At 44.8% G+C, this 576,716-nt stretch overlaps 1 protein-coding gene across 1 annotated transcript; it reads left to right on the top strand.

Annotated features, from left to right (window-relative positions):
- The first annotated feature begins 172,800 nt into the window (after nt 1–172,800).
- PLEKHG2 (pleckstrin homology and RhoGEF domain containing G2) lies at nt 172,801–534,557 on the top strand. The gene is made up of 19 exons (XM_069207509.1): nt 172,801–173,874; nt 257,323–257,396; nt 320,868–321,337; nt 364,263–364,363; nt 401,722–401,788; nt 413,179–413,225; nt 414,303–414,453; nt 416,230–416,361; nt 447,835–448,017; nt 450,157–450,249; nt 451,633–451,719; nt 452,048–452,081; nt 453,422–453,523; nt 454,344–454,445; nt 458,339–458,377; nt 486,074–486,090; nt 487,611–487,913; nt 501,900–503,439; nt 520,919–534,557. The coding sequence occupies exons 2-19, from the start codon at nt 257,348–257,350 to the stop codon at nt 525,523–525,525; spliced, it is 8,124 nt and encodes a 2,707-aa protein (XP_069063610.1). The 5' UTR covers nt 172,801–173,874; nt 257,323–257,347; the 3' UTR covers nt 525,526–534,557.
- The last annotated feature ends 42,159 nt before the right edge of the window (nt 534,558–576,716 follow it).

Here is a 576,716-nt window from a genome sequence, read left to right as displayed (position 1 = left end):
CAGCTAAAATGAAATACAGCACAGGATCAGAAGCAAAAAGTACAGTGAAACCACGCCAAGAGCTGCCAGGTCTGACACTTTCCCTTGTAATACAGCATTACATATTTATCAACCTATCATTTACCACAAGTGGCTGTCATTTTAGGGCCTAGGGAATGAGGCAGCCTAATTCCAGGGTGCCGTGGGGCTATTCCGTGGGCCCTGCAACATCATAGTGAATTCGGAGGCAGAGAAGAACGGGTCATAATGGTGTTGGTGGCCTTCTAAGGAGTCACAAAATGGGGAGGGAGTTTGAGTGCTGAAAACACAGTCACAAGACAATGGAGTGGGAAAGAGCGACGAGGGATGGGCAGCCAGTCGGGAATGAGTAAGGCCCATGTGGTAGGCCACAGAAGGGAACTTCCGCAAGGTGGTTCTTCTTAACTCATGTAGGGTGCCTTAGACATATGGGAGACCAGAATGGTATGGGGTGGGTGGCAAAGAGTGGATAATGCAACTTTAAACAAAGAACCAGGTGGCTTACTTACAAGCCCCGTGCGCCGCCGGTGCATTACTTTTTGTGTGATGCACTGGCTGTGCATGGTGCTGACTCATCTACAAGGCCAGGCAAAGTCACTTTGCTTGGCTTTTCAAGGCTTTGTAGATATGGTGTAAGGCAACGCAGCACAAGTCACTGCATTGCCTTACACTATGTCAGGGAGGTGAACCACGGGTTTTGAGGTGGGTGTTTCCACCCAATACCCATGGGTTTTGACGCATTCCCTGATTTACAAGAATCTGTAAACATGAGAATGTATCAAAACTGCACGCTTTCCCAAGGGAGGCGGAACGAGGAGAAATATCTTCATTTCTTCTTCATTTTTACCTCTTTCCATGTGTACTGCATTCTGCAGCACACATAGGAAGAGGAAAGTGCCTTTCTGGATCGTTTTTGTGCAGGAAGCCAATCCTTCCTGCACAAAAAACAACCCTGCATACAGTGCAGACAACCTTGCACCATGGTGTAAGGACGCCCGCGGTGGCACTAGGCAGCAATTTATGGCTAGCAGGTCACTTCCTTCTCTTTTGCTCTTCTGTTCTGCTTTCTGTTCAGATTTTGCCCTTGCGTGGAGCATGGTCAAAGTGACCAAAGTACACCTTCTGATGATTGGTTACTTGTTAGTGTTTGTACGCAAAAAGATGAACTGAATACAAGTCATTTCGCATTGAAATGTGTGACCATGTCGGCCATCTGACAATGAAGTATCGAGTGCAGATCTAAAGCAAGCAGCGAGTGGGCTCATTATGATGTGTTTTTCATTACTAAACAATTACATTTCTGATCAATAACAGCTGTAAATATTATAATTTATTTGTATGTTTGTTTCTTAAATTACTACTCACTAATTGTTAAAGAAAAGTAATTTGTATAATTGGACAATATATATTTTTTAATTGTTATTCACTCAGTGACTTATTGAGGGACAGCCACTAGTGCAGTTACCTTGCAGGCACCAGGATCATGATTTGAATGGTGCAGCAGGTGCAGCGGCACTCAGGCTAAAACGTGTCAGGACTTCTCTGAGTACCAAATATTGCTATATTGTATTACTAAACAGGCAGTCACATGTGCATGCAGTTACCTTGCAGGCATTAGGGTCATGATTTGAAGGGTGCAGGAGGTGCAGTGGCACCAAGCCCAAAAGTTGTCAGAACTCCTCTAAACATCAAATATTGTATATTTTACTATTAAACATGCAGTCATGAGTGCAGTTATCTTGCAGGCACTAAGGCCATGGTTTTAATGATGCAGCAGGTGCAGTGGCACCAGTGCCACAAGGCATCGGGACCCCTTTAAACACAAATTTTTGCTGAATTTTACTACTAAATGGGCAGTCACAAGTGCAATTACGTTGCAGGCTCTAAAGTCATGATTTTAGTAGTGCAGCAGGTGCAGTGACACCAGGGTTAAAAGCTCCAGGAACCCCTATAAACACCAAATATTTCTAAAGTTTACTACTAAACAGGCAGTCACCTTTCAGCAGGAGGGTCATGATTTGAATGGTGCAGCAGGTGCAACGGCACTGGAACCAAAAGTTGTCATAACTCCTCTAAGCATCCGCTATTGCAATACTGTATTACTAAACATGCAGTCACAAGTGCAGTTATCTTGCAGGCACTAGGATCATGATTTGAATGGTGCAGCAGGTGCAGTGGCACCAGACCCAAAAGTGTCATAACTCCTCTAAACACCAAATATACCTATAGTTTACCACAAAACAGTCAGTCACAAGTGCAGTTATCTTTCAGGCACTATGGTCATGGTTTTAATGGTGCAGCAGGTGAAGTGGCAGTGGTGCCACAAGGTGTCAGAACTCCTCTAAACACAGATTATTGCTAAATATTACTACTAAACAGGCAGCCCAAGGGCAGTTACCTTCCAGGCAATAGGGTCATGATTTTAGTGGTGCAGCAGGTTCAGTGACACCGGGCCAAAACTCTGAGAACCCCTCTACACACCAAATATTGCTATATTTTACTACTAAGCAGGCAGTCACAAGTGCAGATACCTTGCAGGCAATAGAATCATGATTTGAATGGTGCAGCAGGTGCAGTGGCACTGGAGCCAAAAGTTGTCATAACTCCTCTAAGCACCAAATATTGCAATAGTTTACAACTAAACAGGCAATGACATGTGCCGTTGCAGGCACCAAGGTCATGATTTGAATGGTGCATCATGTGCAGTGGCACTGGGCTCAAAAGTAGTCAGAGCTCCTCTAAACACCAAATATTGCTATGTATTACTACTAAACAGGTACTCACAAGTGCAGTTATCTTGCAGGCATTAGGGTCATGATTTGAATGGTACAGCAGGTGGTGTGGCACTGTGCTAAAAAATTCTAAGAACACCACTAACCAAAAATATTACTAGATTTCACTTCTAAACAGGCAGTCACAAGTGCAGTTATCGTGCAGGCTCTAGGTTCAAGGTTTTAATGGTGCAGCAGCTGCACCCCTGCCACAAGGTGTCAGAACCCCTCTAAACACAGAATATTGCCAAATATTACTACTAAACACCACCTAATGCCTGCAGTTACCTTGCAGGCATTAGGGTCATTATTCAAATGGTGCAGCAGGTGCAGTGGCACTGTGCTCAAAAGCTCTAGGAACCCCACTAAACACAAATTATTACTAAATTTTTCTTCAAAACAGGCAGCCACAAGTGCAATTATTTTGCAGGCATTATGTTCATGATTTGAATGGTACAGCAGGTGAAGTGACACCAGGGTCAAAATATGTAATTGCTCCTCTAAATACCAAATATTGCTATATCTTACTACTAAACAGGTAGTCACTATTGTGGTTACCTTACAGTTAAAAGGGGCATGATTTGAATTGTGCAGCAGGTGGAGTGGCACTCCACTAACTACACATTACTCTATTCTAATACAGTGCCATATTAAATAAGGTAAAATGACAAGTTTGGAACCCTGGAATATTAATTCAACATGCATCACAAAATAAACAACTATTAATGGTTTATCAAATTTAAAACAAACATTACTATAACCTTTTTCTAATATTTATAATCCAGTTAGTAAGATAGAATGCAAAAGAAAAAACAAAGGGGGAACCTTTTGGCTTTGCCAATGCCTGTTTATTAATGCAGTTTGTGGGTAACTTGGGGGGTCCCATTGGTGCCTGGGTGAATGAAATGGCTTGGAATCACTGTACTGCTCTGGTTGTATGTTCATTATGACCCTCACCGTGCTCTCTCCCTTGTGAACTCAACAATTTGTAGGTGCACTGAAGATGCTCCATATGGTTCCATATGGTATATTGTGCTGCTGATTAGCAACGCCTAGCTCTGCTGACAGAAGACCACCCAAACTGAACCCCCAGCATGACAGAGCAAAGGGACTCATCAAAGACTACAAAGAGCCTGGAGATGGTGGAACATAGAGTTCAGGGATGCCGGAGTTTTCACTAAAAACCACGTGGGGGGACTGCCTATTAGTTCTCGGTGGTAAAGCTCCACTCAGTGCACCACACATCAGAGCCTTGCTTAGCCTCATGAGCAAGACGTGTGGGAAATGAGTTTTGACATATAGGTGAAAGTGTTTCCTTGTAGGACATCTTGGGAGTGGGTGCACAAGATTGTGGTCTCCCAGCATTCTCTCTATACTCATGACACTATCCCAAAACTAAATCAGACTGGTCTAACTGAGAAATTACTGGCCCAGAAGTCATTAAAAACTGGCACAAAAACGACACTGCACTTTTTCCAGATGAAGCAGATATTTTAAGAACACAGGACTTTATTTGGCTCAGACTTCCTGCGCTTGTCACCAACAACTGCTAAATACTGGTCCAATCGTGGCATTAACTTGTATATGGTCTATATAGCAAGGTGACTATCTCTAGTTGTCATACAGAAGGAGGGCAACCCAATATTCTCTTGTGGGTTTGAGTAATTACAGTGGATAATAAAAGTGCCAACAAGGGATTTGTTTAATTACTCAGTTATACTGATTATTCATATATCAAATAAATGATGTTCATCTGTAACATCGCAAATCAATTGGGCAAGAACCTTATACAAAAAATACTTTTTCAAATAAACAAATAAATTAAATAGACGGGTGAATATGCTTAATATAGATTTGTATTAGAAAAACACAATATTCACATTAATGGGGATTCGACAAACCTATAAACACATAGTATATTGACAATGTAATGCCTACAATGCTTTGAAACTCCTAATTATTGAGAACGTCTGTCAATATACTTAAAAGTTCACTTGTTAACTCCAAGAAGAAAATGTCTTTTTTCGTAATCTCTATTAATCACTAGAAAATATATTTTCCTGGGTAAAGTGAAACGTTACAATCTCAAAGACAGGCAAAAATCAGGAAGTTCGCACAACTTAGGCCCAGATTTAAGAGGGCCTAGCGCCTTCTTGCGCCACATTAGCATCATTTTTTATGACGCTAATGTGGCCCAACAAGGCCATATTCACCACACCATATTTACAAAGTGAAGCAATGCCTGCATTGCACCACTTTGTAACCTCTTGAGCCACATTATGCCTTTGCCAATCATAATGTATGCAAGGGGGGACGTTCCCCCATTAGGGAGACCGCAAAAATGGCACAGTGGAATCTAAGAGATTCCACTGCACCATTTTTAGGGGCTATTTTTAACACCTGCACAGAGCAGATTTTATCATTTTTTTCAATGGGCCCCTATGTACTCTGCAGGATTAGCACCAAAATGTTGGCCCAAGCACTAATCCTGCACAGTACATATATAGCTTCAAAATATTTGACACTATTGTACCCTACCCTGCGCGATGGTGCACCTTATATTAAATACGACGCACACGCAGTGTCAGTAGGGGGACACTAAGGGACGCAAGAAAAGTGGCGCTGCATTGGATTCTTAGGTTGCTATTTGGATATCAATATGGAACGGCTTTTATGATTCATAACTACTGGAAGTTATGAGGTAGTACATATTGGGCCTTTGGAGAGGAGAATAAGGATAGAACACACTCATTTAGGATGGGAGCGGTAACTGAGGCACAGCAGCTAGTAATGTGGGTGGTGAAGAAATTAAAGTCATTGTTCAGAGAGATGTAGGGGTTATACGCCATGTATGGCTAGCATAATAAAATTCTGAATTACATTTTTCTCTTAAGCCTTTATGCCTCACTCGTTTGGAAACTGATGTAGAACAATAACGGAACGACATAAAACTGTCTATATGGATACACATGCTCAAATAGGTAAGGAAATAGATGATGAGAAGCCTTTACGGACAGCAATTATTTTCCATGTGGGAGAAACAAACATACTTTGGAGGTGCACAGGGGCATGAGAAGAGGGCAAATGTACTTTCTTCAGAAAGGGTGGGGCATGCGTCCTTCGTGAGGACTGTGAACAAAGGGAATAGGCAAATATTGACACTTGGAGTTTCGAGTGGGTAGAGGGTTTGAAACGAGGCCAAGAAAATTCCATCAGTGGTGGGATTTTCCTGGGTGTATTTTTTTAAAAAAAAAATTATTGAGCTTAGTGTTCTTTTTACTACTTAGGTAAGGTAAAAGTGGACAGGCTAATCTCATGCGTTGAAGGAGTGTGAGCCAGAAGGGTCCGGAGCCTGTTGAGTCCAGAGTGGGGACGAGTAGTAAAAGGGGAGATACCAGGGCTGGTAGTGCTCGGTTGGTGGAAGACCGGAAGGTCCAGAAAGTTGGGAATGATTAGTAGATCCAGGACATATTAGGGATGGTCGGTCAGAGTCTATTTGCTGAGCTAACTTGAATGGAGGAACAACTTGTCCAAAGAGGGAAGGTAACCAATATGTCCAAGCAGGTAGTGAATTTACGGGGTATGGGGTGTGCAGGATTTTCTATGTGAGTGATTAGCTTTGAATTACTTTGTAAGATGATGGAACCCGAAGCACTGTTTAAGCGCAGACCTGTCACGTTAAAACAGCCTGTAACACACTGTAAAGGGCTTGTGGTTAATCGTGCCGCTAAGCCCAAAGTACAGGATGTCTTTCCTTTGTAGAAGAGGTTTCTTTTGTGAAAGCTTTAACAGCGGATTAGTTTCCCTCAGCAAAGATTACAGATAGGTTGAGTGTTTCATGTAAATTGTATAATTACCCAAGTGCATTGTAGATGTCAGAGCTTTCCCTGCTGGTCCTGGTTTGCTGCTTGAAGCACGTTGCCTGTTTTTCTGCAGCTATTATGATATCCGAGGGATAACTTGTATCATATGTTGCTATTTAATGTCTACAAAGTGCATTAGCCCATTTAGATTTTTGTGTGTTTTCTTTAGGTAATTGTTGTTATTTAACAAAATGTTATATTTGTTATGTACGGCTTTCTGTGAGCAGCACTAGCAAGAATACCAGGATATAAATCTGGCTACTAAATGCTCTGAACTTCCTGCTCTCCTACGTTGTCCTTTTTTGGCCGTGGAGAGAAGCACACCTCCTTCTCTATCTGCTGATGACTATGGCCAGCTACCAGCAACACACGATTGCTCTATCCTGTGAGGTACCATCGTTTTGGGGAAAAAATAGATGTCATCAACAAAGTTCCTTCATTTTTCTTTCTATCGTGTCCATTTATTGTCTCTTATTGTGACCTCTGCTTTTATTGCAGTTTTACCTCGTGTGAACTCAGCCTGAAGGCATTTGAGCGCTTTACATGAGCACCGTTACAATACACATTCATTTATCAGGCATGAGGGGATTAAGTGATTTGCTCAGAATCAGAGTAGAGCTGACGCCGAGACTCGAATGTGGTTCAGAAGTTCCAAAGTGGATAGCTGTGGCCCTAACACCACATCTGCTCCCCTTCCTCTAGCTCTCCTGATCCTATCGTGTTTTGAAGATGCCAGAAAAGAAAAGAAAATGCTACACAAATAAGTAACATAACCAGACCTGTCAACTCACATGGTGCCACACAATATCAGCTCTGTTCGCACAGTCTCCCAGTACTGACTGAAATCACACGATCAAAGGCAACGTGAGCTGAGACCGCTGCAAAAAGTGATTTTTACAGCTCCTTTGTGGAGGCAGTGAACAGTTGCATCTCTTAGGGGTTTGCAACACCCACAGGATATCACTAGCAACCTCATAAGCTTTTATTTGTATTTTGAGGGAGAAAAGGGAAGGTAGAGTGACTCTCAGGCAGTGCTCGACACAAAGCCTCGCCTTGTTCGATCCCCAGGCTCCGCCAAGCCCTGTTCTCTCACCCCTATGGCAGGCCCCCCATGCCCAGAGTACACGGCGCAAGTACCTGTGTGTGAGGGCACCCCTGCACCAGCACGTACTCCAGGTCCATTTTCCTGGACTTTGTGAGTGCGGGGACGCTGTTTTATACATGTACTGGATATAGGTGAATACCTATGTCCAGCTACATAACAGTAACTCCAAACCTAGGCATGTTTGGTATCAAACATGTCGGAATCATAAACAATACTGTTGCCAGTATTGGAAGTATGATTCTATGCACTCTGGGGGCTCCTTAGAGGACCCCCGCTTGCTCCACCCAGCCTTCTGGGGTTTTCAGGGCAGCCCAAGCTGCTGCCACCCCTCAGGCAGGTTTCTGCCCTCCTCCTACTTGAACAGCTCAAGCCCAGGAAGGCAGAACAAAGGATTTTCCTTGAGAGAGGGGGGGTAACACCATCTCTCTTTTGAAATAGGTGTTACATGGCTTGGGAGGTGTAGCTTCCCCAAGCCACATGTATGCTTTGAAGAGCACATTTGGTGCCCTCCATGCATAAACCACTCAACACCGGTTCAGGGACCCCCAGTCCCTGCTCTGGCGTGCAACTGGACCACTCCCCTGTCTATCACAACCCCGGGGGTGGTGCCCAGAGCTCCTCCAGAGGGTCCCTGGGTTCTGCCATCTTGAATCCAAGATGGGCAGAGACCTCTAGGAGCATCTGAGTGGCCAGGTCAGGCAGGTGATGTCAGAGCCATCTCCTGATAGGTGGTCAACTGACTAGGTGACCAATCCCTCTTTCAGGGCTATTTAGGGTCTCTCTCTTGGGTGGGTCCTCAGATTTGGCTTGCACCACTCCAGCAGGACTCCTTTGCAACCTCTACTTCAACTTCTAGCCGCTGGAACCGTGACTGGACCCTCCAGGAGCCACCAATCTGCATCCACGATGAAAACTCTGCTTGCAATATTGTTTCCACTGCTCCTTCCCGCTTCTGCAACATTTCCCTGGCTGTGCATCCTCTGAGGGTGGCACGTCTTCAGTATGCATGAGAAGCAAGAAGGAATCTCCCATGGAGTGAAGGAGTCACTCCACTGCATCCGCAGACACCAACTGCAATGATGACCGGCTGCATGGATCTCCTCTCATCCTGAGCTACATGGGTCCTGCATCCCGGGTGGTAGTCCAGAGTAGTCCTCTTGGTCCTCTTGGTCCTCTTGATCCTCTCTGCTAGCTGTCCAACGTTGGTAGCGTTAAGCCCTTGCCTTCCCACATAGGACAGAACCCCCATGTACCACGTCTCTTGCAGCTACCAAGGCTTGTTGACATCTCTTCCAAGGGACCTTCAGGCTTTCTGTAGCCCCAGCACTCTTTCCTGTGATGCACAGCCTTATGCGTGCTTCTCCGGCAGCATGGGACCCTTCTCCAGTTGTGCTGTGTGGGTTCCTCTGCGACTCCTGTTTCCTCTTCCAGTGGGTCTTCTGTGGGGGATGCCTTTTCTTCTATGGACTCTCTGCCTTGCTGAGGGTCTCCCTAGGACTCCCCCCATGGGTTGAGTCATCCTGGACCTTGCTGGTCCCTTGCAGCTCCACTTTTGCTTCTTCGTGACTTCTGCCTTTGCCAAGGCTCGTTGGTGGCCTGTCCACGCCACTGACCAACTGGAATCTTCCATCCTGCGTGGGACATCGACTGCATTCTCCAGGAACACTTCACCTGCTCCATGGCTGCATTCCTGACCGTCCTCGTCCTACCGTCAACCAACTCCTGCAACCACAGTTGGGTGGGGAGTGGCTCCTGACCCCACTGGACTCTTCTGTGAACTCTGTAATTGGTCCCCTTCTTCCACAGGTCCTCCTCTTCAGGAATCCACCACTGGTTTCTTGCAGTCTTGTCTGGATGTTGCATTTTCTTCTTTTTCTTCCTTTTGGGTGGTTTGGAGAAAATCCAGTAACTTATTCCTTTCTTCCTTTTCGCTGAGGGGCACTGTGGTACTTAACTTTGGGGTCCCCTTAGCTCCCCTCTGCACATTCCACTTACCTAGGTGGGGGTCCTGCATTCACATTCTATTTTTTAAATTTATGGTTTGGACTCCCCCTGGGGTCACCATTGTCTATTGCATTTCCACTGTTTTATACTGCTTTCTATGCCTGTTTCTGATTGCTAGTATACATATGTAGTGTGTTACTCACCTCCTATTGGCCGGTTGCCCCGCTAAAAACGTTTTGGTAATTGTGTCACCAAAATAAAGTACTTTTATTTTTGTAACACTGAGTGTTTTCTTTCATGTGTGAACGTGCTGTGTGACTATAGTGGTATTGGTACTACAGTGGTATTGCTTGAGATTTGCATGTCTCCTAGATAAGCCTTGGCTGTTCATCCACAGCTACCCCTAGACAGTCTGGCTTCTAGACACTGCCTACACTATATTAACAGGGGATACCTGGACCTGGTATAAGTTATCAGTACTTTAGGTACCCACCACACACCATCCCAGCTTCCTACAGTTGGGTATTAGGATTTAAAATCTTGCCAAATGCTTCTAATTTTTTCAAAACACATCATGTGCACTACTGTTTTTAGAATCTGTACTACATCCCTCTGTGATGGTTCATCCTTCATCCACAGTTCCTCCCATACTTTCTCACTGTTGTAGTTTAACAGACATTGATCTTTAATATGCTTGCTGCAGTCGAGGCTCGCTGTGCGGTAAAGGGGCAGGGCGGCACAGAGGGGCACAAAAGCATTTAAATTTAGAAAAATCATAAATTAAAATGTACCTGCTCTACTGCTGTCCCTCTTCTCTTTCCTGGTCATTGCAGGCAGGCACAGGCTCCCAGCCTGTCCTGCAGCCAATCCTAATGCTGCATGAAAGCAGCATTAGGATTGGCCGGAGTACCCAGCAAGGGTGCGCCCAGGCAGACTGGGAGCCGGTGCCTGCTCTCTCCAGGCCGGCAACACAGTGCTGGGATGGAGAGAGCACAGTACACGAGACGGCTGGCCAAACACACATGCGCACTGAGGGGAGTGCATAGAGCACTCCCCCTCGTCCCCATCATCTCCCATGGCCACACCCCTTTAACAACGAAACGATAATATAATCAAACTTTATTATTGTTTCATTGTTAAAGGATTGCAGCAGGTGTTGCTCTCGGTTGGGGGGGGTGTGATGCTCCCTCCGCCATAGCGGAGGAGGCACCTCTGAACTACTGTTAAAGCCCTAAACTTTCAAGTTGTTGTCAACTTTCAAAGAGAGGTCACAAACTTTTCTGTCATTTCATCGTCACCTTGCACTCTGTCCAAAATTATACCTTTCATGTATAATGCTACTACATAGTTAATGTGTTCCCCAAGGTCCTGGCAAATTCGGACACTGTGGGAGCAATTCAAGAGAACCAGAGGCCCAAGTAGTGACTTTGGAAGCAAGAAGTAACATCTGGAAGTGTTTGACACATCACTGCCCAAGCCCAAACCACCATAAGACAGTTGTAGATTGTTCGGTCTGAACTGTGCACTACTGCTGAAGGCGTAGTGTTTCGGGGGAGTGTATTTGTGATTCCCACAGCATTGATTCCTTGCACTATACACCTGACTCGCCATGGCTACCTGGGAGTAATGAAAACAAATACGCATTCAAGACAAAAGCATTGGTTTGACGGCCTTGATGTCCCTGTAATGGGATTCGCCATTACGTGTTCCCTTTATCAAGTGGCCATATATCCAGATGTCCTAGACACAATAATAAGGATGCTCTATACCTTGGAAGAAAGTTGACATAACTTTTTGCACCACTCCAATTGGACAGTGCTTTAGGGTAGATACCAAAAGTTGCACAGGTTACCTGAGGCAGATACTGTGGATTCTGCTGCCCCTGAATAAGTCGTCCCAAAGCTGATGAACATTTGGGCTATTATGGCACACTTATTGAACTGAAGAAGAACAATAGCCTGATAGTTCAAGGGAAAAAGTTCTTAGATGGCTTGGACAATCAGACGTTTCCCCTTAAGGAAATAAACTCCAGGTTACCACCAGTCGATGGAGATGTGGAAACATTTGTGTGCATGGTGGGCAAAAAAAAGCAATACTCAGGACTGAGACCCAGTCTAATTACTAGAGGAAGAGATGAATTCAAGCAATCCACATAGCTGTCAAGTTTCTTTAGTTCATACATAACAAGTTTGGCCAGTCCTGGTTTTTTCTTAGAATTTTGGGTCTAGTAGTCCTATTTGACCCAGTATAAAATCAGGTCTATCTCGGGACTGGACTAACTAATCATGCATGGGAACCATGGTAGTTATGAATCCACTAACCACATTTTTTTGTTTGTTTCAATTATTCATTGTTCACAGCAGCCTATTTTATTCTGAACTGCGTAACGGATAGTGTCCAGGAAGTAAGCGCGTGACGTCTCAGCAAAAGGTGTCGTAAGGGAAGGAATAAACATTTAACATGATGTCAAAGTGCAGTGCTTGACACGGTGCATAACGGAACAACACAAGACGCTGCACAGCAACATATTTCAGCGAATGATTCAAAACGATTTCCAGCAGAGGGTGACGCCACATACGACGCCACAGCGCAAGATGACGATGTAATAAATGCATTGGATGCGAAATCTTGCAGGGATGTGGCTCAATTTAACAGATAGAGAAAGCACCAGGTCGACAAGTTCTCAAACTCGCTGTCGGTTTTAGCAGCCCCCCCACTCCTGACAAGACCAGCACGATTTTTATACGTTCTCTGGAATACGAGGCCGTGACAAAGAGCAGGCGCCACACATTCCTGCGACAGTGCCATCATCTAGAATACAGGGGAAGCCTTCTTGGCCCGCAGCCCAGACTCCCACATCAGGGAGCCCCTCGAACTGCTGGAGCAAAAACATCTCGCTTTTGATGCATTTCTAAAACGTTTGAGGCTTAAGCGGGACGAAGCAAAGCGTGCATTATTGAATGGCGTCAGAAATTGTTCTGCTCCCTTTTGTATGGGGGAGGGGCACCTTTGAAAAAAAATCGAAAAATATAAAGGTTTTGTAAGGGCATGAGCGAATGTTTCTGTAGGACTTGAGCGTCCGCGGTTGGGGAGGGGGTGCGCTTGCCCCCACCCTTGGATTAAGGTACAACCTGGTCTGCAGGGTAACTGCCGCAGGAAGGATGGGGTTAACATTATGCCCCCACCCTGAAAAAAATTGCCCCCCCTGAAAACATTTATGTGGACGCCTGTGCCGATCACCAAAGGTTTTGGAATAGGAGGACTCTGCCTCTCACGTTACCGTGTGGATTTCTGGGCCTTTTGGGGTTTAACGGTTCCCCACACCTATTAATGTCCGAAAATGTGCTCCATCGCACCCGCATTAGGATATAAAGCACTCTATACGCGGTGCAATAAAATACACATTCGCGTAGGGTGACCACCTCCTCTAGGCCATCACAGACACGGTTTCCTGTTCTGGGGCTGATGCTTTCTGGGTCTCGTGTCCAGAGAACTAATTAGACTTACACACCTATAATCAATGATCTGTGGGTGAAAAGTTCAGGATTGTAAGCAATGTCCATGATGACAAGGAGCTAGGTCGTCACCCTAACCCAGGTGCCAAATCTGAAATGTACTGCTCCCTACAGGTGGGAACCACTGGAAGCGTCAGATGTTCCCACCTGTAACTCCCTGACACCACCTGTTTTCCACCAATCCACATTCCATCCCTCCCTTCGGGGCCCCAGTAGCACGTTCAAATTGCAACCGTGTCCCTTCCCTGCAGTGATTTTCTGGTCTTACTTTACTATCGAATTGCCTTTTGTTATGCAACGTAAGCCATTCATTTTTTATTTGACATCTTTTGCTAACACAGTAGAGGTGTGTCTTCTTTATACTCTCCTACATCGCCTTGCTGTCCCGGGTAGTACCTTTTCACTACTGCACACACTATGGGGGTTATTCTAATTTTGGAGGAGTGTTAATCCGTCCCAAAAGTGACGGTAAAGTGACGGATATACCACCAGCCGTATTACGAGTTCCATAGGATATAATGGACTCGTAATACGGCTGGTGGTAAATCCGTCACTTTTCCGTCACTTTTGGGACGGATTAACACCTCCTCCAAAGTTAGAATAACCCCCTATATGTTACTGCTTTCATTTACTTCTATTAAATTACAGTTATACTATGGTGACCAATTTTAAAGTATCTAATACGAAGTGTTTTCACTTTTAGGGTTGAGACTGAGATAGCATGAGCTGGTGCATCCATCTAGCTTGAGAGACTCCGTTGTTTAGAGTAAACAGCTTGGAGATCACCCATTGCTCATCATTTGTTGGCTTGCAAGACAGTCTTCTTTACAGGCTTGTAATTCGACACTCCAGGCCTAGCATCATTTCTGTTCCTCTCTGTGGCGCAGGACCAAGCACTGATTGATTTATCATAATCAGTCTCCATCCGCTGCTCCTGACATGATTGAATTTAATTTATTTTGCCAAGGCGTCTTTTCTCACTTTGCACTCATATTTTCTTATGCTTTTGCTCGAAGGGGCTCTTCTCAAATTATGACAATTAACTTGCTCTAAATATTGAAAAGCAACATTGTTTCTTTCTTATGTGTCATTTCTGAAATGATGCTTCAACACATAGGGGGTCATTCTGACCCTGGCGGTCAGTGTTAAAGCGGCGGCCAACCCGCCAACAGGCTGGCGGTCCAAAAAATGGAATTCTGACCCTGGCGGGAACCGCCAACACAGGCCGCCGCTTTAACACTCCGACCGCCACGGCGGCACAAACAAACAGCGCGGCGGTCACCGCCAACAGCCAGGCGGCAGACAATGTACCGCCCACCCTATCACGACTCACCAATCTGCCACCTTTTCCGGGGCGGGAGCCCCGCCGATAAAAACACGGCGGAAACAGACATTTCCAATGGAAAACGCTCACCTCGACACACTCCACGCGGAATCGGAACAGCATGGAACCGGAACTCCACATCCTCCCAGCCATTGCCTTCCTGCTCATCTTCCAGGATCACGAAGGTCGCCGCAGACGACAACGGTGAGTACTGCACCTACGACACAGGGGAGGGGGGAGGAGGAAAGGTTACGGGCACACACATACGCCACACACCCACCCCCACCCTCACCCCCACCGAAATACCTACACACCAATGCAGATTAAAAAGTCAGAGTGACACCCCCAAACCCCCAAAACAAAAATGCAAAGACAAAAGGCAATGATTGTAAAAATAGAACTATATTATAGCAATAATGAAGTATAGCGAACTTAGCAATATATACAGACTTATTACACATCTAGAACTATATATATACAAGTAGCAAAAGTCCGGCACAGTTTTGCAAAGTTCAAATGTCCGTGGGCCAATGTGCAGCAACACATGGGCAAAGCCCACACACAAGATCAAGTCCATTGGAGAGAACACTGCTGGGGCATCACAATAATAAAATACTGGCACCTCAGGGGGAAGGGAAGGGGGGGCACCTCAGCCACATGAGTCCACAACGCCAGATCCATGAAGGGCCTCCATGCCCACTGTGCCATCCTGGGGAGTGCAAAGCCACAGTCTCTCAAGTCTCTACAGTGGGTGGATTGCCCACTGTGCCATCCTGGGGAGTGCAAAGCCACAGTCTCTCAAGTCTCTACAGTGGGTGGATTGCCCACTGTGCCATCCTGGGGAGTGCAAAGCCACAGTCCATCAGGTGGATTACAGAGTCCACTGGTCATGGAGGAGGCATGGTGGGCAGAGTGCCTCGTGAAGCCCTGCCCGACACAGAACCGGGCATGCCAATGGGTCAGCGGTGCTTGAGATGAGGGCCCAGCGGAGCGGTGCTTTACAGGAGGGCCCAGCGGAGCGGTGCTTGACAGGAGGGCCCAGCGGAGCGGTGCTTGACAGGAGGGCCCAGCAGAGCGGTGCTTGACAGGAGGGCCCAGCGGAGCGGTGCTTGACAGGAGGGCCCAGCGGAGCGGTGCTTGACAGGAGGGCCCTGTTCAGCGGTGCCTGTCTTGGCGGGGCCCTGTTCAGCAGTGCTTCTCACGGCGGGCCCTGTTCAGCGGTGCTTCTCACGGCAGGCCCTGTTCAGCGGTGCCTGTCTTGGCGGGGCCCTGTTCAGCGGTGCTTCTCACGACGGGCCCTGTTCAGCGGTGCCTGTCTTGGCGGGGCCCTGTTCAGTGGTGCTTCTCATGGCGGGGCCCTGTTCAGCAGTGCTTCTCACGGCGGGCGCTGTTCAGTGGTGCCTGTCTTGGCGGGGCCCTGTTCAGCGGTGCTTCTCACGGCGGGCCCTGTTCAGCGGTGCTTCTCACGGCGGGGTCTGTTCAGCGGTGCCTGTCTTGTGTTTCGAGTGAACCACACCTGGCCAATACTTCCCGCTCAGTCAGCATCGGACCTTTCCGTTGCGGGGCCCTCCTGTGATGGGGTCCTGGGGCCCTGGGTCTCCTCCGGAATGGGGCTGGTGGGGCCCTCATGGCCAGGTCGGCTGCTCCCTGCCTTCGGCGCTTTGCTGCCCTTGCCCTCCTTGGCAGACTCTCCGTGGCCCTTGGCTCCCTTACCCGATGTGGCAGGTGACGGTGCAAGGCTACCCTCGTTGGGGGCAGGCGTATCAGGCCTCTCGCGCCTGCCCTTCAGTTTTTTGCTCCTCTTCCCGGGGGGGGGCGGCTGGCTGTGCCTTTGCTGCTGGCCGATGTCCCTGCCCAAGGAAAGGGCGGACTCCAAAAACCAGGCACGACGTTCTTGGGAGTTGCTGGGCTGGTGGTGGCTGAGGTGTTTTTGGAACTCTTACGAGATGGAGGGGGTGGGTCAGGTGAGGAAAAGATGTTCACTTTAGAGAGGAATCGTTTTTTAGGAGCAATGGGAAGGGTAGCTGGAGTGGATATGGGAGTGGAGGAAGAGGATGTGGTTGTAGGAGAGTCAAGTCTGGTGTCTTTGGGTGCAGGTGCGTGGGCTGGAGGCTGACGTGAAGTAGATGGCTGTTGGTTGGGTGCCTGCCTGCGTTTGTGTGGGTTGGAAGCGGGGGTGACAGACACACTGGGAGAGGACACAGGGGACGTGTACATGGCAGTGGGGGTGGTGACTGCACGTGTGCGGACTGGTCTGGAGGGTGTGCTGGTGATGGGTGTACTGGCTGATGGTGGTGTGCATGCAGGTGTGAGTGTAGACGTCACAGGGAGGGAGGAGGGAGACGAGGAGGTGGGGGACACAGAGGAGGTAGTGGCTGTTGGCATGTCTGCATCTGTATGTTGCTTGTGTGAATGCTTGTTTGTTCTGTGGTGCTTATGTCTGGATGAGCTTCCCTTGGGTGTTGAGGTGTGTGCAGGCTGGTCTGTAGGTGTGGATGGGATAGGCAGAGGAACAGGGGAGTGGGACTGGGTGGAGGGAGTTAGAAGAGGGAGGCTGGAGACAGGGACAATCGCTGCCGTCAGTGCTGAGGCCAGAGCGTTGAACGATCGCTGCTGGGCAGCCTGACCCGAATGAAGGCCCTCCAGGTATGCATTGCTTTGATGCACCTCCCTCTCCACACCCTGGATGGCATTCAAAAGGGTAGACTGCCCAACAATGATGGTCCTCAGGAGGTCAATGACCTCCTCACTGAGGGCAGCAGGGGTGACTGGGGCAGGGCCTGAGGTGCCTGGGGCGAAGGAGATGGCTGCCTTCCTGGCCGTGCGGGCACAGGCCGAAGGAGGAGGGGCTGCTGGGAGGGTGGAGCTGGTGCGCTGGGTGGCGGCTGTACCTGTAGTTTCGGTGGGCACGGATGTTGCCGCCACCGCAAGGGAGCTCCCATCCGAGGACGTGTCAGTGTCACTGACGTCTGCACGGGTCCCCGTGGTGGAACCCCCTCGCCCTCCGTGTCACTGGTCATGTCGGAGTCTGTTGCATGGCCCTCCAGGGCCATGTGAGATGCAGCTCCCTCTTGCACCGATGCCACTTCTCCTCCGCCTGATGATGCTAATGCACACATTCACAGAAAAACAAAGAAAATTGGGGGGGGGAGAAATAAAGACAAGTTGAGTGCATGCATTGGGGACACTGTTGGCGGAGAGGACAGACACAGAAGCCCCCTGCACTACGCTGCGCACTTGGGGTACACTACTCATTCACTGGGACATGCCCTACAAGCCTATGGGCGACAACTGCCCACACAGAATACACAGGTCCATGAATAGCGTTAGTAGGCACCCTACAGAGATGGGGGGCGGGGGCACAGGACCATACCTCACGGAGGGGCCTAGCCTACAGAAATCGCCCTGGCCTAGGGATACCCACAGCCCTCCTCCCCCACCCAGGCACCTCCACTGCGCGCAAATATAGCTGAATGTGCTGGTACTCACCCCCTTGTGTCTGCTGTGATGTCCTCAAGCGCCCATCTAAATCGGGGTAGGCCACCGCCAGGATCCGGGACATCAGGGGGGTCAAGGTACGACTGGCACCCCTCCTAGGGCGGGAGGCCATCCCCAGCAGAGCCTCGGCGGTCTTCCTGCTCCCGCGACGGATGTCCTCCCACCTCTTGCGGCAGTGGGTGCCCCGTCTGTTGTGGACCCCCAGGACACGGACGTCCTTGGCGATGGCACGCCAAATATCGATCTTCTGATGGGCGCTGACCTATGTGACATGTACAGGGGGGGAAAAGAAACATCATCACTTTTCTGCATGCTCGATGTGAGTGGCCCCCCCTCCCCAAACTTGCCATGTGGCACATGCTCTCATCTGTCGTGCCATGCATTCGTAATTCGCTCCCCTCCCCTCCATCGTACATCCACCCCACTCATCACAGGCATTGCCCACTATGCATTGGCCCCCATGTACTCACCTGTTGGTCTGGAGGACCGTAGAGTAGCGCATACTGGGGGAGGACCCCGTCCACGAGCTTCTCCAACTCTTCGGAACTGAAGGCGGGGGCCCTTTTCCCAGTCGCAGCAGCCATTATCACTTCCAGACCGAGGTCATAGCAGCACTTGCAGTATAGGTCCTCTCCTGTGGATGCTCAGGTCTCGTGTGATTAAGCAGAGAGAAAATGGCGGTCACGCCCGCGGCGGTGCGTACCACGGCGGTGCGTACCGCGACCGCCGGCGCACATCATCATTGGCTCCTGAAACCCATAGGGTTCAATGTTAACCAATGCTGCTTTGAGCCGCGGTCTCCGACCGCCTACCGCCACGGCGTGCCACGCCAGCGCAATGACCTCACTTCACATTGTCACACTTCACAGGTCAGGCAGCCGCCATTTCAAGGGCCCACATGGCTTAATTCCTACTGCGTCACACATGGCTAGGCCTTACATCGACACTCATACAAGCCATTCAATCCAGAGAGATTCGTGTACTGTGCAGGCTGTGGGAACTTACCTGTGGGTTGATTGACTCTGTGCTCCATGTTGTCCTTCCTAGGCACCGTCTGCTGGGACTTGCGAGGAGACGGAGGAATGTTCCCATGTACAGACCGCTGGTGGACCTGTCGACAATGGAAGAACGACATGTCATACTCGCCTACAGACTCAACACTGCCACCATACAGGAACTGTGTACCCAGCTGGAGCCAGACCTGATGTCACCCATCCGCCAACCCACAGGGATCCCGTCTCTAGTGCAGGTGCTGTCAATACTCCATTTTTTGGCTAGTGGATCATTTCAAACTACAGTGGCCATTTCATCTGGGATGTCTCAGCCTATGTTTTCAAAGGTATTGTCCAGAGTGTTGTCTTCCCTGATGAAATACATGGGGAGCTACATCATATTCCCTGAGGTGGGTGACTTGCTTACAGTGAAGGGTGATTTATATGCCCTTGGACACATTCCCAATATCATTGGTGCCATTGATGGTACCCATGTGGCTTTGGTCCCCCCAAAAGACAATGAGCAGGTGTACAGGAACCGAAAAAGTTATCATTCGATGAATGTCCAGGTGGTCTGTTTGGCTGACCAGTACATCTCCCATTTAAACGCCAAGTTCCCAGGGTCAGTGCATGACGCGTACGTCATGCGAAATAGCAGCATCCCTTATGTGATGGAACAGCTACAGAGAAAGCGTGTGTGGCTAATTGGTGACTCTGGTTACCCCAACCTGCCTTGGCTATTGACCCCAGTGAGGAATCCCAGGACAAGGGCAGAGGAACGGTACAATGAGGCCCATGGGCGTACTAGGAGGGTGATCGAGCGGACCTTCGGCCTCCTGAAGGCCAGGTTTAGGTGCCTGCATATGACAGGTGGATCCCTAATGTACTCACCAAAGAAGGTGTGTCATATCATCGTGGCCTGCTGCATGCTTCACAACCTGGCTTTGCGACGCCAGGTGCCTTTCCTGCAGGAGGATGGTCCAGATGGTGGTGTTGTGGCCGCTGTGGAGCCTGCGGAGAGTGAAGAGGAGGAAGACAAAGAGGACGACACAGACAACAGGGACAGAGTGATACTGCAGTATTTCCAGTAACACACGGGTAAGAATCTACTCCTGCATTTTATTATATCTGTAACAGTACTGGCTCTCTACTGTCTGACCTTTCACCCCAATGTATGGTAACTTAGTTGTGAATTTGCCTTCCTATTTCAGTGATCTGGTCCCCACGGAGTGCCCTCTGGTTTATTTCCCCATGGACTACCGCTGTGTGACACTGGTATGTTGTCATCACAATGTAATTGGACAATTTTGGTTGGTTATATCAAATACATTTGGTTTAAAAAAATAAATAGCGGACTCCAGATGGTTTTTGTGCAATAATTGTGTTTATTGAAGTGCAAAAATTGGTGTATAGTTCAAAAAGGGTGATGGGTGATGGTGGAGGCATGTCCATGGCAGAGTCCAGAGTCTCGTTCGCACAGGTGCATTGTCCATATGCCTGTGGAAGGTGGAGCAGGGGCAGTTCAAGGTTGGACAGGGTGAACAAGTGGGACAGTGGGATGACATCCGGGGGGATCCGTGCATGGCGGGGGTCTTGACATCCTACTCTGTCTTCTTCCTAGGTCTCAGGCCTTTCTTGCGGGGTGGTTCATGTTCTGCAGGGGGTAGCCCCCGGGTGGCCCGTTGCTGTTGTGTCGGGGCCTCCTGACCACTAGCGCCGGCGGAGGTGGTGGGCTGTTCTTCCTCCATGCTAGTGGCAGGGGCCCTTTGGGGGGCCACATGGTCCCGCAATGTGGTGACAATCTGGTTGAGTGCCACCACGATTGTACCCATTGCGGAACTGATGCTGCGCAGTTCTTCCCGGAACCCCATGTACTGGCCCTCCTGCATGGCCTGGATCTCCTGGAACCTGGCCAGGACCGTCGCCATCGTCTCTTGGGAGTGGTGGTACGCTCCCATGATGGTGGTGAGGGCCTCTTGGACAGTGGGTTCCCTAGGGCTGTCCTCCCTCTGTCGCACAGCAGCCCTCCCAGTTCCCCTTTGTTCCTGGGCCTCTGTCCCCTGGCCGGTGTGCCCACTACCACTGCCCCCAGGTCCCTGTTGTTGTTGGGGTGGTGGGTTGCCCTGGGTGCCCTGTAGTGGTAGACACACCGCTGCTTGACCTGTCCTGGAGACAGAGGCATGGGCCCGCTGGGTGGGTGCTGTGCTGGGGTTTCCAGAGGGGGGTAGGTCTGCTGTGGCCTGTGGCTGCCTGAGGGGAACCGACTGTCTAGAGGTCCCCGATGGTCCGGGCTGGTCATCAGGTTCTAGGTCGACAGAGCTGCTGTCATCACTGGGGGCCTGTTCTGGGGGTGGGATGGACATTTCTGGACCCTCCGGGCCGGTGTGTTGGCGTTCGGGCCTTGCAGGGGTAAAAGAGTATGGTTATTGCTTCTGTGTGTGCCATGGCGTGCGATTTGTGGGTGCCCTTGTCCCCCAGTGCTGGCATTCCCTTGTGGGAGGAGTTGTGAGGGTGGTTTGGGGGGGGGGATGGGTATGTGCAGTGGTCATGCTTAGGTGATGGGTGTCCATGGTTTGTGTTGGCATTCAGGGGTTGGTGTTGGTTTGGGTGGGTTGTGCTGGTGAGACATTAGCAGGGAGGATATGTGCTGGGGGGTTGGGGGTGAGGGTGGGGGTGTGGGTTGGCATGCTGGTGGTTGGGGGGGGGTGAAGTAGTTGAGATTAGACTTACCAGAGTCCATTCCTCCGCCTACTCCAGCGAAGCCCTCAGGATGTAGGATGTTCAAGACCTCTTGCTCCCATGCTGTGAATTCGGGTGGAGTGGGTGGGGGTCCGCCGCCAGTCTTCTGCACAGCGATGTTGTGTCTTGACACAATCGCCCGCACCTTCCCCCGTAGGTCGTTCCAGCGCTTTCGGATGTCTTCCCGATTTCTGGGATGCTGTCCCACAGCGTTGACCCTGTCGACGATCCTTTGCCATAGCTCCGCCTTCCTGGCTATTGTGGTGTGCTGCACCTGTGTGCCGAAGAGCTGGGGCTCTACCCTGATTATTTCCTCCACCATGACTCTGAGTTCTTGGTCCGAGAACCTGGGGTGTCTTTGGGGTGCCATGGGGTGGTGTGGATGAGGTGTGGGGTGGTGTTTGTGGTGATGAGTGTAGTGGTGTGTGGTGTTTTGTGCGTAGATGTAGTGTGGGGGATGATGTTGGGTTCCTGTGTGTGTTGTGGTTTGCGTTCCCTGTGCTCTCTCTCTGTGTATTGCGCCTTGTCTCTGAATTTCGATTTGTGGGGGTTTGTGGGTGATGTGGGTGTGTGTTTTATATCGTATTGATTGTGTGGGAGTGGTGTTTGTATGTGTATCAGGTGTGTGTATTTGTAATTGTCCAATGTGGCAGTGTTTTGTAGATGTGTGTGTATTTTGACCGCGGCGGTGTGTACCGCCAATGGGATACCGCGGTTGAAAGACCGCCGCGTGGATTCGTGGGTCGTAATGGCATGGGCGTATTTCTGTTGGCGTGACGGTGGAGGTTTGGTCATCTCCAGTTTATCGCTGACCGCTGATGTGGCGGCCTTCAGTGGAGGTCGGGTTTTTGGCGGTTTGCCAGTTGTGGGTCAGAATGACCCTGGCGGGTTACCGCGGCCGCGGCGGTGTTATGGCGGTCTTCTGACCTGCGGTAACTGCCTTTTACCGCCAGGGTCAGAATGACCCCCTCAATCATGCAGTACACCCCAATTTACTCCACTACAATCAATGCCAATCCACCCACACCAATGCACCCCACTCAATCCAATCCACCCCACTCCCATCCAAACCATTTACCCTAATCCAATACACTCCAACCCAACCCACTCCAATCCTCTCATCCCATTCCAACCTAACCTGTCCCACTCCAGTTCTCCCCACTCCAATCCAAAGCAATCTACCCTACTCCATTTCAAAACAATCTGCCCCATTCCATTATTCCACATATCAATCTGCCCCACTTCAATCCAAAACAATCTGCACCACTCCAAAATAACCTGTCCCACTCCAATCCAAACCAATCTGCCCTACTTCTATCCAAACAATATGTCCCACTCCAATCCCAAACAATCTGCCCCACTCCAACCTGCCCCTCTCCAATCCAAAACAATCTGCCCCACTTCAACTTGCCCCACTCCAAACAGCCCCACTTAAAACCAAAACAATCTGCCCCACTCTGATCCAAAACAGCCTGCCCCACTGCAATCTGCTGCACTCCAATCTAAACAATCTGCCAAACTCCAATCTGCCACACTCCATTCCAAAACAATCTGCCCTACTCTAATCCAAAACAATCTGCCCCACACCAACCCACCTCACTCCAATGCACAACAGTCTGCCCCACTCCAATCCACCCCACTCTATTCTGCCCCACTCCAATCCAAAACAATCTGCCCCACTCCAATCCGCCTCACTCCAAACCAAAACAATCAGCCCACTCAAATCCTCCCCACTCCAATACGCTCACCTCTAATACACCCCACTACAACCCAATCAATCCCACCCGAATCCCACCCACCCCATCCCAATCCAATCCACCCCACTCCAATCCAATCCACCTCACTCCATCCACCTCATTTCAATCCACTCCAGTCCACCCCACTCAAATCCACCCCACTCCACCCCACCCCACTCCACTCAAATCCACCTCACTCTACTCCAGTCCACCCACTCTAACCATATCTAATCCACCCCACCCCAGTTCAGTCCACCCCACTCCAATCCATCCTGCCAACCCACTCCAATCCACCCCACTCAATCCAATTCACCCTACAACAATCCAATGCACCCTCCTCAGTACAATCCATCCCAGTCAAATCCAACCTACTTCAATCCACCCCGTCCAATCAACACCAATCCAACCCAACCCAACCCAACCCACCCCACCCCAATCAACCCCACTCCAATCAAATCCTTCCCACTCCAACCCACTACACAGCAATCCAATCCACCCCACCCCAGTTCAGTCCACCCCACTCCAATCCATCAAGCCCACTACACCACACTATAATCCAACCCACTCCAATCCTCTCTACCCAACTCCAGTCCAATCCACCCCCTCCAATCCTATCAATCCCACTCCAGTCAAATCAACCCCCCTCCAGTCCAGTGAATCCGATCCACCTTACTCCATTCCAGTCCACCCCTCTCCCATTTAATATAATATCATCCACCCCACTCCAATCCAGTCCACCCACCCAGATCCAATCCACTCCACCCCAGTCGGATCACTCCAATCCTCCCACCCCAATCCAATCTAATCTGATCCACCGTACTCCAATCCATCCCAATCCAATCCATCTCACCCCATTTCAATCCATCCCACTCAATCCACCCCACTCTGCCGCAGACCACTCCAACCTATTCCTCTCCATGACAGTCTCTGACACTGAACCACTAAACTCTACTCCCTTCTACTCAACTCTATGACACTCTACTCCACTCTATGACACTCTGTCAAATCCACTCTACGACACTCCACTCCCTCACTTCACTCTATGACTCTCCATTCCACTTACTTTTAGCCATGCTGAACAGCAGCCACACTGGTGGCAAAAACACATTGCCAAAGCCAATAGCTGTTGTCTAGGTGAGACCTATTGGCTTTGCCAATGCCTGTTTTTCTTTTTGCTATGTTGAACTCTAGTTGCAGTAAAGAGGCCTTGGATGCCTAGAGTGTATATTCTAGAAGCTGGTGTCCTCTCTCGCTGCCATTCTTCTTGTCTGGTACCTATGCATGGGTTTGTATCATGTGTTTTAACCTCTTCGGAAAAACCTTAATCCTGAGCAGGAAAGACCTATTTGTTAATGAGTAAGTGGCTAAATCCAATATTTACTCATTCTGATGCACTAATAGAGCAGAGTTGATGGGGCCGCGTGGAGAAGTCAGGGGCTCAGGTCTAGAAATGAGGCTTTCAGTGGTCATACATAACTTCACAGAGATGGAAATATGTAGTTCCACATGCAGGCTGGGCAGGGCAAGGTTATTTTTCCTTAGATACAGACTATGTTGCAACATCTCAGCTACTCCAGTGTTTGTTTCAATGTTTGTAAAAATATAAGTGCCAGTGCCTTAGGTATGCCTTAGGAGGCCAGTACAGCTTGTGCCACCCATTGTCTCTTTCAGTGCTGCCAAATGTCTGTACTAATGTCCTGGATGTTCTACAATTATTATTTTTAATATATATTATATTTTTATTATAGTGCTCCAGCGTTAAAGACAAGAGTCGTTCGGCTCAGGCCTTTAACAAGGGAGCAGGATTTCAATGTTGGCGTAGCCCAGCTACGGAGGGCTAAAAGGCTATTAGAACATTCCACCAGTAGAGGGCAGAATGTTTTCATAAATAAAACAAAGGCTTTATGGAGCCGAGGGGATTGACATATTCTCGGTCTCCGTGAGGCCTTTGTTCACAGCAACAGCTCTGAAGACAACATTAGAATGTTGGCACTCCAGGCTTCCACCGACCATTAGAAGCCCAGAGCACTCCATTTGTTTTCAATTAAGCTCCCAACATTCTAGTGTTCAATATATATTACATTTCTGAACTAATGTGTTCTGCTAAAAATAAGCAGACAGTGACATCATGTGGAGGACTGGCATAAAAAAAGTCTGGTGTTAACCATTAAGAGCCAGCACTGAGCACCTGAAAACACTGGCACAAATGAAGCACTGGCTGCTCTGAGCTTTTTGCCCAATGTGAATAACTCCACTCAATCCCATGCACTGGGCATACTACAGGTATTGGAGCCTGTGACCTCCCATGTGAGTCCCAGTGCATCACCTTTATCCAGCAGAAATCAAAGAGGGTTGATTTCTTGAAAAATGTAGCCTAAGACCGAAAATCAATAGAAAGTTTAGGAGGAGAGAAATCAGCCCAGTTTTCCTTGTGGCAAGGCCAACTGTGAGATTTTCAGGGTATCTCAGGGTGTACCTGGTAAACCTTTTGTTGAAGAAACCTGGCATTTTCAACCACCCTTTTCAGAGCGGGCTTTCAGAGGATGCCTAGACTTGTCCTTAATACGACTTCACCAGCACACTGGATGCATCAACATTATTCTACCAGTGAATTTGCCCAAAGGAACTTTTGATCAGTGAATATTGTTAGCACCTATTAAGCTGGTGTCCGTGGCTCATCAGGGGTATTTTTTTTTACCAGTACATAGGCCTCGACTAAGGTTTTCTTTCAGTTAGCATGTACATCCTATTTGTGATGGCAGCAGTCATGCCCAAGGCAGTTCCTGTGTCATTAGCAATGCCTCTGGCCCAGTATTGTGGCAGTAATGCAGTCCACAGCATGGTCCTTATGTAGCACTCCTCAGATACATTTGTATTGTATTAAGAATGCCCCAATCTTGTGGTGCTGGAAATAGGATAATGAGGGGTTATTCTGAAGCAATAATATCATACTCAGTAACCACTAATACTGTGGTGTGTGGTATGTAATGGGTGAAGTGTATTGAATACATCTTGGAATGAGGATAAATCAGTAACTTTACATATTTGAGGTGTGAAAAATCAGAATGTTGCATTTTGCCATGCTCAAAATTTTATATGTTAAAACCTGTGGGTGTGTCTTGGAATCCCAGTCCACCTTGGAATCCCGATGTGGGCCCAAACATCTGCGTATTCCCGAGTTGTGATGTTTATATGCCATCTATTAAGACCGTATGCCCGTTACCATCAGATGCTAACAGATGCAGTTGCCATCAGAGAAACTGGGATGGCAGACATGAGTGGGAATGTGTAAATGTCTTAGATCTCCAAAGTTAGCAACTTAGCCAATAAACTACATCATCTCACAGGTTCATCACTTCTTTCTTGTATAGTACTTCATACTACAGTTGTATAGTACTTCGTATCACATTTCTGAACGCTGTGAATAACACATTTAATTGGTATCCAGTCGACAATAGCCAGTTTACCAACATTCAGGAGGATAGAGAAATGAGTTGCAATGGAGTTTGAACTTGTGACTTATCATGAGAGCTTTGTCCCAGTGGTAAGTGTTCAAATCATTGAGTGGTCCTCCTGGCATTTTAAAAACAAACTATTTGTACTCCAATAAAAATAAACATTAATACTTCAACCAAAGAAGCGGGAATTAAAAAAATCTTGAATAGAACTTTCAGCTACAGAATTTGCTGACCAAGATGAATGAATGCGGAACAGAAACTAAACAAAATGGCTGTCTGCACCTGCCAGGCTTGTTGTGTTTACTCATGATCAGGAGGACCTTGCGATGTTGACACCACTACTGAGTGTCCGGAGATTCCATCTGAACCCTTTTGTACTGTGGCCTTGCTGCATCAGTGATGAATGCAGATGCTGTTGGTTTCAAGAGCAGTGGTGAAGGTTCCTGAGATTGAGACAGGAAAATGTCCCTTTCCATTACTTCCTTCTACAAAATAAAAACAGTCCTGCATGAAGCCCTCCTTATAGCCACAGCTGTCAAGAAAGCTATGCAAAACAGATTAAAGACAAGTATTTTAGCTCAAATAACCCATTCAGAAATTAAAGACAGTGAAATTGTTTATTTGGGCAAAAGACTGACACCTTCCAGGGTTTGTATGGTGTTATGTTAAGTTATTTTATATCAATTTGTCTGCACACTAATCACCCGAGAGGATATCCATGTGTTTGCGGCAGGTTTGTAAGTGTGAGGTTCTCAAGGTGCTTATGTGAAGAGCCAGGCCTTCAGCTTTTTGTGGAACTCCAGAAGTTAGGAGCTGGCACTGATGTGTTGAGGGAGGTTGTTCCATGTCTTGGGTGTGATTTAGGAGAATGAGTGACCTCCAGTTTTGCTTTTGTGGATGCAGAGAATGTGTGCGAGTGAGAGTGAGGCACAGCATAGATGTCTGGTGGGTTGGTGAAAGTGTATGCAGGTCTGCAGTAGATTGGATTGAGGTAGATTGGGGTAGAGTGGACTGGATATATTGGAGTAGAGTAGACTGGGGCATAAGGGGGTACAGTGAAGTGGGGTAAAATGGGGTAGAGTGGAGTGGGATAGATTGGCTTAGATTGTGGTGGTGTAGATTTCTGTAGAGTGGACTAGATTGGAGTGGGATAGACTGAGGTAGAGTGGGGTGGATTGGAGTGAAGTGGAGTGGATTGGATTGTGGTAGATTGTGGTGGAGTGGGGTAGACTGAGGTGTAGTGGAGACAATTGGGGTAGGGTGGAGTGGGGTACACTGGGGTCGATTGTAGCGGGCGGATTTGGGTAGAGTATAGTGGAGTGGCAAAGACTGGGGTAGAATGGGCTGGATTAGAGTTTGGTATGTAGTTGATTGGAGTGGAGTGGGTTAGATTGCAGTGGGTAGTTTGGAGTAGGATAGTTAGGGGTAGATTGGAGTAGAGTGGGGTAGGTTGGAATGGAGTCGGATAGATTGGACTAAAATGGAGTAGACTGGGGTGGCGTGGGGGAGATTGAAGTGGGTTAGACTGGGGTAGATTGGAGTGGATATGGGTAGAGTGGGATACATTAGAGTGGACTGGGGTAGATTGGGGTGTAGTGGAGTGGGATAGATTGGGTGGAGTTGGCTAGATTGGGGTGGGACAAATTGGTTTAGTTTGGAGTGGTGTAGGGTACATTGGAGTGGAGTGGGGTACATTGGAGTAGGATAGATTGGGATGGCTTAGATTAGTTTCGGGTAGCGTGGGAGTAGGGTAGATTGGAGTGGGGTGGGTTAGATTGTGGTAGAGTTGAGTGGAGTTGGGTAGATTGGGGTGGGGTAGACTCGGGTAGAGTTGAGTGGATTGGGAAAGAGTGGAGTGGTGCGGGATAGATTGGGGTAGATTGGGGTAAAGTGGGCTAAATTGGGGTGGAGTGCAGTAGATTCAGGTAGACTGGAGTGGGGCAGATTGGAGTATTGTGTTGGGGTAGTGTCGGGTGGGGTAGAGTGGGGCAAGGTAGATTGGGGTAAATTGGAGTGGAGTGGGGTAGATTGGGGTAGGTTGGAGTAGAAAGGAATGGAGTTGGGTATACTGGAGTGGGGTAGAATGTTCTTGCTAGTCTTTTTGCAAGAACATTTTGAATGTGCAACCACATATCTAACATATAACCATGAAATAAATGAGAATAGGTTTTGTATAACACATGGATCACCCTTGTCTATGTACTGGTCACAAAAATATATTTGTGACTCATAAAATGGATTCACATACAGCAGTTTGAAGCTAGATATCTTTCACTAAGAAGCAGGGAGCCAGAAGATCTGTTGGGATTAATTCCTTGGAAATAAAAAATGTTGTGTTGCTATGGCTAAAGACCACCACTTCATGTTCTAAGATGCCCTGTCACAGGTCAAAACCCTGATGTTTGCATCCACTGAGGTATCCTTGTACTAGTACATCTATATACACTAAACTCTACTTGTGGTCCTAATGTCTAATCTAAACTGTTTTCTCCATACAGGGGATCTAAAGACTGTCTTCTCAGAACTGTCCTGTCAAAGTCAAGGATGGGCCATGCCCATCTTTCATTTCCTCTTATACCCTGTTAGATACCCAAACTTTTACTCAGACATTAGGATAAGAAGACTGTTAGCTGAAATGTCCAGATATCAATCCTGTGGGTGAGTGATATGGGGGGGGGGGGAGGGCTCTCAAAGGGGGGAATAATGGATATCCCATACCTCTACAAGGAATGAGAATATTCTGCAAGGGGAAATCCACCGTTGACAAGTTTATGTGGTAAGGAGGAGGTCTATTTTTTTAGGCTTAAAGCATCAACATTTTTGGGAATTAAGCTACACCTTAAAGAGGCTGGACCGGTCCTTCTAGTGAACATATTGTTTTATGGGAGAAATGTTTTCAGTGAATTTCCTTATGTTTTAATAGATAAACTTGGTTTGCTGACTAATTCCTAGTATCACATGAAATTGAAAGCTCATGTCAAACCAGTAGTACACCAGATTCGCCCTTTCCACTTCTCATGTATACCGCCGCTCAAGGTTGAGCTAAACAAGCTATTACTCCACAGCATTATTGAGCACTTATAAAGCTCAGACTTGCCCCAATCATCATAGCCACTAAAAATAATTGTAAGGACACCAGAGTGTGTGTTGACCTACAACACCTTAACAGTAAAATATATGTGGACAGGCATCCCCTATCCAGCATGCATGATGCACTGAGTCTTGTCAAGGATGCTTGTTGCTTTAATGTTCTTGACTTGTCCTCAGCATATCACTTAAACAAAATACTGATTCCGGTCCTCTCACATAATTTATAACAACATTATTACATTAGGGTGCCTTTTAAGCTTGCTTCGGCTGCTACTCTTTTTCAGTGCATCATGCAGCATGTCTTGGAAAGTGTAACCAATGTCCTGAATTTGTAGGGCCATGCCCAAGTCTATGGGTCATGTGAACAGATGCATGATCAGACTCTCAGAATATTTTTGCAAACCCTGGAGGAAACAAGTCTCAGCAGAAGAAGAGGCAAGGGTTATTTAGGAGTTAGATCAGTGTATTACCTGGGACAGAAGTATCTCACAGTGGTCTCAAAGTTAGATCACAATGAAGCTATTCCAAAAGCACGACACCTTACCAACAAGGAGAAACTCAAGTATTTATTGGGACCGAGTTTTCTTTAAGGTTTGTGGGAAATTTCTACCACAAAATAGAACTCATGAGATCACTATTAAAAAGGTTGGCAATTTTGTTAGTCACAGGAGTGTGAGTCTGATTTTAATCATATAAAGCAGGTCATATTCACATCTCTATCCTCATGTAATTTTGACATGTTAAGAACCACTACTTCAACTACTGATGCTCGCACTAAGAGACTAAGGGGGTGACTTCCCCCTCCAAAATACCGCTCCGCGGTCGGAAGACTGCTGAGGGTATTCTGGGTTTTGCACTGGGCTGGCGGGCGACCGCCAAATGGCCGCCCGCCAGCCCAGTGCAAAAATACCTTCCAACGAGGACGCCGGCTCCGAATGGAGCCGGCGGAGTGGGAAGGTGCGACGGGTGCAGTGGCACCCGTCGCGAATTTCACTGTCTGCAATGCAGACAGTGAAATTCTTTGTGGGGCCCCCAGGGGCCCCACGACGACCCATACCGCCATCCTGTTCCTGACGGGCGAACCGCCAGGAACAGGATGGCGCTATGGGCTGTCAGAATCCCCCATGGCGGCGCAGCGAGCTGCGCCGCCATGGGGGATTCAAATGGGCAGCGGAAAACCGGCGGGAGACCGCCGGTTTTCCACTTCTGACCGCGGTCAAACCGCCGCGGTCAGAATGCCCAGCGGGGCACCGCCAGCCTGTTGGCGGTGCCCCCGTCATTTTAGCCCTGGCGGTCTTGGACCGCCAGGGTTAGAATTACCCCCTAAGGGCCTGATCTAGAGTTTGGGGTTACTCTGTCACAGATGTGATGGATATCCCGTCCCCCATATTTGGATTCCATTATATCTTACGGAAACTATAATATGGTGGATGGGATATCTGTAAGGGTTTCAAGGCGCTAAGAGGGTTTGACCTCTGAGCTTCAGTTGAAGAGTCAGGTTTTAAGGTCTTTCCTGAATTGGGGCAGCGACTGTCTGAGGTGTAGGGGCAGGGTGTTCCAGCTCTTTGCCACAAGGTAGGTGAAGGATCTTTCACCAGTCAAGGTCTTCTGTATGTGGGGTATGGTGGCTAGTGCTTGTTGAGCGGAGCGGAGAGGTCTGATGGGGGAGTAGAAGGTGATGCGGTGGTTGAGGTAGGTGGGTCTTAGGTCGTCCACCTTTCACTTTGAGGTGGCACCCAGCCTGCACTTTCAATGGGAACTGAGATGAGTGACTATACCTTCCTGCATGGGGAGGGGTGCAATCTCACTGCCTCTTTGTCCGCATCAGTAAAACGGCAGAGGCAAAGTTTCCATCCTTTGCATGGGGCAAGCTCCATCCAGATGAAGGAACTCCTCTTCAGAACAGCACCTGCGCTACATGTGAACCAGCGCTATCCCTTCGGTATTACAGAAGGAGACGAACAATTGTCTGTAGCTCCCTTCTGTAAAACCAAAGTGCCTTGGGGCACAGAAATTGGGCACACCAGGTGCACTTTACTTAATACGGCCCTATATGTACTGGTAGTTGGCAGAGGAACTAAAAGATGGATTTTACACATCAAGATTATGGCCATGGGCTGGTCCTAAGGTTATGTGATGGATTAATTCCACCTCCGACCTCTTATAGTTATTACCTCTCTTGCGTTCGTTAGGATGACAATTTCAAATGTGCATTGTATTCTTCTTCCGAATCGACCCTTCCCCTTCTCTTTATTTGAGTCATATGGGCATGCTTATTTTTCCTAAGGGTAGACATGTGTTGTATCTTTTCTATATATTGTATACAATATCCATTGCCTTTGTTGTACCCATCTCCCTCTCCTTTACTGTTTTGCTAATCATTATTGGTACATGCCCCTCTCTCCCCTTCCTTCCCTTAGTCTCTTCCATAGAATGCTCCCCCCGTCAGCTTGTCACAGAAGAGCTTAGACAGTTGATGGGTGTTGAAAGCTGAATAAACTTACCTTCGTGACACATGAGAGGGAGTATTCAATACATCAAACTTCTTTTTTAATTCTTGAATTCTTCAATCCGTATGCTGTTCATCTCTTCAGATCACCTTCCAATGCAGACTTCAGGAGCGCCAGATCAGAGCATAGTAGTTGTCGACACTTGTTTCTCATTCTAGGGTTGAAGTGATTCACATATATAATCAAGCTTTAATATTAGAGAAAGTCAAAATCTGAAGAAAAGTATGTGAAAATCTGCAGAAATATTTTCAAATTTCTGTTGGGGGAAAAAGCTAACATCTGCAGAACCAACGGTGGGAAATCATAATAATGTTTCTTTAGGACAATTCTAAAATGAAAAAGAAAGCTATTGCACCCGCTCTATTTTCAATATTCCCGAATGTCTGGAAAAAAAAACTTAAATATGAAAGGTTTGTTTCCATCTGATGTCATCTGTCTTTAGCTACAGTGTATGAGTACTGACGTCCAGGGTTTGTGGTTTCCTCACTTGCCACACACTTCTCAGTAGCCTTTCTGTGCCCTAATATAAGGGTCTCTGAACCATCACACACCTTTCCGAAGCCAACCTGCCTACATTATGTAGGATGATATTTGTAAATCAAAGATGCTTTCTGCGTTCAGCTACATGCAGGGCTGCTGGGATTACTCGATTTTGTGGCTGCTGTTTTTTCTGCATAGTTATAGATTTGCTGCATTTGCCACATGATCCATTATCTGATGCATATTCTAAAGATTTTAACAAAAACAATTGTTTCCAGCTCAGACAGATCATAATTTACTAAAAACACATCATTTATTACCTTTCTAGCATTCGTTAGGGCGTCCTTTGGCAAAGGCTGAATTGTCACATTTCTCTTGCTAATAGCTGTATTTGGGTATTAAACTGATACTAATGAGGTGAAACCTTTGCTCAGACAGTGTTAACATATGTAAAATGGCAAAATAAAGACGCAATACTATCATAAGATAATTCTTACTACTGATAGACCTAGCATCCTTAGTGTGGTTTCTCCTGACTTTTTGCCTTCAGACCTCCTGTTTTGCTGACCTTGTTTTTGCTGGCTTTAGGATTCTGGACAATTTACCACTGCTAACCAGTGATAAAGTGCACATGCTCTCTGACTAAAACACGGTAACATTGGCATATCCACAATTTTCATACTTAATTAGCTAATAAGTCTCTAGTAAAGTGTACTACCTGTGCTCATGACCTATACATTAAATGCTACTAGTGGGCCTGCAACCCTGATTGTGCCACCCACTTAAGTAGCCCTTCAAACATGTCTCTGACCTGCCATTGCAGAGCCTATGTGTGCAGTCTTAAACTGCAATGTCGATCTGGAAAGTTAACACTCTTGCCGACCCAAACCTCCCTTTTTAATACAAATACATCATCCCTAAGGTAGAGCCTGGACAGCCCAAGGGCATGGTGCAGTGTATTTAAAAACTAAGACAGGTACTTTAAAACTTTTAATGTCTTAGTGGTGAAAAGCTCTTACATTTGTTTTTCACTACTGCAAGGCCTATCTCTCCCATAGGATAATATTGGGATTACCTTATTGCATTTTATACGTGTAATTTTCATTTGGGAAGAGACGGGACCCCCAAGTTTGGTGTCTTGGGAATCACAATTTAAAATCACCACTTATGGTGAAGTCACATTTTAAATTGTAATTCGGAAAATACCACTTTTAGAAAGTTGGTATTTTCTTATTTTAGCCATTTGGTGCTTACTGACTGCCTCTGAATAAATGTCTGGGGTGGGTGACAACTGGGCTTTGTGCATTCTCTCTAAACAGCAACCATGCACAAAGGAAGCTTAGGTGTGACTGATGGGCCATCAACATCCTGATGTGCCATCCTGGGCAGGATAGGAGGGAGGAATGACACACCTGAATACGCTGTGTCCTGTCCCCACTGCATACCCCCTCTAGTGATTCTGGAGCCAGGGCAGGAAGGACAGGGACACTTCATAAGCCTCTCTTTAAAGTCTTTCCCACTTCAAAGGCACAACTGAGTATAGGGTATCAGTACTGGACCTCATACACCACCAACTCAGTACACTTCTGGACCTGTGGATACTCTGCGTGTACTGCTGAAAGGACCGTCACTTTGCTGGCCTGCTACTCTACTGGACTGTGGCTGTGCTGACCTGCTGTCCTCCTTGCCTGGGAGTGAGAAGGACTAGACCCGCAGCACTCCAACCCAGAACCAGGGTGACTCCAACGGCTTGGTGGGTTGCCTTCTGTTTTCTGAAGTCTCAGAAATATAAAAGACTTCCAACTCACCTGCTACAGCACCTGGACTCTGCCAACTGTGAGTCTTGCCCTGTTGAGTGGTGCCCTTGGAAGTGGATATAAAGTGCTGCTCCAGACAATCTCAACACATCAACACTGTTGCGCCACTCAGATCCCACGCATCTCCATGGACGCCAATGCCTTGCCGCTGCTGCGAGGATTGAGGATACTGCATCACTGACAACATGGCACATCATCTCCATTTCCAACGCATCTCAGACTTTGCACAGCTCGGCACAGACACATCGCCTATGTCCTAATGATTGACGAAAATGCATTGCTTTGCCTGCTCCTCACATCTTCCTCGACGTCGACACAAACAAAGTATTGTTGCAGCAGGCCATGGATGGTCCCTGTATCCGAGCGCGCTCCATCGCTGTCTGCCTGAACTTTCAGATTCGACCTGGTCTAGCGTGACCAGATAGCATTGGTTGGCGCTTAATGCTTTTAAGTACTACATTTCAGTTTATTCTTTAAAAAGTTTGCACTTTCGTTGTTTTGGCCTTGCTTTGTTCATTAAATTAAGCTTTATTTTTATAATTAGGTATATTATCTTTTTGTGTGGTGTTTCTACTGTTTTACTGTTTGAAATGAGGTACAAATACTTAACAGATCGCCTCTTAAGTTAAGCCTGACTGCTCCGTGCCAAGCTACCAGGGGGTGAACACAGGTTAATTTAGGGTGTGTTTGTGACTTACCCTGACTAGGACTGTGGTTTCTGCTTGGACAGGGTGTATACCTCTGACAACAAGAAAACGAATTTCTAACAACTGCATAATTTGATTTGTCTTGCTGCACAATTTGGTCTTTCCCTTGACCCACAATTCCAGTGGCCCTTGCCATAGGGCACAAGAGTCACAAGATAACAGAGGGAGATCACTGCACTGCAAGCTGGCACCTTATTTTGGCTATCTGTGGTGGTGCCATTATACAGCCATCTAGAGCCCTAAATGGGGCACCCTTCTAATATCTGTACATTGTAACTGTCTGTCTTCTTTGTTCATTGTAAAGTACTCCACTGCCTTTATGGTTAGGGTCTGTAATGGAGAAAACAGACCACAAAGGCAGGACCACTGGAATTATGCCATATTGTGGCACCTTTGTTTTTCTTGTAATTATGGATTTGCCATAGTTGCCACATTGTTCATCATCTGCAGCATACTCTGCAGGTTTTAACAAAAAAAAATAGTTTGCAGCTCAAATGGATCAAAAGTTACTAAAACTGCAGAGACACATGTTGAAGTGAGGTGGAAGGCACTTCACAAAGCTTGACTGGTCACCTTCCTGTTACTTACTGCTATATTTGGTTGCTAAACTGGTACAAATTAGGAGACACCTATGCCCAGACACTGTTAAGAAGTGTATAAAATTACAAAATAATGAAGAAATACTACCACAAAATGTGCTGCATTACGCCACATAATTTGATTTTTCTTGCTACGTCATTGAGTCAACCCTGCAGTATGACTTGGTCCTTCCATGCTGCATAATTCCAGCCCCATGTTTATTGGTCAGTGCCCCAGCTGGCCACTAGGCACAAGGCATGGGCAGAAAATGGCTGGGGATAGAAGTGAAAACAAGGTGGGACAAAAGATGAGGAGGGGAAGTAAGGGACAGATAATGAAAGGATAGGAACCTTGTAGGTGCTCTGCAGCTTGTTCTCTGAAAATAGAAACACCCAAAATTGGCACTAGAATACAATTTACATTCCAGATTTACAACATTGTGTGGCCAGGATTATTGAATGTGGTTGACAATCATGCCTAGAACACACACATAACGGAGAGCCAAGGGTATATTGCACACATTGAACAACCAATTGCACCCAACAAATTGGCAACCTGAATAGTTTGCACCATTCAATAACAAGAACCCTCACATGTGTTTCTCTTTCACACACACACACACACACACACACACATATATGTATATATATGACCCACTGTGGTCGCCAGTACATAGTTATAGTTAGGACCATATTTTTCCATTGACAGAGCATTTTTGTTTTACCAATAACGTTGGTGCCGCTTGACGAATCTTCACAAAATTCTCAAAATGTATTCATTTGTTGGTTCAGCTGCTGTGTAGACAGTTCTGGGGTGCTCCGTCAAGCGGGGGCCATGAAAAAGGGGGGTTCCCAAAACCCTTGTCTCCATTCTGTGCCAATTGTATTTTTCTCATTTTTTAACACAACTAAGCCCGAACTGCTGGACGGAATTACACCAAATTTAGCATAAAGCTCTTTCTTAGTCCTAAAAGAGTGCTTTTTCTGATTTGGTGTAAATCCCTTCGGTAATTTTGGAGATATTAATGTCTACAAATGTAGATATCTAGGAATGCGGATGCTCCGCAGATCCAACTGTCCCAGTGCTGATGTCTGACGTGCTGCCAACACTTGAACAAGTGTTGGAAGCCATCTTGGGGCTCCGCTTCAGCCATGTTCCGGAAAAAAAGTGACAAAAGAAAAGGGGCCAAGGTAGGGTCACCTTGAGCCCCAAGCCTTGGTCTATGGGTTACTTACAGACACCGCCAGGGCTAAAAAGCATATTTTTTTAAACTCAGAAAAATCCACAGATCCGGATTTGTGGATTTTCCTGAGATTTTTTTTTCTTCAGAAAAGGGCAGTCTCCCACCCTTTTCTTTGACCTCTGGGAGGGCCAGGTCCCGGTGGCAATAAGAAAGGAGGGGAGCGCACAGGCCCCCCCCCCTCCTTGGGCTTATATAAGTCCAGAGTACTACCACCTCCCCGGGGTATTTATACAAAAAATATAAAAGGGGCCGCACAGCTCCCCTGCACCCTGGGGACCACCACCCCCCTGGGGCAAAATGTTTATTTTATATGGAGGAGGCCCGTCTGCACAAGCCCTCTGCAGCCCCAGGGACTGCCACCTCCCTAGGGCTATTTATTTAAATTTAAGGGGACTGCTACCCCCCTCCTCACAGCCCTGGAGACCGCCACCTCCTCGATGGTGAAATAAAAGAATGAAGGCTGTCCATTGAGCCCCCCCAGCCCAGAGGACCACCAACTCCCCAGGGCAAATTCAACATTGGAGGGGGACCGCACAGCCTCCCTTGTGGAACCACAGATGGCCCTGGGGGCTGCCACCTCCTAGGGCCAACTTCTGTTGTGTCCTGGGGTGCCCACAACCAGGACATAGTTTGTTACTCTGACTTGGAAGGAGCTTTGATAGCCCCCCCAAGTCAGAGCAAACACTCCAGTTCCAGCAAGCGAGAGCTCTCAAACAGCTCTCGTTTGCTGGAAGCAGAGGTTTCCTTTGTTTCCATGTGGGCAGAGAAACAGAGGAAACAAATGCTTTTGCAGACAGGAAACTGCATCTTTAGCATTTGTTAATGTTATTAATTTGTAGGTGTCTGGCCAGGGTATACCTTCCAGATGTCGTAGCAAGTCCCCTGTATCTTGCAAATATGAATTCAAATTGCATGCTAAAGGTTCTAGAAAAAAATCGATATAATTTGACATGGGTTCTAGTAATGATGCATTAGCTGATATTATAGGTCTTCCTGGAGGATTTGTTGAGTCTTTGTGAATTTCTGGGCGAAAAAAAATTGTAGGAGTGGTCAGATTCTCTACCATTAGATGTTTTCCCTCATCCTGATCAATTAGACTTTGATCTTCCCATACTTTTCAAGATGGTTTCTCTCACGAATATAAACACTAAGAAGGGCATGACAGGAAGTACCTGTGAGCAAGGTCGGAAAGACTGAAACGCGTTGTAGGAAAGTACCATCTTGCCTGGCATGTTACCCCCATTTTTCACTGTATATATGTTGTTTTAGTTGTATGTTTCACTGGGACCCTGCCAGCCAGGGCCCCAGTGCTCATAAGTGTGCCTGAATGTGTTACCTGTGTTATGACTAACTGTCTCACTGAGGTTCTGCTATCCAGAACCTCAGTGGTTATGCTCTCTCATTTCTTTCAAATTGTCACTAACAGGCTAGTGACCAATTTTACCAATTTACATTGGCATACTGGAACACCCTTATAATTACCTAGTATATGGTACTGAGGTACCCAGGGTATTGGGGTTCCAGGAGATCCCTATGGGCTGCAGCATTTCTTTTGCCACCCATAGGGAGCTCTGACAATTCTTACACAGGCCTGCCACTGCAGCCTGAGTGAAATAACGTCCACGTTATTTCACAGCCATTTTACACTGCACTTAAGTAACTTATAAGTCACCTATATGTCTAACCTTTACCTGGTAAAAGTTAGGTGCAAAGTTACTTAGTGTGTGGGCACCCTGGCACTAGCCAAGGTGCCCCCACATTGTTCAGGGCAAATTCCCCGGACTTTGTGAGTGCGGGGACACCATTACACGCGTGCTTTACACATAGGTCACTACCTATATGTAGCTTCACAATGGTAACTCCGAATAAGGCCATGTAACATGTCTATGATCATGGATTTGCCCCCTCTATACCATCCTGGCATAGTTGGCACAATCCCATGATCCCACGGGTCTCTAGCACAGACCCTGGCACTGCCAAACTGCCTTGCCCGGGGTTTCACTGCAGCTGCTGCTGCTGCCAACCCCTCAGACAGGTTTCTGCCCTCCTGGGGTCCAGCCAGGCCTGGCCCAGGAAGGCAGAACAAAGGACTTCCTCAGAGAGAGGGTGTTACACCCTCTCCCTTTGGAAAATGGTGTTAGGGCTGGGGAGGAGTAGCCTCCCCCAGCCTCTGGGAATGCTTTCATGGGCACAGATGGTGCCCATTTCTGCATAAGCCAGTCTACACCGGTTCAGGGACCCCTCAGCCCTGCTCTGGCGCGAAACTGGACAAAGGAAAGGGGAGTGACCACTCCCCTGACCTGCACCTCCCCTGGGAGGTACCCAGAGCTCCTCCAGTGTGCTCCAGACCTCTGCCATCTTGGAAACAGAGGTGCTGCTGGCACACTGGACTGCTCTGAGTGGCCAGTGTCAGCAGGTGACGTCAGAGACTCCTTCTGATAGGCTCCTTCAGGTGTTGCTAGCCTATCCTCTCTCCTAAGTAGCCAAACCCTCTTTTCTGGCTATTTAGGGTCTCTGTCTTTGGGGATTCCTTAGATAACGAATGCAAGGGCTCATCCGAGTTCCTCTGCATCTCTCTCTTCACCTTCTGCCAAGGAATCGACTGCTGACCGCGCTGGAAGCCTGCAAAACTGCAACAAAGTAGCAAAGACGACTACTGCAACTCTGTAACGCTGATCCTGCCACCTTCTCGACTGCTTTGCTGGTGGTGCATGCTGTGGGGGTAGTCTGCCTCCTCCCTGCACTAGAAGCTCCGAAGAAATCTCCCGTGGGTCGACGGAATCGTCCCCCTGCAACCGCAGGCACCAAAGAACTGCATCACCGGTACCCTGGGTCTCCTCTCAGCACGACGAGCGAGGTCCCTTGAATCCAGCAACTGTGTCCAAGTTACTCCCACAGTCCAGTGACTCTTCAGTCCAAGTTTGGTGGAGGTAAGTCCTTGCCTCCCCACGCCAGGCTGCATTGCTGGGAACCGCAACTTTTGCAGCTACTCCGACATCCGTGCACATCCGGCGGAAATCCTTTGTGCACAGTCCAGCCTGGGTCCACGGCACTCTAACCTGCATTGCACGACCTCCTAAGTTGTCCTCCGGCGGCGTGGGACTCCTTTGTGCAACTTTGGGTGAGCACCGTTTCACTCCACTTCGTAGTGCCTGTTCTGGAACTTCTGCGGGTGCTGCCTGCTTCTGAGAGGGCTCCTTGTCTTGCTCGACGCCCCCTCTGTCCCCAGATGCAATTGGCGACATCCTGGTCCCTCCTGGGCCACAGCAGCATCCAAAAACCCTAACCACACAATTTGCAGCTAGCAAGGCTTGTTGGCGGTCTTTCTTCAGGAAAACACTTCTGCACAACTCTCCACGGCGTGAGGAATCCGTCCTCCAAAGGGGAAGTTCCTAGCCCTTGTCCTTCCTGCAGAATCTTCAGCTTCTACTGTCCAGTAGCAGCTTCTTTGCACCCACAGCTGGCATTTCCTGGGCATCTGCCCATCTCCGACTTGCTTGTGACTTTTGGACTTGGTCTCCTTGTTCAACAGGTACCCTCGTTTGGAAATCCATCATTTTTGCATTGCTGATTTGTGTCTTTCCTGCAGAATTCCCCTATCACGACTTCTAAGTCCTTTGGGGAACTTTAGTGCACTTTGCACTCACTTTTCAGGGTCTTGGGGTGGGCTATTTTTCTAACCCTAACTGTTTTCTTACAGTCCCAGCGACCCTCTACAAGGTCACATAGGTTTGGGGTCCATTCGTGGTTCGCATTCCACTTTTGGAGTATATGGTTTGTGTTGCCCCTATCCCTATGTGTCCCCATTGCATCCTATTGTAACTATACATTGTTTGCACTGTTTTCTAATACTATTACTGCATATTTTGGTATTGTGTACATATATCTTGTGTATATTTGCTATCCTCATACTGAGGGTACTCACTGAGATACTTTTGGCATATTGTCATAAAAATAAAGTACCTTTATTTTTAGTATATCTGTGTATTGTGTTTTCTTATGATATTGTGCATATGACACTAGTGGTACTGTAGGAGCTTCACTCGTCTCCTAGTTCAGCCTAAGCTGCTCTGCTAAGCTACCATTATCTATCAGCCTAAGCTGCTAGACACCCTATACACTAATAAGGGATAACTGAGCCTGGTGCAAGGTGTAAGTACCCCTAGGTACTCACTACAAGCCAGTCCAGCCTCCTACACGCGTCAGGTATGATACTTGTTGTGGACTGAATTGAGCTCTGCATTAAAGCAAGGAAACGGATTAACAACTTTGGAGTTCGTTTTTTTCGTTCGGGAATCGAAAAGAAACAGTGAGATATATATATAAATATATATATAGATATATACATATACACATATGTATTTATACACATATATATTTATATATATATATATATATATATATATATATATAACACCTACTGACCGTCAGCAGTAAGTAGTTATAGTTAGGACCTAATTCCCATAGATGAAGCGTTTTTGTTTTGCTAATAAATTTTCAAAGTAGCGGCCTGGTGACTTTAGCTGCTGTCTGGAAAGTTTTGGGGTGATCCGTGAAGAGGGGACTGAGAAAAAAGGGGGAGTCCCAAAACTTGTTTTCCTCATGCAATTTCCCATAAGGATTTTGAACATGACCATAGGCTGAACCACTGAATGGATTTACACCAAAGTTGACAGAAAGCTAGCTCTTGGTCCAGAAAGAGTCGTTTTGTGATTTGGTGTAAACCTATTTAATAGTTTTGGAGATATTAAAGGGAAAAAAAAATTGTATAACTAGGGATGCATATTGTCTGCGGATCCAACAGACCTCATGCTGAGATCTGAATGGCTACCAGCACTTCAATCAGCCATCTTGGAATTCAGACTGATCAAGCCCCAAGAAAAAAAAAGTTTAAAAAAAAAAGAAACAGAAGGGGCAGGATAGGAATACCTTGACCTCTTAGGCCTGGTGGTCACAGGGACCAAAAACATTTTTAAAAAACGATTTTTGCCACAAAAAAAGGCCCAGCTCTCCCTGTGCCACTGCTTCACTCTTGCTCCTCAACCCCTCTTTTTTTGAGTGCCTTCTCCTTGCTTTTCGTTCGTTCTCACTGCCTTCACCTTGCTTTTTCACCTGTTTTTTGTGTGCTCTTTCCTTACTTTTCCCTTGTTTTCACTGTTTTCGCCTTGCTTCTTCCCCCATTTTTTCTATGCCTGGCCCTTGTTTTTGCCCTGCTTTCCCTGCACTCTCCTTGCTTTTTCCCTCATTTTTTGTGTGCCTTTTCCTTGCTTTTCCCTGGTTTTCACTGCTTTTGCCCACATTTTTTTGAGTTCCTGCTCCTTGTTTTTCCCTTGCGGCATGGGGTTGGATGCAAGTGGGGAGTTGGCTACAGGGTGTGGCCGCAGGCCATGCCTTCCGGCCATCCCACTGCTATGTTAAAAGAAACATAGAAATTCAAAAAAACTAAGATTACAGGGACCGAATACTTCGGAATTAGCTTTTAAAAAACCTTACAAATTCACTGAAAAAAACAAAGGTTACAGGGACGTTATATTTAGGATCAGAATTTACACGCACAAAATCACAGAAATTCAGCTGCTATAGTTATTTTAAGTAACTATAACTCATGACCTATGGTAACTGTAACACACCCTCTCAAATACACTGTTAATTATCCCACATATTACATCAGTAATTGCATCTTCTATGACATAATTGATATTATCATTTCAACATTTGCAGTAAAAATTATTGATCTGAAAACTGTGCATGGTGTGGGTATGAGTTATAGTTACCCTAGGGCAGTGCTTTAAATGGGCCGGTACTGTCCGGTACGGAGTATCGGCACGTTTTATTTTGAGAGGGAAAGTACCTGCACTTCTTGGGGAAAACGTAATACTTTTAATTAGAGAGTACCGGCACGTCTCGGAAACAAGCAGGTACTCTGGCACAGAGTACCTGCACTTCTATTTTTCCATTTCACGCACTGCCTTAGGGTACGAGTTATAGTTACATGAAGTAACCCTAACAGCTGAATTTCTCTGGTTTTATGAATGTAAATTCTGATCCTAACTATAACGTCCGTGTAACCTTTGTGTCTTTTAGTTTAAAAAAAAAAATATATATATATATATATATACACACACACACACACACACAGCCTACAGTAACCATGGCTAGTAACGAAGCACCATCATACACCCCACATGGGTAATTGTTTACATCAATCAAGCCCAATCTGTGCGGGAACACTTAAGGCCTGAGAGCAAAGAAGGCACGAAAACACGCGACCCACAAAGCACAATGCTAGGACGTGCAGTATACAATAACCAATTGCATACTATGCCATTCACCCGTCCACCACCAAGTTTATGCTTGGTGCCGCCTTTGTACAGAACCTCTGTTCGAAACGTTCTGCAAACAAATACATTCAGCGAGTCAAACATTCATTGGAACAACGCTCGACAAAACCTGAAGACGTTACAATGACTGAAAAGACCCATAACCCGCCCATTTGTTGCGTGCAGCAATTTGCTTGTTTCAGCTGGTTGAAGTGCCGTATGTCACCAGTTGAAACATTCCAGGGATTCCCAGAACACGCAATGATAGCACGGCCATGGAATGCCCTTACACCAGGGAAAGGCCTCGTGCGTGGGGGCGTCCATGCCCCCTCCCGTGCCTCGAGTGATGGCTTTCAGATGCTGCTCTCTGTCTAGAGGGGCAACCTGTCCTGACTCAGCTTTGGGGAATGCTCGGGCCTCATTTGCTGTGTCCAGGAGGCTGACCAGTCACAGGCGCCGATTACCGCTTCCTGCCAGGGGCATTCGTCCCTCGTGTGTGTCCTTTGCTTCGACGCCAATTGGGTGGCGGGGTGGCAACAGTGACAGAGTCTGCGCTGTTATACGACAGTTGTAGGCAAAATGGGTCCTCGTTTGTTTACACACTGGCGAACAAAGATGGCAGTTGCCAGAGCTGCTCAACATGGTCGTTGGCATTTACATTTTGTAAATAAGCTAAGCTTACAGAGCTGCAGGCTAAATGTGAACCAAATCTGCAAGTGATTTTTCCCACTCGGACCTGTAGTAAATATAGCGCCTAAATGGTGAGTGCTGAAGGACCCTAATCTGTCCCAGTTAGGGTGACGTCTTCCATGAGGTCATTACGGAGTAGATACTGTCTACAGACCTGAACCTTCCACCTACAAATAATTGATTTCAGGTGTGTAGACAAAGGAATTCAATGTAAGCAAATCCGGAACTACCTTTGCACTCACGTCCTAATAGGAGCATGGACTAATATGGTCACTAATCTTTTTTGTACCTGTCTTACTCATTGGTTTAAATTATCCTTGCTGCTTCCTTGTGCTACCTTACTAATTGCTGCCCTGGCACTCCAGCTGAAGACAGGCAGGGGTTGCTATGCTCTCGGACAGTTTGCAGTTCATACTCTCTTCTTGAACTCGTCAAGTGGTGGTATGCTGAAATCTTACAGTTCACTGTGTTTGCAGTCCTTTATTAAACACCGAGGAATGGTTTGCCCTTCATATAAGCTACTGCCTTCATATCCCCTTATATTAATCTTACCAGTGTTGCTGCTCCATTAGTTGAACAATGAGAGTACCATTTTGGCTGCTGACAGGAGTCGGTCTGGCCTACAGGGTAATCAGGCAATGCCCAGTGGTGTAACATAAGCGCCCACAGCCCCTGTGTTATGGGGGGACTCTTGAGCTCCAGGGGGCGCCATCAGCAAAAGTGGTAGGCGGTCGGCCCGGGAGAAGGGCACCTTCCATGTACTTTGCAAGGGAGCCCCCCCCGAGCTTCATTACTACAATGGCAGTGCCCGATGGGCTGGTCTGACAGGTCAGTGAATGGGCTTGTTTTGTGGCTGTTTGTGGGGCTGTTTTATGCTCTGCTAGGCCGGTTTTTACTCTTAATTTTCCTGATATTGAAACAAACTGCCTACAGCAAGCTCAGATCCTTGCAGCCTTTCCATACCTTGCAAAACAATATAAATGTGGGACTTTTTTTAGCTATTTAATTCACCACTGGGGGACATTTTTAATTTTGTGCCCTGGCTTATTTTCTCTCCCTGTCCCACCCTGGTGCTGCCCCCTGTGAAAGCAGCACAGAAGTCCCGAGGGTTCAAAAGCTCAATCAGAATATTATCGGACAGTAAAACCCAGACAGAGGAGAGTCTGCATTTTCACATGTGGCACTGTCCCATCCTCGACCACAGGTGGGAAACCTTCACGAGATGACTGCCAGTCACAGTTTGACACCATGTTAATACTGCTCAATATTTTTGTGCTACACTGCGACCAAAAGTGCGGTCATAGAACATTATGGTGGTCATTCTGACCCTGGCGGTCTTTGACCGCCAGGGCGGAGGACCGCGGGAGCACCGCCGACAGGCCGGCGGTGCTCCAATGGGGATTCCGACCGCGGCGGTAAAGCCGCGGTCGGACCGGCACCACTGGCGGGGTCCCGCCAGTGTACCGCGGCCCCATTGAATCCTCCGCGGCGGCGCAGCTTGCTGCACCGCCGCGGGGATTCCGACCCCCCCTACCGCCATCCAGATCCCGGCGGTCGGACCGCCGAGATCCGGATGGCGGTAGGGGGGGTCGCGGGGCCCCCGTAAGAGGGCCCCTGCAGTGCCCATGCCACTGGCATGGGCATTGCAGGGGCCCCCGTAAGAGGGCCCCTACATGTATTTCACTGTCTGCTGCGCAGACAGTGAAATACGCGACGGGTGCAACTGCACCCGTCGCACAGCTTCCACTCCGCCGGCTCGATTCCGAGCCGGCTTCCTCGTGGAAGCCTCTTTCCCGCTGGGCTGGCTGGCGGTCTGAAGGCGACCGCCCGCCAGCCCAGCGGGAAAGTCAGAATTACCGCCGCGGTCTTTCGACCGCGGAACGGTAACCTGACGGCGGGACTTTGGCGGGCGGCCTCCGCCGCCCGCCAAGGTCAGAATGAGGGCCTATGTCCCATACTCTACCATAATAGCCCATCGCTGACGGCCTTACCGGTTCTTTAAGTCCTTGAACCTGCGTTGTAGCCACAAAAGAAGCGGTATAAATAGGGAGAGGACCTTTAACAACCAGTAAAGCCCAAGGCATGAGGGCATTGTAAGGCTAGTAGTACATCATACCCACTGTGATTAGAATGTTTTAAATTAAGAAGGCGGAAACAGAAAAACCAACATTGAAATATTGGAGCAGAAGGCCTACTAAAACGATGGTCGGCCCTCACACACTCCGTTTTCTTCAATGGCTCTCTCGACATTACAATGTTCCTAGTACACTTTAAGCAGCCTGGGATGCTTTAATACACTGAAACATGCTGCAGAAATTATTTTTTTGTCAATCAAAGGTACACTGGCATCTGACTCTTCTGTTGCAGGAATTTCAATTATGGGAACCTGGAGAGCTGATGATAATATGCTTGTAAGCGAGGAGAAAAACAATTTTAATGTAAATAGCAGTGCAGTGCAAGGCCTTAATTCAGCTGCTATAACAATCCTGTTCCTCCTGTGTGTACTAGTCACATACAGGGCATTTTTCTATGTGGTGACCATCCTTGTCATCTGTTGGCTTTCCAACACATCTATTTTTCATCCTTGCAACGTGGTAGCCACTTCTGTTGTATTATATGCCTTTCTGGCATCTCTTGTGCCTCACTGGCATAGGGTGGGAACGCAAGGCTCCTATTGGCCAATTCTTGCATTGGGTGGCTGGCTCTAGCCTACGATAGGCCTCTGTGTCTCTCATGGGCATCCCTGTAGTGTAATGGACATCCATGATAAATATTGGCCATCTTCATCATCTGGTAGACATCCCTGGTATTTGGTTAGTAACCCTGGCACCTGGAGGTCATTGCTGGCATCCTGTTGAAGTGCCCTTGCATAGTGCTCTGATACACATGTGAAATGGGAGATCGGTGTGTGAGGGTCTACAAAGTCTTAGGAAGGCGGTGGCAGTACATTGCATGTGAACATGGAAACGCTAAGCAGTATCAGTTCCCTGGGAACAGTAGTGACAAGATTAGGGGATAAAATGACAAGCAGGTACTCGGTGTTAAAAGTGCTTTGTTTATTGAAAACTATAAAGGTTGACATTTGTTGAAAAACAGGTTGTTGTCAGTATGTTACAACCTTTTGTGAGGTATGACATTTTACCAGGTATTTGATAGAAAGATGAGACTAGCATGAGGTAATGGGAGGACGGAGTATGGGGACAAAAATAGGCACGTTTTATAAAAAGAAATAAAAACAAGGGTTTTTGGGGCTAAAAGTATATTTATAATAATAACAAACACACTTTTGTTTGGGGAAATTATGTTTACCTACTCAATAATCAAAGATGTTGTTTGAAGGCTACATGAGAGTATGTTCAGTAAGTGGCAGCATTCCATCAAACAAGCCAGGGAATTGTAATGAGGACTTGGATGCCAATCAAATATTGTTATTTTCATGAGTGACCCTTAATGTAAGAACTTCCTGTAAAACTGAAAGCTTGTTAGTCAATGCCCTTGGAAATCGTGTTGTAAAATGCTCAATGTATCTCCATTTCTTTTAAACTAGAATCCTTATCTCAACCAAGTCCTCTGAGCTTGTAGCGAGTGAGGGATCTCTGTGGAATCCATGTTGATAATTTAATATGTGGGAATAAAGATACTGATATACTACTCTAGTTTAATATACCTTTCTATTAAACTGGCGAGCTCTGCCTCTGGTGGGAGCTTATCTCCTGGTAAGCACTCGTCAAGCCCATTTGATGCACCTTACATCCGCCTGCTTCCTGTTCTCCCTGCCCACTGCAGCAAGTTGTGTCACTCGGCCAGCTGGGTTGCTGACCCCTTGAGGTCACCTGGAGCTTATCCCAGGGACATGACACTCTGTCCACCCACTTGCTCATAGGGCAAGTCAGAGCGGAGATTTCACGATATTAGTATGAAAGCTCACCAACTCGCCACTGGGGTAAAAGTACTTCACACCAAGTGGATGATTAGACCTTTCAAACAACCAACATTGTAGTGGCTGCCATCTTGTGAAAAGAATCCACCCAAGAACAGATCCCCACATTAAATTGGCTAATTGTTACCCTTTTCAAGTCAGACTCAGGTGGCAGTGTTGTTACAGAATGCATCCCCCTTTCAGAGGTGCGCAAACTCGGAATGTGCAGGGTTTATCCAGACAGATTCTAGGATTGGCGTACTTACCGGACTATACATCCGGTATAGTCCTGGTTCCACGGCACACTTCTGTTTGTGATAAAATCGAGATTTGCGGGGCAGGCAAAAAGAAGCTCATAGGGTCTGCGAGCTATTTATTTCTTGAGTGAAAAGGTTAGATGAGAACGTTGAGTACACTCCAGTTGTGGTGTTTGTGACCTCCTTCCCCGCCCTAACGATTCAGTAATTAGCGGCTCGTGCCCTGTCAATACGGCTCAGGTGTTCTGTTAAGAGCGTCTTCTGCCCGAGGCCTCTTGAGAGGTGATTTTCCACTAGAGATGATCTGGTCGGATCAGGAAAGGTTTCATGCTTTTGGCACTGGCGCCACCCTAGAGGCTTCGAGAAAACGAGGGTATGTGAGAAATGCCCACAGCTGGGCTGGAGCAGATGCACTTCCTACGCAGAAGCCGCCACCTGTCAAGGTATGTGACAGTCAGTTAGCATCCCAGGCAGGCCAGAGAGGGCCGCAAGTGCGAGGAATGCCACAGACATTCCGCGGCCTAACTGCGACTCAACTGCATCGTGCAGCAGCACATGGGGTACCCCGTGCCCGTCCTCCAGCCGACTGAGGTACAGGATTAAGGGAAGATCCCCCTATTCCGAGGGGCACGTGTGTGGACAGCCACAGACAGTGCTCTTTGCTAGTAATAGCACTTGGATAAGCCCCTAAAATAGTTGTACAAGAGCTCTCTTCTCCGAGGAGGGATCCTAACCCCTGCACTTGGCCCACTCCAATTATTGTAATTCCCCATATACATTTATGAACATATTCACATCAGCCAAGTGTGTTAACATTCTGTTGTGGGAATACTGGGCCGCAGTTTTATTACATGCATAGACTCTCGCGACACAACCTTTGACCTCATGACTCACTTGTTCAGTCATAAATCAAAATGACAAGGCCATAAATATTACAATGTCATAAATCATTTTGAGTGCCACACATTGCTTTCGTTATGATTGTAAAACCTAATTTGTAGACAGGTCGTAAATCACAGTTGATAGCTCATACATAAATCATTTCTCCAGGATCATAACTTTGCTGCATGACATCATCTCAGCTATAAATCAATCAAGTCCTTGTCATTTGCTTTTGTTGAAGGGACCGGTTTAACCGGTTGGGCATAAAGCGCGTCACAGCGCGCCCCCACCTCAAGCACCAGCTGGGGGGGGGGGAAGGAAGCTACAGCAAATGCAACCAATGGGGGGGTTTGCCACATTCAAACGCCCCAATCGCAAAGCGTTGCCAACCCCAGGGGAGCAAGGTGAGGTGCCCTTAAGAAGGCGCATCCCGGGGTAACCTGCAAACAGGACCGGGACGTAAGCGCAGGCACCACGGGGACAACAAACGCTCGGCGCGCTGTCCCTCGTGGCCCCCCAAAGTGATTTCTGCCTGGGCAGCCAAGTCTTTTAGTCCGCCCTCCAAGCTGAGGGCGGGGCGGTGTCCTTCATTGGAGGGTTTGTGTGTTTACTTGCCATGCCCCCATTGGCCAGATGCCGTAGGGGGCTCCTCCCGTCCTTTGTTGGTTTTGGCGCTATCGCGGCTTTGAAACTGCCATTTCCGGGTCCCCGGCGGTGGTTAATGCGCCGGACCCTGATGCCCCCTGCGGGGGCGGGCCTTTGCCATTTCGGATGGTAAGAGGGGCTGGATGGAGAAAGGGTGTCAGATGTTGCCCCCTTTGTCCTCTTCAAATACAGAAGAGGAAAACGTTCTAGAAAGATTGCGAGAGAAATAATTTGTTGCTGAGACCAGATATCCAGGCCTTCTAATGAAGAAAGTAGGTAAGAGAGGCCACGCACTGTCAGAGTAAAACATACCGGGGGCATGGCCTATTCTCCTCGTATCCACTAGCACTCCTCCGCCTACATGTCTTCCTCAGTTTATGTAACTGCTGGCCCGAGGGCTGCACTGGAACATAAGAACAACATGTTCAGCCGCCGATAGCCCATCAAACGCAATGAGCGAGGTCTTGGAAGTCAGCAGCAGAAATGCCTGAGGACAGTAACAGAAACAGAGTAAAGCTTGAGGGCTCTTCAGACCTGCACCCAGCTATATTTACACTGGTGGGAGCCACAGCCTAAGAAAGAGTAAAACATGTTCTAGCTTTCCCATTAAGAATTTCAGTTCTACTAAGGACATGGAGGCTAGGATTATGCTTCTGTTTCCTTAACTGCAAAAACACAGCCGCCAAAGAAATTAAAGAAAACAAATACTACATTTCCCATGAACCAAAAAGTCCGTCACTCATAATGATCCACCAATCATGACCGTCCTACATATATAACCCCTTGAATCTGTAGTCCTTCCTCTTTCTTTGCAAACCAGAACGTCTTATTACTTACAACTAACTTGTCATCAACAGGATAAGATAACCACTTAAAATAAACCATTGTCCAACTTTGACTGAACCTTCGACTTCCAGCAGGTGGAACAGCAGCATCTGCTCCTAAACTGTTGTGGTTAACAACTCTTTATTGAACAAGGACTTTGAAAGACTTCTGATCTCCGGAACCTTGATGCATCAGTGCGCCTCCACAATGGTGTGTAATTGTTGACATTAGACACCATTTACACTGGTTTGGCATCTCTGCCTGTGAAAGAAAAGATTGTTGTAATAGCCCACCTTTTATTGCCACACAACCAGACTTATATCGAGCTGGAAACGTAAAGCATTGATATGTTCAACTTTAATCACTATACACGTATCATAATATTTTCGGGTGGTATAATGCTCACCACTGTGTCCTTCATATAATTGAAAATTCTTGACGCAAAAGCTAGAACATTGTTTATTCAATGCCAGGACTGGAGGCTTCGAGTTATGCTTGTTCAAAGCTGTGCCAACTCCCTAGATGCTACATCCACAACTAGTTTGTGATAAAGCAACGTAAAGGTGGAACCTGAGGACTAATCAGTGGCCACCATTATGTCCTCTAGTGTAGAACCTGAAAAAAAAAAGCTTTTGAAGCCATGGCTCCGCGCATTGAATGAGCTCCAAAGATAGAAATGTCAACACCTGCTTCTCCCAAAAGCCACATGACACAGCGAGCTAAAGTCGCTGAAGAGGCTGGACCAAATGTTTTTTGAAGGGAAATCAATAATTGACCCGCATGGTCTCTGCACAACTCATGAGTAACATCTACATAGACTTTAATACATTTAACCACACACAATTTTGGATTATCCGGAAATGGCAGGTAACTTATGCATTTAGAATTGGTTTTAGTACGTTTAAAAATACAAAAGGACACCTTATAGATGTAAATACTCTGTCCAGTGCCTTGAAATCAGATACTCATTTACAAAAGACTAAGCAAAAGTATCTGCTTAGCTGACAGTTGTTTCCTACAGAGATCTTCATTTGCGGCCCAAGCCCATAAAAACCTAAGGACCATATCAATGTCCCAGAGAACCGAATACTTAGGAGCAAAGGGTACACCATTTGAACCCCGCGGAGGAGTTTGCAAATCAGGGGATGTTCCCCAATCGGCTTAGTGTCTATATGGGGATGGCCAGCTAAAATGGCTGAGGGAAATTTGTTGACCGTCCTGTAGGCCAAACCCTGTGCGGCCAGATGGGACAAAAAATTAATCATCATCTGCACTGTTGTCCCCAAGGGACCCACACTCCATTCACTGCCCCAAGCAAACCAACGTTTCCATGATGCTACATACCTCTTGTGAGTACTGGGAGTCCAAGATTGGGAGAGAAATAATTTAGCTTGTTCTGAAATGCCAGACATTTGCCATTGTCTACCAAAAGCCTCCATGCCCTGAGGGACAAGCTCTACTCTATTGCTGAAGGATGGGGAAGACCCATCTGATCCAAGAGAAGATCTGGAGAGGAAAGGATCTGCACCAGTGGAGCACAAGATAGTGCCATCGCCACTGGGAACCAAGACTTCACCTTCGTAGCACGGTGTCACTAGAACCACTTCTGCAGATTAATGACAAATGTGGGAGAGGACTTTGTGGATCATCACAAAAAGAGAAAAGGAATACATCAAATCCCCCAACCAAGATTGTAGAAATGTATCTAAATTCACTGCGAGGGGGGTCTAGACTCCAGCTGTAAACAAGTGGAAGATGAGTGTTCATGTGTGATACAAATAAATCTATCGCTAAGGATCCCATAACTGGTTCAGAACTTTGAATATGCGAGGGGGAAGACTCCAATCGCTAGAGTCATGGAGGAACCATGAATTCAAATCCGATACAATGTTCACTCGTCCTGGAATGTATTCCGCTGTCACTGTAATTCTGTGTTCCAGGCAGTAGTGCCAGAAATTCTTTGCGAACTCCACCATAAGACGGGACTGAGTACCTCTGAGTTTGTTGATGTACTTCACAGTTGAAAAATTGTCATTTAGAGGCAGGATGCAACACTTTGCTATGATAGGTGATAAAGTTTTCACTGCAAATGAGTCTACAAGAAGTTCAAACAGTTACTATGAAGTCGGAGTTCCTCCGAGGAACATCTGCCCCCCGTCTCCACTGCACCATCTCCATTACACCACATCTTGCACCCCAGCCCCATCTGCTGGCATCCAACTCTATGATTACTTGCAGAACTGAGACAAATATCGCCTTGCCATTCCAGGCGTCCATATGAGTCAGCCACCAGGAAATCTCCATCTTGGCCTCTTGAGGCATTGTTACTCACTCTGCATATGATAGTCCCTTGTGGAGATGCAGATTTTTGAGACATTGTAGAGCCTGATAATGATACGGGGCCGAGAGATGGCCTGGATGGAAGAGGCCAGATGACCCATCAGCCTGACTAGGATCCTCAAGAATATCAATGAAGCTGCAAAAGCTTTCCTGAGTTCTTTCTTTATTGAGAATCTCTTCATTAGAGGCAGTTTGAGTTGGGCTGCTAACGATTCTACTTGGAACCTCAGAAACTCTAACGTCTGATTAACTGAGACTTCTGGCTGTTTATAATGAAGCCTAGATCTCGAAGAAGTTGCACTATCCAGAAGAGATGGAGTAGCACTGTGTCACGCTGTTGGGCCATCATGAGGATGTTGTCTAAATAGATGATCAGGCGTAGTCCTTTCTCTCTGAGGCATTGAACAATAGGGCAAGCCAGCTTGGTGAAAAACCAAGGGAACAAGGACAGACCAAATGTAAGAGCTGTAAGCTGGTAGCATTGATCGCTCCAGAAAAACTGAAGGAATCTCCGACAGGGTGCAAAAATTGGGACTGTTAAATAGGCATCTTTTAGATCGAGACACACCATCAAATAATGGACGTCATTTAAGAGTTGCCAGGAGTCACAGCTGTGACCCTTAACTTGCCTTTTGGGACCCCTGGCTCTGCCTTTGCGACCCCTGGCCTCAAAGATAGTAAATTCAGTGTCAGGAACACAATGACAGGTCATCCTTAAGAACATCAGTTGGGGCTGCACTCTGTTTTCTGTCAATTATTATTATAATAATAGTGAATAATAATATATTATTCACTATTTTGTAATAAAAACATGGAGTACAATTAGCTGGAATATGCCCTTCCATGGCAGTTGAGGTAAGTAAAATAGCTTTTAAGTGAATATTGTGTTTGTGATTGGGGGTGAGTGTGTGTTTATGTGAGAGACAGTGTATGCAAGTGTGATTTTGTGTGTATGTATAAGTATGTCTTTGTGAGTGAAAGTGGAGGTCAAAGGGCATGTGATATTACTTTTGCTATCCCTGGCATTTTTGTGAATTGACGTTCATGCATTCAATCCCCTTCTGTTATAGATCCTGAAGAAGATGGGTGCCCCCCTTCTTGAAATCTCTGTAGGCATTCCAAGAATTGAATTAACACAGATTGAGAACTAATGGAAACCCCTGCCCTTCTTCTAGACTAGAAAAATGGTGCTTACAAAGCCGTGGGGGTGATGACAGAAATGAGTTATCGCTTCCTTGCGGTGTAACTCTGAACTCTCCTTGTCTATAAAAAGACACTCTTGTTGGGAAAAACAGAGAGAGATGGGGAAAGACTTTTGGACGGGAGTTACATAGAATTCTACGTGGAACCCTTGCACCGTTTCAAAAATCCAAGCATTTTGTGAAATATGCTTCCAAATTAGTAAGAATAAACTCACTGTGCTCCCTAAGGAAACCCCAGAACAAGCAATCACTGTTACCTGAATAAGAGGAGTCTGCTGTTGATTGTCCTCCTTGTGCACTGTTTCTTTGGAAACGGCCTCTGCCTCCTCTGTTGCGGGAGGGGTAGAAATTGTTGGAACCTGAGTAGTTGGCTGTTCCTCTTCCACTGCTTGACTAATAACCTCTGAGTGAGGTCTGGGCAGCGATACAGCCTGATGCACGACTTCTGTAGCACCTGGCCCAGGCAAAAAGGCCACTGTTAAATACTTTCTTCATTGAAGATTGGGTTTTATCCAAAGCAGAAAAGGTGGCCACAAGTTTACCTAAGTCTTTAACAAACTTATTCCCAAAGAGGAGACCGTTCGCTAACAGACTTGCTTCAGAGGGGGTCAGCTCTGCCAATTAAGGACCAATGCTGATGAGAAGGGTTTTGCGTCTCTGTGCAAGTTGCCTAAAAGACAAATGGCTTTCTGGGACCATTCCAAAAGAACTTCAGGTTCAGGTTCACTGTAGAATTGGGAGTCTTTGGCCTGAACCGCCAGGTCAAGTATTTTGGTAAGAGGGCCAGATAAATTTAGAGGCTTCTCCTGGCTCTGTCAATATCCTTTTTGGATCCTTGGCATATTTTTTGAGGAAGGTCGCTATGTTAGGATCGAGATCTGGCATGTCTGCCACTTTACCTGGCAGGGAGGGGAGAAGACACTTGGAGCGCAAGGTATTACTCACTTCTCTTTTGAATCCCTTTGACAAACGTGACTATACATAATCCGCTAACTCTTGGCATGGGACCCATTCTGTGGCTCGAGGATGGAGGATCTTGTCAGGGTTAAACTGTAAATCTCTTTTCTCTGTGGTAGAGAGGGAGTCGTGCTGGAATTATGGCACTTGTGTTTCCATTTAATGAAAGCTTGTGGTTCCATTTGAGATTGGTCAGAGTCAGAATTTTGGGAACACAAGTCACCTGAAGACAGAAGCGCCCCTTGAGAGGACCCAGAAGGTCCTGGTGCATCAAAAGCACCATACTCGTGGTCAAGAAGAGCAGCGTTTACCATTTTATCCAAGGTCTCTCTGCTAGAAGGGCCAGGCTCTGATGATTTCACATCTTGGGGTGGAGGGCGGTGTTCCTGAGCCTACGCCAAATTCCCTCCTGCCAAAATTAAAGATAGGCTGATTAAGGCTTTATTAACTGAATCCTGCATGTGGAAATCTAGAGCCTCTACCAATCTTTCTTCTATGTGCTGGTCATAAGGGACTTCAGGGTAGTCATCACACTGATCCTTCTTGCTGTAATTATGCACCATATTGGTACAGAGCACGAGAAAAAGCCCCAGGAGAACATGTGAAAAGAGTCATTTTAGGAGGAATCAAAAGAGGATGGAAGCTCCAGCAGGTGAAAGGGAGTGATGGAATTGCCCTGGCTGGCCTTCTTTAGTTGGAGGGAGACACCTGATCCCCCCTAGAGCAAAGCCTTGAAACGTTTTGAAGAGCCCCATCGGGCATGGGGAGAAACCAGAGGAGCAAGCAGTCTTTTTTGTCTCACTGTGATCTGAAACAGATCTCCAGTTGCAGCCGAGCTTGCGAGCCCGATGCTTGAAACGCAGCTGTACAGCGCATGCATGGCACCCAAGATAGAGAGAGGATAGGTTCCTCTGAGCCCAGGTGACGCGCTGCTGCCGAAGTCCCCGCTCCCACCCTACACCTGCCTGATTATGAGCGGGAATGCACTCCCGACAATGCCGAAAGCTGGCAATTATAACTGACAATGGGACACCAATGAGCACTAAACGCGTGCCGCAAAGAGAGAACAATAGCGATAAATCTCCAAAAGACCATTACATAGATGAGAGAAAGAAAGGCACTTATCTCATGCTGCGTCAGCAGCAAAGAAAGAGGAATGACTGCAGATTCAGGAGGTTGTATATGTAGGACGGTACCTGACTGGTGTGTCATTATAAGGGATGGACTTTTTTGTTCATGGGAAACGTAGTATTTGTTTTCTTTAATTTCATGGCTGGTATGTTTTTGCAGTAAAGGAAAGAGAAGCACAATCCAAAGCCTCTGGTCCCGACAGAGAATCCTTCCTATCTGACAGTGACATTGCTATATTGTTCACCATGTGCTCACTCCATTCCACTGTCCCATCCCTCATGGATGTCTTGTCTGAGAATAAATACACTTGTGCACTCAAAATATCTGTCCTTCATTAATATGACCACTCAAATGGAAATGTGAATATATTATCCAGTTACCATCATAATACCGTTTTCATTGCATGAGGGAGTCCAACAGACTGCAGTGTTTGAAGTATGTCACACTGTACATTCCATTGCTGTAACACACATCTCCCCTTCATGAAGTTTACACCTCACTGGTAAGTGACAACACATCACTTTGCACATGAGTCACCCTGAAACAATGCAGTAGACCCATTGGCATCATAGAACAGTACCTGAGAGTCACTGGAAGTATAGCCGGATTAGCTGGGTCCTGGAGTTGATGTCTTGCCCCTCCTCTTCCCCTCACTCACATCTATCCTCTGAGGTGGCAGGGGTGGTTGGACAGCACCCTCCTCATCCAGTAGTGGGATAGCTTTCCTCAAAGCCAAGTTGTGCAGCAAGCAGCAGGCCACCACTATCTGAGACATCTTGCCAGGGACATAGCACAGGGATCCTCCAGAGAGATGGAGGCAACTAAATCTTGCCTTCAGGAGTCCTATGGTCCACTCAATGACCCGTCTAGTGCGACCATGTGCCTCATTATAATGGATTTCTACATCTGTCCTAGGATTCCTCACAGGTGTCAGGAGCTATTGCATGTTTGGGTAGCCAGAATCCCCTGGAAAAGAGGGCGAAAGAGGGTTGAAACACGCACTACCTATTTGCATACAGCCTGCCTCTCAGCTATCTAACTGATCCAGTGTCATTCACACTCACCTATGACCCAAGGTCTGTCCCCCTATATTTTTCCCATCAAGTGTGCACACTGCTGCTCTCAGGACAAAAGAGTCATGGACTGATCCTGGGAACCTTGCATTGACATGAATAATGGACTGATCATCAGTACACACCAATTGGACATTCATGGAGTGAAAGCTTTTACGATTTCTGAACACCTGTTCATTTACTCTTGGGAGTATGAGGGCTATGTGGGTATCATCAATGGCACCTATCACATTGGGGGATATTTGCAAAAGCTTAGAATCCAGATTTGATGGAGGTGAGATCAGCCCTTTGGGGCAACTGGACATAACTTTGCAGGTGTTGCACGAACGAATCGAGAAAATTGGACAGGATGTTGCTGAACATTGACTGAGATACCCCGGCTGCCATGCCCACTGTAACTTGGAATGAGCCTGTGGCCAGAAAATGTAGCACAGATAGTACCTACACAGTTGTAGGTATGGCACGAGGATTGCTATTAGTAGGCATCAGAACAGGCTCCATTTGTGCACAGAGTTCTAGGATTGTGGCTCAATTCAGACGGTAAGTGATGATGATGTGACAGTCCTCCATGGTGGCCAGATCAACCAGGGGTCTGTAAACAGATGGTGCCCTCCCTCACCACATGGGTCTATACCTAGGGGGGCAGAAGAGAGACACATTGGGTTGCGACAAACACTTCAATGACATTGTTCCACCATCCGTCTTGTATGTGCAACACTATTGTCCCTCACACAGACGCAGAGAACATAGTAATCCTGTCAGGATAATGTCTGGTGAGGTGTGTATGTGTCATTGCAACACAGTGTCGGCACACTTTCCACTATGATTCTATGAGGAGGATCACTGATCATACCATCCGAATGGGAGAGGGAATGGAGCCATGGATTAGGACCCCGGACAGACTATGAAAGCGTGGTGGAAGCAAATGGCAGCCCCCTACCCTACAGGTAGTGTAGTGCAGGAAGTGACTTAATTCCGCTGGTGTTAGTCGTCATGGTGGTAGGCGGTGATCACCGCTGTGCACCTGTTCATTGAATATCAGTAGCGTCTATGGGGAAGCAGGGCCAATCACAATCACCGCCATCGGTGACGGTGCACACCGCCATGGGAAATACCGCCATTTTGATTTGCCATTGCCACTTGACTCCTGCACCTCGAGAGGGACGGAACTCCACTGCGTGAGCTGCTGTGTCCTGTGACTCTGGTCCTCAAGATGGCACGGTCTACAGGAGAACGGGCCCTGGCTTTCAACGCAGAGGAGCTGGAGAAGCTGGTGGACGGGGTCCTAACCCTATATGCAAAGCTGTATGGGCGATCAGAGGCTCAGGTAAGTTGCTCTTTGACATCCATGAATGTGTGTGAATGTGGCAGATGCATGTAGGTGATTTTGTTGGCTGTGTGGATGCTTACCTGTAATGTGTCTGGCAGTTGTTTGATTGGCTATTGTCAATATGTGTGTCTCCATGGGCCATGTCAGGTCGAACTGGCATGGCATTTGTGTATGGGGCACCCACAGTGATGTCTGTTTCTTTACTCTGTGTGTCCCATGCAGGGTAGCGCCCATCAGAAGAAAGGATTATCGCAAGCCATCGCCAAGGAAGTGCAGAGCCTGGGGGTCTACAACCGGCAGAGCACCCACTGCAGGAAGAAGTGGGAGGACCTGCGGCGCTGGGCCAGGAAGACTGGAGAGGCCCAGCTGGGGACGGCCTCCCAACGTGGGAAAGGTGCCCATCAGACATTGACCCCCCTAATGGCCCGCATACTGGCGGTGACCTATCCCAATTTGGATTGGTGATTGAAGGCAGCACAGCAGCCACAAGGGGGTGAGTACCAACACTATTGTGATGCTACTGTGCTGAGTGTAGTTACGTGCCATGGGGTGCATGCAGTGTAGTGCCAGGCACATAGAGAGGTGTGTCCCTGCAGACCTGCCCCCCTCTACGTCCTCTACATCCGTGGGATTGTGTCCTTAGGTAGATATGGCCGGGAATGTAGGCCTGTGAGGGGTCCCCTGTTTGGGCTATTGGTTTAGATGTAGCCTCATGGATTTGCATATTTGTTGTCTTGCCATCGTCTCTCATTGTATCCCATTGCAAAGTGTATCAGAGTAGAGGGCCAGGATGGTCATGTAGTGTACTGTGGGATCATGCCTACAATTCAGGGGCACATTCATGTCAAATATTGTGTCTGCTTGGGGGTTTTGCCTGAGATGGGTGGGGCTGTATGTGTGCAAACAGGTATGTTTGACATACTTCTTTCTTGTTTTGTCCCTCCCACCCCTCTGTGCTTCAGTGTCCTTGTGTGCTTTAGCATCATCTAGCCAAGGGGACCAGTGGGTTGGAGGGCGAGGGAAGTTCCATGGTGGAGGCAACTACCACTGGAGGTAGTGACTCCAACACCTCCTCCGATGGCAGCTCCCTGGTGGTCACAGACTGTACTGGGCCACCCATTCTTCATCATCTTCCGCCGCCCCCATACCATCACCGCCCTCCCAGTAGCTCCCCAGCAAGTAGCCCGTGCCCGCTCACCCAGGAGGGTGGGCATCTCCTTCTCCCCAGGCACCTCATCTCCTGCCCCAGTTAGCCCTGGTGCCCTTACTGAGGAGGCTATTGAGCTCTTGTGGAGCATCTCTGTAGGTCAGACAACCATTGTGAATGCCATCCAGGGGCTGGCATCAGAGATGCAGCAAAGCAATGCGTACCTGGAAGGCATTCACAGTGCCATGTCTGGCCTACAGAGATCTTTTCAGGCTCTGGCCTCCTCTTTAATGGCAGCCAGTGTCCCCGGTCTTTCCGTCCCCCCTCCCACCACCTCTACCCATTTCAGCACCCCACTCCCTTCTCCCATCCCAAGCACACATGCAGACAGCCATGCACCCAAATCAACACTCAAGAAGCAGGCAGACAAACAAAAGCACCACACATCCCACCACATGCAGGCACACACCCAACATTCCAAGGCAGATGCAGAAACATCCACCTCCCCCACTGTGTCCACTCCCCTCCTCTCAGGACACAGAAACACTCCCAGACATCAACTTCACACGCATCCACCAAACATGGGCATACTGTACAGTCACATGCATCCAAGAACAGCAAACCTACACTTCATACCACCACTCCCTCAACCTTCACTCCCAAACCTGTCTCCAAGACCCCTCCAGCTGCTCCTCAAAAGCTTTTCCTCTCCTATGTTGACCTATTCGAACCCACTGTCCCACCTCGTCTTGTGCCCAAACGTTCCCTTGTCCTCCAGAAACCCACTCCTACCTCATCTAAGTCCTTCTCAGTCTGCCCTACCCATTCCCGTGCCCCTTCCCCAGCGAGGAAGAAGGCCCATGTTGCCCATGGTCCCTCTGCCACCCCCCAGTCCAGGCTCACTCCTCCTCCTCCCAAGGGCAAGCCCAAACCCTCTCTGCCTCCAGAGCCTATGCTCAAGACCCAACCTTCCAAACCGGAATCCCCACTTCCACCTGCCCCTGCCCCTGAACCCTGAGGTGCCTGGCTGCCCCACTGATGCCCCTTCTCAGTGGAGTTTTCATTTCCATTGTTGGAGTCAATTGTGGGCTATATTTCCCCTTCTGGGGCTTTGAAATGGACTGGCCAATGGCCTTGTTTGAACAAATTGTATTTTATTGAGAATAAATTCTGTTGCCAGCAGACGTGTTGGTGCTCGGTTGCCCCCTTGTGCAGAGTTTCACTATGGGGGTGTAGTGTGCACAGGGGTGTGCATTGGTGCAGGTGTTTGTCGGCTTGTGTCTGGTAAGTACATTTTGTTAGGGTATGTATGGCTTGGGGTGGTGGATGGGGTTGGGTGTGCGTTGCAGTGTGGGTGGAGTGGGTGTGTGTGTAATTGTGCCCTTTCTTCCCATATGTGCTAGGCTGCGGTACTTACTGTCGTCGTCTTCGTCAGCGGTCACGGTCCTGGAGAAATATGGCAAGGAGGAGCAAGGGGATTATTTCCAACTCTCGCTTCATGTCAGCGTCGGCGTGTTCTGTGTGCCTCCGGTGAGTGTTTCCCTTTACATGGGTTGTTCCCGTCCCGGAACTGATGGCGGTTTGGTGTTTCATTATATGGTGGTCGGGTTGGGCCTTTCCGCCGGGCTGAAGATGGCCTCCACTGTCGTCAGCGGTGCTACCAAAATGACGGTGGGTGGATGGGCCGCTGGCTGTTTCTCCTATGCTTCTTTATTAGGCAGTCTGCACCGCTGGCCTGTTGGCGGTAGTTACCCCTACCGCCGGCGGTGCGGTCTTTCCCACCTGGTTCATAATGACCGCCCATATCTATTCTGGTAGCACCCAAAGTGCTAGAAAGAATCCTGCCTTTCTGACAGTGACATTGCTACATCTACACTGGTAGGTACCGCTGTTCTAGAAAGAATCCTACCTTTCTGACAGTGACATTGCTACATATATAGTGGTGGAAGCTACAGTGTTAGAGTCCTACCTCTCTGACAATGGCATTGCTACACCTACACTGGTGGAAGCTGCAGTGCTAGAGTCCTAAGTCTCTGACAGTGACATTGCTACATCTACACTGGTAGAAGGCACAGTGCTAGAGCCCTATCTCTCTGACAGTGACATTGCTACAGCTAGACTGGTAGGTACCGCAGTTCTAGAAGGTTCCTACTTTTATGGCAGTGACATTACTATATCTACACTGGTAGGCGCCGCAGTGCTAGAAAGAGTGGTATGACTCTCACATTGATATTACTCTATCTACACTGGTAGGAGCTGCAGAGCAAGAAAACATCCTATGTCCCAGTGTGCAACACTGCTATCTCTGCACTGAGAGCAGTGACAGTGCTACAAAGAGTCTTATGACGACTCTTATAGTGACCTTTCTTTGTCTACTCTGGTATCAGAGTGAGACACTACTACGTCTACACTAGTAGGACCAGCAGTACTAGAAAGTGTGCTATGACTCAGAGGAGCGCTCTACTACATCTATATGGGTAAAAGCTGCAGTGTTAGAAACTGTCTCACGACCCTGACAGTGTTATTTCTATGTCTACCCTTGGTGTGGCTGTAGTGGTAGAAGGAGTCCAACCCCTTAGTCTGGGACACTGCCATGTCTTCAATGGTGATACTGCTATGTCTTTAATGGTAGGATCAGGGGCCTGTCTATCAATGGCATTGTAATTGGAACAACACCAATGTTCGGAGGTGTAAGTTGTATTTTACATGTCAATTTTGAATGTACTATCCAAGGGGGCTAGGTAATCAGTTATTCTTTCCTCCAGAAGTGGCTATGGAATTCTTGCTAAACAAGGGCTAGGAACAGCGCTGTTTAAAAGTGTGCTTCAAACAAGATCGGATCCTGCTATGTCTATTTTCTTGCAGTGGGTGCTCTACCCGCAATGGACTCCCAGGATCCACACTTCCTTGGCGATGGCTCGCCATAACCCTTTCTTCTGGTGGGCGCTGACCTGCATGGGAAACATCGAGAAAAGGGGAGACATGATGTAAATAATACCAATACAACAGTAAGCTTTGGCGACACACAACAAACACAGACTGTGAAAACTGCCAATATCCCACACATATCATGTGCATGCTACACACCTGATCAGTCATGACATGTCAATGTGCACAGACATACATCACATTATACCACCCAACGTGTCCGACAAAGGACGTTGTACTGATCTGTTGTCCTGGAGCACTGTACAACCACCCATACAGGGATAGGACCCCTTCCTCCAGATTCTCTAGTTCCTCTGTTGAGAAGGCTGGGACCCATTCCCTTGCAGTGCATGCCATCATTGCTCCAAGAGACAGGACACAGAAGCACACAAAGTGGAGGTCTGTCTTGCCCAAATGCCAGAAGTCAAGTGTGCTGGCCCACACTAAATGGCGGTTATGAACGCAGCGGTCATGACCGTCACCGCCAGCGGAGATCGTCATTGGTCCCAGTCTTCCATAGACATCAATATTAACCAATGAGGAATTGCATGGCGGTTCAGACCTCCCCCCGCCATGACGATTTCCGCCGGCACAACAAAGTCACTTCCAGCTGTCCAATGCATGCCGGACACACGTATGCCATATTAGTCTGTGACATTACTGTCCTGAGTTCACACAGCTTAACTACCTGCATGTCGTCACATGATATTGACACATGTAGTGCGTGTCTGGTGACATTACCACACTTGTCACAACATTTGTCAGCCTACATGATCAGTATAGTGGAACACATGGAAGGTGTACGTGTACATGTCCTGTAGACGTCCATTCCCGAAGGAATTATGTGCCATCATCTGGGTGGAAATGGAGGGTGGAGTAATGTGTATTCCCACAACATGACAGGCAACTTGCATGACTATAACCTCATGACTGTTGTGTGTCACACTTCATAGCCTACATTGTGGGAGGTTCACAGAGTGTTGTTTGTGTCCCCGCACAGATATCACCACTATGGAGTGATGAGGAATGCACCAATTTACCGGACACTCGCAGATCTTGAAACCATGGAGGAGTTCCACATCATCATGACCTATTGACTAAACCGTTTGTGCATCAAGAAACTGGTCGGCCAGTTGAAGCCAGACCTCCTGTCGGATTTGAGGAATCCCCAAGACATTCCTCCAACAGTCCAGGTGTTGTCAGTCCTGCATTTCCTGGCGAGTGGCTCTTTTCAGGTGATAGTGGGACTGGCTGCAAGGTTTTCACAGCCCCAGTTCTGTAAGGTGTTGCAGGATGTGCTGGATGCCCTACTCAAGCATGTGCACAGGTACATTAGGTTCCCACTACCTCCAGAATTTCCCACTGTAAAAGCAGCGTTCTACAGCATATCAAATGTCCCACATGTAATTGGGGCCATTGATGGGACTCACATTGCCTTGCTACCTCCGAGGATCGATGGCCATGTCTCCAGAAACAAGAAGAGTACATATTTGCTCAATGTACAAGTGGTGTGTCTTGCAGACAAATACATTACACGTGTGAATGCTAAATTCCCTGGATCAGTACATGATTCCTACATCCTGAGGAACAGCAGTGTCCCTGCAATGATGTCACAGCTACAGGGAGAAAGGGACTGGCTCAGAGGTATGTGTACTGCTCTCCATGTCAGACGTTTTTACCCCTCATAATTCAGTCAGCACTGCGCCTAGCATTGTTACCTATGGTCATGTTCCCTTTTCCACACAGGTGACTCCGGATAACTCAACCTGCCTTGGCTCCTGACACCTTTGAGACATCCAACTACATTAGGGGAGAACAGGTACAGTGAGGCACATGGCCGGATGAGGCATGTGATTGAGCGGACGTTCGGTCTCTTCAAAGCTAGATTTCGTTGTCTTCATGTGTCTGGTGGTGCCCTACAGTACAAACTAGGGAAAGTCTGCAAGATCATTGTTACATGCTGCATGCTCCATAATCTGGACCCCAGAAGGCACAGCCCACTGTTGGAAGAGGGGGGCATTAATGCTGAAGCAGTGTTTGTGCCGGTGACTCTGATGCTGACGGGGAGGCTAACGAGGATGAGGCCCATGACAACAGGACTGACATGATTCGTCACTACTTTCATTGATGTACAGGTATGTCTGCATTGCATATCATCTGCACATGGGAGATGTGTTGCTGAAGCCAATCTGTAGCCAGTATTTGCATGCATCAAGGTATGTGTGGGACCTAGAGCCTTATGTGTTGGTTAACAACCTTGAAGGCTAGGTGACTTACCATGAGAGGTAGTGGAAATACACACCTGCTAAGTACTTGTGTGGAAATCTGGTGCCACTGCGGTACAGCCTTATAGTAGTACTAAAGGTTTAGGGTCCTCAGTCTACCTGCGTGGGGATATGTTAGGGGGACTTATCAGTCTTGTCCTGCTGCGTAGGCATGTCATGCTGCATTGTCATCTGCTGTGTAGCAAGTCCCACACGTGTGTGAATGACTGTGCAGGCCCTTACATATGGTGTATCATAGCTGCTGGGACACTCAGCCTGTGTTTGTGTGCAACTGATATTGATGTATGACTGTGGATTACATTTCTTACAACACTGTACCTCATTCCATTTATTTTGCCCTATTCAGGTGACATCTCTGTTTGCAATCTGCTTGCTGAGTTGCCAGTTGGCATAGTTGACAGTGGATGTCACAACAATATGGATGTACTTACACACCTGCTGGAGTATCCCACTATACCTGGATCTTTGACATTATTGCTGTGTAGACATGTGTATTCTTTTGTTGTGTGACAAAATTGCCAATACAAACAATAAAGTGACATGCACCATGACTTGTGATAATTGGTGTTTATTAAGTGTTGACTATCACAGCCCTGAGAAGTTGGGTAATGCTCTAGGTGATGATCAGAGTGGGTGGTACAGCTGTTTGGTTCACAGGTCCTTTATCCATTTGCCTCAGAAAGATGCAACCTTGGTATTGGACAGCCAGCAGTGTTTAACAGTGGCACACAAGGGTGACAGTTCAGAAGGGGATCACTTCCTGGTTGGGGAATGGTCTTAGCCTGGGTTCCTGCAGGATGTCTGGTTGGGTGACCTCTTTTGCGGGGGTTTCCTCAGCTGCAGGGGCAGGGGTGCTGGTGGCCTGTGGGTCCTCCTGCTGGGCCTCCATTCCAGTAGCTGGTGCTAATGTTGAGGGCAGTGGTGTTGAATGACTACTGGATGGGGCCTGCTGTTGGGTGGAGAATGTCCGCAGGATATTATTGAGTTCCTTGAACTCCCCTAATATAGACGCCATGGTGGTATTGTGTGCCTGCCACTGATGCCTGGCCTCCTGGTGGTATTCCACCTGCAGCCTTTGGGTGCCCGGCAAGGTTGTGAGTAACTGGCCCATCTTGTCCTGGGTTTGCTGGTAGGCTCCCAGGACTCTGGAGACGGTCTCTTGGCCAGTCGTGTCCTGTACCTGCCTCGTCCTTGGGCCTGCGATTGGCCTACCACTGGCCCTTGCCCCCTGTACCTGTGCCCGTGGTGCAGTGTGCCCCCTCCGACTGACACTAGGACCATAAATGCCTTGGGTTTGCACCGTTGACTCCTGCCCATGTACTGTGGGGCACACTGATGATTGATGTGACCTTTGGACGCAGGTATGGGAAGGTGAGCTCTGCTTTGCACTGGCTGCCATAGGGGAGGTGGTCTGAGTTGTGGGCAGGGTGAGGCTGTGATGGTGGACTGACAACTCATGTCTGATGGGCCAGGTTCGTCGTCCAAATCCAGACTTCCAGGGGAGTCCTCCCCTATTGGATCTGCTTCCAGGCCTGGGCTTTCTGTCACTGGGCTCCTCTGTTGTGTGCCAGTACTTGGGAGACCTATGTAATGAGAGGTATTGTCAGATGATGGTGTTATAGCAGTGACACACATGGTTGTATGCCGTCATTAACTGTATTTGCAGGGCAGTAATGGCATTGATAGTTACCAGTCCACGGCTTGTGTTACCATCAGTGGAAAGTTGAAATGGGCCTATTTTGGAGTACATTTAATATTGGTCTTGCTACTGTTATTGCCATGTACTGATGTTCATTCCTACTACTTATTGGTGATGGGTAGTGACATGGTTTAACGTGCAATTGCAGAGATGTGATTTGGATATAGCAGTCAGGCAAGGGTAAAGGAGTGTTGCATTGTGCTAGTTGTGGTACTTGCTGCTGTGTGAGGCATACATCCACTAGGTGGGGCTGTGAGGGAATGGTGTCAGTGGGGAGCTGTGGTATGCAAGGGTGGGTATACGGTCCATGGTGGGTTTGTGCATGTTACGGTGGTGTGGAGGGGTCAGAGGGTGGTGGGGGTACATGCTGTAGACGGGGACATGTTGGCTGGTGAGTACAGCAGACTTACCAGTGTCCAGTCCAGTAGCTATTCCCTACAGCCCTTCAGGGTGTAGTATGGCCAGGACCATCTCCTCCCACGGTGACATTTCTGGGGGAAGGGGTGGGGTTCTCCACAAGTCTTCATGACGGCTACTTGATACCTGGAAGCCATGGCCCGTACCTTCCCCCTAAGGTTGTTACACCTCTTCCTTATGTCCTCCCTTGTGCGTGGATGGTTCCCCAGTGCACTCACCCTGTTGACTATCCTCTGCCATAAGTCGTTCTCCCGGGCTATGGACGTCTGCTGGCGGTGTTTCAGTGGCCATCTGCACGGCGGTCTTCGGTAATGACCGCCAAATTTGGAATGACCACCTGAGTGTTTTCTTTCATGTGTGTAACTGCTGTGTGAATATGAGCTTTGCAGGTCTCCTAGATAAGCCTTGGTTGCTCATCCACAGCTATCTCTAGTGAGCCTGGCTTCTAGACACTACATACACTCCATTAATAGGGAATACTTGGACCTGGAATAATGTGTAAGTACCGTAGGTACCCACCACACACTCCAGGCCAGCTTCCTACACTGATTTTTTAATATTGTCACTTATACTTGATTCTCTCCCTTAAAACATGCAATCAACCTGTTCAAACCGTTAAAAGTTTTCTCTATTTGCACATAGATTGACACACTTCATCAAAAGGGAAAAAATACTCACTTATATTGGTCATAATAAACTGGACATTACACTGCTTCAAGAAACTCACCTTACTTCCCAAGAATGTGAAAAGCTCAAACGAGATTGGATTGGTCCTAAATGCCAGTATTACTCTTAAAAAGAACATTAACAACTCCACTCCACGAAGGAAATGTGGAATTGCCATTCTTTTGAGAAAGCACCATATAATATTTTACAAACTTGGGAAGCTATATATGGTCACTATGTCTTTGCTAAAATCCAAATTCATTATACTTTTTTAATTGTAGGCTCAATTTATGCTCCAACAGATTCCAGATTCCAAATGTACATTTCTATCCCAATTTAGCAGATTATTGAAATCCTTCAGCTCCACTTGAGTATTAATAGGGGGAGACTGGAATATCACTATAAACCCATTTATCGATAAATTGGGCAAACCAGATACACATTATAACAAAGACAGACATATGCTCTTAGATTTTTTTAAGGATCACTCACTACAAGAACACTGGAGTTTATTATACCCAAATGAGAGAGAGTATACATTTACTTCCTGCCCACATTCAATACACACCAGAATAGATTACTTTTTGACCTCTCCCTATGTTCTGCAAGTAATAATGCAGGCAAATATAATTCCCTCCAGTGTTTCAAATGAGGATCTTATTGAAATCTGCTTAGACCCTGGGCTCTCTCTCTCCTGAGAACCTCCTAAGAGACTTCACCTCTCCTCATATAAGACCCCTCAAGAAAATCTTCAACAGTGTGCTTATGTGGAAAAATACTTAAAGGATACTGAACATTCTGTTCTTAACACTCGTATATTATGGGGTGCTGGAAAAGCAGTATTGAGAGCTCTGATAATGAAAGATATTACACTTTAAAAGAAGCAAGCAAATATTACTAGAATCAACCTGGAAAAAGACATTGTAACTCTCAAAGCCATTTACTCTCAGACACGACCAACAGTTATATTACAGAAATTATTATCAGTAAAATTTACCCTTAATAATTTATATACTTCCCAAACAGAAAAATGTCTATTTCATATTTGTCAAAGACACTTTGAAAGAGGGAAAAAGTTGGGAGACTTTTAGCTTATCAATAACGACAACAAGAATCTTTCAGAGTAATCCCTTCCATTAGAAATCCTACAGGTGAACTACTTACATACCCATCAAAAGTTTTATCTCAATTTGAACATTATTATGAATCATTATGCACTTCCATAAATTGCTTTGATCAAATCGAAGAAGAGAACTTTTTTCTAAAATCACTATACCTAAATTAACGCAGGAACAGAAAGGGGAACTTGAAGGTGAAATTACAACTGAGGAAATAGTATAAGCCATTGACTGTCTGGCCAGTGGTAAGTCTCCTGGAGAGGGTGGGTTCCCCATTGAATTTTATAAGAATATTAAAAATATCACTGCCCCAATTTTTAAATCAGTTTTTAACAAAGCATTATGACTGGGACTCATACCCTCTAATTTTCTAAGGGCCCGTATTACGGTTCTAACAAATCCTGGAAAGAATTTATTGGAATGTTCCAACTGTAGACAAATTTCCTTAATAAACGCAGATGTTAAAATTGTAACTAAGGTCTTAGCCAACCTCCTTAATTCAGTTATTACCTCATTAATATATCCATCTCAGGTTTGATTTGTCCCGGGTCATTCCTCTACTAATCATCTTGATTCAATCTCACATCTAGAATGGCAAATAGGGAATGACGAAGATGATAAAGTTGACAGCGTGTCTGACCTTACATGCTTTTTATCATTAGATTATAAGGAGACGCGTTGGAGGTCCATGAATCTTTTGACTGCGCTTAGGGTAGTTCCCACCATAAACTCAGTTCCGATACAAATCAATAACAATACCAATCGATAACATCAATAATTTTGGGAGTCAATGGTTTCCACACACCATAACCCCTTGGCCATGAATAACCACACCTTTAGGTAAAAGTTAGAATGTTTATTTCCCTGTATTAACAATGGTAGTGTCATGTAACTTGGGCCCTCATTATGACATTTTCGGGAAATCCCGCTTACCGCCACGCTGACTGCCGCCAACTTACCGCAGCGGTGGTGGATATCCGTTCAACATATTATGAGCCACACACACACCAATCCGACAGAATACAGCCACATACACAAATCCGATAGACCAAAGGTCATTGATAAAGTGGCGGTCCCAAAACTCGTACTGTTACGCCAACATAACAATGCCCACCACATTATGACCCATGAATCACCATGGCAGACATTCAACGGGGTAAACCATTGGTGGTACATACAGCTGCGCTTAGAATGGACACCCATATACAAAACAACACTACGTTGGCCAATACCAAAAACACACACCTGACACCCATACACACACCACACCCACACACCCACACCACTATAAAACACACACCCACATTACACACAACCCTTTACAAACAACACTTGCCGCCAGGAGACTCAGAAGAAGAGCACAGAGACAACTAGACACACACACCACTTACACCCATGCACCCCTCACGCACCCCTCATCACACGCCCCACCACATTACCCAACACACTCTCACCAACACACATCACACAACACCCTTGGCACCACAAAGGCACCCCTGTTTCAATCAGGAGGAGTTAAGGGTCATGGTGGAGGAAATTGTCAGGGTAGAGCCACAGCTGTTTGGAGCACAGGTACAGCAAATATCCATTGCCAGGAAGATTGAGCTATGGCGGAGAATCGTGGACAGGGTCAACGCCATGGGACAGTACCCAAGAACAAGGGACAACATCAGGAAGAGGTGGAACGACCCACAGGGGAAGGTACGCTCCATTGCAGCAAGACACCAGCTTGCCATACAGTGGACTGGCGGGTGACCCCCACCTCCTCCCCCGCAGCTCACAGCATGGGAAGAGCAGGTACTGGCAATACTGCATCCTGAGGGACTCACTGGAGTTGCCAGAGGACTGGACACTGGTGAGTCAATATTTACTACCTATCACCCCCCCAATACCAGCATGCCATCTCACACCCACACCTTCACCCCCATCACTCCACTCCATCCCACACACTGCACCCTCACATCTGACTAACCCCTCCCAGCCCTGCATGGACACCCTTCACTAAAGCATGCACAGCATAGGGAAACTAACATACCCACAATACATCACCATACACTAGTAAAAGCTGGCAGGGCAACACCAACCATAGAGAGGAAGCTAGGGAAGTACAAATGTCAGGCACATGAAGCATAATACATCATCTACATCCCCAGAGGTACCCCAGCCAATGTCAGTGGAGAGGAGGTGCCACCACTATCCAGTCCCCCAATAGAGGACATCCCCAGTGATGACAGTTACTATGGACTTCAGGATCTGGAGGACCTACCTGGCCCATCAAGGACCACTGGACAGTCGGTCACCCAAGCCCACTCACAGACCGCCACCTAGCCTCCCCCATCAGGATCCAACACCACAGCACCCACCTAGCGTACCCACACCTCTGTCCCTAGGACAAGTCAATCAGCAGTGTACCCTCCTGTACAAGAACCCCAGGCCACACCTCGCCCCCCAGACAATCAGGGATCTGGGGACAGTGGCACAGGCCAACAGGAACACTGGGAGGACTGCTGTGCGCCAGTGGGAGGACAGGACCAGGCAACGACTCTCCAGGAGGTACTCTCAAAGATCCTGGGAGCCTATCAACATTCCCAGGACACGATGGGCCAGATCCTTGACAACGTGCAGGAGAACAGGAGGGACAGTATCAGGGGATCAGGGAGGATTTGCAAGACATTAACAACACCCTGATCTCCATAGCAGGGGTGCTGGCAGACATGGCAAACATCATGAGGGAGGCAACAACACACCAGCGGGCCCCTACCACCAGCGAGTCCATCCACGAGCCCTCCACTTCCGCCGCTGATGCTAGTGGGCAGGAGACCCCGCCACAGGACTCACAGGCCCCCAGCACCTCTCCCCCTGTAGAAGGTGAACCATTGTGCAAACGTTCCTTGCGACCCAGACAGAAGCCAGAGACACTTGCCAAGACCACCGCCAGGAAATGAGACTCTCCTGATTGTCCCCCTTGTGTCCCACACTGTTACCTTGTTCACTTTGAACTGCCATAGCTTCCCTTCCTATGTCCCTCTTGGACACTGCACCTGTGCTACAAACAGACTGGAACAATACCCTGGACTTTCCTCTATCATCACCCCATTCCATTGCACTTTACCCTCAATTCTTAGCACTACAATAAACATCCTTGTACAAACTTCGACTACTAGTATTTCATGTTTTGCAAATTTGTATTCATTGAAACAGCTACATCCATTGCAAATAAACTGTACAGAGTGAGAGCATAGAATGAATGACCTGTTTCTGGCTGTTATGATCACATCAGGACATTGCTGTCATATCACCAACATCTGTAAAATGACAATCCATAGGTAACAGTAAGTAGAGGAAACAAGTGGCTAATGACAGCATGCCAATGCCACACAGAATACAACAATAGTCATGGAATTATGAAGTTTCACTCTCTCACCTGTGTGTCATTGGAAGTACTGATGGATCATTAATGTTCTGTTGTCCACATCCTCATCCTCTGGCTCCTCTTCCTCACTGTCTTCAGGGTCCATTGCGGTCAGAGGGGCAATTCCAGTCTCCTCCTTTTGCAGAGAAGGTACATGGCGTCTGAGGGCCAGGTTGTGCAACATGCAGCATGCCACTACTATCTGGCAGACCTTTTCGGGTGAGTAGCACAGGGATCCACCTGTCAGATGGAGGCACCTGAACCTGGCCTTCAGGAGGCCGAAGGTCCTCTCAGTTATCCTTCTGGTTCGCCCATGTGCCTTATTATAATGTTCTTCAGCCCTTGTCCTGGCATTTCTCACAGGGGTCAGCAGCCACAATAGGTTTGGGTAACCAGTCACCTGCAAATATTGAGGGACAAAATTTAGTCACACACTATCCTATTTGGCCAACAGCATAGGCATACACCAACATACACCGGGTGGGGACCAAGGCTGACCTATAAGCCACACCCTGTGCCTCTACAGTTGGGCCATCACATTTGGTATGCTGCTATTCCTCAGGCAAAGGCACCGACCCAGGATACTTAGGCCCATATTTATACTTTTTTAGCGCCGCATTTGCGCCGCTTTTTGACGCAAAAATGGCGCAAACGTGCAAAATACAATTGTATTTTGCAAGTTTGCGCCGTTTTTGCATCAAAAAATGGCGCAAATGTGGCGCTAAAAAAGTATAAATATGGGCCTTAGTATTGACGTGGAAGATGTACTGGTCCGCCAGGCACACCACCTGCACATTCATGGAGTAGAAACTCTTACAATTCATGTACACCCGTTCATTTTGACGGGGTGGGGTGAAACGCAATATGTGTACCATCAATCACCCCAATTATATTAGGATTATGTTCCATTGCATAAAACCAGGCCTTCACAGTGGCCAAATCTTCCAGGGGAAAGCAATATAGCTGCACATGTGTTTCATCAGGGCGGACAAGACTATTGCCAGCACTATTGAGAACATTGGCTGTGACATTCCTGCTGCCAAGCCCACTGTCACTTAGAAAGAACCAGTTGCCAGGAAATGGAGCTCTGATAGAACTTGCACAAGAGGGGGAATCCCAGTCGGGTGACAGATAGCTGAAATCAGGTCAGGCTCCAACTGTGCACACAGCTCTGTGATTGTGGCCCTGTCCAGTCTATAGGTGAGTATTGTGTGCTTGTCCTCCAGTGTAGCTAAGTCTACCAGGAGTCTGTACACAGGGGTATGTCTCCATCTCCTATTCATCCGCAGCGGTAGGTATCTAAGGGACACAAGAGTGCGGAGACTGTCACAATTTGAACAACTATACCATAACAGCAGTCCACATCGTGCAATCATGTTTTGGGACAGTGGAATTTAAAAGTATGTGCTTTTTATCCTGTGACGCAGCAATTATCGATAGGCCTGTTCTCCCCCTGAAATGGCCACCACCTGCCCTGTGTGGAGGGATAGGTGGAAGTGAGGTAAATCCACTGACGTTGTGCGCCGTGGCAGTAGGGGGTCTGACCATCATGCAATTCCTGATTGGAAATTATTGGGCCCTATTGGGAATAGTGGCCAATGGGGATGTACGCGGGTGGTGACGGTATATGCTGCCGCGGACGTGACAGCCATTTTCTATCTCACTCATCACTTGTCTCCTGACATTCCACTGGAGAAGACCTACCCTGCATGTGCTGCTGTGATCTGTGTCTGGAACCTACCATGGCCCGTGCGACTGGGGAAAGGGCCCCAGCCTTCACTTCTGAGGAGTTGGAGCGGCTGGTGGATGGGGTCCTACCCCAGTACGGACTGCTGTATGGGCCTCCAGACCAACAGGTGAGTACACTGTGGGCACGATGCATGTGGCATGAATGCATGGAGATGTGTGTGAAGACATCGTGTAAGGGTGGGTGGGGCGTGGAGGAATTTCTCTTGGCGGTGTACATGTTATGAGCTGCCCTATGTGTTTTGCAATGTTGATGGGATAGGGTATGGTGGGCCATGTGTGTGACAGGCTTGTCTGTTTGTTTAATGGAGTTCTCCTGTAAGTATTACCTCTGCAGGTCAGCGTCCATCAAAATAAGGCATTATGGTGTGCCATCGCCAAGGACGTGAGGACCCTGGTAGTCTATGGCAGGCGGATCACCCACTGTCGGAAACGGTCGGAGGACCTGAGGTGTTGGGCCCGGAAGACCGTGGAGGCCCAGCTGGGGGTGGCCTCCCAAACAGGAAGAGGTGCCCGTCAGACCATAACCCCCCCCTGATGACCCGCATACTGGCTGTGGCCTACCCAGAGCTGGATGGGCGCTTGAGGGCATCACAGCAGCCACAAGGGGGTGAATACAGTGGGTATAGTTACAACTAATGGCTGGTGGGGTGATATTCTGGGTGCTGGTTAGTTGTTAGTGGGTGCCCCTAAGTCCAGGCCAGACATAGCAGCATAGGTCCTCTGAAGGGGAAGGGTTGCATGGCAAATACAGGTAACCTAGTTTGTTAGTATTCACTTGTAGACAGGACTGTGTGGGTCCCAGGTGTGCTGCAGTTGGCGGTGTGTGCTCCTCCTCATGCCTTGGTGGCTAGCCATATCACTGGTAGTGCAATGCATAGTGCATAGGCCTGTTCCCTGTATGTGAGGGTGCTGTGTACGCCAACTGTGGTGTTGGTGCAGTCATTGACCCAGTGTATCCTTTGTCTCTCTCTCCCCCCTTTCTTCTTTTGTCAAGGAGGAGCAGAGGCACCAGCGACAGAGGGAGCTGCATCCCACAGGACCCTGGAGTCAGAGTCCACCAACGCAGAGGGAACCAGTGGGATGGAGGGCGAGGGGAACACCTCCTCCGATGTGAGCTCCCTGGTGGTGGCGGACACCTCTGTGACCACCCTAGCTGCAGGTACAGCCGCCACCCATGTACCAGCACTGCCCTCCCAATAGCCCCTCAGTGAGTTGCCCGTGCTCATCCTGACGAGCATGGTCCCTAGAACACAGGAGCTGGGTCCAAGTGTCTCCCAGAGTCCAGTGGCCCTTCTGTCCAAATTTGGTGGAGGTAAGTCCTTGCATCCCCACGCCAGACACCAAACCTGTGTACTGCGTGATTTGCAGCTGGTCCGGCTTCTGTGCACTTCTCCAAGGATTTCTTTGTGTACAGCCTAGTCTGGGTCCCCAGCACTCCGTCCTGTAGTGCTCAACCCGCTGAGCTGGACCCCGACATCGTGGGACCCTCCTTTTGTGACCTACTTTTGGAGTATATGGTTTGTGTTGCACCTAGACCTATGTTTGCCTATTGCATCCTATTGTGATTCTACATTGTTTGCACTACTTTTCCTACTGTTACTTACCTGTTTTGGGTTTGTGTACAGATAACTTGTGTATATTACTTACCTCCTAAGTGAGGGTATTCTCTGAGTTACTTTTGGCATATCGTCACTAAAATAAAGTACCTTTATTTTTAGTAACTCTGAGTATTGTGTTTTCTTATGATATTGTGCTATATGATATAAGTGGTATAGTAGGAGCTTTGCATGTCTCCTAGTTCAGCCTAAGCTGCTTTGCCATAGCTACCTTCTATCAGCCTAAGCTGCTAGAAACACCTCTATTCTACTAACAAGGGATACCTGTACCTGGCACAGGGTGTAAGTACCACAAGGTACCCACTATAAGCTAGGCCAGCCTCCTACACATGTCGATGATTGGCTCCTCTTCTCCTGTTCTCGTCATTGTGCTCATCAGGTAACAATATTGTACTGGCCCATATTCCAGTGAGTGCATCCATTGTCCGCTCCAGGGAACCTTGCCTTTACACGCACTAAATTATACAAAGTATCTATAGCTAGTACAACATCTTCTAGCAAGCAGTTCTCATGGGAAAGAATTTCAACTACTATCACTTGGTCAACACAGTGGAAAATCACAATTTAAATCTCTAAGCAGCCATTTTATGATTCGTCTAAACCATGCAACTTGACATGAGGCCTTGCAACTAGGCCTAAGACATCGCTAAATGAATGCCTATTATTAATCAAGCAAATATATAATACATAATGATTAATTTTCTATGTTAACTAATTTTTATGCAGATTTTAATATTCAGAATCCATGAATTATTCATTTGTAAAATTCAACTTTAACAAAGTACTTCTATCTTTAGACATGGAGAAGGCTTTTGATAGAGAAGAATGGGGTTATCTATTCCGCACTATGGAGAGAATGGGTTTTTGTAAAGATTATATCACCCAGACTAGTGGCGTGTATCATTCACCTACAGCAGCAGTTACCTGTGAGAGATTAACATCTACAAACTTTAGCATCCATCGTGGCAGTAGACAAGGTTGTCCTTCATCACCATTGACATTTCTCTTACCATTAGAACCACTAGCTATTGCTATGAGGTCTAACTCTGATATTAAGGAAATTTACACATCCACCGGGAAAATCAAAGCATTTTACTACGCAGACTATATCCTTCTGACTCCCATCCTAAATCATATGCAACTGCTTTCACCTCTCAACTAAATACATTCCCAATTTTTTTCTGGTTATAAAATAAAAATGACTACATATCACGCCTTACCAATGACTCCAACTACTACTATAGCCTCTATTAATGGTCTCCCTTTTAAGTGACTACATTTGAGATTAAAATACTTGGGGGTATACCTCAATAGCAGTTCGAAAGAAATGGTCATAGACAATTTGAATCCAATAGTTGAACAGACCAAGAGAGACTTTCAACATTGGTCACTTTAGAACTTATCACTTTGACCAGAACACTCCACATCCAAATTGGGTCTCAATAGGAGTGGCTACTGTCGCCTTCAATCCTTGGTTTACGTACGGAGGCCCAAATGGAGTGAGTAAAAAGGAACAATCTGATAGGTCCTGTTAGATGCTACTTCCGGCCGCAAAGGCGACCAAAACAGTCCCACTCGCAAGCGCAAATTCTCCTGGAGTAGATTTTCCACTCAAAATGCATCTAAATGTAGTGAAAAAAAGGTTTATGACTGGATTTTCTCCTCCCATGGACCCTTCAAGTTGTTTTTTAGTGTGAGAATTGTGTTTTTCTTTTTTTTATTCAAACAGGAAAGAAGTTCTCCTGATACTCCAACTCCCTGTTCCAGTCCAGCAGGCTCCTCCCAGTGCTTTGTCCGTCTCCTGGTCACTTTTCACTTGGATTTCGAAGTGGAAGGATCACTCTCTTTATTTCCTGGGTATAGCTTTGGAGTTGAGGACTTTGTTTTTGTGAAATCACACAAGTAAGTTCAAAAACTATTGTATAATGGTGTTGTTTGTTTGTTTGGGTATACCCCAGTATTTCTCTGTACTTTAATGTGATTTAATAATTTTAAAGTAGTAGGTGGCCTGGAGTTTAAGTATGGGCCTAGTTATTGTTTATTTTGCATTTCATTGATATCTCCTTTTGTAAAGTAAAATTGGTTCACAGCTCAGTTCCTTTTCTACATGTTTGTAACATAGCAATATTATTTTACTACGTGGCCTGGATTTCCAAAGGGCCATCTAGCCAGTAGGAGCCAGTACTAGTAGTCATCAGTGTATGAAATAAAGGTTTTAAGTGGTATTTGTATTTAAAACTTCATTTAGGGTAGGGATGACATTGGATTAAATTAATGATGTTGGCTACTGTTTGCATTTCACATGTTTTTTTTTTTAAGTGTATATGTTGTGGGGTAATATTTGATGGCATTGGAGGATGTATGTTGTAAAGTTTTTACACCTCAGTTAATTTTTGTGTTTTGCATGGCTGAACTAATGTAGTGTTTTCTTCAGTGTTACCACAATGCCGCCTTATGGTCACTGTGTGTGTGTGTGTGTGTGTGTGTGTGCGTGTGTCTGCGCATGTGTGTGTATGTGTTTGTCATCGTCCTCCATTAGTCATTGTTCTCCATGCTGTGTGGTCAGGGGCCATTTTGTGTAGTCTATGCCCATAGGCCTTCATGTGTTTTTTGTTCTCCATGCCTCCTTGGTCACAGTTGTTGTTTGAGCATGTGGCTGGTGGCCATTTTGTATATCCAGCCATGTGCTTTTGCCCTAGGCTTGCATTTGTTCTTTGTTTCCTATGCCTCTTTCTCACTGTTGTTGTTTGACCATGTGGCTGGCAGCCATTTTGTACATCCAGCCACTGTGTCTTTACCATAGGCTTGAGTGAGTTATTTGTTCCCCATGCCTTCTTGCTCCATGCCATTGTTGTTGTTTGACCATGTGGCTGGTGGCCATTTTGTGCATCCAGCCAGTGTCTCTTTGTCCCAGAGGCTTGCATCTGTTCTTTGTTTGCCATGCCTCCTTGCTCCTTGTTATTGTTTGACTATGTTGCTGGCAGCCATTTTGTGTATCCAGCCACTGTGTCGTTGTCATAGGCTTGCATGTGTTCTTTGTTCCCCATGCCTCCTTTCTCCATGCTGCTGTTGTTGTTTGACCATTTGGGTGGCGGCCACCTTGTGCACCCAGCCAAAGTTCCTTTGCCATAGGCATGCATGTGTTCATTGTTTGCCATGCCTCCTTGCTCCTTGTTGTTGTTTGACCATGTGGCTGGCATCCATTTTCTGCATCCAGCCACTGTGTCTTTGCCATAGGATTGCATGTGTTTTTATTTACCATGGCTCCTTGCTCCTTCTTGTTGCTATACCATGTGGCTGTGAGCCATTTTGTGCATCCAGTCAGTGTGTCTTTTCCATAGGCGTGCAAACAAACATTGGCAGTTACTGATCATCTTATTTATTTAATTTAAGTTTATATTTAAATTTTTTATTTTTATTTTCTCCTTTATTTTTTATTTCAATTTTTATTTTATTATTTTATTTTATTTATTATTTTAATTCTGTATTTAAATTTTTGTTAGATTTTTTTAATTTCTTGTTTTTTTACTTACATTTTTATTTTAGTTTTTACAATGTTTTTCATTTTGTTATTTTTTAAACTGATTTCATTTTGTTTAATTCAGCAATGTCCATCCATCCATCCATCCATCCACCAAAGGTGCACAGCCACGCTACAGCATTCTGTTCCTTTAAATGTATAATAATTAATTTTTTCCTTGGACACCCAGGATGTGGGGCACTGCAGACACATTAACAGCATGATTTATTGTTTAATGATTATTCCATTTCACCTGGACCACCTTGCTGCCATAGGTTTTTAAGTATTATTCTATTTACCTATGCACCTCACTCTGACTACTATAGGTGTCTCCTTTAAAACTGTTGGAGAACTAAATCTGCATGTTGTGCTGCTTGATTTGAAATGAAACTGTATGGTGTGGTGGTCTGGTGTGGTTTGACATTACAAAGTTTGATTACATTGGTATTTATTACATAAATAACCAACTGCACTAATATTGCATTTGTCTGTGCTGTTTCAGCCTGCAATAATGCCACGTTTCACTAACTACATGTTTATCTTGATTGGTTGCTTTCAGGTGCACAAGAGAAGAGATGTCACATCACCCCCAGTACTTCCAAGGAGAATGCCTGCACAGTTGCTTCGGCCCTCCAAACTCTTCTGCTTGTGCATCTTAGTGCCACTGCTAACAGAGAGCTTAAGATAGCCCCAAAGAAAGTTGCTCCCATGAAAGTGGTCAGTGAGAAGAAGCAGCTTTCCACCAGTTGTGTACGAACCACAACCTTTTTCGGGCAATGTGTGCCTGCCACACCAGCCTCCAGGAAGGAACCTGAGAGCAGCACTCCCACATCAACAGCACCACCCCAAACCTAAGCCCTAGACCATGTCTGTCAGTGAGGCAGTCACTGCAATAATTGTGATGCTGACGAGCAGCTACATTTAATTGGATTTGTCCTTTTCACAAGAGTAGTACCCAATCATTCCAGGAAACAGAGCAAAGTGGACAGCAGCCACAGCCACCAATAGTAGATCTTCCTGAAGTTGGATCAGAACAGGAGCTCAAGCTTCCTGCCGAGCAACAACCTCCACTTTAAAAAAAATCAATGGCTTCCAGATCTCCAGCAAGAAAAAGGAAGGGTACTACTCCACCTTCTTCTCCAAGCACCGCTTCTGATGATTATGAGATTATGATAGGGACATGGATTGGACTCCGACAGAGTCTGTGAGATGCCAGTAAACGCAAGAGAAAAGCAAAGTTGCAGAAAGCCTTAGAATCATTGAAGGGGATGATGAGAAGGAGGAGGATGATGAGCCAGGCATTGTAGAAGCTGGCACAGAGGAGTCTGACATTACAAGCCAACCTGCTCCGAGGGATGTAGCACAGGCAGCACCCCAACCTCCATATTTGTAAGGCCCCTGCAGAGAACTGCACCAACACGAACCTCAGTAGAAGTATGCACTGCAGAGAGGCAATTGACACACCCACCTACCTCCAGTTCTTCTTAAGGCATCGGCAGAGGCCCAGTAAGAAAGTACTTCTCCCCAGTTTGGAGTTTTTTTTACAATTAGCAACAGGAGGAATACATTGCGATATGCTCCATTTGTCACGTGAGGGTTAATGAAGTAAGCATGATTCACATTATGGTAGTGGAGGCCAGATTGCCCATATGAAAAAACATCAAGCAATCTGGTGAGAGGAGCACCTTAAAAATATTGTTGAACATGGTTGCGGTGATGAAGGTGAGGAGAGCCGGGAAACATCAGGTTCAGAAGGCCAAATCATGTTGGAGGGTGAGGAAGAAGAGGGTGAAATCTTCACACATAGCATCCCTATTCCCAGCAGTACACCAGAATCACCTGCCTCAGCAACCTCACAATGGCACAGGATAACTCAGAGTCAGATGGAGACACCACAATATATCGTGACTGCACCACAACACACATTGAGTCTACCACCACCTACATCTCAAAAGTCATCTGTGTCAGAGGCCCCAAAACAAGAAAATCTAGTCTTCTATTAGGGGCATGTTTAGGCATGAGGAGCCCTACGACCGCAACCACCCAATGGCACGTTTGTACAATGGGAAGCTGGCAAAAATGGTTGTGTTCGTTCTCCCTCTTTCTTTTGTGGAAGGAGTGGTATTCTTTGAGTTTGTGGCAGCCTTATGCCCTGAATGGAAGGTTCCAAGTTGGACCTTATTTGCAAGAATTGCTTTTCCAGCACAGCATCACGATGTGCTGCAATTGGTTGGAAAAGCTTTGCAGGAAAACATTGTCCACATCATCCACCTGACGACCGACATGTGGACCAGTTGCTAGGCTCCTGATTGCATGTGCATCACTGCACGCTGGATCTCTTTTGTGGGAGTAAAGATATCTACAAGTCTTGACCTGTAGAAATTTTTAAGAGCATTCAGCGGCATGCAATAGTAGCCATGTTCATTATGTAGAAATCACATTCAGCTGCAAACATCTTGGATTAATCCAATGGCGGTAACATAGTCAAGGCCATAGCAGATGTTGGCTATTGCAGGGTCCTGTGTTTGGCGCACTGCATCAACTTGGTTGTGCAAGACTTTTCTTCAAAAAAGAATACATAGTCAGCAGCATACTGGCCATCTGCAGACAAATCTGCACTCATTTCAGCCATTCTTTTAAAGCACAGAAACAGTGGAGGATTATTCAGCATGGTAACAGAGCATCAGTTAAAGCCCTGATACAGGAGGTGCCAACTTGTTGGAATACAACCTATGACATGTTGCAGGGTCTATTTGACTACTACAACCAGATCAATGATTATGTCATTCTAAGAGGAGAGGATGCAATTGGGAAAACTATGCCCATGGATGCAGACAAATGGGGCCTAGTCAAATGTCTGACACAGATGCTGCCACGTTTTGAGGTTTCACATGGGAAGTTATCAAGGAGGACAGTACAATGGGCCAAGCTATCCCATTGTTGCATCTACTATAGGACCAGCTAAAGAAAGCGTCTGAAAGGTTCGCACTCAGAGGAGGGAACAAAAACCCAGAAGCGCATACCTTGGTTGAGAGCCTAAGCTATCACTTGACTTGGTAATGCAAGACTACAAAATGACATTATCTCGTCCAAAAAGTAGATCTATGCCACACTACGTGATCCACGCTACAGAGAAATTATTTCCTCTTTAATTCCTTTTTCTGAAGGGAATGCTTCAAACACAAGAGGTGGATTGTTGAGCAAGCCAGAGAACTGGAAGAAGAATAGCTGGAGCCTAGAGTTCCACTCCATATTTCTGGGGTGTCATTTTCAACTTCCAAGAGGGCAGTCTTGTCTCACAGCAGTCAACACCAGCAACAAGAACACTGGCAACACCAGCATCAGAAGAATCGTACCCAACCTCTGCATTGGCTTGGTTTCTAGTGGCAGGTCTTAAGCCCAGGGCAGAAGGCAAAAGAAGTGAAGCAAGCGGCAGCACCAAAGACACTTCAGAGGATGTTCCAGGAGTATCTGGATGACCCTAAAGAGGTATATGTGGATATAAACCCATTGGTGTATTAGTATGGGAAGATGTGCCGATGGCCAGAGCTCAGCAGGCTGGCAATAAAGTATCTGGCTTGTCCTGTAGCCAGGGTGTCTGCTGAACATGTGTTCAGTGTAGATGGTGCAGTTGTTACAGTGAGAAGGACCCGCCCCTCACTTAAAACATGGGGAGATTAACCATGATCAAAATGAACCAGCATTTTATACCACCTGATTATACTGTTCCCGAAGCACCACAGGAGGAGGAAGGGGATGACTGGTCAGAGTCAAGTGTGTTTGCTGATCAACTTCTGGGAGAACCACCTGAGCTTCATGACAAACTCTACTTCCTAGACTGAATATGCCAATGCCAACATAGACCTTTTTAATTATTTCTCATTGAACTTCTTTCTTTCTTTGCAAACAAATAATAGTTGGACCATGTGACAGGCTGTTCACAGCATCCAGTCCCCAGTGCCCCAGAGGCACTGAAGACTCCGCTTGGCTTCACCCTGAAGCCCTTGCGGAACGGACCAATGACGAACGCCTTCCGGAGCACTCTGGGCTCCATAGTACGCAGGGGGACGCATTCTGGCATCCGGGCGCAGCAGAGGAGGACGAGGAAGACCGACGGGACCCCTTTTCGGCAGCGGATGACTCCTGTGTAGACAGCCACCAGCAGTGGCCCAAAGGAGACAATACCGGCGGGATCTCCGCAACAGCAGGATCGGAGGACCAGGAGGCGAGACAGCACCAGCCCGGCCACGCTCTGGGAAGAGCGTGGCCTTCACAGGTACGGTCCCAGAGAGGACAGTGCTACCAAGTAAAAGGGATTAGGCGGGAGGCGGGAGGTGAAGAAGGGAGAAAAAGAAAAGGGCAGAAAGTAACTGACAGGAGAGTGCAGCATGCACAAGACAGAATTAAGTATTTGTTTTTTTTTCTTTTCTTTTTCCCTTCCAAAGACAACAAGCAAAGGCATTGCTAAGGCAATAGAAGGCATTGTTTTTTTTAGTTTTTTTTTTATTTGTTTTTCTTTTCCCCCGTTAGTTCTGGTTTGGCTGAAGATTATTTTTTAAAGTATGTGCCCATTTTGAGAAAATCCTCCAGTATTTCAAGAAAAAATTGGCAATCAAGGAAGGGATAGGGACTGAGAGAAGGGCAAAATTTAGCCGAAAAGAAAAGAGAGCCAGAACAACAACCAGAGAAATAGAGAAGGAAGAACAAGGAGAGAAAAATCGTGGGATAGCAGAAGCTAGCTACAAACAAGAACATAAAGTACAATAAGATCTACAGCAGAGGAACAAGGGCCAGAGGATTAAAAACAGAGAGAGGCAGAGGAAAAGAGAAACCAGTAGAGAGAATAAAACAAAAGAGAAAAAACGCTTACCTGTACTCCACCAACTATGTTTTTTTCCTTCTTATTCCCACATGTGCCTCCTGAGACTCCACCTGGAAAGAAGGAAACGAGAGACAAGAAAAACCCTGTGAATATCAAATACCAAACCAAGGAAACCCATAAAGACTACTTCCTATGCTTCATTGATACCATACAATAAAGAGACATTTGTATAGTACGTTGCTTACGTGTCCTCCTTACGGTACCCCTACCACAGTGGTGTCAGAAGTGGGATTTCTGAAGACAATTTCCCAAACATACCAGGGGCCGGAATGGAAGAGAAACCCTCCCTTGCTGATATGATGGCCCAACTAGCGGAAGGGCAGAGACATTTCCAGTTGGTATGGAAGGAGCAATTAAGAGAAGCAAAAGAAGAACGAGAAGCATTACAGACTGCTTTGAAAAGCCAAGCCACAATTATAGCATTTAACCAACTGGTACATGAAACTGCCCTGGGGAAATTAACTGACACCCTAGGGTGCATCCTAACATTCCGAGTACCTATAATAGATGTCCCATTTTCCCGGGTATGGATGGATTTAGTAGGTCCCTTAACCCCCTCTGTCAGTGGCCGTCAGTATCTATTAGTTATAGTGGATTATGCTACACGGTATCCTGAGGCCATTCCGCTAGCCAGCATGACCACAAAAACTGTTGCCCAGGTTATGATTGAGGTGTTCTCTCAAGTAGGTTTTCCCAAAGAGATACTCACTGATCAAGGCACTCCTTTCATGTCTCGACTAATGTCCGAAATTTGTCAATCTCTTGGGGTAAAACAAATTTGGACGTCAGTATATCACCCACAAACCGATGGAATGATGTGGAATGCTACAATAAATCAATTAAAACCCTGTTGTGAAAAATCATAAATGATTCAGGAAAAGATTGTGAGAAAAAGGTACCCCTCGTACTCAATGTACTCTGAATCCATATACAGTTGTCCACGGGACATAGCCCCTTTGAGTTATTGTTTGGTAGACAACCACGCACTCTGCTAGAAATGTTGGCCGAGCAATGGGAGAAACAGAGGATGATTTGAAAGATATTCTCACTTATACAAAAGACCTCAAAGAAAACCTACACAAAGTATGGGTAGAAGCTCATCAGACACTGAGAGAAGCCCAAGAAAAACAGAAAAGTCATTATGATGTACATAGTAGCCCCTGCAGTCTAACCATAGGACAGAAAGTGTTGGTCTTATTACCAACTACCGAGAATAAACTTTTTGCACGATGGTAGGGATCATACACTATTCTAGACAAAATAACTCCTACTACATATAAGTTGGATATACCCGATGGGTCGGGTAGTGAGCAAATCTATCACATTAATCTACCGAAAACATGGTATGACCCGACAGAGAAGGAGACTGTCCCCAATCTGTATATAACCAGTAGTCCTGACAGTGATATTCCAGCATATCCCACAAAAGAAAGCACCCAAACCGAAATAATAAAGCCCCAAATCAGTGAAACGCTCACCCTAGATCAGCAAATCCAACTAAAACAGCTAATCATGGCTAGTAGTGACGTTTTCTCAAAGAAACCTGGTCGTACCCGTTTGATTCAGCACCACATACGTACCATAGGAGATAGAGTAGCTCAACAACACCCATATAGAATACTGGAGGCCAAGCGACAGGTAGTGGAACAGGAAGTAAGAGACATGCTATATGCAGGAATCATTGAACCTTCCTCCAGTCCCTGGTGTTCCCCCATAGTCCTAGTACCAAAACCGGACGGATCTACTAGATTCTGTATTGACTTTTGACAGGTGAATGCTCTGTCCCTTTTTGACTCCTACCCAATGCCCCACATAGATGAGTTATTAGAAAAAGTAGGAGAGGCGGCCTATATGACAACATTGGATTGAACTAAAGGGTACTGGCAGATTCCCCTGAAGGAGGAGGATAGGGAAAAAACTATCTTTGCCACACCCTCAGGTCTCTACCAATTTACTGTCCTACCCTTTGACCTTCATGGGGCACCAGCCACATTCCAAAGACTTATAGACATGGTCTTACGGCCTTTTCAGGCCTATGCCGCCGCTTATTTGGATGATATAGTGGTGTATAGCAATACCTGTGAAGAGCATCTCTCCCATCTACAAGACATCATACAAGCCCTCCGCACGGCCACCCTCACTGCTAGCCCTGAAAAATGCAAGCTAGGGCATGATTCCATTAGATATCTGGGATATGTAATAGGTCATGTGAAAGTCCGACCGCAAATTGAGAAGGTTCAAGCCATCACACACATTTCCCCTCCCTGCCGAAAAAAGGACATTAGAGCTTTCCTTGGTATGGTAGGCTATTATCGAAGATTTATTCCCCATTTCTCAGATATTGCTGCTCCTCTCACTGACTTGTTAGGAAAGACTAATTCCAATCGGATTCCCTCCCTCTCTGCTGCTGAATTACACAGTTTCGAACTACTCAAGACCCTTTTGGTCTTGGAACCTGTGCTCTGTTGTCCCGATTTCAGTAAACCATTTCAAGTGCAGACTGATGCTTCTGCTCTGGGGTTGGGGGCCGTCTTATCACAACAGGATGAGGATGGCTTCTATCATCCCATTGTGTATTTAATCTGCAAATTGTTGCCCCGCGAACAGCGTTATCACACTTAGGAGAAGGAATGTTTAGCCATCAAATGGGCATTTGAGTTTCTCCGATACTACTTGGCGGGTCGACCGTTCACCTTACTTGCAGATCACGCCCCTTTAACCTAGTTGGCTTGTCATAAGGACACGAACGCACGATTCCTCTGCTGGTTTTTGACATTTCAATCTTTTTCTTTTCAGGTCCAGCATTCCCCTTGTTCCCAGCTCCCCAATGCGGACTTCTTGTCCTGTAATCCTTCGGCTGTGTGGCTCCATCAGCCACAGTCTAGGGGTGGTGAGTGTGATGGGCCATTCACAGCATCCCGTCCTGAGTGCCCCAGGGGCACTGAAGACTCCGCTTGGCTTCACCCAGAAGCCCTTGTGGAACGACCAATGAGGAACGTCTTCCGGAGCACTCTGGGCTCCATAGTACGCACAGGGACGCACAGGGATGCATTCTGGTGTCCAGGCGCAGCTGAGGAGGACGAGGAAGACCGACGGGACCCCTTTTCGGCAGCAGATGACTCCTATGGAGACAGCCACCAGCAGCAGCCGAAAGGAGACGATACCGGCGGGATCTCCGTGACCCCAGGATCGGAAGACCAGGAGGCGGAGACAGCACCAGCCAGGCCACGCTCTAGGAAGAGCGTGGCCTTCACAGGTACGGTCTCGGAGAGGACAGTGCTACCAAGTAAAAAGGATTAGGCGGGAGGCGCGAGGTGAAGAAGGGAGAAAAAGAAAAGGGCAGAAAGTAACCGACAGGAGATTGCAGCGTTCTGGTTATGGTACTGGAGGCCAGATTGCCCATATGAAAAAACATCAAGCAATCTGGTGAGAGGAGCACCTTAAAAATATTGTTGAACATGGTTGCGGTGGTGAAGGTGAGGAGAGCCGGGAAACATCAGGTTCAGATGGCCAAATCATGTTGGAGGGTGAGGAAGAAGAGGGTGAAATCTTCACACATAGCATCCCTATTCCCAGCAGTACACCAGAATCACCTGCCTCAGCAACCTCACAATGGCACAGGATAACGCAGAGTCAGATGGAGACACCACAATATATGGTGACTGCACCACAACACACATTGAGTCTACCACCACCTACATCTCAAAAGTCACCTGTGTCAGAGGCCCCAAAACAAGAAAATCCAGGCTTCTATTAGGGGCATGTTTAGGCATGAGGAGCCCTACGACCGCAACCACCCAATGGCACGTTGGTACAATGGGAAGCTGGCAAAAATGGTTGTGTTCGTTCTCCCTCTTTCTTTTGTGGAAGCAGTGGTATTCTTTGAGTTTGTGGCAGCCTTATGCCCTGAATGGAAGGTTCCAAGTTGGACCTTATTTGCAAGAATTGCTTTTCCAGCACAGCATCACGATGTGCTGCAATTGGTTGGAAAAGCTTTGCAGGAAAACATTGTCCACATCATCCACCTGACGACCGACATGTGGACCAGTTGCTAGGCCCCTGATTGCATGTGCATCACTGCACGCTGAATCTCTTTTGTGGGAGTAAAGATATCTACAAGTCTTGACCTGTAGACATTTTTAAGAGCATTCAGCGGCATGCAATAGTAGCCATGTTCATTATGTAGAAATCACATTCAGCTGCAAACATCTTGGATTAATCAAATGGCGGTAACATAGTCAAGGCCATAGCAGATGTTGGCTATTGCAGGGTCCTGTGTTTGGCGCACTGCATCAACTTGGTTGTGCAAGACTTTTCTTCAAAAAAGAATACATAGTCAGCAGCATACTGGCCATCTGCAGACAAATCTGCACTCATTTCAGCCATTCTTTTAAAGCACAGAAACAGTGGAGGATTATTCAGCATGGTAACAGAGCATCAGTTAAAGCCCTGATACAGGAGGTGCCAACTTGTTGGAATTCAACCTATGACATGTTGCAGGGTCTATTTGACTACTACAACCAGATCAATGATTACGTCATTCTAAGAGGAGAGGATGCAATTGGGAAAACTATGCCCATGGATGCAGACAAATGGGGCCTAGTCAAATGTCTGACACAGATGCTGCCACGTTTTGAGGTTTCACATGGGAAGTTATCAAGGAGGACAGTACAATGGGCCAAGCTATCCCATTGTTGCATCTACTATAGGACCAGCTAAAGAAAGCGTCTGAAAGGTTCGCACTCAGAGGAGGGAACAAAAACCCAGAAGCGCATACCTTGGTTGAGAGCCTAAGCTATCACTTGACTTGGTAATACAAGACTACAAAATGACATTATCTCGTCCAAAAAGTACATCTATGCCACACTACGTGATCCACGCTACAGAGAAATTATTTCCTCTTTAATTCCTTTTTCTGAAGGGAATGCTTCAAACACAAGAGGTGGATTGTTGAGCAAGCCAGAGAACTGGAAGAAGAATAGCTGGAGCCTAGAGTTCCACTCCGTATTTCTGGGGTGTCATTTTCAACTTCCAAGAGGGCAGTCTTGTCTCACAGCAGTCAACACCAGCAACAAGAACACCGGCAACACCAGCATCAGAAGAATCGTACCCAACCTCTGCATTGGCTTGGTTTCTAGTGGCAGGTCTTAAGCCCAGTGCAGAAGGCAAAAGAAGTGAAGCAAGCGGCAGCACCAAAGACACTTCAGAGGATGTTCCAGGAGTATCTGGATGACCCTAAAGAGGTATATGTGGATATAAACCCATTGGTGTATTAGTATGGGAAGATGTGCCGATGGCCAGAGCTCAGCAGGCTGGCAATAAAGTATCTGGCTTGCCCTGTAGCCAGGGTGTCTGCTGAACATGTGTTCAGTGTAGATGGTGCAGTTGTTACAGTGAGAAGGACCAGCCCCTCACTTAAAACATGGGGAGATTAACCATGATCAAAATGAACCAGCATTTTATACCACCTGATTATACTGTTCCCGAAGCACCACAGGAGGAGGAAGGGGATGACTGGTCAGAGTCAAGTGTGTTTGCTGATCAACTTCTGGGAGAACCACCTGAGCTTCATGACAAACTCTACTTCCTAGACTGAATATGCCAATGCCAACATAGACCTTTTTAATTATTTCTCATTGAACTTCTTTCTTTCTTTGCAAACAAATAATAGTTGGACCTTGTGACAGGCTGTTCACAGCATCCAGTCCCCAGTGCCCCAGGGGCACTGAAGACTCCGCTTGGCTTCACCCTGAAGCCCTTGCGGAACGCACCAATGACGAACGCCTTCCGGAGCACTCTGGGCTCCATAGTACGCAGGGGGACGCATTCTGGCATCCGGGCGCAGCAGAGTAGGACGAGGAAGACCGACGGGACCCCTTTTCGGCAGCGGATGACTCCTGTGTAGACAGCCACCAGCAGTGGCCCAAAGGAGACAATACTTGCGGGATCTCCGCAACCGCAGGATCGGAGGACCAGGAGGCGAGACAGCACCAGCCCGGCCACGCTCTGGGAAGAGCGTGGCCTTCACAGGTACGGTCCCAGAGAGGACAGTGCTACCAAGTAAAAGGGATTAGGCGGGAGGCGGGAGGTGAAGAAGGGAGAAAAAGAAAAGGGCAGAAAGTAACTGACAGGAGAGTGCAGCATGCACAAGACAGTATTAAGTATTTGTTTTTTTTTCTTTTCTTTTTCCCTTCCAAAGACAACAAGCAAAGGCATTGCTAAGGCAATAGAAGGCATTGTTTTTTTTAGTTTTTTTTTTATTTGTTTTTCTTTTCCCCCGTTAGTTCTGGTTTGGCTGAAGATTATTTTTTAAAGTATGTGCCCATTTTGAGAAAATCCTCCAGTATTTCAAGAAAAAATCGGCAATCAAGGAAGGGATAGGGACTGAGAGAAGGGGAAAATTTAGCCGAAAAAAAAAGAGAGCCAGAACAACAACCAGAGAAATAGAGAAGGAAGAACAAGGAGAGAAAAATCGTCGGATAGCAGAAGCTAGCTACAAACAAGAACATCAAGTACAATAAGATCTAGAGCAGAGGAACAAGGGCCAGAGGATTAAAAACAGAGAGAGGCAGAGGAAAAGAGAAACCAGTAGAGAGAATAAAACAAAAGAGAAAAAATGCTTACCTGTACTCCACCAACTATGTTTTTTTCCTTCTTATTCCCACATGTGCCTCCTGAGACTCCACCTGGAAAGAAGGAAACGAGAGACAAGAAAAACCCTGTGAATATCAAATACCAAACCAAGGAAACCCATAAAGACTACTTCCTATGCTTCATTGATACCATACAATAAAGAGACATTTGTATAGTACGTTGCTTACGTGTCCTCCTTACGGTACCCCTACCACAGTGGTGTCAGAAGTGGGATTTCTGAAGACAATTTCCCAAACATACCAGGGGCCGGAATGGAAGAGAAACCCTCCCTTGCTGATATGATGGCCCAACTAGCGGAAGGGCAGAGACATTTCCAGTTGGTATGGAAGGAGCAATTAAGAGAAGCAAAAGAAGAACGAGAAGCATTACAGACTGCTTTGAAAAGCCAAGCCACAATTATAGCATTTAACCAACTGGTACATGAAACTGCCCTGGGGAAATTAACTGACACCCTAGAGTGCATCCTAACATTCCGAGTACCTATAATAGATGTCCCATTTTCCCGGGTATGGATGGATTTAGTAGGTCCCTTAACCCCCTCTGTCAGTGGCCGTCAGTATCTATTAGTTATAGTGGATTATGCTACACGGTATCCGGAGGCCATTCCGCTAGCCAGCATGACCACAAAAACTGTTGCCCAGGTTATGATTGAGGTGTTCTCTCAAGTAGGTTTTCCCAAAGAGATACTCACTGATCAAGGCACTCCTTTCATGTCTCGACTAATGTCCGAAATTTGTCAATCTCTTGGGGTAAAACAAATTTGGACGTCAGTATATCACCCACAAACCGATGGAATGATGTGGAATGCTACAATAAATCAATTAAAACCCTGTTGTGAAAAATCATAAATGATTCAGGAAAAGATTGTGAGAAAAAGGTACCCCTCGTACTCAATGTACTCTGAATCCATATACAGTTGTCCACGGGACATAGCCCCTTTGAGTTATTGTTTGGTAGACAACCACGCACTCTGCTAGAAATGTTGGCCGAGCAATGGGAGAAACAGAGGATGATTTGAAAGATATTCTCACTTATACAAAAGACCTCAAAGAAAACCTACACAAAGTATGGGTAGAAGCTCATCAGACACTGAGAGAAGCCCAAGAAAAACAGAAAAGTCATTATGATGTACATAGTAGCCCCTGCAGTCTAACCATAGGACAGAAAGTGTTGGTCTTATTACCAACTACCGAGAATAAACTTTTTGCACGATGGTAGGGATCATACACTATTCTAGACAAAATAACTCCTACTACATATAAGTTGGATATACCCGATGGGTCGGGTAGTGAGCAAATCTATCACATTAATCTACCGAAAACATGGTATGACCCGACAGAGAAGGAGACTGTCCCCAATCTGTATATAACCAGTAGTCCTGACAGTGATATTCCAGCATATCCCACAAAAGAAAGCACCCAAACCGAAATAATAAAGCCCCAAATCAGTGAAACGCTCACCCTAGATCAGCAAATCCAACTAAAACAGCTAATCATGGCTAGTAGTGACGTTTTCTCAAAGAAACCTGGTCGTACCCGTTTGATTCAGCACCACATACGTACCATAGGAGATAGAGTAGCTCAACAACGCCCATATAGAATACCGGAGGCCAAGCGACAGGTAGTGGAACAGGAAGTAAGAGACATGCTATATGCAGGAATCATTGAACCTTCCTCCAGTCCCTGGTGTTCCCCCATAGTCCTAGTACCAAAACCGGACGGATCTACTAGATTCTGTATTGACTTTTGACAGGTGAATGCTCTGTCCCTTTTTGACTCCTACCCAATGCCCCATATAGATGAGTTATTAGAAAAAGTAGGAGAGGCGGCCTATATGACAACATTGGATTGAACTAAAGGGTACTGGCAGATTCCCCTGAAGGAGGAGGATAGGGAAAAAACTATCTTTGCCACACCCTCAGGTCTCTACCAATTTACTGTCCTACCCTTTGACCTTCATGGGGCACCAGCCACATTCCAAAGACTTATAGACATGGTCTTATGGCCTTTTCAGGCCTATACCACCGCTTATTTGGATGATATAGTGGTGTATAGCAATACCTGTGAAGAGCATCTCTCCCATCTACAAGACATCATACAAGCCCTCCGCACGGCCACCCTCACTGCTAGCCCTGAAAAATGCAAGCTAGGGCATGATTCCATTAGATATCTGGGATATGTAATAGGTCATGTGAAAGTCCGACCGCAAATTGAGAAAGTTCAAGCCATCACACACATTTCCCCTCCCTGCCGAAAAAAGGACATTAGAGCTTTCCTTGGTATGGTAGGCTATTATCGAAGATTTATTCCCCATTTCTCAGATATTGCTGCTCCTCTCACTGACTTGTTAGGAAAGACTAATTCCAATCGGATTCCCTCCCTCTCTGCTGCTGAATTACACAGTTTCGAACTACTCAAGACCCTTTTGGTCTTGGAACCTGTGCTCTGTTGTCCCGATTTCAGTAAACCATTTCAAGTGCAGACTGATGCTTCTGCTCTGGGGTTGGGGGCCGTCTTATCACAACAGGATGAGGATGGCTTCTATCATCCCATTGTGTATTTAATCTGCAAATTGTTGCCCCGCGAACAGCGTTATCACACTTAGGAGAAGGAATGTTTAGCCATCAAATGGGCATTTGAGTTCCTCCGATACTACTTGGCGGGTCGACCGTTCACCTTACTTGCAGATCACGCCCCTTTAACCTAGTTGGCTTGTCATAAGGACACAAACGCACGATTCCTCTGCTGGTTTTTGACATTGCAATCTTTTTCTCTTCAGGTCCAGCATTCCCCTGGTTCCCAGCTCCCCAATGCGGACTTCTTGTCCTGTAATCCTTCGGCTGTGTGGCTCCATCAGCCACAGTCTAGGGGTGGTGAGTGTGATGGGCCATTCACAGCATCCCGTCCTGAGTGCCCCAGGGGCACTGAAGACTCCGCTTGGCTTCACCCAGAAGCCCTTGTGGAACGGACCAATGAGGAATGTCTTCCGGAGCACTCTGGGCTCCATGGTACGCAAAGGGACGCATTCTGGTGTCCAGGCGAAGCTGAGGAGGACGAGGAAGACCGACGGGACCCCTTTTCGGCAGCAGATGACTCCTATGGAGACAGCCACCAGCAGCAGCCCAAAGGAGACGATACCGTCGGGATCTCCGTGACCCCAGGATCGGAAGACCAGGAGGCGGAGACAGCACCAGTCAGGCCACGCTCTAGGAAGAGCGTGGCCTTCACAGGTACGGTCTCAGAGAGGACAGTGCTACCAAGTAAAAAGGATTAGGCGGGAGGCGCGAGGTGAAGAAGGGAGAAAAAGAAAAGGGCAGAAAGTAACCGACAGGAGATTGCAGCGTGCGCAACACAGTATTAAGTATTTGTTTTTTTTTCTTTTCTTTTTCCCTTCCAAAGCAAAGGCATTGCTAAGGCGATAGAAGGCCTTGAGCTTTTTTTTTTTTTATTTGTTTTTTCTTTTCCCCGTTAGTTCTGGTTTGGCTGAAGATTATTTTTTTAAGTATGTGCCCATTTTGAGAAAATCCTCCAGTATTTAAAGAAAAGATCGGCAATCAAGGAAGGGATAGGGACAGAGAAAAGGGGAAAACTTAGCCGAAAAGAAAAGAGAGACAGAACAACAACCAGAGAAATAGAGAAGGAAGAACAAGGCGAGAAAAATTGTGGGATTGCAGAAGCTAGCTACAAACAAGAACATCAAGTACAATAAGATCTAGAGCAGAGGAACAAGGGCCAGAGGATTAAAAACAGAGAGAGGCAGAGGAAAAGAGAAACCAGTACAGAGAATAAAACAAAAGAGAAAAAAACGCTTGCCTGTACTCCAACAGCTGTGTTTTTTTTCTTCTTATTCCCACATGTGCCTCCTGAGACTCCACCTGGAAAGAAGAAAACGAGAGACAAGAAAAACCCTGTGAATATCAAATACCAAACCAAGGAAACCCATAAAGACTACTTCCTATGCTTCATTGATACCATACAATAAAGAGATATTTGTATAGTATTGCTGTTTACGTGTCCTCCTTACGGTACCCCTACCACAGACCTGTATGCAGTAAAGTAACTCCCACATTCCCTTCAGGGCATTGGAGGCAATGCTTGCCTCCCTCGCATGCAATTGCCTACCCTTTCTTTTACATCATCTAGCAGGGCTGCCTCAGAAGATCATTGAGTAAAAGACTGCAAGTACCAATGCCAAATTCCTATGTGTTGCTACCATCAAAGAGGAAATAATACTTTGTATCAATCAAGCACCATGCTTGGATTGGAAGAGGTAACTACTAACTATTGCACCAATGAATGGTGATATATTGAGTGATTCTGAGTGATGATTGATGATGTATGTGGTGGCTGACAGTGAGTGAGGCAGTTCAACAAATTTGTAAACTTGATCTCGATGATTTGCAGTGTTCGAGGGCTGATGGGTGATCAATTTTTCCTGAAACTAATTGGCCTTTCAAAATTTACCTGCAAGGTCACTCATTTTTTTTGATTCCTCAGAGACCAGACCAGTCACTTTAGTTACCAAACACAAATCTACACAAATACTCCAATTCTCTTTCTCTATTTGTTCTTCAACAGCAGTGCACTTCACAATTCTACCTCGCTTGGTTTGGAACTAGGATGGAGTTACTCAGAATCAGGAGAATTAGGAGGAGGATGGAAGGATTCAGGGGAGAATACCTCATTAGCTAGAAGGAGAAAGTTACTGATTTCAAAGAAAAACCATGATGGCGAAGACTCTGAGGCCTAGTATTCACCCAGCTTTGTGGACTGGAAAGAGGTCCGTTGAATTGGGAAATGCTGATGAGTGTGTGTTTGCTGCATTGCTGGCTCAAATGTGAAACTCCTCTTTTTGTTCTTTCTCTGCCTCTGAGTCTTCTTGGTATACTCCTGACTCCTCATGAAGCTTCCATTGCTTCCTTTTGTCCTTCCCCTTTACTCTATAACACAGTTACTGTTTTTCTGTATGCAAGCCTTCTCCTAGTCCTCTCCTGCAGAAAAAACCTGGTGAAAGCTCAACACTCCAGCTTACCTACCGAATGGGTTCAGTCAGGCTTCCAAGATTGACAAACATTCCAAGAAGAATGGAGATGCACCGCCCAATTTGGCAATACAGTATCATTTTCCTTTTAACAATCATAATTTTTAGAACTGGGTGGATTAACTTCAATCCTCCATAATTTGTATCTGTCAAACCTAGAAGACATAACATTGAAAGATATACTATCTTGAGTCTCTCTGGGGCAGAAGGACTGTTTGCAATGCATTTAACTGAACTGTGTCATACTTGTGCCTTCATTGTTACTTTCCACAACAGGCTGATGATGGTGTGCTGCTCAGAGCCCCGATTAATATTTTTGTGGTTTCTTTTGTGTAGTGTTTGTCTTTGAAACACCTTTCCCCAAACCCCTTTTTCCATCCATTCATCAAGCTTCTAACCCTCTTCCCCCAGGCTGTGTGATTTATTAAAGTGTGACTTAATTTTACACCATAAACGGAGCACACAGTTGCTGGAGCAGATGTGGTGAAAGCGGCACCAACTCACAGCATGACCTTCTATTACCTGAGCAATATTCCAGACGGGCCCCATCAACATCATCATTAAGGCATTGTGTTGTGTGTTGTGTAAGCGCTTAACCTTGTCCAACCATTCCTGACTCAGAATCCACTTCTCCTGACTCAACGAGTTCATTTCCTAAGTTTAGTTTTTAAGTACTAGCTCCCCATTGCTCAGAAGAAGTTGATATTGCTAGTTTTTATTATCATATCATATCAGGTCTTCTTTGTTGTGTGTCAAATACTGTCATATAACATATTACCCACTAACTCTGTTTTCTTTCAATCTAGTTGCCAGTGATGGATAAACCTTTGAATAATCCTGCAGTTGGAGTTTGCATAGGTGGGAGTGGCAACTTGTGTCTTACCTATTAGCATGCTAGCCTGCTACTACTACTACCAACCCCTTAAGTTAAGATGCTACCTTGGAAAAACCCTGCAGTAAGAAGACTGAGTTAGCAGCCCTCGCTTCATCTATTCAGGTAAGAGAAGAGCAATGGATTTAAGTGAACTTGTCTAGTTAGTAATTAACTTCTACCAAAGAAGATGTTGTTTGTGTGTATCTAGGTTTTTTAGACAAAATAGGCAATGTAATTTCCCCTAGTGGTCAATATAGTTACACAGGGCAGTAGAGGAAGGGTATTAGTAAATGCCATACACATTTTCGTAGTAGATTTAAAAAACAGGCTACAATAAAAGACAGCAGTGCAAACTAAAACACCAAAATAAACATTTGAGGCATAAATGAAGTAAAATACATTTTCCACTTGTATTTTTTTACAAATAAGAAAACTCACCCTTTCTGCCGACAACAGGCCGCCCCTCTTACCAACCAAATAGCCTCATCCCCAAAAAGTCCCACCAAAGTCCAAAGTGAAACCTGGTCCCAACTCCCTCCCCACTCTCTCCACCCACAACATGTCCCTCCAACCAAAACAAAAAACATGTAAAAAGGGATCAGAAAAGGGCACTGTCTATGTGGTTCCAGAGCTGGTCCAGGCTCTGCTCAATCTTGGCGAGCCGGCTCTCCATACTTTCCATCCACTGCAGGATACGGTGGAACAATGCCCTTTCAGAGCGGGAAGGGGAAACAGCAGGTGCAGTCAGGGCCCCTGAAAGCTAGCACCAGCAATGTGATGGCTGGGAGGCTGGAGGCTGGGGTTAACGTGCTGCTGATAAACTGGGTCCTGGGTCAGAGGCAGTGATTTCCACCTCTTCATGTTCTCCAGTCTTTGCCGCTGGAGACGGGCTGCTATCTCCTGCCTGGTGGGTGGTGCCGGTTCGATAAGCAGAAGTAATTATATTGAAAAAAAACAATAATAAAAAAGAGACAAATTGTAAACAACGCTCTGAGCAAACACTTCTTTAAAAATAAGTAGTGGGTGGCACAGTAGCAGTACATTGCTGGTCCCCTAGGGACATTGGAATATGATGTAAGTATGATTAGGAGAGTCACAGGGAAAATTGTATTTCTTTACCCACACATACCTCACATAAAAGTAGTGACTGTCTGGTAGAAAAGAACTGAGGCAGATTAACACCAGATTAATAAAACATTGATTTGATTTTTTTTCTTTTAAAGGCTTTTCTAGTAACAGACACCTTTAGCGAAAAAATAAAAATAAATGAACTCTCATTTATGAGTAAGGCATTATGCACTATGGAGTGCTGGTTGTTGTGCCAAATTAACGGAGGCATGCTAGCCAGCGATTCAGATACTTTGCTACTGTCTGCAGCTGCGGCAGCTGTAGTTGACTATTATCTATATTTAATTTCCATGGCCCTGCTCTTCTTCAAATGCCTTTCACTTTGATTCTACCCTGACTCCAAAAAGGCAGGAAAATAGTAAATATGATACTACATCACACATGTCACGTATAAAATGCAGATATATTATTTTGTCTGCCATAAGTAGATGGTGTGAAAAAATATGCACTGCACGACAGGGAAAAGAACGGGTTATATATATTGTATTTGGCGCATTTGTCACCATTGCGCCAACTTTGAAATCAAATAAGGGACTTACTAGTCCACTTTACTCACTGGCCTCACCCACCACCACAAATTAAGTAAGAAAAGGAAACCTGACATACTCTACTGCAGGGTAAGGCAAAGGGATTAGGCGGGTAGGTAGACCTTTTACTATAGAATAACGGGGTATTGATCATTGATTCATCATGTGTCTACGCTTTGGCTTATTCAGTGACTGTATTAGATGAAAGTCTAAAGGAAAAATCTGAACAGGGGTAAAATAAATCTGTTATGGGAAACCATAAAATATATGTTGGAAACACTTCACGTGGCCATAGCAATGTGGCACACGCCAAAAATCGATTTTTAAATTTTTTTGGTAGGCTGGGACAGAAGAACTTTGGAAAGAATAAAGGAGTGAAATACTAAGAGAGGTGAATGAGTGGGCAAAGGGAAACACACCTTATGGGTTTGATTTGCAATGCATTGAAAACTTTGTAAATGCTGCATTAACTGAAGCCAATACACATTGCCCAGCCAACACTGCAATTGAACCATACTGCACTTCTTCGGTCATGGGTGGCAAAATGCTATGGGCAGGGAGGGGGTTGATGAATGATGATGGGTGAGAGACATATCTGCCTTGCTTAACAAATACTGTGAGTCAGGGGATTAGAAGAACACAAATTAAAATACCCCCCCACTTTGCACCATAGCTTTGATAACCATAAAACAAAATAAGTGAAGTGGGTGATCAGCATGCCCGTCTCCAGAAGAGCTCCCTTGTTTAATCATCCCTGAAATTATTTAATCATCCTTTCATTCTTCCTAAGTATCTTCACCCATAGCCATCATGGTTTAAGCTTTACTTTCTCTCATCCAGTCCTTCACCAATATTTCCAATCCTTTATCCATCCATTCAGTATCCACCCTTTCTTTCAATCATCCTTTCACCCATCCATCCATTTATCCAATGCTCACCCACTCATCCTTTCACCCACCCACACATCCTTTCCTTTCACTCACTTCACCCATCCTTTCTTTTAACCTTCTGTTCTTTCCAGTTTCCATCAAGCCATAAGTTTTAGTGTACATTATGTTAGGTTTTGCTGAATTGCAGAGAGAAGAAACCATAACTCAACCACCGCTGTTGCTGGTAAAGCAGGGGGTTCATGATCATGGGTCACGACAACACCCTTGTAGTTTGTGAGTTTAACAGTAAGTCAATAAGCAAGCAATGTGAGCTACCACTGCCCGTCCCTGTCTCCACATCTCCCCTTGCTCCTTATGCCCTACAGCGGAACTTGAGCCGACTGCACTCTTTCTTGAGCCGGCTGCACTCCTTGTGGCTAGAAAGAAACATTATGCATTTTTTAGATGCCAGATCCACCTCACCTTAATTCTTTTAATAAAAAAATACAACCGCAATACATTACTACAGTTGGTTACAACTGCGGTATGTTCTATCAAAAATATCACTCTGGGCATTTTGTTGGTTCATAATGTTAGAAAAGCCAGGTAGTCAAGCCAAACAAAAAGATTTTGTAATAGAGGGGCAGAGCTATGTAGCCCATGATGATGATGAGTTTGACTCATTGAGGAGCAATGAAGGGGTGGAATAATAATGGTCAATGAAAGACATATGGTGTTAGTTGGTAAATGCAATGGACCTCATACTTTCCAGCCATTCTGCACTGTCATGGGAACTGCTGGTATACTGAATTACTGAATAAATAAATTACACAGCACAACATTGGAGTTTGGGGGGGTGGTCCATAACCAAGGCTGCTCTCTCAAGCACAAACAAGTACGATGAGTAGCACTAAGCACCTGCCTAGCTCTAACTGGATCACATAATAATATTTTTAACGTAAACCAAATGTAACTTACCTCTGAGTGTGAGCAGCATGCTATTAGGAAAAAAAGTTAGCACTGTACAACACAAACATAATAATATAGTTAATACTCACTGAGCCCCGCAATCTCTATGCTTAGCAAGTCCTGCTCACGGTCGATGATATCCGTCCAATGGTGCGTAAGCTGGTGGGTGATGCGCTGGACCTGGGTGATGCATACCCCCCCAATGCAGCTGATGGTCTTGCAGGGGGTAACCACTGCTAGGCCTTCCACCTGCTGCTAGCATGGAGGGAAGGTGGCGCTGCACGTAGTAAACCAGTGCTGCCACCTCTTTCTCACAGAAGATGGGCCAGGGCTGAATCCCTTGGCGGTGCCGCGGCCCACAAGGTGGATGGCTGCTGCTGGCTGTTCAGGGGGGACTGGAGCTGCCGCTCCTCTGTTTGCCCGCACTGCACTGCTCTGCCATGGTGCTGGGTGGTGGGGTGAAGAAAAAAAAAAGGAGAAGGAAGGAAGGAAGAAGTAACTAAGGAAGTAAAGGGAAAAATAAAAATACAGGGGGTCATTCCAACCTTGGCGGTCGGTGATAAAGCGGCGGCCAACCAGCCAACAGACAGGCGGTCGAAAAAATGGAATTCTGACCCTGCCGGGAACCGCCAACACAGCCCGCCACATTAACACTCCGACCGCCACGGCGGAACCGACAAACAGCGCGGCGGTCACCGCCAACAGGCAGGCGGCAGACAATGTACCGCCCACCCTATCACAACTCACCAATCCGCCACCTTTTCCGGGGCGGGAGCCCCTCCGATAAAAACACGGCGGAAACAGACTACGAACGGGAAAACGCTCACCTATACACACTCCACGAGGAAGGAGGACAGCATGGAGCCCGAATTACACATCCTACCGGCTATTGTCTACCTGCTCATCTACCAGGAGTACGAACGCCGGCGCAGACGACAACGGTGAGTACTGCACCTACGACACAGGGGAGGGGGGAGGAGGAAAGCTTACGGGCACAAACATACGCAATACACCCACCCCCCCAACCCACCCCTCCAATACCTACACACCAATGCAGAGCAACAAGTCAGAGTGACACCCCCCCAATCCCCCCGGAAGAATGCAAAGACATAATTCAAATGAAGTTTAAAATTTATGTATAAAATAGGTTCATTTAAGTCATGGTAAATATGCCAAATCAAATATACAAAAGAAATAATGAACATAGTGCAAAGTATAAACATAGTCAATAAGTCCTGCACAGTCCGTTCAAAATCCATAGTCCGTGGGCCAATGTGTACAAACACATGGGCAAAGCCCACACAGGAGACCGGAAACCATTGGAGAGAACACTGCTGGGGCATCAGATGAGAAAACAACAGGCACCTCAGGGGGAAGGCAAAGGGGGGCACCTCAGCCACATGAGTCCACGACGCCAGATCCTCGAGGTGCCTCCATGCCCACTGTACCATCCTGGGGAGTGCAAAGCCACAGTCCATCAGATGGATAACCGACTCCACTGGTATTGGAGGAGGCATGGTGCCCAGAGTGCTTCGTGAACACCTGCTCGACACAGAACCAGCACTGTCAATGGACCAGCGGTGCTTGAGACGGTGGTGCCCAGAGGAGCGGTGCTTGAGATGAATGCCCCAGCGGAGCCGTGCTTGAGATGAAGGGCCCAGCGGAGCCGTGCTTGACAGGAAGGGCCCAGCGGAGCGGTGCTTGAGAGGAAGGCCCCAGCAGAGCGGTGCTTGAGACGGCGGTGCCCAGCGGAGCGGTGCTTGAGATGAAGGGCCCAGCGGAGCGGTGCTTGACAGGAAGGGCCCAGCGGAGCCGTGCTTGAGATGAAGGGCCCAGCGGAGCGGTGCTTGAGATGAAGGGCCCAGCGGAGCCGTGCTTGAGATGAAGGGCCCAGCGGAGCGGTGCTTGACAGGAAGGGCCCAGCGGAGCCGTGCTTGACAGGAAGGGCCCAGCGGAGCGGTGCTTGAGATGAAGGGCCCAGCGGAGCGGTGCTTGAGATGAAGGGCCCAGCGGAGCCGTGCTTGACAGGAAGGGCCCAGCGGAGCGGTGCTTGACAGGAAGGCCCCAGCGGAGCGGTGCTTGACAGGAAGGCCCCAGCGGAGCGGTGCTTGAGATGAAGGGCCCAGCGGAGCGGTGCTTGAGATGAAGGGCCCAGCGGAGCCGTGCTTGACAGGAAGGGCCCAGCGGAGCGGTGCTTGAGATGAAGGGCCCAGCGGAGCAGTGCTTGACAGGAAGGCCCCAGCGGAGCGGTGCTTGACAGGAAGGCCCCAGCGGAGCGGTGCTTGAGATGAAGGGCCCAGCGGAGCGGTGCTTGAGATGAAGGGCCCAGCGGAGCCGTGCTTGACAGGAAGGGCCCAGCGGAGCCGTGCTTGAGATGAAGGGCCCAGCGGAGCCGTGCTTGACAGGAAGGGCCCAGCGGAGCGGTGCTTGACAGGAAGGCCCCAGCGGAGCGGTGCTTGAGACGGCGGTGCCCAGCGGAGCGGTGCTTGAGATGAAGGGCCCAGCGGAGCGGTGCTTGACAGGAAGGGCCCAGCGGAGCGGTGCTTGACAGGAAGGGCCCAGCGGAGCAGTGCTTGAGATGAAGGGCCCAGCGGAGCGGTGCTTGAGATGAAGGGCCCAGCGGAGCCGTGCTTGACAGGAAGTGCCCAGCGGAGCGGTGCTTGACAGGAAGGCCCCAGCGGAGCGGTGCTTGAGATGAAGGGCCCAGCGGAGCGGTGCTTGACAGGAAGGGCCCAGCGGAGCGGTGCTTGAGATGAAGGGCCCAGCGGAGCGGTGCTTGAGATGAAGGGCCCAGCGGAGCCGTGCTTGAGATGAAGGGCCCAGCGGAGCGGTGCTTGACAGGAAGGGCCCAGCGGAGCGGTGCTTGAGACGGCGGGGCCCTGTTCAGCGGTGCTCCTCACGGCGGGGCCCTGTTCAGCGGTGCTCCTCACGGCGGGGCCCTGTTCAGCTGTGCCTGTCTTGGCGGGGCCCTGTTCAGCGGTGCCTGTCTTGGCGGGGCCCTGTTCAGCGGTGCCTGTCTTGGCGGGGCCCTGTTCAGCGGTGCTCCTCACGGCGGGGCCCTGTTCAGCGGTGCTCCTCACGGCGGGGCCCTGTTCAGCGGTGCCTGTCTTGGCGGGGCCCTGTTCAGCGGTGCTCCTCACGGCGGGGCCCTGTTCAGCGGTGCCTGTCTTGGCGGGGCCCTCCTCAGCGGTGCTTGTCCTGTCTTTCAAGGAAGCCAGACCTGGCCAAGACTCCCCGCTTAGTCGCCCTCCGACCTTGCGGTAGCGGGGCCCTCCTGTGATGGAGTCTTGTGCCTGTGGGTGTCATCCGTCACACCCGGTATGGGGCTGGTGGAGCCCTCCTGGTGCGCGCGGCTGCTGCATGTCTTCTCCGCCCTGCTGCCCTTGCCCTCCTTTGCTGCAGCTCTCGGGCCCTTGCCTCCCTTAGATGATGTGGCAGGTGACGTGGCAAGGCCACTCTCCGTGGTGGCAGCCGTCTCAGGCTTTTCGCGCCGGCCCTTAAGTTTTCTTGTCCTCTTCCCAGGGGGTGGGCTGGCTGTCCCCTTGCTGCTGGCCGATGTTCCTTCCCTAGAAGCTGGTGGACTCCAATAGGCCTGCACTATGGTGATACTAGATGCAGGGCTGGTGGTGGCTGAGGTGCTCTTTGGACTCTTACCAGATGGAGGGGGTGGGTCAGGTGATGCAAAGAGGTTAATTTTGGAGAGGAAAAGTTTTTTAGGAGCAATGGGAATGGTAGGTGCAGTGGGTATGGGAGTGGAGGAAGAGGATGTGGTTGTAGGAGAGTCAAGTGTGCTGTCTTTGGGTGCAGGTGCTTGGGCTGGAGGCTGTCGTGAGGTGGATGGCTGTTGGGTGGGTGGCTACCTGCGTTTGTGTGGTTTGGAAGAGGGGGTGACAGACACAGTGGGAGAGGACACAGGGGACGTGTAAATGGCAGTGGGGGTGGTGACTGCACGTGTGCTGACTGTAAAGGAGGGTGTGCTGGTGATGGAAGTACTGGCTGATGGTGGTGTGCATGCAGGTGTGAGTGGAGACGTCACAGGGAGGGAGGAGGGAGACGAGGAGGAGGGGGACACAGAGGTGGTAGTGACTGTTGGCATGTCTGCATCTGGATGTTGTTTGTGTGAATGCTTGTGGGATCTGTGGTGCTTATGTCTGGATGAGATGCCCTTGGGTGTTGAGGTGTGTGCAGGCTGGTCTGATGGTGTGGATGGGATAGGCTGAGGAACAGGAGACTGGGACTGGGTGGAGGGAGTTAGAAGAGGGAGGCTGGAGACAGGGACAATGGCTGCCGTCAGTGCTGAGGCCAGAGCGTTGAACGATCGCTGATGGGCAGCCTGACCCGAATGAATGCCCTCCAGGTATGCATTGCTCAGATGCACCTCCCTTTCCACCCCCTGGATGGCATTCGAAAGGGTAGACTGCCCAACAATGAGCGTCCAGAGGAGGTCAATGACCTCCTCACTGAGGGCAGCAGGGGTAACTGGGGCAGGGCCTGAGGTGCCTGGGGCGAAGGAGATGCCCGCCTTGGTGTGCGAGCGGGCACGGGGCGAACGCTGAGGGGCTGCTTGGAGGGTGGAGCTGGTGCGCTGGGTGGCGGCTGTACCTGTAGTTGCGGTGGGCACGGATGTTGCCGCCACCGCAAGGGAGCTCCCTTCCGAGGACGTGTCGGTGTTGCTGACGTCTCCACGGGGCCCCGTTGTGGAGCTCCCCTCGCCCTCCGTCTCACTGCTGAACTCAGAGTCCGTTGCATGGCCCTCCGGGGCCATGTTAGATGCAGCTCCCTCGTGCGCCGATGCCACTTCTCCTCCGCCTATGATGCTAATGCACACATGCACAGGAAGAAAAAGAAAATGGGTGGGGGGGAGAAATGAAGACAGGTTGAGTGCATGCATTGGCAACACCGTTGGCGGAGAGGACAGACACAGAAGCCCCCTGAACTACGCTGCGCAATCGGGGTACACTACTCAGTTCTTGTGACTAGGCCTACAGGTCTATGGACGACAAATGCACACATGGGTGATGCTGGACCATGGATAGCTGTACTTGGCACCCTACAGAGGTGGGAGGCGGGGGCACAGGGCCATGGCTAACGGAGGGGACTAGCCTACAGTTGAGTTACCCACAGCCCTCCTCCCCCATCCAGACACCTCCACTGCGCGCCAAGATAGCAGAATGTGCTGATACTCACCCCCTTGTGTCTGCTGTGATGTCCTCACTCGCCCATCCAAATCGGGGTATGCCACCGCCAGGATCCGGGACATCAGGGGGGTTAATTGGCGGTTGGCACCCCTCCTACGTTGGGATGCCATCCCCAGCAGAGACTCGGCGGTCTTTCTGGTCCCGCGGCGGATGTCCTCCCACCTCTTTCGGCAGTGGGTGCCCCGTCTGTTGTGGACCCCCAGGGCCCGGACGTCCTTGGCAATGGGACGCCAAATGTCTACCTTCTGATGGGCGCTGACCTATTTGACATGTACAGGGTGGGAAAGGAAATATCATCACTTTTCAGCATGGTAGATGTGAGTGGCCCCCCCTCCCCAACCTTGCCATGTGGCACATGTTCCCATCTGTCATGCGTTGCACTCCTCATTCGCTCCCCTCCCCACCATCTTACATACACCCCACTCAACACAGGCATAGCCCATTCAGCGTGCACTAACCTGTTGGTCTGGAGGACCGTAGAGTAGCGCATACTGGGGGAGGACCCCATCAACAAGTTTCTCCAATTCTTCGGAAGTGAAGGCAGGGGCCCTTTCCCCAGTCGCAGCAGCCATTGTATCTCTCAGACCGAGGTCACAGCAGCACTTGCAGTATAGGTTCTCTCCTGTGGATGATCAGGTCTCGAGTGATTAATCAGATAGAAAATGGCAGTCACGCCCGCGCCGGCGCACATCGTCATTGGCTCCTGAGACCCATAGGGTTCAATGTTAACCAATGCTGCTTTGCGCCGCGGTCTTCTACCGCCTACCGCCACGGTGTGCCACGCCAGCGCAGTGACCTCACATCCCACTGTCACACTTCACAGGTCAGGCAGCCGCCATTTCAAGGGCCCACATGGCATGATTTCTACTGCGTCACACAGGCCTAGGCCTTGCATTGCCACTCATACAAGCCGTTCCATGCATAGCGATTCGTGTACTGTGCAAGCTGTGTGAACGAACCTGTGGGTTGCTTGACTCTGTGCTCCATGTTGTCCTTCCTAGGCACCGTCCGCTGGGACTTGTGAGGAGAAGGATGAATCCTCCCGTGTACCGACCGCTGGTGGACCTGTCGACAATGGAAGAACGACATATCATACTTACATACCGGCTTGACAGAGCAACTATACATGAACTATGTGCCCAGCTGGAGCCAGACCTGATGTCCCCCATCCACCAACCCACAGGGATTCCCCCTCTGGTGCAGGTTCTGTCAGTACTCCATTTTTTGGCAAGTGGGTTGTTTCAGACAACAGTGGCCATATCATCTGGGATGTCTCAGCCTATGTTTTCAAAGGTTTTGTCCAGAGTGTTGTCTGCCCTGATGAAATACATGCGGAGCTACATTATTTTCCCTGAGGTGGGCGAATTGGCTACAGTGAAGGGTGATTTCTATGCCCTTGGACATATCCCTAACATCATTGGGGCCATTGATGGGACCCATGTGGCTTTGGTTCCCCCCAAAGACAGTGAGCAGGTGTACAGAAACAGAAAAAGTTATCATTCGATGAATGTCCAGGTGGTCTGTTTTGGCTGACCAGTACATCTCCCATGTAAATGCCAAGTTCCCTGGGTCAGTGCATGACGCGTATGTCATGCGAAATAGCAGCATTCCTTATGTGATGGAACAGCTACTGAGACACCGTGTGTGGCTAATTGGTGACTCTGGTTACCCCAACCTATCGTGGCTACTGACCCCAGTGAGGAATCCCAGGACAAGGGCAGAGGAACGCTACAATGAGGCCCATGGGCGAACTAGGAGGATCATAGAAAGGACCTTCGGGGTCCTGAAGGCCAGGTTTAGGTGCCTGCATATGACAGGGGGATCCCTAATGTACTCACCAAAGAAGGTGTGCCAGATCATCGTGGCCTGCTGTATGCTTCACAATCTTGCCTTGCGACGCCAGGTGCCTTTTCTGCAGGAGGATGGTCCAGATGGTGGTGTTGTTGCAGCTGTGGAGCCTGTGGAGAGTGAAGAAGAGGAAGACGACGGGGACGACACGGACAACAGGGATACAGTCATACAACAATACTTTCAGTAGCACACAGGTAAGAAACAGCCACCCCAATTTACATTTACTTGAGGCCTCATGCGTATCCACTGTCAGTGTTTCCCCCCAGTTCCTGTTAACTGATTTGTGACTTTCCCTTCCCTTTTCAGAGCTGTATGACCCACTGCCTGACTTCAGCTTTGTTTGCCCATGGACTACAACTTATTGAAATTGGTATGTTGTCATCACAAAGTAACTGGACATTATTGAACCGTTATGCGTAATACATTTGTTAAGAATACAAGCAGACTCCTGTTTATTTAAGTGGAATAAGTGATTTATTTTAAGTGCTAGATATAGGTAAATGATTGGGAAGCGGGGATGGATGGGGGTGGAGTAATGCCCAGGGCAGAGTCCAGTTCTCAGTCGCACAGGTGCATTGTCCATATGCCTGTGGAAGGATGGAGCAGCGGGAGTTCAAGGTTGGACAGGGTGACAATGTGGGACAGTGGGATGACATCAGGGGGTATCTTAGGCTGGCGGGGGTCTCGCAATCCTACTCTGTCTTCTTGTGAGATCTCAGGTTCCGCTTGCGGGGTGGTTCTTCTTCTGCAGGAGGTGTGGTTCTGGGGGCCTGTCGATGTGTGGGGGCCTCCTGTCCACTGGCGCCGGCAGAGGTGGTAGGCTGTTCCTGGCCTGGGCTAGTGACAGGGGCCCTTTGGGGTGCCACATGGTCCCGCAATGTGGTGACGATCTGGGTAAGGGCCAGGACGATGGTCCCCATTGTGGAACCGATGTTCCTCAGTTCCTCCCTGAACCCCATGTACCGTTCCTCCTGCAGTTCCTGGATCTCCTGGAACCGGGCCAGTACCGTCGCCATCGTCTCCTGGGAGCGGTGGTATGCTCCCATGATGGTGGAGAGGGCCTTTTGGAGAGTCGGTTCCCCGGGCCTGTCCCCCCCCCTGTCGCACAGCAGCCCTCCCAGTTCCCCTGCGTTCCTGGGCCTCTGTCCCCTGGCCGGTGTGCCCACTACCACTGCCCCCAGGTCCCTGTTGTTGTTGGGGTGGTGGGTCAACCTGGGTGCCCTGTAGTGGTGGACACACCGCTGATTTACGTGCCCTGGAGACAGAGGCATGGGCCTGCTGGGTGGGAGCTGTGCTGGTGTTCCCAGAGGGGGTTGGGTCTGGTGTAGCCTGTGGCTGTCTGTGGGGAACCGACTGTCCAGAGGTCCCCGATGGGCCGGGCTGGTATTCTGGCTCCAGGGAGACAGAGCTGCTGTCATCGCTGGGGGCCTCTTCTGGGGGTGGGATGGACATCTCTGGACCCTCCGTGGCGGTGTATTGGCGTTCGGGTCCTGCAGGGGTATAAAGGTATGGTTATTGCTTCTGTGTGTGGCATTTCGTGTGATGGGTGGGTGTCCGTGTACCCATGTGCAGGCATTTCCTTGTGGGGGCTTTTGTGAGGGTGGCTTGTGGGGGTGATGTGTGTGTGCAGTGTGCATGCTTTGGTGATGGGTGTCCATGCTTTGGGGTCGCATGCAGGGCTTGGTGTTGGGATGGGTGGGTTGTGATGGTGAGGCTTTTGCTAGGGGTTGGTGTGATGGGGGAGGGGGTGAGGGTGGGGGTATGATTTGCCATTCAGGTGGGGTGGGGGTGGGAAGCAGTAGTGAAGATTTGCCTTACCAGAGTCCATTCCTCCGCCTACTCCAGCGAGGCCCTCAGGATGCAGGATGTGCAAGACTTCCTCCTCCCACGCGGTAAATTCTGGGGGAGTAGGTGGGGGTCCGCCGCCAGTCTTCTGCACCGCTATGTTGTGCCTTGATACCATGGAACGCACCTTCCCCCGTAGGTCGTTCCATCTCTTCCTGATGTCCTCCCGATTGCGTGGATGCTGTCCCACCGCGTTGACCCTGTCCACTATCCTTTGCCATAGCTCCATCTTCCTGGCAATTGTGGTGTGCTGCACCTGTGCCCCGAAGAGCTGGGGCTCTACACGGACTATTTCCTCCACCATGACCCTGAGTTCGGCGTCACTGAACCTGGGGTGTCTTTGGGGTGCCATGGGGTGGTGTGGTTGAGGTGTGGGGTTGCGTTTGTGGTGATGCGTGTGGTGGTGTGTGGTGTTTGGTGCGTGGATTCTGTGTGGGTGATGGTGTTGTGTGCCTCTGTGTTGTGGGATTCTCTATTCTGTGCTCTGTCTCTCGCCTTCATCAATGATTTCGGGTGGTAGGGGCTTGTGGGTGATGTGGGTGTGTGTTTTATATTGTGTTGGGTGTGTGGGAGTGGTGTTAGTGTGTGTATCAGGTGTGTGTATTTCGAAGTGACCAATGTGGCTGAGTTTTCTATGGGTGTGTGTATTTTGACCGCGGCGGTGTGTACCGCCAATGGAATACCGCGTTTGAAAGACCGCCGCGTGGATTTGTGGGTCGGAATGGTATGGGCGTATTTCTGTTGGCGTGACGGTGGAGGCTTGGTCCGCGCCATTTTTTCGCTGACCTTTGGTGTGGCGGATTATTGAGGATGTTGGGTTTTTGGCGGTTTGGCAGTTGCGGGTCAGAATGACCGTGGCGGTTTACTGCGGCCGCGGCGGTGTTATGGCGGTCTTCTGGCCGGCGGTAAGCACCTTTTACCGCCGAGGTCAGAATGACCCCCACAGTCTCAAAAAACACGAACAAAAGTGAAAAAAAACATACAAATACACAGACACAAAAAGACACAACACTAACAGGTAGGACGGGGAAACTCCACCCACCAGCAGAACTCCTCCCAGCGTGCCACCTTTTTTTACCACTTTGCGGAGCTCTGTGGAGCGCGACTTTGGGAACTCCGCCCATCCCTACTTATATCCACTCATGTATTTAAATCTCTTTACAGTCCTCAGTTTAGCTAAGGTTAACATATTATTTTTCTAGAAGACCAATGTAATTATGACGATTCATTCTCGGCTTGATGATATGTTTGAAGTGGCTACATTTGAAAAAAATATTTATAAACCAAGGGCCAGATGTATCATTTTTCACAATAGCGATTACCTAATTACGATTTTTAGCAAATCGCAATTAAGCAATCGCTATTGGAATGTATGGAACTCCAGCAGTTTCATACTGCGATTCGCAGTGGCTCGCAAATCGACCTACTTCATTAATATTCATGAGGTAGGTCACAATTTGCGAGCCATTGCGAATGGCTACAATCACAGGGATGGTGGCCTGCTGGGCTCAGCAGACCACCATGCCTGTGATTGCTTTTCAAGAAAAGGAAAACGGGATGCGTTTGAAAATGAAAAGTGGGACCACTGCCTACTCTTAAAAACGTTTTTGTATGCATTCACAAAAAGGAAGGGAGTCCCCTTTGCAAATGGGTTACCAAAAGGTAGTAACTGCGATTGTTTTTCGACCGCATTCATGGTCACAAAACAATCATACATACCTTTGCGATTCAGTATTAGGAAGGCACGCCCTTGACACGCCCCTTCCTAATACCGAATCGGTATGGAGTCGCAAATCCAATTTGCGATTCAGTAACAAGTTACCGAATCGCAAATTGGACTTGTTACATAACAAAACGCATTTTCGCGATTGCAAACGGCCCAATGTTTGATACATCTGCCCCCAGATTTCAACTTTCATTATTTTTTACTGCATTTGATGCCCCTTCTTGGCTTCTTGATAGATTTTTCTCTTGGTATATTTGTATTCTTGTTGGGTATATAATTGTCTTCAGTCTCAAATTAATTTTCAATCTAACTCCCAGTTTTTCTTTTTCTTATCACTCATGTGGCCTATATTTGCTCATCTTGGAAACAAATGATTATTTATGTATGAAGCTATGGTACTAAGATATAAGATATATTTTATTATTTTTTGTTTTGTTCCTGCTCTTTATAATCCTGTGTATCATTGTTATTTTACATTGATGTAATGTCTGAATATTGTTTGATTTGTGAAATAATCAATAACGTGCAATATTTTTTTTTAAATGTGCTTTCTTACTTTTAACACAGACTTACGGCTTCTTATTTATGATGCTTTCACCCTATCTGCCGTCTCTACTGGTGCTTGAGTTACTTGCACCCTTAACTGTACTACTCTACGCCACTCTACTCCAGCTACTCCACTCTACATCACTCCACTTCACACCACCCTAACCACTACACTCTACGCTACTCTTCTGTATTCCAGTCCACTCTACATCACTTTATTCAACACTAAACTATGCCACTCAGCTGTATGCCACTCCACTCTATTTTATACCACTCCACTTACCCACACCACTCTACTCAACACCACTCTATGCCAATCTGTTCTGTGTCACTCTACTCTATTCTATGCCACTCCACTCTACTCTATGCCATTCCATGCCACACTACTCTACATCTCTCTACTCAACGCCACTCCACTGTACTCTATGCCACTCCATTACACACAATGCTGCTCTACGCCACTCTCTTCTACACCACACTACTCTACACCACTCTATGCACTGTGCCCTATGCCCCTCTACTCTACACCAATCCACTCCACTCTACACCACTCCACATTACACCACTCCCCTCTACTCTATGCCCTACATGCCACTCTATTCCACTCTACTCCATGCCAGTCTCCTCCACTTAAACCCTCTCTGTGCCACTCTGATCTATGCCACTCTACTCTATGACATTGTATTCTGTGCCACTCTGTTCTATGGTTCTCCAGTCTATGCCACTATACTCTATGCCACCCCATTTACACAGCTCCACTCTATGTTACTCTGCACTATGCCACTCCACTCTACTCTATGCTACTCTACTCTGGGCCACTCTACTCTACTCCACTCCATTCAACACAGTACCTCTCTATGGCACTCTATGCCAGTCCTCTCTGTGTCTATGTCCCTCTACTCTACTCCACTGCACTCCACTCCTCTCTGCTTCACTCTACTCCATGCCAATCCACTCTACACCACTCCACTCTATTGTACGCCACCCCATGCCACTCTACATCACTCCACTTACACAGCTCCACTCTACACTAGTCCACTCTACTCTGAACCACTAAACTATACTCTAAATCACTTCACTGTAAACCACTCTACTGTCTGCTACTCCACTCTACTTTGCACCTCTTTACGCCACTCCACTATACTCTACTCAACTCTACACTCCACTCTACTCTACACCACTCTTCTCCACGCTACTTCACTCTATTCCATTCCAGTCTATGCCATTCCACTCTACTCTATGCCGCCCCACTCTATGCCACTCCACTCCAATCTACACCACAGCACTCTAATTCACCCCGCTCTTTGCTATTCTACTCTTTGCCATTCTACTCCTCAACTTTATACCACCATATGCCACTCCAGCCCATGCCGGTCCACTCCACTCTATGCCACTCCACTCTACACCAATCACTCTGTGCTACTCCACTAATACGATGCCACTCTACTGCACTCTATGCCACTTCACTCTACACCTCTCTACTCTATGCTATTCTATGCCGCTCCACTTTACATCAAACCACTCCACTCTACACCATGCCACTCTACTCCAGTTCACCCACTCTCTACCACTGTACCCTATGCCATTGTATGCTATACTACTCCTCTACTCTATACAGGTCACTGCAGTCTACACCACGCTACCCCACTCCACTGTATGCCACTCTATCGCACTCCTCTCAATGCTACTCTACTGTATGACACTCTACTGTATGACACTCTATGGCATTCTGCTTCTCTACTTTATGTTACTCCATTCCAGCCTACACCACTCATTGCCACTTCACTGTACTCCACTTCACTGAACACCTCTCCACTTCTCTCCATTCACACAATGCCACCCTGCTGCACTCTATGCAATTCCTCTGAACACCAATCTACTCTATGCCACCCCATTCCACTCCTATTTATGCCACAGAACTCTAGCCCACTGTAAGGAAATGTCTCTTTTTATAGGGTCACTCCCAAGTTTTTGGACTCATGCGTTGGTTGTTCAACTCTGAGAGTGCACTGAGGCCTACCAACCAGACCTCAGTGCCCTGTCCCTAAAACCTGTATGGCAAATTGTCTCATACCAGATTAGCACAGAATAAATTACTTGTAAGCCCCTAGTATATGGTACCCAGGGTAACCCCAGCATGTAAGTTAGAGCGTCACTTAAGGGACTGGTTGTGCCACCTTAGACGTGACCCAAGTAAAACATTTCTCCCAGTCTACCATTTCATACTGGACAAGCAGTTTCAACTGCAAGCCTAGTCTTTCCACTGCTAGCAGTGGCAAAGCCAAGTCTCCCCAGTAAGATGTGTAAGTCACTCCTATGGCAGGCCTACCAAGCCCTAAGGCAGTGTGTATTATATATCATGGGCATGTATTTCACATGCTCCGACATCAAAAATGCAAAACAACGATTTTTGCTATGGAAAGAGTTAGTTGCCCCATTGGTGTGTACATGGTTGCATGATGACCCACTCAGCTGTGCTAACTTCTGAACAGTGCAACCAAAGTTGATACTCCAAGGTATCAAACAACTCACAACAGTAAGCCAGACTGGATTCTCCAGTTGAAATTAGCGTAACATGTTGTGGTGTGCAACTTTTACAAAGTTACCTCTTTGTTGCCTTCAGCCTCCTTTGCGCTTAATGGTTGCATATGGAGCTTGAACCTGAGACAGCTTTCTGCCATTCTAAGGAGATGGTTTATGACTCCAAGGAAAGGAGGTGATAGGAGTCTGCGATGGAGAAAGGTGTTACCTCCCTCCCGCAGAAAGCCGCACCGGTTTTGGCCCGAAAAGTGACCTTCAAAGATGAAGCTGCCTTTGAAGAGTAAGTGGAAACATTTGAGAGAAGTGCAGAGGCATTGTTTAGGTTTATTAGTTTGCACCCCGGACTTTGTTGTCAAACCAGTTTTTGAGGAGTGTGTAACCACCCTTGGTAACCACTGGGTTGGGATAGGAAGCTCTCCACGCCAAGAGAAGGGTCCTGCCATATTGGAAGTGGGCAGAATGGTGCATCATGGTATACCTAGATGCCACACTTTGCATGAAGTGGTCACCAGGAGGGTGGGAACCAGGTAGCCCATTGACTATTAACCATGTCCACCCTGAGGGCATTTTCTGGGCATAAAAGGGCACCCCTGGCACTCTGAAATCAGATCTCGTCTGGACTGGAAGAATAACCAAAGAAGGGTTTCCCTGCTGCACCTTGGAACCAGCAAAGAGAGGCTGCACCTGCTGAACCTGGTGGCTCGCAAGGAGAGGGACAGTGCCTGCTATGTCCTGCTCATGGAGAAGTCCTCTCTGGAGCCCAGGAGAAGCAGGAGAATCCAGTTGGCTGACCCAGCTTGTGGATTGAGGAGTAACCGCAGAAAGACCCCATCAATCACATCATATCTACAGCATATTTGAGCATCTTCAGCATCCTGTATCCCTTACATCAAGACCACTCCATAGGAACCTACAGCAAAGGGATAAAAGTGCCCGGAACTCACTGAAAACTGCTCTTACCTCTGAGGTACCTGTTTCTGTAGACCTTTCTGGTTCCCCTGACTGGCTTCCTGCCAGAGTTGTTTGCTTAAAGTAACTTGAAGTAAGTGCATTGACACTTGCCAAAACTTTTTTTCTTGAACAAGCTTCTGAGTGTCAGATTTGTGGAATTTGGCAATATTTGTTCATTGTTAAATGAAAAGTGCATATTTACTCTTTCATGTAAATTCTATATTGCTGGACCATCCGGTGGATCTTTTTCTTTGTGCTGTCTAAAACTACATAAAAATACAATCTATTTGTATGAATTGGTGTTGGACTTCTGGGGTGTTTTGTGTATTTCTTTCTTTAATTGTTTTGGTGCTGTTTAAAAACTTTACACTTGTTACTTTGTGTAAGCCTTGCTGTCCAGAGGCACACATACCCAGGGTGGAGCTTAAGGTTTGATAAAAGAAACCTACTGGTCCTAAAGGGGATGGTAAGTGTTTACACAGTGAGGTCACACAACCGCACCATATAGTACACCCCGTTCCCTCACATTCATTCTATGCCAATCTCATCTATGCCACTCTACATCATTCTACTTCTCTACTCTATGCCACTCTTTGCCTCGCCACTTAATGCCAATCCACTCCAGCCTGCTCTACTCTGCACCACTACACTCTATGCTACTTCACTCTACGCCACTCCACACCACTCACACAATCCCACTGTAGGCCACTTTATGCCACTCCACTCTATGCTTCTCAACTTTACACCACTCTACTGTATGCTGCTCCATTCCACTTTATTCAACTCTATGCCACTCTAATCTATGACATTCTACTCCTCACCTTTCCACTCTACTCTATGCCACTCCACTCTACTTTGACACTTTACTCTGCTCTATGCCACTCTACTCTATGCAACGCTTCTCTATGCCATGTTATTCTATGTAACTCCATTCTACACCACTCCACTTTATTCTACGCCATCCTACTCTATACCACCCTAAGCCACTCCACTGTACACCACACCACTATATGCCCCTCTATTCTGTGCCACTGTATTCTACTCTACTCCACTCTACTCTTTGCCACTCTACTCTATGCCACTGCTCTCCAAATAGTGCCACTCTGTCTCTCTACTCTATGCCACTCTTCTACACGCCACTCTACTCTGTGCCACTCTATGCCACTCCACTCTACTCTACGGCATTCCAAGCTATGCCACTCCACTCTACTCTATGCCACTCTACTCTGCGCCACTCTATGCAACTTCAGTGTACACCATGCCACTATACTCCAAACCATCCACTCTACGTCACTCTATTCTACACCATTCCACAATATTTTACACTATGCCTCTGTAATCTATGCCACCCCACTCCATATCACTCAACTTCAGTCTACTCTGGTGTACACTACTCCACTCTATGCCATTCCATGTTATTCCACTCACACAATGCCACTGGCTAAGCTATTCCACGCCATTCTACTCTATACCATTCTACTCTATGCTACTCAACGTCACTCCACTGTACTTCTCTCTAATCTAAGCCACTCTATTCCACTCCACGTCACTCTAAGCCACTCTACACTACTCTACTTTACACCACCCCATTCTGTGCCACTTTGCTCTGTGTAATTCTACTCTATGGCACTCTACTCTATGCCACTGTACTGTATGCCACTCTCCTGATTGCCACTCCACTCCACTCTACGTCACTCTGCTCTACAATACTCCACTTTACTTTACGCCACTCTACCCTACATTAATTCACTCTACACCACTCCATTCTATGACACTCTACTCTACTCCACTCTATGCAACTCTCCACCACCCCACACTACTGTATGTCACTTCAGTCTATGCCACTCTACTCCACTCTCCAAACACCACTCTCCTCTACACTACACCACTAACTTTTATCCATGCTAAACAGCAGTCATGCTGCTTTACAACATGGCTAAAGTATATTGGCTAACCCAACAGCTCTTTCATAAGTGAGACCTACTGGCTATGCCAGTACTTGCTGCACTAGAGCCTACCAGGGGCTGCATTATTCAAAGGGACCTTCAAACAAGTATGCTGGGTGCAAACAGGGACACTGCAGCCTATTACAAAGAATGCAAGGCTCCCAGGTCAGCCACAAACGTGTGTTGCCCTGGGCTATGTGTATTCAGTAAAATATGAAGAGGCAACTTCAAAGGGGCTCCATGTTTTACCAGTGCAGTCACTTTGAAGAGTGAAAAGAAATCTCCTTTCAGCAGGGGGCGGTGAGTAGCTGCACCCACCTCCAGGGAGATGTCTGCAGATCCATGGGACCCCCATCCCCTCTTCAGAGATCTGCCATGGGGAGGCACACTGACAGTGCACCACCTGTTTATGGCACATTTTCAGTGCACCTCTTAAAGGAATATTTTTGTATGTGCCCATGTCTATAATACAGCGTGGGTGAAGAGACAAAGAGATTTCCTCATTTGTATAGGACAATGTCCCCATGCAAATGAGAAAATTTCCTCTTGTAATAGCGCTGGCGCTACAGGCACATCAGAGCTATCAGAATTACAGAAAGGAGCACACACAAGCACCTGCACCCCTTTTGTAATCCAGTAGCGCCCCGGGGCTTCAAAAAGCAGACGCACATGCCTGTTGCACCCCCGGAGTACTATTTGTAAATGGCCATAGGAGCGCAAATTGATTTTTCTCCTAGTCTGCACATGCAAATAGTGGTTACACCGCAGAAACACAGTGCAGTTACAGACTTGAAAACATGCATTGGCAAAGCCAGTAGGCCTCACCCTATAACCTATTGGCTTTGTTAATGCTTTTTGCCAGTGTTATACAGCAATGGCAAAACAATTTGACTGACAGTGCGATGTAGTTCACATACACAGATGCATGTTCACAGCATGATGGTATGTTGGCACAGGTAGATGAAGTATCATGTGTATGATTCATCACACATGGGTGCAATACATCAACTTTCAGCAACATCCAAGTCTAAGAACCCACACCAGTTTCCTGGACAGACCACACCGTCATCAAGTTCAGAATCCCAGTCCAGTACACAGGCACTAGCACCAGACCAGCCCACCGACAAGGACTGTAACACCTTTCTCAACACCCACTGATCCGAACAAAGCAACTGCCTCCCCAAACGCATCAAGAATTTCAACAACTAGATACCCTCCCTCAAACACAGCATTACAACAAGATCTAGATCCCAGGCCAGTTCAGGGAGGAAATTAGACTGATGAAATGCCACTGCAAACAACTAGAGCACAAATGGAGAATGAGCCTGGACAAAGCAGAAAGGAGTACTTTTAAACCTGCCTTAAGACCCTACCACCAAATGATTCAGATTACCAAATGTGCCGCACAGGCGGACCACATCAATGCCAGCACCAACAGAAGCAAAGCAATATTTACAACTACAAAAGATTTCACCTCTCCAGTGGCTGCCTCCAACTCAATCCAACTAAATCAGGACCTCTGCAACATTGTCTTCCAATTCGTCAGACACAAACTTATCACCATTCACAGCAACTCTAAACCGCATCTGGACACAACAGACCTTACCAAATGTCTTCTGATCTTAGTGATAGAACTAGTCCTAACCACATCGCCAGTCATCCCCAGAAGAAATGGCTGCCACCATTAAGTACATCCACTAAGAGGCACCATCGGACCACTGCCGCCACCACACCTACTCTAGAGGACTGCAACCCATCATCACCATGCTCACACCCATTCTAAATTACTCCACCTCTTCCACGACTTTACCAGATGCTTGAAAGCATGCAAGTGTCCTCCCATTGCTGAAAAAGCCCTCCAAGGACTCTTCAGCGCTCGCCAACTACAGTCCAATGACCCTGCTGCCATTCCTAGCCAACGTTTTAAAGAAAATTATCAGCAGACACCTTGCCGAAAACAACCACCAACTCCTTTACACCACTCAGCCTGTATTCAGACCCAACCACAGCACAGAAGCTGCCCTCATTGCTGACATCTGCAAACCTCTGGACAGAGAAAAACGCAGCGGCCCAGATCCTCCTGGGCATCTCACACAGCATTTAACACAGTCTGCCACACATCCTCATCCAGCGCCTACACGACATCGAAATCCAACAGCACTCAATCTGATGGATCTGCTTCGTCCTGACTGGAAAGACCTAGTCAGTAAACCTGGAACTGTACACCTCAAATGGCCGCAACTCATCTGCAGGAGTTCTTCAAGAATCCTCCCTGAGCCTGACCCTCACAATGCATATGTGATCCCTCTGGCCAGCATCACCAGCTCTCACAACATTGACGTTCTCTCCTACGCCAATGACACACAGCTCGTTCTCTCCATCCTGTACAAGACACCCAGTACTCTCATCAAATATAATGCCTGTATGACCAGTGGCCAACAGAGCTAGGACCAGCACCCACACCCACTCTAAGAAGCTTGAGATCATCATCAACAGCAAACTCGAAATGGCCGCCCAAATCAATGCTGTCACTGCCTCATGCTTCCATACCCTGAAGATGCTGAGTAAGATTTTCAAATGGCTCCCAATAAGCACCTGGAATACCATCAGACATGTCCTTGTCAGAAGCAAGCTGGACAACGGGACACCCTCTATGCTAGGATCAGCAAAACCTTTACCCAAAGGCTGCTGACCAATCAGAACTCTCAAGCCAGAATCACACTCAACTTTTTATGCCACACTCAGATCACACACCAACTGAAAGAGCACCACTGTTTTCCCATATTCAAACTAGCACAATTCAAGCACCTCAACCACCCTTTCAAGGCACTATGTTACAGTGGCCCAGCATACCGCAACAATTGCTTCTGCTTCCACAAACATCCCAGACACTTCCGCTCGTCCAGATTCCTACTTGCACACATGTGAAGCACACAGAAAACAAGATCTGGCAGTTGAGCTTTCTCCTAAATTGCTCCTAAAGAATGGAATGATCCGCCGCTACACACAAGAGCCTCCTACTCACTTCTTAATTTGCATGGCTTTTCTAGTAGTCCCACTAGGCCATAGTTTTGTCTGGACTCACACCTGCTCAGCACCAGAATAATCTCCCAGGTTACAGGGCGTGCTAAAACTCTGCGTAACGTAACGTAACACTGCAGCCACCTTTTTAGTTATTTTTTTTATTTACCGCTTCAGAATGACCGCAAAGTCAGTAAAACAATTACATTTAAAGGTGTGCAAAAGTGCTTTGTGAAAGCAGAGTACCCCGGCATCAAATGCCAGCTGACAAGCCCTAAGTAAAATAGTTTTTTTCTTTTAGAGGGCGGTGACAAGAGAGATGACGGGAGCAATGGAGGAGATGAGGGAGACAAATCAGCATGTTGTAGGAAGCAATGGGGAGTGGGTGAAGGAGCATCGGATGAGCTTAAGGCCGAGCAGAGTCATAAATAGTCATTAAAAAAACAAACCAATGTGGTGTGGGAAGCAATGAGGAGTGGGCAAAGGAGCATCAGACAAGCTTAAGGCCGAAGGAAGAGAAATTAACAAAAAAAAGTAAAAAAATAATAAAATCATGAGGAGAGGGAAGCAACGGAATGGACGAACTGGAGATAAGGGAAAGAGATAGAAAGAATGCACCTAGAGGAGGGTATTTGAGGGGAAAGCGTGACAGTAAAGCCAACCAATGATTAGCAATGGGATGCCTCTAACCTCAATATTTTGCTATGATCCACAAGGGATCTTTTGACAACAGAAAGCATCTGCAAGAAAGACCTAAAAAGGTTTGCATCAATGACAACGCTGTGCCAAAGACTAAGGGGAATATTCAGAAAGAGAGTCAATCTGAATATGACAGCTGGTCCTTAATTTACATTGCTAAGACCACTCAAGACAAGCTAAACCTGTGACATAATGCTTGTTAAACCTGAATGCGTGCCACCGGCTTCCTCAACATTGCATACTAACATTCTAAGGACAGTACGTGAGATAAAAAAGTAGTGCTTCGGCAGAAATATATTGAGTCCCATAGTCACTGAAAATTTGCTATGAAAAGCATTCCCTAGAGAACATTTCCTTGAAAAATTCAAAAAACATCTGCAGCTGTGTACTGTTCTAAAGACATACATTTAATCAATTTGCTATACTGGTCTATCATTGCTACAGCATAGCACATGGAAGTGGGTAATTTGCTCATGGGACCAAATAAATCTACACCAACTCTCTGCCATGGTACTTCAGGCAATGTTATGGGTGTTAGACCTTTCTGTAGGGTTTCCCCTGACTTTTTGCCTATGACCTCCTGTTTTTTGATCCTGTGCTGAATTTCGTTTTTGCTAGCTTTACGGCTCTGGGCACTTTACCACTGCTGACCAGTGCTAAAGTGCAAGCGATTTTTGTCTAAATTGTATTGGTAATTATCCATGATTGGTATATTTGATTTATTAGCAAGTCCCTAGTACAGTGCACCATGTGTACCCAGGGTCTGTAAATCAAATGCTACTAGTGGGCCTGCGGCACTGTTTGTGCCACCTACATGAGTAGCCCTGTAAATATGACTCAGACCTGCCATTGCAGTGTCTCTGTGGGCAGTTCAGAAGTGCCAGTTCAACCTGGCAAGTGTACCCACTTCCCAAACCTTCCCTTTTACTACATGTAAGTCACCCCTAAGGTAGGCCCAAGGAAACGGGGACCTGCCACGCCCAATCAGCAGCACTCGTTACCTAATCAGCTGCTCTTTAAAGAGTCCAACGCTCAGGCAATTCACGAGCATCTGCAACGCCGAATCAAGGTGAAACCACCGGTTGCACCCTTTGGAGTAGTATGTGTTTTGCCCATTGGGGGCCCCCTTTGATATCATAGATTGTGAGAAGGGTCCAACAGAACTAAGATAAGTACTAATACTACGATTGTCTACCCTGGCATTGTGTGCCCTAGTGGATGACAATTATTATTATTTTTAGCATTACATACAGTTTCCTTCCTCCTCATAGATAGGCCTTGTCCTTCTGCCTTTTTTACTCCTGAAGTTGGTTCAGATTGTGACCTCCGCATCTGGAATCTTCCTTTCACCCCTCATTTAGAGTGTGACTATAAGGGGTAACCCACCTCCATTTAGTTCCAGACCAAGGGCGAGTCGCCCAATCTTGTAGGGTAAGTCCTCATTGTTAGGCCCACCCTTTCTGATTTTCCCCGCATGCGTATGGGTATAGACACTGTTTTTGTGTGCTGTGCTGTGCTGTGTTTTGAAGTGGCACCTTCCCTTCATGTTTACCCCATTTTAACTTAAGACTTTATCCTTTCCCTCAAAGGCCTCGTTCAAAGTATCCAGGGAGGCCACCCTCTTTATAATAATTGCTGAGCACTTATCTGCCTGCTCTTTTCTCTGTAGGGATCCTGACCCTGACGAATGCCCCAGATCTCCCAGCTCTTAGTGAGGGCAGAAACATGTTGGTCTCCTACCACTTTTAGACCCCTTGAGTCATAATTCTCGACGGAGTCCTACACGTAGCTTTTATCCTTGCCTACAAACACCCTGATTAAAGTAATAGTTAACCAAATAGGTGTTTTGTAAGGGAATTTTACTATTCATCTGGATCCCTTGTATTATCCAGTAAGATTTAATTTCAGAACTCCCTCTGTAATTCTTACAACTACAAGGTTGAGTCCGCCCAGGTAGTATCATCTTACCCTGGTGGGGCTAAGTGGTCATATGATGAAGCATGACACTATAATGTATGTGAGATCACCAAAACCATAAAAGGAACTCCCTCTCACGCACAACCATTTATTACACCCTCATCTAAACTGGAGATTACGTGCCAATATAGCGCAATCTGAACAGGGCCAAAGAGTCACTTTCTCTCTACTAAATCCCCCACACAGTTTGTGGTTGTACAGTTTCTGACTCAAACTGGAGTGTGTGTGGGGCTGAACTACTCCTGATACTCTCTTTCTGTGACATTGGAGGCCCCAGGCAGCCCCATGGCCAGGGTGCAATGTACTTTAACAGTGAGACAAGTACTGGTGTGTTTTACATGCCCTGATAGTGAAATACTGCTAAATTTGTTTTTCACCATTGCAAGGCCTATCTCCCCCATAGGTTAACGTGGGGATTACCTTGAAATATCTTTTAAGTGTAATTTTCTATTGTGAGCAGATAGAGATTTTGAGTTTGGGGTCTCTGGACTCACAGTTTAAAATACACCTTTTGGTTAACTTGTTTTTTAAAGTGCAAAAAGAACACATTGCAGTGTCAGTGTGGGCAGTTCAGAAGTGCCAGTTCAACCTGGCAAGTGTACCCACTTGCCAGGCCCAAACCTTCCCTTTTACTACATGTAAGTCACCCCTAAGGTAGGCCCAAGGTAGCCCCATGGCCGGGGTGCAATGTATTTTAACGGTGGGACAAGAACTGGTGTGTTTTACATGTCCTGATAGTGAAATACTGCTAAATTCGGTTTTCACTATTTCACCAATGCAAGGCCTATCTCTCCCATAGGTTAACATGGGGACTACCTTGAAATATCTTTTAAGTGTAATTTTCTATTGTGGGCAGATAGAGATATTGAGTTTGGGATCTCTGGACTCACAGTTTAAAATACATCCTTTGGTTAAGTTGTTTTTTAAATTATACGTTTAAAAATTGCACTTCTAGAAAGTGCAAAAAGAACAGATGATGGACGGAGTGCTGAACAATGCAAACATTCACCCCCAGTCACAAAAAAATGGGTTTAATCCATCGTTTTTTAGCTCACCACGCCACCCCAGTTTGGGCCTAGCCATATGAAAATCAGTCTTGATCCTGTCCCTCATGGGAACAGTCCAGCCAGAGCTGCCACACCTGGTCCTCCCTGGACCAGAAATAAGCCTCCTACGACTGGTATCAAGGTATCACCCTTCACCAGCTAGGCTAGCTTGAATCCAGTGGTGCAGTGAGCACAGGACCCACGTCTGGGGATACCCTTCCCACTTGGGGAGACAAATGCAAAAAGAACAGATGATGGACAGAATGCTGAACAATGCAAACATTCACCCCCAGTCACAAAGATCTGGGTTTAATCCATTGTTTTTTTGCTCACCACGCCACCCCAGTTTGGACCTAACCATATGCAAATCAGTCTTGACTCTGTTCCTCATGGGAACAGCCCAGCCCGAACTGCCATGCCAGGTCCTCCCTAAGACTGGTTATTAGATAATGCAGCTGCCAAAAGGTTTTTGTCCGATATGGCTGCCCTGGACCTAGTACAATTGGTCAGAGGCCCGACACATAATAAAGGCCATACTATTGACCTAGTTTTTAGCAATACAGTTGGTCTAACCTCCTTGCCCCCCACTCCTCTGGCCTGGTCTGATCATTTCTTAATCTCTCTTAACCAGCCCATCCCTGCAGCAGGTAGAACTTCCCAAATTATAACTCACGCTGTAGGCGCTGGCATATGCTTAATGCTAGAGAGAGGATCAGTCGTTTAGAAAGTTTGAAACCCAGCTTAAGGGGGAATAAGGTTTGTTCCCTAGAGCTATTCAACAATTGGATCACCAAAAGCCTAGATATTGTCCTCTCCTATACACCAAAGTCGGGAGGACATCTGAAAAAGGTGCTCCTTGGTTCTCCACCCACCTATGGCTATTAAAGAGGGGGGTGCAGACGTCTGGAAAGAAGATGGAGAAAAACCTATGATACCTCGCTGAAAGAAGAGTATAGGAAGGCCATTGGACTGTTTCATGCGGAAATTAAATCAGCACAAAGCACCTACTATGCCACCAAAATAGAACAGAGCTCGAACTCTCCTAAAGAGATTTTTCATTTATTAAGAGAAATTGCCCACCTTCATCCTCATACTGCGTTTGTTGAAGCCTCTCATAAACACAGTAACAATTTGGGATCATTGTTTCAGCAAAAAATCTTAGACATCTATTCTGCCCTCCCGATGGGTGCTCACTGTTCCCAAGCTCTCGGAGAGGAGTGTTTAAACGGCACAGCAGTGCTTTCACAGCTTCCACCTCTCTCTCTGGAACTGGCTTTGACATTACTGGACACTCTTAAATCGGGTTCCCCCTGGACCAAGCAGCCCCCACTATTTTAGTGCTAGAGTCATCTGTCATACTTCCAATTCTGACCAACATGTTGAATCTGTCACTGTCCAGCAGTATCATCCCTCATCAGTGGAAACATGCAATAGTGAAACCTCTGCTCAAGAAACCCAATCTAGATTCATCAGTGCTCAATAATTACAGACCCATCTCCTTTTTGCCAGCTCTTTCTAAGATACTGGAAAAACATGTGAACACCCATCTCTCCAATTTTCTTGAGGACAATAATATTCTTAATGCTTCCCAGATGGGCTTCAGACCTTTACACAGCATGGAATCGGCTCTGATTGGAGTCACGGAAGAGGTTAGGAAGCACCTTGATCAGGGATTGGTGTCAGCAATTATTCTTCTGGACCTCTGTGCCGCATTTGACACTGTGGATCACAACAGTCTACTTACAGGCAATGCACTGAGCTGGTTCTCCTCCTTTCTAAAGGCAAAATCATTTCAGGTGCTAGATCGATCTTTTTTCTCCAACTGCACAAGGCTCTTCACTCAGCACTATTTCATTTAACATCTACATGTCACCATTGGCAAAGATAGTGGAGCCATATGGTCTCTCTCTAGTTTCATACGCTGATGATACCCAGCTGGTGGTCTCATTTTTGACTGAGCAGAACTCGTCTGTGTCGGCACTTGCCCCCTGCCTACGGGCAGTGTCCGAATGGATGCCTGAATGTAAACTTAAGATAAATGGAGATAAGACAGAGATCATGATCATAGGCCATCATTCCCGGCCGAGTCTCATTTCCCTTGTGCTTCACTCGTTAGGGGATTTGCCTCCTCCCAAGGGATACATCAAAAGTTTAGGAGTATGGCTTGACCCATGGTTGACCATGGATCATCAGGCTAAGAACATTTCCTCCACCTTCTTTGGTATATTTAGACTCCTAAGAAAGGTGTTTAAAATACTTCCACCTATTGCAAAGATACTCATCATCCAGGCACTCGATATCTGCTACTTAGAATATGGTAATGCCTTGTATCTCGGTGCTCCAAAATATGTGAAAAAGAAACTACAAGTGGTGCAGAACACTGCTGCCCACCTTCTTTTCGATATACCCAGGCATTAATCGACCAAATCGGCTCTCTCTTCTTTGCATTGGCTCCCAGTGGAACAACTAATAAAGGCCCGGATTTATACTTTTTTGTGCTGCATTTACCTCATTTTTTTACTCAAACTATTGTATTTTGTAAGTTTGCGCTGCTTTAGCGTAAAAAAATCATGCAAATGCGGTGCAAAAAAAGTATAAATCAAGGCCAAAGTTGAAAATGCTGAGTTGTATCCACAGAGCACTTTATAACAAAGGCCCCCGTCTTTGTGAACTTTTGCCTCTTACCATAAGCCTGTTAGACATCTCAGGTCCTCTTCGGTGGCTCTAGCCTCAATCCCTTTAATAAAAAAGTCTAAATGGTGCGGAAGCTCAATGGCTTATCTTGGTGCCAAGTTGTGGAATTTTCTGCCCCTGGACGACAAACAAGCCATGAACTTTCCTTTTGTCCTCTACTTAATACTTAGTTGTTTTAATTCCAGTCCCTCAGTCTGTGTCTTGAAGACTTCCGTTTAGTGCTGGGAGGCCTTTGGGTAGCCACACGCTTTATAGGTCCTCATAACATAACAGAACATAACATAACAATATGGCTTGCACTCGACTAATCTCTCAAATAACCAATAACAGCACCCTCATTTTCATCATCCCATACATTATCACATACCACAGGATCATAAGGCTTGCATGACAGATAGTCAGCGTTTACATTTGTTTTCCCTGGAATGTATTCCATAGTGTAGACATATTAGTTTATTTTACATACCAATTTCGCTAAACATGGTGACACTTTGTCTAGTCCCCCTTTTTTCAACATGTTCACCAATATTTTTTAGTTAATTTGAAAGAGGAAACGTCTACCCCAGGGGAAACTATTGAATTTTGCCCTAGACCTCACACATTTTAAGAGCTCACGTCTTACATCTTGACTCTGGACTCCTTCGCTTGCATGGCTTTACTTTAGTCTGTCTTTGCCAACGCCCCCCTCCCCCTCCACACACACACAACTTGGCATAGAACAGTGCCTAGTCCAATTTGGCTTATGTCGTTACTACAGATTTAAATGATTCATACATAGATTTCAAGGACACCTGCTGAAATTCATTTTTTGTGTTCGTATGTACTACTTTCGTGGTCTTTTTCCCGGATGAAGTGTGCATTCTTCTTGATAATATTTCTCATCTGCTCCACAAACTCTGGATTGTTCTTCACGAATCTTGCAATGTACTTACATAACCTGAGCAAGTTCTTCTTTGTTGTTGGTTTTAAAGCTTTCATAATAGCAGACACCAAAGGTGGGTTGGGAGCTTTGCTTTCAGCTCTGTTGATGTGTCCCAAGTTCCACGGTGGGCTACATGAACTTGCATATCTCCCTTCGGAGCATGAGTCAACTTCTCTGAATGCTCCTCAGCATCTCTTGCAGCTTGGCCACATGCTCCCTTTCAGTGGCAGAATAAATTGAGACGTTGTCTTAGAATGCATGGACACCCTTCATTCCTTTGAATAGTCTGTTCATTGCTTTTTGGAATCCTGCTGAGGCAGAGGTCACGTTGAGGGGCATATGACAGAAATTGAATGTTCTTTGTGCTGTGATGAACAGTGAGGTGTTTAGAGTCCTGGTGCAGATGAACCTGACGATCCCAAGCTGTGAAGACAAGAGGAGTAAAGATGCTGCAACACCAAGAGTAGTCACCGTTTTGAGGATGAGCGGCAGTGGTCGACTCTCAGCCATGACTTGGTGCTTCAACTGACGATGACGAATGCATAGCCTTATTTCAGCACTCTTTTACTTCGCGGCTCTAACTGAAGAAAACCTTTTGGGATGCTGACATGGATTCAATTATGCCATCGGCCTGCACCTTGTCCAGAACCTCTTTCACTAACTTGAACACAGATTAAGTTATGTTGCACATCTTAAGTTTGATTGCTTGCCCCCCAGCGTTTAGAATTAAAATGGTCAAAGCCCCTTCAGGAAACCTAGATCACGCTTGAATACTTTTTTAATAGACCCTCAAAATACTCTCCAAAATGTTCTTCATCACACTTAAAACTTGTGGTGGCTTACACAGTTTTATCAACATATGTTGCTCAGAACAGCCTAAACTTTTCATCCCATGGTCGAAAAGATAAACCTTGGTGATCATCTACCTTCTTTCAAAGATCATTCCACTTTGAATACACCCCCCAATCTTATGCCACGTTGCTCTCAGAGGTAACAGGCACTAGGTGACTAAAGCGTTGCTCATCATTGATGAACAAGTTCTTGTAGTACTCCATGAAAATGATGGTAGTCTTTGATCCTGTATCCACAGCACTTCTACATCTGCTTTCTTCATTTCCACTGCACACTTGTTTTGGCTTTTTTGGCGATCCTTTCCTAGTATGGTGTAGGAGGCTGGCCTGGCTTGTAGTGGGTACCAGAGGTACTTACACCTTGTGCCAGGTCCAGTTATCCCTTATTAGTGTAGAAGAAGTGTTTCTAGCAGCTTAGGCTGATAGAAGGTAGCTATAGCAGAGCAGCTTAGGCTGAACTAGGAGACAGGCAAAGCTCCTACTATACCACTGGGTCATATGCACAATATCATAAGAAAACACAATACACAGATATACTAAAAATAAAGGTACTTTATTTTTATGACAATATGCCAAAAGTATCTCAGTGAGTACCCTCAGTATGAGGATGCCAAATATACACAAGATATATGTACACAATACCAAAAATATGCAGTAATAGCAAAAGGAAGTAATGCAAACAGTGTAAAGTTACAATAGATTGCAATAGCAGCACATAGGTACAGGGGCAACAAAAACCATATACTCCAAAAGTGGAATGCGAACCACGAATGGACCCCAAACCTATGTGAGCTTGTAGAGGGTCACTGGGACTGTAAGAAAACAGTGAGGGTTAGAAAAATAGCCCACCCCAAGACCCTGTAAGGTAGGTGTAAAGTGCACCTACAACCCCCAGAGAACACAGAAGTCGTGATAGGGGGATTCTGCAAGGAAAAGCAACACCAGCAATGCAACAACAGTGGATTTCTAGACCTGAGTACCTGTAAGACAAGGGGACCAAGTCCAAGAGTTGCGACAGTGTCGAGAGTGGGCAGGAGCCCAGGAAATGCCAGCTGAGGGTGCAAGGAAGCTGCCACCGGATGGGAGAAGCTTGGTGTTTTGCAAGAACGAAGAGGACTAGGAACTTCCCTTTTGGAGGATGGATGTCCCACGTCGTGAAGAAGCTTGCAGAGGTCTTCCCTCGTAGAAAGACTGCAAACAAGCCTTGCTAGCTGAAAGGGTCCCAGTTAGGGTTTTTGGATGCTGCTGTGGCCCAGGAGGGACCAGGATGTCGCCACTTGGATGAGGAGACAGAGGGGGTGCCCAGTAAGTCAGGGAGCCCTCACTGAAGCAGGCAGCACCCGCAGAAGTACCGGATCAGGCACTTAGAAGTGGAGTGACCCAGAGTCCACCCGAAGTCAGAAAAGGGAGTCCCACGATGCCGGAGGACAACTCAGAAGGTTGTGCACTACAGGTTAGAGTGTCGGGGACCCAGGCTTGGCTGTGCACAAAGGAAATCCTGGAAGAGAGCACAGGATTCGGAGCAGCTGCAAATCATGCGGTACCCAGCAATGCAGTCGAGCGTGGGGAGGCAAGGACTTACCTCCACCAAACTTGGACTGAAGAGTCACTGGACTGTGGGAGTCACTTGGACAGAGTTGCTGTGTTCCAGGGACCACGCTCGTTGTGCTGAGCGGGGACCCAGAGGACTGGTGATGCAGTCTTTTGTTGCCTGCGGTTGCAGGGGGAAGATTCCGTCGACCCACTAGAGATTTCTTCAGAGCTCCTGGTGCAGAAAGGAGGCAGGCTACCCCCAGAGCATGCACCACCAGGAAACAGTCGAAAAAGCCGGCAGGATGAAGCGATACAAGGTTGCAGTAGTTGTCTTTGCTACTTTGTTGCAGTTTTGCAGGCATCCGGAGCAGTCAGCGGTCGATCCTTTGGCAGAAGGTGAAGAGGGAGATGCAGAGGAACTCTGGTGAGCTCTTGCATTCGGTATCTGAAGAATTCCCCAAAGCAGAGACCCTAAATAGCCGGAAAAGGAGGTTTGGCTACCAAGGAAGGAGGATAGGCTAGTAAGAAAGGTAAGATCCTATCAGAAGGAGTCTCTGACGTCACCTGATGGCACTGGCCACTCATAGCAGTCCAGTGTGCCAGCAACACCTCTGTTTCCAAGATGGCAGAGGTCTGGGGAACACTGGAGGAGCTCTGGGCACCTCCCCTGGGAGGTGCAGGTCAGGGGAGTGGTCCCTCCCCTTTCCTTTGTCCAGTTTCGTGCCAGAGCAGGGCTGGGGGATCCGTAAACCGGTGTAGACTGGCTTATGCAGAGATGGGCACCATCTGTGCCCATCAAAGCATTTCCAGAGGCTGGGGGAGGCTACTCCTCCCCAGCCTTCACACCTATTTCCAAAGGGAGAGGGTGTTACACCCTCTCTCAGAGGAAATCCTTTGTTCTGCCTTCCTGGGCCAGGGCTGCCTGGACCCCAGGAGGGCAGAAACCTGTCTGAGGGGTTGGCAGCAGCAGCAGCTGCAGTGGAGACCCCGGAAAGGCAGTTTGGCAGTACCCGGGTTCTGTGCTAGAGACCCGGGGGATCATGGAATTGTCTCCCCAATGCCAGAATGGCATTGGGGTGACAATTCCATGATCTTAGACATGTTACATGGCCATGTTCGGAGTTACCATTGTGACGCTATACATATGTGGTGACATATGTATAGTGCACATGTGTAATGGCGTCCCCGCACTCACAAAGTCCGGGGAATTTGCCCTGAACGATGTGGGGGCACCTTGGCTAGTGCCAGGGTGCCCACACACTAAGTAACTTTGCACCCAACCTTCGCCAGGTGAAGGTTAGACATATAGGTGACTTATAAGTTACTTAAGTGCAGTGGTAAATGGCTGTCAAATAACGTGGACGTTATTTCACTCAGGCTGCACTGGCAGGCCTGTGTAAGAATTGTCAGGTCTCCCTATGGGTGGCAAAAGAAATGCTGCAGCCCATAGGGATCTCCTGGAACCCCAATACCCTGGGTACCTCAGTACCATATACTTGGGAATTATATGGGTGTACCAGTATGCCAATGTGAATTGGTGAAATTGGTCACTAGCCCGTTAGTGACAATTTTGTAAAGCAGAGAGAGCATAACCACTGAGGTTCTGGTTAGCAGAGCCTCAGTGAGACAGTTAGGCATCACACAGGGAACACATACATATTGGCCACAAACTTATGAGCACTGGGGTCCTGGCTAGCAGGGTCCCAGTGACACATAACAAACATACTGACAACATAGGGTTTTCACTATGAGCACTGGGCCCTGGCTAGCAGGATCCCAGTGAGACAGTGAAAAGACCCTGACATATACTCACAAACAGGCCAAAAGTGGGGGTAACAAGGCTAGAAAGGGGCTACTTTCTCACATATGGCCACCAAAAACACAAGGCATTTCACGTGTCCTTCCAGAATAACTTCATCCTCATCATTTTTATCAAAGTATCCCTTTAGGTTGATTCAGCACTTTCCATACCTTCGAAATGTGGTCTCTTGTGCCGCATTTGTGACAGTCCTTTCTAAGTGTGGGACAATTTCCATGCAACTCAAGATATGTATTTGCACCAATAACGCACACTCTTGCCAAGTTCTTCATCCTTGGGTTTATTATTCACCACCTTACTTCTGGCTTTGGCCAATTCATTCTTGTTCTACACTAAATTTACCTCTGTCGGTTTTCAAATCACGCTTCCTGAGTATCCTTATTTCCCTTGCTAAACGTTCCGCACTCTTGATGGTACTAATGGCATTTTTTTCCAAACTAAGGTCATTATGGCAAGGTAATCTCTCCTGTGCCTTGGTACATGTAGCTCTCATGACAATTTGATCACAAATCATTTTGGCAGGGTGTCTCAATGTATATGTCTATGCCACCCTATGTAAGAGTGCTGCAATTGCTTCTCCCGTCTCTCCTGGTGTCTGATACCGGAAATAAAAATGATGCCACTCCATATTGATGACAAGCATGGTGTCCAAATGTGTGCCCATTCACTCTTTTTGTCGATGTAGACATCCCATTCCAGTTCACATTCAATTTTTTTTCATCAGAGCAATGTCGTCAAACAGATGTCTGCACTTGGCCCCTAGGCAATAGTAAAGCACTGCCTCCTTCCTTCTAGTACTATATCCTGTTTTATCTTTAACAAGCAGGTGCATCTAAAACCTTTTAATCCGCTGAACTCATCATTCCCTTGATGCTCCAGGAACTTCAAGGAAGGTGTTTGATAATGACACAGAATTCATGATGCCAATCATAATCACAAATCAGGGCTGGCAGAGGGCAGTGATGGTTGTTCAAAGTGCAAGTGTCCTCTGAGTCATTTTGTTAATACTGCAAGAATAAGTCACTAAAATTCAGTGAAAAGACCACAACATGGATATCAATGTTGACAGTCAGTTAACTAGCAAAATGCATGGCTTTTACTATAGTAAAAGGGCTCCAAGCATTAGGGGTAAAGTGTGAAGGGGTGCAGCAGAAAAGCTCCTGGGCCAAGGTAGATGGCAGTGGCTTTCCGAGTGGTGTCTACTGGAGCTGTTGCTCATAGTGTAACTGACGACTCTCATGCGTTACTCCATCCAGAAGGCTTGGTGTAGGTTGTGCAGAGCAAAATCAAATCCTGGACGACACATGCTCATGGGCTGGGTAGGAGGCTGATTTGAAGCTCAGGAGGTGCTAATTTAGCAGTGTGTCTCTGTCTACTCAAGGCATCAGCCAGTGCCTATACGTTACACTGTGTGCTTCCTGGAGGATGTCAGTTAGTTAGGTACTCTAGCTTGGCATTTTGGTATCAGTGTTGTGCCTGTGTCTATTTGAGTGTCTCAAAATATCAACACTGTATGCATATATCTCTCATGTATCAATGGTCTCACTCTCTTCCTCTTCATGTTGCTCTGGCCCACTTTCTTGGTTCTCTTCCTTCTATGGACCTTTTTAGAAGTCTTGAGGGGTAAAGGGAGTTAAAATCAACACTTAAAATCAATTAACAGTGTAACCTATTTGGTCACACAAGAAATCCTGGAGATGAGAGTAAAGTTTAAAGGTTTGTTACAAACTTAAGGCCAAACCTATGTAGATGAGTCTCAAAAACATGCTATATAAGTACAGAGTCACCAAAGATGAAGTGAAGTGGTGAATCAGATGAAATCATAAAAGCATAAGGCACACAAGGATCTCGGTTGTAGCAATACCAAAGTTAAGAAATAGAATTTGGTGATCAGTATACAAGTCACTGTCCTCTTGCCTAATCATTTGAAAAACTAATTTATTCTAAGTATTCTCGCTAACCTCTAGGGGAATCCTAATTAAGCCTCACAGAACCTTCGAGAAATACATGTAACTAACACCAGTAGATTTCCATCTTTCTTGCACAGTTCAAATTGGCAACTCCCTTCCAGTACTAATTCTATAAAATTGAACATCAGGGCAACCGTGAGAGCCTCTAGTTTGTTAGTACTCCCTTGGTCCTTGCCAAAGTATTCTCCTGTATCATACTAGCTCAAATACCCAATATGTCTCTCATTAACTGTAGACTCAGACAGGTGCACCTGCAAATAAAAGAACACTGCAACGCAAGAAAACTCCACATTTAAAGTTAGACACACAAAAATAAACATTTCAGGCCTTTTGGTTAAGGGAACAATGTAGCATTTCAATGCACATTCGAAATACATGATTAGATGTGCATCTTCAATGATAATTGCAACATAATTATGAATAAGCATGATAATATGAAAGATCACCATAATACCTTATTCAAAGTACATGAATATAAATGTGCACACGGATTACAATCCAAAATGTTAAAATCACCATTAGAACACACTTATATACAAAAATTAATCTTCGACTGTGAATGCACCTTTAATAATACGTTTAGATACTCAATTTTACATTAATAACTTTAAGGAAAGCAATATATGTAATGTTGGTTACATTTTTATGTCACTCCTGCGACGCATAATGGCACAGCCAAAGTTACCCGTTCTCACCCTTCTACCAGTCTTTTCCCTCATATGGTCAGCCAATGCTAACATCTGTTTAACCACTGGGTGTCACTCTTGGTGTTATTCCCTTCAGGACCTGAGCTAATACCCTACTCTGGCTGACCACTAGGTGTCACTGCTCTACAACGAACTATTGCTGCTGAGTCTACCCCTCCCCCACATTAAAACTTCCGCCCCACCAATCAGGCCCCACAGGCACAGCTACAGCACAAATCGATGCTTTAAATGAGCAGGCACTGTCCGGTACTGAGTACCTCTACTTTAATTTGAAAGGGGGTAACAAAACAGCATTTCTCAGAACTGCTGCAATACATTTAATGAGAGGACCAGCACTGCTCAGGAGCAAAGAGGTAATCTAAAGGTTGAGTACCTGTACTTTAATATTTCCATTCAAAGCACTGGCTCAGATCCATCCCTGCATCACATTTCCATCGAGCAGCGGTGCAGTCCCAATAGATTACTGTATTGAGCGCCATGTTGATCGAATACTCACAGATAAAGACTCTTATTAGGGTCGGGGCACTCTTTGCTGCCACGTGGTGTTCGCCATGTGTGGAAAGCTGTGCAGCAACAGCAGGACTATTGCGTGTCAGCACCGCAGGAACGGTATGTTTTCCGTCAAGGGTTGGTACAGATAGGCAACGCACAGACAGCTATACCGGAGGCCTATCCCTCTCGTATCCCGGCATCTGCTCCACACATTGGGATGAGAAGTCCGGGCTAGACGTTCAGTGACTCAGTGGGGTCTCCACATCCAGACAGGATATGGGAAAACCCTGCAGTGTACAGCCTGTACCTGGCCTGTATGTTCACAATAGCGCTTCAAACAAGCATCGCGCTTCGAAGAGATTCTGCGGGCTGCTGCACATTCAAGGCTGCTGCGTATTTATTATCATGAAATGCCACATTTCTTGCAAAATCTTAGAAAGTCAAAGGGCCTCATTGCAAGCGACCCAGGGTTAGAGGCGATAATTTATACAATCAACAATAATGCGATACGCAGGTGTTCGGAATTTATCAAGTGCTATAACTCTCGCCTATTCCGAGTTGGCCCTAAAAACGGGGTGTAACATGCAAATTGTGTTGTTTCGGGCATTAAAATATGCCAGTTCGCGTATTTATTTTCACTCATTAAATTCATGCAGGTTTGATTTGCTCAAAATATAACAGCTGGGGCAAATTTTACATTATCTTTTAAACTACTGGGTCAAAAACACGATCGGACCAGTTATAACCGCAATGCTTATGCAAATGAGGTTGTGCAGGGGTCACAATGTAACAGCGCTCTTGTGATTGGGCCCACACTTTGATAACCTATTAAAAATAATTACACCATCTACAGAAATAGTGTTGGGGATCACAATTTTATGAAGCAGTTATAATCAAACCAGAGGTGTTTAATCATGTTAAGCAAGGTAAATATCTATAGAAATGACCTTATAAAAAATACATTGTACCATAAAAAACGATGGCACCTATTTTTATATTACTAGTGAGAAATTAAGCCAACGAGTTAGCTGAAGAGAAACAATCGAGGGATCTACATTATTTTTCCACCAAAGATTTTCTGCATGAGGAGCATCTCTTGCAAGGGACAGCCCCGCAGGGTCTGATCCATGCCGCATTTCCCAGGCAATCCTCTAAAATACATTTCCATATGCTGAATCTCAAACTCCGCTGCATAGGCAACAGCTATTCTGAAAATGTGGCATTCATTTGCTCCCCAGCTTTACATTTCACATCACAGACTTCATTCATAACGAAAATTAAGCATGGGTGAAATTCATATAATTTCCTTTGTGGGAATTATGCAAAGTTCTTAAACAATTATGGAAAATGCTGTTCAGGTATTTTATGCTATTATTTGCAGGAACAGCATCCTCGCATCCCTTTTAGGCCACAATGCAGTTCCCACTAAAAATATAGCACAACATGCACTCGTCAAGAACAGTCACTAATGCTCAGTTCGTTCCTGTGCCGCTGCATTACGACTTTTACAGAATGAAATCATGATTTCGCGAAGTGGAGTAATGTCGTAATCTCGGGCATTTCGCGTACAAATCGTAATACGAAGTGCCAGAAAGTACGCAAGAGTATGTTATCGTAAGCATAATTTTGCCCGGGTTTAACTAAAACCCATGATTTACCAGAAAAAAATAACAGTATTTTTTCAGATGCTCCGGTGTGCTGATCAAGAAACAGACCATAATATTTTAAAAATGTTCACCATTTCGCAGTTCAAACCACTGAGAACTGCTAAATATTTGCTGCACGGAACAGATGATCGTCATACAAACATCATGCTTAGGATCACCATAGGTAGAGTTACAAAGCTGATTACTTTTCAGCCGAAGCGGCTTAAATCAAGGTGTCTCCATAGAAACAGCATCAAACAATGACTGACCAGCTACATGCATTGATGTGTGAAGTTGCACATGAGTTCCTTTGCAACCTTCACGACGTTTTTTTCGGGAAAACTTCAGACCGTCGCAGAATTTGCAAAGATTTTTGCTTTGCTACAATTCGTTTTGCAAATGTCCTTATTTCAACTGAAAATTGCACCCTAGGAGATATTTTTACAGAGAAAGTTATAATTCATTTTCGACACAGTATGTCAGTGCATAGACAACTTCACTAAAGTTACCCCTGCATAGCATGCTTCTGTACGTTTTTCACAGACTGGCTGGGCTGAAGTAGATTGAAAAAGATAACTCCATGCAGTGAAAATAGAGCCAAACCAGATAAAAACATTGATCCTGTGAAAGTATACCAGGTGTCTTTGAAAAACTAATTAAAAGTGAAAAATCTATAAATCCAGAAAGCTTTGCCGGCGAAAAAAAAAACACTTTGCACACCTTTGCTTCCCTACAAACAGTATCAAGAAGGGGTGGCTTTAGGCTGGAGCTTTTACTGGGCTACTGTGTCCATATCCACTAAGGTCAAAGCCAAGAGTCCCTGCAGGCCGGAGCAGCCACACTTCCAGAATCTGTATTGATACCAATGGCTTCAAGGAAGGATGTCTAAAGACTAATCTGTCTCCTTTTCCTGCATTTAGTTACCTATTGTGGTCTTTAGCTCTTTATAAGACTACACAATGATGATGATGACAATGGCAATGGAAACTGGACTGCTACCTTGAACCTGGCCCCAATTAACAGAAAGAAGAAACCTTGCTTGTTCTAACATTCATTAGTCTACTGTATCCCTGCAGGCAACAGCAATATTTTTGAAGTTTAAGGCTGAGCACAAGCCACAATCAGTAGACAAAGGTCAGATTAACAAGGAGAGGAAGCCAGTTGTAAGCCTTTTTGCTCATAAATATAACGTGCCAAAAAGGTCTTGGCAGGACCTTGGAATGATCCATCCTAACTGGCTTCTGCAAAGATTCATGTATTGGTCCCAGACATGCCTAACACCAGTAATTACTGAGAAACATTATTTCATTTTCTGATTTCTCAGTCCCTGAGGTTTTCTCCAAAATACAGGGGCAAGTCCTCTTTCAACAGCCCTAGCAAAGGCAGCCAGTCAATGCAGTCCTGCTAGAACCCTTGCGCTTATCAGATTCGATTTTATGTTTGCTGATCCAGCTCTTTAAAAAATCCTCTATCTGTTCAATATACCCTCTCTTTGACAAAGCCCTTTCTTCCTCACTAGCAGATACAGATTCACCTCTCATACAGAGATCTCCTCTTTCCCACTGGGAGTTCCTCTCATCTTATAAACACTTGCTTCCATCAGAATACCCTGTCCTTGTACAAGTCCCCACACTTCTCTAACAGTTCGATCCATCCTAACAGCCCTCCCTCTACCAATGGCACACCAAGCCCTCCTAGATATTTCTTTCTCGCCTGCTAGCAGCTCTAACCTTCCTGCAAAGCTCCCACTTTCATTAGGAGACTGCCCCTTCTACAAATGTCTACTTCTTCTTCCAACACAACTAGCCTTTGTCCAAAGACCCCGTCGTTTGCTAGCAAGCCTGGCCTTCTTACAGTCTCCACTCTTCTACCAGAAGACATTGCCCTCCTATACTCTTCCCTCATCCACTCACATACCTGGAGCTCCTACAAACAAATCCTCCTTTTTCCACTAGCTAACAGGATCTCCGACAATACCCCTCTTCCACCAGCTGACAGGATCTACTACAATAGCCTTCTTCCACTAGCAGACAAAGCTTTCCTACAAAGACCGTCCTCTATTGCTAGCAAATACAACCTGCATATCCTACAAAGCCCTTTTTCTTTGAATAGCAGACCTAGCCTTCCTGCAAAGTCCTCATCTTGCTAGCAGATCTAGCCATCTTACAAAGACCCCCTTACACAAGCATATGCAACCCTTCTAAAAAGTCCCTCCTCTTCCACTAACAGAGATGCCCCACCCACTGACAGACTCAGCCCTCCTACAAGCCCCTACTCTTCCCCTAGCAGACTCAGCCTTCCTACAAGTCCCTACCCTTCCTACAAGACTCAGCCCCCCTACAAAGTGACTCGTTCCACCTGTAGTCCATTACTTCCTGAAAAGTTTCCTTTCTACTGTAAATCCAAACTTGCTCAAGAATCCACCCTCTTCCTCTAGCAGGTTCAACAGTCCTCATTATTTTCCCTAATTAATTTCTTGCTTCATTGCACGTGCTTGTGATACATCTGGCCTGGTCCATAGTTGCATGTGTCTTTGTTCCGACTCATTTATGCCACCCATCTACACACCACCGCGCACAAGGCAGCTTTACAGAGACTGCCCCCTCCCATTAAGGCATTGGGTCGAGAAGGCATCTCAAGAGGGTTTTCTTGGACTGCAGTTGTGTTAGACATGCTAGGGCCTTAGCCAGTGGTCTCTCATCACCCTTTTAAGGCTTGGCAATGTGCTTCCTCCTAAGATGGATTGTCCATCCCACATCTTGCTGTTGTTTTCCAGCATTTCAGCCTATTAAACTAGATAATCGTTCACATGGACGGCTGGGCAAATTTAAAAATATCTTTCTTTCTCCAGCAGGTCTGGCAGCCCTTCGTTCCCTGGACAGCTGTCCTTAGGGGAGGGGCCATTTTCTTTAGTGCGTCCAATGGTAGGAATGATGGTGACCCTCCCCCCCCCCCCCCCCCCCCCCCCCCCGAACACCCCGTCATGGAGGCAGGCCATGGCTCCTGAACTGGGCCAAGTTCCAGCATCCAAACAAGGCTGCAAAGTAAACACAAGACCACAAAAAGAGCCAGCTGTTGAGTAAAAAACAAGGACGGGAGAAGGCACTGGGAGGCACGCAGGAGGACAGCGAGAGGGGGGATAGAAGAAATAGAAAAAGAGGGACGCCGAGGGGGTAAAGAGGAGAGGATGAGAGAACCGGAGGGACATAGGAAAACAACAAAAGAGGACTAGGAGAGAAGAAGAAGAAACATGCGTAATCGAGAGGAGAAATAGAGGAAGGAGTGGGTGAGAAACAACCAAGGGGGCACAAAAGAGGGAGAAGAGAGACACAGAAAAGAGGGTCGTTAACAGGACAAACGGGCATGAGAGAAAAAGTCAAGAAGCAACCAGGCGCAAATAATTGTACACCACGGTCCTGATTACTAATGGATCGGAATTTTCCGAAATCTGGGTAAATCCCTATTTAGGTAGAATTGGAATTCCAAGTTGGGTGGTATTTACTGCAATTTTTTTTACTGGATGTGTTAAATATCGCACCCTTTGTTAAATTTCGGCAGGTCAAACCTGCTGGAATGCAACAGGGATTTTTTTTTACAGTATTTACTGTACCATGCAGATATTGAAGCAGTAAGCACCAAAATCAGCAGGTTATTCCCCAAAATCTCAAGATAGGTGTTATTTTTCACACCCAATAATTAATGAATCCCACGGTAAGGTTATTTATATGGTGAAGTAAATAGCACCTTCTTGCCTACAAACTTCGAATCGGGGACTAAGGCTTTGAATATCAGTTAGGGGCAGAGGTAATTAGCGCTTGCCAGAGTAAATAGTGCACACGTGAAATAACCTGCCTGAACACGAGTTTAAAAACGCGTATGGGATTTATCAAATGCGCTAAATACTGCAGCCCTGATTCTGAGTTTATCAGAAAGAAAGTGTTTTTTATCGCACCTGATAAATAACGATACCACAGTGTTCGTTTTTAGGTCGAGCGCGCAAGTGCTTTGACGTGTTGTCTATCTGTGGGCTTTTAACCACGCTCACTGCACACCCATCACTATCACTCGTTTGTGGGCTTGCCTTTCAAAAATCCTTTATCATCATTGGTAAATGCTTTACATTTGTCCGTCCTAGGGGCAATTTTGTTACCGCCTTGGCCATCGACCCTGTTACATGAATTATTGCATGACTGCCGATAAGTTTGACTGCAACAAACTTCTTTTTCCTTTTGTGTCACTCCTTCGGGCTCAAGGCGGCCGTGGCGCTTTGAATTGGCTCACTTATGTCAACTGTGTTATTTTTCATTTTCAATTTATGTGGCAAGAAAAGTCCAGTTGGGAATTTACAACGCTAATAGCTGTAATTCGAGCAAACGTGAGACCCATTGCATTGCAAATGCTTGTTTACCAGATGCGATGAATAACACATATCACAATCTATTGGTGAATAAATTGCAGATTTTGGTGATTTGTGCACTAAAATTTGGATGGCACAGTAAATTTGAATTTTTTTTCCCTGCTACATTTCGGCAAGTTTGAGCTGCTGAAATTTAACAAATGGTGAGAAATGTATCGCACTCAGGACCTGATTATGAGTTTAAGTGTTATTAAAGCTCCTAATAAATAGCGATACCTTGCGGTACTTTATTTATCAAGTATGATAGATAACACATGTTACGAGTTCGTGGGGAATAACATGCAAACTTTTAGTGCACCAAAACCCACATGATACAGTAAATACCGTATGCTTTCCCCTGTTATATTTCAGAAGATTTAACTTGCCAAATCTCATGAAGGTTGAGCATCCGATAATTTTGCATTGGGGTCTGAAAACACTGATTCACTCATATTCAGGACCTACATGTCTGTGCCTTAATCCTAGTCAGCCGTTTTCTTCCGACCCATCCATAAACCTCTTGTTATGCACAGGTCAGAATTATGAGTTGAGTGTTATTTAACACATCCCTTCCTTAAATTTCAGCAGGTCAAACCTGTTGAAATTTAAGAGAGGAAATCAATGAGGTGATTACCTTATCATGCAGATTTTCATGCATTAAACACCAAAATCTGCATATAATTCCCCAGAAACTTATAATAGGAGCTATTTTTCGCCCCTGCTAAATAATGAACCCCATGGTATAATTGTTTACCAGATGCAATAAATAATACTATACTTGTAATTAGGTCCTATATGCCCCATTTATAGAATGTGCTCTTAATCGCATATGATATTTAAAACATGTGAAAAATAATGCATGTAGTAAATTACACCCAATTACAACTATGAGAGGTCACTGAAAACCAGTGGAATATACCACCTTAACCCCTTCGCTGCCAGGCCTTTTCCCCTCATGCGCTGAGCCTTTTTTTGGCTATTTGGGGCAGTCTGTGCTAAGGCCCTCATAACGTTTTGTCCACATAAGGTACCCATGCCAAATTTGTGTTCTTTTTTTCCAACATCATAGGGATTTTAGAGGTACCCAGATTTTGTGGGTTCCCATGGAGGAGACCGAGAAATTAGCCAAAATACAGCAATTATTGTTTTTAAATGGGAAAAAAGGGTTGCAGAAGAAAACTTTTTTTTCCCCCCTGAAAACGGCATCAACAAAGGGGTTGTGGTGCTACAATCACCATCTTCCCAGATTTCAGTAACAGGCAGACTTGAATCAGAAAACTACATTTTTTAACACAATTTTGGCATTTTACATGGAGATACCCCAACTTTTACTATTTTTGTGCTTTTGCCTCCTTCCAGTCAGTGACAAAAATGGATGTGAAACCAATGCTGGAACCCAAAAGAGCTAAAAAAAATTGAAAAGTAGACAAAATTCCGAGTTCAGCAAGGGGTCATTTGTGTAGATCCTTCAAGGTTTTTCTACAGAAAGTAACAGCTAAAATAAAAAAAAATGAAATTGAGGTAAAAAAGAGCCATTTCTGTCCACCTTTTCTTTTATATCTTTTTCCAACTATGGCAGATTTTTTAAAGCAATATACTGTTACATCTGCTGGACTCTCCTGGTTGTGGGGATATGTAGGGATTGTAGGTTCATCAAGAACCCCTGGTGCCCAGAGCCAATAAAGGAGCTGCACTTTACAATGGGTTTTCAGTGTATACAGCAATTCTTTTGGTGAAATATGAAGAGTAAAAAATAGGTATAAAGGAAACCTTTGTATTTCCAAAATGGGCACAAGATAAGGTGTTGAAAAGCAGTGATTATTTGCACATCTCTGACTTCTGGGATCCCCATACTAGCATGTGAATTACAGGGCATTTCTCAAATAGATGTCTTTTTTACACCCTGTCTTACATTTGGAAGGAAAGAATGTAGAGAAAGACAAAGCGCAATAACACTTGTTCTTCTATTCTGTGTTCCCCCAAGTCTCCCGATAAAAAATGAAACCTCACTTGTGTGGGTAGGCCTAGTGCCCATGACAGGAAATGCAACATGTATACATCACATTTTTACATTAAATCAGACATGTGGTTTAAAAAGTGCCTAGCAGTGGATTTTGGCCTGTAGCTCAGCCGGCACCTAGGGAAACCTACCAAAGCTGTGCAAACTAGACACCTAGGGGAATCCAGGATGGGGTGACTTGTGGGGCTCTCACCAGGATCTGTTACCCAGAATCCTTTGCAAACCTCAACATTTGCCAAAAAAACACTTTTTCCTCATATTTCGGTGATAGAAAGTTCTGGAATCTGAGAGGAGCCACAAATTTCCTTCCACCCAGCATTTCCCAAAGTCTCCTGATAAAAATGGTACCTCACTTGTGTGAGTAGGCCAAGTGCCCACGACAGGAAATGCCCCAAAACAAACATGGACACATCACATTTTCCCAATGAAAACTGACCTGTTCTTGGCAAAGTGCCTAGCTGTGGATTTTGGCCTCTAACTCAGCCGGCACCTAGGGAAACCTAGCAAACCTATAAAGTTTTGCAAACTAGACACCTAGGGGAATTTAGAATGGGGTGACTTGTGGGGCTCTCACCAGGTTCTGTTACCAGAATTCTTTGCAAACCTCAATATTTGGCAAAAAAACATTTTTCTCACATTTCGGTGATAGAAAGTTCTGGAATCTGAGAGGAGCTACAAATCTCCTTTCACCCAGCATTCCCCCAAGTTTCCCAATAAAAATGGTACCTCACTTGTGTTGGTAGGCCTTGTGCCCACGACAGAAAACGGCCCAAAATGCAACATGGACATTGACAACTGGCGTGTTTTTTGGAAAGTGCCTAGCTGTGGATTTTGGTCTCTAGCTCAGCCGGCACCTAGGAAAACCTACCAAACCATTGCATTTTTTAAACCTAGACGCCTAGGGGAACCCAGTATGGGGTAACTTTTGGCACTCTCACCAGGTTCTTTCACCCAGAATCCTTTGCAAACCTCACAATTTGGCCAAAAAAAAAACACTTTTTCCTCAAATTTCGGTGATAGAAAGTTCTGGAATCTCAGATGAGCCACAAATTTCCTTCCACCCTGCATTTCCCCAAGTCTCCCGATAAAAATAGTACCTCACTTGTGTGGGTAGGTCTAGTGGCCGGGACAGGAAATGCCCCAAAACACAACATGGACACATCCCATTTTCCCAAAGAAAACTGACCTAGTTTTTGCAAAGTGCCTAGCTGTGGATTTTGGCCTCTAGCTCATCCGGCACCTAGGAAAACCTAGCAAACCTGGACATTTCTGTAAACTAGACACTCAGGGGAACCAAGGATGGGGTAACTAGTGGCGCTCTAACCAGGTTCGGTTATCCAGAATCCTTGGCAAACCTCAAAATTTGGGGAAAAAAACCCTTTTCCTCCCATTTCGGTGCTGCAAAGTTCTGGAATCCGAGGGGAGCCACAAACGTCCTTCTACCCAGCATTCCCCCATATCTCCGGATAAAATGGTACCTCACTTGTGTGGGTAGGCCTAGTGCCCGAAACGGGAAATGCCCCAGAACACTACGTGGCCGCATCACAATTATCAAATACAAAACTATCTATTTTTGTGGGGGGGTACCTGTGTTTTTGGTCCTGGGCTCAGCAGCCATATAGGGAAACCTACCAAACCCAGATATTTCTGAAAACTAGACACACAAGGCAGTCCAGGGAGGTGTGACTTGCGTGGATCCCCGAGTGTTTTCTTACCCAGAATCCTCAGCAAACCTCAAATTTAGCTGAAAAATCAAATTTTCCCCACATTTCTGTGTGGGATCACCACACCGGCACAAATTTCCTACCACCCAACGTTCCCCTCAGTCTCCTGATAAAAATGATACCTCACTTGTGTAGGTGGGCCAAGTGCCTGTGATAGGGAAGAGCCAAAAACATGTTGAAATTGAGGGGGAACCAAAGCGGGTCCAAAAGGGCAGTTTGAAAAAAAATGTTTTTAGGCTGACAAGGGGGGCAGAATTTTTATCGGTATAGATGCGACAGTGCTGGGTGGTAGGAATTTTTTGGATTCCTGCATATTTCAAAAGGTTCCATCACAAAAATGGAAGAAAAATGTGTGATTTCAAGCAAAGTTTGAGGTTTGTAGGGCATTGTGGGTAAGAAAATGGTGCAAGGTGCAAGTGAAGCACACCACCCTGGACTCACCTAGATGTTTAGTTTTCAGATCTTTCTAGGTCTCGTAGATTTTTCTACATGGCAGGATCCCAAAGTCCAAAAAGTGCAGCCCTCACTATTCCAAGTGGGACGATTTTGAGTTAGACAAGCTCTCATGGCCCAAATGTAAAACCAAAGCCCAAAATAATCAAATGTCCTCTTGCTTGCCGTTGGGATAAGATCTTTTAGTGTGCGGGGAAGAGCCGAAAGACTGCTACCCCCTTCAGTTGGGGTGGGGGCATAACCATGCCCATACTGGTTGGTACCCACCACCACTATTTTTTATTGTTTTTTTTATTACCTGGCATCTAGTAGGCTTTCTGCCACCCAAGGGAGTGGATCAGGGGTAATTGCCCCATCTGCCCACTGGTGGACAGAACAACTTTGTCCCCATTTATTTGGGGTGGGTGTATGGCCATACCCCCACCCTCTTTTTTAAAATTAATCTTCCCTGGTGTCTGGTGGGCTTTCTGCCCCCCTGGGGGGCAGATGGGCCTTACAAAAAAGGCTGATCTGCTCCCAGGGGGGCAGAAACGACCAACAGTAATGTGACCCCATGGGGAGCGACCCTTGCCCAAGGGGCTGCCCCCCAAACAAACCACACACACCAATCCCTGGTGCCTAAGTGGTTTCTGCCCCCCTTGGGGGCAGTTCGGCCTAATAGAAATAAGCCGATCTGCCCCCATAGGGGGCAAAAATGGCCTAAAGGAAATATTCCCCCCAGGGGAGCGACCCTTGCCTAAGGGCTCGCTCCCCTTGCGTGAAATTGGCGCAAAACAAAATACCTGGTGTCTAGTGGTTTCTAAGAATAGAAGGCCGATCTGCCCCCAAGGAGGAAAGAAATGGCCTAAAGAAATTTGCCCCCCCAGGAGAGCGACCCTTGCCTAAGGGGTCGTTCCCCATCTGTAAAAAATAAAAATAAAAATACCTGGTTCCTAGTGGATTCTGTCCCCCTTGGGGGCAGATTGGCCTAATAAAAATAGGCCGATCGGCCCCCCCAAGGGGGCAAAAATGGCCTAAAAAAAAAGATCCCTGGTGCCTAGTGGCTTCTTCCCCGCTGGGGGCACATCGGCCTAATTAAAATAGGCCAATCTGGGCAGAAAAGGCCTAATTGAAAAATGCCCCCCCCCAGAGGCGCAACCCTTGCCCAAGGGGTCGCTCCCCGTCATTGTTCCAAAAAAAGATTGCTTTAGGATCGGGATGCAGAAATGCTCAAAAAGACATGAAAGGAAAAGCCTTTACTTTCATGTCTCTTTGCTTGCCCCACCCCTCGATCGGAAGCGGAATGCAAACATTTCTCTTCCGATCGCGATGGGGGCGACCTGTGATGAGGTCAGCACGCGATCACGCGCAGATGTCATTAGACGTCACTTGGGGAGGGGAGGGGTGGAGAGGGTCAGGGGTGGAAGAGGAAGCGATTCCCCTTCCATCCCTGCCAGGGGAGGGGGGGTGGGAGGCCCACGGGAGGAGCACTAGCGCTCCTCACATGGGCCAGGTGCAGGACGAGCTGCTCTTGTTCTCAGCACATGGCGAGACCAGCTCAACCAGGGCACCCAAGGCGTTAAAACACCTCCAAGTCAAAGTAAGGTGGTAAAAATTCCTGCAAGTACAGGGAATGAAATGAAATAAGTAAAATAATACAAAAAAAAACAAACAAAAAAACAATAAAGTAAACAACAAAGCAGATGTGCTGTTTGAGCTAAAAATAAATGCATAAAATATCACACACACCTGCACACAGGGCCAGACATACTGAAAACATCCGTGGAAAGTGGGAACTCTAACAGGTTGACTGCAGCAGTTCACACTTCCAGTCCACAGTACTCCATCATAAATTCAGCCCTTCTAGGCCACTATATTATGCTATGACAGGTCCATATTCTACCACTATAAACCATCCCGTACAAGGAAGTAAACCAGGCCACCAATCAATGACGTCAAATGGTGTATGTTAGACCTGTCATCTATTGGCATTGTTTTCCCTGTCTTCTGAACTCCTGGTTTTGATCCTGTGCTGAATTTCGTTTTTGCTGGCTTTATAACACTGGGCACTCTACCACTGCTGACCAGTGCTATTGTGCAAGAACTCTCTGTCTAAATTGTATTGGTGATTGGCTTAGCCATGATTGGCATGCTTTACTAGTAAGTCCCTACTATAGTGCACCATGCGTGCCCAGGGACTGTAAATCAAATGCTACTAGTGGACTTGCACCACTGATTATGCCACCCTCATGAGTAATCCTGTAAACATGTTTCAGATCTGCCACAGCAGTGTTCGTGTGTGCAGTTTTAAACTGCCATTTCGACCTGGCAAGTGCACCCACTTGCCAGGCCCAAACCATCCATTCTATTACATGTAAGTCACCCCTATAGTAGGCCCAAGGCAGCCCCATGGGCAGGGTGCATTGTGTTAAAAAGGTAGATCATGTATTGGTGTGTTTTACATGTCCAGATAGTGAAATACTGCTAAATTCATTCTTCACTATTGCAAGATCTGTCTCTCCCATGGGGTATCATGGGGATTGCCTAGAAATATCTTTTAAGTGTAATTTCCCATTTGCAGCAGATAGAGAATGGAGTTTGGGGTCTCTGAACTCACAATTTAAAAATACAGCGTTTGGTGAAGTTGTTTTTAGGTATAACCTAGGCAGAGCTCATGTGCTGTCTCTCGACATGTTGTAATCTACTTCTGTGGGCTTTCATCACGCCCATCTCAAGCCTATCACTTTCATTCGTTCTTTGCCTGCCTTTAAAATTCCCTTGATTTCGTGGGTAAATGCTTTACGTTTGTCCCTCCTTGAGGCTGCTTTGTTACTGCTTTGGAGACTGTCACAGTTACATGTAGTATTGCACGATTGGCCATATACCTTAGTGTGGCACACTATTTTTAAATTTTGCCTCTCCACTTCGCACTCTGTGTCCATATGTTGTTTCTTCCTCTTCCTTGTTTTTGGGCATGCTCCTGTTCCTTTGTGGTGCCTGCACACAAAGGCTGCAAGCTTGTGGAGGGGAAGGGGTTCTTTTTTATTTATTTATTTATTTTTGAAGTTTCGTGTAGCGGAAACTCAATCAGAGGAGCGCTTTCTATGAGTACCACTTACGTACAAGTTGAGCAGTTGAAAAATACACAAACTGGTGCATTTTAAACAGGAAAAAACACAGAAATTCTCAACACAGCTCTGCAGGCATAGCGGGAGAGCCAATACTACTATTTTCACCGAACTCCAGAAACTCACCCCATAATGCTTTGCAGGGCATTCCTTTTACAATACATGTTTGCCCATAACTTAGCCTGTGGTGGTCCTATGACAATTGGGCCACCACCAAACTGTTCAGCACAATTCACTCCTTCTCTCACCATTCAGTGTCCTTTAAGCTCTCTCATGGCTGGAACTTTTGTTTTACAGTTGGGAGTAGTTTGTGATATTATTCTAGTAGGCCTGAAAATGTGTAATGCACTATGCCCTTTAGGGTCTACATATATGGTTAGATTGCATTACATTCTGCAATTCTCCTTTCAGGTGGTTATTCTTTCTATGGGCTAAATATATGGTTACATGGCCATGTTTCTTACAAATGTTATTTTTATTCTGGTTCTCTTTAGGGGCTCTTCTGGCATGACAACTCTTTCTGTCTAGGTCATCTCTAGGCCCCCCACACTAGGTTGGGGGGAGCCCAAAATAATGACCCCTCCCACCAGTCACTGTCTTTTTAAGTTCTCTCATGGCTGGAACTTTTGATGCTATTTTTATTATGGTGTCCTATAGGGGCCTGTTGTGAGCATTACAGTCAAGATACTACAATATTCACTGCACTCGGAAACTTGCCCTGTAATGCTTTATGGGCATTCCTTTTACAATTATTTATTGCACATAACTCACTATGTGGTGGTCATAGGACAATGGGACCACCATCAAAACGGTCAGCATGACCTGCTCTTTCCCTCTAGGTCATCTCTGGGTCACCACACTAGGTTGGGGGGACCGCAAAATAATAATATAAATAAATGTAGTAAATAATGGCAATAGCTTCCTTTTTTGATGCAGGTAGAGGAAGGAGGTAAATGGAAGTACTTTAGTTATATGCAGGGCCACTGGAATTATGTGGCTGAGAGGACCAAACTATGCAGCAGGGCTGAGCAATTTATGTGGCAAGAAAATTCCAGTTATGCATTTACAACGCCAATAGCTCTAACTCAAGCAAACAAGATGACCTATTACATTGCAAATGCTTGTTTGAATTGTAAATTTGAAAATGCCACTTTAGAAAGTGGGCATTTTCTTGCTTAACCATTCTGTGCCCTTTCCTGTCTGTGGAATACACATCTGGGTCAGGATGACAGTTGGGCTCTTTGTGCATTCACTCTAGACAGTCACACAGAGGGAGCTGAGGTGTGCCCTGCATATCCTAATGACCCATCACCAGGCTGATGGTTCTTCCTGACCTAGAGTGGTGGGAGGAGCTGACACTTGCACCTTAATAGGGCTGTGCCTGTCCTCACACAAAGCAGTCACTAATCCCCATCAAGACAGCTTGATAGCCCCAATTGGAGCCATTCTGTTTCTAAGTGGTATACAAAGATTTAGGGCCTGATTTAGATCTCAGTGGAGGGGTTACTCCGTCACAATGGGTCCATTGTTTTCTATGGTGTTTAGATTTCGACTGATGGGATATCCGTCACTGTGGTGATGGAGTATCCCCTCTGCCGAGATCTAAGTCAGGACCTTAATTTTTGAATTTTTTTAATCTTTACTTGTGTATGTTGGATTGTTGTCATTTTGGTCTTGTTTTACTCAGATACATATTGGCTACCTTTCTAAACTGGTGTAGAGAAATTTGGTGGTGTTTTCACTGTGTTACTGTGTGTGTGTACACATACTTTACACATTGCTCTGAGATAAGCCTCACTGCCAATGGGTGTGATCAGGGGTTATCTTAGCCGTGTGACTTCCTTACCCTGACTAGATTGAGGGTCCCTACTTTCTAACAGTGCAGCAATGCAGGAGAGCAAGGACTGATACAGTAAGCCTGGAACCCATAAACATGAGACAGCTTGAAGTCCAGAAGTCCTACGGCACAATATGGGCACTATACAAAACATATTATCATCATTTATATTACCCTGGAGGTCAACATAGGGATCCACTTCACTCTCCCCACCACTGCCGAAAAATCCTACCAGTGCTATAATTCTTTGCAACAGGCACCACACAGCAGGGAGTAGGATTGCTACATGGCATTTCTCAGTCAACCTTCAGCAAAATACTCTGGTAAATGATGCATGCTTTGCAGAGAAAGAGTGGGAGCACATACAGTTCCCTTTGGACACCACCACAGCCAATCCTTGTGAGGCAAACATCTATGCTACAGAAAAATGTCTGGACTCCTAGAGCCAATTTACTGCACTCAAGTACACCTGGTGACGACACATAGACAGGAACAAGTGTGCTACACCCTTAAAATGAAACATGCTATTCATGTGCAAATGCTGTGTAATGTGGACCTGTGTATACTGAACTGCTGAGGTGCCATGGATCAAACTACAATGCCATGATCCTGCGGAGAATCAACATTAGTCATGTTGTGGTTATAATAGCCCTCAACAAACTGGGTAGGCAAATAAACCCTTCATTATCAAGATTATAATGTATTATAATAGTCCATTCTGAATTAATGTGCCAGTAAAGAGCACATCATTGGATCAATGGGAACATGAGTAATACATTATTGTGGTCACGCTTCACAATGATTATGATCCTCAGTCAAGTCAACTTTTTAACAACCACATGTACTTCCATTACAACTCCTATGTCACTTACCTTCGATTCATCCACCTCAAAACTTTATTTTGCATCTTCGACTCTAGACATGTTGAGGATAGTCATAGTTTTGCCTTTTCATGACTTTTGGTAGCACTGAGGGAAGAAATACCATCAGTGCCATGCTTTAGTGCTTGTCAAATCACTTAAGTACCTTGCATTTCAAAGTTTGTAACCTGTTTTTAACGTTCTCATCATGTGGCTATCTTGACAAAGTATTGATTTTACCGTAATCAACTTCCACCAGCATGTTCTTGTTTGTTTTTGGTGGCATCTTCAGTATGACTTAGGACATTAGGCGGTCATAGTACCTTACCACCTCCTTGGCCAGGACCTCCAGCTCAGAATCTGTAAAGCTGTACTTCATTTTTTTTTTAATAAAGAGATTTGTATTGATTTTAGGAAGACAAGAAAATAAAAGTACAAATACACATAACAGAACACCAACTGGTGTTTGTGGAGTGTCGGTCCCTGGGCATCGTAGGGCAGATCTATACAAAGAAATGATAGTCAATGGTTTATATTTCAACCTCATGAGGGTAACCCCTCCCTAGTCACACCGCTTCCCCACTAAGAGCCCGCCGCATCATCCCATTTTCCCCACACTTTGATGTAGTTGTTTGGGCATCCCCTGGCTTCATACACCAGCCTCTCACGCTGTGCGCACCAGTCCACTCCACGTCTCCATTTATTCAAAGCCGGCGCCACTCCGGCCTTCCACTCTGCCATTATGTCTCTCTTAGCCACCAAACATGCCACTCCCAAGAAAATCTTGTCTGCTCTCCTTAGACCCAGCTCGCCCATGACCCCCAGCAGAAGTGGTGATGGGGCCTCATTGATATCTTCCCGCAGGGCCTCAGAGATCTCCCGTATAACCACCCTCCAGTAAATAATTATAACTGGGCATGCCCAAACCATGTGGAAAAAGCCAGCATCCGGACCGGAGCATCTGGGACAGTTAGCTGTGGCTCAGAGGCCCACTTTATATAATCTTGTAGGACTGAGGTATGCCATGTGTAGGTATGGGTTCTGAAGTAAACGGAATCACGTGACCATTGTTAATACCCGAGGGGCCATCAATGCCTCCACACAGTCCTCCTCCTCCATTGGTCCCACCCAGTCCTCCCATTTCCAGCAGAGCCCCCCCAGGGGACTGGTAGTGTTGACCAATAAGGAACGGTATATCTGGGAGACTCCACCCTTGCCTAAATTTCCCATCAACGCTTTCGCCTCCATAGGGCTACATTCGGGGACACAATCTCCTTCTCGTATGTGCACGGACAAAGTATGGCGAAGCTGAAGGTATTTATGGAATTGTGTCTTGTGTAACGAGAAGAGTCCCCGGAGCTCCACAAAGGACCTCAGGTGCGTTCCCTCACAGACATCCCCCAATGTAGAGATTCCTATGTTGTCCCACCTCTGGAATCCCTCCAGTCCTGCGACGTCTGCAAGTAGTTTTCCGTGCCAGAGCGGGGTCTGCTGGGTGAGGCGACCCCACCAACCCGACACCTTTTGGGCCTCACGCCACCCCATTATGATCGTTCTTGTCACTTCTGGAACAGTCTTAGGGATCGGGCCACCATACAATGCATCAAAAACTCCATGGTAGCTCAGTGTTTGAAGCTCCAATCGCTGTGCGGGGTCAGTCCAGCCACCCCCACCCAGTCACTGATTACGAGCAGATGCATTGCAATGTAGTAAAGGTGGATGTTGGACATTCCCAACCCCCCATCATAGAAGTCCCGTTGGCAGGTGGAAAGGGCCAGTCTAGGATGGGTGCCGCTCCAGAGAAACTGGCGCGCCGACAAGTCTATTTCTTTGAACCACATCTTAGGGACCGGGTATGGGAAATTTTGTAATAGGTAAAGGAGCCTGGGAAGGATCATCATTTTGTAGAGGGCTATTCTCCCTAGTAGATTGAGGGGTAGGGACCGCTATCGTTGTAAATCGTCCTTGATTCTTCTAGTGAGTGGTGTAACATTAAGTTCCCAGGCTAGCTCCGGAATAAGTGCAATGAACACTCCCAGGTATTTAAAACTGTTCCTACGGATGGGAATGTTGTGTTGCCACTCAATACAGTCTCTGGAATGGTGCAGGGGGACCAATACGGATTTATGGGGGTTTAGCGTAAGGCCTGAGGCCTCTGAGAAGAGGTCAAGGATCTGTAAGATACCCGGGCCGCTTGTGGCCGGGTAGGTGATATAGAGGAGGACGTCATCTGCATAGAGCGCCACTCGGTCCTCCGGGCCCACGGGCCATGACCACCCTTTGATCAAAGGGTCTTCACGCAGCAACTTTGCCAGTGGTTCAATTACAAATGCAAAGAGCAGCGGAGACAGCGGGCATCCCTGGCGAGTACCTCTGCTGATCGGGAAAGGGTCGGAAACCACACCGTTTACCTGTACCCTAGTGGCTGGATTAGAGTAGAGTAGTCTCACGAGGCCACGGAATTTGGGCCCAAGTCCATAGCCCTGCAACACGTGGTTGAGGTAAGACCAGTCCACTTTATCGAAGGCTTTTTCGAAGTCAAGTAGGAGCAGAGCCAGGAGGGACCGAGTCAGTGCACCACAATGTGCCAGGGCCAGGTGCAAGCGTCTAATACAGTGCCTAGTGCTTCAGGAGGGCATGAAGCCGCACTGGTCAGGGTGTACCAACGATGGGAGCACTTTTTTCAGCCTGGCGGCCAGAATCGAGGACATCACCTTGATTTCAGTGTTCAGGAGGGAGATAGGTCTATATGCTGAGCAGCACTGCGACGGGGGTTGAGTCTTAGGGATCACCACAATTGTGACTTGATCAACCCCAGTGGGGAAGCGGCCACTTCTTTCTGCCTCTTCGTACATGTCCAGTAGGTGGGGGCCCAGAATATCTCCACATCTACTGTAGAGCTCTACTGGGAACCCATCTGAGCCCGGAGTCTTACTGGAGGATAAGTTAGCCACTGCCTCAATGATTTCTGCCAGGCTGATAGTCTCGTCTAGGTGTTCTCATACCGCCTGGAAAACTCTAGGAAGGGTAATTTTGTCTAAGAGGGGGGGATTCCCTCTCCGCCTGTGGCCGGGGGCGCTCAGCGTAAAGTCGTGCGTAGTAAGAGGCAAAACTTTGTGTGATTTCAATTGGTGTCTTAGAAAGGAATCCCAAGTCGTCTACTATTTCGGTGATAACCCTGTCGGCCAGGGGTCTTGTGGCCAGCCAATGTAAGAGCTTCCTGTTTTTATCTCCCCAACCATAAACATGGGCAGCCAACGCACTCCAGATGTGTTTTGTGGACTCCAGCACCAAGTGTTTAATCTCCTCTCGCACACCGGATAGCTGCCTCAGACAAGAAGCCGAAGCAGAGTTTGAGTGTGAGCGTTCCAGTCACAGTGCACGGGCTTCCAGCTCTGACACTCTGAAGTTGCGGGCACGCTCACGTATGCGAAGGAGATGTTTGACGTGTCCTCTGAGTGTGGCCTTACATGCGGCCCACACAGTGCCCGGAGACCGGACCGAACCCACGTTCTGTTCAAAGTATTGTGCAAGGTCGTTTCTGATCGCTAGTGTATAGTCACCATCTTGTAAGTACCAAGCGTTCAGGTGCCACATCGGGCGCAGAGAAGGATCTGTACCGCTTATTCGGATTTGAACTGGTGCATGGTCAGAGACCCCATGGGGCACGATGTCAGCCCCTGTAACAATGACAATGTCCAGCGCCGGTATAAACACTAGGTCAATACGGGCGTGTGTCCCGTGAGCCGCTCAGGTGTGAGTATACTGTCGCAACCTAGGATGCCAGGATCTCCAAACCTCGCACAGGCCAAGACTCTCCGCCCAGCCCCACAGGGTCGAGGCCCGACCAGACCTGGTGGTAGTAACATTTCCAGTCTGGGGTGTAGGACGGCATTAAAGTCTCCTCCTATTAGTGTAGCTCCGTTAAGGAGTCCGGCCAGAACCTGGCAGAGCAAGTGTAAAAAGCCGTCAATCCGGTCGGGGGCATATACACATACAAAGCTGATCGTCAGTCCATAGAGCGTCCCGGACACCGTAACATATCTACCGTGTGCGTCAGATTGTGAGGCTGTGATTACCATGGGCAGTGAGCGATGAAGAAGAATGGCCACACCCCTGGAGCCCTTGGAGAAACCTGAGTGGTAAACTTTATCGTACCTCCCCCTTGTGAGCATGTGACATTTAGTCCCAAGGAGATGTGTTTCTTGTAATAGGACCACTGAGGGGGCATATCTGCGAAGAGTACTGTATACTGCAGACCTCTTGATTTTATCTAAGAGGCCATTCACGTTCCATGATAGGACCATTTGTCAGTGTGGGCCACGCTTAAGGGGAGCAGGTGCGTAAAGTTGTTGAGTACCCGTCAATGGGCACCAGGGCGACCGTCCTAAACAATGAAGCAAAAACCCTAAACGGGAAAGGAAACTTACAAATACCATCTTAACTAAGTCACTAAAGAAGTTCTCACCCCCCCAACCACCCCCTGCCCCATACTTCTACCCGGGAAGCATCTGTCGCCCAACTACCTAACAAAAGTGAAAACAAAAACGCCAGCTAAACTGTCGTTGGAGTGGAGTGGTGGACCCCTCCATGCAAATCGGATCTTGTCCCCTCGATGGACAGAAGTCAAAGTATGAAAAAATAGTAAGTTTTAGCCACGGACTGTGGATCTTTTGCTGGGAGGGTGGCAGTTGCCTGTTTGCTCTATCCTTCCCCATGTTTATTTCAGGGTATATCGCCGTCTCACCTCGCCTCATGGACTTCAGGACCAGTCTCCTGTGCCCTTGCTGTCTCCTGCGTGCCCAAGTCTCACCCGTGCACCCTCCAGAAGGGGGGGGTCCCCTGGTCCAGCCTAGACGATCCGGGGGAGGCACACAATTCAGAAGGTCTCACAGCCGGCCGCCGCCGGCGAGCTCCAACAACCAGTTGGCCCCACCAGGAGCAAAGCAGCATCCGCCTGGCCCCATCCGGCCAGCACCCCGGCGCCGCAGGTCAGCCGCAGCAGTGAAGGAGCCCCTCGTGTTTCAAGCTAGGCACCAAGAGACCCATTGGACGCAGCCTATCACAGGGCACAGAGGAGACCAGCGCCACCATCGCAGCCAGTCCCACCGACTCAGACCTCGGCCGCGGTCCCCTGGCCGAGTCCAACCAGGATCCCGGCCAAATCAGCCCTAGGGGCACCGGCCCCCACTCGCTAGGGCCAGGCCTTATTTATCAGCCAGGGCCCGCCGCTCGACACTCAGGCTGCCGCCCCACTCGATTTTCTGCAATTCTTGGGGAGTTTCACGGCCACCTCGGGAGCCGTGTCCCTGCTGCCAGCTGCACGCCGATGTCTGCGCACGGCCGGGACTGCTCCAGGAACGCGGCCGGGCAGGGCGCTGCTGCACTTCAGGCCGCCCCCGTCACAGAAGCAGCCACATCCGCAAGGCCTGGTCTCGGGCCCAAAGCCGGCTATTTGTCGTCCGGGCCGCCAGCCCGGTCAGCCCTCCAGAGGCAGGGGGGAGGCAACCCACGGGAGAGTGGGGCTCACCCGCCGCCTCAGCTGCTTCCTAGCGGCCGCCAGGAGGCTCGCCCGTCCGGGCCCAGCGCCAACCCCCGGCAGGGTCAGCACCCTCTCCCATTGTCTACGCGGCTTCTCCTAGGATCAGCGCTGCGACCCGCCACACAGCCAGGAGACTCGCCCGTCCGGGCCCAGCGCCAACCCCGGCAGGGTCAGCACCCTCTCCCATTGTCTACGCGGCTCCTCCTAGGATCAGCGCTGCGACCCGCCACACAGCCAGGAGCGCCGCTCCTCGCCGCCATCTTGATTGCAGGGACAAATGTTTCCACGAGTCTCCAGTTTCGCCACTCCGCTTTTCTCAACTCGGAGTTTGTCCGGAGGGATCAGGGAGCCTGTCGGATGTGTCGGATTGGTGCCCCAGGGCAGGATGTTACTGGCTTCTTCTGGCAGATGACAGAGGGGTCCAGAGCACTCTCAGAGTGCGACCGCCATCTTGACGCCCGAAGCCACGCCAGCTGTACTTCATTTTAGTGTTGTGGTCTTCTAGAAGAGTTTAGCAAGTTTCTACTTGTGATGACTGAGCACCATCGAAGGTTGGCAATGGATTTTGTTTGTCTTATTTTAAGGTGATTTATCCACACAAAAAGAAGGCCTACACACTCTCACGGGGAAAGGAGTTGTTGGTGTACTCTGGGGTCCTTCTGTGTGCTGTTCTGCTCTTTCTGACCATTAAGGATTAATTTTCACACTCCAGAAACGTCCAATAGAGTAGGAAATTTGAATTTTCTCAACTTATTGGGTATGAAATCACCTAAATCATCTAAAGAGCTTGCATGAAAAAGGAAGGGAAGCTGCCAGGAAAGGAGGCAAATAGATGATAGACACAGGAGCGGGAGAAAGTGTGAGGGAGGTTAGAGACATCACAGCAGAACAACAGCAGAGACAGGCCACAAGAGGTGGGACAAGTGAGAGAATCAGCACAGGGCAAGGATGCAGGTGAAGGGGATGACAATAGGGAGGACATGTGAAAGAGAAGACAGAGGCAGTGCGGGGGGGCGCAGGAGAAAAATAAGACAAAGGAAGCACAGTATAGGGCGTACAGGTGTAAGATGAGACAGAGGCAGCATCGGAGAGAAGGCCAAGTGGAAGGTAGGACCGAGGATGCACGGGGGGCACAGGTGAAAGGGATGGCAGAGGCAGCACAGAAGAGGGAGAGCAGGTGAGTCGGTTGCAGACGTAGCACATGAGGGGGAAGATAGAAAAAGGTAGGACAGAGGCTGCACAAGAGAGAGGGAATAGGTGAAGGAGAAGACAAAGGCAGCAGGTGATAGTGGGGCAGAGGCAGCATAGGAAACAGAGAACACCTGAATGGTAAGACTGAGGAAGGGCAGAGGCAGTACAGGAGAAGTAATGAAGTGTGAAAAGAGGGTAGAGTCAGCCGACAAGTTGAAGGTCATGCCAAGGGGGAAGGCATAGGCAGTGCATGAGTTAGAGTAGGTGGAAGAGAGGACCAGCAGTGTACAGGATGAGCAGGTAAGCAAGAGGGCACATCAAAGTATATGGAGAGATGGTGAAATAGCAGAGTGTGGTATCTTCCTCACAGGTAGACTTCCTTTTTTCATTTAGTGGAATCTTTCTGGCAAAGTATTAGCTATTATTCTGTTCTAAAGTGTATATACTATAATATAAAGGATCTGTATATGTTTGAGCAGGAAGCTGTTAGATAGGCTGTGGCTGGAGTGTCTTATGAACAAATTACAATATAAGATCAATGGTGGGTTTGGCAAATCTGCTCATAAGTAGGATCTCACACAGAAGCAGAACAGGATAAGGAAGGTAGGTGAAGGAGAGGTCAGTGGCAGGACAGGCGAGAGAGGCATGTGTATGGGAGTACAGAGGCATGGCAGGAGAGGGGAGCATCTGAATGGGAGGACAGACGCAGGACAGGGGCAGCACAGAAGAGTTAGAGATGGTGGAACAAAGGGTAGAGGCAGCCAACAAGGGAAAGAGCATGTGAAGGGGACGACAGAGGAGGAATGAGAGCAGGTGAATGCCAGGTTAGGAGTGGAGAGTATAAACAGATGAATAAGAAGACAGAGCACAGGATACGGCCAGAGGGTGAAATGGCACGGGAAGCAAAGGAGAGGGCAGACAGGTGGAAGGGAGAGAAGACAGTGCATGAGGTAACAAGTTGGAACAGTGGGTTGAGATACAAGAGAAAGAACATGTGAAGGGAAGGGTGATGCAGTAAAGAAGTCAGAGTGGAGGAAATAGAGGATCAAGTCAGCAGTAGAAGGGAGAACAGGTGAGACAGAGAGCAGACCAGGGGATAGGGAGAGGAAGTTTTGTGGAAGGTCACAGACAGCACAGGAGAGGAGGAAAAGTAAAAAGAAAAGAGGCAGCAGAGGATAGAGTGAGACGGAGGAAGATTAGAGGAAGCACAAGTGAGGGAGGATGGGTGGAAGTGAGGACAGAGACAACAATAGAAAAGGAGAGCAAATGAAAGTGCGGCGGAAGCACAGGAGATGAGGAGTGTAGGGTTAGAGCTAATATAGGTGAGGGGAACACGTGAGAAAGCACCAGTGTAGCATTTGCAAGAGCCTGCAGGAAACAAAGTCAAAGAAGTAATCAGGCAAAAAAGATGCAAGGGAACACAGGAAAGAGAAGCCATTGAAAAGAGTAAAGCAGAAAGCACAGATAAGAGGGACCAAGTGCAGAGACTGCACAGGAGAGTATAGCCAGGAACAAGCATTAGCAAAGAAAATAGGTTATATTTTGGATCCAATTGCCCTTGCCAATATTTTTGGGTGGAACTGTTGTTTTACTGGTATGCCACAGTGTGGACCACCGCAAGGGTTGTGGGTGTGGTGCTGTCTCACGACACTTGCCCATCCTTCTGATGGTGGATGCAGGATGCTCTGTGGTCAGCAGTGGTTTAGGGGCTTCGGGTAAAGTTCTGCCTGCATGAGGTCTCTCTACTCTCTCTACCCCTTCAGTGCTGGATCACAACCAGGCTGCATGTCGCATCAGAGACTACTTCCTCTCTTCTTTGTTTTCTGTAGAAAAATTGATGGATTTTGCTCTTCTGCACTGCATGACAGTCAGAGCTTTTCTCAAAAAGCTCATCACCTTCTGGAATTCTTTGATTCCGGAACCTAGCTGCTTCTGAGGATTATTTGCTCAGTTAGCCTTGTTGACGAATTCTTCCTTGGTGCTTGGCCTCTCTGCTCAGATGTGACTCTTCTATCGCCACTTCAAGACCTGGAGATTCTTTTATACCATTTGCCTTTGTCTTCCTTTCAGGCAGCTCATCTCTGCAAACACCTATTTCTCACAAGTAAAACAGTATGATGTAGGAGGATTGCCACAAGCGGGAGATGTTGCCCCTATCTCAGGGAAACCAGGACTTAACGGTTCAAGAGCTTGCCATGTTCAGCCATTAACAGGTTTTGACATTAGTGTTTCAGGGATCTGAATGCTAGTATGGCAACAGTCTTGCAGCAGCAAGCTCAGGAGTTGGTCCATTTAAGGTCTGAGAATGACCTATTAAAGCAAGCTCTGACAAACCAAATGCAGAATCTTTCAATGCTAGCACACTCATGTTTTCTGGAGACCCAAATAAGCTGAAAGTATTTCTTGATAAACCTCCAGTACACCTTGCATAATCAATTTTCCAATTAGCATGCTAAAGCTGGATATCTGGTTGGTTCTCTGTTTGGAGCAGCCTTAGCACGAGCAAAGTCATTGATGTTTGCAGATGATTGGAGTCTGAATAACCACAGCTACACAGAGAATTCTCTTCACTTAGTTTTGAGAACTGGCTGCTGAAATTGCTTGAATTAAGTTGAGTTGAAAGGACCCAGATGATTCTTTTCCATAAAGGACTAAAGGAAGAGATTAAGGATCAGTTAATGTGTTCTAATAGGTCTACTAACTGCTCTTGAACAACTCACTGAGATGTCTTTAGTAATCAAACATTGTTTACAAGAAAGACAAGCAGAGAAGTGTAGGAGGCTTGCTCTCTCTATACTGTACAAAAAGGATGTGCACTGTGCAGAGTCCGAGCAACTCCACGTTGGTTCACAGAGGTAAAAACTAGACTACCTAATGCTCTAATTTTTGTGGTAGCTTGGTCAAGCAGTTAGGCCAGTCTTGGAGAATTGCTAAGCACTAGATCTTGATTGTGTTCTATTCTTGTGACAGAATTGGCATCACCATTACTAATGTCAATGGGATCACATAAATATTCATTGTCATCATAATTGATGGGGGAGGGAGGGGTTTGATTTTGCTTTTTTCTAAAATTGTATGAGCTATCATATTGTATGGGAGAATGCATTCTTTGTCAATCACTGAAAGAGACTTCTTGAGGCAGTACCTACAGAGTGGATTTAGTATACGTTCTGCGTCTCCAACCAAAGCCCCTTTATTTTTTGTACCTGAGAACACAGGAGATCTTAGACCATATGTAGATTGTTGTGGATCAAACACTTTTACAGTAAATAATAGGCAGCAACTTTCTCTTATTGAAGACGTCTTGGAGCAGTCAGTGAGGCCACCAGGTTCACAAAACTGGGTATGTGAGAAGCTTACGCCTACTTTGCATAAAGGAAGAGGGTGAGTGGAAGGCCACCTTTCACACCCTGTTTGCCCATTTTGAGCACCGGGTCATGCCCTCTGGCCATTGTAATGCCCCTGCTGCTTTTCAGAGATTTCAGAATTCTGTGTTTTCTGACGTTCTCTACCAAATTGTAGCGGTTTAGAAGGACGATAGCCTAATATTCTCCAAGAACGTTCTAGAACATAGAAATTATGTTTCTGACCAGACTGCACCAAAACCAGTTATCGTGCAAGCCTGAAATGTGTGAGTTTGAAATGGTGAATGTTGAATAATTGGGCTATGGTATATTTGCTGAAGGCTTAGCTATGAATCACAAAAAATGTCTGCTATTCCCAACTAGCCATCACCATCTTCTGTCAACCAGCTCCACTGTTTCCAGGGGCTTGTATTTTTTTATCAGCAATTTATAAAACGGTTTGCTATGAGACCTGCCTCATTTCTCAAACGTCAAAGAAAGGAAGCTTGTGAGAAAGTTCCAGTTGGACTGAAGAAGCAGAAGCAGCATCCAAGACCTTAAAAAAGCTTCTACTAAAGCTCATGTCTCGTTTTATCAAGAGCCCAGTAAAACGTTTATAGTGGAAACACATGCTTCAGGCAAGGCAGTAGGGCGGTGCTGTTATAACTCCAAGCTCATGATAACTTGGAACATCTCATCCATTTTTGTCCCATGAATTAAATCCATGTGAATAAAATTATTCCGTTCTAGATAAAGATTTATTGGCACATACAAATGCACGTAAAGAGTGGATACATCTGCTGTTGGGAGCCTTTGAAACCTTTGTGATCAAAACTGATAATCACAATTTACAATTTATTCAGAAAATGCAACGTAGGAACAGTCTGCAAGCTCAAGTACAATGCTCTCACCAAGTTGGATTCAAACATTTTACAAGAACGACATATAGATCTATATAGCACAATTAAGGTATTCCATGCGCTATCAAATATATATTCCATTCTATTAACTTGTAGGGGATACTTTAGGTGGTGGCCAAATAGTGCATCTCAGAAACCCATTCATAGATTTTAGCTGCTCTCGTAGGTTTAAAATGTCAAAGTATTAGTCTTTTCAATCTCACCATTTTATTTATGTGTTTGATGTCTCCATTGCTTCTAAACAATTAAATATGACTGGCAAAAATTTTCCACTGACCATCTGACATCTGAACAGAATTTTTCACACAGCCCAAATTTCAATAGGGCATACTATAAGTGGTTGATTAAGAGAAACTTTTTCATTTCTGACCTTTATCTGCATTTTGTTAATATCAATTCACAAATTCTAACAAGGCACTAATATAGTTGAAAACAGATTCGTTGCTACATGAATGAATGCTACACATTAAGATTTAATGTAGGGATGTCTCACTTTCAGCCGAAGTATTTTTCAGAGATTAAAGCTTCCAATTCAGTTACACAGCCCAGTCTACATCTCTCAAATAATCGTAGACTATCTGTTCAGACCAGTTTATAAATTAATGCAGATTTCAGTATAATTTCTCTACCTGTTATATTTATTTAAGACATTCTCTTCTTGTTGCATAGTTAAAATATGCTGTCACTTGATTTTTTTTATTGAGCCATACAAATCTATTCAAGTTAAGACTTCAATAGTTGAAACATTATTTCTGGTTCCAGAACGGCTAAACAATATTCTCCTGCTTGGATGGACAGACCTAGCCTCATTATTCATCTTTCCAACATGGCCTTCATTGTCTCATTATCAACCAGGAGAATTACATACTTGTTACTAGGACTTGAAAGGAGTCCACACTACGCGGATTCAAGCCACCACACAAATTTCCACATTCCTCCTACATTAGCCAATAATGTGACAAATATCTGTCAAGACAAATATCGACTCCCTCCCTCTAATCCTACCATGAAGCAATTGCACCCCCATATGTTGGAACTGACAATAGAACAGTAATTTAACCCATTCCCATTTCAGTGAGTTTGAATTTAAGTATTTCTAACATAGATAGCTCAGCAACTCAGGTGAAACTACTAATGGCCAATTAGGCTCTGAATAAGAGTTCCCCGGATTTAGAGACAGGGACACAGGAGGGTAAGAATCTCTGATTCATATTCCTGTGACTCACGACGATATCTCTACACTTAAATCTAGGGATTTCAAGTAATTTCCCCCACACACACCCCAGAAAAGGAAATAACATGCTGACCCAAAAAAGCTGATTCCAATTCCCCCTTTTTACCCCCCTTTGTGGCCCATATCCACACCCGTTTATCACATGCTTGAAGCAGGTAGTAAGTGATCTTTACAACTCCTTATGAGCCTTCTCCTTACTGCTTTGGCTGCGCAATTTTTTCCAGATAGACCCTGTAGTTGTGAAAAACCTGGAACAGAGTGAAATTTTCACTTAACCACTAATGTGCCCTAGGTAAAAAGCAGGCACATGAAAATGTGTGCCCAATTTCACACTTATGTGGAACTCAGAATAGGGTCCTGAGAGTATTTCTGATGGAAATGATGCTTGGTTAATGTCGTTTTTAGGGCAGTGTTTAATGTGTGCTGTGTTATTTTTCAACATTAGAGTTTGACCTAGATAAAGAAACCTAAAGAAACAAAAGGGGGACATGAAGGATGACGGGAGGGATAGGGAATCAGTGAAAAGGGGAGGCGGAATGGATTAAGCAGTCTTAATATTTAGCAACCCTGGTATTATGCAGCACCAAAGGGGTGGGGGCTCCTAAGAACAAATTTAGGCCCCTCAACTATTTTTATATATTTTATTTATTGATTTTATTTTATTTATTTTTCTTTACAAATTAAGCACTGCTTCAGAGCCTGGCTGTGGATAAGTCTCCAGGGCTCTTTGTGCACCCTATATTGGCTGTTGACCCTCTTTAAGGTGAGGAGGTAGCAGTCGTCTGCAGATGTTCCCTAAAGTTCTTGAGCAGGATGTGGGGTGTTGAGAGAAAGGTATGTCAATGAAGGCATCTGGAGGTAAAAAAAAACTCACATCTGTCACCGCCGCCAAGGTTGAGAAACAATGCATGTGGGAACTGCTGTAAACTATGCTGGTAGACCTGCGCGAGAGCACAGACGACCCCTCCTCTCCCGCCCTAAAAGCAAGAAACAAGGATCCCGCCGGGAGAAGATTGTCAATTGAAGTGCAAATAAGATGCACTGGCCCAGGAGGTGAGAGGCAATGTTGTGCTACAAGTTGCGGAATTATCTTTTGATCCTGCAAGATCTGTTTCTAATGAGACACGCGCGCACAGCCAGGGGGCAAGAGTCTGAACTTTGTACAAGCATCATTACAGACTTTGGAGAGGGGTTACAACTGCCTCGCTTTTGAGGTAAGAGAGCGGCGGCCTGTTGTCCCAGTTTATTAGCAGGCCTTGGGCTGCGGTGCACACAGAGGTATCCGTCGGAAACTATTAGACATTAATATAGCCTTATAGGCCGCTGCCAAGGGCTTACCGATTGTTAAAAGCCCTGAGCCCAGGGTACAAATCCTAAAAAATAAGTGGCTAAGTTAGGCAATATGCAAGCGACGTCACTGCGTCTGACATCACGGTGCGTGCTATCACGGTGACTTCGCACATGGCATTACAGGCAGTGGGATCATAATCCATGACCTCACAGGAAGTGATATCACAAGAAGTGACAACAGAGCTTAAGACCTCACACATATGTTTGCAGGCCTATCATTAATACGTTTGAGAGCATTACAATATTTAAGAAATTAGATTTTGCGTCTGAGTTGTGCCAAAAAACGTGACACAACCCAAACCAAAATCTCGTCCTCAACTTACACATTTCTATTTTAAAACTCTGTCATAAAGAAATTGGCAACAAGGAGAAACATGGCAGTACATCTGTTCTGCTTAATTAGTTACAAAGTCTGCATTTTAAAATATGTTATGGGGTTGAGGTGCCTGCTGCAAAGACCTTTGTGTGCCAACTAAATCTCATGGAAAAATAATAAATGGTAAAATAACTCTGGAGGTTAACCTATTTGCTGGAGAGATCTGTGCTTGGAATCAAAGATGCATGGATGGCTAATATGACTCCTACAAAGCACTTTAACACGCACATGACAGATTTCTATTTTATGTAAATGTGTAGGTGGGTTACTGCCTTTAACACAGATCCTTTTGTTACTTGCAGTTCATAAATTATAATCCTTCTGATATAGCACAGTGAGCTGTGAAGGACATTTGGCTCATACTCCTTGTAGCCCACACTGTCTTATGTATCACATCCTACACATTGATTTACACAACTATGATTTACTGTCAATGTATAATGTGTAGATGTGATGTAAGGCACTCTGACACCCTGTACTGGGATGACTATTGCTATGGTGCTAAAAAAGAAATAACACAAAATAGTGGTATTAAAAGTGTTATGTGTGTAAATACTTGGGTAGATCAACCAACACATCTGTCATTCTTATAGTGCATCCATATGTCTTATATAAAGGGATTGAACAAAGTCAACGCATGCCTTTCTTAAGTACCTGTGAAGTGATAGGTTGTGTGCCTTTGTTTCCTCTCCATTGCATGTAGGTGTGAGGCTCCTGATAGCTCTCAGCCAGGATTCTCCAACTAAAGGAGGCCTGATGGCCTCTTAACTTCGGCCTTTGATATGGGCCCAACTGGAATCTGATAAACACCCTCCCCGCCTGCATGTTGCTGCTTGGAACAAAAGCAGACAATGTGCAGGCACTGCTGAATGAATCCCGGTGCCTGAAAATTACACTGGGACAACTTAAGCATATTTCTTTGGGGCTGAACATATTAGAAGGGTTTACAGCGTCCACACTGTGAAAAGAGTGGGTAGACATTGTCTACCCATGTCTATCATTGATTTGTGCCATGCTTGAGCCAAATTAAAAAATCAGGTGAGGGTCTATAACGAGAAAGCGGGCCTTTTTAAACCAGCCCAGCATAAGGTGAGGGCCTATAATGAGAAAGGGGGCCTTTAAGAACCAGTCTAGCTTGAGGCAGCTGGGCTGGAAGGCTATTAGAACATTCAACCCAAGGAGGAAAGAATGTTCTAAAAAAGTAAAAATGAAGAAACAGAAAGACAAACTTTGGAATATTGGACCAGAAGGTGTATACCAGCCATTGTGAGCACTGAACCACTTCATTGTCTATGATGGAACACTCTAACTTCAAATGTTCTATTATTGCATTAGAACCCGCCATAGCGGGCTCCACCGGCTATTAAAGGCCCGCTCCTGCGTTAAAGGCCTGAGCCAAAGGCGAGGGCCTTTAACAAGGGAGAGGGCCTTTAATAGCCGGTAGAGCCCACTACGCCGGTTCTAAAGCTATTAGAACAATCTGCCATTAGAGGGCAGAATGTTCTCATAAGTAAAACAAAGGCTTCAAGGAACCGGAGGGGATTAAAATCCTCTCAGGCTCCGTGAGGCTTTGTTCACAGCTGTTGCTGTGAACAAAGAAGATTGGAATGTTGGCGCTCCGGGCTTTTAACAGCCAGTAAAAGCCCGGAGCACTCCATTGTTTTCAATGGAGCTGCCAACATTCCAATGTTCTAATATAGCCTTAGAACCCGCCGTAGCGGGCTCTACCAGCCATTAAAGCCCCGCTCCTGCGTTAAAGGCCTGGGCCGAAGACGAGGGCCTTTAACAAGGGAGAGGGTCTTTAATGGCCGGTAGAGCCCGCTACGGCGGGTTCTAAGGCTATTAGAACATTCTGCCACTCTGGGACAGAATGTTCTTTTAAATAAAACAAATTCCTCACGAAGCCCGAGGGGATTAAAATCCCCTCGGGCTCCATGAGGCTTTGTTCACAGCTGTTGCTGTGAACAAAGAGAACATTGGAATGCTGGCTCTGGGCTTTTACCGGCTAGTAAAAGCCCGGAGCACTCCATTTTCTGCAATGTAGATCCGAACATTCCAATGTTCTAATAAATGATAGCATTGGAAACCTAGAAAAACATGTACTCTCATTATCTGTAACATTCCAAGCAATTGGAGTCAAGCTAGGCTGGGAGCTACAAGCAACCACAAAAAATATTTTAATACTAGCCACATATTGACTCCAGTGTACATGATCCACTCCAAGGTAACTGCTTGGTGGGAGGAGGAACATTTCCCATAGAAGAACAATTTTAATGAATATGAAAATTGAATAAAAAAATAATTTTCAGCATAATCTTTAAAGTATAATATTAAGTATAAATACTAATGAACGTGAACAAATGTGCAACATAACCAAAAAAGTGGCAAGTATAATAGGCAGTTTTGAAGCAAACAAATTTAAATCTTCCAAAAATTTTGGATCTGCCATTGCAACCTGGAGCACTATTTCTCTACAGGAGCAAGATTATGTATGCGGATATAAGAATCTTACTTAGGCACTTCTTTCTGGCCTGACTTATCTCAGGGCTCCTGGGATTCAGAGCCAGTGACTGGCCACTGTTCAATCCCACTAAAGGATCCGTTACAAGTCGAGTGGCTCTATATCGCATGGGGGTTGCCCCGTCCAATTACAAGTTTTACTGGGCGCAGCAACACACCCAGTAAAACGTCGAGTTTCTGTGCATATCTCCTGCCGGCCCACATTTGGGAATTACATGCAGCTTTTGACTCAATAAGTCTGGTTCTGCATGGTTTCCTCAATTCTGGGTCAATTAACTCATAATGATAGATAAGTGGTTTGGAACAACAGCCAGTATCCATATCTCAGGACATATATCAAGTCTTATTACTAGCTGACATGTACTCTGTACTTTATCAAAATGAATTCCAGTGCATATGATTGGAGCCTGGTGGTGGGGTGGAAGACATCTTTATTTATGCAAGCTAAGCCAGGTGTATTCAGGAAACTTTGGATTGATTTATAAACTTAAGTTTCAAAAGGTCAACCAGTTTACCAAAAGGCAACAGCTAAGAACCAATTATTCTAGAGCAGGATGTCCAATGGGGGTGACGTCATGTTCAGGGAAATGCCAAAAGGGATGATGCGTGGATCGTGGGGCCTCTGGCAACCCTTCTCCATGCAGGTAGCAAGTGGAGGGACAGAGGTTGGTGACTTAATGATGATGGAGCCAAGTAGCCGAGGTCAGGGAGCTGCCAAGGACACTTCTGGTTCCGGGAAGGTGGGTGCTGCCGGCTACTCGGCTACCAGCAACTGTTTGGGTCTGGAGTTGGCATGGTGGTTAACACAGGACAGTATAGTTCAGAGCGAGGAACTTTGTGTGTTCAGCAGTTTGCACAGCTCAGACAGTTTTTTTTTTATTGCGAAGTTGGAAGGTGGCTTACATTACAACTTTGCACACCCCATGCCTAGTTTTGAGAAAGGCCTCGGTTTCAGCTCACGGGGAGAATGCAGGTATTACTGACTTCGGCTTGTGTTGAGTCATGGTCTGGTTTACGTCTAACTGGATTCCAGTGTGTAGTATCATAATTTGAGTTCAGTTGCACCACAGTACATGTTGAGCTAGTTCTTAGTTTGTTTTGAGTCAGATCCCAGTTTGTGTGGTTCATGTGTTCAATTAGACAAACTGCTATCTGCTGTGATTTTATTCAAATAAGGTTAGGCTCCAATTTAAGCTGTGTTTGTGCGTTGGGTGCATGTGAAGTACATGTTTTGTTACATTAAATACAGGTAAAAAAAGATGTGATGTGTTCATGGACCAAGCAGGGGTGTGATAGATCAAACGCTGGTGTTTAAATTAACTGATTAAGGGGTATATTTGTTAGATTAACTGATTAAGGGGTATATTTGTTAGTTGTACATAAGCGTAGTAAATACTCGAAAGTGTTTGAAAACTGTATATCAGTCATATGGTGCTTTTGTGGGTCCAACTCATGTGATGTTGGCCCAGCACTGTATTGGAAGCAGGGAAGATGAGTCACGTGGCGCCTTTGCCGGTTGAGAATGGGTGAGGCAAATACTAGGGTGTGTTGAGAACAGGTATTGTACATTGAATGACGTGAGAGTTCAGCACAGACGAGATCAGCTGTGATCTGTTTTGGATACTTATGACATGGCTCACGAGGCATGGCTGTTCTTCAGATACAGGTGATGAAGGAACTGAGGTGTGTTGGACAAACTTAATGAATATCACATAGTGCATTTGTGTGTCTTGCATGTGTGAGGGGGTCAAGTTTGTAAGAAAGGCATTGTAGCTTGTGTGGTGCATTTGCGGGTTCAGCACAAATGATTCTGTCTGGTCGTGGGATGTTGGACACAGGCTAGGTGTTCCAAAGTGTGCTTTTTTGGTGACATTCCTGCAAAACAGTTCTAGGAGCTGTAAGGTGTTAGTGATTTGAACAAGAGTGGCATGGGTGGGAGTGGCAGGTAATGAATTTCACTTATACTCATAAGAGTCAGACACTGAATTCTGTTGATTACCAATCAGGTTCCTCATGTCATGTGTTTCTAAGTTTAGCACGGGTGAAATGGGTCCTGGGTTCTTTTTGTTAGTTGCATGCAAGGGAAGTACGTCCATGAAATGTCTGCTGGTGGGAGAAAAGTGTAGGAGCATGCAAGGTGTGTTGGATGCTGGTGGTGTACTGTTGTCTGCTTTTGTGTTGAACACAGGTGAAACAGATTGTGTAGGGTTTTAGCAAGAGAAGCACAGGTGAAGTCAGTGACCTGGTGTGGTTATTATTGAACACAGGCAAATTGTGTCCTTGTGTATGTTTGGTGGTTGGCCTATGTGGAGAAGGACCAGGTGTGTTTTGTACACGGTTAAGGTGGATTCTCAGATATGCTTGCTGGTTCAGCACAGGTGACTTGGATCTTGTGTTGTGATTCTTTGTGGACCACAGCTGAGCTGTCTCATGTGGTGTGTTTGCTGCTTGAGCACAGCCAGAGAAGAAGGTGCTGTGGCGGGTTGTGAGATAAGCATGGGTGAGAGGAGTCCTGGGCTGTTTGATTGTCAGACACAGATATAGATCCTGTGCTATGTTTATGGCTTGAGCCATGTTGGTCAAGTGGCTCCTGGGCTATGCTTGTCAGTTGGATACAAGTGAGATAGATACTGGGGTGCTTTGTCCACAAGTGAGACAAATCATGTGATATGTTTGGCACAGATGAGGTGGAGCACCTTACGTGCTTGTGAGGTGAACGCAGATGTGGCTCTTGGGTTGTTTGTGGGTTGAGCCCAGGTGAGATGAGCTGTTGGCTTAACTTTGCTGATACTCATATGTAAATCCTGTAATGTGTTGTACAAAAGTGAGACAAATCACGTGGTATATTTAACGCACATGAGGTGGAGCACCTCATGTGCTTGTGAGTTGAGTGAGATTAATTCTCAGGTGTGTGACACACAGGCGGGGCAGATTATATGGTGTATTTACCCCAGGTGAGGTGGGTCACCTGATGTGTCTATCTGTTGGACAGAGAAGTAGATTGTGAGTTATAGTTGTGGGTGAGGTAGGTCATTGGCTAACCATGTGCGTTGAGCACAAATGAGACAGAACCTGGGTTGTGCTGGAAAAACAAACAGGGAAGATCGTGCAGTGTGCAAGACACAAGGGAGGAAGATCAAGGTGTATACTTGCAGGTTGATAAAGCAGGTGAAGACTCATGGAGACTTTGGGTTGGAGAATGCCTTGCACAGGGTTGGGTTGCTAGGTAGCACCTTTATATTGATAATGTATGTGATGGCTTCCAGTTGCTGGGATTGATGATCCTGCCGCTGCCCAGAGCAGATTGGTTTGTGCTCATCCCTCTGTGCTCAGAAGACCTTTCTATCCCGGATGCCTGCAAAGAACACCTGGGGTGCCTCTCGTCCTACATAATCAGAAGCCTTTATTTAAAATGCATGAAGCCTTTAAATCAAAGTGTCTCTAATTAGCCAGATATAGGTCACCTCCTTTTGATGAACAAGCGAATGCACATCCTGATTTTGATGACTAATTCGAATGCAATTGGGTAAATTCTTAAGTTGAACAGACTTTGGGTTTGGTCTCTTCAACTTCAGATAAAACTTCAGTGCAGTGCTGGCTTTAGTGCTGGTGGCGCCTGGTGCAACAATTTTTTTTTGGGTGCCCCCTCCCCCCATGACGTCCTTCTCCACTAATTTCTACACTACCTCATATTTCTATACCGTCTCTCTGACAAATATTTAGTTTTTTAGGGTCGAGAGCAAAACTCTCCGTCCCTGGTGTAATCTCTCTATGGGCTTTTTACCACAAGCATCGGTTTGGTTGGTTCATGGACTTTCAGGCGCGCGGCAGGGGGCAGGTTCCCGGACGGACTGAGGATCGAAAAAAATTCGTTTTTCTTGGTTGATGCTAGCGCAGACCTATGGAGCTCAATCTCTAATATGGGATGGGCGACTATACTGACCGACTGACTCAGACATACTCTGTCTTCTACACTGTAAGTGACTTGATGTGCACTTGATAAATTACTGACACATAGGAGAAGTAGTTTAATAATCAAAGGCTTTTTTGTGGGTCCTGAAGAAGCGTCACCGGATCACTTAGTGACCAAACATAGACGCGAAACATGTTGACCATATGGGATTAGGCGAACTACCTTCCTAGACTATAGAGTGTAACGGTACATTATTTCCAGTGACACTCTAATATATATATTTTTTGCTTTTAATCTTGGCCTGAACCCAATTTCTATCACATTAAAATAGTGGCTCAGGTTCAGAGCCAATTTTAGAGTTTTGTCTCTTTTTCTACACTCTCCGTTTCTGATTCAGTTTCTTTCCCAGACCCTTGTTGTTAGCAATTTTATAACGGTTGAGTGCCACCCAGAATGTTGGGTGGCCCGCCAGGCATTGCAGCACCAGTCTGGCGAGGAGTGAGCCCGATGATGATACCTGTCACCCAAATGGGTGGTTGAGGGCCCTCCTGAGATTACTCAGTATAGCTTCGCCATTTCCAAACTGGATCATTTTCTTTATGTCTCTCCTTTGTGGAACAGTGCACCTGTTTTGATATTATTGGTTCATGGACTTGCCTTTTAAAATTTGCTTGCTTTCATTAGTGAAAGGCATGCACATGTCATGCCTTTTCCGTGTGTTTAGCCCTCCTCGGGCACACTGGCCAACTACTGAAAACATACGAGGCTCGATGTTTTCCGTATGGCTTCTGAGCTACTTCTTTTTATTTCATAGGCAGCGCAATCTCGCTGGGCTGTAATCGAGCGCTTTGCAAAACATCAACCCTGTTACATGGATAATTGCCCTTTTCCGGATATGTTTCACTGCGAGCAAACTTCTATTTCCTTTTGCGTGTCTGCTTCGTGCATATGGCGGCCGTCGGCTCGTTTATGTGAAACTGTTTTACTTTTCAGTTTATGTGGCAAGAAAAGTCTGATAGGAGTTTAAAACGCGAATAGCTCTAACTTAAGCAAACTCGAGTCATGTTACATTGCAAATGCTTGTTTATAGTGCTATTCATAGTTCACTCACACAGGGTTCTGTGATCTGCATGCTACACATACTTTGCAGCAGGCACATTAACCCTCTGTGCTACTTTATGATGAGACAAAACTGCCACTAGACAAAATTACAATCTCTAACTGTTAAGAACATCAATCACTAGCGTTATCTTTACATTTTTATTGTTGCTTGAAAAGTGCTGGATGCACAAGGAAGTTCAAGCGCTTTTAAACCAAAAGTTATTTTTAAACCCAGCTCCCTCACGCCAGGTGCCGCTGCTCCGGTTGCACCGCCCTAAAGCCGGCCCTGCTTCAACGGGTTCTGCCTCTGGAAGAAACATTTGCCGAGAAGTTTGAGGCTCTGGGACGTCTCGTTCCCTGGCTGCATTTCAGATCTGATAGGGTTAATGATAGCCGGGAATGTTTTGCAGGAAACTGACTTGCAGAGCGAGTGGGTGAGAAAGAAAGTGTGGGGGGAGGAAAGAACAAAGAAATGGGGGGAGAAACACGGGGGAGGAAAGAAGGAGAAAAGAAAGAGAGGAAGAAGGGAACGAACGAACAAAGGAGCGGACGTATGTAATAAGTGATTGAGAAGGGCAGGGTCGAAGAAGAATATGGAAGGCTGAGAGGGTGGGGAGCAGGAGAAAAGACAATGGGGGTAACTAAAGAAATGGAGTGGAGGGTGGATCTAGATTATTGAGAAAAGGAGAGGAGGGATAGGTGGGAGAAGAACGGAGACAGAGAAAGAGGTAGAAAGGAGACGGTGGGGGCAGCGAGAACTGGAAGCGAGTTAGGACGAGAGAAAGAACGTGAGAGGGTAAGAAAAGGCTGTACAAATAAGAGAGAGAGACGGAGAGGGATGACAGCTGGATGAAAAAGAGGGAGTTGGACGGAAAGAGAGAACGTGATAGAGCGAAAAGTAAGGAAAGAGATTTAAAAGGATAGGATAGAGAACGGGAGGGAATGTGAGAGAACTAATAATCAGAGACAAGGAAAGCGTGTTGTAGGAACACGCGAAGAAGGGAGACAACGCAGAGATGCAGTGGGTAGATAGAGAGCGCGCTTCCCCTCTGCTCCGTATCTCCCCCCAGCTCACTCTTTTCCCACCCTCTCTGGGAGTCGCCCCCTCCTCCCCGCCGCCTGTCCCTGCGCTCACTCCTGGCCGCTGCCGAACTCCTCGCCTTAGCTGAGTCTAGAGCGAGGTTTCCTCATCCCGCTGCCCTCCCGCCCTCGCTCCCTCCTTCGGACCTCGTTCGACGCAGAACAAGAAGTGACTGAGGCAGTCCGAGCCCCCTCGCCTCTCCTGGACACCTCTCTCTTCGGGCCTCTCAGAAATGCTTCTTCTCCGCTGAGGAGGGGTCCGCTGGCTGACCCTGCCTTCGGCGTGGAGAAGCGGAGTCCCTGGCCTGGACCCCTCGTCCGCCGGACCCTGGCTGGATGGCTCTCGCGTTTCCAGACCGGTCGAGGGATGTTCTTCCGCGGGCACCGGGCGCCTTCATGACTTCGTGGCTGAGGGTCTTCGCAGGAGGGCGGCGAGGGACACTTTCCAGCAGCCCAGCTCCTGAGGTACAAGGACGTGCATGCTCTGTTCTCAAGTGTTGTAGGGTGTTGCGTGTTTGTTAGTGGCGAGGTAGCTCAGTGGGTTTATGTGTGAGCTGAAAAGAGCGACGGGAAACCTCCAGATCAGAGGTTAGAATCTTAATGGACCTGCCTCAATCTTTCATCCTTCAGCATTTGCTAAAATGAGTAAAACTGAGTTGAGTAATAATATAGACGGCAGCTAGTTATCAGGCTACCGGGTAAACAATGGCATTCCTCTGCTATTCAACCGGTCCTCTGACTGTATAGACCAGGCTAGGTGCTGTTCGGCCAATAGCCAACCAAATGGATACAAAGACATTTTTAACACTAAAAAGGTTGATTACAGTGCTGTGAGTAAAAGTTAGATAAGAAAATGTATTTTCATGTTATGTGGGTTCATAATGTGCCGACATAGCGTTCGGATGCCTTCAGTACAAAGGACAAAAATGGACATGGTTCTTGAGTCAGCGTCTGTGTTCCCTGCCTGCAGATGTGGCTACAGATGTTTTTTATTTATTTATTTGTTCTTTCTGTAGCCCGATTATCACGTGGGTAGTATCATTAACGTGAGTGGAGTTTTAAAGAGTGGGACAGCAGCTAGTTCCAATGCGCCATCATGATCTTAAGTCCCCATTAGATGCTTTAAATAATACCCTTTAAGTTGGATAGTTAGAGGCTGCACATGTCTGGGGCGGCAGAATGGACAGCTGGGGCTTTGGTTCTTCAGAATTTACTTCTCCAAGGGCTCTCTGCCCAGCTCTGGGGGTGTTTGGCACAACCTTCATCTGGCACTTATGGAGAAGATGCTCTGGCAAGGTTCGAAGATGTTGGGAGGGATTGTCTTTCTACTCCCTTTCACCCTCCTTTGGTGATATAAACCCCACTCCCTCTTCGCACCTGATCACTATCTCCAAAGTTAGGCTGTAAATGATGCTAATGGAAGATCATGTCCCTCCTCTGGGGCCCAAGAGATGCTCCAGAAGGTGTGTGGGGGGCTGGCATTTTTACACAGTCTAACACTGTTCGAGCAATGGTATTTCCTCACTAGTACTAGTTTAACATGCAGATGCATAATAAGCATCAGAGAAGGGACCAATCAAATGGTCTTCCACTGTGCAGCAATATGCTTTGGCGTGTTTGTAGTAACTTTTTATATGTTTGAGCTACAAACATTTTTTTTTTGTTAAAATCTGCAGATTATGTGGCAAATTCCGCAAATTCATAATTACGCAGAAAATGAAGTGGTTGCAATACCACATAATTCCAGTGGCCCTATGAGAAAGCATGGCTAAAGCACCTTGTTGCAACAAGGCTATCTTACACCGAAGGCAGAGCGGGTGGTCATTCTAGTGATATGGTGCGTCTACGGCTCCTCATTAGGGGCATACTGTGGTGTCTCTGAATGAAGCTTAAAAGTAAGTACCCGTCGGTGCCTGTTAAAGGCCCACTTTTGAGCGCTGCTTGCAGTCTTCTGATTGTCTTTCATGTTTCATAGATGTGCTCTCTACTCTCCACCTGGCACTCTCCCCACCACAGCTCTGCCAGACCTTCTATGTTATTTTTTTCCCTTTCATCCAGCACTCTCACTTATTCCCTTCCCTGCTTTCCATTTCAATCTTTCTTATTTCTTGCACCATTTTCTTGTGTGTTTCCCCACTTGGTTCATTTTGTTTTGTTTCTTCTGATTTGTCTTCCTCACCCTTTTCCCTCTCTCTACCTTGTTCCTTGTTCTCTTCCTGCCCCTCCACCCCAGTGCTTAATTTGTAAATAAAAAGGTGCTGGTGCCCAAAGCCCTCCTCTTAAACACGCGGCTGCTGCAATTAAGTGTGCAAAACATGGAATACTGAGGCAGCGTAATCCTGAAGCCATCTTGGGCCTCTTTAATCCATTTACAGCCACTCCCTGCCCCTTCACCTCACTCCTGCAGCTTTCTGCTTTCTCTCTTTGTGACGTGTTTTCGTTTTTTCTCTCTCTCCGGCTTTCCCATATGTGCCTTTTGCTCACAGTAAATGCTTGAGGAAGAAAAATAAGTGCCGGCCCTCAAAAATAAATTAAGCCCTACTCCACCCCCTTCTAAATTGGAAGACTCTTTCATACCAATCCAATCCTCCCCTCCTTATGGCTCTCTCTCACTGTGTCGCTCGCGCCTGTTTTATTTCTCGCCATTTCCAGTCGTTCATTTATAAATGAATAAGGGCAAAGGCACAATATTTTGTTCAAAAGCTTGAAGCTGTGCAATGGAATGTTAAGGGTGCAGAATACAAATCCTGTGTAGTTCGTATTCCACTGCGTGCCTCTTTCCTCCACAAGCAACACTCCCTGCCACTATATCTCACTATTGAAGGTTCTTATTCATCCTTGCTTCCTCCCTTTGTCACCGTTTTCCCTTGTTTCTCTTACTCTCACTTTACCTGTCTTGTGTTTTTTTCTCTCTGTTGCTCTGGATCAAAGCCTTTTTAGGATAAATAAGTGCAGGTCCCCAAAAATAAGTGCTGGTGAGCCCCACCTGCAACCCCCGGGCCCAATTAAGCACCAGACATTGTTTCCCCTTCACATTCTCTACATTCTTCTAATTTTTCCATACTTTTAGGAATGTTGCATCCTCCTCATGCATCTCTCTCCTACTCTTCTCTTTACCCCATAAACAATTCCTCCCTTTTTTCTCTGTATATTTCTATTTTACCTTCTCCTTCCCATTGTCAGCATCTCCTCTACTTTCTTCCACTCACTGTTTTCATTGCTCCTCCTTCTCATGGTTTCTGGCCTTTCTAGCATTTCATTACTCCTATTTCCTCTCACTTCCACTCCCCTTCCCTCTCACTACCAGGAACTGAACCCTCTCCTCTTTCTCTATTTCTTTCCTCCTTTTACAATCTTCCTTCTCTTTTTCACTCTCTCCCCCAATCCCTCCTCTCACTGCCTGTTGGATATCTCTGCCTCATGCTCTCTCTTTTATGTTATGACTCCTACAATTCCTTCTGTTTTCACTGTCTCCTCTGGTGTCTCATCTTGTCTGCCTCATGCTGTCTTTAGGGCTGGCATTAGCCGAGACCTTTTGATTTTCCTAAAATTATATGTATAATATACTTACTAATAACGGTTTTCAGTCGGCCCTCTTCATCCATTGTTGTGTCATTCACATTGTTTCCCGCCCACTACATCACACAGCAAGGGGCAGCTGGTGGCACATTTCAGTCATTAGCTACCCTGACATTAATTGATTGTGTTCTGCCCTTTCACAAGAAGCTCAACCACACACAAAGTAGGTTTCCTAGTCTCATGGTCTTCTGTACCAGTGTGTTCTTGAGATCATAGAAGGGTGTTTGCTTTCAGCTCCTTTTTAATATTGTCGATGGCCCAGTTGCTCCCATGACAACAAAGTTAGACAAAAACCCTGAGAACGCCAACACTGACAGAAGCCAAAAAGGCTGGTAGCCAATGCTAGCCCAATTTATTTTGCCAGTGCTTGTTTTGTATCTTTCCTGACATACCTCAGTACTGTCTTTTAGATCTGTCTTTCCCCTGTGATGTTCTTCTGCCTACATGATGTTTCAGCTTGGAATTATCCAAGACCTTTTGGTTTTACTAAAATTAAATGCATAATTTACTTACTTGTAGGAGCTTACAGTCAGCCCTCTATATCCATTGGTCTGTTTCTTCTGTCATTCACATTTTTACCGTCCACTAAAGCATACAACGTGGGGCAGTGGGGCAGCCTACTTCATCAATTGGCTATCATCAGTGTGAGTGACAGCGTTCTGCTCTTTTACAAGGAGTTCACCCACACACAAAGTAATTTACTTCAGTGCCAGGGACTACTTCGCCGATGTGTTCTGAGACCACAAAAGTGTCTTTGCTTTTAGCCAATGTGGATTTTTTATATTGTTGAGGACCCTGCAGCTCACGGAGCAGTAAAGTTTTACAAAAACCATGATAAACAAAAATAACACGGACATAACCATGATGCTGTTTTTGGCTCACCAGGCGGTTGGGCAGCTTAGGTTAATCATCGCTGCCTGCCCTTGGATCACCCGTACGTTAACGCACCATGCTGGCATATTTCAATTCTGAAATAAACCTGCAGCAATCTCTTTTCCACCAAACCTTGTCTGAATTTTTAAATCCTTGTGGACTAAGTAGTCATTACATAATGTTTGCTGGGGGGAGGGTTGCCAATATCAGCACTATGCTGGCAGTCACTGCCAGACCAATTTGCTTTGCCGATGCTTGTTTTGTATTTTCCATGTCACACCTCACGGCTGTCTCCTGGTTTCTCTTTCCCGTGTGGTGTCCTAATGTCTGAAGTTGCCTTTTCCATGTCATACCTCCCTGCCCTGTTTCTTGGCTTTTTTGCTTGCTTCCTCCTCCCTCCAACACCAAGATCCCCCCTCCCACCCACCCCTCTAAGTAATTAGCTCACATGCAAGGAGGGGCTAGAGCTGTGTAAAGGTGGTACTCCCCCGGGCCCCGGCCTGACCAGAGTGCTTTGACTACCCAGTCAGAGCCTGTGAGGCAAAGAAGCTTGTCGCAGAGCTGAGCTATGTGCATCGAACAAGCAACAGGCACTCTTTCAGGCACCGTTCCCTCATCCAGCTGTGCACCCACCGCCCCCTCCTGAAATATGATGCTTTCCCTCAGAACACTGAATGGGCTGAAGAGGCCAGGCCTGCCCCTTCTCCGGAGCGGAAAGCAGGCTGATTTCACCGGGGCCAGAGGCTTGTAATGCTGCTGTAACTTGGTACGGAGGATGCATTCCCACACTGTTGCTCTTCTGGGATCAACTCGTACTGCCTGGGGCACTTTGTGTCAAACAGACGCTACAAGAGGAAAGACAATAGCAGGTTTCTGAGTTGCAGAACATTGTTTTTGTACCGCTCCCCAGGGGTTTTCCGCCCTCAATGCAGGGCTTTGCTGTTATTTGCCTGTAACTGCAGTAACTCTTGGTTTACCCCCTATCAGAGTCCCCTAGATGTAATTCAACCGCTCCTCATGTTTCTAACCCTTCTGGGTTCATCATCTCTGTTGCAAATCCAGCTGTCATTTTCAGAGGCACGCCCACTCTTCAGTTTCTTTTAGAAATAGCGCCACTGAGGGCTGTGGGAACGCTGGCTCCCGCCCCTTACCTCCCGTCACTCAGCAGGCTCCCTTATATTTTAGTGTATATATAGCGCACAGCGAATAACATAGGTATCTAGGCGATGGAGAAGTCAGTTTATGGGAGACGGACTTGTATTTGGGCATTATGGGTGACAGGTGAGGGGGATGTTGCGGCGTTAGAAAAGGTGGGGGTTGAGATCATTTTCCTGAATGTGATGAGGTTGGGGAGTTGGATATGGAATAAGGTACATTGTGTCACAAGTGGGATACCACGACCGCGAAACGCCCGTCTCCTTCAGATGTTGCAGCTGTTTTTTGGGTTGATTGAAAGGTTGTGACCTTTCGGGTGGAGACATCTGTTGCGTTGATTTTATCGGGTTTTTACTCCTGCACCTAGGAGGAGGCAGAACCGTATTGTCATCTAAGTGGAAGTCAAATGATTTGAAAGGAAATCCGGCTTTGATGGGATGTCAATGTAGGTTTTTACGGTGGTGGGCGATGTGTCTGTTTTTGCGCACGTAGAATATGAATGAACCTTTACTGTTTTGGGTCTGCTCTAGCCTCCTGATGTGATAGGAGGGCGTTCTGGTGCTTAGTGTGATGTTGTAGTCAAAGCGAGAATTTACCAAGGCTACCGCCACGCTTCACGATATGGGGGTACTGAAGGGGCCGATCTTTTTCAGGCATTTCATTTGGTAGATTGCGGATTGACCACTGAGATTAAGTTGAAATCTAAAGGGAGGGCAGAGTGCCAGTGGTTCTGAGGTTTCTGGTGCTAATTTTATAGGAGCTGTTACTCTGGCACCCACGCTTAGCCTCAGTGGAACCACTGAACTGCAAACAGACCACATCCATAACTTGTCCTTGATCAGATCCTGAGTCATTCAAATCTGCCTATTAGATTGCCTCACCCAGTGAACACATCCTGCTATTGATCCTGTATTCCTGATTTTAAGATACTATGGAAGTTGGGCACTTACACAGTTCACTTTTCTAACCTATCAAGTTTTTCTCACCATTAAAATGAGGCCCAAGGTTGCCAGTCCCCTATTTGCTTACACTCTTCTATAGATAAATCACATACACCCTCCTCCAGTAAACAAATAGAGTTGACAGTAGAGTAAACATTCCAATGTTTTCTGGTTATCCCTTCTGAATTTGTTGTCTTGTGCACCTTCAGTTTGTTACTTCCGGCCTGGTGGTTTCACTACTAATTGACTTATATCCACCACTTTTTCTTGGTATGACTAACATATAGTATTAAGCTCCATTTTAAATAACTTACGTTAGGTGTAGTGTATGATTTCCCATGTCCCAGTCTTCCACATAGAATTATGTCAATATCTTTTATATGTGCACTAACCTATATCCTGGAAGAGTGTTATCCCTTGTCGATTGTCCCATTTTAGTGATTTATGCTAGCTCCTGGTTCCTAAAAGCACTACAGCGATGTGGTAAAAACTGTGCAAAGTACGTCAAACCCTTTTTTGACTTCTCTATTCATTATCCTATTTTACAAATATGTATCATATAATAAAATAAGAAAAGGTTATATCAGTTGTCGAATTGTGTTAATCTACATAAAAAATTCTGTTGAAAAAATGAATTTTGGATTCTACTTTTAGAACCTTTGTTCTGCAGGTGAGGGTTTTCTTTTCTTAGCATTACAGAAGGGCCTGCATAAGCCCCTGTAGCCTCTGTGCTTACAATAAAAATGTGCCTGCAGATTCACACATGTTTGACATCTGAATGCGTAGGTGCAATTTGTTGATAACCCAGCCCCAAAACCCCTGCCTTTGTCTGATCTGCTTTCATACCTGTTTCTGTAATAAACTACATTTTATGAAGAACATTAGGTCTTACACATCCAACCACTTTCATATCTGCCACACTTTCCCCATCTTCTACATCCAGATCTAAAATTCCTATAGGTTTGTTACCAGCCGTTTTAAGGTCACACATTTAGTGAGGCAGTTTACTTCTCCTTCCTGCTGTGACAGATGAACACGGGTACAATCTCATATGGATCAGAATCTCTCCTTTCCTTATAAACTAATGGACGGAGTCAATAAACTCTCTCTTCATATCTTCCATTGTAAATGTGGTTTGTATAAAACGTCACTGGAATGACCAGAAGTGACCATGCAAAGCACGTTTACTTCATGTGTGTGTCATTTTTTGATTGAATTGAATTGAATTTGGTATTTGTAAAGTGGAACTTTCACTCCCAAGGGAGCATCCTGGCACTGAGGGGGGTACAAAGCTTATGAAAGACTTGAGTAGAGGGAATGGAGTCACTGAATATGTGATTGGAAAAGAGCATCGGGGTCGGTAAAAATCCAGGTCTTTGGCTGTTTTCTGAAGAGGATTTCAGAATCAATAAATATAAAATAGCCTGAGAGTTGGTTCTAAGCTTTGGAACCCATAAGAGCAAAAGATTTCATTCATCGTTCTTATCCATACATAAAATGATCGCCAACTGGATAGAGATAAGCCACCTCAAACTGAACTCGGATAAGACTGAGATCCTCATCCTCGGCTCCAACCGATCAGCAGGGGACGACTCCTGGTGGCCTGCCACACTAGGAGCCACTCCAACTCCCACCACCTATGCACGCAACCTCGGCTTTATACTGGATTCATCGCTCACCATGACCCAGCAAGTCAACGCCATCTCATCCTCATGTTTCAACACCCTCCGCATGCTTCGCAAGACCTTCAGATGGATCCCCATCGAAACCAGAAGAACGGTCACCCACGCCCTCGTCAGCAGCAGACTGGACTACGGCAATGCACTCTTCGCAGGAACAATGGCCCAGGTCCAGAGAAAACTTCAGCGCATTCAGAACGCCTCCGCATGCCTCATCCTTAACCTCCCCGCCACAAACACATCTCAGCCCACCTCAGAGACCTTCACTGGCTACCTGTCATCAAGAGGATCATCTTCAAACTCCTGATCACAAGGCTCTCCACGACGCAGGCCCTGCCTACCTCAACAAGCGTCTCAGGTTCCACGTTCCCACCTGCCAGCTACGCTCCGCCAACTTGCCCTCGCCACAGTCCCCTGCACCCACCGTACCACATACAGCAGCAGATCCTTCTCCCACCTCGCTGCCAAAAGCTGGAACTCTCTCCCCGTCAACCTACGTCTGACCCAGGACCTCCTGACCTTCAGGAAACATCTCAAGACCTGGCTATTCGAGAAGTAGCAACCCACTCCCCTGCTTCCCCCTAGCGCCTGGAGACCCTATCAGGTGAGTAGCACGCTTAACAAGTGATTGATTGATTGATTGATTGATTGCCTCACTGTTGCTGTCCCTTACCTTTGTGAGCAAACTGTACCCAAATCAAAGTATCCCACTCATGCTCACTGTAATAGAAACAATGCCCCAGACACCTGGACCATTACAGCTTCCAGACCTTGAATTGTATTACTCCCACTGCGAACAGTTTGCGCGTACACATTAGTGTTCTAAGTTTATGCTCTTTGAAACTCAACTAGGCAGTGTCAACCTTGCAGCCCAGTGCCTCTCTGTATTATTGGTCCCCAGGACAGTTTTGTGATCAACAAGTGTTACGTCACTGACTTCCTGTTTTGGGCCGTCATTGCACCCCATAGCTTCTCTGTATTGTTGGTCGCTTGGGCTGTTCTGTGATCACCGAGGGTTACGTCACTGCCTTCCTGTTTTCCACACAGCAGGAAGTCTTCTTGTTCCGCGTCACCTCTCCTTTGAGGCCTGGCATAACATTAGGGAACTTGTTTTTTAGAGTTCAAAGACTATGTGAAACGAATGTTACCTTGCCTAAACTTACGTCTGTCCTCCTCCTCCCCGATATGTTTGGTGGACAAGCGAGTGTCAACACCTGGCACAGTAGCAGATCCATTGCCTCCCGTAAAGCTTTTGATGCCATAACGTGTTGTACAGAATTTAGTTATTTCATATCTGGTATAAAAACTAGTGCTAACTTAGTGCAAATAACAGCAGATGGCATCCTCTTTAGTGCAGCAGCAAGTGCCATTGCCTCTAGTATATCAGTGCGTACCTTTGTCGCACACATAGCAATGAATGCCATCACCCGTGAGTGCCATCGTCATCACCTTTAGTACAGTAGTGAGTGTAGCAGTCGGTGCCATTGTTTCTCATATGATAAAAAATGCCATCAGCTTTAGAATAGTAGTGAGTGCCATACCCCCTGGCTAAGCAGGGAGTGCCTCTTATATAATAGTGAATGCCATCACCACTGATATTGCTGAGAATTCTGTCACTTGTTGTATAGTAGTGAGTGCCATAACCTGTGCGGTGGCAGATCAAGTTGTCAACAGTGAGAGGTATCGCTTCTTATGTTATAGTGAATGCCATTGCCTGTGACGTAACACTGAGCGCTGTTGCCCCTGGAGAAATAATCTGTGCTGTTGTCTATAATATAACAGCAGATGCCATCCCCTGTGTTACAGCATTGAATACCATCATCTCTGTCACAGATTTAAGTGCCTTTACCTCTGGTATAGCAGAGAGTTCTGCTTCTGGTATCCCATCTGTAATGTATTAGTGAAGGCCTTCACCTTTAGTGTAACAGTGAGAGTCATTGCGCCTATATAGCAGCAAGTGCCATCAACTCTCATGTAGTAGTGAATGCCATCACCCTTATATAGTAGCAAGTTCCATTGCCCCTGGTTGAGAAGAGAGTGCCACTGCATGTGCTATAGAAGTGAATACCATTACCTCTGGTATAGCAGAGAGTGTTTCTTCAATGCCATCTGTAATATAATAGTGAATGCCATCACCTTTCGTGTTGCAGCGAGTGCAATTGCACTGATGTAGCAGCAAGAGCCATCAACTCTCGCGTAACAGTGAATGCCATCACCCTTAGCATAGCAGCACGTGCCATCGCCCCTGGCTAAGAAGAGAGTGCCATTGCCTGTGGAATAGAAGTGAATGCCATTGCCTCTGATATAATAGTGAATGTCATCACCTCTGGTATAGAAGCTTGTGTTATTGTCTATAGATGAAATACAAAGGAGGTCTGATATTCACACAAAGCGTGTAATTCTCATGGGAAGGTACACTGGTATTGCAAGAACCATCGGAATTATTGGACACATTTTGTTGAGAGCCTTAAGGTTTTCCTGGTAGTTTAACTGTGCCTCGAGGTTTGGGCTTCTGTTGCTCCCAGAGAACTTCACGTTGGTCCTCATTACGAGTTTGTTGGAATAGAGTGATGTGTTTATTGCACATGGTAAAAAGAATTACTCCAGGGTGAGGTATTTACTGTATTTGAAAAATGCCTCCTAATAAGAGTTTTTATTAGGAAAAAGGGGTATAACATGTGGAATCGGTTTTTAACACATCACATTATGCTTGTTTTGCCTTTTTTCTTGGCCTGTCCCCGCCCCAGTAAATTTTGGCAGCTTTGACCTGCTGGAATCTCACAGGATAAAACTGTGAGGTTGTGATAATTATTTCTTCAGTAGGGAGTAGCATCACTTCCGGTATAGCAGTGAGTGTCATTGCATCTGCTTTCCAGTTTGTGGATTATATTGTACAGTGTGAGCCCTATTGTTTTCCATATAGTATGAAATACTATTTTGTTACAAAATAGTAGTGAGTATAATTGCCCCAGTGGCGCCATTTGTGCCATTGCCTCTGGTATAGCCGTGAGTACCATCTCCCCTGATATAACATTGAGGTGCAATACTGCCGATATGGTAGAGCCTGACATCGCTTCCGGTAGAGCAGTGGCCACCATGCTGGGATATAGATTTGAGTGCCGTTGGCAATGGTATAGCAATAGTGCAATTGCCTTTCATAAAACTATGTGTGGGATCACTGCTGATATAGTAATGATTGCCATCACCATAGTAATGGGAGTGAGTCCTATCACCTAGGATATAGCAGCAAATGTCATCACGCTTGGTATATCCCTAAATATCACCCCCCAGGCATCACAGTGCTCACCGTCTCCTCTGTGAAAGGAAAACGCGCCATTGCCTCTGGTACAGCGAAGAGGCCATTGTCTACAGTATGGCTGGGGTGCCTTCACCTCTCTTAGAGCCTTGACGGCCATTACTTTTGGAGTACTAGTGAGTGACATAACATTGCAAATAGCAGTGAGTTCCTTTGTTTCTGATTGAAAGGTGAGTACTGCCTTGGCGCAGAGCACTGAGTGGCAGGTCAATCGGTCAATGGGTGTAGCGTTAAGTTTCATGTCTGGAATGACAGTGATGTTTCAGGGAGTGCTGTTGCCTGTGATAAATCAGTGACTGCTGTCACCTCTGATGCAGCCGGGAGTGCTGTTGCATCTCATAATCAGTCGCTGCTGTCATCTCTGATGCTGCAGGGAGTGCTGTTGCCTGTGATAAATCAGTGACTGCTGTCACTTCTGATGCAGCCGGGAGTGCTGTTGCATCTCATAATCAGTCGCTGCTGTCATCTCTGATGCAGCAGGGAGTGCTGTTGCCTGTGATAAATCAGTGACTGCTGTCACTTCTGATGCAGCCGGGAGTGCTGTGCATCTCATAATCAGTCGCTGCTGTCACCTCTGATGCAGCAGGGAGTGCTGTTGCATCTCATAATCAGTCGCTGCTGTCACCTCTGATGCAGCAGGGAGTGCTGTTGCATCTCATAATCAGTGAATGCTGTCACCTCTGATGCAGCCGGGAGTGCTGTTGCCTGCGATAAATCAGTGACTGCTGTCGATGGAGCCGGGAGTGCTGCTGCTTGCGTAAATCAGTGACTGCTGTCACCTCTGATGCAGCAGAGTGTTGTTGCCTCTGGTAAATCAGTGACTGCTGTCACTTCTGATGCAGCCGGGTGTGCCGTCGCATCTCATAATCAGTCGCTGCTTTCACCTCTGATGCAGTCGAAAGTGCTGTTGCATCTCATAATCAGTGAATGCTGTTACCTCTAATGCAGCCGGGAGGGCTGTCGTATCTCATAATCAGTCGCTGCTGTCACCTATGCTGCAGCCGGGAGTGCTGTTGCATCTCATAATCAGTGACTGCAGTCACCTCTAATGCAGCCGGGAGGGCTGTTGACTCGGCTAAATTATTAAATGCTATCACTTCTGAGTGAGCAGGGAGTTTCGTTGCCCCTGATAAATGAGTGAATGCCATCTCCGCTGGGGTTGCAATCCGTGTCATTGCCTCAGATAAACTAGTGAGTGATAACTCCTCTAATCTGGCAGACCATGCCTTTTACTCTGATAAAGTAGCGAATGCTATCGCCTCTGATGGGAACAGAGCAGGAAGCGCAGTTCCCTCCAAAAAAGGGCGAACTCTATCACCTGTGATGTAGCAGGGAGTGCCGTTGCCTCCGATAGATGCTGTTTCCGTGGTATCGCATCCAGTTCCATTGCCTCTAGTATGACGTCATTTAAGAGCAACGACTAAACCATCTTTGCCAACGTGTGGTTGATTCCACATTGCCTTTGTGTGACGCAGGCTGGTTTGTGCTGAGGGGTCAGCATGTGCTTCAGGGTAACGATTTTATGGTGCTCCTGTGGAAACTCCCTGCCACTTGAACTTGTTGAAATAAAGAGTGTCTGAGGCAGTCTGGAGATAAGAGCAGCGGCGTGGAATCTATGACTTCACCGCGAGGCAGACAGCGCCAAGGGTGGTTAATGAAAGGGCAGGTCTGGTTTAACACCTCAAGCACCGTGAGTCACGTTACTTCACACATTTCCGGTCCTTCCTGGCCTCTCTGTTCCTACGGGTATCTCCTTCAGGCCTTGTTTACCCTCTGTCCCCAGTAAAGAGCGTGTCACCGGAGAAAGATACTGTTTCCATTTCTTCGTCTAAAAATGTTGGATTTTTTGCCCATCTGACAGTGTCTCCGTCGAGCCTGGCTGGCTGTTGGAAAATGCTGAAAAGTCATGTTTCGAGTAAATCTTTTCCAGTTGGTGCGTCTTCCGTAGCTCGAGAATAGAGCCAATCGCCAATAATGTAATCTGGTGCCCTTTGAGCGCCTTTCCGCGGTTGGCCCTCCTTGCACCCTAAACCGAGTGCCCTGGTGTTTGGGTCAGTGTGCAGTGCTCGTGCCCAGCCTGACACCAGTGGGGTGCACCAGTATTCACTTATGGGGATAGGGGTGTATTGGTCATCATCAGATTTCAAGAGAGAGAGAAGCAGAAACTGGAAAAGCAGAAAGAGAAAGATGGAAAACAGTGACAAAGAAAGAAGGGAGGACATGCAAGAGTGTTACGAGAGGAAGCGTAGAGCGACGGAACAAAGTGGTATGAGGAGAGGTCAAAACTGTGCAGACTTGGGATTCGGCAGCCACGGCTGTGTCGCAGGAAAAGTTTGAGCTGCTGCACTTAATTACTTTATTTATTGTTTTATGTATTCATTCATTCATTCGTTTGTTTGTTTATTTATTTCACAAATTAAACAATGAAGAGCCGGCCGACTGCACTAAATCCGGAGGCATCAAGTACTACAGATGGCACGGGGTGACAGTATTCTATCCAGAGGTGGCCTGTTCTGCCCATGCGCGTCCCTGTGCCATAGCTGGAGTGTGCGTGTTATCTAGCTGGAGGCTACATGTTCTGTATTCGTCGCCCTATGTTAGTGTGTCCAAAGTCTGTAAGTGCTGTTTCTACCACATCTGGCACAAGGGGGATGTAGAAGGGGCTACGTGTCCCGCATGCCGGCTCAGAACAACAGTTGAGCTAAAGATTTATGGCCCACAAGAAAACTAGGAAAACAAATCCTGGAAGTCATGCTCTAAGTTTAACCAGCACAAAGGCCTGTTTTGCAAGCCCCGGGGCGCCATTTTTGGCGGGGATAGAGCATTCTGCAGAATGTGATAATTGCCAGCAACACTGCAGTGTGTCTCTGTCACGTTATTTTTCATAAACAAAAATAGGGCCTTGGACACAATTCCCTTTTATTACGCTGTGAGAATCATACTCAAGTATTGAAAAGCAGCTCTGGATTCACCTGCAGAGGTGCTGCTGTGTCATGGATTTGTTAATGGAGATGGATGGGGTGCTTCAAGTCAAGGTTGAGGTGCATTGACAGAGCTGGGTGTGGGTGTCTGACAGCGCCTAATTTGTAAATATCAAGGTGCTGGTTCTCAAAGCTCTCCTCTTAAACATGCGGCTGCTGCAATTATATGTGGGAACACGGAATACTTACGCCATCTCGGGCCTCTTCAATCCAGTTAAAGCCACTCCCTGCCCCTTCAGCTCACTTTTGCAGCTTTCGGCTTTTTCCCATTGTGACGCTTTTTTGTTTTTCTCTTCCTCCGTCTTTCCCAAATGTGTCTTTTGCTCGCAGCAAATGCTTGGGGACGAAGAATAAGCGCCGGCCCTCAAAAATAGGTGCCGCTACTCCGCACCGGAAACAACAAGCACAAATTAAGCACTGGTGTCTGATGTGGAATTACACGTGTGTTAGTTATAAGGACCATGGTACACTGTGGAGGGGGATGTGTGTGTGTAGGTCCGAAAGCAAAAATACCAGTGGGTGACGTCACTTAGGATTGGGCTGCATTGGTACCATATGTGTTGACCCAAGTACTAACATATCTGATTATGTCAGAACTTACTGAATTTGTTTGTGAAAGCACAAAATGATAATTGTTTGAAGTGAGAACAGAGGCGCATCCGCAGGGTTGTGTTACGTTTCAAGGTGTGGTGCTACAGGTTGCCATTGGGGTGCTGTGGCTATGTGGCCCAGTTGTCAGCTATTTGCCGCCATTGTAGAGGGGGCAATGCTGAGGATGCATATAGGTATAGAAACTACCTTATGATGCTTCCACATATGGCAACAAGAGGCCCATCAACTGACCTAAAATGGCCCTTTTGCTAGTTGAAAAGCAAAAGCATAATTTTGAAAGATCTTACACTGGGACTCCTATAACTGACGTTACATTCCAGTCTGGACGGGGAAGAGTCACTTCAGTGTCGGGGGGCAGGTGTGTAGGAGATGTCCATGGCATACGTAAGTGCTGCATTAAAGAGTAAAACGTGTGTATTGAAAAGTGCAGGAAGGAGGTAGAGGTAAGTGTAAGAGAAAGTTAGGTGGTAGGAGACAAAGTGCTCGATGCAAGATGTGTGGGAAGGAGGCAGCTGCTGGAGAAAGGTGCTGCTACTTGGGAATAGGTGTCTGGAAATTCTGGAGGCGGCCAATGCTTTCTCTGAATTTCACCGAAAAGTTGTGACAAGTCCTCTAGGGCTCTGAAGTAAGGACAACTAAACTTGTACCGCTTTATAAAATTCATGAATAAATGAATGATGTTGATGTAGCTGGAGGTTATCTGTGCTATTGACAGATTGTGCAGGTTCTGTCCTGGAACCTGCCTGTGTTTACTGAAAGCTGCCTGTGCTGTGTCTGGAGCTCCAACTGGTTTTTGGGCAACAATTCATAAAGATGATTAACTCTAATTGTGATTACATTTATAAAGCGTTTATTTCTGGTAGTTTGGACCGAAGCACACTTTGCTCAGGGTCGGACTGGGACAAAAAATAGTCCCAGGTACCAAAATAAAAGTGGCTCCTATTAGTGAACAAGGTAGCAGAAAATGTGGCCCACATATGCAAATCAGACCCGCTTTGAACATGTAAAGGCCCTCTGTATGGGTCACTTGCAAAGCATGGTCAATGCTTGTGGCAATATCAGTGAAAACAGAAAAAAACGCTCACCTTGCCTCAAAACAGGCCCACAAATTGCTAAAATAAATCGGCCCACACTCTGATCCTTGAGACCAAGCCCTCGGGCACTGCCTGGTTGCCCTGCAGGCCAGGCCGACCCTGCCTTTGCTCATCTTTAGGAAGCATGCTGGCGATTGTGTGGAAGAGAGGGTGTTTGTTGAAGAGGCCCTTATACCCCATATCACAGCAGCAGCAAGTGTGCAGAGGCTCTGTGGGTTCTGACATAAGAGGGTAGTGAAGCCTGAGTCCAGTGATGACTAGTGGGCCGTCTGCTTGTTAGTGACAGACGTTGGCACCAAAAATGAGCTCTAACCCTTATTGCCCACCTGAGTCAGCGCCGACATCTCTCCTTTCGGCCACTGCAGTTATTCTAAAGGAGAGAGAGAAAGCATGTAAATATATGGACGACTGGAGCAAGGAAGCTTGAAATGGAGAGTGGAAGTAATGGTGTGGTAGGTAAAGTGAGAGAAGGGCAGAATGTGAGAGGAAGAGTACCGATGACGAAAGCAGATGGAGGGGGAAGGGCCGAGGACGGGTGAAGCACAGGTTGAAAGGGAAGAGAAAAGGGAGGAAAAAGTTATAGATGAGGGCAGCAGCAGGTGAGGAGTGGGTAGAAGTGCCTGTGGATTAGTAAAGGGAGGAATGGGAGTACAGATGAGGAGAGAAACAGGAAGGGGGTAGTTGAAAATACAGAAAGGGGTGAAGGAGAGAGATGGAAGTAAAATTGAAAAGGGTGGACTGTGGGGGTCTAAAAATAAATAGGTAGGGTGGACAAGTAGAGTTGTGACCTGGTTGGTTTTTTTACCAGCCTAATTAGTTTTTGTATGTCCCACAGGTACACAAAAGTCACTTAAATCCGGTATTTTCCCCCTTACCAGTACTTAGTTTAAACTCTAGTTATAAAAAGGAAGCACTTAAAATGTGTTCTAGAGCTGCCCTAAAGATCTCTGACTTATAACAGAAGTAAACAAAGGTTAAAAGGCCATGTTAAAAACAATTACAGACGATTTTATATAAAGTTCTATTTAAGTATCATGTTCACACCTTTGTAGAAGTAAAAAGTGAACAAATGGCTGGTATTTTCTCTGTATATTTTGGCAACCCTAAGGTGAAAGGCAAGGGTTGAATTACAGATGGGGCTGTGAGGCAGTAAAAAAAGTACAGAAAGGACAGGTGGGTGAAGGATATGCGTGGATGTACCGTTGAACTGTTGAATAGCAGGAGTGGAAGTGAAAATAAGAATTGTTGGGGTTAAGGGCTGCCTGCCCAAGGGGTGCCCCTTAAGAAATAACTGCATACATCTTCTGAGGAAGTTTCTCCTTCGTCACAATAAAGCGCTCCCTCTGATGCTATGCTGGATCATGCACCTTCCAAACTAGTCCTTTCTCTGCTATGATGGGGTCCAACTTTTGGGGGATACCATAATACTGTGTCTCACTCCCCCCACCCCAGATATTCCTCATCCACCTGTGGCTACAGGGAAGCTAAAGTGACAGGATGGTTGGGATCTAACTGGGTATGTCCATGCCGTGCTGGCAGACTGAACCAGTCATGCTCAGCTATCAGCCATACAACCCTTCAAGGGGCCAGGGGTGGCTGGCATTCCCTGTTAGCAAGTCATTTCCACCTCCTGTTCCAGGCTCTGTAGGTTTGGTATGCTCATCCGTGTCAGAAATGAAGGTTCAGCCATCCTTGAATCCACCCATGGCCCGTGTAACACTAAAGCCATTATAGGCAGCTACTTGAGAGGACCTTTACAAATAAACAAAAGATAGTGCCACCTTTCTTCAAGTATCCATGGCCTTGTTACCAGATCATTGGATCTGCCCAAAGGGTAATTATCATTTTTTTCAGTCTTTAAAAATCCTTTCACTGCTGGATAGCCGTGCCTTCTCATCAACCACAAGACATTGTTGGGCAGCTAACCAGCCCTTCCCAGTGCTTAATTTGAGCTGGTGGTTGGGGTGGGGCCCAGCAATACTCATTTTTGGAGACCAGTCTGTATTTTAACTCCTTGGACATTGTTCGAGAACGAAAAACAGAAAAAAGGGAAAGAAGGAGAAAGAGAAAGACAGAAAAAAACATCACAAAGGGAGAAAGACTGAACTCACAAGAGTGAGATGAAGGGGCAGGGAAGGTCTGGCAGTGCATTAAAGTGGCATGAGGTGACTACGCAGCCTTGGTATTCAGTGCTCTGACATGTAATAGGGCTGGTCGAGGGCTTCTGAGCAGAGATTTGGGCACCAGCACTCATTCATTTGCAAACTAAGCACTGGCCCTTCTCCACTTGTCCTTACCTTGGCAGGCAGCAGCGGCTCCTCCGCAATGGCGAAGAGCGTCGCCCCACTGGCTAAGAGTCAGCAGCTGAAAAATAAAACAATACTTTTTTTATCGTTTTATTTTTCTGCTGCTGGCTGAGTCAGCATGTGCAGGGAGTTGCAGAGCTGGGCCATGGGAGGGAGAGGGAGGAGTGTAGTGCACTTAAAAGTGCGCATGTCAGTTTGGCTGGCTGTCTTAGGCCGGCCAAACTGACATGCGCACTTAGGTTTCCCCAACCTAGCTGGGTTGCAGAGCCAGGTTCGAGGAACAGCACAGACTCCCATGCACTGTCTGAGCGGCAGACCAAGCCGCTTAGACCAATCCTAGTCTATATATAGCATGAGAGGAGCATCAGGATTGCGTGGGGAACCTGTGCTGGTGTCACAGGGACTGCTGGGACACCATCAGAAGTAGGAGAGAAGTCAGAGAGAAGAGGAGTGAGGCAGCCAGCAGCATCCCCCCTGTACCTCCCCCCTTTGAGATTTGCGGCAGCCACCACTATTGGCAGGATGACGAGGTTCCTGGAGTCAGTCCATTCACAATTGTGCTGTTATCAGTTCTGTGTCTCAGAAGTAGCAAGTAATGTTGTTATGAACATTTTAAGAACCTGATTCATCATATCTTACAAAAAGTATTGACAAAGTCGTCAGATTTGGCCTTGGCAAGCTGGTGCAATGGTTACATTTTAGTTCTTTTATTGCATGTGTCGCAAAATAAAAATATGAAAAAAGACAACTTTCTGATGCCTAACTGTGATGACTAGGTGCTTGCAATAAAATACAAATTTGAAGAAATGCAACCATTACAAATACTTTTTAATGGAATTCACACAAGGCTAGATGGTGAAAGAAAAAACATCTGAAAAAAGCACTGACGAAGTAAAATATTGACCGTCAGCCATGGACTGACTTATACAGATTATTACGCAGATATGCTCATGTGATCAAAGTGCCAGAAGTCAATTACAGTTGTGGGCTAACCAGTTGCCCCTCGCATGACATCGCAGTCAGCAGAAGCAAATTGTCAATGGCAGTTGAACAGACCAGTGACTGAAGAAGGCTCAATACTTTTCCTCTACGTATGTGCCTGTGTATGTATTTTTATTTGGTCAGGCATTAGTCAAGACCTTCTGATTGTCCTAAAATTATAATTATTACCTTTAGGGGTTTTTAGCCAGCCCACTCCATCCATTTCTCCATTATTATGCCATTCACATTTTATTTCTCCCCCTGCAGCATAGCACATGGGCAGTGGGTCAACCCACTTCAGCCAGTAGCTAACTTCACTGTGAATGACAGCATTTTGCCCTTTCACAATGGGCATATCCATTCCACACTCTTCAGGGCCAGGGACTACTATGGTAATTTGTGCTTTTTGAGATCAAAAATATTATTGCTTCTAGTGAATAATATTTTTATGGGTTGATGAGGGTTCCGCAGCTTCCCAAAATAAAGTTTTGCAATCCATGATAAAAGAAAACAAGTATTGACAAAGGCAAACAGCTTGCAGCCACGTCCAGACCTATTGTCTTTGCCACACGTGTTCATTTATGATTTTTTGAGTACATCAGCCTGGGGAGATGCTAAAGCCAGGCTCTCTTGGCAGTGATCAGATACCTTTGTGGATGGAGGTAAGCGTCTGCCAACACTATAAGATTTTCCATGGTTCCCTCTCATCCCTTTGTCTACAGGGTTGGGTATGGTGCAAAGAAATCATGAAAGGAGAAAGAACACAGAAACAAAGAGGCAATACACCCCAGAGCAGGATAAGTAATCAAATCCTGTTTCATGCTACAGCACAGAATAAGGCGTGTACACATCAGTGGAGATGAGGGTTATGTCAGTACAACATGGGAGGAGACCGAGCTGAGGGACCTTATGATAACTTAGACTAGGGCAACCACTACGATTAACACTTTCTGCAGGGAACGTCTTCATATTATGTAGAATGCTTACCATCCTGGAGTACTTCACCTTGGCCTGACCACAGCAATCCTCACGGCTAAATAAGGAAAACTGGTGATATTTATTTATTTGGATGCTGCACGCAGTGCTACAATGTAATTTAGATGGAACTTTAGAGAGCTGGCCTGCTTGACCGATGATGTGCCCTGACGTGTCTTTTGATGCACAGTTTATGAGTGCTTAGAATAAGCTAATCTGCAATATTTAGCAGTACAGTAGACAGAAAATGGTCCTTTTCTCATTTTAGATGTAGAGGAATGACTTTGAGGTGTACGACTCTCTGGGGTCTCCACATTTCCAAAAATGTGGTCTGCTACGGTGCTCTGTGCTGAATCAGGGGACTCCATGTTGGAATACACCACATTGCTCCACACAACCTGACAATTTGCTCCTTAGAATGTGCAGCTGTGATCTTTGGTGTATGGCAGTGTGTCCCTCAGTAGATGGTAGTGTGTTCCTAAAGGTATGTCAGTGTGCCCTTCATGTTGTGACTGTTTCTAACTAAGGATATGTCAGTGTGCTCCTGGTGATATGAGTGTGTGTAACTAAGGATATGTCAGTGTGCTCCTGGTGGTATGAGTGTGTGTAACTAAGGATATGTCAGCAGTGTGCTTCTCCGTGTACAGGCAGCAGTGTGATCAGAGGGATGCTGCAGTGTGCACCTCGTGTTGTTCTGATCAGGTTGTAGTAGTGCGCTCTTCAAATATTTAGTGCATCAAGATGTAGTGTAGTTATGTCAGTGCACTTCTATGTATACAGCAGGGTGTGTCTCAGGGTACGAAGTGTTCCACTCAGGAAATGGCTGCGTTTTTCTTAGAGTAGAGGGATTTTGGCTGCAGTGTGTAGCATACCGCTCCCAGGACATGATATGGTTCCCTTTTGCTATAGTTCAGTGATCTTTCTTACATGGGACTGTACTCCTAAGTGTCCTAAATGTCTGTCAGTGTGCTGTCCTCAGGATATAGAAGTGTACTCCGATTCACATCCTTAGGATAGAAAACAGTGGTGCTTCTCGGGGTATAGACGTTGCCCCTTACGGTATGAGAGTGTGCTCCTTAAGATACGTCACAATCATCTGGTTTTCCATGTAAGCTATACTTAGTATGCAGCACACCTCTTGATACAGCAGTGAGCTCATCACGATATAGCAGTGTGCGCGTCTAGATGTGGCAATACGCTGCATGTGGTAGGGCAGTATGCTCCTCAGATCATGGCGATGTGCTCTGATGATGTGGCAGTGGGATCCTCAGGATACTGAATGGTCCTCCAAATGAGGCAATGAGTGAAATATTACACTGTGCTCCTCAGGGCATGGCACGATGTAGTGGTGTGCTCTTCTGAATAAGGCAACGCGTCAATTAAGATACATCTGTTCTGAACGCAAGAGGTACAGACACAGCACACAGTAACATATTCCTCTTTGTTATATATCACAGCATTTGTAAGTATAAACCAAGTATTTCTCAGGATTCAGTGTTGGCTACAGGATATGGCAAGGTGTCCCTCATAAGATGGTAGTATGTTCTTGGCATTTGGTAGTGCGCACTGAGGGAAATGGAAGAGCATTCTGAAAAACATGGCTGCACTCTCCTCAGGATATGGATCTGTGCTCCTGAAAACGTAGCCCCACTGTCATTGAGATAAGGCACAGTGCTCTGCGGGACAGTCTTCTGCTTAGTGCGTGACATGGTTCTCCTCAGGATACGGTTAGTCCCTCAAGAAAAGACACTGTGCTCCTCAGATGATGCAATGTGCTCTTCATGTTATGTCAAGGTGTGGCTGCAGATATGACAGTCATTTTAGGGTTTGGCTCTATTCTCCTCAGGATGTGCCAGCAAGCTCCTCAATACCCAACAGTAGGATACCCAGGATATGGTGTGTGTTAATCAGAAATGGCAGTGTATTACTCTGGGTAAATCAATATTCTCTTTATGATATGGCTTATTGGTGTGGCAGTATGCACCATAGGGCATGTCACTGTGCCTCCTGAGAAATAGTGGTCCTTGCTGAAGGCTATGCACTGTGTTTCGAAGGGCATGTCAGTGTGTTCCTATTGAAATGGCAGCGTGCCTCTCGGAATCTGACATTGTGTTCTTTAGGATGTTTCAGTGTGTTCCATGTGTTCGTTTAGATATAGTAGTGGATTTCTCACTGGATGTCAGTGTGGTGCTCATGGTATAAAAATAGGATGCAATTAGGGGGCAGCAGTGTATCCCTTATGATACTGGCATGTGCTCTGCAGGGCATTGTAGAGCGATCGTCTGGTCAGAGAAGTAACAGTTAGGCAGCGAATGTCTAACCCTATGACAGTGTGTTTCTCAGGATATTGTGCACTACTAGAATAAGAGAGTGCTCTCGAGACCCTGGTGTGGGTGGTCCTCATGATGATGTGATGTGCTCTTTATGCTTTGTCAAAATGCGGCCACTAGAATATGACAGGGTGCTCCTCAGGTCATGGAGTGATCCTCATGGTAGGACAGTGTGCTTCTCATGATGTGGCAGTGTTCATGTGCAAGCCTAGATCCCCCTCAGATGATGGCAGTCTCCTTCTAAGTATTGCAATATGTTCTCTGAACTTCCTTGGAGAAAATGAATTTGCTTTTCATTACATGACGGCTTGCTCCTCAGGTGACGTAGCAATGTGCTCCTCGTGATATGGCAATGTATATTTAGAGACCTGGCAATGTGCTCCTCGGAATATGGCCCAGTCCTTCTCCGGACAAGGTGGCTTCTCGTGATCATGTGGCAATGTGCTTCTCTTGATATGTCAGCAGCCTCTTCTGTTAATTCTATTACCTGTCAGTACCCCATCTTAGTATGGGTGTCACCTTCTCAGGTCATGCCGATGTGCTAATATGGCAATGTGCTACTCACAACATGAGAGGATTTTCTAGACGACATGGTGCGGTGTTCCTCAAAATATAGCTGCGCGCACCTCAGAATATTGTGTGCCCTACCTGCCATTGTTGCCCATTACTCATGGAGGTGTACTTATGATAGAGAGAGATCTCAGTGTGTTTGTGTGCTTCTCAGCCTGTCATACTCCAGAGACTACAGCAGGATATATGATGGTACTCATCAGGATATTCCAGGTCCTGAAAATATTGCATAGATTTGCATGGGTTTTACCAGAGTGTGCCTTGTGTCTTGGCAGTGTGCCTCTAATGAAATCTCACTGTGTTCTCATCAGGCTGTGTCAACATCCTCCTTATGATAAGTCAATGATTGGGCAATAATCGTGTGAGATGTTTCCATGCAGCGTTTAGTGGATTTACTCCTTACTGTTTAGAGTCCATCATATTGCCCCCCTGTGCATCCTTGGCTCAAAACACCTAACTTTCTTACTCAGATCTAAAGGCCTTGGATTTTGGTACAGTGGTTCTTTTGTGTCACTACTAGAAGAATCTATCAGAATGTATCTTTCAAGAAATTGACTTTTTAGGGAGAAGTATCTAGCGTGCCCATAAGAACATTTATTATACACTTGTCACATATGCTGGCCCTGCCAAGAACGTACTTCCATTGCAAAGCATATTTCCACTTTAGGCAAATGGGTGTCACCATCTTGCAATTTAGTCAGACCTGTTCCTATCATTTACATGACACACGGGTACTTGAGTACCAAGCAGGTGCGAATGGTGCTTGTCCCTACCTTCTATGCTTGGGTCTTGTTCCTCCCCCAAGTCCTGTGTAGCGCTAGGCCTCTGCACCACAGATGCAAAAAGAGTAATCAGAAGAGGCCATGGTGCATACTCATGTGAGCATACACGCATTGTGGAGTCGCTTGTGGTGAGGCTGGGAGACATCTATTTTTATTTTATTTTATTTGTTGCTGCCAAAAAAGGTCCCAGGTGTGCTATATGCATCCCTCTGCCTTATCCCCTGTCCTTTAACTGAACCTAACTCACCCCTTCCACCACCTTGTCCCACGACCCATGTGAATAGATGAAGTGCTTGTGGGAGAGGTCGCACCACTGCTGTTGAGCTGTACCTTTTTGGTTGCAATCTGCTGTATACCTATTCTTTAAGTCTTGGAAGCCCTCGCTGCTGCTTTTCAAGCTGCACATTTTCTGTGAGGGAGAGAAGCTTGCAGTGCCTCTGCCCTCTTGTAACTTTTCTGCAAAAAACAGAGCATCCCAACTTTGCTGCCTGAAATGTGGTTTTCTCACCAAGCTAGGTTGCACTGCTCCCAATAACCATGTCCTGCTGTCCAAGGATCCTGTTCTCCTTACCTCAACTGCCCTACAAACGCTTACCTTCTTCCTCCCCCGGAACTTTTGCTGCTTCTCTACCTGGGACCTTCTTTTAGACTCTTTACTGGTGCCCCTAATGGATTGCACTGGAGCAAGCCCCTTATCTATCGAACATGAGTGGTCTTCTCCTAGACACTGCACTGCTCTCCCTGAGCTTGGACTTCACTCACCCCCTTAGACTGAGTGCTGCCAATTCACATGGTGTATGGTGCATATGATATTGACTCCCCTCACACTGTCTCCTGGTGAGGAGCCAATATCACATGGTGGCAGAGAAAATGAGCTGAAAACCACTGAAAGCAGTGGTTTTTAGCTGGTTTTCAGAGGCTTTTAACTGCTGATATCCATTAATGGGTGTGAAAACACTCCAGGAGATGAGCAGCAGCCTCAGCAAGCTTTTTTTTTTTTTTTTTCGTGAGGAAGGGGTTTGGGGCCAGTGTGGGGGCAAAAGTACCTCTTATGTGCTTCTTGGAATGAGGTCACGCCCCCTCCTAGGCCTTACCCCCTCCTCACACTGTGAGGTTTTTGGTGAAGTTGGCAGGTGTAATGCTGCTCTCCAACAGACACTCCTAGATGAGGTGGTGTTGCCCGACTCTTGGCCCTGCACTGCCACCATATTATTTGATTCTTGCACTGCCCACCATACCATTGGGACCGTCCACCATCTCTACCTCTTTGGACTCTGCGCTAGTCCCTTGTTTGGAACCCTCACAGCTACCCACCTCTTGGATCCTGCAGTGCTACCCCTTGAATCGTTCACTGCTTTCTTAGGCCTAGAACTCCTCCCACCTCCCCGGACACTGTGGTGCATTTTACTCCATCAAGACCCACCTCTGCCCGCTTCTCGTCTGAATCGTATTCTGCTCCCTATGCGCAAAGGTACTGGGGCCCATTATTTTACTAAGAAGCCTGTGCACTATTCAAGCTCGAAGTGCCAAATACAAATGTAGCGTAGTCTAGATTGCACCTCATGACTCTTTGATGCCCCACTATCCTCTTTGTGTTGCTCTTGCAGGTTTTTTTTTCATTCCTGGTTTTTCTTCTCATCGCTGTTTTTCCATTCTTCTCACCTCCCCATCCCCCTGTGCTTCTCTGTTCCTTGATCTGGGTGAAACTTTAAAGAGGAAAAATAAATGCAGGTCCCAAAAAAAGGAGTGCTGGTGAGCCAAACCTGCAACCACTGGCTCAAATTAAGCAGTGCTGTCTCCCTACCTCGTTAGACATTTCCCACTCCCCTGCACTCTATCTCCTCCTTGAGCCTGTGCTGCTTCCCTCAGCACTCTGCCACCAACCTGCATGATGGAATGAAAGACGTTGCAGAATGGATGAAACTCAGCCGCCTGAAGCTGAACTCAGACAAGACGGAAGTCCTCATCATCGGAAACTCCCCGTCCGCCTGGGACGATTCCTGGTGGCCCACGGCCCTGGGCACCGCACCGACCCCCTCAGACCACGCCCGCAACCGCGGATTCATCCTGGACCCCCACCTCACCATGACCAAGCAAGTCAATGCCGTCTCGTCCTCCTGCTTCCTCACACTTCGCATGCTCCGAAAGATCTTCCGCTGGATCCCCGCCGACACCAGAAGAACTGTGACCGACGCCCTCGTCACAAGCCGCCTGGACTACGGAAGCACCCTATATGCAGGAACCACTGCAAAACTTCAGAAACGTCTTCAGCGCATACAAAACGCCTCATCTTCGACGTACCCCGTCACAGCCACATCTCCGCCCACCTGAGACACCTGCACTGGCTAAAAAAGGATCACCTTCAGGCTCCTCACCCACGCACACAAAACCCTCCACAACAAGGGACCCGAATACCTCAACCATCGCCTCACCTTCTACACGCCCACCCGCCAGCTTCGCTCTACCAGCCTCGCTGTCGCCGCCATCTCTCGCATCCGCCGATCCAACGCAGGGGGGTAATCCTTCTCCTACCTGGCGGCCAAGATGTGCCGTTCCCTGCCCCTAGACCCTGTACCGCACCCTGCCCCTAGATCCTGCACCGCTCCCTGCCCCTAGACCCTGCACCGCTCCCTGCTCCTAGGCCCTGCAGCGCTTCCTGCCCCTAGACCCTGCACCGCTCCGTGCCCCTAGGCCCTGCACCGCTCCCTGCCCCTAGACCCTGTGCTGTTCCGTGCCACCTGGAACTTGCACAGATCCCTACCCCTTGCACTGTGCAGCGTCCTGTGCCTTTGACCCCCCCCTGCTCTCCTCTACCTCTTTTGACCCTCAATACCTCTTGGTAGTGCCAAAGGTTTTGACTCCTGGATAGAGTGAAAAGCTGTTCTGAGGAGGTCTCTAACATAGCACAAAGGTATGTATCGAGCAGCAGCCGTGCAAGCTATACTATACTTGGGAAATAAGCATCTGCTACAGCTCCCAAGTGCTACCTATTACTCAAGATAACAAACAGATTTTCGATATACAAAACCCAAAGCGACTGTCCTTGCTAGTGCATGTTTCCCTTCCTATCACTCTATCGCTGTCCTGTCCTCTCGTGCCTCTCTCACCCCCTGGTAATTGCTCCCATGAACGGGACCCTCCGTTTTCTCAGCGGAAGGAGGAAGTGGTTGTTTGTGTAGATGTCGGCTGTGGCAGTGACCCCTCCAGCTCCTCCCCCGCCCGCCCACCCGCCTCTGCGCCGCTCTCGGGGGTAAGTCGGCCCAAGGGACCGAGGCAAGGGCGAGTACGCTTTGGAGACCCTGGAGCAGCAGAGCTTATTAAAAAGTCCACGAACGCCATGTGCCTCTTTCTGTCGCTCGCATGCCTGGGGCCAGCGTGCGGAGTACCAGAGCTTGGGCGTTGCTGCATATGGTCTGGGCTAACATGGTGACCTTTGGCGCTGATCCCGGGCAGAGTGAGGGTCAGAGGCTAGCGCATTCTTTGAAACAACAAACTAAACAGAACCATTCCACCAGGAGGCGAGCTTTACAACTCCCTAGACCCACCCTCTGAAATGATCAACATCGTGAAGATGACTGGATGTCTGACAGGACCCTAAGCAGGAGCTGCAAAAGAAATAAGAATTAGTGTGTAGTTCCCCTTAAACTCTGTCCACAACTTTGCAGAAGTTTGTTTCTGTGGTGCCAAGGGAAAACTCGTAATTGACCAGTCTCTTACCGTGACCTGCAACTCATTCTCAAATGGTTCATCCGCCCTTTGCTGGTGAACTAGAGTGCAAGTACATACAACATCGTGCAACTATTGAACTCTCAGCAGATGGATTAATTTGCACGCCCCATACAATACAAATACTAGCCACATCCAAGTCCCTCTTCGAAGGCCTACTTTATATTACCCCTAATATTACCTATACCGTGGTACCCTACCTCTGTCTGTATCCCTTTACCTCTGCTACAGCCAATCCCCCAATACTTCTACCCTTACTTGAACTCTAATATGTCTACCCTATAGTTGTACGCTATCACAATTACCCTTTATCTGAACACTTGTACCCATACTCCTACCTACATGTTTGTGCCCCGGGCTCTACTTGTGCACTAGCACCCTTACCGTAAATCCTAGTACCACTATTGGTGCCAGACCATATGATTCTACCCTAACATTTACCCTACCATTATAGTATTATTGCACCGTTTCTATGCTGTAACATCTCTTACCCTGCCTACACCCTAGTATCCCTACTCCTACCAATACCCTATTATCACTACTCCTGCCTATACCATAGTATCCCTTCTCCCACTCATCTCCATTACTTTTTCGCCATCCTTTTCTTCAGTTTTTGTGGCATTTTCCTGTCCTTCCGCCCTTTATCAGGGGTTATTTTAATTTCCTTTATTTTTTGTGGTTTAGGAAAATCATCAAAATGGAGTTTCAGCAGTGTGATGATCAGGCTGATGTGGTCCGTTTTTTGTTCTAAAATCGTAGCAGTGGCATTTTTATCGCATTGCTAATTATCATGGGAAGTGCTTACCACTGGTGGTAATGCCATACCATTAGCAGTAATATCAAATGCCAGTATTGCTGAGGTGGCACCTGGTGAGCAGTATTCTCAGCACAGTGGTTATTTAGCAGATAATGTCTAAATACATAATGAACAAAACATCTCACCCAAATAAGAGAATCATCAGAAATGGGAAACACAGATGCAAACATAATGGGAAAAGTGAATTATTCATGAAGCCATGGCCCAGAGTCCTGCATTTCTCACGTCTTTAACAAGACCAATAGGTCATGAGCATCAAAGCCAATGAATGATCCAAGCAGGTCCAGAATAACAGCTGGTCAAAATCAGTCCAAAACATGTGAACCACACCCTCACCAGTTCTCTCACTGGCCCATTGATGTATTACTGGAAAGAAGAAAGAGCACTGGATAGACACCTGTCCAATTTGCAGAAGTCCCATCAAGCTCCTGTCAACGAGGTGCATCTGCGCACCACCTGTCCACTGTGTTACTTCATCAGTACAATCGCATATGGTTGACCACACATGCACCCTTTTATATCATTCCCAGGCATATGTGAGCCCAAGCCTAGGACGTTTCCAAAAAGAGTGGAGACTGACAAATAGTACATTATGGGTACCCTACCAAGAATAAAAGGACAAACTGTCCTTTGCTGAAGCACCAGACTTTGGTATGGCACAACTATGACGTGCACCACAAGTCAGTTGTGTTATGTGGTGTGTGAAGGTCTTGAGGGCTTTAGGGCCCAACTCAAGCATCAGCAAGGATGTTTTCTTCAAATCTGTAGGCAGGAGAAACACTTTTGAGAGGAACTTCAAATCATTCTGCTGCTGGTCTAACGTGTATCCTTCGTTTCAAAGTAGGGTAGCAGGATTCGCCTGGGAGGCTCTTCCTAAGATGCTGACCAATCTGATTGTCCTGAATTCATCCATCACTACTTTGTCACCAAAGTGGTAATAGAAGGATCACTCCCCTGCTCCTTACCCTGTGCACTGATTTCGAAACTTCTTTGTAACAGCGATCAAACAGACACTTTGTTTTCAACGTTTTGGACTGTGAACTGTTCATTGCATTTCCAGCAAGTGATGGTAATACTTTACTTTCTGAGATCATCTTTAGCTCTCCTGGTTTCTGTATGCTTAGGAATCAGTTATTATGTGGACTATAACTCTGAAAATGTTTCAATTAGAAGGATTTTTTTTTAAACGGATTCTTTCAAGAGTTGTGCTCAAATTCCTGTGCAATGAGAGAATCATTTCCTTGCAATCTGACACCAAGTTAGACACCCTTTGACTCCGTTTTCAGTGGTACACAACCTTTAAATTCTCATAATGTATTTCCAGCTCAACATAAGAAGCCTTGTGACTCGAGAACTTTGATGACTTTAAAAAAATGTATTTACCAGCTGATCCTAAATGAATTTTGGGTGCTCCATTCAGGATACCGACCTCTTAGTTCCATTACACTTTGAGTTTTCTTGCAAAGAGCAAAATGCCTTTGCAGAGGCAGGGGGGTTTGTAAGCAAGAGACCCATTGGCCTAGAGGGGTACTTGGTAAAAGTTGAATGTGATGTAGAATAGATCGCCATGGGGAACTGAAATGTTATAGAGCAAAGGTGGCCAACACTATCCCATACGTGGTGGACCTATGCAAGACTTTAATGGTGTCTAGGTGAGATAAATTTACGTAACATTTTTCTAAATATGAACTATTTACAAGTTATCCTAAAGATCTCTCATGGATGTGGGCTTCAAGGACCAATGAGATTCATCCTTGCTCTAGAGAAAAAGAGAACCCTGTGTCAGACAACATGTATGCATGCGTGTATTTGGTATTTGTTTACTACAGAGTTTCCTGAAAACCAGCAGAGTGCTGGGCATGGTCAAAGGCAAAGATTCACTCAACAAGTGCTTGGAGGGGTAGCTGGGTTCTTAAAGTTGAAGTGGAAGGTTAATTCTTTCCAATGTATCGTTCTTTAAACAGGGATATCTTCAGCCCATTTCTAGCTTAGAGCAGTTTTGGAGTTTTTCTAATGCACATGTTGATGTTGAGCCACAAAGGCAGGGTGCTCGTAATAGTGTTTTTTTTAGGCAATGCTGCTGGTTTTGAAGATGGCTTAGGTCAGCAATGGGAGGTCACTGACTTCTAGCAGCAGAGCATAACAAAGGCTCTGAAGCCCTGCAGCGCAGGGGCCCACCAACCCTCCAAGGAGCCTCCAACCTTTCAAGGGCCCCCATTCACTTTAAGGTCAAATAATATTTGTGAGATAAGGGAGACTCAGGTCCCCTTCATCGTATTCGGCAGTAGGGCTCCATCATTTTTCACTATGCCACTGTCTAGCAGAATGGGGGTCATGTGGTGCTTTTTTTCAGATCATTGATTGTATTATATTGTATTGCAACATTTATATAGCTCCTATGTGGGGTACTGAAGCACTTACCTATATAGGTAGCGCAGTGTGTAGGTTGTGAGGTTGGAAGGGTTTTTTCTTTGTTTTGATCCTGTGCTGAGGTGTTTCCATGTTCTGCATGATGACCATCAAGGAACGGCTATCATATTATGGTAAGCAGCCCTTAGCAGTGTGATGGATGAAGAGGTGTGTGAGACTGGCAATATATTGTTTTCAGTAAGTTGGCAGCTATGAGCAGCTCTGCAGGTCATTTTAGGGTATTTCTTAAGTTCATAGGCCAATTAGTTGGTTACTGCACTGGACTGTCCAGTCTGAGGTATTTTGTCTAAAGGTTATTGTCCTGACCAGAAATAGGTTACGGGGAGAAATGGTGGAAAGATGGAGTTTGTTAATATCATCCCATATCTCTTTGTTATTGTGTGATGTCTAGAAGCGACCGTAGTATGCAGCTAGTTGGGACCTGACAGGATGGACTAAATTAAAGTCCTCTGTTGGCAAGCAGTATGTAGAGCAAACTCTTTAGTTAACCCATGCTTGTACACCTAATAATGGGTGGTTTACTGTTGTGGACTGATATAGTACTGGGTGATGGACATGACCCTTAACAGTTTTGTCTTATGCGAGAGTAACAGTGTCAAGCAGTAACAAGCATTTGCAATGCAATGGGTCTAGCTATTAGCGTTGTAAATTCCTAACTAGACATTTCTTGCCACACAAACTGAAAATAAAATATACAACAGTTGACATAAGCGAGCCGATCCAAAGCGCCGCCGTGAGCATGAAGAGAGAGACAAAAGGAGAAAGAAGAACACTCTCAGTCAAAGTTATTGTCAAAAGTGCAATTATCCATGCAACAGGGTCGATGGCCAAGGCAATAACAAACCCGCCCTAAGGAGTGACAAATGTAAAGCAGTTACCAACGAAAACAAAAGATTTTTGAAAGGCAAGCCCATGAATGAGTAATAGTGATGGGCTTGCGGCGGGTGTGGTTAAAAGCCCAGATACATACCAACACGTTGGAAAAGCAGCGCTTGTGCGCTTCTATGCTCAACCTAAAAAGGGAATTATTATCTTGCTGTTTATAGTTTACAGTTCTGTTATTTCACCTTCTTCCTGGACATTACAAAAACTAGAGAGAATTATCCTACTTTCTTTTAGCTCGACTGATATAAGGTTACCTCTATCATACAGATAGCACTTAAGACCTTGCAAGTTTTAGATTAATTTCGCTACAATTAGCTCAAAGGATGAGTGTAAGCACGCATCTGAGTGGCACATAATTAAGAGCAAAATATGTTTTTAGTGCAAGACATTGAAAACTCAAAAAAGAAAGTAATTGGGTTCATTCCCTGTTACAATGGTGGAAAATAGAAGATGTGCAAAGAGGCCAGAAAGAGAATACAAAAAGACCACAGAAAGAGACCATGCCCCTGGCCTGCCATTCTCAACAGGAGGCAAGGAAGGATGCAGGGCTCCAGAACAGTGCTTAATTTGTAAATAAAAATGTGCCGGTGCCCAAAGCCCTCCTTTTAAACATGTGTCTGCTATAATTAAATGTGGGAACACGGCGTACTGAGGCAGTGTAATCCTGAAGCCAACTCGGGCCTCTTTAATCCATTTGTAGCCACTTCCTGCCCCTTCAGCTCACTCTAGTAGCTTTTTACTTTCTCACTTTGTGACGCTTTTTCGTTTTTCCCTTCCACCGTATTTCCATTATGTGTCTTTTGCTTGCAGCAAATGCTTGAGGCAGAAGGATAAGCCCTGGCCCTCAAAAATAAGTGCTGGTGCTCAGCACCGGAATCAACAAGCACAAATTAAGCACTGCTCCAGAGACCAGAGAGACTTCTTTGTTGTGAGATGCTATTGGCTATCCCAACAGATACGGCTTCCGGAAAAAAATGTTCATTTCAGAAGCTACAAAGAAATCAGCGTCTTCTGCAGTGGGAACAGCTGCAGGAAATGTCCTGATTAAACAAAATTGGCAAGAACTTCAAAGAAACTTCCAGGACGGAGCCTTTTGAGGAATGAGCAACTGATACTAGATAGCAGATCAGAATGTCCCATCCTATTTCTCTATTTCCTTCTTTATTAAATGTTATTCGAAAATAGGTAAGCAATATGGGAATATGTACACAATTTACAATTTAAGGGGTTCACCTGCAAGATCAGTCGAAGCAATCTCCTTAATGTCCAAACTTACCCTTGAACTCACGAAGCCAACGCTAAGTACATATGTAGGAAGTAATCTTGATTTTGAGACATATGCATTTGTCTCCCACTCCAGATGCTTGTCACCACTTTGCAGATGAAATAAAACGTGGCAGTCTTGGCAAGCGATAGTATGAATCCCTTCAGATACTTGTGTCAGCCAAAAAACGTACTAGCAAGAAAAACTACAAGGGAAAAGTCCATTCACATATCTCACGCAGTAGAAGAGGTTTCTCTGGTTTATTGTTCACGTTGAAAGAAAACAGGAAATTGAAAATGGCTCCGTCGGTGTTACAGGTGTATAACTTCAAAAAGCCTTAACTAGACCTTCAGCTTATATTTACTGCAGAATATTACAACTACATCAGATCTGGAGGTCATATTTGAAGACAACCATTCCTTTTGTTTCCAAGTACTAAATACAAATTCCAATCAGAAAATGAACTTTGATATTTCCTCTTAAATCTTGCTAACCTCATCTTAAGAAACATGTCTTTCATTTCTAATTCTATTGTGTAGCAAACAATATTTGCCCTTATATTTTAAGGATAACAGATTGTGCCATTAAATTGCAATAGATGTGGTTCCATCGCATGCCAGTGTGTTACTTAATATTAGAAAACTGTGCTGTGATCATGTATCGGGCATATTCTACTATCGAATGTGTTGAGGGAAATGACCAGTGATCATTTTTGAGACAGGGCTAGGAGTGAGTGCACATCCCTTTGAGGCACTCCTCACAACCAGAGATGTAAGGTGGACACCCATGATGACTTGGCTATGCTGGACCTTAAATTCGAGCCATTTACCGGCTACTTCCAACAATGGCGGGACAAGAATCTTATTTACAAACTGTTGAATCAAATAATGTATATCCAGCAGTGCCCTATGTGCACCTCTACACGATTCCCTACCTTTCGTTCATTGGGTTCTTGTATACTCGCCCAGGTTTCTGCAAATTCATTACATTTGTTCCATGCTGCCAGGGGATGGAGGGTAGATGTTTGCAAAGTGGGAATGCAAATGTATTAAAAGTACTAAAGAAACTGGGAAGTTAAAATAACGTTAATATTACTTCAAATGCTCATCTATTCCCAGTATGTGGGAATAGATGATGAAATGAAGAACCTTGGGAGATGAGACCGCATTAATACAATCCAGGCTTGAAGTGCTCATTTGGCGAAGGGCACCTCACCAAAGTGTGCTTCATTCCTGCGTGAAGCATCCAAGTAATCGTGGTTACAGAATGCTTGTGGGTGTCTGGTGTCAAATAGTTTCTAAGAAGTTTTCCCCAACTTTTGAGAAATCCACAGATTCAACCTTAACTCCTGTTTAATGTGCGTTAAGCATCCGCTTTGTACCAATCAAAGCACCTTCCAGTCTAGCTGCAAATCAGTTAATGCTGGTAAAAACCTTTTATCTAGCCACACTGCACAGGCTTCGACTGCAGTTTTCCAGTAAGTATTTTTAATTTAGTTTAAATCTTTTCATATAAACATTATATTCCATTTGATATCAAATTCAGATAAACCAACAAGTTGTTATCTTTGCGTTATTCAAAAGGATGCCTGTATTTGCTGCTACTACCAACATTCTCAATATGTTTTTACACTGACCTCTCTCTGAGTGTCAAATAGGAATGTGGAAAGGGTCTTTCGGGAGATCTTTTCACAATAGAGTGTTGATGTCTGTCCTCAGTCAGTGCCTGAATTGTTCCATTTTGGTCCAGGTCCAGAATATTTGCTGTGAGCTTCATCCTATCAACAGTTTCCACAACTGCCTCCTTTGCCAACCTCATAGTGCAGTGATTCCCAGCCTGTGGTCCGGGGACTCCCAGGGGTCTGCAAAACCTCCTCAGGGGGTCTGTGACTGCTTAGAAAATGTAATAATATTAACAGATTAGGTCCCCAGCTTTCAGTAATGACTCATTGAGGAGGGGGGTACCCGGATTCCAATAATGATTTAGTGGGGGTCCCCAGTACTCATAAAGTGTGGGTCCATAGACGTCAAAAGGTTGGTAAGCACTGCCCTAGTGCATCCTGTAACTAGGACACTTAGGTAACTTTGAATCACCTTCGTGGTAAGCACATGGTCTGATGTATTAATCTGAATTCTTGAACCAATTTTCATCTCAGTATACTTTATGTCTCTCGTCCTCCAACCCATTTTAAATGCCTGTGAGTTCTTTGCTTTTGTAACCTCTTGAGTTATATCATAGTATGTGAGACAAAGCACCCCATGCCGTACATTATGAAAATATTGAAAGTGCCCTAGGAGCCCCATGACCATATATACATATATATGAATAGGGCTGAAGGCCAAGTTCCATTATAAGATCATGGAACTCCGAGGTGACTTGCAATATCCTTTTAATGTTTGGCTTTGGGTATTTTATTCCCTGTAATACATGATCACAGCATCACCCTGCCCCAAACTGTTTAAATCCTAGGTGGCTTATTGTTTCATACAATAGAAATAGTGTGGCTGCATCCATAAAGAATAAAAGCTGAATCCGTTGTCTGCAATTACCCGCATAAAAAACATTTTAATAATTTATTGAAAAAATATATTGGAATAATTTTAATGTAAGTCAGAGTAAAATGCTGGTAGGGCAAAATGTGTAAATACATAGAGATTCTACCTTTCGTATCATTTTTGATAGAGTGCAAAAAAATGAATTATAAATATCTAATTTCTGTAGTTCACTGCTCATTTTAGAACAACAGATAAGAAGAAAGAAAAGGTAGTTCTTATTTTCATTGGGTAGCCTGCACCTATAATTATGCTTCGTGAATTTGCCTTTCACCTTGGCTGCTGGCTGTGGCCAGAGGCTTTATGACGTCACAACTCAACTGGAATGACTTATTAATGTTGAGCAGCTATGTCAATTTCTTATTACAGCTGACTATAGATGTCACAACTCTACTGTAAAAGGGGAGATTTGAGACAGATTTTATGCTGCGATTGCTGGCTCCTGAGTATTATATCTATGTACCAGATGTCAGGTAACACTACCTTTTTGTGCCTGGTCAAAGAGGAATGTTGCTGGGTGTAATGATCATTGTCTGTTGTCCTCAATTTCCAAGAGAGACTGGAAGCAATCTCTAAATTCTAGATGTTATATAAGTTAGTATGTGTGGGATGCTGAATTTACTGTTTAGGTCCCTGACCTGCATTACCCTCACAAACGTCCATACATTGTGAGTAATGTTTCAGACACTGGGATTCACATAATTCACTTGTAAAGTTTTCTACACATGGGCTGAAATCGGTATTGCTTTTTATGGGGGCTATGATACATAGTTCTATTTCCAGTTTTAGTTCTATTTGTTAACCTGTTTAAAAAGTCCATTCATGACGTTGCAATGAGTTTATTGTGTTCGTATTTTCTTCTTAAATTGTTAGTGGCGAGATAAGAGCAGGGTTCTTAGAGAGAGCTGACAGTGTTTCTGGTTCCTTTGGACCCGTCCCAGGGAGGAAACGCCCTGTAGCTGTTTCAAAACAAAGCAGTAATGGGTTGCCTCATATTATCGGTGTAAATAAAGCAGGCCTTACTTTCTAACCATTTAGTTGTTCTGTCGAAGAGGCGTCTTGATTTTCGAGAGATTCGCCCCTCTGGTGTTGTCTTTTAGGATTTTGGGGGGCCTCTGGCAAGAAATGTTTTGGGGGTCCCTGTACAGAACAACTGAGAATTTTAGTACCCATTTTTTGCTAATTCAGTCCACATGATGGCAAATGATATAGAATCATACTAACGACTAAGATAGGGGAATAGACAAACATAAGATAGCGAAAAGTTCACTTTCCAAGGGGGCCCTTAGAAGGTGGGGTCCTTGGGCAGCTACTCATTTTGCCCATCCCTCAAAATATCTCTGAGCCCCTAGGATGTAGTTGTGATTGTGTCTTTGTAGTAATGAAGGATCGTAGTTCAAGAGTGATCTCTAAACCTTTAAACAGATATGACAACTTAGGGAAGAGATTAATTTGTATTTTTTCGACCCTACCATTAACAGACTATCTCCGGGGATCTTTCATAGAGTCGGAAGCTGGGAACTATGAATTGACTCATATAGAGCTTGTGTGAAACAGTAAGGTATATCTTTAAGTATTTGAACTTGCATTATGCAGTATGGTATTGGTTTACCTTCGTCCCTCCTAACTGACTTCTCTTGACAATTTATGACTTTTTTAGTAGACATAGTAGAGTTTTATAAGCATTTGCCTTACATGTTGATTCAACCTCGTAATTGAAAAGTCCATGAATCTCTTTTGTGTCCCGCATAAGAGCACGTAATCAGCAAATGGTACATCAGGTGCATAAGCCTAGTGACGGATGAGGGCCACTGTCATCCGGATATGACTGTCTTTTACCAGCAACCAGCAGTTAGGAAGTGCATTTTACTTACCTTGTTTTATGGTACCCACCATAGTAGAGTGATATTGAGGTGTTATTTTGCAAGACATTAGGGTGGTTGGAGAGAGGCGTCGGGATGTGTTACTGTGAGATATTTAGTAGAGATAATTTGTCAAAGATTTGATATACTCTACGAGGTTTGTGGGAGGTCGTATCAATCAAATCTGAGGTACGTGTAACGTGAGAGGCAATAGACAGGTATTACAGTGAAAGGTGTTGGGAGAAGTTAGGTGTGAGGTACATGAAAGTGTGACTCGGAAACGGTGTTGAGAAGCGTTGCTATGAGATTTTTCGTGAGTGGGTTTGCTTTAACAGTGACGGATATTGAAGGAATGTTAGAAGAGAAATGTTGTGGGAGGTTTTACAGTGAGATGTATCACATATTATTCCCCTCCACTCTCCGGCTGCTGGGGGTACCTAAATGTCACTTTGCTTATGAAGGCTGAAACCCTTGGACCTGCTCTTGGATTAGGGCAAGGCCTGGAACTAGGGTTCAAGATATAAGATTAGCACGTGAGAAAAGGTAAGTCTGAAGTAAGATTCAGAAATGTGTCTTTCAAGCAAAAAGTGTTAACTATTGGGAACAACTTGCAGAAGAATGGTTGAACACAAGAACAGTGATGAATACACATCTGACAGAGGGAAACAGCCCAAAAACATTAGAGAGTAAATTATTCCAGACGGATTACATTTGGGTCATTATGTCATAGGTGAGAAGGTCACTCGCCAAACTAGACTAGACTTGTGGCCCTTGTGTGCTATCAGAGCCTACAAGGTATGTGTTTACAATATCCATCCACAGACACACACACACTCATACTTATATATTTACTGTTTTTGGAACTTTGACAATGCACTCTACTAATTGTATGTGATGTTAACTGGGCACCATCAACTATTACTTATGGGACTAGGCTTCTCTGCTGCCTACCTTCCTGTCCCGATCTGTAGAGTTCTGAACTTGCAGCAGGAGAAAGCGGTACCGTCCTTCTTTTAGTTTCACCAGTATCATGGTAACAGAAGAAGGACAGCTATTCTAATGACTACACATCATTATTCAGTGTATTGGTTGCAGACACTGACGAGTGATGTCCATGTTGCCTGGCTGACAGTAGAGCCAATGTGCAGGACATAGTAAAGGTGGTTGGGGGCTCTGGCAGTAATGGTGCTGCAGTGAGTAAGGTCTGCTACCCTGGCATTCATACAACCCTCCACCCCCATTCAGCCTCTCAAGAAAGTATTTTGGGGACTAACACTTATTTACAAATTATGCATTATGTCATCTCTTTATAATTCAGTGTCTGGACTAACTTTATTTGTGAATTCTAACAACAAATATCACTTTGCCTAAAGTTTTTTCAGATACATTTTGCTTTTATTCACGAACACTTGGGAGAAGTAAAAGCCACAGCTACTACTATCTCAATGTAAATTGGTATACAGGCCTAATATCTTGGTTATTAATATTCAAATCTCACTACCACCGAGTTCATTGAGAGAAGCGGGTTGTTTTTATTGAATTTTTTTAGGTTGAACGCACAAGCGCTTTGACATGTTGTAAGTATTGTGGGCTTTCAACCAGCATGCCCATCACTTTCACTCGTTCCTGGGTTTATCTTTCAAAAATCCGTTGTTATCATTGGTAAATGTTTTACGATTGTCACTCCTTGGGGCGTTTTTTTTAACGCCTTGCAGACTGCCCCTGTGACATGGAAAATTGTACGATTGCAGATAAGTTTGACTGCGAGCAAACTTCTTTTTCTTTTTGTGTCTCTTCTTCGCTCTCATGTCGACCTTGGCGCTTTGAATCAGCTCGTTGACCTTGAAATTGCGCATTTGCAGCCGAGGTGGTTAAATTAAAAAAAAATCTTTATCACCAGACGTGTTTAAGTTGTTTCTGGTGTAAAAGTGGAGGACTGATACTGCTTTCTGTGGTAGACAGCATGTTTTGAGCAGGTTTGTAGTGCTTCCTTCATGTACTGCTGTTTCTCGGAGTCACAGACTCAACAAGTCTTGAGGGCCCCACTTGACAACTTGAAGGTTACTCGCTCTTCTAGTACTGTAATGTTTAGAGTTATGTGGTCAGTTTGCTCCAGGTTGTAAGACCAGGACCAGGGACCTAGTATCAGTGTTTCAGAAGTTTCCGCCCTCTTCCTCCAGTACCATATGTTTATACTTTGGAACCTCTAGCAGCGCCCTGAAGTGACCAAAAAGGGACACCCAGCGCTGTTCAAATTCTATTCTTCAGAAATGTGATTGCCCCAAAGAGCGCATGCACAGCAGTCCCTCAGACTTTAGGTTCCAATATTCCTCCCTCTTCTGGGCTCTGCTGTGCGGCGGAGTCAGCTGCGAGCGATCATTCACTCGGCTCTGACATGCAAAGCTCTTTCGGTTTTATTTCATAAGTGCGTCCCATCTGCACGCCTTGCTTCCTTGGGGCGGAGCCAGCATTGTTCCCTGCTTGTTCGCTGCTTCGTGGAGCGAGGCATGTTGCCTTGTTTGTTGCTTCTTGCGTTAATCTGCGCTGTTGTGCCGTTGGACGCGCTCTGCATTCCTTCCCATCTTGGAAGAGTGACGCATTTTTTTTGTGCTGGCTGCAGGCCCCTTTGTATTTGAGTTTTCTTAACAACGGTGCGGAGGAGGCAGAGAGGTCCACGAACAGCGAAGAACACTGTGTGAAGGCACTACTGATACTGATAATTGTGGGGTGTGACGTGAAAGTTTGTGAGGGTGCTGGGAGAGGCGTTTCTCTCCTTTCTTTGAGGAGAAGGCGCTTTAGGGCGCGGAAGTACTGCGCATTCTTCCTTGTTGAATGTGAAGGAGCTGAACATATTGTGTATTAATATGATTGCCGAAGCTGTGTGAGGAAACTTGGAGTATTGTGCACCCTCCCTTGTGTGGCGTAGCCTGTTGGAGGCGCTGTGCATCCTGGAATAAATGAAGGTGTGTTAGAGTGCCCAGAGCGTGGGCCTTCAAACCGGGGAACGGGCCACCAAAAACTTTGAAGACCACTGGCCCAGAGTATTGTGCATCTGTACGTGTGTTACGTGTGTTTGGTGCTGAGGAATTTAGAGCTACCTTCCTTGTGTGGAGGGGGCAGGAAAGGTACTTTATCCTGGCTTGGGTAATGTTAAGTTGTGTCATTGTGCTGTAAGTAGTGTGCATCCTTGTTTGCGGGATGTGATGGTGTCGGGAGCATTTTGTGTCATTCCTTGAGCGATGTAAACGTGTATGAGGGGGCTGAGACTATTGTACTTTCTCAGTTGTGTGGCGTGCAGGAGTGTCGAGGCGCCAGGGGTATTGTGCGCCCTTGTCTGATGTGAAGATGTGTGAGTGTGCTTGGAATATTGTGTATTTTTCCTTCCTTGTCTGATGCGAGGGCGCTGGGAGTATTGTGCATTCTTTTTTTGAGTGATGTCAGGCTGTGTGAAGGGGCCAGGAGTATTGTGCATTCTTCCTTGTATTATCGGAAGGTGCCAGAAGTTGTGTACGTCTTTGTCCAGGGTAAAACTGCGCGATGGCTTGGGAGTGTTGCAACCTTCCTTGTGAAGTTGTGAGAAGATGGCAGATGTTATGCGTATCCTTTCCTGATGCAAGTCTGTGTGAGAGTGCCAGGGGTACTGCACACCCTTAACTGTGTAATCTGCGGGTGTCTGAATGTACCGGGAGTACTGTGCATTCCTCATTGTTTGATGCAAATGTGCTAGACGTTTTGTACATCACTGAAGCTGGGTGAGCATTGGTTGTGCATTGTGCAGCCATTCTTGTATAATGTGAAGATGTATGAAGGTGGCAGAGATTTTGCACAGTCTTGGCGGATGTGAAGCTGTGTGAGGGTGATGGGTGTTTTGTGCATCTTTGCTTTTTGATACGAATGTGGGTGAAAGTGCCAGGAGTGTTGTTCACCCTCCACCTATGCAGCTTGTTGGAGAAACTGTGCAGCCTTTCTTGGGTGACAAAGTACTATTTTCAACATTTTTAGATTAATTGTACCATTGCAGAGGGGGACGCACCCTTATGCAAATCATCTAACCCACCCCAAAAGGAGTCCTCTCTTATAAATTGCTAGCCCCCCCAAGTGCATGAACCAAGCAACATTTTTTCAGAGTATTTCAGCCCTTCCGAGTAGGTGATTGGGCGCATGTTGAAGTGTTTACACCTGGCTGACGCACACAGCTCCAAGGGCGATTTTGGAAGCAATTTGAGTTCAGCATTAGGCTCAAGAATGTATATGGTGGTTTTGTTCTCTTGTGTTTTTTTCCTACGTGCAGAATGCCTCAATATGTGAGTTTTGAAGTATCTTCTGATTTTCTTCCTTTGTCTTTCGCTCTTTCCTTTCTTGTTTCTTACTGCTTTCCTTCATTCCCTCTCTCATCTTTTACACCGTTTACTCGTCTCCAGTTTCCTCCTACTTGTCTTTCTTCTCTTCCTACTGCTTTTTCTGCGTGATAGCCGTCATTTATTTTCCTTCTTCCTTACTTACCTATTCCTTCACAGGCCATGCTTTCATATTTCTCCACCCACCGTTCCCTGTCCCACCTTTTCCCTATGCCTCCTTATTTTCTTAGTTCTTCTTTTCAATTCTCTCTCTCTCCTGCCTCCCTCGTTACATCCTTCTTTGTCCCGCATTTGTCTAGTTTCTTCTCATAGTTTTCAGCTTCCTGCTTTTTTGTCCTTCTTTTACTCCACCTCCCTTCCTCTCTTCCTCCCTCCCAGACCTTGCTAAATAACTTTGACGGCGTCAATGCTCCAAACTCAAACGCAATTTAGGCCTCATTATGGCATTTGAACTTCAGCCTCTGAGGAATCTTTAGCGCTCTCTTAATTTCCGTATCAGCCTAGGAGGATTTTACGTTCTTCTTCACCTGTATAGGTCCTCTTTCTGGTAAATAACTGGCAGGTACTTGTTCAGGCCTAATCAATGTTTGAGGATCATTTGTGCATTTCAGGTTCTCGCTTCAGCGTAGAGGAGGTGCGGGTAGACCTTCGGTGCCTTCGTAGCTGCAGTGTGCATTATACTTTGAGTTAAAAAGGACCGTTTGATTTTACTAAAATTATATACATTATATACTTACTCATAGGGGCTTTTAACAGTCCTCTTATTCTATTGGCTTGTCGCCTGTCACATCTCTCTTTCGCCCACTACAGCGTGTAGCACTGTGCAAGGGGTCAGCCCACTTTAGCCGTTGGCCAATTTCACAGTGAGCGACAGAACACTGCTCTTTCACAAGGAACACATCAAAAGGCTGGCACCAAAAGCCAGACTGATTTTTTTGCCAATGCTTGTTAGTCCAGTTTTTGTAGACTTTTGTTTCCTGCCAGTTTCTGCTCATAGCTGAGTGCCCAAGACCTCTGTGTATACTTAAAAGTTAAGGACACTGAATGGAAGTTTGAGTTTGCCTCAGCTGGCTACAGGAATGCTTTTTTTGCCACCCAGGTGGATTGCAGTCCTTGTTAGCATGTTACCACTAGGATCTTCTTAGGATAGAAAACTCCCTAAAGTGAGTAAAATTCAAACACAGTTAAAAGTAAATGATGTAGGGACTGTTTTAGCATATGCAGATGACCAACCTTCTGTCAATTTCCCCTGGAAATCCCAAACTGCCAGGGAATCCTGATGGAAACCTGATGAAAAGAATGAACATTAGACTGTCCACTCTAAATAGTGCGTATGGCCTCATGCACCTACACCAAATGCCATAACTCCGTTGGGCTGTTGGCGTAGGGTTTCTGATGGCAGAGCCAGGAGGGGTATCACTGTCAAAAACATGGGGGTCCTTCCGAATCAAAAGAGAGCAGGCGATCCGTCAGTTTGCCACACAGTGGCCTTTGCCACATTTATGGCAGAGTTATCTGTCTTCCAAACTCTAAATCCGGTCCAAAGTTTCCAGACCAACAAATCTGAGTTAACACTAATGTCCTAAGTCAATGTAAAGGACTGTAGAAGGGAGAAAGAGCTGGGTCTCACATGAGGTCATCAGGTAATGTGAAGAGAAAGAATAATTGGGAAGGTGAGCAGCATTATCACACAATAATCTATTGATTAAAACTGGGAATCCGAGTTTTAGATCCTCTGCAGAAAAAGTGTTGACTAGACATTTAGACCAGCCCAGTACTAGTGTTAGACGTTGTTACAAATGCACTTAACCCATTTTAACACTAAGGCTTTGGAGCAGAGTGCTAATTGTGCTAGCTGCGGTTAAGCCGGTTTCACCTAGAGGGAATTGCGCTGGAGAAAAGTAAAGACTGTGGTAGTAATGCATGTAAAATGTGCACGCTATTCCCCATTATCTGTCACAGAGATATATATTGGATCTCAAGAATATGAGCCTGTAAAACAAAAACAAAAATTGAGGTCTTCAGTTTGCTCTTTCCCATCTTGAGCTAGGAACCAAGAAGAATAGTGATATTTTATAAAATTATTTTCTTCCAGGCTGCCAAGAAATCTCCAGTGGTGAGGATGGAACAACAGCGATATGGTGCTCGTGCTAAGGTTCTACAAAATGAACACAAATGGTGTTTGCACCAGATTTTTTAATCAGAGGTCTGTGATAATTCTGCACCGACCCTGGAAATATACCCCAAGGACATTTCTTCATACCAACCAAAAGGAATTTTGTGGGTACTCCCCGAAATAACTTATACATGTCAATAATGGGGAAATGCGCAGATTTCACTCGGTATGAAACTACACCTGCATGCAATACCCTATACCAAATTGGGAAAGACACAGTGGGAGGATCTTTTTTTTCCGAGGGAGGATTTTATCTCCAGATGTTCCTGCAGATGTGAGAATGAGGGCCTACACTTCTTCACTCCATATGTTTTGCTGACCACTGACAGGCTTTTCCCAATACAAAAGGTGTGCAACCAATGAGGAAGATTGTGAGTTATCTCTGCACTGGTGCTGGAGTAGCGATGGAAGTTCTTTAAACCAGTTGCTGATTGGGTGAAGCCCAATAACCTCTTGTGATTCAGTCGTGCTACCCCTCACTGCAAACAGATTCCCCTGCAATTCATTTCCCTGTGAAACCCTTCAATGTTTCAGAGTTTCATTTTAGATGAAAAGGTTTTTCTTCCACCATTAGAGGAAGCCAAGCTTATGAAAAGTTTTGATCCCTCAAGTACCAAGCAATGTGACCAAAAGTATATAAAAAATGATTGATGAATTACAAATTGCACAGAAGCTTGCTTACAAACTGCGTGACAGCTATGTGATAAACAGCACGACAATTGTAACTCTGTAGAGATGATTAAGTCTCTCATATTGTAAACATCCCACGGTGTTGCATAGTATATGGTGTTCGTGTCCCACCCACACCTTTTCTCTGTTACTGTAATTCCCACTCTGACTGACATGTCTTTCTTCATTGAAGACACAGCGAAGTGCTTCCCCAGCTGACAAGAAAATCCTGATGTAGAAAGACTTGGGCCACATGTGGAAAAAAAGGCAACAAACCAAACTTCCTGTGGAGAAGCTGAACTAGGTCACACTGATTGTGATCCAGCATACTACGGGTCGTCCTTCGTGGCGGGAGTGGCAGTAGGGCCCTGGACTGCACAACTGTGCACTTGAATAAAACTAACTTGACTGCACAACTCCTCCTGATATGTTCCTTCTTACTGTAGTGAATGGCGAGTACAACAGTAATTTAGTAAAATAATGTCTCCACGATTGAAAAAATGATTGTGCCTACCGTAGTGGTTTGTCTTGGATATAATCAACCAATTTCCACAAATATCTAAAATGCAAATAAATCAAGCATTGGCAAAACTAATAAGTGTGGCCTTGGTAACTTGGTGCAATGGTGTTTTTTAATTTGACACACACTGCACAAAAATACAAAGAAAAAAAGGGAACATAACTCCTAAAAGTAGGTCTGGACGGAGCTCACGGAGTCTCACTACACAGAATTCCACAGAGTTGATTTTAAACTACATAAACTAGTGTAGTGGCACCCTGTCCTGAATGCACCCGATCCCGAATGCGCTAAGCGGGGTGGGGCCTGGTTAGCCAGGCCCAAACCTGCTTAGTGCTTCCAAGATCGGGCGCATTCAGGAGAGGGCCATAGGCAGTGAAAGCTGCCATTTCAGGCCTCTTGTGCACCAGTGTGCACGAAAGAAAAATTAAAAAACGAGGACCAGACTGCGCACTGCAGCCAAGTTATGGGCCACACAGCCCAAGCGCACACAGTCTGTGCTTGTGTGGAGTGGCCCATAACCGGGCTATAGTGTGCACATGGTAAGATCTGCTCCGCTGGTGGGGCTAGTGGAGTTTTTGGGTCAACTCCAAGCAGAGCACGAAGTGCCAAAAACTCCGTTATGTCTGCCAGCGGAGTAGGGCTCTCTGCCCACCCCTACCTAAATGTGATGACAATAGGCTTGAAATAAACATTTTATGTTAAACAATTAATCATCATATATCATTCTAAAAGAGTAGCACAGATGCTTCATGCAGACATCTGTACTTAAAGCAGATATTGAAACCCATTTCAGATTTGATGTACATCACAGGAAAATATGATTCTTATTAGTGGAAAGAAAAAAGTACTATTGGCTTTGATTTAATAGGTCCTGAAAACATAAACACACAAAGATTACCACAAACGAACAACAGCAAACAACCAAGAAAAAATGGACAGTAAAAAGCCTTGACAAAGTAATAATGTACTGGTTGACCAGCACTGATGCCGACCCAACACCGCTCTATTTGTGTATATATGTTTTATTTTTTTATTTTTAATTACATAAGGTTCTCAAACTGTGTCTAGGCCAGGCCTACAAATATTGATAGTCTGCAGGCTTTTCAGGCCTGCTTTGTCTTTTATTTTCCTATTGATACAAAATATTTTCATGTGTGGTACATTTCCAAGATCTGCACCTTGGCAGGTGTCCTCGATTTCTCATTTTGTACCAGTCTTGCTGTAGACAGGGGACTTCAATAGGGCATGGCCCAAAAGGTAGGCGCGAAAGAAAGAGGCAAGCACGTCAACAAAGCAGAAAAAAACAGCTATTCGAAAAAATGAGAACAAGAAGAAAGAGAAATTATAGCATCCTGCTTGACAGACACTGGGCTCGTGACGCAGTCAGAATCACATAAAACAAATACGTTGCTTTAACACAGTTATCTCAATCCAAGCAGGTGAAAAGATTTTTGCCAAAAATCTGACATACACGAAGAAAGAACTCACAAATAAATATAGCTTTAGTTATCGAGTTGTCAGTCCCCAGAGATTACTCTACCCCATTCAGAGAAAGACTCAAGTGATGAAATACCTGGCGATGCAACTGAGATTAATACAACGTGAAACATATAAATAGACATAGTCTCAGTAATGATAGATTCTATTCGATTAATCAAGAAAAACTTGCATGGGCTGTTCATAGAGACGACTGCGTACAAACTCTAGAGAGGAGGGACTCTTGGCATGGTATTACATAGAACATCTGCAGTAAATTTAAGACACTGGAGAAAAGCTTTATCCAAAATGAAATTAGTTTCATTCAAGTCATGGCATGTGTGCAAAACAATACTGAACTTGAGGTACTAAAACAAGCTTTGTAGAATATGTGGACATTTCAGTTTCTTCTTATCGATATTTGTTCTTGCCTCATTTTGTCTGTATCCACATCTCGTTTTGGTCTGTAAAAAATAGAGTGACCCTTGCTCTTTTCCATATTTTTATATATTTGAAATATTAAGGCTTGTGCTACGGAACCTCTACATTTGTAATGTGCTATTAGGTGCTCATACAGAATAGGTCCCTCATTTATAATTGCAGTTTTTTTAAAGGCACATTGCAATGTTCATTGAACTTTTATAGCCTCCAAGAACTGATTGCCACCAAGAACTCTGGATGTTAGTGCTGCTTGAAAGCTGCTAGATAATAAGTACAGGAAACACAAGGCTCAAAGGTTTAAAGAAGTATGGAGACTTGATCAAATAGATGTCTTAAATGTTTTTTTTGTTGGTTAGATAAACACAGAGAGGAACATTGTTTCCATCTGGTTCTGTAAATATTAGTAGAAAGGGAAAACTATATTCGTTAATAAAAAGCCAATGGGCTGAGAGGCTTTTGACTTTGTAATTCCGTATTTTGTTTTGTCCTTGTTTCTGTAAACTTTTGTTGCATCAACAATGGAAAGAATGGCCGAGATCAGATTTTGTTGTCTCACAAACCACACATTGCCATAGGAGTCATCGTCACTGAGGAGAACTGCTTTCTCTGCAGGTGTGCTTCTTGTGAAAAAGCAACATAGCATCGCTCTCAGAGAAGTCAGCCAACTCCTGAAGTGGACTGGCCCACTGCCCCACGATGCAGGATGCAGATGAAAAAGTGAATGACACGACAACAGACCAATAGAAGTAGATGGGCCGGCTGAAAGGCTTTTATAAGTAAGCATATTATATTTAATTTGAGTAAAAACAAAGGGTTTGGGCTAACGCCGGGCTTAAAAAGCCAACAGGAGAAACCTCGTCTTCTATCGTAACACTCCTTTTAAATCTGAATAGATGTTTTAATGTCTTTTTCGTAAGACAATAGACCTGATTCCCCAAAAAAGTAGTAAATGTCCAGATGTGCGGCTCGCCCACACCTATGCAGTGTCAAAGTTTAAGAATGCTTTGCTCATTCACAGAACTCCCGAGCTTACACCATACATTACAAAGTTCAAACATACATTTCTCGCCCATTGGGAGTCCGTAAATACCCTTAAAAATATTCAAATGCGCTCTCCTTTGCCCTAACCTACCGAGAAAATAAGGAATATCCCTGCTTATTTCTGTACTCGCTACACCCATTACAACACAATCATTGTGTAAGTGCCTGTGGGACGTGCATTACAAATATCTATGAATACAATGAATCTTACTGCTGTGCAGTGGTTTACCTTACTGGCTTTGCTTTTCCGTGACTGCTCCTCTAACAAGTGCTTATACTGTATCAAGCCTACCATTAGCATCTGCCTTATAGCACAACCAGAAGAGGGCGTCAGATTGCAACATATGGCCTTGAAAATGTCACCTTGTTAGGTGGACCGCATCCAAACAACAAACTGTAATTTTGTCCAAGCCTAAGAAAATTCTTGCTCTGGAACTGCCTCAAAACTGCCCATGCAAGACCGACTTCTTGGCCTCTAGTGTCATGACTTTAAAATTGTCTCAATCTCTGAATACCTTTTTATATTTAGATGACAACTATGTGTGCAAAACTAACTTTGTGAATGACCAGTGTGTTTTGCAAGGGAAAATGATGTCCGTTTGTATGTTTAAGCCAGACTTATACTGCTTTCCAGTGTTCACTTTTAGATCAGCTTTTACACAGCAACTACTGGACCGATTGTCACCAAATCTTTTAGGCTTGGCTTGGCAGCTGACATTTTATCAGTTATTTAAAACATACACACAGGATGCTTTTGACCCACCTAGAGATGTATTTCTCTCTCACATCTTGCTATCGGCTGTTTGATGTATCTCTCCAAACTGGTGCACTTGCATTACAACACTTAAATACTATTTTACATCTCTAATGCACACTGAATAATCACACATTACATGTTTTTCTCTCACAGATGCATTGTACACACAGCATAATTGTTTGTTTCTGTTTCTTCACTAGAGCAGGCATTTTTAAAACTGTTTTGGTCAGGGGTCAAAGTATAAGCCAGACCTATTGGCTTTGCCACTGCTTTTTCAGACTTCGCATCCTAGGGTGCGAGACAACTGGCGAGGGGACGGTAGCCTCTAATTTGCTTGGAGTGCATTTATATGTGGTTTTGTTTACTATGTTGGCACTGGTGTGAAAAATCAGCTAATATTGTTGCTTTAAGGAGTGGAATGGCGAGGAGGGCTTGGAGTTTTTTGGTAATTTTAGATGCTTGGAAAGGAGCGGAACTGGTTTACTGGCCTGGTTGAAAATAAGCAAGCCATGAAACTGTTGAGCTGGAGGGCTATGGAGGACTAGTAGGCCAAGGATTGTTAGAAGTGCGTAGTACGTCGAGATTAAGCCAAGAAGACCCGTAAATCTAGGATAGTAAAGGAGGTGCAGAGTTATGGATTTGTGCGACCACACCACTCTATTGTGCTGTAGTTTTATACATAGGTAAGAAAGAGAAAATCTTCATGAATTATTTAAAAATCACGTATGTACCTGTGAAATTTTATATATATATATATATATTACCTAGTGGCAGTTGTCACTAGGTAGTTATAGGTAGGACCTAGTTTCTATAGAAAGAGCATTGTAGGTCCAGCATAGCAGCGCACAAGTGCTACTTTTCCGAGGTGTTGGTATGTATCTGGGCTTTTTTCCTTTTGTGTCTCTCTTTCACACTCACGCTCATGGCGGCTGTGAAATTTTGAATCTGTTTGCTTATGTCAACTGTTTTCATTTTTATTTTCAGTTTGTGTGGCAAGAAAAGTCCAGTGTGGAATTTACAACGCTAATGACTCTAACTCGAACAAGCCCAAGACCCATTGCAAATGTTTGTTTGTTTTGCCTATAACTTTGACACCGCTTGATGAATCTTGATGAAATGTTCAAAACTTATACTTTGCTAAATTCAGCTTAAGTCTTGAAAGTTTTGGGGTGATCTGTCAAGCAGGGGCAGAGAAAAAGGGGGGTCCCAAAATGCATTTTCCCCTTTCATTTTTCCATGGGACCTTTAGACATGCCTACAGCCCGAACCACTAAACAGAATTACACCAAAGTTGGCATAAAGCTAGATTTTCTTCCGCAGATATGGTGCAAATCTGTTCAGTAATTTCAGAGAAATTGAAGTCCAAAGAATATAGGTAGACAGGGATGCTGATCCTCCGCGGATCTAACTGTCCCCGTGCTGATATCTAATTGGCTCAGAACACTTCAGCAAGGAAGTGTTGGCAGCCATCTTGGGGCTCGGCTTCACGCCTTAAGGTAAGTATAACTTGCACCCTTGCCATGCACAGTTTTTTTATCAATAATGCTATTGTAAAAATTGCAGTGATATCAAAGATGCCATACAAGATCATATCAACAACATAATATGTTGATTAATGAGCTGTGTTTGGCGAAGGCGTGAGTTATAGTTACCTTAGGGCGCGAGTTATAGTTATTTGAAAAAACTCAACTATAACTGCTGAATTTCTATGCTTTTGTATGAGTAAATTCAGAATTCAACTATAACGTCCCTGTAACCTTTGTTTTTTTCAGTAAATTTCTCTGTTTTTTTAACGTAAAGTAATTTTAATTGCTAAATGTTATACCAACCACCACCATGCACTCCCAAAGGCAGGGGTTGGTCGCAAATCTTGGCCTTGCAGCCAGACCTTTCAGCTAAGCCCTTATAACCACTCAAACCCATGCCACGCATGGCCTTTGGCCATGCACAGCGCAGGTTGGCCACAGGGCCTGTCTCTGTCAGTGGATGCCCGAGTGGGTGCGTGAGTGTCTGAGTGGGTCTGAAAGTGGGTGTGTGAGTCCATGAGTGGTCTGACTAGGTGCATGAGTGTCTGAGTGGGAGCATAAACCTCTGAGTGCATGTACGAGTGAATTAATTAGTGTATGAATGGGTCTGTGTTTTTTCTTTCACATTTTTCCATAATCGCAAATATTTTGCAAATAATTCATGATATTTGCAAAAAGTCATGAATTTTCATGATTATTGCTTGCCGTGATGTAGTATTATATTAAACCTATAATTTGCCCCTAAAACACAGCTATATCAGACCCTTAGAGTTAGGATACCGTCACCCTGACCCCTTATGCCACTTTCAATTTAGATTTCCACCCCTGGGGACCGTGTCCCCTGAAATTAAATGGCAGTTGCAACTTTCTAGTCAAGTTCCGGTCAGCCAATTGCGATGCTTCTTTTCGCATGCATATTCGTGAAAATTTGTGAATTTCACAATTAATCGCAGTCAGAGATAGACAAAATAACAAAAAGCACAATCTGCATCCTTGCAGCTAGCTTTCTGCCAAATTTGTTGTAATTCCGTCCAGTGGTTCAGGCTGTACACGTGTTGACAGGTCCTTTGGGAACTTACAAGGGAAATGCATCCTTTTTTGAGTCCCCTTTTTCTTGGCCCCCGCTTGATGGATCACCCTGAAATTTCCCATGCACAACAAGAATCACGGGCCACTTTTTTTGGAAAATTTTGTGAAGATTCGTCAAACGGTGCCAAAGACATAAGCAAGTCAAAAAACGCTTTTCTATGGAAACATGGTCCTAACTATAACTACCTACTGGCGACTGCCGGTAGGTAATTGTTGGAATTGGCCCTTTTTGCAGGGTTATCCCCAAACTTTTTGCCTTCCTCCCCTTCCTATTTTTTAAGGTTTGTTTTTGCTGGTTTATTGTCTCTGCGCACTTTAGCACTACTAATCAGTGCTAAAGTGCAAGTGCTCCCTATATAAATTGTACTGTTGATTGGTTTATCCATGATTAGCATATTTGATTTACTAATAAAGTGCACTAGAGGTGCCCAGGGCCTGTAAATCAAATGCTACTAGTGGGCCTGCAGCACTGGTTGTGCCTACCACATTAGTAGCCCTGTAAACACGACTCAGACCTGCCATTGCAGTTTCTGTATGTGCAGTTTTAAACTGCCAATTCGACTTGGCAAGTGTACCCCTTGCCAGGCCTCAACCTTCCCTTTTACTACATGTAAGGCACCCCTAAGTTAGGCCCAAGTAGTCCTATGGGCAGGGTGCAGTGTATGTTTAAGGTAGGACATATACTAGTGTGTTTTATATGTCCTAACAGTGAAATACTGCCAAATTCGGTTTTCACTGTGCAAGGCCTATCTCTCTCATAGGTTAACATGGGGGCTGCCTTTAAATATCCTTAAAGCGGTGATTCCCTTTGAGAGTAGATGAAAATATGGAGTTTAGGGTCTCTGAACTCACAATTTAAAAATACATCTTTTAATGAAGTTGGTTTTTAAATTGTCTGTTTGAAATTACCACTTTTAGAAAGTAGGCATTTTCTTGCTTATACCATTCTGTGACTCTGCCTGTTTGTGGATTTTCTGTCTGGGTCAGTTTGACAGTTGGGCTGTTCTCACCTCTCCTCTAGACAATGACACAAAAGGGGGCTGGGGTGTAGCCTGCATATCTTGATTAGCCATCTGTGCTTGAGGGGGGGGGAGGAGTGGTCACTCACACCTGACTGTGCCTGCCCTCACACAATGCCATCTCCGACCCCCTGGTGAGTGTCTGGGGCCTGGCATGGACAAGGAAGGATCTTGCAAACACTTGAGACTTTGCTTTGAAGTTTGCCAACTTCAAAGGCAGAACTTGGTATAAGAAGAAGACCTAAAACTCCAGACTTTTAGAATCTTTCTGGAATCAAGAGGAACCTCTGCCCAAGACAAGAGCTGAAGAGCTGAAGGAGGAGGACTGTCCCTTTGCTGTGTTGCTTTGCTGGACTTGCCTGCAGTTGCTGCCTCTGCCTGAAAAAGTGCAAAGGGTGAACTTTACTGTGTGTCCTGCTTGAGAAAATTCTCCAAGGGCTTGGAGTACAGCTTGCCTCTTTATCTCAGTCTCAGGGACACCAAAGACTTCAGCTTCCTCGACCTGCAGCACTGGGAACTGTGCGTTTTGTTTTGTTCAAGATGAGAAACCACTGCGACGATGCCACTGGCCTGCACCGTGACCTGCCGACGCCCCACAGAGTCGCTTTGCCCCACTTCGCACCGCGACCCTGGTCTCACCGACGCCGTCATTGGACGACTTCACTGAGCCGCTGCTCGCACCGTGACATGTGGGCCCCGCACTCCGGCGTCACCTGCTCACACTGCAGCATGGGCATCCCCGACGACGTCGCTCCTGCTGACACCGGCACCGCTGCCTGCACCATAGCCTGTGGACACCGCTCGTGAGGAGCACGAAGCACCGTCCCCTCCTGCGCCGCAGCCCCGGTCCACCGACGCCAGCACCATCGGCTCCAGAGTTGTCACCAGGCATCCTTGCCTGCACCGTGGCCAGTGGACACCGCTCGTAAGGGTCACGAAGCACCGTCCCGTCCTGCACCGCTGGCTTGGGCCTACCGACGACAGCGCTTCCGCAATGACGATGCCGCTGCCTGCACCGTGACCTGTGGACACCGCACATTGCACCGCCCCGCTTCACACTGCGGCCCTGGTCTCACCGACGCCGCTGGACGCCGTCACCGAGCCGCTGCCTGCACCGTGACCTGTGGGCACCACACGTCACATCGTCCCACTTTGCACTGCAGCTCCGACGCCATCCACGGCAGCGCACCTGATTTCATCAGCCCGGAGTTCGATCCCCAAGGTGCTTGACAACACCTGCACCGACGCCGCTCTCCGGAGCTCACCGCAAAGATCTCGACGCCCTGCAAATCCAAGGTACTGTTTGCGGGTCTTCCTGACACCGTAGCTGGCCCGCAACGCCGCGACCGGCCTGAACTGTTGGTTTTGTTGATCACAACGCTGTGATAGCCCCAGGTGGAGCTATCGACTTCAAGGAACTGTAGTTTTGAGTAAATCTTGCAGAATTCATATTTTTCTTACTGTATGTTGGATTTTTATCGTCATTGGTCTTGTTTCATATAGATAAATATTGGCTATTTTTCTCAAACTGGTGTGGTGTCCTTTTGTAGTGTTTTCACTGTGTTACTGTGTGTTATGTGCAAATGCTTTACACATTGCTTCTGAGATAAGCCTGACTGCTCGTGCCAAGCTACCAAGGGGGTGAGCAGGGGTTATCTGAGTGGGTATCTCCCTTATCCTGACTAGAGTGAGGGTCCGTACGTGGACAGGGTGCAAACCAACTGCCATCTAGAGACCCCATTTCTAACAGTAATACATATATATTCTTTGGTTTTGTGAGAGTAAATTCAGAACCTAACTATGGCGTGCCTGTAACCTTTGTTTTTTTAAATGAATATAGATATTCACTTAATAAAACAAAGGTTACAGGCACGCTATAGTTAGGTTCTGAATTTACTCACACAAAACCAGAGAAATTCAGCAGTTATAGTTATAGTTAATTCAAGTAACTATTACTTGTGTCCTAGGGTAACTATAACTCACGCCCCCGGCATGCACAGTTGTGGATCAATAATTTTACTGCAGAGGATATAGTGACATTAGCAATGATGTTATCAAAGATGTCATGAGTGCTGTAATTTGTGGGGTAATTAGCAGTGCATGGCAAGGGAGCGAGTTAGATTACCATAGGGTGCAAGTTATAGTTACTTGAAATAACTCTAAATATAACTCCTGAACTTCTTTGGTTTTGGTTCAGAACCTAACTATAACATCCCTGTAACCTTTGCTAAGCGAATTTCTAGGCTTTTGTTAAATTCTCTTTTGTAAATATAATGTCCTTGTAAACTTTGTAAACTTTGTTTTTTTCAGTGAATTTCTATGCTTTTTTTAATGCAAGGTATTAATCCAACCACCGTTGCACACGGCTTTGACAGTGGAGGTTGACTGCAGAGCCAGACCTGTGGCCAGGCGCTGCGGCCAAGCCCCTATCACCACCTTACCCTGCACCATGCATGACCAAAGGCCGTGCACGGCAGGAGTCAGCCACAAGACCTGGCCTGCAGCCAGGCCCTGCAGCCCTATACCCAACCAACCCAGTGCTGTGCACGGCTTTCGGAGAGAGTGAGAGAGAGAGAGCGATAGAGATTTTTTTAAGGTTTGAAGAATAACTCACTTTGAATCAGATATTGCCGGACAAATTGAAAAGAAAAATGAAGTAATTTCAGTCTGTAGCAATAATTTAAACACAAATACTCTTGGTCTGGAGCTCTATTGATGATCCAGGATCTCGGCCAGCTGCAACTGAATCACACATTAAATCATCCTTTTATGCAAGAGTGTAGTGCATTTTCCGACTGTCTCTCTAGTGTACTTTTCTTCACCCCTCCTCCGTGCTGAGTTACTCTTTTCTTGCCTGTGTGGTTCACTCCCACCCCTCCCTGATGCACTTGCCCTCCTGTACCCCCCAATAAATTAATTGCTTCCTTACCAGTGTGCTTCTTCCCATAGCTCTAGGATGCTCTCTCTCTCCCATTTTCTTTTCCCCCTTGTTCTCCATGTTGCTCTCTCTCATCCCATTGCCTTTCTCCGCCGCCCACCCACGCCCTACTGCTTCCACCCAGCCCCATCCTCCGTGACGTCCACCTACAGCCCCGAGTTGCTTCTTCATGCTTTCTTTTTCTTTTCCTATCTATCTCAGACCAGTAAAAATAAAAATAAATGCCCACATCATTTTGTAGACTGGCATATGCGTGGCACGCATTCCCACAAAATGACATGGGCGACAGAGTCATAGCTCTTTAAAAAAAAATCTGATTTAAGCATGCTGCGCTGCATCAGGGATTCTGTACTGCATTTCTAAAAAACCACTGACGAAGTCAATAGATCCCAGAGAGAAAACCTCTTGATTTTACCAATGCTTATTGTTAAAGAGTTCACATGCCCGTATAGACTTCCCCTGCACAGTTCCTGTGCTTTCCTGGCTCCACAATGGTCTACTCACCAACTCACAGATATCATTGTTCCACCAGTTTATGCTGCCCAGTGCCCCCTTCCCTCACCCATCCACACCTCTTCCGGAGCATCTGAAGTGTTTCTTAAGCTCTTAGCGCTGAGGCTTTGAAGCATTGAATGTTTCCCTGGAGTGCGCCGTCCCCTGCTTGGGTGCAGTGTTTGCTGAATGACACTGCATTCACAACAGAAAGTTTATTTACTGCCGATATCTTTAACAGGGTGGGTGGGACATGTAAGAAGAACAGGAGGCTTTCTGTGAGCCACACGGAATGCTGGCCAGAGATGTAAGACGACGCCACTGCTGTAGGGTTCTCTGGTGGGTAAAGGGCAAAGGTCACACTCCAGGGTTCTGAACACCGAGAGGACGCTGCTGGGAGAAATCTCACACTGCTGCCGTCTGTGCCTGGGCAGGGAATACTTGTCGGAAACAAGTTGCTGTGGTCTAGAGCACGACTGGGAAAAGTGTAAAAAACTGTCAGGACAAGGTTACACTGCTGGGGTGTGTAGCGTGAGAACCAGGGCTGAACTGGACATTCTGCCACGCTGGCATTGCATTGGTAGGCCGCAAGTTGGGGTGGTCTTTCAGAGCTGAATGGGCTGCCGTGATCTAACCAGCCACCCATGGCCCGTTTTAAGCCACAGCCTCCTAGAGTGTGAGGGCGGATTTAATTTTTTGCCCGGGCTGATTTCGGTTCTCAGCCCAGCTCAGCACATTGTTAGGGAAATCCTATGCATTTGTGTATGAGACGGCGACAGGACATTGCTGGGCGGAGTACCACACTGCTGAGAGGTCTGTAATGTTTACTGCGCGTCGCTGGGAGAAAGCTCACAATGAAGAATCAGTCACCCTAGCAGAGCGTCTTTAAAAAATGGCTCACTGCCGCTGGGAGTCTATAGCACCGAGAAGGCTCTGCTGGGAGCGAGCTCACTCTCCTGAACAAAGCTTAATTTGTAAAAAAATTAGGTGTCGGGGCCCAAGGCACTTCAAAGGATTCCAGTCCAGCTGGCACCACCAACAGCCCTGTTACCACTGCCACATGCCAGTGCCAATATCACGTATGTGCTAGATTTACCATTTTTAAATAAACACTGTGCTGATAGATTGAACTCAAAAATAGACACACACCACCACCAAGTAGTGTAATCCCATAATGGGTGCCGGTGTTTAGAAATAAGTGCCGTGCTGAGCACCTGAAAACACCGGCAGAAAGTGAGCAGTGCTCCTGGGTCTATTTCAGTAACATACAAATGATGGAGAAAGCAGACACTGCTAGGGATAGCAGCGACGAGGCATCAGTGAGCTAAAGGTCTCTCAAAGCTGACAAAGCCTTATTTTTATTCCTTTATTTACTGACAAATACACCAATCCCACAAAAGCACGTGGCGCATCGGAATCAATTGTGAACACTGTGAAGCCCATATTTTCAAGGACATCCAAAACAGCACACAAAAATTACCACTCCTTGGAATTTGGCTTGTTCTCTTGTACCTGCGAGGACTAAGACTGGATACACCAAAACAATTCTAAAGAAGCCTATATAATCTGAGAAAAACCTGCCCGCGAACAGCTGTCAGTTTACATTGACAAAATAATCTACTCTCTGGCATCCAAACAGAATTCTGCTCTGGTGAGAGAGCCGAAGCAGCACTGATTGTAACATGGGATGACATCAAGACAAGGGTGAACTCTAATGGATTAGCAGTAATTCTGCTGTTGGACCTTTGCTCTTCCTTTGATAGGTCAATTTTGTCACTCCCCTCTCTCCTCCACCTGAAACTACATTTTTCTTTGGATTAGTCCTTCATGATCAGTTTATCCCTGATCCTATCCCTTATCCTATCCATTTCCTTGCTTCTAGCATGACCTTTCAAAGGCAGGAGCTCCGCAAGAATCCATCATCACCGCCTTCTTCTTTAAAAAATACTTTAGACTACTTCCAGAGCTAGTTTACATGCCATCATCTTTAACTGCTACAATTACACAAACTGCATGAAACTTATACTAAAACTTCAATGCCCACTTGAGTTAGTTGTCACCAACCAATACCTCTTAGCACATGACTTGATAGACTTTGTAGCCAGAAGTGCAGGTTCCTTGCTGCTAAGAAACATGTTGGGCCCCCCAGTAATTTTGTTATTTTAATAAATTAACCACTATCTAGCTTGCTCTTGGTTGGCAACCTACAGTGCCGGTGTTGATTAGGGAATTTAATCAATAAGCAGGGCCACTGGAGTTATGCAGTTCTGTGACAGTGGCATTTTCCGTAACCATGGAATTTCCACATGATTTGCCATCTGCAGCAAAGTTTTCAGATACCACCCCAAAAATTATCGCTAGAAAGAAATGAAAAGTTGTTTAAAAAGTGTGAAACTTAATACCACACAATGGCAAAAGATGATCTTCTGTTGCTGATTCTCGTGTTAAACTGGTACTAATGAGGCGCATCTTTGACTAATAGGCCATATAATGACAAGGTAACAAAATTATAATGGCACAAATAGTGATGCATTATGCTACACAATTTCCCTTTTTCTTGTCGCGTAACTTTGCAACCTGCCACGTAATTTGGCCCTCCATTGTGCAGAATTCCAGTTGCCCTGCTCATAAATAATGTAAAGTTCATTGATGGAGCCGCCCTCCATAATCTCCCTTCACTATAGGGAAGTGAGATCCTTCATGGACCCTGCCCCCGAGCCTATGGTGGAGCTAATTTTGTTTCAGAGGGGTCGGTTTCTGTATAAACACGCACGCACACACACACACACAATGTTTAAACCTGCTCAAGCCTGCTTATTGAAGTTTGCAGTTGTTTCAAAGCTTGTATTTCACAGAAAATAATTCTGACCATAAATTATTTCCCATAATTCGGAGTGCTGACTATATTACAGGGTATATAGCTTCCTTAAATCAATTAGTTAAACACATCATATCATCTTTCTTTCCGTGCTTTCACAATGACAGTACTTCTCTGAGCACATTAATCAGCACAGGACAAGCTCACCCTTGCAGAATCCTAGAGCAAAAATGTACAATATCCACAATATATGTTATTTTCTTTCTTTATATATGTTTCATTAAACCAACTCTATTGTGTCAATGTACTAGAAAGGGAAAGCACATTTTAAGAATACATGTTTTTAATTTCCTTACAATGAGTTTTGCTATTAAAATTTGATTTATAGTAAATCACATTGTTAAATGAAACACATTTTAAATGTAATCACATTGTCTCAAACAAAAACACACATTGCTCAAAACATTGACAGGCATATCTGCAGTCTCTAGCAAACAGTAAATGCTAAACTAATGAAGCTTAAACTTTCTGAAGAGTGCTCAAATAAATTAAATCCTGTGATAAAAAAAAGCACAACGAGTAAGATGTAAAATAGCCCTATATCTTCATCTCAGAGCTAAGAGGACATTTATACACCACACGGCCTTTGGCCTCATGGTTTGTAAATGTCAGCAGAATGCATTGGTGGCAATATAAGAAAAGGATGTGGCGATGCCCAGAGCTGTAAGTTTGGGGCTTTAGAATCAATTTCGAGTCTCAGCTTTGCTTAAACATCCTGTGACTATGGGCAAATCACTTAGGCCCTCATTATGAACATGACGGTGTGGGCCACCATGCCGGCGGTGGCGGGAAATTCCGCCAGCCGGCATGGCGGCCCACACCGCCACATATTGAAGCCATGACGGCCCTCACCCACTGCCAGGCTTCCTCCGTCAGGCAGCCTGGCAGTGGACAGCATCCTTAACCGACAGGGCAGCGCTGCTGCCCCTCAGATAATGATCCCTTTGCCTCCAGCCTGAAAGGCTGGTGGAAGGGGTGCACCGGGGCACCCCTGGGTGCCCCTGCACTGCCCATGCACTGGGCATGGGCAGTGCAAGGGCCCCTGTGCAGTGCCCCATCGCGCAGGTCACTGCCCAATTTACGGGCATTGATCTGGTGACAGGTGCAGCTGCACCCGCCGCACAGAGACATTGACGGCAGCTCCACCAGGCATTCCTCTGGGCCGGCGGGTGGAAACAATGTTTCCGCCCGCCGACCCAGAGGAATGTTCATTATACGGCCGGCGGGGTTCAGGGGAAGCTGGCGGTCGCTGGAAAGACCGCCAGAGTGAACACGTCCGTGTAAACCTCTGTGTTCATGAGGGCCTTAATCTCCCCATGCCTGCAAAAATGAACCTGTCCTTGTGTAATGTAACTGGTGCTCATGTCAAGTGTGCCAAAACAAACCTGTAGATAAGCCCGTGTCACACAACACGGTTGAGAGAGAGAGAGAGTTAATTACACTTTTCTGAACAAAATTGTATATATTACAGTTTTCTTTTTTAATGTAATTACAGTACACTTTTTTTAATGCAATTACAATACACATCTCATTTTCAATACCTCCCCACTTTTCAGTGGCATTTGTTTGAGTTTCTTTCCAGGACAATTGCGCATGTGTACCCCTTTCAGGAAGATACATTGTCAAAATCAGCAGTAGGGTGATTTATACAGAATCGTAGCCGCCCTTCCAGTTAAAGGAAGATTTAAATCCCCTGTGATTATACCTTAAACACACATGACCTCATCCTCTTAAAACAGCGGAGGGGAATGTGAAGATAGTGCCTTTGTTTAAAGGGTTGTACTGCTTCTTCTAGCTGCCTTTTACTACTAACTGCAAATATTGCACACTCACCCCAACCACACGGCGTGTTTACAAAGGTCTTCAGGTCGGCACCGTGAGAATGGCCATGGAGAGCAGTGCATCAGGCGTCCCCTGGGGCAGGTGGGGAGACGGCGAGAGGGCTGGCTTCATCTACGTAGGGAACAACCTAAGTACTTGTGAGGCCCAGAACCACCCTCTCAACCACTGCCCTTCCTTACAGGGGTGGTCCTTCTGCAGCATGGCAAGGGACAGTGTGAGAGGGAAGGGGGTCCGGGAGGGGCTCTCGGTGTAAGGCCACCACTGGAGGTTTATGATTTATAGTAAAAGAGCGCGCTCCGGCTCTTCCTCCCTTACGCCCACGGTCCACACTGCAGCTGCTGTCCCCTGACAGGGTTAATGATGCGATGCCTGTCCCCTTGCACCAAGGCCGACTGGGAACCAAAAGCAGCCCTGGCAAAATGTACGACCCAGCCCAGCTGCCTTCCCCCTCCCTTATTTCACTCTCTCCTTTTCTCTTTCGCCTCCCTTGTTCCTCTCTCTCGTCTAAGCGCTCGCTATGCCGCTGTAATTATCTGAGGTAGACGGAGAAAGTGGCAGAGATGACAGCAGAAGCCCTCTGCCCTCAAACCCGGCCTCCAGCGGCTGCAGCCCAGCGGGAAAATGCCCAGTGGAATACGCAGGCGGGCTGTGCAAATCAGGACAGTTGTAAACTTATAAATACATGCTGCATAGGTGTTTTGCAAGGTATGGCAGACTATATGTATTTGTGATGCTGTATGCAATGTTTGCGGTAATATCAGGAAATTCAACAGTAGAAACTGGCCCCCAAAAACAGACCAACAAACAGACACAAACCTGTCCCTTGCACTGACCTGTCACACCAGCCCTTCCGGCTCTGCCAGATTTACCAATACGCCAGTCAGACCTGTCCAGAGTTCATGACGTAATGCATGTTCCTGTTACACCTTGAGTACATGAAATGCATATATCACATTGAGCTCACAGTTAATGATGCTGTCCTCTTACTTTTATGGTACACCATGAAATGCATGCATCTTTACACCATGATGCAATCCGTCACTTATACCCTTAGAGCATGATGCGGTGCCTGTCCCCATAGATCCATGCTTCATCTTGCAGCTCCTGTCCTCTTACTGTAGAGCTATTGATGCAGTCCCTGTCCCTTCACACTCAGAGTTCATACTGAACTCCTGACCATAATTCCTTGTAAAGCTCTTTCTGCCTTACACCCTGCACAGCTGCTGCATCTCCTGCACCCTTACATTTGCAGTTCCTGCTTTAACACCCACTACTTACTCCCATGTAGCATGTCATCCATGTGCCAAAAGTCCTTGTTAGTGCCCATCTATAAGCATGCTATCTGTGTATGACTGCCCTTACACCATGATACATACAGATGTCTATGCCCTCATGCATTCCAGATTATGCAAGTCTAGCAAGTGCGCCATGGGCCCCCATGCAAGCAATGGAAATGCTCCTCTGTCTCTCAGTTGGCAATAAAAGGCAATTTTATTTATGATTTGGTGCGCCCCTCAGATCTCTGGAATCTATTCCCCTAACAATAGACCCACCATCGGTGTTATGTTATGAGCATTTGGATTGCATAATTCTACCATATGCATGGCTTCAAAGCGCTGGTTTGATGGGCGGTGAGGTTCAGGAGTGTGGCCGGGTGTGGGCAGTGTTTATTGAATTGTGACAGTAGCATATCTAGGATGCCATGGGTACTGGTGCAAGCAAGAATGGCCCCTCTGACTGCTGTTGGGATAGTAAGATACAGCAGGCCAATGGGCTCCTGGGGGCTCTGTGCCCCAGTGCACTACACCTGCTGCACCAATGCTGCACCACTGGTAGTTACGCCCCTGAGTTGTGGAGATTCACTTTGTCCACTAGTATACAAGTTTTCAAATATGGCCTTATCTTTTTTTGAAATATCACTTTATTCAGGCATGTACGTACTATGTGCAGGCCATAAACTACCCATCTTCATTGAGCCTTGGCAGTGACCGTTTAGTACAGAGAAAATCCAAAGCCCGTTCAGACCACATTTTTCTAAATTTGAATTATGGCCCAAAAATCATTGGGTCCTAATTCTTTAAAGAGCTTCAAACTGGTGAAGGACTTTGTTGGAAATTGCTGTTTCTTTGGGTGAATGGTTTAAAGAAGACCATGATAATGGGGTTCCTTTCCATTGCTTTGGAAGATGAACAATTATTGTTCTCACCCACGCAGCAGTCTTGTGAGAGAGGTACACCGTCTGGCATATTTGATAGTGTGCATGAAAAGTTTGTGGTTTTAGTAAGACTGACAGACAAAAACCTCTGAACCCTGATTGGCAACCTTGTCTTCTCACCCTCTCTCTATCTGATCATCTAGGGGTGCGCCCAATGCCTAGCGCTTCCTCCTTCCCAAACATCAGTTCATGAGTTGTGAAGATTTCCTTTGTCTACTGGTTTACACGTTTAATTTCATGTAGCTCAGATTACTTACATTTTTCCGGCGAGAGTTTATTTTTGTTTGGAAGGGTGAGCCCTAGGACTTCCATCCTCTAGCTTCATGTGCAATGATAGTGGTTGCTGCGCATTGCCCTGTGAGGTGTATTGGATGTGCTTTTGGAGAGCATGACATTACAAGCTGTGTTGCTTTGGTGCTATGGTGTTTGATGTAGTAGGATGCTGCGTCTAGTGTGCTAGATGAGTGGTTTGTAGTGTTGGCAGTGTTTTTGTGATAGCGGAATCGTATAGTCATCTGTTCAGCTTTTTTGGCCCTGAGTTCATAATTTTGCTCCTATCACCCTCAAAAAATATGAATGTGCCAGGGATGTAACATAGGTCCTTGCAGCCCCTGCGGTGCAGGCGGCCTGCATGATTCGGGGCCACCTTTGAAGGTTAAGAGCTACCACTGTCAGTTACTTAAAGTCATCTTAGGGCATCCTCTTTATATGTTGCTGGGGAGACCCGATGATTTTGAGTTATGCTTGTACTTCAGTGCATTTAATGTACATTTAATAACGGCCCCTTTAAGAGTCAATTGATTTTTTTAAAGGGGCGAGGATTGTACACAAAGCACCTGTCTGCTTATCTCAATAGCAGACTTAGGAACTGACCTAACTATTTTTATTAATCCTTCCCTGTTGTGGTGCCTCACCCAATACATTGGGCATAAGAAGAGGCAGGGGAGCGCATATCATTCACCGAGAACTGAGCTCTTTCAGGGCCCGCTCCTTCTGTCGCTAAATCAGTTGACAGATTTTGAAGTAAACCTATTTATTTATCGGGTGGCAGCTGAGCTAACCCCCTAGATGGATCCCGATGCTGCAGCTTGCCTGTTTTGTCTTTTCCCTGGAGACTTTTTTTCCATTTTGAAACAGGGCATGGTGACTTTTGTGGCTCCACAAAGGCCACGGCAATGGCCCCGCAAAAACGTTTGAAAGGCCTGTTCCCCATTATAATATTTCCCTTTCTCACAAAACACAGGTTTGCCGAATTCTATAAAGAACTTGAAAATTGTCTTTTCCTGTAGTGATTTCACCTTTTGTGTTTAACCTTACAACCACGGTTAGAGTATCATGTCGGAAGAACTCTTGCTTATCCAGTGAACCCTTTGAGCCCAATATGACTAGGAAGGAGAGGATTGAGTCTGCTTCTTTCTGTAAGGAATTTGTGAAGGGGACAATACATCATTGCTATACTTAAGAGAAATATTAGAATCACAGATCTGAACCAATGAGTCCTGTAGACAGCAACATAAATGTTTCTTTCAGTGTGTGCAAACTGCTTTCGCAGGTACCAGGTCACTGTTGATATTGGAAGCAGTATTCCCTATTGATATTGGAGAGTTATGGTCGCTATTAGCTAACAGAAGTCACAGCTGGCAGCTGAGTTCCTCCATGTTTAAAGGCCAGCGGAGTCAATTTCTTGAAACGTTATATGTCACAGATTCCTCAGTTCCTGATATAGCTCTCCCTGTATATGGGTGTAAAATTTTGCCTTGTCTCAAGGAGACATAATGGTTGAGACTCGCCTTAGCTCCATGGACTCTGTAATGGGACCCACAATGGATATCCATACAGTGGCTGCTAATAGTCCATGCCCTGAATTATGGTAAGATTCTGAATCTGTACCTCCCTCCTTGCAAATATGAGATTGCATGTTTAAAGGTTTACAGTATTATATTTTTTGCTGTGCTAAGCAAGTTATTTGAACCTGGTTTGTTAGGCCATCTCTAATGATAGGTCTTAATTGGTGTATCATGCCATCAGAAAATAGAAAAATATCATGCAAATGCTTGATCAGTGCGTTTGCCATTGAAATTGATGTATGGAAGTCCAGAGAATTTAAGGGAAGAAGACGGAATTGGTGCATTTTCTAAATTGCTTTATGAACCCCTATGGCATTTTCATTACGTTATTATGGCAAACTCATGGCACAAATAAGAGTGCAGGGTATGGTCAAAGGCTTCCTTACTACGCTTACTACGCCAGTGCTTAATTTGTAAAAGAAATACATGAATAAGTTGCCGTAGTAAGTTGGTGTGTGCCCAATGCTTAGCTCTTCCTCCTTCCCAAACAACAGGGTGTTCTTCCAATCTTTCCCACTTTTCACCCATTCTTTGACTGCACTCTGAGGTGTCACATGTGATTGGTGCATCTCTTAGGCACAGAGACTTACTGTGCTTTTTCCACAATGATGCAACACAGTATTTAATTTTTGGCCTACTAGTATTTACAGCTTATCGTGACTAACAAAAAAAATCTAGCCCCCCCCCCACGGACTAAAAAGCATTTTTTTAAAATTTACGAGTGGAATAGCAGTGGATCCGTGAATCCGCTTGTAAAATTTAAAGTGAAGGCCTCTGTGCTTTGTTAGTTCGTTAGTTTAATGCCCCAAGTAGGCCAAGTCCCGGGGGCTTTTTTTTTTTTTTTTTTAAAAGCTGGGGGTGCTTCTTGGCCCCCTCCCGATGCCCTGTGGACCTCCACCTCCTAGAGCTCATATTTTTAGATGTGGGGCGGCTGTGGCCCCCGCTGCCCAGGGGCCGCCATCTCCCAAGGGCTTTGTTTCAGAGTTACCTCAAGTAGCTATAACTTGTGCCCTGAGGTAACTATAACTCGCACCCTCACCATGTTCTGCAAATTACCCCACAGATTACGGCAATCGTGCCATCTTCATAGCATCATTGAGAATATCAATGTAATATTTGCAGTAACATTTTTGAGAAAAAAACTATGCAGGTCGGGTGTGCGAGTTATAGTTACCTTAGGGCACGAGTTATAGTTGCTTGAGTTAACTCTAACTATAACTGATGAATTTCCATGGTTTTGTACATTTAAGATGTGAGCCTAACTATAACTTCCCTGTAACCCTTGGTTTTTTAAGTGAATTTCAAAGCTTTTTTAAATTCTATTTTGTAACGATAACGTCCCTGTAACCATTGTTTTTTCCAGTGAGTATATATATATATATATATATATATATATATATATATATATATATATATATTTAGAGAGAGAGAGAGAGAGAGAGAGAGAGAGAGAGAGAGAGAGAGAGAAATGTCTTCTAATGGTTAATGTTACCTCATTGAACCATTTTTATTTTACATTAGCACACGTGACGTCAAGCCTCTTAGAACCTCCTCCTTGACAAGGCCCTAACTCGACTAGGCTGACATATGCACACAAGGGCTACTGAACACTCACTGTAGGACTGGAATGGTATCAAAATCACAGTTATAGTTGCAGGAACATCACATATCATTTCACCCTGATAACTTCAGAGTAAGTGACATGACATAACCTTTCATCCAGATGTCTGTCTCGGGTTCTGCATGATCATTCTGAGTAATCTTCATTAAAACTTAGAGCCAACCTTATGTTCACAAGCTTATATATAACTGTCACAACTATTGTGCTAATTGATCTACCATACTTACTTTTCATAGATCTGTAAACAGATTAGTATGTTGGTAATAAAATCTAGAGCATTTGCAAGTAACAATGTAGGAGTAGTGACAGCTGTCAGCTCTTTTTACTGTCATTGCTATGGTGTAAAAGTTTAGGACAGCTACGTCCTAACTTACGAAATGACCTCTCTCTGACCCCACTTAATCTTTAGTACACGGTCACTTCTCTGAAACACGGGAGAGAGAGAGAGACATAGAGGGGAAGTAAAATAGATAAAATTACGATATAGGAGGAGGGCGGGTACTGTCTCTGTAGTCACACAATCATCAAGGCTGTCATGTCGCCTGTATATGTTGTTTTTTGACCTTTTCTTCTGCCAGCTCTGTCCTGATGTCTTAAGAGTTTTCCAAATCAGGAATCAAGACAACATTCCTTTTACAGATTGCACGAGCAAGCCAGTATTGCAATAAATAGTTGTTGTATGATTATCTGTCCCCCCCGACATAGAGAAGTAGGCAGAAATTGATCCCGGGGCACGGTTTTGTGCTGATAAAAGTCTTGAACTGTAAGAGGACACCATATTAAGGACTGAAACATGTTGACATGTTATTAAGGCAATATGGCCATTATACCCTCATCTTACCCCCCACATTTATTTTTTAATCATACCTGAACAACCGGCATTAAAAGGATACCTTGGTTGTTCAAGGTATTTTTATCATTAGAAGTCCCTGGCTGGAATTCCTATCTAAAGTGCTCCCTGAAATATGGTTGAACCCACCCTGGTTTTTAGGGACCAGGTTGAGGCCCACCAATGAAGCATGCCTCTTATAGAGTGGCTGAGGGTTTAATTAAAAAAACACACACATTTTTTTCCACTTGATAGGGTCATACTCACAAAACCTGACTCTGTTTTGATATCTCTGGCTGTGGGAAAACCATTAGTGTTTTGACTAGTAAATTGGGAGAACAAATCCCCTATCCATAAAAAACGTATCTCTCCCCATTCCTGGTGGGACGATCTGGAAGCCCCCATTGGGCCTCTTGAGATTAGTAACTGGTATTGTAACAGGTGTTGTGAGACTAGGCCAAAGTGACATTGAAAACCTAGTAGAACAAAAATAGGAGTGACATTTTAGGTTCTGTTAAGTTGAAAGGGATAAAAGGAATTGATGAAATGAGGAAGAGGAGATCTGCATCCCTCGTCCAAGTGCAGACCTGCTGGCTGAGAGGCTGCTATGTCAGGAATGAGGCAGGTTGGTTGATCGGAAGAAGAACAAGCATTGGCAGAGTAATAGGTCTCACAAGAACTATTGGCTTTGGCAATGTTTTGTAGTCATGCTGCAGCACAAATGCTTTGAAGTGTGGCTAAAATTAATTTTAAAATGTGCTATAATGCGGCCAAGGATAATGCACTTTTTTAATTGCATTTAGTGCTGGATGCCTCACGGACCTTTTCTTCTTATTATTATTTTTTGTGATGCTGCACAGCATCCACACTGCTATACAGCATGGTTATAAATCATTACCAAAGCCGGCAATGCCCATGTTGTACAGCATGAACAAAAGGCAATGGCAGAGCCAATCCTCTCAAAGGTTAGAACTATTAGCATTGCCAATGCTTGTTAGTTCTCATCACAACACCCTTATGCTTTTGAGCAAATCAGTTAACCTCTCCATGTGTGAAAAAAATAAGAAATGTGGCGGAAAATCCTATTGCATAAGGAAGGCAATTGTGCGTTGTCCATGTTTTAGTGAAAGTACATTTGGAACAGATGACAACTGTTGTCACAATATTGGCAGATAAGATATGTTGTCACAATATACAACCATTTCGAAGGAGAGCAGTCTACTTTAAAGTGTGTCTGGCATAGTTAAACATAGGTATAAATGTAAAGCGGTCCAACAAGGATGGCAGGGAAGAAGAAAAAATAAAAGTAGCACCTCAATTACATGGCGATCAGCGGACGGACAGCAGTCAAGCTGACGCAATCAGTACTTGGTCCATGCTCCAGCCGAAAGAAGAGGAAGTGAATCCAGCATGCCCTGGCCAATTAGAAGGCAGCAAATAAGAGTGACAATGAAGCCAACAAATGTTAAGCAGGACCCTTGTTTGATACAATATGTCTTGCAAACGAGATTGCATGCAGCGCATTCACTATCCCAGGTGAGACCTAAAAAGGGAGTCTGCAAGCCTGGTAGATGACAGTTGACCCAGAAAAATTAAAGGATCAAAAGACTGAGATTGCCGCACGTTGGGAAAATGGGAGAGAGCCCAAAAAGGATGGGTTAATTTATTTAATGGGAGACAAAATGTTCAATTTTCGATATCAATTAGTTCGATGATAGGGACATATTAACATCAATGTGCATGAGGAAATTTGCACCAAGAAAGCCAAGTGTAAACTGTTTCCTGCCCCTGCAATAAAAGAACCTGGTTACTGTCTGGTCCCAAAAGACTGGTGATGAGAGTGAGAGCGGAAAAGTCTGTTGTGACAGAAAGAGAGAGAAATTGGTCACAGTCCATTTTGGGCTTACTCAGCACAATTAACAGCTTGCCAGAGCTGCATTGATATGAAGAGTATTTTCAGTTGTCTTTTTAATCTACACGTGTGGCGGACAGCCGGCCATGCCAGCAGCGCGCCCACACTGCTTGGAACGCAGACCCCTTTACGCCTTTGACAATTCTCTGAATTACTAGGCGCTGGGCCAAGAAAGTTCACATGATCAATCCACCCTGGTATATGCCAAGGTCTGACACCAGAAAGCATGCCAAACTGGAGAACCTAAAGAAGAGGGGAAGTTGGCATTATAACGTGATTCATGAATGTCATATCTCATTGTTCAGGAGGGATTTTTAAAAACATTTTTTAACAAGTTATTTTTATATATCCACTTTCTTAAATATCTCTCACCACAATGCAAGTCAATACGCAAATAAACCTTGCCCTTCTGTCATCCACAAAACACCCTTTTTAAAATCTTGATATATAGATATACAGGCAGATCTGGAAAGTTAACAAGAGTAGAGTCGATGAGAGGAACAACCAGTATAAAAGCATTGGCAAAGTCAAAAAGGCAGAAATTGACTGCCAGCTTTTTGGCATTGTCAGTGCTTCCTTTGAGTTGTCATTATTTTTGTAAAACTTTACTGCTGTTTGTGCTTCCGAGCTCTTGTTAGTATCAAAAATGTGTGAAAGCGAAAATATTTTTTTTGTTTCAAAAAGCACAGGGCTACTTTAGGAGGCCCTGGCACCCAAAGAAATTATTTTGCGTGTGCACCCTCGGAAATAGCACTGGGAAAGAGGAGAACGCTGCAAGTCAAAGTGAAGTTAGCGAATCTCTGAAGTGCACTCCTAATAGCTGAAGTGGGCTTACTGCCATATGCTGTAAACTGTAATGGGCTAAAGAAAAATGTGAAAGACAAATCAAATGACCTATGGATGAAGATGAGTGGCTGAAAACCCCTGTAAATACGTATGATGTATATATATATATATATATATATATATATATATATAGTGAGAGAGAGAGACCTAATAAGTAATCAACTGCACTAAGGTAGGAGTAAAGTGCCTGAAAACTACTTCTTAAAGAGGCACTGACCTGCCTATGGATGTATTCACTGACACTGTGCTTCACTAAGATCACCAAAAAGCTCCATGTCATCAGAGACATAATTTCCAGCCGGTTAATTTCCTTTAAGAAACTAATGCATTCTGGAAGTTGATATCTCAGCTCATTTCAATTGGACAAACATACCTCAAAACAATGATTTGTAAAAAGAGAGCTTTGGACTGGAACATGGTGTCCCTGATGACATGGAGTCATCTATTGAGCTGTTGCCTGACCCATGGCAAATTAAGTGAGTAAAGAGATACAATACTTTGTCAAGAAATGGTGTGCTCCCTCAGTTTCTTTCTTTGCTATCTCCTTCATGCCGTGCCTATGAATTTGTGAATCACACCTAACTGGTTCACAAGGAGCCCAACAAAGCACTTTGACACACATATTTCAATACTGGAATTGGAACAGTAATTTGCCCCGTCCTAGAAGACTATGTAGAAATTAAATTGACAACTATCTTGCATTTTCTTCATATGTAACAATGTTTAAGCAGTTCCATCTGCTTCCCAGGAGACAGAAGACAGAAATAGTTGTAACAGCTGCAACCCACGTAGACAAGCTATGTTGATGATTCTGGCACTCAAAATGGAAACTGCACATGCTACTTCTTACAGCATCCTAGGTCAGCGCTCCTGGGAGCATAACCATGCCAACTATTGAGTCGGACTCGTAGATCTAATGAATAGAGAGCTTAACACCCAAAGCCGTAACACTTATAGAATCACTCCGCCCACCATGGTGTATGAGCCTATGTAAGTGTCAATTAAAGGATGGGTTTACCAAGTAGTAAAGACTTTAGGAAGAAAACCATCAAAGGGTGCCAGAACCCTTATAGGTGTGCCAATATATGGTATGTCCACATGCGTGCTGGGTACTCCTTATCAGACCCTGTCTGTGTGGCACCATTCTGCTAACAGTACATAATGCATTGAAAAAGGGGTAAAAAGTAACAGTGGAAATGAATGCTATTTGTGGAAGATATTTTCTATTTACCCGGCTAGGCTGAGGTTGTTCTCAATCTACATGTTGAGGACTCGACTGCACTTTTGTGCAGCATACCCACTGAACTCTGTCAGTATCCTAGACCCTCTAAGAATTACTGCACTACACACCCTGAGTAAAATCCGCTTAGAGCAGAAGGTACATGCATACAGCTGAGCCCGAGCCTTTGCAGTACACATTCAGCACTATATGGCAGTCAGCGAGGCCTATCTCTAAAGTTTCTAGGCAGCACTTATGTTCTATGGGAGACTGGCATCTTCTCCCTGTCTTTGCCCTCTTTCCTGGGTGCCCTGAGCCGGCGGAGGGCACGTTCACAACAGTGTAAGACGTTCACACAGTAAAGGAGGACTAGATCCACCAGAAATGTATTCTGTTTTACCAAGAATATGGACAAGCAAACAGAGGAGATCTGGGTCACGGTTTTGTGTATGCATAAGTATGCTTCAGTCCATATTTTATTGTAATCACGCTCATAAAGCTGAGCATTGTGGCACCACCCTTTGATATTAGTGTTGTATCAAAATGAAACATGATAAATGAATATGTATAGTTCACCCTTCACTCCCTCTCATCCAGAAGGGTAAGGGGATAAGAGTGTGAGTTTGAGGTCTTCCCTCCTATCATGTTTCAATACACACTGATTGCCAAGATCAGAGCCAAGATTCTGAGCCTCAAGGGCCAGAAAATGCATTACTTATAAAAAGCACCATTTGCACCTCGCAGGTTCTGATGCCCCCTCCAGCCCTGTCCTCTCCACTGAGTTTGTGTTCCAGAGTTGGGGCAAGTGGTATAGCAAAAACCTAATTCCGACAGACCCTAACATTTCAAAGAGTATAAACACAATATCCTTTGCCCCATCTTAATATGGTTTGTGTGTTCTTGCACCTCTGCACATCTGCGAGGTGGGTGATCCATGTCCACACGTCACCCTCATTAAGCCCTTTAGATACTGTGTCATGGACCATAATCATTGAGTGGCTAAAATGCCAAATATAGTGCAAGTGACATCACATCCTGCGATCCCTGAGTACTTCACAGAATTGAACTCAATAATGCCTAATGGCTCTCTTGTCCCTTTTCCTTTCGTTTAGAGAGTACATGGCCTGGTAGTTCGAGCTGTAGTGTTCCCTTTGCAGCAGAACCGGGATCTGCATGTACCTGTATATAATGGTGCCATGAGTAAAATCAATTATGGATTGGAATGCAGTCTACTGACTGCGATTATTGTAGGCATTCCAAACATCACCTTTGTGTTTTCTTCAGTGGTAGCAGAGGTTGGATCACACACCCTGCAAGCCGAATAATTAATGGTGTTGAGTCCTAGTCCCAAAATGAGCCCCTCAAATGTCTTCTGTTTCCTATTGGGGAGGTCATGTAACACAATCCACAGTAAGTAAAGAATGCTCTTAAACCTTTGTTTACTTCCTGTCCCTTCTGTTCCTTCTTGCTACCTGGCACTAGGATTATCAAGGGTAGTGCTAGAAGTAACAAAGTAGAGTATACACCAAGAGTCGACTGCTGCTCTGCTAAAGGAATTCCACAGATGTGATGCAAAGTGCACTTATGAGTAAAGATGTCCAATTTTCAGTAAATTCTTTCCTCAGAACGACCTCGGGCAAAACCCTTGTTGGAGGCTGCAATCTTGCAGAACAGCTGCAGTCGCCTTGTGATGTGGTGAATTCGGACTCTGTGACCACCATGATGACGAATCCGTAGGCCTTGTTTCCCTGACCAGGTGTCGTGAAACGTCAGTCATGGAACCACAAAGGAGTTGGGCGTAAATGGATAGTATTAAATACTGTGGAGTACACTCATACATATGTAGCAAAGAGTAGATATATAAATGATGTATTTTGGGTATGAGAGGGGCTTGGCAGAGACTAGAAGAGCTTTCAAAGCTGCAGCAAGGGTGGTAATGACCATACAATAAGGAAGGAAAATGTCCCTCTGCCACCCAGTTGGATTGCAAAAGATGTCCATAAGTGGGGTGCAGTGGGACCCTCACTTCCTTGGACCCCCACTCCCTGGGGGCCTCAGTGCTACTTCACCTGATGTGCTAGCAATAGGCAGGACTTAGAGCACCTACTACTTCCTCCTAGGCAGCGGTGAGGTAGTTGTCATTGCTCTCACCTTGCAAAAGCTCCAGCAATCCATCCCTTAACAACCCAAGGAGCAGCAAATTAACCTTCCCGAGCTCAAATGCTCAAGCCCCAAAGCACTCAGAATGTGGCTAGGTGAATTGCAGCACTTTATAAAACTCATAAATAAATATGCCTTGCTGAGCCCCAGCTGACATCATCAAGCGTTACGGTGTTGATATTGTGTCATAGGCCGATGATGCCCAACTCTTCATCTATCTACCTCACGATGATGTCAATACGGCGGCCCTGTTAAGGTTGTGTCTGTCGGAAGTGGCTGAGTGGATGGATCTCAGCTGCCTTAAGCTGAGTGCAGGGAAAACTGAGGTCCATGACAAAGGTAAGCAGCCTTCGATTTGGTCCTCTGCCTGGTGGCCGGATTCATTAGGGCCGTTACCAGTCCCTAAGGCAAAAGTGAAGAATCTTGGCATCTGGTTTGATGCAAAGCTTTTGTCTGACAACCAAATTACTGTTCTGGCTGGAAAATGTTTTGGAATTTTAAAAACTCTAAAAAAGATTTTTGAATTTCAACCAGAAGCCGCTTGAAAGACAGTGGTCCAAGCTTTTATTACATCTAGGCTGACTTATTGTGATGTTTGGTATTTGGGAGTCTCACAGTCTCAACTGATGAGACTCCAACGTGTTCAGAACGCGGCAGCTCGCTTGCTGCTGAATCTTCCAAGGCGACTGCCTTCTGCCCCTGCTCTTAATAAGCTGCATTGGTTGCCTGTGAGGGAAAGACTGTTTTTTAAAGCATGGATTATCAACAACAAAGCCTCTCGTTGCCTACATCCTCTGGTTATACCTTATCATTCCAGAAGGAATTTATGATTAGCAGGTGCTCATCGGGTTTGCATCCCTGTTGTGAAAATAGTACGTTTCGGGGTCTGTTCTTTCAGTCTCCTGGCATCTAAAATGTGGAATCCTCTTCCCCTCTCTCTCATACAGGAAAATATTCAACACTTATTTCACATACATTTAAAAACCTGGTATTCGGATCGATTTGAGTGAGGTTTGCTGTGGCTAGTTGCTCTGATTTGTTTTGGTAGCTATCTTTTAGCTCTGGGATACTTTGTTATTAGTCACTGTATAAATTACTTTATTATTATTACTTACATAAGATGTGATTGTATCTCTAGATTGTGCCCTAACAAATCTGGAGGAAAAAAAGCTGAAAGTTGCAGGATCCAAATGCTGAACATCTTACAATAAGACCTGAGACTTGGAAACAATTGGACATGTTTCAAAAGAAGACATAGACGACATCTGCTATAAAATGGGGCTTCCCTGCTTCATTGCTACAAACATGTTCCAGTTGATCCTATTTTACAATTTGTACTAAATAGGATTACTTAGGGTGATATTTCTGTTGAGTCTATTTTGTCGAAAGTTGTTTCTTTTGCCTTGTCCAGCGCCTCAATGCTGGGTTCTCCCCAAATTTGCTTGTGCTTTAAACTTAAATGTATACATTTTACCTATGTGAAAAGTGTATATTATCACTAGTTGCATCCATAAGGAGCATGACAAGGTAAAAACGGTGACAGAAGCACCTGATAGCAGATAGAATGCATATAAATACATAACAATAAAAATATTTCTGCAAACATCCTCGAATCCTGTGACTCATTGTCCCCTTCCCCTGACATTGATGATTCCAGGGACGGCCCTAGAATTTTTGGGAACCCGGGTAGAAAGGGAATGTGCGGGCCCCTTTAATTTTCATACAGTGTGACATATTAAGGGCTGTTAGCATCTCAATAGATGCCCTTGCTCCTGAAGATGCTTTGGTCGACCTCTCCTGGGCTGCAGAATCTCCCTCTCAGTCACCTACAAGCACCTCTTGCAGCTCATAATGGGCTGAAGGTGTGAGAGTTGCCTATGTGTTAATACTTTGGGGAGGTAAAGTCTAGGACAACAGGCATCCCACGGTGCCTCTGTGTGGGCAGGAGTCCTAACTGCAGGACAAACCTTAAGTATATGTCTCTTTTTAACGGGGAACATAGGATGGGGGCCTCCCATGGGCCTAATTGCAACGAGACACCTTTCTTTCAATTGGAAAGGCAGGGGGCACAAGAGGACAGGTGTGCTGCTGTGGCCTAACTTGTGTCGTCTGGATGTGGGACCCCCAAGATGGTGGTCTGAGTGTGGGGCCCTGGGCAGCTGCCTACATTGCCCGTACCTAGCGCCGGCCCTGGAAGATCCCCAGTGTGCCATGAAGTCACCTTTAGGCCATGTCACAAATGCCATATAACATAACCTCTCAAGTGTTCCCTTCCGGGTCCGCACTGTTAACAATTTGTTATGTGTTTGGTGATTGTGAAAATGTTTATGCTCGTCCTCGCTGATAGTAAAAATAGTTTTGTGATTGCTGCATACCATTCCAATTCTCTTAGGTATGGTTCACTTTGTGGAAAACCCTTTAAGCCTCGGTTCTGGGATCATAGCCAAACAAACAATTTAGGTAATATGACTTTAACAGAGTATTCTAAAGTGTGTTCATATCGGAAGCGTCAAGCTAGGAATCTGCAGCAACATGATACTAGGAATAAACAAGGAAAAGTAATGCTGCCATAAAATGCAGATAAGTACTGCTGTGTCCAGACTCGCTCAGGATATTATTATGGGTATGATCACTGCAACTAAGATGCCATAAGTTCTAAGAGAAGCTTCTAATAGACATTCACAAGTTCCAAAAAACAGGGTTTTGGGGGGCAGTGCCAATTTCTGAGCATAAATAGAATCAAATGTGAGGACATTGAGGGGCGTGATTTTTGTCACTCAGTAAGCCGTGGACTCATGCCCTTGGTGGATGATGGAGAAGACCGTGCTGGTGGGCCTACCTTTGAGGCATTGCCCTTCTCAAAGGACAGTGGTGATGGATATGTCCATTGAGGAGTAGGGGGGCACATAAGGACTCTTTCGGCTCAGTTGTTTTGATAAGGGGAAATGGATTTGAATTGACATGGACAAAGTTACCACCCTCATGCGTCATAACAGAAAACAGAGGCAAGAGTTTCATATTCTCACAATGGAAGGTCAAGAGTCAGCTGGCAAACCTTCCATCCTGACATGCACATCACAGACCAACAACTACTAGGGCTTCATAATGTCAGAGCACAGGCATCTTCCAGAAGTGCATGAAAGGAAACTTCTTATCAGAGGTGCTGCAATACAGACCAGAGGTATATATCTTGTGCATAAAAAAACACAAACTGCTAAGACTTTGCATTCCGGTGACCACATCCATATTTTATATGCATCAGCTATTTGATCATCGAGTCGAGGTAATTTCTGTGTGCTTCCTAGTCAATGCCCCTGATCGAATTGGGGATTCTCAAGGTCAGGCTGCTTAGAGGATTCTCAAGGTCAGGCAGCTTACCAATTTGTTTTTTTGTTTTTCATAAAAAATCCCCTAATCTGGGGGTTGTTTCTGCAAGCCTAAGAAGAAATGTCCTTGCAGTGCAGTGAGTTTCTTCCTGTGTGGCAGGGACATTTCTGCCTTTTTCATATTCACACCCACTATAGTTTACAAAGCGCTTGTGTGCACCAAAATAGTTCTCAGAAGCTGTGCCCTAAAATTGGCAGGCCTTCCAACATGTAGCCAGTGGCCTTGAGGCAGCCAGCTTGCCAAAGATGACAATGTCTAAGCCTCCTCCAGCAGAAACCATTCTGTAACTCCCCCCCTCCCCCCCTCCCCCCCAACTAAGTGAGGAGGGCCAGCAGCTTCCGACTGGAGAGGAGGAGCCATAGCAATCTTTTGATTTGTAGTAGATGCTGCCTGCCACCTCTCCATAAATGAGTCTAGAAGGTCCTTTCTTGAAAGATGGTGTTTCTTATGATATACTTATGTGCCAGCCAAGTTGTTGAAATTTTGACTCTTTCAGTAGACAAACCTATTGGTGTGTTACATAGAAACAGAGTGCCACTGGGAATCCCTTCTTCGTCATATTGTGGGTTTGCCAGCTTTTTCACAAACCCGTCTTTCTCTTAGGTGCACCTGGCATGCAACCACAATTTTTTCACTAATAGACAAAGGATCATTTAAATATATTTATTTGATCATCATCTCAAACAAGATTGTTTTTCCAGAGATCACCGCAAAATATCTATGCACAATTCTTATTTAAAATCTGGCCTGCATGCCAGTCTCCTTCCCACATAATTTTAGTGGGGATGAGAGTGTATAGTGAGACAACAAGATTCAGTGCTGGAGTCACAATTAACGAGCATTGTGTTTCTTTAATTGACAGCAGGGCAGAGGAGACCTTCAGTTTGAGATGATTTTTAATGCAACTTGATTTATGTCTTTGTATATTAAATTACTTATTATTATGATTTTTGTGAAGCTTCAACCTACTGCCTTAGACCACTTTGTTTCACTAAATGTTTCTGAATGTGAACCCTGTCCTGTTGCTCAGAGTTGTGATGCAACCCATCTATCCTAGAGTACAGAACCCATTTTAGGACATCCACATTCCCCACTTCTCATCCCTATTTCTCTTCCATCATCCCTACTTTGCATCCATAATCCCTACTTCTCATCCCTGCTTCTCATCCCTACTTCTCATCCATCAACCCTGCTTCGCATCCGTCATCCCTAGTTGTCATCTATTCCTTTCATCCCATCAACCTTACTCCTCATACATATCCCTATTTCTCATCGTTCACCCCTACTTCTCATCCATCATTCCCACTTCTCATCTGCCATCCCTACTTCTAACTCATCATCCCTACTTCTCATCTAATATGTCTGCCTCTCATCCCTACTTCTCATACATCATCCCTACCTCTCATCCCTATTAATCATCAGTCATTCTTACTTCTCAGCCATCATGACTACTTCTCTTCCATCAGCTCTGCTCCTCATCCATCATCTCTACTTCTCATCCCTACTTCTCATTCATCATCCCTACTTCTCACCCATCATCCTTACTTCTCATCCATCACCGCTGCTTCTTATTCATACTTCTCATCCACCACCCTTACTTCTCATCCATTATTCCTGCTCCTCTTCCATCATCCCTATTTCTCATTCATTGTCCCTACTTTACACCTCTCATTCCTGCTTCTCACTGCTACTTCTCATCCATCATCCCTACATCTCATTCATCATCCCTGCTTCTTACCCCTCATCCCTGTTTCTCATCCCTACTTCTCATCCATCATCCTTACTTCTCATCCATCAAGCCCACTTCTCATTCAGCATTCCTATTTCTCATTCATCATGCTTACGTTTTATGGATGAGAAGCAGGGATGAGGGATTGGAAGAATGATGGAAGAGAAGTAAGGATGATGGATGAGAGGCAGGGATGAGGGATGAGAAGTAAGGATGATGGGTGAGAAGTATGCATACTGGATGAGAATAAGGGAGGATGGTTGAGAAGTAGGAATGATAGATGACAAATAAGGATGTCAGATGACAAGTAGGAATGATGGATGAGAAGTAGGAATGCTAATCTGCGATGATCAGTGAGAAGTAGGGATCTTGAACGAGAAGTAGGGTTGATGGATGAGAAGTAGGGATGAGAAGAAGGAATGTGGGGGTGAGAAGTAGGAATGATGGATGAAAAGTAGGGATGAGAATCAGGAACAAGGGGGTGAGAAAGTAAGGATGATGGATGAGAAGTAAGGGTAATGATGAAAAGTAGGGAGGATGGATGAGAAGTAGCATTGAGAAGCATAGATGAGGGGTGAGAAGTAGAATGTGGATGAGAAGTAGGGATTATAGAAGAGAAGTAGGTATGATGAATAAGCAGTATGAATGAGACATAAGGATGATGGGTGAGAAGAAGGCATGATGGATGAGAAGTAGGGATGAAATGTCGAGATGATGGAAGAGAAGTAAGGATGATGGATGACAAATAGGAATGAAAAGTAGGGATGAGGAGTGAGGAATGAGTATGTCCTAAAAGTGATGTTGTACTATAGACATGCTAGAATAGCTTGTGAGAGGGCCTGTCATATACCAATATTCAGCTTGACAAGTGTTGCTAGGGGAGGTGGCAGTTGAGAATGTTAAACAGGTATCACGTTGGAGAATTTCATCAAGGGTCAGCAAGGAATAGTAAAGGAATAGTAAAGAACACACCATGAGAGAGTATTGAAGCTCCCAATGTGCTAAGTCCTAGTGCTTTAACTTGCGTTTTACCAGAGCAGAGCAGATGGTGGCAGGTAGATATGGAAGAGAACACCATTGATATGAAACAACAAGCTTGCGTGCAGGAGAGAATGAAAAGGGAAGAGAATGTGATGTGATGGGAAACTGAATGGTTTTGGCTGCAGGGGATCATTGAAAGCAGCTGATTTCCATTTGAAACAAGGATTGGCAAAGCCAATAGGTGTTGCTTATGGGGGGCTATTGGCTTTGACAGTGTCTTTTAGCCAAGTTGTGCAGCAGGGTTAAAATGTTTTTAAAAACGAGCTCTATGACGCGGGCAGCATTGGCTGTGTCATAGTCCTTTTTTGTCTTATGGCGGGTGCAACGCGGATAACCGAATAGAGTTGGGGGAGGGGAACGAGCAACACAGACATCAAAGAAGAGAATACTAGTTGGAAGATTGACACAAGGCATCAGATTATGATTTGGAGATGGCAGAATGTCAAGGTGGCGTTTGAATATAAGCTGTTTTAACGGTTTATGGAATTGGAGAGAGGTTTCCCGGTGCAAAAGGTTGCTTTGGCGAATTATTGCATAGAGGCCATATGCAGTCTAAGTTTTTTGGTTTTCAATCCTAATTTGTCTACATTTTTCAGGATTTTGTTGCCACCTGAGATTTTGAGTGAAGAGCAAGAATATTCTGTTGGTGGTGCAAGGCTTTAATGGGAATGTAGGCCAGCTGTAATTGGATTTTGACTTGAAGGGGGAGCTAAGGGGTCGCCTTTTGGACAGGTGATATATCATCGAATTTCTTAGTAGCTTTGGAGTATCTTGCCAGCTGAGTGAATAATGGCTTTTGCAGGAGCTAAGAAGGAAATAAGAGCTGTTAAAACAGAATTGGCACACTAGGGCCTGTTTTTTATTGGGAAATTCATTTGGCTGCTGGTGGTGGTTGCCTTTTTTAGAGTGAAGAGTAGCTCGTAGGGATTAGTCTGTGTGTTCCACATGAGAAGATGTAGAAAGACTAATATCGGTCCAAATCCCCCTCTATTTCATGTCTCAGGCTAAGGAAGCAGAGGAGTGGTCAATGTCTTGTTCATCCCTTACACAGGTCCTTTTACACAGCATCTGCAGGCTACACACTGCTTCTGTGAATAAAGTGCACTGAGCCTCCTGCTCTACATCCCTATTAGAGGCCTTGAAGCTCTTCATATTTAGTTTAGATCCTACTGTTCCACATATGTGGCCTCCCTGGCACATGTTCTGCATCTTTGGTTACCTGCTATGTCTCGCTTCTGTGCTTCTTGGTAAACAGCATCCATAGCACAGATGCTGCTGACCTGCACCTGTAAAATAGGAACTGCTGCTCCACGTCTCAGTTTAGGGTTTGCTGCCCTGAAACTCCAGCTTAAACTCTGCATCACTACATCCTGACATTAGGCTAGGCTGCCTGTATACTCAGTTTACACTGTTGTACTGTAGTTGCACTTATTTATTAGTATTTTCTATCCCAGATGAAGGACAAAAGACAGAGAATCCACTTATCCCCAAGGGAAGCTGGTGAGATGCATAAAATAAATAAATCAAGTGAATTCATGAAGGAAGCGCGGTATTAACTGCTATGGAAAAGAAAGATTTTAGATTATTATCTTTATAAAACGCCATCCAAAAATATATTTAATTCTGTTTTTACGCCCTGAGAGAGCTTTAGATGGAAGAGCGTGTCCCTGCCCTGTGGCCTTTTGTGTTTTGTGGTCGTGTGTGAGGACCAGAGTTCTGCTTTTATTGTGTTTTGGCTGCATGTGGACGTGAGTTGAAGCGAATTTGAGTAAAACATAAGATTCTTATGAACTATGGATCGAAAGTATGTGGTCTATGTGGGAAGTATTCTGCTCTCCTGCTTACATGGCAGACTGCTTAAACAATATTACAGCATATGCATGATAGCAGAAGAGTTTAAGAATAGATGATGACGTGTGCAGGCAGTTAACAACCATTTTAAGAGTGGTTTGTATTATTCATATTAAATATGAAGCATACTTAATATGGATCATAGAAAGTGCCCAGAAGTGAAGGGTGCAAACCTTTGGAGATGCAATATTCCATTACCTATAGATTATTTTCTGGGGTCCGCATAGGGGCATATAGGAAGCACTCCATATGAATGGGCAGTATGCAAAAAGCCACACACAGAAGCACCAAAAGGCAACATTTTGAAAGAAGAACTATACATCAGTTCAGTACGTGCTTTGTAGGCTGCATCCAAGGGAGAAAGAGGAACAACCACTGGAACGAGCATTTGACAAATAGGCAAGAAGAATAGGCCTCATACAACAAGCTACAGCTTATATCCGAAAAGTCCATATTAATCAGCAGTATGCAACCCGCCATGGTATATGCTTAGAGATGCCCACCCAGGAGTAGAAGGAAAGCAAAAGAGTATCCCACCAGACATGGTATTAGCCCGAGGAGTCCACCAAGGAGCAGAAGAGGAATTCTTGATATACAGACCACCATGCTACATGCTCTAAGGTGTTCATCTAGGAAGGCAGAGGAACAGACAACTTACAACCAGCCGCAGGTGTCCACCTTGCAGCGGCTGAGAAGCAAGGTATAGGAACTCGCATTATGCAACCTGGCAATTAGTGTGCCATCCTAGAGCCATGCTGCGGTTGGAAATGCGAAAAGATTGAGATGGAGTTCGATTAGTATTTTGAAATCGGAGTGACAGGAGGAGGGCAACAAAGTTAAGTATATGGGGAAACCTGGGTAGAAGTCCCACAAAGGGAAGCCTCTACCCTTAGTCTAGATGTCCTGAGAGAAGAGGGGAGTAGGGTGGGATCGGTGTGGCAGGGGGCAAGAGGACAAAACAGGGATGGGAATGAAAGACTGTAGTTCACAAAAGAGGATAAGAGAAAAAGGGGGAAGGATGTGGCGAGCTGGCCCAGTGGTGGAAGCGTAGATGAGAGAGTAGAAGGCATCAAAGCCCTCGTGGCACGCAGTTTACACAGTGTAGGCCATGAAGATCTGTATACAGGGTGGTCAGGCAAGCATACAACTATTTTACAGTTATTTATGCAGCTCTGCGTTCCAAGTTTAGACCCTTTGTTTTCCTTTGCCAGCATTGACGGTTTCCGGCAGGTCCCACATGTGTCCCGCCTCGGGCAGAACATGAAGCAGGAAGTTTGTTCGTGGGGTCACAGCTTATTTAGAGCTCGACTGGTGTTTGTCCTTTCACCTATCACTGCAAACAAACAACGCATGGATCAGAGCCTTTCGATCTGTGTCCTGCAACAAGCTATTTTTTTCATTTCCAGCTTTTTTGATGGTGTCTGCCTTTAATAAACCCAGCTTTATCAACGTGCGTGTTTTGGCAACCGTAAAGTGCAACAGTTGGCCACTAGAGACCCAGAGGCCCTGATGTAAAGGGGATGAGAGAGGAGGATTTGAGGGCCTGTGTTTCTTTGTGAGATCTGTAGCCTGAATTAGATTGGCTGGCGGATTTTCCATACTCCAGTAAAAGAGTTAACACCCTGCCAAGGAGGTGGAGAGAAAGATGCCATATTGAAATAGGGGAAGCGAAACAACCTAAGTGGCACTGCAGTGCCCACCATGGAAGGATTCTTATTTATGTGAGAAAGATAGTGGTGAAAAAAACTCCTAATGTCCATCACAGTTGGTGCAAATTCTGAAAATCTACCCCCGATGCAGGAGGCCCTTATTAGTGCCACATATTGTCTCACGGAATCCTTGGGCAAAGCTTTCCAGTAAGCCAAAGACTACCCCTTCAGTAATAGTCTGAAGCTTTGTGCATGGCAAGACTTTCACATGTGGGTACATTGTGGCAGAATACCCACTCTTCTTCCAGGAACTGAACGCTGTCCAGTGGAGCTACCACTCTATTGGTATGCTGGAGAAGTTCTGCTGGCAGGACGTTCATCATCCATTTCATTCTAAACACGACACGATATGTCATTGGATGGGCAGAATGTAAATGTGTGATATTTTTGGTGGATTTTTGTCCACCTGCCTCGACTGAATCAGGATGTTATGTATGCAATTTGTCTATTGAATATTGACACAGGTTCGTGTGTGTTTGTTGCAGAGCCTATATTGGAGAGCCTTTATTGCAGAGCCTATATTGAAGAGATATACTGAAGAGCCTATATTACAGAATGATAAAGCTCATAGCTGCCTACGAGCCCCATCTTTACCTCTTTTATTTCTCTCTACAGCTTGACGTCGTGACATCGGATCACCATGCCTGAGAGAGCCCGGAGGGGCAGCGTCAAGAAAGCAGGCAAGCAAGGTGAGTCCATGGCTACAAAGAAGTCAAAATGGTGGAGCATGTGGGTCCACTGAATGGACACTGTGCCATGCTAGGCCACTAGAAATAAGTCCTGTGGTTATACTTGGTGCTTTCATAAGATAAGGTAAGGTAACGTAAGGCACAAGTCTTAGGTTAACACCTGTTGGTGGTGCAGAATTACTGAAAAAGGACGGAAATATACTTTTTTTCACTGCATAGGGTACACTCCAGAAGGCAACATTCTAGTTTGTTTCCAGTGCTAAAAATTCTTCAACCTTTCCTTTTGGAATCTGGAGAGATAAAAAACATGAAGCTGTAAGTTCAGAACTTGGCCCAGACATATGTTACATTAAAATGGCCATGGGAAATGGGCAACATTTTTTACATTCTTAAAGATGGGCGCCATTTGAGTACCGACATCTCAGTCATTTGGTATATATGCTCTACCTTACCAGGGCACAAGCACGGGACATTAGGAAAAGGCCTCGGGTTGCATCCATCCTTCACAGTGCAGGGTATAAAAGCTGCCTGCTACAGAGATCTTTGTACAAGTTCAGAAGAGAGTGGCAGCGCTGTCTCAGCCTTGCGTCTTTCTGAGGATGATAAAAGTAGTAACGTTGACTTTTAGTACGGTTAATGGGTGTTGTTTAGACCGCAGTTGTGGTGTGCAATGTAGGGTTGCTTACGATGATGTTAATAAGACTTCTGCCTGGTGCTTGTAGGAAAGCAGACTTCTCTAAAACTCCCCTCCCCCATATTATTTTTCATCTGTCCTTCCTTCCTCTCCCTCCTCTCATCCCAAGCCCCAGTAAGGTATCAGGCATACAATAGTCACTGACAGGAACCCCACTGACTAACATCTTGAAAGAGATGGTGCCTAATGACTATGTTGTAGACTTAACAACCAACACACTGAATTCGAATCATATTGGGTGATCTTGGACCAGTATTTACCTCTTTCTTCTGTTACCTGACAAACACAGGAGCTCAATATAGTATATGGAGCCCTGGGTGACATTCACTAATTTTAAGATCCAGCTGGGCAGAGTAGCTGTCTGTAAAATCTATTGTTACCAGTTATTTCCAATATGCCTTTGACTTTGTTTTGGCTCCAACCAGAGGACCTATCTTATTCCCTTATGCTATTGGCTGTTTGATGTACTAATCCTCTTCCTATGTGGAGCTTGCCTTACATTGCAGGAAGGGCTGTTTTACATCTCAGAAATTGTCTCATTCATCACAAATTTAAGTTGTATATCTCATAGATATTTTGTATCCAGAAAGTAATTGGTTTTGTTGTGTTTTTACACTGCACCATGCTTTTTATATAAATAAAATAATAAATATTTCAGCCAGAAATGAAAATGCAAGCCAGACCTAGTGATTCTCTGATTCTCTATTGAATCACTTCCAAGAAATTTTAAAATCGTCATAAGGGTGCACCAGTACTGTGCCCTTAGACTTTGCACGTTTTTGACTTATTGCCACAAGAACTGAAGTCTCCTGCCCAGATTATGCTGTGGACTCACTTGCCCGCAGAAGCTGTCTTCACAGGCAGACTCGCCACAGAATGGATAACGAAATTGACACCTATAGGTGCTGTAAGATTCAGTTATTTGTACAATTTGTATTTTGTTTACAATTTTTTATAGCACGGGCTTGGCCTGAAAGCATCAGAGTGCTTTACAACACACAGTATACAGGGTTTCTACGGGTTATATTAAGTAGTGCACGCAAGTTGCTCTCTCTCTCTCTCTCTCTCTCTATATATATATATATATATATAAATATATATATATATATATATATATATATATATATATATATATATATAGGACGTTTGAGAAAGTATCTCACATGTCCCAGTAAGGCCATTTATAGCCAGCACGAAAACTCCTGCCCACTCTAATTTGCGTGAAACTCATTGCGCTTTTACTTAAACACTCAATTTGGTGAATTTAACTTGCTTTATTTACATTCAAGGAAATCATCTTATTTCCCTTAAAAGAAGAAAGAAGTCGATCTCCTTAAAAACCTTTGCACTACAAGCTCAACTGAGTGTACGGCAAACCAGAACAGGAGATCCCAGATCTCCTTGCAATAGAATTGGGAGATCCCGGAGGCGATTCCGTTCGAGCTATACCAGAAAAGAACAAGTACTAGAACTCAAAAATCGAGAGCAACTTTCTTGTCTGCATTAAGCATAACCAAAGCTGTTTCACTGCAAGCCTATGGGATCGCCCCTGTACTTGGGTATATCTTGTTTATGGAGAACATGAGGCAGGCCTAAGGGGTGATCCGTTCCGATATAGTGATTTCTTGACCCACAATAGCTAGATTCCAATTTCAATAATTCTTTGAACGGCAGATTTTTTGTTTTTTTGGGTGTGGATGTGTCTTGTTTCAGATATGAGTCTGAAGCCCAGCCCTGGGAGGATACGACGACTTCTTCTTCATATGGCTTGAAAATAATTTCACGTTTTTGCTGTGGTTTCTGACTTCCTGTTTCCTAGTAACAAAATGTAAATCGTAAGTTTTTTCAACAACACGAAGGGTGGTGTGTGCCGATCTAAGCATCAAGACAGAGTTAACGTGTTTTGGTTAAGTCAGTCTCAGGGCTTCCTGTATCCCACAATGCTCTTCTTCAGACACACCCTTGACCAGCTCGAAAAGGGTCTAATAACTAAACCTGTGGAGATACAACAGGTGAGCAGAGGTGGTACCTGATTATGGTCAATGTCTTCTCTTGACATTTCCGTGGGTCATCCAAGAGTTCTAAGTGTTATTTCTGAATATCAATTTGTCATCTATGCATGATTCTTGTTGTTCTCATATTCCTTGTTATTTATTTCTGCGTGCTTCTTATGTCACCTTTTGGTGTTTCATGTCGTTATTTGTGTGGTTCATATTTTACAACTGCACGAGATATGCGATCCCTGCACGTTACACTTGTTATCTGTACGTTTCAATTGTTATCTCTGTACGTTTTGGATGCTTTGTGCATGTTTGGCTGGTATGCAGGCATGATTCAAGTGCTGTCTTTGCGTTTTTGATCGTTGCCTCCATTTGTTGCATGTGTTATCTCTGCAGCTCTCATGTTTTGCTTCTATGTGGTTCCTATGTGATGTCTACATTTTTCAGTTAGTACAATACCATGTTTTGCCTGTTCACTCTTTGTTGTGTGCTATTTTTAACACATATCTGTATCTTTTCTAGCATGTTTTGTTTATTTCCTTTGCATGTTTTATGTATTATTTGTACACTTTCAGGTCTTACCTCTGGATGTTTCAAGTATTAGCACAGGAAGTTTCTACGGTTAACTCCACATCTCTCGACTGCTATTCCTGCATGATTGAGATGTTATGTGTTGTACATACTTGGTTTGTTGTTTCTGCACTGTCATCTCTTAATGTTTCATGTGTCATCTAGGCATGTTTGTCTCTGCATATTCATATTGTGGCTCTCTGTACATGTCCCTGCTGATATCCCAGATACAATCTCTGTATACACCAACTGTTGTCTGCTTATGTTGCAACTCAGCATGATCCAGCTTTTATCCTGTCTGGCCGTTATGTCTGCATGTTTTGTGTGGCTTCTCGTTGCCTGTGTAGTTTTACAATTTGTGCATGTTATTTCACATATTTTTATAGTTGAAGTGCTACCCCTGCATGTTATAGATCTGACCACTGTATGACTTGTCTGTGTTGTGTTATGTCTGTGCATGACTCAGTTGTACCTCTTCTGTTTTGCTGATGTATCTGTGTGTTTAATATGTTGCCTCTGCATGTTTCCGTGTTTCAGCTGTCTCTGCATGATCCGGCAGAGATGAGTCCGTATTTCGAGGACTATCTCTGCATATTACAGATCTGATCTCTGTATGCCTCGCCTGTTGTCTACATGTTTGTTTTATATCTCTTCATGATCGAGCTTTTATCTTTTCTGTTTGCTATCGTCTCTGCACGTTCCTGGTACTATCCTCGCATATTTATCTCTGTATGTTTCCGGTGCCGTCTCTGAATGCTGCGCGGAACATCTTTGCTTATTTCACTGTCACGGAGCTTTGTATAAAAGTTGAGAAAGAGGTGCTGCTTGGCTTCATGCCACTATATATTTAGTAGGACAGGCGTGACGGCGAAGAATGTGCTGTTCTCTGAATTTGGTGCTTTTGCTGTTTTGCACCTGGTTTTTATGCACCTCGAAGTGTAAAATCTCTTTGTAGCTCTCTTGATTTATTGTAGGTTACATTGTTAGGTGTTATTGAAGGTGTCAGCAACAGGATCCTTTCCTAGAGCTGTCCAAACATTCCTTCCTCTATTCTATAGGCGAGCTGCCCATTCACTGATTACAAAGGGATGCACCTAGGCTTCCTCTTATATTGACAGCACATGTATACTGCTCTTATACCAGAGTCACTCATACTCTCCCTAGGTATGGAATATCATTCATATAGGAGGGCCTTGGATGCACAGTTTATACAGCAAGGTAGGGAAGTTTGCATACGCTACCCATACAGAGCAGTCTTGAAGAAAGCATTCATATAGGAAAAGCCTGTACACTTCTTATATAGGTCCGCCCTGGCGATACCACTCACATAGGAGAACGTCTGTAGTCCTTCAGCAGGATAGTCCCCAGCGTACCCTTCGTATATAACAGGTGCATGTATGCTCATTATATATGAGAGCCATTGTATACCCCTAGCAGAAAACAGGTGCCAGCACATGCTTCATGTATGACAGCGCATGATTCATCCCCCCAATGGGACAGGAATTGTTACCCTCTTTATTGAGCCCAACTAGTGAAGTGGCCCTCATTTACATAAGACGACACGCTCTATACCAGGCAGCCTCTTGTGTAACATACATATCCTGTGCTCCTTACAGAGCAGATCACTTGGCACTTAATATTGAGGAAGACTGTCATGTATATCTCGGTCAGCCCTGGGATAGCACTCAACTAGAAAAGTGGTCCATAAACTTCTATAGGGCAAATCCTCTGGCATATCATTTATTTATGAGAACCTCCTGTACAAGCCTTGTGTGTACGTGACATACAACGGCTATCCCTCAAAAATTGAGAGAGGTGTTCTCATGCTCATTATATTGGACCGTCCTTAGCATACCACTGCAAGGAGCCATGCGTACCCTTTTTGGGCAGGATAACCCCTGCATCCCACTCATACATGGGAGCCACTGGTACGCAGCTTAAATAGTACCACCCTCAGGGGACAGTCTTATACGACAGATGATGATGCATTCCTAAACAATAGCTCATGGGATACTGCTCATACAGGAGAAAAGCCTGTACATTTTATACCGACTTCTCATTGGATACTGCAGAGATAAGAGATATACTTTATATAAAACAGCTGGTGGGATACCCCTTCAAAAATGACGGAGACCCGTACAACCTGTACAAACGACAATCTCTAGACACAACTAATGTAAGAAAGAACCCCAGGACACTTTAAAACAACAGCCCCAGGATACAACCAGCTCATGTAGGAGAGTCACCAATAATACTTATATAGTACTATAACCAGGATACCCCCCATACAGGAGAGTCATCAGTGCACATTCCATATCAGTGCCTAGGATACCATACCTATAAGAGTCACCCTTACACCCTAAACGGGACAACTACCAGGGTACACCTCATATAGGAGACTCATCCTTACATATACTATCCAGCTTTAAGAGTTTCAGCCATATAGCAGAGGCATGCATACATCTGAGACAAGAAAGTCCATTATAGCTCTCATATAGGAGAAGCCCAGTTTACCTTATGTAGTGTAGCCCGTAGGGTATCACTCATAGGAGAGTCACAACTACACCTTATATAGAGATGCTCTGGATACTACCGTTATAGGGTAGCCAGGTGTGCATCTTATGCAAGACTGAACCGTAAATAACACTCGTTTAAGGGAACCTCCCATGTGTGCCATAACTTCTCACGTTGCACATATAGGGTCGTTGTTTCCAGACATATTTTGATTCATTGTTTTATTCGGTTTTCAATGAAAAGGAGCTTTGATAAAACACGAAGCAACACAATGGCTGTCCACGGAAAATAAATCGTTGACTTTCATCAAAGTTGCCATTTCGTCAGACCAGCGTTAACGATTTTGGGATTCTGTCCCATAAAACTGACTTACGTTGTAAGTCTTTTATCCCTTCCCCGGAACTTGGTTTTGAAACGGGGCGGCCCGTTAAGGCGAGTTCTTTATTCAGCTTGCATTACGTGCAGTGAGACGCTGGCCAGGGAAGCTCGCGCCGGGACCGGAAGTGGGCAGAGGGCAGTTGTGACAGGCCTGATGCTGGCCTGGAGATCCGGTCTGAGGACAGACTCCCCGGCTCCGTAGCCTGAGAGGCCCTGCTGGGGAAATGTCTGACAGAAAGAGGAACTTTCTCCCCAGGGGCTGGGGGAGAATAGTTTACAAAAGCAAACCAGCTGCTTACTTGTCTTGCAATTTCCTGTGCTCGATTTCCACTCTTGTTGCAGCAGTTGTTGAAGTCGTTGCTAAAGATCAAGCTGACGGGCTGTCCTCTCTGCCCTTCCTTCTGCCGCCTATTTACGTTGTTGGTTTTATTAAGCTCAATGTGCTGCTCGGAGCATGCACCTGCCCAACATTAACATAAGTACAAAGTACAAAAATAAACATCAAGTCAAATAACTAGTAGACGCATGAGCGATTTAAATCAAATTCGAAGGATTTAGTAATAAAATTAAAAGCAGTTTGATGCTGATGTAGAAATAACTGTAGTGTTGCGCCTGTGATGTAACGGGGACGCGACCACTGATAGAGCGTTCCTCCCTAATAATTTACCTGTATTTTGGACGCTCTTTAGGCCGATGAATCTTTTGACTAAGTGAGACTCTCTTCACCCGAGATCAGTCAATTTAATGCAATCGATAATCAATAACGAACATAAGCAATACCCTGATCAACATAACACTTAACAATTAGTCCAGAATACATTTCGGCGAACCATGACCTTTCGGTCATGAATAACCACACCAGTTTATTCAAGGTTAATGAATTTATTTCCCTATATTAACAAAGCTAGCACAATATAGATGTGTCTCAACACCAAATGATAAACGTAAATGAACATTAATAGCTGTCCATAACGACGAAAAAGATGCAATCTATGCAGCATTTGAATAACAAGGCATTCAATAATAGCAATGCAAATCACTAAAACTATAATCTGCAATGAACTAATTGCATACATTGGTCAGCATAGCAAGGTCTCAAATTGCATCGTGCAACAAAAGGAATCCTCATCTAACCACAAATTAGCATCGGCATGTGGGACTTCATGCAAAAACAATTTTAGCAACATTAATTTGGAAAACTCCTAACTAGGGATCTTATCAAAAATCAGCAGTTGGTTACCTAAAAGAAACACAATGCAATTGTACAATTTCCTTTCATATTTACCAATTACAATCAGCATTCAAGGAAGTCTTCGTCCAACAGGTACCGTTTCTCGATCAGCATGGGACGGGGCAAAGGGGCAGGGGTGGACGGGCAGTTGCCTCTCAGCGGCAAAATAAAACTACTACTTCATACAAAGGGATCAAAGTTAAAGTCTCTAAGGCGAGAATCAATTAAAGTCTCTTTCTCTCGATTAGAGAAAGCATCAGAGTCTCTTTCAAAATGGCATCGCAGCAAGGTGGGCCATAATAGCTGCAATGTCCTGCAAAATGGCGGGTATCGGGCTGGTAATGGCTGCTTTCTTCTCGTGCACCTGGTTTAAATAGACAACAGTTCAAATCCAGTAGGGTCTTCCATTGGAGGGTTCATAGGTTGGCTTCAAATTGTCCAATCAAAAACAACAGTTCTCAAGCTTTTACTTAAGCATACATTATCCTTGGAGACGGGTACGCAAGTTGCAACATTTTATACCAATTAACTCACTTTCAGAGCTTCCATTGTCCGCACCTGCAGATTGACCTTGGAGCAAAGAGAAAGATGCCAGGCTGGCACGAAACCTTAAGATAAGCATGTGAACGATCTCAGTGGAAAAGTACAGCTTCAAGCAAAAATACACGTTTATTAGCACATTGGAAAAACACGAGCATCTAAACCGTGAGACCAGGCATCTAGGCCAAAGCCTCCACTAAAGTAATGCTAAGCTAAAGCATTTCAGACAAGCAAATCCTAGCACACGTTTACGATTATGTCAGATTCGTGCAATTCTAATACATCACGTTATATAAAGCACGCTTATAAATGTTGGCAAACTACTCTAAGGGCACATTTGTCCCCGTACAATCTTTATTAGTTCGGTTAAAGTCACACTTGATTATTGCAATACTACGTTTAAGCGCTAATAAATGTAAAACCTTCATTTCTGCGTCATCAATCCCTCCTCTGATGACTACTTGTCATCACACAAAACTATTCCCACAAATTTTATTCCATTAAAATTCTGTCAGTTCTCTTTTCCTTTTAATTCCCCTAGTTCTTGCTTTGTACTCTTCTGCCATTCTTTTCATCATTTTCTCTTCCTTCCTTCTTTTAATTCTTTCCATAATCATTATTATTCCCCTTTTTATTCCCCAAATTCCAAATATACAAATCAGTACTATTAATATTCCCTGTATTATTTTTAGTAATATTCCATTCCAAATGCCACCAAGCCAATTTCCCACTGAAGCAAGTCCTTTTCCAACCTTCTCCCACACTCCTGGTTCTTTCAAATCCTTCAAATCTGCACTCTCTTTTGTTAGATTAGCAAGCATAGTTTTAATTTTCACACTGTTGTCTGGAATATACGTGCAACAGTGGCGCGCACCAAGCATTTTGCAAACGCCGCCATCCTTTGCTAAAAGAATGTCTAAGGCAAGCCTATTTTGAAGAGTCATAGCTCGTTCCGCTGCAAGTTCAGCATCTATCAGGATTATAGCACCTGAAAACTTTGTCAACATGTTATCCACTATAGTAGACAATTTTCTTATTTTGATGGAATTCAACACAACTCCCAATGAAGGAATCATGGCTCCAAATATATCTCCTACCACAGCAGCTGCGGTCTCTCTTTTCTGGATACGATGGGATCCAGATGTCTTTGGAATCATCGATAGGTCATCCAGTTGATAAACCTTTGGGAACACTATACCCAAATAACATCTCCCCCACCATCCTTTCGGAAGACGATAATAGGCATTATACCCACAAATGTAATATACACCTGGTATGACAGGGTCAAGTCCGTTCATCATGAATGTCCATTTGGCCTTAAAGATAAACGTATGCTTACACTCACTCGCTCCTACGAAAATGTTATCATAATAAGATTCACCTCGATATATACAAAATTTCCCTACATGCCAAGCATCTAAAGCTATTCTCCCTTGTGTTTTTATTGCGGCAAAATCATAATGATCTACTGAAGTCCTCTTACTTAGCTCCTTTTCTAATTTCGCATTCATTTGTGCCCTTCTATCATCTGTGCAATCTAAAAAGCTTATTTCTACTGCAGAGAGCGAGCAGGTAAGGTTTTCCCTATGAGCGTGAGCCGTTTCAAAAGGTTGCATTGGCTCGAAAAATTCCCTCATTATTTTAGCATCCCAATCTTTAGCAATCTGGCTTAGCTGCGCTATTATAGGAACATATGCAAAGGTAACATCATAATTTGAGTAAAAATACTGTATGTTAGTTTGACCATAAAATCTAGAAGTTACTATACTACATGTAATCCCGTATGTAAGAGGCATGTGGTGATAAGTCACCCCTTCCTTTACTGATGTCGGTATCTGTGTACACACATAACAATCTTTCGCATCCATAGTCTCAACATATTCTGTTAGCAAGCGATAGAAAACGTTATACGAAAGTTCCTTCTTATCATGCAAGTGTCTCTCATCTAATTCTAGTCTTTTCAATGCAGTTAGTTCAGTGACAGTAACAGGAGCAAAAGTAGAAGCATCAATTCTCTCATTCTCACCCTTTCCACGTGTAGCAAGCACTATTCCCACTATTATTAGTACACATGCAATTATCAAGCCTATACACGCATATTTACAATATTTCATTCTACTGTTTTGTGTAGCCATGATCTGTATAGAATCAGAGAGCTAGAAGCACCTATAAAGAAACTATTTAGCAATTCAGTTACAAAGCTGAACGAGCGCAATGTTCACACAGTTTTCTTCAAGAGGCCAGTCGCTTATCGGTTAGCAGCATTTGTCTCAATTCGGCAATAACTCAGTCTTTATCAGTTCAGCAAGTGTCTCATCCAGTTTAGCAATGTCTCAGCTGGTTGTATCACGTTAGATTTGTATCTAAAGCTATGTCATTTATCACCCTTTCAATCAACAGTGTCCATAAAACTTTTCTTTTCTATTGGTATCTCTTCTTCTTCGTTCTCGAGGCTTAGAGATACAAATTCGTCAGTCCAATCGTCATTGACTGCATAGGCCCATTCTGGACCGGAATATCTCCTGTTTGGTATCCTTTTCCTTTTCAATTTTGCTTCTCTTTTCGATTCTGCCTCACTGGTACTTTCCTCTTTGGCCAAGTCTTTTCCTTCACTTGAGGTTGGTACCACGACAGACACTTCCTTTCTTTTCTCCTTCACTTTTGGCTTTTCTCCGTCGTTCAAATTTTCTTTAGTTCTTAGTTTTATTGGTGATATACTTAGTCTCCTCTTTGCGCCGTGTCCACTTGATGGACCTGCGACCTTTTCTGTGGAAGCTTGAACAGTTTCGTTCTGTTCTGCCTTGTCCCCTCCTTCTGGGGAGTCAATCAGGTTTTTCTTTTCTTTTTCTGTACCGTCTGCTTCTGGGAAAGCCCTCCTCTGATCAGGCTCTCCTGCTTTTTCACCTCTTTCGAGCCCTTCGTCACCGTTACTTTCGTCAAGCTCTTTATCACTTTCAGCTGCTTCAGGCTCTTTGTCACCTTCAGCTGCTTCAGGCTCTTTGCTACCCTCAGCTGCTTCAGGCTCTTTGTCACCTTCAGCTGCTTCGTCGCTGTCTGAGGTCTCTCCTTGGTCTTCCCCAAGTAAGTCGGTCGTTTCGTCCTCAGAGAATATTTCTCTCTCTTCTGTTCCTGCCTGTTCGCTTTCAGTTCGGTTTTGCTCTGTCTCAGCGCTCAGCACTGTTTTATCAGGCACTGGCAGTTTCAGCGCTTCGACTTCCTCATCTGTGGGACACAACACCTTCTTTGTGTGACTGGCGTGAATCCAGTTGGGAACTCCCGCACACTTCACAGCGGTAGTTGTCGTCAGGATCACTTGGAAAGGGCCTTTCCAACGGGGTTCCAGACACGACTTCCTCACGTGCTTCTTTACCACGACCCAGTCACCTGCTTTCAGTGTGTGTCCTGGACCTTGGATCGGTGGCAAGGTGGTCGCTTCCACCTGGTGAGAGAAAGAGCGAACCACGTCAGCCAGACCTTTGCAGTAGTCTAACACCATATCATCTGTAATATTCAAAAGCGCGTTTGCGGGAACTGCAGGAAGTCTCATAGCCCTGCCCATGAGAATTTCGTGCGGGGACAATCCAGTCTTTCTGTCAGGGGTGTTTCTCATTGACATTAACACCAAAGGCAACGCGTCAGGCCATTTCAAATTTGTCGATGCACATATTTTCGCCATTCTTGATTTCAGTGTACCATTCATCTGCTCCACCAGTCCTGATGCTTCTGGGCGATAGCTACAATGCAGTTTTTGCTCAATGTTCAGCGCTTCGCAAAGTAACTTTATCACCTCGTTATTGAAGTGACTTCCTCTGTCTGATTCTAAAGAGATCGGGAATCCGAAACGTGGTATTAACTCCCTCAACAATAGCTTTGCAACTGTAAGGCTGTCATTTCTACGTGTGGGGTATGCTTCAATCCAGTGACTAAAAATGCACACAATCACCAACACATACTTCAGACCTCCATGCACAGGCATCTCAATGAAGTCCATCTGCATCCTACTGAACGGGCCACTCGCCCTACCAATGTGGCTCGCGTTCACAACCGTTCCCTTCCCTGGGTTCATCTGCTGGCAAATGACACATCAATGGCAAACTGCTTTTGCAGCTTGACGGAATCTGGGGTTAAACCAATCAGTTTTGAACAATCTTATCATGGCATCTCTCCCTAGGTGAGCCTGCCCATGATAGAACCGCGCAAGCTGCGATAAGAGACCATTTGGCAAAACACATTTTCCCTCATTTGAAACCCATAACTCATCTGGTCTCTTTATACATTGTGACTTGATCCAGGAATCTCTTTCATCCTCCCTGACGTTATTCTGTAATGCTTTTAGTTCATCCATTGTATCTACGACCTTCAAGGCAAATGCTTCAGCTGGTTCGAGTTCTGGTTCACTTATTGAATTCCATTAATCTCTGAGTAATATACAATTCAAGGCACAAAATCTTGCGACTTGATCCGCATATGCATTTCCCAGAGAAACATAGTCCTGTCCTTTTGTATGAGCACTACACTTTACCACTGCAACTTCGGCTGGCATTTGAATGCCGTGTAATAATTCCCTTATTCTCTCCCCGTTTTTCACTGGGGATCCTGAAGAAGTCAGGAAACCTCTCTGTGACCATAGTTGGCCAAAGTCGTGCACAATTCCAAACCCGTACTGACTATCAGTGTAAATTGTGACTTTCATCAATGTAGACAATTGGCATGCTCTTGTAAGGGCTACAAGTTCTGCTACTTGTGCAGAATAGACTCCTTGGAGCCAGGATGCTTCCAAGACACCTGTTACAGTACATACAGCATATCCTGCTTTCAGAATTCCCATCCCATTTCTTAGACATGAACCATCAACAAAAACAATTTGGTCATTTTCATCAAGCTTAGTATCCTTAATGTCAGGTCGAGGTTTTGTGCAAAATTCAGTCACCTGAAGGCAGTCATGCTCGACGTCTTCAGCGTTCTCAATTTCAGCATTTTCACCAGGAAGCAAGGTTGCTGGATTCAACGTAGTGCACCTTTTCAGCTGCACATTCGGTGAGCCCAGAATTATCGTTTCATACCTTGTAAGTCTTGCTCCAGTCATGTGTTGCGTTCGGGAGCGGGTCAAAAGTATCTCAACTGAGTGAGGGACCATGACTGTTACTGGGTGTCCCATCACTATTCCTTCACTTTGAGTGAGGCTGATACCAACTGCTGCTACGGCGCGCAAACACCCTGGAAGTGCTGCTGCGACCGGATCCAAAGTAGCTGAAAAATACGCTACTGGTCTGTTTGTGCCACCATGGGCTTGATTCAAGACAGACAAAGAACATGCATCGCGTTCATGACAAAACAATGTGAAAGGCTTTGTGTAATCAGGCATACCTAAAGCTGGAGCCCTGCACATGCATTCTTTCAATTCAATAAAAGCATCCATCTCATCTCCTTTCAGCTCAATTTGATCCAAGGCATCCTTCTGGGTCAGTTTCAGTAGAGGCTTCGCTAGAGTTGAGAAGTTGGGAATCCACTGACGACAGTAGCTCACCATCCCCAAGAACTTCCTCACCTCCCTCCTTGTCTTTGGTGGACTCATTTGAAGTACACTTGTTATTCTTTCCTTCATTATTCTCCGTGACCCTTTCTCTATTTGGTGACCCAAGTATTTCACTTTCTTCTGACAGAACTGCAACTTGGAAGGAGACACCTTGTGTCCATTCCTTCCCAAATGGTTCAGTAGAGCAATGGTGTCGGCTGTGCAGCCACTTTCTGTCTTAGATGCAATCAGTAAGTCATCAATGTACTGTACTAGAGTTGACTCGAATGGCAATTCTAGCGCTTCCAAGTCTTTCTTTAGAATCTGGTTGAAAATTGACGGTGACTCAGAAAACCCTTGAGGAATTCGACACCAACTGTAAACTCGGTCTAAGAATTTGAAACAAAAGAGAAATTGGCTGTCCTCATGAAGAGGCACCGAGAAGAATGCTTGTGACAAGTCGATGACTGAGAACCACTCGGCATCGCAAGGGACTTGAAACATTATCACAGCTGGATTTGGTACGACAGGGCAACATTTAATTATAATGTCATTTATTTTTCTCAAGTCCTGCACTATTCGGACCTTTCCACTCGGCTTTATTAGTCCCATGATTGGTGAATTACATGGACTGCTTAACACTTCTTTCAGTACTCCCTGCTTTACAAATTCGTCAATGAGTTGGGCAACTTTCATGAGGGTGTCTTGTGCCATGTGATGTTGTGGGGTCTGGGGAAAGGTTACATTGGGTTTTACAGTCACTTTCACTGGTTCCACTCCTTTCATCAATCCCACCTCCTTTCCTGTCATATCCCACACTTCCTTTCCAACTGTTTCCCGTAATTCAGCTGGAATATCTTCTTCAGTTATCATCGGGAAAAGGCAAATCAGAGGATACTCTTCATCGACAGTTTCCATCTCATCCCCCTCTACACTGTCCTCTTCTTCCCCATCACTGCTCGTCTGAATTTTAATTCCATCGTTCGAACACATAATCGAACATCCCAATTTGCACAATAGGTCTCTTCCTAACAGTGCTATCGGGCTTGAGTCACATACCACAAATTTATGTAACCCTTGATAGTTACCAATACTGACTGGTACTGGATCTGTGATTGGGTTCGTCAGGTGCCTGTTTGCTACTCCCACCACTTGAACTGTTCTCCCTGAGAGTGGCAAATTCGGTACTTCAATGCTCTTAACAGTTGAACGTGTGGCTCCTGTGTCAACCAAGAATGAAACACGATGACCCATTACTCTTCCCTCCACATACGGACCCTTTTGATCAACTTCCAAGGATGCTGCAAGCACACAATCTCCCTCCTCTCCTGAACTTTCACTCTCCCATACATTGTTTATTCCAGTCTCACTGTGTAATGGGAACTGTTGTACGGTGCCATTTGTATTCATTACCTGACCCGAGACCTGTGGAGGAACCATCACTTGCTGCTGACTCATTGGTGCCAAAGGTATTTGCATTTGCTGATTAGGTACCATGGGAAACTGCTGTTGCATTGGCTGCATTTGCGTCATCTGCATACGGGGCATCTGCATCTGCTGCGGCTGCATAGGTTGTAATCCCTGCAGCTGATTTATGGTCTGAAAATTTTGGTTTGGACCTCTCATTTTCGGTCCCCTCATTGTCTGAAATGCATTGACATCATTGTTTTGCTGACCAACACCTGCACCTTCCTGTACCACCATCGGGCACTCGCGTTTCCAATGTCCGACCATTCCGCACACTTGACATGGCATCACCTTTTTCAATGCCTGCACACCATTCGGAGTCACAACAGTGTTCAAATCCGGACCATTATTCCCAAAACCTCCTCTGCCTCTGCCTCTCGCCTGTGGCTGAAACATCATATTTCCTTGCAACTGCGGCTGCGGTTGTGGTACCTGCTGTTGGAACCCTTGCAACCCTTGCAAACCTTGCAGACCTGTCTGAGCTGCTTTAAGTTGCATCATCATCACTTTCTCTTTCAACTTTTTCTGTTTCACTTCAATTTCGTCGCTACAGTATTTCGCATAATTCAACACCTCATCAATCGGTTTCGACTGCCAACAAATCAAATGCGACTTTATCATCTGACTTATCTCTGGTCTCAGCCCTTCCACAAATCTAAACACAAAATGAAGCATGTCCTTCGCCTCTATTGTTTCCGTGCCACTGTAATTCTTGAACGCCTTCAACAACCTCTCATAGTAACTATGAATCGACTCTTTAGCCTCTTGGGCAGTTCGATCAATCTTCTGCCAATCCACATTTTTCGCGGCAACTTTCGTCTTCAAATGCTCAATCACCTTATAGTACAAGCTCATCACCATAGGTGATGGTGCACCCGTATCCCTGTCTCTCTCTGGTTCACTTGTCGGCCAACCTACAGCTCTTTTGCAATCCTCCCACAAATCTGCCGGAACCACAATCTCAAAGAGGGTGTTCAGATCTTCCCAAAGACATTTTGCAAGCTTCACAAACCTATCAGTCTGTTGATACCATTCAATCGGTTTCTCTCTCAGTTTGGGAAAATCATCCGTCAAAGACTGAATGTCGCTTCTGTGCCATGGTACATGTATTAATTTTCCCCCTGCTGTCTCCCTCATTGGTAACATGGTTACTGCATCACTACTCTGCGGTCTTTTCTTGTTGAGCTCTGGGACACTGTCTTTCCTCTTTTCTTTTCTCTTTACCCATCTGCTTTCCCATTTGTCTAAGCACCTCCACACTTGCGCACTCTGCAGCAATTCTCTAAGGTGTGCCTTCATGCCTGCTTACCTCATGTGTTCAAAGTCTGTGGTCCCGAAATCCAATCTATAGCTCCTGCTCAAGTGTTTTGTCTTGTCTATCTCCACCCCATTTTTGTCTGCTATTTCTTGCAACCTTCTATGTACCTTGTTCACTTCTCTCGTAATCCTGGGACATAGATACCTCAGCTCTTCTTCCGAGTAGGACTCTAACCTATTCACACCCATAGTCCCTTCCACCAATTCTTGTGCTTCCATGTTCAACCTGACCCTATTCAGATAGTCTTCTCCCTTCCCACTGCCTGAGCTTTGTGTAGAATTCAGACTGTTGAACCACTGTGTCAGCTGTTGCGCGTTCAACCCCATCAGTGTAGCATTCACATCGACTGCCATTGATGGTTGCGGCAGCTTTTCAGTATTCGATGACAGCGGTATCACCAGTGGGGGACTCGACCTCACCACTGTTGACTGAGCACATATGGGACTAAACTCCATCAAGGACCCAGATCCAGTTGGCAGGGCCGCTATCGGAGTTGTCTCTGGAGTGTTTTGAATGCACCTCCTTTCCATCCCGCTCTGCACCATTGATCCTTGACTGCTCATACCTGAATTAGGCTGAATATACAAAGGTACCGGTGGACCTACAGTAATGGGTAGGGATATCGCATCTGCGTTCTGTCCATTCCCCATGTTCTGAGACATGTTCATTCCCACACTATGGGTCATCATTGCCGGCATGCCCATCTGACTCCCCGTCATCTGAGCATGTGCGTTTCCCCCCTGCATCTGCTTTTGAGGCATCAAAAACTGGGTTGATTCAGCTTGTGCCAATGTTGGGTTGTGACCATTCTGTCCTCCCATTACGGTTGGATCTAGAATCATTCCCGTACTGTTGTCACTGCTGTAGTACCTTGGAACCTGCGGCTGATAATTTTCTGCTGGTTTCAACATGGGCACATCTGGATATATTCTCCTAACCTGCGGTATCTGCGGGGTGAACAGTAAACTCGGGTCCTTAGATCCCGATGACGCTTCTGAATTCGGAGTTTCACTATTCTGTACCGGTGCCGGAGGGGCAGAACTGGTACTTGGACCTTGTCCATTCTCTGCATAAGGTGGTGGACGGTCGTTCAGCAATTGCATGATTAACTCCTCATCCTCTAACTCCTCTTCTCTTCTCAACTTTTCCTCGTCCTCTCTATCTTTGGAACACCTCCTGTTTGTCTTACAGGTAACTTTCTTGCCTGTCGCCTCTTCTTCCTTAGTAATTGCGGGGAACAATTTTATCCCCTGCAACACATCTGACCTCCACACCTTCTGTGCATTATCCCACCTAGCGTCCGCTAGTGTCTTTTTCTACCTTCCTTATCCTGGTCTCGAACTTATTTTGCTGTAGCTGTCTAGCCATTAGTTCCCAAATCGCTAGAGCCTCAAACTGTGCTGGCCTTGGAGGTACCTTCATGTCGTACATCGTGAATCTCAAATTCTCTAGGATCCTTATATTGAACGTCCCATGGATCGGGAACGCTACGCTCCCATGTTTCTCTGTCAGCTTGTGCCATTGTTTTAGCCAAAGGCACGGAGCTACCCCCTTTTCCTCCATTACAATGTAAGCTGGTGTACCTTCGGGTGGCGTCTCCTCTCCTACGCTCGCTTTAATGTAAGACTCCCCCTTCATCGCACTCTTTAATGCTTTAAAAAATTTCATTTTCTCGTCTTTTATTTCACAAGTTTGTAATCAATAAGTGACTTTAATTCCCGGAATACTCTTCGCTTGCCTTTCCCCTTCCAATCGAGCCCCACGGACTGCGTCCAATCCGTGCGCGACCCTCCTCTGCAACCAACCTATCCCAGCGCGGCTCCTAGTGACGTCACACTCACACACACTGCGGCTGACAAAGCCTCGCGGCTAATCCTCCTTCACTCAGCTCCTCTCGTAACAACTTCTGGCATGTATCGCGAGCTACCTAAAAAATTATAATAAAACAGATCTGTCGGTTTACTACAGGAAGGGTAACACAATCGCTTCAGGACCTTAGGGATTTTTCACTAGCCTCGGCAGTTATTCCATCTTTCTCGGTCCCCACTTTCGCAAGCAAATCTGACCCGCAGACTGCTCTCAACTTGTCAGTGATCTATTCTAGTGCACTTAGAATTTTGTCAGAGCCCGAAGTCGAAGTTTTCTTTCACTCCCTTAACACACGTACCCACTCGTTGACCACGCCCGGTCAACCTATTAAACCGACCAGACCACAACATAAAACAAGTGTCTCATACACTTTTCAACATACTCCGGAGTCTCTTGACCTCGCAGGGCCCGTCTCAACAACAACAACCACGTGGACCTTTTTCTGCACGAAGCGCCACACGCACATGAAGTTCGACGACTTCCCTACTCTCACGCTCGGAGTCGCACCTCCGCTATTTCTATGAAGTTCGACGACTTCCCTACTCCTACACTCGGAGTCGCACCTCCGCTATTCTCTAAAATCCTCGCAATCTTTTCAAACAATCTGCGGCAATAAGCTGTGCAAGCGCAAAACCCTAACTTCACTCATACCATCACTAGTACCGCCAACGCTGATTCCACACCTCCATTCTCTCCATTCGCAAGCTCCGAGATCCCGGGAAAGTCGCGGTGGACCTAGCCCATCATCATTTTCTCAATCTGTTTTACCCAAGAAAAATCTAATTCAACACCATATACCTCTCGAGCGGGGTCTCAAAAGTCTAAACCGTTAATTCAACACCATGTATGTCTCGAGTGGGGTCCCAAAAGTCTAAACCATCCTCTGCTACCATCTACTGATAGAGCGTTCCTCCCTAATAATTTACCTGTATTTTGGACGCTCTTTAGGCCGATGAATCTTTTGACTAAGTGAGACTCTCTTCACCCAAGATCAGTCAATTTAATGCAATCGATAATCAATAACGAACATAAGCAATACCCTGATCAACATAACACTTAACAATTAGTCCAGAATACATTTCGGCGAACCATGACCTTTCGGTCATGAATAACCACACCAGTTTATTCAAGGTTAATTAATTTATTTCCCTATATTAACAAAGCTAGCACAATATAGATGTGTCTCAACATCAAATGATAAACGTAAATAAACATTAATAGCTGTCCATAACGACGAAAAAGATGCAATCTATGCAGCATTTGAATAACAAGGCATTCGATAATAGCAATGCAAATCACTAAAACTATAATCTGCAATGAACTAATTGCATACATTGGTCAGCATAGCAAGGTCTCAAATTGCATCGTGCAACAAAAGGAATCCTCATCTAACCACAAATTAGCATCGGCATGTGGGACTTCATGCAAAAACAATTTTAGCAACATTAATTTGGAAAACTCCTAACTAGGGATCTTATCAAAAATCAGAAGTTGGTTACCTAAAAGAAACACAATGCAATTGTACAATTTCCTTTCATATTTACCAATTACAATCAGCATTCAAGGAAGTCTTCGTCCAACAGGTACCGTTTCTCGATCAGCATGGGACGGGGCAAAGGGGCAGGGGTGGACGGGCAGTTGCCTCTCAGCGGCAAAATAAAACTACTACTTCATACAAAGGGATCAAAGTTAAAGTCTCTAAGGCGAGAATCAATTAAAGTCTCTTTCTCTCGATTAGAGAAAGCATCAGAGTCTCTTTCAAAATGGCGTCGCAGCAAGGTGGGCCATAATAGCTGCAATGTCCTGCAAAATGGCAGGTATCGGGCTGGTAATGGCTGCTTTCTTCTCGTGCACCTGGTTTAAATAGACAACAGTTCAAATCCAGTAGGGTCTTCCATTGGAGGGTTCATAGGTTGGCTTCAAATTGTCCAATCAAAAACAACAGTTCTCAAGCTTTTACTTAAGCATACATTATCCTTGGAGACGGGTACGCAAGTTGCAACATTTTATACCAATTAACTCACTTTCAGAGCTTCCATTGTCCGCACCTGCAGATTGACCTTGGAGCAAAGAGAAAGATGCCAGGCTGGCACGAAACCTTAAGATAAGCATGTGAACGATCTCAGTGGAAAAGTACAGCTTCAAGCAAAAATACACGTTTATTAGCACATTGGAAAAACACGAGCATCTAAACCGTGAGACCAGGCAACTAGGCCAAAGCCTCCACTAAAGTAATGCTAAGCTAAAGCATTTCAGACAAGCAAATCCTAGCACACGTTTACGATTATGTCAGATTCGTGTAATTCTAATACATCACGTTATATAAAGCACGCTTATAAATGTTGGCAAACTACTCTAAGGGCACATTTGTCCCCGTACAATCTTTATTAGTTCGGTTAAAGTCACACTTGATTATTGCAATACTACGTTTAAGCGCTAATAAATGTAAAACCTTCATTTCTGCGTCATCACCACTAACAAGAGGGGTGTTGCCGCAGCAACCCCGCTGTTAATGTTCATTTGGTATGACCCCGGGTCATGCCCAAAAGTTAATAAAGGAGAGACTGTGACGGAGGTGAGGTCACTGGAGAAGCCGAGTGTAGAGCACAGCGGACCTCGACCTCCGCCGCAGTCGCAACGTTAAAAGCATATAATACGTGTATGGTTATTTATTTATTTAGCGCGCTTTGCCGCTTGATCCAATACACGACACTGGCGACGAGGGTGGGCACCGCCTACCTGCCGACGATCGATCCCTGCAGAAAGGAACACGGTGCTCGTGCCTCGACCACACCCACGTGGCGAGGCAGCCGCATATCGCTGCAAAACAGACGTCGGATCGACTGCATTTTTTTAAAAAAAGAAAGAAGGACTCCACACGCGACAGACGTCGGATCGGCTGCATTTAAAAAAAAAAAAGAAAGAAGGACTCCATACGTGACGCTTATACACCGGTAAGCTTGCTGGCCCTCAGTCACGTGTTCATCTGTAAAACATACAGAGAACACAACACCAAGCCTTGCCCCCAGGCTGTACTTAAATAGACAACAAACAAAGAGTAAGACATACAGACCATGCATAAAGTGACAGCACCCTGGTCTCAGGCGAAAAAGACTGCAAGTTAGGTTGTGTCTCCCCCTCAAACAAAAACAAAAAAAAAACAACAAGGAGGAAGGCACACAAAAAAAATAATAATATATAGTCAACCAACATAGACACAAACCCCTAACAGCCTACAAGATGAACACAGTACCCCCCATTGAACCATTTATAGTAGAAGGGGCCCCCTCCACACAGGCGTCGCTCTGGAATGAGTGGGTAGAGCGGCTGATGTTCTATTTTGAAGCCACAAAAACTGAAGATGAGCAAAAGAGGGCAATGGTGGTACACCTAGGGGGAAAAGACATATATCGCATTTCGAGAACAAAAAATGAGGCAGAGCCAAAGACGCACTTAACACTCATTGCAGCACTCCGGACGCATTTCGCACCCATGGTCAACGTTGACTATGAAAGAGTCATGTTTCGACAAGCTCGACAAAATACCGACGAGTCCATCAACATGTTCTATCTGAGATTAAAAGAGCTTGCGGCCACGTGCGCGTTCCATAATGAAAATGACGAGATCAGAGGTCAAATTTTCAAGGCTGTGCATCGTCCAAACTAAGAGAAAGGATCTTTGAAGAGTCAGGGCGGTCCTTACAAGACATTCTTACGATGGGGAGAACTAAAGAACTGTCAAAAGCGAGAGCATCCCATATGGAAGCCGCACTTCAGACCCCAATCAAGACAGAACAGGTGGCGGCAATGATGGTGGCCTCCTCCAAGCCAAGGTTGCAAAAACCACCACAATCAAAGAAAACATGTGGGAGATGCGGAGGAATGAACCACCCCCTGATAAGTTGTCCCACCAAAGGAAAGAAATGCGTAGGGTGCAGAAGATTTAACCATTTTGTTAAAGCATGCAGAGCAACAAAAGGCACAAACACCCAAACCACAGTAAACACTGCCATAGAAGCACAACCCAGGGGCAGTGACATGGATGATGATGAGGAAGGAATACAAATAGTCCACTTACTCTTCACCATCAGTACGGCAACACGTCGACAGGAAAGGCTGCCCACGTGCCAAATACAAGTGGCCGGATGCCCAGTACAAGCCATAGTAGACACTGGAGCGTCTATTAATATCATGGTACAAGCAACATACCAAACGTTAAAGCCGTCTCCACCCCTTACACCAACACAAGTCAGAGTGTTTGCGAATGGTCAAGTGCGACCACTGACGATGAAAGGGAAATTCCGAACTACTATAGCTCATGGGTCCCAGGAGACTGAGGTATACATATATGTAGCAGAAGAAGGACAGCAAACTCTGCTAGGATGCCACACTGCGGAAGCCCTGGGTATTGTGACCTTCACCTTTGAAATATACATGGAGTCCCTGAGCGACATTTTAGAATCATATGCACGTGTGTTCGAGGGCATAGGGTGCCTAAAGAATAAGGAAATTACGTTGCATATTGACAAGTCAGTCCAACCAGTGGCTTTAAGACATTGAAGGATAGCATTTCACCTCAGACCCCTAGTGGAGAGGGAACTCTGCAAATTAGAATCTGCAGGGATCATCGAGAAAGTAGATGGCCCTACACCATGGGTATCTCCGATTGTGGTAGCTAAGAAACCCAAACAACCAGGAGAAGTCAGGATCTGTGTCGATATGAGACTGTCTAATGTGGCTATAAAAAGAGAACGACACATTACACCTACCGTCGATGACCTAATCGGAGAGCTAAGTGAGGCTAGATGGTTTTCAAAACTGGACCTCAGGTCAGGATACCACCAACTAGTCCTAGCAGAAGAGTCTAGGTATATCACAACCTTCTCCACCCACGTGGGACTCCGCCGCTACAAGAGACTCAATTTTGGAATCTCAAGTGCAGCAGAAGTTTTCCAAAATACGATACGAGAGCTGCTGATAGACTTGAAAGGTGTCATAAATGTCAGTGACGACATCCTAGTCTTCGCAAAAACCATCCCAGAACATCATGACAATCTCAAAAGAGTTCTCCAGCGTATTCATGAGTCAGGACTCACTCTACACAAGGAGAAATGCGAATTCCTAAAAGAAACAATACAATTCTTTGGATACACTTTCTCATCAAGCGGCATTGCACCAGATCCTGGAAAGGTAACGGACATCAAAAATGCCCACCCCCCTACGACAGTAACAGGAGTGCGAAGTTTTCTAGGGATGGTGAACTACTGCGGCCGCTTCATAAAAAACCTCACGACACTAACACAACCACTGAGGGACCTCAGCAAGGCATCGTCGGCATGGTCCTGGGGCCCTGAAGAAGAACAAGCCTTTCAAGCGACAAAAGAAGCGCTGTCAGCAGATACGACCCTACGATACTTTGATCCCCAGCGAGAAACCTCCATTGCGGTAGATGCCAGCCCGACAGGGCTGGGAGCCGTGCTCCTCCAGAAAGTCCACGCGGAGGACTGGGCCCCAATTGCGTACGCAAGCCGCTCGCTGACAGACACTGAGAAAAGGTATTCTCAGATTGAGAAAGAAGCAATTGCCATCCACTGGGGATGTAAACACTTCCACCTTTATGTGTATGGGCATCCATTCATTGTCACTACAGACCACAAACCACTGATACCGCTTTTTCAAGGCACCGCGTCCAAACCACCTCCACGCATTGAGAAATGGATGCTCCAGCTGCAAGAATACAACTGTAAAGTAGAATATCACCCAGGAGTAAACAACCCGGCGGATTATCTCTCGAGACACTCCAGACCCGCCACCCCGAGGGAGGAAAGTGAAGCCCGTGAAACAGAGGAGTACGTTAAATGTGTAGCAGAGAGATCTCGACCACTGCCCATCTCGATGGACACTATAAGACAGGCCACAGAAGTGGACGACAATCTCCAGAGAGCAATACAGGCGATGAAGAACAACAGCTGGTGCGCCGGACCGAAACAGTGGCAATCTCTAACCCCTGAAGCGAGAATGGTCATGGAAGGGCTGCACCGAGTGCAGCAAGAGCTGACGATCAGTGAAGATGGATGCCTTCTCCGAGGTCACAGGTTAGTGATCCCCTCCAGCCTCACGAATAGAGAAGTTCAGCTCGCACACGCTGGCCACCAGGGAATGGTGAAGACCAAAAGCAGGTTGAGGACAAAGGTATGGTTCCCAAGGATGGATAAGAAGGTAGAGGAGTTAGTACGTTCCTGCCATTGGTGTCAAACGACTGGGATGCCCAATGTGCCGGTTCCGATAGAGACCGAGGAACGACCCCACAAGCCGTGGGTATCTACCAGCCTTGATTTTGGAAGTCTGCCTAACAGAGATCATCTAATGGTCATGATTGATGACTATTCTCGGTATCCGGAGGTGGAAGTAGTCCGAACTTTAACAGCGTCTGAAATAATCTCGAAGATGGAGAAGATGTTCGCCACTCATGAGCTAGTAAGAGAAGTCAAGACTGACAATGGACCGCCATTTCACGGAAGTGAGTTTGGAGAATACTTACGATCACTTGGCATCAAGCACAGGAGGATCACACTGAGATGGCCTCAAGCCAACGGAGAAGTCGAAAGATTTATGAGGACCTTGAATAAAATAGTTCGAAATGCACTCGCCAAGAACGAGGCACCCGAAAGAGCTGTGTACTCTTTCCTTCGTGATTACCGAATGACACCCCACTCCACCACTGGAGTAGCTCCGAGCCACCTGTCAATGGGTCGAGTAGTGACTGACGTTATACCACATCATGAATCATGGAGACCTGCTACGATCAACGAAACAGAAGCATACGCCAAAAGGAAGCAGTCAAATGACAGAGCAAGCTGCCACAGGAAAGCACGTCATTCGGACATTCAAGTAGGAGACTCTGTACTCATCAGAGACTGGTTCCCAGGGAGCAAATTTTGTCTACCCTTTGAAGACAGACCATGGATAGTCACCAACCGCCAAGGATCAATGGTGGTGGCAAAAAGAGAGTCCGAACAAGTTGCGCAGAACATATCCTGGTTCAAGAAGTTTCAAGCTCCAAGAGAGTCACCCGATGCCAGTCTACAACATGATACCCCGGCAACAGAGATGAGTGGATCTGAAGAGGACGAGGAGCCGGAACACAATCTGACTAGTCCAGCCCCAAACGACACGGATAACATAGCTGAAAGACCTGGCTGTAACTCTGACACCAACCCCAATGACACAGGCTCATCTCATAGAAGAACTTGCCAATCAAGATACCACTTGAGAAGTAATCCTGCACCCTCAACAAAGTTGCGTGATTTTCTGATATGATTCTATGAAGCTGACTCACTAGTATACTTTACCGTTAATTTAATGTTATCATATTTATTTGTTATGCAGATTTTGGAAGGGATGTAGTGTCGTGCCCGTGATGTAACCGGGACGCGACCACTAACAAGAGGGGTGTTGCCGGGCAACCCCCGCTGTTAATGTTCATTTGGTATGACCCCGGGTCATGCCCAAAAGTTAATAAAGGAGAGACTGTGACGGAGGTGAGGTCACTGGAGAAGCCGAGTGTAGAGTACGGCGGACCTCAACCTCCGCCGCAACGTTAAAAACATATAATACGTGTATGATTATTTATTTATTTAGCGCACTTCGCCGCTTGATCCAATACACAACAATAACTTCTGAAATCTGTCTTTGTCTGCCAAGTGCAATGCAAAGGCGCTACCCTGGGGCCTTCGGCTGTTTACCCTCTTAACTATTTTGTACAGCACTGTAATGTCATCTTCTGACCACTGTAAAGAATGCATAGGAAAGTTTGGAAAGACCCTCAGCACAGCACGATTCCGCAAAAGCATCAGGGCAGTACAATCTGTGCCAAACCATTCTATGGTAGCGACTGGCTCGAAGCTAATGAGGGGAAATTGGAAAGAAACAGCAAGCCAGAATAGACACCACTGACCAGTTGAATGTTAAGCATTGAGAAGAACCACTGGAGGAAAAACTGAGTGGTAAAGATTGTACGAAAATATGTGGATATTATTACTCTATTTGAACTGTCAGGTGGAACAGAGTGGGCAAAAACATGGGACAGTGATGACTATGAAGAAACAAGGTATCGCAAACTGTGTAGACCTGTTGGAGGTAAGAAAAGGAAGAGCCGTTTGGTGTTGGAAGGAACGCCTTGAGACCCTCAAGTGTGAGTAGTGCACTTTACAAATTCCTGATTGATTGAAATATGAGAAATATGAAACAAGAATAGAACTATTGGTTTGTACTGATCTGACATACATGCGGGTAGTAAATAACGAGCATTATATCATGTGTGGTAAGTAGTCATGGCAGTAAAGGCTAGGCTGTCGGGTGCAGTAAAGTCGGCATAAAGGGACTTCAGTGTAGTATGGACCAGATATAATGGGAAAGGGGATTTACGAGTCGCACAGATGATATCCCCAGGGGTTAGGGTAGATTGCTTCAGGTAACTACAAGTGTTTCCGAGCCTAAGACTACCAGGCCTGCGAACACTGGATGAGGTAACTCTGGGACCCTGAACACAGGCCCAGGTTTTATCAGTTGTAGACAGTGGTGTAACTAAACCTGAGGGCCCCCACAATGTGCCTGAAGGGGGGCCCGTCACCCCTGGATCCCGTCAAAGGCCTGCTGCCTGGGCACAGGGTACGGTGCTGAGGGGGTCCCCTGAAGCTCGGCCCCCGCACCACAGGGGCTATGGGAGCCTTTGTTACACCACTGGTTGTAGATTTTCACCTGGTGAGACTTCAAGACATGATCAATGGCCAGAGACACTCCCCGATCCCCACCTGGTCCTCGCCATTACCCTTCTGCATCAGCAGGGAACAGATATTAACTCCTCAACACTGCTCCACAGTTGTGTGCCCTTCCCAAACTCACAGCCCACAACTCTCCCTCAGCTGTTATTTGCCAGCTGCTCAAAGCAAATGGTAAATGCAGTAGAAAATTGCTAGTTAAGCAGAAGGTGGAATAAAATGAGGAAAAGCACTCTCATTCCCAGTCCGCACGTTGTTTGTTATTTTGGATGGAATAACTTGTCATGCCTGTTATTGGGTGTGGGGATAACAGCCAAAATTGAACATTGCGACCACCTGGTATCTCTGCACTAAATAAAGTGCATCTCATAATGAGGCAACGTAGAAAAAAAAAACAAGCCTTCATACTGCCTTTGTAAGGTCCATAGGACAGTTAAGTCTACACTCACATCACAACTATTTCAGGCACATCATAGCAGTAATAGTGGACTGAGAATTACCCATGGTAATGTAATTCGGGGGTATGATTTTACTGTAGTATTGTAAGTTTCACTTTGACCAATGGGGAGTAACTACAGGAATCAGCGTTCGTGCAACAATTCTCCTTGATTTTTACTTCATATTGGGCACTTTTTCACTCACACATTTTGGCAGTTTTTTGCTGGTGAAAGGTGCACGGTTCAAGGATCTCAAAAGAGCAGTCCTTCCTCACATTGTGCATAGTCAGCTGCTAACTGCCCACACTAGTAAAATCAGGAATATTAAGGACCTTGCTATGATGGTTTATGGGCCCCTGTGATTGCCCATATGATCTGGGCACTAGTGGAGAACCTTTCTACGTATGCCTCATTATCCTGGAAAGTACTGCCGGTTTAACTACGACCGACAAACGATTACCTATGGGTTAGGGAGTTTCACATTTTTTTGTACAGTGCCTCATAGCAAACATTGGCGGTCATTCTGACCGCGGCAGGCGGCGGTCGCCGCCCGCCATGCTGTTACCGCCGAATGACCGCCCTGCGGTCAAAAGACCGCGGCGGCCATTCCAACTTTCCCGCTGGGCCGGCAGGCGACCGCCAAAAGGCTGCCCGCCGGCCCAGCGGTAAAGCCCCTGCAACGAGGAAGCCGGCTCCGAATGGAGCCGGCGGAGTTGCAGGGGTGCGACGGGTGCAGTGGCACCCTTCGCGATTTTCACTGTCTGCAAAGCAGACAGTGAAAATCTGTATGGGGCCCTGTGAGGGGGCCCCTGCACTGCCCATGCCAGTGGCATGGGCAGTGCAGGGGCCACCAGGGGCCCCACGACACCCGTTCCCGCCATCCTGGTTCTGGCGGTGAAAACCGCCAGAAACAGGCTGGCGGGAAGGGGGTCGGAATCCCCATGGCGGCGCTGCAAGCAGCGCCACCATGGAGGATTCCCTGGGCCAGGGGAAAACCGGCGGGAAACCGCCGGTTCCCCTTTTCTGACCGCGGCTTTACCGCCGTGGTCAGAATAGCCCAGGAAGCTTCCATGGTCCCCGGCCCTGGCGGTCATGGACCGCCAGGGTCGGAATGACCCCCATTATGTCCAGTCACAGTAAGGGCAATTTTCAGTTCCCATAGCACCTAGATACTTCTTGTGACATGCAGTGAGCTTGGTATGTATTTTAGCATTAACTGGCCAAAACAGTAGGATTCAAAACGTAGTAAAAAATGACTGCCTGTTAGAAAAGTGTAAACAGGAATGCTAGGCCCAGAAGCCAAAGTTGAAACTCCAGATGTTGCAGGAGACCCTTTGACTGAAGTCATATGCTTGTTTTTCCGTTGTTTATTTGTACTCATGTCCCATCTCCATAAATAAATTATTAGGATTTGGGAGATTTCCGCACAACTTGAGCTCTCCAGTTTCAACCTTTTGCAGACTGAGAACTGTGATAAGATCTTCAATAGTACCCTGCAGGGCCCATCTGAAAATTATTATTCAAGAGCCCAAAGGATCGTCAGCCAATAGCATTGCTGGGCTGCCCTCACCGTATCCCAAGCAGCTCATCCGGCATGAGAGGGGACAAAATTGCTCCCTCCATGTTCTGAGGAGGTCCAGCTCTGAGAAAACAACTTCTTGTCTACACATAATCTCAGCCAGTGGGTGTTCTCAAAGACATGGATGCTATTGGCCTCATAACAGCATGACAGCCAAAGAAACTGGCGGTGGACCTGCTTGTCGAAAATTACCCTATAATGTCAGTCGTGGCTCATCTCTGACAAAGAACATGAGTTGCAGAAGTAACTGTATTCTCGCTGTAATTAGTTTATGCTTACATATGGCCAAACTAGCTAGTGTTTTGTGCATGTCACCAGAACCTCAAGCTGTCATTTTATCACCAAAATACACGGTAACCCATTATGGGGTACATTACAACCCCGATGGTAAAACCTCCTACCGCCACTGTGACGAGTGCCAAAAGACCATCGCCACGGCTACCAGCCGTCCGCCATATTATTACCATAGTTGGATTTCCACCAGAAGGTTAGCAGATATCAGGCTGTGGTCATGCTGATGAATGGCAGTAAGGTGGCGCTGCTGCCAGCAGCAGCGCCACACCAGTAGACCACCGCAGACCGTATCATGACCCATGATATGGCCTGGCTGTGTACTGCTGGCGTACGCTGCTGCTGGCAGCAGCGCCCCATGCCGCCTCCTGCTGGAGGACCCCCTGACATCAGGTAATTCGGGTGCTCCAACACGGGAGGGGGGTAGAGGGTGTTGTGTGTGTGTGGGGGTGTGTGTTTATGTCTGTGTGTGCGTGTATGCAGGTTTGTGATGCGTGTTGTATGTGTGTGCATGTATGGATGTGTGAGTGCGTGTATGTTGTGTTGTGTGAATGCATGTCTGCTTGTATGTATGTCAGTGTGTGTGGATGTGTGTGTGAATGGATGTATGCATGCGTGGATGATTGTGGGTATGAGTGTGTGTATGCATGTGTGCATGAAGGTGCGAGTATGTAGTTGGTAGGGTCTGCGGAGAGGGGGTGGGGGGAAAACTGGGGAAGGGGGCGGGGAAGACCCTATCAGTGACAGGGAAGGGATTCCCTGTCACTGATAGTGCCTACCGCCATGGTTTTCTTGGCGGTAATGTTGCCAAGAAAACCATGGCGGAAGGTGGGGTCATAATCCCGCAGGTGGGCAAGTGACGGCCGCCGGGCTGGAGACTGAAGTCTCCAGCCTGGCGGTCGTTACCGCTGTGGCGGTCGGTGTGGTACATTGGCGGTTTGGTTTGAGCCAAACCGCCAATGTCTTAATATGGAGAAAAGTACAGCCAGCCTGTTGGTGGTACTTTCCTCCATATTAATGTCGTCCGCCGGGGTCATAATGACCCCCTATGTGTTTTAATACAAATGAAATTAGAAGATTTTCGTTGAGAGTACTGTGAGTTGGTAATGCAATGAGATGGTAGCAAGTTAAAACAAGACTACAGAATGTTCTTTAAAAAAAAAAGGTTTTCCATTGCTTTGCCTTGTAATTTATCATATTTCCCTTCTGACTTGTTGGTGCACGTGGTACGATGTGAGTTTTTTCATTGGTGTCATACAGAAGGACATTTTGTGAATAGGTTATTTGACACTGCTTTTTGAGACAAATGTGAAGTTATTAGTCTTGAGGTGAGTATCAACCAAATGATCTGTCTTTATCTTTGGTGCTGCAGTTATATGTGGTTCTGGTTTTATCTTTTGTTTTCTTGACATATGCTACTTGAATGTGGTTATTTTTTTATTTTTCAATTTTGGCAGGAGCAAGTGTGGGTGGGGTTTGTGTAGAATGCATTCCATGCTAATACACTGTTCTACTTTTCCCGATATTTTACCTTTTCACTGGAATTCAGGTGGGCCATGATAGTCATGATCACCACACACGGAATAGAATAGATATGACTTACTGCGTTTTTTTGCATCCATCAAATTTTGCCTACTTGTTGTTTGTAGAGTTCAATGGCGATTATCCATGGTTTGCATAGAAGTGGGTTTGAGGAAAGTCTGCAAAATCTGCAAGCCTTCCATCCATTACTTTTTTGTATACTTTAGTTTCTTGCACTAAGTGGGACAGGTATGCCCAGACGTGGGTTCCATGTATAGTGGGTCACTGGAGCCAAGCTGTTCCTGGCTTATAAGCTCATAACTAGGGTAAAACTGGTCCTGGGATGCTTGTGTTCCAGATGAGGAAGGACCTGGCTTGGCAGTTCGGGCTGGACCGTTCTGATTGGAGCAGGGTCAAGACTGATTTGCACGTAGCTGGTCCAACTGAGGTGAGTGGGTGTGCAATTTAACTATGGATTGGGATGTGGTCAGAGATTAATTTAAACATTCTATCCATTACTTTTTTGTATACTATAAACTAGTCACCCTCAGTGTTAAGCGTATTATGCTGAGACTTGGGTCCTGTGCACACTGTGTCACTGAAGCCAAGCTGTACTTGGCTAATGAGCCCATAACTAGGGCAAACCCAGTCCTGGGTTGCCTGTGTTCTGGTCCAGGGAGAACCTGGCTTGGCAGTTCCGGCTGGACTGTTCCGACTGGAGCAGGGTAAAGACTGATTTGTATATAGCTGGGTCAAAAAAGAGGTGACATGCTGTGCAAAATAACAATGGATTTAGATGCAGCCTGGGTAGTTACCAGTGGCTGAGATTAATTCAAGCATGCCACACATCACTTTAGTTTGTCACCCTAAATATGACTGGTATGCCCAGACATGGGTCCCGTGCACACTGTGCCATTGGAGTCAAGTTGCACCCAGCTGATGAGCCCATAACTAGGGTGAAACCGGTCCTAGGTTGCTTGTATTTTGGTTCATGGAGGACCTGGCTTGGCAGTTTGCGTTGTTCTGATTGGAGCAGGGTCAAGACTGATTTGCCTATAGCAGGGTCAAACTGAGGTGACATGGTGTGCAAAATAATGATGGATTGGGATGCGGCCCCCAGTAATTACCAGTGGCTGAGATTAATTCAAGCATTCCATATATCATTTTTTTGTATACTTCAGTTTGCAAAATCTGCTCAGCAGAAAAAAATTGTGAAATAGTGACAAATCTCTTCTCTGGGTGAAATCTCTCCTGCCAGGAGATTTTGCGTCTTTCACCTTTAGCAGAATGTTTCACCCACTCCTAGTATCTGTTGGCGCAACAAACGCTCAAAATGGAATGCGGTGGGGCAACACAGTGGTCTTCCACTGCTGCACTCACCTAGTGGTTCCATGTGCTCTACCCATGGTCATATGCGTTCCTGTCAGCACAGCAGCATTTTATTTGTGGACTTAAGCCGACTGTCAGCGAGGAATAGGAGGGTGACATTTTCGGGCGTAGCTAAGGCTTTTCTGATTTACAGAGACATGCGGTAATTGAGTAGGGATTATACCCGCTCTGGTATTACTCTTTGCCAGAACATGAAAAGCAAATACCTGACATAGCGTTGTGTTACTCATCTGTACTTGTAAACCATGTATTCTGAACATAGATCTGCATTTGAGGGTTACTTCGTGTCCCATGACCAAATTACCGTAGTTGGCCGTGGTCTAGGGTTGGAAAACAGAGCCCTTAAATATATCATTAAGCAATTAAAGAAATTCTCAACAGAACCTTTAGCTGGTGGATAGTAAAGTTATCTGCCAAGCAGAAATGTCACACTATTATTACATAAACCAAAGCAATTTCACGAAACAACATCCATTAGACGGACATTACTGTCACAATCTAAAACCTCCAAAGTCACATGTTCAGGGATGTATGCACCCTTAGTTCCTTCTCATAACACACTCTATTCATGACATCATAAATAGTATTATCAGTGACATCCCTGATGACACCTCACACAACATCATAAACGACCGAATCAATGACAATTACACAGAACAGGTGGCTTTGTTGTGGATTTCAGGGTAGGTGTTGTCAGTTTCATTCTCTTTGTAGTCAGTTGTAAGACAGAGTCCTATCTTGCCTTTTACCTACCCTGCATATTTTTTCATATAGCATGGCTTCCTAAGACCTCGGGACACTGAATTTCCACACCTTTTCTGATTATAAAAAAGTCACAGTTTATATAAAACAAATGCTACTGAATGGACATTGATCTCAATTGTGGTTGTAGTGTCACACTGCTTGTGGACTTAGACCTACATCATCTCCTACTATACGCCTTGACTGCTGCAACAAGGTGGCAATGGTGAGTCAAGTCTTGACTATATTTTTTCAGTGCAATGGTACCAAGGCACTGGGACACTAGAAGTAAACAACAGCAGTCTCTACAGATATTGCACCGTAATCACTTATTGCCCCAGGACATGTCGAAAAGGCCTGGCAGTTGTGTTTGTGCTAATAGCACACACGTTCTCTAAGTGTGCTTATGTTATCTTGTCAATTCGCATGCAGATTTCCAAAAGAGCCCAAAGGCAATCCAAATATAAATGTCGACTTCAGATTTGCTGAAACAGGATGAGAAAAAAATGTGGTAATGTGAAAGCAGATCTGTATACTCAATTAAAATTCATGATTTTTATGCTTCAATTGGCAGCAGTACATGTGTATCCGTTATGAGGAGATTTAAGACCGCTATGCAATCGCCCACAAGTGCACCCAGAATTTATTTTTATGTTTTATTTATTTTTTCAATTTAGTGGCAATGGGTCTCTGCTTCTGCTTTTATGCCCTTAGTTTTTCTATAACGGAATGTTAACCAGCTTTGTCATTGTACTGTTGTGTTGCTGGAATAAAGAAATATCTTGATTATTTTCTTGTGATGCATGGCTAAAGATAAGGAAGGTGAAAGTGCTTGCCCTGTGTACTCTCTCCCTTGAAGCCACACTTATCTGTGCCACTGGTGTCTTATGCCCATGGGTTTGTGCTTCACTTATGTCTTAGCCTGAGAATGGCTGTAAGGAGGGACAGGAGATATGCCTTAGGTATGTCGTACAGACAGTCTGGCAGGGAAGACTTGTCGCTTTTTCATCATCATTACTAGAACATCATTGTTTGCCACTTTACTAATTTCCCTGCAGGGCTTCTAAATGACCATTTAAGATGCCCTGCTGCCCATAGGGTTCCAGCGTATGGGAGCCAATTCTTTGGAAGGCAGGATATTTCCACTGCAGGAGTGAAGAAGGAGCCGTTTCCGAATCCAACAAAAATTATGGGACATTTTATGGACTTCCTGAGTTGTTCTGAGCTTTAGTCCTAAAGAGAGTCACAAAGTACAGAAAAGGTCTTTACCCAATCTCCTCCTCATCAGCTCCACCTGAGAATACAACCAATCAGCATTAGCAGAGATCGCAAGGGCTCATCCTTCAGCTCCAACATGAAGGACTTCCGTCTCTCCACTGATGTCTCATGGGTTCTTCACGGTAAATACATCTGGACATGAAGCCACTGTTGAAGGCTACTGAGGCATTCCTCCACTCCAGACACTTATTTGAAGCGCTTAGTTGGTGCCAATGGTTGCAAGTAGTGGACAGTATTTTTTATGGACTGGAGCTTACATTTCATCAGCAGGCTTTGACTAAGAGCACAAGGGAAATGGGGGAAAAGGGAGCAAGAAAATAGAAGAGAAAGAGAAAAAAATAGTGACCAAGGATAAAGGAGGGATGAAAAAGAACATGCAAGAGGGTGATAAAGAGAAAGGAAGAGTACGGTGGTGGAATCAAGGCTAGGCTGACTTTGGATTTGGCAACACAAAAGGATGGTGGCCCAAGTGCTGAAGCTTCTCAAACACTCACCCCAGTCAAAGATATGGGTTTTATCCATTGTTCTTTTGCTCACCATACCATCCCAGTATGGACCCGGCCATATGAAAATCAGTCTTTACCCTGTTCCCCATGGGAACAGTCCAGCCCGAACTGCCAAGCCAGGTACTCCCTGGACCTTAAACAAGCATCCTGAGACCGGTTTCAGGGTATCACCCTTCATCAGCCAGGCTAGCTTGAATCCAGTGGCATAGTGAGCCTGGGACCCACTTCTGGGCATACCTGGCACACTTATGGTAACAAAAGCAAACAAACACAAATGATGAATGGAATGTGTAACCAATCAAACATTCATTCCTATCCCCAGACTTTGTATTTGCAAGCACGATCAGCAGGCTCTGCAAAAAAAAACAAATTTTAAGTGCTTGCACCTATGTTATCATCTAAGATTGTCGAAGTGTCGCTGGGCTCATTCTTTCAGCTCTTGAAAAGCCTAACAAAATTTAAGCACAAACATCAATTTCTTTCCAGAGTTAAAAATTAAAAAAAAACGAGAAGCACCTTTTTTCCCTGAAGGCCAAAACGTTCCTTTTTCAGTTTCCTGAGCAGGGCTGTGAAAATTAAACACAAGGCTTCTTTTTGGACCAGAACCATTCAGAGCCTTGCAAAGTAGCATCCCCAGCTATTCTCGCAGCACTAACAATCAGAAACAGAACTCGATTTGCCTTCCTCGATGTTTACAATGCTCCAGTGATTTTCTAACCAGCTGCGCTGAAAAAATGTTTTTGCACTAAATCCCAGAAACGTCTGTTTCATATTGGTCAATGCAATTCATTTTTCTTTTTAGTCTTTGTGGGAAGTCTCTGATTGACCTGGCCAGACAGAGAACCAATTGAGTAAGGACGTCAACACATTTTCCATACACCCAATTGATGTTTTATGAACGCAATTTGAATGTATAGTTCTCATCTTCAGGTCGTATATCTTCCCTCCTTTACATTGGTCTTCGTTTCGTAATCAAATCACCTGATGTAATATAGAAGTTTAGTTATTCTGTGCATTGCCTGCCATTCTCATTAGGACACCCTCTACATATTTTAGATGCAAACAACAGAATACAAATCATTTTCATGGTGCACATGGAGGTTCATGTGGCCCAGATCTGTTTGATTATGGTGTTGAACACGACGTAAAAGACTCATAGTTCTAGATGTATCAAATTCCTTCCCTGAGTCAAGTATTCTAGAAAGAGGATGAAAACTTTTGATTCTGGTTCTCAGTTGGAGGAGTGGTGTGTGGACCGATCACTGTGGCTGTTTGTGGCTATGTTTGGTTGGTTGACGTAGCTATGGTCCCATCTGGTTTTTTAAGTGTGGCTGTGGACTGTTTTAAAAGAACGGTGTGGCACATTCAAAGTGAAGCTGTAGTCCAGTATTAGAGGAGTGGTCTAGCAAGTGAGGACACTGGAGATGCATATTTGGTTGGCCATATTAGAAAATTCAGCCTGGGCTGCTTACATTCAATATTTAGGTGACAAGATTAGGTAATGCAGGTGATTGTGGTCTGTTTAGTGAACATAAGACAACTGCAGGAGTATGGTCCTTTGGTGGTGGATTGTTTTTTGGGCTGTTGCATGTGGTTGCCAATGGAGTGCATACATGGTGAGCACTGGGTGGCCCCTATAAGCAAACATATTGTGCCAGAGGCTATATTTGATGTGATTGAGTGGATGGTCAAGTGACATTAGCTATTGCTTCCGAAGACTGAAATATTTTAGTTGGGTGGTTTCGAAAAATCAATTGCTGTGTCAGTTTTACTGTAGACTTATAAGCCGCATTCGGATCACAGTAGACTGTTGTATTAAATGTGGAATGTGCCTTAATTGTTGTGGCTTTTGTTTGATGGACTCTTAGTGCTGCAAATGCCACTACCCATGGTCTGAGTTTGGTGGTCATGGTCAATAAGTAGGCTGCTTACAGCCGCAGTGCTTTGATCAATGTATAGAGGATCCCACCAGAGTATGAGTTACTATTTTACTACCACCATCTCTCCTTAGCAATCCCAGACCTCTACAAATCTTCAGGAACTTGGGTCTCATAAAAAAATACTTTCAGAGGTTTGTAAGGTGATTCTTCATATGCCACACATAATATTTTGTACTGTGTACCTCACTCTATGAAATAGCTATTGCTAAAAAACGTGTATATCTTTCAACATTTAATTTTTTCGAAATCTGGGGACAAAATCTGAAGTCCAGAGGTCAGATTCGATGACTGGGTATGTTAGTCTGTGGACTTGCAGGAGTGGAAAAAGAATGTAATGCTCAAAATTCCAAAATTTCTAGCGCATAATCCTGGCATGCATCTGAGCCAACGCATGTGAAACTTATTATCAACACCAGCGTGCAAGCAATAGAAATTGTTGGTTGAACCCCTAAGGTCTGATGACCACTGTTTGCCTCATGGTCTGGTCCTGCAGATGTGGAGTTTCCCCAAAAAGCCATAAGTGTGCAATCTGAAGTATACCGCTGACTCTTCCCCCCAAAGTTCCAAAGTCTCACTTCATGGTTGCATGACCTGCTGTCTGCAGTCCTGAAGCACAAACCACAGCCACAATTCAGGCACACTCTACATTTGCCAGGCCAACAAGCCCCCCGACTGAAAATGCTATGTTTTTTATTTCAAGACTGGGGATAGGCATTGTAAACAGGACACCCCTGCCACCCGATGGAGTTAATGCTGTGGTCTTTGTGTAAAGCTGTAGAGATCATTGTAACTACTGCAGAGATAAGCAAATTGCCACTGTTATTTGCCCCATAGGCTGCAGGATGGGGGTTTCTTCAGAGCAGGGTGGGCTGCCATTAACCAGTCATCCTGCATGACTCATTCCAGTTATGGCCTCCTGCTGGCCTGTTTGCATGGGCTGATGTGTAACTAGAGATGGGTGAGCCACTGAAAGCTCGAGACAGACCTGAGCCTGAAGCATGGCTCTTGCTCAACCAAGGTCCCTTTGGAACCTCAAGCCCTTAACAAACTGAGCTTCTGTCTCCCTCCCTCTCTGTGCCCTGGAGAGGGCGTTAGGGTCAGAGCTATCCACTTTTGGCCTGGGGAACAGGGTTCAAGTCTTGGATTTACATTCTGTGATTCTGGGCATATCAATTAATTTCTCCATTCCTATTAATGGTTACCTTGTATAATGTAAAACGTGCTTATGTAAGCATTACAATACATTAGGGTCAAGTTCACACTATATTAGAACAGTTGAAAGGCGCACTAAGAAGTAAAAACAAAACCTTAACATAAGGAATGTTACTCTTTAATAATCTGTTCACTTTGAATAAACTACTTCTCAGTGCATTGCTATAATGTGACTTATTATTGTCAAAGTCTCCACATGCTAAAGAAACACACTTTTGGATTTTGTAGGTGCTTTATGTTATGTTTACGTTATGTTTGGTCTGATTTACATAACAAACATTTCAGGACTCGGCTCGTGCACAGGCTGTAAGATCCAAGCAGACCTTTGGACCGGTTCTGGCTCCGTTCTCCAGTTAATATGTTGGCTCGCCAGTTTCTATTTGTAACCCCGACGCACCTGCCGGGCTATCCAGTTCAGTTCCTTCAGACGCACCAAGAAGCAACTGAATTCTAAAATGTGAGCTACATAAATAAATGAAAATATTACGACCCATTTATGTTTTAGACAATCCAGTTCATTGAACGAAGTATTGGAAGTGTGTAACAAATTAATTGAAAGTACCACAGACCACCGGGGTTCAAATTTACTGGTTCGGCCAGCCAAGCATAGACTAAGCCGCAAGAAGCAAAATAGTTTGCCAACATTTACATGCAACAACATAGCCTGTGTTTGTCAGCCCCCTCCTCTGAAGTCAGATTCACAAACACCTGTTTGTATGACACCAGACAAACAATTAAAAACATCTGACTGCTTTTGGCACATTTCACTGATGAGGGCATGTGAAGCACGTGCATGAGAAGGCTTAAATTGTTACACTTGTCTTTACCTCTGAAACAAAGTTTGAGGAGGGCAGATCTCTGTCCACATGGGCAAACCCGGCACCCTGAAGTAGGCTGGGGCGACGATTATTTTCCACGGCTTATGTCAGAATGGTAAGGACGAATTTCACTTGCGTGTGCACCGGTGCATGCCAGAACATGCCAGTCATTGCGAAATGGAGATTTCATGTTCTTTTCAGATGCCGGAAGTGAATGGTACATTGCACACCGAGGATCCCTGACGTTGCCTCGTCTTCTTTTGACATTTTACAGGTATTAAATTCCAACCCCACTGCATCATCTTTTCCTTTTAACTTGTGTTTATAGACATGGTGAGATGAGAGAAAGCTCAAACGTGCCAGCTGTTACTAGGCTTGTACTATAGTATAGAGAAGATTTACGCTTTTGGTTTTTACAGACTTTTCGCACATGAATCCGGACAGAATTCCTTATGTTTCCACTGTAAAAAAAGGTAGGTGTTCTTTTATTGACCTTCGGTGCTGGCAGTCAAGGGAGCCAGGACAATAGCTCCCTAGACTGCCAGCACCGAATAGTGGGTCTTAAAAAGGAACATGGTTGTCTTCTCAAGATTATATAACTAAAGATGTCAGCATGTGTGTGTACTCCTAAGCAAATATTTACGGCGTCTTGTTGCGGTTTGTACAGTTACTTATAGCATTGACACCCTACAGACATCCAAAGCTGGGTGTGCATTTTAATAACTATGGAACCTTTAAGTGAAAATCTTTTCACATCACACAGACTAATTCTGTTTGAATGCAGATAAAATGAGCAAAGTATTAATAGCTATGAATACAGAGTGAAACACGTATTGGCGAAGCTAAACGATCTGGCCTGGCTTTAGGATGAAAAGGTATGCAAATTGCATTTGTCCATGTTTTTGTTGACTCATTAAAGCTGGACTTTGCCAGTGTTTAGTGGTGCACTGGGCACACTCCAGCAGGTAACTTGCGAGTCCCGACTAAAGCAATAAAAAGTAAGCCCGTTGGAGTGGAAAAAACACAAAATTGGTTGCTTTGGGTGTTCTGCTTATGTGCTATGTAAAAAATGTAATGTGTGATGATTCAGTGTACTTTTTAGATATAATATAATCCGTCACCGTTCCAATGCACTCACTCCACAGCAGGAGTCACTGAACAGCCAACAGCTTCAGGTGAGGGGTGGGTGCTCCTCTGGGAGGATTCAAAGCCCACTCAATGTGTATTTTAAAGAATTAGTAAGAGTATGTCAAGAGGAAAACTACGCTGTCAAACATGACCTGAAAACCCTAGGAATTCACTGAAACAACTTTGGATGGTATAAACTTAAGGGAACCTTAGCGGTATTTGAGTGACAATTCATGGGAAAAATGTTCTTGAGGATACAAGGCAATATTTCAAAAGAGACTAAATGCAGAAGTCAAGGTAGCCATGCCGTCTTTTCTGTACTTCTTGACCACACACACCACATCACTGCCGACGTTGCTAAAGCGATCATAAATTGCGTCCCTGTTGATTCTACAAACAAGATCCCATTTGCAGAGTAGTGAAGTTTCTGAACTCTTGAGAAGAGTAACATTGGTGGGATGCCATTACATGTAAAAAGATGAGGTCGAAAGCGTGTCTATGAAGCTTTGTAGATTACAGTGGAGACTGAAACACTTGTTCTTCGATTGGTAAATGGGGAAGTGGCTTAGACATGGTATCTAAATGTTTCAGATAATCAGAAGTACTAAACGGAGAACTTGACAATATCCACATATTGGTAGCTGCTGTAGAGCAGCTACCGTGTGGCCCAATCGAGTCTAAGGATAATCGTGAAAAACATGGGTCACAAAATTGCCAAATGTACCTTCTGGCAGAACATAAGCATAATCGTAATTTATTCTGAAGAACCCCTTATAAAAGCATACAAACTGAGCACTGAGTACATCAAATTAATACTTGACTCTCAGGATGGTAGCAAAAGCAGGTCAAGGCTTCTCGGGAAGGTAGTGTAGGTTAGAGACCCAGAAATCACAAAAAGATTACACAATCACACAGCGTAACTCAAAAATGATTGTCCAGTCCATAGCTTTAGTTTTATCACACCAACTACACAATACAACACATATAGAATTTGAAACTTCTATTGAGGCACAACAAGTGTCTATAAATCCAGAGGTAAGTTTATTAATGGTACCCAATTACTTAGTGGTTAGAAATTAGGTCCACAGTCTCAGTTCTAGGCCAGGTGATTTTCTGGGGCAGTGTTTAATTAATGTTTACCTTCACTGGTGCAGGGTGATCCCAGCATGTTGTCCTTGCTGATTGCACTGAATGCAGGTGGCCCACCTTCTCTCTCAGCCCTGCGGATGAAGCTGCAGATATCACTGATATTTATAGGAGACAGCTGCAACGTCCCTTGGTGCAATCTAGGCCCAAACACAAACCTCCCACCCAAAAAGATATCCGCGCCCTCTCACAGGTCTCTGGTGAGTGCATTAGGGGTCTGGGTGTGTCTTTCTGTACATTTTATACATACAACGCCTCAGTGTACATGCAAGTTTGCCGTCGGTGCTCAGCACCAAAGAACCAAAAATACAGTGGATACTTGAAGTTGGTTAACTCAGGGCAGGAATGCACACTTGCAAAAACCTTGCAAGGGACCGTCCCATTCTGCAGCCTCTTTATTGAATTAACCACCTGCTAGAAATTGGGTCTCTAGTTGGCAGAGGTATGTACCCTGTCAAGTAAGCACCACGATCTTAGTCAGGGTAAGTCAGTTACCCTTCCTAAATTAACCTGTGCTCACCCTCTGGCAGGTTGGCACAGAACAGTCAGACTTAACCTAAGAGGAAATGTGTAAAGTATTTGTGCAACATCTAAATTATAGTAACACAGTAAAATACCACAAAAAGACTCCACACCAGTTTAGAAAAATATGGAATATTTTTCTGATTAAAGATAGACCCAAAGGACAAAAGTCCCATTATATTTGCATAGGCTATCACGGTTCAAGCATAGCATTGCAAATTACAGTGCTTTAAAAGATGCAGGCACTCCCGTTCAAGGAGCTACAGTAGTTGTCTTTGGGCTCAGTCACTGTCCTCAGAGGGATAGCCTCAGGGTACTGGGCGGCATGGTCCATCAAGACCAGAATGAATCTGTTGCTCATGGATGTCTTGGGATCCAGAGACCCCACAATGTTGATGCCGACCTACTCAAAACGGTGCTAACAGTGGGTAAGAGTTAGAGGGGGGCCTTGCACTTCCCCTCCTGACTTGCCACTCGCTTGGCAGGTCCGACAGGGCCTACAGTATACAGCTGAGGCCTGCCTCATTTGGGGCCAATAAAAGTGGGTGACAAACCGGTCTTGTCTTGCCCCAAACTACTTGCCACTGGCACATCATGAGCCAAACCCAATAGAAAGGATCTGTAGCACTGGGGGACCACCAACACATGGGTTGCAACAGGATCCTTAGGCTCACTACGCAGGAGACCATTCTCCCAGTAAATAAGGTGCTTGTCAGAGGTGCCACCAGTTGCCTGGACCTCAGCCTGCTGCCAAAGACCCACAAGAGTAGGGCACTTTTCTGCACCATGCAGAACTCTCCCCTAGTGGGACCCCTTTCCTGCTGCCATTAGGACAGCTCAGGCAGGTTCCCCAGTTAGGCTGTCTTCCCCTATAGGTACTGGGGCCCCACCCTCTGGTTTAGCCTCCTCCCAGAATGTGGGAATCTCTGGAGCGAATTTCCCACACCCCTTGCTCTTTCTCTTCTTGGCAGGACCTTGGGCCACTGTTCCAGGCTCATGTCCTTCTGACCACACTCTTGAGCTGCCATGGACCATGCGGTCATGCACACCCACTCAGGGTACCTCATTATCTCCAAATGTGACCTAAGCTCTTCTCACCTCTTTCCAGATGGTGTGCTCCAGGTCGTTGTCCTGCAGACAATCCACAGGCATGGACGGACTCACAGCTACCTTCAGCAGACCTGGGACCTGCCCTCCCCCACTCAGAGGGAACTATAGCCACTGGGGAGTGGCTCTCACATTGTCAGCAGCAACAGTTTGGCGGAACATATTAGGGACTACCTGCTCTGAAGACACCGGATGACACCTGATGGTTGTCATGCTGGCTCCTGTGTCTTCCAGAGCTTCCACTCTCTGCCTGTTGCTGGACACTGACAGACTGAACTTTACAGAATTGCCAGGCAAGTGGGTCCTCTGTTTCACCTCTCAATCACCCATGGACTCTAGGGTTAACTGTATACTCTCCCCAGCACTATCTAAGGACATGACCTCCCAAGCGCTACACTGCCCAGCCCCGGAGTCTGCCCACCAGTGGGGGGCTGTGCCCGCTTGGGACACTTCACATCTCCTTTGTAGTACCCTTCTTGATGACACTCATTGTACCTCATGGGAACCTTCTCAACAGGCTTGTTCTCAGGGAACAAGTTATTTTTCTCAGAGGATGGCAGGGAACCTTGTCCCACCAAATTAGTTAGGTGACTTTTAGAGAACTCCTTACACTTTATCTACCCTCCTTTCCTTCTTCTGGTGGGGACTCTGCTCACCCTTGACGTGATCTCTCCCCAGGTACCTTCTTGGGGACCTGGGTACTAACCCAGCGGTCTGCTGGCACGCACTGACTTGGTGAATACAGAAGTGCACGACATGAGCTGACTTGGTGAATGAAGAAACGCTTGTCACACGCTGACTTGGTAAACAAAGGATCGCTTGACATGCGATGGTCAGATGGAGCGTGTCACCCACACGGAGTGTGAGCCAATAAGCCCTTGGAGTTACTTGAGATGTCCTTTGAGGTTACAGAGCAGGAGTAGTCCTTGCTGCAAGAGAAAGCAAGTTGCAAAGAGTGGCAGTCCCTCCTAGCAGCACATCAGTCAGCAAGCAATAGGCCAACACAACAGAGCAGTTAGCTAAGTGGCAGTCCCTCCTGACAGCACAGCTGCTGTGCTTGGCAGAGTCTCCTCAGGACCCAAAAGTGAACTGAGTTGATGGGGTTTGTGGTCCAGTGCGTTGTGTCTTTGAAGTGGGGGAGACTTCAAAAGAGGCCTTTAAAGATCACAAGGTCCCTTCCCTTCTTTCCCTGTTTCCAGAAACTCTACAGGGGGGTATGCAGCCCTTTGTGTGAGGAGAGGCAGAGCCCTATTTAGGTGTAGGTGTCAGCTCCTCCCTCCCATCTAGCCCAGGAAGAGCCATTAGCCAGATGATGGGCCATCAGGATGCAAATATCACACCCATGCTTCCTTTGTGTATGACTGTCTAGAGGGCATGCATAAAAGTCCAGCTGTCATCTACCCAGACGTGTATTCAGAGGCAGGCAGAGGCACACAATGGTTAAGGTAAGACAATGCCAACTTTCTAAAAGTGGTATTTTCAGACTTACATTTTAAAATCTGTCTTCACATAAGCTGCGATTTTAAGTTGTAAGCCCAGAGACGCCAAACTCCAAATTTCTATCTCTTCCCCATGGGAAAATATACTGAAAGGTTCTTTTAAGGCTATCCCAATGTTAAGCTATGGGAGAGATAGGCCTTGCAGTAGTGGAACATGAATTTAAACGTTTTTCACTTCCTGGACATGTTAAACTGAAAGGTAGATGTTCAACTTTTAGACACATTGCACCCTGCCCTTGGGGCTTACCATGGCCTACCTTAGGGGTGACTTACATGTGATAAAAAACGGTTTGTGCCTGCCAAGTGTGTACCCAGGTTCTGCAGTGGAAGGCCTGAGACATGTTTGAAGTATGTGGTAGTTGGTGGCACAATTACTGCTGCAGCCCACTAGTTGTACTTCATTTACAGGCTGTGGGCACATATAGGGCACTTTATTGGAGAATTACAAGTAAATCAAATATGCCAATTGTGGTTAAGGCAATTTTACAATTTTTAGAGTCCAGAGCACCTGCACTTCAGCATTGGACAACAGAGGTATAGTGCACGGAATCCTGAAAGCCAGCAAAAATTTGTCTGAGAAACAGGAGTTCAGGGAGCAAAAATGTTAGGGTAAACCACACCAAGGATGCCATGTCTAATACCACCTATATGCAATTTACATAAGCAGATTTGGGAGCCCAAAGTACCTTAATCAGTATAAATTTGTCCTTTCTTGGATGTGCACATGAAGCAATAGACTTAAATGTTAATAAAGCTAAATATGCTGCTGCAGCTGAAAACATTGTTTGAATCAACATCTCCCTCCCACCATCTGACTCATCATGTGACGTTGTATTAATATTGTGTACAAAATAATGATTACCTCTGGTACTCTCTGGCTAAATGTTTTACATGGTTGCAGTGTGATATACCATGCCATCTCTGACACACGATTTATATGAGTTCCATCAACCGATCTGCTGCAAGACACATACGTTGGGAAGTGAATCTTGTGTATTTAGTAGATGTACTCACCTTGCTCATATGCACCAACTTTAGCCACTCCCCCAACTTGCTCTGTTCTGAGACTTGATGCCGCAATATCTAAAAAGTTTGTCATCAGTCAAGGTCTAAAGTGCTTCTCCAGTTTCCTGCCTCTACTGTCATTTCCATACCTTCCTCTGCTTGCCTGAGAGTCTTAAATATTGGCATAAGATCTTGAGTTGTGGCACAATCATATTGTTGTGTGTATCGACCATATATGCTTTCACAGTGTTTTTACACGTTCTGCATTTTCCAGAATGGTATGTAAGGGGTACATAAAAGCTGAGTTCAAATATTAGAGGCAGCGTTTAGTCTTTTGTGAAGGGTGTCATGTCCTGCATTTGGATCCCTAGATGTGGACCTGCTTTCCTGTGTGCATGGTATTAGGCCTTCAGGCTGTATTTATTCGATTGGACATGCTCTACTGTCCACCCTGTTGCCTGGTACCCTGCTGTTCACCAAAATCCATTTGTAATTAGGGCCATCATGGTTGTGTCCTCTGTCCTTCAAAGTTCAGGTGAGTTGGATTAAAGAAAGGGAGGCGTATTAGGACACATACAAAGGGAGTGAGGTGGATATATCTTTGCCATACACATGGAGAAGGTACTTATGAGCATGTGTTTATGATATCCCTGGATTGCTGTGCAATTACAGTTTCCATATTTGCTAGGACTGGTAATTGTTTGCAAATTGTAGTTTTGCATCCTATGTCAGGGCCACTGTCAGGGCCACTGGAATTATGCCACTCTGTGGCAATTTTCGCAATTTATAGATTTGCCACATAATCCATCATCAGCCATATCATCTGCAGATTTTACCAAAAAAAGTTGGTTTCTATCTCAAACATTTCAAAAGTTACTAAAAATGCAGTGACACGTGTTGTTGCAGTGTGGAAAACCATTTTCAAAGCTGGACTGGTCACTTTTCTGTTGCGCATTGCTATATTCTGGTGTTAATCGGGTAATAATGGGGTGCAACCAATGCCCAGACAATGTTACCAAGATAAAAAATGAATAACTAATGAAGTAATACTATTACAAAATGTGCTGCATTAATAGACTTTCCTTACCGCATAATTTACTCTACCCTGGTGCATAATTTGGCCCACTCCTGCTGCATAATTCCAGTGGCCCTGCCTGTTGTCCCTGATGTGTTTCTACCATGTCCCCTTTACTTTTCATAGGTGAATGCCATAGTTTCCTTTCCAGTTCTGTGTGAAATAATGTTGTGACATTTATTTTGACATACTAATGGCATTTCATGGGAATGTGTACCTGGGATTTAATTATAAACTTTGGGCTGCATGAATTCATGTGATCTGCTAGTCCTGCAAGGTATTATGTATGTATGTGTATTTGTAAAGAGCTAACCTAGCCAAAAGAAAGAAAAACACGGTCAAGGGCAAAGATACTGTCAGTGAGTGACTGGTGTGGTGACTTGGGCCCGTATTTAAACTTCTTGACGCTGAAGTGCACTAAAGTAGCTCAGCGTCAAAATGTTTATCACCGGGTTGCACCATACCAAGATGCCGGCCGGGCATCATATTTATGGTATGACGCTAGCCGGCGGTAAGGTCCGACTAGCTTCCTAGAAAAAGTCACTAGCCAGGTGGGGGAGGTGTAGGGGAAACAGGACGTTTAGCGTCAGAGGATGATGCTAGTACAGGCAGAGGCAAAAAAATGCCACTGCCCAGACTAGAGTCATTTTCTGATGTTAGAACCCCATGGACATGACTCCTGTCTCAGTTAAGACAGGAGTCATGCCCCCCAGCCCAGTGGCCATGTCCAAAGGACTTATGTCCCCTGGGCATGGCCATTTGGCCCAGTGCCATGTAGGGGGGCCCAAGTTAGGCCTCCCTATGGCACTTCGTAATATAAAAAGAAATACCCATACTTACCTCTACTTACCTGGGATGAGGTCCCCCCATCCTTAGGTGTCTTCCTGGTGTGGGTGGGGGTGGGTGAGGGTGTCCCTGGGGCCAGGGAAGGGCACCTGTGTGCTCTTTTCCTGGTCTCTGACCATGGAAAAAGGCCCACAGGTCCCCTAACGCCTGCCCTGACCCAGGTGTTAAATAATGGCGCTAAGCAAGTTTAGTGCTAATATTTAAGGCCCCCACCCCCTGCACTAGATTTTAGCACGGGGAATAAATGTGGCGTTAAGGCCATATAGTTGTTTTCTGCACAGGAACACCTAATTTGCATCTCATTGACGCAAGGTAGGTTTCCACGTCCAGAAAATGACATAACCTCCATAACTTTGGCGCTAGACGTGTCTAGTGCCAAAGTATAAATATGGAGTTAGGTTTGCACTGAATTAGCGTAAAACAAATGACGCTAATTCAGCGCAAACCAAGTATAAATATGCCCTTTGGTTTTGAGTGCAGACCTGACTGTTACTGTGTTGTAATATGGTGTTCTTTAAGGAGTGTGTTTTCATCTCTTTCCTTCATTGCAGTCAGGGGTAGGGTGGGCGTTCTAGATCCTGGTGCTGAGAAGGAAAATGCTGGTTGCCTTGCTTTTCGTTTCAGCCCTTTTTCATCCGTTCTTCTGTCCAGGTATCATTCACATTTTACTCTCCTCACAGTAATAGACAGCGTGGGACAATCGGTCAGCCCACTTCATCCATTGGTGGCAGTGTACCTGATCATATGTGCACAGTCACCTGAAAAAGAGAGCCCTTTGGTGCTTGGGTTTGTGTGGCTTAGTTACTGAGCCACTCCTATATTTTTAGGGTCAAGCGTGCGCAAGTGCTCTGGCCCCTGTTTTGATCTCTCTGTGGGCTTTTAACCAAGCCCATGTGACGCCCATCAGTTTGGTTGGTTCATGGGCTTGCCTTTTAAAATGCACTTGATTTCATTAGTGAAAGGCATGCATACATCATGCCTTTTCCTGTGTTTAGCCCTCCTCAACAGCACCAGTAAACTACTGAAAACATAGGAGGCTCCATGTTTTCCGTACGGTTTCTACACTATTTCTTTTTATTTCCTATGCAGCGCGATCTCGCTGGGCAGTAGTTGAGCTCTTTGCATTACATCGACCCTGTTACATGGATAATTCTACTTTTGCCGGTTACATGGATAATTGCACTTTTGCCGATACGTTTCACTGCGAGCAAACTTCTGTTTCCTTTTATGTGTCTCCTTCACGCTCATGGCGACCGTCGGTTCGCTTATGTGAAAATAGTTTTACTTTTCATTATCAGTTCATGTAGCAAGAAAAGTCCTGTTAGGAGTTTACAAAGCTAATAGCTCTAATTGGGGCAAATGCATTGCAAATGTTTGTTATATTTTGTATCTGGTTGTCAGTTTTTTTTGCACTATACATACGTTTGGAAAACAAAATAAAGAAAAACCTATTAGATACTTGCCTAGGCGAGACCCACTGGCTTTTCATTTCGTGTTATGTCTTTCACTGTGCTGCGAGTATACACCTTGCACAACTGGCAGCCTCTATTATGTGATGCTTTAAAGAAGTACTGCAGCGTAAGTACACCTTGTTTCCAGTGGGTACTTTTGTAGCCGTTAAGGTGAGGTCTAAAATCCAAGTCACAGGACGGTTTGAAGATATATATAAAAAAAATGTATGAGGGACTAATAACTACAGAATACGGAGCTATCAGAATAGTGTAGTGGGTAGGAGGGAGAGGAAGGGAGTATAACAATTCTGAAAATAGCAATTGTCGAGAGGAGCACACCTTCAGCCTCTGCAGTTAGTAAGGGCTTAGTTTGTCACTGTGGTTGCAATTGTCAGTTGCCAAGGACAACCTTTCTTGGGGAATGAAACTAATTTGTCCCTGACCCACAGCAAGAGAGAGATGGGAATGAAAGGGGGAGAAAGAAGGAAGAATAGGAGATAAGAAAATATTGGCAAAGAGAGAAAGTAGAGATGAAAAATAATTTTCTGCAGTGAGAGAAGGAGACAAGAAGAGTGGTGGAGGAAGAAATAGACATAACGCGGACTCGGGAATAGGTAGTCTTTGTAAGCAGGCTTTTGACAGCCCAGGCTGCATGCTCCTAAGAAAAACTTTAGGCTGTGCCTTTACTTATTTATTTTCTGAAATTGCGCACTGTAGCTAAATGTCTTGTGTGAAGGTGCTTTGGATACATAGTAGCCAGTGTACTGCAGAAATCATCTTGAGTTCTGGGAGAATGGTGAATAAAGTCGTGATTACACTCAGCAGAAGAAATACAGAACTATTTTGCTTCAGCAGTGACTATAAAAAGCCCGTTCGTTACCTGTGGTGGCGGTCATTTATGTAGCGGTATCTATCGAGGCATCTACCACCAACGCTTTGCAAACCCGCACCCCGCTCTTTTATTACACCTGGAGTGGTTGTTGTGGAATTCGTCACCCGTTTCACATTGAGATCTATGGTAGTATGTGGAACGCTCCACCACCCAACCATGAAACCCATCAGCTCGAAAGACTGACCCAGAAAAACAAAATCACAATTTTTTATGGGGCACGGGTGGGAGTTGATTGGAACACATCCACATGTGACCATATAGATTTGGGGGGGACCGCGAGCAAGTTGTGGGATGCCTCCCACCTGCTGAATTCAAAGGTGCAACAATGATGTTAAGATAGTTATACAAAATTGTCATTATGGTTTCTTGGATGAAGGGCTCAGCATTATTTTACAAAAAGACCCATTCTTCTTTACACATGGTGCATCATAAAGATTACATTATCGTGTACAGTGCACCATGGGAGGCCTGTAATAAAGTCAGTGCATGATAGGGGTTACGTTGTCATACACACAGATTGTGATGGAAGGTATCATATACTTATCTATTATAGGGTTTAGGTCATCATGCACATACTGCAATATGCGATATTCCGTTATGTACGCAATGCATGACGCTGGTTATGTTATCATACACAGATTGCAATGGGAGATATTCTACAATATACTCAACGTTTGTTTGGGGGTTATATGACATGCAGAAATTGCAATAATTTCTTCATGCACAATATGAATGATAGGGGTTATGTTAGTATATGCAAAGTACAATAAGGGATGTGTTTAATATATTCAAAGTAAGATGGGTTACGCTATCAAACATAGATTGGACTGGGAAACATTCTACATTTTACATATTGTGTGTTGTTATACACTGATTGTGGTAGAAGATATTTTCTCACACACAGGCCCTCATTACGAGGCTGGTGGTCATCAGACTCACAGCCTCGATGTGGCAGTCTTACTGCTGCAGACCCGGCGGTAAAGACCACTGCATTAAAAGTTGTGGGGTTTGGCAGAAGTCAAACTGACACAATGCCGCTTGGCCTGCTGGTGCGATCGCACCAATGTGGCCAGCGGTGAGCTCCTCCGGGCTGGCAGCAGGCCTCAGACAGCCGGCCGCATTAGGAGGCAGCATACCACCAGGATATTTGCGGCAGTCGCATCGTCATGAAAAGCCTGGTAGTGATGCACCCAGTGACAGGAATCTTCATTCCTGTTGCCGGGAGACACCCACCCCACACTTCCACACACATGCACCCACATACGTCCAGACACTTACAAACACACACCCCACTCACCCACGCTCTCGCTACATTCACTCGGAGACACACACTCAAACATACACACTGAAACACGCATTCATGCACTTACATGCATCAGGCACACCCATGGAAATGCACACATGCACACAAACACCCCCATTCACGTGCACACATGCACACATTCAATCGCACACATGCACAAATTCTCCATCTCTTCCACATACATGCACGCATTCACCACCCCTCCACATACACGCACACATTCACCACTCATTTCCGCATACGCGCACTCATACTACACCCCTTCCGTACACATGCACGCATTCACCACCCCTTCCACCCTCGACATACATACATGCATTCACCACCCTCTCTGCATATATGCACTCAAACTACATCCCCCTCCGCATACTCGCACTCCCACATGCAAACCCCCCTACCTCCTTACCCCCTCCTAGCATTCAAACAACCACACACTCACCCACACATGCAGACACGCACACACAGACACACAGTCCCTCTGTTGGACGATCAGTTACCTTTTCTGTCAAGGAGGTCGTCCGGGAGGGGATGGATCTCGGCACTTCCACCGCCGGCATTGCGCCGCCTTCAGGACACCGCCACGCAGTATTACAGCTTGTAATACATCGGGCGGAGTCTTGTTGGGGTGGCGGTGCTGGTGGTGGAACCGCCTTTTCAACTCTGTCGGCCAGGCCTGACAGAGTTGGGCGGAAGTCCAAACAGGACTCCTAATATTGCGGTCAGCAGACTGCCAGCACTGGCGGTCTGTTGACTACAGCGGTTTCGGCGGTCTGGTCAAAGACCGCCAAAGTTGTATTGAGGCCCACAATGTGTGGTTGGGGTTATGTTTTCATGCACAATAGGAGATATTCTGTCAAACCTTCAGGTTGTAAGAGAGGTCATTGTATCATAGATTGTGTTATATGTATGATGATGTGTATGTTACACATTCCAACCAATAGGAGATAATCTACTGTATATACTGAGTACATGATTGGGGGTCTGGTTATCCTAAACACATTGCAAAGTGAGACATTCTCACAACCTAATGAATGATAGGGGTTAGATTCTTATGCACTGATTTTAATAGGTGATATTCTGTCATACACCCAATGGAAGATAGATGTTGATCATACAAGGATTGCAATAGGAAATATTCTTTGATACATTCAGTGCAGGATACCGTTCATAGCATATCACATCATACAAGAAGATATTCTATCGTACACATACTCTCTCGCTCGGGTTACTTTATCACACACAATATTGTCAGACACACATTGTGTTGTCAGTGTTATGATAAACCTACAGCACAATAGGAGACATTGTACCATACATTAAATGTATGATACAATATCTCGCATTATTGTACATAGACTGCTATATGAGATAGACTGTCATACACACATCACATGGCTATGGTTATATTCTCTTCCAGGGTGTAACTGTGGTTATTCTATCCTGAAGTGCACTGTATATTAAGTGTTATGCACACTGTGCAAGAGGACACGTTTTCATGCATACACACCAGAGTATAGGTCACCCTGTGATGATGAGGAGCTTTCCTAACGCTGACATACACTAAATGAGTTCTTGGAGCTACAAATAAACATAATACTGGCTGAGAAAATCAACAAGTTATTATTTTCTTGAGAAAAAAAACATGAAGTCAGTTGTCTGTGAAAGAGATATATGAGGCCTATTCCAGAGCAAAGAAGTCAGAACGGGGAAGGAAGCGCTTAATTTGAGCCTACCTTTGGCAGCAGGTGGGACCCACCAGCACTCATTTTTGGGTAGCAACAATCATTTTTCCTCAATAGAGTTTAATTCACAGCAGGAGAAAAAAGCACAAAAGGGGAGAGAAGAAAGAAGAGAAAGACAGAAAATAGTGGCAAAGGGGGACAGCAAGGATGACAAAGAACCGGTATGAGTGAGATAAAGAGGCAGAGAGGATTTGTGGTGGAGTGAAGAGGCATGACGTGGAATCAAGACTATACAGCTTTGGCATTCACCACCCCAACAGTGCTGGCTGCAAGCTTCTGGGCAAAACTTTGGACCCCAACATTTATTCTTTCACAAATTAAGCACTTGGGAATGAATCACCACTACATATTCCTCTGTAGATATCTGAGTGAGCCACTCAGAGCACCTTAAAGGCACTCTGCAGGTTTAGAAGCGAGTGCTAAGAGCCTGGCATAGCAAATATAGAATCAAATTTGTGTTAAAACATAGAACACTTGCTACCACATTTTGAGCTACCTATACCTATCTAAGAATACGCTTTGGCATGCACAGGCAGAGTGCACTTCCTGCAATCACACCAAGAGAGCAAACCCAGTGAAGACACAGAATAGTCTTCTGCACCGTCTTCTATTGCAAGAAGCTGGAAGAAGCCTCAGACTAAACCAGGCACCTCAGTGCTGGGTCAGCATTGATCTAAAAACAGGTTCCTGGCCTCCCTAATATCGAGGGGACTGATTTTATCGGTGTTAGACTTTGACTTGTGGTCCACAATATTGTTTCAGATTTCCATTGTGCCAAATGCATGCGAAGGGAATGTTCTAGATGAGGGTTGAATGATATTATTATTATTATTAGTAGTAGTAGTAGCAGTAGTAAAAGTAGACGTAGCAGTAGTAGTAGTAGTAGTAGTAGTAGTAGTGTTACTATTATTAATATTATCATCATATTGATTTAGGTTGGGCTTTGTACAGCTTTGTTTAATTTCTAATTGCTTTTAAGTCACTGGTGTTACTATTAGCACATTTTATTTCGAAAATACAATGTGTAAAGGTCACGTATAATGCAAAGCGTACAGTAGGTAATTAAACTCACTATGTGTGGAAGGAGTTGTGTTCTTATACGCTGCGCGCAATATAGTGGAGGTTCCCAACCTTTTGACTTCTCTGGACCCCACTTTCTCATTATTGGAACCCAGAGACCCCCACTGAGTCACTTTTGGAATCCAGGAATCCCCCCACTGAGTCATTACTGGAAGCCGGGGCCCCAGGCCTCAACACTGTTGATGATTTGAGCTGCAAAATAATACACAAAAAAGCTTACACAAATGAAAACACATTTTATGTAATTTGCAAACTAAGAAAATAAAGGAAGATTGGAGCTTTTCTAAATTCAGTTGAAGCCACACATCATCCATACTATATTCTGTTTAATGCACCTGCACTGCTCCCACGAATCAATCTGAGGATAATAATTTAATTTTTAGCCTCCAGTTTCAAATTCCTTGACAATTACAGTACCTTTTTAAATTTCCAATTGTACATTTAGCCACTTCATTTATATACACTTTTTAATCTGTTTCTTAGTTAATTTTCTAAGGAGTCACAGACCCCCAGGGGAGGCTTCGCGGACCACAGGGGGTCCCTGGATCACAGGTTGGGGACCACTGCAAAATAGGATGCTTTACACACAATGAATCGTACTTTAGATGTTGGAATATGCACCGTGTGCTGCAAAAGATACTTTATTCACATGTCTTTTACCGGGGCATATGTAATGTCCATTAGCATTTAGAAGGTAAACAGTAAGAGTCATTACCAAGTCTGACATCAACTCCATCTGTTCCTTACATTGCACCGCATGATGGAAGCTGTGTACAGGCCAAACCTGTGCTCTCTGCAGCTAAGTGGATCCTTACCTGACAGAAACCGAGTCCCTGAACTCAGCATTTAGATTTGTGAGGTGGAAGAGTGATATTGGCGCAAGTCCACAAAGTTCCACACAGAAGGAAGAATGCTGGCAGAACATGGTGACCCAGGTTTCTTTAAAGATGAGATCTTTTGTGTCCACCCCTGGGGACGCATCCACCAAAATGAAAAGCCTGCACTCTTCCTGCAAGCTTCCGCCCGGGGTTCTCTCTTTCCTGGCCCCCAGTTCATCGATCTTAGTGTCGACTGAAAAAAGTCGTTGTAGAGGGTGGATGGACCATGAAAAAGAAACTGGCTCCTGAAACATGCATTTAAATGTGTCTTCTGCTCACTGTGAAGTGTCCATCAGCAATAACTGAACGAACATAGAACAAGGTTTACTAAAGTTTTGTGTGCGAGCTCCCACAACACCAAGCAATGATAAGAGACTCAAACAATGCCTTTAATCAGCTTCTGAACGCAAAAGGATTATTTTGACAGATGATAACAGAACCAAAAGACCTTGCGTTGAATTCCATGACACCTTTGATAAACCATTGGGCCTAACGGCGCAAGAACAGTGCAAACTCCCTTGGGATACCAGTCATATTAATATCTACTAAAAGTAGAGTGAAGTAGGATTGCGTCAAGACCTCGCATCAAATGAAAGCTGGTTCCCAATGTACTTTTTACATGTATAATACGTACAAGATTATTGCATAGTACACATTTAATGGAATTTGACCATGGGCAGCCATCTGAGTGAAAATATATGTGCTCAGTGGTAGCCTCTACTACTGTTCCCCCTATGCAGCATCTCGCTACTCTAAGCTCCATTTAAGCATGGTGCCTGATTTTCATGCAGGGTTGCAATTTAGCTTGTAGTCTGCATTTTTAGTTTAGGGAAGCTTCTTTCCCTACATCAGGACAGCCAAACTTAAATAGCATCTGCTTTCACAACAAATCAAAATAAATCACCCCTGGTAAGTGCTTGGCATGACAAAAAGCCTGCAATAATAATGTTCTGATGCATATATGTGTTAATTTCAACATTTATACCTGTTGTCAATCGTGTTTGGATTGGATTATAAAATTTGCTAGCTTCCTTTAAAGAATTAATTTTTCATATATCAGAATCTTTTATCCTTCAGATGTTTATACTTCGTGAACTCAAGAAAAATATAATATGTCCTCCAAATATTGTTTTGTATAGGTGTACAGTTCAATGGATAGGTTTCATTTGTCAATGTCATGCTGCATATATAGGACCGAGCACCATACTCTGTAGTTGCCAAAACTCTCTGTTTAAAGTTGTTGGCTGAGTAAAATGAAATCAAACTTTGCCAAGTGACGGGTGATCTGGAACCGCAAAACATTGCAGTGTTAAAATTCTGCTATTTGTACAAAAATATACATAGATATAATTCTGATGACATATTAAATAGGAGTGCTTTAAATTAAGCTTACACTTGTTTATTTTGGCAAAAGCTACAACTGTCCAAATTAAGAAATAAATGCAACATATTTAATATGTCAATGATTTGTAATCTTTGATATTTCATTTTTTTCATTTTACAACTTTTCTCTGATGTAATCAAGATTGATGATATGAGAGAAGAATGAGAAAATTCTGTGAGTCGAAAGTGAGACTGTTCTTGGGATTGCCCACCAGTGCATGGCGAGGGCGCAGGTTATAGTTACCTTAGGGCAAGAGTTATAGTTACTTGAAATAACTCTAATTATAACTGCTGGTTTTTTATGGGTTTGTGCGAGTAAATTCAGAACCTAACTATAATGTCCCTGTAACCTTTGGTTTTTAAATTAATTTCTATGTTTTTTAAATTCTATTTCCTTACTGTAATGTACCTCTAACCTTTGGTTTTGTCAGTGAATTTCTATGGCTTTTTAAAGTAAAGTCATTTTAATTACTACATGTTAATCCAACCATAGAGGCGCACAGGCGAAGGCCAAGCCCCTATCACCACCCATTATGGGATGGAAGAGAGAGAGAGAGAGAAAGTGAGAGATTGAGAGACAAAGAGAGAGTAAGAGAACGCGATTGAGAGAGAGAAATATAGAGATAGAGAGAGGTTTTTTAGTCTTTGATGAATGATATGCTTAGAAAGAGATATTTCCAGACAAATTGAAAAATAAAATGTATTTGTCAAGAAAAAAGAGTGAGATCACCTTTCGGTATGTACCAGGAACACTGGGGAAGCCTCAAGGCCCCCATGGTTCTAGCCCGCTCCCCGTGTCATGCAGGAGCCAACATTGCTTCCTCACGTTTGACAGCTCCTGCTTGCAGGAAGTGGAATTATGTTTGCTTTTGCTTGATCGGAGTTGTCAGCTCCCACTAAGCAAAAGCAAACAGCTACCTCCTGAGGGTGGGCATCTTGGGAGGTAACAGGAGCCAGCCCTGGGGAGGTGGCGGTACCCAGGGCCATCTATGGCTCCACGAGGGGAGGCCTAGTGGCTCAGGAAGGTGGTGGTCCCCAGGGCAGGGGGTCTGAGATGGACCCCCTTCATTATTTTATTTCAGCTCCGGGGGGGGTGGCGGTCCCTGGGGCGTGGGGGTGCCGTGCAAGCCCCCACATTAATTTTATGTTTAGTCTCAGGGAGGTGGCAGTCCCTGGTGCTGCCGGGGAGGCAGTAATCCCCCCTGCATTAATAGTAAATGTTTTGCCCCAGAAAGGTGGCGGTCCCTGGGACTGCGGGAGGGGCAGCATGGGCCCAACACATTATTTTATCATGATCTGCCCTGGGGAGGTGGCAGTCCCCAGGGCTCTGGTGATCTTCACAGGCCCCCTTAGATTATTTAAGGATGTGAGGGGTGCCGCACAGGCACTCCTGCACACCTAAAAAAGTAGTGCCCTGGGAAGGTGGCAATTCCCGGGGCTTCAGTAAGCCATAGGAGGGGGGGGCCTATGCGCCCCTCTCCTTTATCAGCCCTCTTTGCCCCCGGGACCTGGACAAACAGGGGAGAAAAGAAAAGAAAAGCGCTGGAGACCGTGTTTTTTTTTTAATCTCAGAAAAATCTGTGGATCCATCCACAGATTTTTCAAATATTTTATATATTTTTTTTAATGCTTTTTAGCCCTGAGGGACTCTTACACAAAGACCAAGGGTTCAGGGTATCCCTTCCCCAGGCCCATTTTTAAAAATCTTTTTCCAAGTCCAAAAATGGCTGCCAACACTTTCTTGTTGAAATGTTGGCAGCCAATCATATATCAGCATGGGGACAGTTGGATCCACGGCGGATTGTCATCCCTAAATGTCTATATTTTAAAACCTCTAATATCTGAAAAACTACTGGACGGATTTACACTGAATCACAAAAAGCACACTTTCTAGACCAAGAGCTAGCTTTCTACCAAATATAGTGTAATTCCATCCAGCGGTTCGGGCTGTAGCCATGTTCAAAATCATTATGGGAAAATGCATGGGGAAAAAGCATTTTGGGACCCCATGTTTCTTGGCCCCAGCTGGACAGATCACCCCAAAACTTCCAAGACAGCAGCTGAACTGGCTGAAGTATACGTTTAGAAAATTTAATGAGGGTTCGTCAAGTGGCGTCAAAGTTATTGACAAAATAAAAAATGCTCTTCCTATAGAACCTAGGTCCTAAGTATATCTACCTACTGGCGACCAGTAGGTTTTTTAATATATATATATATATACATATATATATATATATATATATATATATATTTACATATATATATATATATATACACACATCGGGATGTTATAGTTAGGTTCTGAATTTCTCTGGTTTTGTGCGAGTAAATTCAGAACCTAACTATAACTTTTTTAAGTGCGTGTGTGTGTGTATATATATATATATATATATATATAAATATATATATATATATATATATAATGTGATGTCCAGATTTCTGTACAAAAGGACGGTTTGCAGACAACCATTTTCCACAAACCAACAGCCTGCAATTCTATTCTGCATGGTAAAAGCGGCCATCCTAAAGCTTTGAAATGGAGCATTCCATATAGTCAATTTCTACGGGCTCGTAGAATTTGTTCCAACGATGAATGCTTCAATATTGAGATTGTGACTATGACACAGAGATTTCTGGAGAGAGGATATCCCTTGAAGATTCTCAAAGATGCCCATTTGAGGGTCTTGAATATGTCCAGAGAAAAACTGCTTTTTAAATCTGATAGCATCAATAATCAAGATCTAAATGAAGGATCGCCACCTAGACTGTTTCTGGAATTCAATTCCGAACACTCACATCTAAATAACATTATACAAAAAAATTGGCATGTTTTGAGACATGATTCTGCCATCAAGGATAGTATAGGTCCTCATCCACATATCACATATCGTAAAACCCAATCACTGGGTGACCATCTCACCAGAAGCCTATTTCAAAGTCCCAAAGCCAATATGTCCTGGCTGGCTAAGAAAAGTTTGGGCTTTTGGAAATGTGGACACTGTAAATCTTATTCATATGCACAAAACACTCACACCTATACTACCTTTGAAGGGAAAATCTGTGATATAACAGATCGTATCACATGCGAAACTGAATATGTTGTATATGTCATTGAATGTGGTTGTCACAAAAAATATGTATGCAGTACCATCCACAAATTGAAAGTTAGGTTCTTGCAACATCTTAGAGCCATCAAGAATCATGATCCATCTTACCCCCTAGCTAAGCACTTTTGGGATGTACATGAAGGTAATTGCAGCTCTTTAATATTTTATGGTATCAAAACCATTGCTGTCCATCCCCGGGGAGGGAATAGAACTGCACATTTGAGACAAATTGAGTCAAAAATGATTTTACTTTTAGGTACAGAACACCCTTGGGGTCACAATTTGGACGCAGAGCTCTATGTTCATCTGTGAGATTTTAGATCCCTTTACATATATATATATATTTTATATATATAAATTATTTCGTAGAAAATATGAAATTCAATTGATTCTCTTTTAAAAAATATTGTTCTTTAGGATCCTTTATTGATTTATTATGTTTCCGGATTGATATTTAGCTTATTTAGCTTATTTTGTAATTTTTCTTTTTATATACAAATTCACTTTAGGGTGTTACACTCATCTAACTTATTTCTATACTGTAATATATGCCCTTGGGAAGGCTAGCGGTGCGCATATATATTTTCCTGTTGCCGAATTCGTTGGGTTTGTTTGCAATTTCCTAATTAATGTTAAGTTTGCCTATCATATGGACATATGAATTGATTTTTTCTTCTCTTTTTTAGAATATATAATATTCAGAGGATTACGACTAATTTAATGAATTATATTATGATCCATGCAAAATGAAATTTGATATTGTTATTGAAAAAATTTCCATAAACTGTATAGAATTTTGGCGATCAATATTTATTCACATTTTTGTCCATTTTAGATATTACGTTTATTGATATCTTCTTCTTAGAATTGATTGAATTTATTCTTTTTATCCAGTCTTCTATTTATAGCTTGTATATAGATTGAATGTATTGTAAATGATTGATAGTACATATATTTATATAATTATTTATTTATTTATATATCAGGCTTTTAAAACTATTAGGCAAAAAGTGGATAATATGTCGATACTAAGTGCAAAAAAGTGAAAAGGAAAAAAGGAAGAGTGAAAAAGAGGAAAAACACTATATATGGGGTATTCTCTTTCTTGTATTCAACAATTGATTGTGATTATTTTTATGCTTTTATAGGCGATCAGATCATATTTGTGATATTGCACTATAACATGAAAAGAAATATATAATGTTATATTTGAAGTCCTTATTTCAAACAGAGCACAGGTCTAGGAGTTTTCTACCTTGTAAACTGAGAACTGCCACGTTACAAAATGGCCGCTCCGCTTGCATGTCTCTTGAGCTGTGCAGTTAACAACAAAGAAGGACTATATGGTTTAAATAGTTGAGTGTAAAAATGTTTGCCAATGTCCTGTTCAAGGCTTCGGCCGAAACGCGTAGACATTTGGTTGGGACAGCGTGTGTTTGTTGTATGGTGGGCACACTATTGATTTTCTTTTGTGCTTTTGTACCAACTTTTGCAGGTTTAATTTACCTGCATTTAAATCTTTTTTTCAATAAATAGCAGCCGATGAAATTATTCAAAAGTGGTTTTTGATTACTTTACGAGCTGGTTTTGGATGATGTGCAGCCCTTGGTGTGCGATTACAATGCACCAGTTTTTTTGAATACACATATATATATATATATATATATATATATATATATAATGTGTGTATATTATTTATTCACTTAAAAAAAACAAAGGTTACAGGGGCATTATATTATATATATAAATATATATATATATGTTTGTTAAACAGATCTTAACAATATTGTATATTTTTAAAGCATAAGTAGTATATATTTGTACAAAGAAATACACATATCTAAAAACATACAAATAATCAAATTATAAATATTTATATGCACAGGCCAATGCTATATGTTTGTGTATGAGGGTATTGGTCATGTAGAAAAGAGCCAACTCTTGAGTAGTCTTGTGAAAATAAGACAGTTGCCGTGGCTCTTTTTTTCGGGGTAATGAATTGCAGCAGAGTTCTGAATTTGTTGTCATTTTTTCATAGTTGATAAAGATAATCTGTGTTTGGAGGCAATTGGCGTAATCAAGTTTAGACACTACAAGAGAAATAGTAGCTTGGACCTTGTGTGGAAGTGCTATGTAATAGCTTTGCAGAGTTTTCATAGTGATGAAGCTTGATCTTGTTATCTTGTCCACTTGGGCATTCACTGATAAGTTGGAGTCCATGGTAACTCCAAGGTTTCTTACTTCCTTACCCACTCTAGGTGGTAGCCCCAGATTGTCAGGCCAGGGGCAGAGTGGGTCATAATTTTTCCAGTTGTCACATGTGAGTATTCCAGTTTTGGAATTATTCAATTTGAGGTGGCTCCATGCCATACACTGATCAACAGTGCTTAGGCAACTTAAAATGTTTGAGTTTCCAATGTCTTAGGCTCTTTCCAGTTTAGGAACTATTTGTGTATCATCTGCATAGTTATAGAATGTGAGCTGGAATTCTTTGATTATTGCTGGGAATGATTTCATGTAAAAGTTGAAAATCAGGGGGGAGATGATAGAGGCTTGAGGGACCCTTGTTTTTGTGAACTGTGGTTTGTATGCGGAAAGGGGAGTTTGGATAAAATTAGCCTAGTTTTGAAGGAAAGATGTGTTCCAGTCGAGATCAGTCCCCTGTATGCCGGCTTCATAGAGTCTTTGGTTTAGAGTGTCAACTGTGTCAAATTGACCCATCATTATGATCCAGGGTGTATCAAATGGTCCCTCAGTTTTATTAAGCACATATAATGTGAAACAAACATTATTTTGATGTTCAGATCAAATTGTCCAACCTTAAAGTGGGGCACAATACCCAGTTTAACCAGAATTGTATTCAAGTGAATATGAAATTGAACCAGTATCATAATGTTGCTGCATATCAAATGGAGCCACTGGTGTTGTGGGGGCATATCTAATTGTATTAGGATCATAGATGGACTGCATGTATTATAATTGGTATAATGGGCTACGAGTCCAGTGGAGAGATTTCTGTGAAAGAGCTGCACAAAAGCTAGTGATCTTCATGTGAAACATAAATGTAAAATGTCAGCTTATCAAGCAGAATAAGAATGTGATAGGGTAGCATGTGTTTCTGAAAAACCAAAGAAAATGGACCAGTTGGGCTCTACACTCTATATACTCCGGATGATGTCCTTCCCATGGGTTTTGGGCTCAAACCTTGACAGATATTGGGGCAATGCACCCCCCCCCAACTGTTGTGGTAATGATTTCCAAATTCTGTTCAAATGTATATGATACTCGGGTCCTAATGAAGCAAGGGCTTCTTGGAACGTTTCCAATAAATGTTGATCTTAAATGTTCCTCCACCATGCTTCTCTTTCCTGAAAGCATCAATGGGCAGCAAATCCATCCACAATAATAGTGGAAGTCCATTCTGAAAGAGATGAAAAGTAGATATGACAGTAGAATTTCTTTGCAAGGTTCATGAGTGAAACATTGTTTATTTCACATTTTCATCCGCTGGACTTCAGTGAACAAAAACATTAATTGAAAGTTATATAAGAGTAAGGGAAGATATACAGAACACAAAAATTCATGCTAAATAAGGGAGAATGCAATACAGATCAGTTCAAAAACTTTGCTATTTACAGTTTTTCAAGTTCATGGAATAGCGCTTGAATAGTCGGTAGATTCAGGGGTTAATGAGTTTAAAATATGAGGTTGTGAATGTTCGATGGTTGGGGAAAGATTACTTAAAAGGAGAAGCCTAAGATAATGAATGGTGTTAGCGATTTGTCTTTCTGGGTTCTTTCTGGCATGCTGAGGATTAGAGTTTTGTTGATTCGGCTGCTCAGATGAATGGTGGCTGGTGAGTAAATGTCCCCAGGTGGAACTTTCCGCATGTGCGTACTGCTGTACTGAGCTGGAGTTTCTCTATGCCATACATAGTTATCCTCTGCTTGGGGAGGGGGATACGTTATAGTATAGGGATCAAGCGGTGCAGGTCTTGTTTTCATGTTTTTTTGTGTTATTTTGCATTAGTATAGTGCATTGTTACTATTTGTATGATTCCATAGCCGTTTTGCAATCTGAGGGCACTTGCCTACCTAGGGACGCAGTAGAACTCTGGTAAATCTTTTTGGATATAAATATAGTTTCCAGACATTCTCAGCTTTCAACACTTGTGTTGCTACTGCTGTCTTGTATAATATAAAAAAAATACATTTTAAGTTAACTGTGCATTGATCGCTAGGTTGCTGGAACTGTATGGCTATGCATAGGATGCAACTGGTATTGGGGGCATGGTGTTCATGTACCTGAGTAATCCAATGGCATGTTTGTTTGTTCACTTAGGCCGTCATTACGAGTGGCTCGTAAAGTTCGTGGGCCCCGTAACAGTAAGTTTTTAGTTTTCACACTTCGAGTTTGCTCTTTGTGAAATACCAGGGTAAAACAAGTGGGAGACAGCTCAGTAACACAGAATCCCACAGGTTATTTATCCAAAGTTTGTAATCATTATCTTTTTTTTAAAACGTATAAATTGGACAGGGGTGAGACAGGTACTACAAGAGTGAGCCTGAATAGTCACAATTGTAGTCAATCAACTACTAGATTAAACAGTTTTTAGTCTTGTGAGGGACAGATAAAGTTGCTTGTTGGCCATCTTGAAAGGGATACATGTTCCTAATGGCTCATAAAATATATAATTGTAATGTCTGTTTTTGTCTTTCAGTGGGCACCAGACCTTCATCCGTCTCTTCGCTGAGCGGGATCGTCGGCAGCATGTCCACTGGCCCCATCTCAGGAAGCTGCACCTCTGTGAACACGGTGTGCTCGGACAGCGACAGACCCGTCAGCCTCAGCTCCTCTGCCTCCTCCGCTTCGCTGCAGGACAGCCAGAGCTCCTTTGGTAGCAGCGGGGCACTGGGCTCCTCGCACTATGGCTCTCCTTACATGCCACAAAATGGCAGCGACATCAGTCTGGACCTGACCCCTGTGGCCCACCTAGATGGGCAGTGTGAAGCGGGACATGCAGGCAACGGCATGAAAAGGTTTCATGCTGACATCCAAAGCTGTTCCTGCTCTCCGATACTAACTAAAGCCCGGGACCCCAAGGCCAAGCTCTCCCATGTGGATAGGGTGGTACTGGAGATCTTAGAGACGGAACAAGCATATGTCCGGGACTTGAAGAGCATTGTCGAGGTGAGACCTGAGCTACAAACCTTTCCATTTTTCTCACCAAATGTCCTTCTTCTGCCCCCTCCCTGAGAAGCCTGACTCCAAGCAGTGCACTTCTATATGAGGATGTAGGAATGAGAATGTGATTGACTGTGAATGAGGGATATTTCTGTATTTATTATCGGTGGCTGTGGATCTTCTTCTTCGACTATGCCATGAACATTTATTCGCACCCACTGTTCTTCCGTCCCCCAACGGCAGCCTCTTTAGTATATAAATACTGCCTATAAAATGGGAGACCCTGCTTTGGAGAGGTTATATGTACTGAGCTCAGTTTTATCTTAGGGTTGTGTGTTGTTTGCATGAGGGATAAAAGTGTGTTATGTCTACAGTATGTGAAATTGGACCTTAGATGCATGATATTACAAATGCTCACACTATAATATAAGTTTCAGGGTGTGTACTATTAGTGCACTGGTGCATGGGTTGCATGGTGCTTTCCCTGGTCTCATCTAGTAATTGAGATCTGTGGCCCCCTTCTGTATTGATGTTTGAGATGAGTTGATTAGTCATTGTCTGAACTGGGGTCAGAGGTTAAAGATTTACCACTTTTTCACAGAGGCTGAGATCTGATCTTTGTGTCCCCCCCACCCCACTTCTTATTTTGTGCTGGGGTGAACACCCAAGTATGCATTGTTCTTAGAGATGGAAATGTCAATATTTGGGTTAGTAGTTGTTTGTTTCTTCTCTGTCTGCAGTGTCGCCGGAATCTGAATTGCATAATATCTCCGACCCCTGCAAAGTTATGCATGATAACTTAGACACTCAGTAATCAGGCAATATTTTACTTTTTTAGAACACTAGCTTTACTTGCTGAGGGTAAATGACCAATTTTGTGAGCCCTACCTTTCAATTTCCAAGTAGTGAACTTAAAGAGGTCTAAGCCGGGGGCTCAGAATCTGAGCTGTCTGAATTTTCCATCTTGGGTTCCTGGGACCTGACTGAGATGTACATTTATTTACATTGATTTTGCTGACAGTGACAGCTGTGTGGGGATCTGCCTTTATGGGTTGTCAAAAGATGGCACTCAGACCTTAGGTTTGTATTCTTCTTACTAGCTGTTCTGAAATTACAGATATGTTGGTTATTTAGTGGTTGACTGCTTCCTTTTGGCTTTCCTGCTTACATTGAGAGGTGAGTCGTTGCATACACAACCACCAGTTCTAACTTTGACGGTTCATTAAACCATCATTGGTATCACAGTTCAATATTCAGTGGTGTGGGGCATCTCTAATAAATGAGTTGCAGATCATGAGGTTCCTCTTGACTAGTCTAAGCTCTGATATCAATAATGTCTCCAGTCGCTGTTCTGAGAGAAGCAGCACATGCATGTCAGCTGTTCTTAGATCAGATGCACATGAAGTGTATCATGGTGTTTGTCTTGGTGTCTTCTGAATCATGCATGTTTTTAACTGCGTTCTATGTTCCACCATTCCCCAATCAGCAATCAGGGCAATGTGATGTAGTAAGTTTCTTCAATTCGAGTAATAGCCCAGGAGTCTAATTTTTTAACGTTTGTATTTTTGGGTCCTGTTTTAGTGTAAATTATGCAATAGTTCAGGCATGTCACAGAGGCATCATTCCCTATTTGGTGGTAAGTAGATGTAGAACCTTTATTTTGAAAAGCCTATGTTGCAGCCATTAGGATGTTAACTTTGAATCTTTTAGCACTGTGTTAAAGCCTATGAATGGGTATTCTGTTACATGAATTCTCACATGTTACTGTCATTGGGAACAGGTTTGGTGTTGGTAACACCCTCTAACAACCTCTGGGGGGGTAGAAGATTTGCATTATGATAATCCTGCTAGGCCCTGTTTGGAGGGGTTCAATATTGTTTGACATCTATAATTGTGTACATATTTTTAATTGTATGGCTGCATGCATAAAAAGTGTCTTGTGAGAAAGCCTAACCTGATAGTGTATGGCTGAGTTAGACATGGTTATAACCACTGATGAAGTCTGTAGGCTTGATTGGTTCATTTGGAAAAGTTGTGTTAGATGCCAAAGGTATGATTGCTTTATTACATTATAAAGATGGCAGATCTGACTTTCTTTCCGGGTGAATCGACATAAGTCTATTTCAAAGTCTGTAGATAGGTATTTTGTTACATGGGACCCGTCAGATTACTGTAGCAACCAAGAGTGTTGATTACATCCTCGAGCCAACTCTGTTGATTGAAGATTTTCACTGTTATAATATTTGTAGGCCCTCTTACACGTGGTTGTATATTGCTTTGGCAACAATATTGTCTTCTTCCCCAATCAGGACTTACAAGATTGCCAAAGGAAGATATTAAGCATTTGGGTGTTGTTCCACCTAACTGGAACCCCTTTATGGACATACTTGACACATTTCAATTATGTTATGTGAACAGTGACATGATAGCAACAGGTAGGAGTCACATTTCTTCAGGTAATTAAAAAGAGCACTCAACAGACCTACTCTGAGTCCAGTTCAGTCCTGACAGTGCAACATTCAAAAGCATCATAGATCTGCATTATGATGACACTCACAAAGTACTGTTCCAGTGTAACTGACCAGTGTGATGTTTGATGTGTAACAATTTTGGAGTAGTGTTGGCCATAGTTATTATTGTGTTGCCACTCAAAGATTAACAATCTGTTGCTTCTAAACTTGGCATCTATGTTGAACCTTTAAAACAACAATAAGTACAATACCATTGCAAGGCAACTGCCCTATGCTCTTATGTTATTTTATTTTTTATTGCAAGCATATGCCTACTGCATTTAGATGGCATCATGTTTTAATATTTTTTTTTCTTTTAATTTATCTTACATATCATTCTAGAGTGTGTGCTTGTTTTATTATGGATGGGTAAGCAAGCAGGTGAATTCTAGAATGAGTCAGTGGATGAATGAGTGGATGCGTGAGTTCAAGGATGTCTGACAGAGTGAATCTATCATGACTTACCAAGTGTCTAAACTCGCTTTCTCAGGAGCACTTACGAATAGAAGCTTGATATATTCACATATTGAGTGCTTGTTTGAAGCTGGTGACCAGAGCCGAAGTTTTCAATTCTGAAGCCAGTGGTCCTGACATGGATGCACAGCGGTGGGAAAACAGACCACTGGTGCACAACTGTTGTCCAAGTCCACAAATGTCTGTGTGCAATAGTGAACTCCAATGAAAATGACACAGAATCGAGATTGGCATAGATCCAGACAAGCAATATCAATCTAGGCATGATGATCCTGAAAAATCTGGCATGCATCCAGCTTTCAGAAGCTAAGTTGGACATTCCAGATGAAGACCGATGATCTGCACTGCTGTGTAGAACCAGACATTCCTTCATTCATATGTTGTGGTTAAAGGGGTGTGGGCCTGCCAAAGTCCTGATCACGGGAACAGACATGTGTGGTGAGAGAGGAAAGGTGAAGACAAAGGAATTTGGGTCATCAATGCCTTATGTACAGAATTGTAAAAATGTTTTCAAATGCATTATGAAATCTCCCCTGGACCTCTGCCTCTGCATTATCACTCTTTCCAAAATGCAGAAAAATTAACATCCAGTGGTAAGGAGGTGTTGACTTTTAGGCTGTCCAGTGTATGCAGGAGATATTGTGTAGTAGGATTAGAAAATGTGCACTTTCATGCACTCTCTGCTGAATTAAGTTGTTCTAAGGAAAGACTTCTTCCCTCAGATCAGGGAATTTGAGTACAGGCCCTATAAGAAATATATATTGATTTCACGTTGGATGTAGGCGTACTAATCAGAACACTGCTTTGCAAAAGAAATGACCAACAACAACATCTCAATCTAGTTCAAATCTAGGTAAAGCAGGCAAAATGGAGCAAAGTCTTGCTTGATAAATTAGAAGTGAAAGTGTAGCCAAACTGCAAGCATGTAGACATTGTACCCATTATTTAATTTACAGCCTCATTTGAAGCCTTGAAAAAGCATAGGCAGTTTTCAGAAACGTAGAATGATTTGGAAATATAAAGGATAGTTGTAAAATGCAATTGTGAGCTAAATATTGCAGAGATCCAGACATAGATGATATTCTTGCAGTAGATGGGAGTAAGCCAAGCATAACAGGAGCCTAGTTTGGGCGGCTGTCTGGCTCTGGCTTGGCCCTTGGCCCCATTGGACTGGCGAGGCAAAACAAATCTAAGCCAGGTATGCCAGACACTGACACATTGCCTCCTTAAAGCTGTTCTCAAATGACAAAAACTGCTAACTGCATTTCTCCTTCAACATTTGCTTTAAGAAAGACCACTCAAATCACTGCTAAACTGAAACACTACAATCGTATTCACAGAGGTTTTTGTTCTGATCTCTTTAGTGGCTATTGTTTCCTCAGAAGACTTAGGGCCTCATTTAGAGTTTGGAGGGCTGTTACTGTGTCACAAACGTGAGGGATATCCCGTCAGCAGTATTACGATCCCATTATAGCCTATGGAGATCATAATACAGAGGATGGGATATCCGTCTCGTTTGTGACCGGGTAAACCGTCCTCCAACCTCTAAATAAGGCCCAAGGGTAGGTCGCTCCCCCTGCCGCTGCAGCTCCTCCAAGTTCCCGAGTTCCTGTGTTCCTGAGACCCTCCTAACTGTAAGTACCCCCCTCCTCCCAGCCCCTCGCCCTGCCCCGCGCCACTCACCTTCTCTCCTGCTCCTGCTTCTTTTCCTCCTCTCTGTCTCTTCCTCCTCGCTCCCCCTCTGCAATCTTCTTCTGTGTTCTTCTGTTCTTCTCTTCTGTTCTTCCCTTCTGTTCTTCTGTGTTCTTCCGGTCTTCTGTGTTCTTCTTCTCTGTTCTTCTCGGTGCTTCTGTGTTCTTCTTCTCGGTTCTTCTGTGTTCTTCTCTGTTCTTCTCTGTTGTTCTGCTCTTCCGATCTTCTGTGCTTCTGTCTTCTGCTCTTCTGTCTTCTGTTCTTCTGTTCTTCTGTCTTCTGCTCTTCCGGTCTTCTGTTCTTCTGTCTTCTGTTCTTCTGTCTTCTGTTCTCCTGTCTTCGGCTCTTCTACCTCCTCCGTCTTCTTCCCCCGATCCTGCCCTCCTGCTCCTTCCTCATCCCCCTCCCTCACTCGCCTCCCCCTCTCTCACCCCTAGCTAACCCGTTCGCTATCTACCTCCCTCACTCCTCCTATCTTCCTATCTCTCTAGCTCCCTATCTCACTATCTAACTCCCCCACTCTCCACCTCCTCCTACCTACCTATCTGTCTATCTATCTATTTCCCTATCTATCGACTTCTCTATCTATTTTCTCTATCTATTTCTCTATCTCTCCCCCCCTCCCGCCACCCCCTCTACTACCTATCTCCCTATCCTCTCACTCTACCTCTCTCCCTCACCCACCTCTACAACCCCCCCTCCCCTATCTTCACAACCCTACTCCTATCTCTCTCCCTAATCTCCAAACCTCCTAACACTCACCCTCCTCCACCCTAAACCCCCTCCCCCAGCTCCTCTCACTCTACCTGTCCCCCCCCCTCCCTCGCGCTTTCCCGCCGCGACCTCCTGCACGCCCCCCCCCTCCAGCTCCCATTCGCCCCCAGCTGACCCCTCCCCCCCCCCTCCTACCTCTTATGGCGGCCGCTGCGCGACAGTGGTAGCGACCCTTGACCCAAGGGTAGGTCGCTCCCCCTGCCGCTGCAGCTCCTCCAAGTTCCCGAGTTCCTGTGTTCCTGAGACCCTCCTAACTGTAAGTACCCCCCTCCTCCCAGCCCCTCGCCCTGCCCCGCGCCACTCACCTTCTCTCCTGCTCCTGCTTCTTTTCCTCCTCTCTGTCTCTTCCTCCTCGCTCCCCCTCTGCAATCTTCTTCTGTGTTCTTCTGTTCTTCTCTTCTGTTCTTCTGTTCTTCCCTTCTGTTCTTCTGTGTTCTTCCGGTCTTCTGTGTTCTTCTTCTCTGTTCTTCTCGGTGCTTCTGTGTTCTTCTTCTCGGTTCTTCTGTGTTCTTCTCTGTTCTTCTCTGTTGTTCTGCTCTTCCGATCTTCTGTGCTTCTGTCTTCTGCTCTTCTGTCTTCTGTTCTTCTGTTCTTCTGTCTTCTGCTCTTCCGGTCTTCTGTTCTTCTGTCTTCTGTTCTTCTGTCTTCTGTTCTCCTGTCTTCGGCTCTTCTACCTCCTCCGTCTTCTTCCCCCGAGCCTGCCCTCCTGCTCCTTCCTCATCCCCCTCCCTCACTCGCCTCCCCCTCTCTCACCCCTAGCTAACCCGTTCGCTATCTACCTCCCTCACTCCTCCTATCTTCCTATCTCTCTAGCTCCCTATCTCACTATCTAACTCCCCCACTCTCCACCTCCTCCTACCTACCTATCTGTCTATCTATCTATTTCCCTATCTATCGACTTCTCTATCTATTTTCTCTATCTATTTCTCTATCTCTCCCCCCCTCCCGCCACCCCCTCTACTACCTATCTCCCTATCCTCTCACTCTACCTCTCTCCCTCACCCACCTCTACAACCCCCCCTCCCCTATCTTCACAACCCTACTCCTATCTCTCTCCCTAATCTCCAAACCTCCTAACACTCACCCTCCTCCACCCTAAACCCCCTCCCCCAGCTCCTCTCACTCTACCTGTCCCCCCCCCTCCCTCGCGCTTTCCCGCCGCGACCTCCTGCACGCCCCCGCCCCCCAGCTCCCATTCGCCCCCAGCTGACCCCTCCCCCCCCCTCCTACCTCTTATGGCGGCCGCTGCGCGACAGTGGTAGCGACCCTTGACCCAAGGGTAGGTCGCTCCCCCTGCCGCTGCAGCTCCTCCAAGTTCCCGAGTTCCTGTGTTCCTGAGACCCTCCTAACTGTAAGTACCCCCCTCCTCCCAGCCCCTCGCCCTGCCCCGCGCCACTCACCTTCTCTCCTGCTCCTGCTTCTTTTCCTCCTCTCTGTCTCTTCCTCCTCGCTCCCCCTCTGCAATCTTCTTCTGTGTTCTTCTGTTCTTCTCTTCTGTTCTTCTGTTCTTCCCTTCTGTTCTTCTGTGTTCTTCCGGTCTTCTGTGTTCTTCTTCTCTGTTCTTCTCGGTGCTTCTGTGTTCTTCTTCTCGGTTCTTCTGTGTTCTTCTCTGTTCTTCTCTGTTGTTCTGCTCTTCCGATCTTCTGTGCTTCTGTCTTCTGCTCTTCTGTCTTCTGTTCTTCTGTTCTTCTGTCTTCTGCTCTTCCGGTCTTCTGTTCTTCTGTCTTCTGTTCTTCTGTCTTCTGTTCTCCTGTCTTCGGCTCTTCTACCTCCTCCGTCTTCTTCCCCCGAGCCTGCCCTCCTGCTCCTTCCTCATCCCCCTCCCTCACTCGCCTCCCCCTCTCTCACCCCTAGCTAACCCGTTCGCTATCTACCTCCCTCACTCCTCCTATCTTCCTATCTCTCTAGCTCCCTATCTCACTATCTAACTCCCCCACTCTCCACCTCCTCCTACCTACCTATCTGTCTATCTATCTATTTCCCTATCTATCGACTTCTCTATCTATTTTCTCTATCTATTTCTCTATCTCTCCCCCCCTCCCGCCACCCCCTCTACTACCTATCTCCCTATCCTCTCACTCTACCTCTCTCCCTCACCCACCTCTACAACCCCCCCTCCCCTATCTTCACAACCCTACTCCTATCTCTCTCCCTAATCTCCAAACCTCCTAACACTCACCCTCCTCCACCCTAAACCCCCTCCCCCAGCTCCTCTCACTCTACCTGTCCCCCCCCCTCCCTCGCGCTTTCCCGCCGCGACCTCCTGCACGCCCCCGCCCCCCAGCTCCCATTCGCCCCCAGCTGACCCCTCCCCCCCCTCCTACCTCTTATGGCGGCCGCTGCGCGACAGTGGTAGCGACCCTTGACCCAAGGGTAGGTCGCTCCCCCTGCCGCTGCAGCTCCTCCAAGTTCCCGAGTTCCTGTGTTCCTGAGACCCTCCTAACTGTAAGTACCCCCCTCCTCCCAGCCCCTCGCCCTGCCCCGCGCCACTCACCTTCTCTCCTGCTCCTGCTTCTTTTCCTCCTCTCTGTCTCTTCCTCCTCGCTCCCCCTCTGCAATCTTCTTCTGTGTTCTTCTGTTCTTCTCTTCTGTTCTTCTGTTCTTCCCTTCTGTTCTTCTGTGTTCTTCCGGTCTTCTGTGTTCTTCTTCTCTGTTCTTCTCGATGCTTCTGTGTTCTTCTTCTCGGTTCTTCTGTGTTCTTCTCTGTTCTTCTCTGTTGTTCTGCTCTTCCGATCTTCTGTGCTTCTGTCTTCTGCTCTTCTGTCTTCTGTTCTTCTGTTCTTCTGTCTTCTGCTCTTCCGGTCTTCTGTTCTTCTGTCTTCTGCTCTTCCGGTCTTCTGTTCTTCTGTCTTCTGTTCTTCTGTCTTCTGTTCTCCTGTCTTCGGCTCTTCTACCTCCTCCGTCTTCTTCCCCCGAGCCTGCCCTCCTGCTCCTTCCTCATCCCCCTCCCTCACTCGCCTCCCCCTCTCTCACCCCTAGCTAACCCGTTCGCTATCTACCTCCCTCACTCCTCCTATCTTCCTATCTCTCTAGCTCCCTATCTCACTATCTAACTCCCCCACTCTCCACCTCCTCCTACCTACCTATCTGTCTATCTATCTATTTCCCTATCTATCGACTTCTCTATCTATTTTCTCTATCTATTTCTCTATCTCTCCCCCCCGCCACCCCCTCTACTACCTATCTCCCTATCCCCTCACTCTACCTCTCTCCCTCACCCACCTCTACAACCCCCCCTCCCCTATCTTCACAACCCTACTCCTATCTCTCTCCCTAATCTCCAAACCTCCTAACACTCACCCTCCTCCACCCTAAACCCCCTCCCCCAGCTCCTCTCACTCTACCTGTCCACCCCCCTCCCTCGCGCTTTCCCGCCGCGACCTCCTGCACGCCCCCGCCCCCCAGCTCCCATTCGCCCCCAGCTGACCCCTCCCCCCCCCTCCTACCTCTTATGGCGGCCGCTGCGCGACAGTGGTAGCGACCCTCGACCCAAGGGTAGGTCGCTCCCCCTGCCGCTGCAGCTCCTCCAAGTTCCCGAGTTCCTGTGTTCCTGAGACCCTCCTAACTGTAAGTACCCCCCTCCTCCCAGCCCCTCGCCCTGCCCCGCGCCACTCACCTTCTCTCCTGCTCCTGCTTCTTTTCCTCCTCTCTGTCTCTTCCTCCTCGCTCCCCCTCTGCAATCTTCTTCTGTGTTCTTCTGTTCTTCTCTTCTGTTCTTCTGTTCTTCCCTTCTGTTCTTCTGTGTTCTTCCGGTCTTCTGTGTTCTTCTTCTCTGTTCTTCTCGGTGCTTCTGTGTTCTTCTTCTCGGTTCTTCTGTGTTCTTCTCTGTTCTTCTCTGTTGTTCTGCTCTTCCGATCTTCTGTGCTTCTGTCTTCTGCTCTTCTGTCTTCTGTTCTTCTGTTCTTCTGTCTTCTGCTCTTCCGGTCTTCTGTTCTTCTGTCTTCTGTTCTTCTGTCTTCTGTTCTCCTGTCTTCGGCTCTTCTACCTCCTCCGTCTTCTTCCCCCGAGCCTGCCCTCCTGCTCCTTCCTCATCCCCCTCCCTCACTCGCCTCCCCCTCTCTCACCCCTAGCTAACCCGTTCGCTATCTACCTCCCTCACTCCTCCTATCTTCCTATCTCTCTAGCTCCCTATCTCACTATCTAACTCCCCCACTCTCCACCTCCTCCTACCTACCTATCTGTCTATCTATCTATTTCCCTATCTATCGACTTCTCTATCTATTTTCTCTATCTATTTCTCTATCTCTCCCCCCCTCCCGCCACCCCCTCTACTACCTATCTCCCTATCCTCTCACTCTACCTCTCTCCCTCACCCACCTCTACAACCCCCCCTCCCCTATCTTCACAACCCTACTCCTATCTCTCTCCCTAATCTCCAAACCTCCTAACACTCACCCTCCTCCACCCTAAACCCCCTCACCCAGCTTCTCTCACTCTACCTGTCCCCCCCCTCCCTCGCGCTTTCCCGCCGCGACCTCCTGCACGCCCCCGCCCCCCAGCTCCCATTCGCCCCCAGCTGACCCCTCCCCCCCCTCCTACCTCTTATGGCGCCCGCTGCGCGACAGTGGTAGCGACCCTCGACCCAAGGGTAGGTCGCTCCCCCTGCCGCTGCAGCTCCTCCAAGTTCCCGAGTTCCTGTGTTCCTGAGACCCTCCTAACTGTAAGTACCCCCCTCCTCCCAGCCCCTCGCCCTGCCCCGCGCCACTCACCTTCTCTCCTGCTCCTGCTTCTTTTCCTCCTCTCTGTCTCTTCCTCCTCGCTCCCCCTCTGCAATCTTCTTCTGTGTTCTTCTGTTCTTCTCTTCTGTTCTTCTGTTCTTCCCTTCTGTTCTTCTGTGTTCTTCCGGTCTTCTGTGTTCTTCTTCTCTGTTCTTCTCGGTGCTTCTGTGTTCTTCTTCTCGGTTCTTCTGTGTTCTTCTGTGTTCTTCTCTGTTGTTCTGCTCTTCCGATCTTCTGTGCTTCTGTCTTCTGCTCTTCTGTCTTCTGCTCTTCTGTCTTCTGCTCTTCTGTCTTCTGTTCTTCTGTTCTTCTGTCTTCTGTTCTTCTGTCTTCTGTTCTTCTGTCTTCTGTTCTCCTGTCTTCGGCTCTTCTACCTCCTCCGTCTTCTTCCCCCGAGCCTGCCCTCCTGCTCCTTCCTCATCCCCCTCCCTCACTCGCCTCCCCCTCTCTCACCCCTAGCTAACCCGTTCGCTATCTACCTCCCTCACTCCTCCTATCTTCCTATCTCTCTAGCTCCCTATCTCACTATCTAACTCCCCCACTCTCCACCTCCTCCTACCTACCTATCTGTCTATCTATCTATTTCCATATCTATCGACTTCTCTATCTATTTTCTCTATCTATTTCTCTATCTCTCCCCCCCTCCCGCCACCCCCTCTACTACCTATCTCCCTATCCTCTCACTCTACCTCTCTCCCTCACCCACCTCTACAACCCCCCCTCCCCTATCTTCACAACCCTACTCCTATCTCTCTCCCTAATCTCCAAACCTCCTAACACTCACCCTCCTCCACCCTAAACCCCCTCCCCCAGCTCCTCTCACTCTACCTGTCCCCCCCCCTCCCTCGCGCTTTCCCGCCGCGACCTCCTGCACGCCCCCGCCCCCCAGCTCCCATTCGCCCCCAGCTGACCCCTCCCCCCCCCTCCTACCTCTTATGGCGGCCGCTGCGCGACAGTGGTAGCGACCCTCGACCCAAGGGTAGGTCGCTCCCCCTGCCGCTGCAGCTCCTCCAAGTTCCCGAGTTCCTGTGTTCCTGAGACCCTCCTAACTGTAAGTACCCCCCTCCTCCCAGCCCCTCGCCCTGCCCCGCGCCACTCACCTTCTCTCCTGCTCCTGCTTCTTTTCCTCCTCTCTGTCTCTTCCTCCTCGCTCCCCCTCTGCAATCTTCTTCTGTGTTCTTCTGTTCTTCTCTTCTGTTCTTCTGTTCTTCCCTTCTGTTCTTCTGTGTTCTTCCGGTCTTCTGTGTTCTTCTTCTCTGTTCTTCTCGGTGCTTCTGTGTTCTTCTTCTCGGTTCTTCTGTGTTCTTCTCTGTTCTTCTCTGTTGTTCTGCTCTTCCGATCTTCTGTGCTTCTGTCTTCTGCTCTTCTGTCTTCTGTTCTTCTGTTCTTCTGTCTTCTGCTCTTCCGGTCTTCTGTTCTTCTGTCTTCTGTTCTTCTGTCTTCTGTTCTCCTGTCTTCGGCTCTTCTACCTCCTCCGTCTTCTTCCCCCGAGCCTGCCCTCCTGCTCCTTCCTCATCCCCCTCCCTCACTCGCCTCCCCCTCTCTCACCCCTAGCTAACCCGTTCGCTATCTACCTCCCTCACTCCTCCTATCTTCCTATCTCTCTAGCTCCCTATCTCACTATCTAACTCCCCCACTCTCCACCTCCTCCTACCTACCTATCTGTCTATCTATCTATTTCCCTATCTATCGACTTCTCTATCTATTTTCTCTATCTATTTCTCTATCTCTCCCCCTCTCCCGCCACCCCCTCTACTACCTATCTCCCTATCCTCTCACTCTACCTCTCTCCCTCACCCACCTCTACAACCCCCCCTCCCCTATCTTCACAACCCTACTCCTATCTCTCTCCCTAATCTCCAAACCTCCTAACACTCACCCTCCTCCACCCTAAACCCCCTCCCCCAGCTCCTCTCACTCTACCTGTCCCCCCCCCCTCCCTCGCGCTTTCCCGCCGCGACCTCCTGCACGCCCCCACCCCCCAGCTCCCATTCGCCCCCAGCTGACCCCTCCCCCCCCCTCCTACCTCTTATGGCGGCCGCTGCGCGACTGCGCAGCGGGCGCGCGCAGCGGGCCCGCCGCTGGCGCGCCGGAGGCGCGCCAGAGGCAAGCCCGTCTGCGCCCGTCCGCGCCTGGCCCGCGCCCAGCGCCACGACCCCTGGTCCCCAGCTCCCCCAAGCCCCGCTGATCCGCTACGACCCCACCACCCTCCACGCCCTCAACCCAGGGCGCTCCAAAACCTGCTTCCTAGCTCACCCCAAACGCACCCATGGACCCTTCGCCTGCAACTCCTGCAAACGCATCTTCCACCACGCAACTACCACGACCACAAGCCCACGCGCCATCAACCACCTCAAGTGCATCCTGATCAACGCTCGTTCCGTCCACAAGCACGCCGTTGAACTTTGGGACCTCCTGGACTCCACAGCCCCGGACGTCGCCTTCATCACGGAGACATGGATGAACGCCTCCTCTGCTCCAGACATCGCTACCGCCATCCCCGAAGGCTACAAGATCTCCAGAAAAGACCGCACCAACCAAGTAGGAGGAGGTGTCGCCATCATCTTCAAAGACTCCATCAGCGTCACCACCTCCACCGAAGACCCCCCCCTCGCCGCTGAACACCTGCATTTTCAGATTCGCACCGACCCAAGGACCACCCTCAGAGGATCCCTCGTCTACCGTCCTCCCGGACCTCGCGCCTCTTTCAGCGATGCCATCGCCGACTTCATCTCCCCGCACGCCCTCGCCTCACCGGACTACATCCTCCTAGGCGACCTCAACTTCCATCTGGAACAAAACAACGACCCCAACACCACCACCCTGCTCGACAACCTCGCCAACCTCGGCCTCAAACAACTGGTGAACACCGCCACCCACATCGCCGGACACACGCTCGACCCTATCTTATCCGCCAGCAAACACGTCTTCTTCAGCCACACCTCTGCCCTACACTGGACCGACCACAGCTGCGTCCACTTCACATTCCGACGCGAGACCTCCCACCTCCGCACTCAACCCATCCCTCATCGACAGTGGAACAAGATCCCTGAAGAGCAACTCTTCTCCGCTCTCGCCGCCAACCAACCCACCCTCACCACCGACCCCAACGACGCAGCTCTCAACCTCACAAACTGGATCTCCAACTGCGCTGACAACCTTGCTCCCCTCAAACGCACGCATCGACAGACCAACACCAAAAAACCTCTCTGGTTCTCTGACACCCTCAAAGAATCAAAGAAAACTTGTCGTGCCCTTGAGAAGGCCTGGCGCAAGGACCACACCGCTGACAACATGACCGCCCTCAAGAACGCTACACGCGAACACCACCACCTGATCCGCACTGCCAAAAGGAACTTTTTCACCGACAGACTAGACAAAAACAGCCACAACAGCAGAGAACTCTTCAGCATCGTCAAAGAGTTCTCCAACCCCAGCGCCAGTGCCAACGCCGTCACGCCCTCACAGGATTTGTGTGAATCCCTCGCCACTTTCTTCCATCGCAAGATCAGCGACCTCCACGACAGCTTCGGACACCAGACCCAACCATACACCACTGAACCCGCTTCCCCGGACATCACCCTCAACAACTGGACCCACATCAACACGGAAGAAACCAAATCCATCATGAACTCTATCCACTCCGGCGCCCCTTCGGACCCCTGCCCGCACTTCATCTTTAACAAAGCCGACGACATCATCGCCCCGCACCTCCAGACCGTCATCAACTCTTCTTTTTCTTCTGCTACCTTCCCCGACTGCTTGAAGCACGCTGAAGTCAACGCCCTACTAAAGAAACCTACGGCTGACCCAAGCGACCTGAAAAACTTCCGCCCCATCTCTCTTCTACCTTTCCCAGCCAAGGTAATAGAAAAGACCGTCAACAAACAGCTGACCACCTTCCTGGAAGACAACAACCTGCTCGACCCTTCACAAACCGGATTCCGAACCAACCACAGCACGGAAACCGCCCTCATCTCAGTCACAGACGACATCAGAACCCTGATGGACAACGGTGAAACAGTCGCCCTCATTCTCCTCGACCTCTCGGCTGCCTTTGACACCGTCTGTCACCGCACCCTAATCACCCGCCTACGCTCCACCGGGATCCAAGGCCAGGCCCTGGACTGGATCGCCTCCTTCCTCGCTAACCGCTCCCAAAGAGTTTACCTCCCTCCGTTTCGCTCAGAACCCACCAAGATCATCTGCGGCGTACCTCAAGGCTCATCGCTCAGCCCGACACTCTTCAATGTCTACATGAGCCCCCTCGCCGACATCGTACGCAAGCACGACATCATCATCACCTCCTACGCCGACGACACCCAACTTGTACTCTCCCTCACCAAGGACCCCGCCAGCGCCAAGACCAACCTACAAGAGGGTATGAAGGACGTCGCAGATTGGATGAGGCTCAGCCGCCTAAAGCTGAACTCTGAAAAAACGGAAGTCCTCATCCTCGGCAACACCCCGTCCGCCTGGGACGACTCCTGGTGGCCCACGGCCCTCGGCACCGCACCGACCCCCGCAGACCACGCCCGCAACCTCGGCTTCATCTTGGACCCTCTTCTCACCATGACCAAGCAAGTCAACGCCGTGTCCTCCGCCTGCTTCCTCACTCTCCGCATGCTCCGCAAGATCTTCCGCTGGATCCCCGCCGACACCAGAAAAACCGTGACCCACGCCCTTGTCACGAGTCGCCTGGACTACGGCAACACCCTCTACGCCGGGACCACCGCCAAACTCCAAAACCACCTGCAACGCATCCAAAACGCCTCGGCCCGCCTCATCCTCGACGTACCCCGCAACAGCCACATCTCCGCACACCTGAGACACCTGCATTGGCTCCCAGTCAGCAAAAGGATCACCTTCCGTCTTCTCACCCACGCACACAAAGCCCTCCACAACAAGGGACCGGAATACCTCAACAGACGCCTCAGCTTCTACGTCCCCACCCGCCCCCTCCGCTCCGCTGGCCTCGCACTTGCTGCCGTCCCTCGCACCCGCCGCTCCACGGCGGGTGGGAGATCTTTCTCCTTCCTGGCGGCCAAGACCTGGAACTCCCTCCCCACCAGCCTCAGGACCACCCAGGACCACTCCGCTTTCCGGAGACTCCTAAAGACTTGGCTGTTCGAGCAGCGATAACCCCCCCTTTTCCCCCCTAGCGCCTTGAGACCCGCACGGGTGAGTAGCGCGCTTTATAAATGTTAATGATTTGATTTGATTTGATTTGATAGTTTATAGTGCTATTTTCTATCATCAGAAGTTTTACTTTTTTGAGTGTGTGAATTTGTACTAGCATTTCCCTCACTAAACCACTCCAAAATTACCCGGAACCGCCCATTTAGAAGTTTTCCCCATTTTTCAGCCGCTCCCACTTGTCTCTCTCACATTTAATGATGTATAGCTGCGTGTGTAGAGATGAATGCCACCATGGCGGAGTTCTCTCCACAGAAAAGATACGCGAGAGGGAGGTCTCTGCTCGTAGGTTTGTGAATAACATTTTGTAGCAAGTGAGTAGTACTTGTGTAGTCCTAGTTTAGGTACTACAAATGCACTTTGTGAATAGGCCCCGGCCCTATGACTTAAAAAATAAAAATAAATAAAATAAAAAAAAGGTGGAATGGGTTCTTTTCATATTTTTACTTCATTTGTTTACTGATTTACAGGCCAAATCTTTCTATAGCTTGGCTTGTGCTGTGGCTTTAAAGCCAAGCCAAACTTGCTTCTGGCTCGCTCTATTAATTCGCCGGCTTACCTACCTATGTCTTGTAGATTGCAGCTCGTGAACACAGAACTCTGGCTGTGAGACTGACACACAGAAGAAATACTCCCTGGACGCGCGCACGCACACACGGACCCACTCCATCACAAACATGAACCCCCAAACTCACCCTCTCACTTCGGCTCGTATTCTGCCTCTCGGTATCGCTTTTCATCTCTCTCCCCCTTCCCTCTCAGTCACGCTTTCTCTCACGCGCAATTTTTCGGTGGCGCAGAGAAGTGAAGCGTTCTCCACGGTGTGGCGGACCCCAGGTGTGACAGCATGATCCTTGGCTCCCTCCTCTGCCGGCACCGTGATCCCACTCCACTAACCCTAGGCCAAGAAGGCCTGTCCTTAAACTGCACTCCACCCCGAGCAGAAAGAGAAACCTAAGTAAAAACACGTGTAACTGAACAGATTTGGCACACGAGCCAAAAGTCTTGGCAGCCACTGAGGCCAGAGGCAAATGGGAACAGCGGTCCCTGCCTTCTCGGCTTTCAAACGGATGAGGAGAGACGTGAAAGCAGAGACGGGGAAGAGAGGTGCGCGGAGGCACGACCGGCCGGCGTAAGGATTTTGAGAGCCCCTGGGAAGAAATATTTTAGGGGGGCCTGTTTGTTACGATTTTGAATTTGACTAGAAACACATAAAAGTTAAGTAAGAGAAAAAGTCAATTTTCCCAGGATTCTCGCGGAAGGTGAGGCGATTGCTTACCTTAAAGCGTCTCTAAAGTGCCTCGCAGCGTCTCTAAGATGGCAGAAGGGGGCGAGGAGCAGAGGATAGGGGAAGAGAGGTGAAGGAGGGGCACACGAGCCTAACCGGAGGATAAGGAGCAGAATGGAGCGGAGAGAGGAGGCAGACGAAAGGGCAAGAGAGGTGGGAAGCGAGGCACCGATGACAGACGGGAGGAGAAGGCGAACACTGGGCAGGGAGCAGAGAAGAGAAGGTGTGAGCGGGAAACAGAAGTAGACAAAAAGGAAGGGGCAGTGGAGACAGGGAAGAGGTGGATCTCACTGAGGGGGAGGGTTGGGAATTGGAGAATAGGGAAGAGAGGTGGAGTGGGGGAGCAGACAAGACGAACCATGAGGAGAGGAGTTGGAGGGGGCAGGGAAAAGGTACGGAAAAGGTAAAGAAATGTTGTGGTGGGAATGACAAGAAGAATCGGAAGGGAAAGGGTCAGAGAAAAGGGGTCAGAGAGGTAGTGGCAGAGTGGCTTCATGGAGGAGATTCAGAAATGTGGAAGGTGAGGTACACGGGATGAGCGGAGGAATTAGCAGAGAAGCGGGAGGGGAATGGAAGAGCGAATGGAGGCAGGTAAGATAGAAGGTACAGAAGAGAGGAAGAGGTGATTGGCATTGAAGTGGGAGCTGAAAAGTAGGGAGTGGTGTGGGGGTGTATGGCGGTGACAAATAGGGTGACAGAAGAGAAAGAGTGGGGAGCAACTTTGAAGAGAAGGCCTGGGAAGCAGACAATAAACATGGGACAAAATGAGCCAGGCCTTCGCATGGCTTTTGCCTCCCACCCAGAGGCTGCTGCTTCTTGTTTAAAGTAGTAAGGCGGTCAGGAACGCCATTAGGCCCAACCCCAAAACTCCCAAATGTGGTCCGTTACAAACAGTGTTTATAATGGGCCACGATTAAGAGTTCTGGAGTTAAGGCTGAAGGCAGTGTGAATTTCTCACAATGGTTAATAGTGTGTAAAACAAAATAAAACAACACAGTAAATTAAAAAAGAAAAAAAAGAAAACGTACTTGCCTGCTCTGGTCCTCTCCGTCCTGCAGTCTGGCAGCAAGGGGGTCTCTGAGCCAACTCCCCTCTACCAATCCTGGTGCTGCGCTCAGGCAGCATGAGGGAAGCACCAGGATTGGCTGGAGTCTGCTAGTTCGACACTCCTTCAGGCCCAGGGGACCCGTGCCTGCTCTTCACTCAGCTGTCTAAGACAGCTCAGGTGGAGAGGTTTAAAGTGCGCATGTCAGGCTGGCCGTCGCAAGACAGCCGGCCAAAGTGACTTGCGCGCTTTAAAATGGAGTGCCCACAACTCCTACTCCCCTGCTGCCAGTCAACAGTGATAGCCCCGCCCCAAAACTTGGCTCGGACTGGCTGGCTGCACTGAAACATGAAATGGTTATAAAAGGATTTTAAAACCATTTTTTTTTTTTTTTTGCTGCACTGGTAGCAGGGTGGGCGACCCTCCCCTGCGCTAAAGGAGGCACCTCCACTGCTCCCACCCTTCCCCCACTCAACTGTATCTGGAAAGTCCTAGTGTCAATTTGGTTTAACATATAATATGCATATTTATTAAAACTGCGCTCTGATGTAGCACCTCAAATAATTAAAGGCAAATCAGTAACTTTTGATTTACAACAGCAGAGACAAAGAGACACGCTTTTAGTGGCTGAATTGCATAAACAGAAAGCATGTAACCAATCTCTGCTGCTTGACCAAGTTGCGTGCTCCTATGCAATTACTTTATTTCACTGTGTCCCTTTTCTCTTTATTCTGGTATTTGAGTGCGCCTGAAAATACATCAGTTGATGATGAGTGCTGTACAAAAACCTAGACTTAATGTTGCTCCACCTCTAATAACAACTTGGGCTACAAAAAGGCAACACGTGACAACCTACTTGCCTCTTGGTTAACAACTGGCATTAACTTGACAGCCGCCAGGGTGCACGTTTTTTTTGAGTTCGTGTTTAGAAACTATCACTCCTAATAAACGACTCTCTAAGTAGTGACACAGTCTAATGCTCTTGAGTGAAATGCATACGTTTGTTTACGCTGTTTGTATCTGTTAATCTTCAATAAGTTTTGTCTTATTTTTACATGGCTTTTGTTGCACGATTTACATGCCAATAATTACGTGCCGCAGGGCTTTTGGAGCCAAGACAGAGGATTGGCTCGGTTAGGCTCAACTCCTCAGGTTAACTTGTTGGCTCGTCCATCTCTAAATCCAACAGGGAGTTTCTAAGTAAGTAGAGATGGAAGTTCAGCGCACGCGCCAATGGAGAACAAAGCGGAGCAGGGCTGAGGAATGAGGAGAGATGAATGGAATGATAAATGTATTTTGGGGTACGAGGGACATAAGATCGGGGGGGGGGGGGGGGGGGGGAGGGGTCCCCAAGGGCAGAGAGAACAGCGGGGGAAACCTGATTACCGACCCCATCCCCCCACGCCCCCTCTCTCCCCTCCTCCACCTTCCCAGAGAGGAGACAGAGCTTCAGTCTTTTCTTCAATCTGGCGGCGCACTGTGTACTTGACATATTTCCGTTTTGGTTTTATTGTGTGTCTTTGGAACAGCTGGAGTGCTTCTCTCAAATTTGCCTGGACGCCCACTCCTTTCCCCTCTGCCAGAGCCCAGCTGTTGCCCCCTCCTCCCCTCACTCCGCCAGCCTTGCATGCTAAGCATTCGGAGACACTTGGGGCCGTATTTATACTCCGTTTGCGCCGAATTTGCGTCGTTTTTTTCGACGCAAATTCGACGCTAAACTAACGCCAACTAACGCCATATTTATACTATGGCGTTAGAGGCGAATAGCGCCAAAGTTCCCGGAATGTGCGTCATTTTTTAGCGTGAACCCCTTCCTTGCGTTAATGATATGCAAGGGAGGCGTTCCCGTCTAAAAAATTACTCCCAGGCCTTTACGTGGTATTTATACTCCCGGGCAAAAGAGACGCCCGGGAGTGGGCGTGGCTAAAAACGGCGCATTTGCGCCGCTTTTTAACGCCTGGGTCAGGCATGGCGTTAAGGGACAAGTGGGCTCAAAATGAGCCCAGAGTGCCCTCCCCTACCCCCAGGGACCCCCCCTGCCACCCTTGCCCACCCCAGGAGGACACCCAAGGATGGAGGGACCCACCCCAGGGACATTCAGGTAAGTATTTTTTTATTTTTTTTTAATAATTTTTTTTGGCATAGGGGGGCCTGATTTGTGCCCCCCTACATGCCACTATGCCCAATGACCATGCCCAGGGGACAGAAGTCCCCTGGGCATGGCCATTGGGCAAGGGGGCATGACTCCTATCTTTACAATGATAGGAGTCATGTTGATGGGGGATGGGCGTCGAAAATAAATGGCGCAAGTCGGGTTACGACGATTTTTTCGACGTAACCTGACTTGCCCCATTTTAAGACGCCCATGCGCCATTTTCCCCCTACGCCGGCGCTGCCTGGTGTACGTGGTTTTTCTCGCGCACACCAGGCAGCGCCGGTCTGCTTGCGCCGGCTAACGCCATTCAATAAATACGGCGCCCGCATGGCGCTTCAGAATGGCGTTAGCCGGCGCAAAACTCTTTGACGCTAAACTGCGTTAGCGCAGTTTAGCGTCAAAAAGTATAAATATGGGCCTTGGTGACTGCATGCTCGCATACCAGAGGAGGAGATGGGAGAACTTTTCATTTTTTATTATTAAATGTAAAGTTTATTCTAGACCAATTAGAATAATTCCAGTAATGCATACATGTCAACAGTTCAAATGTTAGAGAGTAGACTAATTAAAAATGTACTCTTTGTCACCCGGGGCTGTCCTTACAAATGGAACGTAAATCGTAGTTTATCAAAGGCGATTATGTGAAAACTACTTAAACCACCTTTTCAGCACCCTAGCGAAAGATTCACACGGTACGTTGAAGATTTATAGACGGGTGAGTGTCTTTCTATCTGCGCACAGTTTTCCCAAAAATATATTTACAAACAATCTTAACCCACAGAACATGTTTGCAGCACTTAGGCAGAGGTTGATCGATTGCTCTGTAGTTTGCTGTACATACGTCTAAGTAGCCTTTTACATTAATTTGACACACACTTTTACATTCATTTGACACACTTTTACATTCATTTGACACACCCTCAAGCATAGCAATCACGGAAAAACTCACAGCATTTTTATAATAAGGTGGCTGGATATTTAAAGGAAAAAATCTTTAACATTTATACTGGTTTTATCATGAAAGAAGTTGAGATGGATTGTGCAGAGGAGTTAGAGAATTGCACTAATAAGGAATCTATAAAACTTTGTCTACTTTGCACCTAATGTCTCGGTCAGAGATTAGGAGGCTTCTGATGGAGTTGTCATCTGGTTCCCCTATGGACCACTGCCCTCCCACAATTCTCCAGCTAGCCCCAGAAATAATATCTTCCTTCTTAGAACATTTTTTTAAACCAAATAATCAGAACAGGAGAGTTTCCCCAGAGTTGGAAGGAGGCCATTGTTATCCCACTGAAAAAGAAGCCTAATGGCGCTCCTGGTGACTTAACTTATCTGAGATCTATTTCCCTGCTTCTAGCATCAACCAAAATACTTGAGAAGTACATTAATTTGATTCTGATGGATTTCATTACCACTAACAATCTTTTGGACCCATCATAAAATGAGCTCCGCAGTGGACATAGCACCAAATCTGCTTTGGTGGTTGCAACAGATTTTATCCGATTTCAAGCAGATCAGGGTGGTGCTGTTATACTGGTGATGCTAGATCTATTGGCAGCATTTGATACTGTGTTTCCTTCCGGACTGGAGCTTAGATTGCGCCAGGCGGGGATTAGAAATAAGGCCTTGACCTTATTGAGTTATTTTCTGTTGGGCAGAGCTCAGATGGTCAACTATGGTACTTTTAGTTCTGCACCGTTTTGGCTCTCTTGCAGAGTACCACAGGTGTCCTCACTCAGCCCACACTATTTAACCTGTATGTTGCTCCCCTTGCCATGCTGATACGCTCAGCTGGCTTTCAAGTGCTTTTGTATGCTGGTGATACCCAGATGTTAATATCTACTTCTGAAGATCTGCCAGCTGATGCTGAGAGGTTTAAACAGTACATGGCAAACATTGGGATCTGTATGAACGACAATTGCCTGAAGGTAAACACGGATAAAACAGAGGCCTTTGTCTTTGACTGTCAAGAATCCAAGTGGTCAGAACGATGGTGACCTGAGATGTGTGGTCCCCTTCCACTCCAGTAGAATTAGCAAAAAAGTCAGGAGTGATATCTGATAACTTGTTTTCTTTTGAAAGACTGGTGAACAAGACTACCAGTTCCTGCTTTTATATTATTAAGGTCTTCAAAAAAAGTGCTTCCTTTCATCCCTCTGGAATTAAGAACATCAGTTGTCATGGTGCTGATCACTCCTCGCTTTGACTATTGCAATGCGTTACAATGCGTTACATCTTAACATCAATAAATCATCCTTAAGGAAATTGCAGATGATTCAAAACATGGCGACTAGTTTGGTATTGGGCATACCAATATTTTCCTCTGTCTCTGCAGGTCAGCGTGCCCTTTATTGGCTTCCGATTACTATGCGCATTAACTTTAATGCCTTGTGCATTGTTCACAAGATCTTGCAGCAGAAAGGATCACTGTCTCTGAGGTCCACTTTTCAATGGTATTGTCCAAATAGACATTGAAGGTCCTCTGGTTGGAAAAAAGTTGTTGTGCCAAGGTTTCAAAGGGCCAGGTGGGAAAGCCGCTCTGTATTGGTAGCAGCAACCAAACTCTGGAATACATTACTAGGTCACATAGCAAGATTGCATACTCACATTACCTTCCGTAAGCAATTTAAGACTTCTCTTTTCTCATCTTTAATTTAGGCTTATGGTCTCCATTTACCCCTCTTTTTCTTGTTGCTTTCCATAGGCAGTATTTTGACGACTTTGGTTATAGTGCACTTTAGAAATAACAAAAACAAATACACTAATTCAGTAGTTTTGGGCAAATGTAAGTTAAGTGGGATATAGATTTAGCACCGAACAGCCTACAGAAGTGACAGTTACATTAGGACAGTCTAGTCCACCCCTATCTTGTGTCAACTATGAGAAGAATATAGAGCAGAATGTTCCTAAACTTGATGTTTCAAACATCAGTTAGAAAATGCTGAGAGACCTAAGAGGTGCATATGGTTAGAATAAATTGAGCCCTTTTAATTGCGCGAAAGTTAGAGGTATCAGTGTTAAAGGAAAGTTCTCTTTTCTTCTCTTTAACCATATTTTTAATTGATCTTTAAATACCCTTCCCTTCCATCTATAATTGATCAATGATTCTTGTTGAAATAAAGATTATTTAACTCTCTAAAAGTCTGCCCTTTCTTAAAGACGTATGTGAGGGTCTCCCCGCATAATTATCCTAGTATAGTAATGTTGCCCTATGTCCATCTCTCTTGGATGCATGTAGTGTCATGCAATGACTGAGTACTGTCGCATTGTCTTGCTTTTAAAACTGTTTGATAGAGACAGAGAAATTCAAGAGCTTAGTGATTGTTTTATTCATTAGGAGAACTTGGGCTCCAGAAAGTTTGGCTGTATTGTGATGTTATTGTGCTGACCGCCTAACCAAAATCATCTGTGCCTGTAGCTGCAATATTAAGTTGTTATTTGCCATTTTACAGGACGTCTTTGTATTCTCATTTTTACATATGGGATAACTTCTTCCTCCAAATTCATCAACATGGAGGGTCATTGGACAGTTAAACTAAATAATACGGTCCTCCCTTGTCCCAACCAGGGCTTACAGAAGCAGGAATAGCTAATGTAATTAGAGAACAATGCCACAGTCAGTGAAAATATGTCTTTGTTTACAACACATTTTGGTTATTTCCTTGGTTCTGCAAATTATTTTGGGTTGCTTTCCTATGGTCTGGACCATATGGCCTTAGGAACTCCCCTCTGGAGGCAATTTGTACAGGGATTATGCCTTCACTGTTAAACCTAGAGATACAAGGAATAGCCACAGCGGCCATATTAAATGTGCTACCCTTCTGAATATCAGAATACTTTCCACAAAGTTTCATTTGTTGGGTGGAATTGTCAATCTTTGTTTATTGACGTTGTCCCCCATCCACCGAATGTAAATTGTGATTACAATTAATCAAGTTTTCTCTAAAGTTTGGGGGTTGTCCTTCTCCCTCCATTTGCTACTTAATACTCCTTAATATATCTTATATGAGATGCTCTCTTACATGTTTTAATTTTTACTTCAGTTTATTTTTGGATTTGATCCAAGGATCTAGGACCTTTCAAAGGCCCTCCATTGCTTTCCTACATGTGCAACTCTTCATACTCTACTAGAATGCACTCTTAAATTTAGAACCTCTTCGGGTCAGCCTGTCAGTAACTTCATTAGACAGTATTTCATCAGACATGGCAGTGCATTGGGAAACCCCACCCTCATTTCTATCTATGCTCAACCTAATGAGGAGGTTAGCTCAGACAAATTTATATTTCCAAGTTCCTATTCTCTAGAGTATGTCAGTTGGACCATCTCCTTAGAATTTGAATCTTCAGCGTTTCTAGGCGATGTTTGCAAGATAGCATAGCCAAATGTTGATGGTTCAAGGTCTATCCTCTTTTGGGGTACAATTCATTTTAAATAATGCACCCTCTGTGGTACAGTCATGGTTTGCAACCCCTAACACTATTCTATATATTTCTTGTTTGGTGGGATAGTCCTGAATTTTAGCAAATGCTAGAAAAAAGGTTTCAGTTGTGTAGGTGATTGAAAATTGAAATCTTCCACTCTGTCCTAATGGTAAAGGGTTGTTTTTCTGATTTTAATTGTTTAAAAAAAAAAAAAAATCTATTCTATTTTTCTTTGTGAGGATTCATTCAAATTGTTGTTCTGATCCTTCCACCTGTTGTGCTGTAATATTCTATATGTATGTATATTTTTCATTGCTAAAAATAGTTGCCATTGTTTGACAAATTTCCAGGAAACTTTCAGACCTGTTCCTTTTTCTACATTGGCCAATGATACAAAGTTTTGCGGTTAGTAGTTAATGGGGTAGCAAGAAAAAAGGGGAGTCCCAAAAAAAGTTTTTCCACCAATGCATTTTCCATTTACTTTTTAAGCAGACGTAGTGACAAAATGGCTGAACAGATTTTGAAGAAATTTGGCAGGAATATAGAATATGGTGTGGAAAGGCTCCTTTTTTTAGTAGATCTAATTTACTTCAGTGCTTTTTAGGTAATAAGGGCCAAAATCTTAGTGACATGTTGGGCCGCAGTATACCACAGCACTTTCATGACATACCGCGGTAACTGCTGATGATGAAACACAATATGCCAACACCACCCAACTCATCCTCTCCCTCTCCAATGAACCCAACAAAGCCAGACACAACTTCGATGAAGGCGTGGAAGCAGTCGCCAACTGGATGAGAAACAGCTGCCTTCAACTCAACGCAAACAAGACAGAAATACTCATCTTGGACCCTCAATCCAACGCGTGGGACGACTCCTGGTGGCCACCCACCCTCGTAAACCCGCTCACACCCACCAGCAAAGCCTGCAACCTCAGGATCATCCTGGACAGCATGAACCATCAAATCAACTCAGTCACCTTCACCTGTTTCCGCACCCTCTGCCTCCCAAGCAAGTCCTTCAAATGGATCCCCCTCGAACATGGAAAGACTGTCACACACACCCTCATCACCAGCAGACTGGACTATGGCAACGACTCTACACCGAAATCAACAAGAAACTCATCCGCAAACTACAAAGCATCCAGAATGCCGCGCCAGACTGGTCCTAGACCTACCTCGACACTGCCACATCTCGCAACACCTGCGTACCCTGCACTGGCTTCCCATAGAGAAAAGAATCACCTTCAAGATCCTTACCCACGCACACAAAGCCCTCCATAACAATGGACCAGACTACCTCCACCATCGACTTCACCTCCACGTACCCCACAGGACCCTGCGCTCAGCTCAGCTCTCTCTCGCAGAAGTACCCCGCATCAGGAAGATCAGAACAGGACAACACTCCTTTTCCTACCTCGCAGCTACCGCCTGGAACGCCCTTCCTCTCCACATCAGACTAACGACTTACCTCCTCAGCTTTACAAAGGAACTGAAGGCATGGCTTTTTTAAGACCCACCAGTGAACGTTACATTCCCACCCCCAGCGCCTTGAGACCATCACGGGTGAGTAGTCACGCTTTACAAGCTATGATTGATTGATTGACAATATGACAGGCTAATGAAAGTCTTGCAAAACTAAAAGGCAGTCGTATTGTTTAGACCACTGTTTGGCTTTGCTGTATGTTCTACTGTGAAATATAGGTTATTACTGTTGTTTTAATGTTGATGAAGCAATGAGGAACTTTAGTAGACTCTGTAGCGGTAGGGAAAAGTAGTTTCATTGATATTTATTTTTACAGAAAAGTTTGCAGGGTACCCTGGCACGTTTGTGGAAGTAGCTAGAAAGTACTGCCATACTTAATAAAATACAAGAAAACCTTATGAGAAAATAAAATTAGAAATAACATAGTGTGAAAAGAGCCTCTGTGTGTGTTTTTAACTAAATATATTTAAATATGTTTGTCAATGCAAGTTTTTAATTATGAAATAAAAAGTTTCCATAGGTTGTAAAATGTATACCATGAGGACTATGCAGTGCTGTATTGAAATATTTTATATTTAGCTGAAAAATGGAAGACATTTTATGATCACAAAGTAATGAGGAGATTGCCTTGTTGACAAGTCTTTGAGTCTTTTTTAGAGAACACAAAATGCGTGATTGGAAACACGGACATTAAGAAGGAAAATGACTCCTTCATCTCAATTTCCATTCTAGCTCCAGTTACGTGTCCTATATCACTGCCACCACAGTGGATAACCATAAAGTGGGGCTGGTCACATTCTCTAACAGAGGAAAGTAGAGGGAGTAACAGGCGCAATTTCAACAATCCATGTTATTTAAACTCCTTTCAAACCTAAATAATTTTCAACGTTTGCTCACTTGGCTTGCCAAAAAAATGAAACTATGCCCAGCAAACCAAACCATAATCGTCTTGTATATACACTCACATACAAGAAAGAGGAACACAAGGACAGACAAACAATATTTAAAGTTACATGATTGCCCATTAAGAAAGTACGTATTATGAGCAACTTAGGGCCTCATTAGGAGTTTTGGTGGAGGGGATTACTCCATCACAAATGTGACGGATATCCCGTCCGCCATATTACAAGTTCAATAGGATATAATGGAACTTATAATACGGTGTTTTCAGGACTTAGAAGTGATCTTAAGGGTTGCACATCCCACAGTAAACCATAGAGTAAAATGACCAATGACCTTTAGAAGCAGATATTCCTTAAGTTGTTGCTGGATATGTTAACTTGTTTTGTGTTGCTGCTTTCAATCACTGGTACACTTTCCATTGAGGAATTTAAAAGTAGAGTGTCCTTCCATTAAGGATATATATTCAAATAATGGCTCCGGCTGTAATATCATTGATGTCGTAAAGCATGCATTCTTTCCTACACTTCTTACACTACCCCTTTGAATTTTATAAGATAGGGTTACTGGCTCTGAGTGTGTCAAGTTGCAATCACTTTAGAGCACAGATATACTTTTGTAGCGCTCTTGATATGAGTGGAAGACAGGAATCTCTTTATCCATGTAATTCACATTTGTATGTAGTGTAGCTTGTGTCCATTATGTATCACAAAGCTTCAATCTGTTCATTCTGATGGAGTAATGCTCCCTAATTTTGACTCATCCCTGTTGAATATTTGCTTTCGCATGCTTCTATAAAGTAGGCAGCTTTGGGGTGAAAGCAAGAAGTGTGTTGCTGCCCGAAGAGCTTGATTAGGTACATTCTGTTCCGTAGCCTAAAGTGAAACAGGAGGATAATGACTAAGGGCCAGACGTAGGAAATTCAGGGTTTGCGACTCGCAGATTGCGAGTCTGAGTGACTCGCAATTTGCGAGTCGCAAACCCGTATGCAGGATGGTGTCCCTGACACCATCTGCGAGTCGCAAGGGGGTCGCAAAGGCCCACCTCATTAATATTAATGAGGTGGGTCGCAATTTGCGACCCCCTTCCGAGTCGCAGCACTCACAGGCATGGTGGCCTGCTGGAGACAGCAGACCACCATGTCTGAGACTGCTTTTAAATAAAGCAGTTTTTTTTTGTAATGCAGCCCGTTTTCCTTAAAGGAAAACGAGTTGCATTACAAACGAAAAAATGAAACGTTTTTGTTTAATTTTTTGAGAGCAGGCAGTGGTCCACAGGACCACTGCCTGCTCTGAAAAAATGTTGTCAGGGCCATTCACAAAGGGGAAGGGGTCCCATGGGGTCCCCTTCCCTTTTGCGAATGGGTTACCACCAGTGTGACACTGGTGGTAACTGCGACTTGCGACTTGCGTTCGCGGTCACAAAGCAATTCTGCAATGCGATGCGACTCGCAAATAGGAAGGGGAACACCCCTTCCTATTTGCGACTCGCATTCACATTTTGCAAGTTGGTAACCCGGTTACCGACTCACAAAATGGGAATGGGCATCGCAATGTGCTTTTTGCAGGGCGCAAACAGCGAAATTCGCTGTTTGCACCATGCAAAAAGCTTTCTACATCTGGCCCCAAATGACTAAACCTCTCCCCATTGCCTCTTGGGGCTGTGATGTGCTCTCTGGTGCTTCTTATGGTTACAACAACTTTATCAATCTACCTGTCAGGTACATCTTTAAATAGTCTGCTCATTAGAGGAGGTAATATCAGAAACCCTCAAAAGGTTTCCTTGCCTTCTCCATGAATAAAGAAACCAGAGTAGCAGAAGTCGATTTTAAACCACAAGTTTTTTCTTTTTTTTTGTATGTGTTAGCTGCTAGTCTCCTAGGCACCACATGGCTTTGGCAGACCTACCAATAGGAATAAACACTGGCAAAGGCAATTGGCTTGCTCTTGGCAAGTGAGTGCCGTTTTTTTTTTTTACTGAAAGCATTGGCCACTAAGATGAAAAGAATAAAAAGAACATGTTGGTGCCTAAATGTGATGGTCGCTTTTTGCAATAATATTTGCATTTAAAAAAAGGTGTTGCAGAACTGTCTAATAGAATTGTATGGGTGCTTCTTAGCAGGCAGCTGTTCTCAGAACGTTTATAGAAACCCGTTTTACCTTTAATGCATGTCATGGAAAAATAAGATTCTTATTGGCACAAAGTAAAGGTAGTATTGGCACTCATTTGCTGTAACATGAAAACAAAGATTAAACATGCAACAATGAAAAAAGATAAAAATCAAGTAAAGTGAATTGGAGAAAGCAAGCATTGGCAACATAGGCGTGATGACATATAAACACTTCATTAAGTAGTAACTGTTTTGAGTTTTTTAATATACTTTTCCAAAGAAGGGGATGCCAATCTTGGAGTGGTAAACTAAAATTAAAAATGCCCTTACAGTGAAGAATGACTCAGTGGCAAATTGCAGCTTATGGGCTCTCAAAAAAGTGATTGTTTTAAAAAAATAAGTTTTTGGGAGCATCAAAGAGCAACGAAGGACTGGTTGAAGGGATAAATTGGAGAGATGTTTAAGAAAGTGGTGCTGAACAGGAAGGTGTGGTGGAAGTATTGAATGAGCTGGGGAGTAGATCAGGCATTTGGAGGCTCAGAGGTGTGACCAGGGAAGCAGCACACAGGGGAAAGCTGAGAGAGAGAGCAAGAAAACACTTGTATTCCCATAGAGTACGAAAAGAAAAAAAGACAATATTTCCCTAAGTATAAGCAGTGTAAGTAATCAAGTCATCCATTCAGATTTAGTGGAAAGAAAATGCTACAGAAAAGGGACAAACAACGAATAGGGAGGAAACCATGAAGAAGCATTGAAAAAAGATCAACAAGAAAGCAATATGAGGCTTTTAAGGAAAGAAGCTAACCCAAAGCCCACTCTATTTATATATTTTACAAGGATGTGGAATTCAATAAAATATCCCCTTGTCCATGGGACTTACTGTGGAAATGTGTGATTTATTTAGATGAAAAAAACATGTTTTGCTTTTTTCTAAGGTTTGTTATGCTTGTTAGGGCCCGGCAGCTTTCACAACAATAACGTTTTACAAAAACCATGTCAAAACAAGACATGCATTGACAAATCAAAAGGCTGACCACCAAGTTGACCTATTGGCTTTGTCAATGCTTGTTTATTTTCATGCTTCCCATTATCTTGTTGAAACTGGTTACACTGATTTTCCATTATGAATATTTTTTGCAACTACTAGCTTGCATCAAAAATTTTACTAACTAAAATTTCACAGTAGTTTGGCAAAAGTTTTTTTTCCCAGTTGCATTTTTTGAGAAGATTTTACTTTAAAAGCAACAAAATCACAAGTCTTGACTTCAAGCTTCTTTAACTATTTGCATTGAAACAGAGCATATTTTGCAAATATTTTTCTTAGCTTCATATTATTAAACTCTGCAAACATGTGAACACATTTTCATACTGGTACCACTGCCAGTAGTGCAGTCCGGGCTTACATTATTTCCTTAGAGCGCACACTCCAATTATAAAGGATTTGCATTAATGAACCATAAATACAAGTTCAAACAGCTGTAACATATAGACACACAGACAATGCCCTTCCCTGATCCATTATGTTCTATACGTTGGCAGCCAAAAGAGTTAGTGCTGCAAAGGGTTGGTGCCTACTTGTCCCAAGGACAAAATAAGCATGAAATCTTGTTGCCCCATAGGTCTTCATCAACAGACGGCTAAACCAGTCTGTAGGCAAAACCCAAAAACATTGGCAAAGAAAGGTATTGCCTCCCCAGAACTGCAATTCTTTTTAGAAGGCTGTGCATGTGTCACCAGTCAGAATATCATTCCTCACAGTGGAAGAGAGTAGTGGGGCTGGTTAGACAGCTAAAGTTGTTTCTAGGCTAAACCTAAAAATTAAACTATAAAAAGAAATGACCTATAAGGCATATAGAACGATAGGTATGAACAAATAACGTACTTTTCATTACTTCGTATTTGTGCACAACTGCTCAGGCTTTCCAACAAAGATTGGTAAAAAAGAGCAGTGTTCAGCATTGTCTGGAATTTCAAATTAGGGTGTTGTTGAAGCCTTTCAGGCACAGTTCATTTTGTCCATGCTTTTCTTTCGTGGGTTCTGACTCAATTGTTTTTCAGGTTGAAATTGCCTTATGTGCTTATGTCGTGAGTTGGTCTTTTGTGGCACATGAATTTGCACATGTATGTGAGGTGTTATATCCAGCAATTGAAGTGATGGAAGCTAGAAGGAGACCAAAACAGGAGAAGGAGACAGCCTGGTGTGACCTAGAAGAGATGGAACAGGGACGGGGTCAGTACTAAAGACCCCGTTATATTCAAGAATAGAGGTTGAGGATAATCTTTTCTAAAAACTCAGCTTCACTTTGACAGACTTTTGTTAGAAAATAAAAAACACAAATTTTGTTAAATGCCATGAAAGTTCGTGACTAGTAAAACTTGCCACATGTACTTTTATGCAGTATCATATTTTCATGCTTTGATTATGGAAAATAAATCCCTACTGAATATGTTTTGGTTACTTTCTATTTTTATTTGATGTACTTGTGCTGTTATAACTTTCATAATAGTAGTGCTTACTCCCTTTCCTTGGCATAAGATGTTGGGAGGGTTCCTGACCTCAAAATAATTTTGTCGAAGGAACTTAGAATCTATGTTGTTATACGTTTCTCTTTTGGACAAGTCACGAATGGAAGTGGGTAAAGGCCAATTTTAACAGGTACAGTTGGTACTTTTTTGGAACTGAATTGTATTGTACTGTGGTTTAGCATTTGTTTAATACTTTTCAACCTTTCACACAGCCTCTTTCAGTGCCACGAGGGAGTGTTTGACCAATTGGCAATAGATGAGTGGAGAGGGAAACTTTTAAATGAGTAACACGTTTAGAATGAGAAGTTCAGATATAAGCTCTAATCATGCAGCAGCCGACTCCTATACATGGAAGTGTGAGTTAAGATAGGGTCCTGGTTTGTATATATATACTGTTACAATTTGAACCTGGTTTTGATTCACCATCTCTTAAAAACCGAACTTTAAGGAAAGACATTTCTACGGATCTTTTTATTTGGATCCTCTTGCTAGGAAACTGTATACTATTTATGATTTCAAGATCTGGTATGACTCATAAGTCTTTCAAGCCCATGTCATCAATTGATGTGAAACTAGCGAAAAATAAGACCATCGATTTTTTCTCAATGTGTTTACTTCTGCTACAAGGTCTTGGCAGGGGTCATTATTGGATCCCATTTTCAAAGTGGGAGGTTCTAATTATCTGCAGAACTACTGTGCTTTTGCACTGCTAGACAGTTAACCAAAATGTTGTTACAGAAGCTGGAGACATGGGTGGAAAAAAGTGATATGTTATTGCGGTATTATGCTGGGTTTCCTAAGGGGTTTAGAATGCAAAGATAGTATTCAGCAGTGAACATCATGACTAACAGATCGAATAAGCATCAAGGAGCAAAGCTATATCTGTTTCGTTAGCTATTCTGCAGCCTTTAAGAGGATTAATTCTGCTATTTGTTTAGACTAAACTAATTTAAAAAAACAGGGGACGTTCACTGCTTAGAGCCAACCAATTCTCACAGTGAAAAACTAGGTTGTAAAGATGAGGATTGAAGTATTTTTTTTGATGCCCTTATTCAATTTGTACATATCTGCTATGGGAATGTCTCTTGGAGTATCAAGACACTTACTACCTTAGCAGAGGAGCCTAACCATACACCGTTTCAGAACATCAATGACATTGTTATGATGGACACCACCAAAGTTAGCCTAGACACATTGAATGTTTACAATGAGGTGACTTAAAGATAAATGAAGCTAAAACGAAAAAATCATCTCGTATGGTAGTACAAAAACTGGAACATGTTGATACATATAATAATTATCTAGGCCTTTAGACAGATAGATTACCGGTTTCCGAAACTCGACTGCATGCACTAAAGTGGTAAGCCTCCTAAGTGCAATATACACTGCCATACCTGAAGCTACATAGCTCAATTGTTTAATAACCTTGTAGTTGAAGTCATATTGGTAACAGCGCTTTTATATGATGGGTTGTCCTTGGGAAACGGGCTGAATAATGGCTTGGACATGCTATTTTGTAACTCATATTCAATGAGCTAAGTAAAAGTAAACTTGGGCTCACATGTATGGGATGTATGTTAGGTGCCACGTTTATTAAAATTGCTTTCCTCTTCGAAGCGCCAATCAAGTATCGCTTGAGAACTTTTGTGGTCTGAATTATTCGCAACAGGGATTTGAATGTATAAAATCATTCTAGAGCAATTGGAAGTTACTTTCTTATGAAGTGGTACGTATGACCTCTTATTCTTTTTTGGAGGCCAGGTTAAATTATAAAAGAAGCTGTGTCTCATTTCACAGAGACCTTGTGAAGTTTAGTGCTTTCAAGTGAGATTTTTTTGGAGACCTACATGTCCTCTGTCTGCAGTTTTATTTAACAAATGCTCTTGTGTTGTGAGGGAAAAAGTTCAAGAGGTTTAGAGTTCAATTGTTTCCAATAGCCGAGGTGAGAACTGTCTGGCCGAATGAGACAACTTACATATGTGGCTGCTGTATGTTTGCTAGGGGGTAAACTTGAAATGTGTGAAACTATGGAAGCCACTTTTTTTTTGCAAATGAGGAGTTTAGACCTTTAAAGCGAAGTGCAAATTTGTGTATCAGGAGACAACTGGAAGGTATTGGTAGACTAATTACATTTACAGATGTAATATTAACTTATTTAAAAAACAATATGACCATCACAGAGACCTATTTAACTTCAGTAGCCTAATCTATAGTGGGTTATGCTTCCTGTCTGCTGTCTTCTATTAGAGTGTTGTTTGTATCTTTTGTAGAAAATATGGAAAAAATCCGATATGCTCATAACTACTTGCCCGTTCGTATCGATATGTAATATATTTCTATAATAACTTTTTCTACCTACACCTTGGTGGTGTATATTGTACGGGAATGACACTGTTGAACCTATTACACACGAATGAATGAATACTGAGGAAAAAAAAACAAATTTAAAAGACAAGGTGCTATTCGCCTACCATTTCTCTTACTTAGCAAGAAATTAGACTTTAGTTAATAAAAAACTATAAGTGTATGCTCTGTTAGACGTAGCTCTTAACAAGGTAGGCCTGGAGCCTGACTCATATATTTTACAATCTGTAACTTTAGAGCAGCCCCTAGTTGCCACAAGACAAATTGTAATATTTTTTGCTACAATGCTTTAAACTTTTTTTTATACATTTTTATTTTTGGGTTATCTCGATGGATAGATATAACAAGATTGTAGCATTAACGAGGGTCTGGTGGGATTGAAAATTGGGATTTTATTCATTTGTTTTAAAATGCACTTATAGTCTTTTGCTGCGATTTCCATGAGGCAGTATTTTTATAGTGTAATGATTTACACTCTAGTATAGAAAATCATTACTTTACCTTTCAAGGGTTAGCAAATTGCAATTCCACTCCTCCAAAGAATCCTGTAAATTGTTGCATATGGATAAGATTGTTTTCAGAACCTCTCTCTGTTTGCCTTAGGGTCACCAGTATTTTCATATGATTTAGGAAACCTTAATTCCCCTCTTTTTAAACAAATTCTACTCGTTCATCTCTTTCAGAAGATTGTTTATGAAATAGGATGTCTTTAATCCAAGAAAATTGATTTCCAAGGCCTATTAGTCATTGGGTTGTCTCCTGGCTGATAGAATGCTGCATGATTCGAGAGGACCCTCCCCCAGCTCTGCATGTTCAAATGCTCATGTCACCCAGGCCAAAGCAGCATTTGTCTAGCACATTCTTATGGGGGGAACCTGCAAAATGGAGGGTGCAAGGATTTTTCTGCTCACTCCTGGAAGTACCCCCATTTTTTAAGGCTCTAGGAGGGGGGGGCATACGCCCCCTGCTGGTGGCGCTCTTGGCAACCAGCCTCCGAAAATCACATTTCACCAGCTCTGGACCTACTGCAAAGAATCCAGTTGAGCTACATATCATACTTTTACTAAACACTAAGAAACAAATGACATTTTTTTTGTGGAATTCTCGATTTAATTGGAAGCAGCAGTTTCTGCCTGAAATAAGATTCTGAGTTATTTTGTAGTATCACACTCTCGAGGTTTGCCGTGCACACATTTCGCCAAGTAAAACCTGGTGGAATGTGTCTGGGAAAAATGTCACTGAATGCAGGAAACACCTGCGAAAAATGTGCAGAAACACCAATATCTGCAACAATTCACCCTTCCTTGGATAAGTCTGAAAAAAGAGCGGTAATATTGCATCCTGGAATTTACTAACAACACCATCTGCAAGATCAGCTGCTGCACCAAAGCACAGACAGACAGGTATTGTGAAGGAATATCTTTGGTTGAAATCTTGAAATGTTTATCAACCTGTTTTCACATTTTACGTTGTTAATGCTTTTTTATATAGAGAAAGTATGACTGCGCTCCAGCAGTAAGTAATTGGTGCTTACAATGTTGTATCTTGCACCATCCTAAAAGCCCTGTTCCACAAATGGTGTATTTTGTCTTTATGGACAGCGAAAAAAGAAAATACTCTGGTGGAGGGCCTGGGCATGGTTATTTTTCTGTTAGAAAATACCTCGGTATCTCCCTTGCAGAGAAAGGCCTCCCAGTATATGTATCACTAGAAGCACAAGCGTCATTTATATAGCTAACTTGCACTTATTGCCCCTCTCTGCTTCTTCTGATCAGGTCATGGATAAATCTTGATCATCAGTGTCACCAGGGCCCTGAACGCAGGGTCTTCTTGTCCTACAGCATGGACTCTGGTCACAGTGCTGTGTCAGAGTATGTGCAGGGAGTGAGAGGCACAAGGGCCATTGTAGAGTTTGACAGCGCTAGGACAGCGTGGTGGGTGACAAGATCCACCAGAGTAGAGGAACAGCGTATCAAAGGGGCACCAATAATAAGTGTGACAATTACACAAGGGTGTCTTCGTCTCTTGTAATCCAGCATACCTAGAACACAGCATGGGCATCTCCTGGTGCTTTCTTGCACTGGTGACGCTAAATTCAATGTGAGTTATTCATCATTTTGTGATGGGTGTCCACCACTAAGGGAACATGAGTTTTTCATTTATGTTTATTTTGGGGGATTTATCAAATGTGACTCATACTCCCGTGCAGTCTCTCGGAACAACAGAGTTAGTTGTGACATCACTCTGGCTTAGCTCGTGAACAACCAGGTTTGGAGCGGTTTTCCTAATCTTAACAGCTTGCCGGCATCTCTGAACATCATGGTGGCAACTCTGAGGTGGTCAGCAGCCATGAGAACTAGTCATTGAGATGGCATCGGAAGGCAGTGCATGCTCTACCCAGTAGCGGCCGGAGCCAGGGAAAGGTAGTGAGCCGTAGAGCGGGGCGGGGGGCAATAAGTAAAGGGAAAAAGAATTGACCTGCCTTTCGTTGTTCGATGCACGCCGTTCTTCTGGTGTGTGTGTGCACAGGCTGAGGCTCACAGACTCCCCAAAGGCCAATGCAAATGCTGCTCTCATGCAGGTAATACTAAGAGCAGCATCAGAATTGGATGAAGCAGATTGTTTTTGCGCTCCAAGTGGGACTGAGAGCCTGTGCCTGCTGTTGTTCTCCATCCAGCAATGCAGCTGGGTTGGAGGGATGTCAATGCGCATGTCGGTTTGGCTGCCCTAAGACGGCTGGCCAGACCAACATGTGCACTGACAGCGGTGCCCACCACACATCCTGATCCTCCACATTTTTTTTCATGACCCACCCCCAAGATTCTGCTCCTAACAAAAAATGAAATGATAATAAACCTGTTATTATCATTTCATTTCTTATTTGCCTCACCTGGCAGGGGGGTGACGCACCTCCGCCTTAACGGAGGAGCCGCCCCTTGGCTCCACCCCAGCCTCTTAAATAAAGGGCAGAGGATCTTGACAGTTCACTAGTTAAGGGATATACCATGCCCTTCTTTGATCGTTGTGAACTGTGAAATTTGGCTATCACCATGAAGTTTCACCTCGTCCTTGGGGCAGCGCCCTACTCACGTCCATGGTGCCCTCAAACGTCTATGACGTTAACTCAAACCAGACAAATCGGGCGATCATACCATTTATCCTTGCACTGGTCTCGGTCGGGCTGAAACTGGAGGCAAATTAATCTGGAGCAACATTTACATTCAGTTTTTTAAATCAGTAAACAAATATTTATCTCTTTGTTATACATCTCGTCCGTAGATTATTTTTCTTTGTAAAAAAAAAAAACAGAAACAGCTATTAACCGTCGTTATTCTTTTTATCCTGGTTGGAACTGAAAAATGCGAGTTTTTTTAATTAATTCCACGTAGTAATGTTTGCTCGTGTATGCACTTTAAAATTAAGGAATCTGAAGCATCTCTAAAAAGAATTTATTGAAACCCAGCTCTTGTACTTTGCAAACTTTGGCCTAGATTAGTAGCATAGCAAGCATGTGGAATGTTTTTAATTAACTTAACGTCCTTGAAAATATTAGTATCCATTTTCTTCGAGTCCATGTGATATAAGCTCTGTGTGTTTGATGAGTGATCGCTTTACAACTTCAATAAATATTTTCAATGTTATTTTACTTTACAATGTTAGGTTTGCAGCAATCTATGTTGCTATTACCTAGGCAGGATATGGATTTCCCTTTGGTTCCCCTTTGTCCTGGAATTGCTATCCCTCTTGCCAGGAGGCATTAAGGCAGCTTCGGGAAGAGCAAGTAACAAGCATTGGCAACTCCAACTGGTCTAGCTTTTTGTTAGGGATTATGTGTGGCATTTGTTGGGTGACTTATTGTGTGTTGCCCCAAGCTGTCCTTAAAAGAATATTCCATACTATAGCAACATGTTGGGCTACAACAAAATGGAAGCTGGGAGTAGGGCCCCTTCCTGAACAGACTGCATTAACTGAGGTAGTCTCGAGGAAGAGTGTTATGAAAAGATGGTGGCTGTACTTTGGACATTCCTTAAGAGAAGAAATCAGTAATAAGAGGAAGCAGTATCAGAGCTCTCTATAGGTTTATTCTAGGTACTTTACAGACCCCATAAAGGATGGCTCTTTAGGCCTGACTTTAAACTCGAGACCACTAAATAAGTCCATCATTCCAATTAGAGTTTTGAAAAGGGGTGGGTGGCGAGTTCCGCTCTGCTGGTGGAGCTAACTGAGTTTTTGGCACGCCCTCTGCTTAGCGTGAGGAGTTCACCCAAACACTCAGCTAGCTCCACCAGCAGAGCAGAGGTCACTGTGTGCTCACTGCAGCCTAGTTATGGGCCACACAGAGCAAGCACAGACAGTCTACGCTTGCGCCGTGTAGCCCATATCTGCACTGCAGTGCTCACTCTCAGCCCGGTGTTGGTGCAGCAGCATGGAGCTGCTGCCGTCACCAGCTCCAGACTGGATTCAGCAGGGGGTGATGAGAGGCCGAGCATGGCTGACAACGAGGACCCCAGTGAGCTCTCTTTTTTTTTCTCACTGTGCACCCTTGTGCACAAGAGACCTGAAAAGCAGCTTTTGCTGCCTATGGCCCCTCTGTTTCAGGCCTCTAGTGCACTGGCCTGCCAGCCAGAAACTGAAGCTTTTGCTGAAATCAGGCCAGGGCTGCAGGAAGCGAAAGAAAGCTGACATTTCAGGTTTCTTGTGCCCTGGCCTGCCCTGTGTGCAGTGCACACAGGTCAGGCCGGTGCACAAGAGGCCTGAAACTGCAGCTTTTACTGCCTATGGCCCTCTCCTGAGTGCGCCTGACCTTGGAAGCGCTTGGAAGCGCTAAGCAGGGTCAGGCCTGGCTAACCCATCCTGACTCTGCTTAGCACTTCCGAGATCAGGCGCATTCAGGACTCCTCGACTCACGGAACTCTGCCTTCACGGATTTCCACTGAGTTTTTAATCAACTCCATTAAATTCCCCAAAGTGGAACTCTGTGAACTCTGCCCAGGCCTAATTTTGAAGTCTGTTCATTGGTGCATGGTAGAGAATTGACAATGCAAAGCGTTCTCATGGTTCAAGTTAGGAAAATATCATTATTAAGATCCTCTGAGTACCTATTATCTGTGGGTATATTTATTTATCAATTGAAGGTAAAAAGTGAACAGATTACCTTTTAGCACAGATGATACAATAATTATTTATCAACAGCATCTATACGGGTGCATCTTATCATCACATAAACCTCAGCTAATTCCCAGGTACTTAACCGCCAGTTCCCGATGGAATCTAGCGTCAGTCACTACAGGCCTTCTAGCATCAGGTCACACTCAAAGCAAAATAGTTTCAGTTTTTACAGACAAAATATATATAGGCGCAACAAAATAACAAGCAAAGGCAGTAGGTTTGTCTTTCACACTTGAGTGCAGACAAGAGCCTTGAAAAATGCATGCTGCAGTGCCAACCAAATAAAGGTTGCACTGAGTACAGTGCTTGGATGAGACAAAGAATTAAATGTTTGATGTCCGCTTGTACTTTTCAGAAACAGAATAGTGCCTCATGTAATCTAATGGAAATATACAACCAAGCAACCAAGAGAAAGAGCACAGGCTCAAATACTCCTATGGGTTCGCCCAAGATGTGATTGGAAATGTCTGAATCAAATGGCTGAAGGTTCCTGAGCCAAAGATGATGTTTGTATTGTAAGTGGTGAACACTGCATTCACAGCATCCTATTGCATAGTAGATAAGTTTGGCAAAGGCCAGTTGTCTTCCATTGATATTGCTTCAGAAAGCGTTCAGTAATCCGGTGTCATGGAGTCCTATGCAGATTCCGATCCTGCTTGTGATGGTACCTAAAGGTGCTATGTTCCGGCCCTTTACTCAGTTAGGTGGCTATATCTGATTCAGTGAACCAAATTATTTTGATCCGTCAGGACTGAGGCTGAAGTACTTTACTATACTTTATGCTTCTTCTAGGTCAATGGAAATACTCATTGTCTGAAGGATGGATATGTTTGCAGCATTTCCTATTGTTTTGTGCTGTTAGGTTCTGTTATTGCCAACCATTTGTTAGTTTGTATGTATAAAGTAGTACTGCAGAAATTAATTGGCATTGGATACTTAAACAGGCCTTCATTCCAGTCAAAGTGCATTTGTTAAAGGAAGGTTCATTAAGGCATTTGCACAGTGGAAACACCAGTGGTGGCAGGGTTATGTTTTTTTTAGACTCAACTGCATCTGTTACTCGTAATTCAGTTGAGGCTGGGGTCATGGGGGTTATTGTGCTTACAGTAGCTTTTAGTTTGTGGCTCAAGATCATGTGGGATGGAGCATTGTGGATGTCTTGATGGGAGGCTGTTCCAGAGGTAAGGTGTTATGATTGCAAATTTCCTCTGCTCTTGCTTTTGGATTTTAGTGATGTTAGCGGCTTCTCTTCTGTTGATTGGGTTGTTAAAATTGTCAGAAAGTATTTGGGAGAGAGTCATCCAGTATTTTTCAAGGGGGAACGGGAGATACTGTGCCCAACTGGAGGGAATCAAAAGGAAGAGCAATGTACTGAATGCAGGACTTAGGTCCCTAGTTACAAAACTAAAAGGCCCCACTTTTTCATTGATCCTTCAGTTAGCACAGGCAAAGATTCTGCCAACAATGGCGTATGGGACCGAGACTCTCAAGGAAAGGGGTAGTGAATTACTGGACAAAGTGCTTCTGAAGATCTACAGAGCAAACTTCCAACTTCCATCCCACATGTTTCCTGTCCAGATCAGACTGGAGTTTGGGATCGTTAAGCAAGCTCTCGCACGGATGGCAGCATTCGCATTGTGTTGTCATAAATTTAGGTCTGCAAAAGGGGAATCAAAGGCCCATTAATTATGGTCTGAACTGGATTCAAAGCACAGTTCACAAGCAGGATCCTATTTGCTGCAGTCCTTGCAGTCCTTAAACGTAACAAATGCCTGGGAACTATCTATTAGTTACCAAGAGTTCAAAAGAATATCAAAAATAAGCAGCAAACAGCTTCCATCGCTCGAGGACAAGGCTAACTTGGCAGTACGCAAACATGACTGGATGATTCTTCAAACCTACTCGCAGCTGAAACCCCAGAGTTACCTCGGAAAACTCTTTAGGGTTCAGATAAAAGTTCAGTTAATGAAGTACAGGTTGGGGTTATTACCCATCACAACTTATTATCTGGTACGGAAAAAACAAGAAGAGCGAGGGAGAGGTCGGCTATGCAAATTAGGCCAGGAAGATATTCATATACTGTGCCTATGCCCCACCCTGCTGAAAGATCGTGAGAGCTATTATGAAAAGAGTGGACCACCAGGGGCATAAGGTCCTGTAGGGAGGCAGTCCTGGCCTGCTTTGATCCCAGGGACCTTGGGTTAAATTGTGCTCTGGTGAAATTCCTGCAGCGATTTTCGAAAAGAGTAGAGGCCATGTCCTCGGATGATAGTAGCCTTGACCTTTAGCAGACCTCTGATTTTGTTTTTCCGCTGATATAATGTTAGCTCACGATTCATCATGAGTATCTTTACTTATTTAATCTTATTAAATTGCACCTACATTTATCGCCTATACAGCACACTTTTATTCACTTTAAGTTGTATTAATTTTAATCTGTTTTAAAATAATAATAAGGCACACTGTGGAAGAATAGCAATGGTATATAGAGCAGTTTATAAATTGTTAACAGTGTAATCATTTGGCAAGGAAAAAGTACTAAATGTGCAATTGACAGGCAATGTGGTTGCTATATTGGTTCTGTTTAAAGTATGTTTTTGGTTAATTGTGTAATGTAGTGAAACGGTTTAACAATCCTGCAATAAAGTATTATATGATGGTATGAGAGTCATCCAGGCATTTGAATGTCAGGCAGAAGATCTTGAATTCAAACCTTATATCCGTAGAGATACAACTGCACCTTTTGGTTTGTGATTCAGGAAACAGAGTTCCTATGGCCCAACTCTCTCATCCTTTAGAATGCCCTTTCCAATACGATTGTGGGTTATCAAATGGGGCATGGACCAATTTGCCCCAAATCAAAATCTTGGAACAATGGAGAATTGGAAAACCCACATTATATTCAATTGCAAGATTCCAAGCTTCTGACTTATAATGGTTTGCAACATAAAATTAACACGTTGGGGCGAGATGGTGAATCCAAAGTTGTTTATTGATGTCCATTCAAAAAGAGGGTCATAAGCATTTGAGCAAACAGCCAGAACCGACACATGTTTCGCCCCTTATGGTAGGTCTACCTGGAGCTTTTTCTAGACTAGCAATAGCCTTCAGAGTAAGTCCATTTTTTGGAACATATATTAACCGGTCAGTATATTTAGTCAGTCTGTGAGCACAAAGGGTATCGCTTACAGACAGATCATGTACTGGGCTAAATCCCACGCTGCAATATGGGGTTCTAGTCCAGCTTGGACTGGAGGCAAAATATAATGTGGGTTTTTCAATTCTCCATTGTTCCAACTTTTTGGTTTGTGTCATGTTAGTCTGATGATGAGGCAGCAAACTAAATTGTGTTTTTTTTTAATAGGGTCTTAGTCTATTACACATGGAAGTCGGGACATAAGCCATAGTTGTACTTGAGGCAGGGATTAGCGAATGTTCCTGTTGTACAGGATTAATTGGCATATCTAGGCTCAAATGTCTATGGGTTAGGAGTTTGGTAGAATGTGTTATGTTGGATGTTGTTTTATGATACATCATAGTGGGGAGTTGATTGAGTTGTGCAGTGACAGCCAACTATGTATTATCCATACTGTGTTGGAATGTGTTAGGTTTCATGTGTTCTGTTCAATGTTCTGAGTCACATCATTAAGGCGACCTCTCCTCGTAGCATGTGAATGTCCAGTCTCACCTATCCATCCTATCTGGAGGCTGTGTTTATATGAGTCTTCTGTATGGAAGAGGGGGGCCGTCTCCTCCCAGAATGTGGAGGTTGGGAGGCCACTTCTCCTCCCTTGGAGTGGAAACACGGGTCATCCTCCCTCCTGAGCATGTGGAGGTTTGGTCATAGAGAAACAAAATGCGCAGAACATGAGAATTAGGACTGTGCCCAGCCTCACATATCAGAGCTCGAGGGTGGGAATCATAGTGGGATAAAAATCACTTTTAACTAGGTGTACACTAAGATCAAGGCGAGTTTGTTCTATGACAAACCATCCAGCAAGTTAGATTTGTGCTTGGTAAAGAATCATCTTCCCTTAGGACATAACCTTTGGTATAAAAGTAGTTCCCACCAGATGTTCATGTTTTTCTTCTCTCCTTTGCAGGATTACCTGGGGTGTATCATAGACACTGGCCACCTGCCCCTGGAGCCTGAGCAAGTCAGTACTTTGTTCTGCAACATTGAAGACATTTACGAGTTCAACAGGTAAGGTGCATTTGAGAAGAGCTCCTTTGCCCTACGTCAGATACTCTGAACATGTGCAGGCGCATAGTGCCTCTAATGTTCCTCAGCACTATTTGTCAAAGTGTGATCAATTTATCTGCAAACATTCCTTATGTTTATCCTTAGTCCCAGATGTTGCCAGATATTCCTTGTACTGATATTTTCCAGTGTCAATAGGTTTTCTAATATTGTTTTTTTCCATTAGCCTTTCATTGAGTGCTTGAGCCAGCTTGTCTTTTGAAAAAAACACAAATACCCAAAGCAATTTAAACAATATACATTATTCAGATGTATCTTTCCTCTGGTGGTTGGGCCAGGAATGGCCATTGAGGGATTCTGTGAAAAATAAATAAATCAATGTAATGGCTCTTAAGTACTTTTTTGGCATAGGGGTAAGAATTTCAGTTCCAATGGTTTTAAATGTTGAAAACACACCATTTACTTCTTGCCCTACAAATTTTGTTACAATGGAAGCAGCAAAGAAATAAGACCAAAATAATGTTAGCTTTAAAGAGCACATGATTACAAAACAGGCAACAGTGAACTGCTTTTCTACTTCATGGTACACAGTTCAGTCTCAAAGCATGCTGGCAGTGAGCAGCTGATCTTATCCATATCAACAAGCAAAGTTTACTTGAAGTTCAGGAGAAATCTCAAGAGTTACCCTCAGTTTACTCCACATCCTGGATCCTTAGAACTATGGTTCGCCCCTCAGTCGGGTCATTAGAATAAGGCCAGACCCGCTACACAGCCAATCCCACTTGAAGGATTTACCTTCATACTTACGGTGGTCGCTTGGAGAATCCCATTAACACTGGTGTAGGGCAGATTCTGGAGTTAGCCTCAATAGTTATTCATGTGGTTGCAGCCTTCATCCTACCCACTCAAAGCACACTGAGAAGGTTCCTAGCTGCAAGAGGTACTTTATAAGTCCAATAGGTAAATAGGGAAGATTTTGTAAGAAAAAACATGTGGGTAATCATTGTAGGTGAATTATCTCCGAATTATTCTGTACAATTTATAGCTGTCACACCATCGACAGTCCAAACTGGCAAATTGGTTGCAAAAAGCCACGACTCATAACACCGGTTTATTTTGGTGCATTTAGCAGTAATGCCAGTGAATAACTTCCGACTTAACTATCTCCAACTTCAAAAGCAAAGACGTTCTGATTCGTTTTCCTTTTGTGTTCGGGTCTCGTGTCCTCAGGCAAAATAATAAGTTCTAGGTGCACCTTTGAGGCGCCTCTTCGGAGAAGAAATGTCCCAAGGGAAAGCATTTCGGGAGTATGTACTGCTGAGGGGCCTGGGCGGGTTTTTCGTAAATGCACCTTTGGAAATATTTTGTCTACACAGAGACCAGTGGCGTAGAGAGAGGAGAGAGCATTAAAGTGCCACGAGCGAAGGCGAGACAAAGAGTCCAGTATGGATGGACATCACGCTTTGTCTCAGTTCCTGGCTCGCTTCCAAAGCTGCCTACAAAGATTCTCGTCCCACGCGCTGGTCTCCAGAAAGGGCGGGCTTATCTCCCCTCTGATCTAAGGAGGAACTGGGAATCAGAGTTGGCGGGGCCTAATCGGAAATCATTCCTGGCATTAAAGAGCAGTTAAGTGCTCCTGCTTGAGCTGTCTACGGGGATCTCTGTGTCCTACCCGTGACAATCATGCGTGTAACCACCCGCGCGTGCTCGCGTGCAACTGTCCCAAAACCACTCGGACTCTCGGTCATGACGTCACCGGAGCCTTTCGTATTATCATTATTACTCTGCTATTGCAGGCGGCCAGAACTTTTGTTCTGAGGTCACATCGTTTATATTTTTAGCCAAAGCACTAGGGCGTAATTTGACCTACTATCATCCTACGGATGCCCGTGACGATAGGAGATGTGATCATTTTTTCCGCCTATATTCTTAATTCATTAATTGTGAGGTAGTAGTAATAGAATATCGCTACACCTTTCAGTGACACACCGGACACCTGCCTATGCCTCACAGAGGGCCAAAATCTGAAAGCAGAAGCTGTTCGGTTGCACATTCTAAAACTGCGTCAGTTTCATGATTAATATAGGGAACCTATATGTCTAGTCTGAGGGATTTAATCTGTTGTGTAGGGCACCAAGGAGTGCCTTATTGCGTCCATACTCCTGCAAACCGTTCCATGTAATAGATTTCGTAACGGTCTTTTGAGTAGGGTGACCACCTGGCATTGAGGCAAATTCTGGACACGACTGTAAAAAATTCAGGATAAAGGGTCAAAATTCAGGACAAAAATTCAGGACAAAGGGTCAAAATTCAGGACAAAAATTCAGGACAAAGTGTCAACATTCAGGACAAATATTCAAGATCAAACATCAGTTTTACAGACACACACAAGAGAGGCCATGCCTCACTATGTTGTCAGTACCTTTATTTACTCTTTTTTAACATAGCACTATTTATTCACTGCGGTCACGTCCTTGTTTAGTAGTAAATTAATGCACTTCAGCACTGGGTCAAGGCCATCGCCCCTACCTAAATCTACCCAATCTTTCTTGAAGAGAAAGTAACAGCAAACTTTTAATTATGTTTCTGTACATTTTAAAACCCATGGCAAACAGTTTGGGAAACATTAAGGTAACTAACCTTATGCTAGTTTAAACAAATTGAACAAAATCATCTGGCTTCCCCAACCGCCTGTGGACTTTCAACCTAAAAATTTTTTTATGAGGCAGGGCAGATGGTGTGAGCGACTGTCTCACACCTAATGTCAGGATGTGGGGTACCCACAACTTGCCTGCAGTCTCACAGCACTAGAGTGTATGTCTGGGACTCTACATTTATCTCAGAAACGGGAGCTCAGACTACCAATCAAAGATAATAAAAGAGGAGGATGAAATTGAGATCAAATGGGAGGTCCACGGCAAGTGATTCAAAGGGTTGTTGCTAAGAACCGGATAAATAAGGAGAGAAGAACAATGTGGGACAATTCCTAAAATCAGACAAGATGGGTCCACCAAGACTATCGGAAGGTGTTGGGTACCTGGGGAGTTGTCTCTGCACACAGGAGAGAAACAGAAGGGGCACTGTCAAGAGGTTGAACAAGCAACACCCATCCACCTTGGCAAACTCTTCTGGTGCAATGGTCCGCTGTCCGTGCTTGTGAAGAGTGAGCAGGGGCCAGACCCCTTGCAAGGTTGTGCAAGGGAATTGCCCGCTTTGTCCATGTCTTTAAATGTTTTTGAAATTGAGCAAAAGCCAAACTAGTGATTTGGGTTATCCCTAAGTGTCAAGTACATACAGAATCTTCAAAATATTTGGGATGTAAATTGCACAAACAAAATGTAAAAAATGTTAAAATGTACTTAGTGTTCCTTTAACATATGTACATCACTCTAATCTACTCTGCATCTCTACGCTCTATGCCACAGCACTCTACAGCACTTTACTCTATGCCATCACACTCTGTGCCACTCTACGCAACTCCACTCTACCCTGCACCTCACCACTATAAGCCATTTCACTTTACTGTGAAACAATCTACTTTACGCCACTGCATTCTATGCCACTGCACTCTATGCCACTGCACTGTGCATCACTCTACTCTCTGCACTCTTCAGCACTATACTCTACTCTGCACCACTCTACACTACTCCACTCTACACCACTGCACTCTCTGCCACGTGAGTCTACTCTGCACTCTGTGCCACTGCACCACTCTACACTACTGCACTCTATTGTATGCCACTTTACTCCACTGCACTCTATGCCACTCTACTCTGCCCAACGCCACTCCATGCCACTGCACTCTACGCCACTATACTCTACTCTGCACTGCACCACTCTCCACTTCTCCACTCTGCACCACTCTATGCCGGGAAGCAGCCTTAACCACGACTCATGAACAACGAAGTCGTGGACAACGAAAGCAGAACAACTCTTTCGTTAACCACGACTTCCTTGTTCAGTGCCTTAACCAAGCATGTGCTTAACCACGCACATGCATGGTTAAGGCACAGAAGAAGGGAGTCGGCTGAGGAGAACGATGTGATCAGATAAGAGGGGTGGAGCTGGGGTTGTTCTAGGGGCAGGGGCGGGGGGGTATTTTTAGTTTTAGGGGCAGGGGTGGGGGGCTAGGGTATTTTTAGTTTTAGGGGTAGAGGGTCAGGGGGGTTTAGGTTTAGGGGCACGGAGGAGGGGTCGGATATTTTTAGTTTTAGGAGCGGGGTGGGAGGGTGGGGGTATTTTTAGTTTTATGGGCGGGGTGGGGGGTTCGGGGTATTTTTACTTTTTTGGGCTGGGGTTAGGGTCATTTAGGTTTTAGGGGTGGGGTGGGGGCTTGGGGTAGTTTAGGATTTAGGGGCGGGTGAGGTGTTGGGGTGGTTTTAGGTTCAAGGGGTGGGGTGGGAGGTCGGGGTGGTTTAGGTTTCAGTGGCGGGGTGGGGGGGTCAGGGTAATGTTTAGGTGTGGGGGGGCCAGGGGAGTCACATGCAGGAACCAGGCATGCCGTTCACTAATGCCTTTACCAGGAATGCCTTTACAATGAAAAATCGTTGTTAAGGCATTCGTGGTAAAGGCATGCGTTGTGGCGACATCCATTCCATTATGCCACTGCACTCTATGCCATGCGAGCCTACTCTTCACTCAGTGCTACTGCACCACTCTACATTACTGCACTCTCTGCGACTCTATGCCACTCTTCTCTGCCCAACACCGCTCCATGCCTCTGCACTCTAAACCACTGCACTCTACGCTAATGCACTCTAAACAACTGCACTGTACCCACTGCATAGTACTCTGCACCACTGGGCTCCACACCACTGCTCCTATGCCACTCTACTCCACTCCACACCACTATGCCACTAACTTTAGCCGTGCTGAACAACAGCCACTCTGGTGTGTAACATAGCTAAATAGCATTGTCAAAGCCAATAACTCTTGGTTAGACGAGACCTATTGGCTTTGCCAATGCCTGTTAGTACTATGAGGTACCGAGGTCCCTGAAAGAACTGAATGTGTAAGTCCTTATTATAAACATGAATTTGACACCTCGTTATGGGTAGTAGGTGCTATATCAATACAATTACATCATGATGTAGGCTGCTACAAAATGGACAAATACATTTTGGTTAAAATAAAAAAAAGTGCTTCTAAAATACAGATTTGAATAATATACAGTTTATACCTAGTACTAATTTTTTTTTATAACAGTCCATTAAAACCACACACTCCATAGCTCACCTTGGAACACCCTTACAGTACTTCTCTGAAAGAAAATATCTTTGTCATCAGAAAGCTTCAAGTGACTCCTTTGATTAAAGTCAATGCAGGTTTTCAAGCCCCGTTGCATTTGCAGATTCACCATTGCACACATTTGCATTTCTTTAGGGAAGGAGACCCCCTGGCAAGAAGGTCTCTTTCTTATCTGTCTGCCCCTCCCTCCCTTAGAGCACAGGAGACCCCCTGCCTTTCAATCCAGCTGGGGAAACTCATCTGCCCGTAATTTCGCCCTGCCTTCGTTGTCTTTTAAGTGAAAGGCTAAAATTACGGACAAATGCCATCCGTTAAGCCTTTCATCACGGACAACGGACAGCAGGGTGAAATTACGGGCAGTCCGTGAAATTACGGACGGGTGGTCACCCTACATTTGAGGTCTCCAAAGATGAAGTAAAGATGGCCCTTCTCGGGTCTGAGGTATTTCGTCCTTATAAAGTGCACCATCTTCTTCCGCTCTACGCTTTCCTAGCTCCTTCCTGAAAATAGTATTCGAAATGTCATGTAATTGCTTATTCTTTGAAATGTTGTCATTTAATTGCTTACCCTTTAAGCTGTTTGCAAATCTGTACCCCAAAGAGATTCAATGAGCATTAAAGGCTGAACACATTAGTTGAGCCTACAACCAGGCACCTTGTACAACATTAAAGTTATTTATGTGAAATTCATCCTGTGAGTTCAGCAGCGATTAGTTAGTTGAGCCGCTTACAAAGAATTAGGAAACTCTTACGTTTAAACAGTAAAATGTTTAATGACTGGCAATCTTAGAATGAGCTCAGCATATGGAAAAGGGATGGGGGGGTGAGAGGCTGGATTGTCTTTAGATTTGTAGGTTAACAGTGTGTCATTTTGTTTTATTTTTACATAACTGGTTGGTTTATTCAGTTCTGAGAACCAATTTGATACTTTTAGGTAGAGGCTGTTTAGAGTTTAATGTAGAGGAAGGTGAGTCACTGAACGCTCAAGCCAAGCTCAGCCTGATGGGTGGCTCTGGCTCAGTTTGAAGTCCTGTTGGAACGTCAAGTCCATTATGAGCTGAGCTTTCTTGGGGCTTACGCCTGCCTCCCTCCATCTACCCAGGATGTGGTGTTACAGCCAGTGCTCCTTACTTTGGAACTGGTGAACCAGGCTTGAAACTTGCTGTCAGCTCAAAATCCTGTGATTGTGGACAGATCACTTAGCGACTGATTTAGAGTTTGGCGGAGGGGTTACTCCATCACAACGGTGAGGGATATCCTGTCCGCCGAAATCTAAATCCCTTTGGATATAATAGGATTTAGAATGTGGCGGACGCGATATCCATCACCATTGTGATGGAGTGATACCTCAGCCAAACTCTAATTCAAGCCCTTAATCTCCCCATGCCTGTAAGTAATGAATGCAACCTTGTGTAATGTGACTGGTGCTCATCTAAAGCGCTCCAATCTGGCCTTTCGGTCGAGTTCATGTTATATAACAACTGCAAAAAAATACTTAAAGAGGTAACAACAAAGAAGACAAAAAGATACCAATTTCTTGGCTGATTTGTAGAAAGTGAAACCAGAAAACCTGGAAAAATCACAGCTTCACTGCTTAAATTGGGTGATCGTAGGCAAATATTTTATTTCACTAAACCTCTCCTGTTTTTTTCTTCATAACTTTTTTATAAGTACTTCTCAGTGCAATGCTATAATGTGACATATTGATGTCAAAGCTTCAAATGTTAAAGAAATACACTTTTTGGGAATTTTGTAGAAACTTTATCATAATTTAGATGATTGTATTGTGATTTACATAGCAAACTTTTTCAGAGTTCGGCTCGTGCACAAGCTCTAAGATCTGAGCCATACCCTTGGTTTGACTGTGGCTCTTTTCTCTCTGTAAATTTATTGGCTTACTCACATCTAGTTTATTGCTCAATATTTCTTTTCAGTTCATTCCTTAAATAGTCCAATATCCCTTAAAGATATCCTGACTTTGGAAAACAAATTAAAACAATTTAAGTTCTGTTCAGGTAAACTACCCATTTTAATTTTTAGGTCTAGCCCTAGTCAAGAACATTTAATTCTACTACCGTTATAGGTATAAAATATAACCTCTGCTCAGATGAACTCATAATAATACTAATACTGTACTCATATTTCCCTATAGTAATCCACCACTAATTCCTTTTGGGTTCCGGAGTAGGGTGCTACTCGACGAAAAGTGCTTCAATGCCTCATCAGGGGTAGTAAGCGCTATATAAATACAATTACAATTTAAAGAGGCTGTCAGCCAGTCCTCTTCAGACATTGGTTTACTGTTGTGTCAATCACATTTTTCTTCAACCAAATACAGCATAAAGCATAGGACAGTGGGTTTCCCCACTTCATCCGTTGCCTAACTTCAATGCAGGTGACAGCATCCTGGCTTTTCACTAGGGAGCATATCTACACATAAAGTAGTCCCTTAAAGTGCCAGAGGCTACTACGAGACTCTATGCTTTTTTGAGTCTAAAAAAATGTTGGTTTTTAGTCATTGTTTTTCTATAGAAAAATATATGAGCTTCCCCAACACTAACATTTTATATATAGCAGGACAAAACAAGCACTGACAAAGTGAAAAGGCTGGCGGCCCACACCAGACCAGACCTATTGGCTTTACTAATGCTTGTTGCAATGTTATCTGGTGATAATCCCCAAGCACTGTTATGCATTTTTGTCTGTAAAACACCTCAGACTTAAAACTCGGCTAAAAGTGCTTTATTGTAGACGTCTTTGGTGATCTTCTCTCTAAAAATTCTAAAGCGGATTAGGTTTTTCCATTCTATCTAAATTTTTCATTTTAACCTCATTTTTTGTTTTGCACATTGTATTGCAACTTTCCACAGGGGTCATTTGTTTACTGACCCTCTGATAAAATCTGATGGTCCAATCTGAAGTTATATGGTTTCAGCAAATGTTACTCTTCCCCGGCATCTGTTTGACATCTTTACAAGCTCTGGGATTCTTGATTTTATTAACTGCGTTGTATTGCTATTTAAGTAAAGCTTCCCAATAGCACTAGCAGTGACATAAGTGTTTTCTCGGTGGTCTACTTCCATCATTTGTGTAGTGCTTCACGTTCCTGGTGAGGCTGTAAAGAGCTCTGATTTGTGCCCAGTTCCTGTATGTTATTTTGATTATGCGGTTCAAGGGGTGTTAATAGTTGTTTAGCTTGCAAGGGACATATTGCATGAGGTATATGATGGTTTAGCAATTGAGGGGAAGCACGCTGTGCCTAATGTTGCTGCACAGAAGCACGTAGTGTAGCGTAGAGTGTTCGAATATACACCATTGCACATACAAGAACTCACCGACTTTAGAATGAACTGTATCAAATGTAGAACCTTCCACTGATGTGCTTCAGTTGGGCCTGAAAGGCACATGGCGCCTACTTAGTAGCCTCAAAAAACACAGACGCATTGGGACTGGGTCAAACCACCAAGGTAATGATCTGAGTGACTGAGAGCCTGCCCACAGCACACCCTACTACACCACTACAGGTGGAAAGTATGGAGTCTACCTAGGAGTGACAAATCACCCACCCAAGTGAAGCCTAATAAATCACCACAAGATCAGTACATGGAGTCCACCAGAACCAAAGGCAGGCCACCCTTTGAACGTGAGGCTCGACTACCACAAGAGTAGAGTCCACCCAGGAGCAACAGAGGACCCATCCAACTAGAGGATCTATTGTTTAGAAAAGAGGATATGGCAACCCTATATCAGTGGATGATCTGCAGTTTATGAAAGCACTATATAAGTGAGGATAAATTAGTGAGATTTCTGATCAGGATACTTTGGCAGACGGCTTTCATTTTGGGTTTGATAAATCTGGGGCTGGGAGCACAAACATTATTGTTTTAATCAAGAAGGAACCCAGGGATTTAATATGGGAGCCTCTCTGAGAGTGATGTCAGCAAATAGTTTGATTGTGGAGGTAAAAGGAAGAATTCAGTCTTTAGAGCGTTTTTTGAGTGCTTTTGTTTCATCCGTTCGTTTATATAATTCAGAGTAGATTTAATTTTGTATATAGATTAACTGTCATTAGGGTTTTGATGAAGCAAAGTGCTATCAATTTATTAAAGAAATTAAATGCAAGGTCTTTAGAAAATTCCCCTCAGTGGTTGTAAATACAGATTAAAGATGGACCGGAAACATATTCACACTTGTGTTGCAATATTCTCCTTTCTCATATCGTGTTTTTATCTGTCTTGCTATGTTTGGGATTCACTCAAAAAGATGATGTCATTGCATCTTTTTTTGGAAGACTACATTAGAAATTGGTGGCTTCAAACACCTATTTATGTTGGAGCCTCAGTAATTCCAAGCACAACATTTCCTTATGAAGAAGCATATTGTGTATATTTTCCATGCGTGGTTTCAATAAAAACACACATTGGACAAGGCGCCAGGCAGGACAGTTTAAAACTGACTTTAAAAACAGACTCTAACAACTTGGCTCTACAGAGCCTGCCAAGCTACCTGGAAGGCCACTCTGTCTATATACCAAGCCAGCATCTTCACTTTACTGTTGGATACATTCGGCTGAAGGTTAAAATCGATTATTTACGAACATAAAATATATAAATGAGTGTCTACACTTTACACTCACAGTTGTGTGCAAAAGACTGAAAAGGTCTATAAAAGAGAAGTTTTTGTTTTGAGTACGAAAGCAAATCTTGTCTTCTCTAGACAAAATAACAAGATCAGAGGAAAAAGATGTATTCCTCCTAGCCTCTGATATCAATAGAAGCAGATGTGCACGCCTAGCCACAGGGCAGCTACTGGAGTTGTCTTCTTGGACCTGAAGTGGCACCAGAACGTACCTGAAAAACAGCCAAGCTTCCTGATTTTTCCATCTCCTTCTGCGCTCAACCAGTCTCTAAATGGGCTCCTCCGGTGCTCAATTTGAGCCGGTGTTTTCTGGTGCGGGGCACCAGCACTTATTTTTGAGGGTCGTCACTTAGTTTTCTGCATCAGGCATTTACTGCGTCACAAAAGGGGAGAAAGCAGAAAGATGCAAGAGTGAGCTTAAAGGACAGGGAGTTGCTGTAAATGGATAAAAGAGACCTGAGATGGCTTTAGGATTATGCTGCCTCAGTATTCGGTGCGCCCACATTTAATTGCAGCAGCCGCGTGTTTCAGAGGAGCTTTGGGCACCAGCACATTTTTATTAACAAATTAACCACTGGGCTCCTCTGCCCAGTGCCAACATTAACTGACTGAAGCGTCAAAGGCACGACCATTTAACAAGCTGCACAACAAGTAGATGACGTCCTACCACTCAGAGTCTTATACTCGCCTACATGATCTGCTGAGACTCTCTAGGCCACATAAATGGTGTACCCAGCCTGTCTGTCAGTCCTTGCCCATGACCGTCTTAGTCTCTAATGTGCTTAACTTAACTGTCCTTACACTGATTTGCAGGAGTATTCCTAAATGCAAGAGCAAAAAGAATTAGACTTGTATTTGGAGCAGTGCAAACCCAATATACGTTCATAAAACCCAAAATACACATCACCATTGGGTAATGCACACATTTCAGACATGGCTGGACTGGGGGCAAACTAGCGCATCTCCCTTCATCTCCCCGTGCAATATTCATCCGTCCATCCATCCACCCATCTCCTCTCTTGTCCCCCTCTGATAGCTTTTTCTTTTCCTCCCCATGCCCTCTGTTTCTCTCTCTCTAATAAAGCCCCCATTCTGCTGCAATTAACTCCCAGGTGCGACCTGAGGCCTGCCAAACTGGTCATTGAAGGCTCCAGCCTACCAGTGAAATGCCCGTGGGAATAAAAGGTCTGTTCAGCCCTGGCATCAGACCCTGCTCCTAACTTCTCTTGTGAACTGATCCTTCCCTGAACCCCCTACAGTGGTTCTGGTCAGATCCAGCCCCTTTGGACCTTAGAACTCTCTAGAATCCCCCCATCTGCATTTCCTGTTGCTCCCGCACTAAGCATGTCTATGTGACAGTCTGTGGCCACTGTCGTGTCCAAGTCCTGGTTCCTAGCCACACAATAACAGCAGTCTTAAATATTGAATGGTTGTAAATTCATAATAAAGGAAGAAATATGAAAAGAAACGTGAAGGTGACATAACATGCTCAGTGCTCTCTTTTACATGATGCACCTGTGATAGTAGTGGTTAAAGTGGGTATCCAAAACAAGAACAGCATATAGGTTATCATCAGGACTCAAAAAGGTTTTTTAAGAGCCCCAAATTGAGCTAAAAATCACACAAAGACAAAAATAGAGAAACCCATCATCAGAGAACAGATATATCAATAGAGGGGATACATGGTACAAGGGAAATCAGAAAGATTACTCACAGGGTAAAAGCTAACTTTTGGGCTTTTAAAAAACCTTTGAGGCCTGATGATGATCCCAAAATCCTCTTAAGGGATCAAAACATCAACTGTTGTTACAGACCCTATGTGCACTGGTTATTCATTAGAAACGGGCCTAAACAACTACTGGGTATCTAGGATTGCTGAATTGTGAATCTAGGGACACCAGTTCTGTAAAACTATGACTATCCAAGGTCTCTGACGACTCTCGCTTCTTAGTACAAGCCCTGGTTCTAGCACCACCAGATGCTGCATTTATAGTGCTGTTATCAACCAATATTCTCATCATGAAATGCCTCTCTTTCTGCTGTCAGTCATGATAATTTGCCTTCTAATCCCTCACCCATCCCACGCTTCTCACTTCCTCCTTCTCACGCCTCGATCTTTCAAAATCCAGCAGAAACTGAAGGTAGACAAAACCCAAGTCTAGGTCAACAGCAGTGATCCTTTGTTAGGCTCCTGTGTTTGGAGGTCATTTAATCTTGGGGCCTCTCCTGTACCACTGCCATTGTGGGCAATCTCGGTTTCTTGTTGGATCAGATCCTGCACTTTTCACACAAGTCAATGTGTTTTTATTTCCTTAAAAGCTGTGCTTCAGTTTTCTGTTTTTCTTCTCCTCTGCCGGAGAGCAGAGGATCAGGTCTAATCCTTGCTTACCTTGACTATGGCAACTTGTTGCCCCTTGATGCACCAGGATCCCTTGTTGTGTGGTTTCAGACAGACCACAATTTAGCAGTACATGTAATTTTAGGGCATCATGGTCAAACCCATAGGACCCGCCTCATCTGTTTAATCTCCATAGGTTTTCAATAGCTAATCAGACATGTTAAAGCAGAGTACCTTTGCTTAGTATTCTGCTAATTACAATGTAGTAATTCCACAGAGATGCTGCATTTTTGGCAACCTGAAGTGCAGTATAACTGAAGTAAGGCTCCATATTTATGAATTGGTGTGCATTATTCCTATGGTAATCCTGGAGTTTTGGCACTTTGTTTTAGAGCATCCGTGGGCTAATGTTGTGGATTTGGCACGTTCTTGTGCTCTATCCCTTGAATAATGCTTGGGATTTGGCACTCAGTTTGTGCACTATCCTTTCGTGTAATGGTATGGATTTGTCGATTTGTTGTGCAATATCCTTCAGGTAATGCTGTAGATTTGCCACTTTATTGTACAATATTCCTCAGATAATACCGAGGAAAACTGCCTGTTTGTTGTGCAATATTGCTTGAATATGGTAGGAATTTGTCACTTTGTTATGCAATATCCCTCTTGTCAAATTGCGGAATTGGCAATTGGCTGTGCAATATTTCTCAAGTAAGGCTGTGGTGTTGACCCTTTTGCATGCCCTTTTCTTCAGATAATGTTGTGGATTTGGAACTTTATTGTCCAATATCTCTCGGGTACTACTGTGGGTTTGGGACTTTTTTTTGCCTAATGCTGCGTCTTTGGCACTTTGTTGTGCAATATCTCTCTAGTAATGGTGTGGATTCGGCACTTAGTTGTACAGTATCCCTCGGCTAATGTAGTTTAGATGGTGCTTTGTTTTTGGGTAATGCAGTGGATGTGGCACTTTGTTTTTGGATAATGCTGTGGATGTGGTACTCAGTTGTGCAACATCCGTCTGGTAATGCGGTGAGTTTTTATTCTCTTGCTTTTTGTTCCTCTTACATTAATGGTAACTTTGTGGCACATTATAGTGCAGAATTTCTTTGGGAATGCCTGATATTTGTCACAGGCCTGCACATAATTTCATATTTTCCTTATGTTATATGATTGTTATTTTTTCTATACCATTGTGCAAAAGCCACATTTAGCACAGGTGTGCCTTGTTTAGTTTGCTTATGACACATCTGACCTACGTTTGCATTCCGCTATGCTCCAGTCTTCATTACTTAAGTAAATAGTGTGACAATATTTGCATTTATGTTAAAAAGTAGTGGTGGTGTTCATACCTTCAGTGTACAACACTCTGAAAGAAGGTTGGGTGAACTATAATTTAGTAAACAACAAATAAAACAAACATGTGCAATGCAACGGGTCTCGCATTTCTCGAGCAAGAGCTATTAGTGCTGTAAACTCCTAACCGGACTTTTCTTGACACATAAATTGAAAATGAAAAGAAAAACTGTTTCACGTAAGGAAGCGAATTCAAAGCGCTACGCACCAGCGTGAAGGAGTGCACGAAAGGAAAAAGAAGTTCGGTCGCAGTCAAATGTATTGGCAAAAGTGCAAATGTCTATGGCGGTAACTAAACTGCCCCACGGAGGAACAAACGTAAAGCATTTACCAACGAAAAGAAAGGATTTTTGAAGGGCAAGCCCATGAACGAGTAACAGTGATGGGTGTGCGGTGGGCGTGGTTAAAAGCCCAGATACATACCAACGCGTCGGAAATGCAGCGCTTGCGTGCTACTATGCTCAACTTAAAAATACCTACAAATGTATTTGTAATTCTCTGTGTTTGGAACACTAGTGCTGTATTCATTTGCTGATTTGGTGATGTTGGTAGGTTACATGCAGGCTCACTGGAATGATGAGATTCTGCAGCCACAGCTGTTATTCATACAATTACAGATTTCCTGTATTTGCCATGTAATTTTTGCCCAGGCAGTATTACCATGTGTAAAAATGACAAAATATGTGAGCAATATAATTGAAAATTGTGCCACATTATGCCGCACAATTTACATTTTCTAGCCACGGCATTGTCAAGCCTGCCACATAACTTGAGGCTCTCCTGTCGACTAATTCCAGTTGCCAGTGTTATATGTATTCAAGGCTGCAGGGTTAGGTACAGTATAGTTCCGCATTCAGGTGGTAATGACCTATCACTGGCAACCTGTGATCTTGTACGAAGGCACACTTTTACCAACATGTCGTTGCGTTCCAAAACATGTGTTAAACATAGGGCAACGTCGCAGACCAAACAACGGTGCCAGATGTAAAAAGAAAGCGCACATAAGAAAAATGCAACAGAGCCACCTGACCTATGACCTCTTGAACCCAGCACATCTGGAAGACTTCACCGCCTCTGTGTTTACTTTGTCCTTTCCCACGTCCATGACTTTTAGCACAGTTACCCAGAGTGCACTGGGGTAAGTTAAACAGCGCAGCACCCCTAGCTAATAGGGGCATTGCTCGCACTGAACCCTTGCTTTTATTCGTCATCTGTTGTCGCGTTCGCTACCCCTGGGTGACTCCCTTACGGGTGGTCGGTTAAGTGTCTCCTCCTTTGTTGTGGAGTGTTAGTGGAACTGGAAGTGTAACTTACGAGATGTAGGTTAAGTCCTGAGGTTAGGAGGTGTGCTCCACTTTCCACCTCAAATCTAACAAGTGATGGTTTGTAGTCTGGAGGCCAAGGGTGTAGCTTCAGGGGGGGTTTACACCCCCCCTGTTAAATGCATTTTCTGATAAATAGTTGGGTATAAACGCATTCAGTGTGGTACATTGCGGTGTCTGCCAGATTTCACCAGTAATTTTTACATACACACCAGTGCTTAAATTGTAAATAAAAGCGTTCCAGTACCCAAAGCCGCCCTCCTAGACATGCGGCTGCTGCAATTAAATGTGGGAATATGGAATACTGAGGCAGCGTAATCCTGAATCCATCTCGGGCCTCTTCAGTCCATTTAAAGCCTCTCCCTGCCATTCAGCTCACTTTTTCAGCTTTCTGCTTTCTCCCATTGTAACGCTTTTTGTTTTTCCCTTCCTCCGTCTTTCCCATAATTCCCTTTTGCTGGTAGTAAATGCTTTAGGCAGAAGAATAAGCACCGACCCTCAAAATTAAGTGACAGTGCTCAGCACCGGAAATAACAAGCACAAATTAAGCACTAATACACACAGACAAAAACGTACATACACTGTCTTCCACTCTGGTTTGACAGTTCTCGAAATCTTGGTTACTTTACAAAATATTTGTGTTTTCTCTCAGTACTCCTACCAATCTGCAGCCCCTCCCTTTGCAATGCCCCTTAGGCCCCTGTTACGCACCCTGCTTGTCCTTTAATGTACTTCAACATTATATGCCAGCATGACTGTTGGTAAAAACTGAAGGATACAGCCCTCCTCCCCCCTGCCCCCTTCACCCCCACCTGCCATTCTTACAGACCGAGCTATAACCCCTGCAGGCGCCGTGTGTCTCATGTTATTTTCTTCAGAAAGGTAGGCGTGAGGTAGCAGAACGACAGAGGGCTTAGAAATGTCAGTCCTGTGGGATAGTGAGCGGAGTAGACGGTAGGGAAACGACATATGTTTCAATATCATTGAGAGCAGGAAGATTTAAGCAGGGCATCGAGAGGCCATGCGTCACTCCCTACTTAGAGCGCCTCCTAGCGACTCATAAGTGAATATACCTTTGGACAGGCTGTCAAAGCGGACCTTGCCTGACGTTCAGACCTGGGCTTTGTTCCGGCACACATGAAACACGTGGAAAAATAAGTCCCGTTAAGCACAGTTTGTTTGTGAATGCTTGAGATCCCATGTACATTGAAAAGATCGTTCGGTTGAACTTGCCACTTCATCAGCGCCCATGCACGCAGGGGCGCAGAAATGGCAAGCATTGGCAAAGCCAGTAAGTGTCGCTTTTGGGACCTATTGGCTTTGCCAATGGTTTTTAACCATGCTGCACAGCATCCCCATTGCTGCGCAAGGTTGGCTAAAGAATTATAAAAAAATAAGCCTTTGACACAGCTACTCTCATAGTTTTCTAGGTCATGTGCACCACACACGCACACGCCTATAGAAAGCTACAGCTGGTTATTTTTTCTTTTCAGTTAATGATCCAAGTTGGATCTATAATAAAAAATAAAATAAGATGGGGAAAGCATTTTTTTTCTTTAAAGAGGGTTGGGGTGCAACACAACAAAGGTAGAATCAACACAGGTGGCTTGGGGGATTGGAAGCAACACAGGGTTGCGGGTGGGACAGAAGCAACTAGTGTGTGTGAGGTTGAAAGGGAAGCAACACAGAGAGCATGGGTGGGGAAAAATAAATGGCAGAAAGAGAGCAAAGCCGAGCACTGGGGGGTGCAAATGGGGGCAAGAGAGCTATGTGGAGCTAGTGGGGAGAGGCACGCACATGAGAAAGAAGTGCAGGGGAAGTGAACGAGAAGCACATAAGTAAGAAGGAGAAACGTGCAAGAGGAGTCTAGAAAACACGTGCACTCTTGTGGAGTGCTTAAACAAAAAGAAAAAAAGAGGGTCTCGCGCTGCCGTGCAACATGTCTAAAAAACATTGACAAAGACAACAGATCTTGCATAGCCGAAACCTATTGGCTTTGCCAATAGTTGTTATAATCAATAATATACCTATTTCTGAGAAGTGCTCGACTTCTCTTTTTTTCATACTCTGATTGTTAGAAATGTGGTCTCTAGTTGGCAGTCGGTTTGCACCCTGTCCATGTAGGGCCCCTCACTTTAGTCAGGATAAGGGAGATTCCCAGCTCAGGTAACCCCTGCTCACCACCTTGGTAGCTCGGCACTGTAGGAGGCTGGACTGGCTTGTAGTGAGTACCTAGGGGTACTTGCACCTTGCACCAGGCCCAGTTATCCCTTATTAGTGGATAGGGTGTCTAGTAGCTTAGGCTGATAGATAATGGTAGCTTAGCAGAGCAGCTTAGGCTGAACTAGGAGACGTGTGAAGCTACTACAGTACCACTTAGTGTCATATGCACAATATCATAAGAAAACACAATACACAGTTATACTAAAAATAAAGGTACTTTATTTTTATGACAATATGCCAAAAGTATCTCAGTGAGTACCCTCAGTATGAGGATAGCAAATATACACAAGATATATATACACAATAGCAAAAATATGCAGTATAGTCTTAGAAAACAGTGCAAACAATGTATAGTTACAATAGGATGCAATGGGGACACATAGGGATAGGGGCAACACAAACCATATACTCCAAAAGTGGAAGCGAACCACGAATGGACCCCAAACCTATGTGACCTTGTAGAGGGTCGCTGGGACTATTAGAAAATAGTGAGAGTTAGAAAAATAACCCTCCCCAAGACCCTGAAAAGTGAGTGCAAAGTGCACTAAAGTTCCCCAAAGGACAAAGAAGTCGTGATAGGGGAATAAGGCAGGAAAGACACAAACCAACAATGCAACAATGCTGGATTTCCAATCTGGGGTACCTGTGGAACAAGGGGACCCAGTCCAAAAGTCACAAGCAAGTCGGAGATGGGCAGATGCCCAGGAAATGCCAGCTGCGGGTGCAAAGAAGCTTCTACTGGACAGAAGAAGCTGCGGTTTCTGCAGGAACGAAAAGGGCTAGAGACTTCCCCTTTGGTGGACGGATCCATCTTGCCGTGGAGAGTCGTGCAGAAGTGTTTTCCCGCCGAAAGAACGCCAACAAGCCTTGCTAGCTGCAAATCATGCGGTTAGCGTTTTTGGATGCTGCTGTGGCCCAGGAGGGACCAGGAGGTCGCAAATTGGACCAGGAGGTAGAGGGGACGTCGAGCAAGACAAAGAGCCCTCTTAGCAGCAGGTAGCACCCGGAGAAGTGCCAGAAACAGGCACTACGAGGATGCGTGAAATGGTGCTTACCCGAAGTTACACAAAGGAGTCCCACGTCGCCGGAGACCAACTTAGAAAGTCGTGCAATGCAGGTTAGAGTGCTGTGGACCCAGGCTTGGCTGTGCACAAAGGATTTCCGCCAGAAGTGCACAGGGGCCGGAGTAGCTGCAAAAGTCGCGGTTCCCAGCAATGCAGTCTAGCGAGGTGAGGCAAGGACTTACCTCCACCAAACTTGGACTGAAGAGTCACTGGACTGTGTGAGTTACTTGGACAGAGTTGCTGGATTCGAAGGACCTCGCTCGTCGTGCTGAGAGGAGACCCAAGGGACCGGTAATGCAGCTTTTTGTTGCCTGCGGTTGCAGTGGGACGATTCCGTCGACCCACGGGAGATTTCTTCGGAGCTTCTAGTGCAGAGAGGAGGCAGACTACCCCCACAGCATGCACCACCAGGAAAACAGTCGAGAAGGCGGCAGGATCAGCGTTACAGAGTTGCAGTAGTCGTCTTTGCTACTATGTTGCAGTTTTGCAGGCTTCCAGCGCGGTCAGCAGTCGATTCCTTGGCAGAAGGTGAAGAGAGAGATGCAGAGGAACTCGGATGAGCTCTTGCATTCGTTATCTAAGGAATCCCAAGAGACAGAGACCCTAAATAGCCAGAAAAGAGGGTTTGGCTACCTAGGAGAGAGGATAGGCTAGCAACACCTGAAGGAGCCTATCACAAGGAGTCTCTGACGTCACCTGGTGGCACTGGCCACTCAGAGCAGTCCAGTGTGCCAGCAGCACCTCCGTTTCCAAGTTGGCAGAGGTCTGGAGCACACTGGAGGAGCTCTGGGCACCTCCCAGGGGAGGTACAGGTCAGGGGAGTGGTCACACCCCTTTCCTTTGTCCAGTTTCGCGCCAGAGCAGGGCTAAGGGGTCCCCTGAACCGGTGTAGACTGGCTTATGCAGAATTGGGCACATCTGTGCCCAGGAAAGCATTTCCAGAGGCTGGGGGAGGCTACTCCTCCCCTGCCTTCACACCATTTTCCAAAGGGAGAGGGTGTAACACCCTCTCTCAGAGGAAGTCCTTTGTTCTGCCATCCTGGGCCAGGCCTTGCTGGACCACAGGAGGGCAGATGCCTGTCTGAGGGGTTGGCAGCAGCAGCAGCTGCAGTGAAGCCCCGGGAAAGGCAGTTTGGCAGTACCAGGGTCTGTGCTACAGACCACTGGGCTCATGGGATTGTGCCAACTATGCCAGGATGGTATAGAGGGGGCAATTCCATGATCATAGACATATTACATGGCCATATTCGGAGTTACCATTGTGAAGCTACCTATAGGTAGTGACCTATATGTAGTGCACGCGTGTAATGGTGTCCCCGCACTCACAAAGTCTGGGGAATTGGCCCTGAACAATGTGGGGGCACCTTGGCTAGTGCCAGGGTGCCCACACACTAAGTAACTTAGCACCCAACCTTTACTAGGTAAAGGTAGACATATAGGTGACTTATAAGTTACTTAAGTGCAGTGAAAAATGGCTGTGAAATAACGTGGACGTTATTTCACTCAGGCTGCAGTGGCAGGCCTGTGTAAGATTTGTCAGAGCTCCCTATGGGTGGCAAAAGAAATGCTGCAGCCCATAGGGATCTCCTGGAATCCCAATACCCTGGGTACCTCAGTACCATATACTAGGGAATTATAAGGGTGTTCCAGTAAGCCAATGTAAATTGGTAAAATTGGTCACTAGCCTGTCAGTGACAATTTGAAAGAAATGAGAGAGCATAACCACCGAGGTTCTGATTAGCAGAGCCTCAGTGAGACAGTTAGTCACTACACAGGTAACACATTCAGGCACACTTATGAGCACTGGGGCCCAGTGACACATACAACTAAAACAACATATATACAGTGAAAAATGGGGGTAACATGCCAGGCAAGATGGTACTTTCCTACAGGCACAAGCAGCCAGGCTTATCTCAGAAGCAATGTGTAAAGCATTTGCACACAACACACAGTAATACAGTGAAAACACTACAAAAGGAAACCACACCAGGTTTAGGAAAATAGCCAAGACCAAAACGAGAAAAATCCAACATACAATAAAAAAGAAATGAATTTTGCAAGAGTCAACTTAAAAATTTCGGGCCAGATGTACGTATGTCCTGAATTGCGACTCGGAGCAACTCACAATTTGCGAGTCACAATTCAGGATGCAGGATGGTGTCCCTGACACCATCTGCGACTCGCAAGGGGGTCACAAAGGCCCACCTCATTAATATTAATGAGGTGGGTCACAATTTGTGACCCCCTTGTGATTCGCAGCACTCACAGGGATGGTGGCCTGCTGGAGACAGCAGACCACCATGTCTGTGACTGCTTTTAAATAAAGCAGTTTTTTTTTTTTTAGTAATGTAGCCCGTTTTCCTTAAAGGAAAACGAGATGCATTACAAAATGAAAAAATGAAACGTTTCAGTTTCTTTTTTTCAAAGCAGGCAGTGGTCCGTAGGACCACTGCCTGCTTTGAAAAAAATGTTTCCCAGGCCAATCACAAAGGGGAAGGGGTCCCATGGGGACCCCTTTCCTTTTGCGAATGTTTTACCACCAGTGTGACATTGGTGGTAACTGCGATTGCTTTGCGACCGTGTTCGCGGTCACAAAGCAATGCAACATCGCGCTGCGACTCGCCAATAGGAAGGGGAACACCCCTTCCTATTTGCGACTCGCAGTCCCGTTTTGCGAGTCGGTAACCAGGTTACCGACTCGCAAAACGGGAGTGGGGCATTGCGATGTGGGTTTTGCACGTCGCAAACAGCGAAATTCGCTTTTTGCGATGTGAAAAACCGTTGCTACATCTGGCCCATAGTTCCTTAAAGTCGATAGCTCCATCTGGGGCTATCATGGCATCGTGAACAACAACTCCCAACAGTTTAGGCCGTCCACGGTGTCACGGGAGAGCTACAGTGTTGGGAAGACCCGCAAACAGTACCTTGGAAATGCAGGGCGTCGTGATCCTCACAATGAGGTCTGGAGTGCAGCTTCACTGGCATTGCAGGCGTCAGTTCTGGAGGTCAGTTCGGGGGGTCGTCGGCTAAAATTCTGGGGTTTTGGGTCAACTACTTATACCCCTTTCTGCCTTTGAAACAGGGAAACTTCAAGGGACATTTTGTATTGTTCACAAGATCCTGCCAATCTACATAAGGAGCACTTGCACGTTAGCATTGATTAGCAATGGTAAAGTGCGCAGAGACAATAAACCAGCAAAACAGAGTCCAGCATACCATAAAAACAGGAGGTCAGAAAGCAAAAAGACAGGGAAACATGCCAAAAGATGCCCGATCTAACACTGGCACAATATATTTAAACTCTAAGTTAAAAAAATTGAATTTATAGTTGATAGCATGTACCCTTTGGCAGAAATAAAAGTTATGACAGCTTTCAAAAAGGAAGACAGGCTTAATTGTTTCTTTTGCAATTCTCTGCAGAGAAGTAGACCTGTACACAGCATGCAGTACAAGGAGTATTCTATGCAAGCACTTGCACTTTAGCACTGATCAGCAGTGGTAAAGTGTGCAAAGACAATAAACTAGCAAAAACAGAGTCCAGCATACCATAAAAATAGGAGGTCAAAAGGCAAAAAGACAGGGGAAACACGGCAAAAGATGCCTGGTCGAACACATGTCCCCTCCAGCTGAGAGTAGGGAGAACTACCCAACCCCTTGGGAGTTCTTCTCACCAAGGCAGAAAAACCTGGACAGACTATCAGCGTTGGCGTGTTTTCTGTGCCAGAACGGTGTTCCACCGTAAAGTCCATCCCCTGAAGGGAAATGGACCACCTCAACAGTTATGGGTTCTCACCCCTCGTCTGCATTAATCATCTGATGGGCTTGTGGTTGGTCTGAACCCAGAAGGGAAACCCAAACAAGTAGGGTCGTAGCTTCTTCAGCACCCAGACCACAGCAAACACTTCCCTTTCAATTGCACACTTCTGTTCCTTGGGGATTAGTCTCCTACTAAGGAAGACTACAGGCTGGTCTAGGTCTTCTTCGATCAGCTGTGAAAGTACCACTCCCACACCATGCTCTGAAGCATCTGTCTGTACCACAAACTCCTTGGAGAAGTCAGGGGCCAGCAGTACGGGCGCTGTGCACAATGGCCTCCATCAGGGTGTCAAACGCAGTTTGGCACGCCTCACTCCAGATCACCTGTCTAGGGTGCTTCTTGAAAGTCAGCTCTGTCAAGGGGGCAACAATGGTGCCATACTTCTTGACAAATCTCCTGTAGTACCCAGTAAGGCCTAGGAAGGCTTTCACCTCTGTCTGGGTCTTGGGGGGTGCCTAAACCCGAATGGCATCAATCTTGGGTTGTAGGGGTGTCACCCAACCGCTTCATACCTGGTGTCCCAAGTACACCACTTACCCTTGCCCTATCTGGCACTTACTGGCCTTGATAGTGAGACCTGCGCCTCACAGTGCTTTCAATACTTCCCAGAGGTGGTGCAAGTGGTCGTCCCAACTGGAGCTGAAAACAGCAGTATTGTCAAGGTAGGCAGCACTGAACTTTTCAAGCTCAGCCGGGACCTGATTGACCAACCTCTGGAAGGTGGCAGGGGCATTCTTCAACCCGAGAGGCATAACCCGGAACTGGTAGTTCCCCTCTGGCTTTAAGAACACCGACCTCTCCTTGGCCCCATCAGTTAAAGCAATCTACTAGTACCCAGAGGCTAAATCAAACGTGCTGAGGAACTTGTCATCCCCCAACCTATCAATGAGCTCAGTCTTGGTAATGGCATTAAGCCAACAATAGCCCACACAGAACTGAAGTTCTGGTGTGGCACCAGGTGCAGCAGCCTTAGGTACCAAAACCACTGGGCTGGACCAAGGGCTGCTGGAGCGATCAATCACACCAAAAGCCAACATTTTGGATACCTCATCCCTGATGCTGGCCTTCACTCTGTCAGCTAACTTGTAGACTTTGTGTTTCACAGGCAGGCTATCCCCAGTGTCGACATCATGCATGTAGAGATGGGTGACACCAGGAGTGAGTGAAAACAGAGTTGAACATTGTCCCAGTAACTGGCAACATTCACTGTGCTGCTCTAGAGTCAGAGAGGGCAGAGGACCACATCTTCTACTGACCCATCCTACTCCCTGGCAGACAGGAGGTCAGGAAGAGGTTCACTCTCCTCTTCCACCCCATCATCTGTAGCCAGAAACATGGTTAACTCAGACCTCTCAAAGTGGGGTTTTTCACGGTTCCCATGTAGGACCCTCAAGGGGTTCCTTGGAGTCTGCAAGTCCACCAAGTAGGTGTCACCACTCTTGCATTCCCTTACCTCAAATGGCCATGTCCACTTGTCCTGTAGGACACAAGTCACTACTTGGGCCATGACCAACACTTTCTGGCTAGGCTGAAACTCAACCAGAGTGGTATTCTGGTCGTACCAGCGTTTCATGTCATCCTGGCTTGCCTCTAGGTTCTCTCAAGCAAGCTTCCTGAAGCGGGCAGTCTGGTTTCCGAAGGCCAGCATGGAACTAAATACATCTTGGGGTAACTTCGTAGGAGCTTGCTCACAGCCCTCTTTCACCAGACTTATAGGTCCTCTGACTGGGTGCCCATATTACAGCTCAAAGGGGCTAAAGCCAACCCCCTTCAGTGGTACTTTCCAGTAGGCAAAAAGAAGGCATAATAAGAGGACGTCCCACTTACACCTCATGGAGTCTGGCAGACCCCCAATCATGCCTTTCAGGGTCTGGTTGAATCTCTCAACCAACCCGTTATTCTGGGGGTGGTAGGGAGTGGTGAACTTGTAGTTGACCCCACGTTCCTTCCACATGGCCTTTATGTATAGGGACATAAAGTTGGTACCCGGGTCACATACCAGCTCCTTGTGGAAACCCACTCGGGTAAAGATCCCCTTCAGTGCCCGGGCCACAACAGGTGGTGGTCACTGTCCTCAAAGGGATAGCTTCAGGGTACTGGGTGGTATGGTCCACCAAGAGCAAGATGAACCTGTTGCCCAGGGCTGTCTTAGGGTCCAGAGGCCCTACTACTGCAATGCCCATCTGCTCGGAGGTGGTGCTCATGACAGGAAGGGGTTGGAGGTGGGGCTTTACATTTCCCTCCACTTTTGCCACTTGCTTGGCAAGTCGGGCAGGTCCTACAGAAAGCACCTGTATTTTTTCTCATTTGGGATCAGTAGAAGTGGGTGACAAGCTGCTTAAAGGTCATGCCCTGCCTTCGTAATGTCCTGCCAGAGGCACATTATGAGCCAAACCCAGTAGGAAGGCTGTGAAACACTGGGGTACTACCTGCAAACGGGCTGCCCCAGGCTCAGCAGCCTTAGGCTCGCTATACAGGAGACCATTCTCCCACTAGATCAGGTCATCCTTGGGCTCAGCACCAACTTCCTGGACCTCGGCCTGCAGCCTAAGACCTATGAGGGTAGGGCACAACTTGTGCTCTGCACAGAACTCTTCCCTGGTGGGACCCCCTACTTGCTGCCAGTGGGTCAGCTCAGGTAGGTCTCCCAGTTCGGCCACTTGTTCCCCTGTAGGTGCCTGTGGCGTCATCCTTGAGGTCAGCCTCCTCCTGGACCATGGGAACTTCATGGGTGGGTTTTCCACACCACTTGCCCTTTCTCTATGCAGGCACTTGGGCCACTGTTTCAGGCTCCAGGTCCTTCTGATCACCCTGACTGGTTGCCATTGACCGAGTGGTCACACACACCCACTCTGGCAACCCCAACATCCCCAAGAGTGACCTGAGCTCCACCTCCTTCCAGGCGGAAGTCGCCAGGTCGTTGCCCAGCAGACAGTCAACAGGCATGGTGGGACTCACAGCTACCCTCAAGGAACCTACGACCCCGCCAACTCAAAAAGAACCTGCACCACCTTACACTAGTGCTCTGAGTTGTCCACTGAAACTATTGGGTGGAATACACTAGGGACTATCTGCTCTTCAGATACCAGGTGACACTGGACCATGGTCACACTGGCTCCAGTATCTCTGAGAGCCTCTACCCTCTGCCCACTGATGGTCACCCACTGGCTGTATTTTTCAGTGTTATCAGGCATTAGGTTTCTCTGGCCCATCTCTCCATTGCCTAATGAGAGAAGGGTCATCTCGTTTGGTTCCCCACAACCATCTTTAAATCAACTCCTCCCCAAGCACTACACTGGTCAACCCCTTGGTCTGCCTACCAGTGGGTGGCTGTGTCCACTTGGGACATTTGGGATCCCCCTTCATGTGACTCACCTGGTCACAAGCAAAGCATTTATGGTGTCCCGCCGCTGCAGGCTTTCCTGAAGAGGCCCCTGGTTTCTTATCTCCTGGGGGGTGGGAATTCTTACCCTGGGTACTAGATTGGGGCCCTTCAGAGAACTCCTTTTGTATACCAATGTACCCCCCACTCTGTTGCTGGGGACCCTGTCCTCCTTTGGAGGAGTCTCCCTCATACACCTTCTTGTGGTCCCTGGTACTCACCCAGAATTCCGCCTCCATAGCAAGCTTCCTGGGGTCAGTCAGCTTACTATCAGTCAGATACTGGTGCAGTTCTGCAAAACACAGACTAGACAAGTGCTCCTATGCAATTAAGTTGTACAGCCCCTAAAAATCTGTGACATTACTGCCCTTCAGCCAACCATCCAGTGCACTGCAAAATGGATCCATACATTCAAACCAGGTCTGTGAATCAGTTTTCAAACTCCCTCTAAACTGATCCCTGTACTTGTCAAGAGTGAGACCATGCTTGGTGGCCTCCTACATGTCAGAATAGGTGAGGTTATATCCCTTACCCAAAGCTAACAAAGTGTCCCTTCCCTCCTCTGTGAAGTGGTTCCACAATCCTGCTCCTCAATTCTTCTGTGGATAGATGCCTCATATCCCTGAAAACACATCTGGATATCATATCCCTTCTTGTACTCCCGTCCTACATTTTTGGGAATGTGGACTACCCTATCTGAGTGCACTGGTGTATTGCTGCCACCCTCACTGCTGGATCTACACCTTTGATCCAGCTCCTTTACTCTGATCTCATGATCAAAGAGCATCTTATTCTCCTCCATTTTTAGCCTCTCCAACTCTATCTGATGTCTCCTGGCTTCTTTCCTGTCTACCAGCTCTTCTGGAGTCAGGCCCTTTGAACCACCACTACTGCCTAGCCCGGAGGGTACCTCCCCCCTAGCAGCTCCTGCACCCCCACATATCTTCATTTGGATTTGGCTCCACTGTCTCCACAGTTGGATCCTCAGAATGCCCACTGGCATTTCTGGCTGCTACCCAGCCCCTCAGTCCCGTTTGTGGCTCCTCCTTCTTGGTGAGGCCTCTAACTTGGACTTTGCTGCTTTTGCAAACTGACTTCAGTTTCTTCACGGTGTAGGTTTCCAACTTATCCTTCTCAAAAACCAAATCCAGGGATGTAACTGATGATACTCTTGACTGAGGTGACTGAGATGTGATGTAGTGGGAAGTTCAGCTTGAACTCAAGACCAAAGAAAAAAATCCAAAACCCAAACCTGTATGTGGTACGTAGTGGTCTGCAATATGGTAGTAGTGTACACCAATCACTGTAGGTCAAGTGCAAATGCAAGTCCTATCCTCACCGCTAACAACCAGTGTTAGAAATGGGGTCTCTAGTTGGCAGTCATTTTGCACCCTGTCCAAGTAAGGACCCTCACTCTAGTCAGGATAAGGGAGACACCCAGCTCAGCTAACCCCCTTATCCCCTTGGTAGCTCGGCATGAGCAGTCAGGCTTCTCTCAGAAGCAATGTGTAAAGCATTTGCACATAACACAAAGTAATACAGTGAAAACACTACAAAAGGACACCACACCAGTTTTAAGAAAATAGCCAATATTTATCTGTTTAAAACAAGACAAAAACGAGAAAAATTGAACATGCAATAATAAATATATGAATTTTGCAAGAGTTGACTTAAAAATGCAGTTCCTTGAAGGTTAACTCCTTCTGGGGCTATCACGGAGTCGTGAACAACAGATCCAACAGTTCAGGCTGGCTGCGGCATCGCAGGCCAGCTACGGTGTTGGGAAGAACCGCAAACAGTACCTTGGAAATGCAGGGCGTTGTAATCCTCACAATGAGGTCCGGAGTGCGGCATCGCTGGCGTTGCAGGTGTTTGTTCCGGAGGACGGTGCAGAGGTCGTCTGGCCCTTGAAGTCACAAGTGTTACAGGTCGTGGGATGGATGGCGTCGGGGCCGCGGTGTAAAGCGGGATGATGCGACGTGCAGTGCCCACAAGTCACGGTGCAGGCAGCAGCTTGGTGATGGCTTTCTGCGGTGTCCATGAGAACAGGGCTGCGGAGTGAAATTGGCCAGTGCAACATGTGGTGTCTGCAGATCATGGCGCAGGCAGCAGCGTCGTTGTTGTTGAAGCACTGTCGTCAGTAGGCCCAAGGTAGCAGTGTGACATGGGATGGACTCTGTGCGGCGCCCACGTGACCCGGGGCATATGTTGACAACACTGGAGTCGATGGTGCTGGTGTCGGTGGACCGGGGGTGCGGTGCTCTGTGTACCTCACAAGCGGTGTCCTCAGGCCATGGTACCAGCATCGGTGTCAAAGTGGAGCGGCATTCTCGGGAATGCCAAAGCTGCAGTGTGAGCAAAGCAATGCAGAGTCCGAGGCCCACAGGTCATGGTGCAAACAGCAGCTCAGTGACATTGTCTAGCAGCGGCGTTGGTGAGACAAGAGATCGCGGTTCGACGTGGGGCATGGTTCCGTGTGGTGTCATCAGGTCAAGGTGCAGTCAGCAGCATCGTTGATGGTGTTGCAGTGGTTTTTCTTCTGTTGCAGCACAAAACACACAGTTCCCAGTGCTGTAGGCATATGATGCTGAAGTATTTGATATCCCTGAGACTTCCAACAGGAGGCAAGCTCTAGTCCAAGCCCTTGGAGAAACTTCACAAGCAGGATACACATCAAAGTCCGGTCTTTGCTCTCTTTAAGGCAGAAGCAGCAACTGCAGGCCAACCCAGAAAATCACACACAACAAAGGGGCAGTACTCCTCCTCCAGCTCTTCTCCTTGGCAGAGGTTCCTCTTGATCCAGAAGTGTGCTGAAAGCCTCCGGTTTTGGGTCCACTACTTATACCCCTTTCTGCCTTTGAAGTAGGCAAACTTCAAAGGAAAGAGCTTCTGTTGTTCAGAAGATCATGCCTTGCCCAGACCTGGCCCCAGATACACACCAGGGGGTTGGAGACTGCATTATGTGAGGACAGGCACAGCCCTTTCAGGCGTGTCAGCTCCTCCCTCCCCACTCGAGCCCAGGAGACTTATCAGGATATACAGGCTACACCCCAACTCCCTTTGTGTCACCGTCTAGAGGGAATTCACAAAAGCCCAATTGTCAGTCTGACCCAGACGTGGAATACACAAGCTGGCAAAGGCATATAATGGTTTAAGCAAGAAAATGAGCACTTTCTAAAAGTGGCATTTATCAACTGGCAATCTAAAAACCTACTTTCCTAAAATATGTATTTTTCAATTGTGGGTTCAGAGACCCCCAAACTCCAAATTTCTATCTGCTCCCAATGGGAAACTGCACTTAAGGATGTTTAAAGGCAGTCCCCACATTAACCTATGAGAGAGATAGGCCTTGCAACAGTGAAAACCAAATTTGTCAGTATTTCACTGTCAGGACATGTAAAACACATCACTACATGTCCTACCTTTAACATATTGCACACTGCCCATGGGGCTACCTAGGGCCTAACTTAGGGGTGCCTTACTTGTAGTAAAAGGGAAGGTTTGGGCCTGGCAAATGGGTACTCCTACCAGGTCGAATTGGCAGTGCAAGACTGCATACACAGACACTGCAGTGGCAGGTCTGAGACATGTTTACAGGACTATTCATGTGGGTGGCACAATCGGTGCTGCAGGCCCCCTAGTAGCATTTGATTTACAGACCCTGGACACACATAGTGCACTTTACTAGGGATTGTTAGTAAATCAAATATGCCAATCATGGATAAAGCAATCACCAATACAATTTACATAGAGAGCACTTGCACTTTAGCACTGATCAGCATTGGTAAAGTGTGCAGAGACAATAAACCAGCAAAACGGAGGCCAGCAAACCATAAAAACAGGAGGCCAGAAGGAAAAAAGACAGGGGAAACACCAAAAGGTGCCAGGTCTAACACTGATACTATATATTTAAACTCTAAAATAAATTAAAAAATGAATGGATAGTTGATAGCAAGTATCCTTGAAATAAAGGTTATGGTAGCTTTCAAAAAGGAAGCCTGGCTTAGTTGTTTCTTTTGCAATTCTCTGCAGAGAATTCGACCTGTACACAGCCTGCACTATAAGGAATATTCTATACAAGCCTATTGTCAGCTGTGGCAGCATGATAGGAGTTATGCAGATGGTGAACAAATTAAGCTACAGTGCCTTCTCGAAAACAGATGAGAACAGCTTCAAAATGTGGAAAGTCTCCTCAAAAACGAATGTCTCCTTGCTATGAATGATTAGAGAATCCCTTGCAGTACACTGCTGTGTGATAGATTTTCCTTGCAAAGAAGTCCACTGTCTTCATTAATAAAGTGGCAACTTGAGTGGTTAAACTACTAGATGGTGACAGACACCGCATTTCTCTTTCACTGAAATATATTGTTTTGAATTCTTTAAAACAGGTGCTGTCTATCAATAAGTAGAGCAGTCATCCAGAGGGCCATGCATTAAGATTTGGTCCCAGACCTCGCATAACGTTGGACAAGCTTGAGGTCTTCAGAAAGAAGGAGCACTAAAGCGGAGGCAGTATGGTTCTGTCCTTTCTTGTTCAGCTGCCCACACCCATCTCTGCTGCTCACATTGCAGTTCAACTCTTCTTCTTCCCTCAAAGCAAGGCAATTTCAACCACAATACACAATATGGAAGACCTGACCCTTGGTCTAATAATAAATTATTACTTGACCCTTGGCTCCACAGGCCGTTCTTACTTTGTGCATATTCCTGTATGATCTGTGCCTTAAATCGTGCACATTAAAAACTAATATTATGAAAAATAAGTGCTGGACAGACGAGCAGACATAGGGCTTGTATCACCAAGTGTCCAGGGAAAGGTTAGCACTGGACAAAGGTATTAAACAAAAAAACTGCTAGTGTAGGGGAATCTTATTAATGGGCATGGTTGGAGTATGCAGCCATACATCTCCTCAAGACAGGAGCCTCGTGTGATGTTAGTGCTAGGTATTGCTGTCTAGAGAAACCTGGTATCTGCAAGGGTCAGAGATCCTAGGGTGGTGTAAATGCTGGATAGGGATGCAGAGAGAGAGCCTAAGGTTGTTTGAGCACTGGATGGGGGTACGAGAGGGAGTGTATCAAACAAGTTCAAAAGTGCCTGGAGTGGTGTGGGTGGTGGATAGGCCTGAAGGGAAGACCCTGTATCACACAAAGGTCAGAAAGAGAACGGTGATGTTAATGCTGAATAGGGGTTCAGTGGAAGCTTACATCACACAAAGACCTCACTTCCTAGGTGATGGTAGAGTGGATGGGAGTGCAGTGAGAGGCCTTGTGAGACTAGGACAACGTTATGGTTGGATAGAAGTGCGGTGAGAGGCCATGTTATTGCACAGGGGCCAAACAGCCCAGGGTAATGTGAGTGATGAGTGAAGGTCAGTGAAAGTCCATGTATTACACAAAGAGCAGAAAGCCTAAAGTGACAATATTGTTAGATAGTTTTGCAGTGAGAGGCCATTTGTCACAGAAAGACCAGAGTTCCTAGGGTGATATTAAAGTAGCTAGGAATGCAGCGAAAAGCCATGTTATTACACAAGGTCCTGAGAGTGTCTGGGGAGATATTATTGTTGGGTAGGGGTTCAGTGAGAATCCATGGATCACACAGAGCCAAGACAGCCTAGAGTGATTTTGTTGTTGGATGGAGCAGTGGGAGGGCATGCTATCATGCAAGGGCCAGAGAGCCCACTGTGATATGGGTGATGGATAGGGGCAGTGAGAGGCCCTGTATGACACAAAGCCCAGAGACTCTAGGGCAGATTCCTGCTTTGTTCCTTTGTGACAGTTTTGCCTTTCCCCCGTCTTTTCACTTTGTGTGTTTTTCTTTCTCTTGCCCTCGGAAAATGTCTGCTAAGATAAAATAAGTGCCTGGCCCCAAAAGTTACTACTGGTGGACCCCACCAGCAACCACCTGCTAAAATTAAGCATTGGTTGAGGGTAATGTTAGAGCTTGTTAGGTGGCAGTGATAGGTCATGTTATCGCACAAAGGCCAGAAAGCCTAGAGTGAGATGAGTGAAAGATAGGGATGCAGAAAGAGCTGTTGATCGCAAATGGGTAAGGACCTAGAGAGGCAGGGGTGCAGGCCATGTAAGCTGCGTCCTCTAGACCAGTGGTCTCCAAACTTTTTTATGCTGCACCCTCTCCCCCCCCTACAGTTGAAAAATAAAAATCATTGGCCCCCCTCAGATTTTTCACTATTATTTTATAAAGGTGGCAATGTTTAAATATGTCTAGACCTGTTTAAATATTGCAGGTAAGTACTGTTACCTTTTTTAAAAATGCAATAACATTCTTCTGCTTAAAACAAAGGCCTGTTATCTGTATAATGCTGCTTTTGGCCAGAGTCTGGTGCCCCCCCATCCCTTCCAGGATCACTTGAGGCCCCCCTAGGGGGGCCCGCCACCCCCAGTTTGAACACCTCTGCTCTAGACATTATGCAAGTGAGGCCTCCATGTTGAAGCACTTAACCGTAAGGTGCACATCAGCTAAACATAATGAGATTGGACGAGATCGCAAAGAGAGGTTTAAGGATTTGGCAAGAAATAATAGATTGTCTAGTGGGCCCCCAAGATACCCTAGAGACTCAGCTGACAGCCCAAAAGGGTTGGACTGGGACAGAAAATAGCCCTGGGTACCAAAATGAAAGTGGCCCAATCAATGAATTAGATTGTTGAAAAAGTGGTCTATGTTTGGAAATTGTGGCAGTTTTGAACATGTAAAGACAAGCATCACCAGTGTTATGCAAGGTATGATAGACTGACAGGATGAGAACTTGCTGCAGTCAATGTTTGTTTTAATATCATGGAAATCAATAGTCTTGTTCATCATAACTTTATTTCGGCTATTGACCATAAAAGTACAATCATCCAGCATCAACACATAAAGATATATTAAAACCTCTCATAAATATCTAAAACGTCCTCGATGTGCACACAAATGTAATTAGTACATCACCATTCAGAATATGAATATATAGCAAGGAAGAAAATATGTACATATGTACATAATAAAAGAATTCTAGCCTTAAAGTTAATCTATCACTCCCAAAACAGGAAGAAGATAAACAATAAATACTTAAAAACGAAAATCAGATCCCTACCCATCTAAACACCAGCCAACATCAAGATACACAAATTGAATCCTAGGCCTGGTCCAAGAACAGAGAAGCAACCCCTTTCGATCTGTGTCTCCACATATATACTAAGAACAGGGACACAGCGAATACAATTGGATATGCCAGATTTGTTCTAAGTATTCCAAGAGCAGTTCTAAAATCCCTGGTACCCAAATTTCGACATATTGGCAGAATCCAGGCTCTCCTGTGAGCCAGATAACGGGGGCAAAAAAAACAACAAAATATGCTCTAAGGATTCCTTGGTTTCAGGGCAAAAAGGGCAACTTATCTCTGATGAGGAGGTAGAGCATAGCCACTTCGCCATAAATGACCGGACCAGCAATATTCCAGTCTGGAATGTGATATCCAGTGCTCCAGCAGCCAGATGTTCAATAGCATCCATATATTCCTCCAATGAATAGGAGTCCATGAATTCTAAAAACACAGAGGTCAGGGAACCCACTCTCATATGTCTATATAACTCTTCATCTACATGTCTCCAGTACATATTTCTTTAGCATAGCATTAGAAACCCTACACTCAGATTCTTGGTTTGCCCATAAGATTTCACATCTAATCTCAATCAGGCATCGTTTTATGTACCCCATCGATGGAAGCCTTAAGATGCGATCTAAACCCAGCCGAAAGGATGCCAAATCTGGGGAGGGCCAAATCCTCCTCCAAAATAATAAAGGTCGAAGTCTAGCCTTACGGGCAAGAAATCGGATACCCAAATCTAACTGGAGCGTGACGAGAGGGGTACTTGCTGGTACCTTAGTGAGGAGGCGTAAAAAGCCAGTTCCAAATCCTTTACATTACCATAATCCCATAGCTCTCCACCATACAGTGTCCCACCCAAAACTTGCAAATTATACATTTGTACCATAGGGGTCACTGAACAAAAGCTAGAAACCTGGGCTGCCCTCAAGATGCCCCAGTGTAATGCTCCAGTCTAAGCTTGTGCTTCTGAATCTGCAAGGACCAACCAAAGGACTCATTGTGGGTGAACCCTAAATATTTGAAGGTACGAACTCTCACTAGTCAGACACCATTTAATGTTGGGTGAGACCGAGTGGTGTGGCAGTGATTTAAAACCATATACCTGGTTTTGCTTAGGTTGATCTCCAGCCTACTCTGTCAGCAGAAGACAGCAAACCAGCCCATGTCTTTGGCATGGTTAACCCATTCAAAATACTATTAGAAAACAGATGAAAAATAGGGCCCCAAATCTCTTTCTCTGCCTTAATTAGGCCCCCCTGGGCCCTTATCTAGGCCAGGCATTTTCCCTGGAGTAATCCACTCTATAGCCATGCAAACTTTGCTGACAGTAAGGGGGCAATGATCACAGTCAGGCTGACTAGAGGTTACAACCCCAGAATCTGGAATCACACTAGATCCATTACTTCTGGAATCACTCATATAAAGGCCAGAAAAATGTTCAACCCAGGCACAAGCCTTTATATTACAGGATGGTGAGGCAGTGAATGATGGGCTCCTCCTAGCCAAAGTATGCCAGAAAGAAAAATGATCATTCCCTTTCAATGTAAGAAGTAAAGCGTCCCAGTAGGCCACTCCATAGGTTTGTTTGCCATTGCTAATTGTGGCCTTATAAGGCGCCCTGGCTGCCTCAATAGAGGCTCTGGTACCACTTTTAATAGCAGCCATCATAAGGTGCCTAAATGTCCTGAAGACCTTGGTATGCCAACGCAGCTCATGGGACCGTTTGGAGAGAGACCTTGTCTCTACCATAAAAAAGTTATTTAATGAGTAAAACAATACATTGTGAATGACCGAAAAAGCATCCTTTGAATCTACTCTAAGAGAGCTCCCTCCCAAGGCCATGACTGCTTCCAGAGCAACAACAAGAGTTTCATACAAGTGCTGTTACATAGTGGGGGAGGAAACAATGGTACCCACTTTAGTCTGTGGTGATTGCTAGTTAACAGGAGACTCCTATCGAAAGGTTCCTGTTCACTCAGAGAAATAAAAGATCCCACTGAAGTAAGTGGATGAACCAGAGCATTGTGATCACTGTCCTGTCTCGACACCACCTCCTTATCAGTAACTTGACTCCACAACCTTATGCCCACCAATATGTAATCTATGCGACTTGTTTCTCCTGGCCGGTTGAAGATGAACTTCCATCCTTCTCTGAGGTGGTTCTCCCATTGGAGGCACTGATTACATCAATAGCAGCTAAACTGGTCTTGCTACCTTCACGTTTACAATAGACATCAATTAAACATATTGTAATCCTGTCAGGAAACTGCAAAGTTACACACAGTATGTCCAATGAATCAAGATCAATGACCTTAGAAGTGCATACCAGAGTGGTTTTCATCCAGATTGCAAGGCTCCCCGATGGCCTACCCCTCAAAGAGGATACAGCAGGTAGATCAAAGCTAGCAAACCCCTGCCAGAAAAATGGTGAGACAGCCCAGGTTTCCTGGAACATACACACATCATGTTGATCCACAAAATCTCCCCACTCCTGACAGGCCAGTTTATTACTAATTCCAGCAAGATTCCAGGAGCCCATCTTAGTTGGACATCCGCACCAGAGTCAGGATCCCTAGTAGTAGGTGTAAAAGGGGACACTGTTAAAGGGGTACAAGAGCTGGTATATGCACACCTTTACAACATATTATCATGAAGGGCACCAGGATCATCAGGACCAGAAAAGGAGACATCATCAATGAGTCACCAAAGAAGCACCCAATCTATCTTCAGCTTCCCCTAGGCTGGGCGATGAGGAAACCCTCCGCTGAACCAAACGTTGCATAAGTCAGTCATTAACATAAAGATCAGAAAGAAGCAGGAATATGTTGGAGGTGGGAATAGGAGGAGCTCCCACATATTTTACTTCCTAGTCAAAAAGCTACTTCTTGGTCAGAGGAGCGGAATAGTCCAGGCCTATCAAAAATATCCCTGTGAAACAATACTTGTGGTAAGACCAAGAGTGCTGGCCCTAAAACCATTTCTAACCAGGCATTGTGTGAGGTCCTGAGACCTACAAATAAACAACAACACAGTCCCCCTTTAGTGACTTTGCAGATCAATCAATCCACCTACAAAAGGAATATAATTATACTCAGGGGAACTGAAAGCGGTATTCCATGACAGCCAATGGCAAACTTTATTTTTCAATTCCCAATATGACTCCTTCTTGTGGAGTGAAAGATTGCGAAGGTAGATGCTGTGGTAAGGATTCATTTGTAATACTAACTGTTCCTTGCCTCGACGACCCAACAGCTGATAGAGTCGTCGTACAAGTTGTATGTGGATCGACTGCCCTTGGTACTGGCAATGATTAGTTTGCGGTGGAAACAACTAGGGCACTGGCACTTGTAGACTCCTGGGCTAAAAATATGAGCACTAGAGGTGGAACTGGACCTGGGAGCATGAGGTTGTGATCGCATGATGGGAACAGGCAATGATAATTAATCAAGTTTTCAACAAAAGTCCTGTATAGCTCCTTCCAGGGAAGTAATCCTCTGCACAAGTGGTACAATTGCAGCAGCCACTAAACTTTACATGGTCCATGAGGCTGTCTCACAATGTATTAGATTCAGGCCCATCTTTAACCAATTGTCTCAGTTGCGCCACATCCGTGTCCGGTGGGCGAATCCCAGTGGGACACCGTGGACGTGTAGACAAACGTGCTATGGCCCCCCTGTTTTTTGACAGTACCAGGCAGTATACTAGTTTCAGACTTTTGCTTTTTCCTTGCCGAGGGGCCACAGGGGCTAACAGTCAAAAGTGGAGCAGGAGCATTGCGATCCAACTCCCTATCTTCCGGCGCCTTGGGGGAGGGGCTTGGTAGTGCTGGGATGGTTGGGCCATGGCAAATACCAGGCTCGCCCTCTTGAAAGACAACTGGGATAGTATCTAAACTAGATGGGTTGGAACTAGGCCTCTCCCCCATCTCTAGGGATGAATCTCTCTTGGCCAACTCAATCTCTTTTGACACTGTTTGCGGCTCAAACCAAAAAAGAGTCTACGATAGAACCAGTTTTGGGAACCGTAGTAACTTCATCCATTCCGGCAGCCAGTTTGCGTTTACCCATTATTGAACTCAGATCCCACAGTCAGCAAAGGCAATAAACTAAAACTTGTCAAGGCAAAGGAGTGGGACATCGAATAGGGCCTGAAAAGGTTGCCCAGCCCAGCCTCTTCTGGGCGATGACAGGCGAAGATGGTCTTCATCCAGGCGCATGCCCCGGCACCCCACTCATATCCCGCACTGCAGGAGCCTGGCTCGCTTATGAGCATTGCTGCAGTTTGTCCCAGTGCAGGCTGGCAGAGGTAGTCCCACCCCAGCCGAGAACAGTGGCGATGAGGAGGCAGGAGAGGCACAGGCAAACACCATCAATCAATAGTAAAAACTGGCCCAGCACACCATAAAAAAGCCCACAACCAACCAATAAAAGCCCATACACTAACCTATCAGACCAGCCCATCGGGCACTGCCTGATCACCCTATAGGCCAGTCCGATCCTGATGCCCAAACAGATAGCACCCCACGTCTGGGAGTACCCTATAATGAGTGATCAGATCTGGCCACCTGCCAGTAGGAGTCACGTGCTTTGGGTATGGTTGGCTTGCCTGTTGATGGTTGCCCGTTGGAAAAGCAGTGGGAGTAGTGTATGCTACTCTGCAGGTTTCCTATTAAGCATCTAAACCACAGTGTAAATACTGACACACCCGATAAGCTTGATTTTTACATTCACGGATTCATGACGTCCAAATACTGCTGAGCTGTTATATGTGAATTTGCTGACTTGTTGTTGTTACTTTGTCTTTTATTGTCCAAAAATAATAACATGTAAAAAATATGAAGAACCCTAACATGCTTTGCTGTTGTTTCGTCCGCAGTGAGCTGCTGGAGGAGCTGGAGTGCTGCAGCAGCGCCCACGCCGTGGCAGAGTGCTTCGTTCAGAGGGTGAGTGCTGGCCCTGGCCTGCTCAAGACAGCCCCCTCCGCGCATGAACACGCCACATCATGGCAAGCGCTGTGCAGTGTCCTCTGCCCTCCTGGGAGGCGCACCTAAAACTGCTTCAAGTGTGTTTTCTAGTTTCTAAGTGTCATTTCCCAGCATGCCCTGTGTGGAATCAGTGGAGTCAGAAACCCTCTTCCCTGTCTGGGCCTCTTACTGTAAACCTACATTCTCCAAAAATCCCCTTTCTCGTTACACTGTATGGAGCTGGTGTCAAATCTCAGCCGCCATCTCAGCATACTAAATTGATATTTGTGCTGGAAAATACAGAACATGTGCTGCAAAACTCGAAGAGTGTCACGAAACACGCACAGAGCAAAACTGCCTCGAGTGCGGACAGCTTGGTGTTTAAAAACAGGCATTTGCAGAACCTGTAGGTCTGGCGTTGGCTGCCAACATGTTGGCTCTGGCAATGCTTGTTTTGTAATGGGTATTGTAAAACTTTATTGCTGGGGTAGGTGCCGGGCTCTTGCCCGTAGGCCTCAAAAAGCATGCATTGCCTTAGTAGTCTCTGGCACTGAAAGGAACTACTTTGTGTGCAGAATGCCTTTATTCACTGTGAAGCAATCGAATGTCTGATATGGGCTGTCCTACTTCCCATGCTGTATGAGGAAGAAAAATGTGAGAGAATCACTAAAGGCCAATGGAAGGAGAGAGCTGGCTGAAAGGCCCTGAAAGTAAGTGTATTGTACTTAATTAAATCAAAATGGCTTGGCTAACGCCAGGTCTAATAATAGGGTGAAACCACGTGCTTTGCTTGAATTACTCTGATAAGTCTACTGTAAAACGAGGACTAGTGATTGGCAGTCATGTAATGATTGTGATCCACTGTGCAGATAGTTGTGTGAGAGGTCTACGGTATGACATTTCAGTCATAACCTGGAACAAGTTTACTACAAGTGATGGTATGCGGTAAAAGGTTGTCTGGAGAGATGGATGGAAAAGTTTTATCCTGTATGCAACATTTATTTGTGTCCCACTTCCTCCCAGGTTAGGCAATACAGTAAAAATGTATTTAGCCCAAAACCTCAGTCACTGCAGTGCTGGTAAGTGGACAAATGGGATTCTCTTCCTTAGCGGGCTTCTAAGCGCTAGGCTCAGGAAATTCTGAACAACGTTTACAGAGGAAGGAGGAAGAGAAGGGGAAAAGGAGCAAGGAAGGATGACAACAAACACACGAGTGAAATTAAGAGAAAGGAATAGCATTGTGGTGACAGAAAGTGACATGAGGTGGAGCCAAAACCATGCATTGTTGAAATCTGGACATGCAGAATTCTACAGTGCCGTCAGAGAGTTCTTAAGAAAAAAACTGCGGGCCTCTACAAGATATTTTTTTACCAGCAATCACGCCCGCTACAGCAGTGTTTGATTTTTCTACTACTGTTAATTGGTGGTAGTACTGTAAACTAGGTTAATGGCACTTTTCTAAAGGCTTACAAAGGATTAAGGTCTGACTTGGACTTATGCAGACACAACCTAGCCCTTCAAACACTATTCGTAATCAAACCCCGTATTCTGGTTCATGGGTGTCTATCCTAGGTTTAGGGTGGTTGGATCCATGCCAGACCTTCAGAAACACCGCTGACCGTAAATAACTTCCATTAAATGTATTGCATGTAAACGTATTTTCTGTGGATAGCCTAAAATGCGAGCATGGATGTGGCCACCTTGGGCCTCCAGTGGACAGCTCTGCCCGAGGCAAAAGCTAACCCTATTCTCACAGCCCTATAGACAGTCAGGGTAGGACTGGAACAGGAAAAAGTCCTGGGCACCAAATTAAAAGTGGCCACATTATCGAATCAGATAGCTAAAAAAGCTGCCCACATTTGCCAATCAGAAAAGTTTTAAACTTGTAAAGACATGATGTATAGGTGTTTGTCAATGTATGCGAGATTGCATGCATTAGTGCTCCCTGCATGAAATGACTGTCTATATCAGATAAGTCGACAATAAAACCTGCCCTCCAGACCATAAAACAGGCCCACAATCATCAAAGAAAAAAAATCCCATACATTCACTGTTCTGTTAGACCAGCCCTTCGGCCACTGCCAAATTGCCCATTAGGCCAGTCCGGCCCTGGAGATAGCTGTGCAAGGTATAGGAGGGTTGGACCTCAAGTGTGTTGTGATTTTACTCACACAGGGAGTCCCACTAGCTGCGGTTCCTCCTTTCTTCAGTCTTTCCCTCCAGCATCCCCTCCACTCGCTTCTAACGGCGAGGCCCATCCTCGGAGCAGACCCTGGCAGGAAGGAAGTGCCGCTCTCAGACGGGATCTAATCTCCCTCCAGGGAGGCTCGCTTTCCAGCAGAGCTTTAGCTGAGATTTTCTCTCCATCGACGTTCCAATGATTTCTTGTTTGGAATCAGAGCTGCATATTTCCAGCACTGCGAAGAACATAGCCAAAACGCTACTCCATTTTCTCTCCCTGACACTCGCTCTCTCCTTCTCTCTCTCTTACTCGCTCTCTCTCTTTCCTTCTCGCTGTCTTTTTCCGTCTCTTGTTGTCTCGCTCTCTCCCTTTCTTTCTGCCCTTCCTATATCTATAGCGGCATTTTAATTCTTTGTTTAATTACCCTTTTTATCTGTTTTATACTCTGTACCAGACCCTCTCTCCATCATTTTCCATTTCCCGACCTCCTATCTTATGGGTACTCTCACCGCTCAGTCTCTTGTGGGCGCTGAACTTTTGTCTTCACCCCTCTTTCCTCTGATATTTTTCACCCTCAGCCTCTCCCTCAGTCAGTATTTAATTTGTAAATAAGAACGTGCTGGTGCCCCTTTGAAACACGGCGGCTGCTGCCATTAAATGTGGAGTACAGAATACTGAGGCAGGTTAATCCTGAAGCCATTTTGGGCCTCTTTAATCTATTTACAGCCAATCCCTGCCCCTTCAGCTCACCCTTGCAGCTTTCTGCTTTCTCCCTTTGTGACGGTTTTTCGTTTTTCTCTTTCTAATATGTGTCTTTTGCTCACAGTAAATGCTTGAGGCAGAAAAATAGGTGCTGGCCTAAAAAATAAATGCCAGTGCCCCACACCGGAAACAATTGGCTAAAATTAAGCCCTGCCCTCAGTGTATCATCTCTCACACATGTTCTTCCACTCCCCCGCCTCTCCTTCTTTCACAGCTTTCTTTTTCATAGTATTTCATTTTCTTTTCCATTCCCGCTACTCACCATGAGTCCTTCTCCTCCTTTTCGTGCCCTCTACCACTTCCAACAATCTAATCTTTCCTCTTCATCTCATGTCGTCTTCTCTCTTTAAGTATTCTCTCGCTCTCATCTGTTCTCCTCTCACACTTTCCGTCGCTTATCCTTTCATGCTCATTTTCACACATCCCTCTTCTTTCTTACTCTCCCTCTCTTTTGTCCCCCCCCCTCCATCTTTGCCATCCCCGAGTCTCTCACTAGAGACATAGGTGGTCATTCCAACCCTGGCGGTCCATGACCGCCGGGTTGGATGAGCGCGGGAGCACCGCCGACAGGCCGGCGGTGCTCCAATGGGCATTCCGACCGCGGCGGTAAAGCCGCGGTCGGACCGGCAACACTGGCGGTCACCCGCCAGTGTACCGCCGCCCATTGGAATCCTCCAAGGCGGCGCAGCTAGCTGCGCCGCCGAGGGGATTCCGACCCCCCCTACCGCCATCCAGTTCCCGTCGGTCCGCCCGCCGGGAACCGGATGGCGGTAGGGGGGGTCGCGGGGCCCCTGGGGGCCCCTGCAGTGCCCATGCCACTGGCATGGGCACTGCAGGGGCCCCCGTAAGAGGGCCCCTAAATGTATTTCACTGTCTGCTGCGCAGACAGTGAAATACGCGACGGGTGCAACTGCACCCGTCGCACAGCTTTCACTCCGCCGGCTCGATTCCGAGCCGGCTTCATCGTGGAAGCCTCTTTCCCGCTGGGCTGGCGGGCGGCCTGAAGGCGGCCGCCCGCCAGCCCAGCGGGAATGTCAGAATTACAGCCGCGGTCTTTCGACCGCGGAACGGTAACCTGACGGCGGGACTTTGGCGGGCGGCCTCCGCCGCCCGCCAAGGTCAGAATGAGGGCCATAGTTTTCTTTGGGCGGGGTGTTGCACCCCATATAAAAAATATAATTTCTGTTGAATAGTTGGGTACAGGTGCTTTCAGTTGGGTATGGTGAGGTCCTGTTGGATTTCACCAGGGATATTTTCGTGCACACACTGACAATAAGGAACCCATTTTCTCTATCATTTCTGTTTTAAAAGCCCTAACATTTTTGATTATTTTACAAAGCATTGTGTTTCTCTCACATAATACTCCTAACAATCTGTATTCATCTCCCTTTCCACTGCCCCTTGGGCCCCACTTTGCACCCTGCTTGTTGTATAATCTATTTTAACATTATATGCTGATTTTCGGGAAATCTGAAGCTCACAACCCCCCAATCTTATTTACCAAGCTACGCCCCCATCTCTCACGTCTATCCATCTCTGCTTCTGTCTTTCACTCCTCATTCTTTTTTCACAACACCCCCTCTCTCTGTTTGTTGTACATCTCACCCATTCTCGCACTCTCCCCTTTCTCTTCACACTGTGAAGTTTTTATTATTTTTCCTAATCCCATTCTCTCACTCACCCTCACGGTATATCCCACACTCTTCTCCCAGTATCCCTCTTCTGTCTCTCTCACTTTGTTTCTCAGTCACTTTTTCCCATTCTCCCTTTCTCACTCACTCTACCTGCCTCCCTTGTTGGACATCATCAGAGAGGGGCAGCTGCCATATCCAGAATGGAGCACTAGAGTAGTTCTGACCCTGCTCGACTTGCCAGCATCCTGCAGCACCGCAGACCATGGTCCAGCCCAGAGCAGAATAGGGTCCTCGGTGGAGATAAGTGGGCGGATCTTGGAATGGATTTGTTCTCTCCTCACTGAGTGCCATCAGCAAATCAGGAGTACCTTGTCCGTATCTTCACCGTTAAGTGGCTTTTGGAATAAGTGTCAGCAACCAACTTCCAAAAAAATTAAAACATTACAAAGAATTGAAGATTAAGATGGCCGACTTACAAGGTATCTGTGTATTACAGAAAGGCCACAGGGGCAGAGTGGAATGCTTGCAAAAACCTACCAGCAGATTTCAAAAGGAACAATAATGGAGAAACTGGGCAGTGCCTTATTGAATAATCCAATAACACTCCCCCACTGGCTACCTTTTAAGGTGGTCTTAGAACCAAATCAGTGCACATTGGGAGGTCTTCGACACCTGAGATGACCCCTTTGGTGACCACCCCAAGTCCCAGGTACAGGCGACTGGACCCCATCTGAACACTCCCCAGGCACCTTCACCCCTGTACCTGCCTATCACCAGGGACTGCTTCCCGCCTTTCCAGGGAACAATCCCGTCCACCATTTTTACTGTATAAATGACTTATTGGATTACTTAAAGGTACAAAATAATACAGACCCTTCTATCACGCTCTGTCATCTCTCGCTCTCTACATCACCTTATCACATGCCCCATCTCTTTCTGCCCCCTCACACTCTCAAACATGTTTAATAATCTTTTCCTCCTTCTCTCTCACACATTTTCTCTCACTTCCAGTCCTTTCTCGCGTTCTTTTTAAGTCCCCACTCTAGTCTTTACATTTTTTCCACACTATCTTCCTCTCTCTCAAGCACTTATTTGTTTCACAAATATACTCTCCTTATTTCTTTGTCTCCTTTCACGCTGTTTCGCTACACTATCCCTTTTATTCCTGTCTCACGTTCATCCAATCTGTCTCATAGGAAGGTTCTACTTCCCGTGCTTTCTCCCCCTCCTCCTCTTCAAGTATGCCCTTTGTTCCCTCTGTTCTCACACACGCTGCTTCCACTGCTCTTTCTATCATCACTCACTCTCATCTCTCACACTGTCCATCTCATTCTCTGTCTCTCACACATGTGCATGCATGCCAACAGACCTGATTCAGGCGGGAGACTCGCGATTTTTTTTCAGCCAAAATGACATTAATAACTGGTTCCGGCCTAAAATCGGCTCTGCTTTAATAGAACTCAATGGGAAAAATACACATCCCCAATTTTTTCCCAAAGTGTCCCACTTTCCTCTTCTTAAAATGCCCGCAGGGTTGCACGCCCTCTCTCTCACATTAACCCCCCCATCTATCTCTCACACTCTGCTTCCTTTGCCTTTCCCTCTATTCGATCACATTTTCTGCTCCCTTTCACTTCGTTGACTCACTTTCCCCACTTTTCGTTCTTCTTGCTTCTTCCCTCAAACGCCGTCACATAAACTCTTCCTCGTTCTCTCACACAAGCCTAATTCTCCTGCACTTCTCTCTTCCTCTCTGCTCTCTCTCACTCCGCTCGCACTCTGCCTTCCCGCTCTCTCCTCCGTTCAGCCTCCATCTGGCTTCCATTGTCTGTCTTCTCTGTCGTCCTCTCCAGGTTGCTCTTCGCTGTGCGCTCCCTCGCTGAGATGTTGTGCTCCTCTCGGCTCTAATTGGCTTTCCTTTGTTTGGGTCTCCTGTTTCCTAGGCCCTGCAGCGGCTGGCAAGGGCCGGGGGACTGTTCGGGATCAGTGCTGGCTCGCGCGCAAGCCTCCCGCCTCTTCAGTCTTTTTCCCGGAAGGTCACTGTTTCTACAGCCAGAGCTAAGTCTCCCCTATGAGGTCCTCTCATAACCCCTCGCTGCTGGGGGCAGCTTGATTTGTCAACTCGGGCCCCACACAGTTCCTCGTCAGAGGCATAGCCCGTGAGAAACAACCATTGGCCACACACAACGCGCGGGGCCTTACTAGGTCCTCTCGCGTGACTGGTTTCTTTTACAGATCTGCTCCATTGTCCATCTGTTTGCTAGATATCTACGGCTGCGAGCTTCTCCATACAGGACCCACCTTTTGAGATACTTTCCGTAATGCTAAACAAGTGTGCAGAAGGAGTCTTAGTCACGCTGGTGATGACACAAGTTTATGAGACATGTCAGTCATAGGTCCCTAAGCATTCTGGGAGATTTCGCCCTCACCGCAATCTCTGCTTACATCCACCCATCAGCATTTCTCACCCTCTACATTTTTGTCTTGCTGCCATGCTACTCTGTCCACACTTGCATGGTTCCCTCCCCTGTCCACCCTCCCAGCCTTCTGTCAATACTGTTCTCCAGAATATCGGTACAAACTCCTATGGGAGGTGAATGTGTGTGTATTTGTGTGCAAGGGTTATGGTGTGGTAATGGGCATCATGGTTTCTGAGCGTCAGCAAAGCTTTCCTCTGCCCAGAGAGCTACTGTCAAACACAAGGTCATACTCAGTGTATGCTCTGCTCGTGTAGCGTTCTTATTGGAAGATGGCCTCCTTGACACACCCCTTTGTCTGTTGTCTTCGATATAGAGATAATTAATTACAGGCAAAAAGATAAATGAAACCTTTTCTGTCTACGCTTTGAAGGAGTTAAATTCTCCCTTTTCCAGTATTTGCACCTCCGGGTCGAATAATGTAGGCAACAGTGTATATGGCAGCCGACCACAGACTGCTGCAAGATTCTTGTCCTGCGCGAGCCGCAGATGGAATTCTGTACTCCGAGCTGCACAAGTGACTCTGATTAGCTGCCCTGCAGTCATTAATGAGAGTCTAAACACATGGACAGTCCTCATTGGTTTAAAGGGTCCAATTAGAACTGCACAAATAACCTGCTGTTGTAAACTATCTTATTAGCTTTTCTGTAATCATTCAATATAGCTGGGAGCACCCAGTACATGCCCTGAGAATTTTCTTGATCCACAAACATAGGGCAACCAAATGACAGGTGTTTGGGCATTTCATCCTTTTATTTTAGCTACCTACAGAACCCCTTTTTCTAGTAAAGGAAAACAAACTCAGCTCTCCAGGTGCATTAAAAAATGGGTGCACAAGAGTGGATGGGGAGGCAAGGTGCACATGGGGTGGGATTGGTATTACAAAGACTAAGAAGAGAGGGGAGATGAGAGAGAGGCAAGAGGTGGTATGCAGGATAAGTTAGAACGGCTGAATGATTGAAAGGGATATGAGAAAGGAGAAATCAGGGCTTTGGGGCGAAGGAAGGTAGTAACAAGTGGGACGGAAGGGATATTAATGATAAGTGAGCAGGTGGTGGCAGGAGAGGTGGGGAGGTGTGGGGTGAGAAAAAGGGTACAGGAAGAGTAGGTGGATGCTGGCAGGGGTAGAGGATGAATTGTGCAAGAGTGGAGTTGGAGAGGTGGGTGGAAGGTCAGCTGGAAGAAAGGTAGGATATAGAGTTGAGAGGTAGGAAGCAGACAGATGAGAGATAGTACAAAGGGAGTTTGGGGTTGATAAAGAATGTTAGGGAACTTGTGAGTAAATTGGACGACAAGACACGAGGCTGAATATTGGGGCGTATGAGAGTGAACACCAGGAATGTGGGGTATGGAAGACAGGAGGATGCGTGGTCGAAAATAGAGGTCATGCCCAGATATTCCACAAGTTTTAGTTGTTAACTTACAGGCCCCACTAATGTCAACTAAATAGCAGACAAAGTGGTAGGGGGACCAACAGTGAAGATGATTACATCATCAGTAAATGCCACAAAGTTGATCTGTGCTTCCTTACATCTATCAGGACCTATCAGATTGTTCCTTTTTACTCACTCCATTTGTGTCTCTGTACGTAAACCAAGGATTGAAGGCGACAGGAGCCACTCCTATCAAGACCCCATTTGGGTGTGGAGAGTTCTGGCCGAATGCACACAGCATCTGTCGCAACTTATATAGGACTTCACCATTTCTGTGCATGGTGAAGGAAAATTGAAGTTTTCCAGAATAATCCTTAAGAATACCCAACTCCTGTTCTCCTTTCTACCTATTCTCATCTTTTCCTCATATGCCCTCTCGCTGCTCTTCTCCCCAGGTTATTTCCGAGACTCATACTCTTCCACAATACACTTTATTTTGGAAAATATTAAATCTTGTAAACATTTTGCATAAAACACAGGCAACAAATTAGTTAACATTACTCAGCCCAACACCAACCCCAGCCAAGTGGTCAGAAATCTCAGAGTAAAATTTGGGCAATCATCTGTACTTTAAGCACCAAATCAATGCATTATCCGCATCGTGCTTTGGCAAAAAAAAAAAAAAAAAGTTTAAAAAGCTGATAGAGTTATTTCCGCGGTTAGCCAATAAAATCATGGTGCACAAACACAATTTATCCAGACTAGATTATTCTAATTCTTTATATTTGGGTGTTATGCTTATTCTGATTTAAAAAAAACTCCAGCTGCTACAGAATGACGCAGTAGGACTTTAGCTCAATCTTCCAATAACACTGAGACCCACATTATGACATTGGTGGTATAAACCGCCTACCGCCGCGGTGACCGCCGCCAAACGACCGTCGCCGCAGCTACCACCTGTCCACCAGATTATGACCACAGCGGGACTTCCGCCACAAGAAGGGTGGAAATCCGGCCGTGGCCATACTGCGGATGGTGGTAAGGTGGCCCTGCTACCACCAGCCCCGCCACCAGTAGACTGCCGCCAGCCGTATCATGACATATGATACGGCCTGGTGGTGCTCTGCTGGCGGGCGCTGCTGGCGGTAGCAGCGCCCCGTCCCGTTCCCTGATGGGAGACCACCTGGATGTAGGTAAGTTGGGCTTCCGACAGGGGAGGGTTTGGGGGGTGTTGTGTGATTGTGTGTGGGGTTGTGTGCATGAATGTGTGAGTGTGTGTGTGAATGTGTCTGTATGTGTAGTGCTGTTTGCGTGGGTGGAATTGCTAACGCCACAAAAACCATGGCGGTAGGCTGGCTCAAAATGCCGCCAGCTATACTATAGCGGCCGCCGGGCTGGAGATTGTTATCTCCGGCCCGGCAGTTGCTACCGCCATGGCGGTAGGAATGGTAAATTGGAGGGTTGGCTGCAGCCAATCCACCAATGTCATAATGTGGCGGTATGTACCGACAGCCTGTTGGCGGTACTACCGCCACATTATCACCTACCACTGGGGTCATAATGACCCCCGGAAGTAATTTACCCCAGAGTCGGAGAGCTGCGCTGGCTACGGATTGAAACACGAATAATGTTTAAAATTTTATCTCACATTCATAGAGCCATTCACAAATCTGGACCCTTTAGTTCGCAGAACGTTTTCACTATCCGCTTGCCTCTCAGCTCTTTGAGATTACTACAGTTTTACCTCTTACAACCCCCTACATTTCGGTTGACCACATGAGAAGGTTGTTCTGCAACAGTGCTAGAACTAATCTATGGAATCCGATCCAGTGACACTCCAAACCACCCCAAACCAATTAAAATGCTTACAAGATTTTAAACATGGCTTTTCTCAGCCTCTTAAATAAGTTAAGTTCTGCTTCATTTGCTCGTTTTCTGAGGTTAGCTAGCAACTATAAACTCATTTTCTGAGCGTTGGTCATGCCTTGTAAAAAAAATGTACGTTACTTTCACATTACATTGCAATAATTTCAGCAGCATAATTAAATGCTACTATCCCAAAATGTACAAATGGAACTACAACCAATGCTAAATGAAATTTCGCTACTGGACTTTTCACTTTGTGCAATATTCGTTTGGTGTGTCTGTGTGTTGAGAGGTGCAGTTCATTCCTCGTGTTGGGCGATTGACTTCTGTAGAGCACTGGTCCCAGAGCTCTAAGAGTATGCCTCAACACGATAGCGGAAAAAACCTTGTCCTGATGTACTGTGGGTTTCGAAGAAGGTAATGATCTTCATTGTAGAAACTTAGATTGTGATATATCCTCTGCCTGACATTCTCTTTGTGTTACTGGACCACCTGCTCTCCCTCTTCCAGTTTGACTTCAGGGTGAATTTAAAGAAGGAGATGCAAAGTCTTTTTTACCCTTTAGCAAACTTCACAAAGCTCGAGAGCTCTATGGAAAATTTTGGAACTTGTCAAAGTTTAAGAAATGTTACCTTTGTCATGTAAGTGACAAGCATGACTGTTGCTGACAGTGTCACAAAAGCTAAACGTGCAGAGAAAAGGTTGGCACATGGGTTCCATATTGACTGCTTTCGATTAGAGAGAAAATGATTCCTCAAAGCAGTGCAAATATTCTTCCCATGCACAGAAATACTTTTCTTGGGTGACCTTGAACTAGTAAACCGCACAAATTTCACAAATGCCAAAACTAGAAGTTTCATAAAACTTTACAAGTGAACAAAATAATTGATCAACCCAAGCCTTGATCCGCTGTAAATGTTATCCTTAAATTAAGACAGGGGAGACTCAGTCGGAGACTTTTACATCATCCTCCCTCCCTTCTTTCCTTTCTTTTCCTTCTTCCATCACTCTTTCACCTCAGAGTAACTGCCCTCCCCTTCATGTTCTATTTTTTTGTCTTTTCTTTCTTTTTCAGAGTGAAGAATTTGATATCTACACCTTGTACTGTATGAACTACCCCAAGTAAGTACTAATTATTTTTCTCTGGTGTCACTTCGGGGAATTGATGCAGTTCGTGAATTCACTTCTAGGGCTCTATCGCTTCTTCATCCCCATTGGAGGCCTGACTCCCCTGCATACTCACATCAGGTCCTCCAGTTCCTGCATGGTCATTCCTCACTGCCGCTACTTCAGTACCTCTACACTTTTTTCATATTCTTCATTGATCCTGCAGGGTCTGGGATTCCTGTGGGTTTTTGCAAGTCAGATGGTTCCTGCATGTTAACATGAGGTTCTGCAGATCCTGCATGCTTAATGCAGGCCCCATGCAGGAATTCCGCATCATGAATACTCTGTGCATGGCCTACTGGTTCTTAAGGCTCACTTACGTTTCTGGAGTTCCTCATTGTTTGCTGCTGATTCTCTTTCTTTCTTTCTTTCTTTCTTTCTTTCTTTCTTTCTTTCTTTCTTTCTTTCTTTCTTTCTTTCTTTCTTTCTTTCTTTCTTTCTTTCTTCCTTCCACCCTTGCTTCCTCCTCTTCTTTCTCCCTCCCTTGATTGCTCCCCCCACCTTTCTTCCTTACTCCCTTGTTTACAGACTTCCTTCTTTCCTGCCTACCTTTCACCCCTTTCATTCTCTATTCTTCCTACTGTCCTTGACCATCCTGTCTTCCTTCCACGATACCACCCTCACTCCGTTCCTATCTTCTCACCTCTCCTCCTTCTTTATTTCACTTCCTATTTTCTTCTTGCCTCTTTTCAATACTTGTCCACACCATTCTTTTTCCATCCTGCTTTTCCTTCATTAATTCTTCTCCCCTCGCTCCCATTTATCATCCATCCACCCAACACTGCCTCCATCAATCTTACCCTTCCTTGCTTCCGTCATTCTCTTCTTCCTTCCTTCCTCCAACTGACAACTTGTTTTCATCTGACCTTTCTGTCCTCCTCCTGCTCTTTCATCCTTTTTATGACCCTTCCTTCTTTTTTCCCCGATCTCTACCTCTCTACCTCCTGCCATTCTTTACTCCCTCTTTTCCTTCATCTCTATTGTTCTGTGATCTCACTGATCTAACAAATGTCTACGCTCTGTCCCTTCCAGCTCTGTGTCCGTCCTGCGGGAGTGCATGAAGAGCGAACCCTTGGCCAAGTTCTTCCGGGAGAGACAGGCAATGTTAGCTCACTCACTGCCCTTGGAGTCCTACCTTCTGAAGCCTGTGCAGCGGATTCTCAAGTACCATCTCCTGCTGCAGGTATGTAGTGGCCAACTTGGTTAGTCATTCCCAGTTCCAGCTGGTGCCTGAAGTCTGGAGCCGAGGTCACCAAGCCTCGCCACTTAAGCCTTCAAGAGTTGTTCACAAACAAGTGCCTTTTATAGTTTGGTTTCAGGATTTGGTTTGTTTTTCCTGCAGCTTGTCCGTTTTCTGTTGATCTTCCCTTTACTTTATTTTTACTTTTCATTTTTGTGATTTTCTTTTTATTTCACTGTAGCTTTGTTTCTTCGCGCTCCTGGTGGTCACCTCCAATTATCTCAGTTGCAGAGATAGCTGTAATCCCCTTAGAGGAGTTTCCCATCGCACAATCTTGGCATGCCTGTTGCAAAATACTTTTTTTTCTTCTAAAGCCAATTCAGTGTTCTCAAAAATGTCTATATGGTCACCTCTCCTTCACTCCGCTGGCCTTCTGACCTGTCATATCATGTCTCTTATTTTCACCTGTCACTTGCCTTTCTTAAAAAGAACCTGAGTCGTACCCCTGAACCACTCTTTGCTTTTACTAGCTGGATTTGCTCCACACATATGGTTGTATATCAGAATATTGTTATTAAAAATACCAACTGATAGAAATACTGCCTCCCAAGTACTGATAGAAATATATCACTCCACTGGATGTATATTTTCTATTCTAAACTCTAAAGGTGCAATAGTTTTGTTAGTGATATTTAGGGCACAATATTTCTTTCATACAATATCTTGGCTATGATATTCTGGTATCATACCGTGGTGCTATCTTTACAAAGACAGATACATTTGATTCCCCAAACAAGCTCCTATGGTTTAAGTAAAGCATTCATCTCTAATAATACTATTCAATGACATGTTATTAACCATATTCCTTCAATAGCTCCCCTAAAAAACATATGCCACCCTCCGCCTGTGACGCTCTTACTATTGTAACAGACTGAGTTCCAGAAAATTTGGGAAATTCATCAGATCACAAATTACTATAAACTCAGTTTTTTTGGGCTTTGGCCGAATCAGTCTGCAAAGACTTGCCTAAACTGTGCTGTCCCCTTGTGCTAGAGCTGCTGCAGCATGCCCAGTAGGGCCTCCTGTTGGGAGAGGTTGGAACTGCAAGCGCTCCTTCAGTTCACAATACTAGGACATTCCTTGAGGTCCTCATGTTGTTTGAAGGCATTCTCTAATCCACAGCCATGGCTCCTACTCCATCGCATAGAGCGGCCCATGGCAATTGGACTACCGACATTATGAGTTCCTTCACAGCCAGAGCTCCTACTACAGCCCCTACGGTGGCAAAAGAATCTTGAAGTATACACACAGTGTGGGCTCGTTCACAGCTTGCACTCCTACATCATTCATTACCTTGGCCAAAAGTCTTGGATTTTGTGCACAAGTAACTCTTTTACAATCAGTGTAATCTAATCCATTCCCTAGAGCACCCCTTGACTAGAGTCTTGTCCTAAGCACTCTTGTGCTCCTTCCTAGCTAACACTTCTACAGCAGTGCTTGATGTGAGAGGCTTGAACTGCACACGCTATGCCTTCCTCGGGAGCACACCTTTATCATACACTGTAGCACCTGCTATTGGTTAGGATCTGTTACTGCAGCCCCTCTGGACTCAGTGCACACTATACATAGTCGGAGCCCCTGCAAAGCACTCAACATTAAGAGACAAATGAGGGAGCCGTGTTTTAATGGCATATAGTTTTATGCAATTTTGAGGTTTTTTTGGAAATATGTCCTAAACGTTTTGCCTTTTTCAGTAATTAACCTTTTTGCCTTCTGCAGGAATTAGCAAAGCACTTTGATAAAAGCGCAGAAGGGTATGAGGCGGTGGAGGAAGCCATTATCACCATGACGGCCGTGGCCTGGTACATCAACGACATGAAGCGGAAGCAGGAGCACGCCGTCAGACTGCAGGTGCGCAACAGAGCACGGTGGTGACCTTACAGAATAAGGGGCTGCATAGACCAGAGGTTATTGTGTGGAACTATCACTGTCATCAAAGCCCTACTTAGTGCCAACATAACTAAGCACTGCACAGACCCTTCATAACTGGGCACCAAGCACTACACATCACTATCAGGACTAAACACCACACAGACACGTTATAGCTAGTCACCATGCATTGAAAAGAACTACCATAACTGAGCACCACACAGGACCATTATGACCAAACCCTGCTCAGTAGCATAACAACTAGGCACTGCAGAAATCCATCATAACTGGGCACCGACCATAGCACATCAGTGTTTGAATTACTCACGGATCCATTATAACTAAGTACCAGTCACTTCACAGAACTGTCATTACAAAATACTACACAAAAAACACAATGCTTTCTGAGACTCGCACTGTTGTCTTGTTTGTTGGAACTTTACGATTTGCGGGCTTGTCTTTAATAAAGTCCTGCTGTTTGGTTCCTTCGCTTCGTTCCCTTCCCATGCACTGTCAGTGTATCTGTGTTTGTGGCCGTGTTTAACTTTTCCCTGGGCGGACAGAAGAGAGCAGGCCTTGCTAGGAAGTTACAATCAAGCAAAGTATCAAGAATGTGTCAAGCAACGAAGGAAACTCCCTCTGAAGTCAGGAAAAGTTGTATTGCCTCAGACTGGAGAGAGAAAGCACGCACTGTAAGAACCTGTAGAAATGGAACGGATAGCTGAGGGAAAACATACAGGGATAGAGATGGAACACTGGGGCGGTGTTGGGAGCTAGTCAGGCTGCTGGGTTGTTGTGTGATTGTCTGGAGACTGCCGGGAGAAAGATGCAACACCTGAACTGTATAGCACTGAGAGGTCACTGGTGCGAGACTTCAAATTGCTAAGTGGGATATGACAGTATTGTGATGCTACAGCACTGAGGGGCCTCTGCTGTGGAAAGAACACACTGGTGGGTCACTACAGCGCCCGCTGTGACACTACCGAGGGAGGTACGCATTGAAGGACTGTCTGTACAGGGCCGGATACAGGCCTGGTGAGAGAGGTGACGAGGAAGATGTAGATGCCTTGTCGTTTACACTCACACCGCCATTCCTGCTTACAAGACACACACACACATTCACACAAACACACATGCACATATACACCAATATACAAACACATAAATTCACACAAACACACATGCACATCTACACTAATGAACATACATACAAACACACAGATTCACACAAATACACATCCTTAGACTTTATACACTCACACACACCCGCACATTCACACCATTAGGCCTGAGGTACACAAACACAAAAAAGTGTCCCAGACAGGCACATTCATTTTCAGAGACATACGACAGATATGCACCCCTTTTATGTTTACAGTTGGCACATCATACCAGTCACAGCAATCACACAAACCCCTGTTAGATACACCACCCGTAGTCAGATATTTGTACACTTAATATGCACTAGCACCAACGATGCAATGCACACTCATTGAACATCCTTTAAAACAAAGCTCTTCTATCCATCCTTCATATAAACCCACACACTCACACACACACTAGCTATGCGGCCTAGATTCAAACAATGCTATTCATCCCCTTACAATAACATGGTCAGCTCTTCTTGAAACGCTCCCAGTGTTGCTACTTTATTATCTGGCAGAGTAGCAAAGGAGAAGAACTCATCACCTTCCTCCCTTTTCTACTATATATATATATATATATATATATATATATATATATATTATTATTTTAAGAAATATATGGAGAACAGTTGTTTTAAATGCACATTTATACCTATTCATTTATAGTTCCTTTTTTTGTATAAGATCATTTTGGAGTGGCATTGGTCAAATACCCTATTTTTAGAATGTCTTATTTTAAATGCTCCTTGTGTTGCAAAACTGTGCATAGTGTGTTTTCCAAATGAACAACTTTTCACATTTTCAGCATACATTTGTAAGAGTTTGGAAGAACATACCACTCTTCTAGCACTTGGCAAATGGTTGATTAAACATAAAGTATTTTGATAAAAACAGTAATTTCTAAATGTGTCAAATGCTAACTATTTCCAATCTTTTTCAATATCTTTTTTTGAGACATCAACAGACTCCCCAGATGGTTATTTACTTGATTTCGTTTCTATTTACAGCTTTCTATACCCACACTACAGTACTCCTCGTGTTTGCACATAATCCTTGAGGCTTGGGTGGACCTTTCTGGGCTCAAATATTCAGTTCAGGAATGCTCTATCAAGTAATCCTGACTACAATACTACATATAATGCTGCCTCCACCTTATACCTGACGTGAGTGTCTTTAGCCACATCTCGTAGCCAGCCCACTCACAGTTGGTTGAGGGTTATTCTTGGACAGCTTGATGCCTCACTCTACCTTCAAAATCAGTTAACCCATCCTGACTGCTGTCACTAACAGGTGGAGAGGCTGCTTTACAAAGCCCCTACTTTTTCACAATCCCTGCTGAATCATGTAGCTTTTTCTGCCTCTCTCTCTTGTCCTGTATCAAAGTCTGATGATGAAAAAGAAGGTCTGGTCCAAAAAATGAGCATTGGTGACCACTACCTACAATGACCAGCACAACTTAGGCTCCACAGCCACTCATCCTGCTCAAGTCTCTATATCACTGTACCCAGGATGTATTGATCCAGCCCACAGCCCTACTTAGCAACAGCTTGTGGTTATGGAACTTAACCATAGATTAAACCTTTAACCTCAGCTATTTTTAATAAGAGAAGATATTCTGTTTCTTACCACTTCCAGTTTTGGCAGAGAGGTGGGCTGATACAGGGATGTAAGTGTTATATTTACCTTCCGCCAACAAGCTGCAGGGAGGAACTGTATTTCTATACAGAGGTCCCAAACACCAGGACCGGATTGCTCTTTTTTAGACCATGACAACAAAAAAGTGCCAAGATGGTCACTGTCAGAAGAGGAATGACAACAGTTATAAAACAATGCAATGCAAAACATTTAGCTGCTGCAAGCGTCTATGAAAAAGTTAAGAAACTATAGACCTGATTTAGATATTAGCAAACAGGTTACTCCATCACAACGGTGACGGATATCACATCTGCCGAAATCTAAATCCCATTATGTCCTATCTGTCGCCGTTGTGATGGAGTAATCCATCCATCATTATCTAAACCAGGCCCTATATCTTCTAATGGTGCCAGCCTAGATATGTAAAAGATGCAGAACATCATCGCAGGGTGTAGTTAGTTATTTCTAAGCTTAAATGTAGTGCAGTCTGGTGAGGTGCCACCTTTTTTAATGTAAAAAAATGCTGCACTATTGGTTCTGTGGCTTACTGTGGAACAAGCCTGCCAGTACATGCACCACAATGAATACATTGTAGTTGACAATTATTAGGGAACTAAGGTGTCAAAGTCCTTTGCCACTTCAGAACTCAGGGCAATCAAAGCTGCCCTGTCATTCCTTATGCTTTGAGAATCGGGTTTAAAGTGTAGACAGATGTGGAATAAGTGAATCCTGGAAAGTGGTGCAGAACTCGAAAGGGAGATGTTTGGGACCTGGGATTTTCCATTCTCGAGAGCCTGTGCTAGACTTTCATCTGATGTACCCTAAAGTATATTTTAAGTAAACCGCCTTGTGCTTGATATCCTGTAGTGTTTCCTTCTGTGTAACAGATTGTATGAATTGAGGTTGCTAATTTCGACCTACCAAAGCATTACATCCACTTCGTTGCCAATCACTAGATCATCAAAATAAGTATATACTTACTAATCCGATTGCCCAATCTATTTATGAGCTTTACTATCCAATGTGATGTAGGGAATGTGATATTTATGTCATGCAATAAAATCCTTTTGATATTATTGTGGTATATTACAATTCAATTCAAATCAATTCAATTCAATAGCCTTATTTCAGCAATTCATGCCATAAAAGCAGGATTACAATAAATACATTCAATCTAATTAACATTATAAAAACATTCTGTAAAACCAATACAATTTCTTCCCTGTAGGAGAGCCGAAGCATTGCAGCATACATATTAATTGAAATATTTCCACATCCTAAAAGTCCCAGCAGTACGTAGTAGAATGATTAAAAGCTACTGTGTATATACAGTTCATTACAGAAAGCTGTTATCAGTTTAATTCCAGGAAAATAACAGCCAATTCACGGGGAGGACACTACATTACCAGAGGAGCTGACGAGGGCACTGACGCAGGAGGGGTCTCCTCAGCACCAATATTATACAGCATCGCCATGAGGGCCAGAAGGAGGACTCAACCTATCTCTTCCCCCTGCAAAGCTCCATAAGGCTCTGCGAAGACACCTCCATACAGCCGACCAGAGGAATAGGGGGAGGCTGTTCGAAGTCCCAGTGAGACACTAGCACCAGGCTCTAACTCGCCTCACAATGTCCTGCCTTGTCTCACCTTTTATTTTGCTCCCAGCACCAAGTGTCCTCCTCTTCTCTGCCTTCACCGGGGGTGACTGATGACTGCACCAACAGGCCGCCGCAACAAAGGTCCAGAGCTAGGATATTTAGAGAAACCACAGCCGACAAAGTCATTGAGTATATTTGAGGGGCCTTGACACGAACTGCTGCAGGCGGTACAGTCCCTCGAGTGAGGGCACCCACCATAGTACGATTGAAAGAGTTCAGCGACATTCGCCCCCCCATTATGCAATGTCCTCAGTAGGACTTAGTGAAAAGGTGAAGAACCCTCTGACGGTGCAGTCTGGGCAAAGGAGGTAACCAAAGGAGGGAAACCCCCAGGGACCGGAGACTTTGTGCAGACAGCGACATCTACCCCCCCCAAAACCTACCTTCTCATGGGAGATACTGAAAGTGAGATGTATTAGGTGGTCCTGTGGGCCCTGTAATGCTAAACCAACAGAGCAGCTGTTCCAAATTATAACAGAAGACACTGACCCCCTCCCGCTTGATGGCATTACCTCAGACAGGTTCGGACCACAGATCACGCCAGTATCGCTACTGGGGGTGACCATGTAGCAGGACAATAGGGTCAGTTCCCAATCCCCTCCCCTCTACATTACACCACCCCTTCTTCAATAATGAAACACAAGAAATAGCCAGAGGAGTGGAGTCTAGGACTCAAGCCTGCAGTCCGAACCCAAGTATCCGGTCCTGGAGATGCCCGGCAGCAAGCCAGCAAGTAAATCCTCTGGCAGGCTGACAAGACAACATCTCTTTTCCGAAGCCCTCCAACATTTGCAACCCACAACCTCTGCCACAGGACCGCAATCAGTGGCCATGTCCCACACCATGACTTGCCCAGAGCAGGAAGCAACTATGGAACGCATACTTCAGGAGGTCACAGCTGTGGGCCGCAGACTTGAAAGAATGGACTCTGCTATATCCTTGCTGGCAGCGGAGACGAAATCCATGCGCACAGACATCGTGGGCTTCCAGTCTCGCGTATCGGGTCTAAAGCAACGAGTGACATCTGTGGAAGACCATATTAACACCACACAGGACAGAGACCAGGAACTTCTGTGCCTATGCAGCAAGCTTGTAGATTTGGAAGACAGGAGTTACAGAGACAACATCTGCTTTTTCGGATTTCCAGAACAAATGTAAGTAACAGACACCCAAGCCTTTCTGTGGAATGTCCTCCCAACACTAACTAACTTAACCTTCCATCCACCATTGGAGTTTCAGAGGGTGCACCGACTGGGCGCAAAGCGGCAGGATGGAGCATCCAGACCCCGTCCGATTATTGCTTGTCTTCTATGTCACGGGCAAGCCTGCCAACTCCGCTTAGCGGCCCGGCCCCACAGACCATTTCGAGCAGAGGGATTTGAGATCCGCATAACAGTGGACTTTTCAAAGGAGACCAACGATTGTCGAAAAGCATTCCTGTCGCTCAGACCTCAGCTGTACCAATTGGATGTGAAATATGGTCTGATTGATCCGGCGAGAATGTGGATCACTAAAAACGGCATGTTCAAGGGCTTTAACGAACCAGAGGACCTGTGGCTTTTTCTGGATAACCTACTGCCCCAGTTAATGGATACAACTCCCCCAGTCCAGCTTCATGAACTGTCCACTGACACTCAGAGTGCAACGCCCCCTCCAACCACCTTGGAGGGAAAGAACCTCCATGAAACAGATTACCACCCCAGAGGCAGCGACTTGGAGAGACTCTCACATGACAACAAAGGCCAAGTGCTGCAGGCAGTGGCTTTCCATACCCAGATGTCAGAAAGGGACAAGGAATCTGGCCCGAGGTGCAGTGCTAGATAGGACTGGACCCATCGATTTTTGTAGCAACCATGACAGGGCTATTCTGACTGACGTGGTAACAGATCATGGGCTGGTGGACTACTGGAGGCTCACACACCCAACCAACAGGGAATACACATTCCTGTCGTCTGTACATGGAGCCCAGTCACGTTTGGATTACTTCCTTGTGTCGCACAGTGTAGTGGCCCAAATCCAGGACCCTTGAATACTGGAATGTGGCCTTTCGGACCACTCCCTGGTCCTCCTGTCCATCAACATGGGTCTTGCCTCCCCCGGTGTCCAACCCTGGCACCTCGCTGTTCACTGCTACCGTTCCCCCCAGGTCAAAGCTCAACTGCAGGCCCATATGTCTGCCTACATGCGCGACAACACAGGCAGTGTCACCTCTCAGAGGGTTATCTGGGCAGCTGCTAAGGCGACTCTCTGCAGACAAATGATGCACGATGTGGCACTGGCAAATAGTGATAGAAGAGCCCATAAGAAGGTCCTAGAGGACGACATAGGATATCTCACACAGCAATACACAACCCATCCATCTCTCCATAAATGCCAGCGCCTAGAGCGTGCTCGAATGGCCCTCAATGAGTTAAATATGTCTCAGGCCGAATATGCGTTACAACGCCTGCAAGGGCAGCACTACGAGCAAGGAGAGAAGGCTGGCCGACTTCTGGCGGCACAACTCCACCAGAGAGTGGCTGCCTTGGCCATTCCGGCTATCACGTCCTCCAGCAGGCAGAGCCTTAACCTCCAGCAGGAAATTGTCAACGGATTTGCGGCTATCTACCAACATCTATACACCCCGGAAACAGTGGCCAGTCCCGCCTAAGAAGATGCCTTCCTAAACAGCACTAGCCTCCCGCCTCTCGGCTGAGGGCCAAGCCTTTCTGGATGGAGAGATAACTAGGATTGAAATAACACAAGCCATCTCCAGCCTCCCTTATCATAAATTGCTAGGCGAGGATGGTTTTCCCAGCGGAATTTTATAAGTGGGGCAGAGAAGAGGCGGTTGACGCCATAAATGAGTCCCTTAGAGAGGCATGTCATGAGGGCTCACTGGGCACAATATCTAATAGAGCAATGATAGCAGTCATACCAAAACCAGGGTGAAACCCGCTACTCCCCCTACTCTGTGGCAGTTATAGACCCATCTCTCTCCTGAACGGAGATATCAAGATTCTGTCCAGTGTCTTGGCAGACCGCTTGTGTAAAGTTATCCCGTCGTTAATCCATCACACCCAAGAGGGTTTTGTACCAGGACATACCTCTAGGAATCACATGTGCACCCCTTCCCCATTCCTTGTGGGTAGCCAGAAACCTGCTGAACGAAGCCCTGGCTTTGTCCCTTGAATGCAAAAAAGCGTTCAATCGCATTGAATGGGACTATCTGTTTGCGGCTCTGCAAAAATTTGGACTGGGCGACCAATTCATTGCCAAAGTCCGCCTGCTCTACGATTGCCCCACAGTGCAAGTCAACCTCGGGGGCTTTACATCTTAACCCTTCCCAATTCGTAGAGGGGTGAGACAGGGCTACCCCCTCTCGCCACTTATATTTCTATTGGCAATGGAGCTGCTTGAGGCCACTATCCGTCAGTCTACGTTGCTTCCAGGCATACCTCTGAAGGGGGGGTCTCTGCAATTTATTTATATACTGATGACATCTACTCACCCTAGCAAACTTGGGACGTTCCCTGACAGCCTTACTAGAGATCATTGAGGGTTTTGTGACCCTACCCGGTTACCGGGTGAACTGGGACAAGAGCAAAGAGCTGCCCCTCTCACTATTAACAACAAGGGCTGCGATACATGGATTCCCGTTCCGATGGACCCCTAAGCACCTCAAATATCTGTGGATACTTGTTAACCGGGTACTAGAACATATGGTGGCAGATAACATGGACTCTCTCATTGCTCGCAAGAAAATGGACTTTGAGAAGTGGTTTCACTTGGGCCTCTCCATGTGGGGTAGAGCACAGGCGGTGAGAATGGTCACGCTACCACGCTTTACATATGTGTTGGGAATTCTACCCCTTCAGGTGCTTCTTTTGACTCTGAGACCAAAAGACGGAGCGATCAGAGCCTTCGTGTGGGGTTCCACGTGTCCCAGATTAGCATTAGCGAATCTTATGGCACATCTCTCTTATGGTGGTCTGGGGCTTCCTTCAGTGGAATATTACGCCCTTGCCCTCCACCTGTCTCAATTGGCATACATGCTTCCCCGATTACCGGATCCTCCACAATGGGTGAGCACAGAAAGGCTGCTACTCTCACACTGAGTGGACTGTACTGCATCTGCCCTCCTCAAACCGGCCCAGTCAACCTGATCCTAAAGGCGATGCATGCAGCCTGATGCAAGGTGCGCCACCTCCTCGCAATACACCCCTTTTTACACACTCTCAGGCCCCTCTTTTGGGCAATGACGGTCTATGTATAGGGGGAGACACCCTCAGCTGGCTACAATGGAGAGTGGCTGTCATTGACAGCGTGGACCAGATTATTGAAGAAGGGGTACTCAACCCGTTTGGGAACCTACGGAGGAATACGGTCTCCACCCTCGACAGTAGTGGTGTTATCTACAAACTAAGCACTGCCTTCAACAGAGTATGGGAGCCACCCTTTGGGTTGCCCAGACCTCGCACGTAGTTGCCTATCTTATGACATGGGGTCATCATAAAGGTGCAACGGCAGGTCTATATGAGGTAATTACGTGTCATGTATACTTGCAACCCCTCCATGAAACACTATGCTCTAAATGGCAGACTCACCTACAGAAGAATTATGACATGGAAGACTGGTCAGAAGTAATAGATGCCCTAGACAGGGGCACCCGAGAAGCCTGGCTGAAGTTCTGTCTCTTCAAAATAATCCATAACTGGAATTGGACCCCGGGGAAATTACACAGAGCAGGACTCCTACCACACGCGGACTGCTGGCGCTGTTCGGAGACCCGATGTGACTTGCCTCACGTCCTATGTGAATGTTCATCGGTCCAGCCCTCGTGGGAAGTGGTAGGCTCCACTCTCTGTGCCTCCTTACCGCTCCAGTCGCCACTCTCCCCCTCTCTCATACTCCTACATGAAGTGGGACCTCTCCCTGCTCTGTCACGACCGCAACAGAGGCTGCTCCACACAGCGCTGGCGACAGCAAAGATAGTCATCCTCCGCCACTGGAGGTCGACTGTACCCCTACTCCGGAACAGTGGATAGCGGCAATGGTCCGGATAGCCTCATATGAACGTGTCATTTATAACTTGCAGGATTAGGGAGCCCTATTTAATCAGACATGGACTCCCTTCCTCACAGGGGCACCATAGACCGATCACTACCTGCTATTCATCACTGCTGTCATGGCTGTGACCTCAGCACTCCCCCTCCACCAGGTCCCCCCTTCCTTCTCCCAGCTCCCCTTCCACCTCCACCCACCCCCCCTTTCACATCCTAAGCCCCCTACATCCCTCAAAAACAGATTGGACGTTGGGTGCCCATTGGCCCTGGGCCATTGTACTTACCCTTCCCCCCCCACCTCCCCCTATCTATAGTTGTCACTCTTCAAATTATGCCTCTTCTCTCTGTGATCTCTTACCTGGAACTTAATCTTTTCACCTACAACCTTCCTTGCGTAGTCAACCCCTTCACCACCCAGCCCCTCCCCCCAAACTACCCCATAACAGCATAATGGCCTATTGAACCCTGCCCTACACTTCCCATGTAATGTAATGCAATGCTAGGCTTTAGCTTCATCTCACTCGCCATCATCTGTACTCACAGTACACTACCCTTCTTTAGGCCGCTCCCCTCAAATGGGTACTCTAATCCATCGTCAATACCTTTCATAACCCCGTTGCCCCCTCCCCCCTTTTCTTCCCTCCCCTCCATCCACACCAAGTGCCCCCCACCAACTCCGATGCGTGCCACCTACAAACAAGAAACAATGATTTGATGGCACATCCCGACGAATATCATTACTCCCCACACTCTCTGCATTCTTTTCTGCCTCAACTGGGCCATAATGCGCCCACCTACAGTACTCTCCCACCAAGGCTCACAACCCTCAGCATTTGGCCCGACAGACAGATAGCCCAGCCCACGCGCTATCTATCAGTCCACAGACACACTGCCCGGTTGTGATAAGTTGGAAAATCCACCAGGACTCTCCGGAACACTCTGGCATGATAAAATCTATGTTGTTACCCAACAGCAGAGATGCACACTTCCCTCAATGCTAAGTTATTATAGCTCTGTCCACCACCCCCCACTTTCTTGAAGGTCCTACCTGACCTCCACCCCTTCCTCCCCTGTCTCTTTCTTTTACCTTCCTATCTCCCGCCTCTCCCCTATATATGTTAACATATACCTGTATTTGCAGAAATTTGATCCTGTTTTGTAATGCCCTATCCGTCTATCTGTTCAGCTTTTGCCTGGAATTCCTGAAAGACAGTATGGAGAATCTTTCACAAAAAGAACAATTTTTAGTAAATTTCTTCCTTTACAAATACATTACAGACAGAAAACACATTGCTTCTGTCTGTATTTATCTTTAAAAATCAATAAAATCAGTAAAAATGGAAAACTAGGAGCCTTAAGTAATATCCCTCTCCAGCCTCTCTTTGATGCACATATCCCCAAAAAGTAACCAAAAGCTCCGATCTAACAGCATATAATCAATGCGCCAAAATGAAACAAGTTGTTGTAAGTATTGGCCCCGATTCTATCAGATTTAGGGGGTTATTACAACCCGGCGGTCGGCGTTTATGTGGCGGTAAGTACCACCAACAGGCTGGCGGTACTTACCGCCATATTATGACATTGGGGGGTTGGCTGAAGCCAACCCGCCAATGTACCTCTCCGACCACCACGGCGGTAACAGCCGCCGGGCTGGAGATATCCATCTCCAGCCCGGCAGCTGCCATTGTACTGCCTGTGGGATTATGACCCCGCCTACTGCCATGGTTTCTGTGGCATTCGTAACGTCAAGAAAACCATGGCGGTAGGCCATATCAGTGACAGGGAACTCCTTCCCTGTCACTGATAGGGGTCTCCCCTGCCCTCTCTAGCTACCCCCCACCCCTCCACCTCTCCAGGCCACCCCCACACCCCCTACATTCACGCCCCCTTTCACACACATGCATACACACACCCATTCCCACATGCTTACACGCATGCATACATCCATTCACACACATCCGCACACACTTTCAAACATGCACGCAGACAAGCATTCACATAACACAACATACATGCACTCACACCTACACATACATGCACACACGCATTCATCACACAACACCCACCCACATCCAGGCACACACATTCACACACACCCTCACACAACACCCCCCACCACCCTCCCTTGCCACAGACCCAACTTACCTGGATCCAGGGGGTCCTCTGGCAGGAGGCGGGGCAGGGGCGCTGCTACCTCCAGCAGCGCCCGCCAGCAGAACATTGCCAGGCTGTACTATTGGTCATAATATGGCTGGCGGTGGTCTACTGGCATGGCACTGCTGGTGGTAGCAGCACCACCTTACTGCCATCCGCCGGCATGGTCACAGCTGGATTTCCGTCCTTCTTGTGGCAAAAATCTGGCTATGGTCATAATATGGCGGGCGGCTGGTAGCCGCAGCAACGGCCTTTTGGCGCCCATCGCCGCGGTGGTAGCCGGTCTTTACTGATGATGTTGAAATGAGGACCTTAGTCTTCCCATTAACTGTCTAAGCCTGGTATATTATATATATTAATGCAAACATTCCTAACTAAATCTGTGCCTTTAAAGTGAAGAGTTCCTTCTCCGCTATTTATAGTATTTTTTTTTTGCCTATCTTTTCTGGTTTTAAATTCATTTGTGAGTTATATACCTCACTTTTTACACACTGGTGTTTTGTTTGTATGCTGATAAATTAATGAATAGCCACTATGATTCATATTTTGATGAAATCCAGTGTCATTCTCAGGAGGGTATTGAAGACAGCGTGTGACTTTGGCACTATATATTTTGTAGACGTTCAGCAGGCAGATTTTGGGAGTTTTCACTGCATTTCTGTTGTTAGTGGCTGAGTAATTAACAAAGCTTTCCTTAAGGTTGCCTAATAACCTTTGCTGATGTTAGGTCTAGGCATGCATCACTATCGAAGAGCTCTTTTGCTAAAATTAATAATTTATGCTTTTAATTCAAGATGTAGTATTGGCTGTGGTTCCCGTGCTTTCCTGAATGTTTGCATGCAGTAATATCCAGGGTCAGAAATGGGTATTGATCACTTTCAACTGAATTTAGCATGTTCCACAGATGCTTTCATGTGAATAGATAGTTCAAATCCATTGATGTGAGCACGGTGTAAACCCAGCCCATATGTTTTACCTAAACTCCAAGAGTATATTAATCCTCGAGCCTTTCTTTTCAAAGTAAAGTGTTATAATCACCACCTAGAAACACATTGCCTAACCATTCTGATTCCTGGATATGTCTCTCAGTGTTATTCCACTAACTGTGGTCGCTCTGGGTAAATGGGACACATTTGTGAAGGTCAAAGTCTTGATCTTGGAAATTTTAGTGATCCTCCTTCCTGCCTTCTTTCTTTTTATAGCATTTGCTGTGAATGAGAACGACAGGAACATAACTCTTTTAAGTTATCAGACTACAAAGCAGAGCAGACCCATCTTAATTCGCACTTGAGTGATTTTTTCGCCTCCAAATGACTCACATAATAAAGGCTATATACACATACTCTTTAATGCTAGTCTGGAATGTCTGCACCTTATTTGTATAGTTGAACCCCATTGCATTCCTGGATATGTATTTTCAGAGACATCAGATAACATTTATTGACCTGCCTCTGCATTCTTATCTGCCAGTTACCCTGGGGAGGGTTGAAATCCTTTGTGGTAATTGACATGCATATCACCTATACAACGTTGACTGTAATCCTCTGCTTGAAAAATATAGAGAAATGTAGATCACTGCATTAAAGCTGAAAGAGAAGTACATTTTATGCCAAAAATATTTAAAAAGGAAAACATCAGCATGACTGACTGCATAAGAGCGGCTTTTGTGTGGTGAGTGTATCCAGTTCAGAGAGGAGGTTCCTCTGGAATTTACTGATATGGGTAAAGTATGTTGGAATTTGTCTTGACTAGGGGATTGTCCGCCACTGAGCTGCGATGAGCAGTAACTGTAAACATCAGCAGATAGTCCAATCATGCATCATCCAGGTAGCATTGTTTAGTGTGTGATAATAGCCAGATTTCTCTTGGCATTCTCCATCTCCTTCAAAGCAGAAGACTCGGTATATTAAGATAGGTTGAATGCCTTTTGTAAGATATTAGTCTTGTTTCTATGAGTTAATGAACATCATTTACAATTGGTAATTCTGTCTCTGATGTTCAGGCACATAATATCTGGTCGTGTGCAGGCATTTCTGTCGGAGAGTGCAGTTACTTTCGCAAGGTCTTGAGTTATGTTGACCTGATGACTATTCATTATACTCTTCTTCTTTTGCCTTAGCTGCATCAAATATTTATATAGTTTGAGTGTGCTTTAGGAAGAACGTGCTAATCCCCATGTTGTTGACACTGGTATATCCTCTCATTTTAAGAACCACCATACAGGTACCATGTATATTAAAGCAGTATTTTCTAGAAGTTTGAACGCTTTTGGAAGGAAATTTAGAAATTTGCAAATGTTCTCATTTCCTGCCCAATGGACAGACTATACAATCGGACATTATTTATTGTATTTTACAAATATTTCTTAGTATTTCTGAGTTGGAGTGTCTAGTATTTTAACTCTAGTTTGTTCTGGCTATTGTAGTTTTCTTTCATTACCTCCCTCTTACAGTCCATTAACTAAAAGTCTGTATTGAGTCTTTTGCTGGTAGAGGATGCAAAGGGTTTCGAGGCTCTGACTACCAATTAGGATGTTGTCCAAAATCAAATCATCTGTTTGTGGTTTTGGAGAATTTGAGCCATTTGAAGTCGGGGAAAAATGTCTTAGCAGAGGGTTTGTCATTGATCTACCTTTATTGAAAATGCTTCTACAGCCCTGATTGCAGCATTTTTTATCAAGCATCATTAGATGATGAGAGGTTACATGCATTTCCCACCTACACTAGGTGTATTTGGGGAGCGAAGTCGTACCTATTACCAGCATCAATTAACCACTGCACCAACTGAGGGGAAAAATACCACGGTCACCTCCACCCCTGTGTAAAAGAGAGAGAGTGAGTGAGACATCACTGGGCGAGTCTTACCTCTGTGCACATAATCTCCTGACCCGTGTACCTAATCATAGTCTTCTCATGTATGAAACTCCTAATAGGAAAAGAGAGAACATACATTGAGGCCAGTTACGATTATTTGAGCTTGGTTGTTAAATTACTCTGTGCCTCCAAGGTTCGGGCAGTTGTCGGCCCCAGAGAGTGCCAGGAAGTCTGGAGCACCTTCAGCTGACACGTGCACAACCCCAGCAGCCTTGTTGGAAGAATAGGTAAAGCACAACACAGGGCAACAATGACAGTTCAGCAACGAAGTATCAACAAAGTGAACGAAACAGAGAAGAGGACAACTAGGTCGGATGGAGAAAGGTAGTAGGCGCCTGGCACTAAAATAAAACTGTCCCACATTAGTAAATCAAATTGCTAAAAACGTGTCCCACATTTGCGAATTGGGTAGTTTTGAGTTTACAAAGACTTGCTGTATACGTGTTTTACAAAATATGGGAGAATGCATACATTTGTACTTGCTACAGGCAATGTTTGGGATAACATCAGGGACACCAAAATTAAAAAAAAAGACCACCACACCATAAAACAGACCCACAAACAGCCAAAAAACATACCACATATTGATAGACTATCCCTTCTGACCCTGTCAGTTTGCCCTATGGACCGGGCTGACCCTGAAGGGGATGGAAAGCAAACGTTAGGAGAACTTTAACAGTGAATGAACTCTCGCCGACAAGGAGCACTTGCAATACAAAAAGGTGCGAGGTTACTTCTTTGTTCTAAATAACTCTATTTAAAATAACCCATAAATGCTAACCTGGCTGCTCCTGTTGCCGACTGGTCAGCTACTCGTCTCTGACCTGGCCCTTCCTCCAGTTCTGCCTCCATGGCCTCCACAGGTAAGGTTTCCACCAGGAGCGGCTTGTGGTACTTTTCTAGGGGTGGGGCAGTGCGCAGGGACAGGGGGAGGAATTAATTTTTTTTAAAATAAACTTACCTGCATGATGCCGCCACTGACGCCACCTCTGCGCCACTCCTCTGCTGCAGGCACAGACTCCCAGCCTGACCTGCGGCCAATCCTGATGCTGCTCAGAGCAGCATTGGGATTGGCTGGGAGCACCCAGCCAGGGCATTCCCAGGCAGACTGGGAGCCTGTGCAGGCTCTCTCCAGCCCGGCAACATAGTGCCGGGGTGGAGAGAGCACAGTGCACATGTGTGGTTGACTGGCCCGAGACGGCTGTGCACTCCCCCTCAGTGCTTGTCATCCTCAATTCTTCACCCCTTTTACTATAAACATGAATGTAGTTTATTATCGTTTTGTAGTAAAAGATTTGCAGCTGCTGGTGGTGGTGGGGGGGATGGGAGGAGCCAACGCTCCTCCACCCTAGTGGAGGGGCTGTGCCTGGTTTCCACCTTCTCCATACTGTCCATTCTAATCTTCACCTCACTGCCTCCTTCTGTTGTTTCCCGTGTTTCAGTTGGCACAAAGGCTTGCACTACATAGACAGGTAGATATTTAAATTTGGTACATTATTGATGGCACTATTAGAAGATACAACTTCAAAGCAGAAGTTCTTGGGGTACCTTGAGGACCATGTGTGATGTACTTCTTAAGCCCTTTTTGTTTGGCTTTGGGAGATTAGCTGCACCTTTGTTACTCCCTAAAGGTAGAAGTCAGTAAATGTAGTTTTCGTTACCTGGGTCACAATATCAAACACTACTTCAGTAGACATGTTTAGGCCAGCTCCTCTAATGTGAGAAGAAGGTAGAGTTGGAAAGCACTGGACGTATCTTTTGATGTTCAGCTGGTGGGTGACAGTTTCATGTTCGTACAGTGATGGTTTTCTGTTCATGGCTAGCAGTCTTTCACTTTTCCACAGAAGGGCCGTGCCACAATAATGATTATCTTTCAAACCACAAGAGCGTTGCAATAATGTATCTCCTTTCCTACAATGTATCTTAATAGACAGGTAAAGTGGTCATCTCCCACAGGCCACAGACCGCGGATACTCTTCTCTAGAGTGGCATTTTGAGGAAGGGTGCTGTATTTTCATAGTTGTGACACTTCGGGGACAGGATAATGGCATTACAGTGTTTTAAAAGTCCTTCAGTAAGATTAGCTTTGGTGGGCTCTGTTAAGACCTGTTAACTCGGAGCTCAAGCCTGCCTAGCAGTCGTTTGTGAGCTTAGCCCCGTTGTCATTCAGCTGGGTTCAGTGCTTGATTTGTAAATAACAAGGTGCCGGTGCCCAAAGCCCTCCTCTCAAACACGCGGCAGCTGCAATTAAATGTGTGAACATGGAATACTGAGACAGCCCAATCCTGAAGCCATCTCGGTCCTCTTCAATCAATAGAAAGCCACTCCTTCCCCTTCAGCTCACTCTAGCGGCTTTTTACTTTCTCCCTTTGGGGCGCTTTTTCGTTTTTCCCTTCCTCCGTCTTTCCCATATGTGTCTTTTGCTCGCAGCAAATGCCTGAAGCAGAAGAATAAGCCCCGGCCCTCAAAAATAAGGTGTTCAGCACCGGAAACAACAAGTACAAATTAAGCAAAGGTTGGGTGTCAAGGTATAAGATGAGCTTCTTTCAATGCTTTTTGTTCACACCTGAAGTGCCTGTAAAGAATGCTCTTGCCTTAACCTGTAAGCACAGTACACAGCCAGGCGCTAACATTTACATTATTCTCTGAAGCTCGAGACATATGTTTTATTACTGCACTTTTAAATAAGATACATTTGATTTAAATATAAGATGCACACAAATGTACAAATAGTGAAGAAAAAAAAATCAATAATAGCATGTCTTACACTATTTTAGGAATACCGTATATCTTTGGTATCATACATATATGAAAATCAAGATTTTTATGTTCTGATTTTAAGAAGGGTATGCTGTGTACTTGAAGCTACAGACAGATATTACCAGCACACATAAACACACAATACCAGACAAGCAAATAATAACAATTATTATATCAAAGCTGTGTGTACATGCATGATACACATGCTGTATGGCAGAAATACATTCAAACTCAAAACATCTCGTCCTCTTAAAACATAATATCATACGGTGTATTTACGAAATTGAGATATAGATGATATACAATATTATTTGATATATATTATGTTTGAGGATAATGCGGGCAAATTCGGATTGCAGTCATCTGTGGACAGCCTTCTTTTAGGAGCACAGAGTTTGTGATTAATGATTGTCTGTTGCTGCATTCATTACTGAAGGGGGCAACAAACGAAATTATCTTTTAGGGTTTGTCTAAGAAATTATATTACAAGCATTCTTGTGTGATTTTTAGTTTGCTGCTCGACCTTGCCCGCAGGCAAAAGGGTCTCAATTGGATTTTTGGGTCCAGTATTCTGCCACCATCAGTTCAAGTTTCACTTCCAGCTGTCCTATAACCAGCCTGGGCTCAGAAGTACCAGGCATCATCTGCTGACGCATGGACAACCTGCAGACTGGATGTAGAAACTAACAGTTGCTACTATCACATATTGTTCCTCAATAACCCAGCCATGATGACAGGGTATCCCAATGAAATGAAAAAATGATTTTGGCATTTTGTTTTTGCAGGGTTTAGAATTTGTGTCACAAGCGCGTAACATCCATGTCTGAAAGAAGAAAATCTGTAGCTTCCGTATTGCATATTTTTATTGCAATATTTGGGGCGCTCTAATAGTTTGTACAGAAGCTTCCAGACCAAGTCATGTACAGTCAATGCATGTACCTCCTACAACCGCAGTATTTCTTTTCTAGAACTGTCAGTTTTTGTTTGTGGCTCCTCGTAGGGGATATTGAAGGACTATAAAATGTCCGCTGTTGTAATGTTCTGCACATTGTAACACAAGCTTAGATTTCTTTGGCGAGATTCTTGAATAAACCTTTCTCTATTTCTGTGCTGTGGCCGCCCTCCCCCCAGTAAGTGGCTTATTACAACCATAATTATAGCTCTGGGAAGCAAATTATCATCATTCAGGGCAGTGGGTAGGAACTCTTGAAATCTGAGGTGTGGGAACTTGTCGGACAACTCTCAGTAGATGTCCTGCCAGCAATAATAGAGCCACGCTGTGTTGGTGGGTGTGTGAGACAAGCGCTTTCTAAACATTAGGGGAAATGGCTTTTTCCCGCAGTAATAAGTCCCTGACAGACTGGGTAGTAAAAAAAGTTGCAACTCACTTTCCGCCTGTAAAAACGAGCATTGTGACTTTTAAGACTGGCTAATATTTTAATAACTGCAAATGAGCGGCGCTGTTTATTTAATACGATATATATACGCTACACCATGGGAATTCTTGCGTTTAGATCCTCGTGTTCCCACAGTCTGCCCGTCCAGCTATCATGGATCCTCGCACTTCCAAAGCTATGGGGCTCAGTCTGACTCTTAAGGCCAATTCATCAAGGGCTGCGACATGGTCAGATTGGATAAAAGTTCTCCAGTTTAACATTGTGTTTTATAAAGGAAGAAAGAATGAGAAGTTGTCCTTCAGATGGAGGTCAAAAGGGCTGATAGTGATTCAGTTTTGCTTGTAATAGACATCTCGGGCACACTACTGTAGTAGAGGTGGTTCAAGAGCATATATATATATATATACACACACACACACACACACACACACATATATATACGTGCACAGTTTAATATGATATTTTTTACCATTGTTGTATGTGGATTCAAAGGCAAGAGGCAGCAGGTCCCTGTAACAAATGTACAAATCTCAGTTTTCAGTGGGGCAAGGGTGTCCCAAAACGTGTTACTTTTCCAAATATCACGAGTTTTCCCATTACTGAGTTCTCCAATACTGCTCCAAAACTGCTGAATGAACGCCCACTAAATGTTGACATAACAGTGGCATTTTGCTCCATTTAGTGCCTCTACTTGGTTGGTAAATATTCATCCTTTGAATGTATAAGCAAAATGTGACAATCCATTGAGCATGCACGAGTGCTATATATCTGTAAATTATTGTGATCACTGTAAAACTGCAGAAAATGTATTGCAAAATAAGGAATGGCAATGATGAAAGAGTGTCATTTCGGTGCATGTGCAGTGGACACTCACCACCCCCTCCACCGGAAAGTGGAGAACATTGAGAGGAAATAAAAAGAAGCAGTACAGCTAGAGAGCTTAAGAAACATGTATTATAGTGAACAAGGGAAACCAATGGGTAACAAGGGACCAGAGGTATGTGTTATTATAAAGGAACAGTGGTCCCTCATCCAAGCATACTTTTTATATACTTTTTCCAGTGGGCATGAATATTTATATGTCCTGATGATGATCTTATAATTGTGTGACAAACCGAACCGTCATCTACTCTGGCACTTTGTCCCTTTTGGATTACTGATATTAATGTCTATAAAGGCAGACATGTTCTTTTGAAATTGTGACTAACCTACTTCACTGATTATTGTCACACATGAATGCCTAAGTTTTGTACTTGAATTATTTGGTTGTTCCTTTTTCCCCTGCTATTTTTGTATTAATTTCAATTAAAAATGTCTTTATATATGTCAATTGGACTATATGTATGAGCATGATTGTATTCCCATTGTAACACTTCTGTCTGCTTTGATGAGGGGCCACTGTTCCTTTATAATAGTATGATAAAGAAACAGCAAAAAATTCAGAAAAAACACTGCAAAGAGAAGAAAAAGCACCAGTATCCATAAAAGAAATGCGAGAAAAAGTTATTTGGAAAACTATTGGGGGCAGTGGTATACCCAAAGTAATGGAAAAACGAATGTGGGGCACAAACTAGGGAATAGTCAATAAAATGAAAATACTAAACGGGTAATTTAAAGAATCTGTCATAATGAAGATATATGGTCAAAATAATGTTTTCAAGTGCACCTTATACTTCACTGGCTAAATGCTATGAACACATAGGTTGAATATTTTGCGTGGGCATTTGTTACATCTAGTTCTGTTTCTTTGCACAGTTTTACTTGGCAACACTGACAATAGAATGTGACATGGATGATTGGGTGTCTGTGCAGTCCTAGGCTACTGCCACAATAGCAGGAACATTCAGTTTTTATGCAAATAGGAGGATCTGTTGACAAACTCTAAAGTTTATTTCTAAAGTTTTACAAAGGAGCAGTAACAAATGTCCTAATTGTACACTTTTATTTTTACGTTAGAAGAGAAAGGTTTGGCAATTGAAACTTGGCAATATTATCTTAAAAAGGGATGGTTCTTTTATTTAATTTACAATAAAATAATACGCTCTCAAAACCAGAAAGTTTTGATGTTGTAGTAAATGTTATAAGTACATTTTTTACTTTTTAAACTTTAGAAAGTCACGAAGGAAGCCAAAATTGGATGCTTGCATCTCTGTGAAGGTTGCTCTATTAACCTTTCGAAAATTTGAAACATCTTTTTCAAAGAATGTCAAAAACATCTTGTGTGACACTTAAAAGGAAATAGAATGAAAGGCTGATGTAAAGAAAAACCTCTGCTATTTAAATGCACTTTACATTTGAGACTGGAATGGCTGTTAATCCTATAATTGTGCAAATGTAGAGAAAAGAGGGTTATTACAGAATCCCCATAGCATTAACTTGTAAAGCGATTAAACCTGAAGTGTGTTTGTGGAATGGATTTGCAGTGCTTAAATAACAAGAGAGATCTTCAAAACATGTTTTTTTTTCAAAAAGTAAGGATCCCTTTAGTAGCCGAATTGTCCACGTTTTAATGTTAAAGGCTTGTGATAGTTTCTGATGTTCGATTTTGGTGTCTTCTGGAAGGGAATCTGACTTGATTTTTTAAAGTCTGAAAATCATTTTTGTTTTCTCGTACCAAAATATTTTGAGGAACCTGAAAAACATAATCTGAAATTTGGGAGTTATGGTTGAGTCACACAAAACGTGCACCTATTTATCACATGTATGCCACAGCCGTGGCTATTGCCAATTTGTAGTTATGCTATAGTTGCACTTTTTATTGAAAATACATTTTTTTATTTGATGTAACTTTGATTCCTGTCAAACCTTAGTTTAAGGTAAAATGATATTATAAACCAAAACCTAAAATACTAACAGTTGTGACTAACATGTCAGGCATAACTCCAGTGTTGTGCTTATTAATTCACAAAGAACCCCACAACATTATTTTAACATTGAAATCACTGAAAGGAGTGTAATCATCTGGGAATCTTCCCTGATTTTGGAAGTAGCAGCATTGTCAGGTTAAGAATGCATAATTGTTCTCTGCACCTTACTGTCAGTGGAGATATGTTTTCTCCATACTGCAATCACAGCAACATTTTTATTTATCTTGTGGGTCTGGCAATTGACCTGTCTCTCAACTCACAATCTTGTCTACATTTTTGGGAAGTATTGATTTTCTGATGAAGGATGACACAGTTAATGTGAGGCTGGCCTTGGCTCTATGCTTTGGTTAGTCCATAAATCTACATACAAATGTGTAGCTTTATGGATAGATATTTAAATGATGTAATTGTAACTGTAGGCAGTTTTCAGCACTTCTTAAAATGTATTTCAATATGGTTTTTGGAAGAACTACACAGGTAACTCCATTTCAAATTGTGTTTTCATTGAAAATGTGTCCGTTTCTTAGATCTCCTGCGTTTCCTGCCTTTCAAGACTGCACTTTTTGTGCGTAACACCAATAATTAGAGTGGGCTTTGTGTCTCTCCATTACTTATATTTGGTTGGTTTTCTTGTCAATCTCGTTTGCTTGTTTCTTGTTCAAAGACTTTCCTTTCTCTTTTTGTGTTTACCTCTCCTCTAGAGCATAGCTTCTTTACCACCCTTTTGATTGGATGACTTATGTCCTTCCATGTCTGACAATGCAGAACTATGTTTTTCTTTTTAGTTTAGTTGATCATCGATGTGTATGTGTTTTACTGCTTCCCCATCTGAATTTTGTTGTAGTATTTCTTTATTATCCCAAGCTCCTCAACTTCCCTGCCTCACCATTCTCATTGTTGCTCCCCACTGCTCAGTGGCAAGGAGTTGCTCTCTCCCAATCCTTCACAGCTCCTCTGCCGGTCCCCATTGTTTTTAATTTTCTTTTTTTCTTTTTCAGTTTGCTCAGCAGTTGCAATTTTCTACTCACTTGTTCCTTTGTTTACCATGCAGTTTCACACACTTCTTATATTTTACATATTCTGTCCACCATTTTGAAACAGCTGACTTATATATATATATATATATATATATATAAAGCCACCGCAGCATCATGACATATATGTGTGCATAATAGTGACTCAGGCATGCCTTTACATGATCATGCTGGGACCAGCCAGTTTGACTTTTTTTGTTTGTTTTTTTGCCAATGCTGTCGCACATTGCCAGAAACCTTGTTTTCTGTGTGCTATGCTGTTCAGCATCAACTACATGCATTGGCTTTGAAAGGGGAGGCAGTGGCTTTGCCCGTGGTTCTTTAACAACTAAGCGCAACATGTACAAAACATCAACTCCTGTTCTAAATAAACTCAAAAGATGCTGATGTTAGAACTGTTTTGCGTGCCATTCATTGTGAAGAAAAACAAGCTTCACAACTTTTTGTGGACTTTTTTAAAGATTTTTTTTTTTTTACGTTTCGGCTTTTAGTGGGAAAAGATCAGTTTAAAATTGTAAACTCTGTGCTTAGGTAGTCATCCTTGATGAAAAATCAGCCGTTATATTTGTTATGTTGTTTCTGCAAACAACACAACTGTGGCATGCACAAGAGAATGTGGAAACACTAAAATAAAACCCTGCGCTAAAACCCCAAGTGCTTTAAGTCAACTACATATCTTAATTTATTTCAGACTTTGCTGTTACTATGCTATGTACTTATTTTGATTGCCTGAGGCCTTCGTATAATAAGCCTAATGGTAATGGAGAAAATGAGTGATTATAAGGACCAAAATACATGAATTTACAATTTAGTTACTAAATAAAATTTCTCTTGGATATTAGTTTATATTGCCATCGAATTCGTTCTAGAAGCATATGTCATTGGGTTAGATGCCCAGTTGTGGCTCAAACATACCAAGTGTATCATTTTCAGATGTTGGTAAATTAGGTACCATTTTATTGTTTGATGTTAACATCTGCAATTTACGAAATTGCAGCAATAATATATAAAGCCATATTTAAAATACTAATCATTGTTATTCTTGTATGTCACATCAATTCGTCGTTAAAATTCTGCACCATCTGGCTGGCTCATTTTGCCTTACTCTGGGGACTGGGTGCCACCATGTGGCAAGGCTAGATATTGCGCCTTAACCCCTACGTTCTTTTTTGGTGCACAGCTATCCAACCACTCTCAATGAAGCACTTTTCAAGACAACTCAGAGGACTAGAATAGAAAATAATTGAAAGCGCACATTAAACTGGGATAACAATTAATGCAGAGGTCAAATAAAAAAAAATATTCTTAAACTGACTGCAAAGGTTGACTGTGGACATCCATTTTTTTAAAATCACAATTTGAAGCTGTTCAAAAACCCAGGAAAGATAGAAGAATCTTCAGCTGTCCAAGGAGGGTCAAAGGAGGGAGAGAGCCGCTAGGAAATTAGAGTGGTAGCCATTCATGTAGAGAGCTAGGCTTTCAGCATAGCTCAGCTTTAAAAGTCATCAAATCTAACTTGTATCAGCAGATGCAAAACACTGAGAGGTTGCAAGCACAGGTCCCATCGAACATGCCAGCATGTGAGAAGGTCCTGCATGTAAACAGCTTTGTCCTGCACAAGTTGAGTCCAGCAAAAAATGAAGTCCCTATGTCCAAGTGTTTTGATTGGACGGCGGATGCTTTGAGTGACCGCAAGGCTTAAAACCTAGTGTAGCAACATCATGCCTTCTCATTCAGGACAACAGCGAACAGGAGTCTGAATTGGTTTACTACTAACACTGAGACTGGCTGAATCCCATTGGTTAATGGAAGACAAAGACTGTAGTCTTCAAATATAACTATTGCTACACCCAATCACAGTTCAGCTTCACCAGTTTCCCGTCTGTCAACCACTGGAAGACATTCAGTAAGGCTATGGGTTGTTACACCTCTAGAATAGATCTGTTGTGGACTTGATCTGTGGCTTTAGCTCACAGAGATGCCACTGCAGTCCACATCTCTGTGTATACAGGGAGTGCAGAATTATTAGGCAAATGAGTATTTGGACCACATCATCCTCTTTATGCATGTTGTCTTACTCCAAGCTGTATAGGCTCGAAAGCCTACTACCAATTAAGCATATTAGGTGATGTGCATCTCTGTAATGAGAAGGGGTGTGGTCTAATGACATCAACACCCTATATCAGGTGTGCATAATTATTAGGCAACTTCCTTTCCTTTGGCAAAATGGGTCAAAAGAAGGACTTGACAGGCTCAGAAAAGTCAAAAATAGTGAGATATCTTGCAGAGGGATGCAGCACTCTTAAAATTGCAAAATAGTCAACAGGGTCGCAAGAAGCGTGTGGAAAAACCAAGGCGCAAAATAACTGCCCATGAACTGAGAAAAGTCAAGCGTGCAGCTGCCACTTTGCCACTTGCCACCAGTTTGGCCATATTTCAGAGCTGCAACATCACTGGAGTGCCCAAAAGCACAAGGTGTGCAATACTCAGAGACATGGCCAAGGTAAGAAAGGCTGAAAGACGACCACCACTGAACAAGACACACAAGCTGAAACGTCAAGACTGGGCCAAGAAATATCTCAAGACTGATTTTTCTAAGGTTTTATGGACTGATGAAATGAGAGTGAGTCTTGATGGGCCAGATGGATGGGCCCGTGGCTGGAATGGTAAAGGGCAGAGAGCTCCAGTCCGACTCAGACGCCAGCAAGGTGGAGGTGGAGTACTGGTTTGGGCTGGTATCATCAAAGATGAGCTTGTGGGGCCTTTTCGGGTTGAGGATGGAGTCAAGCTCAACTCCCAGTCCTACTGCCAGTTCCTGGAAGACACCTTCTTCAAGCAGTGGTACAGGAAGAAGTCTGCATCCTTCAAGAAAAACATGATTTTCATGCAGGACAATGCTCCATCACACGCGTCCAAGTACTCCACAGCGTGGCTGGCAAGAAAGGGTATAAAAGAAGGAAATCTAATGACATGGCCTCCTTGTTCACCTGATCTGAACCCCATTGAGAACCTGTGGTCCATCATCAAATGTGAGATTTACAAGGAGGGAAAACAGTACACCTCTCTGAACAGTGTCTGGGAGGCTGTGGTTGCTGCTGCACGCAATGTTGATGGTGAACAGATCAAAACACTGACAGAAGCCATGGATGGCAGGCTTTTGAGTGTCCTTGCAAAGAAAGGTGGCTATATTGGTCACTGATTTGTTTTTGTTTTGTTTTTGAATGTCAGAAATGTATATTTGTGAATGTTGAGATGTTATATTGGTTTCACTGGTAATAATAAATAATTGAAATGGGTATATATTTGTTTTTTGTTAAGTTGCCTAATAATTATGCACAGTAAGAGTCACCTGCACACACAGATATCCCCCTAACATAGCTAAAAATAAAAACAAACTAAAAACTACTTTCAAAAATATTCAGCTTTGATATTAATGAGTTTTTTGGGTTCATTTAGAACATGGTTGTTGTTCAATAATAAAATTAATCCTCAAAAATACAACTTGCCTAATAATTCTGCACTCCCTGTATGCATTAAATTGTATTGCGGGAAGCACTGTACCCTGAGGCTCTTGGTTTGAGCGTTGAAGCATCTCAGCGCTACCAATGCAAGGCAGATAATGAAATTTGTCACCATAGCCCTGCCAAACTTGGCATTCGGAAAGTGGCAGATATTTGCAAAAATGTGTCTTTCAATTCAATTGCAATTTTTATATATTTTATCTTTACTGACCTCCAGTAAGGTCTACGATCACACTCTTAAAAACACATTATAAATAGATGATTAATACATCCCATCATATAAAACCTCCATCATACAAAATTCCAACAGTAAACTCATAATACTCTTCATCCAAAAATTGCCAAAAAACATTTAAAGAAGTTATACTTTTTAAGACAGATAAATTCATTTGGTGGTTTTTTTAACAGTTCTGATTTATCTTTCACAAGTGGAAACAGATGGAATAAATAGCTGGACCTGTCGAGATTCTCACACAAGGAATATTTTTGGCAATATGTCTTCCAGAATATTTATTATTTTGGTTCTTGTTTCAAAATCCAAATCCTAACATCAGAGAGGTGGAAGTACACATTTTATATATAATCTATGTTTACTGTGTTATCAGTGCTATTTTTCAATGTCTAATTGGCTTACAGCTTCTTTTCCTATTGGCAGGTTGTTGGAGGCGGCAGCTCTGGTTGGCTGAGGCGAGGTCCTAGCCTGGCAGAACCTACCACTCCCATTAGGGGTGGGTGATTACACTCATGGTATAACCTGCGATCACCCTTGGATAGCTTGGCACTGAGCAGTCAGGTTTATCATCGAGGCAGTGTGTAAAGCATTGGCACAGCACTCTCACACAACAAATATGCTGAGTGTCACGAAAGAGACTTCACACGAGGTGTATGTAAATAAAGTTTATATTCAACACACATTAATTAATACAACAGGAACATCATGTATCTCTGGGCATAAATTATGTTTGGAAATATCACTAGCAGTAGTATGTCCAACTGAGTTGAAATTACATCAGTAATATGTGCACCTTGAGAAGGCCCCAGCACCCTCATGTGGTGCAAAATGTTGTCAGCACAAGACCCAGCGAGCAATTAATCAAATTCAATCCCACACAGTTAAAGGGTACACCCTGATTCACAATAATTGTGGTAATGTGTTCACTTAGCTAGTTATAACACTTTTAAATAGCCTTGTGGGCCATTCAACCAATGTCAAACATAATACACTCTTGGCAAGAATGAACATGTAGGACAGCACAGCAGTGCAGTGTTGTTAAGCACAGGCAGTCACTGTCACGCACTCACTCAGCCCTGATACCTGGTGGGATGGCTATCGGGCTGGTTGGTATGGCCTGCACCCGCATAAACACGCACACACAGCACCCTAAAGCGGGACACTGATATCCAGCTGGTCAGAAGATATCGTACTTGCAGACCCTGTGGCTCAAACCCTCCTCCACCCTACAGCCAACCCCGACTACCCCACCCTCCACAGACTGGAGTTGAAGCAAACCTTTCCCCCTCAGAAAGTAGGGTGATCCCGGCTAGAGTCACACTTAATCAAGGTCCCAGGGAAAAAGGTAGGGGGATAGTTAATAGGTGGTTTCAGGTGGCAGTCGACAAATGGAGATTTGGGCACCCCTTGGGAAGTTCAATCAAAGGCTATCAAAGTTTGCCCCACTGTGCCACCAAGCACTTGCCTAGTTCTGCAAGGCACACGTGAGAGGAGGTGCATCACATCTAGGGACCTTCCAATCGTTCTCAGAAGCGTTCTATAGCCCACTCTCTTACTTTCACCACACAAGCCCGTTCCGTCAATACAAACAGGTAACAAGGAGCTGTTGGGGCCTGGTGAGGAGATGGCAGTTGGTTTGCCCCACTGGGGACATCAAAAGGAGCAATCAGTGAGTGAGAGATGAAGTAGGTGAGCATATCGGAATGAGGAGGTGCCCCGTATTACACATATTGGGCAAAGTTGCACCCAGGCAATCTGAGCACTCTGGGACACAAATTCGCTCCCCTACTTCTTCCTGGAAATGAGGCACAGCATTAGGTGCGCAATGTTAGGCATCGCATCCAACAGTTCTGATCACTCAAAGTGCAGAGCAGCAATTCAGCACCTCCTTCGAAATAAGGCACAATATTTGGTGCGTGATGACTTGAGTCACACCAGACAAATCTGGTCACACAAATGAAGAATTACCAATTCCGTACCTCCCTGGAAATGAGGCACACCGTCTGATGCGCAACAACTTGAGTAACACTAGACAATTCCAGTCACACACAAAGAGTTACAAGTTCTGTACCTTCCTGGAAATGAGGCACAACGTATGATGCATAATGCCTTGAGTCGTACCAGACAATTCCAGTCACCACACAGGCGCAAGTTCAGCAGTGCTTCACAAGGTAGGCACTGCTATAGGTACACCCCGCCTCCGAGGATCACAACCTGTGAATCAGACACTGCACGCAATAAGCATGCAGTTGGTGTGTCGCACAAGAGAAATCCGGCACGATCACTGAAGTGGGCCACGTGGGGTCCTGCAACCAGTGAGTCTGTTCACTACCAAAAAGATGCTTATGCTTGTAAAGGCCCCATTACGCAGGGCTACACTCCTTGAATGCGGGCAGCTCCATTGGAGCTCTGCACCAGGCAATCCGGTCTCCAGGCACAATACTTGGTTCCACGCTAACACCGCCAATACTAGGTGGGATCCAGCAGACGATGTGGGCACTTAAGAGAGCACGGCTCTCCAGGAGTCACAGGTAGAAGGCGTAGGCCTTTCATGGGAGGTCTTTGATGTCCCTGAGACCGCCACCAGAGAAGAGGAGCCAAGCCAGCTAGCTCTTGGAGAGCACACTTCGGGGTGCCACACAGCAGCTGGCAGTCAGCCCAGGCCAACCACTATTCAGGAAAATTGCACAGTGCGTTCCAATGGAAGTATTTCCTCCTAGTGCACAACTGATAACTCCAATCTATAGAGCCAGGCCCTCAAATGGCACAGATCTGCTGTTCCAGTTGCATGCCCAAGGTTTGTAGGTGTCACTGGGAGTCCACACTGGTGCTCTCCCAGCCTCCAGTGTGGACTACAGTAAAAATAAAAAGCACACAAAGCGTTTTAAAGGATAGAAATGCACACTTTCTAGAAGTGGCATTTCTAAGTTGATATTGACAAAACCACCTTTACCACAGGAAGGGGTTTTTCATGACGAATCCAATGTTAGGTAACATTATGAGGCTGCTTCACTTCAATCCACCATTGCAACTAAGAGAAATGGCAACTTCCCCCTTGTTAACTCATGGGCAGAGCAGCTCTCATAAGTAGTGAAAAACACATGGGTATTCTTCACTCCCTGGGTATAGGTGCCTTTGCGAACCCACAGGCCAGCTATCACAGGATGTACTTGTGTTTAAGAACACCATAGGTGCAAGTGTGCATACACAGGAATGTTATAACAGGCTCAGCACATATTTGAACCACTGGTGGGTTGCACGCACACAGTGGCCAGCGCCACTTCCCAATATAGGTAGGAAAGGCGCGCGCACTTTCCCACCGTACTTACATTGGGTAAGTGCCCATGGCCATAAGCCCACTGGATAGAGAATCAGCAAAACCTATGGGAAGAGCCGATCCCCTAGGTAAGGAAAACCCACTTGGGGGTTCTTTACTACCGGGGCATAGGACACCCACGTTTACCTGCCCATCTTTTCATCTACCCCCTGCTCTGCCCTCCAGGGGGTGCTTTAGGGGTAGCGAAAAGGGCCCACTCAGGCTTGGCTACGGAGTTAGAAGTGCCAACCTGAGTACAAGTGCAACTGCGCCTCCACAGGCCTTAGAATATAGTAAAGTGCTGGATCGTTTACGTCGCTGCTAGCCCTGGCAAACCGACTTGCTGTACTTCATACCTTCTCATTGCCTCTACATTTCATTTTGACATTTTTAAGTATTTCCCAAGTCAGCTGCTAAATGTTATTTTGGTTTCTCCGTGTTGAAAGTTGCACATGTGTTTATCATTCTCTCCCAGTCTTCACTCCCTATACACCCAATATATATCTAAATGTCTTTGTAGAAGAAGGATTTAGCTTGTGGGTCACACATGTTCTGTACATGTTGATAACATAACATAAACCCTTTGCTTATAGGAAATAGTGTTCTGGGCGCATATTAGTTAATCTGTCTTGCTATGTTCCATGTCTTTTGTCCTCCCAAATTAACATAAAACTCACAAAAGAGAATAGTTGTAAATCAGCCTCAGTTCTCATAGGAGTGTTCAATCCCTGTGGTCTGTGCATGAAAGTTAACAGAGTACTATTGTGAATCCGTTTAATTTTACCGATTGCCTGCTTGTATGATTAATGCCATTTTATCACACATTTATCAGCAGATGCATCAATAGTTTTCCACTTAGAGTCAATAAGGAGGTCCATGGTAAATCCATAATTAGGCACAAATGGGCTTCCGAATACTCAGTTCCAGTCTAACGTATCATCTGGAGTAATTTGCATGTAGCAGACATATCAGAAAAAGGGAGCGGAAAAGCATTGTTCGGGCAATATAGTTTTGCGGATCGATAGTACTGGGTGCAAACAAAGGTCCTGTTATCAAACCACAAACATACGGTAGGCAGTTTTCCCAGGTGGTCTTTGCATCCAAAAAAACAGCAGAACTCATAATGCAGGGCTACGTTTTACACCTTAGAATGCAGACTTAGGGCCTAATTTAGATCTTGGCGGACGAGTAACACTGTCACGATGTTGACGTATAGCCCATCCGCCGAAATATAAATCCCATAGTATATAATGTGATTTATATTTCAGCGGATGGGATATCCATCACTGTTGTGATGGATTAACTCGTCCCCTAAGATCTAAATCAGGCCCTGTGTCCTGGACACCCACTATAGCCTGCAGTCCGAGACCTGAAAATCATACGTTATCTCTTAAATCATATAGGTGTAGACCTTCAGGCCCCTTCCTTGCACCTATTGGTATAACTGTTGCTACCTCTTCTGTTGTTGCTTATCTTGTTCAAGTTGCTCTGCTCATGTTATTGTTAGTACATTTGTCATTCTGTTGCAGTACTGTTGTTTGTATCGTAGTTGCCACTGCTTGTTTGGCTTTCCTTCTGTTATTGCTGCTAAATTCACTTTTCCCACTGTTCTGCTCCTGTTGCTTGGTAGTTGATATTGCTGCTGTGATAGTTGTGTCTGTTGCTATCACCGTACAACTCTTCCAGGAAGTGCTTTGGGGATTGTTGCTTCTACTTCAGTTCTACTGCTTCTTCTTCTTCTTTTCAGATATAGTGATGAGTTTCATCCCGGCTACAGTCCATACCTTTGAGTACACTTTATTTTTTATTTGTCCTCCAGGAGATCCAGAGTCTTCTTGTGAGCTGGAAGGGGCCTGATTTGTGCGCCTTCGGAGAGCTGGTCCTGGAGGGGACATTTCGTGTCCAGCGCATGAAGAAAGAACGGGCCTTCTTCCTCTTCAGCAAGATGCTGCTGATTGCCAAGAAGCGTGGGGAGCAGTTCATCTACCAAACACACATCTTTGTAAGCTAATTAAAGTGATGTTGTGTATAACGTGTGCCCAACAGAAAATGTTACTCCGGCACAATCCCACCACTCTAGGTTACATGCATGCTATCATTGACTCTGTTTTGGAATGTCACGGGGGTTGTTATATTCCATCCAAAGATGAGTTTGCATTATAATTTTGTAATACATTCATTATATCAAGGGCCATTGTACGAGGAGACAGGTCACAAATAGCGTGTGCAGATTATGCTCAAACTTTTATGCGATCTGTCGGTCACTTTGCGCTGCAACTTACGTACTACTTCTTGTGCGAGTATCTTAAGTCGGACAAGCAGATATACATCAAGACTACTGAATCCTATAACGTCCTTTTAAAAAAAGGTACTCATAATTTGTATTGCTCAATATATTCATAAGGCCTTCCACTCATCTAAAGACCTCCTTCAAATTATAAGAGACTTTACTTCCCCTAAAGGCCGCATCATAAATGTGGCGCCTTTAATGCAACTGTGCATGAAGTATACACAAATAAAACCATGGCACTATCCATATATGGAAATGTGCAGAGCAAAATATTCTATTAACATTGTTGAGGGATGAGAGAGGCTTCATGACTCACCTAACCTTTGCCTCACGTTTGTCATGGCCACTCCCCACACACACACACACACATATATATATATATATATCTATATATATATAGATATATATATATATATATATACACACATAAACATACACCCATATATGTGCATAGACAGAGAATTTATGAATAGTAAATCTGTAAATATATACCTACATCTTACTTTGGTAGCTGGCTTTCTGGCTACAGTCTTTAAGTAGCATGATATTTTTATTCTCGATATTCTGACATAGAACCACCACGACACCAGCTCATAAACATGAACAATTAGTAGAAAGAAAGCAACGGAGATCTGACCTCCCTTCACTCACTTCAGGGTATTTCTGGGGTACCATCTCTTCTAGAGTCCAATGTTTTGCTGGGTAACATGAAGGATATGAGGTTGGGAAAGGGGATAGGTACTTGCACTGGTAGAAAAGTCCATTGCCTTGGCAATGGAGTTTTTATCCCCTATCCTCTCTTCAAGTCTTTAGTGCATGCTATTGCCACTCCGGCCTCCAGGTTCTAACAGAATCTATATAACTTCAGCCGGTGGGTGGGACTTGGCAGAAGTATTGATGAGATCGAGATACATTTTGAGATATGGTCTGCATGGGAGAACTACCAATGGCCAAGATACATTAAGTCCATGTCTCCAGTGGCCAAAAACGGTTCTAAATTGCAACACTTACATTCACAAAAGTCTTTGTGCTAAAGAAAATGGGGTCATTTTGTCATAGGCTCTGAAAAATCCATGCACTGTCCTTGCCTCCTTTCCACATTGAAAGGTCAAGGTCATAGCCTGCCACTCCCAGTCCCCAATATTATGGCACCCACAGTTTTATCATGGAGCGCAGATGACGTTGTTGGGTAGAGTAAAGGACATCGATGTAAAAAGTGTTCAAACTCCATCGGTTTCCTCCTACATTTCTGGTGATTAGCATTGAATCGGAAAGAACCAACTAAGCACATAGAAGGAAAACATCGCATTTCAATGTTTATTTTGCATTTCTCCTCAGGTACATATCCATGTCCCGTGACTTGACCCATTTGAGAGATTTGTCTTTTAGCCTTGTACTGACAATGTACCCAGCATTATATTTCATACTTGTTATTTCTGTAGAATTGCATCCTAGTGTGATATCTGACGAAAGAACTCCATTCTGAATTCTGACCGATGTTGCCTCCATTAGCTTTGTGAGTGAAGCCAGTGTAGTCTCCCTTAGGAGGGATTCCAGTTTATTCGGCCCTGGACAAGCACGAAAATCAAATCTGGTGCCAACTTCTAATGATGTTGGCCGCTGTCCACTGGAAATTGGCTAAAATAGCATAATATTACCTTGCATTACTAATCGTAGATCTGGCAGGTATTTAAGCCAGTTTGTGTGGCATCTGTAACGGATGTGAGCAATTGTGGAGATACTGTGTTTTTGACCTAGGGCAAGGCTCAAATCATGAAATTGTGCATGGGCATTTTACAGATTCAGAAGATTATATAAAAATGTACCTCATTCTTGTTTCCCCCCCTGCAGTGTTGCAACCTTGTCCTGATCGAAAATGTGAAGGATTCTTTGAGTTTCAAAATTTCTGATCTCAGCATTCCTAAGCAGCAACAGGTTGTCCAGGTAAGGCCCTCACCCAGGACAGTACAGGTGTCTAAATAAAACCTGGGAAACTGTGTAATACCATTAGTCTCCTGTATGCAACAGGAAATCATGTGCAAACGTTCTAGACGTGCTATCCGACAAATACTTGGATCTGGAGTCCTTCGTACATGCACTTCTAAGCTCTGCTGCCCTGCAGCTAAAGTAAATGTTAGGTTTGATAATTATGCACTTTCCGTCCATGCTACCCCACAGGAGAAATACATTCAGTGACCACCCACTCTGCTTGCATTCCACCCTAGAGGTGCCGTGTGTTCTGAGTTTAGTAGATCTGTACAGTGACAGTGAATGCAGGACACGGCCCACCTGTTCTCCCAGAAATGCCATCCAACTACAGGACTCCAGCAGTAGTAGCCCCAGAGTAGCCCCAGGGTGAATAAACTCCTCTGGTAAGTAAGGCCACTGGCAGGCTAGCCTTGTGCAGGCCCATCACAGGGCTCGTTGAAGGATGCCTTGTGGAGAGACCTCCTAGAGAATGCACACAGTGAATCTGCACAGGTCCTTTGATTGTAGATGCTCTTTAGAAACGACTCAAAGAACTATACCTTGTGGAAAATTAATTTGGAAATCGGTTCTGTAAAATGTCCTGTTTGGCCTCAATTTTCCAACATTTTCTTGGAGGGCAACTTGGATCAGACTTGCTCATGACGCTTGCTCGCTTGGTACAACGTGAGATGCATTTTGTGTGCCAGTCTTGCTGTGAGTGGAACATCCATCTCCCAAGTTAAAATGCTTTCAGATGTTTTCAGTTTTCAGTTGCTCCTGTATGTGATTTTGGATATCTGCCAAACTGATTCATATGAAAAATAGTAGATTCTAGTTGCAGCTTTATAGAGGTTATTGCTTTTTATCAGTGATGTTTTTATAATTCTATTTAGCAGTAGAACCGCCCTTGCCTTTTCTTTTGTTTATACACTTATCAATATCCCCAAACCCATTTCCTACAAATGGATCATCAAATATCATTTACAACAGGCCAACTATAATTTCTGCTACAGTAGACATTGGAAGGTGACTTAAAAAGACTTTTGGTGAAAACTCGGTTGTAGCTTGATTCCTCCCTGCCGACTTCCAAAAGTTGGTCTGCAGATCGTGGCCGCAGTACCGAACTCAGTTCTATAGGATAGGACTCACCATTCGCTCATCATGCCTTGCTTCGTGCACCTCAGCCTCTATCAATGCCCTGCCACACTGTTTACCAACCTGTGTATTGCGCGATATGATAACCCCAAGACCCCTCTCCTGTTTGGCAGCAGCTAGTACTTCATCGACCATCTTGTACTGACACTGGTCCAACTTGCCTTAATGCAATGTAATGACAGAAGTTTTTGTTGTGTTTCACAGGCCAGAAATCAGGAAGAAAAGCGGTTATGGATTCATTATCTGACCCGATTGATTGTGGAGAATCACCCAGCTTCCATCCCCCAGAAGGTAATTCAGCAAAGTGTGCTCAACACACAGTTTCCACAGCCACCCTTCTTTAGGCCTGGAGCGGGCTGCCTTAGTATCATTCTTCCCTCCTGTTACTCACCGGAAAAGGAAAGAAGGGGCATTGTTTATTGGGTGGACGGGGTGCAGAGAAGGAATGTGCCTTGGGAGGGTTGGATTGGCAATGACATAAAGAGAAGAAGAGAATGTGAGAGATGGAGAGAGGAAGAAGAAGACAAGGATGAAGAAAAGGCTGAGGTGAAAAGGGAGAAGTAGAAACAGGTCAAAGAAATATTTTCTGCACATACTAACACCATCTTCTGTTTTTTAGGCAAAGCAGGTCCTGCTGGAGAACAGCTACCAGTGTAAGTGAAACCTACTGTCCAGCACATAGTGAGGTTGACATTAACTGTGGGTGTATCTGCGCGATGACACTTGAAGCCTCCTTTGGATGTTGCACAACTTATTATCTTACTGTAGACATCATTAGATGCCTGTAGACGTTCGTAAATGGCCACCAACACCCACAGTTCACTCTAGGCACCCACTGTACACTCCAAACATGCACTTCTGACTCCAGACCATCCTTTCTTGCTCCACATATTCCTAGCTATCTGCACATCTGCTTATCTTGCTCCAGATTTCGCCAGCATCCTGCAGACATTTTTTGCTGTCAGCGGCTCAATCCACACATCTTAACTCACTGCGGGCATTCTTAGCATACGTTGATATTTTTAACTACATCCTAAAATACGTAACTTTATGCTGAGATTCCTTGCTCTTTGGAGATGTCTACATCTCTCTCCAGGGAATTTTAGAGAACAACTGACATTCCTGATTTGCTCCAAATATCATTAGTTTGCTGCAGATATTATGAACTTACTTCCCATGTCCCATGTTTGCAGTACACACTCTAGCCCTCATCAAATGTTGTGGAAAGCGCAGTCCCCATGCAGATTTTTAGCATGCTGCAGCTGTATTTATCCTTGTGCAGACATTTGTAGCCCGCATATGTCCCCAGCTCGCTGTTAATATTGATTTACTGCAAACATCTTTCTCAGAAAGCATTCCTAACTCTTTGCATACATACTAGCTTGCTGTAGGTATCCCTGGCTTGCTGCAGGATTCCTTCGCTCACTCCAGATATCTGTAACTTCTTTTTGAAACCCTTAAGTTTCTGCTAACATATTCTGCTTTCTAGACACCCACAACTCTCTTTACTTCTCTATAGGCATATTTATATCTCAGTAGTTGATTAAAAATCCGTGCAAACATACAGATCATTCTTCACTGCTTTTCAGCTCCGATACCCCTATCTTGTGGCAATTAACACTGGTTCACTGCAGACACTAAAGTCCTGGTTTATACTTTTTTTGCGCCGCATTTGCATCATTATTTGATAAAACAAATGGTGCAAACTTACAAAATACAACTGTATTTTGTAAGTTTACGCCGCTTTGCGTAAAAAAATGACACAAATGCGGTGCATAAAAGTATAAATCAGGGCCTAAGTGCTGCCTGCGTCCCTGGTTTTATGAGCTGCAGACATTCTTAGCTCACTGCCTCCAATGTTCGCTAACTGCAGTCATCTTTAGCATGCTGGTGAAGTCATCATTGAGCAGTGAGTGAATTAACAGAGTGAATATTTGAATATCTTGAAGCCTTTTCCACTGTCATACTGATCTCTGTTTTGCCCTTTCTCCAGACTCATCAGACAGCCAGTTCAGCCCACAGCTGCTTAAGAAAACCGTCTCCTCCCCAAGGCTGGATGACTCCAGGGGCTATGCACAGGCCAGGAGGCAGTCAGGTAATGGATGCAGGCCAGCAGGAGTTCACTGGGCACCATTGTGAGTAGATCATCATCGTCCTTGCCCTTGGGGGTTTGATTCTGCTGGTTCAGATCTGATCAAACACTTGTAATTCCAGTCCTAGCTCATTCAGTTGTATTTCACAAGTCACCATTTGATTTTCAATAATCCAAGTGATAAAAGTTTAACAGATCACTCTAAGCTACACACCCCTGATGACTGTATTCTGGAATAATGTGGAGAATACTGAGTGGTCACAATATCATGACCAAAATATCCAAAACCAAAATATTGAATATGTGAATGGCACAGAGGGAGGTATAGATTTACTATTCATAACTCCACATCAAGGCAGCTTGAAGATACATACTTTATCAAGGTACATATATGTGCAGTCGGGTATAGCAAATCTATACATACTGATCGATGTTCCTTGATATTCTAGTCACTTCATTGTAACTACTCAATATTACTTTGGGTATTTTGGACCAACATCCATATGTGGCTGAAAGTTTGAGCAATCTATGACCTCCTGTTTTATAAAATAAACTGTTTCACTTTTCTTAGAACAAAGCTAATGCCACAGGAAAATGTCCTTGCTCATTACCAGCTCCTCCTTAACACAAGACTGTCCTTGTTTGTCATTGTGTTTTTCATGCAATACTGCAGTGTACTGTGATTGGATGCTGGGCCTCTGTTGTTCATGAAAGTGATGGTGTGGATATTTATCCTATGGTTAAGCATCATTTACGACAAGCCTCTAGCCAAAGTTTATGCCATGAAGCTGAACACACCACATCTCTGCCATATTGTTTTCAGAGCCTCCACAGTATATGTACAGCCCAGAGAGGGGTCGTAAGAGCTTTCCTATCCTCAGCCTGGACAATGGGAGCAGCCATCGCCGTGGGCGCAGGCAGTCTGGTAAGTTATAGGAGGCAGGAGGAGAATCATTAACCATAATATTTGTGATTAATGTGCCAACCACTCCCTCAAACAAGATCCTGCTTTTTTAGTATCTTTGCAAATCTATATTTCTATGCAATTCTCTTTAAGGTGGAGAGGTGAAATGTCAGCGTTAGTACCTGGATAGATTAAATATTAAGGTTTGAGTTAGTAAAAGATCAATCCAATGTAGCACATAACTTGTGACTGATCCACAATTAGCCAGAGGTAATAGAACCATTAAAGTGAAGAGTAGCCATACAAGAAAGACTTACACTTGCATAGAATGTATGTGTTATTCATCTTATCCCAAACTTCCACTGTTTGATTTTAAGATTTAATTTTTGTGATTTTGAAAATATGATACTTTTCCTGAGATATGTGCATTATCTCCATGTGTTATTCATTTTTAGTTACTACTTACAATAATGTTTGGATGCACGTCACAGGCACTGTTTATGGAGGCCTGATGCTTTGGGTAACTGTTGCCTCCTGCCTTATTAGTGTTGTGAAAAGTTTGACAACAAGTTATCCTTTAAAACACAGGTGCCCAAAGTCTTGGCATTCTGTTTTTTTCCATTTCAAAGTGTCTAGCAGGATTCTGCCTTTTGTTCCAGTTAGCATGCATTTCACAATTCAGCAAGCAGTAAGTATTGATGACACCAACTCGCTCTACCTTGGCCTTCTACCTTGGCCTTCCTTCCTACCGCCCATCATCTCCAACTCTTACAAAATATGATAGACCATATTTTACCGAAACTACCCCACTAGACACCAGTTTTGGGGCACTTCAGTCATTACACTGGCTTCTGTGAAGAAGCCTCTAGCTCGGCTTTAAATATTTCATGCAAAAGGTACCCTCTTTGTTTGCCAGGTGTTCTCTTGGCACCGACCTACCCAATCCTTGTGTTCCACCTCAGCATTCCTCTCAGCAGTACCCAAGATAAAGAAGGTGCAACAAGATGGCCATCCATTTTCCTTCAGATTGTGTCTGCCTGCAATTCCCTTCCCTGGAGATTAGGTCTATTTCCAACTTCGTAGTCTTCAGGAAAAACTCAAAACGTATCTCTTCAATTTTCCAAAAGCTTGTCTAACACCAGCTTACGTGCATATTCTCTACGAAGCGCCAGGATACTTTTTTGGCAATCATGCGCGTAGAAAATATTATAAACAGCATAAGCAATTAATAATGAGAATGCTAATTTTAACTTTGCCACCCATAGGTGCTGCCCTGAGACTTAAAATCAGACACTGAAGCTCCACAGCTCATATGTATAGATTACAGTTTACTGTACAATCATATCCCATGCCTCACACCAGAACAAGACCCTCTTGAATCCATAACTGAGCCATGAATGTATAATGTCACTTCTTAGTCCAATAACGAAACCTAATTTGGACCCCAATTAACATGGTTTGATTTGGGTACTGAAACAATTTTCTGTCTGTGTAATACAAAGATCCAGGCAATGCCCATATGACTTGTGAGCTCCATCCCTCAGGATTGCAATTTCATTCATAAATATCAGAGGAAACAGGACTGGGAAAGGACAGAAAGGAATGCATGTGAAAAACGCTGTGTTGGCCCTGTGGCGAGGAAATAGTGTTTCTTGGCCAGAGGTCTGTATGATGTGGCACCATTTATTGGACAGAGTGTGTGTGTGAAACAATGGCATAGTACATTTTCCTTTGAGGTTAACAGCATGTAGTTTTGAATGCATGTTTAAGTAAACCAAATGCTGCAGTTTGAGACCAAAAGTTGTATTACCTTTTGAAAGCACTGAAGCCAGAATAGTCATTCTCAAGTGAAAGATTGAATGAGAAAATGCTAACTTCAGTTCCCATGTGTAAGATATGTTACTCAGCTGTCCTGGCTCTGTCCGCTTCCCAGCTTTGTGGTGTCTCATCGCCCATTAGGAAGCCCAGAAACTGCCTTCATGTAGCAAGTGTATCAAACATGTATGCTGTAGTTATCACGTATACTGACTGCCCTCTGCTTATATGCCATCGTGCTCTTTCCTAATTGCAGCTTCACATGCCTTCAGTTCCCTGATTTTCACCAAATCGTGCAAGTTGGAAATTGCATAATACTTTTCATGGTCTTTGGGTTTCTCTCCGATGTATCTGAAATCGGTGTCATTTTATGGGTGTGACTCTTTGCTTTCTATTTCCCTTTCCACTCAGTCTATGCCACAGCACATTGGTTTGAAACCAGGTTTTCTTTGCCAATTATGAGTTTTGGCAGCCGATCCTCTCAGATCACACTTAAGATATAGGGCCAGATGTAGCAAGCAGTTTTGCCCATTCTGGGGGTTATTCTAACTTTGGAGGAGTGTTAATCCGTCCCAAAAGTGACGGTAAAGTGACGGATATACCACCAGCCGTATTACGAGTTTCATAGGATATAATGGACTCGTAATACGGCTGGTGGTAAATCCGTCACTTTTCCGTCACTTTTGGGACGGATTAACACCTCCTCCAAAGTTAGAATAACCCCCTCTGTGTCTATGGGATAATGTGTTTGTACATATGGCCCATAGTCCCTTGAAAAAGTTGTATCCCCTCTGTACTTAATTGCCCCTGTGGTTTCTGAAGCAGTGAAACAGGCAGATACTGCACAAATAACCCGAACTACCAATGGGCATGCAACTTCTGTGTTTTCATCACTGCAATACAGATAAATTAGATGGACTAAAACCTTTAGTAGAACTTGATCCCTAATATTACAAATCCAATTAATGTTTGGACTGTTGTTCAGAAATAACATAACATATCAGGTGCCACTTAAATGGAAGGTAATCTAATAACATGTTTCTCTTCACTATAGAGTTCATATGCTCCACCACGTCATTTGCTTGAGGATGGTATAATGCTGTTCTATAGGTCTCTGTAGCATATATGCATACATAAAAGCATACAAATAATTCTTAATTTCACTCACAGTAATTGAACATTATCTGAATCTGTTTTCTTTGGATAAGCTTTGCAATTGAACACATTTTTACATTATGATCCCTTTTGTATATGATCTTATCATATTTACACAAAACTACCTCTAAAAATAGTGTACTAAAGCACTATTTCTAGGTTTATAAACCATAAAATGACATTGATTTCATGTTTAATTCTATGCATTGCTCAGCTATAAAGACAGTGAAGATAATACATATTTGCTTGATCGTTTGCCACGTGTTACACATGATCTTGATTCAACTCTATACGTGATGTGATATTATATGGTGGGTCATGATGTCACACTGTGTTTTGTTATGTGTTTTCTCTCTCTCTCTCTTTCTCTCTTTCTCTCTCTGTCTGATACAAGACCTGTATCATTTATCTGAAAGCCTCAGTTAGCGTTAGGATGTTTATTTCTTCTCTTTAGAATAACCCTTCTGATTCCATTGCTTGTAAAACTTTAAATTAGTTTTCTGATGAGATGATGCAATTATTCATATACTTTCTCCTCTACTTTGACACAAAACTATGAACTGGCTTGGGGTCTCAAAAGTTAATTCAAAATACTACTTATTAGCTGATTTCTATCGTCCAGTAACTATTATTATTTCATACAAAATATGTAATATCTTGAATGGGCACTGTGGAAAACAACATTCTACTCACAGTAAAGGCCCTACCCAAGAACAGGACTCTGACATTTGCATCCTGCTGCAGCTATTCGTCAACGGAAATTGTGATAGAAGAATTAGTATGCAACATTTCTATGGTGCTCCCTGGATTTCATGTAGTACATTTCTGATATTAATACCTTGCTCAAATAAGTTCTTAATTTGTTGTTAAGTGCTATTAAAGATTTCTTCTGTTTACCATATTAAATATGTTTTTATGATGTTCCTTGTATTTTTCTTACTTAGAGCCTGCAAAGGAGATCCAGGCTGTGATTGAGCAGAACTGTGAGTATTTCCTTCTCCTTTCATTTACAGGTGAAGGGGTGCACAGGCTGAGATTATTGTGTCCTTCACCAGTTAGGCATGATAGGTCTGCTGTCTCAGCAACAAACTGGAACTGTAAACAGAATTTCTATCTAGACACATTTACAAGTATTATTAATTAATTTATGATTAGCAAATACAACACCAATCATTAATTAATAGTTTGTTAAAATTGATTTATTGTGCCATATGTGTAATTATTACTAAATTCAATGTATGATCTTAGGCCAGCCTTACTGGTGACCAATGAAACAATATGCAAGTCACAGATCAAACTAACCGAACCCTACTGGTATTTCTAGACACAACAGCCATGTTTGATATATAAAACGTAACTAAACATTGAAATGTAGCAGAATGCTATTAAAAACACATTGTTGCAGCTTCACTGTATAAATAAAAACTGCATGGTACTGCTTGAAACTCTACACAGTTGTGTACTCATTTGTGAGTATACCATATTGTGTACTAATTTGTGAGACTCTATACTGTTGTGTCCCTGCCATCTTTATTATTCATTGTTTGTGTGCTCCAAGTGTTTTATGTTCTGAGATTGCATAGGCTAGAATGATCATGTATTTAATGCACACTTGTTCTAAAAAAGCCATCAGATAGCGAGTTTCTGACCTCTTAATGTACTCATCTGAACTTGTTAAAAACTGAACTGGCAATGAAAGGTAACCTCGTTAGTTAAGTATAATCTTGGGATTCTAAATCCACCCACTTGTGAGGAGTTTAGCTAATACAGGAACCTTCCAGAATTAGTTTCTGCAATATTGTGCCTCCAATTTTCTCCAAAAGTATATTTGATAGTTTGTATATATTTAGTAGCAGGGCTACCTATTTGGTCGACAGGATCGCGGGCTAGTCATTTGTCAGGAGATATTAGGGCGACCTGCCAAAGCACTAAAGCAGGGGAAGTGGATGTATGTGACGAAAGGGAAAGGCATTGAGGTAGTAGTGCAAAGTGTATAGGCCATCATAGTGAGTTGCGCAGAACAATGACTTTTCTCTCATAAAGCACTACTATGAAGCACCTGGGATATGTAAATGTTCCCTATTTGTCAGGTCCAGGGCATTGACTCATCACAGGCTTATAATATGTGCACACACTGGTGCACAGAAAGAAGCCAGTTGTTTGGCTGAGTGTGGGGAAAGGCAGTTGGAAGCAGAAATGGAAGGGAGAATAAAGTGGAGTTGAAAAGACATGAAAGAGAAAACGCAGAGCCTAGACATAGCTAGGATATTGAAAGAAAGGAGAAGATGGAAACAAGCACAGTGATAAGATGAAAAAAACTGTAGCCAAGGTCAACTAAAAGGAAACACGTGGCATAAAAGAGAAAATAGAGATGAGGCAGAACTATATCAAGCATTGGCAAAGCCAATAGGTTTCCCCTAAAATCTATTGGCTTTGTCAGTATTTTTTACATGTTGCAGCAGTTGACCATCTATGCAGCATTGCTTAAAGCAAAAAGAAAAGTGCTGGCCACGTCTTAGAGCTTTTTTTTTTTTTTTTACTTTAAGCCATGTTGCACAGAAACTCAACTGCTGCGCAACATGTAAAAAAATTGACAAAGACAATAGATTTTGCTTAGGCGAGACCTGTTGGTGTGGACAATGCTTGTTGTCTCTTGTGCTTATAAAGAAGCCATCTCTGCAGGGTGCATTGTGCAATAAAGCCAACACTTGCATCAGTGTGGGTTTATTGTGCTGAGACGTTTGATACCAAACTTCCCAGCCTTCAATGAAGCCATCATGGAGCTGTGGAGTTCGTGATGACAAACTCACAGCTCATGTACTTAATATGTCCACACTGCACTTACAATGTTTAAGAATAGACTTAGACACGGTAGGGGCATACTGCTCATGCAGTTATGCCCTCACCTGTGGTATAGTGCACCTTGCTTTAGGGCTGTAAGGCCTTCTAGAGGGGTGACATATCTATGCCACAGATGGAAGTTGGTGGGCATGGCACCCTAAGAGGGTTGCCATGTCGATTTTACCTCTTTGTCCCCACCAGCACTCACAAGCTGCAATGGCAGTGTGCATGTGGCTGGTGAGGGGTCCCATAGGGTGGCACAATATATGCTGCAGCCCTTAGGGACGGTCCGTGGTCACAGGGCGTTTGTTACCACTGGTACCTTTTACAAAGGTCTTATCTGTGTTCCAATTGAGGAAACAATGGTACAATTTTAGGGAAAGAACACTGGTGTTGGGGCCTGGTTAGCAGGATCCCAGCACACTCTCAGTCAAGTCAGCATCAATATCAGGCAAAAAGTAGGGGGGTTCTATTTGTGAAACCCTTTGATTGTCTACATACCCAGGATGGGAGTCTTCAAGAAAACACAACCACAATCCTTTTATTTGCATTTCCAAATGCAATGTTTTTTTTTTAACAACCTGTGTTCCTTATTTAAACCGGTACTGCATTAAAAACATAATAGTTTCCATCTTGAGGAAAACTTTGGGAGGAGCAGGCAGTGATCCCTTGGAACAGTGTCCGCTTGGACTGAGAAGACACCTTTCACAAAGGGGATGGTTTCCCAAAAGAACATCTTTCTCTTTGAGAATGAGTTACCACCCCACCTCTGAGTTCAGTAACAGAATAATATTTTGTGACTGATATTGTGTTTGCAAACCACTGATACATCCCATAACAAATGACAAATACGAAGTGATGCCCTTTTTATACCCCTCTGTAACTGTGAACCTGTATGGGTTGCTAAAGAGTTGAAAAGGATTGTCCAACCCGCAAAGTACCTTTTTACATCTGGCCTTTAGTGTAGATGCATACCATTGGCAACATGGCCATCTTCTCATTAATGCAGTGTAAGATGACATCTGTTGGGAAAGTGCATGGTAGTAGCACCTCTTTTAATCCCTGGGGTCCCTAACATGGTATTGGTCTGTTTGTATATTGATCACTTTAAAGCATTATCATGTAAAAGACCTATGCCATTGTTCCACATTCCTACTACAATGTTGAGTATTGTTGCTTCTGGTGTTAAAACATTCGGCTGAAAGTGTCAGTGTGATCTTCTACAACCATCAGGTACATCACTGAGGACTGTCATTATTAGTTTGTTATGTATGACTTCCTTATGAAGCCTCTGTACACAATGGTGGATTTAAAACCCATATATTCACTTCTGTGCTATAGGATGAGTAAAAAAACTATTTTCTGAATCTGGGATTAGTGGGAGCTGATCTGCTGCATTTCCCTAGTCTCCTGACACCGAAAAAAAGGGGTGATGATCTGATATTGCAAGCGCTTCCTTTATACCTTTTCCTGCCTCCCATCTTTACGTATACATTGGCGTTTGGGAAGCATGTGGTGTTTTTGTGCTGCCATGTGCCTTTCCCTTTACCTGCTATGGATCAGAGCAGGCTGACTGCAGAAGGGGTATTTCACTCTGTGTCTACTTGGCTGTGACTGAGCAGGTGTAAGTACATCTACCGCTCACTATTTCAGTGAGACAGGACTGCAAGCCTATTGCTCGGAAGGGTGAAGATAGTCCAAGGGGTTGACGTGGCGGGTGACGGGATCCCATGTATTATTTTTGTGAATGGTGGCCATTCAGGAAGGTGATGGAAGGCACAAGTTCACCAGATAAGCTTTTTTACGTTAAGCGTAATAGTTCAACCTCGTGTGTACCTTAGGTATACTTCTTATGGCTTAAAGCGATTTAATTTGTTGGTTGCAGTATCCTTTAAAAATTATTGCTCACTAGTGGTCAGTTCTGCCTTTTTCTCCCTTCTTTTTCTGTTTCAGAGCAGTGACCAACTACTTATTATTCCACTTTGATTTCTTTATCTATTGCTGTAACAGGCTATTTTTGTTATTTCTTTGGTTCTCCCCTTTCACTGTGGGTGTTTTAGACTGGTAGCTACATGCGTTTTATTGCATCATTCTGTTCCTCCAATCTCCTCCCATGTAGCTAACATTTGTTTTGACTTTATTTCAGTGTGTCCTTGTTTACCTCTGGGTCCTAAAATAAGCTTATTTTACAAAAGAAACACCCGGTCGTTTAGCTCACTGCTCACGAAAGCCATACTATGACATTTCTGGTAGAATATAGCTAGACCTAGAATAAATGATATGAAACTTGCTTAGCCTCGCATCTCGAAGTCTCTCTTTCCAGGGCCCCTCCCTGCCGGCACTCACGACATCGCACACTGGGTAATGCTTATCTCCTTTATTGAGGCCATAAATCTTCTCAGGCTGCTCTAAAATGCGAGGCAAGAATGCTTGCAAGACTTTTCTTTCTATTAAAATAAAAAGAAAATACTTTTCCAGCCTTACTTTCCAATTTCTGTCCAAAAGTTTACACAACTCGAGGCAGTGCAATCATCTTCTCACCTCTCCTCAAGGGCTTGGGATCTCTGATGTCAGTAGCTGTCAGGGATGACCAAGACATGGCAGGAAAAGATGAAATTATGAGACAGGGTTGACCAATTTATGTGGCAAGAAAAGTCCAGTTCTGAATTTACAATGCCAATAGCTCTAACTCAAGAAAATGGTAGACCTATTGCAAATGCTTGTTGATACAGACTATTAAATTAGCTGGTACGGGTCGGAGAGAGATCAGGGAAGGTGGCAGACCATGAGCAATAATTTTAATGCATGTTAATTCCAATGGAAATGAGGACGGTGTGACAGGGCATTTTTTATATCGTCCCCCCTTCACTCCTCTACTCCGGCTCAGCTGACTACAGTGCGGGGCATATTCAACATAGGATTGCATAGGGGTAGTTGTTAATAAATAAAGGTGTAAAGTGGTAGCTGTTTAAAACACACTCTTTGTTAGGATGCCACACCACTGGTGGAAAACAACCCGTTATCTTTATACACATGTAAATATCATTTTTTATATTCCAGATGTGTGTACAGTGTACTGTACAAAACCGTTTGAGGAAAGAGTCTTTCTCTTGGATTCTTTTATTTCTGTAGACTTACACAAATAGAGATCTATTTCAGCAGGAAAATTATGGAACATGATTTAACAAAATACTGTTCCTTACCATCTGTTTATATTGTCCCTGTTCCAATGTGGTGAAATATTCAGAAGCATGCATATTCAGAGCAGACAGCAATACTCTGGAACCATTGTAACAGTTCCATAGGTTTTCACAGACTGAATCTATTCTAGGTTTTCATGGTTTGCATTATACCTCCATCTGGTGGTTCGATCATGAATTGTCCTTGGCAGTTCTGAAAAAATAAGATATAGCCTGGTGAGTGTTGAGGTAAGGGCTGGCGTGTTATGAGAAACCTTACATGCGATGGACAGGAGATTTTAAGTGCACCTCTTAAAATGGCACCATCTATCGATTTCAGTTTCCACCATCATTGATGCAATGGAAACAGCAGAACTCTGAAGGAACTTCCCTCTTACTTGAAGTAATTGTTATGTTCAGGGTGGTTAAAAACATAACCAGGTTATACATACAATTGCAACGTTTTATTTTGAAATGTAAATTTGTATGTTAAGGGTTTTTTTTTGTTAATGGAGAGGAACCTTTCTTGTGCTTTTAGGACATCTGCTCTTAAAACAAAGACAAAGAAACACTCCGAATATGTAGTGTGTTGTCCCTAAAAATGAGACATTCATAAGAAACCCAGAAAGTGTTATGACCTGGTGACTTTGACCCCAAAAGATATTTATTCACTATTGATGCTATCTGTCTAGAAATCAGCAAAGCCTTCCAGAAAACTACTCGGGTGGAAAAACTGTTGGAGGTGAAACAGCTGTTGGCACCAGACATTATTTCTAAGTCAAAAACTGCTTCAGATCCAAAGGGGATTTTGACCTTAAATGTTCTCTTCTACCTATTGCTCATTATACACCACTTTACTACGAAGGTTATTTTACCCTGATTAAATAAAGAACGAGTAATAACTTCTAAAGCGCACTTTCTGCTGAAGACATCCTGGGTCTAGAAGAAGGGTATATGCAGCCAGGAATCCTGCCACCCAACAGACCCTTAGCGTTTTCGTCATTATCCTTAAGTGGAGATGATCTGTGACACAGCATTTTGAGATGTGATGGGAGTTCGGTGTTTCTGCAGAAGAACTGAGAATGAGTCAATTCTGTTATATCCTGCACAAATTGTAATACGGCAGATGGGATATCTGTGACGGAGTAACTCCTCTGCCAAACTCTTAATCAGGCTCTAAATAACCAGGGGAAATTAAGGTTTCACATATTGTTCAGAATTGATTCTAGAAGAAATTGGAAGTCACTGTGCATTGGCGTGTATGAACAGGATGAAGCTCCTACAGAACTTGTATCCCAGGTTCCTAACTACCTTTACCTGGTTGAGAGGATGATCAAGTTCCTTTGGATAGGCTGAGAGGACCGATGACACCACTTCATTCACTACCACAAAATGTGCAGTCTTGTTTACATTAACTGTAAGGAAATTGACCTGCTTCTGGGAGTGAATAGTAGATAGATATTCAGAAATTAGAGTTCCAATTCATCTTTAGAAGATACGTGTGTCATCTTTTCTACCAATAAAATGCCAAAGGGGTGGATGAGGCAAGCTGAAGGCTCGACATCATCCTCCTCGTCATTTTTATAAAGCTCTAAAGACCAACGTAGGCAACTAAATACTGTGGAGGCCGTATATGTTGAACAGAGCAGGACAATGGGAGCACCGTAAAAGATAAGATAAGGTTTAGAATTAAAAAATGGAATGGAAAACACCACAGAGCTACTGAAGAGAAAGGAGTGGAACTCATTTAAACCATAATGTTCATGCTTTGACCTCTAACATGCCTCCTTGAAAATCGGCACTTGGTACGTTAGGCAAAGCGAGCAAACCTACAGCAGAGTCCTGCTACTGAAAACATCACTAAAACAATCGTTTTATATATATTATATATCGTATATATGTTATACTTGCTTGCAACCGACTCCGCATCCTGCTTTAGAACGTACATGATAAATGAACAAACCTATAACCGAACCGGTCTTCAAAGGATCACTTGGAAAATTCTGAATTTCACCACTAGATGTCAGAGTAATGCCAAGCACGTGAGATCGACAGCTCTAAAGTACCATATTACTACTGCTGCAGTTTAGTAATGTTTTCGTTTTTATGCAGGACCTGCTTGAACAAGCCATATGGTCCCTCAATTTCTTGTTCACACAGCACCGACTTGGGATGTCATTTTTGGAGCCACTCGAGCAAACATTTTGCAATGGTTTTCGAGCACAAACTAAAAACTGCAGACATGTTTCAAGCCACCATTGTGTGCTAGACAAGGTCTATAAGGAGAAAGGTGCATTTCAGTCAAGGCCAGACACGGGCCTATCCTGCTGCAAAGGGACGAAGGCCGATTGAAATGACAAATACTTGTATGCTGGGCTCGGTGCAAGACCCGGCCGCAAGACCTACTCTGTGGGTTTTGGTTACATAGTGGTTTGGGCGCCATGCGTGGCTGCAGGTCACGCGTGCTGCATCGTAGAACAAGAGGCATTGCGCCAGGCATCGGTCAGGCAGCGCCTCGGGCAAAACAAACATTGACGTTCTCCTTTATGAAACCATGCCCGCCCCTCTTAAGCTCCACCCTTCCCAAGCACCTTGTTGACAATACCTGGTATTGCCACGCCAAGGGCAGTCTAGGTTTCTGCTGCTGGCGGGCAACAGAACACACCGCCTAAATTATAGTTCAGGTCATCAGACTTTCTCCAGGAACCACTGTTTCTCCTGTTTTTATTTACATGCACTGGCTTAATTTGAATAAATTCATGGATTTAAAGGTTTGAGTGTGCAGGACGCTTCCTTGACATACATAACATTCAAAGCCAATATAGCTGGCTTTTTTTACAAAGTGAAGTTTTGGTGGGCTGCGATGAGATTTTGCAAAACTGTATACCTCAAGAGAGAATTTTAACTTGCTGATAATTTGACCAAGGCGGGTCGAGTCCCTGGTCCGTACTACCAAAAATGTTGCACCATCAGATGTAGCATGTTCGTCCTGGCCTATTATTTCTAAGCATTCTAGCGCTTGCAGTTTTATTTTTCTATTGCATATGCGGTTACAATGATCAAATTGCAAAGAATATAGCACATAAAAATGTGTCTTGCCACGTCTAATAGCTGAATTGCCAAAGCCTGATTGCTTACAGTATTCATTTTCACACGTGTGCATAAATTCAGTAGGCAACCTCATAAAATTGCAAAGAATAAACAGCATCATTTAGTGGTTTGGTTTTAGGTGTATACATTTGCTAGGCATCACTATAAAGGTTAAAAAGAAAAACACATGGCTTGACTGTCTGGAGGCAGACGCTAATTGTCCGGATACTGGTGGATGTGGAGCTTTGGGCTTTGATGTGCAGCTTGATCACAGCTCAGTGTTTTTGTCACAAACATTACTTTAAGTGGCTGTTAATGATTTTTTTTACTACACAAGCACACAGACTGAAATGTAATGCTTCTAGCTGGTCTCCCGCTTGCACCCAATAGCGGTTGAGTTTCTGTGACTGTATCATTGAGACTCAAAGTCTGAGGCTCCAAAAATGCAACCAAGGGTCGAAAGCAGAGTATGTGTTACTGATAGGGTTGGGGATAGGGGATCCTCGTGGCAGAGGGTACTGTTTTCCTGATAAATACTCCTGAGCATCGCTAATGTAATTCTATGTCAGGCCTGCGGTGTATTAGCTCTGGCAGAATCTCCACAGCAGCTTACTCGAAAATGTCAGCCATCTGGAAGCACTGCTCTCACTCACTCTGGCAAGCTTTCCTTCGTTCGTCCTTATCGCCCTCCCCGGGCTGCTTGACGGTCTATCCATCTTACTATTTGTTCCCTCTCTCTTTATGCTGCACCCACATCAGTCATCACTAGACTTCATTTATCCACCCCCTCCCTTATTCCTGGTTGTCCTTTCTGTAGCCCTCACTCTCCCTATTTGTTGTTCACTTCCCATATTTGTCCCTCACACCCCCTCTTTATCCCTCTTATGTTTTCTCATCGCCCCTTTATTCTTCACATTAGTCCTCCCCCTCTCTTTATCCACAGATATCCTGTCTTTATCGCTCACTTCCTGTCTTTATCACTCACTCCCACGCGCTTTAGCATACACGCCCACTCTGTGCACCATTACCTTCTTCTCTCCTCACCTTCTTCATATCCCACTTCCTCCCTCAGTTTTTCACTCACTCTACCTTTACTCTTATCACCACTGCCATCATCACTCACTTCTCTTTTGTATTCCTCACACCCTTTCTGTAGCCCTCATCCAATCACTCTTGTACCTTAATGCTCTTCATCTTACCCCACACCCTATCTTTATCCTTCCCTCTCACTCTCTTTGGCGCTTGAACCCTCTCCTTATTGTAATTGTATTTATATAGCGCTTACTACCCCTGACAGGTCACTCACTGTCACGCTTGTTATCCTTCATTCCGCCCTTCTTGATCATTCATTCCCATCTACTTAGCTTTCTCTCCCTCTGCCCTTTAATGACCCTCTATATCTTTTCCCCCTTCTCTTCATTCTTCACTCCTTCATTTATCCTTCAACCCCTCCCTTAATGCATCACTCCCCCTTTTTGTCCTCCAGCCCTCCCTCTATCCTGCACCCTCCTTTATTCTTTCTTCTCTTCATGCTAAATCCCCCATCTTTATCCTTCACCCCACCCTCAATCCTCCCCAACTCCCATCTTTATCCTTCACCCTCTGTCTTAATCACTCATTCCCAGTCTCTTGATCTCACATCCCCCTCTCTTTATCCATCCTCCATTCAATCAATTCTCACCTCCGCTCACTCATCATTCGTCTCCACTATTTAGTCCTTGCAACATATCTTTATTCTTCCCTCACCCTCATTTTGTCCCACTTTACCCCACTTTATTGATCCTCCGCTTCATTTACCCCTTATTCTGATCTTTTTATCATTTGATACTTAAACAGCAGTTATCCCTAGTTCCAGTCTGGGTCACTACTGCATCGAGGCCCTGAAGTCAACTGCATCAAGAAGGTGCTACTACAGGAGGACTCAGAGGGTGCCTGACTTCAACAAATGGTCTCAAGTGCCCTTTTTTGCTTGGGAAAGTGAGCGTATGAGAACCTTATTGTCATTTTGCCTGGAGCTCAGTAAATCCTTAACCCCTTATCTGCTGGGCCTACCACTCCCACCCCCACACACACCTGGGCTGAGCCCTTTTTTGGCTATTTGGGCTAGTTCGTACTTAGACCACAATAACTTTTTGTGCACATAAACTATCCACACCAAATGTGCGTCCTTTTTTCCAACATTCTGGGGACTGTAAAGGTACCCAGAGGTTTGGGGTTTCCCTGGAAGAGACCAATAAATTAGCCAAAATACAGCTAAAACTTTTTTTTAAAAAAAAAAAGGAAAAAAGTGCTGCAGAAGAAAGCATCTGTTTTTCCCTGTAAATGGCATCAACAAAGGGCTTGCCGTGCCAAAATCACCATCTTCCCAGCTTTCAGGCACAGGCAGACTGAAATCAGAAAAACACATTTTTCAACACACTTTTGGCATTTTACTAGGACATACCTCATTTTTACTATTTTTTGTGCTTTCAGCCTCTTCGAGTTGGTGACAGAAGTGGTTGTGAAACCAATGCTAAACATTTCTGAAAAGTAGACAAAACTCTGAATTCAGCAAGGGGTCACTTGTGTGGATAGGCCTAGGGCCTGTGACAGGAAAGGCCTCAAAATGCAACATGGTCACCTCACATTTTTCCATTGAAAATGATGTTTTTTTTTCTAGGTGCCCAGCAGTGGATTTTGGGTTGTAGCTCAGTCAACACCTAGGGAAACCTACCAAACCTATATATTTATGAAAAGAAGACACCTAGGAGAATCCATAATGGGGTGACTTGTGTGGCTCTCACCAGGTTCTGTCACCCAGAATCCTTTGCAAACCTCAAAATTTGGCTACAAAAACACATTTACTGCACATTTTGGTGTTGGAAAGCTCTGGTATCTGAGGGGAACCACAAACTTTCTTCTACCCAGCACTCCCCCAAGTCTTCCGATACAAATGGTGCCTCACTTGTGTGGGTAGGCCTAGTGCCTGCGACAGGAAATGCCCCAAAACACAACATCGATACATCACATTTTTCTAATGAAAACTGACACATTTTTTGTAAAGTGCCTAGCTGTGTATTTTGGCCTCTAGCTCAGCCGCACCTAGGAAAACCTACCATACCTATACATTTATAGAAAGTAGACACCTAGGGGAATCCAGAATGGGGTGAGTTGTGGGGCTGTCACCTGGTTCTGTCAACCAGAATCCTTTGCAAACCTTGAAATTTAGCTAAAAAAACACGTTTACTGCACAGTTTGGCAATGGAAAGTTCTGGAATCTGAGGGGAGCCACAAACCTCCTTCCACCCAGCGTGGATAGGCCTAGTGCCCGTGACAGGAATGGATCACGCAACGGTCAATGTTAGTCCTTACATGAGGGAAACTTTGACCCTGGGGTGATCCATTCCTGACGCAGGCACTAGGTACAGGCACTCAAGTGGGGTAGTGTTTTTATCAGGAGAGGTGGGGAAACACTGGGAGGTAGAAATGTTGTGGATCCTAGAATACTCCTGTAGTTTGTGTGACAGAAATGCAAGATAAAATAGAGTTTTTATTCAGCATTTTACGTTTGCAGGGTATTCTGGGTAAGAAAACTTTGGGAAATCCGCACAAACCACACCTCTGTAGGCTTCCCCGGGTGCCTAGTTTCCAGAAATGTGTGGGTTTGGTAGGTTTTCCTATATGGCTGCCGAGCCAAGGACCAAAAACGCAGGTGCCTGCCTTACAAAACCAGGTTGTTTTGTGATAGATAATTTTGATGTCTTCGAAATGTGATTAGGGTGGTGGAATTTGGGGCTGAACTAAATTGGGGAGCTCCCAAGAGAGCACTCTCTCTGTGCTTGCCACTACATACACCTGCTCTCTGGGTTGGGCTAACCTGCTATTGTCCCAGTGCACAGGCTGTACTTGCGAAGGGACAGCACAACTGTCCTCGTGACCTCCCTCAGAATCACTGGAAGAGGTGTTGTCAGATGGGACTTCCCCAACTGAAAAATCACTCCCAGAGTCTGCTCCATTGTCCTATCCCTCAGATGCTGGCTTGGTATCTGCTGACTCGGTCTCTGATCCTGCGTCCGAGCTGTCCGCCATAACCTGAGTAAGGGCTTGAGCAGCAGTCATCCGATGAGAAACCATCTGTGCTACTGGCTAAACTGTCCCTCTAAAACAATAGCCTATGTAGACGGTCCAAAAATTGCTGATGGGTGTGTATGTGATGCGTTCAACAGTAAAGGTCAGTCACCTTACCTTTGCTTTTTCCCTCAATCAGCACTTTCTCTCAAGGCACTAAAAAAAAACAAAAAAAGACACACTATTACTTCACCGTGTCACATACCCATCATCACAGTCTTTAGTGCCTGTGGCGCCCAGTCCGACAATCATTATTGGTGCTCCCATTCCCATGACCTCCTCCTCGGATTCCCACACTACCACCCAGCAAAAGTTCTCTTTATCTCTCAATAGCCCCCCTCGCACGTACATTTAATTTGTATCATAGCGCAGATAATGACTGGCTTTACTAATCCATTCAGCTTTTCACATAAAATACAGATTTGCAGCAGGCATATAAACCTTCTGTGCTACTTTATGGTATCAAAACTGCCACTAGACAAAAGTCTGATCCTATTCTAGCAGAAACATAATCACAAGGGTTAGCTTTACTTTTTTATTACTACCTAAAAGCTACAGTTGAGGCCCCAGGGAAACTATACATCACATGGGTCAGCATTGTTCATGGGCAACCCCCTGCCGTTTCATAAATTATTATTATTATTTTTTTAACACCGGGAGAGTACGATCGCGCCCTCCCAGAGGTAAACTAACGTATATTTTTTTTAAAGTGTGCCTGAGGGGGGCGGAGAATTTTCAGAGGGGGCCAATCCCCTCAAGTGTAATCCGTGGTGTCTAGTGGGGTTTCCTGGCCATGGATCGCAGTGCGGCTGCGATCCACGGCCAGGAAACAATTTCAGGAAGGCCACGTTTGAAAGGGGAGAATCTCCCCTTTCAAACGAGGCCTTCCTGAAAAATTGGGAGTCCCTTTCGGGCCCGTTTTCCCCACCGGAGCAGAAAGCTGCCTTACCTCTGCTTCCTGTTCCGTTGGGGAAAACAAAATGTGACGTCAGCGCGCATCGCAGCGTGCTGACGCCACAGAGGGGCGGTTTGACACAGAAGCTCTTCAGTGTCTCCCGAGGGTCTTTTAAATAAAAAAAAATCATTTTCAAAACCCCTTCCTGGCGTCGGCCACTGGTCGTGACCCGCACCAGGGAGGGTGTCCGATGCAACACCGAAGAGGTTTACTGGAGCTGGCTCTTGAACATCTAGCATGCAATTAATGTGAGTGCAGTCAGCCTTTGTCTGGAAAGCACAGTGGTGAGGTGGACCCAACTGGGGCACACAGGTGTAGCTATCAGTGGCTATCAGTGTTTCAGTAGGTGCAGTGGCACTAGGGCCCAAAGTTGTGAGGTTCCCTCCACACCCAAATGATATGTTTTTCACTACTCAGCATAATTAAATGCATCCAGGATTTGTAAAGCACAGCAAATCACCCATGAGGGTCACAAGGTACTTAATTATAGGCGCGGGGAGATTTAGGCGGTCATTCTGACCCTAGCGGTTGAAAACCGCCAGGGCAGAGTGCTGCGGAAGCACCGCCAACAGGCTGGCGGTGCTTCAGGGGCCATTCTGACCGCGGCGGTAAAGCCGCGGTCAGAAAAGGGAAACCGGCGGTTTCCCGCCGGTTTTCCCCTGCCCCAGGGAATCCTCCACGGCGGCGCTGCAAGCAGCGCCGCCATGGGGATTCCGACCCCCTTCCCGCCATCCTGTTTCTGGCGGTTTTCACCGCCAGACACAGGATGGCGGGAACGGGTGTCGTGGGGCCCCTGGGGGCCCCTGCAGTGCCCATGCCACTGGCATGGGCACTGCAGGGGCCCCCTAACAGGGCCCCATAAAGATTTTCAGTGTCTGCAAAGCAGACACTGAAAATCGCGACGGGTGCCACTGCACCCGTCGCACCCCTTCAACTCCGACGGCTCCATTCGGAGCCGGCTTCATTGTTGAAGGGGCTTTCCCGCTGGGCCAGCGGGCGGCCTTCTGGCGGTCGTCCGCTGGCCCAGCGGGAAAGTCAGAATGACCACCGCGGTCATTTGACCGCGGTATGGTCTTCTGGCGTTTCTGGGCGGTTTGCCCAGAATCACAGGGTGTTGAGCCGATTCCAATACTTGAACCTGGTTCCCCAGCTCTGAAGTCGGCATCTTTTGCTGCTACGCCTAATAGAGGGCCCATGTTCCATACTACCAGAAGGGCCCGCCGCAATCATGCTATGCTACTTGCAGAACACACATTTTCTGCTTTAGTCACTTCTAAAAAATATGGATACTTTATAAATGGTTGATGTTTAAAATGATACTATAGTATTATAGCCTTCTTCTTAGAGCTATTACAGTCCGTAAGTTCTCTCTTTCCTAAAATGCGGAAAATGGCATTTGACAGTTGGTTTAATCTGAGGCAGAAGACCTAAGGCACTTAAGCAATTTAGAGCAAAATGCTCTAAAATAAATAGAGGTCAGCAGAAAGGCAAACATTACAAAATTGGAGCAAGGATGCCAATATTAGCCATTATTCATCATCTGTCACCCTTTTGCCATAGATGGAGCTTTCATCATTCCAGTGCTCTAATCAGTGACAGGACAAGGAGATTTGCAGGGTGAAGCTGCCATAGATTCTCAGTGAGCACATTGTCTTTCATTCTAGTGTTCACTTTCTTGAGTCTGTTTTTTTTCTGCAAATGTTACAAATTGTGGGTGTCGACCATGAAATTATTGGAAAGATGAGCCTTCCTTATGTTGACCAGAGGTCCAGGGTAGACAGCATCAATGGATTTGGTCCTGGGCAGCCTCAACGAAAGTGAAATTATACGGAAAAGACAAAGCCACCAAAGTCTGTGATGGCTACATCCAGTGTGTTATAGGAAAAAGGAAGAAACTTCTTCGAAATGATTACTTTTCTCCAAATGCTGCATCGGAAACTGCTTGCTGGACACCAGCCCATAGCATCTCATGAGCAGTATGGTCCGCAAACGATCTATGTGAAACTTAAAAATGACATACTAAAGACCACCATAATGACTAACCTATACTCAACAAAACTTCTCCATATTTGTTTTTATTGTGGTTAGCTTATCCATAACAATGAACTAAAAGTCAAGAGCGCCATAAAGGCAAAAATATAGTACCAGCCCTAACTTTAATACTGATCAGTGTCTTGAACATTAACCTGACCCTAACCCTAACCTTTATCCTTGCACTACTACTACCCCTCACTAATCCTAATGCGAACTGTAAAGCTTGTCCACACTCTTACCCCTAGATTTCTCTGTTCTTAACCCCAAATATAACTTATCTTTAACCTGAACAAAATTTCATAATTTATTTCAAACCCTTTTTCATTAATGTTTCATTGCTCTTTTAACTTAAAAAATGTACACTACTTTTATTGCTCCTTATTATTTCTTCATCCTTTCATCTCTTCATTGTGTTTTTTTTTCATTTTACGCTCATTGTTGTATTTTTTGCTAGTGCTTTCTTCTTTTCACATTAGCCCCACGCCTTTTAGTTCTGCACAACCCAATTCTGTTTTACCAGCAAGGTTTCGGCAAGCACAAGCTCTGTATAGCAAATTAACATCAGCATTAAATTTTACAAATTGACTTTTCTTTCACTTTTTTCTTCACTATGCAAAATGAATGGGGACGTTTCACAGTGCATTTAGTTTCCTGCAGCGTGCTGCCGAATTGTTAATTAAGGCCCATATTTATACTTTTTTAGCGCCGCATTTGCGTCATTTTTTGACGCAAAAGCAGCGCAAACGTACAAAATATAATTGAGGGCCATATTTATACTTTTTTAGCGCTGCATTTGCGTAATTTTTTTACGCAAAAACGGCGCTAATTTACAAAATGCAATTGCATTTTGTATCTTTGCGATGATTTTGCGTCAAAAAGTGGCGCAAATGCGGCGCTAAAAAAGTATAAATATGGGCCTGTATTTTGTAAGTTTGCGCCGATTTTGTGTCAAAAAACGACGCAAATGCAGAGCTAAAAAAGTATAAATATGGGCCTAAGTGTTTTCTGCAGTGTGGGTAGTGTGTTTTGACAACATTCCAAGTTGAGAAATTAGTTCACGAATGGTGTGTGGGCTTTTGATTCTCGAAATATCATCCTACAGATATATTGATGCCATAGCTTCAATTCCCAAAATATCATCCTGGCAAGTGTAGCTTTACTATAATTAATGCCAGCAGGCCATTTCGCGTATCATCATCATGGTCACAATATACATCTAGGTCGATATTTCCACTCTGATATTGTGGTATAACTCCTCTTCGAAGTGACTAATGGCTCACGTGAGCGCCCATGCTAAGGCAGCTAAACAGGTTTCAAACTTTCAGATAAAAAGTAGATTGATTAGAGCTATTCCAAGTAGATCTGTGAAGTCAGTTGTAGCTGTAGGTATGTACCACATGGTCTGAGATCCATTGCACCGTTTTTTTTCAGTATGTCTTATCGGTATTTATGATCATAATTTGAGTGTGCGGTGCAAGAATAGTTATATGCCCTCATAAAAAATACCGGTACATCACGTTTGAAGCTACTACCACATAGAAGCCCCTGACCAGAGATACACTACATTGACATTACAGGGCAGCAGCCTGTTGTTTTCCCTCCACTGCTCCTACTTTTCTCTGCAGAGATCTCCGCCCACACTGTGAAGATCTCCACACACTTTCGTATACGTTTTAGTAGTAAATGTCAGCGGGATAAAGGGGAGCATCTCGAAAATGGGGAATATACTTACTACTAAAGGGGAGTGAATAGCAGAAGAATAAGGAGAAGCTTAGGGAAGGTTAAGGAGGGGTTCAGAGAGGGACATGCACCCTCCCACAAAATAGTAAATCCCATCTTTACTACAGCCAGAAAAGACACAAAGGGCCAGATGTACCAAAGGATTTTACCCATTCTGTGTCTATGGGAAAAAGCTTTCGTACATATGGCCCAAAGTTTCCAAAGCAGTCATAATTGCTCTCCACACGTTCCCATAGAAAATAATGGTAATGTATACTTGGAATTCAACCCAGTAGGAAATAAAGTTAAAATACATTAAATTATTTAAGCTATTTAAAAATATAAACACATTCTCTAAAAATAAAACATAATTATTAATTTATTTTTAAATACTTTAATAACCTTTTTAAATGTAAAAAAGAATGTAGCATTATTATTTATTCCAACTCAATAAGTTACAGTTCAATACTATACAACACTGTTAATAATTTAAAATACATTAAAAAAATATATTGGTTTACTCTAGCTAGGATTTGTTTTAAACTGAACTTGAGAACGATATGTATTTTTTTTACTTAATATATTTAAACTGCTAACATTTGTAATTTAAATTAAATTTGTAATGTTGAAACATTTTGATATATATATTAAATTTAATATAGTATTATTACATTTTTAATATATTAATCGGCATTTAAAATAAATATATAAAAATAATGAACATTAATATTTAACCGAAATATATTTTATCTAATTGTTTAATAAACCTTTAAACCTTCCCTTCTACTTTTTTAAAATTACGTTTTAACAACATTCAGCATGTTGCTAACTTACAGGTCCTTCAGATCTGGTCAGTAAGTACGACATGAATGGGCTCCAGATATCTTTGGTTCAGGAGGATCTTGATAGCTCCTCTGTGTACAACTGAAGCGTTTCTTGACAGTAGCCCATGTCCTTAAGCCCATGATTAATAGTGGGCATGGATTTCTTTCCCCACTACATTGCAACTCTCCGTTTCTCTAGCAGAAGTGCCACCGCTGGCAATTTGCGATTTGCCAGCTACAGTGGTTTCACCAGTCCGAGCAAGCATATCTGAGGCATGTATTCAATGGGCTCAAGTACCATGTCTGAGATGGAGATGACCTGCTCCCAATACCTCCAGACCCAGACTCATCGCCAAACCAGATGTAGAAAATCCTCCTTCCCACAAAGCACACCGTTGGCATCTTCATGTAAACCATATTTAAACAGTTGCATAGGAGTGTAATACACTTGCTGAAAGAATTTAAAGTGAATAATTCTTAAATTATAATTTGAAGTGAGCATGCCTGTTAGCATACAACAGAACTTCCAGTCATCTGGGCTTAGCGGTGCATCCAGGATTTCATTCCACATTTCCATTGCTTTGTGTACTTCCACTTGTCTATCCATCTGGGGGGCTTCTATTTAGGGTTGTGACAAGTTTCCATCTTGTGGTGCTAGTGATCAGTGTCTGGAGTGCGCCAAGAGTTGGATGCTTAGCAGGGAACTGGGGATAAAAGGCCCTCATTGAGGCACCCAACAGGTGAAGGGTGAAGGATAGGAGGGGGGTCCACCCCTGTGTCTGTGGTAAGTCCTCTGTTTCAACAAATGCCTGGGACATTTCTCATCATTTTCAACCCGTTTGTCACCAGTATTACGAGGCCCCTTTTTCATGAGTGACTTAGAGGTTCGGATGATAGTGTAATGGGAGCGCAGGAGAATAAAGGGGAAGCTTTGCAGCTCTGGTGCCCAGCGCCCTCCAGGCCCTCCTGGTGCAGTTGACAGTATTAACCTCCACTCGCGGGTTCCCTGAATTTCTGTGGGGAATTATTGCAGCGAGTGGTATGGGTAGAGCGTCATCGCTTTCTATTGCTAATTATGACATGTACTTGGAGGGGTGGAATAAATAGTGAGCAAAATGCGCCTGGGCGCATAAATAGTACAGGTATAGATCCACAGCTTCTAATTCACACTGTAGACAGTGTAAGCATGTCCCAGCTAATTCTGGGCTGCTTGCCCAACTAGGCTTAGGTCATCAAGTGTGATTTGAGAGTTTTAAAGAGGTGTTGCGTCATTGTGGCGGGGATGTTTGTAAAACGATAAAGAAACATGGTTAGGATTAGCATTTTCATGATGGCCACTCTGTTGGGCAGTGATAGATCCAAGCGCATCCATCTAGTGACTTGTTCCTCTAGCTTTAAGACCGCTGCACCATAGTTGCTTCAGATCACTAATTCTGGATCTCTGTGCACCCATATCCCAAGGTATTTAACGGGCTCAGTTCTCTTCCAGTGGGAAGGCCAACAGGTAAGATAGTGTTGATGGAGTTAAAAGAAAAACAGTGGATATCGACCAGTTGATACATATTCCAGAGTATCGTTCATTATCGGATATACTCACATATGACTTGGGCCAAGTGCGATATAGAGAGTGGGCTTTGATGAAACTGCAGTGCAGCCGCACCATGTCTCTGCCAAATCACACACACCAGAGGCTCCAGAGCCAAGGCAAATATTATTGAGGAGAGCAGACATCCTTGTTGCGTACCCCTGAATATGTGCACTGGTCCAGACATGTGGTCATTGACTCATTCTGGCGTCATTGGGCTAGTATAGAGCAGGGGTACCCACTGGAGGACGTGTTGGGGGATTACCATGTGGTGTAACACAGTGAGCATATATGCCCATTCTATTGAATCGATGGCTTTGGCGGAGGCCAGTAGAACTGCCACTGCCTACATTTGGGGTCCAAGTAGTGTAGTATCGCAAACAGGGTGCGTAGATTATGTGTCATGGACCAAGTGGGTATGAATCCGGTTTGATCCAGTAATACCATATTTGCAAATAGCAGCTGGAGCCTAAGGGCCAGAATTTTGGCAAGTATTGTGGCATTGGTGTTTTTTAAAGCAGTGGCTGTAAGACTTTCACTTGTCAGGTAGTTTGTCTGGCTTAAGGAGAGTAATTATGAGGGTTTCCCTGAGGGATGGGGGTAATATTTGTTCTGTAAATGCCTCCTCATACATGGTGTGTATGTTTGGTGCCAAGATCTCAGCAAACTCTTTATAGAATTCAGCTATAATACCTTCCACTCGGGGGGCTTTGACATTAGGCAAAGAGCGTATTGCCTCCTTCACTGCGTCCACTCTGATGGGTTGACCTAAATACTCTTGTTGCCCCTAAGAGAGCCCTGCTAAAGCTATATCTTCTATGTAGTCGGAAAACTCCGTTTCTGAGGCTGAGGTGCATGTGTCATATAAGTGAGTGTAATAGTCTGTGAAGGTGGCCAGGAGAGTCGGGGTATCATGGCTAGGCGTGCTGTCTGGAGTTGGTATGGTTGTAATCTGTGTGTGTGCCCTGGGTTCTTTCAGCTTAGCCGCCATGCTTCGACCTGGGCGGCCCCCTCGACAGAACCCTTATTGTGTTCAAGATACTCTAGTATTGCCTTATGGAGGTGTTCCCTAAATACATGGTCTGGTGGGTCTGAACCTCCAAGTGAACGGTGCGGGACATTAGGAGGCATCTGAACCACCAGCATTACTGGTGCATGGTTCGAGAGCATGCAGGGCATATGAAGCACGTCTACTGCCCAGTTGTTAACATCCAGTGACACCAGCCAATAGTCTAACTGTGACCATGTACCATGAACTGAGAAAGTGAACGTACCCTCTCGGTTAGTTTGGTGGTGTAGCCACCATATACTTGCAAGCCCGGTGTCCTCCATTCCCTCTCGTATGATGTAGGCAGGATGCTTCCCCTGCCAGCCCCCTGAGGCAGATCAGTCATGTGCCGGGTCTAAGTACATGTTTAGATCTCTGCCCCCAAACAATATCTGCAGGTTGTAACATGTGGAGACGGTGCCAGAATTGTGCATAGAACTCTGGGTCAACTATATTTAGTCCATAGGTAGTCGCCAGAATGACCGATCTACCACAGAAACTGCCCTGAACTACTGCCCAGCATCCCTGGTTGTCTGTTTCTGAGTGTGTGTGCATGAACTGTACTCTCTTCCGTACCAATTGTAGAACCCCTCTGGAGTCCGAGGTATTATAAAAGGCTACTAAAGTGCTCACCCAGAGTGCCCCAATACCTCCCTCAGTGTGTTTAGTGAGGTGCTTTTCTTGCAGTAGGGCAATTTGAACATGGTGTCTGTCTAGGCAAGCTAACACTTGTCTCTTTTTACAAGGATTGTTCAGCCCACACACATTCCATGTCAACAGAGTGATGCACCTCTTGTTTGGAGTCATAAAATATTAGGTAGGTCTTGTTCAACAGTCTGCCCACCTTGAGAGCCCAACAACACACTGCGTGCAAACTGTGATTGGCATTACAGTGGTGATAGATCACCTTCAAACAAGAAGCCCCTAGCATCCTCCACTTCAGCATCTCAATGATGCCAAAGGAATCCTCATATCTAAACATCAACAATTGACTTGAGTCAGTAGAAACATTAGCACAGTGCATACCTGTCTGCAATACGCAACAGTAAAAAAAAGAGTTGGGGTGCTCTCATGTGGGGGACATCTACATGCACCAACAACATCCTGATGGGCGGAGGTGGCTAGGAAACAATATATTATCAGCTTTGAAGAGTCTCATCGTAGAAAGGGCCAAGGACCCCTCATTGTCAGTGGGCCCACTGCACCTCTCAGTCCCACAAGCATCACACATTGCTTTAGCAGTCCTTCCGTTGCGGGTATAGAATGCCGGAGCAGCTTCTCATTATGAAATCTGTTTGTTGCCGGCAGTCGCTGTTTCTCATGTAGGGTGTTGTTCCAATCAGCAGAGTGAAAGGACCTGACTCTGGCTGCATGCATGTTATGTACAAATCTTTGACTGATTCAACAGACAGATATTTAGCCTTTCACCCAACTCAGGTAGCTTTCGACGTTTCGAAGTGAGCATTTTCCCATAGTTATGTGCTGCTTTCGCTGTCACCAGTATTTTGTGTGACCCTCCTTGCTCAATTAATATGGAATCTATAATTGCTGCAGTTTCTTTTTAACATGGAGGAACTCCCTGCATGTCGCCTGTACCGCAGCCATAGAGTCAGGAAAAAATGCTATATCATTGCCTTGGTATTGTATAGTCTTTTTCTCTTGTGCAATTATCTAGGTCATAATAATTGATAAGTCTAGCTATAATAGGACGCTGCAGCTCCCCTGAAGGGGGCCGAGCCACCAGGATCTGTGCGCCCGCTCCACAACCAGCATGTCATACAGGTTCTCCACCCCAAATATGTCACCAAGTATGGCCTCTTCATAGTGTTCCATTTTGCCTGTGTTAGTGGATTCTGGTATGCCTATGATCCTTAGGTTGTTCCAGCGTGACCCTGCTTCCAGGTCTTGGTTCTTGGCCTGGATCACTGCTAGGACTTTCTCCATGTTGAAGCATTTGGCGGAGACTGTCTGCAGATCATCTTCTGCGGTGGAGGTACGCTCCTCTGCTTCTGTTGTATGTGTGCTCTGTTTATCCAGCTTACCTCCCATGTGGTGCATGAGAATAATGAGAGTGTCTTTTTTGCCATCAATAGATTGCAAGCTTTGCGGCATGGGCAGCAGCGTAGTTTCAAGTGCAGTTGCTCCCAGGGTGCCAGGTCCCATTCAGGATCGGAGGGGCAGGCTGATATTTAGTGGACACTGGGTCTCGAACGTGAGCCGAGGTTGATGCTTGTGAGATATCCCTATCACAGTGGTGGAGCGCAGGCCACAGCAGGAGAGATGTAAGATTGGGGCTCAGCTCAGTTGTGCCTCAGCAGTAAGAAGCGGGCTATAATAGTAAACAAGTAGCCTGATGTTTGCCCTCCAGATATTTTTGGGGCTAATCCCACATCCGGGACCTTGACACAGTATCGTGGGGGAGTCCAGTTCTTATAATTCTGGTGGGCCGTGTTAGAACCCACACCCAGGTGCACCTCCCATGGATCCCCATAGACTAAGGTTCCTTGCTGAGCCACAAGATCAGTGAAACCCAGGGGCCTGCAGCCTTGTAGACCTTCTCAACTGTCTGTCCTGCCTTCAATAGTCAATGTTGTCCCAGCTGGCAATTCTGATCGCAAGCGGCCCATTAGCAGCTGCACAGGCAGGCTATAAAGCACCCTGAATGGCTGTGCACCGAGCTTGGAAGAGTTTCTTGATGGTGCGGGGGTGCCACAAGTTCCACTTGCGAGAGTTAGTCAGTGCAGGCCTTTTCTGTGGGGTCACAAGCCCAGCAGGGGCGGTGGGAGGGCCAATGTATGCAGCTAATGGTTGCCAGCTAGAGGCCGCTCCCGCACACTGCCCACTAGTCAGCGTGGTAGAGGCCACAGGTTCAACCGCTATTCGCAGGCCATGGGCACTCACCTCTTTATACGCCGCCGCTAAGTCCGCACTCCATTGACACCTCTCGCAGGTCTCACGCTGTCTGCCCTCCAGGGGTCAGCGCCCACTCTGTCATGTCTGTGCAGTAAGGGCTCACAGTCTTTCAACAGCGTATGGTGCCACGCACCTCATGGCTATTGCAGGGCCGATGAGGCAGGGATGCCCTCAGTGCACCCCATGCCCACCGTGGCACTCACCTTCACTCTGATGCAGCACCACACAGCACCAGTAACATGGATATCAGGTAACCTCCTCTCACGTCCAGCACCACTTCAGGCAGGATCTTGATGGGCTCTGCACCACCATTTGTCATGTTTGAAGAATGAGCATGCCTGCAGGAGTCCCTCACACAATGTGTGGTCTGTTGTGAGGGCAGATGCACGTCAGATTGCTGGACAACTGGCACATTGAAAATTCTAGCCAGCAGAGCTGCACTAGATTGCAGCCATCTTGCCCTGGGCTCACTAGCTCCCTCCCAACCTTTCCCTATACTTTACCATACAGAGATTACTGCCCTGATTAAGGAGGTCTCTGCCATGTGTGAAGAATATCAAATACGGTTGTAAAGGCACTACTAGTATTAACTTTACAATCATATTTGACATTTGTATTGACTACTCTCCCTATTTCAGAGTGTTATGACATGTAAAGCTCTACGTGTGAGTAACTTTATACTCAGAAATGGTGAGTAACCCAAAGTAGTAAAATTACTAAAATATGCAAGAGTAGACATCATGTAAGTTTACCTTTGTGAATATGCCCCATATTATTAACATTGTTTTAACAAAATTTTAAGATCAGTGTTTATCATTGTTTCCGTCATTTGTGTGCTGTAAAAATTCACAGGAGTGGTGTTTCTTCCGTCCTTATGAAGAAACTTGCTTTTATTTCCTTTTTTCCCTTGTTAATTCCTATTATCAATTCTTCTTTTCAGGTCCTCAACTCTTCCTTTTATCATTCATTGACTTGCTCTTGCATGCAACTTTTCCTTGTTTCCCACGCCGGCCTGCCTATCTTGTTTTCCAGCTTTCACATAGTTCTTCCCAGCAGGGCAGTCCCATCTCGGACCAAAAGTGTGCCTTGCGGGATATATGCTGTCACCTCATTAAGATCTAAATGCAGCAGATAAAATATTAATGTTGTGCATTTAAGAGTAGCATCCTGATGTTATGTTCTTGAATTATATTTTGTAGAGTATTCTGTACTCCATTATTGTAAACCAGTTTTACGTAGTCCTAATCTTTGTCTCAATATACCAACAAAGGATTGGACATACAAATGTATTAATACTCTCTTTTTGGGGCCTTTTCCTGCTCTACCTGGGCATAGGAGAGATGCCTGCCGAGAAATTAATATGAATACTCGTGGGAATATTACATTTCATGACAGAAAACTATGCTACTCTATGAAAAAAAAACATCTAGGGTAGTGAGAAATGTATGGCGCTCTTTGGTCACTTGGCAGTTTATGTAGACACTGTCAATGACGTCAACTAGTGTAAAATAAGAAACAAACTGCTAAATGTAGGAAGACCACATAGCAAGGTCTCTGTACTTCCTTAAATCCTTAAAACTTTTCTTTCTTTTGCCTCATGTTTTGGTACATGTGGAACTGTGCCTACCAGATAGTATGTATATGTGTATGTTTGGAAGTCATTGTGAGTCCTGTTGAACATCGATTTGTACCCATTGTCTACCAGGCATGTCAACTTGCATGTATTTGAAATCAGTCCAAGAAGTGCTCTGCTCATGCTGAGCATATATTAGATTTGAACCAGCTACTTCATCATTGTATTCTGTGAAGCAGGTTTCCACCATGACCTGCAGAAACAAGCACAATTAAATATGTTGCCATAAATGCAGCACAGCGGCCTGTAGGGAGCATCATGGTGAATCTACATGATTGACAAGGCATTGGAAGTAGGTTCTGAGGGCCCAGGGACTTTGGGAATCTTCACAATGACAAATCCAGTGGCTTATCATTGCCTAGAAGTGTTGCATGGGGGGAGTGTCAATCATTGAAATGTGCTAAGAGTTAAGGGATGCACATATACTACAGTAACAACTCAGAGCGCCACAGCAGTATAAGCAAAGCAAAATATTATAGGCATATTTATGGAAAAGCCACGTGGTGCAGCAAGTCACCTTGCTGAGCTCCATGACAGGAAAAGGGCAGGAATGTGCTGTATGTAAAAGAATATGGCACATTCCGGCCTTTATCCCTGTGTTGAGGCCGTGTTGGCTGCCTAGCGCCAATGCAGACACCCTTGCACCATGGTCAAAGGTGCCTCCCTTGTAAGGAGGATTTTTTTGTGCAGGAAGAGGTACCTTCCTGCACAAAAATAATCCCCTGAGGCATTTTCATCTTTCTATGTGTAACACAGCGATTTTTGCGGCGTTGCATTACTCTGGATTTATCAAGCCACTCAGGGCCATACAGGGTGGACTTGCATGGCTTGATAAATCGGATTTTGGGCTTGCATCATGAATGCACCATGTTGGTGGTGCAAGAGCGATGCAACCCCAGTCATAAATATGCCCCCAAGTTTTCTGATTTCCACTGAAAAGTAAAAATTAAATCTTGTGGGGGAGGTTTATCTGTAAAAACCCAGTTTTAACTTAAAATCAGAAACCTTTATCTAAGTCTATCTCAATACCGTTTACCAGGTGTCTCCAACCAGTGTCAGAGTAGCTCGCAGTCTTGAGTTAATTTTTACGTAAGCACAGGGTCACATTTTCCTTTTAAAGTTAAGGGTAGGCTGTGCTTATTTTACATTATTATCATCAGGCTGCAGATAGCGGGGCCTGATAATGAGCAGTGCTCAGTCACATTTGTGACCCAGGTTGAGGTTGGGGCACAGAGGTGAAGAACTGAAGCACTGAGGTATTTAACTCCTCAATAAAAGTTCTTGTCTTCTGAGTATTTCAGCTGAGAAGAAAATGATGTTTCTCAATGCTGTTAAATGGGATAACATTAAAACGAACAGTTAACTTAATGATTAAGTTAACTCTTCATTTTAATTGGTTCCCATTTCAAAGTGTCGCAGTTACAGACAGCAGGCCTCTTGCTCCTAGTGGCCAGTTGACACTGTGCCATACGTTCAACTGGAAAATGCAGTTATTTTTTTTAAATGAGAGAAATTTTAAGTGCAGAAATTTTTTCCATATTTTGAACAATTTTGCTGAACTTTTTTGCAGATTTATCCTTTTTTAAAACAATATTTGTATTATACATGTAACGGTGCCACATGTGGCAAAAGAAATGTCCTGTGCCACAATTAGATACGACACGGGTGCTCGGTCAACCCACATAAAAACATCCCATTCATATGCACACATGTTCATACATCCCAAAAGACCACGCTGTCGCTGACCCACATGGCAGCCCTGTCATAGTGCCCCTAGTCAAATTATTTTGTTCAGACCATAGCATCTGGCTGTATGGACATTAGGCTTAAAGTCAATGAAGCTGAGCGTGGCGGTGTCTGGTAACAGCGCAAAAGTTGTTTATCCTTCAATAGCTCATAATAATTTTCTCCCATCAGAAGTAGCAGTCACTACAGAAACGATTAGAGACCCCTGCTGTATACTAATCTTAACTTTTAACCTACTAACGACCCTAAATCCAACCTTTACCCTAAACTGAAACGTAACCATAAAATTAATCCTAACCCATAACTAATCCTAAGTGTGGACCTCCCTCAAGCCCTAGGATAACTTTACTTATCTTAACCCAGACACTAACCCTAATTCAAACCCTAACATAGAGCCTAAACCTAAAACTAAGCGTTCCTAATAGGAGCGTAAATCAAACATTACCCTAAAGCATAACTCAAACTGTAAATCTCATCTTAAACCTAACACTTCCTCTTACCCGAACCCTTACATTTACTGCTAACCCCTTACACTAACCATATCATTATTAGTGTAATGTAATTATTAATTAGTGCTAACTCTGTAGATGGATGAAGATGTAGAAGTATTCCATAGTGTTGTTTATTGATCTAAAAGTGTACGTCGATATACTAAATTCACAATGGCAACAGTAGTTTAGAAAATAAAGAAACAATGGAGCCTGCTCAACATTCTGGAAAGCACTTCTAAAATCTATGTAGAATAAATCGGCTGGATCAATGGTGCAGTTTATAGCGAACAAAAAAAGCCCTGGGACAAGGGAAAATGATAGAGATTTCTGCACACTGTCAACATTATTTTGTCAGGTTATTTCCTACATAAATCAAACAAAAGGTTTATTTAAATTCACCAAATGGAAGCAAGTAATCCATCATTCCTGACCTGAACAGTTGTGTTGAAAGGATGTTCTTTGAAATGTGCTAGTGCCCGAATTTTAAGATTTTGTCCTTCTTTTTCTTTTTCAGCAATTGGCAAGTTAAAGGTAAGGTTAACTTTGCACTCACCTGCCCTTTCTTACAAGGACTCTTGTCCAAATATGTTCTGTTTAAAATATACTCCCTGCTGTGTTCCTTGTATTTTCATTCTGTTTCTTCTCTTGGCTCGAGCTGCGAATGCAAATAGCCCATGTTTTTGTACACCTATTTTAACCTATGTAGGCAAATAGTGACGTTTATGAGGGATTCATTTCCAGATACATAGACTTTAGAATGATGGGGTTTTGCCATTTCAAAATTTGATTTTCCCACATAAAATCCTACAAGTATTTTGGAATAGCTGTGAGGGACAATTCGCTGCAACAGTGGGTTTATTGTCAGCCCCTAATTTTCCCACCAGCTTAGATGGGGAAATATCTGAGAATTAGAAAGGTTGTCAGGATTCACCAACCAGTTGCATGTTGTTTCCTACCTAGAAATGCTTGCAAAGCCACTCCTGTCTGGGGTACGCATAAATGCATGGCCAGGATGGGCATGTGGAGGGAAAGCACACAAAACCAAGGCTGTGAAGGGGAATGCATTTATACAAGAGGAAAAATAATGTTTACATGAGAAAGTAACAAAAAAACTTTAAAGTGCAAATGCAGTTTAGTGTTATATATTTGCATGTGCAAATGCACACTAGTTAGAGGTCCCTAAGTACATATAGGTATGAAGGTTAGTACTCCATGGAATATCCTACTGTAGCGGATTCTCTGGAGTACTACAGTAATTCCTTGAAAATTCCTAGAAACTCAGCAATTTGGTCTGAATGTAGGGATAAGTCTACTGAAGTGAATTGTACACTTACTAAAATAGATAAAATAATTTTGTTAATCTGGTTAAGAGTGTTTACATATCTCCTAACACAAAAAGGTTCAATCGCCCATGAACATGTACCTAACTTTGAAGATAAAGCTGATTAATTGCCCCAGAACAAAAAATTACTCAGTTGGCGATGTCACTGCATGCGGATACTTCTGTATTCTTTGCTTAGTCTGCTTCTTAACTTGCATCCGAGGGAAGCGCCACTTACAAGCAAATTGTGAGCTTTCCAAATAGTCAATGGACTCCCAAAAGCCAGTATGTCATTCACATGTCAGACTCATCTGATAGGTGACTGGCCACTTGCAAGACTGGATTGTAATCAGCCTTATTTTGGGTTCACTTGTTAAGTGGCTTTCTCTGTTGCTGTCCTGCCTGCTTGCCAACCAGAGCTCAATGCACTGCAAGCCCTATATAGTGTTCAGAAGCTACAGATAAACAGACCCCATGACCTGTAATCAAGCAAAGAAATTGCAGATAGTAAAGTTAAGAAAACTGAAGTTAGTTTCCATTGAAAATTAATTTTTAGGGTCGTTATCTATCTGCTGTATAAGCATGTTAATCACATTCAAAGTGTAGAACAACAGGTTCCTGTTTGAAGCACAACCTTTTCGTTGAAATATAAGAGTATTTTGTAGCCCTTGTTATAGAGAACAACTTAGAAGTTTGACCGGCCTCTCGTGCTTTGGTTTCCCATTGACAGCATGCAGGAAGCGAGGGGGAGCTCTTCCCAACCTCAGAGTCCTTGAAGTCCTCTGGGAGTGTCTGCACATTGGCCTCCAGTGTGATCGAAGTGGACACAGCGATCGACGTGGAGGACTTTAACCCCTTGGAGGACCCTGAGGCCTCGTCCTTCTGCCTGTCTGAGGAGCCCCTGTCTAGTAGCCTTTCTATCACTGAGGAGATCCTGGAACTTCTGAACCAGCGGGGTCTGGTGGAGGTCACAAAAGTTGTCAAGAGGTCTTTCGAAGAGGAGGATCTGAGCGTTGGCCTAGAAACAAAGCAGGTACAAGGCTGTGTGACCAATGCACACACATACGTACACATCTATGTAGTGGTTTAAAATTAATAGAGAAAGGTATTGAAGTAAGCAATTGGCATTGCAAGATCTCACACCTGCCTGGACGCATACACCAACCTATGTTGATAGGGCAAAAGTCACCAGTCCAAAACCTCAACACTTGTCTCTTCCTAATCTAGGGATGGTGACCTGAGAGCATTACCTGAGGAGTGCATGTTATAACTGTGTGAGTTTAAAGTAGTTCTGCATGAATCTGTCATGGATTCAACTGACTTGCATAACCCTGACATTTTGAAGGTTCTCTTAAAGCATAGAAATAAATTTGAAAGGGTAACCATATAGAAACCAAACAGTGACATCAGCAAAAATGCTATAATGTCATCATTTTCTCATTTCTCTGTCAATCATTGCATATGGGGCCAGGACCACAAACATTCACTGGACTTTGGCTGCACAGGTTTTGAACCAGAAGAGAGGGAAAATTTGCTACACTGGCAGTAAAAATAATGTGTTTATTATGCAGGGGTCAGTTCGCATAATAAACACATTTAAAAGCAGTTTTTGTGAATTCATTTGGTGGTTTTAGCTTTTGATTGGCTGTAATGGGAAATAGTTGTTTCCCACTAAGGGAACAGTGTTATCTTAATTTGCCAAGCAGAGTTTGTTTCATTGATGAATCAACAGAGGAGAAGGACTGCAATCAAATCAGCCAGTCTTAGGATCAGGAAGTAAGTCTATCTTACTTGGAGCATCTGGACTGAGACAAGGGTATTGGCAGTTATGGCCAACGAGGACAGATTTACTGAATCACAATCACAATGATGACTCTGAAGCAGAACAATTCTCCTTTGTAGTTCCCAAATTGAGGTTCTGAAAAATGTTCCTGTGCCTCTAAACAGTACAACATGCTGTCCCAAATTAAGCTTATTACCCTTATGGAAACCATGTCCCAGATTTAGCACCATCATTTGTGACATCGGTTTCAATGTACTGCTCCTCTCTTTTGAGGCCATACACCTCGTAGCCTGAAGAAACATTGATTTTGGGAATCTCAGTGTCGGATTGAAAGAGAAAATATAGTTATTTTGCAAAGAATATATAATACGTCTTGACAATCTAGTGAGTGACAATCAAAGACAGACTTATAAAACATTTGATTTCGAAATATCCTTCATTAGTAAACATTGTTCACTCAAGATCAATTAACACTCAATTCCACTCCTCCTGTCACTGTATTCAAAGAATCTACTGTTCCCACTAGACAAACAATGTTTGCTATGAACAACTTAAAGTAAATCCCACAATATTTCACCTGGTGTGTGAAATCTGTAAAGAAAAGAAGGAACTGCGCACTCATGAGTAGAGAGGGGCAAAACAATTTGCTAAATTGGCAAACAGTTAAAACCTTAAATTTTCTTTTCAGCCTGCTTTCGGATCCAAATTGGCCTGTAAAAGAACCACCTGAATCAACTCTGAATGTGAAACGACCCAGAAAAAGATTCAGGCATTCCATGTTGCTCATGAAGTTTGTGCGATCTTCCCTGGGCAGAGAAACAGGGTCCAAGGAAAACCACACGAACCAGACACAGTGTTCAAACCACCCCGCCGTTGCACCAACTAAGTTTGCAATTTGTGTGCAGGTCATTTGCTGGCTCCTCCCTTGTTTTTTTTAACTGTAGTGGGCGGAGGCAAAACAGAAAAATTCGGTGGATTACACCAGCGATCAGTTTATTGTGGCATGAAAAAAAATCACCCAATCCTAACACCGTGCTTAAAGTGCAGAAACCTGATGATATTCATGAAATTGACCTAGTCAATTTGTGCAAAAGCATAAGCTTCACTATAAAGAGCAAGAATAAAAAACAACACTGGAAGGGAAATTACTGACCTACAAAGACACCACACCGCACTAAATTAAGCAACAGAGGCTATTTTTGCGATTGCAACCACTGGCTGAAAAGGGACTGTTGACACTAGCACAACTGCTGGTTACTTAATTACCTAGAGGGGAAATAAGAAAATAAAATATGTAGCAAAATTATTTGTTGAATCCCTTCCTTTCAAGTTAAGCAATTTAGTGAGAAACTATTCACTAACTGAATTTCTACCTCATGAATAACAGGAAGAATGTGACCACAATAGTGAATGACTGTAGCACGATATCCAGTGACTGCATCAACACAGCAGTGGACATGGGTGACTGTACCGCTAGCCAAATTAATGCAAATATTATACGTGAGTCATACATGGATAAGTATTCAATACTTTTTTTAATGCTAGCACCTTTACACAGTCCTCTTGTAATGATGTGCTACATAGAATCAGAATAGAAACTGACAGTGAAGAAATGAGTTAATTAAAAAAATGCAGGTATTTGGTAGCGTCCTGTGGATTGCAACATGCATTAAGCAGTTTTAAGATGTCACATAAGGGCAGTGGTCAGATGGCCACACAGTAGGCAGCACAAATGCATGAGTGTCACAGAGGATCATTATTAAATGATAAATTCAGTACACGTTAAATGCTTCAGAAGGAGATGTGGTGCATAAGACTGACCAATCCTTTGAATTTGGCACTTAATCTAAGGGACAATGGAGTGCACCTCTCGGCAAGACAGTACAATAGTAGAAATAGTAGAATAGTAGAAAACGTGTTGCCACTTACAATAACAAATGTTTTAAGTCTAACAAATTTCCTGTAGCTATCCCACATTTGACACTGTGACTAGATCTCAAATGTGTCAATCTGCTGCCAGAAAAGGGAAAACCAACTTGGGCCAGGGTGGAATAATGTCTGTCCTAAACAGTTATAACCAAGGGTTTGATTCTGTTTACTTCCTGAGACATCCACATTGGTAGACTGCACAACATAAACAGGGCAAGGCAATTCTGAAATCATAAATGCTTACATTACAAAATGGATTGTGACTCAGGTGGTTGTGAAAAACCAACACACTGGATTTGATGCTACTTATACTTTTATTTCCCCCCAAAAGTATAGCATCTGGGCAGATTGTTAAGGAATGCATTAGTAGGTGTATTTATTAGGAAAGCTTGCTACTAGCAGTCGTTTAGTAGCAGTATGCTTGCATTAGTAGTAGTGTTTATCAGCATTACTTGCTAGTAGAAATCCATCAGTAGAAATATTCATCTGAAATATTTGCTAGCAGGAATCCATTACTAGTGGCATTTGTCAGGAATGCTTGCTAGTAGAAATCCCTTAGTAGTATTGTTCCTTCCACGAGTAGTAGTATTCACCAGGAATCTGTTAGTAGGAGTATTGACGGGCAATAATTGGTCTTTCTTTTGAGGCCTGTTATCAGGACATAGCGAGATTGGCATAAGGATTTACAAAGGATAGAAAGATGTCCTATTCCTGCCCCCTCTGAATAATTTTTCAACATTGAAATGAAGGTTTTATCTTTTCTAGATCGAAGACCTAGAAGAAGACCTAGATTCTAGACCCGCCTCTAACTTTTTGTGTGGTTGTCCTAGACTTGCAACCATGCCCTTCCCACATAACAAATATGTGAAATGGGATGCTTTGTGTTCTGGCAAACAGTTATGCTGGAAAAGATGATATATTGCACACAGTTATACTGGGCCACCGGAAACACCAGCAAGCGACAGTACCCCACAGCGAAATGTGAGCAGTGCCAGACCCTTCACAATGAAAATGTTGTGACTGCTCTATACCACAAGCCAAACTTCGCAACTTTATGTGATGCAGATGGGCAGGCAAAATAAACCAAGAACTGGCATGGACCACAGAACAATGCTAAAAAAGACTATTAATTGAGTCATGGGCAGGGGCTGGATTGGGCCAGCGCTGCCCCATGAGAATGATGCACTAGGTGATGCGAGGAACACCCATTGGATCCGTACTAAGGAAAGTGTCTGTGGTTCCAGATGTCAGCAAGTCTGACAATGTGGATGTTGAATTACCTCTGACCATGATGGCTTGTTGCATTACAGAAGAGGAAATATTTGAAAGTTCTGCAGCAGGAGTAATGGAGAAGGCGACATACAGCACAGACACACAAACTCTACAATAGTTCATTTTTCACAATGTGTTCAAAAGTAAGAGATTCAAAGGCAAGGCAATACAAGGCAGCCTTCAAATGTTGTAGGGAAGAGGTCAAACTATGCTCAAAAGCCTCAAACAAGGCCTTGTTGAAATGTGAGGGAGTTGGCAACATGCCTTTCGCCCTTAAGGCACAGAGAGCCTTTCCCTGCCCTGAAGTTGATCATAGACATGGACACTTTTCTCACTGTGCAGGGCGTACATTTAGAAGCAAGGATGGTTAGGGATAATTGCATTTCGTGTCTCTGAAATAAACTCCATATGAGTCATCTAGATCTAAAATGGGTTTGCTAGTTCTTTGATCATTCAGGACATTTTCGTACAGCAAAAAATGTTGATCAACCAGACAATACAAGAATATCTTACACCATGAGCAGGACGAATCTTGCTCAAGGGATCTGTCAACAGAGGCACAAATGTTGTGGCATTGAGCTATAAAATTGCATATTACTGTATGCTGAAAGTATTCAGGAGAGTCAATAATGTAAAGTTAAATAAACACTCACTAGTAGGAACAACATTAGGTTGTAACAACAATTTCACTTGCTTCTTCAACCGGAGGCTTTGTAGTAAGAAAACAAAAGAACATTAATAACAACATCAAAGACATTTATCTTCTACCCAAAATAATGGTCAGAATTTATGGCCACATGAACAAAGCACTTTTAATGTTGCAAAACTCTCCATTCTCATAATCGGGCCATTTGTGACCACAAAAATATTTTTTGAAATGAACAACAGGCAAATTGTGATTCAGTTAGTTGTTACTGTATTGCAATTTGGGTTTGCAATTTAGTATTTGGAAGGGGCGTGTTTAGGGTGTCCCTTCCAACTAACGATTTGCAGTGGTACATATCACTATTTTGTCACCAATTCAAAGTAGGCGGTATCCCATTCCCAAAAGAATGTAAATTGAGAATTGAAATTGAGAATGTAAGACAAATATATTTAAGAGCAGGCAGTCATCCCATGGACTGCTGCCTGCTCCCAAAAAATAACATTTAAGTGTTTTATTCTTTCTTTTGAAACACATCCCATTTTCCTTTAAGGAAAACAGACTGCATTAAAAAAAAGATTGCTTTATTTAAAAGCAATCACAGACATAGTGGTCTGCTCACCCCAGCAGGCCACCATCCCTCTGCCGGCTAGTATTCCTAATAAGTTACAAACGCCAACCTACCTTATTAATATTCCATGCAGTAGGTCGATTTGAAACTAACTAGGAATTGGTAATTGAAACTCAACAAGTTTCAGACATTAGGAATAGCCATTTCCTAATTGTGATATGCAAAAAATCGTAATAAGGAACTTATTATACCTAATCATAGTCATCTGGCCCTTAGTATCGTAGCCTGAAGACACTGAAGATGAGAGTGTGAAGCTGTAGAGTAGTCTGTGTATGTTCAAGTACACAATTCCACATGAAACTGTACAAAGAGCCAAGGGCCAGATGTAGCAAAGGTTTTTACCCATTCCGTGTCTATGGGAAAAAGTGTTCGTACATATGGCCCCAAGTGTTTCACTTTGTGGTGCAGACTAAAGAGATAGTTATTGCTACACTGGAAGAATTCGCGGACATTTTCATATCTAGTATATTTGGAACACATTGGTTTGTGCTCATTGGATGAGCATTCATTCATTCATGCATTCGCATTTATAAAGCGCGCTACTCACCCGTAAGGGTCTCATGGCGCTGGGGGGGTCGGGGGGGGCGGTCAGTGCTCAAAGAACCAGGTCTTGAGCTGCCTCCTGAAGGAGAGGTGGTCAGGTATGGTGCGAAGGTGGCTGGGCAGAGAGTTCCAGGTCTTCGCTGCCAGGAAAGAGAAGGATCTTCCTCCGGCGGTGGCTTTGCGGATGCGGGGTACGGCTGCCAGGGCTTGTCCGGTCGAGCGTAGGGTGCGCGGAGGAGTGTAGAAGGACATGCGGTGGTTGATGAGTTTTGGTCCGAGGTTGTGAAGGGCTTTGTGTGCGTGGGTGAGGAGTCTGAAGGTGATCCTCTTGTTGACTGGGAGCCAGTGAAGTTTCTTCAAGTGTCCGGAGATGTGGTGGTGGCGGGGTATGTTCAGGATGAGTCGTGCGGCAGCGTTCTGGATCCGTTGAAGTTTCCTCTGCAGCTTGATGGTGATGCCGGCGTACAGAGTGTTCCCATAGTCCAAGCGACTGGTGACGAGGGCGTGGGTGACGGTCTTTCTAGTATCGGTGGGGATCCAGCGGAAGATCTTGTGGAGCATGCAGAGGGGGTTGAAGCATGCCGAGGTCACCGAGTTGACCTGTCTGGACATGGAGAGGGATGAGTCCAGGATGAAGCCGAGGTTGCGTGCGTGGTCGGTGGGTTGGGGAGTGCTGCCTACGGCGGGAGGCCACCAGGAGTCGTCCCAGGCGGTGGGTGTAGGGCCGAGGATGAGAACCTCCGTCTTCTCTGTGTTCAGTTTCAGCCTGCTGTCTGTCATCCAGTTCGCTACTTCCTTCATGCCTTCGTGTAGTCTGGTCCTTGCTGAGGTGGGGTTGTTGGTGAGGGATAAGATGAGCTGGGTGTCGTCGGCGTAGGATATGAGGTCGAGTCCGTGTTTTCGTGCGATGTTCGCCAGGGGGGTCATGTAAATGTTGAAGAGGGTGGGGCTGAGGGAGGATCCTTGGGGGACGCCGCAGATGATCTCCGTGGCTGTAGATCTGAAGGGGGGGAGGCGGACTCTCTGAGTTCTTCCGGAGAGGAAGGAGATGATCCATTCCAGGGCCTTGCCTCTGATGCCGGCGTTGCTGAGGCGGTGTATCAGGGTACGGTGGCAGACCGTGTCGAAGGCTGCAGAGAGGTCCAGGAGTATGAGGGCCACGGTTTCTCCCTTGTCGGTCAGGGATCTGATGTCGTCCGTGGCTGCGATGAGGGCGGTTTCGGTGCTGTGGTTAGCTCTGAAGCCGAACTGTGTGGGGTCGAGTGAGTCGTTGGTTTCCAAGGCGGTGGTGAGTTGAGCGTTGACGATTTTCTCAATCACTTTGGCGGGGAACGGTAGGAGGGAGATGGGCCGGAAGTTTTTGAGTTCGGTGGGGTCTGCTGTTGGTTTCTTTAAGAGGGCGTTGAGCTCTGCGTGTTTCCAGCTCTCTGGGAAGGTGGCAGATGTGAGAGATGCGTTGATGACGTCTCGGAGGTGGGGTGCGATGATGTTGTCGGCTTTGTTGTAGATGTGGTGCGGGCAGGGGTCGGATGGAGATCCCGAGTGGATCGAGTTCATGACGCGGGTGGTTTCCTCGGTGGTGGTTGGGTTCCAGGTGAGGATGGTGGTGATGTCGGTGGCAGGTTCTGGGGGTGGGTTCGTGTTGGTAGTGGTGAAGCTGTTCTATATGTCGGCGATTTTGTGGTGGAAGAAGGCTGCGAGGGAGTCGCAGAGGTCCTGTGAGGGAGGGATGGAGTTGTTTTCTGCGTCGGGGTTGGAGAGCTCTTTGACGATGCCAAAAAGTTCCTTGCTGTTGTGGGCGTTGTTGTCTAGTCTGTTCTGGTAGGCTGATTTTGGCGTTGGTGGTGTTGGCGGGTGGCGTTCTTGAGGGCTGACATGTTCTCCTCGGTCTGGTTGAGGCGCCAAGACTTCTCGAGGGTGCGGCATTCTTTTTTGGAGTCCTTGAGGTCGGGGGTGAACCAGAAGTTTTTCTTGTGGTTGTTGGTGTTAGTTTGGGTCTTCAGGGGGGCCAGGAGGTTGGCGCAGTCTGAGATCCAGCTCGTGAGGTTGTTGGCGGCTTCGTTGGTGTTAGTGGTGCTGGTGGGTTGGATCTGGGAGAGGGTCGATGCGAGCTGTTCTGTGGTGATTCGATTCCAGTGTCTTCTTGGTGGTTGCTGGGTGTGGTGGTGCATGGTGGTCTTCTTGAAGCTGAAGTGGACACAGCTGTGGTCCGACCAGGTGAGTTCGGTGGTGTGGCTGAAGGAGATGTGTTTGCTGGAGGAGAAGATGGGGTCGAGCGTGTGTCCGGCGTAGTGGGTGGGGGTGTTGACTAGCTGTTGACTAGCTGTTTCAGTCCTAGGTTGGCGAGGTTGTCCAGAAAGGCTGTGGTGTTGTTGTCGGTGTGGTTCTCCAGGTGAAAGTTGAGGTCCCCTAGGAGGATGTAGTCGGTGGACGAGAGTGCGTGAGGGTTGATGAAGTCTGAGATGTCTTCTCTGAACTTGGTGCGTGGTCCTGGTGGTCTGTACATGAGGGTGCCTCTGAGGGTGGTCTTGGGGTCGCTGTGGATCGCGAAGTGGAGGTGTTCGGCGTTGGGGAGTGAGTTGTCGATGTGGGTCGAGATACGGATGGAGCTTTTGTGTGCGATGGCGACGCCTCCTCCGATGCGGTTGGTGCGGTCTTTCCGGATGATTTTGTAGCCGTCGGGGATGGCTATGGCGATGTCGGGTGCTGAGGAGGGGTTCATCCAGGTCTCGGTGAGGAAGGCGATGTCCGGGTTCGTTGAGTTGATGAGGTTCCACAGTTCGATGGCGTGTCTGTGGACGGAACGGGTATTGACCAGGATGCAGTGGAGATTGCTTCCGGCGGAGTCTTTCTTGACGGGAGCGGTGTGAGTCCGTAGGCAGGTGAAGCGGCAGCTGCTGCAGGTGAAGGGTCCGTGGGTTCGTTTCGGGGTGGCGTGGTAGCAGCCCGGCGTGCGGCCGGGGTTGAGGGTGGTGAGGGTGGTGGAGTCGTAGGTCAGGCGGGGGTCGGGGGGGCCAGGGGTTCGGGCGCTGGGCGCGGTCCAGGCGCGGACAGGCGCAGACGGGCTTGCCTTAGGCGTGCCTTCGGCGCGCCAGCGGCGCGGTCGCGCAGCGGCCGCCATTTAAGGCTAGCTGGGAGGAGGGCTCAGCTGGGAGGCGGGTGGCGGGAGGGTAGGGGCCAATGGGATGCGGGCAAAAAACGGCGGGAAAAGCGGGAGAGGGAATGAAGCGGCGAGGGCCGCAAAAGGCGGGAAAAAAACGAGGAAGAAAGCGATCGAGAAAACGAGGCAGAAAAAAGGCGACGGGCACGGCGAGGGGGGCACACACAGGCAAACAGGGGTACAAAAGGCAAAAAAGGAGAACACTCGCTCAAACAACCAGGGATACAGAAGGCAAAAAGGAAAAACACTCGCACAGACAACCAGGGGTACAGAAGGCAAAAAGGAAAAACACTCGCACAGACAACCAGGGGTACAGAAGGCAAAAAGGAAAAACACTTGCTCAGACCACAAGGGCACACTCACGCTCAGGGGCAGCAGTAACCAGGGGGGCAGGGGGCAGAGGTGGCGCTCGCTGTCGCGGCACGGGGAGCGACCTACCCGGGGGTCAAGGGTCGCTTACCTGCGTCGCGCAGCGGCCGCCATTTAAGGCTAGCTGGGAGGAGGGGTCAGCTGGGAGGCGGGTGGCGGGAGGGTAGGGGCCAATGGGATGCTGGCAAAAAACAGCGGGAAAAGCGGGAGAGGGAATGAAGCGGCGAAGGCCGCAAAAAGCGGGAAAAAAACGAGGAAGAAAGCAATCGAGAAAACGAGGCAGAAAAAAGGCGACGGGCACGGCGAGGGGGGCACACACAGGCAAACAGGGGTACAAAAGGCAAAAAAGTAGAACACTCGCTCAAACAACCAGGGGTACAGAAGGCAAAAAGGAAAAACACTTGCACAGAGAACCAGGGGTACAGAAGGCAAAAAGGAAAAACACTCGCACAGACAACCAGGGGTACAGAAGGCAAAAAGGAAAAACACTCGCTCAGACAACAAGGGCACACTCACGCTCAGGGGCAGCAGTAACCAGGGGGGCAGGGGGCAGAGGTGGCGCTCGCTGTCGCGGCGCGGGGAGCGACCTACCCGGGGGTCAAGGGTCGCTTACCTGCGTCGCGCAGCGGCCGCCATTTAAGGCTAGCTGGGAGGAGGGGTCAGCTGGGAGGCGAGTGGCGGGAGGGTAGGGGCCAATGGGATGCGGGCAAAAAACGGCGGGAAAAGCGGGAGAGGGAATGAAGCGGCGAAGGCCGCAAAAAGCGGGAAAAAAACGAGGAAGAAAGCGATCGAGAAAACGAGGCAGAAAAAAGGCGACGGGCACGGCGAGGGGGGCACACACAGGCAAACAGGGGTACAAAAGGCAAAAAAGTAGAACACTCGCTCAAACAACCAGGGGTACAGAAGGCAAAAAGGAAAAACACTCGCACAGACAACCAGGGGTACAGAAGGCAAAAAGGAAAAACACTCTCACAGACAACCAGGGGTACAGAAGGCAAAAAGGAAAAACACTCGCTCAGACAACAAGGGCACACTCACGCTCAGGGGCAGCAGTAACCAGGGGGGCAGGGGGCAGAGGTGGCGCTCGCTGTCGCGGCGCGGGGAGAGACCTACCCGGGGGTCAAGGGTCGCTTACCTGCGTCGCGCAGCGGTCGCCATTTAAGGCTAGCTAGGAGGAGGGGTCAGCTGGGAGGCGGGTGGCGGGAGGGCACAAAAAAGTCCAGAAACCTCATGACTGTCCTGTGCTCAATGCGTCAATATCTGATCCTCGTTTGGGATCGTAGATGCTGATTCCAAGTGGTCCACTACATTTCACTCCTTGCAAACTCTCAAGGATCAGAAATATGAGATTTGCCATCATTCCTGCACACACATACTTTATATCTAGTGCACTTTGGCAGGTCAACACTTTCGAATTGTACTGGGTGAAAACAAATAAATTCCAATACATGCTAAAATTGTTGAAGAATATAATGGTACTGGGGTTTCATATTATAAGGCCACCTTCGGGGAGGAATCCATAAATAGTCGATTCAAAACCTAAGGACCCCCTAAATAGCCAAAAATCAAGCACTATTTGAAATGGTAACGCAACAAGAACATGAATCATGTCAAAGAAAAATTCAGAATTATTAAATAATATTTGATCATTATTGTGCTTAACACTGCAGCTAAGAAGAACTCCTAGTATAAAAACACAGACAAAAATACAAATACAAACAAACTCTTATGCATCTGGATATAATAATCATGTGTCACGAATCAAGTACAGTAAATCATAACAACTCTTATGCAAAACAACTAACATAAACTATCCATAATTGTTGCAATCATGTTCTTGATGTATAACATTTCAAATAGTGCTTGATTTATGGCTGTTGGTGGTGTTAATGTTTTGAATAGTCATTTTTCAGAAGAAAGCAGCAATTTCCACTTGTTTTTCTTCCTTTTCTTATGCAGATCTCAGATTTGGAGATCTTTATTGCACATGGTTGCACATGGGAAAACCACACTATGGGTTATCAGTATTTAACAGGTGTGCGAAATACCTGCCCACCTTCCATCCCACTTGCAATTGTAGCCTAACACAGTGCACTCTCCAAATTTAATGGGGCTGTAATTCAATCCTGTGTAGATGTAGAAATGCAACCTTGAGAGAAAGTTTAGCAAGATAGTTCGAAGCAGTTTTATTTCTTTTAGTGACTGAATAACCATCCCAGGGGAAATCCTCAAAGGCAGGATGTATTGGGAATGTAACACTGCTGAGGTATGTAAAGCTGCTGCATGACAGACAATAGGCACATTTGTCAAGGTTTGTGGGTCACAATAATGAAGTCAAAAATATCGACCTAGATAATAATGAAATCCACACTTTTGATTACCAACATATCGTAAAGATAAACATTCACAGCGAAGCAGGGATTTACCATTCTTAACTCCTCATGCACTGAACAATTTGTTGGAAGTCGACTTTGTGCAATTGATGTAAGTGCTGGTCTATAATTAAACTTCGTTATAATAGCAGTATGCCTTTCTAAGGTAACATTGTCTGAACTTGGATGTCAGCAGGATGACCTGGTGGGACAAGCAGCATTGATAAACGTTTTTAAAATTTAGCCTACCTCTCAGTAAGACAACGCTACATGGATTGAGTTGATCTCAAATAACAGTCTGATAAGGCAGTGTAGACATGGCGCCATAATAAAAAGCATTGCGTGGGTTCTGGTTACAGACACTTTTTCAAAGAAACATTGAGATTTCTTTCAAAACATTGCACTGTAATCCTAGGCCACACACAAGACGACAGGATAATGCAAAATATACGGATCCAGAACAAATATCAAGTTGCAAAAATCTGTTGCACGTAAGCAGAGTAGTCTTAGAAAACTTGTACAAAGGGACAATATTCAAATTAGGCAGGCCACACAGCTGTAGGGAAATATTGCCAAGACATATTTTAGGGTCAAACAGCTACGGAAAATATAAAAGTGCGGAGAAAAAGTGATTGAAAAGCAGTACAAAATAACACTTTACTTTTGTACATATTCACTGATGGCACCAAAATGTGAAATACAATCATAAATGTTCACTTTTTTTTATTTTTTACTTGAAGTGAAGAGAGATTTTATACTGTTAGCAGTTTGGTCCAGAAGGTGAAGCAGGTTGCATATAACTATCAACATACATTAAGAATGAAAGGGAAAAATACTTTTAACGCTTTATATTTTAATTTCACTAATAGAACTGTCTCTCCTAAAGACACCTTACGGGTTGGCTACAAATCTTTTTGAAAAGTGGAATGTATTCAATATATGGAAATGTATGGAAATTTAATAGAACTGAGTTTGTTACTGGGATATCTAGAATGCTTATGAGAAACAATCCATATTGGGATCCTCTATATTCCAAGCTGCTCCCTAATTATAGGATTTTGTTGTTATCCTATATGATCACTTTTATGGAATCCATCCATCTATAGATTATTTATTTTGAAAGAAGAATTCAACCCTTGGAAAGAACAACCCTTAAAAAATAAGAACAAATATTGTGGCTTTCTGTTGCAAAGCGTTTCTATTCATAATACAGACTCTAACCAATGCAGAATGAAGCATGACAACAGAAGTACAACATGGAAAGTTTGACCAGGTGGACAAAATTATGCATCGTTTTAATGTTTGTAAAAATACTCACATGTCCACCTAGTGTAGTTCTTCAACTCTACACATACCCAAAGTCCTGGGTACAAGAAGTGAGAAAGAGGAAGGAAGGAGTGGACAGACAGCATTATGAGAATCTCACTCTTTTCCCCTGAAATGAACACTGCTCTGAAAACACCCTCATTGACCCTACATCCAGTCAATGATGACAAAAGAACCTTCATTTCGCACCTGTCATGGTGGAAAATAATACACATTTAGGAAATCCTGCAGCGAAGGGGGGTTATTCTGAGAAAAGAGCAGTAATTTCAGCCCCCCATTTCCTTGTGCTGTTAAAGAGGCTAGGGTAAGGTGACCTTCTGGATGAGAGAGCCACTGCTGTTTCTGCCACTGGAAATGCCATGTCTGCTTTACAGGGGACAAAACAATGAGGTTGGATTTGCCTCCCAATTTGAGTTTGCCTGTCCGCCACCATTTTTAGTGGTACCATTTCTATTCAAACCTGTCATTAAACCTTGGGGATACAAAACGTATGCTGCTTGTGAAGGATGCTTGTTTCAAGGATACAGAAAATATAACCCTGATAGAGGGCTACATTTCCATCACATACAGGCCCTGGTGGCAGTTCTAACATACTACCTAGATATAATGTAATTGCCATGACAGAATGCTATGGCACCACTATTTAAATAGAACTGGATATCTTCCATTTGTCTGAAGAAATTAGAAGTCTTAACCTTCACCCTTAAAAGCCTAAATAAACCACTTAGACTTCTTAAAGAAACATGCAAGCTCCCTACCAGTTGCCTTTTGCACATCTCACCCCTTCCACGTCCTTCATGTCTGCTCCAATACATACATGACCTTTCTGACTCTAGGGAGCTGGTCACTGACTTTCAATATTATGCATAAATCTCAAATATTATGTAACGTAAAAAAAAAGAAACATTTTCCCTTTCCTGACACTTAAAAAAGAAGCCAATTCAGCAGGTATTAATCTACGATTTACCATGTGTTTTTTATTTGTCTGTAGGATCTGCCAATCTTCAAATCTCCCTGCAAGGAAATTCCCGATGAATGTGAGGAGCTCCCCGAATCAAGGACTTTCCAAGAAGAATTGCAGGAGGTTGACAACCAGACTTTGGAGACGACAGACGGATCCTTGGTTAGAGCCTCTGAAAACAAAGCCTCAGAAGAGGGTTCTGCCACACTCCCAACATGTAGTCATCCATCCATAAGCGAGTCATCCGAAGAAGAAGAGCAGCGGCAGGAGAGTGGTCCATCTCCGCTGCAAGTCCTGGAAGATCTCGGTCAGGATGAAACTGAAGACCCTCCAGATCCTAGAGATGAAGATGTCTTCCCTAGCAGCAAGCAAGAGCCAATAAATGTTGAGATTGACACAGAGCACTGTGATATTGACTCTAGTTGTGTTGACGAAATTCAAGATTCCTTGCCACCTGATAATGTGGACAGTAATGGTGTACATCAGCCAGCAATGGTAGTTCAAAGTCAGTCCTGCTGGTCACCAGATGATGACTTACCTAAGAGAAATTCAGTAGAAAAGCATGGCCAAGTGCTCCAAGCAAAGAGGGATTCCACTCTGACTCAAGATGACAGATTGCTAATTGAGAAAATAAAGAATTATTATGAAACAGCTGACACCAGCAGTCTGTATCTGGACAAGAAAGAGAGCATCTCTTATGTTCCCACCGGAGTGGTAAAGGACTCCATCCTGAGGTTCAATTACCTTCTGCAGCAGGAGAACAGCAAAGACAGGGAAGCAGGCAGGTGCCAACGAGGGGAAGACTGTTCTGTACCACCCACAGCGGCATGTTTCTCTTACCACAACACAACAATGTGCCACTCCAATAGAATGTCCTCACCGATCGATGAGGAAAGGCCCCATGATGTTTTGCTGTCTGACCAGGAGGCTCCCATCCACGCCTCCAACAGCACACAAGAGCTTGAAGAATACAGGTCTTGTGCCGACATCCGTAAGGAATGGAAAGAGAAGGAACAAATCACAGGGAGAACACAGAAATTTTGTAGTGTCCCCAAAAGGGCAAAGGGGGGCAGGAGAACTTCAGAGGTCCAGCAGGATGGCCAGTTGAATAATGAGCTTGTCATTGTAGAAGAATCAGACCTGGACACTGCTAAATTTGTCTCACCTAAAGGACACCCCACAAAAGATGAGACTTTGGATGAGCTGGGCGGACAGTGTATCCAGCAGACAACCAATGTAACTGAAAGCACATTGGTCATCACTCAGGATACCATTCTGGGCTCACCACCCAAGGGTGGCCTTTGCAATAGTAATCACTCATCCTGCTGCACAGCTGTTGGACTCAAAAGCCTGGACCTCACTGAAGAAGGGGACAGTTGCCTAGTACAGAACTCGGAGAAGATTATAAACAAAGTGCAATTCTTGGCAAAAATGTACAGTGAAAAGATCAACAAGATGAAGACGCAGAAGAGAAGCTGGGACTCTCGCGGTCGTGGGCAGAAGAGAAGAGGGGCACCTGGAAATCTCCCCAGGCTCCCAGAAGGGAAGCAGACTGGGAATCAATTATCAGGTGGGTGAGCTGTTCTTTGATACGGGGCCTTTTCTTACATGTTGGTTCTTCTTTGTGGTAAAATAAAATGATGGGCATAGCAAGCATGATCAATGCATTTTAACATTGGATGTTCTTTGCACATTAACATTGTAATTTATTGAACCTACTGACCAGAGCTATCCTCCAATATGGGTATATTTTCAGAAGATGCTGCCTCAATACAATCATGTTATTCATTAATGGTTTTCCTACTCACATCATGGACTAATTTCATTGCTATTCTGCAAGGGTTTGGAAGGGGGAGAGTAGAATGAATCAAATGCACAAGGTTATTCACAAAAAGCCAACATTTCTGGGTGGATACAGTTATCAACCTGCAAGTATTTTCTGCCTTGCGATTTTTAAGTTTGAGGTAGACTACTCTCATTCTCAATGACACACTGGAATATAACAGTTATGTTAATGGTGACAGAATCCGGGTATCAATTAGAGATCAGCATTGCCCTGAGGAAATCCAGGTTTGCTGATCCATGCCAAATTTTCAGGTTTACCACTGACTATGTAAATGCTTTACCTTTAGGGTCATTGTACGTAAATTTATCGTATGTGGAAAACCTATTGTCAAATTGACCCTTTTGGACTGTGTTGGATTCTGCTGCTTAGCAGGCAAAGTGACTATTGTCACAGATAATACTCTGCCCTCACTTCATCATTTTGACAGAACTGTGCAATATATTTAGACCACTCTTACCTATGTCTTCACTCTCTCTCTTTGGTGAGGCAGTCTACTTGTTATTGTAGAAGTAGCTGCTTCACTTCCTACAAGTGATGCTTAAAATGTAATATATATGTCTGAGAAAAGATCACACTTGACTGTTTGATGATCGGAACAAGGGGGCAAAAAAGTGCTTGCTATTCTGTGTACAGCAAAAATTTGGCACTCTCTCCTAACTATTCCCCAATCAGCTGTGGCAGGGGTTCACTTCATCTCTGCTTAATGATGCTGTACAACTAGGCAAGACTATGGGCCAGATTTACAAGGCCCTAGCGCCTCTTAGCGCCACAATAGTGTTATTTGTTTTTCCACTAATGTGCCATTAAGGAGGCCATTCTCCTTTGCCATATTTACAAAACTTTGCGACCCCCTTGGGCCACATTATGCCTGCACCAGGCAAAATGTATGCAAGGGGGGCTTTCCCCTACAGGGAGGTCCATAAGAATGGCACAGTGAAATTTACATTACACTGCGCCATTTTTAGCGTCATTTTAAAAAAATGATGTGCCCATTACTTTTAATGGGCCTCCCTTTACTTTGCAGGATTAGAGACACAATTTATGGCGCTTATCCTGCAAAGTACCACAATAGCATCATAAATTTTACACCGCTATTGTCCTAATGTGTGCCATGGTGGGCCGTATTGTAAATACGGCGCAAACATGGTGTCGTTAAGGGGGGGCAAGAAAGTCACGCATCACAGCTGATGTGCCACTTTCTTGTAAACCTGGCCCTATATGTGCTTGTGGCACTCTCAATTGAGCCGATACAGCCTGTACCAAAAGGACTGTGCATTTAAACATGGAATATTAGACTGCTCAAAAGGCAGTACCGAAACATGAATCTAGTCGTTCTCCAAATAGCATCCTCTACTCTATATGAAATTTTTGTTTATAATGGCATGCTGTTATGTCTGGATTTTAATTGTATATGGTATATGTGCACACTAAAAACTTTCTACATGTAGACCAGAGCTCCTACAGATTAATGTTAAGATTCCCATGGAATTTTCTCCAGATTGGGAAAATGTGTTGCTTGGCGTGACTACCAGCAGCAGGACACAGATTGCCTGATGATGGACTAGCCCAGCGGGAGCCCACTCACATCTGCTGCTGTCCTTCAACCATTAGTAAATACGACTTCTGTATGTCAGATATGAAGGCTCACTTTTCACGCATCTCATGGGCATGGGTCTCTTGCTTTATCTTCAGCAGAAAGCGTGATGCCGCCAGATGCTGTTGCCTGTGTTTGAATTTGCGTTAACAAATGCGGAACACATCACAACTGTGATGAGCAATAAACTAAAATCATCTCACCCTATACAGCATGCTAATGGTTTCAGGATTCTGGATCTAATAAACATGCTACCTTTATTCCCCTTTCTATTTCAGTTTCCATTTAGCAAAACTCTTGCATTCCAGTTCCTAATAAATACTGTTTAATAAACCGAGGTTAAGGAATATTGGCCCTCATTATGACCCTGACGGACGGTGGTATTTTGGAGAAAAGTCATGCCAACAGACTTGCGGTACCTTTCCCCAAATATGACATTGGCGGTGTGTCTCAAGCCAAACACCCAATGTACCACTCCATCCACCAGGGCGGTACCAGCCGCCGGGCTGGAGACTCCAGTCTCCAGCCAGGCAGCTGTCACTGTCCCACCCGTGGGATTATGACCCCGCCTACTGTCATGTTTTTTGTGGCTTCCTTACCGCCACGAAAACCATGGCGGCAGGCATTAACAGTGACAGGGAATCCCTTCCCTGTCACTGAGAAGGGTCTTCCTCGCCCCCCCTCCCCAGAGTACCCCCTCTCCCACTCCAGGCCCCACCCACGACATAAACACACATTAACGTACCATCATACACACACATACACACTCATACCCACATTCACCCATGCATGCATACATCAATTCACACACACATCCACACACACTGACATACATACAAGCACACATGCATTCCCACAACACACAATACACGCACTCACACATCCACACATGCACACGCATACCACACGCAACACACACACACACACACACGCACACAACACCCCACCCCCCCTCCCCTGTTAGAGCACCCGACTTACCTGATTTCAGGGGGTTCTCCGGCAGGAGACGGGGCGCTGCTGCCAGCAGCAGCATCTGCCAGCAGAACACCCCCAGGCCGTATCATGGATCATGATACGGTCTGCGGCGGCCTACTGGCATGGCACTGCTGCTGGCAGCAGCTCCACCTTACCGCCGTCCACCGTCATGACCATACCCAGAATTCAGCCATCCTTCTGGCGGAATTCCGGCTACAGTCATAACATGGTGGTCAGCTGGTAGCCACGCGACAGTCTTTTGGCGGCCGTGGCCGCGGCGGTAGGTGGTTTTTACCGGCACTGTCATAATGAGGGCCATTGTGATTTTCTTATGTAACACAGTGTGTTAGTAAGAGCCAAGACTGCCATTTGTTAACCCAGTGCTCTAACCACTACAAGTTATTAATTTTCAGGCCTGTCACATGAAGAGGGGAGCAGTGTCTCTTTGCCACAAGCCGATGCTTTGTAGGCCCACACTCTCTTGTTAAAACATGTTTTTAAATAATATAACAAAAGGCCTGACCGCTTCCTTCTTAATGGAGCAAATACCTCAACATCACTTGATGACGCAAAATATTGTGTTTCACTTTCCCTAGAGCAGGTCATCTTAATAAGGAGTTTACATCACAAACCTGAGAGGCACCTTAAATGTTGACCCCTGGCTCCACCAAAGCTTCTGGCATGGCTGTTCACTTGCAATGACTCTCCTTTGCTGCCTTTAAATTTAAGGTCATTTTTTGAATGGGTGGCCCCCTCACAGAAGCCTGTGAGTCATATTTTAGGCTACAGCATGTTTCGGCAAGAAGGAGCAAACCACCAGGCATAAGGTTCCAAAACGAAGCAAATATATATACTCATTTATAGAGGTACTTAGCTCTTAAAACAACAAACCCTGTTTTGAGAAAAGGCCACGATTTTGATTCTCTTAACATGTTTTATTGAAATAAAGATGGCACAATACAAGACACAAGTAGTCAGTCAGGCGGTGGTATCAGTCTAAGCCTTATTCCCACCAGTCCATCAGTTTTATGAAAGGTCTTCATCCCATTCCCACTCTGCCGGTCAGTACAGGTTGTTGACCTTGGTTCTGATTTGGAAAGGAAGTTTACCAGTGTTATGCAGGAAAATTGCTCATCCTCCCTGTGAAAATTGTTCAGTTCCTTGGCGGAAATGACTGAGAGAACAATCTTATCAATTTGATCTAAGGCACAGTAGAAGTACAATAACTTGACCACACAGCTGACATGAAGAAATTAATAAATTCCCAAATCTGAAATTATCTCATCCTTATCAGCAGTACAGCCCATCCAATGAGACTGAAACCCTAGGACAAAAGGCAAGGGCTTATGAAAGGCACAAAAACTATCAAGTCTGATTTCTGCATATGCCACAATGCTGAACATTTCCTAGTAATGATTCAAGGAAGGACAATAACAGATTTTTGGAACCTTTAGTCCATCTAATTCAAGAGATAGGTTTCTGTCCTCAAATGCAACAATCAAAAAACAACTCCTAAAAGGGTTCAGATAAATGTAATACAATGCATTTTCATATTCCGTATAGTATAACCATTATTGATTTAGGTAGTTATGTGGCTACCCATTGAGTACCCCAGAAGTGGGTCAGTAGCAGCCATTGATTGATTAAAGGGTACTGGTGCATGGCAATGCTAATAGGCTAGGTGATGTCAGGGCAGTGGGTTGGGTTCCAAGAGGGACAGACCCAGTACCAATTGTCAGGCAGCAACTGACAAGGTGTACCGGAACTGACAGAGGCCAAGTGCGAGAATAGAAGACAGGATCTTTTGTGTCCCCCAATATGAGAGCACAAATAGCCAGGGTTGGAGTCCCAGCCGAAGCACAAGGATGTCCTTCCCTAGGGGAAACAAGAGACTACTGAATAAATGCTAGTTGATCCTCTGGCCCTAGATGAGGAATTGAATGGTTAGAACACTATTTACTTTCCTGTGTGATCCAGTTTAAGCGGTGAAACTGGAAAAAGACCACTGGATCCAAATGTTCACAGGTGAGACTATCCCAATTAACTTGGATACACATTTGGTAGAGGTAGACCTGGTCACAATGCTGAACAAAATGGGCTGTTGAAGTATGCCTTCTTGACAGGACCCCTGGACCAGATCCTAGAGTTACAGCTTGCTGTGAGCCCTGCAAATGCAAAAGACTCTAAACCATCTGTGAAAGAAGTGACAGCAGCAAAAGAGTCAAAAAGCATTTTAGTACACTGAATAGATACTGTGACTCTGAGTATCAGTCAGCTAGGTGGAAACTTGCAAATAACAGTTTAAAACGTTGTTCACGATCACTCAACTAACATCAAGACTATGAAGGAGATACAATTTCTGTGAGAAAATGACCAGTGACTTGGGACTCATGCTGAGAATGTAAGGGGCTACTCTTAGATGAACAATTGTACTACTAAAAATCGACTACATAAATATTGATCTACAATACCATTGAAGTAAAAATATAGACAAGAATAATATAGACAAATCTGTACTTATAATTAAACCAATGACAATATGGATTCCAAAATATCATTCTACAAAATTATCTAAAGGATCATTGCTCGAAAGCTCAACTTCAGGGAAAGGGATGTTATCCTCCAAGCAGTTAGACCAAAAGTCTCAGTAAGGAATGTAACACAAATATCCTCCTTTTTCCAGACTTTACTGAATCAGCTCAGAATCATTGCAGAACATTTGATGCTGTCAACCCTGAACTTCAAAACAGTGAAGTACACACAGCTGTTCTCCACTCAGCTTAATATTCTGGCTGAGGGAAAATCATGAAAATCGCGGCAGTTCATTGTGCCAGGTGAGGTATGAGATTGACCCATGGGCTGGTGATTAGGTGGTGCAAGAATAAGCACTTCAACTGCAAATAGAGAGAACATGGTGAATGGTCTGACAAAATGCCAAGGGACAGAAGCAAAGTTCCCTGAATAGCCACTGTAGCCAATGAACTTGGAGAGGAACACAGAGTTGTTGAGGGTAAAGAGTAACCCACTGTAAAAGATCCTTCATGATGAGCAGGTGTGTTCAACCAAATCTAAATAATTATATGGAATGTGGTACTGTTGCTTATGTATATTTATAAAAATATGACGGCTTTGAAAGATGTATCAAACACCTTACAAGATAGGACAGAATAACATATCTCAACCAAATCCCCTGGTGAAATGGGGGATAATAGGTGTAATTCTCATGATGAATCCTGGCTAAGGGGAGCTCATGTAGCTCCCGTAGAAATTGGATTTAACAAGATACAGCAGTCAAAGATTTGAAGATTGTTGGCCACATAAAATGTAATTGTTAGAGGTTTTTCTCTTGGAGTGAAGATGGTTTTATAGGTTATACATAATGTGTGGGCTGGATTATACTTACTAGAGCCTTACAATATGAGTGGTATCAGGACCACCATGCTCAAATTCATCCCTTTGAATATCAATGGGATGGGGAATTAGATCAAAATGATGTGTGTCCAAAATTCTTCACAGACGTGGAACAGACACAGAGTTTCAAGAGACTCAACCAGTGAGCTATGTTCTCAGCAGAATGCAATATGAGTCCATGATACATGTAGGATTTACAGCATGCTTGAAAGGCGTAAGTATTTTGGTTTAAAAATCCATTCCACTCCTGAGAATACCTGGACTTTTCTATTGGGCTTTTGTGGCGGGCCACTGAGTGCATAGAAGGGGAAACTAAATGACCTTTCTGTCTGTGCACCGCCAACTCCCACTGTAGGATCATACCATAAACAGTATGGGATCTCCAATAGTATAATTCCTGTAGAGCACAGTGACTTTTAACATCACTTGAACATGGTGATTTCGGCCAGGCTGGATAGAATTGCTTTCAGGGGAGTCCCTTTGGATACCTCATACGCACGGAAGTTTGTTAATGACCGGTGTCTGATAGAAACATGAACAGAGAGACATCATATCAAGCAGTAATCCTCCTATCACCCCATGGTTCCTGCTTCATTTTTTAGGATAGCCTTTTTCTTGGATCTGAATTGTCACTCCAGAGGTTTTGTAAAGTGAAAGTCTTGGTCCAAGTGATATTTGACCACTTACTTCTAAGGATGGAATTTAACAGGAGATGATGGAGATGTCCCCTGGGATGGTGACTGGAAGTATTGGAGATGAATGATAATGTCATGGTAAACAGGCTGAGAGACACCACAGAAAAATATTTTGAAGAGGATGTGGGGCTGATGCAATCTGTATTAACTCTTTGGGAGGCCTATAATGCAATCACAAAAGGTGAAACAATATGAACAATACTGGGGAAGAAATGAGAATTGGAAATGAAAACCAGGGAGGCTTAATGACCTGTTGAAATTGGAGTAACAGTATCTGGTAGATTGAGAATCCGGGGATGAATGATCAGATAATACTTGAAATATCAGATTACACCTCCATATCTACCATTGAGGCCTGTAAGCATCTTATAGTTACACCAATACACTCCACAATATGGAAAATGGTGAGAACACCAATTAAAAAGCTCAGTAAGCACAATGAGGGCTAAACATAAACAAGGACATTGATGGATACGTGGGAAACCTTTATGAAGGGAAATAAGATAGAACAGGAATTTGCTGATCAATGCAAGTGACTATACTCCACAAGACTAAATATGAAAGAGTCGATCTACTAGGTTTTGTTGTAGATCTGCTGATCCCCACAAATTCGACCACTCATAAGGATATCATAGAAGAGAATTCAGAAGCTATTACACTGATGAGTCGTGGAGGCTTCCTGACCTAAATGGACTACTGTTGGAATATTCTAAGAATCAAGCTAGTAATCAATCTACAAATATTTGAAGAAACTAAAAGAGATAGTCACCTGCCATATGATCTGCAGGTGGCTACAAATGTATTAATTCATACTGTTAAAAAGCCTAAAAGAGACTGCCAATCGTACCAGCTGATTTCCTTGTTGAACTTTAAAACTAAAAACCCTTTCCAAGTTCCTGGTGAATCATCTACTTAGGGTAATAGGTTCACTGGTGCGACCTGAATAATCAGGGTTAGTGCCAGATTGAAGCATAAGACACAACCATAGAAAACTACATGGTCACACACTGGACACCTAGAAATTAATGGAGCTGACTGCAGGCTTGGTGTTCAGTGCAACTAAGTCATTTGATTCTTTTGAGGGGGAATATATTTGGTAGTGCAGAAACAGATGAGCATTGCCCATCACTTTTTGTCTTGGGTTGGTGCTCTGTACTCCAGGTAAAGAAATTTGGAATAGGGTCCTGTTGGAGCTATTGTTATTAGAGGGAGGAACAAGACAGGGCTATCCTCTATCGCTACTACTTTTGTCCTCCATTCTAGATTCATTGGTGGAATGGGTCTGGCAAGATGCTCTATTTAGAGGACTTCAGTGACAAACCCAATGTAGTGAGAGACTGTCCCTATATGCAGATGATTTATTTTTATGTGTTGCCAACCCAGCTGCCACTATTGGAAGAATACTCTATATTTTTGTAGTATTTGACAGAAACTCTGGTTTTGCATATAATGGCATCAGTCAGTTTTCTACCCCTTTTATAACTGGGATCAAGTGAAAAGAAACTGCCTCTACATTAAAATAGCTGTCAGCATTTTAAATATCTACTATGTCTAGAGGGATAAAAGCGAATTTCACAAGTACAATTTGTACACAGCCATAGCAGAATTTATTCGCACAGTTTTACAGCTTTGAGAACTACACAGAGTTCTTTGTTTTATTTTTTGCTTAGTTTAGGAGCAAAATACATGTTGGAGATTTTGTTTTTTAATTCCAGGTTAGTTTGAATTATATTTTACCAATCCATAGCTGTAATACTGTACCTGGAGTCCAGTGATTAATTTGTAAATAAAAAAGACTGTGCCCAAAGTTCTCCTTTGAAAGACGCAGCTGCTGCAATTATATGTGAGAGCACAGAATACTGAGGCAACCTAATCCTAAAACCATTGTGGGCCTCTTTAATCCATTTACTGCCACTCCTTGCACCTTCAGCTCACTCTTGCAGCTTTCTGATTTCTGCCTTTCTGATGTTTTTCGTTTTTCTCTTCCTCCGTCTTTCCCTTATGCGTCTTTCGCTCACAGTAAATACCTGGTACTGAAAAATAAGTGCTGGCCCTCAGAAGTAAGTGCTGGTGCCCCCCACCGGAAACCACCGGCTCAAGTTAAGCGCTGCTGGAGTGTTAAAAGGTTTTTGGCACTCTCTAGCTTGGCATGGATGGTACTGTGCTAATCCTATGTTTATAAACTCTGCTAGACATTTGTGGTGTTGTAGGGTGCTCCAAATAAAGGATCTGCTCTCCACCTAAACTTGGGAACTACCCAGAGTTCCCGGCTTCTTTTTTTGTGTGTGTTTGTGTGTATATATATATATATATGTTCGATGGCATGTGTAGCTGCAGATACACAGGCTTTGCACATCCCGACATCTAGTGTTGGGCTCGGAGTGTTACAAGTTGTTTTTCTTCGAAGAAGCCTTTTCAAGTCACGAGATCGAGGGACTCCTCCCCTTTCGGCTCCATTGTGCATGGGCATCGACTCCATCTTAGATTGTTTTCTTTCCGCCATCGGGTTCGGACGTGTTCCTTTACGCTCCGCGCTTTGGTTCGGAAAGTTAGTGAAAAACTCGGAAAATTCGACGGTATTGTTTGCGTTCGGTATCGGGTTAGTTACAACAGATCGACACCGAAATTTGAAGAGCTCCGGCGGCCCTTCGGGGTTTTCGATTCCCGGCGGGGCCTGGTCAGCCCGACCGCGTGCGTCTTCAAGGCTAATGGAACGGACCCCATTCCGTTTCTGCCCCGAATGTCACAATAAGTATCCTTATACAGATCAGCATTTGGTCTGTAATTTGTGTTTGTCGCCAGAACACAAAGAGGATACCTGTGAGGCCTGTCAGGCATTTCGGTCCAGAAAGACCTTAAGGGACCGAAGAGCAAGAAGACTCCAGATGGCGTTGGTGCCGACAGGACAAAAACACATGGAGGAAGAAGAGGAAGCCTTCTCCATCGAGGATTCAGACTCGGAAGAGGTCGATCCTGAACAGACTCCGAAAAACGTGAGTAAGACGTCGATACACAAGACTTACGTAAAGACCAGTAAAGCCCAGGGGACGCCACCGCCAACAGGCCATGGCTTAACCCGAAAAATAGGTAACCGGGCATCGGCACCGAAAAAGGGCATGCATGTGTCGAAGCCATCCGACTCCGGTCGAGATACCGGCACAGAGCACACTCGACCCGAGACACCGGGTCAGAGCAGACTCGACCCCGAGACACCGGGTCAGAGCAATCTCGCCACCGAGAGAGCGGCACCGAACCAAGTCGGCACTGAGAAAGTACGCCGAAGAGCAAAAAAGTGTTGTCGGAACCGAAAAAGGCAGCCGAAAAGGTTTTGATACCGAAACATCCGGCCTCGGAACCTAAATCAAGTTCCTACACAGCGGAACAAGGCCTGTCCTCACAAATGCAAACACATAGATTTGGACAGTAACTGGAGACAATGGAGCCAGACTACACCCAAAGAAGGCTCCACATCCAAAAAGAAACAGGGAAGATCAGTACTCTCCCTCCAATTCGAATGAAATGAAAACTTGCCTTCCAAGAGGATGACAAGCAGCCACAGGCGAAGGTGGCTAAACAAGTAACCCCGCCACCATCTCCACAACGCTCTCCACAACCATCACCGGTAGGCACTCCACCAATGATGCAATCCCCAACTCATACAGGGAGGAGTCAGGATGATCCAGAAGCGTGGGATCTTTATGATGCGCCAGTGTCAGATAACAGTCCTGAGTGTTATCCAGCTAGACCGTCACCACCAGAGGATAGTACAGACTACGCACATGTGGTGTCAAGGGCAGCGGCGTTTCATTATGTCAGCCTGCATGCTGAGCCAATTGAAGACGACTTTCTATTTAATACACTGTCGTCCACACACAGCCAGTACCAGAGCCTCCCCATGCTACCTGGAATGCTAAAACACTCCAAACAAGTGTTTGAGGAGCCTGTGAAAGGAAGGGCCATTAATCCAAGGGTGGAGAAAAAATATAAACCGCCACCAACAGACCCCATGTACATCACACAACAGTTGACACCAGACTCAGTGGTAGTGGGGCAGCTCGCAAGAGGGTGAACTCACACACTTCAGGAGATGCACCACCTCCAGACAAAGAGATTCGTAAGTTTGACGCGGCAGGGAAAAGAGTGGCGGCACAGGCAGCAAACCAGTGGCGTATTCCAAACTCACAGGCTTTGTTGGCCAGATATGATAGGGCTCATTGGGACGAAATGCAACACTTTATAGAACATTTGCCCAAGGAGATCCAAAAAAGAGCACAGCAAGTAGTGGAAGAAGGACAGAGTATCTCGAACAATCAGATACGGTCAGCAATGGATGCGGCAGACACAGCTGCTAGGACTGTAAACACAGCAGTGACAATACGGAGACATGCATGGCTGCGTACATCAGGATTCAAGCCGGAAATACGAGCCGTGCTGAATATGCCATTTAACGGACAGCAGTTGTTTGGGCCGGAGGTGGACACTGCTATCGAAAAACTTAAAAAGGGCACTGATACCGCCAAAGCCATGGGCGCACTCTACTCCCCACAGAGCAGAGGCACTTTTCGTAAAACACAGTTTCGAGGGGGGTTTCGAGGACAAAGCACGGAACCCACAACCTCACAAACAAGGCCCACTTATCAGAGCCAATATCAGCAGGGATGTTTTCGGGGACAATATAGTGGGGGACAATTCCCAAAAAGTAGAGGGACGTTCCAAACTCCCAAAACTCCACAGAACAAGCAGTGATTTCAACGTCACAAATCCTCAACACATAACACCAGTTGGGGGGAGATTAACCAAGTTCTACAAACAATGGGAGGAAATAACAAAAGACACTTGGGTCCTAGCAATTATCCAGCATGGTTATTGCATAGAATTTCTAAAATTCCCACCAAATGTCCCACCGAAAACACACAGTATGTCAAAACAACACATGGATCTTCTACAACTGGAGGTTCAAGCGTTGTTACAAAAAGATGCAATAGAACTCGTACCAATTCATCAGAGAGGAACAGGAGTTTACTCACTGTACTTTCTCATACCCCAAGAAGACAAAACTCTAAGACCTATATTAGATCTCAGAACATTAAATATCTACATCAAATCAGATCACTTTCACATGGTGACACTGCAGGACGTAATCCCATTGCTCAAACAACAAGACTACATGACAACACTAGACCTAAAGGATGCATACTTCCATATACCGATACATCCTTCACACAGAAAGTACTTAAGGTTTGTATTCCAAGGGGTACATTACCAATTCAAAGTGTTGCTATTCGGGATAACAACTACGCCAAGAGTTTTTACAAAATGCCTGGCAGTAGTGGCTGCTCATATCAGAAGGTAGCAAATACATGTGTTCCCGTACCTAGACGATTGGCTAATCAAAACCAACACACAAGAACGGTGTTCACAACACACAAAATATGTCATAGAAACCCTCCACAAACTAGGTTTCTCACTCAACTACAACAAGTCACACCTTCAACCCTGTCAAACACAGCAATACTTAGGGGCGACAATCAACACAACAAAAGGGATTGCCACTCCAAGTCCACAAAGGGTACAGGCATTTCACAATGTAATACAGGCCATGTACCCAAAACAAAAGATACAAGTGAAGATGGTGATGAAACTACTAGGCATGATGTACTCATGCATAGCCATTGTCCCAAACGCAAGATTGCACATGCAGCCCTTACAACAGTGCCTAGCATTACAATGGTCACAGACGCAGGGTCAACTTCAAGATCTAGTGTTGATAGACCGCCAAACATACACCTCGCTTCAATGGTGGAACAATATAAATTTAAACCAAGGGCAGCCTTTCCAAAACCCAGTGCCTCAATACGTAATAACAACAGATGCCTCCATGATAGGGTGGGGAGCACACCTCAACCAACACAGCATCCAAGGACAATGGGACACTCAGCAGAAACAGTTTCACATAAATCACTTAGAACTACTGGCAGTATTTCTAGCGTTGAAAGCATTTCAACCTATAATAAGCCACAAACACATTCTTGTCAAAACAGACAACATGACAATGATGTATTATCTGAACAAACAGGGAGGAACACACTCGACACAGTTGTGTCTCCTGGCACAGAGAATATTGCATTGGGCGATTCACAACCACATTCGCCTAATAGCGCAGTTTATTCCAGGGATTCAGAATCAGTTAGCAGACAATCTCTCTCGAGATCACCAACAGATCCACGAATGGGAGATTCACCCCCAAATACTAAACACTTACTTCCAAAGATGGGGAACACCACAAATAGACCTATTTGCAACAAAAGAAAACACAAAATGCCAAAACTTCGCATCCAGATACCCACAGGATCAGTCTCAAGGCAATGCGTTATGGATGAGTTGGTCAGGGATATTTGCATATGCTTTTCCCCCTCTCCCACTCCTTCCATATCTGGTAAACAAATTGAGTCAAAACAAACTCAAACTCATACTAATAGCACCAACTTGGGCAAGGCAACCTTGGTACACAACACTACTAGACCTATCAGTAGTACCATATGTCAAACTACCAAACAGGCCAGATCTGTTAACTCAACACAAAAAACAGATCAGACACCCAAATCCAGCATCGCTGAATTTAGCAATTTGGCTCCTGAAGTCTTAGAATTCGGACATCTAGACCTCACACAGGAATGTATGGAGGTCATAAGACAAGCTAGGAAACCAACCACAAGACATTGCTATGCAAATAAGTGGAAAAGATTTGTGTATTACTGCCATAATAAACAAATACAACCCTTAAACTCATCTGCTAAAGACATCGTCAGCTACCTACTGCACTTACAAAAGTCAAAGCTAGCTTTTTCATCCATTAAAATACATCTCACAGCAATTTCAGCTTATCTGCAAATTACGCACTCAACATCACTTTTTAGGATTCCAGTCATAAAGGCTTTTATGGAGGGTCTGAAAAGAATTATCCCACCAAGGACACCACCAGTTCCTTCGTGGAACCTTAACATTGTCTTGACACGGCTCATGGGTCCACCGTTTGAACCCATGCACTCATGTGAGATACAATACTTAACATGGAAAGTAGGATTTCTAATTGCCATCACATCTCTAAGAAGAGTGAGATACAAGCATTTACCATACAAGAACCCTTTATTCAGATACACAAGCATAAAGTAGTTTTACGAACAAATCCTAAGTTCTTACCAAAAGTCATATCACCGTTCCACTTGAATCAAACAGTAGAACTACCAGTGTTCTTTCCACAACCAGATTCTGTAGCTGAAAGAGCACTACATACATTAGACATAAAAAGAGCGTTAATGTAATACATTGACAGAACAAAACAAATTCGAAAAACAAAACAACTGTTCGTTGCTTTCCAAAAACCTCATACAGGAAATCCAATATCCAAACAAGGCATTGCCAGATGGATAGTTAAATGAATTTAAACCTGTTATCTCAAAGCAAAAAGAGAACTGCCTATAACACCAAAAGCACACTCGACTAGAAAGAAAGCTGCTACCATGGCCTTTCTAGGAAACATTCCAATGACTGAAATATGTAAGGCAGCCACATGGTCTACGCTTCATACGTTTACCAAGCACTACTGCATGGATGTGTTAACAGCACAACAAGCCACAGTAGGACAAGCAGTACTACGAACTTTGTTTCAAACAACTACAACTACTACAGGCTGAACCACCGCTTTTGGGGAGATAACTGCTTACTAGTCTATGCAAAGCATGTGTATCTGCAGCTACACATGCCATCAAACGGAAAATGTCACTTACCCAGTGTACATCTGTTCGTGGCATGGGACGCTGCAGATTCACATGCGCCCACCCACCTCCCTGGGAGCCTGTAGCCGTTTGAAGTTGATCTTGAACATTTGTAAATTTGTAGATATATCGCTTTAACGACATTATGTACATACATATTTACTCCATTGTATGGGCACTATTACTATAATACACAACTCCTACCTCACCCTCTGCGGGGAAAACAATCTAAGATGGAGTCGACGCCCATGCGCAATGGAGCCGAAAGGGGAGGAGTCCCTCGATCTCGTGACTCGAAAAGACTTCTTTGAAGAAAAACAACTTGTAACACTCCGAGCCCAACACAAGATGGCGGGATGTGAAAAGCATGTGAATCTGCAGATAATAATGTTTAGGCCAGGCCCTGGGGGATGAGGTCCAAGATCTGACCTGGGGAAGGGGGCCTTGCAGGGTTTGGTTGGTATAGGCAATAGCAACAGGGACTGGCCGCAAAGGTAATGCACGGCGATGGTTGGATTAACGTATAGTAATGAAAATTACTATAGGTTAGAAATACCATAGAAATTCACTCAAAAAACCAAAGGGTACAGGGGCATTATAGTTATGCTCACATTATAAACATAAAAAACACAGAAATTCACCTATCATAGTTAGTGTTATCTCAAGTAACTATAACTTGTGCCCTAAGGTAACTATAACTTGCGCACTCGCCATGCACTGCTAATTACCTCACAAATTAAGGCACTCATGACATCTTTGATAACATCACTGATAATATCAATGTAATATTTGCAGTAAAAATTTTCACAGAAACAACTGTGCATGGCAGGGGCGTGAGTTACAGTTACCTTAGGGCACGAGTTATAGTTACTTGAGATAACTCTAACTATAACAGGTGTTTTTTAAGTAAAGATAGATAGATAGATAAATAGATTGCAAAAGTTGCAGTAATATTATTAATTAATTGATAGTAGATGTCATCAGTGATGTAATATGTAATATGTGGGGTAAGTAGCAGGGCCCGGCTAGAGCGCAAACCCACATGCATACCCACATATATATATATAGAAAACCACTGCTACGTAACCAAACATAAATATTTTGTCATGGAATGGATTTTTTTAATGTATATATTTATTTTTACTTTATGCGCAATGTATGACCTTTGTTACCCAGTTGCACTATATGGGACCAGAATTAAAAAAACCTGCTGGCTCTTACTGGAAAGGTGTGGAACTGGTGTGGAAAAGGTCCACCCAAAAAATTAGATTAGAGGGTTGGTTGTCAGCCTCACCCATGCAGGGGTGAGCAGCAAGCTAAGGGAAATGAGGACCGTACGAGGACTTCACAGCTGGGATATGAATAGTAACCTCCTTTCTTTGGAGGTTGTGGCCCCAAAACAGTCTAAACACTAAGCTTTGCGTGGCAGAATTGAAAGTATTTCTATACCCAATCTCTTGACTCACATTAAGAGTTCATATCAAGGATGACTATCATGTCTCTAATGATGTCCCACTGAAAAACAGTGTGATGCTGGAGGTAGTGTCAAGAAAAGCAGTGTCACTGACATAGAACTCTGCTTTATAACACTCTAAAGAGTTGAGTGGTCTGAGGTCCAAATGGGAAGCTAATCTTGGGGAAATGGAAGATATAGTTTAGAAGAGGCATTGTAATATCTTCTGAAGCTGGCTATCAGGGCAGATGTTGGGGTGCCTAGGGTGTATTACAAACATGCAAACTGATGATGAAATCAAAGACAATTGGTCTTAGAATATGTGGTCAGTAAGGTAACTTGAATTTGATAGTTGACCAAAGGGACAAAGTGAGACCCTGGGACAGCTCTGAGATTTCAGCCCTGTAAAAATGGCTGTGATACGGACTGTTGTATAGATTCTGGGAAATGCATATATGCCCTAGGCAGTACAATAAAGTATGAGGTACATGGTTGAGAGATGAATGTTGACTCAATTCAATAAGTCAGATTGGATTCCTACTGAATAGGGCCATTTCTTCCCATAATTCAAGTCTACTACTGTCTACTAGAAATGTCAACATAGCCCTGCATGTAGGTTCAACAAGGGCTATGTGTAATACATGAATACATGCTGATTCATAGCAATTCATTATTTTCTTCCTAGGTAGGCTACTCATGGTTCATAATGCACTCAATGACCTTTCATAAAACTTTATGGTGTTTGCCCTCGTCCTACAAATTGTCATAAAAATCTTCCTTCTTGTAATCAACAGGTATTAAACACGAATATTCTTTAAGTACTAAGGCCCATATTTATACTTTTTTAGCGCCGCATTTGCGTCATTTTTTGACGCAAAAGCGGCGCAAACTTGCAAAATACAATTGTATTTTGAAAGTTGGTGCCGTTTTTGGTCAAAAAGCGGCACAAATGTGGCACTAAAAATGTATAAATATGGGCCTAAGTGTTCTGAAGATAATGTTCTCCGACCTATTCCCAGGTGTAACTTAATACATTGAGCAACTTTTTTGTGTGTGAACCCTATATATTCAAATTTGTATAACTTCATTTTTTAGTTAGTGGTCTTGGAATGCCAACTCATCTTTCTGAAATTGACAACTGTGGACTTTAACATAACCAGAGCAGTCTATAAAAGGTATAAGCTAAACCATTTGTTACAGAGAGAATTTTTTCTTAAAACAATTGTAAAAAAAAAATAAAAAAAATATATATATATAGAAATGTTATTGATGGTGTTTCTTTTTCTTTCTCTCATTTCAGTTGAGCCACAGGTCTATGGCCATGTTCTCATCCGTGAATCACTGCTGCATCTAAACTGCATTCAGGAAAACAGTTCCCTCATTTCCACTGTGAAAGAGAGTGTCAATGACCTGGAAAATAGCAACCGGAAACCATTTCCTGTATTGAGTGATTCTGACATACTGCATCAAGAAGAAACACTTATGTCACTTGAGGACCTAGTTGAGTCTTTGGAGGAGGGTAGATTGTCTACCCCAAAGGAGATCACAAGTTTGAATTCATTTGTGCCTGAAATTCCATCTTTAGATCTAGAACTAGAGACTCCAATTACATCAGATGCTGTGAATGGAGAAGTAACTGACTGCATGCAGCATTCACACCAGGAACTAACCTCGACTAAAAGTATACTAAATGAGGTTCCTAAAATGCTTTCAAAAAGCCTGGCTAATATTCAAGAGTCATCAATTGGATGCCATGATATATCTGCAATGCCTTTCCAAATAAATGAGAATGGTGTGGAGCTACAAGAATTCTTGCCCCCAGCTGGACTCCAGGAACAATCTGATAATACCTCGCCAAGCTTAAATATTGATGCAAAGGCAATGGAATTAGTATCCAAGGTTGAACCACATGAACAATCGGATATCACACCAGCACAGCCTGACAGTGTTATGGAACCAGTTGAATTCACTTTTCAAAATGGATCCATGAAATGCTTAGACATTCCCACAGCAAACTTAGTGAATGTGTCACCACCATTGGGAGAAGAAGAGAGAGAAAATGTTGTCACTGAGAAACTTTGTGAGTCAAACAATTGTTCCAAGATCCTACCACCAAGCATTGATTCTGTCAACGAGACTGTTATATTACCACAGTTAATAACAAATGATAGTGTATCGCCTTCCAGTTTGGAATCAAAAAACAGCAATACTGAGCCTCAACTACAATATTCAGCAGAAGCCCATGGTTCTTCTGCTCAAACTGTAGTGTGCAGAACTGATATCACTGAAGCTGAAGGTGGCAGCAAAGTAAAATTAGTAGTTATAACTCCACCCAAGGAAAGGGCTTTTTTACCATCAGCCACCCCAAATGAAGATATTGATCCTGATGTAAATACTACCTCAGTGGTGGACAACAACACAATAAATCTTGCCACTACACAGGGTGGCAGCGAGGAATCTAATTTAATACCCAATTTAATTGAAAATGAGACAGTGGCCAATGTATCAGTGGTTCCTGTACCTGTTAATATATTGTCTCCAGGATCCACATTAATTGGGGAGTCAGAACAGCAACCAGTAATTTCAGAAACAATTAATATCTCATTCACACTTCCCCTAGAAATGGAAAAGAATATTCTCAATACAACACTAAATTCAAACGCTGGAATAATTGATGATTATCCACACTCTAAATTGAAACCTGAAACACCAACTAGTATTAACAAAGATAATAAGTATGTCGAGGCCATGGGTATATCATGCAATGAAAACCATCAAATAAACTCCTCATCCTCTCCTTTGTGTGTTGAAATAGATCCACCAGCACAAGCGGCAGATTTCCCATGCTTGAGCAGTCAAAGACATCAACAACTGCAAGCCTCCATTGTTGGAGTTGCCAATTTTCAGCCTCTAGAACACATAAATATTGAGGAGGCCACTTCCTTGATCTTGAATGACAGAGGGAGTTTGCAGTCAACAGAATATTCTCCACCCAAAGAAAGTTCCTCTTATCTGCAAACTACAGATTGTGAAATGACATCACAAGCACCCAAGGCTAAGAACGCACCATTGGGCATTTCCAGGCCTCCTGATGCTCCAGACAGCTCACCTCTTTTACCAGTGGAACACTCCTCTTTCAGTCCCAATATACGGATTCACCCTCCTGCATTTGTACAAAAGAAACTTTCCAGTTCTGCCTCATTATCCAAGTACCTCACTGCTTCTTGTATTGGTCAAAGTCTTCCCCAAAAGAGTGTGCTGACCAAATCTAAAAGCTGTGAGATAGGGGAGCCATTTCTAGCACCTCATCATCATATTTCCCGCCCGTTGTCATCTTCTTCATTTCGAGGGGGATACAGATCACCATCTCCCGTTAAACTAAATTCATTCAGCATTCCAAAGTCATCAAGCTTTGCAAAAGATGGAGTTAAAATAAAACGATCTGCATCACTTTCTCTTGCCCATGCCAAAGAAAACTCTTGTCAATCCCTACCCTTTTTCTGCTGTCCTGGTAGTAGTCCAGGAGCATTAACAAGTACCAAAGGGAAGGTTTCTGGTGTGTCAGATAAAATCCTATGCTCTTCAGGCATAATACCTTTGATCACAAAACCATTCAACCGGACGACTTCGCAGATGAAGACATTGGATCCAGGACCTCCAGAATGTAAAACCCATAACCAGAGGGCCTTAGAATTGAGGTCATCAAAGCAGGGAATGTCAGACCCACCTTTCGAGATGAGGTCATCATACTCATTGCTGCCAGACCAGAGGATATCAAATTCAAGGCCATCGTGTTCTAGGCCTTCAGACCTACAGTTGTTAGACTTCATGTGTTTAGATTTGGCTGTGCCAAACTCAAACCTGACTGGCCCAGGACTGGCATACCGACAGCGATCAGAAGTTGAGCCATCAAAGTCAAGTCCACTTGATGTGAGTCCGTCACTTGTAAGGACATCAGGCATGTGGTCGTCAGAGCCACCACTGTCAGAATCAAGACCAACAGAGCCATGTTTGCTAGACCGCAAGCTGTCAAGCCCTAGGCCATCAAACCAAAACCTATCTGATCCAAGAACGCCAGACTCAAATCCATTAAACCTAAGACTGTCAAAACAAACAGCTTCAGCCCCAAGACTATCAGATTCAGCCAAATCAGGCTCAAACCAATCAGACCGAAGACAGTCAGACCCATGTCTACTAGACTTGTGGATTTTAGGCCCAAGGCCATCAGACAGGTGTGTATCAGACCCAAGGACATTATTAGATCTAACACTTTCAGAAACAAGGTCATCAGATCTCACGCCATCAGACCAAAGTCCTTCAGACCTACAATCAGACCACAGTTCATTAGACCTAAGGAAAACAGACCTAAATTTATTAGAGCAGAAAGAAGTGGACTGGAATCCAAGTATGGTATATCCAAAGCCATCAGACCCAAAGCAGTCAGACTCAAGACATCCACACCAGAGACAGTTGGACACAAGACCACTAGAGACAAGGTCTTCAGCTCCAAAGCCAATTGACCCCAGGGAATCAGCCCATCAGAAACAATCAGAACAGATTTCTTCAGACCTGCCACCATCAGAATCTAACCAGCAGTCTTTAAATGTAAGATATTCAGAACCAACGCAGCCGGACCCAAGGCTTTCAAAACCAAAACCATCAGACTTGAGGTTTTCCAACCTTAGCCTTTCAAAGACGGAGCCTTCAAACTCAAGCTCATTTGACCAGCATCCCTCAGATCTGAGACCATCCAGCCCAATCCCTCAAGGCCTAAATTCCTCAGACCTTGGATTTCGAAATCCAATGCATGTTGACCTGAAGCCATCAGAGCAGACTGTCTGTTTGCCCTCTGGTTCAGCAGTTGTAATTGCTTTTCCACGCCCATCTCCTGGAAGAGCTTCCAGAATGCCGTCCATTCCCCAACCTAGGTGGTCTCCCACCTCTTCTACTGTTTCTGAGCCTAATTCAAGGGTGCAGTCTCCCTCTCCAGTATGTAGGAGGATATGTTCCCCTCCCCCAGACTTCAGCTTTACAAGAGGAAAGCCACCACGCTCTTCATTTGTGGGCTCCAGAGTATGTTCATTCACTCCACTGTGCATGAGTTCCTCTGAGAAGTCCCCTTCCTTATCTGCAAGTTCAACTCCTACATGCATAAGCCCAAGCACTTCCATGCCAGTCTCGCCACTAACCATCAGCCCCAATACAGGGCCATTCAGTTTACCTCAAGGCAACAAGAAAACAAGAGGTGGCCAGCTTCCTGCAGCTGCCCTCAAGGAAAGAAGCAGTAGCCCAGTGCATCCTGGCAGACTCTCCCTTGGAGCAAGAGAAGATGATGCTGTCATATGGGGAACCATGGGATCATTGGGTAGCCCACCATGCCAGAGCCCTGGCATCCAGTCACCAGTAAGAAGTGGAGGTGGTAGTCTCAGTTCTCATGAGCTGACTTGCATACACTGGCCGGATGTCCGTGAACTTCGATCAAAGTATGTAGGCCATGAAAATCATGAAGGATTACACTCTCAGAAAAAATCAGATGAAAGGTCTGCTAGTTCTTCAATCGTTGTCAGAAACAGAGAGGATCATCTTGGCAGACCAGAGGAGAGAAAGCCAAATGTGGACAATGTGACACTCTGTGTCCCACTGCCAGAAGCCCTAAAGAATCTGTCAGCTGATGAAATTCTTTACACTCTAGACCGGGAGGACTCCCCTGAAACCCGTGACAAAGGCCTACTGAAGGCAAGCTATTCTACCACAGTCAACATCCAGATAGGGGGCAGTGGTCGCATTGCCTCTTTCAGCAATGCCCAGGTCAGCCTCACGCATCCCTTTTTGGCAGCCCCAGAATCCCAGAATGTAAGGCGGGTGAACATCAACGGGGGACCCTTGGACACTCCACAGAAGACCTGAGTTTCTGTTATCTCTAACAACCCTCAGTGTCACATGGATAGCAGCACTTTCCTTAATGTTGCCTGCCACACCAGTCACTTGCAGGGCCAAGGTAAAGAACTTGCAATAGGAGTACTGGAAGTTCTAGGCCAATCTGGCCACAAGGTATGCAAGATCATTTGGAACAAAGAAAATGTCCCCTGGGATCAAGTCCATAGTGTGTGAAAAGATATAGATTTTGTGTAAGAGCCCTGAAGAGAGACATGTCGGGTGCCAAACTGCCAAAGAACATACTCACAAAATGTGGTGCCTGAAACCAGACCATGTGCTGTACAGAGAACGAAACTAACATTATTCTAACTCAAGTTTGTCATTGGCTGAGAATTTTGTATAAAGCGTCTCCTGTCTCAGTAAATGTATGGTAACGAAACTGCCAAACACGATCTCTTTGTGTTGCATACAAAGGTGCTCTCAGAAAGTGAAACCTCCCCTTACAAACTGACGCTACCATTTTCTTGTGAGACATAGGCTTTTAGTTGCACTTAACGTTTCGGGCTTAAACTTGCCTGTTAACTGTTTTTCTATGAGATTACCCTGACTGTTTGAATTGACATGAGGGACCATTTTTCTGAAATTTGTGGACCAAAGTGATTCCTATGGATTGGGACACAAACGTCTTAGGTTTTCAAAAAGTAGCATTTCTTCTGCACCACTCGGGGTATGTGTGTGTGGCAGACATGGTAGGCAAAGTGTAGGGCTGCCCTGCATCTGGCATCCATCTTCTACTTTAGGTGGTCAGCCGATCTAATGGGAATGTTTGGAAACCTCATCCAGTAGGGAAGCACTGGGTATTGTTTGATCTTTCTTGCTGAGTGCTTGGGTGCTGTGCTTGGGAGGTGTGCATATGGATAAGAGGTGTATCTCTTCTAGCTGCAGTAGGAGGGTGTTGTGATCCAATAGGGATCTCTGTTTTATTCCAGAGAAGGCCCAGCAGCATGGCAGGGATGTGCAGGTCCATGTTATACTGAAGTAAACATGCTGTTAAACTGGTTGTCTGACTGTCAACAGAGGCAGATGATGACATGATATGGTTTTTGTATGCTCTGTGCCATGTACTGAAACCCATTTTACACTTGCTAAAAGTACATAAATTTGACTTGGTCAGTCACTGGTCCACAGTAACCACTCAGTAGGCCAGTGGTGCTAGCGTGTACCATGTACAGCAATATTGGGTCTTCCTAAGACCATCAGCTTCCAGGGTCTGTGTAGACAAATCCCAAGTCAAAACACATGGGGCCTGATTATGACCTTGGTTGACTGAATACTCGTCACAACCGTGACGGAAATCCCATCCACTGTATTACAAGTCCCATTATATCCTACGTAACTCGTTAAACGGCGAGCGGGATATGTGTCACGTTTGTAACGAGTATCCCATCTGCCAATGTCGTAATCAGGCCTATGGTCTGTAACACTTGGGTAGTCAGGTTTAGCTTCTGTGATACATATTAATACGTTCTTTCATCAATGCCAAATCATGGTTTACAGCCAAGGAGAATATTTCAAAAGTGTTACTCGGGTTGTCACTTTAAAAACTCGGTTTTCCTGATTATCCTGATATTGTGTTGACATGTCTATTGTTGATCTTACAAATCCACCCACAACCGAAGAGACTACCAGTATGTTCTTGTACTTAACTTCTTGTTCTTCACAAGCAGAGAAGCTATTGAAAAAGTCGAATATTCTATGATAATGACCTCTCCCGATGCAAATAATGTCTCAATGCTCAATCCAGCCCAGTATTTCTTTTTTGGAACGTTTACAGATATGTTCTTCCTTCTAAGCTGTTTTTTTCTAGTAGTTTACGTGACTGTTTCTTTTCTAAGGTTGTCATTTTTGTTCTGAATACCAACACTTTGGATATTTTCGAAAGTCTGACCTGTAGCCGGCGCCGATTTCTGCAGGTAACGCCTCCCCGGTCTAGCACTTGTGATAGTCTATGCACCCCGGGTCTACCTGAGTGTGGAAGAAGGGTCCCTAGGACCCCAGAAGCGAACGACAGCTCCGAGACAAGCCAAAGCACTGTCTTTGTAAGAAATATTCAAAATGTTATTATGAAAAACACAACATCGTGTTTTCAAACAGCAAAGCTAAAAGGAAAAAAATAAAATGTATGATTAGAGAACTGTAGCAGACGGAGGGACACCCTCCGAAATGAAAATGATAACAGACCAGTCCTTTACTCAGTTTCCATTTGCAACATTATCCACAAACTGCATTAATTTCCCAACCTTTTTGAAATTGAGGGACCTCGTGGTAACGGGAGTACAAAGTCACTGCCTATGCCATAACACAAACCGAGGTGACTTCACTAAAAAAAAAAAAAATTGGAGGAGCCACTAAATCTGCATTTAAGCGAGTTGCCTCTCGGATATAGAAATGGTTTGGGCCCAATTGGGGCCCTTGAGGAGAGTTTAGTGACAAATAGTAATTCGACTCACAAGTGTGCCTTCAAATGAGAGCGCTTCATTGTGTTCATGATTAAGGTAAACTGCCATCAATAGAGAATCATTAACAAACAAAATTACATTGAAGTCACTTAAGGATGTCCTTAGGTGACATGGTACATGAATTATTGATATTAATCTGAAACAATAAAATGATGACTAAATTACACAGACAGACGTAGACGCTTACAAATAGAGCACATTATATTAAGCTTAAACAAAAATAAATGATGGGGTTTAATGATATTGTATAATAATACATTGACAATGTTTTGACCAATAGAGCTTCCCACTGCTGCTCCTTTACATTTGTCAATGTACCAGAAGCCCACTCTCTTGTGGAAGCTCACGAATGTCAGTCTTGTATTAAGATAAAACTTGTGAAGGTGAGAAAGAACTGTCCAGAGGAGGGTTGGGCTGTTCGTCGGAGTTTCAGTGTTATACACCATTCATTGTTTTCATGAGATTTTTTACCCGCCCTTTTCACCGCTATACGTGTTCCTGTCTTTCTAAGCACTTAGGCCCTGATTTAAGAAAAACGTTGCTGCACCCAGTGCAGCGCCACTTTTCTTCCACCCACTTAGCACTTCCCCTAACACGACCCTGTATGTGCCATATCTAAGATATAGCGCACCATGGCGGTAGTTAGGGAAATAGCATCCACATTTTTGATGCTAGTTCAGAAATCTGCAGGATTAGCATAAAAAATGATGCTGCTAATCCTGCAAAGCCCATTGAAGCACATTGTAAACAATGGTGTGCCTCCCTTTAATGCCTGCTCTTAGCAGGCGTTAAAAGTGCCCAAAAAATAATGCAAAGAACTCTCTTAAATTTGTTTGCATGATTTTTCCCCCCACCACCTCGCCCCACTAACAGGCGAACTCCTCTTTGAAGACATTATGCCTGGCGCACCCATAATGTAACGCAAAGGGTTACAAAGTGGTGCAATGCTTGCATTGCACCACATTGTGAATTTGGCGTGGAGATTTTGGCCTCGGTGGGCCACAATAGCGTAAAAAAAGATTACACCAATGTGGCGCAAGGAGGCACTAGGTGCTCTTAAATCTGCCTCTTAGCATCTTAAGGGTGGAGCGGGCCATATCTACTACCGGCTCATGCCATATGAACCAGATGGCCGCAATTGGTTTATTGTATGAGCTCTTATTGAAAACAAATTTGACATCTTGCACATTCCTTCCCAAAATGTTTCTACTGTTCAAAATACTTGGGGACATGGGCATAACTCTGGTGCACTTTAAAGCAGACAAATAGTGCTTTTACCTTTATCCTGTATTTACCAGTCCTCAGATAGGCCTTGCAGCTGATTTGCTGGGCTTTTGTGTTCACACTCACATGATGATGCAGGCTGAGGTGGGGCACAGATCTTACTGCAGTGCTGTTTCTGCATCCCTTTGATCATTCTTACTAGGCATGTGAATATTTTTTCTTACATGATCAATATCTTATGTAAATCCTTAATAATGGGTAGCCTGTAGCTTGATTAATTTCTGTTTTTTTAATTGAATAATGTTTTCTCATAGAGGCTTCATTGCTGCAAAAACAGAAATAATTGAACTTGTAACAGTCACCATAACATCACTTTACACATTTTGTAGACAACACATTAAACTGGTATGTCACTTGACTATTTTGCATGATGGCATGCTTCACAAATAATTTTCATGCTGGCGACTCTTAAGGTATAACACAAGTAAATTCCAACATTGTCTAAAAAATTACAAAAATTATTTTGTGCTTCCCAAGCAATGCTCAACCAATGGAATAAAGGGTTAAGATGGACCTTCCTTGATAAGATGTAAACAGGAAGTAAGTACCCATGCATACTCTTAAGTAATTCCGGAACTAGGAAGAACACAGGACATGTGTTGAAATCCTTAGAAAATACCAGTAATTCCCTCTTGTCTTAGGATCGGCCAGTGGCAGCAAAGAGCGTTGTGAATTCATATATCTGCTGTGGAAACTTTACGCAAGAGAGTCTGTGATGTGAATGTGGTTGTAGCAAAAGGTAAGTGTGTATGTGAGAGTGAGTGTGATGGGGGATAGAGAAAGTGTAACTGAGTAAAAAGAAAAGCTTGGAGGATGGGGTATGGGCTTTTCATTCCTTTCAAAGAAGGAGAACACATCCTAAGTGAGCTTAAAACGCTAACTGGAATGCTGACTTTGAAGATTGTTCTCTGGAATTCTTGGAAGATCCTGGTCCAAGTAGTCATGAAGACCTCCATTTCTCTCCTAGTTATGGGGGATATCCATTTGAAACTTATTCTGTCCTGGAAGCTAGGCATTCTGAGGAGAGGCAGTCTAATTCGTGGTACTAGTGCTGCTGGTTGGGCCTGCACTGGTACTAATAGTGATTAGTGCATCCTCATCTATTCAGCCTGTAAAAAGCAGCAGTCATAATAAAACAGTGTTCAGAGCCTAGCTTCGACCGCTCTCTTTCCAGCTTCGATAATTTTCAGATAAAATTATCTAGAAATGGGCACAGCATTGAATGTCACAATATTCAGGCCTTTAAAACAAAGACACGAGGTGGCATTTTTAAGAAAATCAGTCTGGGCCACCAATTGTAAGGAAACACTTAATATATTAGCCACTTCCTCAAAATGTATACCTTAGCCACAGATTGCACCAGAGCAAAATTTAAGGGGCAAATATTAGCCAACCCCCATCTGGGGACATTGATGGAAAAAGTGAGAGCGCAGAGAGCGAGAGAGAGAAATGAGAGACTAACAGAGAGAAAGTACAGTTGTGTGTGAGAAGGGAGAGCATAAAAGGAAAAAATGGGCACAGAGGGATAGAAGCCCTGGCCAGTACTAGATCCCTGTGCAATGGTGAATAGGGAAACAACCATCATTTGTATCTAGACGTTAGTGTAGAAGACCTGTCGACAGTGCCGTCCACTGTACTCCAGCATGAAATATAAAATCCAGCATGTAGTACTCGCTTTAGGATCATCTTAAGAGTGCTTACTGGAATGGGAATAAAAAGCCTTCTGGGTAAACCCAAGTTAGGGTGATTGGTCAAGGTGCTCTTCGAATGATAATGTACCACTGGGGTCCGGGTGACCCCAACTCTGTTGGTGAGATATAGGTGCTTCCAACATCTTACATGTTTGCTCCATCTGCAAGTAAAAGAAAGATAACGTGTTGTGCATGCCTGACAAGCATTCTGCACCCACAGCAAAACTGCCTACAGATATTCCCACAGCATAGTTCCCAAAAACAAGACAGCTGGAGGAGGAAGGGGCTAGAGCTGGGTAGATTAGTCCTCTGAAACAAGACTTCAATCACCTGTCAGCATATATATTGCTAGAACTGTGAACTCTACTTCTCGTACTGAATTTATTAGGGAATGTAATGGAAAAGCCTGGACTGGATGAGCTACTCATGCATGGGCCTGGAAAACGTCAGGCAACATACCTGTGAGCAAAGTAAACATTTGGAGGAACATGGAAAGGGGTGGCTGATCCTCCTATTACACCTTCAGAGTCCTTACAGTGGCTTCCTGTGACTCAGGTATCTAAATGGCTGAGTAACTTGAGATAGTGCATCCCCTTCCAAAATCTGGCGAAAGTTTGTTTGGACTAGTCATTACAAAGACATGCAAAAGCCTGGGGGCCTAGTTGTGGTTCCTTGAGTGTAGATATAACCCACTGCATCACAGAGATTTCAGTGGCTTACATTGAAGGTTCTGAAATGTGCAATATACCCTTACTGTTAATATGCATCCTTCATTAGTTTCGTCAACATTTTCTGCACATTTCTTTGCAGCATGCAGAACCCTATGTAACAAAACAAGTTACATTTATCTTCTGACTTAATTTAGTATTTGTTGCCTCTTGCACATGTATAGGATGAACCACTGATCATCCAGAATTTTGAAGGGACTTCGGCAAGTCACTCCTGTATACTACAGCTCTTTCCAACATTGGCCCAGGTCAGCCAGATCCGCACCACATGCTCATGACAACCACTGACAATGTGAATTATTCATATTTATATTACATGCATGTAATGTTTTCAGATATGGGCATCGTGCATGGATCGGCAATTAAGGGCCAAGGTTGTTCACCTGTAATGCAAGCCCTACAATATGCTTTTGTTGTTCTGATTTATCGCTGACCAGTCGGAGTTCCAAAGTAAATCTGAGCCTGGCTTATACTGAATATCCTACAGTCTATCAGTATCTGAGGCTGCATATTAGGAGCAACACCGTGCCTGGTGTCCCTGCTCTGTCCCAGAGACTTTCCAAAAAGGATTATAGGTCACTGCATTATCAAGTTGATGATCAAGCACTGTGGGGGTCATTCCGACTTTGGCGGGCGGCAGAGGCCGCCCGCCAAAGTAACCCCGTCGGAAGACCGCTCCGCGGTCAACAGACCGCGACGGTCATTCCGACTTTCCCGCTGGGCCGGCGGGCGACCGCCAGTGGCATGGGCAATGCAGGGGCCCGCAGGGGCCCCACGACACCCGTTCCCGCCATCCTGTTCCTGGCGGTAACAACCGCCAGGAACAGGATGGCGGGAAGGGGGTCGGAATCCCCATGGCGGCGCTGGGATTCCCTTGGGCAGGGGTAAACTGGCGGGAAACCGCCCGTTGCCCTTTTCTGACCGCGGCTTTACCGCTGCGGTCAGAATTGCCCATGTAGCACCGCCAGCCTGTTGGCGGTGCTACCTCCGGCCTCCACCCTGGCGGTCTATGACCGCCAGGGTCGGAATGAGGCCCTATGTGCCTAGACTAGATTTTGTTGTATCTATTGCAATCTTTCCCTCATCTTGTAATTACAAGTCTTGAGTGGCAGCTGTGCTGTTGAACATTTCAACAGACATATTTCTATGCAGGTTACAGAACATCCCTTCACACTTTTCTTCTGCTGGCCTTACCATGCCCATCACTAAATATGTGCAGCACTGAGCAGATCAGACTCAGTTACCTGTTGTGTTCCAGAATGGAAAAGAGCTTGTTTGTTTGATGTTCCTCCTCCTTCAGAACCCATGTGTATTGCATGTCCTAACTACCACTGCTTCTTTATTTTTAATGTTCCACGCACTAAAGCTAATTCCATTACATAGGTTCATCACTTGTCAGTCACATTTTCCGATTTTACTTTTCTCTAAACTTCAAAACCTGAAGAGGAATCCTAAGTTTACAAAGTTTGTGAGGCTTCCCTAAACAGACATAAAGGCATTCATGGTAGATCTACCGCAAATTATGTTTGCTTATTTGTGCTTGTCTTATTTCTGGTGGTGCAAATGTTTGTGACGATGGATTCTCGATCTGTGATTCCAGATGGATCTCCTTTTTCAACACAGGGGTGTCTAAAGAAGTGAAAAACAACTGCTCCCACGGGCTAAGTACCAGCTATCCAGTCTTTCGGATTGTTTTGGTACTATGATTAGAAATATTCTAGAACCACAGTTGATTGTGTTGGACTCCCTCTGGCTTTAGAACTGCCTTGGGAAAACCATTATTGTACTCCTTCCTAGCTAAGAATTCAAACAAATGTATGTCTGCCTACATAGATCCCTGGCTGTGCCTTTTGCCATTTTACAGACACACAGACATTCATACAAATTGAAAATGATAGACAGTCATAAGCCATGAAATCTTCACCCTAACAAGCAGGTCTCTCGACCTGAAGACCTGCTGTAAAGTTATAGTGACTACAGCTAGTACGCTGACCAAGAGTTCCCAAATTCAAGGCATGCTACAATGTGTTGGTTTTAAATACCAAATCAAAAATGGAGTAGAAGGGACAAAAAGAAGGAAGGGACAGCTCTGTACATGATCTAAGTTGTATTAAGTTTACTTCAATGAATGGCATTCCGAATCCCCACTTTTGCACTCCTAGGCCCATATTTATACTTTTTTTGGCCGCATTTGTGTCATTCTTTGACGCAAAAGCGGCGCTAATTTACAAAATACAATTGTGTTTTGTAAATGAGCGCCACTTTTGCGCCAAAAAGTGATGCAAACGCGGCACAAAAAAAGTATAAATATGGGCCTTAACCCCCTTTCCTCTACTTGATGTTGCCTTTCAGATGCTTTATATGAGGGGAATTGTGCAGCAACTGAGATGCAGAAAGATGTTGTTGGGTAGGGCAATGTTTCCCTTGTCCATCAGCTTTTTTCAGGTACATGTTCTGCCTCAAGCTGTAGACACTTCTCTCACACAGGCTGTTTATCCTTCAAATGTTTACACTTGTGTATGACTGCATTCCACAATGGCAACAGGGCTCACTTTTGGCGGGTCACAGGTTATGTTTTTAAGTGTTTTAAAAAATAATTATTTATATGATATGAAATGTTTGTCCCAATAAATAGCAGGAGGGAGGTTTCCTCTCTTCTGTCCTTGTAAATACTTTCTTCATGTTTAGCAGCATTGTCACCCATGGCTTTGAGAACCTTTGTTGAATGTACATATAATTTGAGAAAACTTTGTTTTATATATTTTTCTTTGTATTCTGCTTTTTTGTATTGTATTAAGTTTAATTTTTAAACTGCAAACAATAAATGAACCATACCTGTTTTCCTGAATGTCTAGAATGTTGGTCTTTTTTAGAAGCATTAGCATGAGGGTGTAGAGGAAGTGTTTGTGCTGGAAAAGGACGATATTGTCATCATTACCCAGATTATTTTGTCGATGTAGCCCGTTGTCGGTAAATGTTATCTTCAAAATTAGTAGAAAGAGGGTTGCAGTCTTTCTTCTGTGGTTATGATACTGAAATCCACATCTTGGCCTTTGTCCTTGTAGTGTATGTGAAGGTTGTCCTATCTAGGTCAAGGAGTGTCGGATCCATGGCAGATTTTTATGCTATCGTCATAAGATAAATTTGAATGCAATTAATCTAAATGGAACACATGTACATGGTCAGTGGTTATGTAGAAAATGTAGAATGGATCTCTCCCTGCTGAAAGTAGGCTGGACACCTCTGGAATGTTCTGGATAATCTAGAGGGGGAACAATTGCAAGTCGTGTGAAAATGACATATATTACTGGCAACTCTAGTGCAGGATATTTTCTGATATATCACATGCTTACGGATGTCTGGGAGTATATGATCAGGCTCTGAACCAAAATCAAAAACTCAATCCTTGCACAGTCTGGCTCTTCTTTCTCTTTGATTTCCACAAGCGGTACTAAGTGTCCCTGTACAGAGGCTAATAATGGTTTACCTTGTCTGTAACATGGCATCCATACATATAATCTCCATTTAGAAGAACTTAGCACGGTTGTGTTTGGAAGCATTCAATTTATCTTGGCCCAGAGTTGGGTAATTTCTGTGATGGACGCCTCCTTTTATTCAAAAGGACTCTGTGAGAAGATTATTCTAACCTTAGAAGACCCTTACAGATACTGAGCGAGTAGAGTAAGCTGCCAAGACATGGTGGATCCATGCACTCACTTTGAAGATTCAACCAGAGGGACTGGCCTTAGTTATCTCTCCCAGCCCAAGCTCAGTAAATTAGGTAAAGCTCTCTGGAGAACTGCAGTAACTGCAGGGTGGATCCTAGCAACCCAATAGAGTCTAGCACTCTGCTGATGAGCACTCTGCCATAATTATGAAAAGCACTGGTCAAAACCAGAAGTAGAAAAGAACTAACTTATTTGCAAAATTTGAGTATGTTCATATGGGACAACCTCTAAGAAGGAGTAAAGTCCTAATAATGAAAGCTAGACATGTGCAGCATATTGAAATAGCTAAAACCTGAAGTAAATCAGATTTGAATGGCTTCCATTCTATACATTAGAAATAGGGATTTTGAAATCATAAACGCAGTTGATTTTGTGAATCACAGGATTTGCAATCAGAAAATCCTTTGGTACATCAGGTCCTCTGTCCCTAAGCTAAATAGCATGATGATAGACTTGATATGAACAGGGTGGGGGTAGGCATGACTCGTGTAATTTGCTGTAGCATTATTATTCAAAATTACAGCAAAATTACATGTCATTACGCAGAATTATGCGAGGACAGTAACCCTGCATTTAGCACTATTTTTGTATCACAAAATAAATCCTCCTGCCCAAAACGAATCTGAAGATGCATTTTGCCCCTAGAAAACAGTGCTAAATGCAACGGAACAAGAACAGCAGCAGCCAGCTGCTGCTCCTGTCCAATAAAGTAATTGTTCATGTGCTCCTGCTTTTGAGATTTTGTGCCAAATTACTAAACATTAAGCAAACAGGTGGAATCACATAATCTTCTGTAATTTCCCATCAAAAGCGTAACCTGAAATTACTTTAATTACTCCAGCATAATTAAAATTGTGCAGGGTCTAGAGGGGTTGAGATAATGTTCCTTGTTTCAGGCCAGGCCTCCATTTTATTAATACATAAAATGCTTAAGACCCTGGAACCGAGCACATTTTGTAGACCTATTAGTTTACTAAATACACACCATAAAACTACTTTGAACATATTAGCAAACAGGCTCAATAAATAGTTTCTTCATTAATTCACAAAGGCTATATGCATCCTCCAAGCAAACCCACTCTATTGGCATCATAATAAATTTCCATCTCTCCCTGTTGCAAATGTGGACTCATGCTGAAAAAGCTTTTGAGAATATGTCATGGTGTTACCTCTAGAAAACACTGAGCAAATTTGGTATTAGATAGCAAGAGAAATCTAAGCCTGTATATTCACAGAACAGTTAAGAATTTTAGCTCACTTATTGTGTCTACATGGAAAGGTGAACATGGCTCGCCTCTATCTCGCTGACATTGTTTGCCCAGAAATTGAGGCTTTTTTTAGGAAGAAATTAGCAAAACCAAGCACTAGAACCTTTAGGCATAGGGAAGATATTTATGTAGTGGTCATGTTGAAAATTACCTCTAATCTGAATAAAGAAAACCAAATTGGATCAGATGGTTAGTCAATTCATCAAGATTTCAAAATATCCAGTGCCACAAATATCTTATGGATTGAGTGACTTGACAAAATATAATGAAAAAGCATAGACATTTGCAACGCTCGAGGTCCCGCCCCAGGGATATGCGGGAGATAACTGAAGAGAGTGATGTTTAAATATTGATAATGAGGCAGAGACAGGGATCCAATGATTTAGGGTAAAGTGTTACCCTAAATCGTCCGTGTTAATTTTTTCCTGTGGTGAGGTATTGCATACGAGATTTAAGGCATACCTTGGACTATTTGAAGTATAAAATTGGTGCTGACTTTTTTGTGATGTGCAAGTGTTTTAAGATATATAATGCTATTTATTATTCAGTTTAAGCATATGTGTACAAACGTAGAATTCGTAAGACTGTTGCACATTGCTATTGGTGTGTGAATAATACTAACAAATTGGTTTCATAATGAAACGTTATGTTGAAAAGGGGGAGAAGGATTTTGGCTTGGAATGAAGAATGTGGAACAAAGCGAAAGATAAGATCAGTCTATGATTAGACCTAAAACTGTGCATACTCAGTTGGTGAAAAAGGGGACATTTTGTCTATGTGCAGTAGTGAGGTCCTCACAAGACCTGCGGATGGGATTAATGACTGCGAAGGGCCATTAGTGCTCTGAATAGCCCTTCTATTTTGTGTTTTTTTTTATTACGGAAAGTGTGCAGCTATCCATCCGTCGTTTCAAAAAGAATTGGGAACCATGAGGTTTTGCAAACTTTCAAACCCTACCTTCAATCCTTATCTTCCATGTAGGAGCAAAAATAAAGAATAACTGGATGGTAAAATAATTATGTGCCAACCGGATGGCCCACTTTACAATTCACAATTTTCGGAAGGATTTTCAGCACAGAAATTAAAACCTCTTGTTTGACATACTTTCTATTTATTATCCAAAGGAAAAGATTATTAAGATGTATAAAAATTGAATATTTTGTTTAGCAAAATAGCTTTGGTTTAGACGTAAATGGCTGCAATGTTGCACACTGTTAGAAGTTGGACCATCTAATTTGTATTGTTGGAAAACACAACTACCAGCATCCACACCGTTCAGGCACAGGCGTATGCGTGCCTGGACATGAGTTTTTAAAGCTGGGGCCTTCCAATCTATGATGTGCAGGTTTTTCGCCTGAAGAGATTCTATATTTCTACTGCTTTGTTGTGCAAGGTAGGCTGATGTGCTCAGCCAACCCTAGTTCTTGGTTGCCTTATCCAGAAGATTGACTTTCTTAATCGCTTGCAACTCCCTCTTGAGATGAACAAGGTCAGCAGAAACACCACTTTTTCATCAAGATATATGATACTGAAGGCTTAATTCATCAATAACTGAAAGTTAGCAGGTGCATTATTTAACTCCGTTGATATTACTTTAAGACACTCATGCCCGAAGGTAACTATAACTTACTCCTCCTCCAGGCACAGTGTTCTGATCAATAATTTTATTGTAGATGTTGCACTGATATTATCAATACCATCATAGAAGATGCCATGATTGACAAATATGTGGGTTAATTACCATTGCATGGCGATGGGGCAAGTTATAGTTACCTTAGGTCACAAGTTAAAGTTTCTTGACATAAGTACAACTATAATTGCTAAATTTCTATGGTTTTTTGCATGTAAAGTCTGAACCTAAGTTTAACATCTCTGTGACTTTTGTTTTTTTTGTGAATTTCTAAGGTTGTTTTATTTCTATTTCCTAACTGTAACATCCTTGTAACCTTTGAGTTTTCAATGAATTTCTAGGATTTTAATGTAAAGTAATATTTAATCACTATATGTTCATTTAATCCAACCCTTAATGTGTATGTAGGTGTGTAAGTGTGAGTGTATGAGTGGTTGTGTAAGTGGTTGTTTGGGTCTGTGAGTGTTTTTGTGGGTCTGTGAGTGGTTTCCTGTGTCTACATGGGTGTGTTAGTGGGTGTTTGAGTGAGTGTGTGAGTGGCTGTGTGGGTCTGTGGGTGGAGGTGTTAGTGATTTTGTGGGTCTGTGAGTGGGTGTGTGAGTGGCTCTATGGGTGAGTGAGTGAGTGTGTGAGTGTTTATGTGGGTGTGTGAATGTGTGAGTTACTGTATGAGTGGCTGTGTGAGTGGGTGTATGCTTCTGTGACTGGAAGTGGTAGTGGTTTTGTAGGTCTGTGAGCGGGTGTGTGAGTGTGTGAATGTGTGTGTGAGTGGATCTGTGAGTGGGTTATTTATTTTTTAATTGGGGGTCTGGATCTGTGGATCCTTCACAGATTCACACAAGGTCCACACCAAACGCTGCAGAAGATCTGCAGATCCATGCACGCCTCCCCAAACTTTGTTTTGACAATTTGTTGCTCGGGATGGCTCCCTCACACACCCTACTGTCAGTTCTCTACCCTGACCCCATATATCCTATTTCATTTTTATTTCTCACTCCCCATGGAACCAACTGCTGATACACAAAATGGCAGCCACAACTTTTCTCTCAGGTTGCAGCCACCCAATCATGGCATTGATGTTGGCGCATGGGTCAACAGATCCACTGCAGTGGATCCTCATCTTCAGATATATACATATTTTTCCCTTAATAACTCCAAAACTACTGAGGAGATTCACACCAAATTAGAAAAAGATATCCTTCCAGACCAAGATCTACTTTTCTGCTAAATGTGGTGTAATTCCATCCAGCGGTTTGGGGCTGTAATCATGTCTAAAATCTCTATGGGAAATTACATGGGGAAAATGTGTTTTGGGACCCCTCTTTTCTCCACCACTGCTTGAGGAATCGCCCTGAAACTCTCCAGACAGCAGCTGAATCAATTAGTACTCTAGGATTAAAAATTTTGAAACGATTCGTCAAATGACGCCAAAGTTATTAGCAAAACAAATAATGTATTTCCTATGGAAACAAGGTCCTAATTATAGCTACCTACTAGCGACTGCCATTTTGTAATATATATATATACATATATATATATACATATATATATATATATATATATATATATATATATATATATATATATATATACATATATATATATATATATATATATATATATATATATATATATATGTTCGATGGCATGTGTAGCTGCAGATACACATGCTGTGCACATCCCGCCATCTAGTGTTGGGCTCGGAGTGTTACAAGTTGTTTTTCTTCGAAGAAGTCTTTTCGAGTCACGAGATCGAGGGACTCCTCCCCTTTCGGCTCCATTACGCATGGGCGTCGACTCCATCTTAGATTGTTTTCTTTCCACCATCGGGTTCGGACGTGTTCCTTTTCGCTCTGCGTTTCGGTTCGGAAAGTTAGTTAAAATCTCAAAAAATTTGACGGTATTGTTTGCGTTCGGTATCGGGTTAGTTTCAACAGATCGACACCGAATTTTGAAGAGCTCCGGTGGCCCTTCGGGGTTTTCAATTCCCCGGCGGGGCCTGGTCAGCCCGACCACATGCGTCTTCAAGGCTAATGGAACGGACCCCATTCCGCTTCTGCCCCGAATGCCACAACAAGTATCCTTATACAGATCAGCATCTGGTCTGTAATTTGTGGTTGTCTCCAGAACACAAAGAGGATACCTGTGAGGCCTGTCGAGCGTTTCGGTTGAGGAAGACGTTAAGAGACCGAAGAGCAAGAAGACTACAAATGGCGTCGGCGCCGACAGGACAAAAACACTTGGAAGAGGAAGAAGAAACCTTCTCCATCGAGGATTCGGACTCGGACGAGGTCGATCCTGAACAGACGCCGAAAACCGTGAGTAAGACGTCAATACACAAAACTCACGGGAAAACCACTAAAGCCCAGGGGACGCCACCGCCAGCAGGCCATGGCTTCACCCGAAAAGTAGGTGACCGACCATCGGCACCAAAAAAGGGCATGCATGTGTCGAAGTCATCCGACTCCGGTCGAGATACCGGCACAGAGCAGTCTCGACCACGAGACACCGGGTCAGAGCAATCTCGGCACCGAGAGAGCGGCACCGAAACCAGTCGGCACCGAGAGATCAGTACGCCAAAGATCAAAAAAGTGTTGTCTTAACCGAAAAAGACAGCCGAAAAAGTTTCCATACCGAAACATCCGGCCTCGGAACCGAAATCAAGTTCCTACTCAGAGAAACAGGGCCTGTCCTCACAAATGCAAGGACACAGATCCGGACAGGAACTAGAGACAATAGAGCCAGATTACACTCAAAGAAGGATCCACATACAAAAAGACACAGGGAAGATCAGTACTCTTCCCCCAATTTGAATGAAAAGAAAACTTGCCTTCCAAGAGAAAGACAAGCAGCCACAGGGAAAGGTGGCAAGACAAGTAACCCCGCCACCATCTCCACAACGCTCACCACAACCATCACCGGTAGCCACTCCACCAATGGTGCAGTCCCCAACTGATACTGGAATGAGTCAGGATGATCCCGACGCATGGGATCTTTATGATGCGCCAGTATCAGATAACAGTCCCGACTGTTATCCAGCGAGACCGTCACCACCTGAGGACAGTACAGCCTACACACAGGTGGTGTCAAGGGCAGTGGCGTTTCATAATGTCACCCTGCATGCAGAGCCTATCGAGGATGACTTTTTATTTAACACACTATCGTCCACACATAGCCAGTACCAGAGTCTCCCTATGCTACCGGGAATGCTTAAACACTCCAAACAAGTGTTTCAGGAGCCTGTGAAGAGCAGGCCCATTACTCCAAGGGTGGAGAAGAAGTACAAACTGCCACCAACAGACCCTGTGTACATCACGCAGCAATTAACACCAGACTCAGTGGTAGTAGGGGCAGCTCGCAAGAGAGCGAACTCACACACCTCAGGAGACGCACCTCCTCCAGACAAGGAGAGTCGCAAGTTCGACGCTGCGGGGAAAAGGGTTGCGGCACAAGCAGCCAAGCAATGGCGCATTGCCAACTCACAGGCCTTGCTGGCTAGATATGATAGGGCTCATTGGGACGAAATGCAACATTTCCTAGAACACCTGCCCAAAGAGTTCCAAAAGAGAGCACAACAAGTGGTGGAGGAGGGACAGAGTATCTCGAACAATCAGATACGGTCAGCAATGGATGCAGCGGACACAGCTGCTAGGACTGTAAATACAGCAGTGACCATACGGAGACACGCATTGCTGCGTACATCAGGATTCAAGCCGGAAATACAACAAGCCGTGCTGAATATGCCATTTAACGGACAGCAGTTGTTTGGGCCGGAAGTGGACACTGCTATCGAAAAACTCAAAAAAGACACAGATACGGCTAAAGCCATGGGCGCACTCTACTCCCCACAGAGCAGAGGCACTTTTCGGAAATCACAGTTTCAAGGGGGGTTTAGGGGACATAGCACAGAACCCTCAACCTCACAAACAAGGCCCACTTATCAGAGTCAATATCAGCGGGGAAGTTTTCGGGGACAATATAGAGGGGGACAGTTCCCAAAGAGTAGAGGGAAGTTCCAGAGTCCCAAAACTCCACAAAATAAACAGTGACTTCAACGTTACAAATCCCCAACACATAACATCAGTGGGGGGGAGACTAACCAAGTTCAACAAACACTGGAAAGAAATAGCAACAGACACGTGGGTCCTAGCCATTATCCAGCATGGTTATTGCATAGAATTTCTACAATTCCCTCCAAATATCCCACTGAAAACACACAACATGTCCAAACAACATATGGAACTCTTACAACTGGAGGTCCAAGCGTTGTTGCAAAAGGATGCAATAGAGATAGTAACAATTCATCAAAGAGGAACAGGAGTTTACTCCCTGTACTTTCTCATACCCCAAAAAGACAAAACTCTAAGACCTATATTAGATCTCAGAACACTAAACATCTACATCAAATCAGATCACTTTCACATGGTGACACTGCAAGATGTGATCCCACTGCTCAAACAACAAGACTACATGACAACACTAGACCTAAAGGATGCATATTTCCATATACCTATACATCCTTCCCACAGAAAGTACTTAAGGTTTGTATTCCAAGGAGTACATTACCAGTTCAAAGTGTTGCCATTCGGGATAACGACAGCGCCAAGAGTTTTTACAAAATGCCTGGAAGTAGTGGCTGCTCATATCAGAAGGCAGCAAATACATGTGTTCCCGTACTTAGATGATTGGTTAATCAAAACCAATACCCAACAACGGTGTTCACAACACACAAAGTATGTCATAGAAACCCTTCACAAACTAGGTTTCTCACTCAACTACAACAAGTCACACCTACAACCGTGTCAAATACAATAATACTTAGGAGCAACAATCAACACAGCAAAAGGGATTGCCACTCCAAGTCCACAAAGGGTACAGGCATTTCAAAACGTAATACAAGCCATGCACCCAAAACAAAAAATACAGGTAAAATTAGTGATGAAACTACTAGGCATGATGTCCTAATGCATAGCCATTGTCCCAAACGCAAGATTGCACATGCGGCCTTTACAACAGTGCCTAGCATCACAATGGTCACAGGCATAGGGTCAACTTCAAGATCTAGTGTTGATAGATCGCCAAACATACACCTCGCTTCAATGGTGGAACACTATAAATTTAAACAAAGGGCGGCCTTTATCCCCTGCCTCAATACGTAATAACAACGGATGCCTCCATGATAGGGTGGGGAGCACACCTCAACCAACACAGCATCCAAGGACAATGGGACACTCAGCAGAGACAGTTTCACATAAATCACTTCGAACTACTGGCAGTATTTCTAGCGCTGAAAGCATTTCAACCTATAATAACCCACAAACACATTCTTGTCAAAACAGACAACATGACAACAATGTATTATCTGAACAAACAGGGAGGAACACACTCGACACAGTTGTGTCTCCTGGCACAGAAAATATGGCATTGGGCGATTCATAACCACATTCACCTAATAGCGCAGTTCATACCTGGAATTCAAAACCAGTTAGCAGACAATCTCTCTCGGGATCACCAACAGATCCACGAATGGGAAATTCATCCTCAAATACTAAAAACTTACATCCAAAGGTGGGGAACACCGCAAATAGAGTTATTTGCAACAAAAGAAAACGCAAAATGCCAAAACTTTGCATCCAGGTACGCACAGGCTCACTCTCAGGGCAATGCGTTATGGATGAGTTGATCAGGGATATTTGCATACGCTTTTCCCCCTCTCCCACTCCTTCCATATCTAGTAAACAAATTGAGTCAAAACAAACTCAAACTCATACTAATAGCACCAACTTGGGCAAGACAACCTTGATACACAACACTACTAGACCTCTCAGTAGTGCCCCATATCAAGCTACCAAACAGACCAGATCTGTTAACTCAACACAAACAACAGATCAGACACCCAAATCCAGCATCGCTGAATCTAGCAATTTGGCTCCTGAAGTCTTAGAATTCGGGCACCTAGACCTTACACAGGAATGTATGGAGGTCATAAAACAAGCTAGGAAACCAACCACAAGATATTGCTATGCAAATAAGTGGAAAAGATTTGTTTATTACTGCCATAATAATCAAATTCAACCATTGCACGCATCTGCTAAAGACATCGTCAGCTACCTACTGCATTTACAATAGTCAAAGTTAGCTTTTTCATCCATTAAAATACATCTCACCGCAATTTCAGCTTATCTGCAAATTACGCACTCAACTTCATTATTCAGGGTCCCAGTCATAAAAGCATTTATGGAGGGTCTGAAAAGAATTATCCCACCAAGAACACCACCAGTTTCTTAGTGGAATCTCAACATTGTCTTAACACGACTTATGGGTCCACCTTTTGAACCCATGCACTCATGTGAAATACAGTACTTAACATGGAAAGTAGCTTTTCTGATAGCTATCACATCTCTCAGAAGAGTAAGTGAAATACAAGCATTTACTATACAGGAACCCTTTATTCAGATACATAAGCATAAAGTATTTTTAGGAACAAATCCTAAATTCTTACCTAAAGTCATATCACCGTTACACTTAAATCAAACAGTGGAACTCCCAGTATTCTTTCCAGAACCAGATTCGGTAGCTGAGAAAGCATTACATACATTAGACATTAAAAGGGCACTAATGTACTACATAGATAGAACAAAACAAATTCGCAAAACAAAACAATTGTTTGTTGCATTCCAAAAACCTCATACAGGAAATCCAATATCCAAACAAGGCAGTGCCAGGTGGATAGTTAAATGTATTCAAACCTGTTATGTAAAAGCCAAAAGAGAACTGCCTATTACACCAAATGCACACTCAACTAGAAAGAAAGGTGCTACCATGGCCTTTCTCAGAAACATACCAATGACTGAAATATGTAAGGCAGCCACATGGTCTACGCCTCATACATTTACCAAACATTACTGCGTGGATGTGTTAACAACACAGCAAGCCACAGTAGGACAAGCAGTATTACGGACTTTATTTCAAACAACTTCAACTCCTACAGGCTGAACCACCGCTTTTGGGGAGATAACTGCTTACTAGTCTATGCACAGCATGTGTATCTGCAGCTACACATGCCATCGAACGGAAAATGTCACTTACCCAGTATACATCTGTTCGTGGCATGAGACGCTGCAGATTCACATGCGCCCTCCCACCTCCCCGGGAACCTGTAGCCGTTTTAAGTTGAGAAAAAATTTGACTTGTACATTTGTAAATTTGTAAATATATTACTTTTAAACACATTATGTACATACATATTTACTCCATTGCATGGGCACTATTACTATATACACAACTCCTACCTCACCATCTGCGGGGAAAACAATCTAAGATGGAGTCGATGCCCATACGCAATGGAGCCGAAAGGGGAGGAGTCCCTCGATCTCGTGACTCGAAAAGACTTCTTCGAAGAAAAACAACTTGTAACACTCCGAGCCCAACACTAGATGGCGGGATGTGCACAGCATGTGAATCTGCAGCGTCTCATGCCACGAACAGATGTACACTGGGTAAGTGACATTTTCCATATATATATATATATATATATATATATATATATATATATATATATATATATATTTATATGTTTGATGACATGTGTAGCTGCAGGTACACATGCTATGCATATGGATTCCGACATCTACAGTTGGGCTCGGAGTGTTACAAGTTGTTTTTCTTCAAAGAAGTCTTTTAGAGTCACGGGATCGAGTGACTCCTCCTCCTCGGTTCCATTGCGTATGGGCATCGACTCCATTGTTAGATTGTTTTCTTTCCACCGTCGGGTTTGGACGTGTTTCCTCTCGCTCCAAGATTTTGAATCGGAAAACTTTAAAACACTTTATTTTTCGTTGGTATTGTATCGATAGCGTTTTTCATCTGCCATCGAAACAGCAGTACCGTTGGGAAACAACTCTGTTCGCCCTATGGGGCACATGTGCCCAACTCGAGCCTATTCAGGCCTTCCCCGTGGAGAGCCTCATGGATTGGACTCCATTCCGATTCTGCCCTCGGTGCCACGCAAAATGCCCATACACAGACCAACATCTGGTTTGCAACCTCTGCCTTTCCCCAGACCATCGGGAAGAAACCTGCGAGGCCTGTCGATCGTTCTGATCAAAAAAGACTCTGAGGGACCGAAGAGCAAGAAGGCTGGAAATGGCACGGAGACTGGAGAACATTTCAGCGTAACAGAGAAAGAACACATGCAGACAGCAGTCTTGATCCAAGATACAAAGTCGGAGCAAGAATCTGAAGAAGACAGACCCATCACAGCCGCCCAGCATGTCAGTACGTTTGCCCCTGCACTCCCACATAAGAAAAAACAGAAGGCCTTGGGTACGCCACTGCCGGAAGGCCATGGCTCGGCGTGAAAAAAGACTGTCGGTGACTGACCCTCGAGTTCGGCACCGAAAAAAGCCCACCCCTCCGAAGACTTCGGAGTCGACAAAAAGCTCCATTTCAGACTCCAGTAGACAACAATTTTCGGACTTGAAAATAAGAAAAACTGTTTTGGAGACGAGACCTTCCTCAGCATTTTCAATCCAGAAAAAAACATCACATTTCGGACCCGAAAAAGACAGGATATACAGAGGAACACTGACTTTCAAAAAGACCAAGAGCAAGCCATAAAACCTCTGAGGAGGAGTCAGAAATTGAACCAGTCCTTCAAATTATGGATGAAAAACAGTCCAGGATACACATCCATAAAGAAACAGGGAGAATCATCACAACACCTCCTTTAAAAACAAATAGAAAGCTGGCATTTCAGGAGGAATTGGACACTGCACAGCCCCCAGCTAAAGTGCCAAAGAAGAAAGAGAAGCCACCACCTCCTCAGTCTTCTCCTCCTCATTCTCCTCCTAATTCTCCACACCTACCTACCTCGCCTCAGATAAGTCCTGCACCAATGCATTCTCCAATGCATTCTTTTGACTCACAACAAGACATTGTTGATCCATGGGATCTTTACGATCCTGAACACATCGAAAGCAATGACCCAGACAGCTACCCCTCTAAACCATCTCCACCTGAAGATAAAACAGTATATAATCAGGTGATAGCTAGGGCTACAGCCTTTCATGGGGTTACAATGCATACAGAACCACCAGAGGAAGATTTTTTATTCAATACATTATCCTCAACTCATTCTAGGTACCAATGCCTCCCAATGCTACCAGGCCTGGTAAAGCACGCAGATCAAATTTTTAATGAGCCTGTAAAAGCAAGAATTATAACACCTAGAATAGAGAAAAAGTACAAACCTGCACCTTCTGATCCTGATTACATCACCCATCAGGTTCCACCTGATTCAGAAGTGGTTAGTGCTGCCAGGAAAAGAGCAAATTGTCAGTCATCAGGAGATGCACCCCCTCCTGATAAAGAAAGAAGAAAATTTGATGCTGCGGGAAAGAGGGTTGCATCCCAAGCAGCAAACCAATAAAGAATAGCAAATTCGCAGGCACTATTAGCTCGTTACGCTAGAGCCCATTGGGACGAGATGCAGGATATAATACAGCATCTCCCCAAAGAGCACCAAAAAAGGGCTCAACAGGTGGTAGAAGAAGGGCAAGCTATCACAAATAACCAAATAAGATCTGCCCTTGATGCAGCAGATACCGCTGCAAGGAGTGTAAACACAGCAATCACTATTCGTAGACATGCATGGCTGGGATCCTCTGGTTTCAAACCAGAAATACAACAGGCTGTGTTAAACATGCTCTTTGATAAAAAACATCTTTTTGGACCAGAAGTAGACAGAGCAATAAAAAAACTACGTAAAGACTCAGACTCAGGGGAGGCAATGGGTGCACTCTATTCTACACCATATAGAGGGTCATTTAGAAAAACTCAGTTTCGAGGAGGTTTCATACCACAACTGTTAGAGGCATCAACCTCCCAAACAAAACCAACTTACCAAACCCAGTACCAACAAGGTGGTTTTAGAGGCACATATAGCGGACAATACTTTAGACATGGAGGTAAATCCCAAACCTCTAAACAATCTGCACCACAGCCAAAACAGTGACAGCCACAACTCTCCTGTGGGGGGAAGACTACAACAGTTCCACACACATTGGCACAATATCACCACAGACAACTGGGTGTTATCAATTATCCGCAATGGTTATTGCCTAGAACACCAAGGTTTACAAGTTAACCCCAGAACATATAGTCCTATTACAAAAAGAGGTCCAATCTCTACTACTCAAACAAGCAATAGAGATAGTTTCACAGACTCAGCTAGGAACAGGAGTTTATTCACTATGCTTTCTAATTCTCAAAAAATATGGCGACCTCAGGCCAATATTAGACCTCAGGCCCCTCAAGTTCTACATCCTATCAGAACATTTTCACATGGTACCTCTACAGGATGTTATCCCACTCCTACAAAAAACACGATTTTATGACAGCATTAGACCACAAAGATGCGTATTTCCATATACCTATCCATCCTGCTCACAGAAAATACCTCAGGTTTGTCGTTCAAGGAAAACACTGCCAGTTCAAAGTGTTATCCTTTTGGAATAACAACAGCTCCAAGAGTATTCACAAAGTGCTTAGCAGTAGTAGCAGCCTACCTAAGAAGACAACATATACATGTCTTTCCATATCTAGACGATTGGTTAATACAATCAAGCAGTCGTACACAATGCCAAAATCATACACATTATTTAATAGAAACCTTATACATACTAAGTTTCTCGATAAACTACCAAAAGTCATACCTTCACCCAGCACAAGTACAACCGTATTTGGGTGCAATCCTAAATACTCAACGAGCTCTAGTGTATCCAAATATACAAAGGATACAAGCTTTCCAAAACCTAATTCCACAAATACAACCAAATCAACAAAATACTGTAAGATTTGTCATGAAAATCCTAGGAATGATGGCGTCTTGCATGCAGCCCTTACAACAGTGCCTTGCACAACAATGGTCACCGGCACACGGTCAACTCCAAGATCTAGTGTTGATAGACCGCCAAACATATATGTCCCTTCAGTGGTGGAATTGCACCAATTTAATGAAAGGACGGTCATTTCAAGACCCTGTGCCTCAGACCATATTTACAACAGATGCATCAGTGATTGGTTGGGGAGCTCACCTAAACAATCACAACATTCAAGGACAATGGGATCTCAAACAGAAACAGCTCACACAAACCACTTGGGGTTATTAGCCGTGTTTCTGGCTCTTAAAGCCATTCAACCTCTTCTCACACAGAAGAATGTTCTTATCAAAACAGACAACATGACAACCATGTATTATCTCAAGAGACAGGAAGGGACACATTCATCCCAACTGTCCATTCTAGCCCCAAAAATTTGGAAATGGGCAATCCACAACCAAATTCATCTTTTAGTGCAGTACATCCCAGTGATAGACAATCAGTTGGCAGATATCCTCAGCAGAAGTCACCAACAAACTTACGAATGGGAGATTCCTCCTCAAGTACTTCATAAATACTTTCAAATGTGGGGAACACCAAACACAGACCTATTCGCAACAAGAGAAAACACAAAATGCCAAAACTTTGCATCCAGACACCCACATCCCCTATCCAAGAGCAATGCTCTAAGGGCCAATTGGTCAGGGATATTTGCTTACGCTTTCCCCCTCTCCCACTCCTTCCATTTCTAGTCAACATGTTGCGTCAAACTTCACTCAACATGATACTCATAGCACCAACATGGGCACGTCAGTCATGGTACACAACATTACTAGATCAATCTGTAGCACCACATTCCAAACTCCCAAGCAGCCCGGATCTGTTAACACAAAACAGAGGTCAAATCAGACATCCAAACCCCAATGCTCTCAATCTAGCAATTTGGCTCCTGAAGTCATAGAATTTGGATATTTACAACTCCCATCAGAATGTATGGAAGTTATTAAACAAGCAAGAAAACCCACTACTAGACAGTGCTATGCAAACAAATGGAAAAGATTTGTCTATTACTGTCAATCTAAAAACATAGATCCTCTTACAGCATCAATACAAGATATTGTATGTTATTTACCTCATTTACAAAAATCAAATTTAGCATTTTCTTCAATAAAAATACACCTTTATGCAATTCCTGCATATTTACAAAATATTCAACATAGCTCTTTATTTAGAGTTCCTGTCATTAAAGCTTTCATGGAAGGCTTAAAACGCATCATTCCACCAAGAACACCACCAGTTCCATCTTGGAATCTAAATATAGTGCTTACAAGACTTATGTGTCCACCCTTTGAACCCATGCACTTGTGTCAAATTAAATTTCTAACATGGAAAGTTGCCTTCATAGTGGCAATTACTTCTTTAAGAAGAGTGAATGAAATCCAAGCTTTTACGCTTGAGCAACCTTTCTTCCAAGTACACAAACATAAATTTGTACTAAGAATAAATTCAAAATTTCTACCAAAAGTAGTCTCACCATTTCATATTAATCAAACAGTGGAACTGCCAGTCTTCTTCCCACAGCCTGACTCTGTGGCAGAAAGATCTCTACATACATTTGACCTCAAAAGAGCTCTAATGTACTATATAGACAGAAGTAAACAATTTAGAAAGACTAAACAACTTTTCATCGATTTCCTACAACCACATACAGGCAATCCTATATCACAACAAGGTTTAACAAGATGGATTGTAAGGTGGATACAAACATGCTATATCAAAGCAAAAAGACAACTTCTAATCACTCCCAAAACACATTCTACACGTAAGAAAGGTGCAACAATGGCTTTTTTAGGAAATATACCAATGGCTGAAATATGTAAAGCAGCTACATGATCAACACCTCATACATTTACTAAACACTACTGTGTGGACGTATTATCACAACAACATGCCACAGTAGGACAAGCTGTTCTAAGAACAGTATTTCAAACAACTTCATCTCCTACAGGCTAGCAACCGCTATTTTTTGGGAGGATAAACTCCTTTGTAGTCTATGCATAGCATGTGTATCTGCAGCTGCACATGCCATTGAACGGAAAATGTCTCTTACCCAGTGTACATCTGTTCGTAGCATGTTGTGCTGCAGATTCACATGCACCCTCCCTCCTACCCGGAAGCCTGTAGTCGTTTACGTTAACATATTTGTACATATGTATATACATTTACTTTTGCATGGACATCTCTTTTTTCACTTACATACTCTATCACTCCTTCCTTTACCCTCTGCGGGAAAACAATCTATCAATGGAGTCGATGCCCATGCGCAATGGAACCGAAGAGGAGGAGTCAGTCGATCCAGTGACTCTAACTTGTAACACTCCGAGCCCAACACTAGATGTCGGAATCCATATGCATAGCATGTGAATCTGCAGCACAACATGCACTAACAGATGTACACTGGCTAAGTGACATTTTCCATATATATATATATATATATATATATATATATTTTTTTTTTTTTTTTTTTTTTTTTTCAAAGAACTGTGCAGCCTAATAAAGCACCAACAGGCTGCACAATATCCAAAAGCTCGTGAAAAGTAGAAAATGAGCACAATTACAAAAATCAGTCATATGAGAAATCGTCGGCTCTATTTATTGAAAAAAATCATACAAATAATGCATAAACGGCACTCTAAAAAATATACAAAATAATGGTCAATTAAGTGCCCGAAAAGAAAACATATACACGCTGTCCCGGCCAAATGTCGACACGTTTCGGCAAAAGCCTTCAACTGGACATTGGCAGACATTCTTACACCTATCTATTTAAATGTTCTAGTCCTTCTTTGATTTTCAGCAGCATGGCTAACAAATTGTGCAACACGGCGGCCATATTGTAACGTAACAGTCTTCACTTCAAACTGTCAATTCCTGTCCATGTACTTGAGTCTAGATTATAAATATCACATTATATATGTCTCCTATAATCCTTTATATCAACTTATTCCATAACTAATCATTTCTAAACATCCGTTCTTCCAATTGTTGGCAACAATATACAGAAAAAAGTGGAGAATTATATAAATATATATATATGTTGTTCTTTGGATTGTACATAGTTTTTAACATCACTATTATAAATATTTTATATATAAATAGATAAATATATGAAATATAATATAATCATGAATCAAATTATCAATACAATCAATATATACATTATTATATAAATAGGATAAATGATTCCCACATATATATAAAAAAGATGATAAGAAAGATGTTAAAAAAGATTAGTATAAATCAATAAATATAGATATTATCATAACTAATGCCAATAATAGAATATCTCAATTTATCATAACAATATACCAAATTCATATATAGACTAAAATGTAGATAATCCACAAGAAGAGATGTAACTCTATTCAATGTTAATCATACATCAATAGGGAGAATCAAATTATAAAGTGGGTCATATGGATCAAACAAACGGATCTCTATACATAAAGAAAGGGAGAGGAAAGACCAATTCAATATATGGACATGGACACAAAACAGACCGCCTATCAATCACCCAAATGTGCTAATTAAAAATTATTTCAATATTGTGCAAAAATAGTGAAATAAGTGTAAGAGGTATGTATATGATTATATACATACCCGTTAAAAAATGTCTATTTCATAGTCCGGTATCAATATTCACCATCCAAAATCGAATAGAAAATTCATCATAATGTCTATTACTATTTAATATACATAGGAATTTCATTGTTTGTAAATAGAGACTACAAAAGTTTAAATTATCACAGATTTACATAGAGTTTCGCATCCAAGTTGTGCCCCCACGGGTTTTCAGAACCTAAAAATAAAATTATTCTGGATTCAGTTTGTCTTAACAGAGCAGTTCTATTGCCCCCCCCCCCGGTGGTTGACAACAATGGTTTTTATCCCATAAAATGTCAAAGAGCTGCAATTGCCTTCATGAACATCCCAAAAGTGTTTAGCTAAGGGATATGATGGATCATGATTTTTGATGGCTCTGAGATGTTGTAGAAACCTCACTTTCAGTTTATGGATAGTGCTGCCGATATATTTTTTATGGCAGCCACATTCAATCACATATACAACATACTCAGTATCACAGGTAATGCGATCCATTATTTTGCAAACTCTGCCCTCAAATGTTGTATATGAATGGGTATTCTGCGCATATATACAGGATTTGCAATGCCCACATTTCCAAAAACCTAGACTTTTCTTAGATAGCCAAGATCGGTTGACTTTGGAGCAGAATAGACTTCTCGTGAGGTGATAACCTAATGACTGAGTTTTGCGATATGTGACCTGAGTATGTAAACCTATTCTCTCTTTGATAGAGGAATCATGTCTCAAAACATGCCAATTTTTTTGTATGATGCTGTTCAATTGGGAATGTTGAGAAATGAATTCAAGGAACAGCCTGGGAGGAGATCTATCATCTTGACAGTTATCATCTGTACCTCCAGATTTAAAAAGCAATTTTTCTCTGGACATATTTAGTACTCTCAAATGGGCGTCATTTAAGATCTTCCGGGGATAACCTCTTTCTAAAAATCTCTGTATCATAGTGGCAATTTCAATATTGAATCATTCATCATTGGAACAAATTCTACGAGCCCATAGAAATTGACTATATGGAATGCTCCATTTTGAAGCTTTGGGATGACCGCTATTTCCATGCAAAATGGAATTACATGCAGTTGGTTTCCGAAATATGGTAGTCTGCAGGGTTTCATTGTGGACGGTTATCTGAACATCTAAAAATTCTATGGTGTGAGCACCATATTTTAAATCGAAATGGATATTAAACTCATTGTTGTTAAGTGTATTGACATATTGTGCCAAAGAGTGTTCGTCAACATCCCAGATAAGAAAAAGATCATCAATATATCTGACCCACAACACAACTTGTTCCATATACTTGCTAATGGAATCAGACCAAGCTATTTCCTTCTCCCACCAACCTATATACAAGTTTGTGTATATGGGAGCAAATGAAGCTCCCATTGCTGTCCCCTGTTCCTGCAAATAAAATTGATTATCAAATAGAAAAACATTGTGGGTGAGGCAGAATCTCAGCATGGTCAAAAGCATATATATATATTTACTAAAAAAATGGTTAATGAAACATTATAGTTAGATGAATTTGTCAGTGACAAAGTGACAAAATTAATGTTTTGAACTAAAATAAAAACAGAACTTCACCAGTTATAGTTAGCAGCGCTAACTAGAACTTGTGGCCCAGTCATGCACTGCTTATGACCTCACATATGACATTACTCATGACATCATTTATGACATCACTGATCGCATCTCAAATTACATCATTGATGAGATCACTGATGACATCACAGATTACATCATCCTTGCTTCTTATTTCCACGTATTGCTGTATAAATTACTATAGCATTACAGGTTGCATAGTTCACATTAACAATCAACCACATATAAATGGGAAGCCCTCATTGAGTACGGTGTTCAATATGTATACAACTGTTCACAGTAAGCCAACATAGTGAATGCCAATTCCAAACCAAATGCCTCTCCACGGAGAGGTTTTATCTGTCTCAAACCCCTGACACACACACCAAACATACATTGAGAAAGAAGTTGATATCAGTAGAGAATTGAGTACTGCAAACATTTTTACTCTATGGAGAGAGTTCATTCTATACCACAATGTTTACAAACAGTGAAACCCTCATGAGAAACACATCAGAGAGTATTCAAGGGAATCTGCTAAGAACAGTGTACAATCTATGCAGTACTTGTCAAAGAGACACTCTTTGCTAAATATAAGGTCTGAAGGTGCTAAAGATTATACTAGCTGCACACTTCATACCGTGGTGAAAACTTTACAGATAGTCCATCTTCTGAAGTAAAACAAGCGAGCACACGTAGGTTAGCACCTTGTGCACATACTCTTCTATGTTAGGTATGAATTATCATGCCTACATGATTCTCTCTAATAACTCAAGGCTGCTTACAAAAGTTAGTATCTGTTATGTAGAATATTTATCCTGTAGGAAAATTTTTCTGCAGAAGCAAAAAGTGTGTGGAGCATGATAAATACAAATCAACTGTCACTTGCTCAGAGCTACTCTTGAATGCAAACATTTATAACATGTTCAATACCTCTAGACAGGTAGGGTGCATTAGGAGCACATATATTTTGTAAACATACCCAGTAGCTGTACCCAAACTGTACAAAATTGCATAGAAAAGTAATATGGTAGTCACTTGCCACTAAGTAAACAGTAAAACAAACTAGCACAGTCATTGGATGATGTCATAAGAGTGTCCGCATTTTTGAAGCTCCCACCAGCTAGGAGCATACTTGGTGCTCTCCCACTTGGCAGAAGATTTTAAAATGTCCCTTCTAAGCGAGAGCAAACACAGGAAACACTGAGACATAGTTGCTGAGCCAATCCCGTGGGCGGGCTCCCCAGGGTCATTAGTGGGCCATTAATGAGAGGGGGGTGTACAGCCCCCTTCCTTAAAGGGAGCCCAGAAGATCAGCTCCACAGGGCCTTTAGAGGCTCAGTGAGATTGCCAGGAGGCCCTCTTCCTTATAAATAATATAATAGTCCCAGGGTTAGGCTCCCCTAGGCCCTAATGTCTCTGGGAGTGGTACTGCGCATCCCACCTATTCATAAAAATTAATGTCTGCCCCGGGGTGGGCTCCCCGTGGGCTCTTGAGGCTTGGGGGTGAGGGGACTTGCATTATCCCTCCCCTTTATAAACATAGCCCGGGGTCGGATCCCCAGGGCTTATAATAAACAAAACAATTGCAGCCTAGCCACCATTTTCTTTTTTTGTTTCTTTTATCGATCGTGCAAAAGTCTTGTGGCATAGTGCCATTTTTGCAATTCTTTTTTCTTTTTCGGCGCCATGCGTGGGGTGTTCTATTGGGTCCCTCACATGGGGCCTAGTGGGTTAGGGTAACCCAAGCTTGCCCCCATATATCATTTTTTTATGTTAGAACATCAGGACAGAAGAGCAATGCCCTGAGTCCTGTAATGGCTGCTAGCAACATTTTCCCTATGTTGCTGGCAGCCAATGTGCTTGCTCTTGCAGGTGTCTGACTTCTGTGGGAGTGAGATGACCCAACGGAAATAAAGATCCCTAGACCAATCAGAATGCTCTATTTTTAAATTGGCATTCCATCGAGAGTCTCTCAGACCCTCAAGCCCAGCTTCCAAAATATACAAATATTTTTCATGCTTAATTGCTCAAAAAACTCAAAAACTACTGATCAAATTTTAACCAAATCACAAAAAGCACAATTTGTGGACCAAGATCTAACTTCCTGCCAAATGTTTGTAATGCTATTCAGTGTTTTTTGCTGTAGACAGTCTTAAAGAAGCATATGGAAAATGCATTGGGATTTTGAATTTTAGGTTCCCCCTTTTCTCGGTCCGTGCTTGATGTATCACCCTGAAACTTGACATGCACAAATTAGTAAAATAATAGCTAATTTTCTGAAAGTTTTGTGGAGATTCATCAAACGATGCCAAAGATATTATCAACAGACAAAATGCTTTTCCTGTGGAAAAGCAGACCTAACATTAACTACCTAGTAGCCATATATATATATTGCCAACTGTAAGTCTGCTCCCAGTGGGTGGGAGCAGGAAAACTGGCCAAAGGCTGTGCATTGCGTAAGGTTGGATGCATGGGAGGTGGTTGCAGGGCCTGGCCACAGGCCCGACCCTGCAGCCAAACTCTGCTGCTCACGGGCAAAGGTTGTGTATGGCGTGGGTTGGATGCCACGACCAAACACAGTCGCACACAGCCAAAGACCGTGCATGGCACAGAGTTAGACGCATGCAGGGTCCCAGGACTACTGCGTTAAAAAAATAAAAAATAAATCACTGAAAAAAAATAAAGGTAACAGGGATGTTGAAGTTAAAAATTAGCATTTAAAAAACCTAGAAAGTCACTAAAAACCCAAATGTTACTGGGATGTTACAGTTAGATTCTGAATTTACACACACAAAACCATAGAAATTCAGCTGTTAGTTATTTCAATTAACTATAACTCATGCCCTAAGTATGACTTAACTTGCACCCTTGCCTAATGACTTTGGAATATTCCATATAATCCAGAATTCCTGTAGCTCAGATCATTGTTCTTGGAACTTGAAACCTCACCACAACTATCTGTCAGGTGTTCGATGTCACCACAAGCAACATATTCCATTTATTGGTTTTCCTTTAACTTTTTATTTCCTTTAACAAATCATTGTTTACAGGTGCTTTAGCTCAATTGGTTCAAATGAACCAGGACTTTAGTTCTCAGATAGCTATGTGGTCCCTAGCGACACTGAGCATCTGGTTATACCTATCAGAACATAGCATTATGACCTTTACCTAGAGAGACCACTTTTTCCAACTCTTGCAAAAGAAAAGAAAAGGTGACAAAAGATGGATTGCAGAAGTTCCAGCCAAATAGCAAATTACCAACTAAAGGACAAACTAATATTTGTGACTCCTTTCTTTTAAATTTCCCATCCCAAAAATACAGTTATTTTATAAAATATGTATGTCCTGCTAGTATTCAATACATGATAAACAATGTGCACGTTGAACCCACATTCTTCAGCACAAAGCTAATTTTATTTTTGACTTTTTCTAAGGTGGTTAAGAATGTGTGTTTGCAAGAAATTATAAACTACTCATTGGAGTATTTATTTTGGAGGTACATATTCGAGTTTGTAATATGTTCTCTAAAACCAGACGTTTTGCTATGTCAGAAGGAGCAAGAGACCAAAATTCAACTAAGAGTTGAAGTGTGATGATGGTTCCATGTATTGTAAGTAATAACTGACCCCCTACAATATGTAAAAGGAATACTGCAAGTCACTGAGCGATTACGATGATTGTGACAGAAAGTACTTGTTACCCTTAACACAAAATATGAAAATGATTGCCAAAATAAACATATTGCAGATATAAATTATTGTAGTGCCACCGGGTATTGACTTCCCAAAGTGTCTTGCATCCTAAAATAACCACTGATGCATTCTCTATAATTGACTGACCGGATGGACCAATATAGTTTGATTTAAATCCATTGCAAAGTATGGTTTTCAGGTGTTAGTAAGTCCATGCAGTCATTTGAAAAATTATGTGTGCTATGTGGGTTACAAAATATTGATAAACAAAACTGACAAAAGTCGATTGATGGAAATTTATGCCAACATTTTGATGAAATGAATGTGAGGTATATCAGGTAACCAGAATAGTCACTATAGTCACTGTTTCTTGAACTTGGTGTGAGTAATGGCATTGTAGAGGAGTCAGAAAATGCACAGGCTTCAAGGGTTTATTTGAATGAGAAGTGATTAGTTTGCTATCTACTGTATTGGGGTACATGAACAAATGTAAGCACAGCTTGTACTTGGAATATGAAACTAATATGACTGAAAGTTAATTTTGTGGATTTTTTTTAACCTTAAAAGGCATCTGTCATTGTTACACTTAACCAGGCGAGGGAATACAGGAAGAACACGAGTATGATGACTATCGACATGCAAAAAGATTTTTTTCAAGAGAGCACGTGATTTGTTAAAGATATTTTGATACAAGAAAAGATAATAATTAAAAGAATAAATGAGAACTTAGGGCATTTTTTCTCATTGCAATGCTCTCCCCTGCTTTGACAAATGTGCTAAGTTTGAAATGAGTTGTACGTTTCTATGGTGACTATCAGGGTGAGAATGGCTTCTGAGAAACATTAACCGACTTTCTGAACCAGTGTGCAACAAGATTACAAGTTATTTCAAAGTAAATACAAGACAAAGGAGGATTGGACAAAGTAGCAGGATGGGCACATACTTGCTTTCCAGTTTCTATACAAATACATGCAGACGCAACTATCTATAGCAGAACATGCTTGAGATTGGTGTGTAATCTGATGTCACAACACATCTATTTTTGCCCAGCATGTGTTGTCCACAGGGATGCTGCTGTTGTTTCTTCACCTTTACTTGAGAAGTGTTTTATCTTTTTTGCTCTGACAGCTTCAGATAGTATGTTAGTCTCATATCACCCTACCTTGCACAGAAAATTACTTCGTTTTTCTCCTCTGACACACTGCGGCCGAGGCACGTGTACAGCAGGCGGGGTTGTCATTTTCAAGGAATACATGTTGATGACTTTTATCTTCGACACCTTGTGTAAATGAGCTTGGATTCTCCTATGTCTTATAGCATGGCTCTGTTTCAGACTGATAAGTAGGGTGAGAGGCGATCAGCAGTTTGCTGCTTGCAAATCTGATTTCCCAGGTAATTCCTTGGGTTTTCAAAGATTTTACAATTACCTCTGCCTTCAGCGTTCGTGCATGTCACTTTTAAGATTTTTTCTTAATAAATCACAATATATCTCTAAATTGTTATTAATAATCCACTTTCTTTCACAAACGTTCGGAGATTTGGTTAGTTCTGACAAATTGCACTCAGTTTGCCTTCTTGGTGTGCCTCTCCGAGGACCAAAACATCCTAGGCAGAGTGTTTGAGAGGAACAAAGGTAGTTCAGTACTAGGACAAGGATGGCTATCTACCAGGGTAATGCAGACTACTGAGAAAGAAAGCTCGCATTGACACTTCATTCGTTAAGAATAATTGCCTATTGCTTGGGTTATTAATTGCAGTTAGCGTCTTCCACAGAGCATCTTAAACACTAATAATTAAACCCCTTTAATTATGTAACTGAGCAGGAGGTGAGATCACATAATGTGAAGAAGGGCCATTAACAGTAGTTAATGACCAACAAGTGGTCAAAAACGTTAGCACAAGTTCCTCATAAATTCCCGCAACAAAATGAAGCAACTAGATTGCCTTCTTTGTTCCTGTATGACCGTGTTTCCCACTCCCACTGTATTAAAATGAAAGGAAAAATAGCTATTGCCAGCATTTTAAGCATTTTGCTTATCTGAGGTAATCCTACCAATGAAAATAGGGTGCTAATTCATTATAAATTATGAGGCTTTCTCTCCGGATCCTGGAGCAGTCAGTGATTTTAGGGCAGCAACAATGGCAGGCACTCTTGTGTACCACTGGTGGCGGCAGCCCTAGGTCCTACAAAACTCCAATGGAATAACCATGTTTTTAATTTCGTAAACTTAAGTCACGAAAAGTTGCCATATCAAGTAGTTATGATTTACTTCATAAAGGGACAAAGGATTTGAAGCTCAGATACTCCAAAATACATGTAATATGCTCAGTGAACCACAACTATAACTTTTCAAAAATAAATTTCATTTAAATATTGTAACGTAAGCAGCGAAAATTAGGACCTTAAGAAGCACAGAACTTTCGTACATTGCCTATGGTAAACTTGTGACCCCCACATGTAATTGTAGTTCTTGTGCAGTAAGGACCCATAATAGAAACAACATGAAGTCCTACGCCCTTGGCTAATTTCAAGTACAATCTGGGCCTGATTATTACCTTGGTGGATGGGATACTCCATCACAAATGTGACGGATATCCCGCCCGCCATATTACAAGTTCCATTGGCTATAGTGGAACTTGTAATATGGCAGACGGGATATCCGTCACATAGCATCCGCCAAGGTCGTAATCAGGCTCTCAGTTTGCAGGACGTTAACTTTGGTGAACGTTTATAAATATCAGTGAAGGGAAAAGGGGTCCAGACAGAAAGCTTGCTACGATACATCAATGTTTTCACCAAGTTTCTCAGTGGCCCAGGTTTTATTTTCGATAGCTGAGTGCTATGAGTCCAGCTGCTCCGAATCAACTAAAATAGTACTGACATCAAGTCATTTAAAAACCTACTGCCAAAAATTGAACAGGGAACCCTCCCCCCAAGTCACAAAGGTAGTTTATTTACCCAAAACCTCGATGTCCAGTATAGTAAGGCCTCTGGCGGGGCTCTAGTGGTTGAGTCTCTGGCACTGGAAAGAGATCACAAGAGAGGTCAGTTAATGTCATAATGGGTCTTCCCATCAGTTTCACTATAATTAAAGGACTGGTGCTGGCTGTGGACTAACATTTGAAGTACTTCTCCGGGGTTACCAGACTTCATGAGCCGTATCTTTAAAGTGTCTGACCACAGTTGGAACTGACAGAGGCACCCTTAAAGCCTGGGTGCATTTTGTACTCTGAAGTTGACCAATTCAAACTGAGGAAGTAAGGTCCTAGGATATCTACTGAACTAAAATGGCTATTGGATGCCTCAAACATTTCAGAAAACATGGTACACAGACTAAGACAATAATATACTATCCTCAGGCCTAAGATGAGGAGGAAAACCTCAAGGTCATCATGGTTCAAAACGGATCACATTGTTGAAACACCCACCTTGGACGTTATAGTCCCTGAAAAACTTGCACTTTTTCCTCCTGGTCAGGGTTTGCACCTCTTCGTACCAAACAATACCACTTCCTCTTCTTCTTCATTCTTGCCTAAAGGCAAAACAGCAAAATGCAGAGTCCTATTCCTGCTAAATTTGAGTCGCTATGGGTTTGCAGGTCCCCTTCTCATAGTCCAGGCAGAAGCCAGGGCCAACCGAAATTCAGGATTTCTTCAAAATTCCGAATTCAAGGCACCTATGTGTCACGGGAATTTTAGACCAGATTCCCTCAGCAGGGATAGCTCTCAGTAGTAGGCAATGCCCAGATCTACACAAGGAGGGAAAGGGGCTCAGATACTATTAAAGAGCAAATGCTTCGGCCTGGCAGGAAAGAGGTATATATTCTTATCCATGCAGACACCTTTAGGCTCTTTGAGCTTATCTCTCAGGACAACATCATTTAGAATGTCACATCCATACAAAATATGAAGAAAAGCTGGAGCACAACCAAAAGTCTGAGCAGCACTCAATTGGTCCTCTTTACGACACATTCTTACTGCACGTGCCCTCCAATTTAGAGCACAAATCAGTAACTTTACAGACACACATAATAGAGGGAAGTAAGGGCACCAGCTACAAGGGAATGGGCGAATTTTCAGGTGAGGGCTCCTAGATCAGTTAATATGGACGTCAAGTCACCCAAATGGCAGGGTTGCAGAAGTTACATCTCAGGCCCTTTGACCGCAATGACATCACAGGAAGTGATATAATAGAGCCTTTGATCCTAGTGTCATCACAGTAAGTGATGATATTTGATCATTGACCTTGTTGTGTTAATAGAAATTGACATCATGAAGTGAAAAAACATACAATAAGTAAATGGTCTATAGAAATCTAAATGGAAGTGTATTTCAATTACCAGTCATAAAATTAGCCAGGCTGCTACCATGGAATAATTTGACTGCAAACGTGAAAATCTAGAAATATAGCCATCACAGGTGATCTACAGCCATCATATGCCTAAGCAAAGCTTCATGCTCAGTCACAGTTTTAGATGTCCTGGCACAACCACAGCGTGCTAACTACAACCATCATTCCCATAGGGCTAACTATAGCTGTCTGCAACCTTGCATCAAAAGCTCAAATATACATGCCAACCCCCAACACCATATGAAAAGTGTGCTTCAGAGTGTAGCCATTAATTAGAGGCTGATCCCAGTGTATGCATATTTTTCTTAGCCGATCAGCTACCTGCCTGAAGAACCCCAGTCTCACAAATGTGTCCTCCCAAAAAAAGTTCACACACAAGCTCACACGAAATTTCTTTACCTTTGCCCCTCTCCTGTCACAAAAGACTTCATACACATGAAACCAGTGTGCCTATTATGGAAATATCATAATTATATACTGATTTGAAGAGCATATAATAAGCTTATTTTGTATTTTATATACATCAGGGCTGTCCACAATAGATGAATGATGGCTGAAATCATGCAACATTTTCCACATACTCACTAAATATAGGTTTCATTTAGATTAATGCCATGTAAAGTTATTTTACATTGGTGTCATGTGTTCCACACTAAGGCCCATATTTATGGGCTTTTGATGCAAGTCACCTTGCTGCACTGCCCTGCATCAAAGGGAAAAGGCAGGAATGTGCCATAATTGAGCAAAACAGAGCATTCCTGTCCTTGCCCACTGTGCTGGCACAGTTTTGGCAGCCTAGCGCACAACACCGCCACCCTTGCACCATGGTATAGGCAGGATTGTTTTGTGCAGAAAGTGGGAGGCTTCTTCCTCTTTCTATGTGTGCTGCAAATGCAGCACACATAGAAAGAGGAAAAAACGAGGAGACATAAAGATGTTTCCCCTCTTTGCACCTTTCATGAGATGTGTTAGGTTTTGGCACATCTACAGGTTTACAAGCTCTTGTAAATCTGAGGACACGTCAAAATCCATTGGTGTTGCATGGGAACACACATGGCAACTCCATAGAACACCTCTCTTAATTCCAATAGGTTTCGCCTATGTAACATCTTTTAGCTTTGTCTTTTCTATTATTTTTCATTACAGTCTAACTATGTTTATAGCTTAACAACGTTTTCCTAAATATTTGTACATTCATATTTTTGCACTAGATGTGTTACAGAGGAGCTTAAAACAATGACAATGCTGTTGACAAACTTGACTGCAAAGTGTTCTCCAGCCCTTTGGCAGTGTAGACTGGGTTTTGCAAGGCGCAACGCTTTAGAAGGTAGTGGATTAACTACACTGCTTCACTGATGTCTGCTTATTTTTAGATTTATGTTATATAGCCAAACACAATGAAAGTACACAGAAAATGCTTAACTAGAACATGGTCACGTTGACTGCAGCATTGCTTAGCTGTACATGCAGGACTATAAAGGTTAACAACTAATTCTGGGTGTTTGGGTGGCAAGGTAAAATATTAGCACATGTAGATGAAGTGTATATCAGTATTTAATCTCGGAACGTCTTCTTGGCGCCCACTACGAAAAAGAGCTAGCTGTTCCTCAACAAAACAAATGCCTGACGGACACACTGATAAATAGGGAAGCAAGATCGTTCACCTTGTTGATATTACCGTTTTCGGGGTCTTAACGACTGGAAAAAGCCTTTTGCACCATTGACACCTCACATTAAGGGCCATATTTATACTTTTTTAGCGCCTCATCTGTGACATTTTTTGACGCAAAGTCGGCGCAAACTTACAAAATACAATTATATTTTTCAAGTTTGCGCTGCTCCTGCGTCAAAAAATTACGCAAATGCTGTGCTAGAAAAGTATAAATATGGGCCTAAGTGTTTGACATTAAGAAAGGAAAGTTACGTTTTTTTTTTTTTTTTTACAGTTTTATATAGTGTGAAGGTATTGAATCGCTTTACATGAGCACCAATTACATTACAAAAGAATACATTCATTTTTGTAGGCTCACGGAGATTAAGTGATTTACCCAAAATCACAGGAGGTTGAGCCAAAGCTGAGACTCAAACCTGGTTCCTCAGTTCCAAAGTCAGCACCAAGTTACACCACATCCTTTCCACTTACTATATTTGAACAGGAATAATCCTTAAAGTTGGGTTCAAAATGAACAGAAACAATCTATTCAATTATAAACAGGCCAATAATGACAAAACACAGTGAAAAAAGTATACAGCTGAAAATTCTGTTTTCATTTGGGCCCTTAGATTTCATCGCAGGAATGTAACGCAGCCTCCATCACAGCAGTATGGAGGGGATCGCTATCCTGGAAACTGCCAATGCCAGGCGGGGTATGGGCTCGTAAAGGGGGCTTGTACTTATAGCAGTGCAAGGACTGGAAAGAGGTGCTGTAGGCTTGTTTTAGTTTATGATGCAGAACAATTTATTTGCTTTCCTGAAACTAAAGCACAATATCTGCCCCATGATTCAAGCTCCCACCTGTTTGCCCCACCTGTGCAGCTACAAGCAGTATGACAGTACCAAGCACTGCCAGACACCCAAGCCCCGGTGACAAAGTCAACAGCTGTACACAGTTGCACTTCCCAAAGATCCCCTGAGAGTAAAGGGGAGCTAAAAAACATGATGAAGCACTCAAGAGCTCAGGAAAGGTCATCTTTCAGTATGCGCAAAGCCCATCATAGGTCTAAGGTAGCGAGTTAAGAACTGTTGGGATGTCTTTGATCACAAGAATGCGTGTCAAGGGTTGCTTTGGTGCCGAGCGCCATTGCATTGGCATTTATGATATAAAATGTTATTTTTGGTGTCAAGGGAGTGGTAGTAGTAGGCACCTGAACAAGCATACAAGCATAGGAGTCTTGCAGCAGAACACGAAAGAAAAATTACGCATTCTGCAGCACACTTACAAAAAGGAAAATGCCTCTGAGGATTGTTTTTTTGCAAGAAGGTACCTCTTCCTAGCCTCTTTTGCCTTCTGATCCATCTTGGATTTTCTGATGCTAACCTGCATCCTTTCCCAGCAACTCTGACACTCTGAAAGCCCTAAAAACATGCAACTCATTAAACATGAAAACAAAACAGTCTCCCCTTCACTTGAATATATTGCAGGCAAGACAACAAGCACTTTACAAACTTCTGGCCATAGCAAAGGTCTCCTCTTTCGTCCCCCATTCCCTGCCTCTCATGCCCATCCCCATCCTTGTACCAAGCTTCCTAGCCGATGGCACATAGCCCCACAGCATCTTTCCAATGAAAGTGACACCTGAAAGCTTCCCCACTATTGTCACCTTCGACCAACCCCTTTCTATTATAACCACAATAAAGTTTACCACATCCTCTTGTCTCTTTCCTGAAACATCGTTCCAACCTCTCCTCTGAGCCCCTGATCCAAGAACCCCCTAAAAGCCTGTCCATACGCCTCCTTAGATTAGTTGGTTAATGAAACCATTACCCAAAGTAGCATCCTTTTCCTCCTGCTTTACACAAGTCCTCTGGCATTGGCATCCTGTCCTTGTCCGCTCCCATTGCAAGACCACGGAACCTCTGCCATTGAAAACGAGATAGAGCATCTGCAATGTCATTCTCCTAGTCCTGTATGTGACATGCCCTGAAAAGTATGTTCTGCTTCAAACAAGTAAGCATGAAAACCCTCAACAATTTCAACAAACACACAGCTCTCGCTGACTGCCTGTTCACCATCTGCACCACCTCCATGTTATCCACACTGAACAAAACTTTTTTGTTTGCAAATTCACCTCCCCACAAAGCCAAAGCCACCACCAGTAGGAACAACTTAAGGTAGGCTGTGCTCCACACGCCCCCTCTTCCAACCCTCAGGCCATTTTTCTGCACACTAATCCTCCTGCCAATACAGGCCAACATCCATTCTTCCTACCACATCAGAAATAATTTGCATCTTCAACTCTGCCTCCTCACCTAAACCCTCCAACTAAATGCTATTGAAATGAGTCAGAAATGCATGCCACATCCTCAAATCCTCCTTGTTTCCTGCTTTTAGCCTTAACCTATGGTGTTGCAAAGACAACCCTGATAATGTCAGACCCAAAATCCTACAAAAAGTCCAGGCTGCCATGCACTACCCTGTATGCAAAATTCAAATGGCCCAAGAGGACCTACACCTCCCTTACCTGCTCTTTTTTTCTGCCAAGCGTATCATCAATCAGTTGTAACATCATTGTCTTTTTGCCCTACTGTAATCTTGCCTCTCTTTTCACTGTGTCAATTTCAATGCCCAAAAAGAGTCAAAACTGTAGTTGAGCCCACAGTCTTTGTGGGGTCACCACCACATCCACCATAAGCTCTTTAAAACTTACTAACATCTGTTGACAGTCCATAGAATTAGGAGGTCCCACAACAAAGAAATCATCCAAATAGAGCGTCACTGAATTATAGCCAGTCACAAATGTGAACAACCATTGCAGAAAAGCACTGAACTTCCCAAATAAAGCACAGAAGATTGAACAGCCCATTAGTAGTGCTTTATCCACATACCACTGCACCCCCTAATTGTGGAAATCCTGGGGGTTGTACTTACAGTAGCCTGAATGCTGCCTTAATATGTCTCTTTGCCATTTCTGCACCCTGTCCTCTCCTGTTCACCATGTCCAAAGCTACATCAACTGAAGAGTAAGACACCCTAGAAAGTTCCTCTGGAAGGAAATTCTTTATTGTCTGGCCCTTTGGCCAGGCAGGTGCTTTAACAATTTAAATTTCGCTTTCTCTCTCGTTGGCACAACCCAAACATGTGACACAATCTCTAGTGGCCAGGCATCAAAAGGGCCCACCATCCATCCTTTCTTAACTTTTATGTTCAGCTTCCCTTGTACCACATCTGGGAATTCCTGAACTGATTTAAGATTTTCCACCCATCTACTAACCCTGAGCCTGCAAATCGCAGTTGAAAACCGTGGTGAAAACCTGCAGTCAACAAATCCCTGTTCTTTTGGTTGTTGTACCGTTGTAGCCAAAAAAACAACCTATCAAGTTTAATTGGCATGAGTCTTTCCCCACAGGTCTTTGGGTCCCCCTGCCCCATACCACCCATGTGCAGACTGTTGTCATTGGCCACCATGCCCCCCATGTGCTCCAGCATACTCCCACAATGAATAGGTGGGTGCCAACCTGCATATTTTGAGCATTTGTTTGCTGAATTTACAATACTTCCTAAGGCATGATCCTCTGTTATAGGCACAACATATCTCTCCCTGGGTTAGTTGTCCTTTCCCTGTTACCCCCACCCCTCCCTGAGTGGGGCACCTTTGAAAAAGCCAGGACATAACCTGCAACCCACTGGCTGTAATCACAGTCCATATATAAGTTGTTGTCCAACTCACCCTGCTTGCCTTCTATATAGTCTGCCAGCTGCACCCTAAATTCTTCATCATACCTCACCCAGGCATACCCTTAAAAAGTGATGTGAGCTTTCTGAATCACACCCATATATTTAAACAATGCTACACAGAGTTCTGGACATTTCTCACAATACATGCTGGCATATATCAAGAACAACGCTCATTGGTGAATGGTACTCTGGGTCTCTTTGCCAGTTCATATTCCTCCTCTTTTGAACCTTCTTTAGGCCTGATCTCCCCATACAGCAGTTTAAATAACTCCATATACTCCCCCTTACAAATTGTCTCTTTTGTGGTCTTCATCGAATGAACCCCCAAGAGCTTGGTGATGTTCATGTAGGGCAATCGTTTTACTTTCAGATACTTGCTTTACTTCTTGACATTCTTCTTTACCTCTGATTCGTTGTCCTCGTGGTCCATCACCCACCACCCATGCCTGTATCGGTCCTGCACTTGTGTCCACCTCCCACTTATCCCCACTAGTCTCGCCACTAAAACATTTGTATCCACTCTTGCTGTCCACCTGAACTGACCCTACCTAAACTGTCCCCACAACCCTATCCCTCCAAGATGTACCTTTTCTCACTTCTACTTCCCTTTGCCTGTCTCACTCACTGACCCCCACCCCTTTTGATACCATCTTAGGCCCCCCAGCTTTGATGCATACTTAACCTGGCCACATTGTACCTTGTCGTACCACCACCTTCGCAGTCTGCCATGCTCAACTGAATGACACCTGTTTAGTGCATCCAACCTCCCTCTAACTCACACTGCAGAACTCTGCCCCATCTCCATGCTCCACCAACTCCTCTTCTTCAAGCTCTCTGTCGTCCCACTCATAAGCACATTCCGCACTCCTTGCTTCTCCCATGCAATGCGAGTCACTGGGTCCTGGCATAGCATCTATCAGACTCTCGTCTCGCTATTCATGAGGTTAGTTTGTGCTCCATCTTCTTCCGAGGGGCTTCGCCAGACCCAGCAGGTCCAGCCATGGTGGAGGCTCCATCAGACCATCTACTTGTGCAAGGTTTGTCATCCCGTGCCTTTGTCAGGCCATTTGCACTGGACCATGCCATCTCTTCCCTCCGGGGTAGTTGAGCCTCACCAGATTCTCCCAGGTCTGCCTTGCTCTCTGCTCCTGTAACTGAATTAACTGTGACGAGGCCCGGTGCGCTCGTATACACCCCTCCTGCCCATGCACCCTCTTCCTCACCTTGCAGCCGGATCCACCTGCCTTCCCTTTGATCCGTTGCAGGTTCTACACTCCGATGGCTCACCTCCCTCAGATCGTCCCCCCACTCTCTGCCACCTGCGTCACTGGAGTGGCCCACCGCCCCTTTGGAATGTCTCCGCATCACAGCCAGCTGAACTTTGAACCCCATCCCCCTTGCCATAAACTTTCACAGACATCTTTCATTCCCCAATGAGACTGAAAATATCTAAGTCTCCTGGAGCCTGCCCCTCCCAGCCCCATTCTATGCCCTTTCCATCATTGTCCCTCCACTAAAAATTGGGCTGCTTCAAAACAGAGATGTGACCCTGCGCCAAGCGTGCCATCTTATCCCCTGCGATGCCTGCCCCTAGACTCAAGCTTGGAGCATAACTGCCTCATGTGCACCCAGGGCCCTTGAGGAGCCCCCTTCATCTGCTTCATTGGACACCCCTGCCTTCCCCTCCCAACTGAGATCTACTCAGGCTCCGATCCCTGCTGCTTGTTGCCCCACTATGCTGGTCTACTCCCCTCACCCCCAGACCCCACTTGCCATCCTGCAGTTGATTACTTTGAAGCCACATAAATGCCACCCCACTCTCTGCAATAAATCAGCACAGCCGGCTTTCTGCAGCAGCTACACCACCTCCGCTACACGGCATCATCCATCAAAGTTGTCAGTGCTCCCCAAATTTACTTTTAAAAACGCTCTAATTCCCCCAGGTGACATACCTCCAAGATCATGATAAAGTCCTTTTGGGGAATACAGCACAAATGTAGGGCGAGGCTGAATTTCCTCTGCTGGCCGCTTTTGCACAATACAAAGTGGTAAAAGACAAGCTGTAAAAAAAAAATAATAATCCAGTCACTGCTGGTGCCGAAGAGCACATTTCTAGAGTAAAAAAGTAAACATAAATGCATCTTTTTGTGAAAGGGGCTTCCTTTAGCACTGAACACTTTGTACAAAACAGTAATTAAGTAGCATATTATACATTATCTATGTGAATTACTGTGTGCTGGAAAGCACAGGGTCCATAGGCCGCAGGGGGGAAAAGCAACTTAGAGGGAGCAGCAACAGCAGGAGGGGTGTGAAGGAGAATCACTGCAGGGACATGCACTTAAAGAGTGCATATAAAAAGTAAATAAAAAAAGAATACCTGGAGAAGCTTGCGGACGATGGAAGGATACTGACCAAAGAAAGCAGTACAGAATTCATGTTCCATGGCAGGGACACACACAAAGTTCCTGGAAGAATCCGAGGAAGCTGAGGCAAAGAGGAGGCTCTGACCAATAAGAAGCAAGGGAACAAGTGACACCAGAGCCAACCAATAGTAACTAATTGTAAGTAAGGGGTGGGCTTTAAGCCCCTTTTAAGCTTCTGTTTTATTTACAAGAGAATTTGCAAGCACAGTGCAAGTGCTGTACAGTCAAACAGTATTCAGTTTAACTTTTCTTGAATACTGATTAATATATAAAACTGTAAGTAAAATTCAGTGTGGCAGGATGCTTTCATAATAATGAGGGTCTCAGTGAGCCTGCCTGGGACTGCAGGATAATGGTCAGAGGTCAAGATGCGATCTCTGGTGACCCCCCCCCCCAAATGCAGGGACGTAGCTCCGGGTGGGGGGAGTGTTTGGGGTGATACACCCGCCTAATTAATGTCATTTGTGATGCAGGTGCTTTCAGTTGGGTATGTTGCTGTGTCTGTCGGATTTCACCAGGAAATTTTACACACAAACATGCTCACACACTATCTCCCTCACTCTGTTTGAAAAGACTTAAAAAATGTTGGTTAATTCACAAAATAATGTGCTTTCCCTCACTTAGGACCCCAAGCAATACGCATCCCCAGTCGCGGCTCCTCCATTAGGGTGAAGGAGGGTCGCCCCCCCTGCCAGCAGCAGCGCTGCAAATCCTCTAACAAACAAAACGATAATAAACCATGTTTATTATCGTTTTGTTTGTTAAAGGGGCGGGGCATTGGGGATGACGAGATGAGGGGAGTGCACTGTGCTCTCCCCTCACTGCACATGTATATTTGGCCGGCAGTCTCGGGCTTGCCAAACAAACATGCGCAGTAGGCTCTCTCCAGCCCAGCAACACAGTTGCCGGGCTGGAGAGAGAATGCACAAGCTCCCAGTCTGCCTTGGAGCGCCCTGACTGGGCAGTCCAAGCTAATCCTAACGCTGCTTTGAGTAGCATCAGGATTGACCGCAGGGCAGGCTGGGAGCCTGTGCCTGCCTGCAACTACAGGAAAGGTAAGTGTTTTTTTGTTTTTGTTTTAATGAACAATGCCTCCCTTGCGTTCCCTCCGTGCCCTCCATGCCGCCCTGCCCCAACAAAGCCCAGCAGGCTGCTCCTGCATATTCCTATCCCTTTCTTGGGGTCCCCTCTTCATACGTAGAGGCTAGTTCTCTTCCGGGCAATGTCATTAAAATTCTGAATCCCTCCAGTGGACATAAAGGTTGTCAATTCATAGGGGAACTATCACAGGGCAGACCAGAAAAGTTAAAAAATGCAGTAGGGCACTGCTTTCTTTGCTATGCAAGGACTCCGTCCATATAATTGGAATTGTTATACATTTTTCGACCAACACTCCTTGGAAGTTATAAAAAAATCAAGAACATTCATGACCCTTTGCGGAACAATGGTTCCAACCTACTAATCAGAGAGGTAAAATATAGGTAACTGTCACTATTGGTTTGTATATGCGGAAAACACAGTAACACCCACCTAGCGGGATATGCTGTTGCCAACAGAGGATAAACACCAAGCTAACAGATGAACAACTGCTTAGGGGACGTTATTTAGTGGGTGCGATAAATAACACCTATTACAAGTTTGTGGGGAATGACATTTGGGTTTTGGTGTTTAACGCTCCAAAGTCCGCATAGTACGGTGTATATACTGTATGAGTTTTGCACATTATATTTCTGCAGGTTTGACCTGCCGAAATTTAGCAACAGTTGAGGTATTTAACACATCTGATAATTACATCAATATGTTAAATATAGACAAACTTGTTATTCCGACCCGTGCATAAACAGGAGTTTGCACACAGGTCGGAATTTACTCGTAATCAAGCCCTTAGACATAAACTACGCCAGCACAAGTACAGTCCTGTGATCTCCAGGAGTGATGATAACTGAAACTACACTTAAGGTACCAAGCAATGACTTTAATTTAATAGAAGAACAGGCTGAGTAGACTAGTCACAGATACACTTATGCCAGTACAGCTGTCATTTAACCTGAACAGCAAAGTCCTATCCACCTTTTACCTAGAAACCAGGAAAGTCATAGAAGGGTTTTCAATGGTTACTGAATTAGGACATACCATTCTTAATGATAAGATCAAAAGAAAGTTATCTAGGAACCACATACTTAGTCATTTTCTATCATAAGCAAAGCACCTTCCAGATAGCACAGTAGAGCCCGGCATCGGTATGGTGAATTTATGGCCATCTAACCAAGGTGCCTGGCCATGGTACTCCATTTGCTGCAAATACCTACACAGGAGAGTAAATCACCACAAATCTCAGAAAGATTAAGGGAGTCGTTATGACCCCGGCGGTCGGCTGTAATATGGAGGAAAGTACTGTCAACAGCTAAACCGCCAATGTACCACACCGACCGCCGCGGCGGTAACGGCCGCCGGGCTGGAGATATCAATCTCCAGCAAGGCGGCCATCACATTGCCGCTTGCAGGATCATGACCCCCCCTAACTCCATGGTTTTCGTGGCTTCCTTACCGACACAAGAATCATGGCGGTAGGCACTATCAGTGACTGGGAACCCCTTCCCTGTCACTGATAGTGGTCTTCCCCACCACCCTCCCCCTCCACAGATTCCCCCACCCCTTCATACACCCCCTCACGCACACACACATACACACATCCATTCCCACATTCATCCACGCATGCATACATCCATTCACACACACATCTGCACACACTTACATATATACATGCAGACACGCACTCACACAAGTCAACATACATGCATTCACACCTCCAGACGTGCACGTCGCCCGCATACATGCACGCATAGACATACACGCACACACACACACACACACACAACGCTCCCCTCCCCTGTCGGAGTACCCACTTACCTGTGTTCAGGGGGTCCTCCGGCAGGAGACGGGACGGGGAGCTGCTGCCAGCAGCAGCATCTGCCAGCAGAACACTGCTAGGCTGTATTATTTCTCATAATACGACTGGCGGAGGTCTACTGGCATGGTGCTGCTGGTGGCAGCAGCGCCACCTTACCGCCATCCACCGGCATGGCCACAGCTGGATTTCTGCCATCTTTCTGGCAGAAATCCAGCTGTGGTCATGATATGGCAGATGGCAGGTAGCCACGGCAATGGTCTTTTGCGGCCGTTGCCACAGCGGTAGGCGGTTATTACTGCCAAAGTCCAAACAAGTGCCTAAATCTTGAGGGACATGTATCTCTTGTGCATTCTGCAAACCTGGAGCTGGTGGAGGAGAGGCAGAGAACCTGCATGGCATGGTGTTGACACTGGACTTGACTCCCAAACAAAATGCAGAGGATTTCAAGAGCTGTAGCCTTACAAAAAAAATTGTACCTCTTTGAGGATGGGTGGGTGTGTAAGAACTCCCTAATTCTAAATCAAACAGAAAGGATAATGTATATATATGCAAGTATGTATTTGATATTTTTATAGCGCAAACCTAGCCAAAAGGCATTAGAGCATTGCATGCGGTCACAGGCAAACTTAAAGTCAATGAGTGTTACGAGAGGAGGATGCAGGGTTGTGGACGGTTAAAGCATTGTGATGTAGTATTCAAAGAGGTGACTATTCCACTCTTTTCTAACCTGGAACAACATTGGGGCAGTCCTGATGGAGGTTGTATGATGGAACAACGCATGCATTTACCATGCATGCCTTTACAACACCGTCATTACCATGCATGAACCACTACCACATCAGTCATTACCATGCATGTCATTATAACAAACACTTATGGGGGTACAATGTAAGTACCTTTACCACGCATACAGTTATCACGCATACCAGTACAAAGAAACCATTTACAACAAATGTTTAGTGAATGTCGTACTATGTAACTAATGTAGGTCAAATTATTGACAATTAAACTGTGTTTAAATAGATAGCTGAACACGACGCACAAATGGACTCCGATTATAAAATTATTATTATTCTTTGTGCACAAAAATCACAATAAAACTAAATAATACATTGTAAAATAACCCAGCATTGCAGCAATAAATAACACAAAACTCTAAAATATGAGATTGCATTGAAAATTACACCAATACCACAGAAACATTTGTCTTTTCTCTATTTCACTGACCTCTATATACCTTTTCCCTAACCAAGTTGGTGGGCATGCGCTGCAAAGGTCATAAGGCAGTTCTTTAACAAATAAAAATAAATATACATTCATTCATGCTTTAAATCAGAAAAAACTCACAGTTTCTGAAACATATTTTGTCAAATATTATCATTCACAGGGCTGCCACTCAAGATGGCCGCGACCTTGGGAAGCTCCCATTACTCCCTAACATATCCCCTGTCATCCGTCATTATCCGACAAGAGGCCACAATACTGTTTGCTTGCCAGACCTCAGACATCGGGTGGGCGGAGCGAGCCGCTGGCAATAGCTGATTTCCTGACCTGGGAGATGAGGGAAGGCGACTTACGGAGGAGGTGAGAGCTGGGCCTAACGAGTCCGGAAGACGCTGGGTCTCGACTGGTGGCCAAGGCCGCTGGTCGATGCAACGGCCCCAAGAGAAGGACGGTGACCGGGGGGCCATGAGCCTGCTGTCCAGAAGCCTTGTAAAGGCCAGGCAGTGGCGGCACAGCCCCTGTCGCGGTGTGCCTGAATGTGGTGACTGTAAGCAATGCAGGCCACGCTGCAGGAGTGAACCGAGCATTCTGAACAGGGCATATGCATGGAGCTGAGCCGGAGGACAGAAGAACCAGAGACCCATGTTGCAGGGGCAGCTCCCCCCTTCCCTATAAGGCACTGGAGCGGGAAGGAGTGGGGAGGCTCCAGGACTGGCAGGTGGAGTCCCTTTACATTTGTGAGCACGGGTCAATCGAACCGCTCAGCTGGCAGGATTGGAGAGGTCATTGGCGCCCTGGCCTATGTAGCTCTGACCCATTGGAAACAGCCACTGCGAGGAGGTCCCTGAAGGGCGGTGAGGCCACTGCTGCTGCTTGTGCAGGGTGCGTGTGATTGCTGGTTCGCCATTAGGCCGCCCGGTGGAGTCGATGACTTGGGGCCTTGGTAGCCTTCTTCTCCCTATGCAGTCATGGGATGCCATCACCAGCGACAGTTACTGAGCTATGCACTAAGCTGATGCAAGGTGGAATTCAGACAGCTGGCTTACAGGATCACAACCTCCACCCCTGCCAGTGGAGTGGAAAAGGGGTGCCGGGGGAGGGCTTTGAGAAGCCGCTGCGCTTGTGGGAACACCTAGCACAGTGGGGTGACACATTTCCAGGAGTGGATTACACTAGGGGCACTCTGAGAACTTATGGTGAGATCAGGACGGAGTGCGTACTACTCACTCCCCATAGGTGAGGGGGGTTTCGGTGCCCCCTGAATTAAATTGGAAAAGAAGTAGGTGAGACACGAGGAGGGCAGGGCTGCCACAGACTCTCAGATTTTATTTTTATGCAGTGCCTGTTTGGTGACCTACTTGGTACCATGGTCCACAGCAGAGGAGGCCACCCAGTCGGCAGCTATTCTGCAGGCTATCCATGATCTGAAAGTTACCATGAACGGCAAGATGGGGGAACTTAAAGTGGACTTAGCCCTGAGCCGCCAAGACCTCCACAACACTACACATAGGGTCACTGAGGTGGAAGGCCATCTCTCAGAAACGGAGAATACAGTCAAATCGTATGGCAAACATTTAGCACATCTTGTGACCCAACTTGAAGCTAGAGCCGAAGATGCGCACGGATGGTCTAGGCAGAATAATCTGCGAGTGGTGGGCATTCCTGAGGGGGCGGAAGAAAACACCCCAACTAAATTTATGTAGGACTGGCTTGGCAGTTGGGTTCCGAAAGGTCTCGGCATGCTTCATTGTGGAGCGTGTTCACAGGGCCTGGTGGCGAAACTTCTAGCAGGGGCCCCACCAAGACCCTTCATTGTGAGAATACTTAACTATGCGGATAAAATGCAATTCTCAGTGCAGCAAGATGAACCGACCCCCTGCTCTTCCAGTCCACACCTGTGACAGTTTTTCCAGACTATACGCTGAAGGTCCAACAGCAACGACGTCCCTTGCTAGAGGCTAAAATGGGATTGACCTCTGAGGGGGATCACCTATATGCACCTATTCCCGACCCATCTGAAGGTTCTTTTCCAGGGCAAATCCCTCTTTTTCGACACACCAGAAGCAATCTGGAATTGGATAGAGGAACATTCACCTTGACAGTCCTCCCAGACCCCGGTGCAGAACAATGAGTCTACCGAAGGACCAAGGTAGTGGCATACAGCTCTCTGTCAGTACCAAAGGAAGAAGGGGAAACAGACGTGCTTGCTGGGCCAACTGGGAAGAAGGACATGGGCACTTTCCCAGTTGGCC

The sequence above is a fragment of the Pleurodeles waltl genome, chromosome 9 (assembly GCF_031143425.1).
Source record: "Pleurodeles waltl isolate 20211129_DDA chromosome 9, aPleWal1.hap1.20221129, whole genome shotgun sequence".
In the NCBI taxonomy this organism is placed as follows: Eukaryota; Metazoa; Chordata; class Amphibia; order Caudata; family Salamandridae; genus Pleurodeles; species Pleurodeles waltl.
The sequence above is the reverse complement of the archived record's forward strand: the minus strand, read 5'-3'. Positions and strand labels throughout refer to the sequence as shown.

Coding starts and splice junctions, on each gene's coding strand:
- PLEKHG2 (XM_069207509.1), top strand. CDS start 257,348: ATGCCTGAGAGAGCCCGGAGGGGCAGCGTCAAGAAAGCAGGCAAGCAA. Junction 452,082..453,421: donor GCTGGAGAACAGCTACCAGT/GTAAGTGAAACC, acceptor CCCTTTCTCCAG/ACTCATCAGACAGCCAGTTC. Junction 454,446..458,338: donor CCGTGGGCGCAGGCAGTCTG/GTAAGTTATAGG, acceptor TTTCTTACTTAG/AGCCTGCAAAGGAGATCCAG.